Source organism: Rhyacophila brunnea, unplaced genomic scaffold (assembly GCF_057557595.1).
Source record: "Rhyacophila brunnea isolate RB1 unplaced genomic scaffold, BYU_Rbru_1.0 scaffold_20, whole genome shotgun sequence".
Classification (NCBI taxonomy): Eukaryota; Metazoa; Arthropoda; class Insecta; order Trichoptera; family Rhyacophilidae; genus Rhyacophila; species Rhyacophila brunnea.
The window spans coordinates 6,844,036-7,252,336 of NW_028232860.1; the positions used below are offsets into that span (position 1 = coordinate 6,844,036).

At 32.9% G+C, this 408,301-nt stretch overlaps 8 protein-coding genes and 2 long non-coding RNA genes across 11 annotated transcripts; 2 read left to right on the top strand and 8 right to left on the bottom strand.

Annotated features, from left to right (window-relative positions):
* Nucleotides 1-1,292: 1,292 nt before the first annotated feature.
* LOC147071130 (microsomal glutathione S-transferase 1-like) lies at nucleotides 1,293-9,216 on the bottom strand. The gene is made up of 3 exons (XM_085948099.1): nucleotides 9,006-9,216; nucleotides 6,313-6,392; nucleotides 1,293-3,761 (listed from the first exon to the last, which is right to left on the bottom strand). Exons 1-3 carry the CDS (start codon nucleotides 9,135-9,137, stop codon nucleotides 3,509-3,511), a joined length of 465 nt encoding a protein of 154 aa, XP_085804225.1. The 5' UTR covers nucleotides 9,138-9,216; the 3' UTR covers nucleotides 1,293-3,508.
* A 1,927-nt stretch (nucleotides 9,217-11,143) lies between these two features.
* On the bottom strand, nucleotides 11,144-28,010 carry LOC147071131 (microsomal glutathione S-transferase 1-like). The gene is made up of 4 exons (XM_085948101.1): nucleotides 27,717-28,010; nucleotides 24,462-24,550; nucleotides 16,509-18,600; nucleotides 11,144-11,516 (listed from the first exon to the last, which is right to left on the bottom strand). The coding sequence occupies exons 1-3, from the start codon at nucleotides 27,837-27,839 to the stop codon at nucleotides 18,357-18,359; spliced, it is 456 nt and encodes a 151-aa protein (XP_085804227.1). The 5' UTR covers nucleotides 27,840-28,010; the 3' UTR covers nucleotides 11,144-11,516; nucleotides 16,509-18,356.
* Nucleotides 28,011-35,518: 7,508 nt separating this feature from the next.
* nac (GDP-fucose transporter nac) lies at nucleotides 35,519-48,765 on the bottom strand. Its single transcript, XM_085948107.1, has 5 exons — nucleotides 48,505-48,765; nucleotides 46,711-46,912; nucleotides 42,748-42,973; nucleotides 37,179-37,471; nucleotides 35,519-36,628 (listed from the first exon to the last, which is right to left on the bottom strand). Exons 1-5 carry the CDS (start codon nucleotides 48,567-48,569, stop codon nucleotides 36,371-36,373), a joined length of 1,044 nt encoding a protein of 347 aa, XP_085804233.1. The 5' UTR covers nucleotides 48,570-48,765; the 3' UTR covers nucleotides 35,519-36,370.
* Nucleotides 48,766-48,936: 171 nt separating this feature from the next.
* Nucleotides 48,937-51,268, top strand: LOC147071133 (uncharacterized). The gene is made up of 2 exons (XR_015070777.1): nucleotides 48,937-49,248; nucleotides 51,002-51,268. It is a non-coding gene; the product is annotated as an uncharacterized LOC147071133 (long non-coding RNA).
* Nucleotides 51,269-57,062: 5,794 nt separating this feature from the next.
* Atg14 (autophagy related protein 14) lies at nucleotides 57,063-73,055 on the bottom strand. 2 transcript variants are annotated; one of them, XM_085948105.1, is made up of 7 exons: nucleotides 72,817-73,055; nucleotides 70,524-70,949; nucleotides 64,043-64,200; nucleotides 63,599-63,767; nucleotides 61,145-61,321; nucleotides 59,714-59,885; nucleotides 57,063-58,802 (listed from the first exon to the last, which is right to left on the bottom strand). In XM_085948105.1, the coding sequence occupies exons 1-7, from the start codon at nucleotides 73,011-73,013 to the stop codon at nucleotides 58,659-58,661; spliced, it is 1,443 nt and encodes a 480-aa protein (XP_085804231.1). In that variant the 5' UTR covers nucleotides 73,014-73,055; the 3' UTR covers nucleotides 57,063-58,658. The 2 variants fall into 2 exon arrangements, with proteins under 2 accessions (XP_085804231.1, XP_085804232.1); XM_085948106.1 differs by having other exon boundaries at nucleotides 64,043-64,197; nucleotides 72,817-73,036.
* A 300-nt stretch (nucleotides 73,056-73,355) lies between these two features.
* Nucleotides 73,356-75,836, top strand: IntS11 (integrator complex subunit 11). Its single transcript, XM_085948215.1, has one exon. The coding sequence runs from the start codon at nucleotides 73,592-73,594 to the stop codon at nucleotides 75,377-75,379; it is 1,788 nt and encodes a 595-aa protein (XP_085804341.1). The 5' UTR covers nucleotides 73,356-73,591; the 3' UTR covers nucleotides 75,380-75,836.
* A 1,079-nt stretch (nucleotides 75,837-76,915) lies between these two features.
* TTLL15 (tubulin tyrosine ligase-like 15) lies at nucleotides 76,916-91,219 on the bottom strand. The gene is made up of 7 exons (XM_085948216.1): nucleotides 90,807-91,219; nucleotides 88,281-88,981; nucleotides 86,085-86,247; nucleotides 83,564-83,650; nucleotides 82,512-82,732; nucleotides 79,931-80,141; nucleotides 76,916-78,444 (listed from the first exon to the last, which is right to left on the bottom strand). The coding sequence occupies exons 1-7, from the start codon at nucleotides 90,810-90,812 to the stop codon at nucleotides 78,331-78,333; spliced, it is 1,503 nt and encodes a 500-aa protein (XP_085804342.1). The 5' UTR covers nucleotides 90,813-91,219; the 3' UTR covers nucleotides 76,916-78,330.
* A 4,833-nt stretch (nucleotides 91,220-96,052) lies between these two features.
* On the bottom strand, nucleotides 96,053-103,214 carry sro (SDR family oxidoreductase shroud). The gene is made up of 4 exons (XM_085948534.1): nucleotides 103,017-103,214; nucleotides 100,169-100,514; nucleotides 97,711-98,031; nucleotides 96,053-96,436 (listed from the first exon to the last, which is right to left on the bottom strand). The coding sequence occupies exons 2-4, from the start codon at nucleotides 100,479-100,481 to the stop codon at nucleotides 96,054-96,056; spliced, it is 1,017 nt and encodes a 338-aa protein (XP_085804660.1). The 5' UTR covers nucleotides 100,482-100,514; nucleotides 103,017-103,214; the 3' UTR covers nucleotide 96,053.
* Nucleotides 103,215-109,446: 6,232 nt separating this feature from the next.
* Nucleotides 109,447-396,207, bottom strand: amon (prohormone processing protease amontillado). Its single transcript, XM_085948103.1, has 14 exons — nucleotides 395,810-396,207; nucleotides 240,965-241,069; nucleotides 234,260-234,503; nucleotides 230,443-230,480; nucleotides 211,325-211,401; nucleotides 174,394-174,482; nucleotides 142,163-142,338; nucleotides 132,688-132,800; nucleotides 129,257-129,457; nucleotides 127,545-127,620; nucleotides 116,091-116,254; nucleotides 114,414-114,578; nucleotides 111,280-111,397; nucleotides 109,447-110,188 (listed from the first exon to the last, which is right to left on the bottom strand). The coding sequence occupies exons 1-14, from the start codon at nucleotides 395,966-395,968 to the stop codon at nucleotides 110,027-110,029; spliced, it is 1,887 nt and encodes a 628-aa protein (XP_085804229.1). The 5' UTR covers nucleotides 395,969-396,207; the 3' UTR covers nucleotides 109,447-110,026.
* Nucleotides 322,948-324,691, bottom strand: LOC147071139 (uncharacterized). Its single transcript, XR_015070851.1, has 3 exons — nucleotides 324,616-324,691; nucleotides 324,062-324,267; nucleotides 322,948-323,637 (listed from the first exon to the last, which is right to left on the bottom strand). It is a non-coding gene; the product is annotated as an uncharacterized LOC147071139 (long non-coding RNA).
* Nucleotides 396,208-408,301: the final 12,094 nt, after the last annotated feature.

Here is a 408,301-nt window from a genome sequence, read left to right on the forward strand (position 1 = left end):
GTCAAAATCTGGCAAAGGAAACTTACTTTTATAAAATGTTTGTGTGAGGATTGTGCGGGGGTTGAAGACATGTGTGAGGACACATTTTGGTAGGTGTGCGCGCGCACACCTTACAGGGAACATTGCTTATGGGTACTTCTATTACTAAATGAAACAAATGAATAGATAATATATATTTTAATTAATATCAAAATATGACCAACAAGATCTTTATAATAACATAATAATAATATTATGTATATAAATTGTCAACTTGCTGTAAGAAGTCATCAACTAGTAACAAATTGATAAAATTACAATAATTTATTTCTGTGTGGCATAATAATTGTTTAATATGAGATATCGACTGCTTAATCTACAAACCGGCCAACTCCATTTGGGCAAATTGTTCAGGGAAAGAGAAAAAACATTATAATTTAACTATCGAGCGGAATTTAACAATTCAAAAAAAAATATTTTTTTTACAAATAAGCTGCAGTATGAATTAATACACTATTATTTCAGCTTCCCTTATATATAAAGAAAATTTATATAAAAAGCGGAGTTGTTCCATTGGAAATTTAGCACCTGCAGTTGGCTGTTTTGTATGGAGAACGATAAAAGTATTTATTTATAGGTTTAGGATTTTGAAGTTTTGTCTGAACAAAGAAAACACGCTTCATAACAAAATGCCATCAAAATCCCATTTTTCGTCAAAAGTGCAATTGGATGGTTTGCAGAAAAAGCAGTCAATGTGTAATTACAAATTGAGTCAACATTCAACACTTATGAGTGACCGCCGCTGAGAATAATAAAAAGGAAACTAATTACTTAGTTTTAACCAAAATGTTACTTAGATGGCTTCTTACAGCAATTTATATAATATGTATAATAAAATATCTGAAATGAAAAACTGAAGCTTAATATGTTGTATTTAATTAGAAAAATATTCATAAAAATAATTGCTCTTTATAGATTCAATAAAATAGACAAACTAATTATAAAAAAATAGTGTATTTAACCGTTTACTAAATGATGATTCAGTCCTTTTTAAAACTAAATAAAACTTAACGTATTTTGGTACTGTTGTCAGTCTTATTGTATTGAAGGTATTAATGATATGTTTTTAAGGTCTCTATGTAATATATTAAAATTTATCATTAAACCTCTAAAAAATTTAGAAGACGGAATGTTAAAACGAACAAAACAACTTTTATTAAAATATCAATAACAACCAATACAATAGTAGTGCAACGATAAAGTCAAAATGTTGTTAGTACTTCTAGTTATGTATTTGTATAAGTAATTATTTTGTGTTATAAGTTTTTGATTGCTTATTTAAGTACCTCAAAGTCAATGTGTCCATAGTCTGATTCTTGCAGGAAATCAGATAGTAAATAAAATTTTATACATACAAGCATTATGGATACAAAAAATTCATAAAACCATAAATCCATAGACATTTACGTAGCTGAGAGTGAAATACAGTGAAATATAGATTATCCTGACAACCTTCATCACCAATTAGACCGGAATAATCGAGGTTCTACTGTATGTCTAGGCTCCGCTCCATCTCTACAGAAAGAAGAACATTTTTGATGCAGATTCATGATATTATCAATTCTATTAGGTATACCTATGTAATGGACGACAATGGAATCATTGGACATTTAGTCATCCAGTGGTACCCCAAGAGGTACAAAACGTCCGCAAGGTGGACCTTGAGGCCGCTGGATTGATGAAATGATAAACTTCGGCGGTAGTACGTGGCAACGCAACGCACAAGACCGAGAGAAGTGAAATCCGCTTGAGAAGGCCTTCATCGAGCAGTGGATAGATTCAGACTGATGATGATGGAATGTATGACAATAGAATAATAAATTTTTCTCTGTTAATAAACAAAATAAAAAGAAATGCATAACATTTGCGTATAATTCAATTGGCCTATTATTAGATAATATCGTGCGGTTACTGCCAAAAATTGGCAAGTCGATAATTTAGGTATTAAGAGTTAACAACGGATTATGTGTCTATATATAAATATGTATGCTAGAAAAAAATTCAAGATTATCCGCACAAAAGAATAAGGATTATGCCTTATTTTAGAGGACATGTTAAACTTTTGCAATTACTCCATAACATGACTTTGAGACTTAAACTTTTGGCAATAGCCCATGATATATATATGACTTGTTACGCTTTTAGGCATATATTATAATCATAATAATTAAAAGAACAAGTAACTATCACTGACTTTAAAACACTCACTGTGCTATAATAGTATAAGAGATGGCATATATTATATTTGCATGCATTATATTGATAAAATAGTTGGTAGCTTGTCCTAAAGGTCATTTTATAATACATACATGAACTCTGTACACTACTTGACGAGCAACAATAAATTATCCACTTACATTTTTTTTTAAATATCGAGCCCAGTGGCAATGATAACATCGTCTGTATAAGTGCAAACTGCAAAAGTGACAATTTTCAAAAAATACATTGTTTCTGTTAAACATGATAAGACCGTTTGGTTGAAGTATGTATTAAAATTATAAAAGTGACTTAGACTGATTAGTTCAATACCTGCAAAACCACGTATGAACCACATCACTGAAGAACCGTACTCAAATTAAGCGAAATAAAACTCACGTAGTAACAAGATTTCCGTTTTTTTTTTAACAATTTTATAAATGGTTCATTCACAGTATTGCACTTATACAGGTGATATTATCTTTTCCAATACAGAAGAACTTCAATTATCTATTATTTATTACGAATTTGAAATGCAAGTTGCCTGATTCGTCCGGATAATCGAGTTTCAAGTTTCAACTGTACATAATTTCTAAATTAATTTTTAATAAACCATTTCTTTTATTCAACGACTAATTCACAAGATTTGAGAATGTAACATTCCATTATATTGAACATAAATAACTTGAAAACACCTTAGATATATACCCACTAGAAAAAATCACATTTCCGGACCATTTCCATCAGGCGGATGTTGGTTAGTAATTAAGGTAATTAATATTCCTTGATTTAAAACACAAAAACCGATAGTCAATAATAACGCAATTTGATAAGCATTTCATGTAGGACCTACTAGTTAAAATTATCGCAATTATGTAGGAGGCTCGTAGCTTAATTGGTTAAAGCATATTGGCACGATACCCGTGGATATACGAGTTCAATTCCCGTCGAGCATCGTATTTTTTTCAAATGTGAATTTTTCTAGTATAATATATCTGAGGAGTTTTCAAGTTATGTATGTTCACTAAATTAATTCTCGTCAGTAAGATAGTAAGTGATAAAGATGACATAATTTAGGCCATAATGACACAAGTGACCATTGCTAATATTTAGTATTATGTGAATTTTAAATCATGGGTTTTTTAATTTAAAATATTTTTCCATCTGCTGATTTGATCTGTCAAATTCATGGACAACATGATGAAATATTGAACACCAAAATCATTTGCGTGGTTTTGTCTTTTTGTTGAGTTGTATGATGCAGATAAAATGTTTACATATAAGACATAAATGCCATGATAGTCGATATGGCCATGTACATTGTGGTCACCATGCCGACGGTGAAGGCGATGACTCGTGCGGGCTGTGGGACGACAATCACTGCGTACACCAAAGTGTGAATGATTCTTGCAGCGGTGAAAATCCTCATGAGCATGATGGCCCAAGCCGCATTGGGATTCGTCAGTAGATAAATGGCGCACACCACTAGAAACACGGGAATGTTCTCCAAGTCGTTCAGATGTGCCCTGAAATAGTACAGTGGAATTAAATCAAAAAAAGTACAATAATAATTAGTTAAAAAACACTCACGTCTACATTTTGCACATCTAAAAACACACTTGTAAAATCAGTGTCAATCTATGCCATTACAAGCCGGATATTCAACTAATTAACTATTGTCGTTATAATATAACTATGCCGTAATTAACTATTGCCCAATGTTGGCAACAAATGAAGGAAAAGATTTAATTAAATTTCACATATAAATGAATTATTATATTATTCTTTTTTTTAATACTTCAACAGGTCATGCGGCCCAATACACAGTATTGCAGTAGTAGAAGTGAAACAATCACATAAACATCCAGGATTTGAGGAAATCACATAAATGTATTATGAGCTCGAAACTCCTGGATGAGAAACTAGTGCTTTTACGTGAATACAGTCTGTATGATGGTTCCATTGCACTTGTTAATCATCTACATCAGGGGTTCCCAACCGCGTGCCCGCGGGCACCATGGCGCCCGCGGAACGATTCGTATGTGCCCGCTACTATTCGACAGAGACAGAATTTTCACGCTAGCCTGACACACGCAGAAAACCCGAAGTGAACGAACGCCACGAACTGAGCCGATGAACGCCGAAGCACGTGCTCGTACCGTCGTACCGTACTCGGCGATCATCGGCTGAGTTCGGGTTTTCGGCGTGTACAAGGAGTGATGTCCAAATAGCATTCCCCGCCTGGAACCGCGTTGTTGTCATTGTGATTGCGATTGCTGCCCCGTTCGGGTCGCGACAGTTAGCTAGGAGACATCTTCGTCTGACGAAACACGAATTAGGAGTTTTGATATTCCTTCTATATAGTTCTAAAATGAGTGGACCGAGTAAAAGACAACGAACCTATAATTTTAACACTGACTGGGACGAATCATATTGTTTCTTTAATGTGAAAAATAAATGCGTCTGTTTGTTGTGTGGTAGTAGTATTGCAGTGCCTCACCGATGAGCATCTTTATGATTGTTTGCAAACAGGATTATCGTCATACTCTCCTAATTATGAGGCACTGGCCAATGATATGCAATGCCAAAGATCACATTGACATATTGATATTCTATTTTTTTATAAAATGTTTTCTTTGTATTTGTGTTTTTTGTTTACTTTGTTTACGTTTTGTAAATACATTTCTCTGTGTGTATGCAATTTGAATAATAGTTTTATTATTTTGAAGCATTTTTGTTTATTATTTATTAATAAATTATGAATATAAGAAAATAAATTATGGGAAAATGAGAAGTTATGGAAGGAGTTTGTCGATTAAAAATAGGTGGTGCCCGCCACCCTACCGATATTTTAGAATGTGCTCTAGAGTACAGAAAGGTTGGGAACCCCTGATCTACATCAATGGAGTATTTATACAGCAATTCACAAGGATTTAGGATGGAAAGTTGGCTAGATGGAGCTATTGAAGAATTGTTGGTATAAGTCACCCCCATCCCGGGCATATTTATCTAGCCAGCACCAGCATGAACTTAGTAACAATGCGACTTCGACGAGCCGAAATCAGTCGTATAGATTTTGACAATATTAATATTTTTTAAATGACGTAAGTATCATGGCATCTTATATTTATAGTAGACAAATGATAATTATTATTAATAGAATTCACATGACTTATTAAATAAAATTTGAAAGTAATTATTACAGAAAAACCAAACAATCATCTTCATACATAATAATATTGTATTAACAATTAATGATAATAACTGATAACTAATTACAATATTGACATAATGCTCTAAGAAATAATTTCATAATTAATAACCAAACTGTTTAAATTTGTTTTTAATGTAGAAGTAAGTATATTATTATTATTTATGCTGATACATATTAAAAATACCACATGTTCTTAAATGTGTCAGGTAAATAATTTATTGATGTTAAATTTTTAGGGTTTTTTCACTCAGCCGGCTTTGAATTTATTGTCATTAAATAATAAGCCCAAACTGGCTTCAAAGGCTTGATCTATGTCAACTGGTTTTCGCATTACCATTTTATTGATAAGGTATTGTGATTAGACACGTCTGTTAATCATTTACGTCTCCTCCTTGACATAGAATTCAGATTTGATATTGAATTTGACTGAAAGATTTTTGGGGTCTAACGCGCAATGCGCGCATGGGGTGGCGGTGCAAATCCGTGTAAATTTTTTGAGCTGACTAAAATGCAACGTGATCTAATACTGCAGCTGCAGAGCAGAGAGTGTGAGCATCTAGGCTTTCTGTAAGCCTCGTAAACCCCTCGCCAATCTGTCAAGATTGGAGAGAGGTGGCACTGGAAAGCGCCTCCTCTTACAGATAAAACGTGAAAGAAGGCTTAAATTTTCATTATATTTGCCTAGGGTTCTGCACAACTTGGGTTAACAATATTTGGCAACATGGACGGTTAATCCTGTGACACTTTTAATATGATTGGTGAATATGAGAGGAGATTTGTTTATTACCCATTGGTGATAATCTGTAATTTCAATAGTCAAGTTTGTTCCACAGTTTATGATATGGGTAATTTGGTTACATTACCTTCTGACACGTTCCACATCTTCATCAGATCGCACCTTAGAATTTGGCTGGAGAGCAATATCTTCCGGACTCGTAAACACCTGTAGCAAAAAAATCAATCGTCTATAATTAAAAACTCAAAAAATATTTATATACCTACTTATTCTACAAAGAAAATTTTTTCAAGGAATCATTGCAATGCGAATGCAAAAAATGTACGTTTCCATGCAGTCGTTCCCTGATATATGATATATTTCATCCTCATAAATTTATAAACGTGAGTGACAAATGGAGAAACTGTGGTGGTGATAACGACAAAAAGAAATTAAGGGGTCTCTTTTTACGATCGAGATAAACATGGAAATAATTAGCCGTCCGAATCGTTTGCTTCAATCAGCCGTTCGTACGACTTAAGCTGGTCCACGATAGAAATATATCTTCAAAATTGTTTTCAAAAGACACAGCATAACAGTAGCGATGGGTGGAGGTAGGCTGTTAAGATCTGCCATAAATAGTGCACATTAAACTTTGTTAGTCATACGTATTTGTTTTTATTGAACTAAGAATAAAATTTACACATGGTGTTGGTTAGTTTTTAAAAATCAATTAAACCCTGCTTAACCAAACCATAATAGTTTTGGTATACTTTGGGCGATATGACAAAATTGTGCACACTTTTTCATTCATACTTATTTGTTTTCTTACATAATTGTAATGTTTGTTCATTTTTTTTTTAAATTCATTAAGGTCCTGTCAAACCAAACTATAATTGATAAAAAATATTATTCTATCTATAAAATATTCAAAGTTATGACGAATGATGTAATTGCATAATTTTAAATATTTTATGGCTAGACGAGTATTTTTTGGCTATAATATATTATGGCTTGGCTTTGCAGGGTTTAATTGAATTTTAAAAACTAACCAACACCGTCTGTAAATTGTAGTATTATTTCAATGAAAACTAATACGTATTACTGACAAAGTTTAGTGTCTACTATTTATGGTAGATCTTAACAGCCTACCTCCACCCTTCGCCATAGTTATGGATGAAATGGAGATATTTTTTTTATGAATAATTGATAAACATAAAAAAGATGAACCTCTGAGTTTGTCAGTTAAGACTCAAATTCCATCAAGTACCATTGGTCGATAGTATTAATATTATTAAGGCTCTTAGTTTACATGAAGATTGGAAGACTCGTTTAAAAGAAGATTCTAACATGGAAGTTCAAGCAAATAAAGGCTGACTTATTTGAATTAATGACAAATTTAAACTGAGACATTCTTTACATAATATTAAATTCACTGGAGAAGCTGCCAGTGCAGATAAAGAAGCTGAAAATGAATTTATTTTCTCATTGTTCAAAATATTTTTAAATACACTTTTTGATGTTTTTTTTTTACATTACTCTACTTTGATACATTCAACATTTGTACACATTTTCAGGAACCAATTATTTAGGAAAGTCGACGACTGCCTGTACTTCAATTATAATTTGACTAAAAATTCTAATTTAGATTATTACAACCCAATGGATGTATTGCCGTATTGGTCTCCTCGGGGAAACATCTCCACTCCCCTCTATATGCCACTCCCTTCCTCACGGGGATAATATGTCTCTTTTGTTCATCCACCTTCTATTTATGTCTCCAATTACTTAAAATTTTAGCTTCCGATTTTTTTAAGTTGGCTTATATCTACATTTTTGCAAATTATAAGAATATTATGTGCACACAATAGGGGGGTTTTTAGGTCAGGATCCCCCCCAGAAACAGAAAAAATACAAAATATTTAGGTAAATGGTTATTCTTCTTTGTCATCAGGACCTCATGACTGAGAATCGTGACCCGGATGACGTGACTGTCAAACAGCCTTCTGAATGGGTTGACCCCACTAATTGGCATTCTATGACATGCAATGCCTGATGTGGCATGTTTAAAAGACAAGATAGCGCGGATGACACAAATGAACACTTAACGATCCTAATAATTATGACTGTTAAGCCACGCGCTTTCGACAGCTCACAATAACACGTAGGTGAACAACCTTAGTTATACCTACAGGTATGATGTTTATCGCTCGACTGAAAGTGTGGAGTGTTTGGGCATGATGAATGTACCTGGAAAAGTGCAGTATTCTGCAGTTGAAGCTATGAGAATCTATAAGAAATAGGCGGAGTAAATGTGGCACCTGCTAGATTTTGTTAACCACACACCCTCCCCTGCCTTAAAAATCAATAAAAAAATATTAGTGTAGTAAAAATGTCTAGCTAGATAAAATTATAATTCTTCAAAAGAGTTTCCTACTTTCTACACCCTACTAATACTTAGTGGGGTAATTGTGCCGCAGAGGTGGACACGAGCTTTTATATATTTTTTTTACAAAAACAGTTTATTCCATGTAGACAATTATAATAAATACCTTTTTCTGTCGGCGCATCGGCTTTTCGATCCGATAATTGTTAATTGAAAATTTGAAATTTTCATATATTTTGATACACCATTATCACAAACTATGATTATATGAGGTAATATTAGGTTGGGGTAGGTTAGATTAGGTTTGGTTTGGTCTAAAATGAAAGTTGTAAAATATCATGTCCACCTCTGCGGCAGATTTATCGTATTTTTTTAAATAATTTCTAGTTTAAATAATGAAACATTATAATTATTATATCAAAATCAAGAAGAAATTGAAGATTGTGTTCACTTACTCTTTTAGCGAATCTCTGCCTGGCAGTCAGAAAAGACATAACCAGCATTTTGATGGAAAGAATTCCAGCATAGAAAATATACGCATTCCATGCTGGATTATTAAACGAAATGATGTCACTGACGTTAACCATTTTGCTTGTTTATATTTTGTAAAATGACACTTGACAGTATCTTATCTATGGTTGACACACCGACGAATCTTTTCAGAATAAAAGAAAACACGAAAACAATATATTCAAAACAAACAGTGTTACCATTTTTTAGTCACCCCAATGTTGCAAACTGTAATATTTATTGAAGGTGAAAAATATTACTAATTAATTGTGTATAAGTACAGCAATTTTTTTTCGGCGGTAGAGTGTCTACAAACAGCAAAGACACAGTCTAATCTCTTTGACAAACTATCATAGCTGACTTGAAAGTGAAAAACAAAAAAAACCTCGTCTTCAGACGGGCATGTTCATGATTATGCTCCTCTTCCATTGGCACGCAAGGTAGGCAATGTACCTACCTAAATAACACACAAATTCAGGATTATCGGAATACAACGTCTGTGGACTTTGCAGATTTGGGGTGTTCCACGTGCTAAAATCGTCTAACTTTCACGCCAATAGAGCAGGGGCATTACATCCACTGCTGTATAAACTTAGGTAAGTAATAATAATAATAATATAAGTACATAATATAAGTTATTTCAAATAATATTATAACCACTTTATCAAGTTACATACACAACAAAATACGAGTAAAGTAAGTTAGTACCTCCTACCTATATTGGTATTTTTGCATGTATGCAGGGCTTTTTTGTAATGTAACGCGGTGGAACAGCATTCTGGCACCTTTTTTCATGGTATTTTTGACGTTTCAAAAGCAATTAGACGAAACAATGTTCGCACTTACATAGTACAAGTTAATTTTCCTGAATAATTTCATATAAAAAGACATTATGACGTCTGATATTATATGCATTCAAGTTAGTGAATGCGAACGCGAATTTTCGCAAATGAATCTAATAATTATTAGGTAGGTACCCCAACAAGAGCTTCGTTGAAGACCAAAACAGTTTCGGGACTTTTGTTTATCAAACTCGTTGATGAACACGACTTTTGTTCATCAAACACTTTTCGATCCTTCAAAATACGTTGATCGGTAGTTACCTACTCAGTGGAAGACATTCGGCAATACCGCTATATAACGTTACCTATTAAAAGGAATCGAAACAATTTGCCAGACGAAGATTGGAAATCACCATGGGCCCCACAAAATAGGGGCTGACAGGGCTCTAGCCTGGGGAATTGACCAGATAAGTGAGATAAACGCATATCACAAATTTGCTCTAATCGCAAAAAATCGCCTGCGGCGCTAATTTCCTTCAGGCGTATTAACATTTTAAAATATGCGGTTGTGTAATTGTATGCTTTGGTTAATATACTGAATAATATACTTATCCTTAATTTTACCTCGAATACAATTTGAAAAACGCTACTATTGAGCGTCACACTGCCTTTTCCTTACCTTTACCTAAGTGATAGGTGGGGGGCCCGCCAAAGATCCAGGACTGGGGCCCGCTTCAGGATGCGGGGGCCATGGAAATCACTATAAGTATATATACTTTTATTCAAATATAATATGATGTTTACTTAAAAAAGTTGGTTAAAAAAATGAGTTCTGTCACCTTTGTTTTTTTTTTTAAAAAGCCCTGCATGTATGTAAGTACTAGGTTAGGTGTATGTGGAAAGGTATGTTATATTTTTAATTTGCAAAAAGTAGCCAATAATTTACAAAAAAAAAATGCTCGTCGGACCACTACGTCTCTAAACCTGCCATGCCCACCACTGTTTTTTTTTATAGTATTTTTATTTTCCACGATGGCCGAGCGGCTTACGCAACGGCTTATAATGTCGTGGGTCCCAGCTTAGAATCCTGGGTCTGGCAAATACACGCCATAATGTTTTTCAATATGTGCTTGGAGGCAGAGTATGGACCTAATAGGTTGAGCAAGTGACCAACATCTATTTCACGTAAATATTTTAATACGAACCTCCACTCTGTGGGGGCCAATGACATAGTGGGGGCACATAATTATTATGTATGCTCTTATTAGGATCGGACATGGTTAAATAATAAATAATATTTTGCTTACAATAATTTATTGAAAATAATAATAATGATTGATAACATTGATCGTCATGTAAAACGTAATGAGAGAACCAGTTGCAAAGAATAGAACTTTTGCGGGTTGAGGAAGGATCCATACAGCGTAAGCCAGCATGTGTCCAATTCTTGAGATGGTGAAGAACCTCATTAAGAAAATTACAACATCAACCATAGACTATAGATACAGACTATAGAGACATCAACATATGTTTGCCGCTGCCGGCGCTCCATTGGCACGCAAGTCAGACGATTTACAGTCTTCGGACTTTTTTTTCGCGTGGAGCACCCCAGGTCTGCGGACTTTTTAATCCGCAGACCAGGCTCGTTGGATTTCAAACATGTTTGATATTTTACTCGCCGAGCCGCTGAAATTCGTACGTTCACCACGCTTTACCGTCACATTATTTATATCTATGCCGACGGACGACAGCGCCATATATTAGTCTATGAGCGCCATCATTATTTTACTGTCATTCAAAGTGTTCGGACATCGAAAACAACAATGGTAGATCTACGAGTGCATTCGAAAAGTTTCTTGGAAGATTTTATTAGTTGTTTTAAAGACAACCCGTCGTTGTGGAAGACGACCAGCCCACTATACAAGAATCGTGATGCCAAGTCCTTGGCGTATGCGGAACTTTTGGAAATATTAATCAAAGTGGAGCCGCAGGCAACGGTCAACGATGTCAAAAAGAAAATACAGACATTGAGGTCGGGTTACAGAATGGAGAGAAATAAAGTAAGGACATCATATCGAAGCGGAGCCGGCACAGACGCAGTATATCTACCCAAACTGTGGTACTATAAAAATTTGGAGTTCTTGAACGACCAAATGGAAGGTACGTGGGAATGCTTTAAAGCTATTTATTATACACGTGCAGATTATGAAATTGTCGTAGCTCTGAAAGTGACATCGCATTAGATTAGCTACTATTAAGCAATTAAAACATACAGCTATGAATCATTTCTAGTCACAATAAAATTACTTATTCTTTGCTGAGGTAGGTAATAAATAATAATAATATATAGGTACGAGGGAATGCTTTAAAGCTATTTATTATACACGTGCAGACTATGACATTGTCGTAGCTCTGAAAGTGACATCGCATTAGATTAGCAACTATTAAGCAATTAAAACATACAGCTATGAATCATTTCTAGTCACAATAAAATTACTTATTCTTTGCTGAGGTAGGTAAGAAATAATAATATATAGGTACGATCATGGCGGTGGAAGCGCGGCTTATTGAGTCGTGGTCGGGTCCCAGGTTCAAATCCTGGGTCTGACAAGTACACATTGAATTTCAATTTGTGTATGAGTCAGAGTATGGACCTAATATGTTGAGCAAGTGGCTGACATCCATTTCTCGTAAAAACAAAATCTGTCAATACAAACCTCCACTCCGTGGAGGTCCATATTATGATCGGACATGGTCGAAAGAAGAAGAAAAGAAATGATCATAAAATCAAAAATCGCTCGAGTTAGGTTCCTTCAGAGACAATCAATAAATCGTCAATCATCAATCAAAATTAATGGTACAGTTTGGTTATGAGGAATACAGCGGAAAACACATTTTGAAAATACCCGATATACTGGATTACACCAATTATACCAATATCAATATTAACCGTATGAAGGAATGGGTACTTAGGGGAGAGATAATAAAAAACAAGTTTGAGTATTATGTTGTATTTTAACAATTTACATTTTGTTTTACAGAATCGAGCTCAATATCCAGCATGGTGGACGATTTGGAAAACATGTCTCCTGATGAGAGTTACTCCAACTCGTTAAACAACGAAGATTGTATTGAGGTAAAACATTTTAACTAAATTGTTACATTGGTTTAATTTATCTATTGCTTATCATACTTTCTTGCCATGTGACAGCCCCGGTAGTATTAAAATATTTTTCGAAATCTCCTCGCGCTTTCTTAGCATTGGCGGAATCTAGCAGCTAAAATGCCAAAAACATTTTCTATAATTCGCCTGGCTCTGCATGTCCGATAATTATATATTCTTTTACTGTGATTTAATTGCCTTTGTGAATACGGCTTTATGAAATCGTTACGTAATGCAAAGGCTTCATCGCCAATATAAACAAATGGCAGTGCATCAGAATTAGCAGTAGGTTTTTTTGGTGCAGGTATTTTTAATCTGCCTTCGTCTAAACGTTTGAAAAAATCAGATTTTCTCATTACGCCTCCATCAGAAATACGTCCATTTGTTCCAACATCAACATAAATAAATTCATAATTAGCATTTGCAATCGCCATCAAAACAATGCTGTGGAAATGTTTGTAATTATAAAAGTGGGAGCCGGCGCCTGCAGGTGGCACGATTGCAATGTGTTTCCCATCAACTGCGCCCAGGCAATTTGGAAATTGCCATTTACTATTAAATTCTTCTGCAATCGTCTCCATTTCTTCGTGCGTATCAGGGAACTGCAACAAAAAATAATCAACATTTTATTTACAGATAGAATATTCGCCTTCAACATCCACGTTGTCGACTACTCCAAGGTCGAATCTCAATAGAGCACCAGAACCCCCATCGTTCAAACGAAAAAAATCGAATGATAGCGCCAACAAAGTGTTAGAATTAATCACCGACAAACTAAGCAAGACTGAAGATGAATTTGATGTTTTTGGCAAAATGATGGCCATGAAACTACGATCGATGTCACAGGGACAAAGATTGCTGGCCGAGAAGCTGATGCATGAAGTTGCCTTTATGGGACAAAGTGACAAAATAATGCCAGCAACTACTGTTCATACTCAACCAGTTTATCGTATATTAAGCAAAAATGTACAAAAGCCGGTATAATAAATTAATGTTTTTTGTATGAATAAATATCTTGTAAAAATGTTTGTTTTTTTGTTTGTTTTTATGCCTATAAACCTTAGCTTAAGGGGGGACATGCTCGTCGAAGGTCAAAATTGAGTTTTTATTGTAATTTCAAACCATGATCCTGGACACTCCTTAAACGTTGTAGATAATATATTTATATAATTTTGAAGCCTTATTATCCTTTATAGTTATTTTAGACATTTAATGACTGCATAAAGTATTTTTGTTACATAAAATAGTATTCTTTTAAACCTCTCGCTCTAATGTTTTAGAATATAGTCATATTTCGGTACATAACTGTGCAGTGGTGTTAAGATTTTTTACATTTATTAATTTTTAAACGCATTTATAAAACCATTAGTATAATTTATTACGAGATAATTTTTGTAAAATATTCACGATAAAAAATTATATTGATAATCTCTGTGATCCCAAATTTGACAAGAATTAGACATTTTATTATTCAAAAAATCGGCAAGATTAACACATTTGAAGATGATTCTAAAAATATTTATTATAAGCTATGTCTTTGACCATTCAAGTGTGATAAACATCTTATGAATAATGATTGCTTTATAATAATTATTGACCTAAGAATAAGGTAGTGTTTTTTTGAAATACGCCATTTCTTTTGTCATTCCCTAGTGGTTAAGCTACAACATACGGCCGTAGCCATAAATTTACAAACTATAATTAAAGTAAGGAGTAAAATTATGTTAACGCGCGTGTTTGAACATGTACTTAACCGTTTTTTTTTTTTTTTTTTTTTAAACGGTACATGTTCAAACACGCGCGTCAATATCATTTTACTCCCTACTTCAATTATAGTTTGTCAATTTATGGCTACGGCCGTATGTTGTAGCTTAACCACTGGGGAATGACAAAAGAAATGGCGTATTTCAAAAAAACACTACCTTATTCTTAGGTCAATAATTATTATAAAGCAATCATTATTCATAAGATGTTTATCACACTTGAATGGTCAAAAACATAGCTTATAATAAGTATCATTAGAATCTTCTTCAAATGTATAAATCTTGCCGATTTTTTGAATAATAAAATGCCTAATTCTTGTCAAATTTGGGATCACAGAGATTATCAATATAATTTTTTATCGTTAATATTTTACAAAAATTATCTCATAATAAATTATGCTAATGGTTTTATAAATGCCTTTAAAAATTAATAAATGTAAAAAATCTTAACACCACTGCACAGTTATGTACCGAAATATGACTATATTCTAAAACATTAGAGCGAGAGGTTTAAAAGAATACTATTTTATGTAACAAAAATACTTTATGCAGTCATCAAATGTTTAAAATAACTATAAAGGATAATAAGGCTTCAAAATTATGTAAATAGATTGTCTACAACGTTTAAGGAGTGTCCAGGATCACGGTTTGAAAATACAATAAAAACTCAATTTTTACCTTCGACGAGCATGTCCCCCCTTAAGCGATTCAACAAATGGTAAGTATTTGAGCTATGTTAGCAAACCTATATTATTATGTGGCCTCATTTAGAAATCAAATTCCATGCTTGCTTTTCGAAGAATATGACTAGTATTACAATACATTCAACAGGAATAATTAAGCAGCTTGCTTACAGCCTATATGGAGAGTCCTGGCTAGGTACAGCATTCTAATGGTCTATTGAATATTTAGCATGTCAACGATGGCCTTATTTGTGACTATATATATACCTATCTCAAATGCATCTTGTCTGCCATTCTTATGATGTTGCCGTCTATGATTTATATAGGTAAAACAATCCACTAAACGTTCACTTTATAAGACCAACCAATGTCTACTTGTTAATGATATATTTGTAAATTTGCCCAACTTTATTAGATGACGTATAATATAATACACACCTTGAAATATTCTCCTTTCAAAACGTCAATGATGACTTGGCAAGTTTCGGGAATTATCTTGCCCAGAGTTTGTCTTCCAATCGCAGTTCTATAATGCAAGTCAGTGAATGTTCCGCCGGCAGCCAAAAATCTCAGGGTTGCACATAATCTATCATGAGGAGAAATAGCTTCCCTCATCATAGTATTTTTTTTTTAATAAATGGGGAGACCAAATTATACAGTTCTGTGTATACATCCTCCGACATTCGCAAATAATTGCGGAAATCGCTCGGTTGCAAACGCAATTCTCGTATTAAATTTGTGTGGGATAATGTCGTTCGTTTCCTTATCCAATGTTTCACCCAGTATTTGTGTACCCTTTGCTTCGTTATTACATTATCTGCCACCCAATAACCCAAAAAACATAAAACGTCGGTATCATTTAACGCCATCACGATTTAACTGTCAGATATACGTATATTATCTATGCTGTCAAAGTCGACTGTTTTACTCGTCAAATTAATTATATACTCGTTTCGTTGAACGTCTGTTGGCCAGTAGCAGAACGTAGAAAAATCTGAAGACTTATTGTCGTCGGACTTTTGGCTCGCCAATGGAGCGCTGGCATTTGATATTTTACCTCCGAGTTGCCAGACTTCGTCCGTCGATCGCAATGCAAATTCGATTTTATATTAATACGCAATCATTCGGACCGCAAAAAAATCTGTAATTGTTTTAAACATTTTCATTGATTTATTTGTTAATTTACACATTATAAAATGAGAGATTTACCAATTATTTTTTTATTTGTATTTATGAAATTCATAAAAGAAAACGTAAATCTTGTGTTGTTTTCACTGCTATATTATTTTACGCAAGTCTACATATAAATAATACAAAATTATAGGGTTATCAGAAGACATTACGATAATCGCAATTTTTGACTTTTGACAGCTCGACTTTTTTATTCGTTCATTGATCAGTAGCAGGGCATAGACAAATCGGACGATTTATTGTCCACGGACTTTTGGCTCGCCAATGGAGCGCTGGCATAACCCGACAAGAACCGTGTTTTATTTAGACATGAATTTTATCTCAGTACTATACTTACAACCCAAAGAGGTTGGGCAGTTTTTAATATACGACAATATATTTCCGATACAATATTTCACGGTGATACGGCGAACTGCATACGTAAAAAATTCCGAACACGGTTCCTGCCTGGCTTCCAGTAAACAGACTTGTACCCAAATTACGAATAGGTACACATCCAAAAATAAATTTAAAGTGTTTTATGGAAATATAATTTCAGGGTGAAAAAATAAAATTATGATTTCGCCCGGAAGAGCTCAGCCTCAAAAGAAAGCTCACGGCGAACTGTGCTACGGTGAAATGTAATACGTACAATTTACATGTAACCGCAGGAACAGCGGCATTTTTCATAGTCGATTTCGACAAAATGTATGAATTCAAGAATGATAACCTAACTTAACCTAACAAATAATCCAGAAATCAAAATTCAAAATTTGTTTGCCGCTGGCTTCCATACAAATCGTAATTTCTTTTATACGTCCCACATTACCGTGAGAATTGTTAGTTTTTGAATGAAACTATAATAATAGTATAATACGCATTTAAAAAAACTCAATACTTACCTAGGTCGTTTATAAATTATATTATTTTGAACCAAATAAAATATTAAAATACACTAGAAACATTTTTTTAATTAGGTAATTTAATGGTACAAAAGTATAAAAACAATTAATTATTATTATTTATGTCACATTTTATACCTAGTCATTTTAGTAGTTAGCTACTTGGCTAGGAAATTAGAAACACAACTTTTTTATTATACAAAATAAGCAGGTACTAAAGTCCATACCTAAAGGTGACCTTCTAAAAAAATAACATTTTTTGTTTATTTTTACAAGAATTAAAGCAGTTACTCAAGTTTAAGTTCAAGTTAAGTTCAAGTTTAAGTAATATCAAGTTTATTATTAGGTACCAACGTCTTTTGGGACAGGATGATGCGGTATCATAAACATTTATTTATAATTTTCTTCTGTCTATTACTGACTAGGTACATGACTAACTTCTGACATTCTTTGGGTTTGACAAAAAAACAATATTGCTTCGAGTATTCGATTTTTGTCTCGGGGGTGTCAACAAAAAATATCAAAATTAATCACGCACGTACGCACACGTAGAAACTGTTAAAATTAATTGAAATTATAATTGAATTTTATAAAAAAAAGTGTTTGGTTTCTAATTTCTGGTTTCTCATTTTTACACGATCTAAGAATATTTTCATCCGACGCCATGACAAAACAAATCGACGTGCGCACACTTCGACTATCGGTCTCCGATTGGCGAGTCCAGGCGACGAGTGAGAAATTTCGTCACACCTACTGTTGAAAATTATTTGCCGTTTCACTGAAGTACGCTCTTAACATAATTATGAAAAATCAGCACAACGGCTTTTCTTTTCTTAACTAAATTCGATGATAATGTTGACAGCCATGTAAATCGTGATGCCGAGGCCAACCAACCAGGCGCTGACTCTGGAAGGCTGCGGCAAGACCACAACAGCATAAACAAATGTGTGAACAATTCTGGCGATGGTAAACGTCTTCATCAGCAAATTGTAAAATGCAGCTGAAGGAGCAATCAATCCGTAGATGGCACTCACGAAAAGAAATGCTGGGATACTTTCGAGGTCGTTAAGGTGAGCTCTGAAATGAGAAAGACACAAATAAGTATTATAATTATTTATCAAATACGAGAGAGAAAATACGATTATGTATACGAGCAGTAAGTGTGAGGCCTCAGTGCCGGCGTTCGGCGCAGCGTTGAGCGTTATGCGCAACTCAAACTTATAACCGTATAAAATGTATAACCAAAAAAAGACATTGTCTACGAACATTTTCACACACCGTTATACGTTTGAGTTGCGCAAAACGCTCAACGCTGCGCCTAACGCTGCCACTCAGGACGTACACGGCTGCAGACACACACCATTGCAGTGGACGTGCGTCGACGCAGGGTCTTATTTGATTCCAATTGCATCCGATTAGAATCATCAATTAGATTTGTTTTTATCTAATTGGTGATTATAATCAGATGCAATTGGAATCAAAGACCTGGAGTGCGTCTACGCACGTCGACTGCAATGCCGTGTGTCCATAGCATGGGGCGGGTGAGTGATGTAACCGCCCCGGTCGCAGCCCTAGTGGGGGCCCAGAAGCACAGTTTCGTTGACCATGCAGAAAAAAATCAGTTTTCCCATGTTAAGAACAAAGTAGTGATAATAATAATAACATATTTAGAATCCGTAGATTTTGGAAAAAAAAATGTTGACCATAGTTTCTGAATATGTATTAAGGCTATACTTCAGCTGAGGCTTGGTCTAAAAAGATCGTGCAGATTGTGCAAACGACGCGTGACGAACAAAACATAATTTGTCATAAAAATTCGACATGTATCCATTTAATGTTATGTTTATTGTTATATTAGTAATAATAATAATAATATATTCATTGACATGTTTTCTCTTTCGAGTAAATGCGTAACGTTTTTTAGTCATCTTTACACGATTTATGAATATATTCCTCCGATGCCATCACCAAACAAATTGACTTGCTCACAGCTCGACTATCTCTCTCCGATTGGCAAAGAGTGCGAAATTACGTCCCACCTATTGCTGAAAATTATTTGCCGTTTCACTGAAGTATGCTCTTAAGTAAATGAAAGATTACTCTGCCTCCATAAGCAAAAGGCAGCTATTTGCCAAAGTCACATTTTGAGATAATGAGACATTCACGTTTCTAAACTTTTCTTAAGAAATTTTTCAATAATGCGGATGAATCTTTTAATTATGTTATAAGCAAAAACCAGTATATTTTCAATAGATTGCTGTGTTTTTTCTTATGAATCTCGTTACACTGTCTTCTTGTTTAGAATAACTACCATTTTTGTGAAAAAAAAAAACGAAAAACAATATGTCGATTGAAATAATTTTTATACTGTTATGTCAAATGGTTCAGAATTTCACGTATGTACGATACGTATATCTGTACAATAACTCACTTTGTGATTTCTGTCAAAAAGCTGCCCTTTTCTTTATGGGGGCAGTATGAAAAATAATTGTCCCACGTCTCTGGAGTCATTATTCTTAGATATTATAATAATATCTAATTCAAACTCCGTCTTGTATGTGCAATGAAGAATGTTATATTCCTAAATTTTGAAAAAAATAATAAACGAATTAAATATTGTCAACAAGTGCAACATACAATTTGGAGATCATAGATAGTACCTATTCAATAGATATTCTTAATAAAAATATAAATAAAATTACTAGATAAAAATAACTTTTTATATAAGGTGCATTGGGGTAATTCCGAATATGGGTATATTCCAAAAATTCTACCAATCGAAGCGATATTTTCCTATTGGCAATAATTAGTCTAGACGCCATGTTCATTGTGCTCGCCTCGTTAGTCATCGCTAGTCGCTAGTGTCAACAATGCGTGCATACCATCAAGTTTTTTCGGATAATTGTTTTTCGCGCCATTTTTGCTGATTCGTAATTACCCCAACTTGCATATCTCAGAATTCTGGTAAGTTATTTGAGAATAAGTGATTGCTTTTACGATATATAATCGTTTTTTACGAATTTGTGAGAGGAACACAACGTCCTAGCTGTATTTTTAATTTTTTTTCGGAAATACCCCTTTGGGGTTATTTCGATATATATTCATTCCGCAATAGCCCACTTAACTTTTTCATAGTAATTGGCAGTGATTCTCAATATGTAAAGAAACTAAAATTATATCTAATTTAGATGTACATAATATACTTAATTAAATTAATATTAAAGTAAGTAAATTTAGCATCGTCCTAATAAGAAGCTATCGCACGTCCTATTATAATCTTGGGTAAGTGCGGTAACACCAGCCTTCACTTAACAGCATAACTAGTGTACCGACATCATGAGCGAATATAGCGATTCTGATAATATAGATTATCTTGATTTTGAAGAATTGATGGATGAATACTCTGAAGATGATTTTAAAATATACAAGGAAGAACCAAGGTCACAAAAAAACAAAAGATGTGAAATATGGTGAAAGTTTAACTGACGAAAAGATACTCATCAACAACGATTCAAATTCTCTCTGTACTAAGAGTAAAGGTGTTAAAGAAAATCAAGCGGATAAAACAGACAAAAAAAACGAAGAGAAAAGACACATTGAAAGAGATGACAAAGACAACGTTGATGTTTTTATAAAAGGAAAAAATATGACAACTAGAGAAGACTCAAAAGAAAAAGACAAAAATGAACAACTGCTACTAAAACTGAAAAATAAAGATATAGTATACAAAACTCAAGAAAAGGACCCTGCCATGAAGGAAAATTATAAATTAAATGATTCAGTGCTTGTCAGATATTCAATCAAAAAAATGGAGATTGGGTTCATAGAAGAAATAATAAAACATGAGGAAACATACTTCTCTATCAACTTCTTAAAAACTATGAGACCACACCAGCAGCTAACCTTTATTACGACCAAAAGAAAAGATAGTGACAACGTTCCAGAGTCATTAATAGTGAAGAAGATAGATAAACAAAAAAAAGTGCCGATGAAAAAGAATATTACTTATGTAATGATAAAGATAGAATTTATTTTGACTGATTGCGTACCAAACCAATAGATCATTATTATGTATATGTGAGGCTTTCAGACCATGTCTTAAGCAATTCTGTTATGTTTTTTTAAGAGTGTAGCCCGCATTTTAGTTTTAGGTTTGCTAGCAGGAATAAATTATAAGTTTATGCCATAAAAGTAGATGAAAATGATTAAAAAGACAAGTTCCGACTTTGATTTAACATTTTTAATGTTGACTAATTTAATTGTATGGGTATGAAGAAAGTTTATTTTGCTATGCAAAAAGCAGTAAGTAAACAAAAGATATCTTTATAAAAAATATTGTTCTATTAAGGTAGTCAAATAAGAATGTAGACTCAAATAATTTTTTTTATATTATTAAAATTATCATTTTCTTTGATTTTCCTCGTCTTTATTTTATTGATTTAAGGTGGTAGGTACTTGTATCATATTGGGATATTTTTTCTCATTATTTGTCACCGGTGGGAACAAAACTGGTAGTGACAACCGGGAATAAACCTGCCCTTTTTCATCCCGTTCCACAATCCCTATAATTCTAAGTACTTAACTGAAATGTTGAGAACCACTACCTTTTTTTGGGGTAATTCCGAACTAATAGTATCAAAAGTTAGGGATTATGGATACTATTAACAAAATTGATGATATCTTGTGTTAGGAGTAATTACGGTCGAAAAAGAAAGGTAAACCTTCGGTCAAAGTGCAATAAAATCAACTTTTGAATAATTTCGGAATTACCCCAAGATAGTTCGTAATTTCCCCAATGCCAAAAAAAGTGACTCAATATTTCAAATTCTCAATTTAAAGAACCCAACTATATATTCCAGAATCTAATATATATGTATCATACATCTTTTCTTTAAGTACACAGAGGTAAAACAATAATGGCAGTAAATATAAAACACTTTGAATAATTAACCGAAATATATTATAACCTCTAGCCATCTCATAGAAATTCCTGTCGGAATTACCCCAATGCACCTTACCTACAACGTTTTTAAATTTTCTGTTGAATTATTATACTCAAACTTGTACTTGATGTGAAGTAAATAAAAAAACAAACAAACAAACAAATATAGAATACTGAAATGTCATTTTGATTTCCATAGTAACGCACGGCAATATATTAATAATTTAGTTGCTAGGACCACCCCCTTAGCAACCAATAATAGTCTTTAACTTTTTACGGATTTTTCTGAAATGACTTTCCATACAAAACAGAATTAACTGAAAATGAATTCAATTCTGCTTAAGGGGGGACATGCTCGTCGAAGGTCAAAATTGAGTTTTTATTGTATTTTCAAACCATGATCCTGGACACTCCTTAAACGTTGTAGATAATCTATTTATATAATTTTGAAGCCTTATTATCCTTTATAGTTATTTTAAACATTCGATGACTGCATGAAGTATTTTTGTTACATAAAATAGTATTCTTTTAAACCTCTCGCTCTAATGTTTTAGAATATAGTCATATTTCGGTACAGAACTGTGCAGTGGTGTTAAGATTTTTTACATTTATTAATTTTTAAACGCATTTATAAAACCATTAGTATAATTTATTACGAGATAATTTTTGTAAAATATTCACGATAAAAAATTATTTTGATAATCTCTGTGATCCCAAATTTGACAAGAATTAGGCATTTTATTATTCAAAAAATCGGCAAGATTAACACATTTGAAGATGAATCTAAAGATACTTATTATAAGCTATGTCTTTGACCATTCAAGTGTGATAAAAATCTTATGAATAATGATTGCTTTATAATAATTATTGACCTAAGAATAAGGTAGTGTTTTTTTGAAATACGCCATTTCTTTTGTCATTCCCTAGTGGTTAAGCTACAACATACGGCCGTAGCCATAAAATGACAAACTATAATTAAAGTAGGGAGTAAAATTATGTTAACGCGCGTGTTTTAACATGTACCTAACCGAATTTTTTTTTATTTTTTTTTTAAACGGTACATGTTCAAACACGCGCGTCAATATCATTTTACTTCCTACTTCAATTATAGTTTGTCTATTTATGGCTACGGCCGTATGTTGTAGCTTAACCACTGGGGAATGACAAAAGAAATGGCGTATTTCAAAAAAACACTACCTTATTCTTAGGTCAATAATTATTATAAAGCAATCATTATTCATAAGATGTTTATCACACTTGAATGGTCAAAGATATAGCTTATAATAAATATCTTTAGAATCATCTTGAAATGTGTTAATCTTGCCGATTTTTTGAATAATAAAATGCCTAATTCTTGTCAAATTTGGGATCACAGAGATTATCAATATAATTTTTTATCGTGAATATTTTACAAAAATTATCTCGTAATAAATTATGCTAATGGTTTTATAAATGCGTTTAAAAATTAATAAATGTAAAAAATCTTAACACCACTGCACAGTTATGTACCGAAATATGACTATATTCTAAAACATTAGAGCGAGAGGTTTAAAAGAATACTATTTTATGTAACAAAAATACTTTATGCAGTCATCGAATGTTTAAAATAACTATAAAGGATAATAAGGCTTCAAAATTATATAAATAGATCATCTACAACGTTTAAGGAGTGTCCAGGATCATGGTTTGAATATACAATAAAAACTCAATTTTGACCTTCGACGAGCATGTCCCCCCTTAAAGATGGGTAAAAGTATGAAAAGAATGCATTGGCACCGTGTTCTGATATATTCTAAAAGTTTCAAATGTCTAGCTAGTCGGGAAGTTAGTAAAAATCGATTCCAAGATTTGTACCGGACAAACAAGAATACGAGTTAATAAAAACGTTGTAAAAAATAATCTATTTAATTCAATACTATTATTAGGACAACATTGCAATTTGCAATAACAATAATGTTTCCCCCGTAACAATAAGTTCATAAATTAATGTAGATACCTTTTTGATCTTTCCACATCGGCATCATCATGTTTCAATATAGATTTTTTGTTTCCAAAGCATGCTAAGTCTTCAGGATTTGAAAATATCTGAAAAGAAAAATATATTTTACAATCAAAAACAGGTTTAATTTAAATTTCAAATTCATTTCAACCTTTGTATGCGTGTGCGCGGTGACTGGTGTGTAAGCGCGAGTGTCAGTTTGTATTCATGTAAATTGTACCGAGATGATAAAATTGCGCGTTGTTCAGCATTACATACCTAATACTCTACTGTCTTTCCCTTGTATTTCAGTAGTTTTTATTACGTTGGTATTTTGTAAGTGTTTTGGTACAAGTCGGTTAACAGGCTGGAACCGCGCCAATTTTCATAGCCGATTTTGGCAAAAATCATGCGTTCAAGAATGAAAGCCTAACCCAGTGGTCGGCAAACCACAGCTCGCGAGCCACATGTGGCTCTTTGGCCCCTTGGGTGTGGCTCTGCCACAAATGACCACGTACGGGCTAAAACAGTGAAATATATAACAGTCAACATGTCTTCAAATATAACCAACCAGCAAGTCGAAGATCTTAAATTGGTTTCAACTTTATCAATAGCAGTTAACATGACTCTTGTGACATACACGATACACCACAAGTTTCACGTTTTGTACAATTTATTTCATTTACAGGTCCAAAGGAAGAAGTTGTAGGATTATTGCCATTCAAATATCAAACACGGATATTGCAAATGCTGTAATTGAGTGTATGGAAAAACATCATATTCCACTCGATAAAATTGTGTCAATTTCAACAGCAAGTATGAGCTAAGTATGCTAACAACATACAAATCTGACTTATCCAAACTTTTCAAGGAGATGCAAGGCCATTGTTCACATTAAGTGTTTGTTAGTCATTGTCATGATTTAATTTTATAGATACCTTACCTACAATTCAATAAATAAGATCATTATGTATTAAGAATGATATGATGTTAACAGTGTATCTACCTATATACTATATAGTAGGTTTGAGAAATTTGGCTCTCAAAAAAAATCTCAATCGTTGTACTGTTGATATTTGGCTCTGTTGAATAATGAGTTTGCCGACCACTGGCCCTAACCTAACCCAATATATAATCCAGTACATCGGTTATTTTCAAAATTTGTTTTCCGCTGGCTTCCTGTAAATCGAAAAAAACCGTGTTTTATTTAGACATGAAAGAGGTTGAGCGGTATTTAAGGGGGGACATGCTCAGCGTACGTCAAAATGGAGCTTTTATGCTATTTTCAAAGCATGATCCTGGACATTCCTTAAACGTTGTAGATAGTCTATTCACATATATATTGAGACATTTTATTATTCAAAAAATGGGCAAGATTTACACATTTAAAGATACTTCTTAGGTCAATAATTATTATAAAGCAAACATTATTCGTAGAATGTTTATCACATTTGAATGGTCAAAGACATAGCTTATAATCAGTATCTTTAAAATTATCTTTAAATGTGTAAATCTTGCCCATATTTTGAATAATAAAATGCCTAATTCTGGTCAAATTTGGGATCACAGAGATTATCAATATATTAATTTTTTATTGTAAATATTTCACTATAATAATGTCGACATAAATTTTACTAATGGTTTTAAAAATGCTTTTAAAAATTAATAAATATAAAAAATCTTAACACCACTTCACATGGACGTACTGAAATATGACTATATTCTAAAACATTAGAGCGAGAGGTTTAAAATAATACCATTTTATGTAATAAAAATACTTAATGCAGTCATCAAATGTTTAAAATTAATATAAAGGATAATATGGCTTCAAAATTATGTACTTAAATAGATTATCTACAACGTTTAAGGAATGTCCAGGATCATGCTTTGAAAATAGCATAAAAGCACCGTTTTGACGTACGCTGATCATGTGGGCCGTTAATGTACGACCATAATATATTTCCGATACAAAATTTCACGGTCAACTGTGATATGGTGAACTGCATACGTGCAAATTTCCGGACATGATATTGGACATGGGTGAAGGTTCATAATGAAAGGAGATAGGTACGATTAAAATTAATAGCATAGCATAATACAAACCCCAAAACAATTACAATTAAAATTCCATCAAGTTACCTCAGTTGATAGTATAAGCTTTACAATATGATATATTATACCAATTAGCAATGGTAGCCAACATTTTGCTGCATGATTTCCAGGTTGTTCTATGTCACATTCAGTAAAATTTTCACGAGAGCAATTTGAAAGTTCACATTGAAATAATAAATTGTACCATCAATATATATATCGCTGTCTGATTCCCAGGTTGTTCTATGTAATTTTCTGTAAAATTCTCAGGAGAGTAATTTGATAGTTCACATTGAAATAATTGCACAAACTATAATATATTATATGAAAAACTGTGTTCAGTATATAAAAGAATGCTTAACTTATTTTCGAGATTATCGACAAATGCGTTCATAATTTTTATATTCTGACTAATGGGTTAAACAGAGTTCTGGAAATAGAACAAAATGGCATTAAAAAGTCATTTTTCTTAAAAATGTGAAATAGAACAACCTGCAAATTAGGCAGCGATTTGGCTGTTTGACTGATACTATCTCCTCAAATTTCATTCATTACGTGCACCAAAAATGTCTCCCTCATGCAATTTGACTTGGTAGTAATCAATTGTCATATAAATATAATATAATCGTTTAAAATGCTGAATAATATCTGTACATCAGCTTAATTTTGGTATTTGTTTTCATTGGCAAAATTTCAACCCCCTTGCTTATATTTTTATTATTATTACGTATGAAAATCTAGTTCACTTTAGTTTCCTTTTTACCCCACATATGGCAGGGTTAATCTTTTTTTAAAAACTAATAACTGTTTCTGCAAAAGTGCGCACTATTTTTGTCAGATTGCCCATAGCATACCTATACTATTATGGTTTGGTTAGGCAGGGTTTAATTGAATTTTAAAAACTAACCAGGACCATCTGTAAATTGTATTCTTAGTTCAATGATAACAAAAAATTATGACTAACAAAGTTTAATGTGCACTATTTATGTCGGACCTTAACAGCCTACCTCCACCCTTCGCAATTGGTATTCTTAGTTCAATGAAAACAAATAATTATGACTGACAAAGTTTAGTGTGCTCTATTTATGTCGAATCTCAATAGCCAACATCTACCCCTCGCCATTGAATTATAGCTATTATATAAATAGTAGTAGTGTGTGATTGAAGTAATTTAATATTTACGTTTTTCCATAGACGATGTTTTACTGTGATGGTGGCTGTTAGAAGCATTTTCACAATTAAAACTGCTGAATAATAGGCGTAGCTTTTAAAAATCGGATTATTCACAATGCCTGTCGTATCCATTTTTATTTCTTTTAATAATTTACTGATTGACACTGATTTTATTTCAAGATTGAAACGCAACTGCCAGAGCTGAGTCCAGCAGTCAAACTGATAACTAATTACAATATTAAGTAATCCAACAACATCTAATATTTTTTATTGGTGTTGTTAGTAGGTTGCTGTTGCTGTAGTGTGGTTAAATCCTCTGTTTCTTGTTTATAATAATTGAAGGTCATTCACATTCACATGACTTGTATTTTTATTACAAGGCCGTCACTAAATTTAATAGCTACCTGATTCCAGTGGCGCACCCAGGATTTAATATTGGGGGGGGGCAAGAAGGAGAATGTAAATTAGTCCCATAGGATCTTTTTCTTCTTCACAGCCTAATTTCTCGTTTATCGGCCTTTTGTCTATTGCACTCGGTGTACCTACACCATGGTCCCCACATCCTGAAACGGGCCCTCAGGCTAGGATATTTGGCGTCCCCCCTACCTACCGCTAAGATTAAAGGCAGTGTGAAACACTACATTAACGTTTTTCAAATTGTGTCTTAGTTCAAATTAAAGGTACTCATACAGTGAATTATTGGCGATTTTTAATATATCTACTTTAATAATGGAGCTGTCAATTATCGACACAAAATATTCAAAAAATATATTATTGCACAATTATATAATTGAAAATGTTCATAGCCATGAAGTACAATAGTGCCGCAGGCGACTTTTTTTACTATTAAAGCTAATTTATGATGTGTTTATCTCACTTATCTGGTCAACCCGACACGCCGGGTCCCCCAGGCTAGAGCCCTGTCAGGCCTCCCCAGCCATGACCTACACCACTCCGGAATTCGGGTGGACACCGAGAATTTTTTGACAGTTTCATTAGGAATTGGGTTTCTAAAAAAACCTGATATTAGTGTTTCGAAATTTTTGTGTTAGAAATTAAAATCTAAGAAATTTTTCTAAAAAGGGTGCTGGAGAATTACAAATATTTTTTTTTGCCGTGTTTTTATTTGTCTAATCCCAAAGGTATAGTTTATCGGCTTTCAATTTCAACGTTTAAAATCATTCTGATGCTTTTGGGGGGTGCCAGGGCCCCTAGGCCCCCCCCTGGGTGCGCCACTGCCTGATTCAACAGACAGCAGAGACATGTAGGTAGGTACACACATGTACTTATATAAAATATAAATAAATATTCATATCTACTGTATTATAAAATTATAATGTTTGCCTACATAATATAATATTAGGTTATTTCACTTTTGAAGCTAAACCAGGCAATTGCCGAATATTTGTGACGATTGACGCATTTCCCGCCAAATTTAATTAGTCGATTTTTTACATAACAAAATAAATGTTATGTAGGCACCATGGACTATCAGGACTATCACGCCGTGGGTCTCAGGTTCGATTCCTGGGTCTGACAAGTACACATATAGTTTTTCAATTTGTGTGTGAGTTTAGGGTATGGACCGAATAGGTTGAGCAAGTGGCTGACATCCATTTCTCGTAAAAAAAAAAAAAAAAATCTGTTAATACAAACCTCTACTCTGTGGAGGCCCATATGATCCTATTAGGGTTGGACATGGTCGAAAAAAAAAAAAGGCACCATGGCCCCCAGATCCTGAAGGGGCCCCCTAGGCCAGGATCTACGGCGGGCCCCCCTACCTATCGCTCAAGTTAAAGGCAGTGATTCTTCTACAGCAGTGTTCCCTGAGTGGTTTCCACGGAACTCCAGGGTTAATGGCGATTTAAAAATATATCCAGTTGATTTATTGAGTTGTCAGAACTCATTATTATGAAACACCGATCGCAACCTCCATTACTTGTGGTAGCCAAGTAACATGCATCCCTTCGCCATATTGGATAAGAAGCCATTTTGTAAGTTAGGAAACACACATAAAATAACTATGAAATATAATTATTCTAGACATGAATTATCATTTAATTATATCAATCATCATATCAAATTACAGCACAAATTAATCATGAAAGGAAATAGCGCCGCAGGCGACTTTTTACTATGAGAGCAAATTTGTGGTGTTTTTCTCACTACTGGTCGACCCTCCACGCCACGCCACGCCCCTTCTAAACCCAGGCCCCCAGGCTAGAGCCCTGTCAGCCCCCCCTCCCTTGTGGGAGCCATGGTAGGCACTCTAATTTAATTCATACCTACACAATAATGATTAATACAATAAAATAAGAAAATTCCCGTGTAAACACATTTGTGCAGTTACAAGATAGCATGCATGGGTCAAAAAAGTTCAGCAGCTTCTGAATTTTAATACATTAGCAATAGGTTGGAACTTGCATGGAAAATGCGTATGCACAATAGTGGCGAGCGAACAGTGACGTCCCGTGGCAGATTGAGGAGATTTGGCAGATTGAGCGTCGCTTGATGGCGGCAAATGAGGAGATTCAATAGATATAATATATAGAAATAGCTACCTACCTTAACTTAGTACCTAATAACGAAAATAACTTAAATTAAACATTCAGCTCACTGGTTGGAAACAGAATGTATTAATTGACATAAAAGGTTTAACAGGTCTGTAATTTTTTTGTCGGGTTCGCGATGTCTAGTTTACTTCCGTTGCCCTTCGACGTCCTTGGTGACCAGAAACGACACATGCAGATTTGCGAATAATTATTAGATTAATCAGTGTGCACAGAAGTTGCGTTGGCCGTGGAAACTAAAGATGCACCCCCTTTTACAGAGCGTTCCTCCTATCGTTCATGGTCCACGATTTTAGTCTGTATCGAAGTGTCGCGCCGTCATTATATCGATTTAGTAATATCTAAAACTTTGCTTAGGCTAAAAATATCACTACAAGTGTTGCCAAGTTTTGTGAAGAAGAAAATCAACACGAATCGCCCTTAATTCCTCAAGACAGCAATTTAATGTATCGCAAAAATTACATATAAGAAGCTACCTACTGTATTACCAATGTTAAAATAATTCCCTGCTTTTGAAGAAAAAAATATTTATAAATTTGATTTTGTATATTTTAATGGTATAGGTGTGTATATTCTTTTGTTAGTAATGTATCCAATCAACACATTTTTTAGATATTGGAATTGAAAGGATGATATAAAGTTAAAAAAATGAGGCAGCATTTTGTCTAGAGACGTCACTGGTGGCGAACCTGCCGGAAATAATACGAACTACACAACGCATAGCATTTTTGATGTTTATCAATTTTCACAACCTGTCAAATAGCACCATACAATAACATCCCGTGTCGCTTACGCTTGAAGAATGAGATTGACGACATAGTCAGCACTTTTACGTGTTCAGTTGAACAGTTATTATCGCGATGGTTTAAAATACACACTATTGGTGCCAGTAAATCCATGCACGTGTACGGACCGTAGTACCTAATTACTTCTAGAAAATTTAATATTTTGTACTTGGCATTGCTTGTAAATAAATGAGAATATGGTGGTCTGCTGTTGATGTGTTGTTTTGGTTACTTACATGATTGAATGGTGCTGGTTTATTGCCGGGTTCTTAACCTTTAAAACCCTGAAGATTTTTTAAAAATCAGTCTTTCAATCTGGAAATTTTACCCGACCCACGCAATATGTCAAACAAGCCATGGGTTAAAAACACATGCAGTATTGTATAGAGAATCTTCTTTTAGACTTATGGTTTTTATGGATTCGCAGTCTTATCAGAGCATAAATGTTAATTTTAATACAAATGAATCTACAATGCAAACTGACCTTTGTTTCATGTTCACTTTCATAATACGATGGCCGCGCGGACTAAGTGTCGGCCTATAGCGTCGTGGGTCCCAGATTCAAATCCTGGGTCTGGCAAATATACATATTGTTTTTGTGTGATGGTATGAACCTAATTAGTTAAGCAAGAAGCTGACATCCATTTCTCGTAAAAATAAAATCTGTTTTAATACAAACCTCCACCCTGTGGAGGCCCATATGATCTTATTAGGATCGGAAAATATATGCATAATATATTAAGGTTTGCTTCAGCATCAATCATATTATCGACATATATAGGTAGATATTAATAAAACAACAGTTTTCATTTTACTATATTTTTTTTAATAAATTTTGAACTGAACAAAACACAAAACATAAGAATAAAAAAATAAAAAATTGTAATACTTTTTTATATTGTAAAATATTTAAATGCACAATACAATACCAAAATTCTAGTATTTTTTTTTAAATATACCAAAACAATGAGATTTTATTTTGCTTTTGCTATTGAGATTACGGGAGGTTTTGTATGGAGGCAGGTGAGAGGCCGCGAATTTTTTAGCAAAAATAAAACCTTATTTTTTTTTTTAGTATATTGAAAGTTTATCTATATACACTTACCAATCATGCAAAATGTTTCATTTGGACCGGTATTCTTTCGAAAAAACACTAACTAACGCCTGAGACTGGCATTCTGTCTTCAAAGACAGGCGAATAAGTTCGCATTTTTTGTATGTACGGCCCTGTACACCCGACCATATCCGCTTTGGTACAGAATCGGCAACAATCAACAACCTTGGCAACAATCTGTACGTTGACCAGTCAGTTCAGTTTAAATATTCACAAACGTTGCATAACAGAGAAATAAAACCTCTTTGCCAGCATACTCAAGACAACTCAAAGGCAAGATTGCCTTATACGACACGTTAAAATCATTTGTAAATTTCAAACAGTGTGAAGACCTAAAACCTATAAAAAAATTAGCTAAAAGCATCTCAATGGACCACAAAAAGTTCACTTAAATTATTTACATTTTTACTAATATAAAGTTTTTTACTTATTTTTACAATACATGTAAAATTAACCTAGTACCCTGTTTACATGTACATGTATTTACTGCTTACGCATTATCGTGCGAATTTCAAGATTGCATGTATGGTTAAAAAAGTTCAAAAGCTTCTGAATTTTCACGCGACAATTGTAGTAGAACAATAGTGGCGAACCCACTGGTAAAAAAACGAACTACACTGCGCAGAGACTCATATTGAGGTTAATAGATTTTCACCACCTGTCGAATAGTACCATACAATGACAACATCGCATCTCGCTTACTCTTGAAGAATGAGATTAGCGATACAGTCGGCACTTTTACTTGTAAACAGTTATTATCGAGATAGTTTAAAATACACACTATTGGTGCAAGTAAATCCATGCACATGTACAGGCGCTATCACACTCATTTATATTTATTGCACTGACGTATTCATACGATATATTAAAATTACCTTGATTATATTATTCGCAATATAGGTATGATAACATTCATTAAGTGGGTCAGATTCCTTGGTTTATTTCATGTCTTATTATAAATATACAGTAAAACCTCGTTAATACGAATTCCATGGGACCGAAAATCGAAAAAAAATTCGAATTACGAATTACGAAATGCATGGGGAAAAAATTATAAACTTTTAAATTTTTTTTGATTTTCATTAATTTCGTTTCTGATCATAGATGTGCATACCGAAATGGGTCATAAAATGTCAGGATTATTTTTATTAACTTCATAAAATAAGTAATTTTTGATGTTTTAAGAAAAGTCTGTCACAATTTTCAATGATTGTCTCATGAAATGGTGTACTTTATTACGATTTATTGAATATTTTTATATGCCAGGACTCTGAAATCATTTCGAATTACGAAATTTGAATTAAAGGTATGGTTTTATATGAAAATAGTGTTCAAGGGACTTTCTTTTCGGGAAAATTTCGAATTACGGCAAATTTCGAATTATCAGGGTTCTTACTAACGAGGTTTTACTGTATTTGATTGATGCCATTTACTAACCAACATAATTCTTATATTAAAATCAATTGGCAACTTCAGTGAAAAGCAAAAATAAAGCAAATATGACAGCAAAATTTTTTCCTCCTGTGCAAAATATTTTCATTAGATTTATACATAGTTCAATTTCAAAAACATTACTAAAAAACAATAAAATACAATTAACACTTGTTCCAACACGACAGTGACGTTAAAAAGAATGTTTAGTTTACACTTAGTATACTAAAATTGATTATTAGAAAATCGAAGACTGTCTCGATCCAACCCCTAAAACCACCCACAAGAACTGACACTACGCAGTATAGCTTGAGCAGCCTCCAATCCATGGCCCCCACATCCTGAATTAGGTCCCCTCATCCATCACTAAGGTTAAAGGCAGTGTGATGCTCTACAGTTGCGTTTCCCAAATGATGTTCGAAGTAAAATTAAGGGTAGGTATTCTTTTTAGCATTTTTTTGTATTGCAGAATACATCCACTTAAATTATAGAATTGTCGAGTAATAATATAGGTATAATAATCAAAGATTGCATTGCACAACACCATATTTTTTAATGATTTTATACTCTTGAAGGAATATAGCGCCTTTTTTAGTATTAGAGCAAATTTGTGATGCGTGGTTATCTCATTTATCTGGTCTTACCGCTACGCCAGCCCCCCCTTAAGCCCGGGCCCCCAGGATTGAGCCCTGTATATATATATATATATATATATATATATATATATATATGCATAAAATACTGCTTACTTTGGTTTTCGAACACGTATCGATTTAGACAATGTGCTATTTCCTGATTAATACAAACTGACACACGAAAATTGGGTCATTTCCTATCATAATATCCTCTTCTTTCATTGACACATAATATAATGATGATAATATTTATTACACTTCATTAACTGTATTAGATTTGTCCACAGTATTTTAAATACATACTGTAAAGTTTAAATTCAACACAAATTAGATCATAATATTATCTTTTTAAAGAAAGATTTGAGATGCCTCTCATGCCAGCATCCTTGACTTCGGAGTAACCGTTGGTGTCAATTTGTAAAACATACTACCTACTTTCTATAAATCAACCAATAGATCAATCAATCAAATGCTTTATTTTCAATTTCATGTACAGAAGAATAGGGTTTAGCAGTAGCCATTATTATATAAAAAAAAATTATTAAAAAATATAATATATTCATTTTAACACTAGAACATACCATGATGCCTAATGACAGTGTAGTGAAACAGTCATGAAGTTTGTGAAACAAACCCCCAGACTGGAAAAATCACATAAATATATTACACACTCACTGGGAATTGAGCCCGGAGCCCGGGGATGTTAGGCCAGCATCTTACGCACTAGACTACACGGTTCTTCTATCTACAATTCTACATTCTTATACCTAATCTAGACCAAAATACATCCATCCGTACACAATCATTTCTTCGAAAGTGTTGAAACTCAACAGATGTCCACATTACTGTCAAATTAATGTAATTTGAACAGTCCACGTAGTACAAATTTGTGCACTTTAATCAAAATAAAATTCCACAAGACCTTACGTTGCTACTTCTGATGAAACAGTACGAATTTTCCTCGAAATATTTCCACACGTTTGTCACATCTTTCACATGTTTACCTTTCGTGGCAGAATACAAGAAAACCTGGATATTTGTGTAAAAACAAATATTCATTTGTTCACACACAGATGTATCTTAGTCGGGATTAGGCATAAATGGTTATTTTATAAGTAGTATATAAGTTACTCTGTTTTAAATATTATTTACAATATGTTATATATACAGGGAACATGAATTAAATGGATCTCATAAATGCAACGCTTGGTTACACTTTTCATTCTTTTCAGTCTTTCAGGATTTCAATAGTAAATCTTGATCGTGAATCTTTTTTAATTATATGCTGTTTCTATACATTTTATTCCTCAGACCTTCAATTCTATTAGTCTTGAATAAAGATGTTGAAGAAAACCTTCTATAGAGAAAACTAGCAAGCCTAAACATATAAAAGTGAAATAAAAAAAGACCCTGCAGGTCTATTCCAACATATTAATAGTTAACTCCAAAATCATTCCAATATGATGATAAAAATGCTATGATGGATTCTATGTGTTAAGTATGATACGTTAAAAATAACACGTCCGCTGGGTAAGTCAATTAGATAACTCCTTTAACAGAGCACGCAAGAGCTTGAACAAAGGACGAAACACAATCACAAACTCAAAATTTGTTTTTTAAATAATAGTTTTGCACATAGAATACGTCCATAACATATTGGGGTTAACTAAGATCTCAGAAATACAATGAAACAATGTTATTTGGCGTTATGAAGTTAGAATAGATTTGCGGTTTAGTAATTTTAAACTGTGAAGAGATAGAGGAACAGTTTGTTGATAGTACATAGAAAATTACACTTATGACAAAGTGGAACTTGCTTCAGCAATTTTGACAGAACACAGAAGATTCCATCTCGTAGAAGAAGGATTTCTTCAACATTTTTGGTTTTGACCATCCCAATTCTTGTGGATGAAGATAGTCTGCATAATGATAAATACATTCCTCTGGAATAAACCTTTTTTTTCCACATTCATTCATACTTTTTTGATGCTTATACATAATTGATAATCATATTGAAATCTCGATAATCGAGCTTTTACTGTTATCAAATATATTACAAAGTTTGCCACATTTAAATCTTAATCGTAAATTAATAATATGTACACAAAACAGTGTTAGTTTTTTAGTTTCACGATATTTTTATCGAAATGTCATTTTTATTTTCCGGAACGAGGTTCTTCTTCTCTTCCACGTCGATATTGGAGAAGGCGGCTTTTTCCATTTCTTGCTGCTTGAATCGGGCGTATCCCGCGCTCGCCAGCAAAACAATCACATTGGAGGTCCACCACAGCACCGACTTGGTTTCATTGTACCAATGCGTTGCGATGACTGTCTGAGCGCACGCCTTTGCGGTGCCAGATATGTTATGTGTCAGCGGAGATGTCACCTGAAAAAAGAATGTTATAATCGTACAAAATGAATAATGATAAGTTCAAGAGCTGAGAATCGCCAGAGCGCACTCTAATGGAAGTGAAGAGGCGATGGTTTACAGTTTACCAATAGTGCACTGTTGCCATACAACATTGAGAGAAAACAAATAGTTTTATTTCGGGGTTTGATGAGCATGTGATATTGGTGGAATCCCAATGATTATTAATTTGGTCCAGTTTAACGAAATTATTAAATAAAGTACCAAAATAATTATAGAGTTCTGTGGTTTGGTTCCCAAACTAACTTTTCACTAAGAGTAGGAATAAGCAAGGATAATTCAAATTTGAATGTTAACAAAATATAAGAAATACACCGTATACTTGTTATACCTAACTAAAAGAAAATGTATTTTGGAGACTGACATCGTTTTGTAAAATAATCAAAGTTATTACGCGAAAAATACACATGTATATAAATGCGGCCTCCAAAAAGTTTTCGGTAATTATTTTATTCACCGTAAAAAAAAAGTTGCTCATTACTGACTTAAGAATAGAAGGATAACTCACTTTTATCTGCAACGAGGTCACAAAGCCAATGGCAAATCCACACATTCCTCCTCCAATCATTTGTAACCAAAACATATAATCGTAAAGATGTTTAAAGTTCCACACTTCTTCAATTTCTCCGTGAAATATCATCATTGGTAGAAATATGATCACGGCATATGCGTTCAGATAGTATGAGAGTAGCCATATCTCCTGATTTACATGCGGCAACACTTGCTTTGTGTATATCGAATACAGGGAGAGTGTTAGTGAACCGAGGACGCCAAAAATTGTTCCGTACAATGAGAATGAACCTAAAACAAAAAATAATTAATAAAATAACTTTTCAAAAATAAAACCTTCCAAAGAACTCAGAAAAATTGAAAAGCAATAAGATTTAGAAGCTAATGACCTAATACATAGTAATAGGTACATATAAATAAATCGGGTTATGTGTTAATTAGCCGATTTTAGGATGCATAAGAAATAACGCACGCGAAACAGGACTGGCTCCCATGGCAGCACAATTGAAACAAAATGAGAGCAGCCATCTAATAACGTACCTATTCCAAATGGAAATCAAATAAATATATTAATTGAGTCAGCATTTAGCAGAATTCCATTATACAAAATGATAATATAATTCATATTAAATTCTACAACAATGGTGTTACAACCGAAGTAACTATAGACTTAACCTGTAGAATTTATATTATCAAGTAAATATAATTTTTACAAAATTATTTTGAGTAACAATTATCTACACATACAGGAAAAGCTAGCAGTATTAAACATGTCGTATTACATTATCCATACGTCAACTGAATTATAAGTGTTACAATACTTATAATTCAAAAAGTATTGTCTAACTAAAGACAAGGAATATTTATATTCAATTAACCACTGATAAAGTAACCATTAGATTATTTAATGTTAATATTAACTATTACTTTAACAATTTACATTGTGTAGTTATCATACATTATCGTTGTATGTAAATTATAAAATATTTTAATAATTTACAATTTAAAAACAGTAATTAATTTTAAAAATGCAAATATTTTAGATCGCCGAGAGGAGAGCCACGTTGCCGTGTTAGTGATTGTTTTGTTATCTGTCTTTCCTCTGTCATTCATAGTTAAGTTAATTCTAGATAACTTGTGTGTTTCTTTCAAATACATCAAACCCCACTATGTGACCTTGCATTGTGGCCAGTCATGATATGACAATATGTAAGTATAAAAGAGGACCTCCACAGCTAAATCAACACTCTGAAACAGCATGATAAACAAAGTGGGTGCCTGGCTATTTACATTATTACTATGTATTTTTTATTATCTAATGCTCAATTCCTTGCTTGAAAATAATACGAGGGTGGGTCAATAAGTCCTTAGAAAAGCCGACAGGTGGCGCGACTAGTACTGTAAGCGGTTTGTTTTCATGCAGCGGCACTACCGATTCAGTATGCTGCGAAGTTTCAATCAGATTGGTCGGGTTGTTGTGTGTTTCTCGTACATTTAAAAAAAAAATTTGCTTGTGGAAAATGGAAAAATGGAAAATGGAGAAAGTTGAGTTTAGAGCTTTTATTAAACAATTTAATATAAAAGGGTTAACAGCAAAGGAAATAAAAAATTAGTTGGATTTAGTTCACGGCATATCTGCTCCTTCACTTGCAACTATTTATAACTGGTTAAATGAATTTAAACGTGGTCGTACATCAACAAAGGATGAACCACGCTCAGGACGTCCTGTAGAGGTGACTACACCAGAAATGATCAATAAAATCCACGATATGGTGTTAAGTGACTGAAGATTAAAGTTGAGTGAGATAATTGAGGTTACAGGGATCTCAAAAGGTAGCGTCATTTCTATTTTACATGACAAATTGGGCATGAAAAAAATTTCTGCAAGATGGGTGCCGCGTTTGCTCACAGTCGACAATAAACGCAATAGGGTGGTGGCCTCTAAAGCCCTGTTGTCGCTCATGCAACGCAATCCGGATGAATTTTTTCGTCGCTTTGTGACTGTAGATGAAACATGGATACACCACTATACTCCCGAGACGAAAGAACAGTCAAAGCAGTGGATTGCGAAAGGCGAACCATGTCCAAAGAAGGCGAAAACCGTAAAATCAGCTGGTAAGGTTATGGCTACTGTATTTTGGGATGCACGTGGAATTATTTTCGTTGACTATTTGGAAAAAGGAAAAACAATAACAGGGGATTATTATGCATCTTTATTGGACCAGCTAAAAAACAAAATTGAAGAAAAACGGCCTCATTTAAACAGGAAAAAAATCCTCTTTCATCAGGACAATGCCCGTGTTCACACATGTTTACGATCAATGGCTAAAATTGAAGAATTGAAGTTCGAATTGGTCGACCACCCACCGTATTCGCCAGATTTAGCCCCCAGTGACTTTTTCCTTTTCCCAAACTTAAAAAAATGGCTAAGTGGACAACGTTTTTTTTTCAAATGAAGAAGTCATCGATCGGACAAATGCTTATTTTGAGGACCTTCCGAAAACTTATTTTTCTGACGGTTTAAAAAAAATTGAGAAACGTCTAAGCAAGTGTATTGAGCTCCAAGGAGATTATGTTGAGAAATAAAAAAAAAATACAAAAATAAAAACTGTTTTAATGCTTTTTTCTAAGGAATTATTGACCCACCCTCGTACTAGTATTGGTCGATTTCACTATAATGGACTATAGTATATGTAGTAGTGACTACTAACTTTAAAACTGTAAACTTTGTCAGTCATAATTATTTGCTCTCATTGAACTAAGAATATAATTTACAGATAGTGCTGGTTAATTTTTAAATTCAATAAAACCCTGCCTAAACCAAACCAACAGATTAGGTATGCTAAGGGCAACCCAACAAAAATAGTGCACACTTTTCCAGTCATATTTACCCGTTTTCGTTGAATTAAGAATATGTATTACAGAGTTGGTTAGTTTTTCAAAATTCATTAAGGCCTGCCTACGCAAAACTATAATCGATAAAAAATATTCTTCTATCTATTTCGACCATGTCCGATCCTAATAAGATCATATGGCCTTTACAGAGTGGAGGTTTGTATTAACAGATTTTATTTTTACGAGAAATGGATGTCAGCCGTGTGCTCAACCTATTAGGTCCATACTCCAAAAACAATATGTGTACTTGCCAGACCCAGGATTCGAGTCTGGGGCCCACAACGTTATAGGCTAACGCTTAAGCTGGGCGGCCATCGTAACGTATAAAATATCTAAAATTATATAAGGTTTAATGGCATAATTTCAAATATTTTATAGATAAAAAAATATTTTTTGACTATTATCTACTATGGCTTGGATTAAGCAGGGTTTAATTGAATTTTAAAAACCAACAAACACTATCTTCACACTGTAGTCTTAGTTCAGTGAAAACAAATACGTTTGACTGACAAAGTTTAGTGCGCAGTATTTATTTCGGATCTTAACAGCCTTACCTCCAACATTCGCCACTGGTATATAGGATAGACAATTTATTATTATATTAATTCAAAACTATACCTAATGTTGTATCCACTATCAGTCACTAACATAAGTCACAGCTTAAGGGCCGTCTATATATTATGACGTCAAGCCCTAATTTCGAGGGTAATGATAAATGGAAATCAGACACACATCAGTCTTAGTTCAATGAAAACAAATACTAATGGATTTAAATTCAAATTCCATCAAGTACCTTCAGTCGATAGTATTAATATTGAAAACAAATACGTTTGACTGACAAAGTTTAGTGTGCACTATTTATGTTGAATCTTAACAGCCTACCTCCATCCCTCCCCAATGGTATATGTAAGCATGAATGTATTTCATAATAAAAAAAAAACAAGCTGAAAATAACGAGTACAGATCCATTAAAAAATTCAATGACACGTACATAAGTGTAATGGTTATGTTATGTATGATAATAATATTAAAATTACACCGACCATCATCACCACGTAAGTGCTAGAGAAAAATTAGTCATTGAAATTATGTATATTATAAATTTAGGGGGCTATTTGCGCTGTATGCACTAATTGTATGGGTCCTAATTATAGTAATTATTATTTGAATAGTAAATGAAGGCTACATGGCAAAAACAGGCTCATCGACAAAATGATAATTGTGCAGGAGAGCATAAACAATAATGAAATTGTTATTGGTTGGAAAATGGGTTTAATATTAATTAAAAGAATTTATATATTGATTTCTCACATATTTTGAAATACAATGAAAGTGAAAATAGCGATGAATTTGTAATCAGCTCGCTTGTGTTTAGTTTATGATGCAATGAGCTCGTTTTTGTGTAGTTTTATACACAATGAGCTGATTTTTGCCTTGACTACACTTTCTTCTCCCTTCATTTATGAAGCAATGCATATGGTAGTTTTAATGACACCATTCTTGAGCATCCTCTGTTGAACAAATTGACATTTAAATCTCAAAAATAAAAAAAAATGCGATGAGCCTGTTTTTGCCGTGTACCCTTCAAATAGTAAAACCATATAATTTCACATGGGAACAGGGCCGGTTCGTAACTGAGTAACTCTTTTGTGTCCCTGGAAAAAGAGATACTGGCCGGGGTGTAAAAAGCAGTACATTTTATTCATATACATAGTCAGTAATTAATCTTTAACTGTAGAATAATGTAGTGGGAAATGTGTTTAGTGTTCGGCACACATCATGCGCAAAAATTGACGCTCTGGACGATTACTCTAACCATGGACCGGCAGCATTAACAAGACTGGATATAGATATGCACATATTATTTAATTTGTAAAATTAATAACATCAAAACTCGGGAGATAATATATCATGATTTATGAGAATTGTATCCTATGCAGCAGTGGCGGAGGGTGGAGATAGGCTGTGGAGATTCGACATAAATAATGCACACTAAACTTTGTCAGTCATACTTTTTTGTTTTCATTGAACTAAAAATCACCACAACTCGGATCTCCACAGCCTACCATCACCCTTCGCCACTGCTGTGCAGTGAGCTAACAATTAGAAAACAGATAAATTGACCTTACAGATAAACATTTCGACATCTCCTACGTATAAAGCCGTAACTGCAAAATGGTACTTTTCACTAGTATGATTTAATAAATTTGAATGACACAACAATGTTAATGTTTAATGCTGAAATCGTAATTTTTTTGTTGATTCATATAATATTGATTGAATCTTTGTTTTTTTTCGATTATCATTATCTTTAAAATTATTTAATAAAAGGCAATCAAGTCAAAATAGCCAAAAACGCAGTTACGGATTTTTATGTAGGTGTCGATTTGTGAATCACTCATCTAAATAATGATAGTTCATTGCATAAAAATGTATATTTTTCTCTGTTGGGCCCTGGAAAATAAATCTCAAAACACATGTGTGAAGCTTCTGTTTACTGTATTGAAACAGGTGTTTACTATCATTTGTATTTTTTAATAAAACGTTTCTTATACGTAATGCCATCCTGAAATTTTTTTTCTATTGAAAAAATTACAAGTAAAAGCTATATAATAATATTATGTACCTACTTCTTTTTATTTTAGCGATTATAATGAAAAAATATTGTTTACCAATTAGATTCTCTTGATCTACTCCGAGCCAAAATCCAAAGATAATGAGGGAGCAGCAAGCGACGCACTTGGCCGATGTCTTCTGTCCGAGTAGAAGGTATCCGAGGATCACATTGAAGACAGTCGTCAGAGATCTGCCGATATAGTAGAACGCCACACCAACATGTTGCAAGGATATGTTGCTAGAAGCCAGCATTCCGGTGAACATAATTGAAAGCGGCAACAACTGTGGGTGAATTAAAGGTTTGGCACATAAAAAATGATTTTTATCTACTAACTGAAGTACCCAGCTTCAATATTACCTAACAAAACACTAATAATGATAATGTACAATATCAAATATAGGCACACAATATTATGTTAAAATGAAAATTATTATGACAGCACTAAAAGTCAAACAAAAGAACACAAAATTAAAATCGAATCCAAAATATGCAAACTTTATTTTAATCTGATATAAAAATTCAAAAATGGAAGAAACAAACACAAACAAATAATATACTTTGTATTGCGAATTTGTATAGAGTATATCGATTAAATTTTCTCTAGAAGAAAAATATCACTAGTCTGCGGCAAGTTTAAAGTGAAGTGTGGCCGTTTCGAGAACTACAATACTGACATAGATCGCAGCGCCACTTCAATAACACTTCAACATATCATTTTCGCACTGTAGGCAGTCGAATTGGCTCAACAAAGTAGTACTACAAGAGTGATTCATGATATGTAGGGTTAAGATGAAAGAAAATACATAAGTATAACATCTTTTTCTCATGACTTAAAATCTCATATGACCATAAATGGTAACAGTAGCATTTTAGTAAAAGCCTTTACCCAGCATGCACAAACATGAGTTTGAATCAAACATTGTTCAAGTCCATTTCTACGATATTTCCAAAAGGTATGTGTCGGAGGCATTTCCAAGTATTAAATTATAGTGTTATCGTTGGCAATTTAGTGTTTTTCTTACCAGATCTAGCATTTTGCAACCTAGCTTGCAAAAAAACGCATTTGGCTTGTGGCGTTTTTACTAGTATTTTTTAAAGCCTCAAACAGCTTTAAATATGCTGAAAATATGCTAGATATTTAGTTTATTTATTTTCATGCGCATAAAATTTCTGACTATCAGAAACTACTTAATGTAGGTAGGTGGGTACCTATTTTAATGAGATATAAAACACGATGAAACAATAGAAGCATTAGTGGACTTATAGTGAAATGGTATCATATAATTTAATGTGTGGTATCAGGTATGTGACGATTATCGGAATGACATGAAACGAAACTTGAACGCCGTTGACAAAATACAGGTATTTGTTGTCAATTTTGAAATATATTTCTGTTTTTTCGATATTTGTATTTTTTTCGATACGCGAAAGGAAAGGTATTGACTTCGTTCTTGATAGAATAAGTAAATTTACTTGTAATTTTATTTTCACAAAATCTAGCATTTTTTACTGCTAATTAGTTTGTTTTTATACTCTGTCTGGCATGTTTTTGTCAATGATAGTTGGCAGCACTGGTGGCAAGTGGATGAGCCTGTTAGATAGTGTTTGTTGAGTGACTATAAAATACAACTGATAAAACCTGTTGGAGTAGTTACAATACCTTATCAGAGTTATAATGTTTAAAAAAGTATTTCCAAGAATTTATTAATTAAATTATCACATATGGGTATGGAAATTAAAAAATAACTCTTCACTATACTACTATCAGATAAAGATTGTTTTAAAGTATTACAATTTAATAAGGCATACTAGTATATTTGGACGACATTACATATTTCCAGATCAAACATCTTAGCCGGCTCTCACATCAAAACTCGTCTCCTCTGTAATATGTCGAATACGTCGATGTGACATCATCGTTATTCACAAAACACACGTTGCCATCAGTGGCGGCCGGTGATTTTTTGGATTGTAATTTTTGAGGGTGCGCTGGAAACTAACCTTATTGAAAAATGAAATCAATTCGGCGTTATTTTTGATTTGACAAAAGGTTATTGACATTTGGGAAATTAGCTGTATATTTTATATTTTTAATAAAACATGATGCGAGTTACTTAAACCTTTTTGGATTAGTTTTAAGAAACGATTGTATCTCTTATAGTAGATAAATACCTCTTACTTTTAACGGAAGCCATCTTATTCTATATAAGTACATTAGGTATCTTTAGCAATTTGTACACTGTATGAATAATTATTATGAAACTGCACTTAGTGAAATAGTATTAAGATTTATTAGCTCATAACTAGAATTCATGAATTAATAATTTTCTATATTATAAATAACCAACATCATTTCGCGTTTAGTCAACACACAGGATAATGAAATATTAATTTTCCAGAAATGCGGTAGGTAGCAAAATTATTTTTATCTTCACTGATTTAAATAAGAGTACACATAAATCAAAATATCTTACCGACAATGTATTTCTTACCGATTTTAAATTTATAAAATAATGAATTCTATTGTTTTTAGTTTTACAGGCATTTTACATACGAGATTGCTAAATATGATACTAAACATTATTTGACCGTGAAAAGTAAGCTACGGCGTCTATAATAACAAACCATAATTCAAATCTGTAATTTCTCTCTACTCAGACCAATATGATGTCATTTAACCGGTCGGCGCACGATATTCTGGAACTTACGCATGGCGAAAACTATTAGCACGGTTTAAGTTGTTTTTTAATGGCTTTAGTTCATACTAAGCTTTGGGTTCATTTTAAGTTAACTAAATATATTGCCCGGGCGTAAATGATTTCAGCGAGGATGACGTATACGGTGCATAGTGACTGTATTATCGTCTATTGACAATATGGGCACATCGGTTTATGGTTTGCATAACAATAAGTGAGCGATAATATTAAAAACCTATGAAGAAAAAATATGATTTACGATGTTGAACGATGTTTCGTAGCAATGCAAGCAGTGCAGTGCACTTGTATGATGTTAGACCAGCCGCCGCTGGTTGCCATATGGAGCTCCGCAGATTGATCGAATGCGTCTTTTTGCATGACAAGTTGCATGCTTCTCGGGCTGCGAGTCAAAGACGCCAGAACGCAAACGAACACCTACGAATTGGTCATTCCTCTACCGGCTCGCCGATCGCCGCATCCAAATATCTATAAGTTTCGAGGGTTACGTACGACTGTCGCTAGGCTAAATAGATGTGCTTTTATATGCAACACTGGATCTACGTTCGTGGAAGGTTTGATTTATGGCTGTGCGGCAAAGGAGGCGACTTTAGATGTGAGAGCCGGCTTTTCTGAAAAATTAAGTCTGAAATATGCACGAGCTTCTACGCAGTTACAATTTAAAAAATATTATTATTTTAACGTCGATGAGAGATGTACAAAATAAATGAAAATTGTAAAGTAGCCTTTTTGGGGTTACACAATTTTCTAGTTTCAACAACGATATGTAATGTTGCTGTCATTTTCATTTGCATTACACACTGAAAAAAAATAGGTGTTAATTAAATATTTTATATATCACTTGGAAATTGGACAACCGCTGGACAAATGCAGTCACATAGTGATACCCAAGGGGTAATAAACAACCAGGGGGATGGGACACCCTCGACGAGGCCATAAAGTTCAGCAAATGATTAGGGTCTGAGAAGTATCACACTTCACACAGAAACTTTGGGGAAGAATTTACCCAACAGTGGATCGACCCCGTGTGATTGATGATGATGATGATTGTACATATTTGAATGTTGTACTTATTGTCAATAAAAATAAATGCTACCAATTTAAAAAAAATTAAAATCATTTGTATGTCTGTCTCGTTCTATTCATTTATTGTTACAAACGAAGAACATATTCCACGGATGTCTACTTCTAAAACACATTCTTTTAAAATCCCAAATGCCATGTTGTGAAAGTGATGATTTTTAATGTCACGTGTTGAAAATAAAAAATAAAACTGAAATTCCACTTGTGCCAACAAAACTTACCTTCTTCATTGTTTCTATGCTCCAAGGTGTACCTTCGGGGAATTTGAACAATCCTGGGATCCCTTTGGTTTTGCTGAGCACCGAGCATAGTGTAAATGAAATGACACATTGAAACCATGTCACGAATAACGGAGCGTTTAGTCCGACAGATTTGCCGCTTAACAAGGTTTTGTTGACAAACACTGTCAATATTGATATGACCCTGCAAAGAAAATTAAGCAGGCGTTATATTAATGACATATTTATTGTTGGTGGCGATCGATTGCTGAATGGAGACCTCCCTAAAGATTCTGAGGAATTTAATAACTACAACTCATTAAAAATATAATGCGGGGTTTAGAACGATTTTGGCTGTTTTATGGACTATTCCAACTGGACGATTGCCATCTATGATCTTCGTAGTCGTAGTCTGATGCATAAGGCACTGGTTTCTAAACCGGGGACTTCGTGTTCAATTTCAGTGATGTCATAAGACATCCAATAGATTTTCTGAAAGCCTGGGTGTTTTGTGATTGTTTCACTGCTACTACTACACTACTGTTATTAAGTCTCATGGCCAGTGCAAAAAAAAGAAAAATCTTGGCACTGATAAATATTAATGGTGTGAACCAGTCAATAACTAACATAAGTCTAATATAGAGTACTTACATATCACGATGATTTTATTACAGTATAGATGTATCTAAACATTTTTTTATAGTATTAGTTGTTAGTCATTCGCTTAAGCTATTATGTTCACACGCTGGATACAAACAATATTGACAAAGTAACATAATATGATTATGAGTTAAACCACGTGGTGGAAATCGAGCCCGGAAACGAGGGGCAAGTGAGTTAGTTTCTGATCCAAGATGGGCGCTAAAATAATTAACTAGCGAGATATATTATATACAAATGTATTGCTGGCTTTTAACCAGAGGTATTATAACCCCCGTTTGTTTAAGGGTTTGGTTCATTATAACATTTTTTTTAATATCTGGGTAAATAAAAAAACTATATACTTAAATAATAAAAAAAAAAAAACCAGAGGAACTCTGGTATTTTCAACGGGTTCCAATTCAGAGTTGTCAAAATTCGGAATAAAGGCTTCCGGTCCAAAAGGTCTATTTTGTACACAAGGCGGCTATCGACGGTAGTTTATTATATTTATGTATTGAGGTATTATAATTGTTACAATACGTTGGCCGTCTAAACTGTCCAAAGTGTCTATCTCGCTCAAAAAGTAACACAGACGAGAGGTGCTGTTAAAACACTTTTTGACAGTTCAGACGGTTAACTTATTGTAACAATTAACAGCTCAATACATAAATATGATAAACTACCGTCGATAGCCGCTTTGAGTATAGAATAGATTCGGTGTGTTCAGTTCCTGTTCGATTTACAGCTCTGTTTTTAACTGTCTGCATGAAGAAAAAAAATACACGGAAGCAATTTTATTGCTGAGCTGGCAGACATAATATTATGTTAATATCAAAAATAAAATGTATATGAAGTAGAACAAGGTAAGTAGATAAGTGAATTTTAATAAAGTTTATATGCTTTTATAAATTATGAAATATTTTTATCTACATGCATTTTATGATGAAGTTAATCCTTTCACTAAATAAAAAAAAGCAAATAATATACTTAAGCTAGTTATTTGTTGACAAACCTAGTTATTAAGATGTGAACAACCTCTAGTTAAAAAAAATAATAAAAAGGCTTAAATAAATTCGGGAATAATCAGGTATATACGATGATCAAAATAATGAGTGAAATTAATAAAGATCAATAATATATTGCGCAAGGACATACCAGTAAGCCGCTACCACAGTAAAAATATGGAAATATTTTGACGTTAAACTATTTTCATGCTTCATTTTAAATAATTTTAAAAAATAACTTAAAAACGAAAGTTTTAATTGGTTTATGTGATTACTTTACGCGGTAAATAATGATTTTATTTAACACGTCGACTATGCGATAAGAACATGAAGTACCCGGTGTACGCGAAACACGATCTATCTGCAGTTTATCACACACTTTGTTTGGCAGACGAGTACACGAGTTGTCATTGTCAAACTGACAGTTTGTATTTCAATGTTGTAATAATAAAAAATATTAACAATTAAAAAGGCAAATCTGATAATTTCTGTTCTGTTAAAATATTTAAATATACCTTAAGTATTTAAATGCAGACTATATAGTGGATGAATAAAAAAATAAAAGTCTATATTAATTCTACAGAAAATGGGTCTACTATTGGTCTACTAGGAGTTTTTTTTATAATAAAATAAAATTGACAATTCGAAAGGCCTTGTTGTTTTACTCTATGGTTTACCAGAAACAAAAACAAAGAATCTGTCAGTTTCCCTCATTCAAAAATGGAATCTGTCAACGCCGTCCTGTTCAAAAATTCTGAAAAAGTGGCTGAAATATCTTCAAAATCAAATTTTCTAAATGCCGTACGAGAATTAAAAGAAAAAACAAACTCACTTCTTACAGAAATTATTACTAAGACAAGTAATGGGAGTCCTGGAGCCACGGTAGAAGATGGTGGTAATGCATAACGTTCCATATTTACCTTTTTTAATACAACAGTTTATTAGTCTATTCAAAAATAGATTTGTTGAATCCAGATATGCAAGATTTGATACGCACCGTAATGAAATTCAGAGCACAATTATACGCGTCAAAATAATTATTGTTTAAATCAATTTAACCTCTGCACTTGCTGTCATATATTTTTTTTGTCAAGATTAAGAATCTTAATTGTTAGTTTAGTCAATGGCAAGTAATAGTGGTTGTGTAATAATTTGGAACCGTTTGAAAATACAGAATGCATTCTATTTAATTTCGGAAACTACTATTTTATTATCCTCATTAAATAATTTAATCCAGATAACCTCACATTATAATATGCACTGTAATATCAATTTATTTTGTATTCTATACGTGTTGTATGAAGAATATAGACGGTAAGAGTTTCTTATCACAATACATTTTGTTTTAGCTGGTTATAACTAGGATCATCAAAAAATTACTTACAACGTCCTTAGCCATAACAAACGTGGCGCCCACATCCTGAAGCGGGCCCCCAGGCCAGGATGTTTGGTGGACCCTCCTTCATTTATCTCTCAGGTTAAGGGCAGTGTGATGTTAGTAGTGTTCCCCAAATGATATTCTGCGGTTCCTTAAGCTTCTGTGAGGTGCAATAATTAAGGGTATTCCGTGTATTTTTGGCGTTTTTTTGAATTATTAAATAAATCCACTTGAATTATTGAGTTGTCGGCACATATTATATTGAAGCGCTGATGGCGGCCACATTTTGTAGTTGCCAAGTAACATGTGACCCTTCGCCATAATGGATAAATAGCCATTTTTATTAGTCAGGAAATACACTTATATTAATTATCATATAACATCAAATTGCATCGCACCGCTGCTTATTTTCAAATGTTAACATTCTCTAAAAGAAATAGCGACTTTTTTACTATTAGTGTCTATCTTAATTAACGTGTCGATATGCCATGCCGGGCCCCCAGGCTAGAGCCCTGTCAACTACCCCCTTGTGGAGGCCATGATAATAAATACAATAAATGTTGCTGTTAGATCGTATTGCATTTGATTTTTTTTTAAAATGTTTATTTTAAAATTCGCATCATTTGTGCGTCATTAAAATCCAATGAAAAAATCTGTCTTTCTGATACAAAAACCCTTTCACCGCTAACGGCACAGCTGTTGTGCCCTTATTAGGGAGCCAGGAGATATAAAATTAGCATGTTATTTAAATGTGGTAATTAAATAGTAATTAAATGCTATGCGACGTAGCTGTTAATGAAAATGATTTTTTTTATCGTGTCAACTGTCAATTCATGGTGAAAACACATTGTATTAATTAAAATAATAACAAATAAATGCTGATAATATGTTCAATTTTATGTTGCTTATATTTATTGCAATAAAGGAATCAGCCAATGAAAATTGGCACATTGTTCTAATGTGAAAATATATTAACTTTACATTAACCATTTTATGCTTGAAACTCAAAATCATCATTTACTGCAAATCAATAATGTACTGTGGACTCAGTATTTGAAAATAGAAGCGTCATATAATTTTTATACAAGAATTATTCATTGGCAGTCATTGATCAATGTTATCTCAAGAAAGTAAGTTGGGTCTTGTTGGACAACAAATTTCAATTTCGCTGGTACTACTTTTTTGCCAGTGTCGTGAAAGGTTTATTCGATAAATTATAATATTCGTGCTGATAATTTGTGTAATGATATTGTTTTGATTTTTTTTAAAGATGGCGATGATGAAGATGAAGACGATGACAGCGAAAGCGACACTAAACCGTCAAATAAAAAAATTAAACTCTCCTGATGGGTTGTGCCAGTTTTGCATAATTTAGTATTAACTTAACCTAATTAATTTATTGTGTAATGTGTGTTATCGTCTTTGTAATGTAAAACATCTTGTCTAACAAGTCTAATATTAAAATTTCCATCACTGTGAATAATAAGATATCACTGTCTTCCCATCATAAAATAAAATATGCTGACATTTACCAGATTATGTTGTCTTTTATTCCCTCTTCTCACCAATTTCATTTTGCCGGATTGCAATTACATGTACTATATCGACCGTGTTTAGGAAAAAGGGCGTAACCCTCACAAAACAAATTTTACAGGAGGGGCAAAAAACGTTTTTTTGAGTGATTTTAGTATAATATTTTTTAAAAAATAGGCACAGACATTGGGTGCATGATAATTTGGTGTAATATATGTTCGATCTAACAATAATTAAAGAAGTTATTACAGAAAAATCATTAAAATTGAGGGTAAATGCTTTTTTCCATAAATTAAAAATTAATTAATCTCAATTGAAACCTGAATTTAGATAATAATTCGGCATTTGCGGCTTACTTCCTTTTTATAGAACGTGTATTTAGTTGTATACATTGTTAATATCTAATAAAAGCACTTTTCTTCGAAAAATCGAGGGTTACCCCCTTTTTCCTAAATACAGTCGAATGGGCGTCCACATACATAATAGGCACTGGAGTGAAACCTGCTGACATATATCGAGAAAGCGTCTCAGCCGATTTTCGGATAAGAGTCATAATTGTCAAACAAGGTTTTTCTACAAATCGTGTCAATTCAAACGATTAAATAGAATGAACTATTGTTTTCCTATTTTTCCCGTCAGGATTATAAAAATACTAACCTATCCTAACCCACAAAAAATTTTTAAGCTCAGGGTGCCTACATAGATAACAAAATAGGTATTATAAGATGAAAAAGCGAATTCACTTATCAAATTTCATATGCTTCGTCATTTGGTTGGAATAAGTCAGGGGGGGCAAACTTTTTGGATGGAGGGCCAAATTCCAGAATTCAAAATGAGCGGCGGGCCGCAAGTAAAATACCATTTTTAGATATACACTATTTATTATCACGAAAAATAAACATTACAAAAAAATTAATGATAAAAATGAAACTATTGTACATTTTTTTCATGATATTCTCAAAACTGCTTGTAAATGGGCATCGCAGATATTTGATCGTAAAGAATTTTTATTGAGGTTCATGATCGAAAATGTTTGTTCACATATATAGGTTGATCTAAAAATAACGAACATTTTTCTTGCATAATCTTAACTTGGTCGAATTTGTCTGAATTAAGGACATTGTAAAATTTGGAGATTTCTTCATGACGATGCAATTCTCTTAAATCAGTGTCACACTGCAGATCAATAATCTCAAGTTGTAGCTCTGTCAGTACACTATCAATATCTATTGAAAATGGATAGCGTGCTATTGCTAAACTTGTCTCAATTTTTCGAAAGTCACGAAATCTTTGTGAAAAATCGTCATTCAGAGCTTTAATAATTTTACCATATTCTTCAAATTTATATTCTGGTATATTCAGCAACTTCAAAGTTGGAAAGTGGTCCACGTTGTTATTCAATATTTTTTCGAAGGAATAACTTGAGTTTTAATTGAAATCTATTCAAACTTTTGACCATATCATGGGCATATATTTTTTTTCCTTGCAACGCGGAGGGCGAATTAAAAGTATTTAAATGTGTCACGATGTTCAACGTAGAAAATAGTGATTACATAGTGTGAGACGAGACGCGAGGAAGACGTACTGAGATAATAAATTTACGAAACAACAAATTCTTCAAATTTTAATCTATTCTCAATATTTTTTTATTAAATTGTAAAAAAGTTATTCGCAATCAGAAGTACAATTAATGATGGCGGGCCGTAAAAAAATACCCGGCGGGCCACATGCGGCCCGCAGTTTGCCCCCCCCTGGAATAAGTAATTAGAAAATGGATATTACTGGAAAAAACAGGTCATGGTGTCAGTAATAATATAAAGAGAGTGGCTATTGTTCGGCAAAATGAAGTCGTGTTTCTTGCGTATAACGCACAGTAGAACCTCAATTTTATTATTATAAACTTAACTATGAAACTTTATACCACCATGTCCCTTCCCAGTACGGCTACCAAATTTAAAGACAGCATAGTTAACCATATTTTCTACTAAATTAACTAAAAATAATTACCATTAAATTTATATTTAACACAAAAACAATAAATTTCAGCAACACATGCTCGCAGTTTTTAAATGACTAGTCATCCTAATCAATATTCATCAGTGACATGTACAAAAAATATTAAATTCAGCCGTAGAATTCTATCTTACTCTAGTGCATATTGCAGACATATAAGCGTGCCGAATGCTTTCTCACTCGCACCTATGGTTAGTTTTTGTTTAGGCTTTGGTCATGGTACTTTACAAAGGCTCAGAGCAACTGTACACTGAGGCGTGAAGAACAGATGCTTGCCGTGGTATAACTTTATAGTTACAAGAGCGCGGACCGTGCAGTCTGTCACTGGACCCGGCTCAGCCACGTCGACCAAGACGAGAAAAAGATATTCAGGCAAAGAAGGTTTTCAATGTGTGACTATAAGATGTAATTGGGAAGAGAACAGGCTACATACAAGAAGGAATAATAATAAAATGCATCATAGAGAATGTAAAAATATGGAATTTATTCACAATAGAAGTATTTACATATAATTTTCTAATAATACATAATACAGACATAATATCGTCGGTGTTTTGTAAAAAGGGCGAATTAACCAAAATGCTACTTTACAGGAGGAGGATTTTTAACTTTTGACATTTATTTGTTTTTTACCTGTAGATGATTATAAATATCTAACAAGTTTATAATAAAGCTTAGAAAGAATACTGTCATTATAATAGGTATTATTATATAATATTTTAAAAGGCCTAATATGTCACATTTACTTTTTATTTCGTAATTTTAATTAATTTAATTTTAGTCGATTATCGTTTTTAAGTACTTTCCTGTGGAGATAAAAATTCGCCGTTTTTACACAACAAAGCTAGTGGGGTACATATTGTATTCTCATTAAAATCTCGATTTCGCCAAAATGGTTGATTCGCCCTTTTTACAAAACACCGACGATATTATATATGTCAATATTTCACATTTATATTGTATAACTCACACTCTCTACATAGTGACTTATAAACAAATGTATTTAAAAATACTATTATAATTATATTGAATAACAAACGTAGTAGGTAAAACTTATTAAAATAAAATCACATCTTCGAATAATTGCTCGGATCTATCTAACACTATAAAAATGTTCATTTCAAACACTCGGATCATGAATCAATTATCAGGATGTATGCATCATATGGCATCAATACAGCATATTTTTTTTAGTATGCAAACAATCTTAGTTGCCTTATAATTATTATTACATATTACTAATAGCAATTCTTTTGGATTCAATCACAGAAAAATATAATTACAATTTACGGAATATATAATTACCAAAGGCTTTCTATTATTTAGACTAAAATACACATGACCAAATGGCATGTATTTTATGAATAAACGGTAAAAATGTATTATTAAGAAAATAATGGCAAGTATTCAATAATAAACGATGTCTTATGATTCAATATACAAGAAACCAACATACAAACTCAATAAAATATATAATACTGTGATACAGTTCTATAATGCAAGTTGTTACACTTAATCACCATGTTTGTCCTTAAGAGGTTCACATGGGCCTGGATGGAGGTTGAAATGACAGATTTTTCTTTTTACGAGAAACGGATTTTAGCTACTTGCACAACTTATTTGGTCCATACTCTGGGCCAAAACATGAACGATAAACATAATCCAGAGGCGGCATTTGAACCCGGGACCCACGATAATATAAGCTAACACATTACCGATCGGCCATCATGAGGGGTTAATAATAATATATAAAAAATAATCAATACATTCTTTAATGCTTATAGGTTGGTTTGGCAGTATTTGATAAATCAAATGGCTATAAAAATTTATTAAAACAACACATTTATTCCAGTGCATTTCATGAATGCTCCTAAACCTGTTTTTAGTTCCACCATATTGATAATATATTTAGAACATTTTGCTATTTTAAAAATTATCATCAAATGTCATCGATTTAGATAAATATTCATTATAGACAACGTTAATACTGGGTTGTACTCTCTGTTCCAGCCTTTGATGACCATTGTGTATTAGGTAGGACTGTAGTGTATTAGTGATAGTAGGGTGACTGAGGCAGCGATGCCACATTGCGGTGGCGTTCATTATGTGTGTGTGAACCATTTGGCCAATCATCGTGCGTATTACTGATTTCACCAACACCTAGACAAGGGGCAATAAAGACTAAAACAGACCGTACATACTGTCATTTGGCAACCGATACTACCATTCATTGTACATACTTACCATGGAATTTATGATACTTACCGAAATGGTCATAAAATACTTACCAGAAGAATACATGCCATTACCAAATAACTATGTTCATTAAGTTGAAATTTTACGATTCATATTTAAATAATATATAATATGTGTGATTAACTATTATAATCTTAATTTTTGAGCTCAAAAAATTATAAATTGACACTAGGCGAGTAGGCGTCCTCTCCCCGCACTTACAGTTTAAAGTGAAATAAAAGATGTAATGAATATAATGCATTATTATAATATAAACAATATAATAATGCATATAGTCATTACATGTCAAGCCGCATTTAGACCAAGCGAGCGAATGCTTGTTCTTCCCCCACTCCAGCGAAATTCTCTTGACGTAAACGCTTTCTGTTGAGCGAGAATAAGAATTTCGCCGGAGTGGGGGAAAAACAAGCATTCGCTCGCTTGGTCTAAGTGCGGCTTTAGAAATTTGATAAGACAACAGATTTATGATATTAGTGCATTTTTATTTGGATTGGAATTTAAAATTGAAAGCGATTTATACAGAAATATTGATGATGTGTAATCTGAAATGTTTGTCAAAATACCCACTACGCATAATATGTGCAATTAGTAAAAATGCATTAATTTTATTTCATTTGTGTACATACTGCATGTTTATAATTTATAGCACCTGTAATTCTACAAAATATAACACATCTGACATCATACATGATTAATGACAAGCCTTGTCACAACATTAGAAAGAGATAAAATATATCAGTATGCCTTATTTGTTGAATGTCAGTTGTGGGTGCTATTAAAAATTGGCTGGTACATACATATTATAATATTATATAATGTATTGAAACACAGTAGGTAATTTGTTGAAACAAAAAATATTTCTGAAAAAATAACAGTGTTAAGGACGGTACTGACTTGAGCAAATTTGTACGCACAAATGGTTTACGCGTATGAACATTCGTGCAGATAAAATTTTTTTTTTATAAATTAAGATAAACATTAAATGTAAAATAATCGATTGCTATAGAGTCTTCGCTACCTTTTTATGATGAGCACTAAATAATCGCTCAGTAAAAATCAACCCTTTGAATGCTAAACAACGATATATCTCGTTCATAATAACAACGAAAAAATAATGCTAACAACAATTATATTTGTTTATTTACGTTGTAATGTTTGAAATAGTAATTGAACTTCCTACTGCACCATTAATAAACCGGTTTAATTTTGATTATTTCACACTTATCACAAATATTTTTTTATCGGAAATTATATCAGAAAAATAGCTGAGAAATCCTAAGTAAGTATCTAACACGTTATAAGACAAAAAAGCGTATGCACACGCAAATTTGACCTTGTACGCACAGTTTTCGTGCGCACAAATTTCCTCAAGTCAGTACCGACCTTTAGGTCTGTTTTTTCCATTAAAATGTCATAAGATTACATACATGTCATAATTTGAATAAAAAAATAGTTATCATGTTCCCATGGAAGTAGAAAGCAGTGAGAAAAAAATATACAATTCATTGCACATTGGTTCATTTTTTTTTGTGACAGATGTGTTTTCATAATTTTATATGAGTGTAGATAAGTGATGATCATGTGGTATCCAGAGGTTGTCAGGCTATTTTTGGGTGGCACTGTAAACTTTTCTAGATTAAAAAAAAAATTGAAATTGCCATCAAAAATTGAAAAAAACCCATTGGCTGCTATTGGATTGATAAAAATATTGCACATTTATATATCATTTATTCAGTTTACCATGTCGGTATTCATTGTATGCGACATGTTTGAATTCCAAACAGCGACATGTGCTATAGGTACTTAGCCTTGTTCGACTAGGTCTACGTTTTCTAGGTTAGTTAAAAAATTTTACATCCCAGAGTGGCACTTTAGATTTATTTTCTCTTGATAAAGTGACACTTGGTATGTTGCACACCACTATTAATTATAGACACACATAAATATAATTTTATTTATTATTTATATGTGACTGATTGGTTAATGGTAAATGTTCATAAAAAAATATGAATAAAATAATGTCTATATGTATCGAACGGGGCCGTGGACTCAAGGGGCAGTAGTGACAACTAATTACTAAACAAGTTAGGCACAGTTTTCACATCGGCATATTATATATTTATGCATGAAAAAAGATTCACGCGTGGGATTGCTTTTTAAGCAAATTTAAATGCATAACGTTTGAGCATTTAGAGGTGAATATATTGAAAAAGATGTGTGCCTATATTGAAAACAATTTACTGTCCGTGTGATAAAGATTAAAATGGACATAATGTTCCCTACCAGCAAAAACTCACCAAATACAGCTTCGTAAAAATTGATTCAATAAGATGAAATTAAAATGTCTTTTATTGTTCCAATAAGACCCACACATTGATGGTTATATTAACTGATGTTTTAAGAAGAATGATCGATCACACACATAATCAAACAGACATGTGAATTTTCGCCAGAGATAGGGTTTGAACCTGCGGTTTGACTTCAGCAACAATTAAATAATTTCAAAAGGACGCTATATAGATTTTATCAAATGAATGAAAAGCAAAACCGAACAAGTGATTTTTTTGGATTTTTTCATTTAATGTACCACACTTTAATTCTCTGGCGGTCTGTCAAATCAGCACATTGAAAAAATTTCTGCTTTAACACTTTCTATCATGTCTTATTTAACATATCATATAAATTTAAAATGCAGATTGAACTGGGGACTTAAGTATGTGGTTTTGCCTTTCAATATTTGATGTTTATATTTGGTGGGTTTTTGCTGGGAAAAAGCGATATGACATAGGATAATTTCTTTTAAGTCATTAAGGTGCATATCTACCCCGCTGTCCACATGCGCAGAGCAGAGTGGGGTTGCACCTCCGTGAAGTAGAAAGATTAAACCATTAACCTTCGAAATAAAAGTTATAAAATTGAATAACCCCATTGTGAAAATAATACAATTTTTGTAAAAAAATGAACGCTTAGAGTTGAATAATGAGAGAATTTCAAAACAATCATTTCACATTCTATCGTAATGTCTAACATTACTACTAAAAACCAACATTATCTTTCACTGACATTTAAAAAATATATCAGCTAGACTCGATGGCAAAACACACAGTAAGAGATGGCAAGTAGGATCACTTGGCGGTCCACACTCTCCAGATAGAGACGAGGGAAGCTGCCGCGCTGGTCATCAGTCCGCCTCCCGGAGGGGTGCCTACGCCGCTCAGCGTGGCCTGACTTCCCCTGTGCTGAAGAGGCGCCTGACCCATTTCTCCCAACTGAAATGAATTTTAAATGAATAATAATTCACTAGATTTAATTGCTAACACTGTGAAATGTTGAATCGGAAATATATGGCCGTATATTAAAGACAGCCCAACCTCTTTGGGTCGTATAGTACTGACATAAAATTCATGTCTAAATAAAACGCGCTTCTTGTCGGTTTACACTTTGCAGGAAGCCAGCAGCGAACAAATCTTGAAAATAGTCAAATTTTGCCAAAATCAGCGATGAAAATTGAATTAATGTTCATATTGATTCTAATAAAATTGGAGACCGTATAGTATACGGTCATCTCTATCCAATAGAAAGCTCACGGCAAACTGTGCCACGGTGAAATGTTTTATGTACAATTTACATGTAACCTAATTGTTTATAACCATTACATACTGTTAACATATATTTCTCTGAGGTGTTTTCAAATTATAAATGTTCAATAAAGAATATAACATTCTTAATCTTGTGAATTTATCATCGAATAAAAGAAATAATATATAAATAATTGCTCGTTAATAATTGAACATGTCTGTAGGGACAAAACTAGCCTTGTTGTGGAAACAAGCACAATAAATAAAATATAACTAAACATATTGAAATGTTTGTTATTTCTAATCCAATTTAATCATTAGCCTTAGTAATCTATTCAGTTTTGCTTCGATATATTATTTAGGTTCCATCTATAATAGAGTGTTTTCTTCAATATCATTAAGATAATGAGTAGGGTTGGTCATGCATGAAAAAATACATTTGAGTATATACTATTTATTGATTGTTAATTGCGGATTGCTTGCTGAGGCTGGTTTTACTATGCATAATGGTTTCGGAATGAAAATATTGTTAATTATTCTACAATTTTTTATGTTAACAACTGTTTTGGTCCACAAACCACAAGCAAATGTTAAAAACTTACTGTTTCCCAATCCCAGTGCAAATGTTCAGGTGGTTCCGGTTCTTCATCATCAGAGATTCCGAAAGGAATACTACCTCCATCGTCTCCCCCCCACCACAGTCCTCTTGGCAGTTTTTCTTCCTCTTCATACCCATATACACTATTTTCCATAAATACATCGTCATCTTGTACACTGCAACAAAGACGAGACAAATATTTTTGAGAATTTAATTGAGGCACTTTGCTGAAAGAGAAGATTTGTTCATTTTGGCATGCACAAGTCGGAGGGATAGATTTAAAGACTTTGGACATTCTAAACCGGAGGGAAGCAGATTTGGACAGACCCGAATGGAGGCAGATGCTCAAGGAAGTCATGACTCACATAGGGTTGTAGCACCAGGGAGAAGTACAGAAGAAAATAGTTCTGGGATATACATATTATGCATATATGTGTATTATACATATTATGTAAGCTGTTTTTTTGATGATTTTGTACCCCTTCCTAATAGGCTTACTGAAATGATACTTAAATGTATATTTCACAGTTATATTGGTATTGTCTGCTACAGTCCCTGTTTCAATGCTAGCAAACAATACCAATACAACTGCAAAGCGTTTTTGCCTTACCAATGTTGCCAGTGTGGAATGATTCCAGTATACAATATTTTTTAATTAAGAAAGCATTAAGGGGGGACGTGCTCAGCGTAGGTCAAAATGGAGCTTTTGTTCTATTTTCAAAGCATGATCCTGGACATTCCTTAAACGTTGTAGATAATCTGTTTATAAAATTTTGAAGCCTTACTATCCTTTATATTTATTTTAAATATTTCATGACTGCATAAAGTATTTTTATTACATAAAATAGTATTCTTTTAAACCTCTTGCTCTAATGTTTTAGAATATAGTCATATTTCAGTACATAAATGTGTAGTGGTGTTAAGATTTTTTACATTTATTAATTTTTAAACACATTTATAAAACCATCAGTATAATTTATGTCGACATTATTATAGTGAAATATTTACGATAAAAAATTATATTGATAATCTCTGTGATCCCAAATTTTACAATAATTAGGCATTTTATTATTCAAAAAATGGGCAAGATTAACACATTTGAAGATAATTCTAAAGATACTAATTATAAGCTATGTCTATGACCATTCAAGTGTGATAAACATCCTACGAATAATGATTGCTTTATAATAATTATTGACCTAAGAATAAGGTAGTGTTTTTTTGAAATACGCCATTTCTTTTGGCATTCCCCAGTGGTTAAGCTACAACATACGGCCTTAGCCATAAATTGACAAACTATAATTGAAGTAGGGAGTAAAATGATGTTGACGCGCGTGTTTGAACATGTACCGTTTAAAAAAAAAAAAAATCAGTTAGGTACATGTTCAAACACGCACGTTAACATCATATATTTTCGAAAAACATAATTATTTACCTATCTAATTGCAACGGGGAGGCCCTCAGAAGCGTATGAAGCGGGGGCTCAAGCGCCATCATCTTAGGGGATCCCTTGCAGACCCCTGCCGCCTCCACCAGCACAGATGCGCAGTTCTGGAGACGCCATACGTGCCGCTTGAACTTACGTTCTTCTAGCTCACTGCTGCAGAGATCACTGTGAAAAAATTGCAAGAGAGAAAAGTCAGTGGATTGAACTTTTCACAGATGGTTCCATCTTTCCTGTGATCGATACTTCAGAGCAATCAGGAAGTGTGCTACAAGATATTGCTGGGATTTAGATTGTCTCCTGGATTTGAAGAATCATTGAAACTTCAAAGCTTAGTTAAATTGATTGCTCACGACGATCGTTGACTCTGGTTGGGTCTGCGAGTCTGCTGGTGTGATTAGGTCTTTCCAAATTTGGTATTGTTACAATATTATTAGTGATAAAAACTGCACTACATACGTGTTAATTATTCAAGTTCAGCTTTGAGTCATTTTATTTAGATAGTCAGTCATCGATAAACATGCAGATATACCTTATCATACTTTCGAAACAGAATAAAAATGGATGATTCAAACATGTAGATATCACACCAATTAGCGAAACATTAAAAATTAAAATGGTAAATACCCATTGCAGATTATTGAACAATACAAAGGGCAGTCATACCATATTATCGCATTGTTATAATGCTATATACATATACATATTACATCACTGAAACTATGTTACACAGTGGAGAACTAAACAATTATTTAACATTTGATTATGATGTAATATGTAAAGTGATTTTTAAAAATAATATAATTAAACATATCAGCACACATAGTGCAAACTGATTTTATTCTTCCATCCATAACTATTGAAAATACAGCATGAAAAGTAAGTCTATATTACGAGGGTGGGTCAATAATTCCTTAGAAAAAAGCATTAAAACAGTTTTTATTTTTGTATTTTTTTTTATTTCTCAACATAATCTCCTTGGAGCTCAATACACTTGGTTAGACGTTTCTCAATTTTTTTTAAACCGTCAGAAAAATAAGTTTTCGGAAGGTCCTCAAAATAAGCATTTGTCCGATCGATGACTTCTTCATTTGAAAAAAAACGTTGTCCACTTAGCCATTTTTTTAAGTTTGGGAAAAGGAAAAAGTCACTGGGGGCTAAATCTGGCGAATACGGTGGGTGGTCGACCAATTCGAACTTCAATTCTTCAATTTTAGCCATTGATCGTAAACATGTGTGAACACGGGCATTGTCCTGATGAAAGAGGATTTTTTTCCTGTTTAAATGACGCCGTTTTTCTTCAATTTTGTTTTTTAGCTGGTCCAATAAAGATGCATAATAATCCCATGTTATTGTTTTTCATTTTTCCAAATAGTCAACGAAAATAATTCCACGTGCATCCCAAAATACAGTAGCCATAACCTTACCAGCTGATTTTACGGTTTTCGCCTTCTTTGGACATGGTTCGCCTTTCGCAATCCACTGCTTTGACTGTTATTTCGTCTCGGGAGTATAGTGGTGTATCCATGTTTCATCTACAGTCACAAAGCGACGAAAAAATTCATCCGGATTGCGTTGCATGAGCGACAACAGGGCTTTAGAGGCCACCACCCTATTGCGTTTATTGTCGACTGTGAGCAAACGCGGCACCCATCTTGCAGAATTTTTTTTCATGCCCAATTTGTCATGTAAAATAGAAATGACGCTACCTTTTGAGATCCCTGTAACCTCAATTATCTCACTCAACTTTAATCTTCGGTCACTTAACACCATATCGTGGATTTTATTGATCATTTCTGGTGTAGTCACCTCTACAGGACGTCCTGAGCGTGGTTCATCCTTTGTTGATGTACGACCACGTTTAAATTCATTTAACCAGTTATAAATAGTTGCAAGTGAAGGAGCAGATATGCCGTGAACTAAATCCAACTCATTTTTTATTTCCTTTGCTGTTAACCCTTTTATATTAAAATGTTTAATAACAGCTCTAAACTCAATTTTCTCCATTTTCCATTTTTCCATTTTCCACAAGCAAATTTTTTTTTTAAATGTACGAGAAACACACAACAACCCGACCAATCTGATTGAAACTTCGCAGCATACTGAATCGGTAGTGCCGCTGCATGAAAACAAACCGCTTACAGTACTAGTCGCGCCACCTGTCGGCATTTCTAAGGACTTATTGACCCACCCTCGTATTAAAATGGTAACGGGTGAATTATACTGAACTAGTAATACATAATTTAGCCAATAGTTATAAAAATTCATGAAAACCTCTAGCACTGCAATGGGGGAGTTCAGAATTTGATATCTTTAAAACCATCCATGTACACCCATACCAAAAGTCTACAAATATAGAATGATACATTCTCAAATTTTGTGTCTTATTCGTTGAATAAAAGAAATAGTTTATTAGATAATTAAATATATACATATATAACTTACTTGTAAGAGATATTGAAGGGCAATCTGACGTCAAGGTAGAAAGCAGCAATTCTCAACAGTTGAGCACTGTATGCGAGCGCAGCACTTATTCTATATGCCGGATTTTGGTTCACCGGCTCCACATTTGCAGGGTTACCAGTTGAACTCACTAAACCTTTGTTTGAAGACACTGAAAACAAGAAGAAAAAAATGATATTATTCAGTCATTGATGACTCCACAGGGCTGTCTTAAAATCAGATGGTTTGATGAATCGATTGAGACCTGAAGCCCAATGGAAGTGGTACAGCTCAGGATTGTCTTTTAAACCACTCGTGACTCCTGTACTTCACTACGCCGTTTGTTGTGAGTTTTGTGACTATAGGCACCATAGGGAGATGCCTCATGCAACATGTGAATATAATTAGTAGTATGATATGTGTATCGATTGAAATACTATATCGTACCCCAGTGACAGTAAGCACTATAGTCTCCATCTAATGGCAGAAACGCAGTCAGCACTTGGAGAGGCGCCAGGCCAGGGGTTCCGTCCGATCCTCGCATGGGCCTCGAAGCCTCCGCTAGCGCCCTCTCCGTGCAGACTTGGACACCATATCGCATGCTGCTGGAATCATAATCGAATAATGAAAGAATGACAGGTCTGTCAAACAGTATAATTTATTTCATCAACATATAGAATAAATAGTTAAAATTCAGTAGGTAAGGTAGACACCCACGTTGGCCGCGTGGCTTAAGCGCCGGTCTATAGTGTCGTGGGTCCCAGGTTCGAATCCTGGGTCTGGCAAGTACACAAATTGTTTTTCAATTTGTGTATGAGTCAGAGTATGGACCTAATAGGTTGAGCAAGTGGCTGACATCCATTTCTCGTAAAAATAAAATCTGTTAATACAAACCTCAACTACTTGGAGGCCCATATGATCCTATTAGGATCGGACATGGTCGAAAGAGGTAACTATTTTGTAGAACCTAAGAATTTTATGCAAATGGGGTGAATCTAATTGAAATTTATAAATGATTTTTAAGTGATGACTATGGTCAATTAAGATTACATAAAAATAAAACATGGTTGGAGATTTATATCTATATTTGGCAGCATTTACCTGTGTGAAAAGACATTTGCAATCAATTTTGATAATAGAGAGTGATACCGCCTAAACCATGGCATCCTCGGAGGATCCAAGGCCATGAGGCCTGAATCATCATTGGGCTGATTCATGCAAACATGAACAGATCGACTGCGAGGCAAATTTCTAGCCCGTAAGCTTAGATGTATGGAAATTTATAGTCACCCTTTTGCAAGTTCTATAAAATTTAATAGAATCAGTCTAGCCCTTAATATAAATAAAATCCTGCATTTTTTTATACCTACATTAATTCTATAAGCAAGCCAAGTAAAACCTAGCGTCATTATAAATTCTATACTTAGTCAATTTTAAAAATACTTAGAAGCAAGCTGTAATTTTAAAGCCAATCAATAGCGAACGATTTTGTAGTTACCTATATAACTTTTTAGCAATTGTCAGCACAATATTTTAGATGCCAAAAATAGTAATTATTAATACCTATCATTTTTTAATATTATTACCTACATTTCATCCAATTTTGACCAATAGGTATTAAATTCGTACACTTACCTATATACCTAAATATTGAAAGCAAAGTTCCCAGCCATACAATGTACCTAATACCTAGAATATCTGATTTGAGATTATTTTGAAAAAATATGTATTTGTGTACCTAGTTCAAATATTTCAAAATATATACCTACAAGCAAAGAAATGCAGAAGGTAATAATAATTCCAAGAAATTCACAGCCCCTTCCCAAAGCATGTAGGGTAAATGCACTGGTATCCGGACAGTTAACTATTTTCTCACCTTATTTTCGATTATCTTTTCCATTTTTAGAAGAAAACAAAATATGTTATGATTTATAAATGTTTACATATATATTCTTTTGGTTTATAAATATTTTAAAAATCTATATTTAGGTAAATTACTATCATATTTCTCATGTTAAGAAAAATGGTTGGTTTTTTTAGTCTCCGGACACACAATCTTAGTTTCCGGACGTACTATTTTTAGTGGTCGGACAGATTATTTCGTATAGAAAATAAGACAAGTTTTGGTGTTAAAAAAATATTTTTTCACGTTTAAACAATTTTAGTTAATACAGTGATGCAATAAAAGCAGAAATAGTTCACAATGAGCACTCAAGCAACTGCTAACTTGAAAAAAAAACATATTTTTATTTATTCAATGTGTTTCTTTCATATAGTTCTGTCGAAGTAATTTTGAGTGCAAATTGAGCAAAGCAAAATGAATTAAAAAACTGAACTTCATAAATCAAATGGTTAAACTAATAAACATCTCAAGTGAGTTGACCAAATTTTGACATTAATTTTTTATTACATCCAAAAAATCTCAAACTGTGTAACTTTTGTTTGTGTTCTATAATATGCAAAGCAGGCTTACAAAAAAAAAACATACTTGAGAACTGCTGGCAACTAAATTATTGCCATTGATAATTTTAAAAAGGTTCAACACTTCAGTCACCATAATTATATTTCCAAACACACTAAAATAAATTTCAATACTAATCCTAATCCCTTCTCTGACGAAAAATAAATGTTTTCTAGTGCTATTTTCAATCATAAATATAAAAGAGAACTAAGTGTAAAAAATCCATGCTTGAATCAAGCACTCTTCAGTAGTTTTACAGAGAAAAAAATGCTTCAATGCTATACCCCCAACCCAATAGCCTGGATATGTGACTTAATGTCTAAACACCTAAAAACCCGGAACCGGGGTTCAACGTAATACGGGTGTCTGAGTGATTATACGGGTGATAAACATATTAATTTAGGTCTAAGTTTAAACAAAAATTACATACAAAATCTTTTAGTGATGCTTCACTATAAGATAACATAGACATTGTCGTGCATTTACGGTGAAACCAACGAACACATCCATCACAGCCAATGTTCTTTAATAATAAACCATCCTCAACATCACTTTCTAATTCATCAGAACATTTTGGCAAATCGCCTTTTTCGCTTTCCTTTTTTTTATTTGTCTTCTCTTTTCTAAGGAAGACCTTTCATCTTTTATGAATTGCTGTACTTTTGTCATCCTTCACTTTTTCTTCTATGATCTTCTTCCACGCTTCCGAAGAAATGGCACTTGGTGCTTTGACAGTGTCTTATTATTCTATTTTTACTCCCAAATTGAGTAGGTTTGGGGTAAAAAAGATGAGATTTTAATGTTAAATTGCTCACACTTGATGAACTGGTGCTTGTATTTGACGTACTCGTACCAGCTATTGGAGATAATTGTGTAAATACATAATAATTAATTAGAAAATAGCTTTGTCCGGTCATTCAATATTGAATTTTAGTCGCCGGACAGCAGGATCAAAATTATAAAATCGTGTCCGAAAACTAAAAATATTTACAATTCTATGTTTGTCCTTTTCTAACTTGTATGAAACCAAGCAAGCCTCGATGTGATACTGTACACACACAAATACTCAATGTCTCTTATAAATTCAGTGCCCGGACACTGCGTCCGACAACTAAAAAAAGATAAAATTTTGCACTTTAGTTGCCGGACACCAAATATTTAACTAAATTTAACAAAATACATTATTTTTATCATTGAATAATATACAAGAACATATTACTGAATAATATGAAACATCTTTGAAGCGAATAAATGAAATAATCATAGTTTTAACGTACTTTTTGTATCCTTCGTTCACTAATTATTTTTTAAGAAATCGAATATTTTTTTTGTTGAGTCAGCATGTGCACCACTACTAATGTAATACTATAGAATGAATTCATTTGTGCGTGACAAATATAATTTTATTGGTCAAGGAACAATACAGGCACAATATGTGAGTCATCCTTCATATGAAACTCTCATACTTTGCTTATTTTCGTTATATTTGTACAAAACTGTCCGTATACTGAAGCTGTCCGGGGACTAATGCAGTTACCCTACCTAGAAAAGGTCTGAAATATGAGACCTGAGGTACCTACCTACAAGCCAGGTACATATGCCAGAGGCTGTTTTTGTCATTTTTCAGAGATAGAATAATAATTGTGAATTGTTTGTTGTGTATTATTACTACCTACTCTGCCCTACCAGCCCCTAATAGGGTCAGTCGGTTTTCGAACTCTCGAGGGTGACATTTTAAATTTATTTTTTAAAATATTATTTTTATAATTTAGAAAGAAGCCAGCAGACGATATCACCATGACATGACCATACATAATCAGGGAGGGTCCAGCGCATCATCCTACACCCCCCCCCCCCCTTTCGGAGGTGACGAGAATACTAACTACCAACTTTGAACCTTAATTAGTGAAATGTTATCCTTCATACTTCACGTGGATGAAATCGCAGGGTATCACTTCTCACTATTAATAAATCTAAATGATTACCGTTTCACTACTTAAATTTCAGTGTTTTAAAGGTATTATTTTTATTTTTTCGGTAGGTACAAATGTTGCATTGGAATTGGTCCAAAGTGCTAGGATGGTTAGTTTACTTGTGGATTATTTTGAAGACAGTGTCTTGAATGTAATGTTTCACAATGAAGTAATGAAACATTTAACATCAACAGTCATGGCAATACCCTCTGCTATTACATAGTAGCAACCTTAGGACTCATCTTTCACACACATAATTGGAAATCTTTATTTACAAATCATAAATGTTATGCTGATGTCATGGTTACATACTTTACTTGATTTGATTTATGGATTTTTTGTTATTATCCACTTTTACTACAGCATCACCTATTTCGCAATCATTTATTTATGATTCATTAAGAGATAAACTATTATGAAAGATCTAATGTAATCAAGTTAGCAGTTTTAAATCTTCAAAGAAATTAATTTACTAAAATAAATTTACCCTTTTTGTACCTATTTATTAATTCTAATGACAACACAGATATTTAATTTACAATCAAAATGATATCTAACATAAATTATTTAAGATTGGAGCATCACAAGTATCAAGAAATACCATTATTTTACAACGTTTTTATTAGCTCGTATTCTTGTTTATTCGGTGGTTGTTTGTCCAGTACAAATCTTGCAATCGATTTTTATCTAACTTCCCGACTAGCTAGATATTTGAAACTTTTAGAATATATCAGAACACGATGCCAATGCATTCTTTTAATACTTTTAGCCATCTTTAAGCAGAATTGAATTCATTTTCAGTTAATTCTGTTTTGTATGGAAAGTTATTTCAGAAAAATCCGTAAAAAGTAAGACTATTATTGGTTGCTAAGGGAGTGGTCCTAGCAACTAAATTATTAATATATATGTGCATTACTATGGAAATCAAAATGACATTCAAGTATTCTATAATTGTTTGTTTTTTATTTACTTCATATCAAGTACAAGTTTGAGCATATTGAGCATAATAATTCAACAGAAAATTTAAAAACGTTGTATATAAAAAGTTCTTTTTATCTTGTAATTATTTTAAAGCTATAAAGTGTAAATAATATATTAATGTGAATATTATTATGAGGAATTTCTTGATATATTGCAAAGGGAATTTATAAATTTAAAATATTAATTGAAAACAAGTTTCAAGAACACTAAGAGCCGGGTCACACCAGGCAACTCTGGTTGTAAGTTGAGTTGAGTCAACTCGGGTTGCAGGCAATCAGGAGCCCAATTTTTGAAACAAGCAGTATCATAAAATATAAAAATTTGCTTGAAAATGTGACATAGTTTGAAAAGTAAGCATAGTGCTTCCAGGCAGTCAATAATCTGCTCACTTTCAAGATGGATGTCAAAGAGGTTATATTTGTGTCGTTTGCTTTCTGGTGGAGTGTTTATCATGTTGTATGATGACTTTAGGAAATACCCTAGCAAATTTTTCGACTATGTATTCTCCCCGCAGTGTGGCTGCTGCCGGTGACTGGTCGCCGAGTGTGGCGGTGCTCAATACATAGCTATATATTTTCATTCATCGCGACCAATCACCCGACCAGTGTGATCGCGCAACCAGACCAAAAGCAAGAACACGATTTCACCGGTCGCCCGACTAAACTGGTCGCACGACTACGGGGAATCAACTATGGCAAGCTCTATAATATAACTGCATACATTTGGTATGGTCGCGTGATAGTTGAGTTGCCCGGTGTGGCCCGGCTCTTACCGCCTTCAAATATGAAGATGCTCAAGCAATTAGTAAGCATTGCTTATTGAAACAATGAGTAATATATCGGTATGATTATGACCACAGAATAAGTGGAATAAAGGTGTAAGATACATTTCAATGTAAACCATAAGAAGTCAGACATTATTATTATTTTACCACGTTTTTCTTAGCTCGTATTCTTGTTTGTCCGGTGGTTGTTTATCCAGTACAAATCTTGCATTCGATTTTTAACTAACTTCCCGACTAGCTAGACATTTGAAACTTTTAGAATATATCAGAAAACGATGCCAATGCATTCTTTTAATACTTTTAGCCATCTTTAAGCAGAATTGAATTCATTTTCAGTTAATTCTGTTTTGTATGGAAAGTTATTTCAGAAAAATCCGTAAAAAGTAAGACTATTATTGGTTGCTAAGGGAGTGGTCCTAGCAACTAAATTATTAATATATATGTGTGCTACTATGGAAATCAAAATGACATTTCAGTGTTCTATATTTGTGTCTTTGTTGCAAAATAGCAAAAAAATGATTTGTTGACAATTGCCTTATTTGTCCAAAATTATTAATACATAGAATTGTCAAGTTTATATGATTCAACAGAAAATTTAAAAACATGGTATATAAGAAGTTCTTTTTATCTTGTAATTTTATTTTAAATAATTCCAGTTTAATTATAATGTTTCAAACGAGTGTTTAGTAAAACTGGTCTTAATTAATATAATTAACTGTGACTGCTTACCTCTGTGAATTAGGAATCTCTTGAATAGGAAACACATAGTCCACCAATTGCTTGAGACGTTGCCGTCTCAGATTTTTCAGTGCATCTTGTTCGCTGTCAATATGGCTACTCCGCCGCTCGTGCTCAATTTTTTTGTTCTGCACATAATTGGAGATTTTCTCGATATTCTGTTTATACTTTGGCAACTCAACCAGCATCTGATTATTGTAATTCTTCAATGCGGTGAGCGCCTCGGTGTTTGCTTTGATGTTGTCTTTCTTCTGCTGGATGGCCAGCTTCAGGAGGTTCACCTTTTCTTTGCATCTGTTAATTTCTATGAGAACACTCTCTTTCGTGAAACGCTTCTCGAGGATACCTTCGCAACGCTCCTCAACGTCTTTGCATTTTACTTTTATTCTCATCATCCGTAATTGCTTTTCTGCGAACCTGCAAATAGTAAAAAAAAAATTACCTAGCTGCTAACTTCACTGCACTAAAAATACTGAGTATTATATAATACTGATTTTGAGTTAAGTGTGTTCTTGGTTACCATTGTATGACTGCATTTGTCCAGTGGTTGTCCTCCGCCGAGGCAGTGGCTAAGCTGGCGTAGGCTGTTAAGATCCTACTTAAATAGTACATGCTAAACTTTGTCAGTCATACTTAATTGTTTTCATTGAACTAAGAATACAAATTGCAGATGGTGCTGGATAGTTTTTAAAATTCAATAATTAAGCCCTGCAAATTTTCACGCATTCATCAAAACAATATTCCACGAAACATTGCTCTTTCTGATGAAACATTACCTAACACTTACTAGTTTTTTAGTATTTTTGTACATGTTTTCCTTTTGCAGTGGAGTAGAAAAAAAACATGAACATTAGTATCTTGGTCTGGAGTAGGTGGGCATAGTTCTCAAAAGAAATATGAACATATTTTCTTCATTAACTTGTAGAAAGGCAATTGTTCCAAGTCGAAATACTTTATTCAATTTATACACAACATTATGTTCTTCTTCCGAAATTAAAAAGAATTCAATTATTGTACTGCAAAGCTTAAATTTGAGATAATATAACAGTTCAATAATAATTAAGAACCTATCTTGAAAATACATAATTATTTTCTATTTGCAACTATTTACTTGGCCTGGAGTCAGTCAACATTGTATTATCAAAATTAGAACTGATAAGAAATTAATCCATGCGCTTGGCAACTGAGAATAACAATTGGTGGTATAGATACAGCGAGGGAACACAGAAATAATGGGAAATGTGTTACTTTCTGGTGTGTTAATAGTAACAAGGATTAATTCTTGAGTGTGGAGAAATATGGGATAAACTGAAAACACGTGTTACAGAATGTATTAATAGTTACATCAGAATTCAAGTTTGTCACGTAACCGAAACACAAATTCAACATTGGTATTATTTTAGGATATTCCAGAGGCTTCGTATTTTAAGAATTTTATGTCCGGACTATCATTGGGCTGTCCATATAATTATGACATCACACTCTGGGGGGAGGGGGTGCCAGAGAAAATGTGATGTCACGAACTAAAAAATATAAAAGGATTTGAAAACACAATATTGGGGATCAAGGAATTAAGGATAAATTAATATAATTTTTTTTTGTTTTTTAACCATTAGGGGGGTGTCAAAAACGTGACGTAATATAGACAGGGGTAAAAGGTTATGTGACAAAGGGGGGGGGGGGTGTTATATATCTTTTGGAGTACTGTAACGTTACCCAATTGGTTTGGAATTTATTCAAACGGATTGAAAGTAAGTAAGGTTTTGTGTACCATAAAAATTGGTAGGTAGGTACCTACATATATTTGACCACCGATCAGACACTTTTATTTATTTTAGCCAAAAATAAAAACATAACATCTGGACATGTGCGCATATCTTGTATTGGGAATATTTGCAGGTATGCTACTTGAGTAGCAGGTACCTGTCTGATAGTCAATGACTTCATTTCAAGGTGACTTTTTTTGCATAAACCTTTTTAGCAACATTATTCGCGAATGACGAGCAAATGATGGTAAATAGACATAAAATAATAAATCGATTATTGGTAAAATATTTCAAATATCGAACAATACTTTCACATTTACGATTGTATATTTTTTTTCTCAGTGTTCAATGTCATCAAATATTAGAATGTGATAATAAAATCGAAGTCATGGATGATTGTGGTGATGGAGAAATACTCGAGGGAAGCCTGTTATAAAAGTGCAAATTGAGTGAACGTAGAAATGTTAGAGTGAGACGTGAATGATGACATATTTTTGTAAACACACAAAGATTATTACCTCTCTGAAAGATGAGAAGTAGAATGCACGAAGTCTCCGTTTCTTATGCATTGTTTGCAATAAAATACTTTTCTAAAATGAAAACACAATAAGCACTTTTGGTGTGTGGCACTGAATCTATTTTCACTTCCTTCTATGGATGATAAATGAAAATCTTTCGGAGCTCCACAACTGTCATCGGAACAACTCGTCGCCATAACATTGAATTACAACTAAATCTGTCATTCATTTTATAATGCGACGTATAGCAACACTCATTTGCGCAGTAAGTAAACAATGATGCAACTTCAGAAAACTAAATAAAATTTTTAAAAAATCCCTAGATTATTGTTTGACTGGGCACCGTCCAATCTCTTTGTGTGTGACGCAATAAATTGATTACAAGATTAAATTATTTTTAGTTTCCTGTTTCAATAAAATTTATGGCTAAACTGAGTACCTACCTACAATAGTACAATATTTAAAATGAAGAAATTATTGGCAACAAATGACTATATAGTTGTCTATTATTTTAAACTGTCTCAAAATTACTTCTATTATCTATTCTCAAAATTGACAATTCGTTCGTTCGTCACTTTTATTTGTATCGTTGGATTGTTTGGACCAAAATACCGAAATTATTTTTTGTTATCAGAATAAAATACGCTGGTTATCCCTGATATACTGAAAGCGATGCGTTTCCCTACTTAATCTAATTATATTAACCTCACTGCACACTTGAAGTTTTCTCAAGTGTTGTACTTAACCTAGCAGGTAATTTAATTGGGAAGTAAATATGCCGGACATAAAAATAACGCCCCTCGGAGCTGGGCAGGATGTCGGAAGAAGCTGTATCCTTTTATCTATGGGGGGCAAGAATATAATGCTGGATTGCGGGATGCACATGGGCTACAACGACGAGAGGCGATTTCCTGATTTCTCTTACATCGTTCCCGAAGGACCGATAACGGGGCAAATAGATTGCGTGATAGTTTCACATTTTCATTTAGACCACTGCGGAGCGCTACCTTATATGTCTGAAATGGTCGGGTATTCGGGGCCCATTTATATGACGCACCCGACGAAAGCTATCGCCCCAATTTTGCTGGAGGACATGAGAAAAGTGGCCGTGGAGCGTAAAGGTGAGTCGAATATCTTCACTTCGCAGATGATCAAAGACTGCATGAAGAAGGTAACGGCTGTGACATTACATCAGTCGGTGATGGTGGATAACGACTTAGAAATAAAAGCGTATTACGCCGGGCACGTACTGGGAGCCGCAATGTTCTGGATAAAAGTGGGCTCACAATCTGTTGTATATACCGGTGACTACAATATGACTCCCGACAGACATCTCGGGGCTGCATGGATTGATAAATGTCGCCCAGATCTACTAATTTCGGAATCTACTTACGCCACTACTATCCGTGACTCCAAAAGATGCCGTGAAAGAGATTTCTTAAAAAAAGTACACGAGTGTGTCGATAATGGGGGCAAGGTTCTTATCCCAGTGTTTGCCTTGGGGCGGGCTCAAGAGCTGTGTATATTGCTGGAGACTTACTGGGAACGGATGAATCTCAAAGTCCCTGTCTATTTCGCTGTCGGTCTGACTGAAAAAGCAAACAATTATTACAAGATGTTTATAACTTGGACAAATCAAAAAATTCGCAAGACTTTTGTACAGAGAAACATGTTCGATTTCAAGCATATAAAACCGTTTGATAAATCGCATATTGATAATCCAGGAGCGATGGTCGTTTTTGCCACTCCCGGCATGCTTCACGCCGGTCTGTCGCTGTCTATCTTCAAAAAGTGGGCTCCAAATGAAAGCAACATGGTGATTATGCCAGGTTTCTGCGTGCAGGGAACAGTTGGGCACAAGATATTAAACGGTGCCAAAAAAGTTGAATTCGAAAACGGTCAAGTGGTAGAGGTTAAAATGGCTGTTGAATACATGTCGTTTTCAGCTCACGCTGACGCTAAAGGAATAATGCAGTTGATACAATATTGCGAACCAAAAAACGTAATGCTAGTACATGGGGAAGCGGAAAAAATGGAGTTTTTAATGCACAAAATTAAAGAAGAATTCAATATAAACTGTTACAATCCCGCTAACGGAGAGACTTGCATAATAAATACTCCTGTTAAAATACCTGTCGACGTTTCACTGCGTCTTTTAAAAGCAGAGGCTGTGAGATATAACGCTCATCCGCCCGATCCAAAACGTCGGCGAATCATACACGGAATTCTCTGCGTCAAGGACAACAAACTCTCAGTGATGGATATAGATGAAGTTTGCGAGGAAGCGGGGATCAATCGGCACACCATTCGATTCACGAGCACTGTTAAGTTGGAAGCCGCCGGCCCCGCCTCGAGGACTGCTCAGCGTCTTCTGCAATTACTTTCGGAGCGATTACCGGCCTGGACAATCCATCTCACCGATGGAAGCATCTCCGTTGAGTCTGTTCTCATTAAAGTGGAAGGAGAGGATGAACTTAATAAAAGTGTTTACGTTTCATGGACAAATCAAGATGAAGATTTAGGAAGTTACATCCTGGGATTTTTGCAATCCATATGTCAATAAGTTTTTGTATTTTACGTTTTAAAATAAACTGTTTTATAAGTTTCCATGTAAAAACAAATGTCTTATATAACTTTCTTCTCATGTTACCATTCTTAGACACATTAAATATATTTTGAACAGTATATTACAACTTTAGCGAGATTTGTTTTGCAATTTTATGTTTATCGCTATTATACTTAATTGGCAAGTTTTCGAATGGTCAACAGTAATTAGTAAATACTTGGGTAGGTACCTAATAAGTGTTATATAAGTGAAATCCTGATTATTTATGTTTTTGTAGAAACTAACAAAAAAAACATTGAAAATTTAATGAGAATAATATATTTTTTATTAAAAAAAATCATACAAATAAGTTTGGAGCATTTTATGTCAACTTGTTCTTTCAACTTTTCGAGAATGTTTTTTTTCTAATGTTCTTTGTTAAACTAACAATGTTTTTTTTCCGAGACATTTGAATGGGTATAAACAAAAATAAACTTATACAATTGCGTTGTGTAACCTAAATCGTCGGCCCTGTATTCATGTCTATATATCGCACCGTGAGTGTAAAACCAAGGCATCTGCAAATTTTTCAATTTCGAGATTAAATGCAAAACAACTGCAAAAGTCGTGAACTTGATAATGTAAAAGTGAAGTAACTGAAAGAACATGCAATATAATGTAGATATAAACCAAATATTATGGTTTTTTTTTAGAACTATTTCTCTTAACAAAACGAAGACTTCAAACCCTAATATATATTTTGCAGATGCCTTGGTTTTACACTCACGGTGCGAATTATATAGAAACGCACATCTGAAATTCATTTCAACGATTGCCGTGTATTGAATTGGTTGCTTTCAAATAATTAAGGTTTTTAATTTCAATTGAATTTTGAATATTTCAGATGTAAATTGCAGGAATTAAATGTACTAAAATGAAACAAAACTGCAGAAACTACACGCGAATAACGGGAAAACGTAAACTCCGGGTTTTACTCTATAAATGCATTTTCTTCGACCTCTTCAAAACCCTTCTGGATTCAATGGAACATGTAATATATTTTTCAATGAAGAACTCTGTCATTGATTTTGAGTTGACTTCTGAGAATTATTAATGATTTCAAATTGGTGATTTTAATATATTCTCTGTTCTGGCAGAACACACTAACTGGAGAATACTAGTTTTGAGTAATTTGACTTTGAAGTTGTTAAAATGTTTGAAATGGTCTATCATGTGAGTTTATTAAGTAATCGTACAAAGGATGACTTTAAAATAAAGACTTTATTTATTAAGAAGGTTTCCAGACAGTAAAGTTTGAAATAAGGAACATTTTGGTATAACTAACTCAATATGTCATTTTTTCGAATTAGTGTCTTCTGCCAGAACAGTGACGATATTATCTTGTTTACAATAATTACTTAGGCATAACATTATTTTTTTAGTACATATTAGAGTAAGATGATATTATGTATATCCACATGTGATTTCATTTATTAATGTCTATTCTTGTACACATTCAGTGATGTTTACATGTTACAAATAAAACTACTTGTTATAGATTTAATTGTTTTTTTTATTAAAGTACAAATTTTCATTAAAAATAATCAACATTGTTCGAAGGCATACATTTCAATAGACCCATAAGTATTTGTTTCAGGTACATTATGTTATAAATTCATTGGCAAAATATTCAGAGATTACAGCATTATTTTATAATATTTATACCTATCCTTGTAATCAGAAATCGGTGCATTGTGTTAGCGATAAGGGGATCCAGGTTATCGCGGCTGTATTGTAGCTTTTGGCAAACACATTTTAACGATGATTCGACACATGCTTTTGATACATCGCAAGTATCAATATTTTTTCTTTCTATTATAACATCCCTACCTGTGACTTTTTTTACATGTTTATTAGTATGTTGCCATAGTTACTCAAAAAATAAACAAATAATTACTTATTAAAAAAAAAAAAAACCAAACCCTAATAGTTTTGGTATGCTATTGGCGATTCGCCAAAAATAGTGTACATATTTTTAGTCATACTTATTTATTTTCGTTGAATTATAAATACATATTATTACAGATGGTGTTAGTTAGTTTTTTTAGAATTTATTAAGCCCTGGATATACCAAAGCATAATAAATAAATATTCTTCTGTCTATAAAATATCCAAAATTATGTATCATTTAATGGCGTAATTTTAGATATTTTATAGATAGATGAATAGTTTTTGACTATTATCTATTATGGCTTCGTTTACACAGGGTTTAATTGAATTTTAAAAACTAACCAACTTTACACATTGTAGTTTTAGTTCATGGAAAACAAATACGTTTGACTGCAAAAGTTTAGTTTGCACTATTTATGTCTAATCTTAACAGCCTACCTCCACCATTTGCCACTGATATAGACAACCCCTAAGCTGTGACTTATGTTAGTGACTGATAGTGGATACAACATTACATATCGTTTTGAATCCATCTATTAGTAAATTGTCTTTCCTATACAAAGCAATATAATTTTTTTGTTAATTCAGGAATCCGTATCCAGAATTTTATGAGTTTAATTAAAATTGTATTGGATTAAGATTTGGTTATCACCTTTCGTACTTCTAACACTAACCTGAGGTTTCCTGGTTTCCCTCACCCAATTTATCGACGGATCCCTGGGAATCTTAAGCGTATTGATTCTCCCGGATTTGACATCTTCTTTCTAATCTTACAGAGTTTACTCAGTGCTCGAAATAGAAATGTTTATGAACCGAACCGCTCGATAATTTTGTATGACATGTCAAGTTTTTTTATTAAACTAAATTAAAAATATAACTTAATGTAATAATTCTCGAACCGGAGTGTCATTTTTATTTTTTCCACCGGACGGAGCAGTAGTCTCGATTTCACGATCCGGTCCATTTCTAGCGCTGATACTACTATGACTTAAGATAATACTCGATTTGGTTTCAGTCAATTAATTACACCATGTTACATCTAAATTGCACTTTCCCTGGAACCACAAATTCATTATTTGATTACTCGGTGATAGGTCTTTGAGTTTTACATCGTATGCATCAACACCTTGAGTCTGAAAAAGTAAAGAGGAAGGTATTAACATATTGGTATCGAGAGCAATGGATTTCCTGCTTTGGCTGTGTTCGTTAAGAAATATCGATTATCTGTACACAGTTTGACATTGTCCTACATTCTTTTATATTGAAAAGGGAAATAAATGAATGTGGCCAATGAAATGGTTTTAATTCAATACTAATAATGCGTTTTGAATTTGGAATGGTTGCACACAAAGACATAAGACAAATATACATATATCAGAAAATTAGGTATATATTGACACCTATGTATAAGGTTGGAACTGCAAAATGGTAACTTTTCAGTAGAACCATTTTAATGTTGCGCTTACCACAACATTATATGCTGATGGCCAATTATGACTGTTAATATCTTCCAAATACATATATTTTTTAACTTATGGTTTTATAAAAACGTGTATACTTTAAAATTATTTAATAAAAGTCAATTAAGTGAAAATAGCCAAAAACGCAGTTACGACCTTTTACGTATTATATGACTAGCTGCCCTTAATTACTCCTTATGGCAGTAAATGTGAGGTGTCAGACTTGCTATTTGGTAGTGAAAAATAAAATTGGTATTTCCAATTTTGGTTTTAATATTAAATAAAAGTGGAATAATAAATAGGTATGTATCTGTTAAAAAATAATTTGCAATTAAGTTAATAACGTTAAGCTTGCCCACTTCACACGCAATTTTTAGATCTATGCCGAAAAATGAGTAAAAATTCATTATGTCGACAGAGAAAATACATTCAAACTTCTCAGGGAACCCAAGTTGTTCCAATGGGTTTTAAAGTTCGTACCTATCAATAAATAAAATACATCTTAAAAATTACACTTTATGAAATCAGAGAATAAATTGTCATATAAAAGTAGATTGTATGCAAGTGACAGTAGGTAGATGGGACGTTTATTTTAAAATCTTGTATGCAATGAGTGGATATCAAAATAATGTGTTTTCAATTTGGAATGGTTTCATGTAAAGCCACTTAATATATCAGAAAACACTCATTATACGTTTAATATATAAGTGGGTAATAGATAATATTTTTACGAGGAATAGTTATTATTATTTGCTCAACCTGTCAGGTAGATGAAAGTTATTCTGGCATTGCGGATACAATGAAATCACTTTGCAATGCTGTTAGTGTCATTTGAAAATAACACTATCGACACCTAAACGAGTCGCCTGCACTGCCAGAAGAATTTGATACGATTCTACAAATGGTTTCATACCAAAAACATCATGTGGATTTGAACCCGTGACTGATGAATTTTGGGAGACCACCACCAATGCTTTACATGCTTTTAATTTAGATTTTTTGTCCATTACAGCCATTCAGAGATCATCTGCCAACAAGTTGGATGGACATCGGACAATTTTTCAAATGAGAAGACTGCGGTCGAAAGGAGTAGCCCTATGTCCTGCGGTACACGAGAACCAGGCTATTAATAACCATCATTATACTGGTTTTTCCTTACCATGGGTGGTGGGAAAACTCTTCGACAATCATTGCGGTTGAGATGTTCAATAACAGCCCGCTTTAAGGCATTCCGATTGGTAGTGGTGAGACAATGTTTACATACGATGCATGGGCCATGACAACCTTCTATGCAGTGTTGCTTATTGCACACTTCAGAATAGACGGCAAGATTTTTATCAGATGCTCTCATCGCGCCTTCTGCGACAGTTCTGAAACAGGAATGAATTGAACTGACTCTGTGGGATATAAAAGAACGTCAGAAATATCTTTATCCAGCACTATATTGGAAGACTGGATATATCTCAGTGTACACATGTTCTTGAAAACTTAAATTTCAGTTTTATCAGTGAGAATAAGCAAAACTTAACAATCGTTTTAATTTATTCGATAGAGCAGGGGTAGTCAACCTGGTCCCTACCACCCACTAGTGGGCATTCCAGCTTTCATGGTGGGCGGTAGTGGTTTTAAAAACATTTTCACTATGATTTCATAAAATTCCCCGTGACAATTTAAATTTCAGAAAATATAGATACTATTTGTAACACCCTCGCATAAGTTTAGGGATCTCATTAATAATTTAATTAATTAAATATAATTACATCAGACTTCATGTTTCTATGTACGCAAAGTATAAACAATAGATAGATTTAACTACAGTTATTTGTTTTATAAAGATATATTCTGCCACACTTAGCGAAAGTCTGACATAAAGTATTTGGTGAGTAATTATTATTATATGCTTTAACTTGCTGTAACTATTTTGTAACTGTAGCTATAAATTTTATAAAGTAAAGTTACTTCCCTACTTTATAAATCACCATTACTGTGGAACCGGTGGGCGGTTAGAAAATTTTACTACTAACTGAGATACAAAAGTGGGCGGTAGGTATAAAAAGGTTGACTACCCCTGCGATAGAGTGTCATGTTAAAAGTATGTATATTCAATTTCACAAATTAGTTCTTTAGTCGATACCTAACTAATTCTAATATTAATATTAAATAAAATAAACAAAAGATTAAACCCATATAATATACTCTTTTTAACAGCCTTGAGGCCCAATAACAGTAGTGTAGTTATCAGAAGTGCAGTAGTACAAGTGAAACGATCACATAAACATCCAGATTGAGAAAACCACATAAATATATTGTGACCTTACTAGGAATCGAACCCCGGGCCTTACGCACTGGACCACGAGCTGCCAAATCATTATCAAGGCTACAAAAATAAATGATTTGTCTTTGTTTAAATTATTTATTTTACAGTAAGAGACGAGATAATAGAGAAATAGTCATTATCATCATCAGAGCCAGGATCGATCCACTGCTGGATGGAGACCTCCACTAGTTCCTACCCTTCCCTAGCTCTTCACTGCCACATATATAATTTTATCGGTTGGTCCAGCGGGTTTCAGGGTATCCCTGTAGGTTGTTTAGTGCCCCTTACTATTTCATCAGGTTGGCAACCTCATTATATTGCATACTATTGTCTGCCTCCTTATACATTGGTTATTTTGTGGTTTTCCCCCATTATTTCCAACATGTACCTTTCCATGCCATACTGCGCTACTCGTAATAACAATACAGTATAATAATTAAGTGTTTCAGCAACCCGTGTTAACATTATTAACTTTAAAATAGCTTATTGTAGTGATACAAAATATATTTTAAAATTAACTATTTCTTTTATTCAACGAATAATTCACAAGATTTAAGAATATATCATTCTGATTATTGAACATATATTATTTTGAAAAAAACACTTTCTGATAGAGTATATAATAACCAATAGAAAAAATCTTTTTTGAAAAAAGTAAGTCACCCCGACGGGGAATCGAACCCTGTATCTCCCGAGTATACGCCTCATCCGTCGCATTAAGCCATTATGCTACGGCGTGACATACTAATAGTGAACAAATTTTAACTATTGGTCAATTTCTATACCTACCCATCAGCGTTCCTTCCAAAATCAGCTACTTTGGCAATCGATTTTTGTTTCTTAAATCAAAGTAGGTATATTACTATTACTTTCGATTACTAACCGACGTCGTGGAATTTCTCCAATATTTTTTTAGATGTAGCTACTTGCACTTGCTAATAATTTATAATTAACTATTTCTTTTATTCAACGAATAATTCACAAGATTTAAGAATATATACTTTTTTCAAAAAAGATTTTTTCTATTGTTTATTATATACTCTATCAGAAAGTGTTTTTTTCAAAATAATATACCTATATATTTTAAAAATTAATCGCAATATTTATAACGAATTTGCATTCACCGGGGTGGGTAGTGGTGAACAAGGGCTACCTGTATATGTTTCTACTTATGTACAGATAAGATGATAGCAAACCTTTTTCATGCAGAATGTTAGCTGACCAAATTCTGAGAAGTCAAGTCTAAAGATATTATTATGTCACCAACGGCTAATGCGTATCGATACCTGGTCATTCGGAGTCGGTCTGTTGTCAATCAGGTGTTATTGTTTGTCAAATTAAAATCTGCTCTAATATTATAAACTGATAACGCTGAACCGTACTATTTTCAACCGCATAAGTAGTAAAAAATTAGGAAACTTACCTATCGGCAAGCGTAGGAGCATATGTATATTTAGCGGCTCCGACCACTGATAGCACGCTGTATAGGACTTGTTCATAAAGCAGCTGGTTTGGTGGGTAATGCGCCGAGCTCAAATTCGGGGACATGTTCGCTTCCAAGGCGTACAGACGAAGATCTTCATCGATTACAAAATCAAAGCGCATTAGTTCGAAAAAATTGGCACCACTACGGTAATTTTTAAGCTGTTAAAATAAAATAACAAATGATTAGGTTTTTCAGCCAAAGAGCTTGGACAATATCTAGAGGCAATTTATTAGACGGTAACATTTGATGGCGATTCCAGAAACGTTATATTATGGTTGAATTGGTAACTGTAGAAAAATTCAATTGTTCGTCAAATTCAATGAAAATTGCAGCCTTTATGTTTTGGTTTGAATATTAAATTTACTTATTATGTACTGTTATTTCTGAATTTATGTGATTGTTTATTATGTATGAATTTGTAGCTCAATTAGCGCAGTGTAGCGCAACTCACGTCAGTCTGACTTTCAGGTGGCCCGATCGGCTATTGGAACTTGGTTACCTTTCCATAAGGCTTGATTACTAAGTATTTAATGGGTTTGTGCTGTCATACGGCGAGAGTGTGTATCTTATTACCTAGCCTGAAATATCACTAGAAATTGCACGCTTTAGTCAACTTTAGTGTATGTCATTCACAACCAACTTAAAACTTTGCAAAGTCACCATCACTCCCTTTTGTTATAGTCCAAACTCTTTTGTACATAAATAATCAATAAATACATAAATTATTGAATCCCTCTTTGAAAAAGTAGCATTAAGTAGTAAACCTCATTTTTGGGATAACAGTGATTAAACACGATATGTTAATTGCCTGCGTGTCATACTAATTCTAGTGCAATCTGTTGTTGATATCCAATAATGATTTTTGGTTGATACGTAGACAAATTTATGGCGCATCATTTTTTGAGCTGTTTTACCGTAAATCAGTGTTATCACAAATAGCACTATTTTTCCCTAGAAGGGCTCAATTATTGATAGGATAGTCCACTTACTCCTGAAATAATTAGATGCTCTTTTTGAAGAAATATCTCGGCAAGGAAGTCATCAACCTGTGTCCATATCACAGATGGATCTTTACCCTGGAATTTAAATCAAGCACCTTATTAATTTTAATCCTTCGAATACCACAGATTCGATTTATCGGCTTTGCTTACTTTGAAGTAAGCTACGATATATCGGTTTTTTGAAGGATTTTTTTTGTTATATAATTTTAACAAACATGGTGATGCCATATTTTATAAGTAATGTGTGTTTATATTTTAAAACGTGACATAAACTGTAGTAATAAAATATAACTGAGCATGCATGAAACAGGTGTCTTATTGTTTTCATTATAATACTTGAGTCATATTATAAGTTATGAGTACAATATGGGCCATTGTGTGATGCATTCTCAATTATTATTGAGCATGACATCGATAGTGTATGAGAAATGGGCTAATAATGTCAAGAGGGATGCAGAGTGACAGAGTGTGACTGACTGGAGAGAAATAGCTCGGGATAGAGATTCCTGGAAGACGGTTGTGCAATCGGCCAAGGACCTGAATGGTTGTATTGACGTACCCAAAGATAACGTATGGAATGTTCTGCTCAAATGAGCCCAGCACTGGTTTCTTAGCCATATAGCGCCTGTACACGTGCATGTATTTACTTGCAGCAATAGTGTCTATTTTAAACTATCACGATAATAACTGTTTACACGTAAAAGTGCTGACTGTCTCGCCAATCTCATTCTTCAAGAGTAAGCGAGACGTGATATTGTCATTTTATTGTACTATTTGGCAGGCCGTGAAAATCGGTTAACTTTAAAATTAGTCTGTGTGGTGTAGTTCATTTTTTTACCGGCAGGTTCGCCACTATCGTTCTACTGCGCAGGCGCAGATATAGAACAAATACAACTGATGCATTAAAATTCAGAAGCTTCCGAACAATTTTGACTCATGCATGCATCTTGCAACTTACATGATAATACGAGGGTGGGTCAATAAGTCCTTAGAAAAGCCGACAGGTGGCGCGACTAGTACTGTAAGCGGTTTGTTTTCATGCAGCGGCACTACCGATTCAGTATGCTGCGAAGTTTCAATCAGATTGGTCGGGTTGTTGTTTTTTATTTTCGTACATTTAAAAAAAAAATTTGCTTGTTTACAAAAATGGAGAAAATTGAGTTTAGAGCTGTTATTAAACATTTTAATATAAAAGGGTTAACAGCAAAGGAAATAAAAAATGAGTTGGATTTAGTTCACGGCATATCTGCTCCTTCACTTGCAACTATTTATAACTGGTTAAATGAATTTAAACGTGGTCGTACATCAACAAAGGATGAACCACGCTCAGGACGTCCTGTAGAGGTGACTACACCAGAAATGATCAATAAAATCCACGATATGGTGTTAAGTGACCGAAGATTAAAGTTGAGTGAGATAATTGAGGTTACAGGGATCTCAAAAGGTAGCGTCATTTCTATTTTACATGACAAATTGGGCATGAAAAAAGTTTCTGCAAGATGGGTGCCGCGTTTGCTCACAGTCGACAATAAACGCAATAGGGTGGTGGCCTCTAAAGCCCTGTTGTCGCTCATGCAACGCAATCCGGATGAATTTTTTCGTCGCTTTGTGACTGTAGATGAAACATGGATACACCACTATACTCCCGAGACGAAAGAACAGTCAAAGCAGTGGATTGCGAAAGGCGAACCATGTCCAAAGAAGGCGAAAACCGTAAAATCAGCTGGTAAGGTTATGGCTACTGTATTTTGGGATGCACGTGGAATTATTTTCGTTGACTATTTGGAAAAAGGAAAAACAATAACAGGGGATTATTATGCATCTTTATTGGACCAGCTAAAAAACGAAATTGAAGAAAAACGGCCTCATTTAAACAGGAAAAAAATCCTCTTTCATCAGGACAATGCCCGTGTTCACACATGTTTACGATCAATGGCTAAAATTGAAGAATTGAAGTTCGAATTGGTCGACCACCCACCGTATTCGCCAGATTTAGCCCCCAGTGACTTTTTCTTTTTCCCAAACTTAAAAAAATGGCTAAGTGGACAACGTTTTTTTTCAAATGAAGAAGTCATCGATCGGACAAATGCTTATTTTGAGGACCTTCCGAAAACTTATTTTTCTGACGGTTTAAAAAAAATTGAGAAACGTCTAACCAAGTGTATTGAGCTCCAAGGAGATTATGTTGAGAAATAAAAAAAAAATACAAAAATAAAAACTGTTTTAATGCTTTTTTCTAAGGAATTATTGACCCACCCTCGTACATGTTTACACATGCAATTTCTTGTTATGGCCATGATAATACGTACTGTCAGTAGTAAATCCATGCACGTGTAAACGGGGTAATACATTACAGTTATTATTGGTCCATATTAGTGTTTTGCACAAGATGCGTATTGTCAGTACAATGTCTTGGAACCTAGCACCACGTTTAGTCCAAAGTGACGTTTGTTGCCTGGCATACTTCGTCTATTTATCTCATTTCTAAAAATATGTATGTACAGATTACCTGACTTCGAACATAGGCATCAAAAGAGTCTTTCATCCCATATCCCATGGCTGTATAAAGTGGAGCTAAGGACGGCACTTCCCATGTCGGTAAATAGTCATCACCAATCACATATTTATCTATGTCTTTTGGATCGAACGGGTAGTATTTAGATGGACAGTACCTAAAACATTATAATTTAGTAATTTTTAAAATTGTACACACTGCCATCTCTTGGAATCATGATGAAATATTGAACTGAAATACAAGTCTTTATGATATAGTACATAAAGAAGATATAATTATATTTATACCGTTTTATTTTTTCATATATATCTGCGACCCACCAGATACTGCCATGCTAATACTTCCTGGGATTTACTTGGTTAAAACCTTTTCACCGCTGACGGCACAGCAATTGTGCCTTCATTAGTTGGCCATTCGATATAATTAACATGTTATTTAATGTGGTAATTAAATAGTAATTAAATGCTCCGCGGTGAAAGGGTTAAATGGTTATTTAACGTTTACCTTGAAAAATAATATATTTTAGATACCTTTAGAAGAAATTATTGGGCAGTAATTGAATTTATATGTTGAAAGGAATCTTATCCCACCATCTAGTGAAAAATTATGAAAGCCGACCGTTAATGTTTGTCTTGAGCAAGTGAGACTCCCTAACTGAGCTATTATTGTGATTTACCATATCAACTGCTTAATTTTCAAACCAGCAAACCAGTGACGTCCCGTGGGGGTAGGCAGATTGAGCGTCGCTTGGGGGTGGCATTTACTTGAAGGGCGGCAAACCGAGGAAAATCATTTGGTATATATAGAAATAACTACCTAAACTGAATACTTAATAGCAAAAATATCTTTCTTTTCAAAAATTCAGCTCACTGGTTGGAAACAAAATGTATTAATTAGCATAAAAGGTTCAACAGGACTTTAATTTTTGTCAGGTTTGCGATGTCTAGTTTACTTCCGTTGCCATTCGACGTCCTTGGTAACCAGAAACGACACGAGCACGGATATTAAAAAATATTGTATAATATATGGGGCGGCATTATGGCGCTGCCCAGGGGCGCCATTTTGTCCAGGGACGTCACTGCAGCCAACTGCATTTGGCATTTTTATAATACATATGTAAATTGCTGTAAGAAGCCATCTAAGTAACATTGTGGTTAAAACTAAGTTATTAGTTTCCGTTTTATTATTCTTGGCGGTCACTCGAGATGTTAAATGTTGTAATTACACATATCAACTGCTCAATTTTCAAACCAGCCAACTGCATTTGTGACCAAAAATGAGAATTTGATGGCATTTTGTTGTAAAGCATGTTTTCTACGCTCATACAAAATTTCAAATTCCTAAACCTATAAATAAATGCGTTATCGTTCTTCACACAAAATAACCAACTGCAGGTGCCAAATGTCCAATATCATAAATGGAACAACTCCACTCTTTATATAAATTTTGTTTATATATAAAAGGGAAGCTAAAATAGTGTATTGATTCATAGTTAATTAAGTTCCGCTCGATAGTTAATTTATTAAGTTTTTTCTCCTTCCTGAACTTGCACAAATGGACTTAGCGGGTTTGCAGATTAGGCAGTTGATATAACTTAGTCCACTCTTACAGCGTCAAGAGGTGTACTGAAATTTCAGTATTTTTACTGATATTTTGACCATGAAAATTCATTCAACTGTAATTTTTATTATTGGATGAAGTTAAATTTTATTGCAGCAAAAATTAACTACTGGTTATAATAAAGAGCACGATGCAGAACCGTTGATGTTAAGCAGCCGTTCTAACAAGAAAAACACATAACATGTTCTTTCTGTCTTCCACTTAGGTGTTCTAATAAAAATTATAAATGTTTTTCTCACTGAACTTAGGTCGTCAAAATTGGCCTCTTAAAGTTAGACGCGTATCTTAGTTAGTATGGTTCTTCATCTGCATGTTCATTAATTGTGAGATTAATATGAATGCTTTAAATATTCAAAGCTGCAGATTGAATATTCTTCATTATAAAATAGTATAATATTATTGATTGAACTGGTGTTTTCTTGGTAGATGTTCATTAAAATATAGCTAAATGTCCTACATTTTTGAATAGACCCTTCACCACTTACGTTTATTCATTCTTTTGATATACCTACATAATGACTAGCATTAATACGATATTATCAAGTGACATAATACTATGTATGTACAAACCTAAAAAGAACATCTCCTTTGTAGATATAAACTCTCAGTGGATCCACGGAGGTTAATATTGTATAAACACCAATATCAAACTTGTGACCATCGACCAGAAACGGTTTTGGTACATATTCTTGTACGAAACTACCTTCAGCTTCCAAATTGATTTCCTTTATATTCTTCAAAGTGACTCCACGATGTTGGTTATCTTTATGAACAAATAAAGCATCACGGTTTCCATCAGCGTACTCTAAGAGCTCATTACTTTGTTCAGGAATTTTAAACGCTTTTGGGATATACTTTGATGTGGATATTGCGAAGTCGACTTTGTTCGTGATAAAACCCGTGCCTGGGAAATGATTCACGAGTTGATGCGGTCTGAGCGCTTTTACATGCTGGTAAAGCGTTCGGAACGGATAGTCATGAGACCAGAGTAAATCCCAGTCCGAAGCGTTTGTGCCGTGCTTAAAACCTATTCGGTTGAATAGTAAATGAACATGTTTTAAAATTCCAGTCTCGCTCTCCACATTAGAATGCTGGCTGAACACCCAATAGATCGGTTTTTTGTCAACGGGTTGCGTCTCTGTCTTGTTACAATTATTCAATTTTGACGATTGTTCGAATTTAAAGTAGACTCCGATTAGAATATTGAATATTAATGCACACAATGCCAGCATCAGTATTCCGGAGTTGTCAATTTTGCCATTTTTGTTTGACTGCAAAAAAAAAATATTTTGATAAATACAATAAGATTTTTTATTCATTATGCATTAAATTATTTAGAAATAGGTCTGCTGTAGACAGAATAGGTGTTCTGTAGGTATATATCTCACAAAAACGCGTACATACTACATTGACTGCATAGAACTGTTTAACTAAGTATGAAGTTCTCTTCAAATGAATCTGCAATGCGAAGTCACTTGTAGCTAACTTCATCAGTAGACCAGAGGTATTTTTTTTGCTTTAATTTGATACATTTTTGAAGGTTTTTTTAACATCTTTAATTTTATGTCATAATTTTTATATTTTTTTTAAAGAATTATTTTATATATTGTAGATAATTATTAGTTGACTATTGTCATTAATTATTAATCATTTTGTTATTAAGTAATTAGGAAAATAAGCACCTCCCCCATAATTTGTTCATTTAATAATATCTACTTAATTAAGTGTTTATTATAATAATTATACCTACTACCATTATTGTCGTGCCACCGCTGCTAAATTGTATACAATTTTATAAAAACCATAACTATTATTAAAAATACTTTTACTGTGTGTAGTAGGTTGGTACCAGTAGCGAAGGGTGGAGGTAGGCTGTTAAGATAAGCCATAAATAGTGCACATTAAACTTTGATAGTCATACGTATTTGTTTTTATTGAACTAAGACTACAATAATTATTTACATTTACAGTACAAGTAGCGCTATGTCCAATTTTATTTTGCCTATATTTATTACATTTAAGAGTTTATCGGCTGAAACAAATTGCCATTTGGTTCTAATTTAGACATAGAATACAACGGAAAAAATAATCTCACGTTAAAACAAATAATAATTGCTTGAAACATAAAAACGTTGTTTCCCGAAAATATTGAATTGTGGACTTGTCGCTTTTTGTAATTAGACGCCTCAGATGGTGTTGGTTAGTTTTTAAAAATTAATTAAACCCTGCCTAAATCAAACCACAGAAGTTTTGATATATTTTGGGCGATACGACAAAATTGTGCACACTTTTTCATTTATACTTATTTGTTTTCGTTGGATTAAAAATACACATTACATAAATACTGTTGGTTCATTTTTTTTAAATTCATTAAGCTCTGCCTAACCAAACTATAATAGATAAAAAATATTATTATATCTATAAAATACCCAAAGTTATACATGATTTAATTACTTAATTTTAGATATTTTATAGAGAGATGACTATTTTTTGACTATTATCTATTATGGCTTGGTTTTTGCAAGGGTATAGTTAAATTTTAAAAACTAACCAGCACCATTTGTAAATTGTAGTCTTATTTCAAAGAAAACATAATACCTATACAGATAATGTTTAGTGTGCACTATTTATGCCGGATCTTAACAGCCTACCTTCACCCTTCGCGACTGGTAGGTATTTAGGTACTTCTTTACCTTTCCTTTTCTTAAAATATCAGACATCAATAAGAATATAAGAAGAAAGATAATGATTAATTGGAGGTAATAATGGACACATAATAAAATGTATACAATATGAGATCAATCAAATAATATATCGTAGGAAAATAATTATTGTAGGTCATTGTTTACATTTACTACATACGGTTAAGACAGTTAGTAGGCGGGTACTTACACAATCGTATTATTTGTATCAAATACCTACATTGGATTGTTTTAATAACTGCGTCTGGCCGAAGTTTCTGTACTTACGTTAAATCCATCGAATGAAATAATGTATTCAGCATTCTCTATTATTTCGATTAATTTCTTCCTAATTTCCTGACTTTATACATAGAATATTGACTTAAAATAATTTGTAATAATATGTTTTACTCACAGTCATCGTCGATTTTTCATTTATAATTTTCGTACACACTCGCAATATCAAAATGAATATAAATATTTAATAACTTCTCTGAGAAATAACCTAAAAAACGACAAAAGACTCGAAGATGACTGCCATACATGTAGGCTCTGTCAATTTTATTACAACCGACGCAAAGGTATGTGAACTTTCTCTTTCGTAAATAATTAAGAAGTAACAACACGTTCGATAACAGTTCGTTATTTTTAGTTTAAATATTAAATTGTCATCGTCAAGCAATTAATGCACAATCCATGACATTAGTAAATTGTATTTTGTGTCCATTAAATAACCGGCATCTTAATAATAAACCTGTTTTCAAACAAAGATTGAACTTGAAAAATAAAATAACTCGCGCTACTTATCGTGTGTATGTATGCAAGAATGAATGTTACTTGTCTATGACGTTCTCTATGGTACACTAACACAGTGCTTGTCAAACTTTTTTCTACCCGAAATCTGAAAAAAAAATCCAAGGCCCCCCTTCCTAAAAAAAATAGTTTTTAGTGACCAATAGTACTTTATTTACCATTAATTATTATTATGGGTACATTGTATTAAAAATAATAGAACATTTTTCATTTAATTGCTTGTAAAGCAAAAATTAAAAAAAAAAACAAAAAAAAACTTTAAATGTATTACAGCTTACAGCCTATAAAACAATTTATTAAGAAGGGTGTGATTGCATATTTTTACACAATAAATCAATATCCGGTACAATGTTTAAAATGTTAATTCGCAGGGTTGCTCCAAAGTCTCCGTTGAAAGACACGACATGCGTTTATCTTTTATTACCAGTAATGATAAAAATGCTGTTTCGCATAGGTATATTGTCTCAAAAGGAATTATGATTAACAATGGTGCTTTTGCGATTGACACTGATATTCTTGCTGTCGTCTTATCCAAAATTCTGCAAGACTTCTTTCATTAAATTCGACTTCAAGGGAATTATCTGATCTAATAATATCAATCAATTCTTCTTGATCTATCCACGTAATATGATCATATTTTAAGGATTTAGTAAATGGTGTTCTTATCCAATAAAATTGTACTTTTGGTCTTCATTTAAGTTTGGGAGATATTTGTTGAAATACTGAAATATTTCGCGGCTCTCTGGCATGGGCTGCAGGGCCGCGCCGCGCCCCCAGTTTGAGGAGTACTGCACTAACACACTAAATTCAAATATCAAAGTTGCCATGTATAAACCAATTGGAATCAAATTGGAACCAAGTATCAGTGATATTATTTTTACAAAGCAAAAATTCATTAATAATATTGAAGATTTCCATTCCGTACATAAAATATTCATAATTTACTCAGCAGCCATATTTCAATAAGTAGATACATAAACTTTACTGTTTGTACCCAATATAGGTAGGAATATTTAAAAGAATTAAACATAAAAATAATGTACTTATTATACTTACGACGAAAGTATTAGATTGAAAATTTTAACAAGAAGGGATCTTTATTTAGCTACACATTTTTCCGACTTATACGCGGCGTAAATTCCATTCAATGCCATTCTTGGTAGTGTTGGCTTGTGTGTCTCTGATAATTATCTTAGATATCGGGGGCATCCGTTGTTTTTTCTCCCACGGTGCAGAACTAACCGGCCAATTGGGAGGGCAACAGCTATGTTTAATCAAATCGCTTCGGATATTGATATATTCCACTTACGTGAGGTGAATTTAGGTAGGCGTTGTTTAATAAGTTTTTAAGATAATATGGTCTATCAATCTAGTTCAAAAAAAGGCGAATGCAAAGAAGTGCATCGAGTTTAGAACAATAAGTTTGATGAGCCACATGTTAAAAGTTTTATTAAAAATCATCTATAATAGGCAGTGGCGGCTCGTCGACTTTCTAGGTGGTGGGGTTTAGTCATTAATTATCAAATATATGTACAAGTATGTACCTACTACATTATCATATTATTATAGGTAGGTAAATTATAAACGAAGCTACTTATAATAAAATGATTTTATTAATGAGAAAATAAGTAATTTTTCAGAACAAATAATATGATTATCTGAGTCGTTACTTAATCACACCTAAAAATCGTGCTTAAAAATATAAACTTAATTAATAATAATAATTATTATAGATTTACCATCATCAGTTTTGAACAACAACATACAACGATGCTTTTTTACTCACCTATAGGGTCCTTCTATTCGGTCCCTAGTATGCGTATAATAACGCTAATGCATTCACATACTTTGTAGAAAGAGATTTGTACCGCAGCATCGGGATGGGACTGAGTGACCCCGATCAGCGAAAAATAGACGCCATAGCTTTCTTAATTTCTACATAGGTGTCACCGTGAAATAGAGCGCATTTAATTTAATAAATTATTTTAATACCGCGTTATTGTTATTATGTTATTACATAATAATATACTTACAATTATTGCTTTATTTATTTGTATAATAATAATAAACATCTCTCTAAAATTGTGACGGGTTTAGATTGATGAAATAAAATAAATAATTCATGTAATCATTTAATTAAGTGGGTATATTATGACAATGATAAAAATTTCTGACGTTTTTTACGCATTCTTCCCATGATAACGATGTGGGGATGGTCCCTATGAACCCTTAAGGTAGAGCCGCCCCTGATAATAGGATTTTTCGAAAATGCGAAGAAGACATGGATGACACACAATTTGGCTTCAGAAGTGGTTTGAGCACTCGCGAAGCACTTTTCAGCTTGAATATTCTAGTGCAAAGATGCCTAGATGTTGATGTTGATGTTTATATGTGTTTCATCGATTACGAGAAAGCATTCGATACTGTAAGGCATCATTAACTTCTCGAACTCTTACAGGAGAAAGGCATCGATGCAAGAGACATTCAACTGATAGCTAACTTATATTGGAATCAAACAGCGAATATTAAGATTGAAAACGAAATCAGTGGAGAGGTAAAAAATCGTCGCGGTGTAAGACAGGGGTGTATATTGTCACCTCTGCTATTTAACATGTACTCGGAAGCTATTTTCAAGGAAGCCTTACAAGGTGAATCGGTGGGGATTATAGTTAATGGCAAACATATTAACAATATACGATATGCCGGTGATACTGTGCTGATTGCTGATAGTTTAAAAACGTTGGCAGAAAAGGTTAATGATGTCAGTAATTCTTATGGTTTAAAAATGAACCTCAAGAAAACAAAACTATTACTAGTATCATAAACAGCGACACCAGACACCAACACAAATTTTGTCATTAACAGCGAACCAATCGAACGTGTGACCCATTATAAATATTTAGCTCGTACATGGGTCAATGAGAAATGGGACCAGTCTCAGGAAATAAAAACTAGAATTGTGATTGCAAGGAGCGCCTTTCTCAAAATGAGACGCCTCCTTAGCAATCAAGATCTTAACTTAGGTCTGAGACTGCGTATGGTACGTTGTTATGTGCTCTCAATTCTTTTCTATGGGTATGGAAGTATGGACGCTAAACCAAGAGATGTCACGGAGACTTGAAGCTTTCGAGATGTGGCTGTATAGACGCATCCTCAAAATTCCTTGGACTGACCGGGTGACAAATGTTGAAGTTCTCAATCGAATGGGGAAGGACCGAGAATTTCTACGTAGTATCAAAACCAGGAAACTACAATACCTCGGCCACATTATGAGAGGACAAAAATACAGCATTCCCCAACTTGCCATTCAAGGAAAGATCAATGGGAAGCGTAGCAGAGGACGGCGCCGCATTTCGTGGCTTAAGAACCTCCGTGATTGGTACGAGTGCAGCTCCACCGAACTGTTCCGGGTAGCAGACGACAAAGATAAGATCGCCTTGATGGTGGCCGACCTCCGCTAGGGGTGGCACAATAAGAAGAAGAATCTAGTTCACTCTTTAACGTAGGTACTCTTATTTTTATTACTTTTAGTCATATTACTCTGTATTTTTATTTGGAAATTGTTAACACTTACTTTATGTCATGTTGTGAACGCTTTGAATTTATAATTTGTCATGTGCATTATTTATGTTTAAAATTAATTACATTTGGATATCTAGTGACAGATAAGACAAAATAACCTTCCTTAATTTAAACAAGTTTCTTTTACAAACGAAAGATAATCCTTGAAACTTATACTACCGAATATTTAAAATCAATATGTGACCGTCTCATATAATATGTGTTTACTACTTACTACTTGACCAATATTTATGAAACTTGCACAGCTTTTAGACTGTATAATTTATTGATACGTCTAGTTAAGTTGACGTTTTTTAGTAACTGCATGGATTTACTGCCAGCAATAGTGCGTATATCGCGGCCATAACAAGAAAATGTACATGTAAACATAATATTGTATTATCCTACAGTTGGCAAGATTGCATGCATGAATCAAAAAAGTTCGGAAGCTTCTGAATTATTCACTGTCAGCAGTAAATCCATGCACGTGTAAACGGGGCATTAGTCTCATTCTCGAAATTTCAAAATAAACTTGTTGTAAAATAATGAGCTTGCAACGATGTATTTGTCTCCTTTTTCTTTTCGTATTCCACGCGAACAAGGTCGCAGGAGATCGCTAGTAAGTAAATACTTAGGTGTATAGATATTAATATTTCACAATAATTTAGCAGTTCTCATGGTTTCATTTCCAGGTCTGATACATACTTGAGGAGTTAGAAAAAACACTCGAGCAATAGTTATATTGTTATAATATAGGTAATTATGGATTTCAAATTATACATGTAAAATAAATATGATGATTAAAAATTAATGAAGCAATAGTTGCTTTATCGAAGGAAGACGTTTGAAATACTTAAGGGGGAGTGTAATGCTACTGGTGACAGAAATATAAAACATGTTTTTTTTTTAAATTAGATATTTAAAAAAATATTTTGTAGGTACTCAATTGTGGACATAACAAAATATTATGTAGGTATTTCACAGTTTATTTTGTAGAAAAACCGATGTTTTTTTCAAAATTGAATACAAAATAGGATAAAATATTATTATTCTTGAATCATTTTAATAATAACAATAATCATAAAAAATATACGTAATAATAGCATGGAAGTCATCAACGAATGGCAATTAAAAAATATATTTTTAAAATTAATTATTGAACGTTTACCTACGTTAAAATACCGTCACTAGATGCCCTTAGAATTTCACATACTATATATTATATTACATTATATTTCACATAAATAATGTAGCACAATAACGTCATGTCGGATCATAATACAATATTTTACGATTTCAGCGAAATCCGCGATTCAGCATTGGTGTTAATTGGTCGATATTTTGGCATCGTCATGAATCTTTCCACTAACCATTGACGCATCGACACTGGCGTCAGTCCAAAGAGAAAATGGTAGAACGCATATCGCCAGGGTTGGTGTTTATACTCCGCAGCTGGTGACTCTTGGAGTAGAGCGTCCATCATTTTCCCGATGAGCACCGAATCATCGAGAAGGTCTGGTGGTCTCTGGCCAGCGATGTTGCTTAAGTAACCCATGTATCTGTCAAAATGATCACCGTAATATTCTGACCGTTCTTTCGTGAAGGATTTTTTCATTTCTTTCGCTTGGTCACTTTGCCGACTAAGTATGTTAGTATTCATCACCATTGAACCTATGGAAGATGCAAACATATTTTTATATTTGGCATTTAAAAGTAAAACGGGTCGAAGGCGGGGAAAAGGACCACCAGGCGATCAAAAATACTGGATTAATTCATGCGCTATGTTATATACCTACCCACGATGGCCGCGCGGTTTAAGCGTCAGCCTATAGCGTCGTGGGTCCAAGGTTAGAATCCTGGGTCTGGCCAGTACATATATTGTTTTTCAATATGTGTATGAGTCGGAGTATGGACCTAATAGGTTGAGCAAGTGGCTGACATCAATTTCTCGTAAAAACTAAATCTATAATTAACTACTTATTTCTTTTATTCAACGAATAATTCACAAGATTTAAGAATGTACCATTCTGATTATTGAACATACATAATTTTGAAAAACACTTTCTGAGAAAATATATTACAACCAATAGAAAAAAATCTTTTTGAAAAAAGGAATCCACCCCGGCAGGGAATCAAACTCTGCATCTCCTGGGTTTACGCTATGTCCGTCGAATTTACCTCTATGCTACAAGGTGACGTACTAATTGCGACAAATCAGCGTTCTTCTAAATATCTAAATCAAGCTACTTTGGCAATCGGTTTTTGTTTTTATTAAATCAAAGTAGCCCTTAGGCGGGCTTAAAATGCCGTCCCATTCATTTTTAGTCTGAAATAGTATGTAAATTTGTTAGGTGCATACCTTAGTCCATGTCCGATCCAAATGGGTTCATATGGGCCTCCATAGAGTGGAGGTTTTGTATTAACAGATTTAGTTTTTACGAGAAACGGACGTTAGCCACTTGCTCAACCTATTAGGTCCATACTCTGACTCACAGATAAATTGAAAAACAACATGTGTACTTGCCAGACCCAGGATTTGAACCTGGGAACCACGACGTTATAGGCCAACGCTTAAGCTGCGCGACCATCGTGGGTGTAAATTAACCTAATTACCTACATATTTTGTTAAATTAAACAGACAAATGAAACAAAATTATTTGAATTCTACGGATAATTAGAGCATTTTTAAGAAACCTACTCTCAAACTGTGGTGGTTTTAGGTACGTGGAGGTCTGACAAGTTTGGATATTAGGTACATGCCTTGAGATTTTTTTAAATTAAGATTTCGGTACTTTATAACGAAACAAACGCATCGTCCGCTTCGTGGAAAACCGCCACAGCTTTCAAATGCTGTAGTGATTGTATTCATTACTTCATCTGCCGCTCTTAAGCAACGCATGACCTGCCCAATCACACGGGACGTCACTATTTGACTTTGAACTTACCTGGTATAAAATTGACAACGTGTATTCCATGAGGCTTGAGCTCTATTCGAAGCGCCTCGCACCAAGCTCGGGCCGCAGATTTGGTAGCTGCGTAAGGAGCCAACCCTGGCAGAGGCTGAATGCTGCAGTGGCTCCCGCAAGATATTATTCTGGGCGTGTTCCCTTTGGTGCTACTTTCTCTTAGCAGTGGAAGGGCAACTCTTGCAACTCGCCACTGTCCGAAGAGATTGACCTGCACCTGATGCTCGATGATTTCAGGAGTCTGCCATTCGAACTCTCCGAAAGTCATCACGCCTGCGTTGTTCACGATGGCATGCAAGGCTACGCATAAGACAAAATAATATGTTTAAAAAACACAAGCTATTAATCTTCCCTTTATGACAGTAGCGAAGGGTGGAAGTAGACTGTTAAGATCCGCCTTTAATAGTGCGCATTAAACTTTGTTAGTCATACGTATTTGTTTTTATTGAACTAAGACTACGATTTACAGATGGTATTGGTGAGTTTTTAAAAATCAATTAAACCCTTCCTAACCAAACATAATAGTTTTGGTATATTTTAGGCGATACGACAAAATGGTGCACACTTTACATTCATACTTATTTGTTTTCGAATACATATTATTATTACACGTCATATTGTTGGTACATTTTAAATTCATTATACTCTGTTATATTATATTCAAAGTTATCTACGATTTATAATTGCATACTTTAGATATTTTGTGGATAGACATAGTATTTTTTGACTATTCTCTATTATGGCATGGTTTTCGCAGGGCTTAATTGAATTTTAAAAACTAACCAACACCATCTGTATAGTGTAGTCTTATTTCATTGAAAACAAGTACGTATGACTGACAAAGTTTGGTGTGCACTTTTTATGGTGGATCTTAACAGCCTACCTCCATCCTTCGCCACTGCTTTACGATGCTAATAAATTACGTCCATTCCGGTCATGTCACCTTGGGCTACCGTACGAGGTAGAAAATATTACAATAGGTAAAAGAGAAATGCCTATTTTGGCAACATATATAAGCCCAATAAGGTTTCATCTTCATAATTATCTGTAAAATGATGAAAAGGGCATCGAAACTTAATTAAAATCAATCATACGAGTATTTCTATAATTTTTTACAACCGACAAGTTATAATACTATATAGTTGTCACCCAGGGATTTCAGAAATAATGGGAACTGAAATACATAACGGGTAAGGCGATAGCAGGTAACCGACTCGAGAACGGAAGAATCCAGTTTAAACTTACACACGTGTCAAGAATACGTTTTACGTCGAATACTGAAAACTGCTCTCGGTTTATGCATTTACGCTCATTTAATGTTGGTGTATTACACACACTATTGCACGTCCATAATGCGTGCTTCATTTTCGTAGGACACTCACACATTCAAAACCCTGCATCAAGATGCGGCATATTGAATATAGCCTATCGGTATTCTATTTATTATCTGGTCTGTGATCTCACCCCATACTTATATATATCTTTCTTACAATTGAGTATGTCTCCCTTTGTTGCATATACTTTCAGCCGGCGCTCACATCTAAACTCGCCTCGTCTGCCGCACAGCCATAAATCAAACCTTCCAAGAACCTCAATCCGGTGTGGCATATGAAGACCGCGCACATCTACCTAGCGACAGTCGCACCCAACCTTCGAAACGTAAATATATATTTGGATGCGGCGATCGGCGAGCCGGTATAGGAATAACCAATTCGTAGGTGTTCGATGCGTCCTGGCGTCTTCGACTTGCAGCCCTAGAAGCATGCAACTTGTCGATTACAACAACAAATGTTTTTTTCAAACTATAAGTCGCATTTGACCAATCTTTGGCAGCATGTGTTTTGTGAATAACGATGACGCCACACCGACGTATTCGACACGTTGCAGGCGGACGAGTTTTGATGTGAGAGCCGGCTAGATCTATCTCTTCTGTTTGCAATGGAATGTGACGCTCTTTGCAATATGGATTTACAATAATTGTATGACAGGTAATATTGATGATTCTAGGAATAGTCAAAAGTGAAGTGCATATTAACTGAAATATTTGCAGTTTAATGGGCTAAGTAACCTAAAGTGATATTAACGTAACGGGAGTGTTAAAATGTTAGTTTACTTATTAATTAGTACCTATCGAGTGCTCTGGTCTTTAAGCTACCAATCGACGTTTTATTTGAAGTACTTAAAATTCCATCAACAACAAACGTAATACTATCCGTTCATAACACAAATTCGTCTATAAATAATGTTGAGACAGTTTTTTTCAGCGCCTTTGTAATAATTTTGATTCACATAGTCAAAAAGGGGTACCTAGATATGAAGAATATTTTCAGACTTCAATAATAATTTGAGAGTTAGGTTTGGTATGTTAGTTTTTCAATAATAATAATTGGGGAATTAGTAGAAAGAAGTAAAAATAAGTATTTTATAAACAACGCACCATATTTATGATCATTTCGAATCATTTCCTCGACGTAGCTCATTACATCTACAACGCTGGAATCCTTCGTCACGTCCAATGGCATAAACATTAACTTTGAAGATGGACAGAGCTCCCGGAGTCTGTTTGCCGGCTCACCACCAGTTCCTGTCAGCATTCCTGCGATTACTGTAAATCCGGCATCGTGGGCAGCTCTTGCGACGCGGAAACCGAGTCCACTGTCGCATCCTGTTATGACCACTACGAGTTTCTTCGATGGAGTTAGACGGCGAAGGTTTCGGAGACCAATCAAAGATAGTATTTGCTCCCACATGTTGTGAATACGATTGTCAAAGTATCTGGTGACCTATAAATAAATATTGATGAGAACATAATGAGGGAGCTTACTTAATTTAATTAACTGTGTCGAGCTATATCTAATCGTCCTTTTCGGGTCTGAACGGGTTCTAATACTCGTACACTTCAACATCTTGACTAGAGGCTGTGATCGAGAAACCTCGCCATGGAGAAATAATCAGAAAAGGTCAATCTCGAATCCCGAGATATGAATTTTGCGAAATTTCGAGAAATTCTTATTTCTCGATAAATCATCTACTTATGAGATTCTTGAGAATTCGAGAAAATGTTACTCGCAAAACCAAAAAGAAAATTTGAAATGGAAAATGATTCCAACCGCAATTGGAATCTAAAAAAAAATCTATATAGTATATTTATCTTATTTTTCATTTTTGTAAAATAAAACTATAGTAAAGAAATTCTTTAAGTATTTAAAATAATAAGACGTACTAACGTCAATGTGGTTTGATAAAATGGAATTTATAAATGTCTGTGACTAATTTTATATTAAAGTGTAATAGTTTTTCTGTTTATTCCTACTTTGAAATGACAAGTACAATAACATTCTTTACATATTATCTGATAAGCACTAATACTAAAGATTTGGGCAGAAAATGCTTTTCAGCGAAGAAAAAATACTGTTTTTTTATGAAATATTCTGTCAAAAATTGCAGGTATTAATTTTCCTTCCTTTATCTATCGCTTAACCACCAATTAGTAATATCATACAATATCCACAGATAATAAAGATGTCGGAATATGTAAAAAACATCATTGTCGTTTCTTGAACTTTTATAATAAAATATAAAGCCGGCGCTCCATTGGCGACCCAAAAGTCCGAGGACAATAAATCGTCCGATTTGTCTATGTTCTGCTACTGATCAACGAACGAATAAAAAAGTCAAAAGTTGCGATTGTTGTAATGTTTTCCGATAATCCTATAATTTTGTGTTATTTATATGTAGACTTGCATAAAATAATATACCAGTGAAAACAACACCAACCTAACCTAACCTAACGAAAAAATAAGCCTAATATTATCGTTATGTAGGGAAATTTGAATTTTTTTCTTCTTATTGTTTCTTGATAAGCAATTGGTCATAAAACCGTACAGGATTGAGTTGAATATAAACCTAAAATTATTATAATGACCTACTTAATGGGACCAATATTAATCAGTTTTTTTTTATGGTGATTAGGTTTTGTAATGCATTGATATTGTGAACAATGATTACTATGACAAATTGCTGATACGTAGAAATAAATTTATAAACAATACCTAAATGTTTTTTTTTTGAATATAGATATTACATAATTCTAATTCTAGAGCCGGAGTGCAGAGTTATTAAGTAGCAATTCTACCTACATACGATAAAAATAAAGGCAGCCTGTAAGTCCTATTTACATGGCCCCCACATCCTGAAGCGCCCCCCCAGGTCACGGTGTTTAGCGGACCCCCAACCTATCGCTAAGGTTAAGGGCAGTGTAATGTTGTAATGTTTCCCAAATGGTATTCCGCGGAACTTCAGGGTTCCGTGTACAATATAGGCTATGTCGTGTATTTTTAGCGAGTTTGGGTATTTTTAAATAAATCCGCTAGAACTGTGAGCACTCAGCATCATATTATGAGGCACTGATCGCGACCTCCTTTTGTGATAGCCAAGTAACATGCGATCCTTCGCCATGTAATGTTGGATAAATTTTTATTAGTCAGGAAACACACTAAAAGTAATGATAAAATAAAATTATACTGGTCAAATATGCGATTTTTTTTTACTATTAGAGCAAATGTTTGGTGTGTGTTTATCTCACTTAACTGGTCGACCTGCCATGCCGGGGCCCTTCTAAGCCCGTACCCCCAGGCTAGAGCCTTAAAATTGGAATTATAATATATATATAGAGAATTAGAAAGTATTATATTATGACATTTGATAATTAAGGGGGACATGCTCAGCGTACGTCAAAATGGAGCTTTTATGCTATTTTCAAAGCATGATCCTGGACATTCCTTAAATGTTGTAGATAATTTATTTTCATAATTTTGAAGCCTTATTATCCTTTATATTTATTTTAAACATTTGATGACTGCATAAAGTATTTTTATTACATAAAATAGTATTATTTTAAACCTCTCACTCTAATGTTTTATAATATAGTCATATTTCAGTACGTCCATGTGAAGTGGTGTTAAGATTTTTTTATATTTATTAATTTTTAAAAGCATTTATAAAACCATTAGTAAAATTTATGTCGAGATTATTATAGTGAAATATTTACAATAAAAAAATATATTGATAATCTCTGTGATCCCAAATTTGACAAGAATTAGGCATTTTATTATTCAAAAAATGGACAAGATTTACACATTTAAAGATACTGATTATAAGCTATGTCTTTGACCATTCAAATGTGATGTTAATGTCAATTTAAATCGCTTTGTTAAATAAACAACTTAATATCAACGACTTGGACATGACATTTAGATTATAGAATTTTGTTATAATGCACTTACCTATGTAATAAAATAATAATAGTAGATTCACTTTAAATTAATACTCAATTTATCACTTTTAAAGCATTTACATCATCAACTATTAACACTGCCTTTATATTAAACAGACAAATAATTAATAGTCTGCCCAGAATATTTATTATATTGTAATAATGAATTATAAATTATTGTGGTTTCAGAGCAGAATGTGCTGACAACTAACTTCCATAAGCGAAAAAACTCAACTAACAAAATGCATAAGATAACAGCGTGTTGTAAGTCAGTGCTCCGTAACCTTTTCCCACTCACGGCACACTAAAGGTCTTTCCAGAATTCCGCGGCACACCACACGTAAAACAATTTATACACCAAAACATGGACCCAACATCTTGAAAGGGGACCCCAGGCCAGGATCTTCGGCGCCCCCCTACCTATCGCTAAGGTTAACGACAGTGTGGTACTCCAAAATAGCGTTTTTCAAATGATGTTCGAGGTAAAATTAATGGTATTGATTGTATGTTAGCGCCGCGGGAAACTTTTTTTACTGTTAAGTAGAGCAAATTTTTTGTAATTTGTGTTTATCTCACTTATCTGGTAGACCTGCCACGCCGGGGTCCCAGGCTAGAACCCTGTAAGCCCCCCGCTTTGTGGGGGCCATGGATCATAATTATATTACTTTATGTTTTTCTATTTGATAAATAATTAAATATACATAACACACGACTAAGAACCAAATGTATATATTATTTCCATGTATTTGTATTATCAATATCATCATCATCAGTCTGAATCTATTCACTGCTGGATGAAGGCCTCCCCAAGCTGATTCCACTTCTCTCGGTCTTGTGCGTCGCGTTGCCACGTACTTCCGCAGAACTTTATCATTTCATCGATCCAGCGGCCTCTAAGTTTATCTTGCGGATGTATTGTACCTCTCGGATACCACTGTATGACTAAATTTGTCTAACGATTATAGATTTGACAATCGTTGGACAAATTATCAATATAATAACTAATTAATGTAATTGTTTCAATGAACGTAAAAGTTTTATAAGTATAGTATGACTTGATATTTGAAAGAGCAACCAAAGTTCTAGGTAAAGACCCTTCAAGCAAGACTGTTTATTATTTTTAATTATAACTTATGTTGAAAAACCTAGATGTAGAAAATGGGAGCTGAACTGCGATAGCCTTTTTAGAAATACGATGATATTTTTTATTAACTGAAAACCACAAAATAGCCAATGGAACATCGGCGAAGTTCAGTTTTAGCGTCCCGTTGTTTCTCAACTCAACAAATTCCTCTCGAATCTATAAGGAAAGCGCTTCTATAGAATTTTGGGCATTGGTTGCGAAAGCGTTGCGAATCCAGTCGTATTGATTGTATGAAAGTAATGATGAAATTCCTTTTGCAGCGAAGTTAAATGTTATTGAGACGGATCCAAAATTAATTGCTTGTTTTCAACGGTGGTCTGGTAGGTCCTTTGGTACATTTATAGAGATACTTATCTTAACTCCTTCTTATTTATCAGAGCACGTCAATATATTTTCATTCTGACCTTGCATTGTTTTTTTTATTAAGTTCATGCAGGTGCTCAAATATATTACTAGCCATGCACTCAGTAAGTATTGTATGAAATTCAAAATTATTTGTGCTTTTTTTGAAAGCAATGCACCGCGGCACACCTAGCATCGTCTCGCGGCGCACCGGTTGCGGAGCGCTGTTGTAAGGAATAAAATAAAAATAAAATGATTTGCGTATTCATTAAAAAATGTTGGGCGGTTGGAACAGATCGAATCAGCATATTTTAAAATGCAGTGTGGCCAACTTGAGGGAAGATTCATGAGCAAAGAGATTGTAACATTATTTGAAAAATATACCTGTCCGTATTAATTTGTGTGTCTATCTATGGTATAAATAAAATCAATTCGAAGATAACCCTTTCGTTACCGGTGTCATTTTCAGATGACACGAACGATTTAAACAATAATAAATATCCCATACCTTCGAGTATTTCCAAATCGTCACATAAAGGTGTTTGTATTGAGTGATTGAATTATTAAAAGATTTAATTTTCGTGAACGCCATCTACAGAAACTCTCAATTGACAGATTGTGTGTCATTTACTATTAATTTATCTATGCATTTTTTATTAAATTTGTTGTAATTTTAAATATAAATGAAAAAAAAACTTCATTAGAATCAATATTATGAATAGCCTAACGACATTCTAAAGGGTCTAACTCTATCATTTTTGTCACATCGAAATATGTGCCCCTACATACCTCTCTACATAGAACGTTTCAATACGGTCCATATTTAAATATTTTATTCTTCTTTTGTTTATTTTACATTTCGAATAAAATGAATGTAAACTTATCATAGTTTTTCTTTAACTTTGTAAAAATATTTTTTGTTGTTAAATCTCAGTTTCAAATTTTTGGCACTTACACCCTACAGATTTTCAATCCTTCAATTATGTTCGTTTTCTCAAAATTTACAAATTATTTCCTATGGGCTCGATGATAATATAAGCGCAGCCGTGGAAAATTCATCTCAGGACAACAACATGTTTACTATAAGAATGTGCATTACAGAAATGACTGATACAGCTACTTCCAGAATTATTGTCAATCGCCAATCTTCTTACACATTATGACGCCATGCCAGTAACGACAGTTCCGCTATTTGTATACGGTTATTGACCCTGTGGATGGTACATATTTAGCCACATTCATAAGCTGGTTGGCGGAACATTCACTGTAATAATACTATGCCTAGATTTGAAAAAGAATATTGCATGACCACCATTGAACTACCAAAAAATGAATGAATTGGTCCTTACTGTATTACTGTTTTAATATATATACAGTGTGAGTAATTATTTCTCGGAATGCACATTTAAAATAACATGCTATGTGTGAAACTGCACGCTATTGAATACTATCGCTTTAATAGTAATCTCTCATGCACTTATATATTTTCCCATTGTTGGACGCAGGCCTGGAACTCATTTTCCGGAACACTATGTACCTCGTGGCCCCTACATCCTGAAGCGGGCCACCAGGCCACGATGTTTGGCGGGTATCGTTAAGGTTAGGAACAGTGTAATGTTCTACAACAGGAACACCAGGGTTCCATGTAAAATAAAGGTATTCCATGTATTTTCGAGATTTTTGGCATTTTTAAATAAATCCACTTGAATTGTTGGTACCCGGTATCATATTATGAAGCATTGATCGCGACCCCCTTTTGTGATAGCTAGATAACATCTGACCCTTCGCCATATCGGATAAATAGTCATTTTTATTAGTCAGGACACACATTAAAAATAGTTATAATTTTTTTTTATTAGATCGAATTTAGGGTGTGTTTTTATCTCATTTAAGTGGTCGACCCGCCACATCGGGCCCCTCATGAGCCCGGCCCCCAGGCTAGAGGTCTGTCAGCCACCCCTTGTGGGGGCCATGAGGTAAATGTCTAACAATTTGTTGGATGTCAGTTATATAATTAAATCTTCCTCTCTGCAACGCAATACTTAGTAGGTTGGTAGTTAGAAGTTATATTAATTATATCCCTAAACCCGCCACTGTCCTTACTCAAATACACTCGACTGGATCAAATACTTACGTGGTAGGTACGTTGATATAGCATTTTATAATCTGGGTAATATATATTTTGTGATTCTAGGTTTAAATTTGTGAATTCTTTGGGAAGACAGTATGAAATTAAAATGGATTATTTGTAATAAGGAAACATCAAATTTGCTGCATGTATTCAATTTACTTACACAGTATGATAAATAAATTCATTTTTATTCACTTATTAAATCATCAATTATTAATATATATTTTATAATGTATCTTTGAAATTATTTGACTTACATTATTTTTATCTTATATTTGAGTAACACAAATACAAAAGTAAAATAGAGCCAAATAAATAATTTTAAATTTAACAATCGTCTATATTATATAATCTATAACTTGAATTACACACTGTATATATTAATTATATTATATTATATAAATTACCATTCATTCTATATAAGCATTTTTTTGTTATTGGAAAGATACTAGTTTCCCTAATATTTACTAGAATATATTTGCATACGATAAACAATTATCAAGAAAACTATATCATTACAGGAAAAACTGAACAAAATGGTAATTTTTAAGTATTCAAAGAAATCTCCGTAATATATTTATGATATATTTACATATATCAAATGGATTACGTTAATAAAAATAGGAAGACAATAAATTACGAAAAAGAAATAGTGGCTTATTCTTACAAAAACGTTATGCATATAAAGTTTACATATAATATATTATGATCATTGACTAGAATGTACAAAATAGATTAAGTATAATAGATATTATATATGATCCACTGATGGCGATGTTTTTTTTTAAGTTTACATCAGTGCGTAGTTTAAAACAATACAGTATTCAACTGATATTATGCCAATAGACAATAATTATTCTAGGTAAATAGAACAAAAGTTTTGTACTAATGTATATTAGGATATAATATGTTGGATACATATATTATATTACCACTACAGAGTGCACACGATATTGAAGAATTCCTAAACAAATTATATTTAATAAAATTATATATATATTTTAATTTGCAATTTGAATTATTCATACAGTTTATTTACAAAGTTCCTTATGTATTCCTGTGGCTGGTAAAGACTACATAAGGTACAATGTACACAACACATTTTTTTTTGTTCAGTTGGAAAAGTCCATCGAATGTTTTCGATGAAGAAATTCATTGTCATATATACCACCTTCACGTGTCTCCAAATTTACATTGTTGTCAAAAATATATATAATATAGCTTTTTTAATACATATCTATAATATATGTATAATTTATTTAACATTCATATAATATTATATTACTTGTATTGTACTTTACTGTAAAAGATAGATTTTTTAAAGTTTTCTGTAATCAATCACGAAACTGGTTTAACATATAGACATGTACATATTTTTAAATATGTCCTGTTTTAGATTCGGCTGAATACAGGTATACAGGTATAGTGTTATAATACATTGTATATAGATACAATACAGTTTTTTGTTTTGTATAATAAAATGAATGGATTACTATATTTTATTCTGCATTTATATATATTATGTTATATTCATTACTTGGCTTTATAAATTATACAGAAAATAACACATTGGTTCTGTTTCAAGGTAATACTAAATATAACATATTTTATCTAGTTTTATGTCATCATTGATATAATTATAATGTAAATCCTTCAGAATTTAATATACAATTCAAGGATTTTATACATTACAAAATAAACTTGATCTAACAATGGCTATTCATTTCCAAGTGGAAATTTCATAAATCAATCTACTTTATTAGTAGTGTAAATATTTATTTAAACAATAATTACTGTATATTTATGTAAGTATTTAGAAAGTAAAATAGTACAAAATACAGTATATTATAGTGTGTATATAATGCATAATGGCATCAGAGTTGATAAATATATATATATATAATGTTATACAATAATTTCCATATCACATTCCTATCCATTGCAAAGATATCGTCAAAATATATAGGAAAAGTGTTGCCATTTATATGATGACTGTTTTCCATACTATTCATTAATTGTTTTTCCACAAGCTTATGTTACCATTACAAAAAATCGCTCGCGACGACGATATGTTTTCCTTTCGAAAAATGTTAGTCGATTCATTTTTTCTGCGATGTATTTTGGTGTTTTCCGCAGATGATGTAATCCACAGATACATCATTATTTATATGACTATATTATCATGTTATAATAATAAATTTGTCTGGAATGAGTGTTAGTTCTGCCACTTTCTATAATATAATAATATACGTGCGTATGTATTAATTATATTTAATACTTATTTTGAAAGAAATATTTCAATTTGGATACCTACAGCTTTTTATTATCATAATAATAGTGTGACATAAATATTATAATTTAAATGATTTTTTTGTTGTAAAAGTAAATTTTAGTCAATATTATACGTCCCCTACTTTGAAATATGAAAACTAACACCCCCTACATACAAATAGATGCAACATAAATGCATCAATTATATAAAAAGAAAATCTTATAAATTTTTCAAATATAAATGTAAAAATGATATTAAATTTTTATATAGGTATACTTTCATTTTATAAAAAAGGTTTTTGGTCGCAATACATAATGTTCAAAAAGCTTTTTGATTTTATATTGTAAAAGATGTTGAATTTTTATATATGTAAAAATTAATTTAATGCACAGAATTGTTAAATTAATATTTAAAAGTAACACGTATTTTTATTATTATAACGAAGTAAAATAGCTGGTTTTTCAAAAAAATAGTTTTTTTTAAATTTACATAAAGCAATATTGACGGTTACAAATTAAAAAATATGTGAACGATATTTTTTTTAAAGTTTTGTCATAAATTTATGAAAACAGAATATTTAACAAAACAAATTTGCCTAACGTACAGTCTAATTTAATAGTCTAACAAAAACAGTTTAAGTAAAACGTTACTTTTAACGGTATAAAATATTCCAATAATCCGTTAGGTCTATGCAATAAATTCAGTTCTATTTAAGAAATTAGTAAATTCACAGATGACTTCAGAAAAGTTTCAGAAAATATTTATACTGAACATCTGTAAATTTTGTTTAAAATGAAAATTGGCGTTAGATTGTTTTTAGGATGAAACCATTTTTTAATATGTGGATAATATTTTTATATCCATACAAAATTATATACTTAAACAAAAGTGATATTGCATAATGAAGGTGTATTATTTGTATTAGTCAAGATCTTGCATAACGTATATTGATTTATTTATCAATAAAAACAAAGGGTATTGATGATTGTTTCAATAGCTTTATAGATATTACTGGGCTAGATAAAAAAAAATAGTTGTCTACCCTTCGATGATCGGATAGGACCCGGATGATGATTAGGGAGTAGGTTTTTGTGGCAGGGTGAGGCTAAAGAAGTTGTATGACTAATTCCTCTAAAGCATGACCTTCTCTTCGTGAGCTTTCTTGACGATGGCCAGCTTGGAGTGAGGATCTTGGGCGTGGAGGGATGCGTAAGGAGGCTCGCGAGTACCGTGCAGGACCAAAGACCATTCGCGGAGCCATCCACGCTGTGGTGTCTTGGAATTAAAACTTGCCTGGAGAACAAATATAACGAATTATCAAACACAGTTTTTAATGAAAATTTGATCACAATAACTAATACAGTCACGACACATTGTACGAGTACCTAGTTCAAATAAATCTGATTTTCAAAGCTTTGGTTACTCAAAAAACTATTTTATACTACCAATGAATGGATTTCTCATGATCGATTTCAATAGAAAAATAATGTTGTATATACATGTGCATATTAACTCGCTATTGATTTATTTTGTAGATAGCAGTAGCGTGCAGTGTATTGGCAATTCGGCAATTGCAAAAATACACAGGTAATTTAAAATTTAAGTTGATATAGAATTTTTTTTCTTGATAATATTTTATAATAAGTAATATTAGCTTATTTTAATTATATCTGAATATATCTATAGACTGCATGCCACTGGTAGATAGCTATATGTACCTTCTAAGTGATTTGATATTTTAAAAAATGAACTCTCAATACATGAAATGGTTATTAATTAAATCTTGAAAAAACTATGCAGATTCAAAGTAATGTTTTAATATCTGTTAAAAAAAATTTTCAACGTTTACTAATTTTCTACCATATCTACTCTTTACTCACTTATGTAATATTAAATGTGTGTAATATTATTGTCGCACAATTGCGATATTTTAAAAATATTTCGATACAGCCAACACTATTGTACAAATTATTTAATATTATAAACCTTTTTCAATGCCTAGAATAATCTACAGTAAACATCTCCTACTTTATCGAAGTTATTTTGGATATTTGAAGAAATAAAGCATTTCTAGTTCGACATTGGAAGGTTTCATATGGTTGTCAAACATTTTATGCAAATGTGTTTTAAAGTTTTTCCTTTCGCCTTTTTTTACAATACAATTTCGTACTAGATAACAATTCAATAAATTAAAATTATAGCTATTATTATTTATTAAAGGCCGTCTGCAACATGTTGCATATCGGCAACATTAGATTTTATAGAAATTAAATAGATTTTACTAATCAACTATATTTCCCTTATTCACTAGCATTTCTCAAACTTCTTTTTTAAGTACAAAAAATCACATGTGAACGTAAATGAGAATGGGGGAGTGGACTTACTTCTAGGAGCCAGGTGCCCTGAGGATACTCTCCCCAGGTATGCGTCGTCATGAAAGGCCACTTGGTGAAGCCATCGCGACTGTCGTCGTCATTGGCCCGCCTACTTAGAATCATTGATCTGAAAACGCAAAAATGTTATATATTAGCATCAATAATCATAAAACTAACCTAATACAACGTCATTGTTTTCATCATGGAATGATCTTTGATAAAGGCGTTTTAACTTGTAAAAACACCATCATTCGACTTGACACCAACAAAGTAATAAAAAAACACTGGCAGAATGTTGCAATTCTATTTTGCGCACACAGTGGTGGCACATTAAGTTTCATGTGTTTTGTGAATGCCATCAAAACCACATCGATCAATTTGACGAGCTGCAGTTGAGACGAGTTTGCATGTATGATTATGGGTACTAACCGAGGAATAGCAAACGCGATGTATTTCTGATCGATGGGTCATGAATTCCAAGTAAAAGAAAATATACAATAAATCACTGTAGAGGGTCCACGTGACGTATAAACGCAGAACTTGAAGAAATCTTATATTATTCAGGAGCCTGAAAAATTAATAGATTTACTATAAAATGTGTTATTCTGATGTTTTTTTTCTCATTCTGAGTATTAATATTTCAATCACATAACTTAATATATGAATACTATAAAAGAGTATTTTTTAAATGCTATGATTCTAAATTTGAAAATAAAGTCATATTTCGTTTCATAAAATGTTTGCAGTTACAGAATTTTGTCAAATTATTATTTCCATACAAACATTGAGCTTAGTCATGTTTACTTAAGGGGGGACATGCTTAGCGTAGCTCAAAATGGAGCTTTTGTTCTATTTTCAAAGCATGATCCCGGACATACCTTAAACGTTGTAGATAATCTATTTATATAATTTTAAAGCTTTATTATCCTTTATATTTATTTTAAACATTTGATGACTGCATAAATTATTTTTATTACATAAAATAGTATTCTTTTAAACCTCTCGCTCTAATGTTTTAGAATATAGTCATATTTCAGTACATAAATGTGCAGCAGTGTTAAGATTTTTTACATTTATTAATTTTTAAACGCATTTGTAAAACTATCAGTATAATTTATATCAACATTATTATAGTGAAATATTTATAATAAAAGATTATATTGATAATCTCTGTGATCCCAAATTTGACAAGAATTGGGCATTGTATTATTCAAAAAATGGGCAAGATTAATACATTTGAAGATAATTCTAAAGATAGTCATTATAAGCTATGTCTTGACCATTCAAGTGTGATAAAAGTAAAATGATATTAACGCGCGTGTTTGAACATGTACCGTTTAAAAAAAAAATCGGTTAGGTACATGTTCAAACACGCGCGTTAACATCATTTTACTCCCTACTTCAATTATAGTTTGTCAATTTATGGCTACGGCCGTATGTTGTAGCTTAACCACTGGGGAATACCAAAAGAAATGGCGTATTTCAAAAAAACACTACCTTATTCTTATGTCAATAATTATTATAAAGCAATCATTATTCGTAGGATGTTTATCACACTTGATTGGTAAAAAATATAGCTTATAATTAGTATCTTTAGAATTATCTTCAAATGTGTTAATCTTGCCCATTTTTTGAATAATAAAATGCCTAATTCTTGTCAAATTTGGGATCACAGAGATTATCAATATAATTTTTTATCGTAAATATTTCACTATAATAATGTCGACATAAATTATACTGATGGTTTTATAAATGCGTTTAAAAATTAATAAATGTAAAAAATCTTAACACCACTGCACATTTATGTACTGAAATATGACTATATTCTAAAACATTAGAGCGAGAGGTTTAAGAGAATACTATGTTATTTAATAAAAATACTTTATGCAGCCATGAAATGCTTAAAATAAATATAAAGGATATTAAGGCTTCAAAATTATATAAATAGATTATCTACAACGTTTAAGGGATGTCCAGGATCATGCTTTGAAAATAGAACAAAAGCTCCATTTTGACCTACGCTGAGCACGTCCGCCCTTAACATTATATAGTAAAAAGTATTCAGTAAATTTTAGTAAAAATCCGTCATAATCAGCAAAGTCCATTGGTAGATCGTACGTTTGAGGAAATTGGAACAATTCGGGACCTGTACTTGCTATAATATAATTAAATAAATGCTTTGCAATTCCCATCTATCCAATTCCATCATGCGTTGCTTTCAGACAAATAGTTGATAACCTTGTCATTTATTTATTATGAATAAATGCTTCTTATAATTATTTTGATTAATTTTAATTTAGGCTCAAAGTTTATGTGGACGATGTGAAATTTAAGTTTAAATAATTTTAATATAACATGAGATATTATGTTTATGTTGTAGTTATGAAACCATTACAGACTTATTATTCGTCTGGACCTTGTGGCTGTGGATCTTCATTCGGACCGAATGATTTGGATTATAGGTAGTATATTCGGATATTAATTATATGGCAAGCAATCACAGTAGACTACCCAAATAAATATTTGATAATCGCGTTATTGTGCATTTTTTAGAATGACTTATTCGGTTCTAAGACGATTCGGCGCCGGGACAACTAGGCGCTACGCAATCTAATGCCATTCAAAAATAAATAGACGTTTGTGAAGTATTAGGTACTCCTAAAATATAAATTTAATACTAATATAATATTATGCACGCGTAAATAATGATTTGATTGTGCATTCGTTTAAGTTCCAATGAGAAGAGAGTTCTTTTTATTTTTATATAAAGCATTGGGCATAATAATTCTCAATCCGCAATAAAAAACATTATGTGAAGAGCAAAATCAATTAAAACTACTAAGTAGTAGAGAGCAACTTATTAAACATCCTCGTTTACTTTCTGTATCAAATCGTACTTAACGTCTATTTATTTCATTAATGAACGTTATTTCATTCGACAGTGCGGCGTCTACTTGTCCTGGCGTCCAGTTGTCCTAGTGCCAATTATTTGGTAATATAGACATACCCATAAATTTATGCTTCAAAATGTAATCAATGAATTGCGCTATAGTACCAATCATTTAAACCTAAGATTTTATGAAATATTTCTTATATGTACTGTCTCAGTACCTTATCATCTCGTGATAAGCTGTATGATTTACCTGGTTCCCATGGGGCTGGTAAGGAAGAGTTCCAGGTCACCCCTTCGCGTGGCATTCGCTGTGACAACTGCTTGAACATGCTCCAAGTAGCGGACGTCCGTGTCCTTTCCAAAGCAGGCATCTGTATTTATTTTCAGCAGTAATGATCGACCAGATGGAATTTCACTGAAAAAGAAGCAGTAAAATTTTAAAGTAAGTAAGTAATGAAACATTATAGTCTATGAGCGCGATGCAGAACCAAAATTAGGCGCGTTAGTTTATCAAATACGCGCCTAACTTTAAGAGAAAAATTTCGGCGACCTAAGTTCAGTGAGAAAAAACATACCTATATTATTCTTATAACAACGTTTATGTGGAAGATAGAAAGAACATTGTGATATGTTGTATTATTGTTAGAATGGCTGCTTCGAATTTTTCCGCTAGTGCCTCCGGTAGGTAGAGGTATTCTTCTTAATGTCGACAACTATGCATTTCGCTTTAAGTTGTATAAAAAGACCATGACTGAACTGAAATCTTGTCTGGATCGACCAGTGACGTCCCGTGGGGGTAGACAGATTGAGCATCCCTTGGGGGCGGCAGTTACCCGAAGGGCGGCAAATCGAGGAGAATCATTAGGTATATATAGAAATAGCTACCTAAACTTAGTAATAACGGAAATATCTTATGTATTAATTACTATAACAGGTTTAACAGGACTGTAATTTTTTTGTCGGGTTCGCGATGTCTAGTTTACTTACGTTGTCATTGGACGTCGCGTCCTTGGTGATCAACAATAACAAGCGCAGATTTGCGAGTTACATTTGAATTATAGGTAGGTTGGTTGTTTATTCAGTACAGATCTTGCAATCGATTTTTAACTAACTTCCCGACTAGCTAGACATTTGAAACTTTTAGAATATATCAGAACACGATGCCAATACTTTTAGCAATCTTTAAGTAGAATTGAATTCATTTTCAGTTAATTCTGTTTTGTATGAAAAGTTATTTCGGAAGAAATCCGTAATCCAATCCACTATTATTGGTTGCTAAGGGGTTGGTCCTACCAACTAAATTATTAATATATACATGCGTCTCTATGGAAATCAAAATGACATTTCAGTATTCTATATTTATTTGTTTGTTTGTTGCAAAATAGCAAAAAAAAGATTTGTTGACAATTGCCTTATTTGTCCTAAATTATTAATACATAGAATTGTCAAGTGTATATGATTGAACAGAAAATATACAAACGTGGTATATAAAAAGTTATTTTTATCTTGTAATTATTTTTTATATACTTAAGTATATTAATGTATTAAGAATCACAATGCAAAATGTGAGTTATGACTCTAGGCGACTCATATAAATGGAAATCGTAATTACTGAAGCAAACAGAAAGGAAAATGAGGTTGTTTAAACAATTCATTAAAAAACAACCAAATATTAATAATACAGTTGGGTAAGTATAAACTTAATACATTCCACAGTTACAGAAAAATTAAATAATTTACACACAAATATATCATTCTCATTAGTATATCAAATAATCTAACTGTCCGATACACAGCGTCATAAAATACCACACCTGTCTTGCAATGGGGTATCAAGGATACTGCAGTGTTGTGAGTGGCATTGTGGAACATGTTCAGAAGTTTTATTACTAGGTTTTAATACTATCTTAATACAACTTTCACTTACTGTGGCTGTGGTCCAACAAGGTTACCAGCCTCGCAATGATATCTTGCTGGGACCGTCCTCCAAGCCTTGGCGAGGGAGACCATCGCACCGGCGTCCAGAACTCCAAAGCCGAATAGATGATTGAACTCGAGACCCACACCGTTCATCGTCCAGTGGAAACGACCCTAAAATAAAGGAGAGAGGACTTTGTGTTATAATATTATTTTGAAATAACAATATAAGTTCCTAAAGATGTAAGATGGTAAAGCTTTCGTTTCTATGTAATGCCATGAAAACAGTGACTTACGCATGAGATTTTAAACCAGTGTTTGTCGAACTTTTTTTTACCTGACGGCGCTCTTAGGAAAGAGAATTTATTTCGTGACACACCAAACAATTCTCTCAAAAATCGTATTATAGGTAAAATATGAGATAGGCTGTTAAGGTCCGACATAAATAGTGCATACTAAGCTTTGCCAGTGATACTCATTTGTTTTCACTGAACTTACAATACAAACTGCAGATTGTGTTGGTTAAATTTAAAAATTGATTAAACCATGCCTAAACCGAACCATGATAGTTTAAGTATGCTATGGGCGATCCGACAAAAATAGGGGTCACTTTTTCAGTCATACTTGTTTGTTTCCGTTGAATTAAGAATACATATTACAGGTGGTGTTAGTTAGTTTTTTTTTAAATTCAATAAGCCCTTCCCACACCAAACCACAGTAGATAAAAATTATTCTTCTATCTATTAAGTATCTAAATATCTATAATGATGTATGATTTAATTGCATAATTTTGACTATTATGATATAATATTATGGCTTAGTTTATGCAGAGTTTAATTTAATTTTAAAAACTAACCAACACTATCTGCAAATTTTATTCTTAGTTCAATTAAAATCAATACGCATGACTGAAAAAGTTTAGTGTGCACTATTTATGTCTAATCTTAACAGCCTACCTCTACCCCTCGCCACTGTTACACACACACACAGATAAAACACAGCTCTAAACTATTATGTGTATTATCATGGACAATAATTTATTATAATCATTCTTATTTTTGTTTTAAATTTAATTTCCACGTACATGATTCGCAGAGATTGATGACCCACTCGTACAAGTGATGGAAAATATTCAGAAAAATATGTATCGAGATTTTATACTGTCTTATGAACATCTGATAAACTTTTTAATTTGTTTAAGGAAGCGTCTACGGATGGAAAACAAATAAGCCTTTGGGATTTTAACCTTTCCACAGTTTTAGCTTGTCGGTGAAATACTCGTATTATTTATATTTGCCTTTAATTGTAACGAATTTTTCTTTCTTTCGCGGCACACAGTTTGCCAGACACTGTTTTTGACAAAAATAAAGCACGTTATAAAACAACAGTTTATAACAATTTTCCGAAAAAAATATTTACCACAGGTTTATGTTAGCAAATGTTATCTTTTCGCAAACGCTTAGTAATTCAATCTCAGCGAAGACAACGGTTTCAATATTATGTAACAGAACACCATTATTTTCTTTAGAAATGTTTGTATTCAATTACTTTTCAAGTAACAATAATATAAACGTAGTTCGTAGTAGTATCACGAACGGGTAAGCTCTATTTGTTTTTCTACGAGTACTTAGAGCAGTGATTCCCAATTAGATTCCGTGCAACCCTGGGGCTCCGCGAGAATTAGTAAAATCTTGCGAAAAAAATACAACACGAAACCATTTTGGTAATAGCGTAATCATAAGATTTCACGTGGTCTATTGTAAAAAATAACAGCATTTAGAATTTTTAGATTAGGTATTGCGTCGTAGTATTGAAGTAGCGAGTGTTTTAAATTGGGCTGACATTATAAAAAATAATGTATTTACATAATATGTAGAAAATTGTAATAAAAGACAGAACTGTTTTTATATTATTGATGTTTAAGGCCCGTTTCACACGAGACACCGGTATCTAGACACCGAATTATTCAGCATTTGACACTGCAGTGGCTAATGCAGCCACCGAATAGCTAATTTGTCTCTGGCGTCAGAGCCAAAATTACATGTCCACGGTTTTGCACGAGTCACATATATTTTCGCGTCATAAATTATAAATACAAACAACGGAGACATAAAAACTGGCTGCGGTAATAAAAAAGTGTTTCGGCGGCTCGAGAGTGAAGCCGCCGACGGTACGGTGTAACGTGGCACGACACACGAGTGTCTCTGTCTGAACGCACTCATTAATTTATGTGTAAATGGCTTGACACAGGTGTCCCGTGTGAAACGGCTCAAATCGTGGAATCAAAAAGAACAAGTGAAAAGTGACTCATTCGATTCAAAACAAATGAAAAAAATAGTGAGTGAAAGCATGACTCTTTGTTTTTTTTTTAAACAAACGAAAATGCAGTAAACTGCATTAGGTACCGCTCGAGCTTTCATTTATTATTTTCGTCAATTACACGTCACTACACAATATAACTACCATAAACAAGAATTAACGGTATTCATTGTCAGTGTGTATTTGTCATTGGTGAGTGTACATAGTGCCTGAAGACACCGAAAGAGAATCCCGGATCGCAAAAAATGACTCAAATAGAATAGTACAAAACTTAAATCAATTGGAACCGAAAACTAATAGTATTAAGCATGTGGTATAGTGTACTGTGTCCCCTTATTTTGTAGCTACAGATTCTCGCGGACCTCTGTTGGAAATCACTGAATTACATTTTAAAATAAAGTATGATAATTATTGCAGCAAACCCTTTATTTAAAATTTAAATTTATTATTACACGTCGTGGGTTGGTGTATTGTTAAATAATGATAAAATACTTACAAGATAAAAAGAACTTTTTATATAAAACGTTTTTAAATTTTCTGTTGAATTATTATCCTCAATATGCTCAAACTTGTACTTGATATGAAGTAAATAAAAACACAAACAAACAAACAAATATAGAATACTGAAATTTCATTTTGATTTCCATAGTAACGCAGATATATATATTAATAATTTAATTGCTAGGACCACCCACTTAGCAACCAATAATAGCGGATTGGATTACGGATTTCTTCCGAAATAACTTTTCATATAAAACATAATTAACTGAAAATGAATTCAATTCTAGTTAAAGATGGCAAAAAGTATTAAAATAATGCATTGGCATCGTGTTCTGATATATTCTAAAAGTTTAAAATGTCTAGCTAGTCGGGAAGTTAGTTAAAAATCGAATGCAAGATTTGTACTGTATAAACAACCACCGGACAAACAAGAATACGAGCTAAGAAAAACGTTGTGAAATACTATGCGCTTTACGAAATATGGACATGTTAAGATTTTTATTTAGAATTTCACGCTAGGATAGATTCAAACAATGAAATGACTGGCGGCTTCCCGAGTTAAGTCGCAGATCTGACAATCTAATCTAGTAATTATGTTTTATTGCCTGTCCGAAGTCCCGAATTAAACCACTTTCCCGTCAGTAGAACTTAAACAATTTCTGTAACAAATAATAACTTTCTGTTTTCCCTATGGACGGTTCTCAAGCGGTCCGCCATTAAAACTTTTAATGACTTACAACGAACACAACACAAACCAAATAAATATAACTTACGTTTGACCAAGTACACACATAAATAAAGATTTTATTTCTGGAATGTTTTTCATCTAAAATACCCTTTTTGTGTGAAGAAGGAAATTTGAAATGATTAATGATACCATACAGAAGACACGATTATAAAGAAAAATAAAGTCCTTCCTGTATTCGATGTGAATTTTCTTATTCAGATTTATTCTAAAAATGGAATTAAATTTATTGAATTAATATATTTTTAAACTATGTGACGCCTAATTAACAATTTTAATTAGTGAAGAGGTTTTTCTCTCGCGGGTAACACAAAAATCCTGCGGTTGGTACTTCGAGAAAGCATACGGGTTTGATAAGTGGTGGGGGGGATCGTTCCTTGGCCGATCAATCTCCGATCGCTGGAAATTCTTTTCTGGTTGAACTTTGACACAAGAGGTCGTTGGAGGAGCGGTTCTGCGTGGCAGTCTGCCACGCAGTTGTAAATACGTTTCATTTTTATTATTAATTAATCTTAAGTTATTTGTTTTAATTATAACCTCACTCACATGTGGATATTTTGTTTAAGCTAGGTTAAGTTGCTGAGGAAATATTATAGTTTGCAGACGGTAGCGTGTCTTTTGTTTAACGTAAATATTCGTTCTTTATGTTATAATACCATCGTGTATAAACGATGGTGAATTCACTTCGGCGTTGTACCGCCATTATGTACTTTCGTAATTATTTGTTATTACGATATAGTACCATTGACTTTTAATTAAAATGTCATATTAAATACAGTGAGGTTAAATTATCACGGTGTTTCATTTAATTTAATTGTATCCTATAATATTATGTTCTTTTACGTTCTTTTCTTTCACAGAAAAGGCTTTGGCGTCCAGTTCGAGTTTAGTTTTCAATACTCGCAATTAACCGCTGCAACAGTATGATAAACACATCCATCGGATACCAATTGATTCCGATGGTCCTTTCCGTAACAGGATTGGAATTCACCAGAGAGATAGTGCGAAAACCCAGTACCCTGAGCTAGCGGTGCCTGTTATCCACATAGACTTGGATAACAGTGTTAATGGATCGTAGGTTGTATGTGGCCTAGATGTAATTATTTTTCTCTTAAGGTGACGCATCAGTGAAACGCCAAATAATTTCCAACTGTAGGCGCGACGAAATTTTGGACTCGCTGCCATTCCCTGAGAGAATCTCGAGTCAGAAGCACGTCACTTTGCTGCGTGATGGCGACGGGTCAATTAATTCTAAAATCGTGTAAAGATGACTAAAAACGTTACCCATTTACTTTAAAAAGAAAACATGTCAATGAATATATTATTATTGTTACTAATAGAACAATAAACAGAACATAAAATGAACGTATGTTGGATTTATATGAAAAATAATATTACTTTTGACAGGTGTCATTTGCACCCGCGACACGCAGTCCGCGCATCGCCTAGCAACGATCTTTTTAGACCGTGCCTCAACTAATGCATGGCCTTAACAACTAATAAAAGCAATAATAATATATTATATATAATATATTCTTTTTAACACCACAGCAGGCTTAGAGGCCTAATGACAGTAGTGTAGTGTAACGGTAGTGTATTTAGTAATATAAGTGAAATAAACACCCAGTCTTTGAGAAAATCACATATATATATATTGTGTTCTCACCGGGTCGAACCCGGAGCTTCCGGATGAAAGCTCAGTGCCTTATACACTGCACCACGATATACGCAACACCAACAATAAAAACAGTGAGTGAAGGTGTAAAATTAAATTATGTACTTATATGTAAATTTATTTATTTATAAAAAAAACAACAACATAACATTGTGGATATAATACATCAGAATTCAGGACGTTCATAACGTGAGATTTAAATTGAAAATAAAACTGGTTTTATTCAAAAAAAATATTTAAAATTACATATTATCTAATATACCTAATATAGCAAGTATTAGTTTTACAAGAAATAAAATACACACATAAAAACATAAACGATGTGATTACAAAAAAAAAATACACAGGATATCACTAATACTGTCCATGTCTTTGGGGAGCGCATTGTCTAGTCTTGCTTGCTAAACTACTCAAAACAGCGACTACATTGCCTCTTTGGATTTTTATGTTTATTCGCTATTTTAGGTACTCAGTTGAACGGGACTCATATGTTTTATCAGTTAAGCGACGACCGATATCAGTCACCGCCTTCAAAGTATTATTAATTAAATTAGATTACAGTTTATTCATAAATAATAATTACAAAACATTCAATAAAATTCTTCATTATAGTGAGAGGTTGTATGACAACAATAAATAATTAAAATCCATTTTTTACATATAAGTAGTGAGCATTACAAATTATTAATTTAAAACGTTCACAAAATGACATTTAGAAGCAAATAAATATTATTAAAACAGTATTATATAAAATAAATAGATCAGTAAAGTTATAAGTTATTAAGTGTAAATACAAAAAAATATAAATTAGATACAAGGAAGTACACCGAATGAGCAAAGTAGACCCTATTTTAAGCATTAATAAAACGATGCCCACCTATACTCATCCTCACGTAGGTGGAATATGTCAATATCCGAAGTGATTTAGTTGAACAGAGTTATTGCCCTCCCAATTGGCGTTACCAATGGCAGGTCAGTTCTGCATCTTGGGAGAACAAACTACTGATGCTCCCGATTTTTAAGATAGTTATCAGAGACACACAGGTCAATACTACCAATAATGGCAGAATTCTCATTTTCACCGCGTATAAGTCGGAAAAACGTGGCCAAATATAAATATCGTCTAGTGTTTAAACTAGCTCGAACAGCTCGAAGAAGGGACAATCGTTGGACAAATCTAGTCATTAAGTGGTACCCAAGAGGTAAGAAACGTCCGTAAGGTAGACCTAGAGGCCGCTGGATCGATGAAAAGATTGGACATTAAAGTTAAGCGCCCCCCACTGAAACCCGCCCCGTACCACACTCGGTCTTAATCGAGCGTATCGCGGGACCCTACAATTGGTGATGTGAGGCATCTGAAACAATTGGACTGGGAGTGTCCTGGGAGAAAATGCCCAAGACTTAGGCTGCTACGCTCAAAGTGAGCTCTGGCTGAATTTATGAGTTTACTTTAATGAAAAGTGCCAGGGAGAAACGCACAAGGAAATTACGAAAAGAAGATGAAGTTACATTGTGTATATAGCAAAGAAAACGAAGCTAATCATACGGACAGCAAAAATTATGTGAAGAGATCTTCACCCCCGCAGTAAGACGCCGCAATTTTTTTTAAATCAAGATAATTGGCCTTAGTAGTTACCAAGTCGAACGGGCCAATGGACCCAACAGTTGGTTGGACCGACTTGTGCATTTCCTCCCGTTCGGAGCACATACTCAGAGGATGTGGTTGGCATCCTGTATTTCCCCTCCGCATGTCCAAGCTCAAAAAGCCTGTCAGCGAAACCACCGTAGATTGGACAGGCCTTCATCCAGCAGTGGATAGATTCAGGCTGATGATGATCATGTAAAGCGTAAGCATATCTAAGAGAAAGCCAGTTGGATATAGCCACGAAAAGTATACATTGCTTTTGTATTGATATAGTTTGAGAGGTGATGTAGCTCTTAATCGGAATACGATATATATATGTAGCTTCGAACTCATACCACAAAATAAGTGAATGGTTGACAAAGCAATCACCATATTAAAGTATATCAACAGATATCCTTAAAATGATCCGCTACGAAATGAAAATGATGATTTACCGGCTTCGGATTTCAAATATCAAGGTTTTAAATTATAAATTACAAAATGTATTTTAATCTAGAGAGAATTGTTTTAAAATGAACTGAAAGCTTTGTTGGAAACGAACGAGAAATTATACCCTGGGGGGCAATTTATTATTTAAGAAATTTAATACGTCATTACATGAATAGCTGAATCCATACAACCACGAAAACTTTATTACAATACAATGACGTCGGTAGACATATTTTCAAAGTTAAAACAAAATTTTCAAGGAGAATAAACTAATATCAAATGGAAACGAATAATGGCAATTGATACAATTTTCCGACACTGTGTTAAGTTTGAGACCGGGGATGAAGTAAACGTTGAAGTGATGAAGTAAAAGTTTTTCAGTCAACGTCCCATAGCTTTTTTATTTGTAAAACTATACAATGAAAGTTGATGACGTAGATTCTGTGATTATTTCGAAATATACCTTAATCAATACGTCAGCTGAATGCAGAACTATTCTATCTCACATTTGAATTATTTTGCAGAAGAGTTTTTTGAAACAGCCTACTTCAGTTATTTATTATTTATATAAACAAGTATATGCACCATTTTTTTCACCAATAATTCTACTAAAATATGATGCATACACTCAATAATAAAAATAATAAGTTGTTTCAAAGAACTCTCTCGTAAAAAAAAAATCAAATGTAAGTTAGAATAGATCTTCATTCAGCTATTATAATTTATTGTTTCAAAGTAAGATAGATTCTTCAATCCTCATATAAAAAAAAAACTGATCTATGTGGAGCGCATATAGCGCGGGGATCATGCTGACAGGGCTTTAGGCTGGGGATCCGGATCAACCAGTTAAGTGAAATAAACACACAAAAATTTTACCGTAATAATAAAAAGTCGCCTGCAGCGCTATTTCATTTAAAGAATATGAATATTTAAAAATATATCGATGTGTGATCCAATTTGATGTGATTTGAAGATCGACATACTAAATTAAATGATAATAATTATGGTGTAGAATTTTATTTTAAAATTATTTTTTCCTTTCTACTAAAGATGGCTATTATTTATTCAATATGGTGAAGGGGTTCATGTTACTTGGTTACCACACAAGGGTCGCGATCAGTGTTCCTTAATATTATGAATTATGATGCTGGGTGCCGATAACTCTATACTTAATTCAAATGGATTTATTTAAAAATACAAAAAATGTTAAAAATACCGCGGAATAGTAAGGATACTACTGTACTTGGTCCGCCAAACATCCTGGCCTGGGAGGGCCGCTTCAGGATGTGGGAGCCATGACGGGGGTATTTATAACATTAATTATTTAATTAAAAACAAAAAACCGATATAATATCGTGTCAAGTACATGATTAATCAGTATATTGTATAATAATTTCCAGGCCAGGTATATTTCATGACTTAGAGGCCATCCATTGACTGAAACCGTATGCGGTTTAGAACCGTTTACCATACTCAACTTATGATTTCTGTTCATGGAAATATATGTTCACAAATTATATTATAAACATTAGATCTTGTCCGTTTATACCATACACTTACAAACTTAGTGAAAATATATTTTCATGAACAAGAATCATAAGTTTTAGTATGGCACACGATACTAAACCGCATACAGTTTCAGTCCATGGATGGCTTTTATAATCGACTGTCAGTCTTTGGATTCGGCAGTAGTTTACGATATAAACTGTCACGGATGTCTGAAGGTTACATGTTAATTGTACAAAAAAACATTTCACCGTAGCACAGTTAGCCGTGAGCTTTCCATTGGAAAGAGATGACCGTATACTATACGGTCTCCAATTTTATTGGATCCAATATGAACATTAATCATTGCTGATTTTGGCAGAATTCATGAATTCAAGAATGAAAACCTAACCTTACCTAACAAAATCCAGTATATCGGATATTTTCAAAAAAAATTGCTGCTGGCTTCCTGTAAACGAGTGTAAACCGACAAGAACTGTGTTTTATTTACATATGAATTTTACTATTTTATTATACGACCCAAAGAGGTTGGACGGTCTTTAATATACGACCATAATATTATATTTCCGATACAACATTTCACTGTGAAGTATGATACGGCGAACTGCATAGGTATGTACAAATTTCAGGACACGATGCCTGAAGAAGTATATAAGCCAGACGTCGCGGATGATTAAAATAGTGTGTGAGTGAATTCGGCGATACCAATACCAGCGATTTACGAATTCTCGCATATTGTCAAGGTACTTTGTCAAAACTAGTGGTATTTTCCACGCTTGGTAGAAGTGGTAATTGATACCCGAATCCCGACACTGTTATTATTTATTAAGGACGATGCGACATGTCATGGATTCCATTTTTTTTTGGCAAAATCCAATCCAACCGATTTGGTTTATCTGATGACAGCCAACACCGTGTACTATCAAAATATTGATAAGTATTTTTGGTACTGTTCGGTTATGAGGAATACAGCGGAAAACACATTTTTAAAATAGCCGATATACTGGATTATTTGTTAGGTTAACCTAACCTAACCTAACCTAACCCAACCAAACCTAACCTAACCCAAACTAACAAATAATCCAGTATATCGGGTATTTTCAAAATGTGTTTTCCGCTGTATTCCTCATAACCGAACAGTACCGTATTTTTCATATTCATAATCATTTTACAACGTTTTTATTAGTTCGTATTCTTATTTGTCCGATGGTTGTTTGTCCGGTACAAATCTTGCAATCGATTTTTAACTAACTTCCCGACTAGCTAGACATTTGAAACTTTTAGAATATATCAGAACACGATGCCAATGCATTTTTTTAATACTTTTAGCCATTTTTAAGTAGAACTAAATTCATGTTCAGTTAATTGTGTTTTGTATGAAAAGTTGTTTCGGAAGAAATCCGTTATCCAATCCACTATTATTGGTTACTAGGAAATTATTAATATATACGTGCGTTACTATGGAAATCAATAGTGTCAAAATGATATTTCAGTATTATTTCTATCAAATACAATTTTTTTTTGATCGTTTAAGCTAGTCAAGTCAAGTTTATATGATTCAACAGAAAATTTCAAAACGTTGTATATAAAAAGTTCTTTTTATCTTGTAATTATTTAGTGTTTGTTTGAAGGAGGAAAAGTCAAAAAAATTCAAATTATACACCTTTAACTTAACTTTAAGTTAATATGAAAAAAATAACGTCGATTTATACACCATGTTAATGAGATATAATTTAAGCTTTGGGAATAAAATTCTAATGCAAAATAAAACGGTATGTGGTGATTAGGGAATCCAATCCCGAGCCAAAATTCTGATCCCGGGATTTCGGGATTACAATTTGACAATCCCGGGATCCCGGGACTGGTCCCGGGATTAGCATTTTTTTCCATTGTTAATATAAAATTTTTATTTTTACAAATAACATTGATAAAATCGGTCAAAATAAATCTAGTATAATTTATACTATTTAAGACATTTATTGTTAATATTGTAGACGTTCAATCTTGGAAATACACAAGTTTAATGGAGTAAATAATATTGTTATATAAACAATAATGTGAATTTAATATGAGATTGCTGTTTCTGATAGTAAAGACATAAGAATGGATTAGCGAGATTTAAAATAGTAAAGCAAATAATCATGGCGTACTTATGGCCTTTCCGCTTCATAAATCTAATAAGTCAGCCAAATATGAAACTGCCGTAAAACGTATGATATCATGGCAGAATTACTTTGTTAAAAGTGCGAAGCATTGTTTTTTTCCAATCTTTCTCATTTTTAATAATTTATGTGAAAAAATAAAATGAATCGGCAACCTACACATGGGTAGGTATAAATCAAACTTCATTCAAACTCAGTTTATTTCTAATGTAGTTTCTTTTCTTCTGCTATATTTTCGCTTTTATTTTATTTTCCATAAAAATTTATAAAAAAATCAATCCCGAAATCCCGGGATTATGTTTATCAATCCCGGGATTCAAAGGTATCGAAAATAACTCGGGATCCCGGGATTGGAATCCCTAGTGGTGATGTTAAAATTATTTTTGCTTTCAACAGAAATTATAAATTATATTATGTCACTACTTATTCTCGTTTAATCCGCAGAACCACAATTATTGTGCTAATAATTTTAAACAATTTACCTTAGCATCGAATAATGAATTCCTCTTGGATGTTAATACTGTCAAATGTTGAATATCTCTCCACGTCAAGCTGGGACTGAAATAAAAATTATACATTTTCAATCAGTAAAATCCAAAATCGTACACGAAAACACGTAGGTATTCTGACAATTGACCACTGTGAAGGATTTCTTGTGCTGATGATTTCACAAGCTTATTCAATAAATTATTAACTGAAATTACAATTGCATTAAAAGCAATAATAATAATTTATTTTGTGTAACTGTCAATTCATGGTGAAAATGCATTGTATTATTAATTTTAATAAAAACGCAAATTTTATTAAGTATACTGATTCCACGATTCCATAACTTTTTATTACAGCGTTTTTATTAGCTCGTATTCTTGTTTGTCCGGTGGTTGTTTGTCCAGTACAAATCTTGCAATCGATTTTTAACTGACTTCCCGACTAGCTAGACATTTGAAACTTTTATAATATATCAGAACACGATGCCAATGCATTCTTTTAATACTTTTAGCCATCTTTAAGCAGAATTGAATTCATTTTCAGTTAATTCTGTTTTGTATGGAAAGTTATTTCAGAAAAATCCGTAAAAAGTAAAAGACTATTATTGTTTGCTAAGGGGGTGGTCCTAGCAACCAAATTATTAATATGTAGGTACGTGCGTTACTATGAAAATCAAAATGAAATGTCAAAATGGCATTTCAGTATTCTATATTTGTTTGTTTGTTTTTTATTTACTTCATATCAAGTACAAGTTTGAGCATATTGAGCATAATAATTCAACAGAAAATTTAAAAACGTTGTAGGTATATAAAAAGTTTTTTTTTATCTTGTAATTATTATTAATTAACTTGAATGGTTTCGTCCGCTTCAGAGGGATATTTTCAACTAATATAGGTAATATAAAATAAAACATACATTTATAATAAACAGCTTCAAAAAACATTTGTGAATGTTTTTGTCTCGTTTTTGAATTTGTATGTTGTATATTATATGTTCTAGTATAGGTATATATTGCTTGAATCTTTGGTTTGTCGAAGTCATGTTATCGTATTTGTCTTGCGTATCGGGCTCGGATATCTGCCAGGCGCGCACACGATGAAGGGTGGTTGGTGTCCGAACCTACCCCAAGAACGGAAAATTTTGTAGGTAAATGGAAGAATGGACTTATTTTTCAACTTTGTCTGGGCGTCAACCCTCAAGAAGGTAGTTTTTCATATGTTTGTATCGAAGTATTGTAATTATTACATTAAGTTACACTTCTTAACAGTCAAAACTGTCTATCTCACGCTAAAATATAGCACATCCAAAAGAGGTGCTGTTATAACATAGCACTTATTTTAAAAAGTTCAACTAATTTATTGTAATTGTTACAATAAGTGCTAATACTTTGATACAAAATTACCCTCGATAGCTGCTGTAGCGGCCGATAGCAGTCTTCTGTATAGAATAGATGCGCTGGTTGGCGTGCACTAAGACTATAGTGTGTGTGATTCCTATTTTGATATATATATATTACGGTTAATTCTTTCAAGATTTTTTCGCTCGTCGTAAAATATCGCAAACTTTTTGAAAGCTGCGGAATTTTCCCTCATAGATACCAAGTCGCAATGGCCTACTGCTCCAACTGAGGGCAGACTGACTAGATTAGTATATATCATAGTTTTATTATAAATAAGAAAATAAAAAGAATGAGTTTTCCACTTACTTAGCTTCAAGCGCAAGAGCGAAGACGCCGGCAGCCTCTGGTGCTGCGGCACTGGTTCCCGAATGTGTCGTCGTGCACTTTCCGTAGAGGTCTGTCGTAGCAACGCCAGTGGCAGGATCCTTGGCTCCATTGCTAAATGTGGAGGCCAGGGTACTTGAACAAGATTCGTCGTAGTGGGCATTCTGACCGTCGTTTATAGCGCTGGAAATTAAAGCATTATAATATTTTTAAAGTCGTACGGAAACGATTGACCGAAGTTCACATCTAATATATACAAAATAATATTTGTTTGTGTGTTTGTTTGTTTGTTTGTTTGTTCGTATTGAATGCACTGCCATACCGTTCATCCGATTGCGATAAAACTTTGTTAACTTATTGCTTAAAAATGAATGTCTGTCTGTCTGTATGCCTGTTTGTCTGTCTGTCTTTCTGTCTGTCCCGTATGCGTTCCTATACCATTCATCGGATTACGATGAAATTTTGGTAAGTGGTTGTATGTACACCCGCAAAGGTTTCTGAATTAGAAAAATCATCATCTTCTTCTTCTTCATCATTCTATTTTCTTTTATTCGTATGGTTCCTATACCATTCATCCGATTGCAACGAAACTTTCGTCAGTTATTGTACACACACCCGCAAAGGTTTCTAAATTAGAAAAACCATCTTCTTCTACTTCTTCTTCATTATATCTTCTTTTATTCGTATGGTTCCTGTACCATTCATCCGATTGCGATGAAACCTTCGTCAGTTGTTGTGGTAACGCCCGCAAAGGTTTCTCAATAAGTACTACTATCTTCTTCTTCATCATCATTCTATCTTCTTTTATTTGTATGGTCCCTATACCATTCATCCGATTGCGATGAAACTTTCGTTAGTGGTTGTGCCAACACCTGCAAAGGTTTCTGAATTAGTACAACCATCTTATTCTTCTTCTTCATTATATCTTCTTTTATTCGTATGGTTCCTACACTAATCATCCGATTGCGATGAAACCTTCGTCAGTTGTCGTGGTAACACCCGCAAAGGTTTCTGAATTAATACAACCATCTTCTTCTTTTATTTTATGTTCTTCCATTCATCCGATTGCAATAAAACTTTCGTCAATAATTGTGCCAAAACCTGCAAAGGTTTCTGAATTAGAATAACCATCTCTTTCTTATTCTATTTGCAATGAAATTTTGGTGAGTTGTCGTGCGCATGCCCACGAAGATTTTTGGATTAGAAAATCATCTACTTCTTCTATTCGTATGCGTTCCTATAACATTCAACCGATTGCGATGAAACTTTTGTGAGTTGTTGTGCGTACACCTGCGAAGGTTTCTAAATTAGTATTATATAAAATACAACGTTTATTGTTTGTTTGTTCCATGCAATTTTGATTTTTTTTACTACATATTAATAACGTTTGCATCATAGACTATATATACATCTAGACACCACCCGTTGCATTGCTAAATGAAGCTGCGTGCCATGCGTTTGGTTTGTGAGCGAGCGAACGCATTTGTCTACAAATGTTCGAGACCATAGACCATTTCGGTAGTGCTCGCCCAAAGTGCTCGCACTAGACGCTCAGAATTAAAATATAATTTTCTATTTTTTTTACGTTATATAGTATTTTTAAGCGGTCAAAATGCAACCATTAGGTAAAGATATCCATAATTTAAGTTATTTTAAAGAAACATTAGGTCACTGATAATATATATAATAATATACAAATAAATTATCATGAACATGTATCAACTTACCTATGAAAAGTAATACCATATTCTTGCTTATCAGTATGGCTACCATATTTTAATACAACACACAGAACCATCTTTCCTACTTAATTAGCAAAAAATATTTACCATTGACTTTATGTCTAACACAAAAAATAGCAATTTAGCAACACGAGCTACGATGCTACGTGAAGCGATTCTCCACGATTTGTTGGCGATACTTTTATAAACTAACGAAAACATATATAGACCTTTTATCTTACTCTAGCGCGTGTCGCAGAGATTATAAGGGTGCCGAATACTTTCTCACTCGCACTCATGCATCGTTTTTGTTCAGGCCTTGGTTTGCATACTTTGGATTCGATTTTAATTTAGTGGTCTTTTGTTTGACCTATACTCCTATTAGAATTATTTTCATATTGCCATATTGTATAACACAGATATTTTAATATTAAAAAAAAATTACCTCTTAATATTTTTTAAATATCTAAGATAAATATAACCACGAAGCGACCCTGTGCGAAGCCGGGTACTTCAGCTAGTACATTATAAAATCGTGTATGCCTTATGTAAATAAATTATCAAGACATAGTCTTGGATTCAAGTCGGCTGTCAGTTTGAAAGAAAAGCAAATTATCCATATAACCCTTTTACACGTGCTTGGATTTACTGCTGACAGTACGTATCATCGCAGCCATAACAAGAAAATGCACATGTAAAGATGTAGTATCGTGCAAGTTGCAAGATTGCATACATGTATCAAAAAAGTTCAGAAGCTTCAGAATTTTCACGCAATAGCTGACACTTGCACGACGGTGCGCATGCGCATTAGAACGACAGTGGCAAACCTGTCGTAAAAAATACGAACTACACAGCACAGAATATTTTGACGTCTACCGATTATCTACGAACTTGTCCGAACCTGTACGAATCTGTCAAATAGTACCAATACGATGACAACATCGCGTCTCGCTTACGCTTGAAAAATGAGATTGGAGTGACAGTCAGCACTTTTACGAGTAAACAGTTGTAATCGCGTTAGTTTAAAATAAACACTATTGGTGCAAGTAAATCCATGCATGTATGCAAGGCTAATGTACTGAGTGAATATTCGACGCTTTTTCGCATTACCTGCATCGTTTCACATGACATCTGAATTTGTAGACATGGGTACCCGCACCCGGACAGTTGTCGATGTAGAAAGTTCAGATAAATTCACGAGATTATAAAAAAACTCTTAACTACTCACTGCAATTTTGAATAAATGAATATTCCATACGATATTACAAAATAATGTGCAAACGACGCGTGGAGAACAAAACATAATTTGTCATAAAAATTCAACATGCGTCCATTTAATGTTATGTTTATTGTTCTATTAGTAATAATAATAATATATTCATTGAAATGTTTTCTTTTTCAAGTAAATGGGTAACGTTTTTTAGTCATCTTTACACGATTTAAGAATTCATTCCCCCGACGCCACCACAAAACAAATTGACGTGTTCACAGTTCGACTTTCGCTCTCCGATTGGAAGCGAATCTAAAATTTCGTCGCACCTATAGTTGACAATTATTTGCCGTTTCACTGATGTATGCTCTTAATGACCGTACGAAATGTACGAAAGTGTTTTAGAATTTTTAATAATCCTAGTTTACAGGAAATAAAATCAATAATTACAATGATTAGTTAATTATTTAATTGGATTTTACCTGTTGATGGAGACAGTCCACATGGAAGCTGCGTATCCATCACAATTGCAGTCATCGTCTTCACCTCCATCACCACTTGCCCACACGTAGATATTTCCAAGTCCATTCCTACCCTGGAAAAATAAATACACGTAAAGTATTAATAAATTGAAGCTTGTAGTAAGATTATCACAGGATAAACAGAAACGATAGTTGGAAGAAATTATTAATTTTTTTCTCAGACAAATTTAATATTTTTGGTAATTACACTATCAGGCTTTTATTTTCTACTTTTAAGACTACGGTGACATATTAGCTTTTTGTCCGATATCTTCTTTTATTTTAAGCTCTAGGTACTCACCAATCTCTAGGGTATCGTACTATGTTTTCTCGGGAAAAGATAAAATACGATTTTCAAAATAATGCGGGCTTTGCAAAATAAAATAAATCTTAAGAACACCGCATTTAAATAAAGGGCTGTCCTCTTACGATAAATAAAGAACTGATTGCCACAGTACTTTTGAGTAAAGGGACTATATCCCAAGGCATTGGCAGGACTCGCAAGGCCCAAAAATAAAGTTGAATCGGAAATACCCGTGAGACAAAATAAATGCCATGTCCTTCTGTAACTTAATATAGTACTAAAATAATTTTGTACAATTTTTATGAATTAATTTTAGTAGACGCCGGAAGTATTCATTTAGTAAGTTACCATTTTACAACGTTTTTATTAGCTCGTATTCTTATTTGTCCGGTGGTTGTTTGTACAGTATAAATCTTGCAATCGATTTTTAACTAACTTCCGGACTAGCTAGACATTTGAAACTTTTAGAATATACCAGAACACGATGCCAATGCATTCTTTTAATACTTTTGCCATCTTTAAGCAGAATTGAATTCATTTTCAGTTAATTCTGTTTTGTATGGAAAGTTATTTCAGATAATTACAAGATAAAAAAAACTTTTTAAATTTTCAGTTGAATCATATAAACTTGACTTGACTAGCTTAAACGATCAAAACAAAATGTACTTGATAGAAATAATACTGAAATGTCATTTTGAGTTAAAAAAGTGTTTAAAGTTATTTCGACACCATTATTGGTTGCTAGGGGTCTGGGGTCCTAGTAACTAAATTATTAATATATACGTGCGTTACTATGGAAATCAATATGAGATGTCAATATGACATTTCAGTATTCTATGAAAGTTTAAGCTTGTCAAGTCAAGTTTATATGATTCAAAAGAAAATTTTAAAAAGTTGTCTATAAAAAGTTCTTTTTATCTTGTAATTATTTACTTCTAAGATGAGCATAATATTATGGTCCTATAGATAGGTTGATTGAAGTTTATTTATATTAACAAACATTTTTGAAGGCAGAAACCCAATGTTATCCTATGTTACATTTCCTAATGAATTCAGCATACCTACCTAATTTTAACTAATTAACAAGAAAATGTACTTTTAGATTCTTTGAGCACTCCGTTAATCAACGTCAGTTTACTTTTTCTAATGAGACTTCTATTGAGACCACAAAAGCAAAAAAAATACGTAAAATTGATGCTTTTGGGGTATAATGTTTAATGGGAATGATAAAAAAATCCATGTTCGCACAAAATGACGAATATCTTCATTATGAAGTAAATAAACGCGAAAGAACGATTCGATTTCGAAAAAAATCTGTAGTTAAAGCACGAGAATTCATTATCTTCTTTTTCTCTCACTCCTGCGGTATGATGCAATTTGAATCAAATGGTACGACGAGGCCACATGAGCTTCATTATGATTAATTTGAAATTTTTTTTCATGTACGCTAGTAGTTACGGAAATAAAAAATGGTTCTTCCTCTTCAAAATCACAATGCAATCATATTATATTAAATTAAACATACATAATTTTGAAAACACTTCTGAGACAATATATTATAACCAATAGAAAAAATCTTTTTTGAAAAAGTAAGACCCTGCAGAAATCTAACCTGCATCTCTCGGGTTTCGCGCACATGCACATTTACCATTATGTTAAAGGCGCCATACGTAATTGCGACAAATTTTAACTAATGGCTCTTAATACTCTCTGAAGCGCTTTCTAAATTTAATTACTATTGGCGATCGGCTTTTGTATTTTAAATCATATTACATGTACATGCTTTTTACATTTTAACGTTTAAATTCATATACCTACTTAGTGTGATCGAACGGTCGATCGCGATCAACACAGCCTTGCCTGACCAACGGACTCATCAAGGTTTAAATGTTGTCGGTTTCAATTATTTATTTAATTTTAAAACAGTTCATTTTGAATACAATAAAAGCCATTGATCTCATCAAAAGAAAATTGACTATGCAATTATGATTTTATTGGTTTGTTCCACATTACTGTTAAAAGATTAGACTTTTTTTATTTAAAAAAAAACCATCTCAATATTGCAGTACACGCGATTTGAATAATAAAGAGTGCTTCCCCTTTGAAGAGAGAGAAGATGAAATCTCTGCCAATAATTTGATTTGTTTCTACATCAAAAATATCGCAAAGACACGAGGAACGTAATCAATTTTCTATTACCGTGAAGAGAATCGATCAAAAATACATTCCAATTAGGTACATAATATACTTATGTAATCCATATATTAAACTCGAAAGATATGACTAAATAATTACAAGATATGAAGAACTTTTTATATACAACGTTTTTAAATTTTCCGTTGAATCATATAAACTTGACTTAACTAGCTTACACGATCAAAAAAAATTGTACTTGATAGAAATAATACTGAAATGTCATTTTGACATTTCATATTAATTTCCATAGTAACGCACGTATATATTAATAATTTAGTTGCTAGGACCCCAGACTCCTAGCAGTCCTAGCAACCAATAATAGTGGATTGGATTACGGATTTCTTCCGAAATAACTTTTCATACAAAACAGAATTAACTGAAAATTAATTCAATTCTACTTAAAGATGGCTAAAAGTATTAAAAAAATGCATTGGCATCGTGTTCTGATATATTCTAAAAGTTTTAAATGTCTAGCTAGTCGGAAAGTTACTTAAAAATCGATTGCAAGATTTGTATCGGATAAACAACCACCGTGGCCGCGCGGCTTAAGCGTCGGACTATCACGCCGTGGGTCTCAGGTTCGAATTAGTTAGTTCGACAAATAAAAATACGACTTGATAAAAACGTTGTAAAAACTAACAAATACTATCTACACATTGCAGTCTTAGTTCAATGTATACAAATTTGACTGATAATGTTTAGTGGGTACTATTTATGTCGGATCGTAACAGCCTACCTCTACCCTTTCTCCACTGCTATTTAGCATTATGAAAATGTAATAAAAATAATGTGTGTACTTACTACACATTTTGTGACGTATAATATTAATATTTAAATACATGATGTTGTTATTTCCAGTAACTTTGAAGCGCCAGTCTGTTTTATTTGTGTGTTTATTAATAATATTATCTCATTATATATTTTTTGTATTTTACGTATGACTGTCTTTACACGGACATCAAAAAATATTGCATCGTATTTTTTTCAAATATGATTTTTGAAGTTATACTTCTTTTGGCGCGTTTGGGAAAACAGATCAGAGTGTATTTTTCTAGTGTGACGAAGTTGCGCGCGCCGATGTAACATGCTTGGCCTGTGACGGAAGTTGCACGCGCCGATGCAACACATTACTTATTATTATGATTATATTCATTTCGGTCTTCAGGGTAAATGCGCATGCGCATAGTGTCATTTAGTTTGTCGTTCAATACAACCAAGTAAACAGCACGTGTTGTAAACATAACCAATATTGGTGTCATAATAAATACATATGTTTACAAACAAGTTTCTGGAGACTAACATTCTACACTGTTAATTTATATTCATAAAACTTTATTTATATTGGAGTGTATATTTATTTTTCACTGTAAAGATTGTGTATCAAGATTTATTTTATGATATATTTAAGATAGTATTTTTTATAAGTAAAATTATATATCAATAAATTTTGTGAATGTTGGGTTAGTACCTATATAATTCAAAAAATATATTAAAATTTGATTTTATTAATTCATCATTGGAACTTCTGAATTGATTATAATCGCTGTATGGCAAAGATAAGTTTTGGTCCAATACAGTAATTAAATTACAATTATCATATGCTATATGAGACACAGATGAATCGCGTACGTTTACATCAACCAAATCCACTGTAATATTAATAGACTCAGGTAACGGCTTATTTTGTTTTGTTATGCCAAAGAAGTATAACTTCTAACGCGCGTACATAAGTACACACACCGATTTTTCTAGTGGATATATATCTAAGGTTTTTTCAAGTTATGTAGGAAGGTATATCTAATATTATTATTTTTATTCAAGACGGAATATAGAACAGTAAAAATGTCTCATCCTTTGTTGGAAAAATAGACTCTTGGAAAAATAAAGTTTGACCGAGTGGCATTTCGTTTTTCGAGATTTTTCTAGCCACTGAGATATTACTTGAATCCAAAATTAATTTAATCAAAAAGTCTATATAAGTTTATTATTCTTACATAAAAAGTTTACATTATTAAAATCCGACTCAGGCTTGAAATCTCTTACCAAAAAACATTTGATTTTAATCTGAGAAAAAGATATACTTAATAATCATTTTCAGAGGTTTTCTAAGAAAACTGTCTCGCAATATTGAAACGACGTTTAGTGTTCTTATTATAATTTAAAAATAGTGACATAATATTTGATTTCTTCTCCGTTGGTAATAATATTTTTGACTTTTTGCACCTTGGATTAAATTTGATTTACTAAGAAAGAAAAAAAAGTTTCTATGTACTGTCGAACAAATGTCTTGTATACTTGTTAAAACTGTGAACTAACATCCCTTCCGTTTTCAAATGAGGAACGGCCCAAATTAATCATTTCATTTTACGCTCCCGTGTTGTACGAACTGTATCAATTTAAGTAATTTGAAGCTTTTTAGAGTAAAAATAAGAGAGTTCAATTATAATATAATATACACTCGTATATTATAAAAGTATATGAATATTCTTTTATATTAGTATAAAGTCAAAGCATTGCAAAATACTAGAAAAAACGGGTGGCAGTGTCACCTGTCAGCGCTCGTGTACTATTTAGCTAACAAAACTATCATAAACAAAGCAATTTAGGGTACTTAACAATATTCAAACCAGGTAAATTACGCGTCGACTTCAATACCAATATAGATTTGTTGGTATATATTTCGATAAAGCCGGTGTATTTTACATAAGTTTTCAGTCGCACGAGAGAACTACCACGCGGGTCATGATTACGCCATCATTATTAGATGCAGTCCAATGCGACCGCTCTTGTACAGAGAGAGAGAGAGAGAGAGAGGGAGGGAGATAAATAGATAATGTGTGTGTGTTACGCTGCGTATCAGACAGACAGATGACACATAAATATAATGTAATATCCGCTCATCAGATTGTGCTAGCAAACTAATAATATGAAATTCGATTTCCCAGATGCTTGTGGAAAAGCTAGCTATAGTCTCTCTGTGTAAACATTTCTGAAGTAAACTTTTACAATTATTATTGTAGTCTGTAAGAAAGTGTGGCACAAACTTTACACAATTACTGTGATGAGTTTCATTTTACATTTTGACCTTCGTCTCAAGTAAATAGAACTTAAGATACTATCTAGCTAATATAGTTTCAAAGTGTTAATACACTTGCGAGGAAAGCAATTAATATAACGGAAGAAAATTCTCAGCGTAGGTCCTATGATGCATATCTGTTTTTATGGTTTTTTTTAAATTGTATGTACATGTACATTTTATTATATTTTGAGAGTGTATATATTTAGATAATATTAATTTAGTTATCTACGTGAATTCAGTATTTGATAGTTTTACGTCATATTAGAACAAACACAATATGCAAAGAACGACTAGTTAATTGAGAAATTAATTCTTGAACTTCCTGATTGAAAGGTTTGATATCGACTGATTAATACGAGTGACTTAATAATCTTTTTAGATCGTTAGTTATAATTATTTATGTAAATATATGTTGCTATTGAGTACCACTAGACTAGATGATTTACTAGTTTAACACTAAAAAGGGCCATGCGGCTGAATAACAGTATTGTAGTGAAACAGTATTGCAGTAGTAAAAGTAAAATAATCACATAAACACCCATGCAATGAGCAAATCACATTAAAAATATTGTGACATCACCGAAAATTGAACGCGTATCTTAAGTTGTGATTATATTGAGATGCACGTCGCATACTATCACGTGACGTCACAGTAAGCTGCCGTTACAGGAAAAAGTATGTAATGTCGTTTTTCTTGGTGTTAAAAATGTTATCAGACTAATGCTCCCATCCCGTAGCACATTTTGAACCTTCAAATGAACATTGTCAGTTAGCAAAATCTGCCGAAATCACCAGAACAAAAACGAGGTCACCTCACATTGGACCTCACTGCATCAACACCTGAATGACTCAATGAACGTTTTTTATCATTTTCTACATGCCTATACATTTTCGACTCATGTCAAAATCGCGTGTTTTTTGTTTTTAGCGGTTGGCACTATGTATTTTCTATTAGAATGTCTATTATCTATGGTCTACGGGTTGGGTTATGTTCAAAATTTTATCTATGGAGAAAATATCACAAGTAATTTTAACGTACGCACACGTAGAAACTGTTAAAATTAATTGAAATTAGCATGGATAATGAATAATGATTCAAAATACTAATGAATTAGAGTTTGCACACTCCATCATTGAATTTACAGAGGTGGTGATCTTCAAAATATTTGTCGCCCTGACAGTGTGACAGTACGCGACGTGCATCTCAATATAATCACAACTTAACGCACTGGACTACGATAGTGTATATTCAGCGATGATCTGTTCTTCGAGTGACGAACTTCTGCATCTAAATTTCGAGATGTTAACACGTCATGATATTATAAAATTACTACTATTGACTAGGTACCATTGTCTTTATTGTGTAGGAATGAAAGACTGCTTCATATTCTCAATGAATAATTTCATGGATGTGGTGAAGATGTGACGAGGCGAGGAAAATACAACCACAAACTATACAGGCGATCAGATGATCCCCAGATTCACAAGTGGGGTGAATCCGTTGGACATGCCATGTCTCAAGGATGAAAGACACCCAACTATACTATAAGAAAACAATGAAAGTTGGAAAACGTAGACGTCGTTGGTTGGATTTTTTAGAAATATACACAGTTGGGAGAGGGTCCTTGCGGTGGACAAAAGGGAGTAGAGAGATTTCTTGTCATCGAGTCTCGATTGTGGAGTTCTACTGCGGGAATACGTGACAAGTAGTGAAAACAAAACACGGGAGAGAAAATTTCATTGATATATCAATATAAGTCAAAAATTCGACATTTCGTGATATTGCCAGTTTTGTACAGAAACAATTCGAAAAAAATAATTTAGATACCTTTACATATTTTACAAACTTTCAAACAAAACTAGTTTTGTACAGATCCATTTCGAATTGTTTTCATTTAAAACTGGCGATTGACCATACGACTTTGAATATATATATTCTGACATGTTTCCTTTTAAAACGTGTCAAATCTTGTGTATTGTAAAATATTCGAATATTAAAACACGATTATCTCAAAACTACGTTTTATAAGTTGTTACTGTTCAATACTGGGTTAACGAATGTCAAGTATCACTCGATTTACTAAATGTTGATTAAACATATAGGTAAAGCTTTCTTTCAAAGAAAAATTCTGTAAGCGAAAGGAAGAGTGAAATAAGTTTTAAAAATCGAACAATGAGTTAAATATGCCAGATGTACCATAATATATGCACAACTGAGAAAAATGATGATTCGAATCTACTCCTCTGAATTACTAAATTCTACACGGAAAAATTGTAGTTCCCATACAAAATGACCCAAAAATTATCTTCTTTTGACTCTCTTCAAAAGTAACTATTTTAGACTTAATGCCTTCTTCCTTTCGCACACAGAATTATTTATTAAAATCCAGTAAGAGATACTATTTAAAATATTACAAGTATATTTAAATGAAGCTGTTAAAGAATTCACGCTTGATTTAACCCATAATTTTCAAATAAACTTAGGGAGGTGAGAAATTTGCTTATCACTTTGCGAAATCTTAAGAAATTCTGTTGAATAATGGAGCGAAACCTATAGGTAGCGTTGAGGCTAGAGGGTGGCGAATCCAATAATCAACAAGTTGGGCAGATAGGTATTTATTTTAAAATTACAACTACAGCTTAATACAATAATATATTTTATTAAGTAATGTAAATTTTAAAATGCAATCGGTAGAGGATGTTGTCCTGCTAAAAAGACAAGAGTAGTGAGTCCTCTACGAGTCTCAAGTAAACGGTCAGTAATGACAATATTTATTTTAACAATCGCTTCCTCCCGCCTTTTATTTAAATTGAAGCCGTCGTTCATTGAGGTGCTGACTGACCTTCTCAGATTTTTGGTACGCTAACATTTGATTGAGTAGGTATTTAGATATAATTAGCAATTCTCTAAGTTAATCGAATTTGTACAGAAACCTAAAATACACAAAAATTTTCAAACCATTATTACAAAATTTAAGCCAACTCATAGTTATAAAACCTCCAGCGCATCTATTCTATACACAAAGCTGCTTTTGGCCGTTACGGCAGCTATCTATGGTAGGTTTATATCGAACAATTACAATTAGTTAGCCGTCTAAACAGTCAAACTGTCTGTTTCTCTTTAAAATTTAGCAGGTGTTAAAACATAGCAATTATTGTAACAATTACAACAAACTTATTGTAATTGTTACAATAAGTGCTAATACTTCGATACAAACATACCCTAGATAGCTGACATAGACAGTACGGAGCTAATCCCTACAGTGACTTAATTTAGTGGGTGTTAGTAGGTTTTTATTATGATTTAGAGGTAGGACAATTATTAAAATTGTAACTGGCATATGTTATTATATAACAATTTTAGATTTACGTATAGTCAAAAGTGAAGATACGATAGTGGTCCTAGTTTGGCAGATTTGGGAGATATCACAAGACAGTTTCAACCTCGCTGCTTTATCTGCTATAAGGAATCAATGATGGCAAACTTTTTAATGCTTAGGTGCCAATATAAATAAACAAATATTTGTGATTAAGTATGGGTCATGTGTTGAACGATTTTTCAAACTTCGAGCGAACGTTTTCCCTCTCTCTAAAAAACTTCTTTAGCTCTTTCTTGCATTTTTCCCGCCCGAATTAAAAAAATATTCCATCCGGAATCAAATCATCCCTTTCCGCTAAAATTGTCACTTTTGCCGAAAGCTACGTAGACCCGGACATTCTACGAGCCAGTGATTGAGGTTTAAATGGTTCTACAATTATTCTTTCACGTGCTAACAGAATATATAATATAGAAGTATGCCAATAAGTTCGCGAATTTAAAAAAAATACAATAATTAAAAATACAGTTTTTATTTTACCTCATTCACTCCTCTGACGATGGCTCTCATGGTAGCGTTTCTCGGTCCATCAACGGTCTTTCCGTCATCAGTAGGTCCCCATGATGCACTGTAGATGTCAATTTTATGTGGCTCGTGCCCCATCGAATTTGCTTCAATCAAATCTGTCATGTAAGGCTGGTCCAACATTCGGATTCCTGAAAAAAATAATTGAATAAACTATATTTTTATGTCAAGGTAATGAAATATTGGAGAAATTATATAATTTTAATAAATATATAATATAATTTAGATAATAGTTAAGGGCAGTTTTATTATAATAAATAAAAACATACATAAAAATAGTCAATATTATCGTGTGGCATGATCATTTTCAATGTATAAAATAACTTTTTCAATGTTCAAAGTTCAACAGGGCTATTCTAACATATCTCATAACTTCAAAAAGAGATAGGCGAGAAGTCATTTTTTTTGCGTGTCAACAGTTAGTGTTGCGATAGTTTAGTTTACACACTATCGGTGCCAGCAAATCCATGCACTACTAAGCTAAGTCTAATTAAGTCTATATTTTTGGGTCAATTATGGTAGCAATATCTCACATAAAACTCTTAAACTACCCACACAATGCTTGTAGTGCGTCTAGGCATTCTATGTTATTTTCAGGCCATAAACGCGTCAAGACGTGCATCGGTTAACTCAATGCCGCGTAACGCACCGTAACGTAACTCATAGTCAATCAAACTAATTACCCAACCATATACTCTACAAACTACAGAGTGACTCAAAAAGTAAAGTATAACCGGAAGAGTGGTAGTGCTAATGAGTGGTAAAACCGGACAACGGAGTCAGCCGTATCATCATTAAGGGTAGTGCCTGGAATCATTGGTATAACCCCCCCCTATCAGCATTCTAAGTCATCCCGTCTTATTAGAGTCAATTAAAAAGCGCACCCACTACATTGTGTTTTATTTTAATTAATACAATGAATTTCCATCAATAAATGAGAGTTAACACCATAAAAGAAATTGTTAATATAATGATGTAGGTATTATAACTCAATGGTATTTTTACAAGAATAAAATCTCCTGAAGTCATGACTAAAAGCCGAATTATTACTAAATTATAAAAAAGCGTAAAAATAGCCTTTGTTAAATGTATTCTGAACATTAATAAGAGTACGTACAGAGATAAGAGAGATTTTTATTATTTTATCAAAGTGGAAAACGTACTTTTTTCATTGTAATCGTATAATACGAATTTTAATGGCGTATGTAAAACACCTGTGCCTTACATATTTTTTTGAGTACCTACTTCAAAAGCTTATCTTCATTTAAAGTATGTTTAACAATGATGAAATATAAGAATAAAAGATTTATACTCTCATTTCACCTCTATTATTTAAATCCAAGCATATACTGAAAAAATAATAGTGAGGCATGTGGTATAATTAAATAAAATTTATATTTTAGAATAATGTTTGTATAAAGTTCAGTGAGGATTTAATGGTCACATAATTTTATTACTGTTGAAAACATAAAATCTTACAAAAAAATGTCTAAAGATAACAAAAAAAATATATTTTACTTTCTCTGGTTAAGTAAATATTTGTGGAACTTTAGTGGGTGTTGTTTTAAAAAGGTCGTCAAATTGTTACGAAAGTCAAACTTTTCCAACTGTCTACGAGAATTTTTCGTAAATTTTCATTTACTTTTGTGAAACCTTTACAAATATTGTTAGTAATAGTTTTTAATTATAGAAATGAAGGAGTGCAAAAACTTGATGTAAGATTTTAATAATATCTTATGATTGTCAATTAAATATTTATAAAAGATAATATCTAATATTTTAATGATATCCTGGGTTTGCGGCTTGGTAACACACAAACATAGACAATCGACATGATACGATAGCAAAAAAAATGCTTAGTATTGTTTGCGATATGTTATTCAATTATATATAAAATACTTTTTTTCATAATTTTATAAGAAAACAAATCATGAGCTTATGCTAAAATTTTAATCGTCTTTTATTTCAACATATTACATGCAAACCTTTTATGTCTGTTTTATGTAAACGTTCAGGAGAGAATAAAAAAGATTTAAATTTATGATAGGTATATCAAAAAAGAATGTACTTTAAATAATATCCTAGAAAACGTAAACTCTGCCATCACTCTTGCCAGGAACATAAAAATATCACATGAACTCACAAAGATACTAATATGCCACGGAGCGGTGCGATCTTATCTAAAAAGATTTAAATTGAGGAATGATGTCCATGTGACGGCAACACATCTCAAACTGTGTGGCATGTCATCAACGACTGCCCTATACTAGAAAGGTAGCGATGGACTCTCGGGACTCGGTGTAGAGAACATAATCATGAAATTGACCTCCAAAAGCCTCACGAAGTACTAAGCAATAGAACAACACAAGAACACTACACAAAATATTTAATCCTGACCATAAAGAAAATTAAAGATATATATGGAGGAACCTAATTAGCCATACATCAATGCAAATAACTCACCCAACCACGTTGTACGAAAAAGCAAGAGCATGGTTGTTAATATTTAAAAAAAAATATCCTAGAAAAAACTTTTTTATTTATAGAAGAAATGTATTAAATATTACGTTTTAACTCTCTCCTGAACATTTACATAAAACAGATGTAGAAGTTTTGCATACGCTATGTTGCGCGTTATGTTGAGAGACATTTTGTCCCCTAGTGAATACGAGGCTTTAAGTTCTGTGGGTATATTTTTAAAGGTCTCTTTTGAGGATATCCACTATTCATGCCCACGAATATATTATAATAATATAAACAAGAATAACATATCGATACGTCTTAATAACGGTAACATATTAAAAAAAAATCAATACTGGGTATCGTTATCGTGGAAATAAAGTATCGATACTGACAACGCATTAGAAGAGAAGTATTGATGCCGATATCGTATTGAAGTATCGGTCAAAAAGTGTCAATGTTTCGACATCTCTAAATACAACATAAATAAAGACATTAATAATTATTGCGTGGGATAGACTATATTGACCCGTTAGGTTTGAGTGGCTTTGTTGGTGATCGCTTTTTCTGTTTATCATTGTGAAAATACCCGCGAAAAATAAAATTTACTGACTTTTGAATGGTGGTATAATGTATTAGAACGTAGATATGTTCAAAAAATGTCTTCTAATAAATAACATTACACGCAGTGTGATGATTAAGTATTTTAAATGGGTGCTTATGTGGAAATTTATTGCCTTGTATTTCATAAAAAGGCGAAGGACACGCAGAGGTTATTAGTTATAACAGAAATAATTCTGGAAAGCTTTTTGGATATTTTCATGATATATTATTCAAATCTCCAGTATTTTGAGCAAGAGTAATAATATTAATAATTGTACACCCACGTACAATTCGATACCACAGTTCAATAGGGGAACAACTCAAAATTTAAAGGTTTTGAGTTAAGAATGCCATTCAATGTAGAAAGGTTTTTTCTTTATAATTCAGCAAAAAAAATAATCAAAAATTTCTTCAATGTGTAATAAAATCGAATAAGATTCTGAGATTAATCAGTAATTCCATTATATAATCAAATTTATTTGTTAATTCCTTATTAAAATGTACAATTTTATTGTGCATTGATGAATTCCACTAAATTAAATATAAAAAAACATACACTTTCATCGAAATCAAGGCTATAAAATTAAAATGAGAATTACTACAAAAAATTCAAACGCCATTATCTTGGAAAAAGGTTTTATGAGTTGTTCCCCTATTGAACTGGGGTATCGAATTGTACGTCATGGGTCCCAGGATTGAATCCTGGGTCTGGCAAGTACACATATTCTTTTTTTAATTTGTGTATGAGTCAGAGTATGGATCTAATAAGTTGAGCAAGTGGCTGACATCCATTTCTCGTAAAAACAAAATCTGTCAATACAAACCTCCATTCTGTGGAGGCCCATAAATGATCCTATTAAGATCGGACATGGTAGCGAAAGAAAAGAAGAATAAATACAGAATGGCTTCTTGAATTATCAACGTAAATGTCGATGAATTCTTTTCTAGTTATTAGAATAGTAGTGTAGCTGTTTATTTATTTGGGGCTACTATTTGTAGTTGTTCGACTACTAATATAAATTTGTGATTTTGAACTGTTTTTGATGGTTATTTATGGTATGCACTTGTACACTGTATTACATTTAAAGGATGCATATATTTAGATAATATTAATTTAGTTATCAATATGAATTAAGTATTCATTAGTTTTACGTCATTCGCGGGCAAATACAATATGCACAGAACGACTAGTTAATTGAGAGATTAATTTTTTATCTGCCTGATTAAAAGGTTTGATATTGACTGATTAATATTATGTTCGAGTGACGAGTACATAATCATCGTCTGAGGTCGTTAGTTATATTTTAATTTGATATATGTTACTACTACATTTCAGTAACATGGACTTGACATTGGATCAACTGGTGGGGTGAGATATTACACACCAGTATTCCATACCATGAATAAGTTTATTATGCCTTTATTATAAATAAATACATTCCCGCGTTACAAGAATGCTTTCAAATAAACTGAAATAGTCCCTCCCTAATATTAGTACACATACATGTATTATTATTAGAAACTAAATCCTGTTAATACGCATCGATGCAGAAAATGGGTGACAATATGAAGCTTTCAAGTAGAACACATGAATATTATATAAATTAGCACTGAATGTATTACGCAATACATTTAATTAAACACTAATGCTGCAGATTCGTATTTTTTGGATGGCTGGTGAAATCACTGCCGCTGGCCGTTGATTGGATTAGTGGGGCGCAAGTCATGTGCCATCGGTGTCAATAGAGGTAGGATTGACAAAAAATAATAGGGATGGGTGAACGACATACAAAAAACTGTTATTATTGAAATGTACAGGGCATATAGATCTAAGAAATGACAATTTTATCGTTGGATAACCCTCACAAATCCAGTCATCCAGTAATAGCCAAGAAGAATTTGTAAGGCAGAACCAGAATTAGCTGGACCGATGAAATAGGTTGTGGGTAGCAACCATGGCCCTCACAAGGGGGGTGGGTGACAGGCAGGGAACTCAGAAATAATGGGAACTGAAATACATAACGGGTAAGGCGATAGCAGGCAACCGACTCGAGTAAGGAAGAATCCGGGTTAAACTGACACACGTGTCAAGAATACGTTTTACGTCGAATAATGAAAACTGCTCTCGGTTTATGCATTTACGCTCATTTAATGTTGGTGTATTACACACACTATTGCACGTGCATAATGCGTGCTTAATTTTCGTAGGACACGCACACATTCAAAACCCTGCATCAAGATGCGGCGTATTGAATATAGCCTATCGGTATTCTATTTATTATCTGTTCTGTGGTGACAGGGCTCTAGCACAGAACAGATTATTTCTGAGTTCCATGGGCTCCAACCTGAGGACCCGGCGTGGCGGGTCAACCAGTTAAGTGAGAAAACAAGCACCACAAATTTTCTCAAATAATAAATAAAGTCGCCTGCGGTGCTATTTTCGTTAATGATTATTAACATTTAAAAGTATGTGGTTGTGTGATGTAATTTGATGGGATATGATGATTGATATAATTCAACCATAGATTTTACATGTAGAATTTTACTTTATAATAATTATTGTAAGTGTGTTTCTTGATTTACAAAATGGCTATTTTTATCGAATATGACGAAGAGTCGCATGTTACATAACTAATACAAAAGGGGGTCGCGAACATGGATTTATTTTAAAAACGCTAAAAATACACGGAATACCCTTAACCCTAAGGTTCCGCGGAAACCACTTGGGGAACATTACTATAGAAAATCACACTCCCCTTAACCTTAACCTTAAGCGATGTGGTTACATGTAAGTTGTACGTATTACATTTCACCGTAACACAGTTCGCCGTGAGCTTTCTTATCGGAATGAAATGATCGTATACTATACGCTCTCCAATTTTATTAGATTCAATATGAACATGAACATTAATTCAATTTTCATAGCCGATTTTGGCAAAATTCATGAATTCAAGAATGAAAATCTAACCTAACATAATCTATCCTAAACTAACCTAACTTAACCTAACCTAACAAATAATCCAGTATATCGGCTATTTTCAAAATTTGTTTGCCGCTGGCTGCCTGTAAATAGACAAGAACCGTGTTTTATTTAGACATAACTTTTATCTCAGTACTATACGACCCAAAGAGGTTCGATACAACATTTCACGGTGAAGTGTGATACGGCTAACTGCATACGTACAAATTTCCGTACGCGAAGCGATATAGGTAGGGGGCCCGCTATATATACTGGTATGGGGCCCGCTTCAGGATGTGGGGAGCATGGTAGCAACCCAATACGACAGTAGTAGGAATAGATATCAATCTAGCGAAATTATTATACATTTTTATTTAGTTGATAGAAAATGTATTTTTGACAAGAAACGTAATCTAGAGATTAATGCGATCCTTCGGAACTTGAGAAGAATCACTAGTTGATAGCAACGGAAGATAACCTTGAAAATGTGTCCGTCCATGAGACTTTAAACATTCGCGTCCAGCAGTACGTGTCATTTCTATTCTCTTTTTTTTTATTTTGTTTACTATTTTCGATCGATTCTAAATATAGGGTGCTACATAATGCGTGGAAATTCCTTTAAAATATCTACAGCTTACCTTGAAGGCGGTGATGTAAACACATTTTACGATCAATATGCTTTCATTCATGTCCTATAACAGATTTTCTTATCCGAATTTACGCAAATTTTCACGCTTGAATTTTTAGAAAATATAAATTCATTGACAACATTTCAGTAGGCAACCAGTAAAGAAATATTTGAAATTTATTGAAATAGAAAGCTGAAATTTATACTTAAACCCATAAATCAATGACAAGTGTTGCATGGTTTCCAAAGCGGGCAGGCTTCTCAAGAGATTCTCAAATTTGTCAATATAAAAAAAATACAAATGATAATTGTTCAAGCCATGGTTTTAAAAAAAATGTCTATATTGTTTAAGAGCATACTTCAGTGAAACGGCAAATAATTTTTAACTATAGGTGTGACGAAATTTCGGATTCGCTGTCAATCGGAGAGCGAAAGTCGAGCTGTTTACACGTCAATTTGTTTTGTGGTGGCGTCGGGCGAATGAATTTTTAAATTGTGTAAAGATGACTAAAAAACGTTACCCATTTACTTGAAAAAGAAAACATGTCAATGAATATATTATTATTATTACTAATAGAACAATAAACATAACATTAAATGGACGCATGTTGAATTTTTATGACAAATTATGTTTTGTTCTGCACGCGTCGTTTTCTTAATTTTCGCGTCGCGTAGTCACGATCGTTTTAGACCGTGCTCCAGTTGAAGTATAGCCTTAATGAAATACTTGGTACAATCAAAAGTTTCCTCATATTATTCTGTGTCTTATAAATACAAACTTAAATAATTAAATTATATTCAATTCATAAGGATGTTTTTGAATAATTAAAAACAACAAAAATAGTTAAAAATAGTAATATATGGGTGGGCCAATTATGGTCGCATTCATCCTTTATTCCCACCAAACATAAATCCATAATTATTGTCACAAGACCAGGTGCCCTATGTTATAACTTGTGACATGACGTCACCCGACGACATGACATAATTGTGACGTAAGCTCAATACACGCATCGAGGCGAGCCGCCCAATGCACGTGGCTCACCATAGATATTAATCTCCTGAAACACCTATTTGTGTTTGGGGACAATGAATAACGCCAGTATTAGAGTAGCGTTAATTTCTCGAATGCTATTGACTCACTCTGGTAGTACGTCACACTGATGTCATATGACGTCATGTCGACCGGGCGACTTCAACTCGCAAGTTACAACATAAGGCCCCAGGCAACCAGCAACTACGGGTCATCAGTCAACCGTGATTGAACAACATTAAGTTAAGTAAGTGACATCAAGAAAGCGGACACGTGCAAGCTTGTTATAGCTTTACCGTTGCTAACTGGCACTTGTGAATTGTTCATTAACCGCTGTGCGTATAAGGTGATTCGTCCATCGAGTACCCTTTCGACGTTACAATGAGTTACATTATTTCTTGGTAGTGTTGACTTGTGTGTCCGTGATAACTACCTTAGAAATAGGGAGCATCAATTGTTTATTTTCCCAAGGTGCAGAACCAACCTGCCACTGGAAATGCCAATTGGGAGGGCGATAACTATATTCATCCAAATTGCTTCGGGTGTTGATATATTCCACTTGCGTGTGGGTGAGTTTAGGTGGACGTTATTTTATAAATTCTTAAAATAGGGTCTCCTTAGCAAACTCGGTGTACTTCTTTGAACTTCTATAATATATATAATTGCATTTTCTCTGCTTTTGTATGTTTACATTATGTTCTCTTTTTATATTTTCATTTTTATCCCTTTTATTACTTTTCTTTTTCTTTCTTCTTTATAATTATAATAATGTTTCATGTCATGTTGTGAACGTGTTATAAGTTATACTTATAATTTGTAATGTCCACAATATGTAAAAAAATAAATAAATTAAATTGAAATTGAATTGCATCCAGAAAACGGGCGCGTGTAGGCTTGTTACAGCTAAGCAGTCGTTAACCACAGAGTACCTTAGACAAAACACATGTTTGATCTTCGTTGCGCTAAATCTGATACGGTTTGAGCGAACGTCGCGTCCCATCCTGAACTTGTCGTCATCATTCATCACAAAACCAAGTGAAACCGTTAGAGTGACATTCCGAACCGTCCGTTTACCAGTGCGTGAGTGCGTGAACACCGAACTGGCTTCAGCGCGCACTAGCCCTCTCAACATAAAAGGTCAGTGTCTGGCATCCTGTTAAACTCCCGTCCCCCCCAAGATCCATAATTCACCAACCAGCATTTTCAAATTACAGCCCACTGCAAAAGCGCCACCAATATTGGCTTGTGTGTCTCTGATAATTCTCGAGGGCATCCGTTATTTGTTCTCCCAAGGCGCAGAACTAACCTGCCATTAGTGATGCCAATTGGGAGGGCAATAACCATGTCTAATGAAATCGCTTCGGATATTGATATATTCCACTTACGTGAGGGCGAATTTAGGTGGACGTTGTTTTATAAGTTTTTAAGATAGGGTCTATCGATAGTTCACTCTGTGTGCTTCCGTCTAATTTTATTTTTGTTGCTTTATTTTATTTCTTTTCTTATTTTATTACTTTTTGTATTGTATTTCTCTGTATTTTTATTTTAAAAATTGTCAACACTTATTTTATGCCATGTCGTGAACGCATTGAATTTGTAATTTGTTATGTTCATTATATGTAAAATAAATTTGATTAGATTTAAGAATAGTCTGAAATAAAAATTCAATATTAAAATTGATCACAATATAATAATACATCCAAAACGCTGGTGATCCATCCAAAATGATCTATTTCAAATATCGAATAGTTATAAAATTGTAATACTTTGAAAGCTCGATTGAATAAAAATTGATTTTTATTACTATATTTTAGATGGGCAACAAAGAAATGTATTATTAATGTCAAACTATATTAATAAAAAGTCCCAAAAAATCATAAGGTAATAAAGAATTTCAAAATGTATTGCTCTGCGTTTGTGAATAATTCATGAGGTAGAAATGTAATATTGTAATCTGACTTTACGCTTCAATTCTCAATACATCATATCGCAATATACAGTTCAATCAAAGTCAAACCAAACATAACTACAATGCCCCAGCACCTTATACATTCATATCGAGTTGCGTCAATACACTTGCGTGGTTTCGCGTCACTTTTCAACGTGAAATAGAGCAGGAATAACCAATGTAAAATCACTTTAAAAAATCAGCTTATTTTATATTTTCGCAAACCTTCAAAATGCTAAAAGAACATAAACATTAGTTCCATTTATAGTCGAGATAAATGTAAAAATCAAATAAGATATACAGTGAAACCCCGATTTTACGGTTTTCAAGAAACGATTAATGCGGGATATATAATAAAAAAAAAAACTTACATAATATTTATTTATTAGACCTTTTTTATTACATATATGTAGGTACATTATTACATTATGTATTACATACAGGCCTACAAGCCTATCGGTAGAATGGCCAAAAATGGAACTACAAACTACTATAGGACGCCATTTTGAAACTTTCATTCGAATGTCAGATTTTGTCCAGTTACGAGTCTTGATTGGGTAGTTTTCGACAGTGGCTCCCCCATCCCATTTTTCAGATAAGTTTGTAGGTATGTACATATACATTACACATTCATTTTTAAGTCCTTAATATTAAGTTACTTCTTTGCAGTTTTAATAAATACCAACTCAAAGTCGCATAGTTCGCGAAAGCGAAATGACAAATATTCGACAAAAGCGGTCAATTGGGATAATATTTGTGACGGGACCATAATATTTAGACGATATATCGAGGAAAACGATAAATCGGGGAATGGTTAATTCGAGAGTATTTAACATTGTTCTTATGGGTGTTTGGCAGGACTTTCAAAAATGAACGATCGGTGCGGCAAAACGAGTTGTGCGAGAACGGTAGATCGGGTTCCACTGTATACTCAGAACTCAGAAATAATGGGAGCTGAAATATCTACCGGGTAAGGCGATAGCAGGTAACCGACTCGAGTAAGGAAGAATTCGGGTTAAACTTACACACGTGTCAAGAATACGTTGTACGACGAATACTGAAAACTGCTCTCGGTTTATGCATTTACGCTCATTTAATGTTGGTGTATTACACACACTATTGCACGTGCATAATGCGTGCTTCATTTTCGTAGGACACTCACACATTCAAAAACCCTGCATCAACATGCGGCGTATTGAATATAGCCTATCGGTATTCTATTTATTATCTGTTCTGTGGTATACATATACTGAGTCTTTCTCTCAATAAGTTGATTATGGCATGAGCTGTATCGTATGTTGCACCAACTTGTTGGAAGCACAAATCGTCAAGATCAAAATCATCTAATTCATGCCAGAAAAAATTAGTAATCATGTTTTTGTATCATTCTTCACTGACAATAACTGCATTGCCAATTTCGTTTAAAAAACGGTTCAATTACACCCCAGACCATAAACCACACCAAAATGTTGATTTTTGTGGATGTAAAAGTGTTTCAAGAGTAGCATGTGGGTTTTTATTACTCCAAATTGCAACATTTGTGCTTGTTTACGAAGCCAATTTATCTAAAAATTGGCTTCATCGCTGAAAATGATGTTTTCATAAAATACTGAGCCTATTTTAAGTTACTGTAAAGCCCAACCAGTATAATTTGATGCAACAAATGGTGATTCGGTTTATATTCTTGTGTTAATTATATTTTATACGCCTTCTCATGCAAATATTTATGAAGAATATTCTATGTATTGCCATACGAAAATAAGAAAACGACATGTAATTGGTTGTTATTTATTTTCGTACACACTTATGAGAGGCTGTAACTTGTTTGCGGTGTCTAAAAACACTACATTTAATACCATACGCCAGATGCGAATTTTGTAAGCTAGATGCTTATTCAAAAATTCTAGATCTGGCAACCTACGCACATGTCGTCATGCTAAAAAAAACTTAAAATTTTATTAAAATTGTCATTCAGTTTCGCTCTGTTCATTCATCGGTGTGTTGATGGAGTCGATTGTTTGTAATACTTGTTAATACAAACCCCCACTCCGTGGAAGCCCATATGATCCTATTATGATCGGACATGGTCGAAAGAAAAAAAGAAGAAGAACCAGATCATTGGTACCGTTGTAACGCTGAAAGAATCGCTGAATGGGGAGGAGGTAATAGCTCGGTTCTTTACTTAGCGGCATATCCAGGTCACGAGTAAAGATGACGTAACGTCTCACACTCTTCACTTCATACTGTTTGAAGACTAGTACCTAGTACACAATATACGAAGACCTACTTATTTACATGGCATCACGGTATTCAAAATATGATATTAAATGTAGGCACCACGGTTAGAAACAATATAATAATATGTCTGCGTAAAAATACGGTGAAATATTAACAAAACGATAGGTACGTTATATTAATTGGGATAAGGATTGGTGTATATTTCAAAATGTGATGTCATTACGAGGCATCAGATCTCAAGTATCATTTTGTACAAACCGTAATACTTTAGAAATGTTGGGAATTAGCCAATTTAGTAAATATTATAAGATAAATCCGAAACTCAAATTGTGCAAAGCTTGGTTTGTAAATAAATGTGTTCGATGGACCAAGCGCTTTCGATTTGAATACACCTGTTGAATGAAATGAAACGAGAATGTAGGGTGCTGTGAAAAATAGCCTGACATGAAAATGCTTTGTTGCGAAGCCTCCTTCAGGAAAAAGCTAACTGAAGAAGCTGAGAACGCTCGTTGCGTGACGGAAAAACGAGAAAAATAAAACCTATCTACAAGAAAAACGACGACGACGCGACGGTTTAACAAGAGAGCTATATTTTCATAGTTAGTCTTCAGCAGGGTTGCCACGATTAGAAATATTTTAATGATGCTATTACCAAATATATATCTTAAAATTATATAAAATTGAATTATCAATTTCGCTTCTAATTAACACTAATACGTTAACATTTTTTTTAAAGAGGAATACTTCTACGAGCGAGTAAGCTTTTAGGATTCATCATGCAACAATCCAAACCATTCAAGAATCCAAATATCTTATGTACACTCTACGTCTCCTTAGTGCGTAGCAATCTTGAATATGGGTCGATTATCTGATGTCCTTATGAGGTTTCCTATAAGCTTATTTTCGAACGCGTCCATAAGAAATTTCTTCGACGTCTTTATTTAAAGACAAATAACTATTTTCCTTTCGATAATTATTCGTCAAATGACTTTTTTCCGACTGCTTTCCACAAGGCATGCTTACTTTTCACTCTCTTGAATCTCGTCGGTCTCTTCTGCTCTTGAAACATTTTTGCCTGTTATCGCGAGGGATGGTTTCCAATCCTGGTATCCTAATGAATTTGAATTGAAAATGCGCATGTCAATTACCTACATGGTCGCAACCATGACTTATTCTGTATCGGAACCGTTTCCTCGTGTCAAGCCTATCAGGCACCATTAGCGAGGGGTGCAAGACTAGTCAATGCGCTCGTTACATTTTATGGCTACATTTTCGGTGACGTGCTATATATTTTGTATTCGAAATTTTATTTTTCTGTATAAAATTGCACCTACTTTAGTTTTTTTATTATCATTATTATATGTTATGTTCTCTTCTTCTGTCTTGTTAAGGTAATATTTGTTGTAGTATAAATCTGATGTTGTGAACGTCTTGTCCACAATGTTTGTTTTCTTAAATAAATAAATAAATATCTATATTTTGCACAACCTGAATTAAAGATACAATTGATGACATGACAATTTAACGAGATTCGGAATTCAAACCCGGACTCACGGCTCAAAATATGGACAATTACTCTATCATTGCGAATAATACAAGACATACGAAATATTTACTGTAATTTCTATTAGACAAAACAGATGAGAAGCTTCCGATAATGACAGGTAAACATATTTCCAAATATCAGTGTAGTAAACTGTCAAACTTTTCGAGTTGTCCCACATTTGTCTCTGTGACTGTAAATCTTAAGAGCCCTTTCAAACTGGTATTAGAAGCGCTACACGGCAGCGTCACTAAACACCGCACGTACCTACATACATATAAATGGGATGCGTATATACTTGACGCTCAATTAAAAAAATGTAGTGCTAACATTTCAGACTAGGTGGTTAGGCTAGGTTTGTAAGGGAGCTTAAATATTAACCACATCTTCTGAGAATATACTGATTCTGTTCTGCAGGCATATCTCATCTTTATTGTTATTGTTTCAATTAATCTAAAATCTTCACCGACAGATTTTCCATGGTATAAATTCATTGGTTGGGCCGATTGTGGAGGCCGTCATTCTTAGTCCCCACCTACTCAAATCTGCTTATTAATTATTGTCACAAGGCCAGACGATGAGCAGTTACGAGTGTTGAATCGACCGTAATTGCAAAGAACGACCAGTTAGCTCAAGTGATATGCAGCAAGCGGACGTGGGAAAGTTTGTTATAACTTTCCAACATACAAAGTGACTTCAAGACAGCTGTCGCCCGTGAGTCTGCTCAAGAGAATGAACGGGTACGTGTTGCCGCACCGAGTTATACAGAGTGATTCAATAGTTAGCTCAAGACAACTGGTGTGCGTGTAAGCCTGTTACCGCTAAACCACAGTTTATTGATTAATTCTATAATTATACAGACTGATTCAGAAGTTGTTCGTGGGTCACGGCCGGGTCAGCTTGATATAGTGTGACCGTCGTCTAAGCGATACTTCTGAATACCTGGAAAGTCGAGATACCGACCATCATCATTCATACCACTTATCACCATCATTCATCAACCTCATAATTATATCATCCATCAACAGTGTACCGTCAAGTGCCGCGCACCGGATTACCCAACAAACCAGACCACGGAGCCATCATCAACATCATAAATGGTCAGTATTTGGGTTAAACCACCTCGCCCTAGATCCGGAATCCACCACCACCTTCAAAATTACAGTCCACTGCAAAAAGCGCCAACATTCATTGATGTTTAATAATGCGCAATATATAAGTATGTAATATTCTTCATTTAATCTACATAACTATGAACAGTTTCATAAAAATCCCACTAAATTAGAAAACGTCATGAATAATAAGATAGATACTAAAGTCTCTTTCGGACGTCGAAATAACTAGTCAAAGTTTTGCGGGTGTCAACCCTAATGTCAGTCGCATAAAGCTTAGCCCATCTTTACGTATATTTTTCTCTGAAAAACACAAGTTTACATAAACTGTAGTTTAGCCTAGCGTTTTATAACATCGCAGCCTTTGTTGTGTGACGATGTATACAAGTAAGATAAACTGATGTAGTACTATATAATACGTAGACATATCATTGTAGCAGACATTAGCTGTAATGATGAGAAGCAACCTTTTTTATCTCTGCAATATATTCTGTAAAAACGTAAATTACCATTTATTTATTCAAATATAGTTTAATGTGAAAGTCTAAATAAATGATTCCTAAAGTGGATGTAATTGCCATCCCGTAGGAGACTTCGGATAATAAAGAGGTAGTAAAAGTCGATACCTAATACGTAGGTATAAGATCGTTTCATTATAAAGCTCGTTTTACAATAGAGCTTTTTGAAAGCTAGATAAGTGCAGTATTGTTGATTAGCTAAAGTTCTCTAATTAGTTAATCCTCGGTCTAGTGAAGGTTCTACGTTCCAGGGCATTGAAGCGAGGCTTGAAATGCACCTTGCGCAAAATACTAATAAGACTGATGGGTTTATTCTATACATAAAGCGGCTATCGGCGGCAATCAATGGTAGTTTATAATATTTATGTTTTGAGGTATTATAATTGTTGCAATAAGTTACTGTTAAAACTGTCTATCTCGCTCTTAAAGTTAACACAGCCAAGAGAGAGGCTGTTAAAACATAGCAATTTTTGACAACACAAACATAGACCACTCCAAACTAACTGCCCCGCACCACACTCGGTCTCAATTGAGCGTATTATGAGGCCCTACGTTTTGATGTGAATTTTTATATGTCTGGGAATGTCTCAGGAGCAGATATCCATGACTGAAATCACCACGCTCTCAAGTGAGCTTTGTTCACTGAATATTTTATACAGTACTTTTTATCATGACTCCAATATCTACGAAATGTGTTGTATCTATTGATATATTACTAACAAGATATAGGTATACCACTAAACCTAATTTAAATACTATCTCTGCTTCAATAGACAAGATAGATAGATTGCGAGTCTACGATTTCAGAAAGGCACATTTAAAAATGCACCTGACAACTTCCAAAACTCGTGAGTGACTGGCAAACATATTTGGATAAATTTTAAATTAGGTATGCATGTGTCATTGGTGTTCACCAAGAACGTGACATCCAAGGACAACGAAAGTAAAGTAGACATCGCGAACCCGACAAAAAATAAAGTCCTGTTAAAACTTTTATAGTACCACCTAATTAATATATTTTGTTTCCAACCAGTGAGCTGAATTTTTTAATGGAAAGATATTTAATTTATATTATAACTAAGTTTAGGTAGCTTTTTATGCATACCTAATGATTCTCCTCGATTTTCCGCCCTTTGGATAACTGTCGCCCCCAAGCGACGCTCAATCTTCTCTCAATCGTCACTGCGTGTGATTGTGCAACCAGACCACGAAGCCATCATAAATCATCATAAAGGTCAGTGTCTGGTATTCTGTTAAATCGCTCCCACCCCTAGATCCGGAATCCACCATCACCTTCAAAATTGTACAGTCCACTGCTAAAAGTGCCACCAATTATTGCGATGTAAATTTAGTGGGCTTTTGCACTTAACACTTGATTTACACCAATGTGAATTTTTCACGAATCGATGGGGTATGCCTGACAACACACCCATTGACCCCTTTAAACCAATCGCCGCCGCATCACACTCCGACTTAATCGAGCTTATCACGAAACTCTACGTTTGGTGTGATGCATCAGCAGTTTTTACGCCTGGAAATGTCTCAGCGGGTTTATTCTATACACAAGGCGACTATCGACCGCTAAAGTGATAAAGTGATAGTATTTATTACATATTTGTATTGAGGTATTATAATTCTTACAATAATTTAGCCGTCTAGACAGTCAAAACTGTCTATCTCGCTCTAAATTTTATCACAGCCAAGAGAGGTGCTGTTCAAATATAGCACTTATTGCAACAATTACAACCAACTTATTGTAATTGTTAAAATAAGTGCTGATACTTTGATACAAACCCACCCTAAGTTTGATAATATTTATCACTTTATCACTTTAGCGGTCGATAAGTAGTATAGAATAGACCCACAGGAGCAGATACTGAGTTCTTTGACTGAGTTTGTTTGAACTTTTTACTTGAACTTGTTTCTGAAGGCCTGAATATTATCATGTATTAATTTAACAGAAATCGTTTGTAAATAATATAATACACGATGAGTAGGGAATCCAATCCCGAGCCAAAATTCTGATCCGGGATTTCGGGATTATAATTTGACAATCCCGAGATTGGCAATTTTTTCCATTGATAAAATCAGTCAAAAATAAATCTAGTATAATTTATACTATTCAAGACATTATTGTTAATATTGTATACGTTCAATTTTGGAAATACATAAGTTTAATGAAGTAAATAATATTGTAATATAAATAATAATGTGAGTTTAATATAAGACTGCTGTTTCTGATAGTAAAGCCTTGAAATGAATGGGTTAACGAGATTTAAAATAGTAAAGCAAATCATGGTAGTTCTTATGGCCTTTCCGCTTCTTAAATCTAATTAGTCAGCCTAATATGAAACTGCCGTAAAACGAATGAGATCATGTTGGAATTACTTTGTTAATAGTGCTAAGCATTTGTTTTTTTCCAATCTTTCTCATTTTTATTAATTTATGTGAAAAAATAAAATGAATCGGCAACTTACACATGGGTATAAATCAAAATTCATTCAAATTCAGTTTATTTCTAATGTAGTTATTTGTTATTAAAAGTATTTTTTCTGTTATATTTTCGTTTTTATTTTATTTTCCATAAAAATTGATAAAACAAATCAATGCCGAAAGTTTCGGGATTATGTTTATCAATCCCGGGATTCATAGGTATCGAAAATAGCTCGGGATCCCGGGATTGGAATCCCTAACGGGGAGGTCCTTTTTCTAATGTCACAAATAACCTAAGGCCGTCAGACGAAATACGGAGTAAATATATTTTATCGAAAGATTCGTCATTTACGGTAAAATAGATACCTGTGTAAGCATACTTGCGTAGGTATGTTATCGTATATGTATATGTATACATAGTATATTATATAGCTATAGTCTGTATACGTCTTAAATTCTGAAGATTGTCTATATCGCCAGAATGACAGGGCGTGGGTGCTGTATCAAATATCCCAACATACATTTAAAAAAAAACTCTCTATACCTACCAGAGAAGGAAAAGTGTCAACGAATATAAATAAATTCGTCTATTGTCTACCTTCTTCATCTTATTTTTAAAGCTTTCAGTTGTTGGGGAGCTGCTCTCTTGACAATGTCTGCCTGTCTGCCTTATATCAGAGACTGCCAATATACGGTGATTTGCGGTCACGTGATCACGAACATGTCTACTTATAGGTACAAAATATTAGTTATGAAGAATTTTACATGTTTGCAATCTTATGATGTGTTTCACTATAATTATACCTATATAAAGTTAGTTTAGCTGCGTTTAACAGACTCGACATAGCAGCGACATAAATACAAACAATTTACAAACATCTCATGCATATACACACTAGAAAAAATCATTTTGTAGAAAAATAATTACAAGATAAAAAGAACTTTTTATATACCACGTTTTTAAATTTTCTGTTGAATTATATAAACTTGTCAATTCTATGTATTAATAATTTTTTTTTATTGTACTTGATAGAAATACTGAATAAATAATAATATAGAATACAGAAATGTCATTTTGTCATTTCATATTGATTTCCATAGTAACGCACGTATATATTAATAATTTAGTTGCTTAGGACCCACTTAGCAACCAATAGTGAGTAGTAAATATTACTTTTAACGATTTTTTTCCGAATTTTTAACAGAATTAACTGAAAATGAATTCAATTCTGCTTAAAGATGGCCAAAAGTATTAAAAGAATGCATTGTCGTCGTGTTCTGATATATTCTAAAAGTTTCAAATGTCTAGATAGTCAGGAAGTTAGTTAAAAATCTTGGACAAACAAGAAAAAATCTGTACCGGACAAACAAGAATACGAGCTAATAAAAACGTGGTAAAATACGACACCCGACGGGATTTGAACCTATATTTGCTGGATTCTCGTCAGTATGCGTCAGTACGACGGTTAAAACTAGTAGTTATTAAGCATACATAACTTGAAAACCATCTTACATAGTATATACCCACTAGAAAAAATTGTATTAAAAAAAAAATACAAAACTCGACGGGATTTGAACCCGTATAGCCACTGGTATCGCGCCAACTGTTGCATTAACCAATTATGCTACGAGCGTCCTGTCTAATTGCGACAATTTAAACTAGTGGGTCTTATATGAAATGGTTATCAAATTGCGTTATTATTGACTGTCCGTTTTTGTGTATTAAATCAAGGAATATTAATTACCTTAATTATCAACCGACGCCTGACTCTCGCCAATTATTTTATTACATACTATACGTCTACTTAAACTTGCTAACAATTTTTAATAAACTATTTCTTATATTCATCGTATACTTTACAAGATTTTGAGAATGTAACTTTACATAAATTGAACATACATAACTTGAAAATATCTCACATATATATATACCAACTAGAAAATATCATATTTGAAACTACGAAGCTCGACGGGATTCGAACCCGTATAACCACTGGTATCGCGCCAACTGTTGCATTAACCAAATTTTTCAAAATCCAATTTCTAAATCCAATCATGAAATGCTTATCGATTTGCGTTGGCTATCGGTTTTAGTTTATAAAATTAAGGTAGGTAGCCTACCTTCTTTACTTACCTACCTACCTACCTACCTTAATTTAATATACTAAAACCGATAGCCAACAGTATAACTCAATTCGAGGTTCAAGTCCCGTCGGGTGTCGTATTTTTTCTACAAAATGATCTATACTAGCATGTATATGCATGAGATGCTTTCAAATGATTTATATTACATGTTTTACAATAAAAGTATTCTAAAAGCCATGGAATCCTAACTTATTTACTGTAAGTGATTCAATAAGAGTACTTATATAGTTCTCTTCTGCACTCGCTAGACATAATGAATCATCTGACTCAAGCATCACGTCAGATTCAAAATCACTAGAGGAGGATAAATATGTATGTCTTTTATTTTTTGAAGAAGTATTTGAAAAGATGTTTTTCATGATGCATTTATTTTTCTTCCCATTCTAACCATCTGAAACAACATTAAAGTAATGTTAACACCGCTTAGGAGCAGATTCACCCATGCTGATTGTACCCCGGGTACTGTATTTAAAAAAAAAAGTTGTCTATATACCAACAGCGAAAGGGTGAAGTTAAATTTATGATATAAAAGTATTCGTTTTTAACATTCTGTTTAATCGAATTAGTAAAACAAAATATGAAACTCAAGTACAAAACATAAATCACAATATTAGCTGCAGTGAAAATCTTACCTTTGAGTATGAAAAACACACTTTATTTTATTATATTTTTTCCAATGTAGAAAAAACTCCAGCGACTACCTCAGATAACAAACGGAAGTATTGTCAGTAAAAATATATTTTTTCCCAATTAATATTCTGCATGGATAGGAAATAACATGCATGGCTGAATGCGAACATATTCTGAAACCACCTCCCTTTCCCCTACCTATGTATTTGCTATAATACGTATAATAGTTTAGTGGAAGGATCTAAGAGAAAAGTAGATCGACGTCAATTAATAATAAACATAATATAATAATTTAAATGTATAACTACGTTTTCAATTCTAATGGATTAAAGTTTTGTACTATTCCATTTGAGTGGGTTTTGCAACCCGGGTTTCGCCTTTCGGCATCTTCAGGCGCTGTGTATACTCACCAAAAGGCAAACATACATTGACAACGAACACTAATAACTCTAACTTATATAATAAATCAATACAATAAAGTAGGTAAAAACTGATCACCTACCTATTCAAGTCTAAGTCAAGGATCGAATAAAAAATATATGACTAACAAATCATGAATAGTTGAAGTGTTTGTAAAACACCCCATACCTTATCATCTTATCAATAATAATTGATGATACACTTGATAAGTGTATAATAAATCGCAAACCTAATAGATCATTAGTAATTATAAACAATAAATAATTACAAGATAAAAATAACTTTTTATATACAACGTATTTAAATTTTCTGTTGAATTATTATGCTCAATATGCTCAAACTTGTACTTGATATGAAGTAAATAAAAAACAAACAAATATAGAATACTGAAATGTCATTTTGACATTTCATTTTGATTAGCAACCAATAATAGTCTTTTACTTTTTACGGATTTTTCTGAAATAACTTTCCATACAAAACAGAATTAACTGAAAATGAATTCAATTATGCTTAAAGGTGGCTAAAAGTATTAAAAGAATGCATTGGCATCGTGTTCTGATATATTCTAAAAGTTTCAAATGTCTAGCTTGTCGGGAAGTTAGTTAAAAATCGATTGCAAGATTTGTACTGGACAAGCAACCTCCGGACAAACAAGAATACGAGCTAATAAAAAAGTTGTAAAATACTACTAACACTCAAGAGGTGTAAAATCGTCCATTAAGGGAACAATGGAAATGAATGGAGGTAATAATATATTCGTTCAACAATTAACATTCAATAATATTCTTACATGATACCTACTTTTTTATTATTTTTTATAATATTATTTTTAACTATAACAAATCCACAAATAAAACCAACTAATATATATATTTATATAACACGTATATATACCTATATCAGCATACATACATCCATATAGATAATTATAAATGTTGTATATCAATACCATTGACCATCTCTAGTCTCGCATGTAAACCGTCATATAGGATATAGCAATGGGCTTTTAGGAAAGCTAAGTTTATTAAAACGTTTTCCTTTCGCTATATAAACTATGAGCGGAATGCAGAAACGTTGGTCATAACTAAAATTTCCTTAGTACAAAACACTATGCAGAAACATCGTCCTTAGTTAAGAACATGTTGTCTATGGTTCACCTCGTCTTAAAAACCCCGTTCGTTTTTTCTATTGAAAATAATACGATATTTAAAATTTCTCTTTCCTATAATTTAGGTAAATAATTTGGTAATTGTTAAACGATGACAAAAATATGACAACTGCACTGTATAAATGCTATAACTACAAATAAATAATAAATATTTAATTATAATACTATTATGTTTCCGTTATCAGTCATTATACGTGATTTCACAGGCACCGCAAGATATTTTTTTAACATGGTTACACTAGCGTCAAGTGTCATTCTATCTGGCATCTTGTATTTCTGCGGATTGGCGTATAAAAAGAAAAATAATATTCTGCATCTACATGCCAAACGAATTAACACTATCAATATCTATATTGAGATAATTTCTTAAATGAATTTGAGTGTATGGACTGTTTTATAGACACGCGAATTTATTTTGACTGCAGCTGTCAGTGGTCAATGGTAATACAGAAGAGGGCGTGTGTTCATAACAAAAGTAGTCTATGGTTAAGGATTCCTTAATTCTATAGTCAGTATAGTCTATAGTTCAGTCATCCTTTTCGGCAACTTATCCTTAAGATCGAAATATTGGATTTTGCATTCCGCTGTATGTTTTATCTAAAGTAACCGTTTCGTATTAAGTAATAAATCTGAATATAATAAATAAGTAAGCCAATATTTACATTGCGATGTTTGTTAAGGTAAGCGGTTGGAATCAACGCAAAAGATTCGGATGTCAAATTTACGGAACACGTCAGCGCGTCTCGTAGATTCGATTTGCCGTAAATTTTCACCCCTATCTCCCTCTAGTCATTTTCCAACGCCATATATTTCTCCGCCAGTCAATTTTGTAGGGTGAAAACACAGTGAAGCGGGGCGATGGGGAAAAGTAATTAAAACGTTTAAATGGTTTCCGGTTACCGCAGGTAAACATTCCATTATAACATAGAAATCACATACCGTTAAGTAGAGTTCAAAAGATCAGATAATTATTGTTGAAAAGTTTGTAGAGTGAATTCCACACGATTCAAGGAAAGTGTCTGTAATAGAGACACATGACACGCACATACACCAGTAAAACTATATTTTTTAGCTATTAGATTATTGTGTTTCACCGACTCAATTACGGCGAAATCATCTCGCAAAAGAAAACACGCGAATGTACTTCATAAAATAAAAAAAAATCTTAGAAATTTTCAACAGCGTGACCAAAAACAAAAGGTCAAACAAAAAGTAATATTTATTTATTTAGAAAAAGAGTATTATGGCATTACAGCGATTGGCCAATGCGCCATAATACATTTTTTCCGACCATGTCCAATCCTAATAGATCATATTATTATGGGCCACAACAGAGTAGAGGTTTGTATTAACAGATATTGATTTTTTTACGAGAAATGGATGTCAGCCACTTGCTCAGCCTATTAGGTCCATAATATGACTCACACACAAATTGAAAAACAATATGTGTACTTGCCAGACCCAGGATTCGAACCTGGGACCCTCGGTGTGATACTCGAACGCTTAATCCGCACGGCCACCGTGGGTGCCATAATAAATACAAATTATAACTATGACTTAATTACAAATAACAACCAATATAACAAGCAAGTATATGCTTATGTGGATATTAAAGTAAAATGAAAAATACAATTATAAATTTTACGCATTTAACACGTCCACAAACATGATTTAGTTAATGTCGTGTGTGTTCACCATAATCGGTTAAATATAAAAAAAGTAGAGATTAGTTACAGTGTAAGTACTTTTATTTTGGAAATAATTGTGATTGATTATGTAAAATCAATGTTTTGATTTGGCAATTTGTATTACTCTTATATTCTGCTCCGCATTGGTTTGATTGTATTGGCTAAAGTATTGTTTTACGAAACATTTTGAAACGTAGAAGTTATAATATGAGATAAGTAATTAATTGGGAAGTTATCTCCGCAAATATCTACTACAAATACGACATACAGATAGTTTATTTTGTATTTTTTACAGTTAGGACAAACCAGGAATTAATGAAAAAATCGCTTCAGAATGCGATGAGAGTTTTTTTTAAATACTTTTGATACAAAATTGCTTTTATACGGTTCATTTGATACACATTTAAATAAGCGTGCGTTTTTAAAATTATATCTACGGTAATTGTATTAAATAAAAGGAGGGACAAGAAACGTCTTTCTCATACAACTGAATGAAGCAGGACAACAATAGTTGACAACTTACGAGAAATAGAGATGCGATAAAAAAAATGCAGGGCATCAGGGAGAATTTACTTTGGTCATTATAACGTACCCATACAATTAATAATGTTAACGTTAATTTTGCCGCAAATTGATTACCAGCCTGCCTCACTATACTTTTTTTTATATAACCTGCCTGTTTCACCATACTTTCATATAAACTGCCGCCCCTACGTAATTGCCATCCTTGCGTTGCTTCAGTGTAGACGTGCCTTAACCTTATAATCGGAAACATTTTTTTTTCTTTATTCAGCGAAGTAACATCATTAAGAATAAAAGATTTGACGATGAGGCAGCGCTGGTTTTATTGTGAGGAATTCTATCTAACTGTCTGAATTGATTCAGTCACTGTCGGTATCGGATTTTGCCTATTTTCAGAATCTCTACAACAAATCATTTCTTTAAATTTCAGTTATCCAGTTGGACGGTAATAGGAAATAACACACATTAAGAATACAACAAATTCGGCAATAATTTAATTTTGAACGGGTAATGCTCAATGTGTAACATTGAATTTCTACTATTTTGAATTATTTGATTGAAATCTCTTAAGTTGGTTATAATTTAAAAGCAGAATTTCTGAAAAACTCTGTGATATTAGCTTAGTTTTACACAGTATTTTTCTAATTGCGATTAATAAGTGGACGAAACATTAAATATCTCATACAAAAAGAGCTTCTGCCTCTAAGGAGTAAAAGTTTCATTGATTATACATTACGATATGAATAGAGTGTCTATTGCAGGCTACTACACGTAACGTGACATAACATTCATACAAAAATATTGTCACATCAATCAGTCAACAAGACAATTACTGACTAATATTTAGAATACACATATTTTATGGTTACATGTAAATTGTACGTATTGCATTTCACCGAAGCACAGTTCACCGTGACCTTTCTTATCGGAAAACGATGACCGTATACTATACGGTCATCTATATCAGTGCTCCGCAACCTTTTCTCACCCACGGAACGCCAAAGGTTTTCTTAGAATTCCACGGCACACCACACGTAAAACAATTTATACACCAAAACATGAACCCCACATCCGGAAGGGGGACCCCAAGCCAGGATTATTGGCGGGTCCCCCTACCTATCCCTAAGGTTAAAGACAGTGTGATACTCTAAGATAGCATTTTTTAAATGGTGTTCGAGGTAAAATTAATGATATTGATTGTATGTTTAGCGATTTTTTGTATTTATTAATACATCCACTTGAATAATTATGGATAGTTGTCGGGTTAAGAATAATTTTATTATTTGTCGAGTTTGTACAGAATAAAAATAAATTGTATACAATAATCGAATTTTTTTATCAATCGAATATTAATACCAGCGTAGTCAAGACTTTTTTTTACTATTAATGCAAATTTGTAATTTGTGTTTATCTCACTTATCTGGTTGACCTGCCACGCCGCCCCACCTGAGCCTGGGCCCACAGGCTAGAGCCCAGTCAGCTCCCTTCTTGTAGGGGCCATGCACCAAAATTATATTGATTTATGTTTTTTTATTTGATAAATAATTAAATATACAAACAACATAACACACGACGAAGAACTAAAATTGTACATATTTACATGTATTTGTATTATAAATATATTATTATACTATAATAATATTATAGCATATAGAATCTATATTATAGATTCTATATTATAGCACTGAGATGAAAACAAAAATGTAAACTTCTTAAATAATTCTGGGTGTGTATTTTGTCGTTTTCTTAAAATGAATTGTGGATATTAAGTTGTGCTAAGAATATTTCAAGATATATTTATTGTATTTATTGAAATATTTATAGAAATCTTATATACATAACTGTGGTGAAGGGTGTGAATTTCGACATAAATAGAGAACACTGCACTTTGTCAGACATACTCTTTTGTTTTCATTGTAGGTACTAAAAATACAATTTGAAGATAGAATTTGTTAGTTTTTAAAATTCAATTAAGCCCTGCCTAGACTATTACTAAAGGTAGACTGTGGATATCCGTCAAAAATAATACACCCCTTTTCAGTCATACTTATAATATGTTTTCATTGAACTAAAGATACACAGATTTTGTTTTTTACGAGAAATGGATGTCAGCCACTTGCTCAACCTATTAGGTCCATACCCTGACAGACACAAATTGAAAAACAATATGTGTACTTACCAGACCCAGGATTCGAACCTGAGACCCACGGCGTGATAGTCCAACGCTTATGCCGCGCGGCCCATATGATCCTATTAGGATCGGACATGGTCGGGAAAAAAAAAAAAAAAAGATACAAAATGCAGATGGTTTTTAAAATTAGATTAAACCCTGCCTAGGCTAAACGATAATAGATAAAAAATATTAATTAAATGGCATAATTTTAGACATTTTATAGATATGTAGGGTGAATACCCTACCATCCGCATGACTTGGCAGGAAACCATCAATTTATAATTAAAATGTGTCTTGCAACATTATATTGTTAAAATTGCAAATCAAGCGATTTATGTGAATCAATCAAATTTCAACAAAGCTAATTTAGCAAAAATAATTCAATAATTATATTAATCAATTATTTATAATTTACAAAACGATATATCATGATATGCACAACAGTTGTTTATATGAAAATCAATCGTGCCTAATTATTAAAAACTGCTTAGTTGTTCAAATTAAAATCAATTATTTTCAAACGAGCCATGCAGTACACAATAAACCTAATAAGCATGACTATCAAAATATTCAAGTAGTGATAGCACCATTTTCTATTGTACCGAATCACTATAAAAATACTCATTACATGAAATCAATATGTCAGTCAGTTATCAAAGATTTAACTGTAAGGTTATCGTTCAGCTTAACCCGATCGATTTCGTAAATCCGTCAGAACGCATACTTGTGATTTCACTCAGCTAAATTATAATCTGTAAACTTATCTGTAATAATTAAATCAATATTTATTTGGAAGGAGATAATAAAACCAGGGTTTATTTCATTCACGCACCGAATTTTGAGTTATTCATTTTGGAGTCAAACCAACCTACCCTGCCTGTTCTTTATTCCATCTCACTTCTAAAGATATAAGAATATTTATTATTAAATATCTATTATGATTTTCTTTTAAGTTTAAAAAGTAATCAATACCATCTGCAAACACTTGTATTCTTAGTTCTGACAAAGTTTAGTCCGCAGTATTTATGTCCGATCTCTACAACCTACCTCCAGCATTCGCCACTATTATATTCTTAATGAAATTATTTAAATTTCAAGATATACAGCATAAACGATAACGACGACACAATAATTTGAATTATTATGATTATTTAAAAAAAAATATTTTTCTAAAAATATATTTTTATTACACGAATAAAATATCTTTTTAGTGCTCGCTAAAGCTGAAATAATTTAGAGGAAATCATTTTTATATCAGCGTATAAAAAAGGGCGCGCTCTCAATAAAGATCGCGTTAGAAATCGCCCATTAAAAATAAATGTTCTGGCAAAAAAATTATGGATGGTCAATTAAACGAACCAATTGAGCGTTAGAAGAGGATTTTTATATATGAATATAGATGAAATTTTTATGTAGGGTGAAAATTTATCGGTCACAGAGAAAATCCTAATGTAAATTTTATTACATTCATGAAATATATTTGTCGTGTTGATGAAAATTTTTTGCCATCAGGAAAATCCTAATTTTGGTATTGTAGTTGTTTGTTATTTTAATTATATTTTGATTTGGTATTCCAACTACTAAGTTTTGTTTTTTTAATATGGATTCGTGTTTGATTATTAAACAGAGAACTGGAATGAGGCTATAAAGAAAATGTGCCAAAGCATGTGGTAGATTTTCAACATAGGGCATCATTAGAAATAATTACAAGATAAAAAGAACTTTTTATATCCAACGTTTTTAAGTTTTCTGTTGAATCATATAAACTTGACTTGGCTAGCTTAAACGATCAAAAAAAATTGTACTTGATAGAAATAATACTGAAATGTCATTTTGACATTTCATATTGATTTCCATAGTAACGCACGTATATATTAATAGTTTAGTTTCTAGGACCCCAGACCCCTAGCAACTAATAATAGTGAATTGTATTACGGATTTCTTCCGAAATAACTTTTCATACAAAACAGAATTAACTGAAAATGAATTCAATTCTACTTAAAGATGGCTAAAAGTATTAAAAAAATGCATTGGCATCGTGTTCTGATATAAAAGTTTCAAATGTCTAGCTTGTCGGTAAGTTAGTTAAACATTGATTGCAAGATTTGTACCGGATAAACAACCACCGGACAAATAAGAATACGACCTAATAAAAACGTTGTAAAAATGGGGAAATGGAGTTAGTCTATTCTACCATCACCACGGTTGATTCCCTGGTTTGTAGAGTCTCTTTTGAAGAGGATCGAGCTTAAGCTAGAACTGAGGCTAAGAACAGGGCACACAATTAATAGGTAAAAGATTTGATGCTCTCATGTGAAGAAGCGAGCAGCTCTGCGATGAATATGATGTTTTAGAGGACATTGTACATATAGCAGTTCAATGCCCTAAATATGAATGTCACAGAGTACAGCTGCGAATTGCGGATATCTATGAGAATGTCGATGGATTAAAGGGTGTCCTGGCGGTGGGTAAGACGGAAGAGCTTGGAAAAATTGTAAAGTTCTTTATCAGAATAGAAGTGAGGACCTGATACGCGGATCCCCTTCTAAAAGAGAAGAGGCGATATGACAGCGAGTCACAGTCAAAGCCTCGGTAAAATCACAAAAAAAAGTTTATTGTTTCATGTATATTTTAATATTACATAAATATGACAGTATGGCTTTATTATTTTGGTAGTTTTATATATATTATGAACAAACACAGTATGCAAGGAACGATTGTTCAATTGAGAGGTTATTTGTAACGTATATTATAGAGGACGGAATAATTCCGATCCCTCTTTAGATTCATAACTTTCAACTCCTGACTCCTCTATTTCGGCAGAGTTTCATTACCCGTGTACAGACAGAGGACACTTCATTTTATTAAAGAAAAATGACGGCAGAGCAAGTCAAGATTCTTTGTATTTTCTAAAACTCTTTCTATAAGCACTAAGGCGCATGGTTGCTACATCAGTCAGTCCCGTGCAGCATCGCAAGGAAGTGTGGCACTAAAATCTTTTCATTCTGTCACGTTTATAGCGTATGGAAGGCGGCCATGCATAAACCGCGGCTGCATTTACATGACGGGTGGAGATGAGGTAACTCAAATCATGCTTGATTGAAAGTTTTGATATCGACTACACATTATAATCTATATACAGGTATATATATATATATATATAAGTTCGGTTAATGACAGTTTATGCCAACTGTTTTTGTGACGAGTAGGTACTTCATATCGACTGAGACCCAGCAGTCGAAATGGAAAAAGTTTACGAACCGGAGCGCTCGACAAGTTTGTGAAAATATTTACATAATATGTTGTTATTAAATTTTATGTGTATTTTATAAAAATAAGTGTGTTAGATATTCTATTACATTGTCTATCTAGCTCAGACGGTCAAAATATGTTTTCCACGAGACGGAGCGATAATTTTACCGATGTCACGAACCGGAACGGCGTTCCGGTGCGCTTCAGTCCATTTCGAGCGCTGCTGAGACCGATAGTTCTATTGTATGTCGATAAGAATTACATACAATCGATTACAGATAAGAATTTACAATATCCACTCACATAAAGAAAAATTGAATATTACATTAGATTAATTGTATTGCAATGAAACCAACTAATTAAACTTTTAGAATAAGAACGCAATAATGAATATATTACCTCCTGTAAATATGTTTTTATATATACCTGCGTATATATAAATAAAAAGCATTCACACATTTATATTATAGTAGAGTATACATTGCGCCTTATATACCGGGTTTCAATTGGTTAGTAGGTACAAAGGAAAAGCCTACAGGTTGAAGTTATTTATTGTCAGGGGTGCCTACCTATAATTTGTTACCAGAGCGACAAATTGAACTGTTGGGTTAACTGATTTTAGACCGCACAATAAACTAGCTTAGTTTCACTTGGTTTAAAATCTAAATTAAGATAGAATAGATAATAGTTTAACCAAGGGTGAGATATTATAAACCTGTAGAATTTATTAACAGTAGTTTATGTAACAGTCAAAAAATCAGACAAAAATATCAATATATTTTAAGTGTGATATTCCAAAATGAGAAAAATCATGTTTTAATGGAACTTGATAGAGTGTGTTTAACATCTATTGTTTTATTTAAAATTTGTTTGGATAAAAAAATCCGTTTGAAGCCTTTTGATATTTTTTTTGAATGTCAAAGTGCGTCGTTTTTTTTTATCAAAATGTACTCCGGTAATAGTAAATATGTATATTACAAGATGAAAAATCCGAATTTTGTTAGAGTTTTAAAATACTTTTAAATGTGAGTTGTATATACTAATACCCCATTTACACGTGCTTGAATTTACTGCTGATAATATTTTTATCGAGGCCACAACAAAAAATGCACATGTAAACACGTATTATCGTGCAAATTGCAAGATTGCATGCATGGATTAAAAAAGTTCAGAAGCTTCTGAATTTTCTCGCGACAATTCTGGACTGTAAGATATATTCGCCTAAGAACCTGCGGTAAAAAAACGAACTACACCGCGCGTACTCATTTTGAAGTTAACCGATTTTCACGACCTGTCAAATAGTACCATAAAATGACAACATCGCGTCTCGCGTACTCTTGAAGAATGAGATCGAATGAGACAGTCAACACTTTTACGTGTAAATAGTTATTTTCGCGATAGTTTAAAATACACACTATTGGTGCAAGTAAATCCATAAACGTGTACAAAAAAGAACATTTTTGGATATCACTCTTATTAATACCATTTTTTTTTTTTAAATATTTGTTATGGAAATATTAATTTAAGGTTTCACAAAATATAATTTAAGAAGAGTATCTAATCGTTATGTACATTTTGTTTTCCCATGAATAATTTATAATCTACCCGACCTTTTATTCCTGGCATACAGAATTATATATTTTACTGAAAATAAATTAAGCAAAGGGAATCCAGGAAACCGGTAGTAGCGGGAGATCGGAGGAGAACCAGCGGCAAACAGAAGCAAAAATGCGAATTTCTCACAAATTGATTATTTTCTTTTAAATTAATAATATCGATTTTGATTCCACGGACCATGCGCTTAAGTATCGTTCAACAATGTTAAAATCAGTGGCGTCCCGTGAGTGGAATATTATGCGTTGCTAAGAGACAGAAAATTAAGACAAGAATTATGAATTTTATAGTAGATTTCGTGGATGTAAAATTGTTCATTTTTTATCGTAGGGGGCCTCAAAATTGGTCGTGCGCGTTGGACCTCTAAATCAGTGCTTCTCATACTTTTTCATATCTCGGCTCCCGAAATCAGAAAGAAAAATCAAAGGCTCCCCTCCCCAAAATTTTTTGTCTTTAGTGACCAATAGTAGGTACTTTATTTACCATTCTCATAATAATTCATCATTAAAAATCATAATATTTCATTTACTTGCTTGTAAAGCAAAAAAAAAAAAATCAACTTTAAATTTATTATAGCTACAGCCTACAAAAATAATTTAATAAGAGGGGTGTGATTGCATATTTTTACATAATAAATCAATATCTGGTACAATGTTTAAAATGCTAACTCTCAGGAATTTTGCTCCATAATATTCATTCACAGACACGACCTGTGTTTATATTTTTATTACCAGTAAAAATTTAGAAAACGTTTAAAAAATCTAAATAATTTATAAATATTAGTATTGTGATCGTGTGAAAATTCGACCTTGATATTGTATGATTTTTTTTCAAATACTGAAATATTTCGCGGCACCCTGGCAGGAGTTTCAGGGCTCCCTTGGGGGTCGCCCCCACCAGTTTGAGAAGTACTGCTCTAAATCACTAAACGCACCACTGAGAAGAGCAGTATTGGGTCGAGTATTGTAGAGGCGGACGGTCGAAAGGCCAGGGCTCTATTTGGGCTGTAGCGCGATCGAAGAAGAAGAGAAAATAAATGTCTAAAATACTACTTACCTATTTGAATTTGACACCAGATTGAAAAAATAATTAAGCTTACCTGCGATTTTGGAGTCATACGCTACTCCTACTCCGCAAACACCGTTGTCTCTGGCAGCCGCTACTTCACCAGCACATCTCGTTCCATGACTGCAAAAGAAGAAGATAAAAAAATATATTTTGATCAATTTCAATACCTTAATATACAGTTATACTATATCGATTGGTTTCTGTTAAATAACACATTATACGAGGGGTAATAAAGCAGATAGTCAAAAGTTTCTAAGCAATTTATTGAACATACATAATTTTGAAAACACTTTTGAGAAAATATATTATAACCAATAGAAAAAATCTTTTTGACACTCCGCAGGAATCAAACCTCCATCTCTCGGGTATCACGCCCATGCACATATACCACTATGTTAAAGACATCATACTTAATATCGACAAATTTTAACTAATGGCTTTTAATACTCTCTGAAGCGCTTTCCAAATCGAGCTACTATTGGTGATCGGCTTTTGTATTTTAAATCAAAGTAGGTATTACTTTAATTACTAACCGATGTCACGGATCACTCCAAGATTTTTTGTTGTAACTGACTTGAACTTGCTAATCATTTTTAATTAACTATTTTTTTATTCAATGAATAATCCATTAGTGTGAGTGAACCTAATTTCACTGAGAAAAACATAATATAAATTAATTATTATTAGAATGCATAAGGGGAAGAGAGAAAAAATATGTGACGTGTTTTCTTATTAGAACGGCTTTTTAACGTCAACGGTTCTGGATAGCGCTCTAACTCAAATTAATATTAACTCTAAAATAATCATAAAGACATCGTTAAAATAACTGAAATGAATAATAAAGTTAGGAAATAATAAATTGAATTATTTTCAACTGTCGGTCAGAAGTAAAAGGTCGGGTCTAAGAATATAATATGAGATATTGTTCAGGAGAGAGCTAAATTTAATATACTCGTACCTAATGCAACGGTTTTGGCACAGTTGTTAAATGCATTTTTTTGATATCCTTGTAGGGTGAATACCTTACAACCATGACTTATAAAATACTCATGTAACACACCACAAGACTAAACAATAAGTTCATCAAACATCTGCAGCGTAATAATCAAACATGCATTTCTTTGTCATTGCAAAATACTAACAAGCAAATACACACATAATTTCAATAAATGCGAGCTTTCAGATACAAATCAGGCACTCATAGACACTCACACTCGCTCTTATAATGAGCGTTTGACAAAATCACATCTTACATCACTTTTATTACGTAATTCTTGTAAATTCACTGCATCATAATAATTTATTTTATTACTACCTACCGTAGTAATTTCTTATCTATGTAATTTGATTCAATGTCGTGTTATAGTAAATTTCACATAATTATAATATTTTTATATTTATGGGGAATAAACTGGGAATTTTTCTTAATCACACGCATACTATCTGAGTTTTATCATTGCAACCTTACCTACCCTTCGGCCTTATTCACATCCCCATATAGGTACATATTTGTAAAAGTACTGAAAAATAATTACAAGATAAAAAAAGAACTTTTTATATACCACGTTTTTAAATTTTCTGTTGAATCATATAAACTTGACAATTCTATGTATCAATAAATACTTTTTTTGTGCTTAAAAAATACTGAATAAATATAGAATACTGAAATGTTATTTTGACATTTTATATTGATTTCCATAGTAACGCACGTATATATTAATAAGTTAGTTGCTAGGATCCCCTTAGTAACCAATAATAGTGTTTTACTTTTTACGATTTTTTTTCCGAAATAACTTTCCGTACAAAACAGAATTAACTGAAAATGAATTCAATTCTGCTTAAAGATGGCTAAAAGTATTAAAAGAATGCATTGTCATCGTGTATTGATATATTCTAAAAGTTTAAAATGTCTAGCTAGTCAGGAAGTTAGTTAAAAATCTTCAATCGTCCATCAAACTTACACAAATCTTGGACAAACAAGAAAAAAAATTGTACTGGACAAACAAGAATAAGAGCTAATAAAAACGTGGTAAAATATGGTATCGGACGGGACTAAACATGTAATTGGTGTAGTACAATCCTCGGAATCCGATGGACATGGGTACGACTCAAGATTTTTCTAATAGTATTTCTAATATCACGAAAGACACCACTGTAGTCTATCGAAATTGCCGTTTTTTTCCAAAAACACACATGGTATTTAAGATTAATAAATAATGGGTAAATAAGCTCTTTTGATGTTATTGTTTGCTTGTCTCTTCATTCAGCATAGTCATTATCGACTAATTACTGGACTGATCGAAACATCTGCGATGTTTACTTACTTATGAAAACAATAATAATTTATCTTAATGACTAGAAGAAGTATTTACAAATTAAATATTTTTCTCTTCTCGTAAGATTTATGGGAAAATCATTTAACTCATTAGAACCTACTGAGGCAAGTGACAGCTTGTACCATTAGTCTTTTGGGATAAAATAAATTTGGGGTGAAGATGTCAACCTTTTCAATAATTATTACGTTCTCTAGATTCTATTTTAGGTTACATTATATATTAAATTTATAAATCAATATCAAGCATCGATATACTGAAATATAATTATTTAATTAATTTTAATGATTCTATATTATGAATCAATAAGCGTCGAAACCATCTAATTGTTGACGATTTCTCACGACGATTAGTATAACATAGTGTTTTTCAAACTTCGTCCCAAAAGTGTATTGTCTGAGTAAATATTCACTTAATTTGATTCAGAACATTATTTAGCGTTTATAAGTTGCCAATAGAAGCTATTATTCTCACAATCAGATGTAAAAGGTGTCGATATTCATCATTGCCACTGTATTTTTTACAACGTTTTTATTAGGTCGTATTCTTATTTTTCCGGTGGTTATTTGTCCGGTACAAATATTGCAATCGATTTTTAACTAACTTCCCGACAAGCTAGACATTTGAAACTTTTAGAATATATCAGAATACAATGCCAATGCATTTTTTAAATACTTTTAGCCATTTTTAAGTAGAATTAAATTCATTTTAAGTTAATTCTGTTTTGTATGAAAAGTTATTTCGGAAGAAATCCGTAATCCAATCCACTATTATTGGTTGCTAGGGTCCTAACAACTAAATTATTAATATATACCTACGTGCGTTACTATGGAAATCAATATGAGTGTCAAAATGACATTTCTGTACTTCTATCAAATACAATTTTTTTTGATCGTTTCAGCTAGTCAAGTCAAGTTTATATGATTCAACAGAAAATTTTAAAACGTTGTATATAAAAAGTTCTTTTTTTCTTGTAATTATTATAATAATAATTATGTTTTGTCCTAATTATCAATGAAAATAAAGTCAGACTTTAGAAACAAATAACTGATCTGAGCTTATCGTAGAAAAATAAATCAATAGGATACAATGCTAAAATAAAAAACTAACTTCTAAAATACAAAATGCAGATGGTTTTTAAAATTCAATTAAACACTGTCTAGACCACACCATAATAGATAAAACATATTATTATGATTTAATGACATAATTTTAGACATTTTATAGATGGAAGAATATTTTTTATTAATATCTATTATGATTTGCTTTGAAGTTTAAAAACTAATCAATTTGTATGTATATTTGTAATTTGTATTATTAGTTGTGACAAAATTTAGTGCGCACTATTTATGTCGGATCCCTACAACCTACTCCATCCTTCACCACTGATCCATATTATATTCTTAATGAAATTATTTAAATTACAATTGAAGACACTAGTGGATGAAGGAGTTATGTTACAAAATCAAAGTTTTGAGTAAATTAAGGTCAAAGTTTTTTTGATGTATTTTTTTCAGTTGATGATAATTTAACTAGTGGTATACAAGTGGTAACTAAGGATCACACAATTTTACTAACGTCAGAAATAGTTTGTTAAAATCTTCAAATGTGTAATGTATTTATAAAAACGTGTACATGACACCTTCATCCACTAAAGAAAATAGCAAAATAAAACTAAAACTAAAAAAATAAAGTAACATAGTCCCTTTATCCCTTGCCGTAATGCCAGACCAATGAACATTATAAGATGTTCGATACATCCACATGAAAGATGGGTGCATAACACCTTCATCCACCCAATAAAAAGACTTTGTCATAAAATGTAACATAACACCTTCATCCACCCGTGTCTTCAATTATCAATGAACATAAAGTCCGATTTTAGAAACAAATAACTGATCTGAGCGTATCAAAGAAAAAAAATGTATAATACACAATGCTAAAATAAAGAACTAACTTCAAAAATAAAGGTCAACTGATGACTTAATAAGGGAGGAGCTGTTTACTTTTTGATATTTTCTGAATAAAATCGATATGAAAACCTACAAAACTGTATAGATACCACATTACACACTAAATCACTATAATCGTGCGTTGATCCATTGAATAATAATTACGACTGTCTCTAGAAATTGCTGGCGGTAGCACATAGCTCTGCGGCACACACTTTGAGAACCACTGGCGTAAGTCAATGAGTCTACCGGTCTACTTAGAGCATTATGCAAAAACACATTATGACCCGAATACAGTGCCATCACGTCGCGTGCTGTCACGCTGAGGTAGAGTAGAGTAGAGGTAGAGTGTTGACCTGTGTGTCCCTGATAACTATCTTAGAAATAGAGACCATCAGTTGTTTATTCTCCCAAGGTGCAGAACCAACCTACCACTGGTGATGCCAATTGGGAGGAAGATAACTATGTTCAATGAAATTGCTTCGGGTGTTGATATATTCCACCTACGTGAGAATGAGTTTGGGTGGATGTTGTTTTATAAATTCTTAAAATAGGGTCTGCTTAACTCATCCGGTGTACTTCCTTGTACCTATCTAATTTATCTACTGATATATCTCTTTTTTATGTAATACTGTTATATTTATATATTATCTTTGTTTCTAAATGTCATGTAGTGAACGTCTTAAACGTCCACAATATGTTAAAAAAAAAAAGTTGAATTGAAATTGAAATTGAAAAAATGTAGCGATTCACTATCTCTATCTCATCATTTCTATCTCGATGTGACAGCACGTGTTGTAATATATTCGGTTAATAACTATCAAATTACATGAGCTCGTGTGCTATAACCACCAGAACATTTAATAATGAAAATTAACAACATATAAAAACATTGTGTCAATTACTTGTCATTTGCAGCCCTTTGCTAAATCACTAAAATACAAATAAATATGTGAGAGTACGTGACTCAAGCTTTCTAACACGTATCAGATTGGTGGTGTGGCGTGATACACGTGATGTAACCTTAGGGTGGTTCTGATATATTTTAGCAGATTCTTCTGACACTATTCGTTTTTGGTTCAATACTTCGGATGGTATGGGAGTATCTGTCTGATAGCATTTTAAATATGTCCCAAGTAATACGACATTGCACACTTTTCCCCATGGTGTGAGGTTACCGTCAGCTAACGTATGTTCAAGTGAAGATATCTTAATGTGTTTCCTAGCATTTTTTTTTTACATAAGTTCAGTTGAATTTAACGGGTTATAAATTAATAATGTCACTTAAATAATATTGTAACTTTCCCTTTAAAACAGTAATTTCTCTTCAGTAATAATTTCCATTTGATGAAATATTGACAAGGCAAAAGCGAACCAAATTTTAATTACTAACAAAAAGCTTGATGGGCACTGGAAAGAAATTTACAATCAATTAGGATAAATTGAAATTGGAAAACATTCCCCCGTTCATTTAATAAAATGTTGAAATAAGCCGTTCAGTAAATTAATTTAATATCAATTGGCTCCATTTTCGCGAAAGTCAGTTAGCACAAAACAATTTGATATTACGACATAAATAAAGTGTCGTTATTGCCAAATTACATACAAGTAATTTGCGGTTAGCGGTTCTATTAAGGCGATACTTCAGTGAAACGGCAAATAATTTTCAACTATACGCACGACGAAATTTCGGACTCGCTGGCAGTGTGAGAGCGAACACCGAGGTGTGAATACGTCAATTTGTTTCGTGATGGCGACGGGGGTATTAATTCTTAAACCGTGTAAAGATGACTAAAAACGTTACCCATTTACTTTAAAAAGAAAACATGTCAATGAATATATTATTATTGTTACTAATAGAACAATAAACAGGACATTAAATAGACGCATGTAGGATTTATATGACAAATTATATTTCGGTCGGCATGCGTCATTTGCACCCGCGACCTGCAATGCGCACATCGCCTAGCCACTATCATTTTAGACCATGCCACAACTGAGGTATAGCCTTAAGTCATGTTTTAGTATATTGTAATACACAATTTGAAAATATTTCTGAAACATATACAACCACTAGATATGATAGACTAGAACCCAGCAGGATTCCAATATGAGAGACCCCTGGAATTTGCGTCCATGTGCTTTGACTATCAACTATAAGTGTCCTATCTAATTGCGGCGAAGTTACAATACTCTGAAAAACTTTTTAAATTGCGTTATTTTTTGGCAGTCGGCTAAAGTATTTTAAATCAAAGTATTACAATTATTACCTAAATTACTAACCGGTGTCAAAACATGTATAGCTTAGTGTTCGGGCACATGGGTCCGAATTTGTAAACAGATTTTTTTCTAGTGGTTATATTATATTTCTCAGAAGTTTCTTCAAATTATGTATTTTCAATAAAGGAATATTACATTCTTAAATCTTCTTAATTATTCGCTGAATAAAAAAATAGTTTAGTATAATTATTGTAATGGTTTTCGCATGCTTTCATTTATATGTTTCAATATTAACAACATTTAACCGTCTTACCGTCGTAATTATGTAGAGCGCAGGTGGCTTAATTAGTAAAGTCCATTGACTGGAATCCGATGGATGTGGGTGAAGGTGTTTCCGAATTATGTACGTATATTATTAATATTTTTGGCAAGCCGTATTGTTAAACTTTACATCACAAATAACTTCCCAATACTCTATTTGACAAAAGTTAGATTATGATTAGTTAGAGAATTAAAGTTTAGATTAAAATAGTTCTTCAATATAAAAGTAAAATGGTCAATAAGTAAGGAATTTTCCCCATTGCTGTCGGTATTCGCTTCTACATAAACCGTGTTCCGTAAATATTTGCCGAATTCCGTCGAAGTTAACATAATATGCTCTCGATAGGGACATGTAACAAATCGACTACTTCATCTGCAAACCGGCTAACTCCGTTTGGGCAAATTGTTCAGGACGGAGAAAAAAAATAATTTAACTATCGGGCGGAATTTAACAATTCTAAAAATACACTTTACGCATACTTTTTTACAAATAAATTGCACTATAAATTAATACACTCTTTTAGCTTCCCTTTTATATATAAATTAAATTGATATAAAGAGCCGAGTTGTTCCATTAACGATATTGGAAATTTGGCACCTGCAGTTGACTGTTTTGTGTGACGAACGATAATGCATTTATTTATAGGTTTAAAAGTTTAAAATTTTTTGTGATCATAGAAAACATGATTTATAACAACATGACATAAAAATATAATTTTTGGTCAAAAGTGCAGTTAGCTGGTTTGCATATTAAGCAGTCAAAATGGATTACATCATTAAATTGCAGATACATCTTCCAGTTTCCTTTACCATTAAGTTTCTTTACTCAAACACATCTACAATAACGTCAAACACGTTTATTTAGCGATATGAGATATCTTTGTAAATTTACATTGGTTATGGTTTAATAGTGAAGACAACAAGAATACCCTCCTTTTTTAGATTCATTATATGAAAATTAACCTAAAAAACTGAATGAATACCATTTTACATTACGGACGATTCATGAATCGAATCACATAACATCTTGCATACGAGTGAAAGTAAGATGTATTGATTTGTAATCAGTCTAGTACCTCCCTCCATTCCCCTTATCTTTCAGCGCCCCGTTTCTGACTTCCAGTATCGCACAGGGAGGCAATTTCTCTCACGGGTATTACTGTTAAATTTAGAGATCTTCCAGGATTCTGATTAGCGTGAAAGCAGGCCAGGATGACATTATCTTTTGGCACCAGAACTAGTTCCAACAGCACGTGGTCCACTCTCCTATCTCTTCGTTATAAATATTTTAATTACTGTAACAATTCGAATACTTTGTCTTTTATTGGACGACAGAGAGCTATGAGTTGTGTTTTATTTCAACGGGAATGGAGTGGTGAATGGCTACGAATTATTATAAAGTTGAGATATCATCGGACGCAGCGCTCGAAATGGAGAAGTTTACGAACCGGAGCGCTCGACAGTTTTCAGAAGATATTTACATAGTTATCAAATTTTATGTATATTTCATAAAAATAAGTGTGTTGGATTTTCTATTATATGGCCTATCTAGTTCAGACGGTCAAATTATTTTCTCTACGAGACGAAGCGATAATTTTACCGATTTCATGAACAGGAACGGCGCTCCGGTGCGCTCTGGTCCATTTCGAGCCCTGGTCGGACGTTCATATAAAGTAAATCGTATAAAGGGGGTAAGGGATTATTTTCTAGTTGAACTTTTTCCCTAGCCTCCAACACCAATAGTATCGTAGTTTACATTATCAAAATAACTCTACTTTATAGTTTCCACTAACGATCACATTTGATCACTGAGCGTCATCAAAATCAGATGAGCTGTTTGGTCAAGTATTCCCAAACACAATACTACACTGCATTACAAGCCTTGACAAGAACTATGCATTATTATGTTGGTAACATTGGTTACCCTTACAAAATTTCCAAGTATATAAAGTTGGTAGAATAATCTTTCACTTAATGCTTGTTTACACGGGCTTAGTACCAATCATTACTCGCAATAATACCGACACGTGTAAACAGGCGAATACTAATAAGCATGAGTAAAAAATGCGAATGCGAGTGAATAGAAATCCATTATATTTACTATTTGTTATTTATGTACCCTCAATATGTCTCCACTCGCACTCGCAACTTATCGCAACGTATAAACACTAAACAGAGAAAACCAGGGAACTGAAATACCTAACGGGTAAGGAGAAGCAGGCAACCGATCTCGAGTAAGAAAGAATACAGGATAAATTTAAACACGTGTGACGAATACGTCATACGTCGAATACTAACAACTGCGCTCGGTTTACGCATTCACGCTCATTTAATATTGGTGTGATACACACACTATTGCACGTCTATAATGCGTGGTCCATTTTCATAGGACACTCACACATTCAAAACCCTGCGCAAAAAAATACTCTTTTATGTGTCTGTGCTTTGTATTAAATTTGCTATTTATAAAACACTTTTACTAATTATTGTGAACTCGTGTAAATTCGACTCATTTTAAGTAGCCTGTTGCTAGTTCGGTTAACGAGTAGGTAGGTACTCCTGGCCCGTGTAAACAAGTCTTCATTATTTTAATTAGGTATTCATACTAATTATTTATGTTACATATAGTTCATTATTATATAGTAACAGACATCTGTTGAACACACAAGAAGTTAAGAGAAGCGTGTCCGGAAACTTGTGCGTATGCAGTTCACCAAATCACACTTCAATGACCGCATATTTAAGACCGTCCTACCTCTTTGGGTCGTATAGTACTGACATAAAATTCATTTCTAAATAAAACACGGTTCTTGTCGGTTTACAGAAAGCCAGCAGCAAACAAATTTTGAAAATAGCCGATATACTGGATTATTTGTTAGGTTAGGTTAGGTTTTCATTCTTGAATTCATGAATTTTGCCTATATCGGCTATGAAAATTGAATTAATGTTCATATTGAATCTAATAAAATTGGAGACCGTATAGTATCCGATAAGAAAGCTCACGGAGAAAGCTCATCATGCTACGGTGAAATGTTTTACGTACAATTTACATGTAACCTAACAGTGAAAATAGCTATTATAATCAGTGTTCAGTAATACAAAATATATGCCACAGATGTCATTTGTCTTCATTCACTTAATGTTCTATTATACCGTTCGCATAGACAAAGCGCAAGTAAACTTTTAAGCCTGATGGATAATGAAAGCTCTTTCTAAGTAATACCGATACTATTCGAGTAAAACCTCACTCACTCTGATATAACTTTTGGGTAGATCGTAGACATAAAGCTTGTTAGCAAGTTAATCATGGGTGTGGTGGAAACACTCAAGTGGGGATTATATTGTTCATCTAGTTATAATAACGCATAGTCTACCGTTACATATTATTCTATTGTAATATTAAATTCAAAGCTTACAATGGAGAACATATAATTTATTATTCGTCGTGGAAATTATTACTAAGTCGCTGACGAAGAGATTGGGTACAAGATACAAGAGGGAACAATACGATATATTTCATAATACAGCAATTATCAGCGATTGCAGAATATTTCTAGCATGGTTAAATCGGTAACTAGTGTCTGATTTCGAAATATTTTCTGTTTGATCAGCGTTTTACCGTGTCCGGAAATTTTTACGTAGGTATACAGTTGACCGTAAGACACTTGAAACATGTGTTCGTATAGCATTTAATCAAATTGCGAGTTGTTCGTTGAACATTTTTCACCATGGAGTATTATTGTAGGTACTGAGATATCCCGAGTTCTGTGTTAGCGCAGGGTGTTGGTAGAACCCGGGATTCACAAAAAATAATTAAATTGAAATCTGTTTCACGGAAGGATATTCCTATATATATATATTAGCGGATATATTAGGACAGGGATTCTTGGAGGCGCCGCGTGTTGTCCATATGCCCCAATTAAGGGGCGGATATGGCAAAAAAGAAGAAGAAGGTCTTTGAGTAATATAACACACGGGAATGAACATACAAACAAGTTAGTAAAATTTTAGTGGTATAGAAGTAAATATTCTTGTAAATTTTGTAAACTCTAATACATATATATTTTGATGTTTTATTATTGTTTGTGTAAATATTACTTTTATTTAATTATTGTGCACACACTGCACATTATAGTACATGACCATTATATGCTGCTTACTGTAAAGCAGTAAATGTGGTTTTATATTTTGTATTTATTATATTCAACCAAATTATCATAAACTTATAATGAACTTACAGGGTTGGTAACCAACGGTTGGTTAATTCTGATTGCATTGCAAATTCATAAGGCATGACGCACATGAAATTAAAGCACTCCATATAACGTACCTAGGTACCTACATATACCTACGAAGGTTGGGATTATTCACTCAGTTATGGGCGAAAACGGCCTGAAGGTTTATGGGTCAATTAGCATAAAGGAAATGGCGACATGCTTGATGTTATGACGACAGACGGCTACCCTTTAAGCCTTCCCTGCAATTAGTTATCTGAGTGAAAGCTATACGATGGAAGCTCGTTATTATTACGTATTCGGAAAAAAAGCTTGAAAATAGTCAGTGTGTAAACTTTCATAACAATATATCGAAGAGTTGTTTTTTATTCTGAATGTTATATATTAAAAAAAATATTGTTACAACTTACTATGTATTGAAGTAACGAATCAATTCCGAAGTATTTATTTGTGCTAAGTCTCTTTGTACAGGGAATGGGACAACTGGATGCCAGGTCAATTGGACGCCGCACTGTCGTAGACACGTTAACAGAACGTAGACGAGGAATTTTTATCAGTTTCTATCTACTACTTAGTAATTCATTTTACTCTTAACATAATGTTTTTCTTGCGGACTGAGAATTAGCATGCCTAAGGCTTTATATTATAAAAATAAAAAAAACTCTTTTTTCGTTGGAACTTAAACATAAATGCACGATTAAATCATTATTTACGTGTGCATATTTAACTTCTCACCAACTATTAAGTCATAATATAATAATTTAAATTCAAATAATAATATTAAAGTAACTATAAGTACCTAACGTCTATTTATTTTCGAATTGCGTGGCGTCCAGTTGTTCCGGCGCTAAATCGTCCCAGACCCCTTTGTACAAACTTCCTCATTAATTTCACGGCAGCAGGTGCAAAGATAACATTGACATGTGATATGCAACCAATTCTATGCCGTGTTAAAATCAGTGTCTTACAAGCAGTCAACGTGACAAGTACTAATATATTTCACGTTCAACCAAAAATGCGAAGCAACAGGATAATTCAAAATTAAGTTAATGTTAACCCGCTTTCGACGATGCAAAGTGTAACTACAAGTGTTCTTAAAAATCAGCAACAAGCTTGTGTACATGGTGGAGTTCTCATTGTCTACAGACAATATAATTATTAGTGTTATGTCCCTACCCTAATTTATCCATACAGTCTACTAAAATTTACTGGTTGTATGTATGTATGTAAGTAGTATTATAAAAAGAGGAAGACTTCATTACATAATTTAATTATTTATTTATGTAAACAAAATTACGTAGGTCAATTAATAGTAGTCATTAAACAAAACTATCGTCAAGCCACGCGGTATTAAATTTTAGAAACAGTGAGATAATAAATTACATCGGTGGGAACTAGAAAATTAATGCTTGCATTAGAACAGTGGTTCTTAAGCTTGTTGGAGGACCTGACCCCCACCAGTTTCATATGCGCATTTGTGATTTTCACAAAGCCTAGGTATTAGTGATTGTTTCATGTGTATTACTAAATATAAAACTGTTTAATTACACTAGGTACTGTCATCGGGCCTCTAGGCTTGTTGTAGTGTTAAAAATATAAATATATATGTATATATATTTATTTTAACCTTTAATCTTTTTTAAAATCTTATCTGGGGACTCTGGGTTCGATCCCGGTGAAGTCACAATATATGTATGTGATTTTTTCAATGCCTGGGTAGTTGTGGTTGTTTCACTTCTATTACTAATTACACTACTTCTTACAAGACTACTGTCATTGGGCCTTATGGCCTCTTGTAGTGTTAAAAAGAATATTATATTTCCTGTATAGTATATATTTTTTTTATCTTAAAAAAATTAGGTATTGTTTACACTTTACTGTGTAAAATCATTTCGCTTCCGTCATAATTTATTTATTGTCAATCTTTTCTAGTATACTTACTTAATTTACTATTTTAATTCAAATATTATATTGCCGGCTAACCGAGACAAGTAACCGGGTTTTCGGTTATTTAAAAATGAACGGTTATCCAGTTAGCCGGTTTTTGATTTAGCCCTGTTTGGAAACTATAATCTAAAGACACTTGTCTCAAATGGTTGTAGTTCTTCATTTGTGGATGTTCCAAAAATTAGATAGAGAGGTGCATTCTGAACATAATGTGTATGGATAAAAATGAGTTGCATTATGAGATGTAGCCTTGGAGCCATTTAAAATCTGAGAAATTATCACTAACCTCATCAAACTATACGAAACATGAATCTACGTAAAATAAATAATAGGTAATATAATCAGGGCTCGAAATGAACCGGAGCGCCGTTCCTGTATCGGTAAAATTATCGCTCCTCTCGTGGAAAAAATAATCTGACCGTCTGAGCTAGATAGGCAATATAATAGAAAATTCAACACACTTATTTTTATGAAATGCACATACAATTAATTGATAACTATGTAAATATCTTCCAAAAATTGTCGAGCGTTCCGGTTCGTAAACTTTTCCATTTCGAGCGCTGAACGTACTATAACATGACCAATCATACTATATATTAAATTTATATTTTAAAAAGCTTTCAGTTCTTAAAAATGATATATAAAAAATAGTGTATCACTGTTGGAAAGTAGGAAACTTATATACATAAACTGTATACCTAGGTGCCTAAAATTCACTTTTACGAGACTCATTAAGTATTGACAGAATTTTTAAACATTCAAATATACAGCTACGACATTAGAACCACGAGATGCCACTGTATATTTAACCCTGTGGTGACTGCTTGATCTGTTTATTTTATTTTAAATAATCCATTATAAACTATTTGAACTCACAATGTTCATCTGAATTTACTCTTTTCTCGGTTGCTCCATCATAGTTGGGGATCGTGACGTTTCTGAAATGCAATCATATTTTGAGCGGCAAAGATTCTCCATTCTTCATGTTTCGAAAAAAAAAGTTTTTTTCGGTTTGGTACATGTTCAAACGTGCGCGTTAACATGATCTTACTCCTTATTTCAATTATAGTTTGTCAATTTATGGCTACGGCCGTCTGTTGTAGCCTAACTACTGGGAAATGCCAATAGAAATGGCGTATTTAAAAAAAAATACTTCCTTATTCTTAAGTCAATAATTATTATCGTAGAATGTTTTATCACATTTGAATGGTCAAAGACATAGCTTATAATCAGTATCTTTAAAATTATCTTCAAATCTGGTAATCTTGCCCATTTTTTGAATAATAAAATGTCTAATTCTTATCAAATTTGGGATCACAGAGATTATAAATATAATTTTTTATCGTAAATATTTCACTATAATAATGTCAACATAAATTTTACTAATGGTTTTATAAATGCGTTTAAAAATTAATAAATCTAAAAAAATTTAACACCACTGCACATGGTTGTACTAAAATATGACTATATTCTAAAACGTTGGATCGAGAGGTGTAAAATAATACTATTTTATGTAATAAAAATACTTTATGCAGTCATCAAATGTTTAAAATAAATATAAAGGATAATAAGGCTTCAAAATTATATGAATAGATTATCAGCTACAACGTTTAAGGAATGTTCAGGCTAATGCTTTGAAAATACTATACCAACTCCATTTTGACCTTTGTTGGGCATGTGGGCCTTTAAGTATTATAATATTAAGCTAACGATTCAATCCGTAACCATATTGATGTGAGATAATATTGATTTAAACACGAATAAAATCCAGTAGTGAGTAGTACGGTTACTATTATAATAGTTGGGTTGACTATTAAATTATTGCGGAATAGCTGACATATTTGAGTTAATCAAGGGTTACTGGCTGCGTGTGTTAATATGTAAATGGCGGATGGCGGTTTTCGCTTTCTCCCGCCAAAATGTATTTCATGGCGAACAACGTGAGGAAAATACAAACCGACGCGATCGACATTTTATTCTAAAGACTCGATTGTACATTTCACTGGCAGCACTCTAGGGAGTTTTTGACAGCGAGTGCGGAATACCGATTTTATTAATAATCCCTTGTCTGTGGACTGTCAGATTTGACAAAGCGAAATTAGGCGGGAGAAAAGAAGCTTAAAATCTACATATTATTATTATATTAGACAGAATGAGTAATACTAAGTCCTGTCATCTGTCTTTCGAGTAAGAAATTAACTGATTTAAGTTAAACTCCATTACCAGAAATAAAGGGGTTATTGCAACACAATGACATGCCACATAATTATGAATTTGTTGATTTTGAAAAATACACAGATGTCTCAATAATTATGATCAATGTGTATAGTTCTGACAAATTCAAATTTTGCTATAAAAATGGTTATAACAATAATATGATATGCCATGCCAGTCAAAATTGATATCGGTCAGTCATCCACGCCAAACAGAATAATTAGATGTGAGACATATCGATCATTTTAATGAGGATAGTAATTTTTCCTGTTACAATAGTCAACGAACAAGAGCATTAAATTGCTCATATCTCCAAATTATGTTTCTGTGGCATATCATTGTCTTGCACTAACCCCTTCAAATGTTTGAGATAATAAAATTCAAATCACGTGTAAGTATATTGTATACAAAATACGTCATTATAGCCAAAAAACTCCAACAAAGCTATTCTAACATATCACTAAAACATCCAAAAGAGCCAAATGTGATAAATATATCACTCTATCACATTTATGTATTCAAGCAGTTAATTATTACAATAAGTTAACCGTCTGAACTGTCAAAAAGTGCTATCTTTTAACAGCCCTTTTCTTGGCTGTGTTAACATTTAGAGCAAGATAGATTACGTCAATTACATATTGAAAATTGAGATGCAAGATGCGATTGTTTTGAAAAATAATTACGTCACGGCCGCCGCCATAATTTATAGTTCCCCGCGACCTGTCAAATATCGAGTGGCTATTAGTAACATAATATTGGCTTTTTTACATACTTGCTTTTCCCTCCACCACCCGCCACGTCTTCACACCCGTTATGCAGGCGTATACCGTGGCGTAACGAACGATAGGCGCTGTTCAAATTTGTGCCGAAAGTGTCCCAGGAGCAACTTCCCAAGACCTTGGTTGGCGTGCACTAGAGTGTGCATGATCCCTAATTCCATATAATGTATTTCGGTCAATTCTCGATGAGAAAAGACCTTCTCGCTTGCCGTATAATGCCGCAAACTTTTTAAAAGCTGAAAAATTTTCCCTCGTAGATACCAAGTCGCAATGGCCGACCGGTCCAACTGAGGGTCGGACCGACTTGAGAAGCTCTTCCCTTTCAACCGACATATAGGGACACTCCCAGAGGATGTGATCGGCATCCTGCAATTCGCCACATAAGCAATTCGGAGATTCTATTAGGCCAAGTTGACAGAGCTTGGAGGCAAAACCACCGTGTCCGGTTAAGAACTGAGAAGTCCAATGGTCTGGAGTCAATCTGGTTATCTCCATGCACCACTTTATATTAGGAAAGAACAAATGCGTTTGTCTGCCCTTGGAAGAAGTGGTCCATCGCCCCTGCCACACACGCAGCGCCGTGTCATACGCCAGGTCGCGTACAATAACTTTTCGAGCGCACCGGCTCATGGATCCAAGACCTAAAGGCGGCGATATAAAGATACCGCCAACCTCCGCCCCCAGACCCCCAAGCAAGGCGGTCGTGGCACCATGGACCTGAATGTGCAGGTCTAACGGAAGCACTCCAGCAAGGACAGGCAACGCATCGGTAGAAGTCGTCTTATAAGCCTTAGTGAGGGCAAGTAATGCTGAGCGTTGACCGCTGAGAAGAGTTTTCCGGATGGACAATAACTTACATCTATGATACCACGTGCTGGCGGCATATCCAGCGATACTCATAAAGATTGCATCATAAGCTATTTTAAGAGATCTGAACTTAAGACCCCAATTATTTCCAGTAAGCCAGGAGACCCGATGGTAAGCTGCTTTGGCTTTAGCCACCGAAGTTTTGGCGTGGTGCATAAATGATAATTCGTCATCCAATAAAATGCCTAGATACCTTACTTTATCCTTATCCTTAACCTTATCTTTGACTTTAACTAAAGTACTACCCATACGGATGGTGGGCGACCTTGAAGTGAGGTTGGCTGCTCCCTTGAGGAGGATGGATTCTGTTTTATGCGGAGCAAAAGTGAGTTTGTTAGTAAAACCCCAGGTCATAATGGTTTCCAAACTTTTACATACTGTAATCGCAATGACATGCAATACAATTGTAGGTTGTAGGTAATGTTGATATGTTTGACATTTTAATACAACACTTGGGGTTCGGGTGGATACGCCAGTACGAATATACCCGAATTTGACCGACATGTCTACCAACCTAAATTATCGCCGTATTACGAATTTACCAATTATTGTAGATAATCAGCGATAGCCGTCGATAACGTATGGTTGCGATAAGCGAGTGCCTAATAATTGTGTATGGAATGGCTTCCGTGTTAATTTGGGCCAATGGAATTAACGGAAACGTGCTAACTGTTAAGAATAACTGCCCTGAATATGAATTCCGTCTTACTAAACCCAATTCATCTGGATTAGTACAAACCTTTCATCAATTATTAGAAATTAATAGGACACCCCGGTTACAAGAAAAGGGTTCTAATGTTCATTGCGCCACTTGATATGCAAACATGATGAGTAATGGACAAAAAAACAAGGCTTCTTTATGCAGGGTCGGATTTACTACCCCCAGTCGAACTGATACATATACATATATACATAGAGGCTAAGAAAAATCGTAATCGTAACATTTACTAAATCGACCCACCCTCAGATATTAGGCCAGAACTGGCTTCTAATGATCTTATAATTAGGAGTAGGGTAAGATTAATATTATTTAATATTTTACGCTTCTGTGTCTACATACGTGATTCCCTATTTTAAAGAAATGTTAAATATAACAGACTACCAGCACCTGAGGCAAAATATTCTACCAGTGACCCATTTCTGAGAAGGCAGTCGGATCCAGCCTCTCGCAGAAGACCTCGGATTAACGTTAATGCTTGCCTGGGTAAATTATTCTACTTGAATATTTAATATTGTACACTGTTTCCTCTGTAAAATAGAAACCATTATCTAACGAAGTTCTTGTTTATTAGACTCCCCATCTCCACCAATAACAGTTCGTGCAAAATTAAATTAAATGAAATCACTTTTCTCTTGTCTTCTTTTCTTGTCATAAAATCAAGTATTATTTAACCAAACTCTAATAAAATTAACAATTCAGACTCTATTGACGTTGCAGAAAAGGCAAATAATAAATTTAGTAATTATTAAAATACTAAATTAATGATTTTTAATTCACAGTAATCTGAAAAATTTTAACCCTCACCAGTTAAGATATTTTTTTCAGGCTGCTAGAGCTTCTGCCAATCAGGGAGCTTTGTAATAATATAGTCTAATGGTAAATCTAGTTTGGCAGTTGACATTGAAAAAAATGGAAATGGTAATATTAATGTTGCAAGTATCCTAGCATTAAAGTTAAATAAAACATTATAATTATGTTTTGATTGCCAATTATGTTCGCCCTCACCCTAATATTTTCTTCCTACCTGTAATCCTAATAATTATTATCGCAAGTCCAGGCGCAGCTCAGTTACGCGTCATCAGTCGATCGTGATTGATAAACCGTTAGTTATTCGTAGACAACGACCGGGTCAACTTGCTACAGTGTGACCGACGTCCAAGAAATTCAATTCAAGTCTCAGTACGAACTCAGTTAATCAGACCACCTATTAAGCCATGTTACCGGAACACAGGGTGTCTCATAATTCTTACAAACTTGTCATTATCATTCATAAGTGTAACAGGGAGAGTGACACTCAGAATTATTTGCCTACTAGTGCATGAGTGCATGACTCGAGACCTGCTCTAGCCAGAAAGCCGAAAAACATCAATGTTAGTGCAAGATCGACTCCCGTTCAAACCACCCCCCCAGATCCGGAATCCACAATCATCTCAAATTACAGTCCACAAAAGCTCAACCATGTATTATTTAATATTTATAAAATAATTTTCTACTAAAACGATAACGCGAATAAAATTATTCATATGGCAATGTGATATTGGTAATCTCAAATTTCCTGTAAACTTGCAGAATGAAGCCTATTAATATATTTAACACTCCCTAACAACTGTTATCATAAAATAATTTTATATTTCCCATCAAGAGCTCATATGAAAGAAAATCGATTATTACACGAAATCATACACAAAACGACGTAATAAAATTCCGGGTAGTTAAGTTTAACGTTTAGCAAGCGGCATTAATACAAGTTTACTAGAATATCTCCACTTGTATTACGAAGTAACAACATTTAATATTTAGCCTTTGAGTTTAGTACTTTGGCCGAAGTTCAAAATTAATTAGATAGTGTCGTTTGGTTATATTATACTAATTGTAATGTCACCTTAGGTTACTTAGTCCTTCTTCTTCTTATTGTGCCATCCCCTAGCGGAGGTCGGCCACCATCAAGGCGATCTTAGATTTATCATCTGCTACCGTACAGTTCAGTGGATCTGCACTCGTACCAATCACGGAGGTTCTTAAGCTACGAAATGCGGCGCCGTCCGCTGCTACGCATACCATTGATCATCTTTCCTTGAATGACAAGTTGAGGAATGCTGTACTTTTGACTTTCCTTTTGTATTTTTCTGGTTTTGATACTACGTAGAACTTCTCGGTCCTTCCCCATTCGATTGAGAACTTCAACATTTGTCACCCGGTCAGTCCAAAGAATTTTGAGGATGCGTCTATACAACCACATCTCGAAAGCTTCAAGTCTCCGTGACATATCTTGGTTTAGCGTCCATACTTCCATACCATAGAAAAGAATTGAACTTAAACTTCACATATTTCAGTTTAGATGCACTTCGTCATCTTCATATTTCAGCTTTTTCTAGAATCACCAATATTATATTTAATTCGAATGTTATCATTTTCACGGTTGACTGATGACTCGTGATTGCATTGAACGCCTGGACAGGCGACAATAATTTGGAATATAGGTAGGAGGGAAATATTGACCTAACCAAAAATGTCATGATAATTTTGGTTTTTATTTTATTATTACTTGAGTAGGTACCTTTTCTTTTTTCATCTAATTTTTATGTTGTGAATGTCTTGATTCAATAATTTGTCATGTAGGTACACACAGTTTTTGTTTAAATAAACAAAATATTAAATACATTTTATTTTATATAAAAGCAATAGCTTGACTACGTAAGCCCTTGAGAATAGTAATATTTACTAATTAGTCTTTACTGCTAGAGCCATTGAACAAAGGGATAATTGGCTTTGAATATAAAATGTATTTGTATTGTTATTAATTAATTTATAACACTAACCAGATAAATCTTTAATACTCATTTGAATTTTATTTCTTAAAATTCCCTTCGTCATTGCTTTTTCTTTCAAATACCTAATGTTTTCAACTTGGTAACAAAAACAAAAGTTTTCATTGGAAATTGTGGGAAACCATTTTACCAAAAGTTGCCACAGCGTTTATTACGGCCCATTTATTGCCTCTATTAATTATTTCATCGACAAAGGCGATTAAAAATTTATGTTGTGGTAAGGTTTTAATTGGAAACTAATTGTGGGACATTATAAAAGAATTTAAAAACTATAGCACTGCTAATAATAGTGGAAAGGGACGAATTAGGAATAAATAATTTGTCTAAAATAAGACACCCGTATCATTATTTTACGTCACTTTATTCTGAATTTTAGAATAGTCATATTTTGGTAGGTACATAAGTCACCCGTGTACGAAAAGGAGTTTAAAAAAAATCATACGATAATTAGTACCAGGATACAAAGCCATACATTTGTAGCGCATTTTTCAAATGATGGCCATGCCACTAAACGTGATGCTAAGATTATTTACAGATGGTATTCGAGAAATAACTCTGCCATCTATTGAATATTGGGCAAATAATACTCGTGAGCTCAGAGTAATAACATAAAGAGAGTGAGTATTGTTCGGCAAAGTGAAACCGTGTTTCTTGCGTATAACGCAATGACATTAATATGGACGAATCATCTGGGAAAAAAATGACACTCACTTTATTGTCGGGTCTGCCGAATGGCATAATCTGTTCTAACGCTATTACAATAAAGGTGATACTGCTATAAATTCCTGATGCTTTTTGTTGGGTCTGCCGAATGGTTTGGTTCGAACGGGTTCGCTCAAATGATCATTGACATTAGAAACACTGCTCTAACGCCATTACAATAAAGGTCATATTGCTATAAATTCCCGATGCGTGATATCGCATAATGGATATTGCGTGAAGTCTACCTATACATGCGAATGCGCGAATTTACTTGCTAGCTGTATTGAGTGCGTCATCCATTAATAATGTCATTGGTACCTATAACGCATAGAATAACCACAATTTTATTATTATTAACTTAACTATAAAACGTTATAACATCATGTTGTTTCTTAGCACGGCTAGCAAATTTAAACACAACATAGTTACTCAATTAACTAAACATAATTACACTAACTCTATATCCAATACAAAAAGAATAAATTTCAGCGACACCTGCTCGCAGTTTTTAAATGAATTTATTCAAATCAATATTTTTTACCGTCAACATTTACAAAATATATTTAAATCAGCCATAGAAATTCTATCTTATTCTAATACATATTGCGAAGATATAAGCATGCCAAAAGCTTTCTCACTCGCACTTATAGTTCGTTTTTGTTCAGGCCTTGCTCGTGAGGCTATAGTAAATTATAAAATATTGCATTTATCAATATTAAAGTCCAGTTTCTAACACCTTCCCCAATATTGTAATATACTACCTTCCATGCCTCGTGATAACCCACGTAGCAAATAATAAGAATAATCGGTACTGTTCGGTTATCAGGAATACAGCGGAAAACACATTTTGAAAATACCCGATATACTGGATTATTTGTGAGTTTGGGTTAGGTTAGGTTAGGTTAGGTTAACCTAACAAATAATCCAGTTTATCGGCTATTTTCAAAATGTGTTTTCCGCTGTATTCCTGATAACCGAACAGTACCGAATAATCGTTTAGTGGCAGAGTTTCCACCAATTTTATGTGAATAGTTGAGTAGTCCGACCCACGTAATTTCCACCTATCCTAACACGTTAATTCTGTCACTTTATATTACAGTAAGAGTGATTACCACTTCCTACGTATAATCCGAGCTTAATTTACTAGGGGTTTCCTTTGAAGCATACACCATGAATTAAAAACGTATTTGAAGTGTCTCCACTGGTTGAATATTCAATTTAAAAGGGTAGCTCATAAAACGATGTCACATCTTTGAAAGCTGAATCCGCAAAACGCTATTATGCATAGTGGATAAATTTGATAAGACTCAAGCGGGAAAGATATACTGATTGCGAGAGACGTAGGTACTTATGTATCACTTCAAAAGAGATTTAGCCGGAAAATACTCAGTGAAAAGCTTACAATAAAGGAAGGAATAGAGATATTTTTACTGATAATACAATAGGTACTCTTTTAAAATTCAAATTCAAGTGAAATTAAATAATGGATTTGAAGCAAACTTATTTGATAATTGTACGTGAATTTTAGTTTACTTTCAGGATACCAAAAAAACAATCATATAATCAATATAAGTACTCAATATTATTTATAATAAATGAATACGTGATGGTCCCAATAACAGGCGGACACAAAAAGCTAAATTAAATCAAACAATAATTTTTATCTTCAGTTATAGAAATGGCGATAGTGGAGAGAGATATTAAAAACGATTCCTAGAAAAAAAAACAGATAGTTGAAGATAATGAAAAATAATTTATATATGCATATATATTGTCACCTTAATACTACAACTAGATAACTCTGATTTAGTCATTGTTGGGAAAATGATATTTAAAGTTTACTTGAAAACATAAATCTAGGCTATTATTATTATTTATTGTAATTATTATTTATAATAAAAATAGAAAGTTGTGCTGTCTAATAGAGAACAATTAAATAGTGTTCAATTATATGAAAAAATATTGTGGATATATTATTTTATTTATTTAATGCATTTTATGGTTTTAAAGTTATATAATATTGTCAAACAAAAAATATGTTCAATAATCAGAATGATATATTCTTAAATCTTGTGAATTATTCATTGAATAAAAGAAATAGTTAATTATAAATTATTAGCAAGTGCAAGTAGTAACATCTAAAAAATATTGGAGAAATTCCACGACGTCGGTTAGTAATCAAAGTAATGGTAAATAGTTACCTACTTTGATTTAAGAAACAAAAATCGATTGCCAAAGTAGCTTGATTTGGAAGAGCGCTGATGAGTAGCTATTAAAAGTGACCAATAGTTAAAATTTGTCGCAATTAGTATGTCACGCCGTAGCATATAGGTTAAATGCGACGGAATGGGGCATAAACCCGTGGAGATGCAGGGTTCGATTCCCGGCCGGGGTGGCTTACTTTTTTCAAAAAAGATTTTTTCTATTGGTTATAATATACTCTCTCAGAAAGTGTTTTTCTAAATTATATATGTTTAATACAGTTCCCATTAGCTTCTAACTTACCTAGTTAAATCATTTTGTAGAGAAGAAAATGTAGAATCATATTATTCAATAGCTATCTCAAAATCAGTGGAAATCAAGTTATCTTGTTGTAATATTGAGATAACGATAAAGGACAGGCAATACAATACAAAATTAAATTAACTATACATTTCCCAGTTATACTAAGTTGTATATTTTGGAGAAACTTGTTGTAGAATTAACAAATATTATAACAGAGATCTACCATGTAAATAATGTCAGTTCAATAAATAATTAAATAAGTAAAACAGTAATATAATATGAATACTATCGACCGAGGATACTTGATGGAATTAAAATTTATATTCTAATGAATTTAAGTTTTGTACTATCCCATTTAAAAATTAGATCCATTATAATTTAAAATATAAAGTTCTTGTGACACCTATGTATGTGACTGAAACATGGAATCTTCATTGATTATCAAAAACTGGTAGTAGCAAAAATGATGAACATTGAGTTGACAAATAGTACTGGCAAATTATAAATTTTGATGGTTACTTAAAAATAATGGGTAGGTTTTAGAAGACGTTCTAACCATTTCGATAACTTTGCTACTTTTACAAACGTAAACATTTTCTATGGCCGTGGTAAAAACAATGATGCTGTGGATTATGTACCAACTTTATAGGTGGTTATTAGTAAAGATTTTCTTTTATTTTACATTACGCATGTTCCTAAACAGGGAACTCAGAAATAATGGGAACTGAAATACCTAACGAGTGTGGAAGAATATGTGATAAACTTAAACACGTGTCAAGAATACGCTTGGACTTCGTTCTGACAACTGCTCTCGGAGTATGTATTAGCACCCATTCAATATTAGTGTATTTGAAGGTTGCAACATAGACTATTGCACGCGTGGTTCATTTTCGTAGGACACTCACACATTCAAAATCTTGCATCAAAATATAGAGTATTGGGGTATAGCCGATTGGAATTCTACTATTTAATCTGTTCTGAGTTCCTAAATTATAGATGCCTACATAAATTTTCTAATGATTAACACGTAACCTTAGATAATTTTCCGTACATCTTCAGTTAGGTTTTTTATATAGTTATTATATTATGTATATTATATATATATTTTAATGGAAAATCATTATCTTCTAAAATATATACCCTATTTTAATACGTGTCCAAAAACTTGTACGTATGCAGTTCGCTGTATCACACTTCACCGTGAAATGTTGTATCGGAAATATATGGCCGTATATTAAAGATCGTCCAATCTCTTTGGGTCGTATAGTACTGACATAAAATTCATGTCTAAATAAAATCTTGTCGGTTTACAGGAAGCCAGCAGCAAACAAATTTTGGAAATAGCCGATATACTGGATTATCTGTTAGGTTAAGTTAGATAAGGTTAGGTTAGGTTAGGTTTTCATTCTTGAATTCATCAACTTTGCCAAAATCAGCTATGAAAATTATTGAATCTAATAAAATTGGAGACCGTATAGTGTACGGTCATATCTTTCCGATAAGAAAGCTCATGGCGAACTGTCCTACGGTGAAATATTTTACGTATAATTAACATATAACCATTTTAATATACAATATTATGTTTACAGTGTAAAGGTTATGATAGAAACGAGTATTTTGTTTATAATATAATAGCAACAACAGACTCCGAGGACCTGTGTAAATTTTATTTCCTCAACTATATAAATGTCACCCATAGAATGTTCTTATCACCACCATAAAACAGGAAATCACGTTAAATGTTTTAGACACGATAAAACAAAGGTACGCGAATACTTTGAAAGTTTTAATGCGAATGAAACTTTTCCATCTAGATTGTTTAGGTTTAGAGGAAATTAAAGGAAAGCTCAAACTGCGCGGTCTGCTTAACTAAATTGGAAAGCTCTTTGTGGATAATACGTTAAAGTACGGTATAAATACATATGCTTGCATACTACACAATCGACGAAAACATTAATTGGAAATACATTTGAAGTGCGTATTAACAGAAATTTTTAAGTCTACAAAATGGTTAAAATCTAAACAAACTAATCAATCTTGAACTCAGGACAACATCTTACTATTAAAGTGGTCACGTTAAGTATACTGTAAATACGTAGACACAGAAATGCAATATGCATCTTTATTGCAATGTTGGTAGGTTCAAATTTACCGCATTATCTCGCTGTTGTTTGGGCATAGCCTGATAACTGCTTTTTGGTAATTTTATATGTTAAGAGTAAAAACTGGGTCACTATAATAGTATTATCATCCATTTCGTAATAACCCGATATCTATATTTACGTTAAAATGATCAAAACGCAATGGTAATAATATGATGATATGTGAACAAACAACGTTTAGTTTGGTCAAAACATGGCCAAAGACCTTAACATATTTTGATCACTGATAAGTGACATAATTTTCCCTAATTAGTGGAATAATTGACAATCTAATTATTGTCATATTCTTCATCAGTTATTTATTTTCACAAAAAATTCGACAAAAAAAATCAAATCTTAAAATTGCACTCCTGTAAATTCAAAATTTGCCCAAATACCACTGATCTGTATTTATAAAAAATATATACAAGATAAAATGAACTTTTTATATACAACATTTTTTAAATTTTCTGTTGAATCATATAAACTTGAATAGACTAGCTTAAACGATCAAAAAAAAAATTGTACTTGATAGAAATAATACTGAAATGTCAATTTGACAAGTCATATAGATTTGCATAGTAACGCACGTATATTATAATAATTTAGTTACTAGGACCCCAGACCCCATAGCAAAAAATAATGGTGTCGAAATAACTTTTCATACAAGACAGAATTAACTGAAAATGAATTCAATTCAACTTAAAGATGGCTAAAAGTATTAAAAAATGCATTGGCATCGTGTTCTGATATATTATAAAAGTTTCAAATGTCTAGCTAGTCGGGAAGTTAGTTAAAAATTGATTGCACGATTTGCTACGGACACAGAACCACCGGACAAATAAGAATACGAGCTAATAAAACGTTGTAAAAAATAACTAACTATATTAAAAAAAATAAGAACTGTAAGATATTATAATTTCATCGTGTTGGAGCTTGTAGGTCACTTCTGATATTAAAAATTTCCCGTAGAATGGTTTCGAATTCCCCAAGATAAAAACATAGTGATTATTGAATAAACACATTGACCGAAGTTATAATGTCTGTGCAATGGTATTATTTTTGGTTGATATAATAATTTACCTTTTACTTAATAAGCAATTTTCACCATCGCTGCATAATTTATTAGAAGACCTACGCATGCCAATTTATCAACTAACATAATTTGGGATGCGTATCAATTTCGCAACTTAGACCACATTATCTAGGGCTCAAATTGTAGGCGCGTCAACCAGAGCATGTATATAAATAAAGAACGATGGAATATAATATTTCACTAGTATACTATATTATCATCTTTTCTCACGCCCAATCAATGTACCATGTCACACTTTTATTCCTATTTAATATGAAAATGTCGAAGCGGAGGACAGAGTATATATACTTTTGTCTATACTTTTGTATCTATACTTTTGTCTGCGTGGCAATGGGACGAGAACCACTTTCGGGTGAAGGAGTTGGATATGAATGAATAGACCGGAGGCTGTTGAGTGGTCCGAGGAGCAAGAATTTATTTCTGCGTAAAATGTATACAGTTGGTACAAGGATAAATAACGCAGGAGAGATGTTAGCGATCCGAGGCTCGATGGAAGGAATGCTTGAGTTCCAGGCACGGTGAGAGAATACTTCAGGGCGAGGCGCGATGGTAGAGTGTACTGCTACTGAATCTGATATTCCATCAATTATGACCAGCTATATGTATAAATGAATATTCGATAAATTAAGCTAGCCATTATATATATTATAGGTGAATACTACTCAGCTGTGAATACTACTCAGGGGTCGCACACATGTCTAGTCTTTGGTAAGGAGACAAAGGAAGGATAACACCATTATACCCAAGTCACCTGATTCCTTTTCCTTCATCCCTGAGAGACATAACAGTGCGATGTAATCATGTTTGCTTTTGTTATTACATATTAACACGTATAACTTATTTTTAAAATACATTTCTAGCAAATTAACACAACATTCGGCCGTATTTGCAACAATACTCTTACGCAGAATTGAACCTTATATTCTGTTCGGTAAAGTAAGTATTGTGATTTTTTTACGAGTGTAAATTTTTAATTGTTCCGATTCACAGGAGTTTCCATTTCGACCACTTCCATTACCACATATCTCAATTATTATTGATTCTGTCTGAAATGAGATCTCCTCCCTTGCGAATATCGTGTTACTATCTTGACCTTTTATTAATGCCACTCCACCTAGTCGACAGACGCTGTCATTGGGAATAAGTTTGGTGTTGTGAGAAGTAATTTGCAAAATTGTTTCAAAGATTTTCTACTGAGATGCGAAGGATGGTTAATGGTTACTCTTCATTTTTAAACACGATTTATTCTTTGCAATCGTAGTTAAATAACGTTTATTTTTTTGTGATTTTTTTCTATTGATTATATTATATTTTCTTAGAAGTGTTTTAAAATTAAATTATGTCTGCTTCTCGTAAATATATACGTATTTTCAATAGAAACAATCTAATCCGGAAAATATGCCCAAAACTATTGCCATATTACTTCAAATATTATCACAAGTAGGGATTGCAATACCGAATAAAAATGTCAATACCGGTTTTTCGGTATTTATAATTGGATACCGGTATTAATACCGGTATTTCTTAAATATTAAAAAAAACAGAAGTATGTGCTTATCAATAAATATAGCTATTAAAATCTTTTTAAAATATTATTTTATAGCAAAAACCTACATACCTACATTTATTATGTTGACATTTAAAAATATGTATTGATCATAATTATTGTAGAACTAGTGATTTTTTACGAATAATTTGAATATATTGATAATTTTAACTAAAGCCCTCAGAAGTTCATCAAGTGCAAATAAGTCCCGGCTGCATGAAAAGCTTTTTAAATTCAACGCTTGTATAGTCATCAATAATTATTATAGAATAATTAAACATTTTTGTCACGGATGTTTTCTATTTCGAAATAATATTATGATAATTCATCGCGAAAATTAGGATAAATATATTTGATGAAATTTGTTTTATTATTTTTTCACCTCTGTTAGATTCACTCAATATATTTGCATTTCAGCAGCACACAACTTAAAATTCATTTTCAAAAACGTAAACGAGTATGCTTTCTTAATACCAAAATTCCGGTATTTTGGATTTTTAAAACCGGTATTTTGGTACTGATAAATACTGGAATACTGGTTTTGAAATACCGGTATTGCAATCCTTAATCACAAGGACTTAAACTTCGTCGGATTTCCGAAGGCAAAAGTACGGCCGAGTACCTAGTGATTAAATTTAAAATTACTGTAGCTATCTATAATAATTAATTATTAATCGTTGACTTTTAATAAAATTAATAATCTGGACTGCTTCATCTAGAGCAGTCTTAAGTCTGATTAAAATCTTTTAGCTGGTTATATTCAAGTGTATTATCAGAATCATATCTTACAAAAAAACGAACCCCCGTCACGGTATGTATCCTTAAAAGGGGGAACATGCTCAGCGTACGTCAAAATGGAGCTTTTATGCTATTTTGAAAGCATGATCCTGGACTGCACTTCACATGGACGTACTGAAATATGCGGGTACACAAAGCGCTTAACGTTAGCGGACAGCAGAGCCAGTCCAAAAACAGACATCTTCTTTCATAACTTTCTTCTTTAAGCACTACGGTGCATGGTTGCAGCATCAGTCCCGTGCGGTTCCGTCTCGGGACGGAATGAGCACTTAAAATCACTTCTTTCAGACACGTTTAAAGCGTCATAGAAAGCGGCCGTGCATATCCACGGTTGTGCATATATGACGGGTGGTGGTGGGCACTTTAACCATCTATATTCTAAAACATTAGAGCGAGAGGTTTAAAAGAATACTATTTTATGTAATAAAAATACTTTATGCAGTCATCAAATGTTTAAAATAAATATAAAGGATAATAAGGCCTCAAAATGATTTAAATAGATTATCTACAACGTTTATGGAATGTCCAGGATCATGCTTTGAAAATAGCATAAAAGCTCCATTTTGACATACGCTGAGCATGTAGGCCGTTAATGTTTGTGTCAATAATTATGGTCATAATCTGATCCATAACCCGATCCAATATTTCCTACTTATGTATTACAATCATTTTGTTGTCAACCAGGCACGGTAAAAAATAAATGAATTAGTACACTTTCGCCCTCCATCGCGCCGTGATCTGATACGCTACGATCAAAGCCACGTTAACATCACAGGGTGACTCATCCATCAAGTATCTGTTCGACCTTCGTTGCAATAAATCTGCTATGTTTTGAGTGAACGTCACGTGTATCATACATCCTGAACTTGTCATCATTATTCATCTCAAAAGACAGGTGTAACAGTGAGAGTGACAAACCACCGTCAGTTCACTAGTGCGTGAGTGCATACAATCTGGGACCGACTCCGTCACTCCAGCCGATATCAGGATTAATGCCTGGATTGACTCCCGTATTAAATGCCCTCCCCAGCATCCAGAATCCACCCCAATTACAGTCCACTGAAAAGCGCCACCACTTAATTATTCCATTTTACGTCAGAGAACCTCAAATTCCCATTGAGTCTATTGGAAAAATTAGTCTAAGTAATCTTTTTTTATCATCACTTTCATATACTCGTAATTATTAGGCTCCGTCTACAATATAGAGAAACTTTTATTCAACGTATTATTTGAATTTTGAGCTTTATAAGCACTGGAGTTGAGAGTAGAAACTTTAGCCCTCGTCAACGAATTGAAGCAGTACAACAGATGCTTTACGTGATTTGAAAATGTGTTCTGAAAGCAGCTAGGTAATGCAAAGCAAAAATGGCAAAGATTCAAGGATTTAATCACCGTCGCTATTCTAACTCTCCCTCACCCTGCAGTGGTGCTTTAAAAGCGATATGTATGTGTGTTGGAGGAGGCAATGAACTTCTGTTTATAGCGCGACTTAGTGCTTGCTCTATGCTCTATTGCAGGATAATAATAGGGTGATGTAAATTAGTATACAACCATGATCAGTATAAATTTATGAAAAAAACGGTATGTGTACTTATGTACGCACGTTAGAAGTTATACTTCTTTGGCGTAACAAAACAAAAACAAAACTTGTGATAACCTAGATTCTTCGACTAGCTCTTAATTATCTTGTTGAATTACACACTCAAGAAAAAAGGCCGCTTATTGGAACGCTGTTGGTTTATTTCTATATACTTTAACTTATATTACTAAATTATATAATTATTTATCGTTGTTTTTATTTTTAAAGTAACAACTGCCACTATGAAGTTTAATAGTTTGTTTACGTAAGGAATAATTGCAAATGGTCGACAATAATTAATTCGTTTCCTAGGCAACGGAACAATTTTTCGTACACATAATAATAAATTCGCTGCCTATGCAACGGAATAAACTATAATATTACACTGTATAATCGTCACGATCGCATTATCATACTGTGGCGTAAAGGCAGTGCGTTCGGCTGATAACCGAACAATCGTGGTTCGAATCCAATCGATTGCGATTTTTTTTGTGTGAAAAAATAAATTATGTGTTAGATGTCACACGCCAAAAATACACTCTGGTCTAATTTTCCAAACGCGCCTAAATAAGTATACTTTCAATAAACGTGTTAATCGTAAAAATAAAACTCTAATTATTTAATTATGTAAGCCAGTTGTTATACGTAGGAGAGCACATACTGTTAAGTTTGAGGGAAACAGACAAATGTTAATTGAATATTACCCCTTTTCAGCTCCACTCATACATATTTAAGCTCAGTCCATACAGAGAGTACACATACGTTCTCTTTTCATAATAGAAACTGACTTTAAAAATAGATATTTATTTAAAAAAAAAGGTAAGATACAAAATTTATCAATATTTTAAATATAACCAAGTCCAGTGACGTGAATATTAAATATTGATAGAGTGATAATATAATCGAGCCCCCGCGTTTTTCTAAAAATAAAATGCCACTGACAAACAAAATACGTGCGTTTGCAAGTTGATGTCATGCACGAGATTAAAATGAGTTTTTATGGTTTGAAATTACAAGCCACCCGACTAGACTACAGAATAGATTATACTTTAGAATATATTATAGTATTGACGTAAGCCAGCGTTATAACTTGTTTTATTTTTAGCCAATCATATATTAGTTATAATTATACACATTATAATGACGCTCTGTGGTGAGACTTCAAAGTCTAGCCCACACCGAAAAAGTAAATATGTGCCACCTTTACAACATAAATAAGTAATTTTCCGAATAGTTATTTTTTACGTAAAAAAATGTCAGTAGTAAGTAGCTGTATTCGATGTCTATGTATAAATATAGCAGTGGTGAAGGGTACCAACCTGCTGAAAAGGAATGTAGATTGTGGTGAGAAACTAAACAAATTCTAGGATAGCCGAAATTAAGACGGTACTTGTGTGAAACAGCAAATAATTTTCAACTATAGGTATGGTGCGACGAAATTTCGAACTGGCTGGCAATCGGAGAGCGAAAGTCGAGCTGTGAACACGTCAATTTGTTTTGTGATGGCGACGGGGGAATTAATTCATAAATCGTGTAAAGATGACTAAAAAATGTTACCCATTTACTTGAAAAAGAAAACATGCCAATGAAAATATTACTATTAATAGTAATAGAACAATAAACATAATATTAAATGGACGCCTGTTGACTTTTTATGACAAATTATGTTTTGTTCTGCACGCGCCATTTGCACAATCTTCGCGTCGCGTAGTCACGATCGTTTTAGACCGTGCCCCAGCTGAAATATAGCCTTAAAGGACTTGCATTTGAATGTAGGTTCATCTTCAGTATTTTCATTATATTTTAATTTGATAAAAGACATTTCACTAAAAAAAGACAACATGCACTAAAATAGATATTTGACAACCTAATTGAGAATCGAACTTGCCTTAAAAAGTTTTATTTTATCATGTCAGATCATAAAAAGATCATATGGGCCACCACATAGTGGAGACATGTATTAACAGATTTTTGTTTTAAGATTAGCCAGATGCTCAACCTATTAGATCCATAATCTGACTCTAAGCGTACATTGAAAAATAATATGTGCATTTGCGAGACCCAGGATTCAAACCTAGGACCCACGACATTACATGCCGACACGTTAGCCACTCGGCCATCGTGGGCGTACAAAAGAGTATATGGCTTATTAGTTGGAACTCTTATCCACTGAGACCACCGTGTGTTAAATAACGGCATTGCGCAATATGCGTAAAGTTAGGTAGGCGTTGTCATTAGAGGCATCAGTGGCAATGCTGTTAAGTTCGGACATAAATAGCGCACACTAAACCCTGCTGATCCAAGCCATAGTAGATAATAGTCAAAAAAATATTCGTTTACCTATTAAATATCTAAAATTTTGCCATTAAACCGTACATAGTTTTAGATATTTTATTTATAGAAGAATATTTTTTATCGATTAATGGTTTAGAGTAGGCAGGGTTTAATGAATTAAAAAAAAAACTAACCAACGTCAAACACCATCTGTAATATTATGTATTCTTAATTCAACGAAAATAAATAAGTTTGACTGAAAAGTGTGCACTAATTTTGTCGGAACACCCATAGCAAACACATACCTAAACTATTATGGTTTGGCTTAAGCCGTTTAATTGAATTTAAAAAAATAACCAGCACCGTCTGCAAATTGTATTCTTAGTTCAATGGAAACAAATAAGTATGACTGACAAAGTTTAGTGTACACTATTTATGTCGAATCTTAACAGCCTACTTCCATCCATCGCCACTGGGAGGCATTGGTCGTTTCATATATTGTAGTAGACAGTTTTGAGATTTCAAGGACAAATACCATCAAACCCGATAGGCTATATATCAATACAGTAAATTTTGATTTTGTGAGTGTCCTACGAAAATAAACCATGCATTATAGACGCGCAATAGTGTGTGTGTGTAATACACCAATATTAAATGAGTGCCAATGCATAAACCGAGAGCAGTTGTCAGTATTCAACGAATGACGTATTCTTGACACGTGTTTAAATTTATCCCGTATTCTACCCAATGACATTAATATGGACGAAACATCTGGACAAAAAAATGACACTCATTTTTTTGTCGGGTCTGCCGAATGGCATAATCTGTTCTAACGCCATTACAATAAAGGTGATATTGCTTTAAATTCCCGATGCGTGATATCGCACAATGGAAATTGCGTGACGTCTACCTATCCATGTGCGAATGTCAATATGCGCGAGTTTACTTGATAGCTACTGTATTGAGTGCGTTGTCAATTAATAATGTCGTTCATTCTACCATACTCGAGATCGGTTGCCTGCTTCTCCTTACCCGTTAGGTATTTTAGTTCCCAGTATTTCTGAGTTCCCTGCATAGACAGTATATAATTATTATCTATGTGTATGTGAACCCTAAATTCAATACTTAGTGTCAAATGTTTAAATTAATATTTCTTAATATGGTAGGCTTTAAATAATAATTGCCTAGCATGATGTCTTCGCCACTGATGTATATCCTATCTGTTCTGGCAGAACACACTAACTGGAGAATACTAGTTTTGAGTAATCTGACTTTGAAGTTGTTAAAATGTTTGAAATGGTCTATCATGTGAGTTTATTAAGTAATCGTAAAAAGGATGACTTTAAAATAAAGACTGTTTATTTATTAATAAGGTTTCCAGACGGTATAGTTTGAAATAAGGAATATTTTGGTATAACTAACTAAATATGTCATTTTTCGAATTAGTGTCTTCTGCCAGAACAGTGACGAATATTGTCTGAAGTTACCGAATAGTAAAACCAAACTGCAAAAAGTGATTAAAAAAGAAAACTACAAAACTTAAATCAATTGTATATTGCTGAGTCACGGCAGTCATTAAGATCTTTATTGGATGTATAAAAATACACTTCGACGTTTTCTTAACATTGAAAAGAACAAAAATCTAGTACCTAAATGGCTCATCTGTCTTAACTAGTGCTGAAATTTAGTCCTATATAGATTAACTAACGACTATAGCGTCACGTTACTTTATTTAATTAAATAGTTGGCCATTCTGAGCAATTTATAAAAGGAGAATACTGTTAATGGCAACACTTGACCTTTTAATGGGAGGGATGTTAGCGGTGGTACGTGTATCATTATTATTTTCGTGAAAATAGGGAGAGTGCTCAGGCACGATAAAACATGCTACTTGACCATTCTCGTGAGTTAATAATAATTGTTGTTTCTATGGTCCATGTAACAGAGGAGGTGTAGTCTTACATCAACAATAAAAACACAATTTAGCTTTTAAAATAACGACCAGAATTCGTGAGATAATTATTATTTATCATTTTAATTGTTGTACCTTTTAATTCGAGGCGTTTATACAAAAAACAATATTAGAGTCGCCCATTTCCAAAAATTATCTCGTCCAGTTTTGACAAAAAATGAACTGAATAATATGCGATTTTATTCCTTATTGAAAGTGGCACAAACTTGCTCTATAAACATTTCCAAAACTAGTCGTCCGCAGTCAGTATGACGGTTGAAAAATATCCAATCTCAAAATGCATATTGTCCGTCTGGTGGCAATTTTCAAATATCATCTTTCCCATTGTTACAAAGTGAGTATTTTGAACTTTTCGCTCAATACAAAAAAGTATATCACATTCCAAATAACTTCCAAGTGTTTAATTGGAAAAGCTCTGTAGTTAAAATATTAATATCACCCGCCCAATGGATCAAGAAAAAAAAAATTCTATATAGTGCTTCCATATTGGTTTTTTTGTGAATATCTCAAAACAAAACAAAATGGACAAGGTGAATTTTGGAAAATAGGCGACATGTATTATTTCTTCTTGATCGTTCACTAATGGTTGAGAATCGTGACCTCATCTTTTGAGGGACCAATACTTTCCACCTCTCTCGTTCCTCTGCATCTCTCGGTTATATGTAAATTGTATGTAAAACATTTCACCGTAGCACAGTTCTCTATGAGCTTTCTATCGGAAAGAGATGACAGTGTACTATACGGTCTCCAACTTTGTTAAATTCTATATGAATGTTAATTCAATTTTCATAGCATTAGCATTGGTAAAATCTATGAATTCAAGAATGAAAACCTAACCTAACCTAACAAAATATTTCAGTATTTCGGCTATTTTCATTTTTTTTTGCCGCTAGCTTCATGTAATCCAACAAGAACCGTGTTTTATTTAGACGTGAATTTTATCTCAGTACTATACGACGCAAATAGGTTGGGTGGTCTTTAATATACGACCATATATTTCCAATAGAACATTTCCGATAATCCAACATTTTATAAATAGACGAGTATTTTTTGATCATTATCTATTAAGACCTGGTTTTCGCAGTGTTTAATTAATTTTAAAAAACTAACAAACATCAACTTCAAATTGTAGTATTAGTTCAATAAAAACAAACACGTATTACTAACAAAGTTTAATGTGCACTCTTTATGGCGGATCTTAACAGCCTATCTCCACCCTTCGCTACTCTAATAGAAATAATTACAAGATAAAAAGAACTTTTTATAAACCACGTTTTTAAATTTTCTGTTGAATCATATAAACTTGACAATTCTATGTATTATTAATTTAGGACAAATAAGGCAATTGTCAACAAATCATTTTTTTGCTATTTTGCAACAAACAAATATAGAATACTGAAATGTCATTTTGATTTCCATAGTAACGCACGTATATATTAATAATTTAGTTGATAGGACCACCCCCTTAGCATCCAAAAATAGTGGATTGGATTACGGATTTCTTCCGGAATAACTTTTCATACAAAACAGAATTAACTGAAAATGAATTCAATTCTACTTAAATATGGCTAAGAGTATTAAAAGAATGCATTGGCGACGTGTTCTGATATATTCTAAAAGTTTCAAATATCTAGCTAGTCGGGAAGTTAGTTAAAAATCGATTGCAAGATTTGTACTGGATAAACAACCACCGGACAAACAAGAATACGAGCTAAGAAAAACGTGGTAAAAATCGTATAAACCAAAAGCATAGAAACACTAGAAAAAGCTACATAATATAATATGTAAGAGTACAATATTCGAAGACACATCTCAAATTGTTTCCTTAATTACTGATAAACTGTGTAGGTACACAATTTGGTCAAGTAAACTCAACTTCTCTAAAACGGCTTTCTATCAATTAACTGTGTCTAATGAAGGTGCAATATTTACCTGTTAAACCAGTCATCTGTGTAGCGTGGGTAAGGGAACGGGTCATTGCTACTGAAGTCATATGAAGCCTCCGCATTCTGAAAGAAATAAGATAAAAACATATTAATATATAAATTGTAAAGTACTAAGTTATTAGGTTGGTTAGACACTGAAGGTTACGCTTTGTTAAAAATACGTTGCACAAATAAAACATATGTATATAAGTAAATACTACTCACGATGGGACTTGAACGAATATGAGCTAAAAATGAAACTGAGCAGGGAATAGAATAATTGCCTCTGCGCGAAAAACAAAAAGGCGACTCCTGACTATGTATCAAACGTTGGCAATTCATGACGGCTTTTGAAGTTCATAAAGTGTTAATACAAGCGGCTCTCGTATTCCAATATATTATAAGTAGGACCCGGATTTATATGCTAGTGCATGTTTTGTTAGGGTGTATGCACAGCTATGAGAGACACAGAATTCAAAAATAAAATTTTATTGTGCATATAAATGCATATTTGAGACATTAGTGCATATTTCATAAATAAATGCATATTTTAGAGCTTTTAAATTTATAACTTTAATTTTATTAAATTATTTTATCGAAATATAACTAAGTTAGGAAAGTAGATAGTTTAGATGCATTTGCATTTTTAATGCCATCTCCGAGCTGTGGATTTATCAGAAAACTCAGGCACTTTTATTTAAAGTTTTACCAATCACCTCTGTCGCAAAAAACAGAAAATATTATTTAGGAATAGTTGTCGTTTTTGTTTTTTTAAGTTATGTTTGTTTTATATTGCATTTATTATTCAATTATTTGTACTCGTGAAAAAGCTATTTTGAAAATTGTAATTGAATAACTTTATATTCATTGTTTGTGTTTTTTTGTTCTGCTATCGTATTATGTTGAAATATTATTAACTACTTGTTCGATTTTTTGTCAGTAATATTGGGTTAAGTGGGTATTTTACAATTTTTCTTACAAAAAATGTAAATTTTTAACTGCATATTTCTTCGGTTTTAGTGCATATTTTTTTGATTTTAAGTGCATACGTGCATGCATATAATCATGTTTTTTGTTCCATATAAATCCGCCCCCCAATTATAAGCTACTGGCTTCTCATCTAGAGGTTTTGATTCCCGATGAAGTCGCAATACATAATAATATATGTATTTAATTTTAATTTCTATATGATTGTTTCACTGTTAATATTACATAACTGCTATACTTCTGTAACTGGGCCTAATGACCATTTGTAGTTTTAAAAAAGAAGAAGAAAAAGGAATAACTTGTAACGACCTCAAAATAAACCAATTTACCTAAGTGAGACAGACAAGAGTATGTACGTAACATGATATAGGTAGCCAAGCTGAATAAATGGGACTGTAATACAGCGGTACCAAAGAGGTTTCAACAATCATTTAGACGCTCGCTATATTGACTAAACTAAATCATCATGCTCAGTAGATGGAAATAAAAGCGAAAAACTAAGGACAAAAAAGAATGAAAGAAGCTAAGGGAGGCCTTTATACAGCAGTAATGATATTATATACTATATTTTATCAATGGCGACGGGTGGAGATAGGCTGTTAAGATCCGCCATAAATGGTGCACACTAAACTTTGCCAGTCATACGTATTCGATTTTATTGAAATAAGATTACACTTTACAGATGGTGTTGGTTAGTTTTTAGAATTCAATTAAATCCTGCGAAAATCAAGCTATAATAAATAATACTCATATATTTATAAATTATCTAAAATTATGCAATTAAATCATATATATCTTCGAATATTTTATAGATAGAATAATATTTTTTATCTATTACAGTTTAGTTTAAGCAGGGCTTAATGAATTTAAAAAATATAACCAACAATATGTGTAATGTGTATTCTTAATCCAACGAAAACAAATAACGTATGAATTGATTGATTGATTTTTAAAAACTAACCAATACAATCTCTAAACTGTAGTCTTAGTTAAATAAAAACAAATACGTGTGAATAAAAAAGTTTTATGAGCACTATTTATGGCGGATCTTAACAGCCAACCTCCACCCTTCGCTACTGATATTTATGTTGAACTAATATAATTTTTTCAATTAAAAACTCGTATAATTTCACTGGACAAAGCCTACGTCAGCCAGAAAAATTATTGCTAGGAAAAGGTTGGAAAAACTGTTGCGAATATCACAGAGTGCGTGTTACGATTTTATACACACGCATAGGACAGGTAATAGGATCTACCAGTGCTACTCAAACTATTACACGAGGGTGCACACTAATAGCAGACAATTAACAAATTTTCCCAAATGTGCGCCGTGGCCCAATGATACGAAAAAAGTAGAGCAATGTCGTTATATCAAGCCACGTTTCAAGTATGGAAGATACCTACATAATCACCATACAGGCCCATCTTAAACACACCAGGAAAAGAAGGTCATGAAACCTTCAAAAATTGTTTCCATAGTTTAAAGAAATACACTTTCATAAACTACCAACATACGTTTTTCCTCCCTTGCTAAAACATTTTATCATTAAACGCTGTTGCAAATCAAAATTGTTAATAAGCTCACACGCTCTCCCGTGCAAAGATTCGTCCTATTGTAATGTATTGTTCTCTCTGCACGGGAATGCGTACACATTTTTTAATTATTTTATATATTAGCCATAAGATAGCCATTATGTCATTCTTGTAGCATTCTTGAAAATGGGACGATTGTCTGGTGTCTTTATGAAGTTTCCTATAAGCTTATTTTAGAACACGTCCAGAAGGAATTCTTTGATTTCGTCTTTATTTTAAGACAAAATAACTATTTTGCTTTCGATAATTTTCCGACTGGTTTTCTACAAGGCATGCTTACTTGCCACCCTCTTGAATCTCGTAGGAATTTGCTGCTCTTGCAAAACTTTTGCCAGTTATCGCGAGGGATGGTTTCCAATCCTGGTGTCATAATGAATTTAAATTTACATGCGTATGTCAATTACCTACGTGGTCGCAGTCATGATTTATTCTGGATCGGAACCGTTTCCTCGTGTCAAGCCTATCAGGCACCATTAGCGAGGGCTGCAGAGACTATGCGCTCCCCAAAGACGTGGACATTTTCGGTGACGTGCTATGTATTTTGTATTAGAAAATTAATTTTTCTGTATAAAATTGTACAGGGGCCCACATGACGCACGTTGATCAAATGGAGGTTTTATGGTATTTTCAGAGCATAATCCTGGAAATTCCTTAAACGTTGTAGATAATCTATTTATATAATTTTGAAGCCTTATTATCTTCTTTTTTTTATATTTAACATTTGACGGCATAAAGTATTTTTGTTACATAAAATTGTATTCTTTTCTAATGTTTTAGAATATAGTCAAATGTTTTTTTCGGTTAGGTACATATTCAAACACGCGCATTAACATGATCTTACTCCCTACTTCATTTATCGTTTGTCAATTTATGGCTACGGCCGTATGTTGTAGCTAAGTCACTGGGAAATGCTAATAGATATGGCGTATTTCAAAAAAATACTACCTTATTCTTAGGTAAATAATTATTATAAAGCAAATATTATTCGTAGAATGTTTATCACATTTGAATGGTCAAAAACATAGCTTATAATCAGTACTTTAGATTTATCTTAAATGTGTAAATCTTGCCCATTTTTTGTATAATAAAATGCCTAATTCTTGTTAAATTTGGGATCACAGAGATTATCAATATAATTTTTTTATCGTAAATATTTCACTATAATAATCTCAATATAAATTTTACTAATGATTTTATAATTGCTTTTAAAAATTAATAAATATAAAAAATCTTAACACCACTGCACATGGATGTACTGAAATATGACTATAATTATTCTAAAACATTAGATCGAGAGGTTTAAAAGAATACTATTTTATGTAATAAAAATACTTTATGCAGTCATCAAATGTTTAAAATAATTATAAAGGATAATAAGGCTTCAAAATTATATAAATAGATTATCTACAACATTTAAGGAATGTCCAGGATCATGCTTTGAAAATAGCATAAAACCTCCATTTTGATCTACGCGGCGCACGTCCCCCTTTAACTTCAAAACAAGTCCCTAATATGGAAAAAACTTTTTTCAATGTGTCCATTATTTTATTTTATGCTGAGGTAGATACTATACTAAATGCCCTGTAAACCTTTTACCCCAACATTAATCATTTTAACTTGTTAGTGGAACTTAGTTTGCGTATCGCCGTGTTAGACAGACACCCACATTCTTATGAAATAATAAGTAATCCCCATTTATCCCTCTATTAAAAAGTGTACCTATCATGAACACACTAACTACCCTACAATGTATGAAATTCACGAACACAGTATCAATCCGCGCCAACCAACGTGACACGTTCGCGTGACGAATTCTACGTGAACATGGCAATAACGAACAACCAACTTACACGAGTGTTCACAGAAGCAAGTGATATAATATAACTGGCTATTTGTGGGACTTTAAAAATAGCAGAGATTTCTCAACGTAATGTTGTGTCTCCGACGTTTTGACAGCTACTTACCGCGGGAAAAGCTGTCGGGTCTGATTTTAAGTAAAATTAATGGGGTGCAAAATGTCTACTTATTTTCAACCATCTTAGACAGTCAGGCTGATTATCTGTAAATGATCATTCATAAGATTTAAGATTAACGTAATGTTTTTTAATGTTAATCCACTACTGGATGAAGGTCTTTCCTCACTGTTTTCTTACTTCTTGGTCTGTTGTCTATTTTTTTTAATGTATTTTCGATAAGCTCGAAACGTTATCTCAAATCTATGGGGATAAACAACTCAATCCGTGTCAGCATATTGATCGGCGATATTAAATAACTAACCGAAATTACAAATTCCTAACATCCATTTACGTAGTGTCTAATTATGGCAAACTCAGTAAATAACTTACTGCAATTATAATTTCCCCGATATCCATTTTTCCACATAATCAGCTATATCCAATGACGCAAACTCAATATAGTAGCTGACTCAATTTAATTATTTCCTAAATATTCTTTTCAAGATATTATTTTGATTATGAGTACGTCAATAAATAGCGGATCATAATTTATTGGACATGTCACTCGAATATACGTTCCCGGTCTGTTAGTATCTCAGTATCTGTATTGCTCTGCACAACATCTCATTCTGCCGAGATTCGGACCTCGGAGCAGTATCATAAGTATTGTAACATAACTACTGTAACATACTCTTGTACGATGTACGAATAAAACTCGCTCCTCCATCCATCGAAGCAACCACCAAATCAAGACCTCTACATCCACCACACCATGACACTCAACAGTGATGACTTTGACGTTCTACACAACCTTCTACCGGCAAGTTCAGCAAGGTGCAAAGGGGATACGAGACCCTTCCACAAATCGAGCAGGTTTTTTTCATCCTTTAGGTATTTTAATATTTCAAATAATACAATATTATTGTTTGTAAAGATTTTTTCCTATTCTAAATTCATATATTATATCTATTAATATTTGTTCAAAACTGAACGCATATTCACACCTTCAAACAATGGCTATCAGACTAAACGTAGCTAATACAGTCGTAAAATGTAGTTTTAATGAGAACAACGCTCCATGAGACTACTTGTCGATAATTCCGGGGAAAGACTATTTTTTCCAAAAAAATATCCACATTTCCTTGTTTGCCATTGTATTTTCAAATATTATAAATTATGACTATTTATTAATAGTTTTTATACAATTTAAACTATTTTACAACGTTTTTAATAGGTCGTATTCTTATTTGTCCGGTGGTTGTTTATCCAGTACAATTCTTGCAATCGATTTTTAACTAACTTTCTGACTAGCTAGACATTTGAAACTTTTAGAATATATATCAGAACACGATGCCAATGCATTTTTTAAATACTTTTAGCCATCTTTAAGTAGAATTGAATTCATTTTCAGTTAATTCTGTTTTGTATGAAAAGTTATTTCGACACCATTATTGGTTGCTAGGGTCTGGGGTCCTAGCAACTAAATTATTAATATATACCTGCGTTACTATGGAAATCAACATGACATGTCAAAATGACATTTCAATATTATTTCTATCAAGTACAAGTTTTTTTGATCGTTTAAGCTAGTCAAGTTAAGTTTATATGATACAACAGAGAATTTAAAAACGTGGTATATAAAAAGTTCTTTTTGTCTTGTAATTTTATACATAGTTTATTTGTTTGCTGGTAGATTTACATAAGTAGTAAGTCTGTAGTAGGCTACTAAAAATGTACAAAAAGTAATCTATTTTAAAGATATGTACTTGAAACATAAAAAATACCCGAAATTGGCTATTGTAAGTGGATGTAAGTGTTATCATATTTCACAATGTTGATACACCAATGCTATAAAACTTTTTTTAATTACACAAAGAAATCTCAATATCAACGAAATAAAGATACCGCGTTTTGATGGGGAAGTTATTTACCCTTTTATCAGACGAGATCTTTCCCATAATGCCCGAACAAACGAAACACTTTTTAAAGAGCTTTTTGTATTATTTTGGAAGCTTTTATTTTGCGTCTGAAATGGGGGGCTTAATATGATTTATGCTATTCTATGACGGTGCTTTAATTGGATCGGGCGGACTTCTATCATTACAAAAAATTGAAAAATAGCGGTGGTAAAAATAGGCGGATGTTTTTGCATTGGCCACTGATACTTCCGGGGGTTAAAAGCTTTTCAATAACTTCGTATTAATTTCACTTGGAATTTATATTGTACTAAATTTAAGAAAAAATATGAATACGTAGCAGAAAAGACTAGAGTATATACAATTGCAGCAATACAAATACAGCCTCTCATCACGCTGAAAGTGAAGAGGCGACGTTGGACCTGGCTCGGCCACGTGCTGCGGATGCCAGAAGAGTACTTCAACCTGGCTTGCCTGTTCTTCAAGTCGACCGGATTCCGGCGTCCTGGAAGACCGCTAAATACAATCTACAGAGTGTATACGGCGGACCTACGGGATGCTGGTTTGACCTGGAACGAAGCAAGAAGACTGGCGAGCGACAGGGATTCTTGCAGGCACCGCGTGGTGTCCATATGCTCCAGTTAAGGGGCGGATATGGCCAAAGAAGATATAGAATTGAAACGTCATAATGTGTCATGTCAGATAAAGTATGATATTACTTTTGAAGTTGTCGTTTTAATAGCCCACTATCAATAAAATCGAATAGGTATAACAGAATATGGATTGATAATGTATTTTTGAAGATACCATTTTATACTTCATATAATGTAAATATCTGGGGGTGGAACCTACGGTAAATGGTACTATGCAAAGAAATGCAAATTGCAAATGAGAATCGCTGGGACAACATGCAATTTGATGCGAAATGTCTGACATACACATCTGTACCCGGTTAAAACTAAATGCCACCTGTTCGACGCTTGCATTCTGAGACTAATGCTGTACTGGTACATTATTATCCATAGATTAATTAAATGTTCAAGAAAGTGGCATTTGGAGGTCAATGTATAATGAGGAGCTATACACACTTTATAGGGGCGAAAAGATCACGTGGCATATGAAAATGCAAAGACTTCGATGGATCGGCCACGTGCATACAATGCCAGCAAGGCGAGCTATGTACGTAACCTCCGAGGGCAAGAGAATGCCTGGATGGTTGAAATTGAGATGGCTGAACTGCACCAGATGATATTTAAGAATGCTCAGTCAAAGCAACTGGACAGTGTAGACGTTAGATCGTCCTTAGTAGACGAAAATTTTTGAAGGAGGCCAAGACCCACCAAGGGTTGTAGTTCCATAAATGATAATGATAATTCATAGATTACTAATATTAGAAATCTATTCTTCTATGATACTTCCCATAGGTATCCTCGTAGTGTAAATAACTCATATAATCCGATAGATGGTATCATATTTTTTCATAGATTTTTATAACAATAAATTTTTTAAGATTTTTAAAACAAAAAGTGATTTAGACTCATTCACTCACCAGAAAAAAAGACTTCATAAATCATATTATTATTACATTGTGTCGGTAATATTAAATTATAATTATGTATTTTAATTCACTATTTTAATGAGCAGCAAATGGTTTTTAAGAGTCCAAAAATCTACTAAATATTTGTCTATATTTACTAAATCATTGAAATCATAACTACAGTTAGTATTTTTTTCCATAGCAATATAATACAAAGACGCCGAAAAATATTTATGAAGCTTTTTTCAGTATTTTTTCCCTTACTCGGGTAAATAGTCGCAAATCTTCTAAAGCCTTCTTAGGGTTGAAAGGTTGATAGGTGGAAAGCTCCCTGAAGGTGACACCGAAGACCAGAGTTTATTTTCGAGCTACGCTTAAGTTATTATTGAACTAGAAAGGAGCTTTTATAAGCACGTGTTCATAAAAAATATTTATACTCAGAGAACTATCGATTCCTCGGAACGGCACTGAGAGACTCTGGGGAGAAAATACATTCTGCTTTCTTTGATATTTGAATTGATATTATGAACACTAAAATCTATTCAAGTAAAAGCTGTGCATTTGGATTATTATATCTATTCAAGTTGTGTTTTATTTATTTAAAACCATAGTATGGAGACAAACTTGTTATGCGATGTGATCTCAGAGTAATAATATTAAGAGAATGCGTATTATTCAGCTATATTATGCCGTTTTTCTTGCGTATAACGCACAGTAGAACCTCCATCAATTATCGTATTATTCTTAACTTAACCATGAAACGTTATACCATCGTGTTGTTTCTCAGTACGGCTACCAAATTTAAACACAACATAGTTAACCTACTACTAAATTAACTAAAAATAATTACCACTAACTTTATATTTAACACAAAAATTAAATATTTCAGCAATACGTGCTCACATATTTTAGAGAATATAAGCGTGCCGAATGCTTTCTCACTCACACTTATGGTTCATTTTTGTTCAGGCCTTGAATGTGATAGATTATCCCAAAAGGCTAAAATGGCTAACAGTTTGGCATATTACTGACTGGATTTGGCTACAGCGGTATTAAAGATAGAAAAAACTAAAATTCTGCCTCTGAATTGCTGAATTAATAATAATTAGTAGCAGGGGCATGGCAAGGTATTTTAGTGCCCAAGGCAGTTACGAAAAATGCGCCCATTACGTAATACAAAACTTGTAGGTACCTATGTAGACTTACTACCGACCTATAAATAGGTACTTAGTTCAATGGTGTCCGGTTACCATTGACAGACTTAAACTATACGGATTTAATAACTACTAGATAATAAAAATATTTTCAAAAATGTACGAAATCATGATCATCGTTTTTTTGTTAATAAAAAAATCATAGAATTCTTCATATACTCCGAATTTTTAATATTGCATATAGTTAACCAGAAGAAAGACTGAACCATCGATAAACAATAATTGACAACGGAATGTTTAGTATTACATAAACAAATTTTTTAAACATAATATAGGTACTCCAAATATTATCATAATTATAAGAAGGTTCGTTCCCCCGTAATTTGGTCATTTTAGCATCACTTCTAGGATTCCGATCACCTTTTACTCTTGCAGATTCAACGAAACTACACTTCTGCGCCCTGCAGGGGCAGCTGCCCCGTTCATACAGCCTTGTTTCGCCACTGCTCAGCAGAAATTTACATATTATTGTTATCTCTCCATCAGAGGTGCATATTCTTTCTCTGGAGAGGAAATTATGATTAAGCCATAGTTACCCCAATATTACAGTACATCGTATTGTAAAACCCATCAACACTATTAATTCCAGTATTATTGCTGTATAAGGGAATTAGTTATCAATTGAGCCGGCATTTATTTGGTGTAATTCTATTTTCTTCATCTTCTTATTCTACTCTGTCACGCCCCAGCACTGGGGCACATATCAAGCGCAAGTTAGCACCACTTCCCTCCATAGATCTGCAGCGCGTAGATCGCTTTTGTAGCACCGCTGCAGGTTAAGGCAGATCCAGCCACTGCATTGAGGTTGTGACACAAGGATACATAGTATCGCAGTCTCTGACGGCATCCGGAACACATGTCCCAGCCACGTGAAGCATATCTTCGTAATTACTTCAATCACCGAGGGCTACAATGTCAACTCATGAAATCTAGTGTTTGTAACGCGATCGTACCAATGTACCTCTAAGATTTGACATCGATTCTCAAAGCTCAAAATCTGAGACCTTTGAAGCTTAGTAAGATGTAAGACAGAATCATAATCTCTCTCCATTATTCAAGAATAATACCTACTTATTTGCAAACGGTATTAATTTAAAAGAATTAATATACTTTCCAACAATAATAATATAATAAAATATAATAACATTTTCAAGAATAATATTCACAACGTTTCTCTTTTTAATATACAACAAGTATATTTGTTTTAGAATTATTATTGGCAAAGGAACGATTATTAAATTTGTTTTTCCAAAAATCTTAATTGGGTTGTTTATCGATGTATTGCCTATTACTGAAAGCTTATTGACAACGGAAATTACAGGCATTTTCCGAGAAAAAAGATTGTTTGTTTTATTTTCCACATTCTTTAAGAAATATTCTGTAAATTCGTATTATTCAATTACGTTTTCATTATAAAACAAGCTCGAAATATTTGAAATTTGAAATATTTGTAGGTATTTTCCTTCTTAACAGACCCTGCAAAAACTACGGCATTTAAAATGGGAAATCATGACATATCTATCATATTTTATTCTCCTTCAATGGCACCACCAGTTGACTGTTTTTCCCGCAGTCTACAAAACCATATGAATGGGAAACAGCTTAGAACAAAATCCGAACAGAGCTGGATTTATTTATTCTTCAGCTCAAAGCCTAGAGGATTATATCGCCAACGAATTTAAAATTAAAGGGAGAAAAATGAGAAATAATTCTAAATAATAATGGAAAATATATCTTGGATAAAACATCTTTGACACCCACAACGACTGAGAGACAACGTGCCTTCTTGTAATGTTGTGGGTACCGATTTCAAATTCCGGATCTGAAACATTGACGTATTGTTTCTCGATGTATGTTTGAAACCAGAGTATTGACCTAATAGATCCGACCTGATCGCTACAATGATCAATAATAATTGTTATTGCATTTTTGCACACTGCCTACGTGATGATCTCTTCACTAAGTTTGTTCAGGAGTTTTTTTACTAGCTATTCTACGCGCTCATCTCTCCTATGGATACTCTTAACTTAATGATGTAAATTCAATCAAAGTACATTTGCGTGCTTGGTGACCTCAGTTTTGAGGAACTGCTCCTGAGATATTCGCAGTCTTAATAAAATTATACTTAACACCAAAACGTAGGGTCCTGTGATACGCCCGATTAAGACCGAATGCGGTGCGGGTCGGTTGTCGTTTGGTGGGATCATTAACTTCATTGATTGTTAAACAATTGGATAACATCAATTTCTCGTAAAAACCTTTAATACAACCTCCACTATGTGGAGGCCTATTTGATCTTCTTATGATCAAATATGGTGATAAAATGTAAAGTAAGTAAACTTCTTTTTTATTATTTCAAACATTATCCGTATTATTTATAGGATGACCCATTTATTAAATATCCATTATAAAACTATGGAAATGGGATTTTGTGAGTGAACAAACATCACCATGTTGTATTATTCACTAAACTCAGATGACATACCTACATCATTTTGAAAAGCCAGAAAACATCACTATTTTTAGATTATAGATTTGTTTATAAAATCTTAGACTGAATAGGATTCGAACACAAATACTTATATCAATTTCCGGTTGAATGGTCTTCCCTTTCCGAAAAGTTTCCAGACCATATATTACAACGTTTTTATTAGCTCGTATTCTTGTTTGTCCGGTGGTTGTTTGTCCAGTACAAATCTTGCAATCGATTTTTAACTAACTTCCTGACTAGCTAGACATTTGAAACTTTTAGAATATATCAGAACACGATGCCAATGCATTCTTTTAATACTTTTAGCCATCTTTAAGCAGAATTGAATTCATTTTCAGTTAATTCTGTTTTGTATGGAAAGTTATTTCAGAAAAATCCGTAAAAAATAAAAGACTATTATTGGTTGCAAAGGGGGTGGTCCTATCAACTAAATTATTAATATATACGTGCGTTACTATGGAAATCAAAATGACATTTCAGTATTCTATATTTGTTTGTTTTTTATTTACTTCATATAAAGTACAAGTTTGAGCATATTATTGAGCATAAAAATTCAACAGAAAATTTAAAAGTTGTACATAAGAAGTTCTTTTTATCTTGTAATGATTTTTGATTATTAACATAATTATCTGTTTTCAACAGAATATTGCTACATACTTAAACAGTGTGTATATTCAGTGTTGAATAAAAGAATAATTAAATTTCCATTGTATTGATTGAATCCTGCGGAGATATGCGGTGGTGAAATCAAATCAGCAAAATATAGTGGAAGTAGGTAATTAGATAAGACTTTTACCTAGTAGCGAATCAAATTCGGGTGATGATGATTTCATTACAAAAATATATTATTATTATTATATAATGATGTCTATTTTATTTTACTTTATAGGAATTACATTTCACGAAATGAATATTTGCACGTAAATAAGAAAAAAATATAATCCACATAAGCTCTAGGGTAAAATGTACAAACGAATTTTATTTTTGTTTACATAATGCCGTACCCAATTACTTTATTAGCATTTCCAGCCCACTCCAAAAATAATCCTGGCTTGGAACACGATACAAAAACAAGATTCTGAACCATACAAAAATATTTAGTTGACAATTTGTATTTTATGGATGAAATAATTATCATCATTTAATATTCATGTTATTCTGTCTATTAACAGAGTGAAAGATTATACCTCAGTTATATACTGATATATTATTATGTTACATACAGAAAATTTCAGCATATTTTCAGGATAAAGTATTTAGGTACTTGATTTATTAAAAAGTGTAAAAAACTATGAATTTTTCAAAAATCGTTTTGTCACATGCAAAAAAACTTATTAGAAATATTAATAAAATGCGATGCAATAACAGAATCTTTACCTTAAAAATAATCTTTTAATTGTTTGTAGATTTCTTTTATTTTGTTAACTGTCAATTCATGGTTGAACTGCATTGTATTGTTGTTTTTATTTAATAAAACGCAATTTTTTTTGTAGTACTTATTCCACTTTTAATCAATAAATAGATTAGGGCCGATTATGTCCAACCTCATTAATTTTAAATTAATCTGTTATTAGGAAGGTATTATTGGACGGATAATTATTTATGTACATATTGTTATATTATTTCTGTCGCTTTGGATTTTGTTTGATAAATATTGTTTTAAAAAAATGTATTCAGTTGAAAATGTCCCTCTGAGGCGGACGAAACCGGTCCTAATCTATTGATTAAAAGTGGAATAAGTACTACAAAAAATTATGTTTGTAGATTATTTAAAATGAAAACCATCATTCAAATATATGAAATTATAGTTTTCAAATTTACTGGCAGAGGTGTTACAATCACCCTTCAATACTATGCTGGGCGAAAACAGATCCTCATCAATAGCACTCAGCTTGAACTGGTGAACAATTTTACCTACTTGGTTTAACAAAGTTTCTTTGGATGTGTAGCAATCATAATACTCAGCATTACAAGAGTGACCCACTTTAATATGTATGTTTTGAATACAAAACAAAGTGACAAAGCGATTGTCAGGATTTCCTCAATCATAACCTAGATCAATATTGTCTATTATTATTTGCTTAATTGCGATAATGTCTCTTGGAATATATGGACTGCATTTGTATAAATAGCAAGGACGATCCATAACTCGTAACTAACCTTAAGCCCATCACTCGGCTCACTACTCATCTCGAGTCCGATCACTCGACACAGTCAACCGTCATTCCACTCGAGTCCAGTTTCTCGGTTGTATTAACATCTCGATACTTCGCAAGACAGTTCAATAATATAGTAAGATTAACTGAATATAGTCAATCTTATCAGTACATCTGCACCCGCGATTATAAAATTACTCCATTATCTTTATTATTGTATTTATTTATTCTTGTAACGATAAATAAACTCTCTCTCTTCGAAGATCGCACGTAACAACGACTTAATCTCCACACATCCCATCATCCCCAAAGATGTTTAAGTATATAAAAGATGTATATAATATAAATATTAATTTAGATGATTTTTCGCAGAGTAGTATTGGAAAATGTCTTTAAAAATGACCTCTCATTGTATTTAAAACCAATATGCGTGTAAATCATGGACCAGTAGAAATATATTCAAAAACTTAGTGGAACAGCGTGATGTTGGGATGGGATTAAGGCAATGACATTAATATGGACGAAGCATCTGGAAAAAAAATGACACTCACTTTTTTTGTCGGGTCTGCCGAATGGCATAATCTGTTCTAACGCCATTACAATAAGGGTGATATTGCTGTAAATTCCCGAAACTTTTTGTCGGGTCTGCCGAATGGCATAATCTGTTCTAACACCATTACAATAAGGGTGATATTGCTGTAAATTCCCGAAACTTTTTGTCGGGTCTGCTGAATGGTTCGGTTCGAACAGGTTCGCTCAAACGTGCATTGATACTAGAAACACTGTTCTAACGTCGTTACAATAAAGGTGATATTGCTATAAATTCCCGATGCGTGATATCGCATAATGGATATTGCGTGACGTCTACCTATGCACGTGCGAATGTCACTATGGGCGAATTTACTTGCTAGCTACTGTACTGAGTGCGTCGTCCATTAATAATGTCATTGAATTAAAGCATAAGAAGAAATACACGGAATGATTGAATAAAATGGTAAACGAGGGTAATACGATGTATTAGGATGTTTGCTAAAAGCTCAAATAAGCGGAGATGGACATATTGGTACTATAAAGTCCAAAAGGTAAACCTGAATGCTACTGAATCGACGAAATAGTAAAATTTTGCGGGAACACAGTAAGAACTACACAACGCACGTTACGGAATCAGCTTGGAGAAGCGTTCATCCATCATCGGATCAATTCAGGCTGATGATGATAATGATATTAATATTATGTATTTTATGAGTTCTACTATTACCACTATTAATTACTTAAAACCACAAATATGAAGGCGACATTCAACAAGTTAAGTCTTATATGTGAAGTTGAAAGTACTGAAAACAAAAATTTAGATATATGTATGTACATAGTATCATCGACGCCAGTTCTTACGTATAGATCAAAATGGTGAGTTGTAAGTAAAAAGTAGGACAACGGTTTGTAGTAATGAATGTGGACCAAGACCTGAATAAAATCTAAGCTAAGTGTGACTGAGGAAGCATTCAATTCACTTAATCTTCGCAATATGCAATATGCAATAGAGTAAGATGGAATGAATTGTAATGTTTACATTGGGTACAAGAGCGTGAAATCAATCGATGTTTGCCTTATAGTTTCTTCTTTTCCATGAAGCAAAGAGTGTAGAGGCGTGTTGCTTTTATTCTTAGTGTAAAAATAAAATAATTATTAATATTATTATTGTTAATAGACGATTTTTAGATATAATTAACCGTGCAATAAGGAAATTTAGTAATCGAACTGAGGAAAACGGAAACAGTATAATGCTTTATAAAAATTCATTTCTTTTACAGTTTCCCGGATGAGTACAATATCAATAAATATATTTTTGAATATATTTCATTTAGAAAATACTCTGAATTATATTAGGTATGAATGTCACTATAATTGCAGTAATTTAAGGGCTCAGGTACCGTATAATGGTAAAAATGAAATGTTTTGGGTATCTTCAAGACTCAAGTCTGAACAAAGATATAAAGAAGTTTGAAGAATATGTAGACTTTATGGGAAAATTGAATTACAAACTATTAACTACAATAGAAAACTTACCGAATATATTTTACATTACAATGTAGTATATTTATAGATTTAAAGTTATAATATTGTATGTATTGAGAAAAAAATCTATAACTACTGAATTCGATGTAGGTACAACTGAAATAAGGCTTTATTTATTTCAATGGATAATGATTTACAATAATACTCTTTTCTGGTATTAATATCATATTTTATATTCGGATCGTACATTTATGCCGGTTTTTCAAATGAGAAAAACAGGGAATTGCAGTGACAAATATATATTTTCTACAAATTCTTCTGGCTTAGTTAGTTATATAATTTTTCGTGAGTTATTAAAATATGCTTTTGAAGGCAAATGCTAAATAATCTTTTAGTTAAGCGACTTTACTGCTTGTATTCACAATCAGTTCACGAAACCTTTTCGAGAGGCGGCCAAGATTCAATTGTAGTGCTAATGACGGTGAAATTAGCCCATTGCAGTTAATTCTTAAGAGCGTACTTCAGTGAAACGGCAAATAATTTTCAACAGTAGGTGCGACGAAATTTTGCACTCGTCGTCAATCGAAGACCAACAGTCGATATGTCCGCACGTCGATTTGTTTTGTCATGGCGTCGGATGAAAATATTCTTAAATCGTGTAAAGATGACTAAAAAACTTTACGTATGTGCTTACAAAAGAAAACAAGTCAACGAATATACTATTGTTATTAGTAATATAACAATAGACATAACATTAAGTGGACGCATGTTGGATTTTTATGACAAATTATATTTCGTTTGGCATGCGTCATTTGCACAATCCGCGCATCGCCTAGCCACGATCTTTTTAGACCATGCTTCAACTGAAGTATAGCCTTAATCAATTGAAGTAAAACTCACAGTTACTAAAAAAGCTTAATTTTTACGCACCACATTTTGGGTAACTCCGTGAAAAATAAAAATAATCTACAAAAATCTGTAACGCGCGCGAATCAACCTTTGGAGTATGGCGGTGTAAACAGGAGCTTTAAAGCTTTGAAAGCTATTTTCGGTGAAGAGATTATAGAAAATTATAATTACGGTATTAGAAAAAAATATATATTATTATACTGCTACCCAGCTTTTACTTTATATTTAGATTTTATTTAATTTTAATGAGAATATTTTATAATTTAACATTTCAAGAGTTTATCAATTTATTCAAGCAAGGTAAAGGGTTAAAAAATAGTTAATGTTCATTACTATCACCCCTGAAAAAATAAATAATATGTTTAAGAGGCTTCGACAGAGGTACTACAATATAAATAATGTTTATATAAATATATTGTAACTCTTTACCTCCTGGAATTTGCGCTAATGTGCACTGACCACTATTGATATTATTTCATAATCATTTCAACATATTATTCTATAGTGCGCCAGTCAATAAATAGTGATTGGACATGCTACTCGATTATAAGTTTCCGTTGAAGACACATCGCACCGAATTGCCGTTATATCTATAATATTGAATCGATTGTACCCTTGTAGTTATTTGAAACAGTAAATAAATTCTCGCCTCCTCCATCATCACGAACAACTACTACCGTTTTCATCTGTAATACCTATCCTCCGCCGAACGAGAATACAATTTATATATTATATTATATTATATTATATTATATTATATTATATTATATTATATTATATTATATTATATTATATTATATTATATTATATTATATTATATTATATTATATTATATTATATTATATTATATTATATTATATTATATTATATTATATTATATTATATTATATTATATTATATTATATTATATTATATTATATTATATTATATTATATTATATTATATTATATTATATTATATTATATTATATTATATTATATTATATTATATTATATTATATTATATTATATTATATTATATTATATTATATTATATTATATTATATTATATTATATTATATTATATTATATTATATTATATTATATTATATTATATTATATTATATTATATTATATTATATTATATTATATTATATTATATTATATTATATTATATTATATTATATTATATTATATTATATTATATTATATTATATTATATTATATTATATTATATTATATTATATTATATTATATTATATTATATTATATTATATTATATTATATTATATTATATTATATTATATTATATTATATTATATTATATTATATTATATTATATTATATTATATTATATTATATTATATTATATTATATTATATTATATTATATTATATTATATTATATTATATTATATTATATTATATTATATTATATTATATTATATTATATTATATTATATTATATTATATTATATTATATTATATTATATTATATTATATTATATTATATTATATTATATTATATTATATTATATTATATTATATTATATTATATTATATTATATTATATTATATTATATTATATTATATTATATTATATTATATTATATTATATTATATTATATTATATTATATTATATTATATTATATTATATTATATTATATTATATTATATTATATTATATTATATTATATTATATTATATTATATTATATTATATTATATTATATTATATTATATTATATTATATTATATTATATTATATTATATTATATTATATTATATTATATTATATTATATTATATTATATTATATTATATTATATTATATTATATTATATTACATTATATATATATATATATAGTATGATTAGGCATTTTCAGCATACATCTGTCTATGCAATTTCATATTTACGTTGGGTTTATATTTGAAATGTATCTTATCTGTAAACCTAGGTACGGCAGGTTATATATTATGAAAGTATGGTGAAGCAGGCAGGTTATATAAAAAAAGTATGGTGAGGCAGGCTGGTAATCAATTTGCGGCAAAATTAAAGTTAACATTATTAATTATATGGGTATGTTATAATGACCAAAGTAAATCCTCCGTGATGCCCTGCATTTTTTTTTTATCGTGTCGCTATTTCTCGTAAGTTGTCGGCTACTGTTGGCCTGCTTCATTCAGTTGTATGAGAAAGCCGATTCCTTGCCTCTCTTTTTACTTAATATCTCTATGTCTGTAACATATTCTATGCAGATAATCGTAAATGGGCAACAGTAACTTATAGGTTAACATCTTCGTATTAAAATAGTGTAATGAAAGCTTGTAATTATGTATTTTATGCATTTATAAAACGAAATTGTTTACTTACATAATTGTATTTTAAATCTGGATGCATGTAATCGACTCCTGCAAAAAAATAAATAATTTATTAGAAATAAATCCCACATTATATACATTCACGTCACAATTTCAAAATCTTAGAACTTTTGAATATTTCAGTATGATTAACTAATAATTACAATATAGTGTTTTATGTTTTTATCAACAAAAAAAAATCTAATCAAGATCTAGTCGTGATAAAATTAGTAGTGCGCTTAGGGACGAAGAGGCCTGAGGTACTGACTGATTTTGACGCCCCCAAGATACAAAAATGAAACTTAAAGCATACTTAAATTTTTATTTGTTTAAAATTAAGTTTGATTTGCATTGCTTTTTCGTAAATATGCTACCTTTTCACAAATTAAATTTATAATGTATATGTATACCATTATTACCTATCTGAATAAATACGATTAATTATTATATAAAAACTATTAATATGTCGAGTTACCAACATTAGGCAGCACCCCTACGATATATATAAAACAACGTCAATCTAATTAAAAAAAATTACATGTAGCTATCGTAATTATTGGTTTCACCAATTACAAGCTACCACCACTACTACTACGACAGAATAAACAGCTGATGCTCCAGATTTCTTAGATAGTTATCAGAGACAATTCTATCTTTTAAACTACTCATGTATAACTATTGATTCAATGAGAAAAATTTTCTAGGTTACACGTTGACCTTTCGAACTTTTCACCCTCTATATTTTTAAGGTTATTTTTAAAAATCGATTTTCCTTGACATTGAGATCTCAAGTTTTTAATAAATACAAAAAACTATGCTTAGTCATTTTATAAAATCAAATAATTTTCCTCATAATATATTATAATATTACAATAACCATGTTTAATGAAATCATTTCGGATATTGATATATTCCACTTACGTGAGAGTGAATTTAGGTGGACGTTGTTTTATGAGTTTTTAAGTTAGGGTCTATCAAAGTTCACTCTGTGTGCTTCTATCTACTTTTATTTTTGTTATTTTATTACTTATTGTATTATTAACTCACATTTCTCTGTATTTTTATTTTTTTAAATTATTAACACTTATTTTATGTCATGTCGTGAACGCTTTGAATATGTAATTTGTTATGTTCATTTTATGTAAAATAAATAAATTTGATTTGATTATACATTATATTGAGACGTAAAATATTTTACTTGGCGAAATTAATTAAAAATAAAGAGTGTCCATAAATCAGAAGTCGTCGTAAATAAAGTTTTCCGGCGCTCAGCGCCATTTTTCTTTTAAGGAAAAGTTATTAAAGTCATTAAATAATTTTCCCAGAGATTATATAGGTGTCGTCTCTAGAATAGCACCTTGACAGAGTTTAATATCGGTAGAACTGACTGAATTCTGATTATTTCAGTCTTTACGAGATATCCGTTAACGGATGTCTGCGAAGATTTTGGCAATATTTCCACTGTTTAATACTATACTCTAAACAGGGAACTGTAATAAATAGAGAACGACAACGTTCTTCGTCTGACAGGGCTTTGCTTAGTGAATTTTTTTCTCTTGATACAGAAGTTGATATGAGCAAAGCAAATGAAGTATTTCCGTTATGCCTACTACCTATCTGTGTTCTTAAACTATTGACTTAGTAACAGACGCAGCCACTATAAAATTAAAAAAAATATCTCGTTATCTCATCCCATTCTTTTATAAACAGATCAATACAGTTAAAAGTGGTTGTCAAATAAACGCTTTCTACATTGCAATAAGATTGATGTCGCTGGCTTACATGTAAATAATACGTATTATATTTTGCCGTATCACAGTTCACCGTGAGCTATCTTACCGAAAAGTACCGTATAATATTGAGATAAAAAAATAAAGCATTATTAAAAGAGCATTGCAAACAGTAATGTTGAAATTTTATTAGATTCACTAAAAACCTTAGAGTAATAATATAAAGAAAGTGTATATTGTTCAGTTATATAAAGCCGTGTTTCTTGCGTATAAATAACGCACATTAGAACCTCAATTTTATTATTATTATTAACTTATTCATGAAACGTTATACCATCATATTGCTTCTCCGTACGCTGATACCAAATTTCAATACAACATAGTTAATTATATTTTCTACTAAATTAACTAAAAATAATTGTCACTAACTTTATATTTAACACAAATACAATACATATCACCAATACGTACTCGCAGTTTTTGAATTAATGGAGCCATTCAAACCAATATTTACTGGCGACGTGAACATAGAGTATTTAAATCAGCCGTACAAAGTCTATCTTACTTTAACGCATATTACGGAGAATGTAAGCGTGCCGAATTCTTTCTCATTCTCACTTATGGTTCATTTTTGTTCAGGCCTTGGTAAAAAAAATATTTGATATTAATTCGTATCAAATAACTGATAATAACTCTTTCAATATTATCATATAGGTACATTAGATACGTATAACCTGATACCAGAATTTAATATACATATATTATATGATATTATTTCTAATTTACTTTCCCATCTGTTTTCTCCTGTCTTTCCCTTATATTTTGGAAGTTTTTATTACGTATATCGTAAGTATTCTATTTAGACATTAATTTGATAACAGTCATCTATTTCCGATACAACATCTCACGGTGAAGTTTCATAAGGCCAACTGCACACGAACAAATAATTTCCAGAAATTATGTCGGGACTCGACTTTGGGTGACATAATTCTATCGAGTGGGGTTGAGTGATTTTGAATGGTCGAGCCATCCAGTCGTTTTTGCCCTACATTAATTTTGATCAAGTTACAATTTTTATGTTCTTCAAATGAATAAATCGAGCTCAGGGGTGACGATATGTATGTAAAAACTTATTTATTTTAGATAATAAATATTAAAACTCTCAACAAATGCAATATAATATTTAAATTAGGAAGAAACCATCAAGTGGCAATTATTACATATTATTGTACATATTAAAGGGGGGACATGCTCAGCGTAGGTCAACATGGAGCTTTTGTTCTATTTTCAAAGCATGATCTTGGACATACCTTAAACGTTTTAGATAATCTATTTATTTAATTTTGAAGCCTTAATATCTTTTATATTTATTTTAAACATTTGATGACTGCGTAAAGTATTGTTATTACATAAAATAGTATTCTTTTAAACCTCTCGCTCTAATGTTTTAGAATATAGTCATATTTTAGTACATAAATGTGCAGTGGTGTTAAGATTTTTTACATTTATTAATTTTTAAACGCATTTATAAAACCATCAGTATAATTTATATCGACATTATAATAGTGAAATATTTACGATAAAAAATTATATTGATAATCTCTGTGAATTTGACAAAGCTAAATTTGCCAAATTTGACAAGAATTGGGAATTTTATTATTCAAAAAATGGGCAAGATTAACACATTTGAAGATAATTCTAAAGATACTAATTATAAGCTATGTCTTTGACCATTCAAGTTTGATAAACGGATTACGATCCAGATACGATCTTCAGTTTGCATAGGATTACTCTGAGGTCATTGTAAAACTACTTGACGGTGATCCTGACCCTGATAACTATCTAATAAATAAGTTGATTTTTCTTCCAAAGTAAAAAAAAAAACTCTATGTTATTGGTTATTCCGCGCGGAATCCACCGTGTCTGAACCGAGCCTTACTATGTTACATTATATGATTTAAATTTTTATATTACGCTATTCTTTTTTAAATTAGGAATAATTTTACTTCTTTTCATGTCGTATTATGAACCAATAATATTTTGTAATGTACTCTCAAGGAAATGAATAAATTTTTTTTTTAAATGTAAATAATGACTTACCGTCATCCATAATGGCTGTCGTGACGTTTTTTCCCGTGACGCCCTGCGCCCAGGCCGCTTCGACGTTGAGGTCCAGCCTCGCTTTCCCACCATTCTGACCCGTATTCCTCAGATACCACTGCAGTGGGAAATAGGGGTCCGTGGGTGCCCCCGGGGGTCCAAGCGCCCCTATTGTCGGCGTTTTTAATGCTCGGTGACCCCGCTTTACACGAGCGAAGCCGGGCTGCTGTATCGCCGAATGGACCTGTAATAAAAATATAAACAAATTTAAAATATTTAACCTAGTTATAGTTATTGCAGTATTATATTCAAAATGCTAATATTATATTTTATGCAAAAAAACTCTTCAGAAAACATAAATTAAAAAATTAAAAGAAAAAAGATAGATCAAGATGACTGCTCCTGTTCTTTGAGCTATCAGTCTGCTTATAACCAATGCTAATTAAATCTAATATTTTTGACTGATTTTTTGTGATTCATTCTAACAAAAAGAGCTTATGGAAGAGAGAAAAACGGTGATCTTTAAAAAACAAACAAATCTAAAACAATTCTACAACCCCTGCAAACCAACTCGCCCCGCGCACATTCGAGCGTATCACGAGACCCTACGTTCGAGTGTGAAGCATCAGTAGTTATTTTACGCCTGGGAATATCTCAGGACCAGATACCCAAGACTGAGGTCGGCAGACACTCTGATTGAGAATTTCTAATGAAAAGTGTCCATGGGGAAGAGGAGCACGGTGAATTATCAAAAATAAAAGATTCTAATCCATAAATATAGGTATAGTATAAAAAACAAAGTAAAAACAATGCGGATATACAAAACCAATTTCTACTGCGGTATCAGAGAAGAAGAAAAAGATTGTATTTGTACTTTTATGGTGATTGATCTACTAATGAAATTTCAATATTCTCGAACACCTATGTCATATATAAAAAAATACTCATCGATTCACTGTTAAATAATTTTACGGAAGGAGACGTTGATTGAAAATTTTATTGCCACTCTAGTTTATACTGTGAGCTTTTCGCAATAATTAATTTTATGGCAACACCGAGGAGAGGAGGTAGGGTCATAGGGAGCTCCGGGTAGGTAGACGCCTGCGATGGTACGTAGATCAATTCACTCCTAGATTAGAGTGTAAATTGAAAATTAGCTGCTTTTTAATTGAGATTCTATACTGACATTATTAGTGTGATTTTAATTATATAATATGTAGAGCAATGTGTATATAGGCCTACGCGAGCACCGAAGTCTCGATTGCAAGCGATTATTTTTATAGCGATTATACCATTCAGCATTACAAGTGTGACACACTTCAATAATATTATGTATGTTTTGTTGTCAAAACAAAACAATGTGACGGAAGCAATCGTCAGCATTTCCTCAATCATAACCTAGATCAGCGGCAACATATGAGCGCCTCGAAAATGGCGATGATTGCGGACACTAATTGTGTCGCTATTTGAGGTGTTTTCGGTACAACGTACTAGCTACTGTGAGCAAACAATCTCAATTATGAAATATATTATAAACCCGTATTGAAATCGTTTAACTAAAGAAAATTCGGAAATGTGCATAAAATTAAAAACTTCAAACTATGAACCAAACATTTAGGTGTTAGCTTCCATAATTGAACATCAATGGAGTCACTAATGTTTAAATATTGTAATTTTTATGATGTTTGATGTCTTACTAGTTTTACTAGTTTTATTTCAGTGGTACGCTGAGTGTACAATACTTTGAATTACCTCTTTTGTGGCATGCCAATGCATTTGGGTTGCCGATCGATGACCTAGATAAATAGTGTTTATTATGATTTTTTAATTGCGACAATGTCTCTTGTAATGTATGTACTTCATTTATGTAAATAGCAATAAACACTCGTCTCGAGTCCATCACTCGGCGTACTACTCATCTCGAGTCCCTCACTTGACTCACTACCTATGAAGAGTCCGGTCACTCGACACTGTCAACCACTCGAGATCAGTCTCGCGGTCCGATTAATCTCTCAACAACATCATTAGTACATGCGTACCCGCGATTATAACATTACTCTGTTATCTTTGTTATTGTAATTATTTATTTTTGTATCGATAAAAATAAACTCTCTCCTCAAAACTTCCAAGTCACTATGACTTTTATATCCACACACCTAATCATTCTCCTTATTTATAATGATTATGACCAACACAAATTTTGTCATTAACAGCGAACCAATCGAACGTGTGACCCATTATAAATATTTAGGTATATGGGTCAATGAGAAATGGGACCAGTCTCAGGAAATAAAAACTAGAATTGAGATCGCAAGGAGGGCCTTTCTCAAAATGAGACGCCTCCTTAGCAATCGAGATGTTAACGTTGTTATGTTCTCTCAATTCTTTTCTATGGTATGGAAGTATGGACGCTAAACCAAGAGATGTCACGGAGACTTGAAGCTTTCAAGATGTGGCTGTATAGACGCATCCTCAAAATTCCTTGGACTGACCAGGTGACAAATGTTGAAGTTCTCAATCGAATGGGGAAGGACCGAGAAGTTCTACGTAGTATCAAAAACATGAAGCTACAGTATCTCGGCCACATTATGAGAGGACAAAAATACAGCATTCCCCAACTTTTCATTTAAGGAAAGATGAATGGGAGGACGGCGCCGCATTTCGTGGCTTAAGAACTTCCTTGATTGGTACGAGTGCAGCTCCACTGAACTGTTCCGGGTAGCAGACGACAAAGATAAGATCGCCTTGATGGTGGCCGACCTCCCCTAGGGGATGGCACAATAAGAAGAATGGTTTGAAAAAATAATGTAAATACGAAACAATCTACAAGTCTCATTACCTGTACGTATCAATTGACACAAATATTGCAAAGCTAGTTTTTCTTCTATCGCCTAATAATTTTTTTTAATAAATAATACAAACAGAAATGTAAAAAATATTTTTTATTTTAATTATATAATCTTATTATAAAAATAATTACAAGATAAAAAGAACCTTTTTAAATTTTCTGTTGAATTATTATGCTCAATATGCTCAAACTTGTACTTGGTATGAAGTAAATAAAAAAACAAACAAACAAACAAATATAGAATACTGAAATGTCATTTTGATTTCCATAGTAACTCACGTATATATTAATAATTTAGTTGCTAGGACCACCCACTTAGCAACCAATAATAGTGAATTGGATTACGAATTACTTCCGAAATAACTTTCCATACAAAACAGAATTAACTGAAAATTAATTCAATTCTGCTTAAATATGGCTAAAAGTATTAAAAGAATGCATTGGCATCGTGTTCTGATATATTCTAAAAGTTTCAAATGTCTAGCTAGTCGGGAAGTTAGTTAAAAATTGATTGCAAGATTTGTACCGGACAAATAAGAATATGAAGTAATAAAAACGTTGTAACAACGCGAATGAATAAATTAATAAAATCCCGTAAATAATATGTGATTGCAACTTTATATTATCGATTTATGGGAAAATTTCATTTTAACTCTGCCATTATTCGCTAAACTTTGATTTACGCTTTGAATTAATGAATATTCAATCATGGGATTACGTTATAAATATTTTTTTTAATCTCCGGGTGTTATTAGACTCAAACAATTAAAATGTCACCCAAATTTTCATTTAGTGTTAAGTACTGACAGCATAAATGTATGCCGACAACAAAAAAACCTACAATACATTTTACATTTATTAACACTTTTTTGATGGATGATTTCCTAAACACGAAGTTATTAAAATTTTTCATATGTTCCAATTCCGCAATACCTACCGTGGAAGATGAAATTTTAATGTTTTTTATTTACAAATAAACCGCCTTATGTGACAAACTTTTTTTTTATCAAACATAAAATTGAGACTATTTTCGTCAGCAATAAATCGAGTGGGAACATAGTAATATAATGTTAATCAGTATGGTTGGGCCAATTATGGGTCGCATTCGCCCTTTCTTCCCACCAACCTCAAATCCTCAATAATTGTCACAAGACCAGGCAAGTCAGCAGTTACGGGTCACGAGTCGACCGTAATTGCAAGTTAAGTTTAGTGACATCAAGAAAGCGGACGCGTGCAGGCTTGTTATAGCTTTACCGTTGTTTAACGAGTAGTTCGAAGCATACAGACTGATTCAAAAAGTTAAGTGCATTGCGTACCACGAGCGTGTCCAGCGCAATCGTCGTGGAAACCATAACTCTATTCGAGTCTCTATGTAAACTTCATTAAATCAAACCACTCGTGTCCGTGTTACCGGCACAGGTGTCTCCTCAATCATCACCATCAAACGTGTAACGTGCGAGTGCCTACTAGGACGTGAGGGCATGGCTTCAGCCACCGCAGAACATCAAAAAGGTCAGTGTCTTTCATCCTACCTGTAACCCTCCCCCCCCTAGCATCCACATTTACCATCACGATCACTCCACCATCTTCAAATTACAGTCCACTGAAAAAGACCACTTTTAAACATTGTATCATTCTTTCCATTAGCGAAAAAGAAAAATTGTTCGTTGAAAATTGCAGATTGATAGCATCATTGACAACATTTTATTCCAAATATGGTGTATGGTGAACTAACAAGCGGATTGTAAACAATCTACCGAGAAAAGTTGAAAGCCGGTCAACTTTACACGCTACACGCCGGCGTGTGTGCCTACTGCGTCTACGCAGTAGAGCGTAGTAGCGAGCTCCCGATAAAAAAACGAACTATGTTCTGTCAAAATAGTAGCTAGCTTGTTGGCTTCTAAGCGAATGGAAAGTTTTGTGTGTCATCATCATAATCACAGCAGCTGAATCGCCCGCTTTTAAATTCGCCAACAAACAGCTTATAAAGTAGCTCAATGTCATTGATGCATTAGGAAGTATCTTTATTTGTTGGTTCAAAGAGAAGAGCATCTCAAGATAGACAAGTCTGATATTCTATTCGATCGGTCAGCTAGCTTTGCGACTTGACATTTACGAAGGAAACTCTCAGCTGTTGGTATCTTACGACGAGCGAAAATGTTTCTTTTAGTTAAGGCTTGATCATGATAGATAACACCGAGTTTATAATATATTATTTCATATTATAAAGATTGCTTTTGGGACACTCTTAGCGTAAATTTGAAGAGAGATTCTTCATTACGATACTGTACCGCATAATTCCATTTTATAAATAATTATTTCAAAGCTTCCAATTAAAATAATGAAAAAAACTTTATTTTACAAATTATTTCAATATGTTAACATAATCACCTTGTAAAGAAAGATATATTTTAATTGAATGCCTGTTGTATATATTTAATATATTTTCATATAATTAATTAAAACTGAACAAACTTTACTTTTTGATAGACCGGAAAAAAGGTTTCGTGGTGTTGTTTGTTTATCTTGAAATGAGAATCAGTGTTCGGTTGATTCAGTGGGCAAGGTTTTCAATTATTATATTTGTTAAAATATACGTCAACATAACATTACAAAAATAACATTATTACTTTAATAGAATCTCAATGGCATAAAATAAAAATTAATTAAAATTGTGTAAAAGGAATATTTTATATACGGAGGTATATGCAAAATATAATACTCAAATATTATCTTTAAATAAATTTTCCGACCATGTCCGATCCTGATAGGATCATATGGGCCTCCACAGAGTGGAGGTTTGTATTGACAGATTTTGTTTTTTACGAGAAATGGATGTCAGCCACTTGCTCAACCTATTAGGTCCATACCATGACACACACAAATTGAAAAACAATATGTGTACTTGCCAGACCCAGGATTCGAACCTGGGACCCACGGCTTTATAGTCCAACGCTTATACGCTTACGCAAATAAATTAGTATTTTTAATTGCCGACAGGTTACAGATGGAAAGTGTAATTATAGTATTATATTTCATAATTATCTACCCGTTTTAATATTTTTGGATGGTAAATTATATGGTGTTTGTTATATTACAAGTTTATCAAGATGAAAGGCCGGATTTGTTATTTTTTTACACAGTTTGAGGTATGGATAAGAAGTTGTCGAATGTATTAGGCAAACGTTGATGCCATTCGCCATTGTTATTTAGGTAGGTTAATAAATTGTGCCAAATAATAATAATAATATGTTTTATTTGAGGGAGGGGGCAATTGGTACTGCCGTTAGGGATGATATTACGATACTATAATATGGGCCATGCCATACAGGTTGTTGGCATAACCTGGGAAAATGGAAAAAGGAAACGAGCAACACGAATTATTGGAGGAACCATGTTGTGTAAATATGCTTCACTTAAAAGCGGAAATGGATTAAGAATAAGTCATTGTAAAATATGAATAGCATGGCAAATAATGTAACAATAATTATTAAAGATCGATTAAAAACTCCATTAGAACGATTTACGAAACGTATTTAAAGTTGAATAGTTTTTCCTTTAACCGGTTTTACGACTTTAGCGACTTATCTTGCTCTATGAGGCCGTGATCGACAGGCCGCACATAAAACTTTCGCGAGTTATCTTGTCTAAATTTAAATTCAAATTACTAGTCACTGTCGATTGATTTGCATAATCTAAAAAATTAAATATACAGTGACTGACATCTGTCTGAATAATTATGAAATACTAAGCGACAAATTTGCTTTACATTCAACGTGTGTCGTTCAAAATCTATGGCCTGTCAGATACTGCCATAGTAATATGGTGAGTCATAAAAATTTAAAAAGACGTCTTACTTCTGGATCCTTTTTGAGTAGTCTCATGTGGGGAATACTTCTTCTTGTTCTTGCATGAGGAAGGGCTCGGTGCGCGAAATGAAACTCTGAATCGGATCCCAGCAGCTAAGGACAACATAAAACAATGACAATTAAAAACAAATTATTTTAAAATATCGATAATATGATATAGATACCTACTTATAGATATGCGAAAAGTAACCCTCGGTCGATAGTATTAATTTGCACACTAAAATGTTTAACACACATCATTATCTTTAGGGGAATGGCCTCCACAAGGGAGGGGCTGACAGAGCTCTAGCCTAAGGGACCGGGCTCAGGAAGGGCCCGGCGTGACGAGTCGGCCAGATGAGTGAGATAAACACAGACCACATGTTTGCTCAAATAGTGAAAAAAGGTCTATTTTACTTAAGTATTCATTAATAATTGAAATATTTGATTGTACGATGCAATTTTTAACAGTGTGCTGATACTCGACAACCCCATAATTCAAATGGATATAGGTACATATTAAAAGTACAAAAAATCGCTAAAAATTCATCTTAATATAACAGCGTACACCATGGAAAACGCTAATGTAACGCGTCACACTGCCTTTACCCTTGGTGATAGGTAGGGGGCCCGCCAAACATCCTAGCCTGGGGGCCCGCTTCAGAATGTGGGGGCCATGTTTCCGGGTATAGTATTCTCAATCAATTCAACCATTACCGATACAATTGCGAATACTTGTGAATAATTCCAAATAACTATACTATCTGAAATATTAAAAATTTCATTAAAATCTGTCTATCGTATTTTGAAATTTTAATCATGGCACACATTAACATAATTATTGACGTCAGAATTAATCATTTTTTATTTTGATTCCCTTCTAATAACTTTTTAGTAATATTAAAAATTATTGATTGTTAAAATTATTGGAATGAGGCTATAAAGAAAATGGGCCAAAGTATGTGGATAGATTTTCACCATAGGGCATCATTAGAAAAGGGGAAATGGAGTAAGTCTATTCTACCATCACCACGGGAGGTGCCCTGGTTTGTAGAGTCTCCTTTGACGAGGAATGAGCTTAAGTTAATACTGAGGCTAAGAACAGGGCACACAATGGGCAAACGATTTGATGTCCTCATGGGAAGAAGCGAATCGCAACTCTGTGATTACTGTCATGTTTTAGAGGACATTGTACATATAGTATTACAATGCCTTAAATATGAACTTCACAGAGCACAGTTGCGAATTGCGGATATCTATGTCTATCTATTACTTTTTTCAAAAAGATTTTTCTATTGATTTTAATATATTTTCTCAGAAGTATTTTCAAAAATTATGAATGTTTATAAAAATACATTATGATTGAATAGGGGGAAAATTATATTAAATTAAATTTGTGTTCTTTAATGTTAATTATACATAATGAAAAATGCCAAACTGATTACTGTAACAAATGATATTGTAATAAAATGCAAATAAGAACTGCTGACTTTGACAAAGTCCTTCTGTCATTGTTAATCTATCAGTCTGAAAGAAGTAGCGTGTTCTTTGAGACGTCAGTCGTGCCAACCGCTAAAATATAATATAAAGAATCGTTTTGTGAAATTATTATTATTATCATCGCGAAGAAGGTTTTTTTTTAATAAGGAACCTCTTATACCTTGACGTATAAAATATCTGCCTGTCTTGCTAAAAAAGAAGTAGTTATTCGGAAAAAGGCTCCAACCCGTAACCTTTACCTTGGATCAGATATATTGAACGCTTTTTTAAAAAGTCACAAATAATAAAAGTTCTGATTTCATTTCAAATAATAATTGGAACACATTTATTTGTGATGTTTCGAAAGAACATTATCATTTGAAATATATTATCTAATGATTTTCGTTTTTTGCAATAGGTATCTGTTTTGAATTGAATCCCGGATCTTTTCGGATGTTACGGTATTAAAAATTCTCTTCTTAGTTAGAAGTCGGCTTGAGAGTAGGTCGATTGTTTGGGCCCTGCATCACCTTATGGTGGAGCGAGTTCAAAAGAAATTTTTGAGACTCCCTTACTCGTGGTTGTATGGATACTATCCGTGGCTTTATCCAACTGGCTTCCTCTTAGGTATGCTTACATACTGTAGCTTAAGCACTAGACGATATTTATATTTGGCCACGTATTTTTCCCGACTCTTGCTCTCTCTATTCTTGGTAGTATTGATCTGTATACGATCTCCTTAGCAAACTCAGTGTACTTATTTGAACTTCTATAATATTATCTTTGAAAGAAAAATTCTCCGCCGTATATATGGACCGATCGGGGATGGCACCAATTGGAGAAGAAGATATAATGCTGAGCTCTACGGGCTGTACGAAGATTGCAGCGCAGTTCAATCAATTAAGATTGGGAGACTGCGATGGCTAGGTCATGTGCACCGTATGAATGACAATGAACCGGCAAATAGAGTGATGTCCAGCAATCTAATAGGACGTAGAAGAAGAGGGAGGCCAAAGATTCGCTGGTTAGATGGAGCTGCCAGTGACTGCCGTATTCTAGGGGTACCAAATTGGAAAACGGCCATACTGGATAGGGACACGTGGAGGGAGCTGTTGGAGGAGGCCAGGACCCACACCGGGTTGTCGCGCCCCTGATGATGATGATAATATTATGTATAATTGTATTTTCTCTGCTTTTGTATATTTATATTATGTTCTCTTTTTATATTTTCATTTTTATCCCTTTTATTACATTTTTTCTTCTTTATAATAATGTTTCATGTCATGTTGTGAACGTCTTAAACTCATACTTTGTAATGTCCACAATATGTAAAAAAAAATTGAAATATGACAAGAAGTAAAAGACTGAACGAAGAAATTGTTGTTATTAAAAAGATTTTAATTAGTTTCATAATTAAGTAGGTATGATGATATTTTCCGAATTTACTAATACTAATACCACTAATACTTATACTGCTAACATGGTTAATTTCACAAGATTGATGATAAAAAAAAACTCTAAAGCCATACCTCGACCGAAAGTTTTTCTCATCTGTTCCAAGTCAAACGTTCCAATGAGTTGAAAGATGGTAAAAAATATAATCGATGTCTCCATATTATTTTTTAAATAAATTTCAAAGTTCAAAATTTTCACCTCAGTAGAAGTGATTTCGTTTAACAAAAAGGTTTAAGTGCTGGAAAATATGATAATAAAAAAGCAATTTATTCTTGAAAAATTAATCATTTTTATTCTGAATAGATTTTTAAAAGTACTTAAAGACTTTTATTGTGTCAAATTATTATTAGAAAACATTTAAATAAATTGACTTTTGTGGATTAATTCACAATTCTTCTATACGTGAAAGTTTAGTATTCATTTTCACGTTCCCACAAATGTTTAATATTGACATTTCCGGGCTCTGCGGTCTTCATCTAACCTAGCGGTTCTTTAACTGCGTGCCCGCGGGTGCAAGTGCGCCCCCGGTTGAGTTGAGAAAAAGGAAAATTGATCAACTAAAGTCAGGACTATCTACATAGCCAACGTATTTTACTAACCGAGTAAATAAAAATAAAAATGCCACCATTACTTTCCTTAAAATTTCTCATTTGTTAGGGCACCAACAAAGCAAGTAAAGAACCATTTGTAGGCAGCGAATTAATTATGAAAGCATTTCTCACTGGCATTTCAATTATCTTAAAATTGAACGGACTGACAGAAAACATTTGGAATTTAGCTGACCATAAAAAATACCCTCTTTTGAAAAAAGGAGCTTACAAAATTAAATTCTATTTTCCCCACATATTTGTGCAGATCTTTATTTTCCACCATCAACATAATAAAATCAAAAACAAGATTTCGACTCACTAATACCAACCTTGATAATTGTTTACGATTGGGATTATCATCTTAAAATTCTGACATAGTTAAAGTTAGTAAGTGAAATGCAATGTGAAAGATCGCACTAATAGCCTGTTTTATTTTGAATATTTTTTTACTCTTTATTGTATTCCGTCTCTTTTTATTTTTTATATGAAATATATTGTTTCATTATGACTGACTTCATATTAAAACGACTTAAAACTTTATTTAGGTTAAAGATTCTCTCAAACACACCAAGTGCTACGCGGCAGACCACTAGGTTTACGCACCGTAGCACCGTGTCTACCTCACGAGGGTGACCTAATATTTTTTTATATATTAGAAAATTGCAGTATCATAACAGGACGTCACTATGGGACGGTGTTTTTATAGTACTTTACACAACTTTTCCATTAGTCATACTCACTTTTCTCCACATTTCTCCACACACTCATGAAAACCGATAGAGCTATGATTTAAAGTATATAAATAGCCAAGATTATTAAAACAACTAGAAATTTAAATATGTGATTATAAATTCTACATAACTGTTGTCACTATTCTGTATTAAGGTGTGATTTTCAAAAGAATACAGCATGTATATGCTAAAGAAATATTTTATTATTTGATTATCATTTGACAATTGATTGTCGCAAAAATTTTCAAATGCAAACAGATTCACTAGTAGTATTGGGTGGATGCATATGGCAGCAAAGAACTACAGACTGAAAAGAGTTAGAGGAACTAAGAGAGGCTTTCATACAGAATGTAGAACGATATTAAAAGAAAACAAATGAAAAACTGATTTTTAAAAAGGTTCCAAATCGATTTTAAAATTAAAAATACGTTTTTAAATTCTATATAACTATTATTAGCATTCTGTAAATGAAGTCTAATTCTCTGATGATACATAATTTATATGCCAAAAATGTTTATTAATGATTGAACAGGTACAAGTCAGATTAAAACATTCGTATTTAACACTTTGCTATGAAAATTATAACATTTTATTCGCAGAGATCACGTTATTAGACATAAAATGCTTGTAACTATATTCATAGAAAGCATTAGTGTCTCAGATCTTAAAAAAACTCTTTCAGAAATGGAATTATATAATATATTGAATTGATCATTGGCATTTGTAATTTTCTCTCTTTCCGACTTCGTATTTCTACCCCTTAAATAGGGGTTCATTACATATAATGCTTTATAATATATAGACCACTATCTAAATGAGTTTATTGAAAAGGTTTTTATTGATCCAGCGTTGGTTAATCAGTAGAGACGATCGAAGCGATTTAGGGTGCGAAATACTCGCTTAGTACGAAAAGCAATAGTCCGGAAAAAAAGATTTTCGTCAAAAAATATATGTTATTCAATAAACTGAATATCATGATAAAATATATTTAGTATCCACTCACTTATTTACTATCACTTACCACAGAGTGGAAAATAAAAGAGTCAGAGCTAAGTATATAAATATTACTTAATAAATATTATATAATTATACTTATAGGATTTTATCTCTGATCTATAATAAATACATCACAGTTGTATAAAAAAATACAGAAAAGCATTCTTTCAAAGTCTCAGTAGGATGGATCAGTATCCTCATAACTTGCATTATCTTTTATTTTCTTCTATATGCAATCCTTGTCCACCTGAAGAGTAATTGCTCTTTTAACACAATCATCGCTGACCTTTTAATTAATACTTAAGACGCGGAAGACGCACACGGCGCGTACTGACCAGGCGGCCGATCGATGTAATTAACGTGCATTTTAAAGGGGGCAATTAAAATCTCATTATCTATTCAGCAGCGAATGCGTTAATTACTTTTTAATTACCACATTTAAATAACACGTTAATTATATCTAATGGCCAACTACTCCAAACGCGCCAGTCGCGGTTTTAGCATTTCTTTTTATTCGTTTATAATCCGTCAATCTATACTGACAAATATTACTTGTGTATTAATGTTTCCACCAATATCACTAGTAACTCTGCAATCTTCACGATACCCGACGGATGTGATTTTTCATGATGCTGTGTATCGTGCGATTAAACTAGTTGATAGCACCTTCTTCTTATTGTGCCATCCCCTAGCGGAGGTCGGCCACCATCAAGGCGATCTTATCTTTGTCGTCTGCTACCCGGAACAGTTCGGTGGAGCTGCACTCGTACCAATCACGGAGGTTCTTAAGCCACGAAATGTGGCGCCGTCCTCTGCTACGCTTACCGTTGATTTTTTCTTGAATTACAAGTTGAGGAATACTGTACTTTTGTCCTCTCATAATGTGGCCGAGGTGCAGTAGTTTCCTGGTTTTGATACTACGTAGAACTTCTCGGTCCTTCCCCATTCGATTGAGAACTTCAACATTTATAGCGCCATAAAGGTTAATTTATTTTTAGATTAACTATATCATGTTTGTGGACGTGTTAAATAGTTTAAATTTATAATTACACTAATCATTTTACTTTACTCTATATCTGCATATATTTTCTCTTTTACTTTCTTGTTATATTGGTTGTTATCTGTAATTAAGTCACTTTTATGTATGTATTATGGCGCATTGCCCAATCGCTGTAATACAATAATGTTTTTTTTTTAATTATTTTATTTATTTCTAAATAAATAAATAAGTATATAACATATAATTAAATTAATATTCATTTTATACACTTGACGTCTCTAAATACGATTAAACAAATGTTTTATGTAAATCTAAGAGAATTCAACATACATAATTTTGAAAGCACTTATGAGAAAATATATAACTAATAGAAAAAAATCTTTTTTGAAAATAATAAGACACTCAGCAGAAATCGAGCCTCCGTCTCTCGGGATTCGCGTCCACGCACATCGACCACAATGCCATAGGAATCCAATATATTTGCGACAAATTTTAACTAATGGCACTTACAATAATCTCTGAAGCACTTTCTAGATTGAGTTACTATTGGCAATAGGCTTTTGTATTTTTTTAAATCAAAGTATGTATTAATTACCTTCAACGGACGTCACGGATCACTCCAAGATTTTTTGTTGTAACTTACTTGAACTTGCTAATAATTTAATTAACTATTTTTTTATTATGATAAAATTGTCTTCAATAAAAAGAATGTTACATTCTTAAATCTTGTATATAATTTGTAGAATAAAAAAATAGTTAATCAAGTAACTTTAGTTTATTTATTTAGAAATTCATATTGCGTATTTTGTATCAGTTGACAATGTCATACTGAAGTGGACAAAGCCGGTCCTGATTATTATTTAACTATGTGAGATAAGTATTTTGTGCTTTATTTTAATTAATATATTTAATACGATCAAAATTAGAAACATTAAAAACTATATTATTACCAATTTTCGTAGGTACCTACTTATTTCTGTAGAAATAATAAATGGCTACATCGCTATGAGCCTGACTGTAGGTAAACGATGAAGAAGAAAATGGTAAAAAATATATTTTCAAAAGTCCCTTTGAAAGATATTTTTGTTTGAAAAGAAAGTCTCTGGAGCTTTTACTATATTACTACATAAATGTTTGTTTCGGTCAAACTAAGTTAATTAAAAAAGCTAAAATCCAAAGGACTAAGAATAACTAACTGTAAGTTATTTGGTTCCAACAAAAATATTACTTTTTCGGGAAACATTCTTCTTTCAATACACAGGACGAGGAAAATTCTCAGCGTAGTAAAGAGAATCATAAATACATGTTTATTTATGTTATATTGTCTCCCCCCCCCATAGATAACGGTAATACCCCTATCCGCAAGATGCTCAATAGATAATATACAATAAATTGGATACTTACTTTGAAAGTTCACTTATATAATTCAATTTATGTTTGTAATTTATGGGGTCATCAGAAGTCATGCGACGTTGGTGATTATATGAGTATTATGGCATCTACAAGGGGTGGGCTGACAGGGCTCTAGCCTGGGAGCCCGGCGTGGAGGATCGATCAGCCAAGTGAGATAAACACACATCACAAAACTGCATTAATATTATTTCACTTCAGCATACTAACATTTAAAAATATGTGGTTATGCGACACAATTTTTGATTATTGTTTGTCGATAGTCGACAACTCCAAAATTCAAGTGGGTGTATTAAAAAATACAAAAGATCGCTAAAATACCCTAAATTTTACCTCGAACACTATTTGGAATACATAACTATAGATCGTCACACTGTCTTGAACCTTAGCGATAGGTAGGGGGGCCGCCGAAGATTATAGCCTGGGGGCCCGCTTCAAGATATGGGGGCCATGATGAGTGTACAATGTACATAGTATTTTATGTTTTTTTCATTATTTATCATTTTATGTGTTTAAAGTAGTTTGTGGGTATATGAAAAAAACATCCTATTTAAAAGGTTTATCATTGATACGTGTTATATTATATGTTTTGATAACGAAATATTCTGCTTGTATAAAAATATAAATGTTTATTTCTTTGAACAGACATAAATAAATATAATATAATAAAATAAAAAAAAATACATTTGAAAAAATTACGACGCCCGACGGGATTTGAACTAGTATATCTACTGGTGTTACGTCAACATGCTTTTTTCAATTAAGCTACCGGCCTACTACTTAATTACGATAATTTTAACTAGTAGGTCCTACACGAAATGCTTATCAAATTGCGTTATTTTTGACTATCGATTATGTGTTTTTAAATTAAGAAATCATTAATAATTGCCCTGATTACTAACCGACGGCCGGGTCTCACCAAATATTTAGTTATAACCACAGAACAGAATAGAATTATTTCTGAGTTCCCTGGTTATAACGTCTACTTGAACTTGCTAATTATTTTTATCAGACCAGTTCTTTTATTCAACAAATAATTCACAAGATATAGATGGTCTAGGACGATTTGGCGCCGGAACAACTGGACGCTACGCAATTCGAAATTAAATAGACGTTAGGTACTTATAGGTACTTAAAAAAATATTGAATATTATTATTTATTTTTAAATTATTATATTATGATTTAATAGTTGGTGAGAATTTAAATATGCACACGTAAAAAATGATTGAATCGTGCATATGTTTAAGTTCCAACGAAAAAAGAGTTTTTTATGTTATATAAGGCCTTAGGCATGGTTATTCTCAATCAATAAAAAAAACATTATGTTTAGAGTAAAATGAATTAAAGCAACTAAGTAGTAGATAGAAACTAATTAAAATTCCTCGTCTACGTTGTGTATCTACGACAGTGCGGTGTCCAATCGTCCTGGCGTCCAGTTGTCCCATTCCCGATATAGAATATTACATTCTCAAATTTCGTGAAATATTATCGTTTAATAAAAGAAATGGTTTATTAAAAGTTTATTTCTTTGTTTGAAATACTTGAGATAGTGTAGTTATTAGAATGTAATAGCAAGTGTTATAGATTGATTGATAGTTAAAATTACAAAAAAAACTGTCGTTTTTAACTACCTACATTAAACATTTTCAATGAATAAATACGTAACATCTAATAAGTACAAATAATTGCAATTAATTTTGATAACATGGAGTAGGTATAAACTTTGAAAGCTAGTTTCGTGAAAATAATATTATCTCAAAAAAAGATATACCATTCTTCTTATTAGTAGAGTTGTATTTCAAAAAAATTTTTGTCTACCAACGAAAACTTGTTTTTTTTTCATTTCAAAGATGTGAGTGGACCCCACTTGATCCAAAAATTTTCTAGAACTCCTTAAATTATGTATATTACTGAGGTTATTTAAAAAATATGTTTTTTTATTAATAAAAATCTAACATTCTTAAATCTTCTGCGTATTCAGTATTAATTGAGTAATAAAATAGTTTATTTTTTATTGAAGTTATACTTCTTTAGGCGCGTTTAGAAAATCTGGTCAGAGTGTATTTTTGGCGTGTGACATGTAACGCATATTTTGTTTTTTCACACAAAAAAAATCGCACTTGATTGGATTCGAACCACGATTGTTCTATTATCAGCCGAACGCACTACCTTTACGCCACAGTATGATAATGCAATCGTGACGATTATACAGTATATTATAGTTTAGAATTGTTCCGTTGCCTAGGCAGCGAATTTATTATTGTCGGCCATTTGCAATTCCTTTCGTAAACAAACTATTAAACGTCATAGTGGCAGTTGTTACTTTAAAAATAAAAACAACGATAAATAATTATATAATTTAGTAATATAAGTTAAAGTGTATAGAAGTAAACCAACGGCGTTCCAATACGTGGTCCTTTTTTATGAGTGTGTAATTTAACAAGATAATTAAGAGCTAGTCGAAGAATCTAGGTTATCATAAGTTTTGTTTTTGTTTTATTACGCCAAAGTATAACTTCTAACGCGCGTACGTACACACACCAATTTTTTAGGCTTTATTTATTTGATTGTATACAAAATGACGTACCAAAGCCCAAATATGTCAAATTTGACGTATTAGGGTCTCTGAGAAGAGAGCAAAAATCAAACGTCAAAGCCATTTTGATTTGTTCAGTTTTATGAAAATACTACGTGATTTTGCCTTGAAATCTTACAGTACACAGAATATCAATTTATTTTCGAGCTGGTCTTTATTTAAGCCAATGTTTAGAAATGATGTACCTATACTTATTGAGAAATAAAGACATTTGGGAGACACACAAGTAAAACATGAAAAAACGCAAGGTTTCAAGAAACCTACTTGTTTTAATTTTTCTTGAAAAGAATTCTTACAAATAAAACAAAATATGATTCTTTCGTAAGATATATAATATGAATACTATCGACCGAAGTTACTTGATGGAATTTGAATTTAAATTATAATAGATTTTAAGTTTTGTACTACCAATTTCATTTGAGTCGTTTTTTGCGACCCGGGTTTCGCCTTTTGGCATCTTCAGACACTATGTGCACTCACCAACAGGTAAATACAATATAACTTCTTAAAGACTGATATAATATACTTTTATTGATATATCTCATTAGTTAACTTCATTTAATTCCCAATACATAGCCATTGTTTTCCTGTATTGACGATTTTACACCTCTTGAATGTAGTATATTTGTTGATTATTATTTTAATGATCTATTATTAAGGTTTGACGATATTGGTAGGTATACGCCTATTGATTGTGTTATTAGTGATAGGGCCTTTTTACAAACAGTTCAACCATTCATAATTTGTTTGTTATATTTTTATTGTGATCCTTGACTTAATAGGTAGGTGATAAAGTTTTTACCTTCTTTATTGTATTAATTTATTTTATAGGTTTGAGTTAAAATTGTTGTCATTGTGTATTTACCTGTTGGTGAGTGCACATAGTGCCTGACGATGCCAAAAGGCGAAACTAGGGTCGCAAAAAACGATTCAAATCGAATAGTACAAAACTTAAATCCATTAGAATATAATATATAATATCAGAGCTTCCTCCAAATGTCCTGACCAAATCAAGAATGCCACAGGTTATACATTGGCGAAAGCTCTGCGTGCTACTGAATACCGAGAAGGTGCAGATGCCTAAATAATCTAGGTCTCTTTCATCAGTCATGAACCTCGGATGAAGAAGATATAATGTTTATGTGACAGAGAGGTGTGTTTGTGTCTGTGTCATCAGAGGTTATTTAATAACAATATAATGTATCGCAAACACAATACAAAAAAATTGCGTAGAAATATCAAAGAAATAAAAACAATAATCGTCTGTTTTTATATTCACTAAGTTGTATTAATATTAAACTTGTTGGATACGACGAGATACTGTAGTAGTTGTTCGTGATGATGGAGGAGGCGAGATTTTATTTACTGTTTCAAATAAGAACACAATCGATGCAATATAATAAATATATTGTTAGTTCGGTGCGATGTGTCTTTGACCGAAACTTGTAATCGAATGAGATGTCCAATTGATTCTTACCCGCTATTTATACATATTTACACTGTGAAATAATATTTTGAAATTATGATGAAATCATATTAATTCGTAATGTTATGCAAATGCAGAACCGCTATCTCACAACATTACCAAATCGTTTTATACATCGTAGTAGGTACTGACCAGTGGCGAAGGGTGGAGGTAGGCTGTTAAAATTCGCCATAAATAGTGCACACACTGCACACTAAACTTTGTCAGTCATACGTATTTGTTTTCATTGAAATAAGACTACAATTTACAGATGTTGTTAGTTTTTAAAAATCTTTTGAACGTTGCGAAAACCAAGGCATAATAAATAGATAATAGTCAAAAATACTCGTTTATCTATAAAATTATGCAATTAAATCATACATCAATTTGAATATTTTATCGATATAATAATATTGTTTATCTATTATAGTTAGGTTTAGGCGGGGTTTAATGAATTTAAATGATCCAAATGTGTGTAATAATAATGTATTCTTAATACAACGAAAACAAATAAATATGAATGAAAAGGTGTGCACAATTTTTTCCTATCGCCCATAATATACCAAAACCATTATGGTTTGGTTTAGGCAGGGTATAATTGATTTTTAAAAACAAACCAGTACCATCGGTAAATTGTAGTATTGGTTCAATAAAAACAAATACGTATGTCTAAACAAGTTTAATTTGCACTGTTTATGTCGGATATTAATAGCCTACGTCCACCCTTCGCTACTAGTGCTGACTGATTGTATGTGAAAAAATGAATATTTAATAAATAATATTATAATTGAGATCTGGGAATCCGATGACAGTCACAAACTATAGGTAATTGGTACGCTTAATGATTTTTTCACATCAAAATTATATCGATAATACGTCATTATTGAAGATGAAAAGTTTTTCGATTCTAAATACTTAATTATACACGAGATACCTAATATTATTCATCCCCGTGTGGGTCTTGGCCTCCTCCAACAGCTCCCTCCACCTATCCCTATCCAGTGTGTCCGCTTTCCAATTCGGTACCTACTGCCTCTTCTTCTACGCCCTATTGGATTGCTGGACATCACTCTCTTTACCAGTTCATTATCATTCATACGGTGCACATGCCCTAGCCATCGCAGTCTCCCAATCTTAATTGATTGAACTGCGCTGCAATCTTCGTATAGCCCGTAGAGCTAAGCATTATATCTTCTTCTCCAATTGGTGCCGTCCCTGATCGGTCCATATATACGGCGGAGAATTTTTCTTTCAAAAATGTTCAGGGCTCGTTTATTTCGCAGAGTTAATGTCCAAGTTTCCGATGCGTAGGTGAGCACTGGCTTTAAAAGTGTCTTATCTACATACCATACCTAACACAGTAATACAACGCTGAGTAAGTTAAAACTCTTATAAATGATGAAATTTATATTTATTTTATTATTTTCATAAGCTAAATAAATATGTAAAGTAAATATTTTGAATGCCTCACACAAAATAAAATTCATACTAAAGGATTCGAAATAGGTTCACCACCGAAGGTATAAAAAAACATGAAATATTTTCATAAAAATATTTGACATCAAAGTGACAGCAATTCTTTTTCAGCAATTTCTTTGCTGATTATATTGCGCGAATAAAAAAGACCGTTTCAAGGATACCAAGGGATAAGTTGGAACACTTCAAAGGATTTCTTGTTTATATTATTTTCTATCCATACATCTTGTGGAATACATTTATTAACATTACATAAATAACATTCGCAAGTTTTTATATGTAAAATTATCGTGGAGAAAATTTGTTGAAATATTATTTTCGAGAGAAAATATTTAACATTAAATAATAATTTCTCTCGAATTTACAATTTTATTAAAATGTTTATCTCTGTGTTTTATATTAGTTGTTTTGTAAAAAAAAAATGAATAAAGTCATCGCAGTTTTCATTTTCACGGAAAAATATGAGCTCATTTTTATGATGAAAGTGTAATCTGTTGGTTGAATTTATAATCACTCGGATAAACATTATCATCATCATCATCAGCCGGGGTCAATCCACTGCTGGGTCATTCGCTGCCACGTATTTCCGCCGAACTTTACCAGTTCGTCAATCCAGCGGCATTTAAGGCGACCCTGTGGCCGTTTCGTGCCCGTTGGGTACCACTGGATGACGAAATTTGTCCTTTCGGCGAGCAACGTGCCCCGCCCACCTCCATTTTAGCTGTTTGGCAACGTCTTTTAGATCGCGTACTCCTGTCTCCTTCCTAACCCATTCGTTTCTCTTACGGTCCTTTCGCGTGATGCCCAACATACACCTCCTCATGCCTCACTGTGCGACTCTTGGACTTTCGATATCTCTCGTGTTGACGGTCCACGTCTCGCAGCCATACGTGAGCACGGGTAGCACACATTGGTTGAACACCCTACGCTTAAGACATAATGGTAGGTCACTCTTGAAGATACTATTCAGACGTCCGAAAGCACTCCATCCCAGCTTTGTTCTTCGAGCAATTTCATCGTGCATGCTTCCGTCTATAGGCACCTGCTGTCCGAGATAGACGCAGCTGCTGACTTGCTCGAGTTGGGTGTCATTAATACAAATAATTGCAGGGTCCGAAAAACAGTTCCTTATCACTTTTGTCTTTGAGACATTTATCTTTAGGCCGACCGTTTGACTGACATCTGCGAGTTCTTTCATTCTACCTTGGAGGTCTTTCGGGTCTTGTGAGAGTATAACAATATCATCTGCAAAGCGCAGGTGACTAAGGTGCTCCCCATTAATTGGAACACCTTTTTCCTCCCAATCAAGTTTCCTAAATAAGTCCTCAAGAGTAGCGGTGAATAGTTTAGATGAAATGGTGTCACCTTGCCGGACACCTTTGTTAATGGGGAATTCGAGTGCTTAAAGTCAGACAACGTTATCTACAAAAAAGTGTTTTTTTTTATTTTTAGATAACGTTATTTTACATTTACGGCTACATGATAGTCAAACAACGTTATGTCAATCTTTTCTAATTTCTTATTAAATCGTCAGTAAAGTTTAACGCTAACTACATAAGTTACCCTTGTTTTCATATTTTTTTAAAACTATTCCTATAAATTTTAACATCATCATAAGCAAGATAAATGTACAATACACAATAAATTATAAAATATTAACATTAGGTTTTAAATAAACATTTCCCTTGTTGAGTTACAAGAATCTAAAATAACGATTTTTGGCTCTCCTGTAAAGTTGCATTTTTGTAGATAGTGTTGTTTGACACTAAGCCCTCGAATTTACATGACCGTTTGTGGAGTTTCACGCATATATACTGTTCAATATGTTTATGTAGCGTTTGGAAATTCCTTGGTTGCTAAGGGCGTCTATAATTGAGAATGTTTTGATGGAATCAAACGCCTTTTCATAGTCTATAAAACCAAGATATAATGGCAGTTTGTATTCCTGGTAGCGCTCTATGATTTCCCTGACGACCTGTATATGGTCCATAAGTTCCAAAAAAGGAGGAAAACAACTCAAAAATCTATTAACTATATCAACTTAATCTATAAACATTTGTTTACACAAGTGTTAGTGACAAAATAGTAAATAGCATAGTATACGTTTTTTTAAATTTATTTATCATGGTTTTTGTTTTTTGAATATTATAATGTTTATCTATGGATTTTTATAGATGTTTGAGTTGTGTTCCTCCTTCTTTTCTTGACTGTTCAGCCTCGTTTTAGATGAAGAAGAACACGTGATGACAACCCAAAAAACTATTAACCAAGTGACACATTGAAAATCATTTCGATTGGAATATAGTCATAAATCAAAACTGGACGCAATGTTGTGACTTTCTTCCATCGTATTGCCGAGGCCATATTATACAGCGACGGTGAAAAAGCAGAAGATGAAGCAGAGGACGAGCGTCGACGTTTTGGATCGACTAAGCTAAGGAGCTGAATGGGGTAGTCTTCACTCTGCCCTAATAGAACCAGAGGATCAATAGGGGTAAAAAGTCTTGGTCGCTCAAACGATGACAAAATTTCAAGTTGATTATTATCCTCAGCCACGAGGGTACAACGGTATAGCTACAAAGAAAGAAATAGTATCCTCCGACTATGTACGATCCTAATAAGATCATATGGGCCTCCACATAGTAGAGGTTTGTATTAACAAATTTTGTTTTTACGAGAAATGGATGTCAGCCACTTGTTCAACCTATTAGGTCATACTCTGACTCATACACAAATTGAAAAACAATATGTGTACTTGCTAGACTCAAGATTCGAACCTAGGACTCATGACGTTATAGGCCGACGCTTAAGCCGCGCCTAGTAAAAAAATGGATAATTATATAATATGTATTTTTTTCACAGCATCCCTACAATATAAAATCACCGCACGCCTCTGAATTATATAATATGCTTTCAAATGGTCTTATTTTGTTTTATTTATTAGATGTATGCTAGCATAAAATGCCATGGAAGTACTCCGATTTTTCTATTTCAGTACTCGAAATAAATGTCATTTGTTTTCCCGAATACTTGGCATGAGCGACCGGTATTTTGAGCTACACTTTTTTAAATTGCGTATTATTTATTCATTTCATTTTAAAAAAATCTTTATATTTTTGGATGTGTCAAGAAATTCACTACCTTCCTAAAATATTAATAATCCTTTCAAATTTTCGGACGCCGTTCAACCTCCAAATATAATTAAAATCATAAATATTTTTCTGCGAAACTTTTCTCCCACGTCCTTTCTAAAAACTTTTTTCATAAGGATTATTTTATTTTGATTTTTGAAATATCTAAACGGGATTTCATCGTTTTAGATACAAAACCATTCATAAAGAAATTCGCAAAAAAGATAATAAACAACTTTTCAAAAAAATTATTTTATATGGATCTAAAATTTAAATGTTTATATGCAAAGAGATATGTTAGCTCAATGAATCAAAAGATGCAATAATGATCTAATAATGAGGTATATTAAAATAAAGATATTATATTAAATTACATCGTAAATATTATGTCATCGTCATTTGCGTTTTTATTGTTCATTAAATTTGTGTCAACTTGTTTTAATTTAATATCATAAAGTTGTAGTATTTTACAATCAAATATAATATGTCATAATAATCGATCAGTGAAAGTTTCAGATCGGTAGGATCATTAATAAAAAAACAGTGTTTTGGAAGAACTCAGTATGGGAACCTCATATTTGAGATATAGGACCACCACCAAATTTTAATAGAACGTATAGTCATCGCATAAGCAGGGCTGATAAATATTAGATTATATTATAATAGTATAATACACCGATACCCTTAGTTATATAATTATTAACTACATGGTTTGTAAAAATACTCAATATTGATAAGGGACAAAAGTGGTACTTCAAACTAAAAACGGGTAGGACTCGTGGATATTGGGCGGAGGAACTCCCTCCTAATTGTGATTCCACTTGGTGGTCAACCTGAATTTAGGCTAGAGGTCACTTTAAAGGGTACCATGAATGAACAGAATATAAATAAACTTGTTTTGTCACCGTTCTGTTTCTTCATGTTCTGTTTATTCATGTTCTGTTATATCATGTTCTGTTGTACCTGCATCATATTATGTGAAGTGATGAAAATTACTAAAAACTTTGAAAGAGAATTGGGTGGACATGTATCCCGGAGAAGAGAATATCCTGTTGTAACCAAAAGTTAGAAAATACCCAAAAGACCGTTGGCATTGGATTATGATATATTAATATTTTGTAGTTGTGGTCATTGACGTCACAACTACAAAATAAAAGAGAAATTCTCTAGATAGGGATTTAGAATACAGTAAAGTGTAAAGTTAAAGAGAGAGCATGAGACATAAGCAAGGGCCATGGATTACCTGCATCCCTTTTAAGCTGAACAATAATTACTTCCGTAACCTCGCAACTGACAACTGTAAAATTAATTAGAATACAAGAAGGATTTACACGGCTGAAGGCGCGTGCAATATATGGTTAAAGATGTACATAATAAAGTCCTGGACGCCACACAATCGTGAAACCGTGAAAGATTATAATTATTTAGCAGCGTGGAATAAAGTGGGAACAATAAATAAAAGATCAATTTATATACTTGACAGAAACTATATTATCGTCAAAGCAAGAAATTAGAATTACAATAAAAGGTTATTAAGCGGCTCGATATTGAAATTTGGAAATACTAAAAGAAATACGAGCAGCTAAGTTAAAAAAGAAACATTGGAAGAGTAGTGAATCAAATAATAATAGTTTTAAAATACCAAATTGGAACGACAAGAGGCTTCCAGCACTGCGGCTGCAATGGTGCTCCGTTAAGTGACGTCCATTATAAATGTTGGGTAAAACTAAAGCGGAGCACGACTTTACTGGACGACAGTCAGAATCAAAAAGCCCTGTTGCTTGTTTCACACCTCGCGACGTCCGTTGCGGCCGGAAATTCTATCAGCGACATCTCTCCAATCGCGTACGCTCCATTGACGTGACCATAGATATTCGTCGGGGTTGCCAGAGGTATGAATGTTAGTTATGTTCATTTTGAGCATAACAATTAACAAAATAATAAGTCATGTGAAAGTATTTGGACGTGCTGTGTATGCAAATGGCGGCCATCGTAGACATTTATTATGAAGTATAAACTGCAGGCTTCTTACCCGATGACTGGCGGCTCAATTTCCAGTGACGTTGAAATAATCACATTAATACAATCATATAAATTTGATTATTTTAAAACCTGAATGTTTCTATGATTGCTTTATTACGACTACTACAATCAAGGCCTGAACAAAAACGAACCTTAAGTGCGAATGAGTAAGTATTCGGCAGGCTTATAATATATCCGTTCTATGCGTTAGAGTAAAAAACGTCGCCGGAAAAAATTGATTTGGCTGATTACATGCATTTAAAAACGACGAGCACGTGTTGCTGAAATTTATTGTTTTTGTGTTAAATATAAAGTTAGTGGTAATTATTTTTAGTTATTTTAATAGAACATATAATTAACTATGGTGTGTTTAAATTTAGTAGACGTACTGATAAGCAGCACGATGGTATAACGTTTCATAGTTAAGTTGATAATAATAAAATCGTTGTTCTACTGTGCGTTGTACGCTAAAAACACAGCTTCATTTTGACGAAAAATATGCCCTCTCATATCACTACTCTGAGACTACAATACTGACAATGGATCTCACAAGAAAATAAACATGGATAAAAAGAACGCAATAAACGTAGAAAAACTTTCATCCAGCATTAAATAAATTGGGGCTGATGATGATAATAATGGAAATATTATACATTTTTATCGTCATCGAAATATGCAGAGCTTATTATAAAGAGAATTAACTGCCTCCGCAGTTATGTGTCAAATAAGTATCTGTAAGTATATTTAAATAAACCGATAATTTTGTCGATTGGCGGGAACATAATAATTCAAAGGAAAGCTATTTTAATGAAGAGCTTTAAGCTGAGCACAAAAGAGCTTTCCATAACAAAACTCTCGGTGAATATGAAAGGGCTTTAGTAGCGTTAAGTTAATAGAAAACTTTCCAAGAAAGACTTTTATCGTCGGAGGCGGTCTTATATAGGTCAATGCAGAATATACTGCATATTTGTAGGAAATGGCATGTGCAAACGGGGGGCAGTGGGTGCTGATCACTCCCTGGCGTCCCAGGCGGCATTTCTGCTAAACATCTAAATTTAATAATATTATTGAGAATTGCCACTGAAAAAAATTGTCCACAATTCATGTTCTCATGACACATATTCTATCTAACATCCCACTTAACTATATAATTAGAAACAAAATAATATGATCAATCCATAGTAAGACGTCCATCTTGATCTAAATTACCTTATTTATAATTGTCTTAAATTATCTGTAACGCACGAGATAAAACATACGAAAATGTGTAAGAGAGTAAGTGAGATAGGGAGAAGACGTATTAAATATATACGTAAACACGAATTCTAAATTTGAAAAATATGTGAACAAAGGAATCGCTTATTTTAATGGGGTCGTGAAAGAAAAGAAATGATACTCTCATAATAGTTTGACAGAATTCTGATGCTAAGAGTGCGGTAATAGCATATCAAATATATTATAAGTATTGAACGATAGTACAATTAATTTGTGACAGAATTCGACGAAAAGGCATAAAAAGGTGTCGGATAGGAAACACGATTTGGAAAATTATATATCTCTGGAAATGTCAATGTGTAGATAAATCGATATTTTTTTTTTTTTTTTTTTTTTTTTCGACCATGTCCGATCCTGATAGGATCATATGGGCCTCCACAGAGTGGAGGTTTGTATTGACAGATTTTGTTTTTTACGAGAAATTGATGTCAACCACTTGCTCAACCTATTAGGTCCATACCCTGACACACACAAATTGAAAAACAATATGTGTACTTGCCAGACCCAGGATTCGAACCTGGGACCCATGGCTTTATAGTCCAACGCTTATGCCGCGCGGCCACCGTGGGCGTTAAAACCGATATGAGAGTGTTAAAAAATTAACATAGTGGCGTTTATATAAAAGTTAATGTGTTATCCAAGAGATTTAAGGGTAATAATTATAATGAGGATATGGCGAGGAAGAGAATGAGCTATCAGCTGACCGTTTAATAAATGAATGAGTTCAGCGATGTCGTACTCGGCAAAGTCTTTAGACCCTCACAGACAAATAATTGAGTCTGAAACACTAGAATAAAGGCAGTAAGATAGTAAACGCAAGAAAAGGAGAGGGGTACAGGGAGAAGGCGTATGAGAATGTTGACAGGTGGTACTGACCACGCCTGCCACTTTTTTTAAAATAATAAAAACATTTATTTCGGGTGAAATATTTTTGCCAGGTTAGAGTACATAATTAAAAGCTCGGTATCATTGCGGATTTAAATAAAAATCTAAATACGTGTAATTTTTTATGACGCCCTTTTGGTATTTTTTTTACCCTGGTGGTCGGAAATAGTGCGCACGCTAATGTTGCTAGGGGATGTATATGTGTAAATTGAAAGCTTTTCTTTTGAATGTGTAATAAGTGTTTATATGGATGCATATAACATTTTAGTTATTAGCATGAAATATATTAATATAAATGGGTAAATCAATCACTTTAGAGCAGAATATGTAACCATAATAACTCTGTTGGGATTATTTTTCATTCAAGAAATTCATGTTCAAATTCATTCATTTATGAAAAGTAACATTCAAAATAATCATTTTTTATTCCACTGCAGTCCTGTGAATGGTTACACGTAATTAATACTAATTGTACGAAACAAAATTGAGCAACACCATCGGGCCGATCCACAAATACCAGAAAATCATTCTAGCCGAATGAATTTCATTGATCTGCCGATGCTGTATTTTGTATAAATTAAAAAAATAAGTTTTATACAGGCGACCATCAATCACAGGTCATCAGTCGACCGTGATTAAGTTATGTTCAGTTACCTCAAATCTGCGGACGCGTCTAGGTTTTTTAAAGCTAAGAATCCATCGCGCCGTGATCTGATACGATACAACCAAAGCCGCGTTAACTACAGAGTGACTCATCCAAATCGCATCTGTTCGACGTTCGTTGCGCTAAATCTGATACAGACGGGACGGACACAGGACGAACCAGTCAATCATCCAGACACTACAGATAAATGGACGGCTTTCGACAATATGAATTGAGGGATGATGACTGTTGTCCATGTGACGGCAACACATTTCAAACTGTGTGGCATATCATCAACGACTGCCCTATACTAGAAAGGGAGCGATGGACTCTCAGGACTCGATGTAGACAGCATAATCATGAAATTGACCTCCAAAAGCTTCACGAAGTACTAAGCAATAGAACAACACAAGAACACTACACAAAATATTTAATCCTGGCCATAAAGAAAATTAAAGATATAAATGGAGGCACCTAATTAGCCCCACATCAATGCAACTAACCCACCCAACCACCTTGTACGAAAAAGCAAGGGCATGGTTATTAATATATATATAAAAAAAAATTATATATATAATATGTCTGAGACGAATTCTGCAGTTTTTTTGGACCTATTGTAAGGCACGGACCGGAAACCCTGGAGAGACTGGTAGTTTTGGGTAGCCTCCAGGGAAGGAAAAACAGAGGAAGAGCGTCTGCGCGCTGGAGCGACCAAGTGAAAGACCTGACTGTGGACACCAGTCATTCTGCCCTGAGAGAAGCGGAAGATCTCAAAGGATGGCAAAATTAAAAAGTGGTCACGATCCTCAGCCACGAGTGGGCGACCAAGAAGAGAAAAAAAGAACACGTTTGTCTTCTTATAATTACACACTTTAAAAATACACCTAATGGTGATTTAACATCTGTACACTTTTCCTGGATGTAATAGAGATGCAAATATTTTCTATAAGTTTCTGGCTATAAACTATAGTAAGTTATGACAGTGTCTTATCTGGAAAGTAGACTTGTTATTATAAATTATAATAAACGCTCTACTGAAAATATACCCCGCACAAAATCCACTACGTTTATAGAGTGTCATGAAATACCTCTATTAGAGTATATAACATATACTTATGTCTTTTGACGGAAGACTGTTTCTAATTTATCTCGATTCATGAATATTCATGATGTTTCAGTAATGTACAGTAAATTGACGTTGACTTAAGTGAAATAAATTCAATTCGCTAATTTAAATTGGCAGACACTTTAATTAAATACATTTTCAAATATACCCCTATATTATAATACGAGTACATTATCATTATAATAATGTTGCAATTGGTGTAAACTAGTGTAATATGATAATATCTATAATTATTATAGAGTTCTTAGATACACCAGGGGCTCCAAACCTTATTTTCACCAGGAGCACATGTATAACAAAAAATGGAAACTTACATGACTAAGACTGATATATTTGACAAATAAATATTAGTTCTACTTTTTTTAACAATTCCTAGTCGATAGATCTGTATGACGCTTTAAACATTATGTAAAAATATTGTTAAATAAAAATAAAACAAATAATTAGAAATACCTATGTAATTATGTTTTTATTATAAATATAATATAATATGAACGCCGTATGCAAATATATATATTATATATATATAAATAAATAATGACGTTTTAATTTTGAAAACATTTTTGAGAAAATATATTTTAATAACCAATAGAAAAAATCTTTTTTGAAAAAGAAAGAAACACCCCAGGGTATCGAACCTGCATCTTTCGGGTTTCGCGCCCATGCACATAGACCACTATGCTAAGGGCACCCTACTGCGGGGTGTTTTACTTTTTCAAAAAAGATTTTATTGGTTATAATATATTTTTAAACTGGAATGGGGCTATAAAGAAAACGGTCCAAAGTATGTGGATAGATTTTCACCATAGGGCATCATTAGGAAAGGGGAAATGAAGTCTATTCTACCATCACCACGAGAGGTGCCCTGGTTTATAGATTCTCCTTTGACGAGGAATGAGCTTAAATTAATACTGAGGCTAAGAACAGGGCACACAATGGGCAAAAGATTTGATGTCCTCATGGGAAGAAGCGAATCGCAACTCTGCGATTAATGTCATGTTTTAGAGGACATTGTACATATAGCACTACATAACAATGCCCTAAATATGAACTTCATATCTATGAGAATGTCGACGAATTGAAAGGTGTCCTGGCGGTGGGTAGGATGGAAGAGCTAGGCAAAATTGTAAAGCTATTTAACAGAATAGGAGTGAAGACCTGATCAACGGATCCCCTTCTAGAAGAGAAGAGGCGATATGACAGCGAGTCGCAGTCAAAGCCTCGGTAAAATCACAAAAAAAGAAGTATTTTCAATAATCAGATTGTTTCATTCGTAAATCTTGTGAATTATTTGTTGAATAAAAGAAAAAGTTAATTAAAAATGACATTTTAATTAATGGGATCTTTGGCATTTCTTCAAACAATTTTTCTAAGTTAGAAATGTATGTGGATATTCCTATTCTTAATTAAATATTCATTAAAATTCGCATCAGTGAGTCGCGATTTAATTTTAAATTTTATTATTCTCATTGTTGAAAATAATTAATTAATTAATTCATAATATACAACCAAGTCCGTGGGTACACGTGAAAGTTTGTAATCTCTGTCTTACATCAACTATAATTAACGTATGATCTTGAGCGAAATTATCTACGTTCTAATTGACTTGATGTCAGTGTCCTCAAACTAATAAGAAGGGACTGAGCAGTTCTATATCGTGTTATAACTACAAAACAATACTATCTTTGCCACACTATGAGACAATGTAAGCATAGAGATCGACAACTATAACTTGAGGTGCGGCTAATAGCTCGCAATACACTGGTGATACTCACACTATACCAGCGCAAAGGTCTCGCCAAAAACTATAGTTGTCGGGTTATAATACTCCTCAGCTTAGTATCCTAGAAAAAAATCAATCAAAAGAGGAATACTCCGCATTAAGTATCTAAATGATTGATACGAGTGCAGCTCCACGAAACTGTCGGACAGTATTCAAGAGTGTGGCTGACTAATTCACTTTTTCAAATAGCCATGGAGTGCTTTTACGATTTTAATTTGTTAATTAAAATGAAATATAATATTATTTTACATAGTTTATTAGTTAATCACGACCGGTTTCATCCACTGCAATAGGACATTGTCAACTGATACAAAATATGGAATATAATAAATAATTTTATACAGAAAATAAGTTAATTTAAGAAATTTATACTAGACAATTACAGCTATATATACTAACAATTATTAAAGACAAAGTTATATATTGAAGATAATAAATCGACAATAATAAGATAAAATTCGAAGAAAGCTCTAGCCTGGGGTCCAAGGTATAAGGGGGCCTAGAGTAGCGGGTCGACCAGCTAAGTGAGATAAACAGAAATTCTTAATCAAATTTTAAAATATGTGGTGGTACTATACAATTTAGCGATAGATGGGGGGTTCGGCAAAGATCCACACTTAGGGGCACGTTTTAGGATGATTGGGCCATGGCGGAATTAACTTTAAGCATATTTCAATTTGTATTTGGAGTATCCCAGAAGATCAACGTTTCAAGTCTTGCAAACGCCAGAGTGCGCGTAATCTCTATTCTAATTCAATATATTATTATGAAAAAGCCTGATAAAAATAAACATTTTGGTCACCATACGACACTAACAAATCTACGAAAATGATCAACTTACCCCTAAGTGTTTATGTATATATATGTAATAATATATAAAGGGACATTATATTCTATATTTATTTGCCTACTCTAGTATCTAAGCCATTAGATAATAACTTTTTCAATACACTTTCCTGTCAAATATTTCAAATGGCTCTCTTACAAAATAGTATTTCAAAGTACTTATAATGTGAGTGGGTGTCATATAGGGTTGCAATCTTAGAGTTCTGAATACCGGTATCTCGGTATAAGCCTTTACTTGATTTTAATTTGAAATAACCTATATTTTCAATAAAATTATTATTAATTTTTTTATTAAATACTTTTTTAATATTAATACTATCGACGGAAGGTATATACTTGATGGAATTTTAATTTAAATTCAAAATGAATTTAAGTTTTATACTATTCGATTTGAGTATGGAATGGAACTCAAATGGAATAGTACAAAACTTAAATCCATTAGAATTTAAATACTTTTTTACTTGTTTCACGAAAATAACGCTCTGATCACGAGTAATGGTCAGATATCAGCTGTGAAATGATCAGAGTGGCATGTAATCAGAGGGGCGCGAATTTACTTCCAACCATTGTCGATCACGTGTAATGGTGAAGTGATGAGGTGATGTATGAATAGAGACACGCGCCTAAATCCAACTGTTGTATTTATCATAGAGGCAAGAGGTGGATGTAGTAGGCTGTTAAGATCCTACAACGACATAAATAGTGCACAATAAACTTTGTCAGTCATACTTAATTTATTGTTTTCATTGAACTACAAATTGCAGATGGTGCTGGTTTGTTTTTAAAAATCAATTACATCCTGCTTTAACCAAATCATAAAAGATTAGGTATGCTATGGGGGATCCGACAAAAATTGTGCACACTTTTTCACTCATAATTGTTTATTTGCGTTGAATAAAGAATACAAATTACAGATTAGGGAATCCAATCCCTTTGACGATCCCGGAACTGGCCCCGGGATTGGATTATTTTTCGATAGTTATTATTAAATTTTATATATACAAATATCATTGATAAAATCTTTTATTGTGTTAACTGTCAATTCATGGTGGAAATGCAGTGTATTATTGATTAATTTAATAAAAAGCATTTTTTTTGAAAATTTCCCTCTAAGGCGGACGAAAACAGTAGATACAATTTTATTTATTAAAAGTGGAATAACTACTAAAAATTTTTGCATTTTATTAAATTAATCAATAATTGATAAAATCAGTCAAAATATAAGACACTTATTGTTAATATTGTGTTCGTTTAATCTTGGAAATACACAGATTTAATGGAGAAGTAATTAATATTGTAATGTAAATAATAATGTGAAAATAAAACAATTTTATTTATTTATTTAAGAAAAGATAATAAATACAAATACAAGGCCAATTAAAAGAAAAATAACATATTTTGTTGAAAATAAATATAATAATACAATTATTCACGAACATTCTGAGATTCTAACAATTGCTATTCATTAGTGGATGTGTTTCTATTAAAATCAATGAGAAAATTAAAACATACATTCATAAAATTTGGCGTAGAAACAAGTGCGTGCCTGCACGACCATGTCACTGGCAGTTAGAGGCCGTTCGCGTGCCAGCACGTTGGTGGCGTCTAACTTTAAATAAACGGATTTATTATTTTTCCGATGTTGTTACGATTGCGTATGGCAGCAAACATGGTTATTTATTATTAATTTTTAAACGCATTTATAAAACCATCAGTATAATTTATATTGACATTATTATAGTGAAATATTTACGATAAAAAATTGTATTGATAATCTCTGTGATCCCAAATTTGACAAGAATTAGGCATCGGGTGCACGTGGACGGCTCAATGTACCTGGAATGCCCGCGAAGCAAAACGCGCCATGTGAACAAGGCCGTAGTTCAATGAAGACAAATACGCATGACTGACAAAGTTTTGTATGCCCTGTTTATTTGGGATCTTAATAGCCTGCCTTCACCCTTCGCCAGTGATATATCATTGAATAAAACAAATCCAAATTGATTTTTTTTATATTGATGTATTTTTTATTAGGTACTATAATATTTCACGCAGACAAAGTCGTGGGAACAGTACTATATATTTTTTCAACTAACTAATATATATAATATATTATGTAAGTATAATAAATATAAAATAAGTATATATATATATAAAATAAGTAAATAAATAAGTATAAAAAATAATATATATTATATAATAAATATATGTGTAATGAAATTGTTCGCAGAGTAAAGCTAGGCTGAAGTGCTTTTGGCCACCTGAATAATGTCTTCAAAAGTGACCTTCCACTGTGCATAAAGCGTAAAGTGTTCAACCAGTGGGTGCTTCCCGTGATCACATATGCGTGTAAAACATGGACCCTAAGTAAAAGAGAGATCCAGAAACTTAGAGTAGCACAACGTGGTATGGAGAGGTGCATACTGGGCATAACGCGAAAGGACAAAAAGAGGAATGAGTGGATAAGGAAGCAGAAAAGGGTTTACGATATAATAGAGTTCATTAAAAGCCTTAAATGGGCTGGACATATAGCTCGAAGAAGAGATAATCGTTGGACGAATCTAGTCAACTAATGTATAATATAATAATAATATATATAATAATAGAAAAAAACTATCTCAAAATCCCGTGGTATAATATTCCACTAGAGATTTCATTCCCTAGTAGAATTATAAGTAGACATATAAAAATCTATAACACTGACAGAATATAATCTCCAATAAACTTTTCTCAAATGCTGTATTATTTAAAATACGCGGTAAATATGGTTACATTTTTATTATTCTCCTTTTCAAATGTCAAAGTAACAAATTTACTATATACATACGTAATTACAATTTTCTTACAAACAAGACTTTCCGAAGGCAAATAAATAATTCGATCACATTAACTACAAAGTACAAAAGAAAATTCAAAGAAAACAGTGCTTTTCCGAAGCATAGAATGTCTTGGAGTGTTAGGGAAATTGTGTTACCACTCAAGTTGCATCAGAAACGTGATAACAAAACAAATGAGAGTGGAAAAGAGAGCTTTTACGTGAATGAAAGCTCGTTAGGTAAGCTTCCTCCTTTACCAATCCCGATTAGTATAATATTATTAGAATAAAGCATCGAAAATATTATATTATTGAGAATGAAAATGTTCTTTTGAATATTATATATATATTTCCAATAACTCAACAGTGTTTCCGCAAAAAGACGCATTATAAATATGGCATTGTCAAAGTAAAGACGTGAATAATTTATTTAATTTATGACTGTTGGAGAAAAACTACATAAAGTCAATTTTTACATTTATATATAGATACATAATTTAGTATCATTTTTCGCTCTTCGTAAAAGTCTAAGAACGGAGGTTGTCAGCAAGTTTTAGCTAAAATCAATGTGAAAAACCAGACAAACCTAAATAATATAGATAAATTAAATATTACTAATGGTTCTTATTTTTCATCAGGGCATCATGACTGAGGATCGAGAGCCGGATGATTTGACAATTGACCAGCTTTCTGAAGTCTCAACATTCAACGATACGCAAGGTATGTGTCCACTGGAAGACTTGTGGCCCTTATAGATTGATGAAGCTATCTGGAGCATTCAATGTTTGCTTTAATATTTCGATGCGTCGTGTTTGAAATATTTTATAGTTAATAATCTTGACCATTGAGCCAAGCGCATTCGATAACCACTTGTTGATGCGAAAATTCAGAATAACTCGTAGATGAACACCGTTAGCTATACATGCAGGCCAGTTGTTTATATCCAGACTCAACGTATGAGGGTCGGCCTTTGAAGCATCAGCAATAAGTAATAGTTGGGGAAATGTGGAAGTCAGTGGCATCTGGAAGTTGCTTTTCTAGCAAAATAATTAACGTAACTAATGGGTTGAGCGAGTGGCTAACAACCAATTCAATTTAAAAAAAAAGATGATTTACTTATTTGCAGAGCGGCGCACGACTGAGAGGAGTGGAGCTGAGGAAATCAATTGCGTGAAGAATAAGCCACTGCGATGATGTGTAACCCGTGCGTTTGGTCTAGTATAATTATTATCAGTGGCACATGGAGATAACCAGATTGACTCCAGACCGTTGGACTTCTCAGTTCTTAACCGAACACGGTGGTTTTGCCTCCAAGCTCGGTCAGCTTGGCTAATAGAATCTCTGACTTGCTGACGTGGTGAATTGCAGGATGCCGATCACATCCTCTAGGAGTGTCCCCATATGTCGGTTTAAAGGGAAGATCTTCTCAACTCGGTCCGACCCTCAGTTGGACCGGTTGGCCATTGCAAATTGGTATCTACGAGAGAAAATTTCTCAGCCTTTAAAAAGTTTGTGGCATTTTACGGCGAGCGAGGAGGTCTTTTCTTATCGAGAATTGACCGTAATACATTATGTCGAGGTAGGGATCACGCACACTCTAGTTGACGCCAACCAAGGTCTTGGAAAGTTGCTCCTGGGACACTTTCAGTACAGATTTTAAGAGCGCCTAACGTTCATTGTGCCACGGTACTGTGGTTTAGGAAAAAGCAACTATCATTATCATTTAGCAGTACGTACGCTAGGTGGTTAGTATGAAATACATATCAAAACTTTCTCAACTTCTACAGACATGTACATAGGTAAAATAATATTAATAGTATGTAATGCTGAAAGCGGCAGAGGCTATCATATTATATTATGATTGAGAGAGGGGTTAATTACTCTCAAACTGTTTCACTTGTAAGCTATTTAGATAAAATTAGCTGTATGTATGATACTCCAGTGGCGCGTAATGTTACGAACGCATTTATGGAAGTACGCAATGAAATTTGCAATGATTTTTAAAGCAAGCGCGAACAGGGTGGGCTAATAGAATGTGTATTGTTATTATTTTAATTATTTTATTGTATTTACTATAGTGGACCAACTCGAGCTTAAAACATCATACAATAAACAATACGGTTCGTTAATCAGGGGTAGTCAACCTTTTTATACCTACCGCCCACTTTTGTATATTTGTTAATAGTAAAATTTTCTAACCGCTCACCGGTTCCACAGTAATGGTGATTTATAAAGTAGGGAAGTAACTTTATTTTATAAAATTTATAAAGCAGAGATACAGTAAGTTAAGCATGTAGGTAATAATAATTACATACTTACCAAATACTTTATGTAAGACTTTCGCTAAGTTTAGCAGAATAAATATAAAACAAGTTACTGTAGTTAAATCTATATTTTTATTTATACTTTGCATACATAGAAGTATGAAGTCTGATGAAATTACATTTAATTAATTTAATTATTAATGAGATCCCTGAGGTTGATGCTGCGAAACTAAATACTGGATATCTAGCTCAATTGTTGAACATTTTGCATACATTATGAAAATGATTTTAAAACCCCTACCGCCCACAATGAAAGCTGGAACGCCCACTAGTGGGAGGTAGGGACCAGGTTGACTACCCCCGCGTTAAATAATCGAAGGCGTCCCTATAAAAAGGGTATATTATGCAAAAACAAAAATGATCAGGAGAGAAGAAAAACACTCAGCGAAATAAATACAATAATTAATATTTTGAAAAATAAGCATTTTCTTATTTTAAAAATAATATTTTAAGATAACACGTAATAGAAAACACGCAATTAATAAAAAAAAATAAAAAAAATCAAACTAAAAATATCAAATTGTACATCGTATGTAGACCCCTCTTCCACGTTAGCCAACCCTTTCGAATGAATTTTGATAAGAAGTGTGGCGATATTATGAAAATTAAATTCCCTATATTCCTTATATAGGCCCTTTAAATACAATAAAATCACTTTTGATACCAATGTATTATATAGACCCTTTTTTATATGGATGCCTTCATGCTATTCAAATATTTTTCGATGTCTGGACGAAGTTGGTAACAGAAAAGTCACCAACTGAACTCAAAAATTCATAATAATTGATGGTATATTTTATTATCTTGAATTTTTTTCTACTTTAAACTGTAACATTTAAAACTTTAGGCTTCTAAACAAATATATTACAAAATAGTGGATGTTTTATGAATGCTTTTAACGTGAAGCATGGCTTATTGGTGGTCCACTCTTCTTGTTGTCATTATATTATACAAATAATATCATCAGGGTGGATCGCGTCGATCTTGTATGAAGTCTCTCTGCGTTGATTCAATACTCTCGATCGCATTACAATGGCATGTACCTCAGCTGAACTTGGCAATCTCATCGATCTAGTATACTCTGGGGTTACCTTTGACGTATTTGTACCAATTAAGTGCAACTGGATGACAAATAAATGTACCTATATCTTCAGCGATTGTCTTCTAGTTTAGCTATGAATCCTGTCGATTTATATTTAAAGTTTTAATTAAACTTTATTATAATATACTCCTGTTCATTCCTTAACTCCTTTTTTCCTTACACATTTTGCCAATCATGTATATTTTGAAACTGCCTTAGTACCTTTATAATATATTGATATAGTACCTAGTTTCCTTCCTAATCTAAGACACTCAGACCTTCAAAGAAGGATAATGGAGATTTTTATCCGTGTCAATTTATGCGTAGTGTTACTATTTTTTGTAAAAATTTCAACGGTAGTGAATTACTGATCTCGAATTCAAAATTAAATGTGTATTCTTCAATGAATAGTAAATATAATGAACATCGCGCTTGAATAAAAGACTGTCTTCAGGAATATGGGACAAATGGTCACCGTATAAATGTATATTTGAATATTTGACAAAATTATCCACATATTAAAGATAATTAAAGATAAGATTGAATAAAATCTTCAAAATAAGGACTTCTCATCATGGGTATAAGGTAATGGGACGACTGGCCTCCGGACAATTGGACGCCGCACTGTCGTAGACACGTGTAGACGAGGTATTTTAATCAGTTTCTATCTACTACTTAGTAGTTTGAATTCATTTTACTCTTAACGGAATGTATTCTTTATCGCGGATTGAGAATTACCATGCCTAAGGCTTTATATAAAATAACGTTGGAACTTAAACATATGCACGATTAAATCATTGTTTACGTCTGCATATTTACATTCTCACCAACTATTAAATCATAACATAATCATTGAAATATAAATAATAATATTAAATATTTTTTTTAAAGTATCTATAAGTACCTAACGTCTATTTATTTTCGAATTCCATGGCGTCCAGTTGTCCGGTGCCAAATCGTCCTAGACCCCCGGGTATAAAGTGTATTACACGATTCTGCAAAAATATAATTGATATTGTATTATCAATTAATAATAATTATATTAAACGTATGATCTTTTTGGGCCACTCTACATACCTTGTTCTAATTTTGAAATTTCCCGCAGGCAGCAGTGGAATTAAAAATTAACGTGAGGTTTTACTTTCATACCTTTATTACTGTTTCATATGGACTTAAACTGGTTTAAAAAAACTTTTAATACGAAAGTTTATCGGTCTAATAAAATAGCACTCAGTCAAATGCGCGATTTGAATTACCTACCTACGTGTTTATTTACTTTGGCAATTATTTCATGTCGAGCGTATAAAAGTGTTTATTTTATGGTAAATGAGTAATTTATTGGATTAACTTTAAAATATCATTATTTTATTGGACTAGCAGCAAAAGTTTTTATACTCATAATATATTATTACGTATCATGAAATAATTGTTAATTCTACTAATAGGCATACACTATTAAATTTATGTTTAATTCTATTTAAATTATAATTATTGAAAGTTTTAGAATCATATGAATTTAGCATTTATGTTTAGTTCGGACAATAAACTAGATAGCTAACTTGTTAAAACTTTCATTTTAAATAATTAATCTGACATTATTTGTATCGCGATAACAGATATTCATTGAGTTTAATAGAGAATATAATTATTATCTGACTACTTTTTTATTATAATTATATACAACGTTCATTTCGCATGTTTTATAAGGGTAGTATAAAAAGCAATTCCCCTTTAGCTGCTATGATGTTTTTCAAATCCCCAGTGAGAAATGCTATCATTTATAATTATTATTGGTTAATTAAAAGTTAATTAAACGGTATTATTTCAACAATGCCTTTTTATTGGTTTTTATATGGAATAATATAAAATCACATTGCGTGCGTGAGACTAATAACAACAATAGTAGTAATGAAAAATATAACCCATTTTAAAGTATTTCAGATGGAAACACTAATGGACCATTCCGCGCGCGTAAAAATAGATTATTTCATTGATAATTAGATTTTTTATAACGAAGTAGTTATCTATTAAGACTTTTCCATCTATAAATAACTTTATTTTTTTATAAATAATCTGACCCACAAAATAAGTGTTATTAAATGTGAAAAATAAATAATTTAAAAACTTTTTGATAATGGCGCAATAATTGTTTTTAGTATTTCTCGGAGCTATTATAAACAACGATATATTATTGTGTAGCATTCAAAGGGTATATTTGTGATACATAATATACGGTAGACTTCCAGCTCCTTGCTATATCCATTGCTATAACCATTGACTTATATAATATAATATGGATGGTGTAATTGAATGTGAATAATAAAATAACATAATGCCCCATACATTTATCCAATCTGCCTGAATCTACTTATAAATATTCTATTCTTTCGTAAACAGATAAAAATACAGATGAAAATAATTGTGTAACGTGAACTCTACCTGTTTTTTAATAAGGGTCCATTTGTAAACTACGTTAATTTCAATACCTATACTAGCATTGATCTATTTTGCTAATGCATTTACAACTGTATTAGCCTTCGATAGCTGCGCGGCTTAAGCGTCGGCCTATAACGTCGTTGGTCCCAGATCCTAGGTCTGGCAAGTACAAATATTGTTTTTTTTTCAATTTGGACCTAGTAGATTAAGCAAGTGGCTAACATTCATTTCTCGTAAAAACAAAAATCTGTTAATACAAAAACCTCCACCCGTGGAGGCCCATATGATCTTATTAGGATCGGACATGGTAAAAAAAAAATTATGTAAGATATTTAAAAAAAACAATTGGTACATATCTAACAATGAACTGTGTCATAATACAATGAAGACGATTCTTACAGGATTATGCAGCCTCTTATTACATTGTGAAGAACCGATGTTAAACTTGGCTTGTTCACATGTGATGGATACTTAAAAAGAATTTCAATATGGCCTGCCTGTTCTTCATGATAAATGGATTGCTGCGTCCTGAAAACTCACTAAAAACCTACCGCATGGTGTAGGTATACGGAAGAACTACGGTATACTGACAAGGCGTAAGGAAACTGACGAGCGACATGGATACTTGTAGACGCCACGTGGTGTCCATATGCTCTGACTGAGCGGGAATGATCAAATGAGAAAGAAGATTAAGTCATAATAGACGATTATATCTTAAAAGAATATCAATTTCAATAACGTAACCATTTATCATTTCAACTGTAAATTCCACAATAATTTATACGAATATATGCGAAAGTTGTTGAGGAGTCCAATCTCTTTGACTATTTGCCATTAACAATGATATTATGTATCTAGAAAAACACGTGAAAGATAGAACTTGGGCAGCATTATTATTTGAGATGTTTCAATTCCAATACGCGTGTGATTCATTTATCAAATAGACATGGCTATTTTAACAGATGGCGAACTACCAAAAGTAGCTACCGACATATTTCGTAGCTTCAATATTAGATGAGAATGTAAACGCTAACGTGTGTTATGTTTAAACAGGTGTAGCCAATAGGTCAATCGCGTCTGTATTCGAATTTTAACAATATCACATTTATTAGATTTAAGCAGAAGTCGTTAATGGATAACAACCTACAGTTTAATCAATGTTCTCTTTTACTCTTTCAGAATCACATCGTCAGACGCTGTGCGTGTTTGAGTGGCCGTGTTTCTTAAACCATATCTCATTTTTTTTTTCAAATTTACGAAATATCACTCAATATTCAAATATCTCAGTTTATACCTTGACACATGACCACCAAGATGTTGAACACATCCTCTGGGATTGCCCGCTTATGGAACTCGAACGAGCGGAGCTGTTTGCCAGGGTCTGTCCTCACACTGGCCCAATTGGTCATGGAGATCTGATAGCAACCGAGGCCGACTTTGCGGCATTCGAGAAATTTGCAGCGTCGTATGGGGAGCGGGATAGTCCCGACTCTTCTGTAGACTCATCCATTTCAATTCATGGCAATCAGTCAGCGGACAGCAGAGCCAGTCCAAAAAACAAAAAAAAAATCTTTCTTAACTTTCTCTTTAAGTACTGCGGTGCATGGTTGCAGCATCAGTCCCGTGCGGCTCCGTCTCGGGACGGAATGAGCAGTTAAAATCACTTCTTTCAGACACGCTTAAAGCGTCATAGAAAGAGGCCGTGTATATCCACGGCTGTGCATATATGACGGGTGGTGGTGGGAACTTTAACGTATACCTTGACACAAACCATTAATATCATCGATAGGAACAAATTTTATTCAGTATGTACGTAATTTTTTTTATAGAAAACTTTTTTAAATTTCACTGTTTAATTTAAACTGTGGTGAAAAATATACGATTAATTGATAGTTTTGGTGGTGATGGGGCTTTAATTATCGTGGATGACTAAACGAACAAATGTTTCCATTATCAGCGAACTCCAGATTCGAGATTGACTCGCACAGGACTCTCAAATTGGTCAAGTAGCCCGCAAGAAGAAGCCAAGCAGAAGGTCGGAGAGGATCAGACATAGATGGCTCTAAGTGGATGGACCAAATCAAGAATAAAAGAGGTTTTTCATTGACACTGGTGGAACCAAGTCAAGGATGCCACCGTCAGATGGGCAAATCGACCGTTAGTTGATCACCAGTCAATGGGTACATATCTATTTATTAAAAAATGTGATGAATGCATGTATTCTTATTTGAATCAAATACTTAAATAGGGTTTTTTTATATTTAAAATTAATGAAAACAATCATGACGTGTTATTTTTTGAGTCATAGTTTTATTGTTGAGAATTGCGTACATCTTTTTCTTTTCATGTCTAGTATTTACCATACTAATCATAACAAGTCTCCCTTAATTTAAGCTGACTAAATATTCTAAGCGAATCGCAACTAAAAACAAGTTTGCCACCCCTGTGATATACAATATTTACGAGAGGCCATTATTAAAATCGCTCTCTACTGTCAGGTTGAATTTTCTCCAAACGAGGGTAAACGCGAGAAATTTTAAGCAATGTATACGCTGAAACCACTGGGACTGGCCAGATGTAGACCGAACACGACATACTAGATAGGTACTTGAAACTTTGTTGCGGCAGTTTGCACGCCATTTGCATGCCCAAGTGCTTTTAAAATGGCGTCCATACATAGCGAAATGATCACTTTAAATATGAAAATGAGTCGTGAAACCTGCACAATACAACCGACTTATCACACTATATATACATTATCATCATCGTCGTCAACTGTATTCAATATATTACCGAAAGAAGATATTTACATGTTGATTCCATTCTTCTCGGCTCTATGAATTATGTCTCCACGAACTTCGTATATTCGTATATTGGCAATTTCGGCTCGGATGTTATACGATCATTATAAACCAGGGATTTGAGATAACCTCACAAGAAATATTCACAGGGGGCTAAATCAGGCGAGCACGCAGGCCAGTTTACATTCCCTCTCAGGGAGATCAGCCGCCCGGGGAAGGCTTGTTTAAAAAAATCCATTGAAAGTCTGGAGGTGTGGGCTGTGGCCCCATCATAGCCAAATAACGGTCTGAATTCACGGTTACAGCACATATTTCTTGAAAAAAGTAAGGGCCGATGATCCCTACTCTTGAAATTGCACACCATACTGTGACAAAATCCGAATTAAGGGGTCTCTCATGAAGTACCCTGGAATTTTTTCACTCCAGTCTCGTATATTCTGTTTGATAACACAGCCACTAAGGTAAAAATTTTCCTCTTCAGAGAAGAACACAAGTACGTCGTTGGGCAAGGTGTCAACCAGCACCTCACATGATGTTTGACGGGTTACATAATCACACAAACACAAACGTTAAATCCAGCCCCTCTCATTGAGCCCTTCCTCTCCCTTCTGTGATCCCCACTAACTTCAACATGCCGTTTAAAAAAAAGGAAATTCCCACGAAATACCCTATACTAGTTATAATTATAATACCTGCAGTTGTTTGTTTTCCTAAGTTACCAATTAAGAGGGCAATAAATATGTTCAATGAAATCGAAATGAATCCCCCCCCCCATACCAATTATTCTGTAAGTGCGTCTGTTATGTTTAAATTAGATTCAAATTATTGAAAACAAAAGAAAATATGTATGAGTAGGCACCTACTTGAGCGAAAATTTACCAAGTTTTCAAAAGTTTGTAACGTTCGAAAGCTATCCCGCAAAACTTTTTAATGGGAAATAGAGATTTAGTGCCTTCTATGATTATAATATTCATAATATTCTTTGCCAAGTAGGTATGAATAATGCAAGAAAAATTTTCGTAACTTCTCGCGGCGGAAGTGAAACAAAGAATAACAAGGAAAATAGGGGGATTTGAACAAAAGTTCATTGCAAGAATTTAGAGACTTTATTTTGAAGGGAATACGATTGTATGTAACAATGTGAACCAGTAGCGAAGGGTAAAGTTAGGCTGTTAAGATCCCCTATAAATAGTGCACATTAAACTTTGTTAGTCATACGTATTTGTTTTTATTGAATTAAGGCTACAATTTACAGGTGGTGTTGGTTAGTAATCAATTAATATCTGCCTAAACCAAACCGGGGTCTGAGGCTTCCATGTACTTGAGTTAATCTCTTGTTTTAGGGTGTGCAGATGATCATCTCACAGCACCCGAGTTCACTGGTGGGGTTGTCACCTTAGGGCCCGTGAAAATGCCCTGGTTTTTTGAAGGGGTTTTCCTTCCCATACCTAGCATAAAGAGTGCAACATTTTGTACCCTTGTGGCACAGCATTAAATTTTCCGTCGTCATGGCCGACCCTCCTTTACCTTGCAGCGGTGCTATAAAGTGACCTACGCGCTGCAGGTCTGGAATGGCGGAAGGCGCGAGAGTTGGCGATGGGTCGAGGGAAGTGGCGCGAGCTTGTGCTTGCCGTATGCCCCAATGCTGGTTCGTGGTAGGGTGAAATAAGAAGAAACCAAACCATAATAGTTTTGGTATATTTTGGGCGATATGACAAAATTGTGCACACTTTTTCATTCATACTTGTTTGTTTTCGTTGGATTAAGAATAAATATTACACATATTGTTGGTTGATTTTTAAGCCTTGTCTAAACCAAACTATAATAGATAAAAAATATTATTTTATCTATAAATATTCAAAGTTATTTATGATTTAATTGCATAATTTTAGATATTTCATAGATGGACGAGTATTTTTTGACTATTATCTATTACGACTTGTATTCGCAGGGTTTAATTGAATTTTAAAAACTAACCAACACCGTAAATTGTAATCTTATTTAAATGAAAACAAATACGTATGACTGACAAAGTTTAGTGTCCACTAATTTATGGCGGATCTTAACAGCCTACCTCCACTCTTCGCCATTGGTATGTACCCATAAGACATTTGTTTTTTTAGACAGAGTTTGTTATTTATAATAAGAATATATTGCTCAAGAAAGAGATTCTACCCACCGATCGTCAGTTCTGACAGGTATAATATGGCTACATAATATTATAATTTTATAATATATGAATGTACTTGTGCTTGATTGTTTGCAAATAAAAGCTTGCTAAAGTGCTTCTGGGCGCTTAAATATTGTCTTGAAAAGACTACACATACGACTCAAAATGTACTCTCCATAGTTTATTATAATAAAGGCTTGAATCGTGTACTCTTATTATTATTGTTAATATAACTTTATTCAGGTAATATTCTATTATATAAATTATCCTTTACGAGAATTTATTTATATTATTATTTACTAAGAAAAAGATTAATTTATTCGTTTATAAAATAGTTAGGTACATTTTTTTAATGAAGGTTTTTAAAGGAAAGAAACACGATCATGAGAGAATTTACTGGTACGTTGAGTGTCCAAAATAACAGGGCCCCACACTGACAAGGGCCCTCCAAATTTTAAATTAAAAAAAAATATAATGAGCGAAACTTTCTAGAGAAAATCATTTCAGGAAAAGCGTTTAATAATTCGTAAGTCGTTCTTTTATTACGTATGTCTGTACTATCTTCTTCTAGCTCGTTCCCTTATTGCTGAGGATCGTGACCACCTTGTAACTCCGTCATATTTTAAGCGATCAATACTCTCCACCCATCTTGATCATCTGCTTCTCTCATGGCAGAATGAAGGCTGCCTCCGACCAGCTCATTCATTTGCTTCCTCTGCTTCGCCTTCCCTGGAGGCTTTTATTTTTATTTTTTTCTGTGAGGGTTCCCAATTAAATCAGTCCCCGGATAATACGATATTTTATTTATGCTTGTTCTGTTTACATCTAATCAAACTTCCGTATGATTTTTAAAGATTGTAGGTGAGTCCTTTCTGGAACCTGCTGTGAGAGATGAGCATTTCTTTGAATAATCCACGATATGAAGACCAGCATACATAAAATAAACATTGTAATAGTGTTAGTTTTTATCGTTATAGCAAATTGATCAATCCTTTCAATCGAATCAATATTTTTAACTATATACCTACTCGTAATATATTAATACTAAAGATTTTAAAAAAATAATTTCACGCATTTTTTCGTTATCAATCAAGTATTTCTTTCTGATTTCCACCAACGTGTTCAATATTGTTTGGAAAATCATCATGGTACCATACACAGCTGTACAGCGTATATAAATAATTGTTAAAATGTATTACAACAATAATGAATCTATTTGAACTACGTCTCGGGCAGCACGTGATTAATTGACTCACAGAGCTTAATATTCATAATTTAATTCAAAAATTTGAGTCAAACGGTTATGTTTGCAATGAAAACAAACCAACTCATCAAAAACGTAAACGTACTGCTGAAAATATCGATGTTGAAAATCAAAGTGCGGATGAAAATCCAGAACAATCAATTATACGTCGTTGTCAAGAACTTGGACTTTCTTATGGCACTATATGGAATATTCTTCACAGAGATTTGCATTTGAAGGCGTTTAAAATACAGTTAACATAAGACCTTAAACTGAATGACCGCTTGGTGCGTCGAAGTCGAAATTTCCCTGATTGAGCTTTAGAGTAATTTTAAACAGACCTATTATATCATGAAAAAATCATTGTCAGTGATGATGCTCATTTTTCTTTAAATGGGTTCACAAATAAGCATAATTGTTGCATTTAGAGTAATGAAAACCTACGTCATATTATTCTTGAAATACCTTTGCATCCACAAAAATTAGCAGTTCAGTGTGGTTTATGGTACATGGCTACAGATGCATGTTTATTATTTTTTCTGGCATGAATCAGATGATTTTGACCTGGAGGATATGTAGTTACCATACACCTCGTGGCACAACCAACTTATTGAAAATTAAATTAAAATTATATATCTCTAATTTGATAACCATATATATACAACTTTTTCATGATAGTCTATTGAATAAACGAATTACTTTGAACACTGAAAAAGTTTAGAGTTGCTATTTTGTGACCTTCCCAAGCGTTAGTTACATACATCAGAGTTGAGGAACTCCTAAGTAGATTTAGTTAATCTAACAGTATACCTAAGAAAGTTTATTTCTAACGAAACATTTTCGTGAGATAATTTTATTGATTATACCGAGAACATGGAGCTTTTTACTTACCTTATATTGGAATAAAGCTTCAAACCCGTAGTTTACCGCAAATTTACCAACGGTTTTTTGTAACAAAATAATATGAATTGAATAAAAATGCGACAGGTTTATATTTTACAGATCAAAACTGACAGCGTACAGTTTACAATATTTTGTCTATAAATTTTTAAAGTTAATTTTCGAAATTGCAATTTATGGCGCACTGTGTTACCTGAAATTGGACTTCTCAGAATGCGGGTCAGGTAAAATGTTTGTTACAGATCTTATAGGTTATTAATTTGAATATTTATAACACATTATATAAATAACGTAATATTATATGCGTCGCGGTCAACTCTTTGTTATTAGACCGCCAGAAGCCAGAATGGGGTCAAGTAAGTGAATGTTAAATACATACAATATATTTATCAAATATGTTAAATACAACCAGCTTTGAAAATGGATCCTATATAATATAATATGAAAGTGAACTGAAAAATATTTTCATTGTCGATTCAATTGTAGAAAGCTTTAGGACCGTATCGAAATAAAATACAACGATTCGTAATAGTGTCACAAACCTTAAAATGTTTTTTGATACAATGAACTGTCATAATGTATATCCACAATCATATACAATTACAAATAACAATACGTGTGTTAGTAATGACGGATCAAACTGAGATTGCTCCCAGAGTTACAAAAGAAATTAAAAAGTGATGCACTAGATTGTCCAGAAATGTTTTAATGGCCCCATTTAAGCCCCACTGTAATCAGGCCGCGGCACGAAACTGTAAATTATGACTGTAGAGCTAGTTATTGCAGTATGAACTTAGAATGCAATAATATATGGCAAACAGTTTGTAGAAAATGATGACTGTTTTAAATTGAAATATTAATTGAATTTAATGAAATATAGAATGAAAAATCTTTATTTACTGCAAACAAGTTACCGCATTGCATTCTAAGTTAATCAATAACTAGCACTACCCTCGTAACTCACACTTCACTTCCACCAAACCATGCCCGTCCCGCATCACACCTGCTCTTGATCAGGTCTAATCATGAGACCATACATTTGATATGAAGCATCAGCAATCTTTATGATTTATTTGACCTGTTATGCTTATCAAAGTTGAAAGTTGTAGTGCCAAAAATGAGTAACAAAATCAAAACGTGCCGCCATTTTCATAAAATGTTCAAAATATACAAAAGTTCATAATACTATGACTCCCTCTGCCGCGAAAAATAGATTACTTTTTCGTATTAATTTTGTTATCCATGGGAGCTTGGATTAAGAGAGTATGATAATCATGGAGTTAGGTTTATATTGCGATTTGCGTCATCGAGCTTAAAAGCTCTTTGATGTTCTGCATTTTCAGAGTATCGGCGTCTCGCTCATTCAATCGAAGTGGGCCGTGGCGAAAGTGAAACGCAAATATAGCCTTCGTCTACGTTATTATTTTATCGAGAGGGTTGGTTTGCCCACGGATACTAAACGTGGATGTATTATTCAAATTGTATCTATCTAGGTGCTCCAGGAGTTCTCAAAATAAAACTTTAGATTTGATTATAACATTTTTAGGCATTTTTAGCTTTATCCATACTGCGTACCTCTCATAAGCTCGAAATCACAAAAATAACAATTGAGGTGCTTACAATTGAACAAATTCAAGTGATCAAGTTGATTAAAAATGTTAAGTACATATAGGTACGATTGTAAAATGTTGATATTTCTACATATTTATTAATTTACTCTTACCTATGTAATGGCGACAAGTATTCGTGTATTTATAAGAACGAAGCTGAAAAAAATACTACTTAATGATTAATATAACTGGTCAGACCAATTTATGGTCGCCTCCATTCCAATATTTCCATCCTACCTCAAATCCTAATTATTATGTGTTCTTTCTGTAGCTGACTTGTTTTCTGAACAAAAAATAATAAACAAGTTTTTAGTATTGTTATGTCAAGATTTTAGAACCACTGGCGTAGACGATAGAAATACCTATTACCCAATCATTTTCCAGGCCGTGCCGAAAACTGGATGAAAATGGTGAAAATTTACTATCTATTTAGGTGTGGATTTCAGGGCTTAGTATTTTTATTATGCAAATTGTTGAAATGTGGATTACTTGTAATAACTTTGTGCTGATATCTTGCAATTCATATAATATGTATACATGTGTAGGTTTATAATTAGTTATTAAACATGACGTTTTCAATGATATAAGAAACCAACCAACGATCGGCAATCTTCAGCATGTTACTGCTTATATAGTATGTCTTTTTATTATTCTTTTTTAACTATTTCCGCCCCATAGTTGGTGTATATGGACACAATACAAGAATCCCTGTCACATGTCAGTCTTCTTGCCAGCATCCCGTAGCTCCGCTGTATAAACTTCGTCGATAGTTTTCAACGATCTTCCAAGTCACTTTTTATCGTTCAAAATCAAATTTGTCATATGTAATGCGTCAATGACATTGAGCTACTTTACGAGCTGCTTGTTGGCGAATTTACAATCTGCCTGCAAAGTCCCCCAGTGTCATCATCAAACAAGCTAACAAGCAGATTGTAAACAATCTACCGAGAAAAGTTGAAAGCCGGTCAACTTTACACGATACACGCTGGCGTGTGGGCCTACTGCGTCTGCGCAGTAGATCGATGGTGGCGACCTCCCAGTAAAAAAAACGAACTACTCATTTTGACATTTACCGTATTGACGTTTTAAAATGGAAACATTATTCGGCAAGCATTTTACGTTTCACTTCATAGCGCTAGAGCCCGATAAAAGTAAACAACAACACAATATTATGATTTCAACTCGCTAGCTTGTGTATATTATCTATGCTTTTTTACGTATATTATCTATTGTCTTTGATCTGTAACTACGTTCTGTCAAAATAGTTGCTGGCTTGTGGCTTCTCAGCGAATGGAAAGTTTTGTGTGTCATCATCACAATCGCAGTAGCTGAATCGCCCGCTTTTAAATTCGCCAACAAACGGCTCGTAAAGTAGCTCAATGTAATTGACGCTTAACATATTTAAATCACATATATTATTAACTTAAGTACACATTTAATAAAAAAAAATGTGTTCATAACAAATCCGAATTCAGAACGTTCACAACATAAGATTTAAATTGAAAAAAAGCTGATTTTAATGAAACAAGCTAAATAAAAATTACAGAGTTGCCTAATATAATAACAAATGTTACTCTCACAAGAAAGAAGAAAAAAAATTAAAAACATAAACAATGTTATTCCATAAAATAAAATTCCCAAAACAAAATATGTACACAGCACCTCACTGAAAATTTCGATGTCTTTGGGGAGCGCATTGGCTAGTCTTTCACTCCTCGGTAATAGTGTCTGATAAACTTGACACGAGGAAACGGTTCTGACCCAGAATAGAACATAGTAATTGACAGGTGCATATAGATTCAAATTCTTTAGCTCGTCGGGATTGGAAACTATCTCTCGCGAGAGCAGGCAAAAATGCCTCAAGAGCAGAAGTGACTACGATATTCAAGAACGTGAAAAGCTAGCAAGCCTTGTAGAAAGGCAGTCGAAAAATAATCGATTGACGAATCGTCGAAAGAAAAATAGAATTCGGCTTTCTTGAAATTGACTGGTCGAGAAGTGAATAACACAAATTGATTAATTTTAACTTCAATGGAACTTATTATTACCATGTTTTTATTAGCTCGTATTCTTGTTTATCCCATGCAGATTTTTTTCTTGTTTTTCCAAGATTTTTAACTAACTTCCCGACTAGCTAGACATTTTAAACTTTTAGAATATATTATCAGAACACAACGGGAATGCATTCTTTTAATACTTTTGGCCATCTTTAAGCAACATTGAATTCATTTTCAGTTAATTCTGTTTTGTATGTTACGGGAAAAATTCGTTAAAAGTAATATATACTACTCACTATTATTGGTTGCTAAGTGGGTCCTAGCAACTAAATTATTAATATATACGTGCGTTACTATGATCAATATGAAATGTCAAAATGACATTTCAGTATTCTATATTTATTAATACATAGAATTGTCAAGTTTATATGATTCAACAGAAAATTTAAAAACGTTGTATATAAAAAATTCTTTTTACCTTGTAATTATTTTTAATTTAAATCATAATGCATGAAATTCTATATTTGTCGATGTGTTTAGAAAATTTGCGTTTATTTTACTAGGTATTTATACAATGTGAGTTATTTTATTAAAATAATACACATAAGTTAATATCAATTAACTTTTCTGAAATTAATATTGTTTTACTTATATCAATATTATATCCTGTTATATATAATATTGTTAAAATAACAAACAATAAAGACCGAGTACTATTTTGATAAATTTAATTAAGTAAAATACAAAATTACATATTGTAGCAACAGCTATGTACAATATTCATATACCCATAATTAATATTATGTAGGCACGTGTACACATTAATATTTATCAATTGTTATTTTTCTCCGCATTCTTCTAAGCTTAACGAAAATAATATATTCAACTGTCAAAGGTTTAACGTTTATGTGATTAATTTCGTATGTTTTGAACGATTAATTGTTGAAGAAGAAACATAATATTATATTCAAGTCTTTTTTATCCATTATTGGAAGATATAATATGCCAATACAGGATAAATAAATTGATAAATTGTGATCTCAAATTAATCAAACAAATCCATGGTTATAGCGATCTATAACAATATGGTACAGATCAGTTATTAGGTTAACTCAACGCTGACTATATTCAGGACGGAGCATGAAGCTATGAATTTAAATCACAATTGTTGATAATTCTTCTAACGCAATATGGTAAACTGTTTACAGAAAATTATGACCGTTGTCAGGATGCTAATCTACAAAATACCAAGGTGGTTGGCATCCATCAAAGAACAACAAATGTATCTGATTTTTTTGAGATATGTTCTGCGGGCTTCAGATAAGATAAAGATAGATACAATGGGTAAGCTGGTTTCTGACCAGCCATGGTGACTTTGCAAGCAAGCAAGATGGTTTTTGTTTGATAGAACATGGGTCATTTGCCAGGGTCCGGCAAATACACGAGCCAAATTCGCCATGCCGACTTGATATCAACCAAGGCCAACTTTGAGGTAAGTATTTGAAAAGTTTGCTGGGTCATTTGGAGCATAGAATAATTCCGATCCCTCCTTAGATTCATCATTTTCAACTCCTGGTTCCTATGTCTCATCAGAATTTTAGTGCATATGTACAGAGGTAAGGTACCTATGTCACTAAATATAAATGACGGCAGAGCAAGTTAACATTTTTTAAATTTTCTAAACTTTTTTTAAGCACCGATGTGCATTATTGTGGCATTATTAAAATATTTTCATTCTGACACGTTTATGGTATCATGGAAGGCGGCCGTGCACAAATCTCGGCTCCAAATATATGGCGGGTGGAGATGGGATAACTCAAATTATGTTGTAAATGGTCTCTCTCATGGCACACTTAACATATTGTTATGTAAATTCGGTTAAGGCACGATTATTGAGTGCATGGTGACCTCAGTCTTAGGTAACTGCTCCTGAGACATTTTCAGTTAAAAAAATACTGATGCTTAACATTCAAATATAGGGTGATTTGATGGGGCCATTTCTGCAAACATGTTACCGCATTGCATTCGAAGATAATAATTAACTAGTACCTACTACTATTGTTATTCGCAATTCAGTGCCCCGGCCTGACTATAGTCAGCATTGATTCAACCCATTGACTAATTGTCATGGGTATTAATATATATATATAATGGAAACCACCGTTTTAATATATTAATATATATCATGGATTACGTTTGACAGTAGGCTGTCATTTAGTGGTCATATTGCTATCATTTGTAAAAAGGCGCTACAAATGTTGGGCTTCGTCTTGCGTACTTCCCAGATCTTTTCAGATGTTACTGTATTAAAAATTCTTTATAATTCCTAAGTGAGAAGCCGGCTTGAGAGTGGGTCGATTGTTTGGGCCCCGCATCAGTTGAAATATGACCTTATGGTGGAGCGAGATTTTTGAGACTCATTTATTTGAGGTTATATGGATACTATCCGTGGCTTTATCCAACTGACTTTCTCTTAGGTATGCTTACATACTGTAGTTTAAGTACTAGAAGATATCAATATTTGGCCACGTATTTTTTTCGACTTATACGTGGTGTGAATGAGAACTCTGCCATTCTTTGTAGTATTTACTTGTGTGTCCCTGATAACTATCTTAGAAATCGGAAACATCAGTTGTTTGTTCTCCCGAGGAGCAGAACTAACCTGCCATTGGTGATGCCGATTGGGAGGGCAATAACTCTGTTTAACCAAATCGCTTCGGATGTTGATATATTCCATCTGCGTGAGGATGAGTATAGGTGGACGTTATTTTATAAATTATTAAAATAGGGTCTGCTTAACTCATCCGGTGTACTTCCTTGTATCTATATATTTTTTTTGTATTTACACATTTATACTGTAGAATAACTTATTACTGATCTATCTCTTTTGTTATGTACCTAATATTGTTTTAATAATATTTCGTTGTTTCTAAATGTCATGTTGTGAACGTTTTAAACTTATAATTTGTAATGTCCACAATATGTAAAATAAATGAATTGAATTGAATTGAATTGAAATCAGAAACAAAATGCGCTACACGATGAAGACGTTTGAATAAAAGAACCACGTAGGTATCATGAGAAATTCCCCGGTGGCCTTGACATTATAAATTATTAAATAATAAATGGTAAGAGAAGTTTTTGTAACTTAAGAATACTTATTCGAAGTTTTAAAACTTGAAGAGAAATTATTACAGCGAATTTTTCGAAATAATTAACTCCGCATGAATTAAAACTCGGACCGTTTGTAAAATACCAATTTGAATTAATGGTTAGTGCCACTCTTGGGAACAATTTAGACTTAAGAGTCAGCAGCGAATGAGAAATTTACTTACAGAGAAAGTTTTCTTAGCCGGTTGGGATAAAAGAGGGAATAAATTATTAATAATAAGTGAATAATGTAATATAAATCATGGGTCGTTCTACCTTCTTATCGGACCTTTGTAGGAAAAGTTTAGTAAATTTTCGCTTTTAACGAAACTCTGTTAATTATTTCAAAGGGTAGATAGAATTATTATTCATTTGAAGCACTGGGCGGAAATCTTTGCTTCAACTCCATGTAGTAACTAACAGTCAACAGTATATAAAAAAGGTTAACAATAATTCTTAACAATATGATACGATATTTGAGACTTTCGCGGTTGTTTATTGTTTTAATAGATTTTATACCTTCTTCTTTCATCGACGTTTCGGGCTCATTGTAGAAGTCATTATTTTTTAAATCATAATATTATCTGTACATAAAATACTTCAGTTAAGGCATGGTCTAAAAAGATCGTGGCTACTCGATGCGCGGATTGTGCAAATGACGCATGCCGAACGAAATATAATTTGTCATAAAAATCCAACATGCGTCCATTTAGTGTTATGTTTATTGTTATATTACTAATAATGATAGTATATTTATTGACTTGTTTTCTTTTTTAAGTACATACGTAAATTTTTTTAGTCATCTTTACACGGTTTAAGAATATTTTCATCTGACGCCATGACAAAACAAATCTACGTGCGGTCACCTCGACTGTCTGTCTCCGATTGGTGACTAGTGAGAAATTTCGTCGCACCTACTGTTGAAAATTATTTTCCGTTTCACTGAAGTATGCTCTTAATGAATATAATAGTATTTATTAAAAATATGGCACCTCGACAAAACCGACGGACATTGCCGCCCAGACATTACCACCAAACCAAATGCGCTCCTACCAGTACATGTTAATACCGCCCGGACAAATCCGCCAAGAAAAAACGGCCCGCAAAAAAAACAAAAATATAATATAAAACAATTAGTGCTTTATTGGTTTTTCGAATTACGTATCGACTGAAATTTACATACTTACGACATTCAGTGTAATTTGAGATTTAATCTGTTAGTAGTGTAATAAATTAATATCATCAGCTTTTAACACTTAGTTAATGCCTTTGTATGGTAGTATTTCGAATTGAGAATATTTAAAAAGGTTAGCACACAATATTGAAATTTAATTTTAAATAGTTAATATTTTTTTATATCTTTCTTCAAGTTGTAATATTTACACTGTTTCCTTGAAAAACTGTACCTACGTTATGGTAAAAAAAAACTGTAATGTCATGAAATGTTAAGGAAAAATAAATAACGTGAATTCAAAATTCATTTTTCTCATTAATTACGTGTTTACTATATTTCTTTACTTGATGATTATTTCAAGTTATTTTTTATTGTAGTTCCGTTTTAACTGTTAATAATTTGTCGCCCTTAATCGGTGCATTATCCGGTCATCTGCCCGTTCCTCCATCACTGGCGTGTCCAGAAACTTGTACGTATGCAGTTCACCGTATAACACTTTACCATGAAATGTTGTATCGAAAATATATGGCTGTATATTAAAAACAATATGTTTACTTGCCAGACCCAGGATTCGAACCTGGGACCCACGGCGTGATAGTAAACATATTGTTTTTCAATTTGTGTGTGAGTCAGGGTATGGACTTAATAGGTTGAGCAAGTGGCTGACATCCATTTCTCGTAAAAAACAAAATCTGTTAATACAAACCTCTACTCTGTGGAGGCCCATATGATTCTATTAGGATCGGACATGGTCGGGGATATTAAAGACCGTCGAACCTCTCTGGGTCGTATAGTACTGATATAAAATGCATGTCTAAATAAAACACGGTTCTTGTCGGCTTACACTTTGCAGGAAGCCAGCAGCAAACAAAGTTTGAAAATAGCCGATATACTGGATTATTTGTTAGGTTAGGTTATGTTTTCATTCTTGAATTCATGAATTTTGCTAAAATCAGCTATGGAAATTGAATTAATGTTCATATTAACTCTAATAAAATTGGAGACCGTATAGCATACGGTCATCTCTTTCCGATACGAGCTGTGCCACGGTGAAATGTTTTACGTACAATTTACATGTAACCCGTCACTGGATGTGCCTACGCATTATTTGCGATAATAATGATAATATTCTGTGATTGATAACCATCACACGTCAAAACATATTGTTTTTATGGTCGTAAAGTTCCATAAAGAGAATTGCGCCGTTGACGCGCGTACGTGGAGAAGGTATAAATGTCAGGCGGTGACATACCAACTGCAAACAAAAAACGAATTTTCTCGAAAGAGCTTTATTGAATACATAAACGTTACAATACGTGGTGTGACCTAATATTTTTCACATCTATAATACGCGTTTTCAATTAAAGACGTAAATTATTTAATTTTAAAAAATCCGTTTGGCTTCCACGTGCGGCAGAATTAAAATTCAATAAACAATGACCATTCAAGTGCAAATTATTATTATTGGTTGTAATTGTATGTTAAAATACGAAGTCAAATATAGGTACTTACCAATAAAAACATACTAATTTGTATTTGTAAAACATACCAATGGATTTAAGTCAGTGGCGATGGGTGGAGGTAGGCCATTTTTTTTACCATGTCCGATCCTAATCATAAATCATATTATATTATGGGCCTCCACAGAGTGGAGGTTTGTATTAACAGATTTTGTTTTTAAGAGAAATGGATGTCAGCCACTTGCTTAACCTATTAAGTCTATACTCATACACAAATTGAAAAACAATATGTGTAGGTAATTGCCAGATCCAGGATTCGAACCTGAGACCCACGACGCTATAGGTCGACGCTTAAGCTGCGCGGTCATTGTGAGCGTTGTGTGCTATTGAGATCCAACATAAACTGTTCTTTCTTTTGCCATATTCGCCCCTTAACTGGAGCATATGGACACCACGCGGTGCCTCCAAGAATCGCTGTCGCTAGCCACTCTTCTTGCTTCGTTCCGGAGCATCCCGTAGCTCCGCCGTATACACTCTGTAGATTCTATTTAGCGGCCTTCAAGGACGTCGGAATCCGGTCGGCTTGAAGAACAGACAAGCCAGGTTGAAGTTCTCTTCTGGCATCCGCAGCACGTGGCCGAGCCAGGTCCAACGTCACCTCTTCACTTTCAGCATGATGAGAGACTGCTAGGTGCGTTCTCTTATCTCCTCGTTGCTTCGAAAGTCATATCACCCGCACACCCAGTATTCGTCGCAAACATCTGTTTTCGAAACTCAGTATACGGTTGCTCTGAGTCTTCGTAAGGTGCCATGATTCGCTACCGTAAAGCAGCACCGTCAGAATGCAAGCGTCGAATAGGCGGCATTTGGTTTTGACCGAGTACAACCGTGAGTCCCAGACATTCAGCATCGAGTTGAATGTTGCTCCAGCCATTCCCATTCGGATAGCGAGCTCTTTCTGCAAAATGCCATCTCCCGTGATGTGTACCCCCAGATACTTGAAGCTGTCGACGCTCTCGATGTTTTGTCCGTCGCTAATCAGAGGGAAATCTGGATCAGGACATGTGCTATTACACAAGACATCGGTTTTCTTCGCGCTGATTTTCAACATAAACAGTACAAACTAAATTTTCTCAGTGAAACGTATTTGTTTTCATTGAACTTAGACTATAATGCGTACATTATTATAGTGTTCGTTAATTTTCAAAATTCAATTAAGCCCTGCCTAATCCAAGTCAAAAATATTAATTTATCTACTAAAATCATGCCATTTAAACATAATATATAACTTCTAATTTATGATATTTTATAGATAGAAGAATATCTTTATCGAGTATGGTATTCTCTTCCTTTAGGCGATTATACTTTCCACGGATTAGAAAAGTCGCTTATATTATCAATCTACTACATTTCGCCACAGTAACGCTGCACACGACATTGAACTAAATTTATGGCACAAAAAGGAAGCCACGTATTATAAAAATATCCCTGCGTATATTGTCAGTGAAGAATTGTGCATATCATTAGATAATCAATAAAAATATTTTGGATTTATGTTCGTAAAAGGATAACAATACTATGTCAAGTAAACTATTAACCTTTCACTGAGAGCATTAAGCCAATATTATTATTACTGATAATCCCAGTGATATTGAATAAGAAAAATCAGTAAACTCTTAAATTCTATAGACAATTAATACGCAATAGGTCCCGCCCGTTTCAAAAGCTGTTGGTTCGATCCCGTGAAAACAAAAAAATATGTGGTATAATTTGGATCCAGTGCTATGATCGAAAAAAATGGACAAATGGTCAACTATCCCTTTTAAAAAGTTTTAAAGTCACCTACATTCTATAGTGACCCTTATGATTTTCCCAGGAACAAAAATATGAAGTTGCTTTTGTGTTTTTTGCGCCTTTGACTGTATCAATATTATTGATTGATGAGAAAAATTTCAATTTAAGTAAAAAAAGTATTACAATCTCAATATGTAAATGCCAATTTTAACTTGATCGATTGAACGTTGATAAAATTTATACAGTGCTGAGCTTAGGTACTTGGAGTACTTCTTATGGAATCTTCTTCTTTGAGTGTTACAAATACGTACAGCAACTTTAATGTTTTCAGGGATATTCAGTTTAATGGTTTGCTTTACGATTTGATTGTTTTCTTAATCTGTTTCATATAAAACCAAGTTTTCGGTTTGAGAAATATCTAAGATTTATAATATAACTTTTTATAGCTACCAATTTAAACCTCCTATTAATATAATGCAAAGGTTTGATAGGCTGTTTATAAAACAGCTTTCCATTAATATTATATGTAACTGGCCTAAAAGAAGTCAAAGAAGTACGATAAACAGCAGAAACTCGTCATAATTTCATTTCCAGGAGGTGCAGTAGTAGATAATTGATAACAGGTACTACATTTATCGTTAGATTTGACCAAATTGATAGAAATTTAGACATCAGATAATAGACATTTAAATGGTAGATATATACGATGATCGAATTGATTTAAACTTTATCAGAAGAAGGCTCGAGATTATAACCTGATCCTTGCCACCAAAAACAAGCCTGAGGAAGTAACATTTTGAATTGAATGCTTGCTAATATGGCCAAGGTGAACTGATATCTATCAGATATAAAATGGCCGAAAACGGTTGGGTCGTCCGCTGTTGACCATTTTCGCCGTCATCCTTTTAACCTAAGCACAAGACGCATACAAAAAGTGCGAATTTTAAACAAAAATCAAACTAGATCGTCTTTGGTCGATAATTAATCAAGATTACAATAATTCATCGGTTCACACGTCTTACCGATGTATTATTATAATGGTAACAATAATTACTGTTCTTGGAATCCAAGGACGCCTCGATAATTTATCTGACGTCATTTCGCTAAAAGCTTCGCCCGTTAGCGTAAGGCAGCTTTCATATCAGGACGACGCCAAATTATAAACGAATTATTTTCGCTGCGAGCTTTGCGTGGATCAAAAGCCTAAAAAGCTATTTGGAAAAGAAATCTTACGCGTGCATATTTTTGAAAGCTTTGCGATATTGAAAAAAACACGCTTTGAATCCATTAAAATTGAGCTTTTAATATCGTCGATAAGTAATGAATGGATATTATGTAGGTGACTTGGGTAGGCAAGTATTATGTAGGTTGATATTTTAAATCCATTTACCTTGGCTTTCTTATATTGACATTACATTATGGATTTTAAAATACCTCAGCTATGTAGTTATTATCAATTATTCGCATGAATTTATTTCAATTTATTTATTTTTTTAACATATTGTGGACATTACAAATTATAAGTTTAAGACGTTCACAACATGATATTTAGAAACAAAGATATATAAAACAGTAGTACATAAAAAAGAGATAGATCGGTAGATAAATTAGATAGGTACAAAGAAGTACACCGGATGAGTTAAGCAAACCCTATTTTAAGAATTTATAAAACAACGTCCACCTAAACTCATTCTCACGTAGGTGGAATATATCAACACCCGAAGCAATTTCGTTGAACATAGCTATCGCCCTCATCGCCCCATTACCAGTGGCAGGTTGGTTCTGCACCTTGGGAGATTAAACAACTGATGGTCTCTATTTCTAAGATAGTTATCAGGGACACACAGGTCAACACTGCCCAGAATGACAGAGTTCTCATTTATACCTCGTATAAGTCGAAAAAAATACGTAGCTAAATAAATATTTCTTATAAATTGCAGACTGCAGTATGTAAGCATGCCTAAGAGAAAGTCAGTTGGATAAAGCCACGGATAGTATCCATACAACCTCAAGTAAAGGAGTCTCAAGAATTTCTTCTGTATCCTCTCCACCATAAAGCCATACTTCAACTGATGCGGTGCCCAAACAATAGAAGAACTCTTGCTCTCTCTCTTGAAATAAAATCCTCTACCGAAGAAGTCTCGAGTAAATGGGAGATAGGTACACTTGTAATTGATGTATAAAACTGGAGAAGAACTGAGGAAATATTGGAATGGCAAAAGATTTTTGAGAAAGCCTCACATAAAATCGACTGTATTGCCATGGATGTACGCATTCTTTAAAAATGTCATGAGATTTTTTTTAAATTCAATAATATGGAGTTACCTAATGTAAGAATATTTATTCACTAATGCCCCGTTTTCATGTGGCAATTTTCGTTGTTCAACTGTCAAATATTGAATGGAATGTTACTAGTATCGATTCGAGTTGAATCGACATTTATAATCAAGACAACGTCAAGTGATTAGTTTACTCGAATGTTGACAACCATGTTTAATTCAACTTACAAGTTGATCAAATTTGTTGAAATATGGTCCCCACTCATTTATTAATTTTCAATTTATATTTAACATACAATTAATACATAAAAATAATTACGAGATAAAAAGAACTTTTTATATAAGTACAACGTTTTTAAATTTTCTGTTGAATCATACAAAACTTGACTTGACTTGTTTTACTTTTTACGGATTTCTTCCGAAATAACTTTTCATACAAAACAGAATTAACTGAAAATGAATTAAATTCTACTTAAAGATGGCTAAACGTATTAAAAGAATGCTTTGGCATCGTGTTCTGATATATTCTAAAAGTTTCAAATGTCTAGCAAGATTTGTACTGGATAAACAACCACCGGACAAACAAGAATACGACCTAATAAAACGTTGTAAAATAATCGGTGTGTGTACTTGTATGTACGCGCATTAGAAGTAATACTTCTTTGTCGTAACAAAACAAAAACAAAACTTGTGATAACCTAGATTCTTCGACTAGTTCTTAATTATCTTGTTAAATTACACACTCAAGAAAAAGGACCGCTTATTAGAACGCCGTTGGTTTATTTCTGTACACTTTAACTTATATTACTAAATTATATAATTATTTATCGTTGTTTTTATTTTTGAAGTAACAACTGCCACAATGACGTTTAATAGTTTGTTTACGTAAGGAATTGCAAATGGCCGACAATAATAAATTCGCTGCCTAGGCAACGGAACTATTCTAAACTATAATATTATACTGTATAATCGTCACGATTGTAGTATCATACTGTGGCGTAATGGTAGTGCGTTCGGCTGATAACCGAACAATCGGTGGATCGAATCCAATCGAGTGCGTTTATTTTTGTGTGAAAAAATAAATTATGTGTCACACTCCAGAAATACACTCTGATCTGATTTTCCAAACGCGCCTAAAAAAGTATAACTGCAAAAAAGTATTCTTTATACAATATGTCATAATGAAAATAATTCTGACAGTAATTAAAGTCAAACAAAAGATCATCAATTTCAATTTGACAGAAAAATGTGAGAGCTTTATAAAAATTCAAATATGGAAGAGACAAATAAACATATTAGGTATATTTTAATATTATATTTTATAATAATTTGTGATATAAACAGTAAAATATGATAACGTATTATAATATTGCAATCTCATTGTCTAGCAATTATTTATCGTAAACAAATTCTGAATCCACCGGCTTTACTCTGGCCTAGTATTGGACTAAATACGTTGGTATATAAATCATTCTGACCTATCTAACTAGATGTTACAATTACATACACCATCTTGAATCCATAAATTCACCCCGAGTCATGGTGACCTTTATAGTTAAGCCTTCAACGATATCCAATTTCGAGTGATATATTACCGTTGGATATGTAGTGATTAATATTATAGACACTATCGAAATCAGTTTGGAATTACTACTTACTAAATACTATGCTTGAATATCGTAATATCGAACCAGATGTTTAAATTCTTAATAACTATGATATTCGTTAACTAGATTAATGTTAAACTATCTAGAAATGTACCTATTTATAATATTAATACTATCGACCGAAGGTATGTACTTGAAGGAATTTGAATTTAAATTCTAATAAAAAAGTGGGTATCATATAAGAAAGAATATTATTATTGAAAATTAATTGTTTAACTCTTATCTTTCTAAAGACTGATATCATAGATATTATAAATCATATCTTATTAGTAAACGCTATTAAATTCCCAATACGTTACCATTTTTCCCAGAATGGACGATTTACACCTCTTAAGTGTAGTATTTTTATTGTTTATAATTATTACTTATGATCTATTATTATGTTTTGACGATTTATACGCTTACGAGTGTACGAGAAGTGGATAAGATTGATAAGGTAGGGGTTTTTAGAATACGAATAAGAAGAAGAAATATTCCATTTACCTAACTGATTTGAATTATATTATAAAATTACATTACGCTTCCTTAGCAATCGAGATCTTAACCAAGGTCTGAGACTGCGTATGGTGCGTTGTTATGTTCTCTCAATTCTTTTCTATGGTATGGAAGTATGGACGCTAAGCCAAGAGATGTCACGGAGACTTGAAGCTTTCGAGATGTGGCTGTATAGACGCATCCTCAAAATTCCTTGGACTGACCGGGTGACAAATGTTGAAGTTCTCAATCGAATAGGGAAGGACCGAGAAGTTCTACGTAGTATCAAAACCAGTAAACTACAGTACCTCGGCCACATTATGAGAGGACAAAAATACAGCATTCCCCAACTTGTCATTCAAGGAAAAATCAATGGGAAGCGTAGCAGAGGACGGCGCCGCATTTCGTGGCTTAAGAACCTCCGTGATTGGTACGAGTGCAGCTCCACTGAACTGTTCCGGGTAGCAGACGATAAAGGTAAGATCGCCTTGATGGTGGTAGACCTCCGCTAGGGGATGGCACAATAAGAAGAAGATTACATTTAATTGGGTGTTAAAATACATTACGTAAAGTACGTCCAACATCTTGATTACCAAGAATATGTGGTTAATATTTTAGCCATATTATTATAAATGTTAGTCATTTTAGATTTTAAAAATTGCTATAATGTGCTAGATGCCTATTTAAAAATGCTAGATCTGGTAGAAGAAACGTTAATTTGGCAATGCTTATATTATTATATATTTACAAGCAATATAGCAAAATGAAATACTTGTTTTATTAAAATAAAAATACTCACGCGAATGAAAATTTATTTATTACATTTTTGTTCATTTATTAATTTATTATCAGAATAAACAAAAAATAATAATTTCATTGTCGCACACATTATCTCATTCGAAATATTTCCTGGAAATAATACCATCCAGATGAAAACGAAAGTATGTAATATTAATAATATGTTACCTACACAATAAACAGTGGCCTATGACATTTAGCACACAAAAACAACGATCTGGAATGAGTGGATTGTACCTATCCCTTTTGTTTTTCCAATGTCCCCTTTTGAGGATTTCGCATTTCCATTGGGTTGAATATCGTTACGGCCGGTATGAGATTTATTATCTCATCTAGCACAATAATGGTTTTCGGCAGATTTGACCAATACGGGCATGAGAGAACTTGAGAAAAATCTTTACTTCTCACCTTTAACATTATAAAAAAGGGACATTATGTAAGTCCTAATGTTGCAATAAAACAATATTGCAATGCTTTTTTAAGAGTCAGGCTAATGTTCCATTTTTTCTCCTCTGCCGAGTCTAGACTTTATTATTACTATTTAAAACTAAGTTAGTAAGTCATATTATTTGATACTCCGGTCAGTTTTCGCTTTATATAACGTATATAATAATATATTAGACAGAAGAGATAGGGTTTTGTGTTGAGACCTGTTTAGTTTTATTAAAAACACTGCTTGTTTTTACAAATGTTCCAAATTTAAATAAATTCAAAAAGAACCCAACTGTCTTATCGTATTCTCTTTTGTTTTCACCAAGTCTCTATTCATTATTAGACATAAGCTTTTCTTCCCTCTTATGTGCTATACTATTATACTAATAATAATAATAATAAAATAATAATAATAACTTGCATATGTATAGCTCGCCCTTATATTATAATAATAATATTCAAGTGATGTCATCCATCAACCGCGCTGGTAGTTCCCAGTTTCTTCCTCATTTTGAACTCTTGTCTTTCTGAGTTCAGTGATACTAATAAATACATTATTTTAATATCATCTTCTTAATAATACGGTGGAAATTTTGACAGCATCCTGAGGAGTTTTTTTTATTATTAATATAAGCTATTAATTAATCTCACGTTCTGTATTCAGCGCACATTCTTAAAACAACACAATTTAACTTAAAACCCAAGACCCGCGGATTTAAAACGGACTTACTACTAACTGTGTATATTAAAAAAAGCATTGAAAGCATCTGGCCATTATAAACTTCCAAGCTTGACCTCTATATTTCAAGCGGGACATTGTTTCAATGAGTTTTTAGAACTGCGCCAGATGTTGCCAACAAATGGTGTCGGAATTTTCAGGATTCCGTTTTAAATTGAATCAGCTAGCGCTTAAGTTGGGCGACAAACTGTGTTTTATTAAAGTTTGTTTAGACATTTATTAACAGTTTTTCGTTGAACATTTATTACATCGCAGCTTTTATAAACGTTAACTGCACAATAATATAAGTATTTTTCTATAAAGATATATTTTGGCATTATCATCGTTTTTCATAGCAAAGTAATTATATTATAAAAGTATAATAAACTATGTTAATAAAGTTAAATTTGAGTATTCTGTTTTATATTTTAAGATAAAAAGTTCTACAGCCGCATATTGGCTACATTATTTAATTATTTTAATGTTGCAATAAATAAAATGCGATTATACTGATCAACGGCTCGATTAAAAAAGAAAGAATTAATTCGAAAATAGTTCAATTTACTGATAATACTGATGAGGTGAAAAAACGCATAAATCATTTGTCGTAATAATTATAAAATTCTGTTTTGCATTAATTATTATGGGCATCTATAATATTTAATTGTTACCTTTAAGTGTGTTCATAGATGTCAATATTAAACAACCGAACCTTTGGATTTGTCTCTCTTGTGTTAGTACGGAGAAATCTATAAGTACTACTGATTACTGAACATAACGTTAAAAGCAGGGAACTCAGAAATAATGGGAACTGAAATACACAACGGGTAAGGCGATAGCAGGTAACCGACTCGAGTAAGGATGAACCCGGGTTCAACTTACACACGTGTCTAGAATACGTTTAACGTCGAATACTGAAAACTGCTCTCGGTTTATGCATTTACGCTCCTTTAATGTTGGTGTCTTACACACACTATTGCACGTGCATAATGCGTGCTTCATTTTCGTAGGACACTCGCACATTCAAAAGCCCGCTTCACCACGCGGCGTATTGAATATCGCCTATTGGTATTCTATTTATTAACTGTGGTTGAAAGCTTCGTCCTGTATATATGCCTGTATATAATATATATATATATTATTTACATCATTACACAATCGTTAGCTCAACTTTGGACTGCATTGATATTACGATTTGGTCACATTTTTTAAAAATACGTTTTAATGACATGGTGGCGGCGCTTTTTAGTGGATTGTAATTTGGGATGATTGTAGATTCTGGATCTGGAGGGGACGGTTAAAACGGGAGTTAATCCAGACACTAACCTTGATGTTGTTCGACTTTATGGCTAGCTCATGCATTCGCGCACTAGAGTATGCAAATAGCTATGTTTATCACTCGCACGGTACACACGGGGTTAATGATGTGTATGCGTTTACGGTTATTAACTCACAAGAGCCGGTATCACGGCTTACCAAGTGTTTACTTCACGGAGTTCGTATTGGGACACGAATTGAACGACTGTCACACTGTATCAAGTTGACACGGTCGTGGTCTACGAATAGCTGCCATTGTATCCATCACGAGCGTCTGATGGCTCGTTACATAGTTAAGCGCCTGGATGACAACAATAAATTGCGATAGTAGGACGAAATATTTGTGCGGGCGTAAGAATTGGATTGGGATCATAATCGGCCCAACCACGTGGTGTATCTCCATATTAATATTTTAGAATCAACCAAAAGTTATTTGTATCGACTTAAATCAATACTGCGTAGGATGCATACTGTTTGCTACAAACAAACAACGGGTAAACCGTTATAGGGAAAGGTAAAACCCTTATTAATACGCAAGTTTGCTTTCACTTAATTCGTTATTATGACTATCATATAATATCAACAAAAATGGTTCGTTTTCGGATATTGCAGTTGATGTTACTTCCACATTTAAATTTTTTGTCAAAAATAAGCCAGGAAAGATACGAGATCTAATTTTTAATTTGCGTTAGCGGTGTTAGCTATTACTATAATAATAATGTTAATATTTCAAAGTTGATGCAAAAAGAAGCATCGTTAACAACCCGTGTTAAGTACGGTATTATAATAGGATTTTCATGTCATGCATCGTTAATAAAATGAATGCACTTCTCCAAAGCGAAATAATAATAAACCTCTCTGGAAAATGTATTTCCGCTTGTGTTGCATTTCCGGCTGCAATTTTAAATGCGTCGGAAAATCGGACTGGCAAAGAAACACTTTACAATTGACATGAAAAGCATTTTCAAAGCCGAATGGATTGTCTATTAGTTGTGTTCGGTATTCTCGTTTGTAGCTTCATTTTTACATTAGTTGAAAATAGCATAATTATTATAACATAGATTTGTAATGATATAGATTTTTGTCAAATAGATGAATTTGACAACCACATCAAACGTGATTAATAGTTAACGCGTTCAAATCAAATCAATTCAAATCAAATTTATTTATTTTACATATAATAAACATAACAAATTACAAATTCAAAGCGTTCACGATATGACATAAAATAAGAGTTATATTTGTGACCGATGAGTGAAGATTTAAGTCCCACGTTTATATATATTTTTTAAATTCTATTCGTTGAAGTACTATTCAGTATTCGATATATTGGAGTGGAAGACGAAGGAGAGAACGTTACTGATACCTGTTCCTTAGATCCAAATATTTTTCTATTGGGTTAATACGGCATGTTCATTTTGCCTGCTCAATTGGATTGAAACTAAGACGCATGGTTACATGTAAGCTGTACGTATGCAGTTCATCGTGGGACACTTATTCGTGCGCCGCAGTACGTGAAACATTAGTTCGTATAACATTTTATCAAATATTGAGTTCTTCGTTGAATATTTCACCGTGGAATACATTAGTACGTATCTTACAAAATGCGGCGATAGTTTTCAAATAGTACTGTTCCAATTAGATTAAACCCTAACCTAGTAAAGACATCTCCACATGTTGTAGCATATGTACAAATATACTGCACGGTGAAATGTTCAACGAAGAACTCGTCATTTGATTAAATGTTACACGAACTCATGTTTCACGTACTGCGGCGCACGAATAAGTGTCCTGCGGTGAAATGTTTACGTACAAATTTCCGGATACGAGGACGCAAGACGCAGCTTTAAAAAAATTAGGTTATTTAAAATAATTAGTATCTATTACCACGTTTTTATTAGCTCGTATTCTTGTTTGTCCGGTACAGATTTTATCTTGTTTGTTCCAGATTTGTATTGGACGATTGAAGATTTTTAACTAACTTCCCGACTAGCTAGACATTTGAAACTTATAGAATTGAATTCATTTTCAGTTAATTCTGTTTTGTATGGAAAGTTATTATTGTTGGTAGATAAGGGGGTCCTAGTAACAAAAATATTAATATATACGTGCGTTACTATGGAAATAGTATATGAAATGTCAAAATGACATTTCAGTATTCTTTATAAGTTTGACTATTATCAACGCTGTAAAATTATGTAAATTTTATTATGTTTTATTTAATAAATTGTTACCTCTCATCAATAAATGACAAAGCCCAACATCAAAGAGATGAATAATTAAAATATTGTATCAATTAGTGAAATCGTACGGTTGATAAATACACCTCTAAACTCACCTGTAATCGGTACCACATTGAATGGTATTAGTTACACTTTGAATCAACCAAAATTCAAGAGAAATAATAATCAGAAACATTAAAAATTGGTTGTATTAAAACAACGGAATAAAAACTATTGATGAAAACGACAAATTTCTGACGCAAAGATATTTACTTATAAGAATATGGTTTATTATATCATATTATAAATCTAAACAAAACAAAACTTGACAATAAATACCCACTATTACCAAAACAATAATGCGTTATCAAGACATGTGAGGCGATGTATTATTGTGTTATTTGTATATATTAAACTAAACATGCCTGATTATTTTTTTGTAAATTTCTAATTTCGCGCTGTTTTCACCGCCTTAGTCACTTAATTAGAATAGTATTTTTTAATCTTGATGCATTTTAGGTATAAGCGGACCGTGGGACCTTACTCAAAGGTAGATAGAAAGAAGCGATATAAATACTATCGACTGAAGGTACTAGATGAAATTTGAATTTAAATTATTATGGATTCAAGCTCTGTGCTATTCTATTTAAGTCGTTTTTTGCGATCCGGGTTTCGCCTTTCGGCATCTTCATGCGTCGTGTACACTCACCAAAGGTAAACACACACTGACAACGAACACTCTTAACTCTAGCTTATATAATAAATCAATACAATAAAGTAGGTAAAAAAACTCCATTACCTACCTATCAAGTCAAAGGTCACAAAAAATACAATAAAAAAATTATGAATAGTTGACGTGTCAGTAAAAAACCTAATTAGTAAAAACCCTATCTTATTAATAACAATACACTCCAAAACATATTTTAATAAATCGTAAAAACCTAATAATAGATCATTATTCTTTATAAACAATAAAAAATTTACACTCAAGAGGTTTAAATCGTCAATTCTAAGAAAAATAATTAATGGAGTTAACTAATGAGATATTAGTCTTTAATAATACTCTTACATGGTATACTTACATACCTACTTTTTTATAACATTATTAAAAAAAAAAACTATACATATAAACTCGCCTAATATAATATATTTAAACTCACCTAATATAATAGAGTGTACACGACACCTGAATATGTCGAAAGGCGAAAGCCGGGTCGCAAAAAACGACTTAAATGGAATAGTACAGAGCTTGAATCCATTAGAAAGAAGCGAGATTTTTAAAAAATGAGTAATTTCCTCATACCACGCAGACCTGCGGTTACAACTTCATATTAATATGTAAATCACGACTAAGAAATACTACTTTAACCGGGATGAATCGGTTGACACGAGTTTTACAAGCAGAGTATTGTTGAAACCAAAAGTTTTTTTAAAATTATAATTCCGTCATTTTATGTAAGAGGAATATGCAACCATTCTCATAAGCCTTCGTCTGTAATTAAGTACCTCTATATTGTAATATTAAAGTATGGATGCAAATATATAAATCGTGTGTTATTATTTACGAATCGACTTCCTTTAAATGAAATCGCAACTGATAGCTCTTCGTTGTCCATTGGAAGATAATTGAATTCTTATTAGGTTGTATTAGATTCTATTTTTACAACGTTTTTATTAGGTCGTATTCTTATTTGTCCGGTACAAATCTTGCAATCGATTTTTAACTAACTTCCCGACTAGCTAGACATTTGAAACTTTTAGAATATATCAGAACACGGCACCAATGCATTCTTTTAAGCCATCTTTAAGCAGAATTGAATTCATTTTCAGTTAATTCTGTTTTGTATGGAACGTTATTTCAGAAAAATCCGTAAAAAATAAAAGACTATTATTGGCTGCTAAGGGGGTGGTCCTAGCAACTAAATTATTAATATATACGTGCGTCACTGTGGAAATCAAAATGAAATGTCAAAATGACATTTCAGTATTCTATACTTGATTGTTTGTTTGTTTTTTATTTACTTCATATCTGTACAAATTTGAGCATATTGAGCATAATAATTCAACAGAAAATTTAATCCTGTAATTATTTATATTGATTTCAAGTGCCTCCTACGATATATACGAGAGTATCACAGTAAAACGAAAAATTTGCCATTTGGGATATGTCGCTAATATGTGAAAATCGTTAATTTTTTATGCATCATCTATTTTCTTTATAGTGACAGTGTTTAGTGGGAATAGTTTATTTAATCAGTAATCACTAATCACGATCCCCTGTAGTCAGTCCGCGGTCATCGATGTTGTTCGGATTCGAAATCCATTTATTTATATCACGGACTTATGAAACATCGGCAAAGTCAAAAGATAAACTGATTAATCTAAATGCTAATCAAGAATTAAAAACGTGTTTCAAAAGTAGGTACCACTTTACGTGACTCTTTTTGAAACAAATTGAAAATATAATTTTCCATGAACTTCACAATTTCGCTAAAAAGCTTTTTATCATTAATCGCCTAAACTAATTTATCTTTGCGAGATTGTTTCTCGAATATAATTACGAGTTAATTATATTATAATTAATTACATCTTGCCTGAGGATCGTGACCTACTCGTAAATGATTTGGCCGTCTGAAAGCTTTCTCCAAAGATTTGCTTCATGCCTCTCGGCATCGGGTTGATAATATGTTATGGCCATCTACGAGATTCTCAGCATCCGTCTCCAGCATATTTCAAAAGCGTCTAGCCTCTGCCTTCATCTTACATTTGCCTTCCGAGGATCATAGGCATATTATATACATATCGGGAGGACAACATATCTTACAACATACATTGTAATCGTTTAAGTATTAATTTGCTCTTCCCAATTGGTAGCAGTTTCGATACAGTATTTTTTTCCCATTGCTATTTTCCTTTTGATATCAGTCTTTCATCCACCTTTTTTTAAATATGCTCAACACACAACAAACATATTTGCTAACCATATAATACTTATATAATAATAAACATTGTACCTACACAGGTCCGTAGGGCTAAAATAGCTATAGCATTGGATCCGAATTGATTGGAGTCCCAAATGAAAAAATATCATGTAGCAAAGAAAGCAGACATATCCACGCAAAGACCGACAGAAATAGGTGTGCATTTTCATTGTATTATTGAAATCAACTACAAAAAAATATATACCACTGGAATAAATATACTATAAAATGCACAATGCATAAATATATCTTACATTCCCATGGTCAAACACAAAAATTTTGTAAGCAAATCAAATATATTGAGGAACTGTTACATTTCATTTGTTCTATTTACAACTTGAGCATTCATAATAAAAATTACCTATAACTAAGTAAAATATAATTTTATACATATTTATAAAAAATACATTTGTTCGAGTTTTTGAGGTCTCCAGTAACTGTCAGTCCAGGGACCATTCATACAAGTGTACAGTACATTTGGTCATATTCTTATACTTTTATGTACAGTCCAAACTATAATATAACAACCGTATCGCTTACCTTCGACTCTGACTGGAAATAGAATTCCTTGTTTTAGTTTTTGTCGGGTTGAATTTTGGTTTGTTTTATCGTCGCAAATTCCTGCAAGTCCAGACAATATGTAAAAATCACTCAATCAATCTTCCGTTGGTCTTCAAACTCATATATTGTAATATTCTAACTTTATATAAGTATAAAAATTATTTTGTGATTATTGTGTTATAAAGAAAGTGGATTATAAATGGATAATATTTAAATTAATATCTTTTAATATCTGCAACACATAACAATACCATCTTTTAAAAAAGTCAGTTTTAGACAACATTGAAATTGTATTGTGCAAATATATTTATTGAACATACATAATTTTGAAAAACACTTTCTGAGAGAATATGTTGTAATCGATAGAAAAAATATTTTTTTGAAAAAAGTAAACCACCCCGGCAGGGAATCGAACCCTGCAACTCCTGGGTTTACGCCCCATCCGCGCATTACCTCTATGCTACGCAACTATTGGTCACTTTTAATACCCACTCATCAGCGCTCTTCCAAATCAAGCTACTTTGGTAATCGATTTTTGTTTCTTAAATCAAAGTAGATACCTATTACTTCGATTACTAACCGAAGTCGTGAATTTCTCCAATATTTTTTATGATGTAACTCACTTGAACTTGCTAATAATTTATAATTAACTATTTCTTTTATTCAACGAATAATTCACAAGATTTAAGAATGTATCATTCTAATTATTGAACATACATAATTTACGTACATAAATTACATACATAAATTATGTATGTTCAATAATTAGAATGATACATTCTTAAGTCTTGTGAATTATTCGTTGAATAAAAGAAATAGTTAATTATGAATATAATTATATTCAATGTTTAATAATATGCATATGAAAACCGTCGAATAATATTTTACGGTCAACAATCGAAAGTTTTCTGGTATTTTCATGGGATGGCAGAATAGAGAGACTAATAAAATGGAATGTTGAGGTGCCGGAGGCGAACGTAGACTCTGAGGAATTATAACGGGAAATACCCAAGCAAATATCTTCTTTGAAAGGGTGAAAAGTTTTTGTAAAACGAGCTCGTGATATGTTATGATGAGGCTGCTATAAGGAATACCTTTGATGTTATTTAAGTAACGTGCTTTGAAATATAATTTATGGCGGTTTGGTACGAGTAATATATACATTGTTTTGTTTATTTAAGCATTTTAGGACCGAAAGGAAATCTGTAGTGTTTGATAAACACTTCAATGTTATAATATAGTACGTGAACGTACAAAATTCAAAGGCTGTGGCCAGTGACGTTCCTAAGCAAAATACCGCCCCTAGGCAGTGCCAAAATGTCGCCACATTTTTTTATACAGTACTTTTTATGATCCTTTCATGAACGTCCTGTGGGACTGTCTACTTATGGGCCCCGGACGAACGGAGTTGTTTGCCTGGGTCCGACCCCATTTGGGTCCAATAGGACACGCGGACATAGTGGACAAAATTTTAAATTAGGTAAGTATGCACGTGTCATTGCTGTTCACCAAGAACGTGACTAATTAATATATTTTGTTTCCAACCAGTGATCTGAATTTTTAATGGAAAGATATTTCCGTTATTACTAAGTTTATGTAGCTTTCTATGTATATCTAATGATTCTCCTCGATTTGCAGCCCTTTAGGTAACTGCCGCCCTCAAGCGACGCTCAATCTGCCTACCCCCACGAGACGTCACTGGCTGTGGCCTGAATTTATCTGCCATATATCAAAAACACCACCGACGCCATTGCTTCGATACTGAAGAAACACGAAATCGAAACGATGTTTTCAACATTGATAAAGGTTTGAAATATTTTAAGAGCAGTGAAAGACTCGCAGCTTTTGGATTCGGAAGGTGTGTATTAGATAAGCTGTCGTGGATGTCTGAAAAAGTACATTGGCCAAACCTCACGACTTGTGAAAAAGTATGTACGTGAACTGTGACATCTAAAACATAAAAGAATGAGCCATTTTGAAAATGTACATTGCAAATTGTATTATCACTAACGTCATAATGAACCATAATAATTATGTATATTGGATAAGTTTAATCACACCCGTAATTTTTTCAAATTTTAATACACAACCAGCCACAAATCTGAAACTATAAATGTATTAGGGGAGCGAGGGGTAATGAGAGCCGGTGGGTAATGGGAGCGACTGCTAAAAAGGTACCATCTAACACTAAAATGACTCAGAAATAACCAAAACATCTTCGTCAATCGTCGGTTAAGCCCGACGATCGCTATCAGCTGCTTAGTGGCACGTGCACGCGCGTGGCGAGTGGCGAGTGGAAGTGTGTTTTGGGCTAGGTGCTTATATAAATTTACAATACTTAAAAATCAACGTAAGTACTTAAAATTGTATTTATTTTATCATATTTTGTGTCCATTGTATAGCCAGATACATGTATTTTTGTTTAGTAGTTTCAGAATCAAGGTTTAAAATGGTTTGGTTACGTTATTTATCAACCTTCAAAGTGGTTGACATTCGGGTAATTGGAGCCTAGGTGGCTTCCATTACCCCTATATAAATTTCACACCTCTTTTACTAGTAGACAAGATTTTAATTGTTCCAGATGCTGACGACTTTCAAGGCTGGTTGGACGGTGACTTCGTTGGAAAATGCCCTCCGAAACCAGAAAGATTATATTTGTGTTTTTTGCTTAGTTCCATAACATGACGTGTTGATTCTTTTGATATTTTTAGTACTAGAGCATATTTTTGTTGAATTACATTAGTAAATATTTAACATTTTATTGTACCTATGTCTGTTATAATGTGTATAAGTGTTTGTAAGCATATTAAAATATGAAGCTCCCATTACATATTTGGTAAATTTTTGGCTCTCATTACCCTACATGTGGGGTAACGTTGGGGAAAAAATGTTGGGAAAACTCTTTTTTGTACCTTAGTTATAGAATTTTTGAGTGGAAATTGCAGTAATATTATAACTATGTAATCAAAGGACTCATTTCAAGTCTTAATAATAAACGATTAGAACATTTTGTTACTTTTTTTCAACAATTTCCTTAGTAGGCTCCAATTCCCCCTTGCTCCCCTATATCATTATAAAAGTCATACTTTTTAGTCTAAACAAAATATTTACGACTCAATTGTCATTCTTAGTGAGTATAATATTCTAGAAATTTAATATGAAGTATATATATCCAACTTTATTTACTATTCGTTTCATATTATTTTAACTACAATATAAATGTCACCAAACTTTACTTAGGCGAATTAAAATAATATTAGTTCTGTTCAAATAATGAGCGCGTTAGTCGGTAATAATTATACAATTATTGGTTCTATTGAAGTTTGACAGCCAATTAATTAATACTACAATGAGGCAATTTCGATTAAAAATAGTCGGAAGAGTTACAACAGGTATAAACATAGAGTAATCAGCAATAACTCTGTCAACAATATTCCCGTTTACGGTGTAATAAACATGTTGCAATCGGGGCTACCAATTCCGGTATCCCACGTAGATTACAATACTGTAATCCCGGAATTTCGAGATTGACTTTTCGGTTTTAATCCGTATTAAGGGCTCGAAATGGACCGGAACGCACCGGAGCGCCGTTCCTGTTCGTGAAATCGGTAAAATTATCTCTCCGTCTCGTGGAATAAATAACTTGACCGTCTGAACTGGATTGGCCACATAATAGAAAATCTCACACACTTATTTTTATGAAAAAAACAGATAAACTTTGACAACTTTACTATGTAAAAATCTTCAGAAAACTGTCGAACGCTCCGGTTTGTGAATTTTTCCATTTCGAGCGCTGTCGAGAGAGAGAAAGTAGAGAAGTAATAATATGACTTAAATATAATTTTAAATTTAAATCCTAATGGATTCCAGCTCTGTACTATTCCATTTAAGTCGTTTCTCGCGACCCGGGATTCGCCTTTCGGCATCTTCAGGCGTCGTGTACACTCACCAAAGGCAAACACACACTAACAACGGACACTCTTAACTCTACCTTATTAGTAAATCAATACAATATGGTAGGTAAAAACTCCATTCCCTACCTATCTAGTAAATTTTGACTAGCAATGCGAAATTTTAAAAGTAACTTACTATATAATTCAGTCAACCTTGCCGTACTAGCAATATTTATAATATTAATACTTTCGACTGAAGGTACTTGATGGAATTTGAATTTAAATTCTAATGGATTCATTCATGCTCTGTACTATTCCATTTAAGTCGTTTCTCGTGACCCGGGTTTCGCCTTTCGGCATTTTCAGGCGTCGTGTATACTGTCTATAAAACAGTGAATTATAAATGTACTAAACTATTAATGTAATTATATTTATTTGCGAACGCTTTTTCATATTTTCGGTCGGCTATTTTGATAAATAATATATTCAATTTGTTAGAATGTTACATTCTTAAATCTTGTGAATTATCCGTTGAATAAAAAAAAAATTAATTAAAAATTATTAGCAAGTTCAAGTAAGTTACAACAAAAATATCTTGGAGTGATCCGTGACGTCGGTTAGTAATTAAAGTAGGTATTACTTACTTTGATTTAAAATATGAAAGCCGATCGCCAATTAATATTAGCTCAATTTGGAAAACGCTACAGAGAGTATCAAAATCCATAAGTTAAAATTTGTCGCAATTAAGTATGACTTCCTTAGCATAGTGGTCTATGTGCGTGGGCGCGATACCCGAGAGATGAAGGTTAGATTCATGCGGGGTGTCTTACTTTTATCAAAAAGATTTTTTTTCTATTGGTTATAATATATTATTTTTTCAGAAGTGTTTTCAAAAATATGTATGTTCGATAAATAACATTGTTTCTTTGTTTGAATTTTTTTAAATCTTGATATTTTTTCTAAATTACAAGATCGTGTAATTACACCTTAGGTGTTTAAAAGAAAGAACTTTCCTTCACGCTACACACACATTTACCATCAGCTTTCCAGATTTCCCATTACGCGCTGTAACACTAGTTCTGACGTTGCGACAATTTAATTTATATGCGCTATTTTAGATTGTCAATATTCGCGGTCTATGAGGTTACGCGGGCTACGCCCTAGCCAATAATTACAATCATGTAATCCAACGGGCAACACCAATCCGTGGAATCAAATATCCCGTAAACAGTTTGTAGGCACAACACCCATTGACATTCTTGCTGTATGTCGGATTTTCTCGTAACCACATAGTTTTCGTGTCAATTTAAAACCGATGTTACTGTGGTTCCAGGAAATTAGATAGCATTTCCGTGCGGTGGTTTTATGTAACAGTAAAAGCTGCGACTGAATTATCTTCAAAGGCATTTGGGCCAAGTACTCCAATCTACTCCACCACCTGACAGTAACTTTTATAATAAAATTATTGTAGGACGTCGAAGGAGCTTTCTTCGATTTTTAGGACACCGATTCATAGTTCTAGAATGTTTTGCTTATTATGCAACTAGCTTGCAAATTTTTGACATGTTTAAATTCTAGATAATCGATTTTTTTTTAAATTATAACTTTAATAACACGAGCAGATTTTTGTAGTGTCAATTTGTGAAATCGGAAGCTTTTTTAGGTACTTTCGCTGGAAATCAGCTGTACATCTAACAAAATCAGTGCAGAATCATAGTTGAGAGCTTTTAAAGCTCCTCCGGAAAAATATCATTCATGTTGACGTATTTTTTGTTATTAACACGCTTTTCTTAGCTCATAGTTTGTTGTTTATCCAGCACAAATCTTGCAATCAATTTTTAACTAACTTCCCGACTAGCTAAATATTTGAAACTTTTAGAGTACATCATAACACGATTCCAATGCATTCTTTTAATACTTTTAGCCACCTTTAAGCAGAATTGAATTCATTTTTAGTTAATTATGTTTTGTATGGAAAGTTATATCAGAAAAATCCGTAAAAACTAAAAGACTATTATTGGTTGCTAAGGCGGTGGTCCTATCAACTGAATTATTAATATATACGTGCGTTACTATGGAAATCAAAATGAAATGTCAAAATGACATTTCAGTATTCTATATAAAATTTGTTTGTTTGATTGTTTTTTATTTACTTCATATCAAGTACATATTGAGCATAATAATTCAACAGAAAATTTAAAAACATTGTGTATAAAAAGTTCTTTTTATCTTGTAATTATTTTTTTCTGAAAGAAATCCAAAAAAACGGACGCTGTTTGGAATCTCATTTTTTTAAAGAATGGCGTGAAATGTCGATCACAACCTCTATTTATGCACCCTTATTCGGGAGTCGGGATTAATTCAACATAATCAAACAAATCAGTAAAATTCTTTCATTTCAAGAAGTCAACCGTGTTATTATGTATGTATTATTTAGTTTTTGACAAAATAAAATAGCATTAGTTAAGGTATTTATTCCCCCACTAGTTACTACACCAAATTTTGGCTGAGAAATAACCATAATAATATAAGTACGTTCAAGTTTAGAATCAACCATTCATGTTCATATAACAAAATGATTAAAACTGTTTTCACATTCTCGGGATCTGAATTGGGATTTTATATATTAATACAAAAATCCCGCAATTACAATCCCTAGTTGCAATATTATCACCTTGTAGCCACGTTCATGTGACATGATAATATAATCACCTGTCACTAGCCAGCAATCACATTTACGTGGAATAATTAATTGCACTTTGATGACGACCATATATTATTAATGATAACGGGTGTTTTGGGGCGATAACTGGTATGTTATAACTGTTATATAAGTATTATGAGTATTATGACTGTGTGGTGTCATTTAATTGTATGACAACCGGTTCGCAGTGCAATAATATAATGGTGGAGCCCTGCCCCTTCAAGTAGTAGATTATAAGTTCGACTATCATCCGCTGTCATGCCCTAATTTGGACCCATCGAAGCTTCGGATCTCCAGCTTCTCTTTTACCTTTTTCGTCATTTTTTCAAAATACATGCTTGCACGCCTTGTAGTTATTTATAAGCTGTGCGTGTATTGCTCATCGAAACATCTGCTTCAATCGATATATAGCATATTGTGCTCTCATTTTTACAAAATAATTATAAAATTCATGTTTGAACTTAATAAACCACACACAAATTGTTTCGTAGAACCAGCTGTTGGCGAAGCTGTAAACAGGTGTAATTCTTGAGTGTGGAGAAACACGTGTTAAAAATATGTTATTTTCAATAGTTACATCTGTATAATATGCATTACAGTTTCTAATTTGAAGATACTCGACGGGTTGTGTTTTTTTTTGCGTTTAATGGTTTGACCGTCATTCAGTAATAATATGAAACTGGCTTTAAAGCCTTGTTTCATGGCGACTGGCTTTCGCTTTTATATCTTATTCATCTTTTAACTGTTTGTGACTTATACTGGATATACGGTGGCTTACATTCAGAGTAACTATAAGATGAGATAACGGATCATGCAACCTCTCGTCACGGAGACCGGACAAAACAGAACAGTGACAACATTAATTTTTGTGGAATCTATTTATTAATTAAGTTTTAAACGAAATACATATACTTACATATAAATATTTAAAAAAAAATCAATTTTTAAGTGAAATCATTAAGGTATAATAATATATAATTAACTATTTCTTTTAATCAACGAATAATTCACAAGATTTAAGAATATATCATTCTGATTATTGAACATATATAATTTTGAAAAACACTTTGTGAGAGAGTATATTATAACCAATAGAAAAAATCTTTTTTGAAAAAAAGTAAGTCACCCGGACGGGGAATCGAACCCTGTAACTCTCGAGTTTATGCCTCATCCTCATCATGATTTGGAAGAACGCTGATGAGTAGGTATTAAAATTGACCAATAGTTAAAATTTGTCGCTATTAGTATGTCACGCCGTAGCATAATGGATAAATGCGACGGATGAGGCGTAAACTTGGGAGATACAGGGTTCGATTCCCCGTTGGGGTGACTTACTTTTTTTCAAAAACGATTTTTTCTATTGGTTATAATATACTCTCTCAGAAAGTTTTTTTCAAAATTATATATGTTCAATAATAATATATACTTTCATTTTTTTTACAATACCGTTATTTTGAAAATAATGCGTTTCTTATGTATAGAGTATATGGTATTGTATGATGTAATCTACATGTTGGCCATTCGGCGTAAATACCTCAATTTATCTGTTTGATTTTGATAATCACGCACAACTATTGCAAGCACAAATATTAAAATTCCGTTTTTTATCTTAGAATTATTAAACTGATAACTTCGTTGTACCTAGTCACCCAATCATTTTGAACGTATTATATTGATTAAGATGAGATATCCTAAGCTTGCCGGCAAAACCGAGTTAAGTTTATTTGAGGCTTTCTAGAGATTAGTAATGCAAAAATTAGGTATATAATTTGATTTCTTATGGCGTATTGAAAATCTGTGGTGTTAAAAATCTATCAACATAATAGAGGTAGGACAATTTCAATATTAAATTTATATTTTTCCTAAAAGGTCATAGTTATATTTATCGTTGTTCTGTTTTGTCACTGTTCTGTTTTATCATGTTCTGTTTTGTCATGTTCTGTTTTGTCTGAAGAAGATATGTTCAACAAACGGATCGCGTAAACGGCACAATTCCCCAATCACCACCACTAAATATAAAACGCTAATCATGAAAATATGAGGATGATATAAAAACGATTTATGATCCCAATAAAGTGATCAGTTCGGTGGTGAATACACTTGAAATAATATGCCAAGTATTTATCTTTTGAAGATAACAACTAACGTATTGACGTAGGCAGCTAACGAGAATATATTTAATATCGCAAAATGATGTATATCATAAAATGTTGATAGCTTAAAGGTTTACCTTTTATGTAGGAATTGATAAATATAATAAATTTGAAAAATTTATGGGCTCTCCGGGGGAAAATAATATTAAATTATAACAATAGGATTTCATCGATTCGTTCAGTCGTTTATAATACGTTCGACATTGTCGTTGACTTGAATTATCCAAAAACATTGACGACTAGAATTATTTATATTTTATTTTATTAAAAACCCGGAGACATAGGTACCAATTAGAATGAATAGATGGAACAAAAGAATAGGTATTTGGTAAATTAAATTGAGGTGTTTTTTTTGTAGGCCTACGTGATGTAACTATAAGAGTATCAATACCTTTTGACCGATACTTCGATTTTTTAACATGGAACATGTTTAACTCATGATCTCCGATGCAAAAACGTTACGAAAAATAGACGTAGAATATCTATAGACGCGCAGCCCGCCTCGATTATTTTCATTTTTTCGACGTATTGTTCGTCTGTTATTATTACTTCTTTAGTTTTATTATTGTAATTATATAATTTTCAGAAAAGTAAAATTCGGTCATTTTGACAAATAAATTCTCTTTCGAATTTGGACAACCAACATTCAGAGAATCAGCAAACAAAGCATGTTCCATGTTTAATAATTTTAGCCGTCTGGGTTTATGTAACCATCATCTCAGGGGCCCAGGAGGGCGTTGCCCCCGCGAGGTGCAAAGCGCTGAGTTTTAATTTCTATATGATGTCCCTAAGTGTAACACTTATGCCTCAAATACATTATTATCACGTTATGTGCTGTCACAGTAAGCTGCCGCTACGGAAAAAAAGTGTGTAATGTATTTTTATTTAACATTACTGTCTGTAATGTTCTATAAACAACACATCATTTTTATCTCAATGCTATACGGCCATCTCGGTACGACAGCTCACGATGAAGTGTGATACGGTAAAATATAATACGTACAATCTACATGTACCTAACCGAATTGCATAACCTAGGATCCGTAAACGTATCGAGCAGAAACGTCGAGGAAAGTAGAAGGAAGGACAACGGTGATAACCCAAAAATATACGGTAGAACATCGATTATCCGGACAAATTGGGGATGAAGATTGTCCGGACAAGGAAAAATCCGGATAATTGAAAAAAAATCATAATTGACAGGGAAAGACAATTAGTATTTCTTCAGTATGAATAATTTTTATTTGTCTAGATTTACATATACATGCATACACATATGTATAATAAATTATTTTTTATTAAAAAATTAATTATCGATTTTTACTTAAAGCTTAAAAGCGGAATGCAGAAACATTTGTCAAAACTAAAATTTCCTTAGCAGAAAACACTATGCAGAAACATTGTCCTTAGTTACGATCATTTCTATTGAAAATAATACCATATTTAAAAATTCTCTTTCCTATAGTTTAGGTAAATTGTTTTATAATTGTTAAACGATGACAAAAATATGACAACTGCATTTTATAAATGCAATAACTATAAATACATATTATTATTTAATTATAATACTCTTATGTTTCCGTTATAAGTCATTATACGTGATTCCGCGGGCACCGCAAGATAATTTTTTAACATGGTAACATTAGCGTCAAGTGTCATTCTTCACCTGGCATTTTGTATTTCTGCGGGCTGGCGTATAAAAGTAAAATAATATTCTCCAAGTACATGCCAAACGAATTAACACTATCAATATCCATATTGAGATACATTGTTAAATGAATTTGAGTGTATGGACTGTTTTATAGACATGCGAATTTATTTTGACAGCAGCTGTCAGTGGTAAATGGTAATACAGAAGGGGGCTTGTTCATTACAAAAGTAGTCTATGGTTAAGGATTCCTTAACTCTTTACTCAGGATTGTCTATAGTTAAGTCATGCTTTTCGGCGACTTATCCTTAGGATCGAAATCTTAGATTGTGCATTCCGCTCTAAAGCAGGTTCTACCGCGTTACTGGAACTTACTAATGGTCTTTTCAAAATTTTGTTCCATGATTTTTTCAAAGTTGACACATCTAAAGAATTCCAACTATCTGCTGCCACGTAGCAACAATCTTTTAAATTTGTAGAAGCTGATAACTGTTTCTTCATTATTTTCGTCTCCTAGCAATAATCGTCGAAGCATATATTTTCTATAATATAAACGTTTGAATGTTTCTATTACACCCTGATCCATCGGTTGTATTACTAACGTAACTCTTTCGTCTTTGTATGAACCACATAAAAATACACTCTTCAACTTCTTTATTTCTTGATTTTTTCATAACTTTCCGCTCTGGGGGAAGGTGTTCCATGTCAGCTATTTTCTGGTATTTTCAGAGGTTAAGCCTGAATAGTACGTAAGATTTGTAGAAAAACTATTTATATCATTATGAAGCTTATTCATCGTCAAATATTTATGTAAAACATTTGATAACTACATAAAGTATTTTTATGACGTAAAATAATATTCTTTGAAACCGTGAAACGTGATAATTGAGAACGAAGCCATATTTTTGTGACATTAATAGGCTGTGATGATGACAAATTTTTCCCTTAATTATTATCTCAAACGATTTATTATAGATAGTTGTAATGTTATAAAACATAATGTAGTAAAATATATTCAGTATAATTATAATATTTGCAGTTTCTATTGGTTCTAAATCTAATGGAAGCGAGTGGACATTTTGTTATTTAAATATGCTACAATTATAGACATACGAAATAATATAAAGCTACGTATCAGAAGGTTTATCATTAATCATTGAATAAATGATGAAATATCTTGTTAGTTATAAATTTGTAATACTAAATAGAGACCTTTTTAAAACAACTGTTTCCACGAAATATTCGACCATCTTGATATCCGCCAGACCCACCTGCGAATTGGTGTATGATGTATGGAATCTTTAGCTGGTATTATTTTAACTTTATATGACCAAAAAAATACGCCAACACACAAGTATTGTACAAAAATATGTTTATAAAAGTGAATGCTACAAATTGAACACAAAAATAGGCGAAACAAACACAAATTCGAACATATTATTCAAAAGGAAAACATATTTTGACATTTGAGGACAAAACAAAAAAAAATCTGAAGAAATTTGTATTTGCGTCAATTCTACGTTATGTCATACTAAATCATACATTATAATTTTTAACACTGTTGCAATCTATTTTGCCTAATATTGCAACATAGCAATCAGTTTTCTGTCCCTTTCTATAACTATCTCCCTCTACATTCAAAATAATTATGATTGTAGTAGGTATGTATTTTATAAATTGTGATAGATTTTATTTTATTTCAGTGACATATATCGGGTCGTCCAGTATTGCCATATCTACTAAAATATTATTGAATTGATATTTTAGTAAATAAGAGAATGAAGTTTTTCACCATTTGTATCTACTATTAGTTTTACTATTTTTATTTAATAAATAATACACATGAGGTTTTACGAATTTCACATTTGTTATTAAACATACTTACATAATTTAGAACACCCCAAACACATCGCGAAGTAAAAATATCTATATTTTTTACTTAGCCAAAATTATGAATCAACATAAGTTAGGTACCTACTGATGTTTATATTACAGAAAATTTAACTTTTACTAAATTATGAATTTGCGAGATTATAATAATACAGATGATTTTAAAGAATACTTTCATCAAATAACATAATAATGGATGCCTGTACTTACATAATATTTTCCAATGTAATTTTTTTTTTAAAAACTAACTTTAATTTCGAAAGTTTAGCCTGGCAATACTATGAACGTCATTTATTTCAGCGGGAATGCGAAATTTTCATCCTCGGTTTTTGACATAGGTACCTAACAATATTATCACAATTATTTATATCGATTGTACTTACAAAAAATGCCACGAACTCACTATCCGATGGCTGGAAGTTCCAAAAAAAGACGTAGGAGAAAAGATGGAAATATTAATACATTAAAAACACAAAGGTTTGAAATTATTATTTTATAATTTGACATAATTATACATAGTTGAAAAAACCACATTTCACAGAAAATTTTGGTTCACAATATTTATTTATCTTGCAAAAGGAAGTTTTGCGTATTACTTATTAATACACACAATTAAGTATAATGATCATTTGTACTTATATTATTTTTATATTATGTTTGTGCCATGTCTTATTCGAAATTAGTGTGTCTGTGACAAAAATTATAATCTGGTACAATAATTAATAGCAGCTATACATTTTGTTTTCTGTTAACTATCTACTAAACTAATATTTTTGAATGTATTATAGTATTGATATATTGCCGAAGACTATGCCTGAGCATGGAAATCCTCAAAGCATACTACCTGAACCAGAATTTCATCCCACATTTGAACACGAACACGAAGAATTTATTATAGAAAATGAAATTGAAGATTCAAGCCCTAAATTACGTGTAGAAGGCCGTAGAATTATAGACTTTTCATATTTTTTCCAACAACTTCAATTAATTAGCCACCATGATTCTCCATTTAATTGTAATTTATCACATTTAGAAATTTTTGGGGAAAATCGGGATAACTTTAGTAGTACATTTTTTATTCAATGTAAACTTTGTGGTAAAAAATTAAAATTATATACCACTGAAATGAACAAAAACAAAATGAATCTGTGTGACGCATTTGTATCCAGTATAATCAGTATCGGCAGTGGATTTTCAAATCTGGAAGAAATGTGTTCAGCAATTGACGTACCATCGATTACAGCAAGAACATACAGAAAGAGTCAACAGAAGGTGTACGAGTGGTTTGAAGAAACCAAAAATAAGAGTATGGAAAACGCTGCGAAAGAAGAGCGACAACTTGCAATCGAAAATGGTGACGTCGATTCTTCTGGTATTCCCATGATATCAGTTGTTGCAGACGGCTGTTGGTCGAAACGTTCATACAGATGCAATTATTCCGCAGCATCTGGCGCTGCCACGATCATTGGTCAAAGAACCGGAAAGATTTTGTACATGTCAGTGAAAAATAAATATTGCGATTTGTGCGCCAAAGCTAAAAATAAAAATATCCCTGCTCAACAACATAAATGCTTTTTAAATTATACCGGTCCGTCAGGTGGAATGGAATCTACAGCAATATTAGAAGGCTTTAAAGAATCTATTAATACACATGGATTGATTTATTCAAAATTGATTGCTGATGGAGATTCCAGCACATACAAAAAAATTCTTGATTGTCACCCTTATCCGAATGTAACTGTCGAGAAAGTTGAATGTAAAAACCATTTAATTAGAAATTATTGTGGCAAAATAGAGGCATTAACCAAAGACACAAGATATCCCTTGAATGTAAGAAAAATCATTGCGTCAAGAAAAAGACGTCTGCGGAAAGCCGTCATAGGTGCAATCAAGTATAGAAAACTACAAGATAGTACTTTCGAAGAAAAGGTTATCGCTCTGAAAAAAGATTTATTTAATGGACCGCACCATGTTTTTGGAGACCATACTTCTTGTCTACCATATTTTTGTACAAATGAACCAAATACAGAGGACATGCTTGATGTAAATTATGTACCAGCATTAAAAGAATGCAGTCTATTTTCTCAATTAATGATATATAATTCTCGTTTGGTGCTAAATTCAAAAAGTTTAATTTATAATTTTTCTACTAATATTTCAGAATCTTTTAATAACATGATTGCAAAATTTGTAGGCGGCAAGAGAATTAACTACTCTCAAAGACAATCGTACATGGGACGATGTGCAGCGGCGGTAATCGCATTTAATACAAATAAGTTACATTGCACAATTCAAAAACAAGTTTATAAAAATAGCCCAAAAGCCTTCATAAATCGCTTAGAATCAAGAAGGTTGAAAATAAATAAAAAAAAAATAGGAAAATCTTGGCGAAAACCAATACATACTGTTCCTTTATCTAATCCAGATTATGGAGAGAGTTGCCAAAAACCTGATATGGACAAAAATCAATATCAATTGTTAAAAGAAACTTTTTTGAAAAAACTCAAACTGACAAACTATGAGAGGAGGGATATAGAAAGACGCACCGTATTACAATCTGAATGTGCAGAATGGCTAGAAAGGCGACGAAACCTTCTTACTGCCTCTGTTTTTGGTAAGGTGTGTAAGCGGCGAGAAAATACAAAATTTGGGCCTTTGGTAAAACGTTTATTATATAGCCAATCATTAGCCAACGTGAAAGCGGTAAAATATGGTAAAGAAAATGAATCAATAGCTTTACAACAGCTTAGTGTACAAGAACGGATTAAGATTGAGAGATGTGGATTGTTTATCGATGATGTGTATGATTTTATCGGTGCAACGCCAGATGGCATCAGCGATGATGATACAATTATTGAAATAAAATGTCCTTTCTCAGCTGCTGGAATAAGTGCAGATGAAGCTATTGTACAGAAAAAAATTAAATTTTGGAAAGTAGATAAAGACAGGAATATGGTAATAGATAAAAATCACGATTGGTACTTCCAGATTCAGGGGCAGCTTCATATTACTAAGAAAGATGTCTGTTTATTTGGAGTTTGGACGGGACATAATTTTCCTGTTAAAATAGAATTAATCAAAAAAGACGAGACATTTTGGATTGAAAAGATTGAAAAAAAGATATATCACTTTTATATGAATTGTCTACTGCCAGAAATAGTAGATCCCAGAACCAGTAGATCTATGAATATTAGAGAACCAGAAAGGCTGAATTTCTAAATTTTTATTTTAAATTTTATTATGCTTAATATATTTTCAACAAGTCTATATTACATCACTATTTTATAGTTCATCAAGATATATCTAATTTACTAATATAGTTTACTGTTACGAGACACCCAGAACGAGTGTAATTTTATGAAATTCAAAATAATATGTATACTTACATCTAAATAATGATACCTGATCTTGCTGGCGATTCCACTGCGCCATATTTTGTATAAGCATTCGTCTCTGCAGCCGTGAGTTTTGGTTCCGTGTAAAAAGTACATTTTGTTCTCAAGGTCAAAAACCAAATTGGTTGTGCCAATGGCTTATAACCATTCCTCATAAATGATTATAACTGATATCACCTCATGATCAGTGCCACGCACGAGTTAACTCGCGGGATCTTTTAAACGTCATAACTTCTGAATGAACTGTTTGTGTATATTTTCTTAACAATATTTATCATTTTAGTGTGAAAATATTCACGTTAAACATGTTGATTTGGTAAATTTTCACAAATATTTATCATTCTATTCTTATTTCATATTTTTTAAGGGATTCATTTTATTCCAAAAATAACTGACCTACAAGTACCCACCTGGTAAAAATTGAATTTGGATTGGATGGAATTTCCTAGTAGATGTTCCAACTAAACAACATGACGCTTTCTATATATTATTTACTGTTAGTTTTGAAATTATTGTATTTGAAATAAATAATGTATCAATAATACACATAGAAATCAATAGATATATAAAATAGATATCACAGTTTAAAAATCAGAAAGATCAATGCATATTACCATTGTTTATGTTACAATATAAAACAACATTTATCATTGAACGTAGGTACCAAGAAAAATAGACTTCATTAAAATGTGTCAATATAGTATATACCCGATATAATTATATAAATTATTATATTGTTAATTACTCTGTGGGGTCCATATATACTGCTTCAATTGTAATTTAATTTTACAGTATAATTATTTATGTTAAGTACTTGATTTACTTATTATATGTACAAATGTAATATACTTACCTACTTATTAGGATATATCTTGGTGAATTTTAAAATAAGAGGAAATTAAATGGAGGTCATCGTGTCTAACTAGATGTCTAACTAGACGTTGTTAAGTCTTATATAAATATTTATACATTATTAAATTGTTTTTCTGTTTTTTATTGATGTAAAGACATGGCATGTATTCAAAGTAATAACAAATTAGCTGTGTACTATTTATTTAACTTATATTAAAACCCCAAGATTGATTTCGTCTTACGACATATTTTATTCTTCTAAGTTTTACTATGACATTGTAATATGAACCATGGATATAGTATAGTACTTAAAAAAATCAAAACTGGTAATATATTATTTCAATATTTAATAGTCAATTTTCATTTGAAGTCAGCATTTAATTACTGGTATAACACATAATTATTAACTGATATCTACAACTTCAGATGGACAAATTAATTGATATATCATATTATCAGTTTTCATTTCCTTTCAACAATGTATTCATTCTAGCAGCTATTTTAAATATCTTACTAGTTTTTATGTCATGGCACCTTACAAAGGCTCCGAGCAACCGTATACTGAGCTTCGAGAACAGATGTTTACGACGGATACTGGGTGTGCGGTAATTTTAGAAGTAACGGGAGATAAAAGAACGCACCAAATAGCCTCGCATCACGTTGAGAGTGAATACGCAACTTTGTACCTGGCCCGGCCACGTGCTGCGAGTGCCTGAAGAGAATCCCAATCTGGTTTGCCTGTTCTTCAAGCCAACCGGATTCCGGCGTCCTGGATGGCCGCTAAATACTATCTATATAGCATATCTGGCGGAGTTACGGGCTGCTAGTATGACCTGGAACGATGCAAAAAAACTAGAGTGACAGAGATTCTTGGAGGCGCCGCATTGTATCCATATGCTGCAACTAAGATGCAGATATAGCCGAAGAGAAGAATTAATATACAGCATCTAGAAAACTTAAAGTCTTTGAAATGGTGTTAGAAAGACAATGTTTCTAATATCAAAGTGATATTGAGGATGAAAAAGAAAAGACTTGGAGAGTAAGCTCTACCAAATGACATACCTGATATGATACAAGTAACTGATATGCAAAATTATATTATATTTTAGAATATTATGAATCAATTTAGCAACTTTTATATCATTATCGATAATAAATTTAGTGCAAAAATGTAATTATAAAATTGTTTTATTTTTTAAATATGTATGCGAGATAGACATAGCTATAGGTTACAAACATTAGTCACTTTATATTTACCTTTTGTAATTGTACTATTAAATCTATAAAATGGGTATATATGCTTGATGGTCTACGTCATAAATAATATTATATGAATCACGCCATGTTCGGATCGTACGCCGAAAGTCGGATTTATTTCATTATTAATTAAAAGATTTATTTCATTCCATCTTATTCATATGAAACCGTCGACAAGCAAAGATCTCGGTAGACATTTTCTCCATCTGCAAAAAACATAACATATGAACTGTTAATAGTGTGATTTTTAATCTTTTATAGTGTGCGACTGTTTGAAGAATGGTAATTAAAACGGATTAGTGATAATACAAAGCATCAAAAAAGATTGATTAACTAAAATAAAGTAATCAGGTAGGTAACATGTTTAATAACAACTAGAACGCCTTAGATTATATCAAACAAATAAATATGAAATCACAGGCATTCTCGCAATAACCTCTAAACTAACCACGCAACTAATGTAGACTAAGAAAACAATAAATTAACACTTGAATAATATATGCAAAACACACAGAATACTACTACAGTAATAAATAACATAATATTGTACTTACAGATAGTGTTTCTTATTCCTGATATAAAACACAATTCCTTCGTTAGGTATCTTGCAATTTGCTATCAACATAATCTGACAGCAGAGAGTTTTTTCTATTAGTCTATGGCCAAAAATACGGATTTACTTGGCCGGCTAAAAAAAAGATTTTAATATAGCAAGAACATTTTGAATATGCGACAAATAAATAAAAGTATATATAATATAGTTGTTAAAAAAATCTGTGTACATTATAAAATATATTTAATATTATAAATACATATATTTTTTAAATTCATGTTATAATTTGTAAACGACGAAGCACGTCAGCTAATACGCATAGTAAATGTTTAAACTTTGGTAATCAAATTCGAATGTGACAGAAAGAGAAAGAAAAACTTTTTAATCATATTAGCATGCGTAAAAGAGATGTAACATAATATCACTTTCACTTTAAAAATCATACCTAGTATTCAATGTCATAGTTCAACTTTAAATGAAAAAACAGAAACTCTAGGTAAGCATGTGTGCCCTTAAACAATCAGTAAACTTCATAATAGTTTCACCTTGTTTTTTTTATAACCGAGATAGTTGACGTTCCGACACCATATTTATTTTATTAGATAGATAACGTCCCGAGTCACCGCGTTTCAAAGCATCGATTATATCCAATTTGTCTTTTAATGAAAATAATCCGGATAATCGAGGTTCTACTGTATTACAATAACAGACAACCGTGAAAATGTCAAACATTATAATATGAACGTAATATTATTTAATTGTAAATCTTCCCTAAGAATATAAACAGTATTATATATAATAACGTATATCCTACATGCTAAGTTTTAGAGAATCGAAAAGCTTTGTTTGAATCAACAATTATTAAGGTAGGTATGTAATTTGTTTTTCCATAGTGAAATTGTTATAATAGCTGGAAACATAACCTTAAAATTTGTGACTATATCTGGTAGGTAAGCACCAAATCTACACTCTTCATAACAATGTGCAAGATTCCATGACAGATTCACGAGTGAAAACATTTATGATTGACATCAAAATGGCCTCCCAGAGACAACATGGCCGCCGACTAGACACAACACATTTCTCGCGGGATTTAAGCAAAGCTGTGGATTTTGAATTTTGGAACGTGTTACGCATATCGGTGTACAGTTTAATTTCGTTTCGTAATTGCTTTACATAATATTTGGATAGCCTCCGGATGGGTCGTTAAGCACGTAATTTGCGCGCTGAAATTGGCGGGAAGGAGAAGCGGGATGCGACGCCATTTTGATAAGGGCACGAGGTCGCCACACGTCAGATTCAATGATGCCAACATGAAAATAAACAAAGCATTGTGATGAGTCGATAAGTGACATTTTGATAATTTGTTTATCTATATACTCGAACTGCAGGGGCGTAGCAAGGTATTTTTGTGCCCGGGGCAGTAACAAAAATGCCCCTCGTACATGATTTTACAATATTTGTACTTAGTCCATACTTTTACATAAATACTTTTCCGACCATGTCCGATCCTAAATAGGATCATATAGACTTTGTTAACAGATTTTGTTTTTTACGAAAAATGGATGTCAGCCACTTGCTCAACCTATTAGGTCCATACCAGTCCCTGACTCACACACAAATTGAAAAACAATATGTGTACTTGCCAGACCGAATAGTCCAACGCTTAAGCCGCGCGGCCACCGTGGGTGAACATAAATACTAGATACTCATAAATATTAAGTCTCCTAGTTTTCGGTTATGACTAATAATTTTCATAATAAGCCTCATGTCACGTGATATTATGACACTAATTTTGACATTGTGTGGGTGTTTTTTTACAATACGTTTGTAATCATATATACGGATGTGTTGTTAGCGTGAAATGTACAAAATTATTTGAAGCCTTTTTTGATTGTGTTGGTAACGTTGATATACTTAACAGCTTTTTACAATATATCTACATATCCGTCTAGTTAAGTAAGCCGGCAGTCGACTTAGAATACACACCTACAGAGAGATGTCGTTGTCAAATTATATAATTTTGTAGAATATAAGACTCTTCACCACTCTGATCTATATAAGTAGGTATCTGAAGTGTTTACAAATCATGTCTATTGTTAATTATTGATATTTATATTTTTGTACTATTTACATTTATACTAAGGATTGCAAAACCGGTATCCCAGTATTTTTCGATACCAGTTTTAAAAATCAGACAATAATCAAATTCGGTATGGAAATAGAAAACAAAATGTATTAATTAACATAAAAGGTTTAACTTTTTAGACGTATCTGAAATCGCGGTTAAATACTATTCATTTGTATAATCATTAGTAACCTCAGTCCTAAAGACGATTTTTTCATGATCGAATAGTAATTACCTATACACTATAATGGACTTGTCCGTGCCTAATTTGTTTCATGTTAAACTCTCACTAAAGAGTAGCTTATACAATAATGGAGACATTTTTTTTTTGTTGTACGAACAAGTGAATAACATTGTGTTTTGTTTTACCCCTTACGGCAGCGGTTTCCAACCTGGGAGGCGCGCCTCCCAGGGGAGGCGCGATCTATTGCCAGGGGAGGCGCCAAAATTTTTGAATAAATTATTTTTTATACCATAATATCTACAAATAAATAAAAGTTCATATCTTAACGTAACAGTGAAAATTCAGTGCATGAATGTTTATTTTAATATATAATACATATATTTAAATCCTATTAAAAAATATTTGGAGTGGAGAAATTTAAAAATGGCGCTTTTGCAAACGCTGTTTCGGTTATGCACAAAACGACCGCTGGTTGCATGAAAACAATAACCTCAAATTTAAATGTCACTCGTAGCTAAAGTGTCAACTGAAGCGTGTAGGCAGGGTGTGATATTTTTTTTTTAAATTGTTTTTGACGTGATTTCTTTAATATAATATAACAATAATACATGTCTCCACTTTTAAATGATTTCTACGCCAGATATATTGAAGCAAACAAAAATCTATTTCCTGAGTTCTTGGTTAGTTTAATGCATTTTTCATATGATTTTATTAATAGTAAAAAAAGTCGCCTGCGGCGCTGCTTTGTTTCAGGGCTATTAAATATTTTTAATATATGGGTGAAAGATCCTGGCCTGTGGGCCCTATTCACTATGTGGAGCTCATGATAGAATCCATTAATTTTTGTCAATGAACGATGATGAATTTGGTTGACTTCTTTTAAAATTGATTGTGGTAATAAACAAGCTCATTCGTCGCATGAAAAAAAAATTAATTAAAAAATGAATTTGATATAAGTAAGTAGTAAAAACTTGTGTGTTAAAAAAGTGTCTGTATTATTTAATGAAATAAAGGGGGGGAGGCGCCAAGATTAGTTTTTTTTTAAAGGGAGGCGTAGTAACATAAAGGTTGGAGACCACTGCCTTACGGGATAAAAGTAAAGAAATTTTAATGTCTAAAAAGTGCAATAAACTAATACAACATTAAGTGAAATTACCAATTAATTTTCATTTTAAATACACGTCATCTATTATAACAACACTAACTTCATAAAAAATAAGAAGAAAGTGCCAATTGTTCAACTACTATGTATTTGAACATTATATAATTTTAGAAAAACACTAACTGAGAGAGTATATCACAACCAATAGAAAAAAACTTTTTTTGAAAAAAGTAAGCCAACCGGTCGGGAATCGAACCCGGCATTTCCAACGGGTAAACGCCCCAAACTCGTCGCATTTAACCATTATGCTACGGAAGACATACTAATGACGACAATATTTAAGCTATTGGCTATTAAATACCTACCACTCAGCGCTTTTCGAAATCATGTTACTTCGGCAATCGATTTTTGTTTATTAAATCAAAGTAGGTAGCTATTTTACTATTACAAATGATTACCAACCGACGTCTAGGAATTTCTCCAATATTTTTTAAGCAACTTCTTGTACTTGCTAATAATTTTTAATTAACTATTTCTTTTATTCAAAAGAATAATTCACAAGATTTAAGAATATATCTGATTAATCAGAATGATATATTCTTAAATCTTGTGAATTATTCGTTTGAATAAAAGAAATAGTTAATTACTATGTATTTGTAAACATCAGCATTTATTACCTTTACATATTTTTAAAGATTTACATATTATTATTATGTACGTAATTAGATATTTTTGCTATAAAATATAAACATTTTAAAGTGATTGTTATATACATATTTATTGGTTGATACTTTTGTATTTTCCATAATGATAATTTCTTTGTACTTTATGTGCATGTTCTATATATCAGATGACCTTAAATTTTTTTCAAGTATACATATTTATATATAGATACATAATCCGTTGTTAACTCTAAATACCTAAATTGTCGACATTTAGCGGTATAACGGTATTGATATTTTCATTCGGTATGCAATCCCTACTTTACACATTTCTGTATTAAATAACAGGCTTCGTCCTTCAACCGTTATAATTATTCAACGATATTGTATTATGGCAATGCTCCATTTCTAATAAAAGCAATACCTGATTCGATTCGATAAAAGTATAAATTTAGCTTTATGATTTAATTTGACACGGGTAAGTTTATTTTATAAACACGGTTACGTTTTTTGTGATGACAGCTTTCAGCTTATTTCTGTCACTGGTTGTATAACAATATTTACCCATATTATAATGTGCTACGATTTTGATATTATGGTAAATAAGCATTTCGATGCCTATATTCGTTGCAATATTGTGCAAGTATTGATTTTGTACTAGCTGCTTAAAAATTTGTGTAACCTAATATGTGACGCTAGAAACAAACGTGACCATCTCCGTAATTAGGTAAAACTTAGTAAATCAACTTTTTTGTTTTATGGTAAATTTGTACCAGTGAGTTAATAGTTTCCTAATTTATAAATATATTTAAGTTTAAAAAAACTATTTAAACTATGCTCAATAATCACAAATCCTCAACAAACAAGAAATTTATGATTTAATATTGGAGATGGCCATTTTTTTATCATCTGGATTTGACCAGGTTTGAAATAAATTCTATTGGACATGGACAGTTTTGTTTTGTATTCTATCATACATGTCTATTTAAAAACAAACAGGATTGTGTTAAAATAAAATTTATATTACTTTATTGAAAAACAGTTCATTTAAAAAAATTAATAATTTTTTAGTTTACATATTCAAATTAGTTTACAATTCAAATGATATATTTTAGTAAACTCTTTTATACTATTTTAACAATCACTTATAAGAGTCGTCCATATACGCCCACCAGGGAACTGAAATAATCAGCAGGTAACCGACTCGAGTAAGAAAGAATCCGGATAAAACTTACACACGTGTCAAGAATACGTTGTACGTCGAATACTGAAAACTTCTTTCTATTATGCATTTACGCTCATTTAATGTTGGTGTATTACACACACTATTGCACGTGCATAATGCGTGCATCATTTTCGTAGGACACTCACACATTCAAAAACCCATTTAAAAAACCATTCAACATGCGGCGTATTGAATATAGCCTATCGGTATTCTATTTATTATCTATTCTGTGACGCCCACGATGGCCGAGCGGCTACTGCGTCGGCTTATAATGTCGTGAATCCCGGGTCTGCAAAATACACATACAGGTTATCAATGTATGTTTGGAGTCAACGTATGGACCTAATAGGTTGAGGAAGTGGCCAACACCCAAAAATCTGTTAATACAAACCTGTAGTCTGTGATCCCATATTATGATCTTTTTAAGATCGGACATGGTCAAAAAATATGATGTCACGTCATAATAGTAAAAAGAAGGTCTGGTCAATTGTTACAATTTGTGAAGAGGGGGGATAGGGGGGATAGGGGGGGGGTTGTAGATAATGTGACGTCTCAAAATAATAAATTATTCCGACATGACATTCTACTGAATATGATCATTTTCAACAAATTTATTTATTAACGAATGGGGGTTGCTCACAAATATGACGCTGTGTCTAAAGCTCCTTTGAAAATCGCTTCGGTTAATTTCGTCGTAATTTGGTAGGGTTGTTATATGTTATCTGAATAACGCTCGAGTTTCAAAACGTCAAATTTGTTTTTTGTATTTTTAAGACCAACAAAATAAATAATATTCCAACATAGTAGGTACGCACAAAAATGTCTGACTCAGAATATGTTATCTCAGGCTACACAATCACAAAGCTTCTCATTTAAATGTTAATTCAGTGTAAACATAAAGAGGCACTTAGACACGCAGAAAAATAGTTATATTATAATATAACTATTGTTAAATCATAATATAATAATAAAAAAACCTTATTAATTTTCTAGTACGACGTACACATTATTATTATTATGCAAATGCGAAAATAACGGAATAATAAATGTCATTTTTTTCACCACAATTCTTTTACCAGATATTTTCAAATACTACGGGTATATAAATTTAATTAAACAGCGTTTGCTCTTTTTAAAATTTCAATAATACAATAATATAGTTTTAACTAACTAATAATAATATGCAGTAATTTATAATAAATTCTTTCATATTTTAATTTACTTACTGTATTGTGTTATGCTTTGAAAAAAAAACCTATCCATCTGTTCATAGTCTTCATAAATATGATGATCAGACCAGGCGTTACTTTTTTTTCGACCATGACCGATCCTAATATGATCATATGGGCCTCCACAGAGTGGACGTTTGTATTAACAGATTTTGTTTTTACGAAAAATGGATGTAAGCCACTTGCTCAACCTATTAGGTCCATACTCATACACAAATTGAAAAACAATATGTGTAATTGCCAGACCCAGGATTCTAACCTGGTACCCACGACGCTATAGGCCGATTCTTAAGCCGCGCGTGGGGTAAATGAAGGAACGAATACGATCATTACAACTTTTGAAAGCAGTGTCAGTTTTCCACAAAGCAGACGATGCGGTGGTTTTTTTTAATACACAAAGGGGCCTCCAAACATGTGAGTGTCACATACCTCCACTTACCTAAAACATCGCTGTGTGAGAGTCGATTTCGTAGAAATGCTCTAATCCTCGGTAGATTATAATATTATGTATGTTTTTTTTCAAGAACTCTGTTAGTACAATTATTAGAGACTAAAATGAAAGTGGATAGCTTTCTAAGTTTGTCAAGGGTGAAATTTTAGTTAGGGACGTCACTGCATCTATCACATCCAAACAAACTGATTAATATCATTATTTCTAAATGCCACCATACTGATTGATTCGATCCAGTATCTTAGTCAAATTTTTATCTGAAACCACGGACAGTTCAATATTTGCTCGTATTGTGTAATGTTTTAACCGATATACTCTCTTCTGTTCACTAATACATGTTATAACCGTTCGCGTAGTCTGCCCAATATACATATTCTGACATCCGAAACAGTTGATCTCAAAAGCTCGTAGAATCGAAGAGTAATTTAATTAACATAGAGATTTTGGATTTTGAGGTTTTTTTTATAAACCCGTTCAAGAAAAGTGAATTTTCCTGCTTTTCAACGCAGAATATACGCTTTATAATTTTGCACTCTTTTTTACTTTTTACTACACTGATACGCCTCTTTGCTTGAATACGTACCTTACATAAAATTAGATCAATTGATATTCACTTGCATCAATATAATATGTAGTAATAAATAAATAGATGTAAAAAATATATTTATAGAATATATTACATCATTTTCATCATAGAGCCGGGAGTGCAAAGTTATGAAGTGGAAACACTACTATTAGTTTAATTATAATGAACATTATTCAACTAGAATAATTCTAATTATTACGTTATACACAAAGTAATATTATTATATATTACAATATTAGAGCTGGTCAAAGTTTTGGTAACTGAACTTCAATCAGAAAATGTGAAGATTACATTACGTTACCTTAATTTGCGCAGATATTAATTACTAGACATTGAAATACCTGTGGCCTTTATGTTGTAATAATATTGACATTTGATTTTCTTATGACGCTATCAAAGAGACGCTTGGACTTCGATATCCAAGTAAATAAATATACCTACACAGTTATTCATGACGTAACTTCAAAGACAGACATTCTCTATTAATATTTTCTCAAAATAGTTTCCCAAAATTTTCATCGCCCTCTCAACTTTTAAAGATGTTTTTTGTCAACGTATTTCAACTTAAATTATCATTTTAAGTATGTGTTTTTTTTTTTGTTTTTTAAATAAAACAAGTTATTTGTCTACGACTTAGTTATGGCTTTCTCTTTCTGTCAGGGACTTGCGGTTGGAAGAAGAAAGTTATTTATTTGAGCCTTTTTATTGTTAACATTACCTCAACTTTGTCGTTGTTGATATTATGCAGAATGCGTCTGTGCACCCACATTTAGAAAGCTTCAAATTGTCTGTGTTGTTTCTGTGGATGTCAACGCCTCCACTCGATATAGAAGGATTAAAAAGATAAAGCATCTCACCGTTGATTACCGAATTTCTAGGTGTAGGTCACAGTTACAAAGGACATATTTTACTACATCATTTATGTACTTAATCTTGTCTTCTCGACATTTAATTCGAATTATATAATCCAAGTTATCATCCAGAGTACGATCTAATTATATATTGGAATATGCTCTTTCCAAAACCCTTCTGTCATATATATAGAAGAATGAAATTTTCCAATAACGAGCTGGTGGATGCATAATCATGGTCCCCAAAAGGGGGGACTGACAGGGCTCTAGCCTGTGCTTGGCGTGATGGGTCAACCAAATAAGTGAAATAAATACACATCACAAATTGACCCTAATAGTAAAAAAGTTGCCTGCGGCGCTAATTTACTTCAAATATTAATTATGCGTTTAAATCGTGTTTTAAACAGGGTTTAAACATTTAAAACACGCAATTTTGAATGTGTGTCGATACTTCAATAATAATTCAAGCGGATGTATTAAAAAATACTAAAAAATACGCTTAATTTTTCCTCGAAAACCATTTGGAAAACGTTACTGTAGAGCGCCATACTTTTTGATAGGTAGGGGGGCTACCAAAGATCCTGGCCTGGGGGCACGCTTCAGGGTGTAGGGACCATGGGCATAATAACATTAAAAAAATGTCAAGTTTGAGATATTCACGGTTGTTTAATATTGTAATATCTTTTTTAGTTTCCACCGCGTGAAATTCCTCCTTCTTTTATACAATAAGATAATGTATTATTATTAAAGTGTAGTGTATGGTGTATGAATACAAACGCCGCTCTAAGTGTGTCAAAAAGGGATCCGTTAAATTGAAAACAAACGTTGTTCAGAGTAAAATAGTGTGATAGTGTGCTGTGTCAGTTGTGACGATCACAATATATACCAGAAAGAATAGATTTTCCCTAAAAATGCCGGAAACCATACCGTTTATAAACTATTAATATTGTCAGGGTTCCAATGAACTTTGATGGCCTCATTTATCAATCGTGAAAAATATCACTTATTTCTATCTAGGTACTATCTTGGTCTCAATGTCAAATTAGTCACCACAGGAAGATTAGAGCAGCGTTCGCATTCATACACCTAAGGCCTTGTCCAGATATCATGATTTGACTCGCTCACATTCCAGGTACATGTGCCCTTATCGAGCCGTCCACATGGACTCGCGACGTATCGCGGCGAGACATGCGCCATCTAGACAAGTTTTTACAGTAAATTTCATCAATCCATTATCCCTTGATAATAGCTTCTGCAAAGAAGGAAGAAGAACACGCAGTGAAAACCCAAAAATCTATTACGACATTAATATGTTGAATGGTTATTTGACGGGAAGCTATAAAGAATTGTTTGTAATATTATTTTATTAAATAATTAATAAGTTTACACATTTGCATGTTAGTGACTAACTTTTCTTTATCAAGATAATATTATATTTATGAAAAGCTCATAACTAAATAAGCAAAATATCCATCAGTATGTTAGCATGCCGGCACTTCAAGAAAGTTCGCTTTACTGGTTTGGTCATTCGGTTTTCTCAAAAGGCCTTCGAAATAATAACATAATATTCCTGGAAAAGTTTTCCTTTCACGGAAATTTATTATGAAAGCAAATACATATTTGCGAGTGAGCTGTGTGTTATGATTTTTCGATTAGATTAACTCCGCCCAAAGAAGGCCTCCCTAAATGAATAATAATTTTGCCTTAGGGTCAAAAGGTTAAGTAATATTATATTGATTATAAAGTCATGTTGTACTCTATAGAGTAAATTTATTATTTAATAATATTCTTGACTTTATTTTTAATCAGTTCACGAAATTAAATTTATTATCTACTAAAAGGGTACTTTCATAAAAGATCACCCTCAAGCTAAATCATAGCCATTGTTGTATTTAGTCCATGAGATTCTGTCTCAGAGAGACTGTAATTTTTACCTCCGTGTATAAATTCATTTATGAAAACGTATACTATTTTTTTAACTCACCATACTTCGCACGTATAATATATTTATGTTTGAAGTGAATATATTATTTTTTGAACATACATAACTTGACAACACCTCAGATATATACCCACTAGAAAAATTCATATTTGAAAAAAAATACGATGCTCGACGGGATTTGAACCCGTATAACCACTGGTATCGCACCAACTCTGCAACCAATTATGCTACGAGCATCCTATCTAATTACGACAATTTAAACTAGTAGGTCATACATGAGATGCTTATCAAATGAATACGTGTATTAATTAAGGTTCTAAGTACCAAAAAGTAGTATTGCCTGTAGTTACAAAATACTGAGTCATTGCAGAAAAATTCATGAATCAGACCTTCTGAAAAATGTGGTTTTACAGTGTGAAGCAATCACGGCAGTTTCTATAAGTTTAGATATAAAGAATTCGCAAGTGTCAACACACCATCGTCAGCCATTTTATATTGAATGCCATTAACCACTGCAGTGCTACTTACACCATTATAAACAAAACACGCCAATGGATTTACAACGTCGACAGGTTTAAATATTTTTCTGTATTTTTTTGACTTACTTGAGGCACTTAGACCATAGTTAAAGTTATTGGCGTTGGTATGTAGAACATTTTTCTATAAAAATGTCAGTTTTTATTTTTTTGGTACTTAGAGCCTTAATTAATACACGTATTCAAATTGCGTTTTTATTGACTATCGGTTTTTGTGTGTTAAATTAAGGAATTTTAATTACCTTATTAACCATCGCCCGGCTCTCCCATCTGTAATATGACGTGTTCTTAAAAATAAGTATGACTGAAAAAATGTGTTTTGTCGGATCACCCATAGCATACCTAAAATGTTATGGTTTGGTTTAGGCAGGGTTAAATTTAATTTTAACAATCCATCTACTTGCGAATTGGTGCGTATAAGTTATGTCATTGTAACGATAAAAGGCTACCATCCATGAAATTAGGCAATATTATAGGTAAACTAACCCATTTTAAGTAGATAATGAACATAGACAGTGGCTTTTCTTTGTGCCTTACATCGGTGTCGACTATTGACAGAATAAAATGGGTTGTGACATTTTTATTATATTCTGAAAAATTGGGATGTTTTATCACCACATTTATACCAAAATTTCAAAATTCACACAGCAAAAATAAAAATTAATTTCTGGTTAATAAAGCCAGTAAAATACTTCAGCAAAGAACCATTTCATTTTCCTTATGTTTGCCTGTTAAAAATAATAAGATATTAAATCAACGTTTGAACGAATGATACTTTTTTTTTAAATATAAATAATAACAATCTAATTATATTGTGCTTTAATTATGGTTATATATTTGTATAACACTATTTACGTTTTTACAAAATATATAAAGAATCCTTGTAACGATTTTTTTTTTGAGAACTCATTATTTTTGAAATAGTGTCAGAAAGTAATTAATTTTTTTTTCCTTAATACCACTTTTTAATTATGCCAGAATCCTCTTTGAACATAGACCCATCTTTTCAATTCGCGAATAACAAAAAAAACCTTCGGGCACATTATTACAAAAGGAAGTGATTTTTTTTATCCCTTTCAGTGGCTTTTGTGAATAGGTCTGCACGAGGAGATAAAAAATGGAACTCTTTAGGAAAGAAAGATACCTTTTTTATGTAAAGGATGACCAATCCGGAATAAGAGTGTCAATTCGCTTCAATAGAAATGGATTATGCTTGATATGTGGCTACTTTGGTTCTATTTACCTACAAACTCTATTTGCCTGAATATTCAAGAAAAATCCATGTAAAATTCGGTAAGTGCTTTAGATAATAATAGCATGTATCGTCACGGGCACTTCGAAATATTTATTTATTTACACAAATACGAATACGTGACATCATAGCTTTCCTCGGGACGATATACATTTCAACAGACACAATGTACGAAAAAGTATGTGGAGCCTCTACCCATGGAAGAAATTATACTGAATTATGACCATCAAAGTGAAAATAAACAATCTGAAACACATTATAATGAAGAAAATCAATAAAACCGAATGATTTTAAGAATATTGCCTTATTTTACACCGAAAAATGAGGTACATAATAAATAATATAATCATATGCGTTACAGTCAATTGATTAATCTGACAGAAAAATTCATTTCACTTGTTTCGAATGCTCTACATATTATTTCATTTTTGTTTTCATCAGAATTCCATATCATTTTTAGTGACCTGGCTACATTAACGTAAGAATATGCAAGTACTTGGACCTTGTCAGATGAAAATATAAATAATATTAAATTCTACAAGTTTTTTAAAAAGGTTTTGTCGATAGCTATTTCGGTTGTAACACCATTATCAAGACTGAGATCTAGATAGTCTTGATAACGGTGTTACAACCGAAATAGCTATCGACAAAACCTTTTTAAAAAACCTGTAGGATTTAATATTATTTATATATTCATTTCTTGTAAAATTTAATTCTACCAAGTAAATGCTAACTGACTTTAGGAGCAACGAGGAGATAAGAGAACGCACCAAGCAGCCTCTCATCACGCTGAAAGTGAAGAGGCGACGTTGGACCTGGCTCGGCCACGTGCTGTGGATGCCAGAAGAGAACTTTAACCTGGCATGCCTGTTCTTCAAGCCGACCGGATTCCGGCGTCCTGGAAGGCCGCTAAATACAATCTACAGAGTGTATACGGCGGAGCTACGGGATGCTGGTGTGACCTGGAATGAAGCAAGAAGACTTGCGAGCGACAGGGATTCTTGGAGGCGCCGCGTGGTGTCCATATGCTCCAGCTAAGGGGCGGATATGGCTAAAGAAGAAGAAATGCTAACACAATTAATATGCTGAATAGGATAGTTGATAATGATTCGACTATTTTATAGTATTATAAAGCTTAAGAAACCCGGATTAACGTTGATGTTGAACGGGGGTTTTATTTATAAACACTGAAAAAAACCCTTGTACATGGTGGTCCAATTTTCACAACATGCTCAATATCATGGCTATATTATTATGATATTTAGTGATGAATTATTACGGTCTCAAATTCCTTGCCTTCGGGTAATTTTACACTGACTGAAAAGTTTTACACAAGATAAATAATATGTACGTTAGTAGACAAAAATAATGAAATATTTTAATATCAACTGTTTCAAAATACCACTGTCAAATTAATGAACTTTCTATTTCAGAAGAAAGTTAGTCGGAAAATACTCCTTTGAGAAATTATCAAAAGGAATATAATACGTTGAAATAAAGATGTCGAAGAAATTTCTTCTGGACACGCTCTAAAGTCTAAAACGAGCTTGTAATTTTAGAAATGACTACATTCCAAAATACAAATACAGTAGACTCTAAGTAATTCGCCGCTCGCTTATCCGACAACTACTATAATCCGCGGTTATTTTTACTGGTTGTAAGCACAAAATCAAACTCTATAATCCGCCGGTATGCGTTTGTCAAATTCGGTAGTCCGCCGCGTGCCAATATTATGACTTAAGACTTCACTCTTATGAGCTGTCCGCCGTCTAGCCCAGTTTCGTTGACCATTAAATTTAACCTGCGTCAATAACTAACTAACTAATAACTGTTTTATATCAGTTAAGACGCATGTGTTTCTCTTCGTTTCTTCTGCCACGTTCTTTGTTTGAATAAGTTAACAAAATGGAGTCTTCTCGAAAGCGTAAACATGACACATTAACTTTAAAACAAAAATTGGAAATTTTACGAAAGATCAATGTTCCCTGCAAGGTGTGCGCGTGTGCAGGCGCACACCTATAAAAATGTGTCCGCACACATGTTTTCATCCCCCGCACAGTCGTCACATAAAAATATTGTAAAAGAAAGTTTCCTTTGCCAGATTTCAGTTTTGCTCGAATGCACGAAACCATCACATGCACAATTCTTCGACTCATTTCTCGTGTCAAGTGCGACTAACGCGAGCATCCAAGTGAAAATTTACATCGAGCGGGATCACTGTATTATTAATTAATGTTTTAATGAAAAATTGTATGTGTGCGTTTGTGTTTGTGGGGAGTGGGGTATAAATTTACCGCACCGGTGACGGTCCGTCACTGAAGGGTGATACCAATCCTAGTTACGCCACTGCTCAGAGGCGTTGATCATCCGCACACACAATAGAAAAATTAGAGGGAACGTTGCGAAAGATAGATAGCGATGCTTCATTTATTGACATTGATAAAATGTACAATATTGGTTAGCCGCCCATGGTTTAATACATGTAGGAATAAACTTAGCTTATTTTATATATTGTATAATTTAATAAATACTTACTTGATTTTGATTATAAAGAAAACCATTACATAGTGTTGCTAGTACAAATTTCTCAATAAAAACTATTTTTACGAAATGTGTAAGTACCTGTTTTAATTTGTACCATATTATTTTGTATGTATGCACTATAATCCGCCGTTTTCACTAATTGGACACTTCTCTGTTTTTTGAGGTGGAGGATTACTGAAAGAGTACTGTAATGTTGAAAATTCTATGGAAGTAAAAAATCGTCTCATGACTTAATAAAAATACTCTTTATCTGGAATAAAAGGAGAATCTCGCTAAAAAAATCGTTTATTCATCAGTCCCTTTGTCTTTTTAAGCAAATAAAATTGCATAGTATCTATGTGGCGGAAAAAAATATTGGAAAATGGCAAGTCAAAATAGTGATAGAAACAAGAAGTGGTGATTTTTTCAATCTGATCTGAAAAACTTTTTAACCTTTGTTCTTTCAAATAGGACAAAAAACGGTAGATTTTATAGAAGATAACCCTGAAAATGGACTTTCCAAATACACTGAAGTGTGTAGGTTTAAGTGAAGTCATTCTGAATATCCCCATACTTACGTTTTATAACTTTGACGATTGAAAGATTGGTGGGTATCGACTAGGGATTTAAATACCGGTTATCAATAAAGCAGATCACCGGTAATTTTTCAATGAATTCCGAGAAATCAATATAATATGGAATAGGTACTATAAAAAAATGCAGTTCCACCATGAATTGACAGTTAATAAAATAAATGGAAAATTCCTTACTGATTTATAATTTTATTGATTTTGAAGACTTCTTACTAAGCGATTATTTTTATCGCATACCTTAAAAATAGACTAAATGTAATGATTTGTAAATAAATCATTCAATTACGAGAATTAATTTATACTAACAAAAAATAATTAGTGCTAGAATTAAATAAAAAGTAGTGACATCTTCCTAATTTCAATGTAACCTCTGGTAACATAATGTAATATTTCAATTAATTCAATTTTTTTTTTATTCAACGAATAATATGACATAATATTTGAGAATAAACATTCTATATATAGAACATACATAATTTGAAAACATCTCATGCTATATTCACTAGGATGCCCGTAGAATTGGATAAGCACACTGGTACGAATCCAGCAGTTACCCGTTCAAGTTCAAGTCCCGTCGGGTGTCGTATTTCTTTTCTGAAATGGATTTTTTCTAGTGGGTGTATGCATGAGATGTTTTCAAATTATGTAATTTCAATTAATATCAATAAAAAGTATATAAGTAGGTATATAGGCATAACGCGAAAGGACAAAAATAGGAATGAGTGGATAAGGGAACAGACAAGAGTTTGCGATGTAATAGAGTTTGCTAAAAACCTCAAATGGAAATGGGCTGGACACATAGCTCGAAGAAGGGACAATCGTTGGACAAATTTAGTCATCCAGTGGTATCCAAGATGTACAAAACGTCTGCAAGGTAGAGCTAGAGGCCGCTGGATCGATGAAACGATAAAGTTCTGCGGAAGTATGTGGCAACGCAACGCACAGGACCGAAAGAAGTGGAATCAGCTTGAAGAGGTGCAGTGGATAGATTCAGGCTGTTGATGATAATATAAGTATACTAACTATTATTATTACTATAAAAGATTGATTCAATAACATATAGGTACCTAAGTATTACTCTTATTTTTACTTTGTCCGTGTAGGTTCCAAATGCAAAATATATAGATACTAGTATTCTAAAAATATTCTGTATACAGTATATTACAGTATACACCCTGTAAAATTCACTTAGTGGTTTTCTGCGCTTGCAATGACTGGCCACTTGTCGCGTATGAGTGATCGAGCACAACCAAAAGCACTTGACGTTTTATGAACACGAATGCGTAAATATTACGACTTGGGTAGATTGATGGTATCAAAAAAGACCTGCGAGCTGAGGAATTGGGGTTTGTCGTAGATCTATATCTATTGTGTAATCTGTGCAGTGCATGAAAGTACAAGCGAGTATATCTAATGGTTAAAGTCATGTCGATTCTTTTTGTAACTATAACGCCGCTGGTAATGTAATGCCGCTGTTAGCGCGAGTGGCCTCTCTTTAATTTATATATCTATAAAGTCTACAACGTTTTGCAACATAGAGTGGTACAGCTTTACATTCTTTAGACGTTTTTTTATTCTTATATATTATGCCAACATTAACAGAAAATTCACAAATCGACACACCATCTCCTGGATAACTTTAAATGCGATGTGTATATTATATACACATACTACTAGCTTAGGTTTAGGTTATTAGTTGCTGCGTGCAGTGATTGTTGGGTGACTGATAATATTCGTATCATCAATTGCGTAAGATACTCCCTTCCCCAGCATCGTTACAGAAAAATATTATATGGACCTTTTATTTACTATCTATACATTGATGTTAATGTCCCCATCAATCCACAATCCCCACGCACCACATCCGGTTTTAATCGTCGTATCACGGAATCCAAAATTTGACGACAAACACCAGTATTTTTTTGTCTTCGAATGTCTCAGAAACAGTTACCCAAAACTGAAGTCGCCACGCACTCAAGTGTACTATAACTGAGTTTAAAAAGACTTTTAACTAAGTGTGCCCATGGGAAAGTCAGCACGGAGGATAGAATAAACATTAAATAATAATATAATATATAACTTATCGCTTATAAAAAAATTGCCTAACAATCTAAGTGAAGAAATCTGGCCTTGTAGACCCAACAGTTATAACGTCAACTCAGTCATTGCGATAACTTGGATAGTTTTAAAATTGTCAGAGTTATACATTATTTCGTAATGCAGCCTTGTCGGCTATGACAGCCTGTACCTACAGCAAAGAAAGACTACCTATTTAACGAAAACTAGATTTTTTTCTAATCGGTATATCATTTAGCTGGATTTTAAATCCCTATTATCCGCCTACTGGAAAACTTTGTCTCTCTCGATTTCACTTCAAAAGCTTACGTCATATTTTATGAATATATCCCCAACCGTATAGATCTCTAGATTAGCAAAGGGATAATAATTTTATAAGCCTTGCTCTTGGCAAACTTACCTTTTCGTTTACATATTTACGTAATACATTTGGGTAGGTGTACGATTACACTATATACGACATATAACCATTTACGTAATATATTCGTACTATTATATACTACAATCCAAATTAATATGTAATTATAATGAGTTGGCACGCACTCTTATATAAAAGCTTAGCATAAAGCTTCCCCAAAGCCTACGCCAGGCCAATATACATCTTCTCTCAATCAGATTATTCAATAATAGTTACGACACAAATACACGTGCACAAACATTTGTTTGAAATCTAACACATGACAATCAATATTGTACAAATTTGTATGCTTTAATTGTTTTGTTAACAGGTAGATATCCTTATACTTATACCGGTCTGAAACAGAATACAAATATTACAGACCTAGCAAACTTGAAATATTCCAAAATCTTTCAATATATTATAATTTATATACAATATATTATTATAACAAATATATATTTTTTAAATGTAATTTTTTGATGCGATATAATTTATAAAGACAGACAGAATATTGAGTGTCAACAATTTTTGGTAGCTAGGAATAGACATCATGGTAGATGGCATTTCCCAAAGAGAGTTGGCTATTAGAATGGGAATTTCTGGAACAGTATTCAACTCAATGCAGAATATCTGGGACTTCCAAGGACCCAGTCAGAACAAAATACCACATTTTAATAAAGTGTATTTTTTTAGAGGTATAGAACTTTAAGCTGGCAGCACTTTTTTAATTGGCGGCCATTTTGTCAGCTGTTAAGTGATTTATGTTTAGTTTGGTTTGGCATTTCAACATGAATAGACTGACGCCTGAACAACGCTTCCAAATTGTGAAAATTTATTTTAAAACAAGATTGCCGTTGATCCCGATTTTCATAAGCGAATTTTGTTTAGCGATGAAGCTCACTTTTGGTTGAATGGATGCGTCAATAAACAAAACTGCCGTATTTGGAGTGATGATAATCCTTAAGTGTATGTTGAGGCACCGTTACATCCAGAAAAATTGACTGTTTGGTGTGCTTTATAGGCTGGTGGAATAATTGGTCCGTACTTCTTTAAAAACGATGCTGGCCAGAACGTTACAGTCAATGGTGACCGCTATAGAGCCATGATTACTGACTTTTTCGTTCATCAATTGAACAACCATGATGTGCAGGAGCTGTGGTTTTAACAAGACGGCGCAACATGTCACACAGCTCGTGTCACAATTGATTTATTGAAAGAAACGTTTGGTAACCGCATAGTTTCACGTTTCGGACCCGTGAATTGGCCTCCAAGATCGTGCGATTTAACGCCGCTTGACTATTTTATGTGAGGATATGTAAAGTCGCTAGTCTACGCCGATAAACCCGAAACGATTGATCACTTGGAGGACAATATTCGCCGCGTTATTGCCGATATACGGCCACAAATGTTGGAAAAAGTCATCGAAAATTGGACCTCCAGATTAGACTACGTCCGAGCCAGCCGTGGCGGTCATATGCTAGAAGTCATATTTAAATTATAATGCCAGAAGAGCATCTTTCGTATAAAGTAAATTTCATGTCAATATAAAAAGTCATCTTTGTTTTACTCCATTTCAAAGTTCTATACCTCTAAAAAAAACACCCTTTATTAAGCCTTACTACAAAGCCATCTTGCTAAGCTTCAGAGAAATCATATGCTGATTTTTGATAATAGATACTTTCGACGTGGGTATACTGAGCTAAAATTAAGGGAGTAGATCATGTAGCCTCTCGCTAGATGGGACGTTGGATGCCTCGAAAGATTTTCATTCTTGATACCATTGGCACTTGGCAGCGTGTATACGGTGGAATTGCGAGATGCTGGTATTAATTACTTGGGAAGATTAGAGATTCTCGGAGACGATTCGTAATTTATAAATGTTTCTTCTTAATGACTGATAATATGGGTAAAGAAATATAAACTATTTTCACTGTACTGTTCGTCAAAATATGAATCAAGAATGCGCATAATGATTATCATCTATCTATCTACAGTCTACACCATAGACTATAGATACATCGTCTACACATCTCAATTTAAACTCCAAATAACGAATCAAAGATAAATATGTATTTACGACTGATTTATTATATTGCACGTGTAGAGGTTGTAATTATAAATAATGATGTTAAACAGAGAGAACGATTCATTGCGATTGCATGTCAATCCTGTAACAATCAATCTACGTCAATCAAGCATTCGGTGTGCGGAGGAAAACTGCCCTGCGTATGACGTAGTAAATTTATTAAAACCAATTTATCCAAGCTCTACCTTAGCAGTAATCTCTACCATTTTTAATATTATATTAAATTTGTTTTCAAGAACTTGCGAAATTCTTTTACAAAACAGATTTTTTGTTAAGACTTCACCAATACAACTACACCTCAACTTGTTTTCTTTCGTTTATTGTGTTCATATTTTATCATTTATACTACAACAGTTTAGTAGACATATATATTATACTGAATGTACCATTTCAATAATAACTTTTTTAGGTACTTATAAAAATCTTAGAAGTTTATAACTAAAATATAAGGTATCTACTATATTTAATTCTCCAATCGTGTGAATTATTCGTTGAATAAAAAGTAGTGCAAGTACGTTATAACTTTGATTTAAAGACAAAAGCCAAAATTTAAAAAAAAGAAAAAAATTAATATGCATTTCCAACATGTAAAAACTATTAATAAATATCTTCATAATTAATTGGTGGTGCGAATCCAGTGGATACAGGTTCATGTCCCATCAAATGTTCCCTTCATTTTTAGTGTAAAACTATCTGAAAATTCAATAACTACCTACTTACAAGTTTTTTTATTTTTTTTGTCGTCTATGTCGGCATGGTATAAAAAGATCGTGGCTAGGCGATGCGCGGATTGTGCAAATGACGCGTGCCGAACGAAATATAATTTGTCATATAAATCCTACATTCGTCCATTTAATGTTCTGTTTATTGTTCTATTAGTAACAATAATAATATATTCATACATGTTTTCTTTTTCAAGTAAATAGGTAACGTTTTTTAGTCATCTTTACACGATTTAAGAATTAATAGCCCCGTCGCCATCAAGAAACAAATTGATGTGTTCACAGTTCGACGTTCGCTCTCCGATTGCCAGCGTGTCCAAAATTTCGTCGCACCTATAGTTGAAAATTATTTGCCGTTTCACTGAAGTACCGTCTTAAGCGCCGGCTAGACGGAACACTTTTACAGCGCTTTTCGGTTTGCGCGAGCTAAAGTTTTCCCGTCCATACACACGGGCTTCCCGATATAAACTGGTTTGCGCAAGTAAGCTTATGGTAAAGCATGAGCGTCTAGCCGGCTCTTTGGACAAATACACCAAAATTCTTTAAATTGCCATACATACCATCTTTTGAGAATTAGAGCAATTCCACGAAATATACTCTCAAACAGTGGTAGTTTTACGTGCGTGAACGTTTGTATCACTGACAGGTTTGGAGGTACTCTTTTGAAAATATTGCCTTTGTAATAAACCGATATTAAAATATATATGTATATTATAGTGTGTATGACAATACAATAATAGTTATGTTGTCACTGTTGTCAGTATTTTTTATACTGTCTGTCTATACTATCTGCTTCCTGAAATACCGCCACTGCTCTCAAAAGTTGTAATTTTTATTCGTGCCTTCCCCTAAGCAACGCATGACCTGCTTACCTCCACAGGACGTCACTGTAGATTGTAGAACATACTCGTAACATGAGATTAATTTGTTGAATTTACATGACTGTACTGAACTGACACCAAGTAAGTAAGTAATCAAATCAAAACGTCAAACAGCTGACGGCCATTTTGATTTTATTTACAAACAGTTACCAACTCAACCAAACTAAAATCGATCTAAAACTGCTGTCAAAAGTTTACAATATTCATCCGAAACTCTTCGAATAAAATAGAATAAAATATCAGTCAATAAAGTTGAACTATTTTAATCGTACATTTCTCGACTGTTTATTGAAATATTTCCAATACCTCGCTCCATTGCGTGTCTGCAGAAAAGACGATCCGTCAATGTTCAATCATATTGTTTTCTTGTAAAAAATATAATATATACCTATCCAAAACATGTTTCAATTGGTTTCAAAATATGCCTACGTAGTTATGACATCGTATCAGAAAACATATATTCAATAAATTTGTTAGTTCAACAGAAAAACTATCGCGAAAGACACATGCTACAAAAGTTATTGAATCCAATTTTAGCTGCCCCGAACGATAAATAATAACAAAAAACTTTGTCGATTTTTTTACTTAGAAACTTATGTTAGGTTAAATTATATGTTATTACAATGGAAAAAATAGAATTTAGCATTATTTATTGAATATAATATTACATTGTTTAGAAATCAAGCTAAACTCTATTCGATCTTGGATAGCAGTTAGTTGGAATAAACGTGCTAAACCATTTCGACATTTCCTTCACGTAATAAATACCCCATAATAATTTAGTGCAGTAAAACGTGTTATCTAATATCAACATTTTAAATTTTCGTACCATTCACGATTGAATTCACATACCATTCGATGTACCTAAATATTTTCATTTATCACCCACAGTCGATCCACCGCTGAATGAAAGCCTCCCTTAAATCCACTATTCTCGGTCTTTAGTTCTTCGCTGCCACGTACATCCACAGATCGTTATTAGTTCGTTTATCCAACGAGTTTTAGGGCATCCCTGTGGTCGTTTAATGTTCCTCTGTTACCCTTACTTTCTGGTTTTCATTTGAAAGCTCCTGCATCCTCTTCTGAAGATCTAGGCCGTTTTCAAAGACAAAAATGACATCTATAAAGCGCAGATGGCTGAGGTATTCGCTGTTAATGGCTTTTTTTATTATTTATTATCCCAGTCAAGTCGCCTGAATAGATCTTCCAGTGTCAAACGGCTTCAATGAAGCTTTACGCTGTATTTTTAATGTCTATACGACGTAATATGTTAAAGTTATGTTTGACTGAGGACTTGACTTTACAAATGTGTTATTTCCTATTCAAATGTTTATTTAAATTTCTCCGTAAATACGAAATAAAGTCTGCAATAAATGACATCAAAGGAAACTTGAATGCCGCGAATCTGGTAACATTTTATAAAGCTATACCATGTTTTAACATTACTAGCATAATATGTTTCACTCTCTTGAGAATGTCGTCCCTTTTAGACCTTTTATCTCTGTTATTAAGGGTTAGTATAATATTTTTTATATACATGATTATAGGCGTATAACCTTTACACAGTAGCTAACTTTAGAAAGATCTACTTTATGACTCATAAACGCATTGCAAACTTTACAAAATCCGCTTTCGATATTTTTAAAACCCCCTTTTAAGGTGGCGCGTTTAGTGACGTATAGGCCCGACGCAATGACTAGTTTTAAGGCCCCCACGATAAAAAACGTACAAGAAAATTTAAATTTTCCTTACATAAATATATGCGTCCAAAAGGTTTTTTTAATCAACATTATGTTGGAGGGCCCCTTTTAAATATTATGACGAATTTATTGCGTTATATGACGTATATATTATGTTTTGTGATGTTTTGTTTTTACGAGAAATGAATGTCAGCCACTTCCTCAACCTATTAGGTCTACACTCTGACTCATACACAAATTGAAAAACAATAATATGTGTACTTGCCAGAACCAGGATTCAAACCTTGGACCCACGACGCTATAGGCCGACAAATAAAATTATGTTAATAAGTAACGTTTAAATTTCATTTTCCCAACAATGACCAAATCAGAGTTACGAGTAGGTATCTAGTTGTAGTATTGAGATATATTACTTTTTTCTGTTGAGTCTGCAATTCTGATATTCACCTCTTCACTGAATTTAAAATTATTTACGAGGATGGGTTGTAAGTTATTCGATCAAACTAATTTGACCTGGCTTCAAGAAAGTATGTGAAATGCATATGGGAAAATATTTATTTTTTTATCGTGTCAACAATTATTTATAAGTACTGGCTGTCACGGAGAGATTTTATAGGATTTTTTTTTCGAGAAATGGATGCTAGGCATTCGTTCAACCTATTAAGACAATGCTCTCGGCCCAAACAAACATTGAAAAAACAACATGTGAATTTTTCAGACCGATCCGAGACCCGAGACCCAACAGGCGATATACATAATTCGTGAGGTTGCTGCCAAAAGCTGGTAAGTCGATAATTTAGGTATTTAGTGTTAATAACGGATTATGTGTCTATATATTATTATAAATATCTTACTAGAAAAAAATGCAAGGTCTTCCAATATACTACAACATGCACATAAAGCACAAAGAAATTAACATTATGCCTGATTTTAGAGGGCATGTCAAACTTTAAACTGAAATTACTCCATAACATGAATTCGAGACTTACTCACTTTTGGATGTAACCCAACAACATTATGATTTTATTCTAATTATTGTCTCTCCAGGCACTTTTTGATCGATAGTCTGATACTTTACGAAATAGTAACAGAATGTTATAGCGAGATTTAATTTAAAATTAATTTAAAATTTAATTTAGGCAAATATTAAATTTGTTTGTATTTATCTCTGTTTTATCCGAACAGACGTATCACGTTGTATCATATACAGCGCGTGTTTATCGGATTAAATTAATACAGTGTTTCCATTCACGCCATAATCCCATGAGATTATCCCCTCCGCATACAGCACGGAAAACCAAAACGAATTTCCCAGAAGAATGGCTGAGGAAAAACAACGTTCTCTGATCTGTTTTCGCGAAATTATTTAACAGAAACGAAATGGCGTACGGAGGTTCTAATTATTCGGGTATTATATAATATTATTCCATCGCACATACGTTAGAGCGACTAACAAATCTCCATTTTATATTGAAAAGGTAGGTACCTACTTAAAAAGAGAACTAGTCATATAACCTAAACCTACCAGCCTAGCAGATGAGTTTTACATACCTACCTAAAATGGTTTTCTTTTCACTGTATTAAAACTATGAATGTACGTGAGTCAGCTTTCATTTTGTAATTAGATCAAGACCAAGTTATTTATATGTCTGTGATACAGTGCTAATTACTGTTAGTTACTGTTACTTCAAATCCCAGTATTATTGTCACAAGACCAAGTGACCGGCAATCACTGTGATGCAAATAACATTCAGTTACATCCACATAGCGGACGTGAGCGGGCTTCTGATAGCTTACCGTCGCTATTAATTCAATTGAAAATATAGACTGATTCAGAAGTAGTTCGTCAGCTTGATATAGTGTGATCGTCGGATACTTTTGAATAACTGCCAAGCCGTGACACTGGCTTTCATCATTCATATAACCAATCATCATCATTCATTCACCTCATTATGTCATCTATAAACTGTGTACCGTCAAGTGCCGCGCACCGGGTAACCCGAACAAACAATAGGTACCGCGTGAGTGACAGTGCAGTGACCACGGCGTCATCATCAACATCAGAAAAGGTCAGTGTATGGCATCCTGTTAAATCGCCCCACCCCTAGACCCGGAATCCACATTACCTTCAAAATTATAAGCGAAAAAGCGCCACCAAATATTTATATATTATATTCTTCTTTTTAAAACTACGATAGACCGTGGGGCCCAATAACAGTGTAAAGAAACAGTTATATAATATTATGTAGTAGAAGTGAAACAATGAAACATTTGAGAATAACACATAATATTTAAATATATTGTGAACTCACCGGGACCCATCGAACCCTGAGCCCCTGCATGAAAGACAAGCGCCTTACGCACTGGACTAAGAAGAGGGTAACTAAACGACATTAGAAACACAAATGAACCCACTAAAATTAAATTATCGACACCAAACACAAACTTTTATAATTATTAATAATCAACCAATTGAACACCCAATATAAATATTTACGGACGTGGGTCAATGGGAAATTAGACCGTTCTCAAAAATTGATATAGCAAAGTGTTTCAAAAACAATCGCCTCCTTAGCAAATGACCTCAACTTGGACCTGTTCGCTGTTATGTTGTTTTAATCCTATCGATTCAAATTATAAACATTTTAAATGTACTCAGTATCTTTTTGCGGTTGCCATTCGGCGAAACAGAGTAAAATTCTGGATAGCAAAAGACAATCTGATCAATCAAATACTTACATCAGAAATTGGGATAGCGGATATCATTACGGTTTCTCTTTAAATATAAATTATATTTAACGAGAAACCGTAATAATATGAACTTTAGAAAGGAAAAAGGGCGTAACCCTCAGTTTTTACAAAATATGTTTGTGGTACACGTTCAAAGGATGTTAGCTGCAAATAGCGATTTATTATCTAAATTTAGCTAGCAATTAAAAAAAAGTGACGCGGGAAAAACGACTTAACCATCATTTTTGTTGTTGTTTTTTTTAATTAACTCAATATTTTTATTAGGTAATATCACATTAAGGATATAAAAACCAAATTATTAATTATCATGCACTTCAAGGTTATGTCTATTTTGTACTTTGACTTTGACCGAAAACCATAACAAAAACTTAATTTGTATGTTATATATTTTTTAATGGATCCTTGAGTTAAAAAGTAGGTTGTATTGATTGTTTATATAAGCTAGAGTTAATAATGTTCGTTGTCAGTGTGTGTTTGCCTTTTGGTGAGTATACACTGCGCCTGAAGATGCCGAAAGGTGAAACGCGGGTCGTAATAAAACTCAAATGGAATAGTACAAAACTTAAATCCTGTAGATTTTAAATTCAAATTCCACCAAGTACTAATAATATCATAAAAAAGTAGAAATATCATAAAAAAAAATTTGTGTCTCCTGTAAAATTTGATTTATGTGGATTAAGCGCGACCCAAACTGAGGTGCATGTCAAGGTGCTTGTCACCTGCTGTCACGGGCTGCCGCTACGGGAAAAAAGTATGTAATGTTGTTGTTCTTGGTACTTAAAATGACTTAAAGTTTAAAGCAACATGACTTCCAACTTATTGACCTATCATCACCATGGTTACAAATGATATCTCGCAACTATTTAATTTTAAGTTGTGGTAGGTTAAAGTTGTGATTATATTATGCCGCATCATTGCGTACATTGGTGTTTAAAATGTTATCAGACTGATGCATCCCGTAGCACATTTTTAACGTTTAAACGAACATTGTCAGTTGGCAAAATCTGCCGTAATCACTAAAACAACAATGAGGGCAGTTCACGTTGAACTGCACTGCATCGGCACCTGCATGATTCAATGAACGACAATTGAACGTTTTTATCATATTTCACATGCCAACTTTTCGTCTGTCACGTCAAACTGGTGTTATTTTTTGTTTTTTAGCAGTTGGCACTGTGTATTTTCTTTTTGTCTATATATTAGAATTTTGTCCATTATCTATGGGGAGGTTCTCTTCAAAATAATATTATCTGTGAATGTCATGTCGCACGTAATTTTAGCTTGGGCATACGTAGAAACTGTTAAAATTAATTGAAATTAGCATGAATAATTAATAATAATTCAAAATACTAATATATTAGAGTTGGCACCATCCATTATAAAATAATAACGTCATAACAAATAATCAACAGAGGTGGTGATCGTTCAAAATATTCTGCCAAATGACGAAACCATAGACTAAATTTGTCTCCGACGTCACGTGATAGTCAACCACATGCACCATAATGTGCGTCGCGCTTAACGCCCTTTTTCTTTTCCACACTTGAATGAGATGATAATAGATTAGTCGGTACATGAAATCCGTTTCATTTTATTTTAATTAAAAGGTGGTTAGACAACTAGTTCGATAACGATATACGTGATAATTGCATGACAGTGTAATATACCTACGCGTCAACAAATTGCTGACGTGTGATGCGCACTGTCGACAATCTAAATGGATTATCATTTCATGATTTAGCAAAAATTCCGTCTCTTTCAATAATACCCCGTGAAATATTATAAAAATGGCAATGCGTATTCCGTTATCAGTTTATAAAACAGTAAAAGTTTTGTTATTATAATATACATATAGCTCTACATTTTCCACAGTGAAAATTTACGACGCAGTCTAAACTTCCATATTGTAATGACGTGTAAAATATGCGTGTAGCCACGTGTAGCTAAATAAGTAGGTACCTAACAAAAATACGGGGGTTTGAAACTGATAATATTATCTTTTATAAAATGTAACATGTTCCAAGTATAACATACTTGAGTGGGTGTTTGCTACCTTCAAAAGTACCTGAAAACATAGCGACCTATTAATATTATTTTAATAATAACCATATTGTATTATGACCAAATATATTGAAGAGGAGTCCAATCTCTTTGATTGTGACGTATTCGTATTTTTTTCTAATCTTCCTAGATGACATAACTACCAGGGGTTGCAATACCTAATGAAAATATCAATACCGGTTTTTCGGTGTAAGTATTTCTTATTAAATATCGGTTTTGATACCGGCATTCGTTGAAACATAAAAAACAGAAGTAGTATAGTAAATATAGATATTAAAATCTCTTTAAAATATTCTTTTTTAGAAAAAACCTACATATCTATATTTATGTTGACATTTAAAATATGTATTGTTTTTTTATTATTATAATATTGTAGAACTGGTGATTTTTACAAACAATTTGAATATATTGATAATTTTAAATAAAGCCCTCAAAAAGGCTAATTCATTAAGTGTAAATAAGTGCGTTTGCAGGAAATGCTTCTTGAATAGTTTTATTCAACGCTTCTACAGCAGTCATTTGTCATGGATGTTTTCTATTTAGAAATAATATTATGTTAATTTATCGCAACAATTTTCTAACTATGTATATTTGATAGATTTCGTTTAATTACTATTTCAACTTTGTTAGAAACATTCAATATATTTGCATTTTAACACCACATAACTAATAATTATACACTAAATTTAATAAGCGATACAGTACAAAGTAATGCAGAAATAACATTCAATTAATTATCAAAAACGTAAACGAGAGTGGTTTTTTATACCGAAAATTCCGGTATTTTGGATTTTTAAACCGGTATTTTGGTATTGATAAATACTGGAATACCGGTTTTGAAATACCGGTATTTCAATCCATAGCCATACCTAATATAATACAGGATTATTTCTGATGACTGCTATAATAATAAATCATGTAAACAATAATTATTATTCTAATTTTCGTATACCATACCATTGCTTGCGATATCTTTTGATTTTTCATCTAAATAAAATAGTAATTGTTAATAATAAAACAATACTGTTTGAAGTCTGACAGCATAGTTCCAAAAAGGCAACGAATCAAGCAGTTTGGCCTGATAAATAAACATATCTTAATGGTCATCTTAAAACATATTGAGCCAGGTAAAAATTTACCCATGCGACCCTACATTCCAAAATGGAGAAGGAAAATCATTTTCTATAACTTCAGTATAATTGTATTGATTTTCAGTTTGGACATTATTAATTAATGGGCATGATGGTAATTCGAAGCTAAACTTAACATTTTGAAATTGGAACCCCATACCAAGATGGCGGCGAAAAATCATATTATATGTGTGTAGGTATCATAAAACTTTCGGTTTTTGGCAAATTTCTACGTTAGACAACAATCTAAAAAAATAATGTTTACGTTAATGCAAAATTACCTGAAGCAATATTATTAATTTAAATAGTCCTTTTTCAGCTTCACTTCTTTAATATATTAAGGCTCTGTATATTTATATAGAGAAGAGTTCTTTCAGCATCTTTGTTTATAAACAAAAAAAATACTGCCATCCATAAATATCTGCGCCTTATTTCGAGACTTAAAATATGACCTTTAATTTAATTGTTCAAGTATGCAAACCCCGCGAAAATTCGGAGACTGAAATGTCATTTGAAAAATAATAAGTTTATTTGTAAAACAATGATCAAAATTAAGGCTATCATGTTTTTAATATCCAACTAACATAACAACCTCTTAATTATTAATACTGAAAACATTTAAAATATATTTTATAATTAAGATTACGTTAATTTTTGTTATAAGCAAAAACTCAAGCGTGATCGTCAAAATGCGTATAAAAGGAAATACGAAAAACAATTATAATTTTGTCTATGTGCAAAGACAATAATACTAAAAAACGAATGAGAGACTGATTTGATAAGTCGGCAAAATCTAGACATTCAAACCATTCATCTTAAAGAGGTATTCTTGTAAAATGAACCCCAATTTTAGTTATTTATAATTAACGCTTTTGTCAGAGAAACACTGTCGTCCATATCATGAAAGCTGCTTTTGTATTACAATTCTCATACAATTAGACGGCCATTGTTGACTACACAAAAACCAAAACTGCCCCCTTATTATTCTCATCTGCCCACCTATTTTTTGTACACAGTTTTCCAAGACGTGGTTCATTACGGTTATCGAAGGGATGGTAAGCGATTTTTGTGTAATTAAGAAAAATGGAAGCATTTTTTTATAATTTTCATTATTCTTAGATCTATTGAACCGTACTATATAAATGCTTATTATTTCGTTTGAAATATCTTTGAGAAAACGTCAATGGTTTAAAATAGTCGTAGGTAGAATGTTATGTTAAAAAAATACTTTTACAAATCTTACTCGGTTCCTTTTAGCATTATAATGTGGCATCGTGAGAAAGTATCAAGTCGACTGTGAATAGGAAAAAGGGCGTAATTCACAGAAATCAAATTTTACAGGAGGAGAAAAAACGTTTTTGTTATGGTTTTCAGACAAAGTTAAAATACAAACTAGACATAACCTTGTTTTGCATGATAATTAATAATTTGGGTTTTATATTCTTTTATGATTAATCTAATTATTAAGTTAATTAAAAAACCAACAAAAATTATGCTTAAGTCATTTTCACACGTCAATTCTTTTTTTTAATTGTTAGCTATATTTAGATAATACATCAGCATTTGCAGCTTAAATCCTTTTAACACAACGTGTATTTAGTCGTGTACATAGTTATTGTGCAATCAAACCTATTTTGAAAGAACTAAGGGTTACGCCCTTTTTCCTTTCAAAAGTCGATGTGATACCTAGAAGATTAAACGGTCGCTTTACCAGAAGGTATGACGACCCCTAAAAACCAATCAAACTCTAAGAAAATTCTAGTAATTACACTGAATAGTGAATGTTGATTTATCGTAAAGAAAGACACTGGGTTGACATATCAGAAAGGGCTATAAGTGGCACTGGATATAGGTAAATAGGGCGACCTTGTGCAAGCTTCGACAATGGTACGAGATGGGGTTAAACAAGTACCTAATATTTGTAATATGCTTGATTTTCCACGAGTCGCATCGCTTCAAAGGTCGCACAATACATAAAACAGATGCAAAACTATGTATTGTAGGAAATTTCTTTGAAGATGACAAAACGACATGTCGTGGGTGGGGGGGGGGGGGATACTTGAACCGTTCCTAATCCTAGTGACAGTGGGCATCCGTACGGAAACGGAAAACCGACAGGAAATCCGCGTACGTCACACAATCTGTCCCGCTCCCACGCGTACATTCGCCTAAACGCCTGTCTCACCTAGTCACAATAGATGAGTGACATTTCGTTTTTCTCTTTCTATAATTATTATTGTCCTTTACTTTTATATTATTCATAAACGTCAAACGTCAAATACGGAGGAAATCTTCTTTGATTATTTAGGCATTGTTTGTCTTCGCTCTTCTGTTTTAGTTTTTTTTCCGATAATCTTTTATCAACAATTTCAAGCCAGTGGTGCGTATAGATTTACAAGTTCTAAAAGACAAAGAAAACGTCTTGTGACTTGTGAGTAATTAAACAAGAATAGTTTTCAGCACAAAATCTGAAAAATAATTAAAATGGAGACTTCAGAAATCACACTCTGGTCTCATAATGACTTCTAATGCTTCAAATACATTATAATGCAGGTCGCGTACAATCACGCTGTCACGGCAACAAATTTAGTCTACGATTTTGTCATTCTGCAGAATGTTATGAACGATCTTTATAAATTCAATGATGGACAGTGCCAACTCGAATGTGAATTTTGAATTATTATTCATTATTCATGCTAACTTAAATTAATTTTATCAGTTTTTACGTGTGCGTACGTTAAAATTACTTGCGAGATTACATCCATAGATAATATTTTGAACAGAATCCAACTGTGGACCATAGCTTATAGAAACACTCTTATAACACATTCTTATAGACAACATTCTTATAGAAAATACATAGTGCCAACCGCTAAAAACAAAAAACACGCGATTTTGACATGAGTCTAAAATATGTAGGCATGTAGAAAACGATCAAAAACATTCATTGAGTCATACAGGTGTCGATGCAGTGCGGTACAACGTGAGGTGACCTCATTATTGTTCTGGTGATTTCGGCAGATTTTGCTAACTGCCAATGTTCGTATAAAGCAGAGGGGAGCAAACTGCGGTCCGCGGGCCGCATGTGGCCCGCCGGGTATTTTTTGCGGCCCGCCATCATTAATTGTACTTCTGATTACGAATATCTACTCTTTTTTATATATAAATAAAAAAAAATATATTGATACTGATTAAAATTTGTTTAGCAATAGTACGCGATCCATTTTCAATAGATATTGGTAATATACCGACAGAGCTACAACTTGAGATTATTGATCTGCAGTGTGACACCGATTTAAGAGAATTGCATCGTCGTGAAGAAATCTCCAAATTTTATAATGCAATTAATTCAGACAAAATCGACCAACTTAAAGATTATGCAAGAAAAATGTTCGTTATTTTTGGATCAACCTATATATGTGAACAAACATTTTCAATCATGAACCTCAATAAAAATTCTTTACGATCAAATATCTCCGATGCCCATTTACAAGCAGTTTTGAGAATATCAACTACAAAATTAACACCTGAATTTAAAAAAATGTGCAACAATTTCATTCTTCTCATTAATTTTTTGTAGTGTTTATTTTTCGTGATAATAAATAGTATATCTAAAAATGGTATTTTACTTGCGGCCCGCCGCTCATTTCGAATTCTTGAATTTGGCCCCCCATCCAAAAAGTTTGCCCCCCCCTGGTATAAAGGTTCAAAATGTGCTACGGGATGGTAGCATCAGTCTGATAACATTTTAAACACCAAGGTACGCAACGAGTCACGTGATAGTCACAACTTTAACCTACCACAACTTAAAATTAAACAGTTGCGAGATAGCATCTGTAACCATGATACGTCAATGAGTTGGAAGTCATGTCGCTTTCTACGTGACAATTTATATCGTTCAACTGTTTATTGAATGACAATACAAGTCAATTAATGTGGGAACCATAATATTTCAACCAAGTTATAAACTTGTAAGTTGAATTGAACGAAGTTGGGGTCCTTTCTCATTTTGTCGATTCAATAGTGAATCATTATTCGCGTTAACTAGTTGCCTAGCAAGTTTCATCGAGTAATCAAAGCGATAACAACTGTTTGTTGCATTTGATACTTAATACGATACGTGGAAACATAATTTTTTCTACACTACCAGTCTTGTCTCCACACCTTTTTAGAGCACATCGTGACGTGACGAACGAGAGGCACCGTTCTCATGAAACCCATGACCCACTTCTCAGGGAAAATAACAATTGAGTAAAAATAATTGTACACCCACGATAGCCTTGCAGCTTACGCGTCGACTTACAATATCGTGGGTACCAGGTTTGAATCCTGGTTCTGGCAAATACACATTTTATTTTTCAATAATTAGAGTATGGACTTAATAGGTTGAGCAAGTGGTAAATAATATCTCGTAAAAAATATATGCTAATACAAATCTCCACTGTGTGGCTCTAGGCACTTGGCCCATATGATCTTATAATCAAAATATTAATAACATATATAATTAAAATAATTTTTCACAAAATAATAGTTAGCTACCGAAAATAAACGACACAACAACATAAAACATGATGTTTTTAACTTAACAAAATCAATCGTAACCTGACATTAAGACTGTAGGAAATATTGCTTGTTGGAGGGAGGTAAGAGATTGATAATTTTCAATAAAATGCACACTGTCATTCTTACTGAATTTTACGAATCATGTAGAATTTTTATGTACTAATTATCGACGAGTGGACAATCTCTGAAGAAATTTACTCATATATTGATACTCAATGAGAATTAAATGACAACCGGACGCTTTAAAATCCATTTAGTCGACGAGCTAACAAAGCTCAGTGGGTTTACGTGACAGCGAAAAACTGAGGACCGAATAAAGTGGAATAAACTAGGGGAGGTCTTAATTCAAACCTCAATGGATCCGCTTCGACTGACAACGATGATAAAAAATGTAATATCAAAAGGTGAAATATATATTTTTAATTCATTTTATATTTCATTGATCCGTTCCGTGGCAAAGAATGTTCTTTGAACCAAAGAATACGGCGGTTTTAAGCAATTCGCCGTGTTTCAATGCGCTCTCAATTTATTTCTGAATATTAATAATTTTATGTGGCTACCAATAATATATTATGTTATATAAAAGAAATCCCACGAAGTGTTGTAATAAAAACTCGAATTAGAATTTTATAATGTATAACCAGTGTTCGGAGTGTATTGTTGTGCAAAAATGAGAAAAATAATGGGACATTCTGTGGGTCTACAGATTTTATAATCCCGTGATATTGAAAACGATATGAGAAAGCTGTTGGCGTTTACCGTTCAGAAACCTTTTCGATAATATCCCCATTAAACTTTCATCACAATGGCGATAATGTATCTATAAAAAATTACCAGCGTAACATTTTAATGAGATCCAAGAAAGGTTAGAGAATTACATTGAGCAAATTGGACGAAGAAAAAATGACAATACCTACTTCAATTGAATACGAACGATATCTAAAATCGCTAATTAAGGGGGGACATGCTCGTCGAAGGTCAAAATTGAGTTTTTATTGTTAATTAACAAGTTTGAATGTGCGTTTTGTTCACGTGACCAACTTTAATATACATTATGGTAACCACATATTGAAAATAACATACTCTTTAACACTTACTTAAAATTATCCCACATTTTCCACACTTAAAAATTAAACCTTCTCACTGCCTTACCCAGAAGACAACCTATTTTCCTTTGTTTTGTGTTCCATTTTATTATCTTAATGTATAATTCTTCGCCGGATATATTGAATTAAGCGATTTACTACGCACGAATTACATAGAGTAAATTTAATAATTGTTACCGTTATTATAACCGACTGCTTATGTAAAATAAAACTTATATTGCTTAGTTTTCTCCCGCTCGGCGTCGTTCTAACATTAACTACGTCATAATAATATTTACTGCCAAAACTATCGAATTTATGTGGTAAGTTTATAATATAACAAATTATACCACAAATCATTATAGTAACACATTGTTGGGCTAAATTGGCTACTTTTTCTGTTGCCAACTCCATTCACTCGGCGAAAATAAAATATGGCAACAGCTTTATTTTTATAGCTTTTCCTTGAGTAAGAAGTGTGGCTGGTTTTATGATATTACCATACCATTACGTAATAATATATTATAAAGTATTTTTAACTCTAAAAATACAATTAATTTTAGTATCTCCGAATTCATAAAAATGTAACTTAATCTACAACGTGATTTGATATATTGTTGAATTACGAATTGCCAGATGGAAAAAATTAACAAACGAAATGCGTGTGGCAAAGGGAAATCAAAACAAAATGTATTTTTATTCAATCACGATTATTAAATAAAAAAAATCCTGTTCTTCTACTGATTAAATTTAAAAAATACCAATTATATTATTGAATTTAGAACGAAAATAAATTTCGTTCTTCGTCATAATAAATAAAATAATGAATTTTCGATGTTTGTTTTAGACAGATAGGTAGATAAATAAAAGTATTAAATCAAATATTTTCAGTTTATAATACATACCTACTTATGATTAGTTTTTATTTAGTATCTAATATTATATATAAGTTCCTACGTCAAAGTTTTTTGAAATAGAGTCACGAATTTTCTTTACAATATTTTGCTGCATACAATGCATATATTAGGTTTACATGACCATATTCAAATGCATTTATTCCATACGATGCAAATTATTTCGTTTTATAAGGAAATATATTCCACATCTAGCAACACTATAAAATCAAATGACATAAACAAATTTATTCTTAGTGAGATTTCCCGTCAAAGCTTAAGTCGTATATATGTAATATATTTGACCTTCGCCAAGAGTTTCGTTTATAACTTATATTACGACACGTGTTGGCGATTCCAAAACACACTTAGTACGGTTGAATTAGTAGTCACAGAAAAATCATATACTTTATGCACGTTGGTGTATTTAAAAATGGTGGTTATAATCAAAATGGCCGCCTGTTTTAACGTAATTCCTCGAGCATTAAATTTCACGATAATTATCAAAATTTGTTTGACCAAAAATTATTTTAATTGAAATTTAATAAGGTTTGCCAGCAACTTGTTGCCAGTGTGGACACGGCTTAACAATGTGATGTATGCTACTATTGCTACTAATAATTAATCTTGAAATTGGAAAAAAATGCAGCTAATTTAATCACTAATTAGCTTTAGTAAGCTTTTACAGCTTCACTTTCATATACATATGTATTATCGTGACCATAACAAGAAAATATAAATGCATGTAAACATGTATTATCCTGCAGTCGCAAGATTGCATGCATGAATCAAGAAAGTTTGGATGCTTCTGAATTTTCATGCGACAGTTGAGAATTATTCGATCTGCGCCTGCGCAGTAGACCGATAGTGCCGAACCTTCCGGCAAAAAAACGAACTACGAACAAATTTTGAGGTTAACCGATTTTCACTACCTGTCAAATAGTACAATAAAATGACAACTTCGCTTCTCGCTCACTCTTGAAGAATGGTATTAGAGAGACAGTCAGGACTTTTGCGTGTAAACAATTATTATCACGATAGTTTAAAATTCACACTATTGCTGCCAGTAAAACCATGCACGTGTACATGCGCTATAACTGCCGTACGATCTGATAAACTACCTACTAACCGAGATGTCATATTATGCCCATAATCCTTCATCGACAACTAGTGTTCTTCGCACGCATTATGTAATAATACCATATAATTTTAAACGTAGTATGTATATGAGTTTCTGAGCACGTGTGATTAAATCTGTAATTGATACAAAACTAATTTTCTTATTTTCTTGAAGTTTGTCTCACAAGAGAAATTGAGAAAATTATGTGATCGCGAATTTCACACGATACAATTTTGCAGCTGTATTGTCTATGATCGTAGCGTTCCAAATTTGAATTGAAGAAACGATCAGTAACCAACTGTCACTTCAATGCTTTCAGATGCATTTCTGTTATACAAGCTCTGCATCAAAATGGCATTGCTTACTCAATTATGTATTATTATAGGATAATATTACGAGACTATTATGCAATAAGAATCTTTCGTAATCGTATATTACTATAATTATTTTATAGATAAAAATTATTATCCTAAGCTCGACCCGATGTAATCGAAGTGTAATTACAAAGAATGAGGAATTCAAATATTATTTCTGGGTATATTTTAGACTATTGGAAGCCTCAATGACATTGAGCTACTTTACAAGCTGCTTGTTGGCGAATTTACAATATGCTTGTAAACTCGCCCAGTGTCATCATCGATCAAGCTAACAATCAGATTGTAAACAATATACCGAGAAAAGTTGAAAGCCGGTCAACCGGAGTGTGGGCCTACTTCGTCTGCGCAGTAGAGCGATAGTAGCAACCTTACGGTAAAAAAACGAACTAAGTACTCAATACGTCCTGTCAAAATAGTACCAAAAATTACGGTTTCAACTCGGTAGTTTGTTGGCTGCTGAGCGAGTGGAAAGTTTTGTGTGTCATCATCACAATTGCACTAGGTGACTCGCCCGCTTTTAAATTCGCCAACAAGCAGCTTGTAAAGTAGCTCAATGTCATTGAGGCTTTGTGATCCACAAGATAGGCAGAGAGACGCTAGTCGGGATTTCGTGTCGGGAGGAGTGATAAATCACAACAAGGACGGATCACACAAAGACGAACGTATTTATTTTTAGAGAGATTTTCCTGTTGCAAAAAACACAATACAATATATTATAATAGTATTTATATTCATAGACATTAAACTGAATTATATATATATGAGCATGACACATTTCTTATTATATTTGGGTGCCGTATATTGGCTCCCTTTTGATTCCCACTTGTTACGAAACCGCGCGAAATATTAATTTAAATATCAACACGGATATTTTTGGCGATATTAATTCCAACTACAATACTACACAGGACCTTATCCGTTACTCCATACTATAGTACCTATTGTTTTGTTAACTATCTGATAACTATATAATTAATCTATTCTATACTTATCGACCGCTAAAGTGATAAATATAATCAAACTTAGGTTAGGTTTGTACAATAAGTTAGTTGTAATTGTTGCAATAAGTTCTATATTTTAACAGCAGCAAGAGAGGTGCTGTTAAAATAGAGCACTTATTGCAACAATTATTACAACCAACTTATTGTAATTGTTACAATAAGTGCTAATACTTTGATACAAACCTACCATAAGTTTGATAATATTTATCACTTTAGCGGTCGATAAGTAGTATAGAATAGACCCACTGAAACCGTGGACTCGCAATATTGTCTATTGAAGCAGAGATGGCATTTAAATTAAATTAGATTTAGTGGTAATAATATGTTATTAGTAACAGTGGCGCACTCAGGATTTTAATATTGGGGAGGGGGGCAAGGAGGAGAATGTAAATTAGTCCCATAGGCTCTTTTCTTCTTCATATAATTCTATTACATATTTTCACAATACACGGCGGTATATTTGTACAGTTTCTCCTAGTTTTTATTAAATTGGCGGCATAACGGCGGTCACCGTTGAGCGTGTCATCAGCGACTGGCGGATTGGAAGTGACTAACAGCGACCATGCTGGATATGTGCGCCTAGTATGCTAAAACATTACTCAAATATTATCGGCTGTGCTACCCGCTTGGTCTAGACTCTAGACAGCTACAATATTTATGCCGAATTCCACTGAAAAAAAATGCTCTTTTGATTTACACCACCACCGACTGTAGTGGGTGTGTAATCGTTCTGACCGACGTCGTGTCGTGTCGTGTTCTGTCGTGTCGACACCGAGAAATTTTTGACAGTTCCATTAAGAATTGGGTTTCTAAAAAAACCTGAGATTAGTGTTTCGAAATTTTTGTGTTAGAAATTAAAATCTAAGATTTTTTTCTAAAAAGGGTGCTGGAGAATTACAAATCATTTTTTCCGTGTTTTATTTGTCTAAGCCCAAGGTATAGTTTATTGGCTTTCAATTTCAATGTTTAAAATCATTCTGATAATGGGCTCCTTGCCCCACCCCTGGGTGCGCCACTGGTTAGTAATGTATCCATACAACACATTTTTTAGATATTAAAGATACTGTATAAAAAATGGAGCGGCATTTTGGCCCTGCCTAGGGGCGGCATTTTGTCTAGGAACGTCACTATAACTATCTGATAACCATAATAATAGATATATCAAATATGTGGGATTTGGCCGCCTCCGGGAAATATCTACAAAAGTATCAAAAATATTATAGTTTTCCAGAATAGTATACCGTATGTCAAAACCACGCCATTTTCAATACAGACGTTTATACGTCATCAAAATAACGCAAAGCTTCTGACATAATAATACATTGTTATGTGTAGAATCTCAAGAATAACATTTTCAACGAGCCTGTTCATAAAAGCGATTTATTTTATTGTTCCAATGTGAAATGGAGAAAGCCATTGAATCCTTTGAGACTAAAAATCCCATTCTACCATTTTATTCTGTTTTATTTCAACGCATTTGCATATCAAAGTACACCATGTAACTAAGCGATCGATACTTGGCCGACATTTAGTATAATATTATAGGTACTAGATATTCACCGTTATGTATTCACCGGCTATTTGAGAAATGTTTATGAATTATTGATTTCACGTGTAGAATAGGTACTTACGGCAAATCTAACACTTTCATAGTAATTTAGAATGTTATAAGAATGACGATAATATATATCTCGAAAATGATAGTACTTTTTATCTTAAATATGTAGTGACTACGTAGCGAATGGTAGAGGTAGGCTTTTAAGATCCGCCATAAATAGTGCGCATTAAACTTTCTTAGTCATATGTATTAATTTGTTTTTATTGAACTAAGACTACAATTTACAGATGGTATTGGTTAGTTTTTAGAAATCAATTAAACCCTGCCTTAACCAATCCTTAATAGTTTTGGTACATTTTGGGCGATACGACAAAATTGCGCACACTTTTTCATTCATACTTATTTGTTTTCGTTGGACTAAGAATACATATTGTACACTAGAGGTGAGTTGGAAATACTGTCACCAGTTTATGTACTCAAGTTTCGGATGAAACTACCCATACTAAGTATTTGTGGCCCAATAAACTTATTCCAAAAAACTTGTGATATCATCGCGAGTCGTTGTTCTGTGCACTCGCCAGTTGGTAGACTTTCAACACTATTGACATTAAATGCGCACGAACGAAATAGCACTTGAATATAGGGATATTTTAATTTATTAGTCTATTGCGTTCGAATGTATGAAAAATAATATGTCATAAATTTTGTGTCGCAGCACAGTAGTGAGATGACGCACAGGCTTAGGCTTGTTATATACCGCTCAAAACATGTTTAAAATTAAAAAAAAACACTGTTATTCATTTTTGTTAACAATAATATTGTAACCTAACAGAAAAATAACTCATAAATTTAAAATATTAAAAAAATGGCACTTTTCAACAAGCGGAGCTCAGCGTATTTTTGACGATTATATTGAAGCCGATACACAGCCTGAGTTCCCTGAGCCGATACTTATTTTAAAATACTAATAATATGGAGTTGGTTTTAGTTTCAGTTGAGTATGAAACTTTTGTCGCATACGTACGCCAAACGATCTATATAGTATTCCAAATACTAGTAAGTATTTTGGAACAAGTTTATACACTAAGTATTTTTTTATAATGGTAGTAAGTATACTTAGTCTTCAAAGTCGACCAGTTTTGTCATCTCTTTTGTACACGTTGTTGGTTCATTTTTTTTTAATTCATTAAGCCCTGCCTAACCAAACTATAATAGATATAAAATATTATTCTATCTATAAAATATCCAAAGTTAGGTTAGATTTAATTGGATAATTTTAGATATTTTATAGATAGACGAGTATTTTTTTACTATTATCAGCTATTATGACTTGGTTTCCGAAAAACTAACCAACACCATCTGTAAATAATTGTAGTATTATTTCAATGAAAACAAATACGTATGACTGACAAAGATTAATGTACACTATTTATGGCGGATCTTAACTGCCTACCTCCACCCATCGCCACTGCGGCGGTACATATGTATAGTATGTGCGTTTCACGGACATTATTGTAATATAAGCATAGAAATGGAATTAATAACTACGTGTAGAAAGTTTTATATCTAATTCATTCTATATTTTATGTTTTAAATAATTTCTTTTATTTTCAATCTGTAATTATGTGATATATCGCTCGGTGAGTGGACAACCGCTGGACAAAATGCCGTCATACAGTGATATACAAGGGGCACTAAACGTCCACATGGACGCCCTAAAGCCCACTGGATAGACGAACTCATACATTTTGGTGGATGTACCTTGCACCAAAGAATAATTAGAGACCGAGAAGAGTAGAGGGAGCTAGGGGAGGCCGTCATGCAACTGTGGATCGACCCTGGCTGATCATGATGATGACGGTGAATAAGTTTCTGAGGTATTCCAAATTATTTAGAGGTGCTCAATAACAAATGCTACATATTAATTGTACGTAAGTAATTACTGCACACGTACAATTTTTTGTACCTAACTTATTTAATAATAACTGGTTTAATTAAAAATACATAGCTAATGTTTTAATTTATTTTCAATTTTAGAAAGTGAATAGTTCATAAATTCAATATCCCCCTTGTGTTATTGTATTAGGGCAGGCTGTAATGTGGTTTGTTGAAAATAAGGTTGAAAGAACTGATATTAGGTCGAATTGTTTTGAACCAACCTCTCTCTGCCGCACGAATCTCGTTGTATGTATAAGTAAGTAAGTTAACATTATGTAGGCAACCTACTTATGTGGCCCCTTTTGATCCTTTTATATGTAACTATGAGTACCTAAGCTCCCGCGCTGGATAACTTTTTATAAGATCCTATTAGGGGTTTGGCTTCCCTTAGCTTATATTTAAGGTCGATCCGATTTTGCGAGATTTTTTTTCTATTCGGATGAAGATTTCGTATATTTTGCCTTGTCTGCATAATGAAGAGCCTTGTAAATTATAAATGCTGTATTTGAACCTTTTTGGGACTTTCATTCATCCCTTGGACACAACATATATTATTTATAATATTATTAATGTATACTTCAGTCATTCAATAAATCCGCAAAAAAACTTTTCAGTTGTTTGGTTAGATTAGACGTAATTAGAGAAACCTTCTCGAGAAATTAGAACTAATCTTTCCGAACATTTTTCTTGCCAGACCTAGTATTTTCAATTATCTGGCCTGTTACAATCGTAGCTAAATAATAATGGCGTTTTTTCAAATCGTCAATTCATATTCAAACGTAACCTGACCTAACAACTGACAATGATTTTAATCGTAGTTTTTTTCCAGCACAAAAAAATGTCAAAAAATAGTTACATAGTCGAATTTTTTCCGGATGATTTGAAAATATCTAATTATGCTTTTCTTTATCACCGCTGAAGTTTTAATTACATTTTAATTACCTACCACGTTAATTATATCGAATGGCCAACTGCTCCAAACCGCGCCTGTCGCGGTGTTAAAGATCTACCATCATAAATTGGCATTTCAGCAAGGGCGCTAGTATGACATTGAGAATGTTGCCATAACTAACAAAAAATGGTAATTTATAATTTTTTATTGGTAGTAGATATAGGTACAAGTATTATTAAAATAAAAAATTAACACAATCAAAATAAAAACGTGTAACTTTTTTTATAACCATGAGGAAGAAATGCATAGTTGGAAAAATCATAAATTGGAAAATATAAAGTAGTATTGTGTATATTTTAGTCATGGAAAAAAATATAATAAAAAAAGCGAAAGTAAATAAAATTAACTCTAAAGACAGTAAAATAGTATCAACATAAATGGAATTTTAAATGAAACCCGATAACTATAAATTACACAAACAATGTAGAAATTATATAACTACTATAATGGTTCAATTCCAGATAGACTATCATCCGATTCTGTGTCACTCTTAGGACCATTTACAGTAAAAATAAAACCAGTTGAGGTCATATTATGGAATTCAAACTTGTAAATGTCAGTTTAATTAATATACTAAATTTCTTTATAAATCCGTTTACATACACAAATAATAAGTAAGTATTCATTTATATTGCTATCCGACATTAATTTTTATTTATATCATAACTTTGAACAAAACTAAAAATAATAAGAAATTACTTGCGTTGTAATATAAATGCAACTTGGTAACACTGAAAATAAATCTGCAACTGTCATGGCGACTGGCCGTTGTATTCCATTATCGATATAAATAATCATTTCGTTTTGTCCTTTTTCGTCATCGCAGAATTGCCATACTTTTAGAATGATGTCTCTGAAATTTCCACGAACTGTTTTAGAACTACTTGCCATTATGCACTATACTTATTTCTTCTGTATTTTCAATAACACAATATATATCCCGAATTCTGTACGCTGACGTTTCAAAATGTAAACATTTGACTCAGTCTGGAATAAATTTGTCATAACGCCCAATCGCCCGGAGTTATTTTCGGATGTCTACATTAATTTCTTCGTGGAGACATAATTCGTTGTTGATTATTAAAATATAGCTTACTTTCAATACTTACCAAATAATTGGTGCTAAGTAGCTATCGAATAATGTCAATTATTAAAAGGTCACATTCGTTTATTAATAATCTAAAATGCTCTTTATGTTTTCAAATGTACAAACAATAAAAATCTTGCGAGCGAGAAAAACAGCGTACCTACTTAAATTAGCAACAAACACTCATTCGATTATAAAATACTATATCAAATATAAAATTATGTATTAGCTAATATTTAAAAGGAAAAAGCTTTTTTCACTTGTTGATATCTTTTTTTAATAGGTAGGTATATTTTATTTAGCAACACTAAATATAATGTGATTTTGATATTTTGACGCCATGAGAGCTAAATAAACGCAAGCGCAATCCATAATTCGAGAAACATGTTGTAAAATTAAATGGCGTTTGTAACAAATTTATCCTCGATAGACAATTTTAGTTTCAAATTCGACCGGCTGCCAATTTACGATGGTAGATCTATAGCACTAAATGAGTTATTAAAAAAACAATATCGGCTATATTTTCAGAAAATTTTGCATTGATTCCACACAACTTATTTTTTTACAAACCTGTCATATTTTTGTCGACGGGAGATGCCAAGACATGTAACTTAAAATACTGAACCCCGGGAGGGATTCAAAATTCGATTAATAAATTGGAAGTAATTCTGATTTATGCATATTAACTTTGAAAAGTTTTTGCATCTCATTTACAAAATCAGTCCGTCCCCAATTTTGCAAATCCCATCATTTCAAAATTCGCCCACAGTCCTATTTTTACACTTTGTTTATATACTTAGATTATGTTAAATAAATAGATGGAGTGTTTCTTTAAAGAAATATTACGAAATAGTTTACCAATAAATTTAAGCCAACCCCGAGAATAAACAGACGGTGCTACATACTATTCGATTTTTTCACAACGGACAATTCATCATAGTAGGACTTTGCCAGTCAGTGCATACTAAAGTTTACTATATAAGTTCGTCATTTATTTCGAAAAAATCCTTTTTTTGTTGGTTTTATATTATGGGTAATCTCGAATATGATTTTTTTACTCATTTCAAGCACCGGTCATGTGATTGATATCATCAAAATATTCAAAAAGATAAAATATGATGAAATATTTTTTTCACTATTTTGATTGCAATTTTTTTAAGTGAATCTAGTTTACGAATATTTAAATAATATTTTAAGCTTTACGATTTAAAATTTTCCTCAACAACACGTTCTTGTGCAGATAGCAAATATTGCAGAATACAATCTCATACATAGCTTTTTTGAATACATATTATATTATATTTATTATAGTTTATAATATTAAAAAAATATGTATCAGCATACAATTCAAAACTATTTATTATCGTGATGGGTACAACATATTAAAATAATGATTTCTTAGCTAGTTTCAATTTTAAAAGAATACAATTGAGAAACGTTTAATAAATAATCGTAAAATGTACATAATATAACAAAAACATTTTTAAGATTATTAAAATGAATATGAATATATCATGAGTAGCTTAGGTGGCCGCGCGGTGGAGTAGCACGGTGGCCGCGCGGCTTAAGCGTTGGACTATTACGCCGTGGGTCCCAGGTTCGAATCCTGGGTCCGGCAAGTACACATATTGTTTTTCAATTTGTGTCTGTCAGGGTATGGACCTAATAGGTTGAGCAAGTGGCTGACATCTATTTCTCGTAAAAAACGAAATGTGTTAATACAAACCTCTACTCTGTAAGTAAGTACTCTCAAGTAAGAATGTTATTATAGAATTTACCTCGAAAAGATTTTTTATCTCCCCCAGGCAACATGTTATAAATCAAGAGTCCCAAATTTTAGTTTAAAGAAATGAAAAGCGAATATAAAAAGTACGGAAAACATTATGTATAATGGCCTTGCAGCATAAGCATTGCCTCCCAGAATATGAAAGTAGTTTTTTCATTGCAAGTTTTCCGTCGATATATTTATGTCCGCAATAAATTGAACCCAAAAAGCAACCGTTTTCTAAATTTATTTTAGAATCCGTGCTATGTTTTTCTATTTTTTCTGCGGTTGTTGTAAGTTTTTTTATTTACAAATTTATCGTCACTCTGTGCTATAACAAGGTTTTCAAAAAAAAAATGCTGAACGTCTAAAAGCATTTGAGATAGTTTTATATCTTGTAGATTTCAAGTGTCGTAAATTTGTAAATGTTTGTGACTTTTTTTTATTTCTTCTGGCCATTCTCTTCGAAAGATAGGCGACGAAATTGCAGTATGACTTTTTGTCGTAGGTATCTTTAAATCCGGACTCGCAATAATGTGCATTCTGGACATCCCTCAATGTATTATAATATCTTAGCCAGCTAGCACATCTAACCTCGTCTCGTCTACAAAGTGTCGAATACGTCGATGTGACATCATCGTTATTTACAAAACGCACGTTGCCAAGTGGGGCTCCGCATATTGGTAGAATTCGACTATTTAGTTTTTAAAAAATCTAGCAACAAATTGCATGCGTCTCGGGCTACGAGTCGAACCCGCAGTAGACATACTGCATACGCACACGCTGCGAATTGGTCATTCATATACCGGCTCGCCGGTCGCTGCATCATAATATACAATATGTACAATAATATATATATCCACGTTTCAAGAGGTTACGTGCGACTGTCGCTAGGCGAATATCGGTGCGACGTTCCTAGAAGATTTGAATTATGGTTGTGCGGCAGACGGGCGAGTTTAGATGTGTGAGACGTCTAATATCTACTTGAAATATACTATATACAACAAAATAACATTTACGGAGACATAATTTTCAACATGGCGTCCGAATAAGGATAAAGTAAACTTAGATCGTAACTCACATGACATTACAAAGTTTTTAATTCCATTATCTGAACAAATGTGTTCTTTACAACAGCAATGTATGTTGTGGGCTGTAACCAAAGAATTTGGTCTATAATGACCCTTATACGTTATTTTTGTTATGACATTTTAAATTATTTAGCAAACGAATGAAACATGGTTAAGATGATGAACTCCACATTTTTTATATAGGTACAGTGAGCGTATCCATTCCGATTTTTTGACAGACGCAATGGCTGCCTTTTTATGTTAATTGTAATTACTTACTCGACTGCAGTTATAAACGCTTTTACACAAATTTTACAGAATGTTTCAACAAAATAATAATGCAAAATTATTTTTTTGCTACTTATCTACTCATCGTGATGGATTGTCTTTTTAAACGCACTGAAAATTGGTGAATAATTTTCATAGTAATAGTGTGAATTATCTGCAAATGAAGCACCTAGTTTCAAATCCCCCTAAAACGGTTTTTGAAAAAAATTGAATTAGATATGTATTTAGATGGATATTTTTGTTACCTATATGATGGCCAAAGATTGGACTTTAAAAAAACGCCAAAAACTGTCAAAACGTATGATAAAAAATTAGGGTAAATTTCAAAACCCGCTAAAATGGGTGTGCTTTTCAAAAACCTCTAAAATGAAAAGCCAAAATACTCCTTAGATTAATTAAATTAATTAAATTTATTAATTTCATAAAAAATACATAAAGTTCACAGATTTAATAGATATGAGTTTTTCTCATTTTTCTCAAAACTACCTAAAGTCGTTTTAGAGGGTTTTGAAACTAGGCGCTACAAATGAACCTTCAACACACATTCACTTGTAATTAACTTAAGGGCAGACGTGCTCAGCGTGGGTAAAAATGGACCGCTTAAAAAAATCGGTTAGGTACATGTTCAAACACGCGCGTTAACATCATTTTACTCCCTACTTCAATTATAGTTTGTCAATTTATGGCTACGGCCGTATGTTGTAGCTTAATCACTGAGGAATGCCAAAAGAAATTGCGTATTTCAAAAAAACACCACCTTATTCTTAGGTCAATAATTATTATAAAGCAATCATTATTCGTAGGATATTTATCACACGTGATTGGTCAAAGAAATAGCTTATAATTAATATCTTTAGAATTATCTTCAAATGTGTTAATCTTGCTCATTTTTTGAATAATAAAATGCCTAATTCTTGTCAAATTTGGGATCACAGAGATTATTAATGTAATTTTTTATCGTAAATATTTCACTAAAATAATGTCGATATAAATTGAACTGATGGTTTTATAAATGCGTTTAAAAATTAATAAATGTAAAAAATCTTAGCTTATGTACTGAAATATGACTATATTCTAAAACATTAGAGCGAGAGGTTTAAAAGAATACTATTTTATGTAATAAAAATACTTTTTGCAGTCATCAAATGTTTTAAATAAATATAAAGGATAACAAAGCTTCAAAATTATATAAATAGATTATCTACAAAGTTTTAGGTATGTCCAGGATCATGCTTTGAAAATAGAACAAAAGCTCAATTTTCACCTACGCTGAACATGTCCCCCTTAATCAGCGGACCAGTAGTCTTTTCTTTTCTTCAATTTTACAAATTTAGGCTCCTCTATAGAATAAGGTTTTTTTCAACATCTTTGGTTGTAATAACTGTAGGTATACCTACTGAGCCACATAAAAAATAGATCGGCATCCCGGAGTATCAACAAAATATTACTAGCTATCGCATCCACAAGTGGTTATTAGCGATCATAATTATTAGTATCGTTAGTGTCCTTTTCTGTCGTCCGCGCTGTATTGTCTTTTAGACATGCGACGACAAAATATTAGAGCAAGCATCAGATATCCCAGACGAGTGCACCAATTATTCCTTTGGCCGCATGTATTGCGTGTCGTAGAATGCCAAGAAGAGTGGGGCCGAATCATGAGGTCCCACTGAAGAAGAAGAAGAAGTAATCTTTCATTCATCTAAATAATCCGTAAAATTATCTCGTGGAGGGGTTGCATATTTAGGTAAAACTGGTGGTTTATTTTATTTTGTAGAATTGTAAACGGCAGCATTATTTTGCTGTGTTAATGTTTTGTTTTCTGTTAGTTGTTCGCTGAATTAATTATTGCGTATGTAATCCCGTTTTAAAATAAATCGATACTGGCAATTAATTATGCGGGTCTGATAATCACGAATGAATGTTAGCTGTCAACGTTGTTTATAATGAAAACAAGAAATAAATACGAATATTTCGATTGTTTGTTATACCACTATATGGACGCTATAAAAATACACAAATGATTTGAACTAATAGACAAATAGACATGTTTGTATTATTATAATAACCGATTCCAGATTATGTTAAATTTAATATCGTTAAATTGGAACCATTAGATGCATTGCTTATATGACATTAAAGAAAAAGACACCCTAACTGTTGTTGTTTTGTTTTGATTAATATCTTACGTAATGGTATTTTACCTTATTTGTTCATCTTAATAATGATTGCATGATAAAATGTACACAATAATTAACTAGAGGTGTTTTTATCCCAACGCAGCATTAGCTTTACTACAATACACATAACAACGTCCCAAAAAAACAAAACACAAACATAATAAGTATTTAAAATTCCAAATCAACATGCCAACAAAAAGGGGAATATATATTCGCACAATTGAATAGACTGTTTTCACAAAGCGCTGACAACATTTAAAAAGATGTTAGTCACATCGGAAATGTATGATATTCACAAATCAACTACAACACTCAAATGATCGATTTGCACTAAGGAAAAAGTAGTCTTCATGTACTTATCAATATACTATTGTAACCAATTAATCGTAAAAGAATACAAACACTATGAAAATTAGGTTTAATGATTTTAAACAATATTTTGGCAAAACATAAGTATGTATTAGGTACCTACTTTCAGATTCAAATAATACTATAAATACCTATTTAGAAAGTGACCTTAATTAAAACTTAGGTAATTGTGCCGCAGATGCCGTCATGAGCTTTTATGATTTTTTTTACGAAAACAGTTTATTCCAGTAGACAATTATAATAAATACCTTTTTCTGTCGGCACATAGGTTTTTCGATCCAATAATTGTTAATTTAAAATTTGAAATGCTCATAGATTTTGATACTTCATTATCACAATCTAAGATTATATTATTAGGTACCTAATATTAGGTTGGGGTAGGTTATGTTAGGTTAGGTTGGGTTAGGTTGGGTTAGGTTGGGTTAGGTTGGGTTAGGTTGGGTTAGGTTGGGTTAGGTTGGGTTAGGTTAGGTCAGGTCAGGTTAGGTTGGGTTAGGTTAGGTTAAGTTGGGTTAGGTTAGGTTAAGTTATATTAGGTTAGATTACGTTAGAATAGGTTAGGTTTACTTCAAAACTGATACTTATACAATCTCATGACGGCATCTGCGCCACATTTACCAAAATTTATATCGATGAACCGAAAAAGATATACCTAGGTAGTGTTATTTGGTTGTAGATTTACATCAAATAATATATGAACGATAGCAGCACGAATATACACATATTTATATTACTGCGTTAAACATTAATTATGTTGACACCTAAGCATCATTTTTCCGATTGCCTTCCAATAAATTGTATTGCTGCTACAATTATTAGTTTGACATTTGTGAATTTCTACCTTTTCTTTGTGCGATATATTATTTGTCGGTGAAAACAATTTTACAAATGTGTGCAGTTGTCAAAATTGAGTGAATTTATATTTACAATGAGTGATTTATGATTTTTGTTTTATGAAACAAACTATTTTATGTGATTTATTCTATTCTTCTTATTCTATTTATTATTAATTCTATTTATCTATTTATTCTAATTCTATTTATTTGTGAAATCATTTAATATATATGAAAACTACTTTCCAAATGTTAAAGTTATTTTTTTTTTGTGAATTTTGATTATTGCATTGTGCGATTAATTCCCACCCCAACAAAAACTCTTCCCTCCATAAACAAAACTAAGCCACCATAGACAATCAAAAAATATTAACCATCAGCAATCTTAAAGGTTAACAATAGGTAAATACCTAATAAATAATAAATTTAGTAAAAGTCTTGAAAAAGGTAATAAACAGGAATATAGGTTCGTCTAACATTTTCTAAAAGTTTCCCTTTGTAAATAAAATAATCATTTTCTGAAAGTAGGTATGCATGATTGTGTCTGCCTACACATTAAATTTATTTCCAAGCATTTAAAGGCTTTGTAGAGTGGATTTTATTGTATTCCATGGCTTTGGTATTCGCAAAACAAAATACTCTGCTTTGTTTGAAATACTCTTTTATCTATGCTAATTAATGCCGACAGTAGAGAACTGTGAATTTGAAATTAGAACACAAACCTGAGAGGCAAAAGCAAATTCAAGCTCTCCTACCACAAGACATATTAAATAATATTCACAAGAATTATTTTTTGCGAGTGGCAACAATGAAGAGATTTTTTTCCATATTTCTATTTGCAATCGGTTTTTGACAAATTTTAATTATGTGTATTGAGAGCAAACAGAGATCTATCACACGCATTGTCATTTTATCAGAATCTTTATTCATATAAAACACAAATTAAATTACTTATTAGTTTTTGAACAAACAAAATTATACTGCAACAAATTGTAAGGCCCCGTCCAGCGTAGGCGCGTTCTGCAGAGCCTTGAACGGCGCGCGCAACTCAAACGTATAACCGTATAAACCAGCGACACTCAACCTGCGGCCCTTTAAGCTTTTATGTGCGGCCCGAAACACATTTACTATCAGGAACATGAATTTTAATTTTGAAATAAACGCTTGAACTTTTGTTTATAATTTTTAAAATCTCAAAAACGTTTTGTAAAAAAGGGGAGTTTCATGATTTTTTTCGTCACACCAGTAATGGTGCGGCCCGCGTTACTTTACAAATATATGTATTTGGCCCGAAGAAAAAAAAAAGGTTGAATATCATTGGTATAAACGTATAACCAAAAGAAGACATTATCTACGAACATTTTCACACACGGTTAGGTATACGTTTGAGTTGCGCGCTCCGCTCAACGCTCCGCCGAACGCGCCTACGCTGGACGAGCGCTAAGGGTGGGTAATAAATATCATTGCGTCCGCGATTGTTTTGCCCTGTCCCAATTTGTCATAAAAAATCCACCTTGTCTAAATGACGTCACATTATCCCCCCCGCCACCCATTCATTAAAAAATAAATTCGTTGAAAATGATAAGGATGAGTATAATGTTCTCAAAGAATATTATATGTAGGTACTTGCCTATTCAAAAAAATGAGTTTATACTTTGTGGTTTTGTGAAGACGCATTTTCTACAACCTGTCTTAATTTCCTTCTTCACGAATCATCACATCAGATTCCTTCCTCTCTTCCTCTCCCTGAGGGAAACTTTTCAATACGAATTAGAACTGACTAGAAACTCAATAAACATGTATATTAAAATAGCCAATTCAATGCTGTGTTTTATTTTGAGGCTATCGAAGGATCTCAAAAAATATTCTATTGTTCTATTCTATCTGTTTTTTATTCTTGCCTCTTTCAAATTAAGTTGCTCCAAAATCCACGACTAATAATTGTATCTGGATGACTGTTATTTTTTTTTTATTTTTTTTTAACTATATTTATTGCCTGTCTTATCAATGTATATATTTTTTATGTTTTTCTGTTTATTTTTCTCTCTCTATTTTTAATTAACGGTTTTCAATAACTCTCCAATTATATTCATTACATCTGTACATAATATTTTATCTAATTTAATTTGATTTATTATGCTTTTTGTGTCCGCCTGTTATTGGGACCATCACATTTTTTTTCAATATTATATTCATAACTATCGTCTGTGATTGATCCAGTTGGTTGAACTAAATAAATAAAAAAAAATAAAAACCTTGACAAAGGGCACATAAATAAAGTATGTAATAAACAGAGCATTGGAGCAGACCCATTTTTGAGTTGCTCCGCTCCGGGTTAAAAGTTTTTAATAGGTGTTATATATACACAAATGCTATTTTTTTTTAAATAAGTAGTTTTAATTAAAAATAAGTTTTATTATTCGTACTTTTCATTATTAATCTATTAAACAAAATTACCGACAGCAAATCGTCTTTCATTATCTGCCTCTTCTATCAAAAAAGTGAGGTTACTTATCACTCGGCAGTGTTGCCATATTTGGCATATTTCAAATAATTTCAGTGTTACAAAGTATCAAATATAATATTTTCATCGGATTATAGGACGAAAATTTAACAATAATTAAAACACCCGGAGCAGTGGAGCTGTACAATTTTTCTGTGCTCCGGGTAAAAACCCATTGCTCCAATGCTCCGTGCTCCTGCTCCGAGCTCCGCTCCAACGCTCTGGTAATAAACGTACGTTTCCAAAAGGTGTGATTGGAATATTAAAATAGATTTTTATTCAGCTCTACCATCCTATGTGGATCTTGGCCGCCTTTTGAAGAGGTTTGGTAACAGATATTATTGTTTTATACGGAAAATGATTATTAGCCACTTGCTCAATACATCAGTTTCATAGTCTGGGTTCAAATATACATCGGAAAAAACAACATGTGATTTTGCCAGACACGGAATTTAAACTCGAGACCCACGACTTATCAAATATTTTATATGAGTGAGGTTTTGAAAATAACACTGCTACCGTTTTAGCCGATTTTGATACTAAGACCATACCATGGTAAACAAATATATTTATTATATGAATGACGAATAATATATTATGTAAATAACTTATTTTTATTGCTTTAAATAAAACAATTATTCCCTATTTTAATTTAAAAATCCCCTACTGCATTGCTGTCTCTTGTACCAAGTACATTGGTAGCCGTTTATATTTCGGGAATTGGCAACACTGGTGTTGCTAGATGCTGACTTGTATGTTTTGACTTCTGTGTTTTGAATTTTGACATTTTAACGGCAAAAGTACTCAGAATGTTTTTACAAACGGACGCTTTTTGTTTTTTTAAATTCATTTGAAAAATTTATCTCGGCCAAAAAATGGAATTAACTCGTGAATATTCATGCGATTATTTTTCACAACGTGGATTATCACAGGACAGTGCATCACTGAACTTAGTGTTTCTTTGTATGGCAATGAAGCGCCATAAAAAACCAAGGTATATCGCTGGTTTAATGAATTTTATCGTAGCCATCGTTCGTTCACAGAAGAGTCGCGTGAAGGTCGTCCAAATTCGGTTGTTTCTCCAAAAAACATCGATGCTGTGCGTGAGCTGATAATGCAAGATCGTCATGTAACATACCGTGAGATTGAGGCATTCCTGGGTATCAGTAACGCCAGCCTGTATATGATCTTGCATGAACATTTAAACGTGAAGAAGCTATCGTATGTTCGCGTTGGATCCCGCATAATTTGACAATCGCACAAAAAGAGGCGCCTGTCGATTGGTGCAAGGAAATGCTCAAAAAATACGATCGAGGTGCTTCAAAAAGCGTTTAAAAGATTTTTACAGATGACGAATCTTGGATCTAAACATATGAGCTCAAAAGTAAACAGCAGTCGACCGTATAAGTCTTCCAAAATGAGCTTAAACCAACAAAAGTTGCTTGCGATCGAAGCACTTCGAAGCAAATGGTCGCTTGTTTTTTTGGAAAAACGGGCCATTTTCGCAATTGTGCTGTAGAGAATCGTAGAACAGTCAATTCTAAATGGTACACAACCATTTTTTTACCAGAAGTTTTTGGGGAAATAAGACAAAGGGAAATAAATCAAGACAATGCGAGCTCTCACACATTTGAGCACTCAAAACATTAAATTGATGGGTCATCATGGGCACCAAATGATTTCTTTTTATTCCTAACAGTCAAAGATAAATTGCGTGGTCAACGATTTTCTACACCGGAAGAGGTGGTTGATGCATTCAGCGCTCGAAATGGAAAAGTTTACGAACCGGAGCGCTCGACAAATTTTCGGAAGATATTTACATAGTAATCAAATCGTATGTGTATTTTATGAAAATAAGTGTGTCAGATTTTCTATTCTATGACCTATCTAGCTCAGACACTCAACATATTTTTTCCACGAGACGGAGCGATAATTTTACAAATTTCATGAGCCGGAACGGCGCTCCGGTGCGTTCCGTTCTATTTCGAGCCCTGGATGCATTCAAAAACCATGTTTTGGAGTTACCTTCTGCAAAGTGGCAAAAATCCTTTTCAGATTGGTTCAACGCATGGAAAAGTGTATAAATTATCGTGGAGAATATTTTGAAAAACAATAAAACTGTTTTCATCTATAAAAAAATCATTTTTGTTTGTTGTTCCCGAAATATAAACGGTTACCCTCGTAGTTCCTTCACTATGGCATGCATATCATTTTAAAATTAATGGCCAATCGATATAATATTCATTACTTCACTTTTAAAGTAAACTAAGTTAAATTTTGTTATCACAGGTAATATTCCAGGGTGGAAGTAAGTTTTAACGACCGGCGTTGTGAAATGCAATCTAGGAAAGTAAAATACTGATTGGTGCGTTCGCCACAACTTTTGCCGTGAAAAGAATACCTCGAGCGTGAGGAAATCTATACAAAATCCGCCCCTTCGTAATCCGTTGAAACTTTTAATTAATTGAATTCATGTCTGGCCTAGTTTTATGAGAAAGAAATACCATGATTAAAAGTTTTTCACCGCTCGAATAAGGTATATCTAGGTAGGTGATTTTATTAAAATTCATTTAATTATGATGCAATTATATCTTTTATACGTTCAATAATTAATAATATTTAATTTTTTTTTTGTTACCTCTACAATCCGGTATGGATCTTGGCCACCAAAAGAAGAGGCGTTGTTACAGATTTGTGTTACGAGAAATGGATGATAACAATTTTCTCAATATATTTGGTTTGTGTTCTGGATCCAAACATACATTCATGTACATACAAACATGACGTGAGTTCTGCCATGCCGGGAATTCGAACCCGAGGTTTTGAAAATAACACTGCTACCGTTTTAGCCGATTTTGAAACTAAGCCCGATTTTTAAATTAAAACTCAGACCATACCATGGTAGACAAATATATTTATCAAAATATATATCCAACTCAAAATCGTTTTAGCAGCTTTTGAAAATAAGCGCTTCATATATTACAATACGAGGGTGGGTCAATAAGTCCTTAGAAAAGCCGACAAGTGGCGCGACTAGTACTGTAAGCGGTTTGTTTTCATGCAGCGGCACTACCGATTCAGTATGCTGCGAAGTTTCAATCAGATTGGTCGGGTTGTTGTGTGTTTTTCGTACATTTAAAAAAAAATTTGCTTGTGGAAAATGGAAAAATGGAAAATGGAGAAAATTGAGTTTAGAGCTGTTATTAAACATTTTAATATAAAAGGCTTAACAGCAAAGGAAATAAAAAATGAGTTGGATTTAGTTCACGGTATATCTGCTCCTTCACTTGCAACTATTTATAACTGGTTAAATGAATTTAAACGTGGTCGTACATCAACAAAGGATGAACCACGCTCAGGACGTCCTGTAGAGGTGACTACACTAGACATGATCAATAAAATCCACGATATGGTGTTAAGTGACCGAAGATTAAAGTTGAGTGAGATAATTGAGGTTACAGGGATCTCAAAAGGTAGCGTCATTTCTATTTTACATGACAAATTGGGCATGAAAAATATTTCTGCAAGATGGGTGCCGCGTTTGCTCACAGTCGACAATAAACGCAATAGGGTGGTGGCCTCTAAAGCCCTGTTGTCGCTCATGCAACGCAATCCGGATGAATTTTTTCGTCGCTTTGTGACTGTAGATGAAACATGGATACACCACTATACTCCCGAGACGAAAGAACAGTCAAAGCAGTGGATTGCGAAGACAAACCATGTCTAAAGAAGGCGAAAACCGTAAAATCAGCTGGTAAGGTTATGGCTACTGTATTTTGGGATGCACGTGAAATTATTTTCGTTGACTATTTGGAAAAAGGATAAACAATAACAGGGGATTATTATGCATCTTTATTGGACCAGCTAAAAAACGAAATTGAAGAAAAATGGCCTCATTTAAACAGGAAAAAAATCCTCTTTCATCAGAACAATGCCCGTGTTCACACATGTTTACGATCAATGGCTAAAATTGAAGAATTGAAGTTCGAATTGGTCGACCACCCACCGTATTCGCCAGATTTAGCCCCCAGTGACTTTTTCCTTTTCCCAAACTTAAAAAAATGGCTAAGTGGACAAGGTTTTTTTTCAAATGAAGAAGTCATCGATCGGACAAATGCTTATTTTGAGGACCTTCCGAAAACTTATTTTTCTGACGGTTTAAAAAAAATTGAGAAACGTCTAACCAAGTGTATTGAGCTCCAAGGAGATTATGTTGAGAAATAAAAAAAAAATACAAAAATAAAAACTGTTTTAATGCTTTTTTCTAAGGAATTATTGACCCACCCTCGTATTAATGCATGTGTATTTTGAGTGAGGTTAAGAAGCCCTATCTTTCTTAAGAATTTATAAAATAAGATCTAGATCTAGATCTTCGCCGATACAAGTGAAAAATTATAGACACTCTTTCCCAATTGGTAGAACACATGCATTGCTCTTCTAATTGGTATCACCAATAGAACGTTAGATTTGCATGCTACTGAGTCTTTCAAAGATTTGATTCAAACTTTTTTTTGTTTTTAAATAATAGCTTCAGAAATATAATGTTATATAAAATCAGCTTCATTTTGATTTCTATATTTTTTTCAAAACATCTAAGGTAGGTACCTACCAGATAATTCAATAATATGACAAAACAGTAGTTAATAATACTTTCTAACTTATATAGTGCCCATGGAAATCCATAAAAATGTATTTTTTAAAGGAAATTAAAATATACATTTCCATTAGATTCGGTCATTTATTTTAAAAGAAAATCAATTAGATTACAATTAGAGACAAAAAATTCCAATGCCTTGGAAGAACCAATAATTAATTAATGCTCTCGATTTCTTAGATAGTTTTATCAGACACAGAACATGAGCAGATAATATGAAGGCAGTATTTACTAGCATTCCACAATAACGATTCAACCCTTTTTAATGGATACTAATTTATAATACAATATTATAACCTCCATATAACGGACTAATGCTAGTAAGATGGTGTCCGTTAAGTATATAAAAACACAAACAAAATCCTACATAATATTCGTCTTCCGATGATATATTCAGATACACCCATTGTGGGATGTGTGCGATGTCTACGCTCTCGCTTTCGATAATCCTGCTTTGAAAATAGAATCAAGTTTTGTTTTCAATTGTGAAGTCTGCTTTTTTTTTAAATTACAAAAATGTGTGCAATATAGTTGAATTTCGTTATCTGACGAATAGTTATGTTAATTTTATTTAATGTTGTTGTGTATTATTTTTGTTTTATTTATTTGTTTTTTTTTTGTTAAATTTTGACTTATTTTCCTTTTATTTTGTTATCCATAAATTGTTTAATATATTTTTTTTAATAATAATTAAAAATTGAATCTGTTATTGAATATTGACTAAACGTAAATATTATGTGTGTCTAATATATTAAAATATTTTTTGTAAATACTTTTTGTTTCATTTTATTTTATTAAGTTTAGTATAATATGTTTCATTAATTTTTAGAATAGTTGGCGCAGTTTCCTTAATGTTATACATATCAAAAAGTATTAATATCATAATATCTATTTGGTGAAATTGTCTTTTAATGGTTATTGATTATTATGGACGTTTGTTGCGATGTACTGGTAGGTTATTTTGTCGCTTCTATGATTTTGTTTGATATGCCTGTTTTAACATTATTACTTAATTGATAATGTCCCTTTGAGGAGGACGAAACCGGTCCAAAATTTAATTGATAAAGTAGAATAAGTACTATAAAATTGTGTTTTATTTAATTAAACAAATAATTAATCAAATAATACAATGCAGTTCCACGACGAATTGACAGTTAACACTATAAAAGATATTATAATAGAAATGTTATTAGGTCGTCGAGATGCGATCTTATCACTATTAACTTTGTTTTTGAGCGTGTTGTTTCTTTTTCCTCGCTATCTTCACATATATCCTCATTTTCCAAGAGCAAAACTTCATCTACTTCTAACCATTGTAAACGTATTGATTGGAGTAATAAATGCATCCATTCGCTTCGAGTAAACAAATTAAAACAAATTAAAAAACAAAAAACGACGGCATTATGACTCGAATTCAAGTAGGAGGTGTATGGCGTGTTATCATGCGCTGAAAATTGTTCACAAGCGGTGACATTTTGATTATATAACAATAAAAGGATGTCTTTAACAATTTTCACATTTGACCGTATATTTTATTCGTTATATTCGAAGTCCATTATATTGAGGTTCTACTATACTTACTAAATATCATTAAATAAAATTATATTTATGTATGATTTATATTAACAATGATTACTTATGTCGCTGTATAAGTAAAATACTTATCGTGTTGTATTATTTTACGGTTTTATTTATTGGTTCATCGGCCCCATTGCGCTGGTGGTGCTCTACTTGTAAGTCAAAAAGCCTATTAGTATAAGCTTCTTAATTAAGATACACTTTAATATTCTTTCATAAAAATATAAAAGGTAATTTTGAAACGTTAATAAAATTACATTTTTCACCGGTTATACCGGTTAGTCGAATGAAAGCCGTAGAATTAATTCATATTCATTTTGGTTTATGGGAATTTTATGAAATATGTTATTAATTATTACTAAGTAATTCAAGGCAAAATATTAAAAATTTACCTGTATAAGTAAGTATATTTAGAGTGTAGGTACCCACAGAGTTGGGTATTTCCCGAAAAAATCTCAATCTCGAGATTCGGGATTTCCCGAAATGATAAAATTTTGAATTCTCGAGATTCGGGATTTTCAGAAAAAAATTACGAGAATTCTCGAGATATCGGGAAATTCTAAATTCAGTGTAAAACAGACATATTCCAAAAAAAAATATGATTTTTATAATATGTAAGAAGACAAACAAAATAGAAGTAGGAAAACAAAAATAAGTCAAAACATTACTTATTAAAATAGGATTTTATTTTGCGTCAAATCTGTCTCAGTCAATCGCTGACTATCAATCGCTGCGTCTGACAAACGCGTACGCTTTTGAGACACAAATTTCCCTGATGTTAAAAAAGTTGCGCTCATTTTGAGTCGACGTTGGCTTAATTGCGTTAAATTCCCCGATCAGCCTTTGAACGTTTTGTGTTTTCTGTCCACTTTTCCAATTAATATTTGATAATAAAGAAATCCCGAGAAAAGATTCTCGAGATCCGGGATTTCCCGAAATGTTAAAATTTTCAATTCTCGAGATTCGGGAATGGAAAATCTCGAAAATTTCTTGAGAATTCCCGTCGGGAAATTCCCGAAACCCAACTCTAGGTACCCATACTTTATAAATAGGTATAATTATGATGTAAACCCTAAAACCCGTTGGATGTACGAACTCATTAAAATCGGTGAATCTATATGGAGGCAAGAACTAGGGACCGAAAAGAGTGGAGGGAGCTATGGGAGTCCTTCATTCAACCAATACATCGACCCCGGCTAATGATGAGATATTAAAAAAATTTAGCCCACACAATTAGAAAAAAATTAAACGAGACAGTTCTCTGAATCCCAAAAATAATAGTTAATACAATATTTATGTAGATTTATAAGGTACATACTGAATATATTGCTTGAGACGTTGACGGATATAAATAATTATTATTGTATATTTCTAGAGATGGAGAAGTATACTAACTGTTCGGTGTATAAATACAAGCGCCGCTCTAAGTCTATTGAAAATGTTGCGGTTAGGTGACAATGAAATTAAGCGGAATGGAACAACTGGGCGTGAGGACAATAATTGGGCGCCGCATTGTCGAATGAAATAAATATACATTCATTACGATTTTATACAGAAATTAGATGAAGAATTTTAATTAATTTCTATCTACCACTTAGTAGTTTTCATTCATTTTGCTCTTAACAAAAGTTTTTTATCGTGGATTGAGAATTATCATGTCTGAGGCTTTATGTAAAAATAAAAGAACTCTTTTGTCGGTGGAACTTAAACATATGCACAATTAAATCATTATTTACGTGTGCATATTTAAATTCTCACAAAGTATTAAATAATAATATAATACATTAAATATAAATAATGACATTAAATATATATTTTTAAAGTACCTATAATTCGCGAACGTCTATTTTTATTTTCGAATTTCATTCGATTACGTCGCGCCTAGTTGTCTCGCCGCCGAATTGTCGTAGACCCAAATTAAGTTTCCTTTTTTATTCTAGCCACTCCAATGAGTCCCGAAGCGCCCGAAGAATAACGCACGGTGACACCATAAAAACTAAATACAATAATCATCCCCATGTAGCTAACAAAATAATATTTATATGATATTTTACAACGTTTTTATTAGGTCGTATTCTTGTTTGTCTGGTGGTTGTTTATCCTGTACAAATCTTGCAATCGGTTTTAACTAACTTCCCGACTAGCTAGACATTTGAAACTTTTAGAATATATCAGAACACGATACCAATGCATTCTTTTATTTTTTTAAATTTAATACTGAATTCATTTTCAGTTAATTCTGTTTTGTATGAAAAGTTATTTCGGAAGAAATCCGTAAACAGTAAAACATTATTATTGGTTGCTAGGTCTGGGGCCCTAGGAACTAAATTATTAATATATACGTGCGTTACTATGGAAATCAATATGAAATGTCAAAATGACATTTCAGTACTCTATATTTTTTCTGTATTTCTATCAAGTACAAATTTTTTTGATCGTTTAAGCTAGTCAAGTCAAGTTTATATGATTCAACAGAAAATTTCAGAACGTTGTACTTATATAAAAAGTTATTTTTATCTTGTAATTATTTACTTTTGATTTGAAACGAAGCGAAGATCAAATTGTATCAGTGTTTTCCCCGAAGGTTGGATTTATGACATGCTTATTTGGTAACCGAAACTTTCCAAATGTTGTTAGTTAAACGACTAAAATATTCGCCAAAAGTAGTCGGTATTTATTTAGGAAACGTACAATTTAATATGTAAATCGTCTGTATCCGCATAGGTGGTTAGGGTTAAAATTATTAGGGTACTGTATAATTAATTTAGTATACCTATATAATATATGGGTGTTTCACAATAATTATGGATCAAGCTTATTAAAATGAATGTTGAGATATTTGGACATAAAGTTAAAACTCCTTTTGTAAAATTCAGGAATGTTTTCACTGCATATTAGAGATGGGAAAACTGGCGATTTTGAAGACAAAGTATACTTACTATCAGTATAAAAAAATACTTAGTATAGAAACTTGTTCCAAAATAGTTACTAGTATTTGGAATCCTATATAGAGCGTTTGGCGTACGTATGCGACAAAAGTTTCATACTCAACTGAAACTAAAACCAACTCCATATTAGTATTTAAAATAGGTATCGGCTCAGGGAATTCTGGCTGTGTATCGGCTTCAATAGAATCGCTAAAAATACGCTGAGCTCTGCCTTTCGAAAAGTCCCATTTATTATAAAATTTTAAACACAATTTATGAGTTGTTTTTCAGTTACGTTACAATATTCTTGTTAACAAAAATGAATAAATGTGATTTTTTTTTAAAATTTTAAACATGTTTTGAGCAGTCATATAACAAGCCTAAGCCTGTGCGTCATCTCACCACTGTGTTGCGACACAAAATTCATGACCTATTATTCATACATTCGAACGCAATAGACTGATAAATTAAAATATACCTATATTCAAGTGCTATCTCGCGCATTTAATGTCAATAGTATCGAAAGTCTACCAACTGGCGAGTGCACAGAACAGCGACTCGCGATGATATCACCACAAGTTGTTTGGAATAAGTTTATTGGGCCACACATACTGAGTATGGGTAGTTTCATCCGAAACTTGAGTACACAAACTGGTGACAATATTTCCAACTCACCTCTACTGTATATACTAACCATATTTTGATAGTACATGGATCAATTTTAATAAATAGTCCAAACATAAAGTAACTACACTGCTGAAGGAACTGTCGAAATGGACATGATTAACATTCAATTTGATGTCATCAATATCAGTATTGTCATTTATGCAGAAAATTGTAGAGCTACGATTGTGATATTAACACACAATATAGAAATCTGTTTTATCTAGCCGCTGAAACAAAAAAAAATCGAATTTTATGAAAATTGGACTTGATTCATATTGTGAGCCACCCATATATTGAAACAGATTTATGTTAAAACGAAAAAGGCTATTTGAACATAATTATGAACGATAAAAAACAAATGAAATTTATAGTGGGTATTATTGAATCCACGCTACGCCATCCAAAGCTCGATATACTATAAGTTACTATAATACCAAATTGGCATGGACAGAATATTCATGAGAACCCCTGAAACAAACGAAGCACTTGCCTAGCTACACAAATGAATTTACAGAATCCAAAAGCTTGAAATCAGGTTTCATGTAGTTTCAATAAAATGTGTACTATCATTGACAATCAATAAATTACTAATATGCGTTTCTCTATAAATCCATCCCAGAAGCCATCGTATCACTTTTGAAGATGTCCAAAATTTTGAAGTAGTCGAAGACTTCACCTTGGATCTAGTATCACCAAAAACAATGAAGAATTGAACAAAAATACAAAACAAATATAACTATTATAATTACAAGATAAAAAGAACTTTTTGTATACAACGTTTTTAAATTTTCTGTTGAATCATATAAACTTGACTTGACTAGCTTAAACGATCAAAAAAATTTGTACTTGATAAAAATACTGAATAATGAAATGTCATTTCATATTGATTTCCATAGTAACGCACGTATATATTATTTAATAATTTAGTTGCTATAACCCCCTAGCAACCAATAATGGTATCGAAATAACTTTTCATACAAAACAGAATTAACTAAAAATGAATTCAATTCTACTTAAAGATGGCTAAAAATACTAAAAAAAGGCATTGGCATCGTGTTCTGATATATTCTAAAAGTTTCAAATGTCTAACTAGCTATTCGGGAAGTTAGTTAAAAATTGATTGCACGATTTACACTGGACAAACAACCACCGGACAAATAAGAATACGACATAAGAAAAACGTTGTAATAAAAATAGATATTATAGTACCGAGCGGAATTTCAACCTGCATACATCCAACTCAGTTCAATGTGCTGTACTAATTAAGCAACAAGTATAATAGGTATTTAAAAGGGTCTCGAAAGTCAATATTTAATCTTAGGAATGATCAATGGTATACGTCGCAATTTGGTGAAGCTCCACTGAACTATTCCGGGTTGCAGTCAATACAGGGATGGTCGTCCTGATGGTGGGTGATATTCGATATGGGATGGCACAAAAATAAGAAAAATATACCGCTGTTAATTATTAATAATGTATTTTAAATGAAATAATTACCGACCTACAGTAAATTTTATGAATCCCTATAATGATTACTCTAATATCTATTGGATAACACACTTTAACGCATTCGCTGCTGAGAAGATAATGACTTTTTAATTAGCACATTTAAAATGCACGTTAACTACATCGATCGGCCGCCTGGCCATTACGCGCATGTGCGTCTTCAGCGTCCAAAGTATTAAACGCCACATTGTTGATTTTTTAATATTTCCACTTCGATTTTTGCATTCCCAAAATCTCTACGATTTGAATTGAGCTAAATTTACATAATCAGAGATATTGTCTCCTATATTTATTATTATCCTAAGAGATTTTGGAAAACGCACCATTTTTTTTATTTAAATACCATTTTGTTGATTTTTAAACTATTTCAATTCATTTTTTAGAGTCCCGAATCTACTTCCATTTGAATCTTGCAAAATCTGATAAAACTCGACACAGATAAAATCATTTTTAAATCGCGTTTTATATCCGTCACCATACATTTCCGCGTCTTGCTGTCCATCTACTGCGAATTAATTATAATGTCGCTCGTCGTAGGTCAAAATTGAGTTTTTATTGTATTTTCAAACCATGATCCTGGACACTCCTTAAACGTTGTAGATAATATATTTATATAATTTTGAAGCCTTATTATCCTTTATATTTATTTTAAACATTTGATGACTGCATAAAGTATTTTTGTTACATAAAATAGTATTCTTTTAAACCTCTCGCTCTAATGTTTTAGAATATAGTCATATTTCGGTACATGAATGTGCAGTGGTGTTAAGATTTTTTACATTTATTAATTTTTAAACGCATTTATAAAACCATTATAAAAAAAAATATTCACGATAAAACATTATATTGATAATCTCTGTGATCCCAAATTTGACAAGAATTAGGCATTTTATTATTCAAAAAATCGGCAAGATTAACACATTTCAAGATAATTCTAAAGATACTCATTATAAGCTATATCTTTGACCATTCAAGTGTGATAAACATCATATGAATAATGATTGCTTTATAATAATTATTGACCTAAGAATAAGGTAGTGTTTTTTTGAAATACGCCATTTCTTTTGTCATTCCCCAGTGGTTAAGCTACAACATACGGCCGTAGCCATAAATTGACAAACTTAAATTGATATTGACGCGTGTGTTTGAACATGTACCGTAAGCGACCGCTAGCTGGCTCTGTTAGTATAATATATTAAACATACATAATTTTGAAAACACTTCTGACAAAATAGGCAGATAGAAAAAAATCTTTTTGAAAAAAGTAAGACACCCCGCAGAATCGAACATGCATCTCTCGGGTATCGCGCCCACACACATTTACCACAATGCTAAAGGAGTCATAATTAATTACGCCAAATTTTAACTAATGGGTTTTAATAGTTTTCGGTAAGTAAATGAAATTCGTGACAATTAAAATAATGTTTCTTCGTCTTTTATATTGTAAATAATGGTTACATGTAAGTTGTACGTATGCAGTTCATCGTGGGACACTTATTCGTGCGCCGCGGTACGTGAAACATGAGTTCGTATAACATTTTATCAAATGACGCTAATGACGGCGTATCTTACAAAATACGGCGATAGTTTGCAAATAGTACTGTTCCAATTAGATTAACCCTAACGTAACCTAGTAAAGACATCTCATAAAATTCGCCACATGTTGTAGCATACGTACAAAAATATACCCCACGGTGAAATGTTCAACGAAGAACTCGTCATTTCATTAAATGTTATACGAAGTCATGTTTCACGTACTGCGCCGCACGAATAAGTGTCATGCGGTGAACTGTTTACGTACAAATTTCCGGATACGGTAAATAATTGCATTTTGATACATGTTACGTTGTTTGCTATTTTATCAGATTATTTTCTTACCTACCTATAAGTAAAACACCTGTCAATTATGACTATTTTAAGCCAAAGTATGAGTCAGTAACTACCTACAAAATATAATATTTTCAAGAATACATTTTCTTGACTTTAGTGTGAAGTTATAAATATGAGAATTTTTGTATTACTATACTTTTTAGCCTTACCGAATATTTTTAAAACAATGCCGGAATAATCTATGCTACATGCCGAATTGTTTGAAGCGGGATTCTCCGAGGTAATTTCATTATTAATAATTAAAAAAAGTCAATTCAATTTTACACTTCTGATGACAATTTTATTTTCCCTATTTTTGTACGTGATAAAAATATTATCATTTTAATTCCCTCGGTAGTCATTTAAATAAGCATATTGTAATTTATTCATAAATACATTTAGTACTTATTAATTTTCAAATAAAATACTGCATTCGCTCCAAAGCAAAGAATCTCTGCAGAATATTAAAAGATCTTTTGCGAAAAATAGTTTTTAGTTCTTTGTTTAATCTAATTGTGTTATTAAAAAAATATGTGGTAATTGTGCCGCAGAGGTGGCGATGAGCTTTTATATTTTTTTTTACGAAAACAGTTTATTCCATGTAGACAATTAATTATAATAAATACCTTCTTCTGTCGGCACATCGGCTTTTCGATCCAATAATCGTTAAATTTTCATACATTTTGATGCACCATTATCACAAACTAAGATTATACGGCTTAAGCGTTGGACTATCACGCCGTGGGTATCAGGTTCGAATTCTGGGCCTGGCAAGTACACATATTGTTTTTCAATTTGTGTGTGAGTCAGGGTATGGTCCTAATAGGTTGAGCAAGTGGCTGACATCCATTTCTCGTAAAAAACAAAATATGTTAATACAAACCTCTACTCTGTGGAGGCCCATATGATCCTATTAGGATCGGATATAGTCGAAAAAAAATAATTATATGAGGTAATATTAGTTTGAGGTAGGTTAGCTTAGGTTAGGTTATGTTACGTTAGGTTAGGTTTGGTTTGGTCTAAAAAGAAAGTTGTAAAATCTCATGGCCACCTCTTATTTTTACTGCAATTAAATGTACGAAAGATAAAATTATCCTGATGTCAATTGAAGAATGTCCCAATGACTACATAAAGTATTCAGCATCACACGCCAATGGGTTTCATGATTATTAGATTTGTTTCATCATTGTATTAAATAGTATATTTACTATTAGTATAAACTATAAACCTTCATAATATTATAATATAGAACATCCAATCAGTGGTGGTTTATCGAATGCGCGGGAATCCGCCGCGTCATATTTCTACAAGGGTGGTTTTCGAAATTTCATTGTATAAATAACTTCGAAGTTGTGATTAGTTTAATATAATCTAATTGGAGTATTTTCCACTGAATAGCGCCTCAAAATTTGTCAGTGCCTGTAGCCGACAGACATCTCCAACCACAGTTGTGGCCAATCCCAATTATATTCTACCTTATCGGCAACCGAATGCAATACTTTCTTCGTACTATCATAAAACATAGCGAATTTTAGCAATGTTCGTGGCATAAACATCGGTTTACCTCGCTGGATGATCCAGCCAGAAAATGACCTAGGGAATTCCAGGAAAATCAGAAATAATGGGAACTGAAATACTTAACGGGTGTGGAGTAATAGGCAACTGATCTCGATTGTGGAGGAATATGGGATAAAATTAAACACGTGTCACAATAGGTCATACGTCGAATACTGACAACTGCTCTCCGTTTATGCACTGACGCTCATTAAATATTGGTGTATTTAAAGGTTAAAACACACACTTTTGCACGTTTTAATGCGTGGCTCATTTTCGTAGAGTACTCTCACATTCAAAACCCTTCGTCAAAATGTAGTGTACCTATAGCCTATAAAAATTATATTTATTAATCTGTTCTGTGGAGTAGTCATTCAACTTGATAATGTAATTCACAAAAACATACATATATATAAACAATTACTGATTTTAAATTATTTATCAACGGCACGATATAAATTTATTATAAAGTGATTAAGTTCAACCATTTTGGCGCTAAGAGCTACTTTGATTAATTTAAACCCCCTAAATTCATTCATATCAAATCCCAAATATAAATATGAATAATTTCACGATTATATGACGTCTTGCAGCAGATAACACAATATGTCAATCATCAAAATCAAACACGATTGTGCCGCAGGCGAACATTTTTGTGTATACAATTAAACTGTTAGATTAGGTTAGGTTAGATGAGGTTTTTTATATATTATTTATTCTCTACTTGGGGTTGAAAATAAGATAGAATCGTAAAATTAATTTTGTTTTGATTACGGGATCCTTAAAATAAGCTACCAAGCTCCCATTTTCAATCGAATTAAAACCATATATAACTCAAAGCTAATTATTATGTAGGTATATGTATTTAAAATATATATTCGTTTAATGGGTTACCATCTCCCCTATATCTGATCCAATTAGATACGCTTATAATACAACCACAAGTTAAATTTTTGTTGTGACTAAATATGTTGGAAAAATCATTTTTTTATACAAATATCCATACAGAGTTTTTGTATATTGAAAGTGCAGTTGAACCGGGGGCTATAAAGGTAAAGTATTAAATTATCTGTATGACATTTTGCATTATAAAGATAATTTATCAGATAAAAACACGTTGCATTAGTGTTGCATGCCTAAAATAAGTATTTTATTAAGCAATAAAGCATGATTATTTAGATAAAAATACACTACACATGGAATCAACCAAAGCAATAATATGTCATCGGCAGTATTCTTTTTTATTTATAAACAATTCATTAAATTATATAGGTAATAGACATTTTAATTTTCTATAGTATTTCTATCACTCATATCAATTCTTTAAACTTAAACAGTGTTTTTATTATACAAAAACCTCTTATTCATCCCTCTATAATTATTATTATAGTACGTAGTTCAATTTTAACTATCATCCAAATTCCAAATTAAACTGACCAAAAATCTTCATTTAATAGACAATTCTCAAAACATTAAGATTATCAAATAATAGACAATTTAGCGATTCTCGCCGCAGACTGAATAGAGTTTCAAAATATCCCGTCGGATGATGGAAAATCAGCTAACGCCGGGAAATAAATTATTCATAGTCCCATTTAATATCGACAAAGATACACGAGATAATATTATACTTCCTTGTAATCCGAATACCATCAAAATAATTTCACACAATTCGTTGTCATAGCCCCGCAGTTTTGAGCCTATCTTTGTATTCTTATCAAGTATTAAAAAGCAGCATAATGAATGTCTGGAATGCATTTGATGAAGATTTGCTTTATCGCACCATTGTTCTTATCAATCTAAACGACTGGAATGTAATACATCTTTATCGCTCATTTTTTTTCAAATCTTCTTTCTTAAAGATATTGTTTTATATCCACTTGTCTTATCGAACTAAACGTCTGAGAATGCCATTAGTAATATTAATAAAGTTTGTTATACATAGAATCAAAATAGCATTTCAATTTAGATTACCTCAACCTTAAAGAAGGACGCATCGACTGCGTTCAATCACTGTACCAGATCAGACTGTTAACAAGTTATTGTCTAAAACAGGGGGGGGGGGCAAACTTTTTGGATGGAGGGCCAAATTCAAGAATTCAAAATGAGCGGCGGGCCGCAAGTAAAATACCATTTTTAGATATACACTGTTTATTATCACAAAAAATAAACATTACAAAAAAATTAATGAGAAGAATGAAACTGTTGTACTTTTTTAACATTTTTTTAAAATTCAGGTGTTAATTTTGTAGTTGGTATTCTCAAAACTGCTTGTAAATGGGCATCGGAGATATTTGATCGTAAAGAATTTTTATTGAGGTTCATGATCGAAAATGTTTGTTCAGGTTGATCCAAAAATAACGAACATTTTTCTTGCATAATCTTTAAGTTGGTCGAATTTGTCTGAATTAAGGCCATTGTAAAATTTGGAGATTTCTTCACGACGATGCAATTCTCTTAAATCAGTGTCACACTGCAGATCAATAATCTCAAGTTGTAGCTCTGTCGGTACACTATCAATATATATTGAAAATGGATCGCGTACCTAATATCGCTAAACAAATTTTAATCTATTGTCAATATTTAAAAAAAAAATATATAAAAAAGTTATTCGTAATCAGAAGTACAATTAATGACGGCGGGCCGCAAAAAAATACCCGGCGGGCCACATGCGGTCCGCGGGCCGCAGTTTGCCCCCCCCCTGGTTTAAAACATAATCTATTAATTATATACCTATTACATTCTAATAAAGACAGTTTAAATATAAAATGTGTTTATATGAAGACGATCCCGCCGTTCCATAACATCGGATAATTATTCCGATAATCATAATTACTATGTATGGTATGTTACGATAATGATAGAAATATTTAGCGGTAAAAGTAAATGTATGTCACCGAAAGGAACATGCGACTTTTAAATATTCCAAACAGCTGGTTGTATTGTGTCGCTAAAATGCTCAGGCTATGTCATGATTTAAACATAATAATATGTAATAATTATGGTTTGAATAAGCCTAAATTATTTGGATAAAATTATTTGAAATGAGCATATTAGATAGCTAATATGACGTGATTTAGTCAATCTTTGCTATGGTAAATACAATGTAATTAATTTACATATATATTATAATAAATAATATCAGGTATATTGTTCTATAAACAAAAAGCGCTCAAGTAATATTGCCAGGTACTTAAAATGTTTTATTTTTCGTAAAAATAATAGGTACTAATAGTTATTCAAGCATACCTAATACGTACTATAAAATTTAATATGCAATAAAAATTTATACGACATAGGGCAGTATTATTTAAAATATTTTAAAAGTCTTGTTTAATTACAATAAAAGTACCCATATTTTGATATTAATTAAATGTATAAATACTTTAAATTAATAAAAACATTACAATGTTTAACCTAAAAAACTTACATGACGTATGAATATATTATTATGAAATAATTGATGTTTTAGTAATTTTATAAATTTTATATTATGCATAATATCCAGTACATTATATATAGGTACCTTTATTTATTTTGATCCTAGTAAGTACTTAAATGTATCTAAATATAAATTAAATATTGTGAATAATTAAGAATTTATACAAAAAAATATTCGTAATCTTTAATTAAATACCTACCATATGAAATTAAATAAACAGCAGAAGCTATATATTTACAATTACCATTATAAGATCACGATGTAATATTTTGTTTGTCATAATGAACGGAATCTGTTAAATGATTAATGTGTATTATAATATCGTATGTTTAATCGGAGTTTGACTTACCGGTCCTAAGAAGTCGAAGCCAGTCCTGGTGGCAACCTGCGCCGCCAGCGGAGCCCCTCCAGCGCGCTTCAGCCTCACCAAAAACGAGTTGGTAAACAGCGGAGTCCTCGCCTGCAGGCCGACGGTCAAGGCCAGCCAAAGGGCAGCCCTCAACCACATTACAGCCAAATGGACCTCCTTCACTCTCTCGAAACTACCCCGAAATACTCAAAACAGCTGCCGATCTGCTAGCCAAAACACTGTCATGTGATCAGGGTAGGATTGCCGCGTTAACTGGTTTGGCTTGGATGACACCGCGGGGTGGTCGTGGCAAATGTCAACAGATATCTGCGTCAGGTCCAGAGCGTTGGAGACGGCTGGCGAAAGTATATGGACCCGAGCGCGACTGCGATTGTACTGAGAGACAGCGGGAGTGGAGAGGTCCCCTTGCCCACCCCCCGCAGCGCTCATTCACCGCGTGACGTCACGGAATCCGCTTCGGAGTGTATATCCAGCGTAGAAAGGAATTATCCGTAACCCTCTACGCGTCGTAGACACTTCTACATTTTCGCGTAGCTCCGACAGTTTCAATGCCGTAGCATATAAAACTTGTTTTCACACTCTTGAAATAGTATGTAGATATGTGTTTAACACAAGTTTTATTGTCAGCAAATTTGTGGACAGTTTACTACTAAAACGTATATTCATATCGTTTAAAATGATTATTCGTATCAAGTTTGATTAAGTTTTAAAATAATGAAAAAATACTAATAATTTCCTTATTCAAATATGGAACGGATGGTATCAACTATAAGTAACATTTATTTTCATAATCTAATAATCAATAAATTGACAGTGGAGTAGAATTTACAATATCTACATGATAGGACTTTTTTGTAATAAAGAGAAACAAAATTGTTTGTAAATTTAACCCTTTCTGGTTAGCATCGTTCACACCATTTCTGCTTATTTATAAAATTGAATCACATTTCCACATTATATCATTTTGTGATTGTATCATTGAAGTTAATGGCCCCACCAAACTACACCCACCCTGCACCACACCCGGTCTTAATCAGGCGTATCACGAAACTCTACTGGGAATGTCTCAGGAGCAATTACCCAAGACTAAGGTACACTCAAATGTGTTTTGACTGAATTTACATGACTTTAAGTTAAAGTACCTACTCATGGGAGAGATGAGCACGTAGAGGCAATATTAAAAATTGTAGTAAGTAACAAATTAAAGCTAATAGAAAACTGCCCAACATTCTAAGTGAAGATGTCTTCACGTTGGCAGTATGTCGCCGCAAATTTTCTAAATGCAATATAATTGGCCTTTGTGGCGACCAGATCGGACGGTCCGATGGGCCCAACAGCTGGTTGAACCGAATTGAGCAGTGATTGTATCAATCTATATTTATCTTTATGTGTGATACATTTTAACAATTTATTAACAACACTACGTTCAATCAACGTGAATGACAGCTGCATAGGCCCGGCAGAACTGGATGAGACAAAGAGAGTTCTATGACTTTTAGTTAACGAAACCCAAGCGTTATTGATGTTTTCTACATGCATTGCACATAACTATGTCTTAGTTAGTTGTTAATAATCTCTATGCATTGTCAGCTTGGCCTTATATTTGACAGCAAATGAAACCTTCCCAAATGTTGACAATATGTGAGGACATGGTGCATATCAAGTTTCGTACACTCTTCAATAGAATCATTCAATCGTTCAATGCGAGTCATATAATACCAATTACATCCATGGGAATTGACCCCACAAGACGGTTGAAACGGGAGAGCTGCTCAAGTCCATCCACCCTTTGGTTGGTCCGATCGTCTAGTACGGTCTGGTTTCCTTAATAAAAAAAAATATTTTGTATTCTCTTGTCACCTAAGCTCGATCAAGCTAATGAAATAAGCCAACTGGAAATCTTTGCCACCCCAATGTGTCAGTTTCTCAACTTGGGTGTTATAAAGTTTTTCGTTAGTGTGTTGGGTAATGGGGAGAAAATGTATTTTTTTATATTTTACTCTCCATAATATACTTACTTTCCATAATATTAGATCGACGATGATATTGATAATATATCTTTGTCGGCAGGGTAGACACAGCGAGAGAAAATAATATATATATATACTTAAAACTCGCAGTTTATATAATATATTAACATATTTATTTAATTAAATACAATATAAATTCAAAATAACAATTAATATAAGAAGACTTAATATTTATTTTTACGTAACCGTTTTCGATACCCACAATGAATATAAATTAACTGCCAAAAATTGGTAAGTTTCGAAATCATGTTATGGAGTAATAATTGCTATTTGAAGTTTGACATTGATTTGTGCTATATATGCACGTTGTATACCTATATCGGTTGACCTTGATTTTTATTCTAGCAACACATAAAACCGTTGTTAACTCTAAATACCTACATTTTCGACTTCTTTAAGCAAGGTACATGGTTGCTACATCAGTCCCGTGCAGCATCGCTTCGGGACAAGGAAGTGTGGCACTAAAATCTTTTCATTCTGACACGTTTATAGCGTCATGGAAGGTGTCTGTGCATAAACCGCGGCTGCGTATACATGGTGGGTGGAGATGGAGAAACTCAAATCATTACCAACTTTTGACAGGCAGGCAGGCAAGCATTCTACTATTGAACCATCGATGCATTTTTTAATCTTATATATCATTAAATTCATTTATTTATGTTAAGTCTCCGTGCCTTTCGCTCTCATGGCACTTTTTATTAAATTACGTCTTTCAGTTAACTCAGTCAAAGCCAAGACTCTTGAGACATTCCCACACGTAAAAAACTGCTGATGCTTCACACCAAACGTAGAGCCTCGTGATACTCACGATTAAAACCGAGTATGATGCGGGGCGGTTGGTTTGGAGGGGTCTATGTTTGTGTTTACCAATTTTTGGCAGCAACACCACGAGCTTTATGGTGGGACGAGAATGTCTTTCCATGAAAGAAGGCACCCGAGTACCGATGGTAACAAAAGTTTGTATTGTCGCATGATAAGAATGTATTGTTATCGCAAAGTGCGATAGAATGATAAAAGCTTGGCACCCACATCCTGAAGCGGGCCCCCCGGCTAGGATCTTTTTCGGGCCCCATACCTATTGCTAGGGTTAAAAGCAGTGTGACGCTCTACAGAAACGTTTATCCAATGGTGTTCCAGTTGAAATTAAGAATAATCAGTGTATTTTTAGCTATTATATATATTTTTCAATAAATCCACTTGAGTTATGAAGTTTTCGAATATTGACATACAATAATAAAATTTTCATCACATAATCACATATTTTTTAATGTTATCTAATATTGTTTAAGGAAAATAGCGCCGCAGGCGACTTTTTTACCATTAGAGCAAATTTGTGATGACTCTGTGTTTATCTAATTTATAAGGTAGACGCGCCACGCCGACCCGCCCCAGAGCACGGGCACCCAGACTAGAGCCCTGTCAGCCCCCCCCCCTTGTGGGGCCCATGAAGGTAAGTGTTTACATTTTGTATGATATAATTTGATACAAGTCAAATTCAATGACTAAAAAATATTCTACACATAAATAAAATAAAAAATTAGATACCTATATTTTACCCGGTGACACTACTTACGTTGTATAAAAATGGTTAAGTCACTTAACGTGTTACGTCGAATAAGCGCTGTAATCAAATCGCTAAGAGAGCCTACCAGATGTAAAGGTATTGATTTTGTGAAACCTGCACATGCGCCCTGCCGCCTCTTGTTATGTATCTCTTTCGACTTATGTTTTCCTCTTCAACGTGGAACCTTGAAAGAGGTTCTTTGAGCGATATCCACGGCGGCAAGGCTTCGACGGAAAAATGTGGGACCCGACAGGAGGGTTGTGCTTACTAAATAGTATTTATGCGTTGGAGCGAAGCGGCGAACGAAAGCGGCGTGTGCGTCACGTGATACATTTAATCAAACAATTTAGGTTTAGGCAAAACATATAAATAGATTGATTTGACGTAAAAGGATTAAAAAATAATTAACTAGAGGTAGGTTATATCAGTGGCGAGGGGCGGTGGTAGGCTATTATGATCTGACATAAGTAGCGCACACTAAACTTTGACAGTTATACTTATTTGTTTTCATTGAAATAAGAATACGAATTGCAGATAGAGCTGGTCAGTTTTAAATTTCAATTAATTTTGCCTAAACCAAACCATAACAGCTGGTATGCTATGGGCGATTTGACAAAAATTGTGCACACTTTTCAGTTATACTTATTGATTTTCGTTCAATTAATAATACAGAAATAGTAATGGTTGGTTTTTCTTTAATTCATTAAGCCCTGCCTAAACCAAATCATAATTATTGACAAAAAAAATCGTCTATTTACAAAATATCTCAAATTTAATATGTACCATAATTTTTGATATTTTATAGATAGATGAATATTTTTTGACAAATTATCTATTATGATTGGTTTATGCAGGGTTTAATTGAATTTTAAAAACTAGCAAACACTATCTATAATTAATTGTAGTGTTAAATGAAAACAAATACGTATGACTGACTTAGCTTAGTGTGCACTATTCATGTTGGATCTTAACAGCTTACCTCTACCCATTGCCACTGGGCTATAAAGTAGACATAACTCTAAGAAGACAGAATCGTTGGATATTATATTCATCAAGTAGTACGCAAGACGTAAAAAACCTCCGAATGTTAGACTCTAGACTGTCTAGACTCATATAGGTAAATCATTCTACAGTGGAACCATAGGCGATTCGCGCGTGTATTGAATTGCTTGCGACAATGCCTGTTTCAATGCTAGCAAACAATACCACTACAACTGCAAGCCGCATTTGCCATACCCAATGGTGCCACTGTAAAACGATTTACCTATACCAATTTCACTTATGTTCTGCGTAATTTGGACACGCTCATTTTGTTCCAAGCAGTTTTAAACGCATCGTTGATTCTCTGTCACGTAACCTTGCCATTTGGAATAGATCTTTTTGAATGAAAACGTGAATAAACCAATCGAGTGCTTGGAATTTACTAATACAATTGTACGGCGTACGTGTGTAAACCAATCGAGTGCCCGGCTTTTACTAATACATTTATACGGTTGCGTATACACACAAATCCTTGTCACTGTGTACAATGACAAGGTTACGTGGAGGATAGTCTACTGCTCGTATAGCTACGTCCAGCTGCTCACCGCATCGCTCCCTTCGCCGCTTCGCTTCACTGTGTACGTATCCTTAGGGCAGTGTTTACATACCGACGTCACGCGTTCGGAGTCCGATGTCACTTGTAACTTGAGATGTAAACAAAAAAACGCAGCCGAGAAAATGACGGTGGAGAATTTTACATGTTGGCAAAAATGGCTTGTGTATTTCTTTAGACTATTATTGTAAAATTAATTTTACGTAAAAAAAATCAAAATTTTTGCATTTTGCTCATTCCTCATAAAAAAATCTCTTACTTATAAGATAACCTGCATTCTGTAGAGCATTTTCTTTAAATTCGTATGCAAACAGTATAAATATAGAAGTTGTATCATAGATAAACCATGTTTATGTTAATTATTATTTTTTTTATTCAACGAATAATTCACAAGAGCTTTAATCATTCATCAAGCTTCAATATTGGGACCATACCTAAAATAAAATTTGATATAAATAAAAAGGATTTCAAGTTATACACATTTATATTTTTATAAAAATCGATGTTTTTAAAATAAGTATAAAAAATATTAAAACGATGAATAAGTCAAAAATATAAACGTTAAAAAATTGAAAACTTAATAAACTAAATTTTAATAATAAATATGACCATAAAATAATATAATGTAATAAGATGTGACCCTGCAACAAATTCACATTTTTTTACAATTGTATGTTTAAGTCAAATAAAAAATATTTTTCTTTTTAATATTTTCGGATACATATTTATTAATTAATACAGTTGAAATTGTAAATTACCAAAAAAAAATCTCAAATTGCAAGCTTCGTATTTTTATGGTAGAGGTAGGCTTTAAATAGTGCACATGAAACTTTGTTAGTCATACGCAATGACATTATTAATGGACAACGCACTCAATACAGTAGCTAGCAAGTAAATTCACGACAGTGACATTCGCACATGTATAGGTAGACGTCACGCAATTTCCATTATGCGATATCACGCATCGGAAATTTATAGCAATATCACCTTTATTGTAATGGCGTTAGAACGGTGTTTCTAGTGTCAATGTTCATTTGAGCGAACCCGTTCGAGCCGAACCGTTCGGCAGACCCGACAAAAAGCATCGGGAATTTATAGCAATATCACCTTTATTGTCATGGCGTTAGAACAGATTATGCCATTCGGCAGACCCAACAAAAAAGTGAGTGTCATTTTTATTCCCAGATGCTTCGTCCATATTAATGTCATTGGTCATACGTATTTGTTTTTATTGAACTAAGACGACAATTTACAGATGGTATTGGTTAGTTTTTAAAAATCAATTAACCTCTGCCAACCCATAATAGTTTTGTTATATTTGGGCGATACGACAAAATTGTGCACACTTTTTAATTGATACTATTATTTGTTTTCGTTGGATTAAGAATACATATTGCACATATTGTTTGTTAATTTTTGTAAATTCATTGAGCCCTATCTCAACCAAACTATAATACATAAGAAATATTATTATATCCATAAAATATCCAAAGTTATGTTTTAATTACATAATTTTATATATTTTATAGATAGACGAGTATTTTTTGACTCTTATCTATTACGGCTTGGCTTTCGCAGGGTTTAATTGAATTTTAAAAACTAACTAACACCATCTGTAAATAATTGTAGTCTTATTTCAATGAAAGCAAATAATATGCATGACTGACAAAGTTTAGAGTGCACTATTTATGGGTGATATTAAGAGCCTACCTCCACCCTTCGCCACCGATATATTATGTATCTTATGTATTAACGTGTTACGTCAGGTAAAAACGTATTTATGAAAATAATAACACGATTTTTCACATGAAACTGTTGTCCAATGTTTGGAATAAGACGTACCTATATGTTTGTATTCAACAGATACGTGTTTAAATCATATATTATGTCGTGATGTGAAAACTCCTCCGAACTATTTTTTTAAAATTCTAGTATGTACCTACATACATGGCCCCCACAAGGGGGGGCTGACAGGGCTCTAGCCTGGGGGCCCGGCGTGGCGAGTCCACCAAATAAGTGAGATAAACACACATCACAAATTTGCTTTAACAGCAAAAAAAGTCGCCTGCGGGCTATTTTTCTTCCATAATGTTATTATTTTTAATTATGTAGTTGCACGATATAATTTTTAATTGTGTATCGATACACGACAACTCCATAATTCAAATGGATATATTAAATATTAAACACTAAATATACACATTAATTTTACCGCGTACACCATTTGGAAAACACTACTGTAGAGCGTCACACTGCCTTTATGCTTAGCGATAGGTAGGGGGGCCGCCAAAGATCATAGCCTGGAGGCCAGCTTCAGGATGTGGGGCCCATGCCTACATACGTACCCAGTTACGTCCCTAGACAAAATGCCGCCCCTAGGCAGCGTCAAAATGCCACCCCATTAGTACCTATACAGTATTTTTTATTATCCTTTCATGACTTCAATATCTAAGAAATACATTATTAACAAAATATATATCACAAAATTTAATTGAAATGTCATCTCTACTTCAATAGACAATATTGCGAGTCCACGGTTTTAGATATATTTAAATATACACCTGACAACTTTCAAAACTCGCGAATGACTGGCAAAACTATTTAGATAAATTAATTAGATAGGTACCTAAGTATGTACCTACCTATAATTCAAATATAATTCGCAAATCTGCATGTGTCATTGCTGGTCATCAAGGAGTGATGACCAAAGACAACGGAGGTAAACTAGACATCGCGAACCCGACGAAAAAATACAGTCTTGTTAAACCTTTTATGCTAATTAATACATTTTGTTTCCAACCAGTGAGCTGATTTTTTTTAATGAAAAGATATTTCCATTATTACTAAGTTTAGGTGCCTATTCCTATATATATGTAATGATTCTCCTCGATTTGCCGGCCTTTGAGTAACTGCCGCCCCCAAGCTACGCTCAATCTGCCTACCCCCACGGGACGTCACTGTACGTACCCGTTTAACATTTTCACTGCCAGCCAAATTTTAGTAAGTGGATAGAGTTAATACAATCTGCAATTTGTATTCTTAGTTCAGTGAAAACAAATACCTACTTAGTATAACTGACAAAGTTTAGTGTGCACTATTTATGTCAGATTTCTACAGCCTACCTCCACGATTCCTCACTTTTATAACTTATAATATACCTAGTAAACTGAAACTTTTTCTCTACATAAAGAATATAATTCTCAGGGCTCGAAATGGACCGGAGCGCCGTTCCGGTTCGTGGAATCTGTAAAGTTATCGCTCCGTCTAGTGGTTAAAATATTTTGACCGTCTGAGCTAGATATGCCATATAACAAAAAATCTAGCACACTTATGTTTATAAAATACCGATAAAATTTGATAACCATGTTAACATCCTCAGAAAATTTTCGAGCGCTCCGGTTCGTAAACTTTCCATTTCGAGCGCTGATAATTCTTTCTAGGTATCTAAAGGTTTCTAAGTAAAAGCGATTTTAAAATTTATAATGCCTACGCAAGTTGCAGTAAAAAGTTGTATCCAGTTAGCCGATATCTCAAAAGTGCGACGCTCCTGAATTCTTGATTAATAAAATAATAACTCCGGGTATTTCGGGGCCGGGCGGAGACTGTATACCAGATACTCGAACAGGGCTGTATCAGTCATTGTGTCGACAAATCAATTGATAAAAAGGTATCTAGGTGGTTTTATTCATCTAAATTTGTACGGGTTACATTTCGCCGTAGCACAGTTCAGCGTGAGCTGTAATACAGGAAAGAAATCGAGGGCTTAGTGTCAAACAACACTATCTACAAAAGTGCAACTTTACAGGAGAGCCAAAAATCGTTATTTTAGATCCTTGTAACCCAACAAGGGAAATGTTTATTGTTAATATTTTATAATTTATTGTGTGTTGTACATTTATCTTGCTTAAGATGTGAAAATTTATAGGGATAGTTTTAAAAAAATATGAAAACAAGGGTAACTTATGTAATTAGCGTTAAACTTTACTGACGTTTAATAAGAAATTAAAAAAGATTGACATAACGTTGTTTGACTATCATGTAGCCGTAAATGTAAAATAACGTTATCTCAACAACAACAAAAAACACTTTTTTGTAGATAACGTTGTCTGACTTTAAGCACTCGAAATGGTCACATAGCATTGAGATAAAAATGAGGAGTTTTTCGTGGACCATTATACCGCGTTTACAGGTGCATGGATTTACCCCTGACAGCATGGCCCCACATCCTGAAGCGGGCCCCCAGACTAGGATCTTTGGCGGGCCCCCAACCTATCGCTAAGGATAAGGGCAGTGTGACGCTCTACAGTAGCGTTTTCCGAATGGTGGACACGGTAAAATTAATGTGTATATTAAGTGTTTTTTGTATATTTTAATACATCCATTTGAATTATGGAGTTGTCGAGTATTTACGTACAACCGCATAATTTTAAATAATATTATTATTGAAGGAAGATAGCGCCACAGGCGAATTTTTTTATTAGTGAAGCAAATTTTTGATGTGTGTTTATCTCACTTATCTGGTCGACTCACCTCGCCGGGCCACCAGGCCAAGGCCCTGTCAGCCCCCCTCCCCCCTTGTGGGGGTCATGGCTGAAAGTACCTATTAACGCGGCCATAACAAGAAAATACACGTGTAAACATGTAAGTTGCAAGTTGCATGCATGAATCAAAAAAGTTCGGAAGCTTCTGAATTTTCACGCGACAGTAAGGATTTGTTCTATATCTGCGCCTGCGCAGTATAACGATAGTGGCGAACCTGCCGGTAAAAAAATTAACTAAGCCGCGCAGACTCGTTTTGAGGTTGACCTATTGGCTGTACCAATTAAGAAACAAAAACTTGGTGTAGCTAGTAGTAACACGTACAAGTAAACAATTATGGTGTAATTGAAAAAAGTGATAAAGCTAGGTATTATATGTGTGCTATGTTCTGTGTCAGTTGGATCTAGAACATCATCTGTAAAAAGACACTATGAAAAAAACATAAGGAGCACATTGGCAAAATCAAAGATGAACAAAAAAAATATTTTTTTAACAGCAACTAAAAATAAAAATAATCAATCAACAAACCTAATGAAATTTCGTGACTGAGTACTAACTAGGTAATTTATTATTATTATATTTTTAATTTATAAAAAAAACATTGATTAATTGATTAGGTATACAACAAAAATAATAATTCAGACACGAGGTCATCCTAACAGTTTTCATACAAAAGAGGTCACGGCTGCGACCATGCATGTGCCTGATTGGCAGGTGCATACAAATATTTTTTTCCAGAATATCAGGATTGCAAACTATACCACGTGGAAGCAGAAAAGATGCTGAGTAGAAGTGACTTACGAGCTTCAAGAGAATGAAATGTAAGCATGCCTTGAAGGAAGATAGTCGGAAAATAATATATGGGGAAATTATCACAACAAAAATAGTTATATTATATGTTGAAATAAAGATGTCGATGAAATTTCTTCTAGACTGGCTTTCGGATTGTTTTAGAAAAAGATTGTAATATAACACTTATGAGAGGACTACATTCCAAAATAAATAATGTTGAAAATTCTATGGAACTAAAATGGCCTAATGGTTTAATAAATATATTCTTTATCAAGGATAAAAAGATAATCTTGCTAAAAAATTGCTTATTCATCAGACCCTTTGTCTTTTTAAGCAAATAAAATTGCCATTGTATTGTGGGGAAAAAATATTGGAAAATGCCACGATAAAATAGTGTTCGGAATAAGAAGTGGTGATTTAGTCTATCCAATCTGAGAAACCTTTGTTTTTTTAAAATAAGACAAAAAACAACCTTCGATTTTATGGCACGTAACTCTAAGAAATGGACTTTCCAAATATACCGAAAAGTGCAGGTTTAAAATATATAATTCTTCCTTGTGTTTTATAACTTTGTCGATTCAAATATTGGAGGATATCAACTAGGGATTTATCAATGCTCTCCGATGCTTATCTTGCAATGAATTTCGAGAAGTCAAAATATGGATAGTAATTCCTTTCTCATTTATAATTTTGTTCATTATGACAGTGGAATTTTCTAGCCCGTGTTCGAATCATCGTTAGGCATTAATTTTTTAAATATCTATTTTAGTGCCTGTTGTCTTTTTTTCGTGAAATATCTCCAGTAACCAACTTGGTTATTACGAGGAAGATGGGACCGACTGAATTTCCTCATTATAAGCGTTACTCGTTATATCAGAGAATAGGTATTTTTAAATGAGTGGTCACATAACACAAAAAGTCACAATTCAAACAAAAACACACAATTAGAATTTTTCCCCGAAACAAGCATGTCATTCATAACTACAAAAGAAGTTGTTCATTGTAATGAACGCTGGTAGGTACCTAGTGACTTCACAAACCTTAGAATTTTTACATGCAATTTCAACCATATGCGTTGATACCGCCTAAACCATGGCATCCTCAGAGGATCCAAGGCCATGAGGCCTGAATCATCATTGGGCTGATTCATGCAAACATGAACAGATCGACTGCGAGGCAAATTTCTAGCCCGTAAGCAAATAGTAATTATTAATATCATTTTTTTAATATTATTACCTACATTTCATCCAATTTTGACCAATATTGAAAGCAAAGTTCCCAGCCATACAATGTACCTAGCACCTAGAATATCTGATTTGAGATTACTTTGAAAAAATTAATATATGTATTTGTACCTAGTTCAAATATTTCAAAATATGTACCTACCTAGCAAAGAAATGCAGTCCCTTTCAAAGCAGGTACCTAAAAAAGGTCTGACTGACTATTTCTGTTGTGAGCGAAATTCTCAGAAATAAGCCAGGTACATAATATGCAGAGTGTTTTTGTCATTTTTGAGTGACAGAATTTGTTTTATTTTATTCTTGCCTAGAGTTGACCTGCTCTCCAAAAAGGGATTATTCATCCCCATTCGGTTTTCGGACTCTCGAGCGTGATGTCGGCTGTGGCGCCGCGCTCGACGGCGTCAAGGCCATTTTAAATTTAATTATTTTTTTTTAAATATTTTGTACGCTGTACTTTACTGTATTTATATTCCGAACAATAAACGCCCTGTTTTCGCCTGTACTTCCGCGTTGTCAATCAACACAAACATGTCCCCGAAAGAAGAAGCAGACGATACCACCGTGACTTGACATGACATTACATCATCAGGGGGGGTCCAGCTCCTAATACAACCCCCCCCCCCCTTTCGGAGGTGACAGCGTGTATACTTTTTTAATATTGTCAGCGAAAACACCAATTAGGTAGGTACTTAAACTATAAATTTAATCTGA

What these genes read in the sequence shown, in the direction of transcription:
- LOC147071130 (XM_085948099.1), bottom strand. Translation starts at nt 9,137, where the DNA reads ATGGTTAACGTCAGTGACATCATTTCGTTTAATAATCCAGCATGGAAT. An exon ending in GGCAGAGATTCGCTAAAAGA is followed by an intron (nt 6,393 to 9,005) that starts GTAAGTGAACAC and finishes TTTTTGCTACAG; the next exon opens with GTGTTTACGAGTCCGGAAGA. An exon ending in GATGTGGAACGTGTCAGAAG is followed by an intron (nt 3,762 to 6,312) that starts GTAATGTAACCA and finishes GTACTATTTCAG; the next exon opens with GGCACATCTGAACGACTTGG.
- LOC147071131 (XM_085948101.1), bottom strand. Translation starts at nt 27,839, where the DNA reads ATGGATACGACAGGCATTGTGAATAATCCGATTTTTAAAAGCTACGCC. An exon ending in AACATCGTCTATGGAAAAAC is followed by an intron (nt 24,551 to 27,716) that starts GTAAATATTAAA and finishes TTTTCTTTTCAG; the next exon opens with ATATTTTCAAATCCTGAAGA. An exon ending in GATGTGGAAAGATCAAAAAG is followed by an intron (nt 18,601 to 24,461) that starts GTATCTACATTA and finishes TTCTCATTTCAG; the next exon opens with AGCTCACCTTAACGACCTCG.
- nac (XM_085948107.1), bottom strand. Translation starts at nt 48,569, where the DNA reads ATGAAGCATGAAAATAGTTTAACGTCAAAATATTTCCATATTTTTACT. An exon ending in AGATCAAGAGAATCTAATTG is followed by an intron (nt 37,472 to 42,747) that starts GTAAACAATATT and finishes TTTTTGTTTTAG; the next exon opens with GTTCATTCTCATTGTACGGA. An exon ending in TGACCTCGTTGCAGATAAAA is followed by an intron (nt 36,629 to 37,178) that starts GTGAGTTATCCT and finishes TTCTTTTTTCAG; the next exon opens with GTGACATCTCCGCTGACACA.
- Atg14 (XM_085948105.1), bottom strand. Translation starts at nt 73,013, where the DNA reads ATGGCGACGAGTTGTTCCGATGACAGTTGTGGAGCTCCGAAAGATTTT. An exon ending in ACTTCTCATCTTTCAGAGAG is followed by an intron (nt 70,950 to 72,816) that starts GTAATAATCTTT and finishes TACTATTTGCAG; the next exon opens with GTTCGCAGAAAAGCAATTAC. An exon ending in TGCACTGGGATTGGGAAACA is followed by an intron (nt 58,803 to 59,713) that starts GTAAGTTTTTAA and finishes AATTCATTTCAG; the next exon opens with TTGGGAGAAATGGGTCAGGC.
- IntS11 (XM_085948215.1), top strand. Translation starts at nt 73,592, where the DNA reads ATGCCGGACATAAAAATAACGCCCCTCGGAGCTGGGCAGGATGTCGGA.
- TTLL15 (XM_085948216.1), bottom strand. An exon ending in AAAGGAGATGTTCTTTTTAG is followed by an intron (nt 86,248 to 88,280) that starts GTTTGTACATAC and finishes ATAATGTTTTAG; the next exon opens with GTACTGTCCATCTAAATACT. An exon ending in AGCATCTAATTATTTCAGGA is followed by an intron (nt 82,733 to 83,563) that starts GTAAGTGGACTA and finishes TTATTTTAACAG; the next exon opens with CTTAAAAATTACCGTAGTGG.
- sro (XM_085948534.1), bottom strand. Translation starts at nt 100,481, where the DNA reads ATGTGGGAGCAAATACTATCTTTGATTGGTCTCCGAAACCTTCGCCGT. An exon ending in TCGAAATGATCATAAATATG is followed by an intron (nt 98,032 to 100,168) that starts GTGCGTTGTTTA and finishes TCTTATGCGTAG; the next exon opens with CCTTGCATGCCATCGTGAAC. An exon ending in CGTTGTCAATTTTATACCAG is followed by an intron (nt 96,437 to 97,710) that starts GTAAGTTCAAAG and finishes CATCTTCCATAG; the next exon opens with GTTCAATGGTGATGAATACT.
- amon (XM_085948103.1), bottom strand. Translation starts at nt 395,968, where the DNA reads ATGTGGTTGAGGGCTGCCCTTTGGCTGGCCTTGACCGTCGGCCTGCAG. An exon ending in TACTCAAAAAGGATCCAGAA is followed by an intron (nt 234,504 to 240,964) that starts GTAAGACGTCTT and finishes TTTTTATTACAG; the next exon opens with GTCCATTCGGCGATACAGCA. An exon ending in CAGATTTAAAATACAATTAT is followed by an intron (nt 211,402 to 230,442) that starts GTAAGTAAACAA and finishes TATTTCTTTCAG; the next exon opens with AATGCGGAGGCTTCATATGA.